The following is a 576,716-nucleotide window of genomic DNA, read 5'->3' on the forward strand; positions in this document are numbered from 1 at the left end:
TCATGATCTCACTGGTCATGAGATCGAGTCCCACATCGGACTTTGTGGACAGCACAGAACCTGCTGGGGATTCTCTCTCTCTCTCTCCCTCTCTCTCTGCCCCTCCCCTGCTCGCTCTCTTTCTCTCTCTCTCTCCCTCAAAATAAATAAATAAACTGTATTTAAAAACCACAGCAAAGTAGGGGATAGCGGTGACAGTGGCACAACCTTGTGAATGTACTTAATGCCACTGCTTTGTACACTTAAAAATGGTTAAAATGGGGTGTCCGGGTGGCTCGGTCGGTTAAGCGCCTGACTCCGGCTGGGGTCATGATCTCACGGTTGATCAGTTCAAGTCCTGCATCGGGTTCTGTGCTGACAGCTCAGAGCCTGGAACCTGCTTTGGATTCTGTGTCTCCCTCTCTCTCTGCCCCTCCCCCGCTTGCGCTCTGTCTCTCCCTCCCTCTCTCAAAAATAAACATTTGGGGCGCCTGGGTGGCTCAGTCGGTTAAGCGTCCAACTTCGGCTCAGGTCATGATCTCACGGTCCGTGAGTTCGAGCCCCGCGTCGGGCTCTGTGCTGACAGCTCAGAGCCTGGAGCCTGTTTCACATTCTGTGTCTCCCTCTCTCTCTGCCCCTTCCCTGCTCCTGCTGTGTCTCTCTCTGTCTCAAAAAGAAATAAACATTAAAAAAAATTTTTTTAATAAAAAATAAAAAAATAAACATTTAAAAAAAGTTCTTAAATGGGTAAAATGGCAAAAAAAAAAAAAAGTAAAAAAATGTTAAGCCCACTCTTGTCCATACCCCTATACCACATGCTCCCTCCATTGGAACATCCGACGAGCCCTGGGCATGGTGGTCACACATATTCTAGTCGTGGCAGAATGGTCGGTTATGCCATCATGAGTGAACGGAAAACAAATCAAGAAGATAGAAGCGATTGCACTTTGAAACCAACGTTTCCTGCTATTCCTCTCCCAAATTTCTGGATTCATTTTAATTGGAAAGTATCCCAAGACTGCAAGATGAGGTGTTTCCTAAATGTTTACAACCCGCTATTATTTAGCTGTGTCACTCAGGATTTTTCTCAGTGCTGGGCACCCAAAGCAAATCAACAGTGTAAGGAGATTGCCGAGGTCGACAAGCAATGACAAGGGTCACCCGCGCCTTCCAAGTTCGCATTTGTGTGGCTCAAAATCGCTTCGTTTTATTATTTGCTCTTTTTAGTTAAAGTCGTCATAAGTCTGAAACTGACATGCATTTGTGCTCATAAAATGCTGTTTTTGCTCAGTTTTTAAAAGCCGAAGGAGGACAGATTAACAGTGAGTTGTCTTGGCTATCCATGAAATGATGATCTATATAGCTAAAGAAGAACTAGATGAGCTGAAATCTGCTTCTTTCACCCCTTGGGATAACTGTGCACCCCCAAACTTGAGGTATGACTGCTCCCCAAAAGTGCAGGACAAGCCACCAGAAGGAAATAAGCAGACTCACTGGGGTGGTTGATGCAGAAAGAGCCAGAAGTCCTGGGATGCCCCAACCGTGCCCGCCGGTCAAGTTGGCAAGTCTCCAAAACTCCATGAACTGGTTTTTAAAAGGGGGATGATAGTATTGTGAATTTAACAACAAATAAGGAAGGAGGTTTAGAATTCAATTTCCATATGGAAAAAAAGATTCTTTCTCTCCTCCCTCCTTCCTTTCCTTTCTTTCTTTCCTTTTTTCCTTCTTTCCTCCTTCCTTCCTTCCTTCTTTCCTTCCTTCCTTTCCTTCTTTCCTCTTTTCTTCCTTCCTTCCTTCCTTTCTTCCTTCCTCCCTTCCTTCTTTCCTTCCTCCTTTCCTTTCCTTTCCTTTCCTTTCCTTTCCTTTCCTTTCCTTTCCTTTCCTTCTTCCTGGCTGGCACCCTCACCTCAAACTTCCCAACCCCCAGAACTGTGAGAAATAAATTTTCATCATTTGGTATCCTATTACAGCAACTCCAACCAAGAGGATAGTTTAGAGAAGCACAAAAGTCTCTTTTAGCATCAGCTGCTAGAGTCCCAGACTCAGCAAAAGACACACTTCACACGTGGGTGGACTGTCCAGACATGGAGCGTGAGAAAAGACAGCCAACGCTGCTTGAGATTAAGGATGCCTACCATCTATAATTTCTTGCCTTTCTCTCTCTTTCTCCCTTTTATTTTATTTTTTTTTTTAATTTTTTTAACGTTTATTTATTTTTGACACAGAGAGAGAGACAGAGCATGAACGAGGGAGGGGCAGAGAGAGAGGGAGACACAGAATCGGAAGCAGGCTCCAGGCTCTGAGCCATCAGCCCAGAGCCCGACGCGGGGCTCGAACTCACGGACCGCGAGATCGTGACCCGGGCTGAAGTCGGACGCTTAACTGACCGAGCCACCCAGGCGCCCCTCTTTCTCCCTTTTAAATGTCATGTGGACATTAAACCTTGCTTCCTTTTCTTCCCCTTACTGTCGTTGGACTTCTCTAGACCTTGCCTTTCTTCAATTGGGAATAATAATATTTACCTCCCAGAGGTCGCTGTAAGGGATTAATTGTGACAATGTTCATAAAGCTCTCAGCACACACGGTGGCACTTGGTAAGGTCTCCGAAAGGCAAGCTATTAAAATTAACTTCCTGCCAATTAATTCCACGAAAATTAGGCACCATGAGATTCCTCCCACCTGTCCAGCTCCTCCCATGCTTCCTCCTACTGCCCTTTTCCCTTTTAGCTTTGACTCACTTTTCTGACCTGGCTTTACATTTAACCTGCTTGGGAAAGCTCTTCTGGAAACGATCTAGATTAGGTTGCTCATGAGACTGATCTACAGCCATGTCCTACCGTGTCTCTTCTGTAGAACTATAAACAAAATTACTTGTTTCCTGCCGTCTACTCCCCCTTTCCTTACCCCCACTATAAACTCTTGAGGGCAGAGATGAACTCTTCTGAATTATCTTTCCGGTTGTGATCAGGGTGCCTGGAGTTTATAGGAGCTTAATCATTATTGGCTGTAAGAGTGAGTGAATGAATGGATGAATTCTCAGTGAGAACTTGACAGTTATGGGAGTCTTCGTCTGTGTATTCCTCCCCCACGTTCTCCTTCCAGTGGTTTTCAAGGAATGGCATTATTTATTTTCCCGTTCAGAGCTGGGATATCTCATGCTGAGCACACAGCAGAACGCTCACCACGTTCAACATGCGTATTTGTTTCTCCTCAGTCAGCCCAGTGTGTTTTATACTCTTTGTTCTTACAAAAGGTTTTGTAAACTGTTAAAAACAGACACAGGTGAGCAAAGGAAACCTTCCTGCCCTCAGCACAGACTGTGTATCTGGGAGTTCTAGGGGATCGGATGCGCCCTAGCGTGTGTCTACAGGATGTTATGACCCCCAAGCTTCCTCCGGGGATGGGGAATTTCCTCCACTGTCTCTGAGTTTGTTTCATCCGCGTACGACCAAATGATCATCTTAACTTGCGATGGGGGATTTGTCTCTGGGTCCAGGTCCTAGGGCTGTAACCAGGTAAGCAGAATGTAAATGACTCAAAGCTATAACCAAAAGCTGACTAAAGCTACATTTTTACCATCAGCCTATGGCCCGGACAAAACAGTGAGCAGATCTCTGCCCCTTTCTGTGTATATGCCTGTGTCTTTTCCCTCTTAGGATTATACTTACTTTTCTACATAGAAATATAGAAATAACACGCTCCATGAATAATCCAGATAATTACCTTTCCAGAAGTCATCTGCATCCATGAGCTATCCACAAACCCCTGAAGAAGTAGCCCTCCTCTCACTGACACAAAGAAGTTACTTTGAAATCTCGCTAATAGCAGTCGACTGATTTAATCGATCGGTACAGTGGATAATGTAGACATAGTGAAATCCACCTTGAACTAGAAATCATTCAGGTTCACTATCAATATTAATAAAAGCAGATAGAAATAGTCTAGCATCTTAGGGAATTAGATGTGCCAATATAATTGAAGTTTAAAATCCAGTAAGTCTGTTTATCTCCCCATAAAATTAGAATGCAAATTTAATCAACATAAAGCAACTTGACCATCAATAATTGACACAGGTTGGCTATTATTATAATTGCCATCATTCTAATCGTCACTAAATACCTACAGCTCAAAGGACACAGCCCAAATGAGGAATTTGGCTATTACCCCTTCTAAGTCTAGAATGAGTTTACAGCTGCCTTAAGTTTTCAACTAAATAAGTCACTGCCCGTTATTAAATTCCAAATGCTCAAGCTGGTCACAGTGCAGAGTGAGGGAATATTCTAATTTAGCTAGTTGTGCAATATTTAGCAAAAAGGCACGGATATTTGTGGGGAGGGGAGGGGTGTGCATAGGTTTCCAAGAACAGCTCAACAAATCAACACTTATGATATGAAAATAGCCCCCCAAATGGTCAGTGCTTTGTTTCAGTGTAATTTTAATTCTACACATTTAATCCTACAAATATTACCAGTTGATATAAATGGACACTAAGCCCCTGAAAGATCACATTTTTAGAAAATGTTCTTGAATTCTCAGTGGAAGTCATGGCCACTTGAGGCATCTTCATTGACCTACATGGTTTGGGTTAATGGCAACTCAGCCGTGTTTATAGACTGTCAGTCCCAACGGGGAAGAGTCCATCTAGGTTGGAGAGAGGTGTCCCACATTCTAACTTGTATCAGGAGAAGAGAGCAAAGATTTCACCTACGATTCCTGTGATAGTTAGTTTTATATGTCAACTTGACTGGGCCACGGGGTGCCCAGATATTTGGTCAGACATTTGGACTGAACCTACAGCATCGGCTCTCCTGTTCTCAGGCCTTCAGACTTGAACTGGAGCTATAGCATTGGCTGTCCTGGGTCTCTAGCTTACCTGCTGAAGATCTCGGGGCTTCTCAGCCTCCAAAACTGCATGAGTTAATTCCTTAGAAGATCTCTCTCTCTGTCTCTCTCTCTCTCTCTCTCTCTCATACGTGTGTGTGTGTGCAGGCATGTGTGGACACACACAGTCTACTGCTTCGGTTTCTCTGGAGAACCCTGACTCATACAACCGCATACCATGCTTACCCTATAAGCAAACAATTGCTGAGGCATGACATGTCCATTCACTGAGTAGTCCATGTTACTGCTCTCCCTCTGCCTGGGTGCCCTACCCCATCGTCCTGGTCTGACAAACACATACTTGCCCTCCAAGACCCAGCCCAAGTGTAAATTTCTAGAGTCCTTCCACAAGTCCCCCGGCCAGAAATGACTTGATCTATCCTTACTTCTGTCAAGCACTGTGTAAGGTCCTCTGTAATCAAACCTCACGGTTCCATGTATGCCTTCCCTAAAACTCTGGACCGGGAGTGTGCTAGTCAATATTTACAGAGTTCATCACTCAGCACCCCTTTGCATCCCCAGAAGCTAGCACAGAGCTGGAAAATGGTAGAGCCTCAAAATATCTAGACTGTTCTCCTTTATTAGCTAAAGTGGTCCTAGTCAGGGCCAGCGTCGGGCAGGTTCATGAAGAAGACAATTCTTTGGGCAACTCTCTATTTTTAGCACTCTTTCTCTCCCTTGAAGCTTTTACTCTTCCCAAGCTCTTCCTGGCAGTAAAACGGATCCAACAATAAGAGTGATAATTCAAAGAATGCATTAATAATAAAGCTGGGTAATGATGGTCAAAATGAGTTTAAAATTAAACTAATTAAATTAACTTAATTAGTTTCAAGGAGAATACCTGTATAAGGCAATGCTTATGGTAAAGTCACAAGAAGTCTGTGGTGGAATTTTACGTACTTCCTATCACTGCAGTTAAGATGTGGACCCTAAAAGGGGCGCCTGGGTGGCGCAGTCGGTTAAGCGTCCGACTTCAGCCAGGTCACGATCTCGCGGTCCGTGAGTTCGAGCCCCGCGTCGGGCTCTGGGCTGATGGCTCAGAGCCTGGAGCCTGTTTCCGATTCTGTGTCTCCCTCTCTCTCTGCCCCTCCCCCGTTCATGCTCTGTCTCTCTCTGTCCCAAAAATAAATAAAAACGTTGAAAAAAAAAAAAAAAAAAAAAAGATGTGGACCCTAAGGTATTTTCACCAGACTACCTCAGGTCATATAAAGCAGACACCGTATTTATGCTATGACGGTAGACCAAGGCCTCCACTTTTCAAATCTGGAAGCACAATCAGTTCTGCAAACCATAGAGCAGAGGAAAAGTACCTCTGCTTAACCAACTCCTTGGGTTAATCAACACTCTCAAATCCATCGGTAAAGCAAATCCACTGAGACCCACAACACGCTGAACCGTTAAAGCCGGTAAGCTTCTCTCTGGTAGAGCCACAAATTTCCGATGCAACCAGCTAGCTGTGTGCCTGTCAAAGTTAGCTGTACTTGTTTCCAAGTTTTTTTGGTTTTTTAAATCTAAATTAGACTTGTTATTTTAATTAAGGATTTAATTAGCTCATTAACTATTATGAAAAGTAACGAAACAGGCATATAAGAGGAAAGAGTATTCTTTTCAATGGAAACACAGAATACTGTGCAAAGATGGAATGAAATTGAGACAATAACCATTGCTGTCAAAGAAAATACGGGAGAAAGCCATAAATGACTGGAAGTGAGGGAAGGTCCCAAAAATCCAGAAAGATTGAGGTGCCTGGGTGGCTCAGTCGGTTAAGCGTCTGACTCTTGATTTCAGCTCAGGTTATGATTTCACAGTTCTTGAGTTTGAGCCCCACATCATGTTCTGTGCTGACAGTGCAGAGCTTACTTGAGATTCTCTCTCTCTCCCTCTCTCCCTGCCCCTCCCCACCTCAAATTAAATAAATAAACTTAAAAAACACCTAGAAGGATTGTGTACTTTGGTTGTCTCACGGTGTCCTCAAATTCTCTCTCCATTATAAGGAGACTCTTAGGTAGTATATTAGGGAATATTATTTACCAAGCAAAATGGCACTAAACTCAAAACCAAAAAGGTCTTCAACATATCATATATATGTGTGTGTGTGTGTGTGTGTGTGTGTGTGTATACACATATACATATATTTAAAGTCGAAGAAATTGTATCAGTTTTTAAAGTGATTCCCTGCCTTAACGCACTTCTTCAATTAAATGAACAACCTCTGTTCTCACGGGACAGTCTCAATCGCTATCACGTTGCAAGAGAAGACCTAGAAACTCTATAAACTTATCATGAACTCACTACTTATGAGAACTGCTCCCCTAGCATCCGGCTCTCATCTCTGTCCATTTTTTTCTCACCTTTCTTTCTCATTTTTTCAACCTCCAAAAGGCAGAGAGGACTTGCAGGGACTTTCTGATCACCTTACCCCTCAGACATGATGCCATGTTATTCCAGACCAACAAGGATGCTTTTGGAATTGAGGACCAAGGAAGAGGAAGTAACAGAACCAAATGTCTGAGAAAGACAAGTTGGTTTTTGCAGGAACTGAGGAAAAGGATGAACTAAAGAAGCTGAAAAAACAAAACAAAACAAAACAAAACAAAACAAAACAAAACCAGGACCCAGGCGTCCTGGCTGTAGTTGGAAACTGAGAAAGAGAATAGCTTTATATTTTTAAGTCTCACTTTCATTTACTCAACTTGGATCAGATATAAATGGATCTCAAATTGACACCACAGGCTTCCTGCAAGCTCTTCAAACTCTTCCTTTTCCTCTAAGTCTGATCAATAAATGGCCATACTTCTGATGTGCCCCAATGTTCAAAAATAACACAGCCCTGTTAATGAAATGAGGCATAAAAGTCCTTCAGGAGGGCCTTTAAAATGTGGAACCAAACGTGGAATGTTCTTGTCTGAGAAAGGGTGAATTTAGCAGACTGTAGCTTGCCCTCTGGGCCGCGGTGGAAATAAGTAATCCAAGATCAGCTCTCCAGAGCCGTTCATCGTCCGAGTCTTGTCTTCTTACGGTCTTGGCAACGCTCCCAGGAGTCAGGTAGCGTGCACTATTAGCCCCATTCGTCCAAAGTAAAGTTTGACAATCTTCCCAGTGTCAAATAACCAGGTCCCCAAATTGGAGCCCAGTTAGTTGATAGGAACCAGGACATCAAGCAAGGACAGCCAGAGACCTGCCTCAGATCAACAACTGTCAGACTCCCAAGTTCAGAGCCAGTCTGGAAGTCTTTCTCTCCCTGCTGTGTCTTTTCTTGATGACACGCTTAGCAAAAAGAAAAAAAGTTTCCCCTGAAAGTAATTATCCTTTGTATTTCTTCCTCTTTGAGTATAGTCTTAGATGATATTTAGTACTGCGATGAATTTTTTTTAATTGCTGTGCAGTATCCATTGTATGAATATATCATAGTTTATCTACTCTCCTATGGATGAAAAACGCTTGGGTTGTCTCCAGTTTACAATGTCTATACAACAAATAAACACTCTGTGAACGTGCTTAATATAAGTTTTTTTTTTAATAGACCTGTATTGTCATTTTCTTGGGTAAATATCTAGGCTTGGGATTTTTTTTTTTTTAATGTTTGTTTATTTTTGAAAGAGAGAGACAGAGACAGAGACAGAGACATGCAGGGGAGGGACAGAGAGAGAGGGAGACACAGAATCCGAAGCAGGCTTCAGACTCCGAGCTGTCAGCACAGAGCCCGACGCGGGGCTTGAACTCATTCCTTTCAACAATGTATTAGAGTTCCAGTTGCTCCATATTCTTACCCCAGCACTTGGTATTGTAGGTTTTTTTTTTAATTTTAGTCATTGTGTTGAAGGTGTAATGGTGCAACTTTTAAAAGTACCCATTTTATACCTTATCTGTGGACCTTCTTAACTACCCCAATCTGCCTTAGTTCCAGGCTTTTGTCAATTTATCACCCAAAGCACCGAGTATGGGGGCGAATGGTCCCATTAAAAGATAAACTCCATGAAAACAGGTATTTATGGACCCGGCACATAATAGTAACTTAATAATACTTGTTGAATGATGTGAATGAATAAGTGAATGGTTATGCAAGGCTAGACTTACTGAAATAAGGACGCAGGAAGACTGTATCTGTGAGCACATCTGTGTGATCCCCTTCCAGGCTCTTCCCTGCCACGCTGCCAGCTGCCTTTCATCTCCTTTCTGGTCCACTGAACGCTTTGCTGCTCTGGTGTGTTTCTATTACATCAAAGGGTGTCTCATGTCTAGTGTAAAGACATTCTTTGTTTTGCTACCCACACTCTCTCTGAAGTATCTAGGAGGCCCTGAATAAATACCTCCATCTACCAAGGTCGCATCATCCTCATGTATCAAATGAAGGGGCAAATTTCCCTTGCACTAAGGTATAGTGATCTTGATTCCTTCCTCATCCTATCTAAAGTCACGATTCCCAAGACAGCCTTGCTTGCTTTGTCAGTCTTTCCTTTAACGTTCTTTGCATTAGGGACTGGGGCTAGGATTTGCTAAGAAGTTTGGGCACATTGGGAAATTTATGACAGAAAATAAATAACACTGGGATAGGTGTGGACAAAGGTACATTGCGAACATTTCTGGCTATCAAATAACTTAAACTACTTATGTTTTCCTTTTGAGCTAAGCCCTTCTCTTCTTTGTCAAATTTTGTAATTGAATGAGAGATGCCATCTACTCAATATAAATGAAAATGACTTCTTGTCTTCTACTGAAATGAATGGATATTGTTATTCTTGTGAAAATTAGTTAAATAGTAATAAACCTGACTTTTACACGTTCACAATGTTCCACTTATGACCCACAATTTGTTGCCTAATTCTAACTAGGGCCAAATCCAATGGCCTTAAAAACAACTTTAAATTTGTAAGTCATCAGAAACCATCACGAGGGTTAAGTAAAAAAAAAAAAAAAAAAATGCTCTGGGCTTACATGTTCTAAAGGTAACATGCAACAATAGAAGGGGCATGTGACATTTAAAAACTGTAAGGAAAATGTAATTATATTAATAATGGACATATCCAAATTATCTTAGAGCAGAGGCACCAGATATAAAGAGTCTAGATCTCAGAATCACCTTTGGAGGAGAGCCACCCACCAATAAAGAACATCCATTTCGAACTTTACATGAATAAGAAATGAACTTCTATCATGATTGAGCCATTGTACATTTTGTACAATGTTTTTGTGTTTGTTTGTTATAGCAGCTAGTATTATCCTTTCTAAAACATCATTCCTATTTTAGCCAAAATGCATCACTCTCTGTGGCGGTATTTAATTTCTGATCCTAAAAGCAAGCATTTCAAAACAACCACCACAAAGCATTCATCAAAAGTAATTGCAAAAAGTGTGTGTATGTGTGTGTGTGCAAAAAAATGTGCGTGTGTGTGTGTGTGTGTGTGTATGTAATACAGGAGTATTTATTTTTAACACAATAACTACTTTGTCCTTCCTGTCTAGCCATCTATAAACTTCCAGAATATTCTGTTGGACCCTCAGATTATTTTAGCAGGACTTAATCTCACTCCTTATTTAATTCTCTGCCATCATCTTTTACCGTATTAATGTTCATGCTAATGATACTTCTAATATGCCGGTCTCACAATTCTTCAATTTCTTCCTTAATAACTTCCATCTCTATTCCATTTAAGATATCCAGTAAGACAAGTAATCACTCGAAGCCATCAACCACCAAAATATTATATTCTGTATTCTTTGCCTTCTTCCTTTTCCCCATTATCTCGTCCTGAAGATAGTGTGTTCCATCGTTACAAATCCCAGCCTCTCACCCCAACATCATTATCCACATCTATTTTCCAACCATACATGCCGAGCTTACATCACACCCCAATGACTGTTTCACTAAATGCTAAGGACATAGATATAAGAATGAGATACTCAATATCTGGAGCCACAGGGAATGTCCTCTGAAGGGGAACAGAGCCGTGTTACACATCCAGGATGAAACAGTATTGGAGAAACGCCTCTCTTCCTTTCCTCCACCTCTCTTTCCTATCCCACTGGGAAGGGGATAGCTTTATCCAGATGAACCCAAGACTGGCGTCCTCTCCCCACTCCTGTCCCCATGTAGGGAGGACACCTGGCTCAGAGTCAGAGGCCTACCATCTTTCTGAACACAAGCCTGGAGGTTCATGTCTACGGCTCACTCTCTCCTGTGGTGTGGGGACAGCCACTGCCCTCCGTGGAATCAGCTTTACTCCAAGTGGGTATGAGATCTAGATTCATGGCTCGGTGTTGATGCAGGTCTAGGGCAGGGCTAGTAGAGTTTATAGAATAACTTTCTGAGTAGTCAGCTTGGATCTAAGCTGTATGCCCTGGCAAAGCGTACTAGAAGTCCTATAAGTAGAGGCAGCAGGTATATGCTAATCTCTGATTCTCAGCTGAGTCCTTGTCTGATCAGAACTCCAGAACAAAGGACAAAGTACAAAATATAGGCCCTGACTATATGTTCTCAGGGGAGACACAGATATAAAAATCAGTGGTTATTTTTTTTTAATTTTTTTTTTTTAACGTTTATTTATTTTTGAGACAGAGAGAGACAGAGCATGAACGGGGGAGGGTCACAGAGAGATGGAGACACAGAATCTGAAACAGGCTCCAGGCTCTGAGCTGTCAGCACAGAGCCCGACGCGGGGCTCGAACCCACGGACCGTGAGATCATGACCTGAGCCGAAGTCGGACGCTTAACCGACCAAGCCACCCAGGCGCCCCAAAATCAGTGGTTATTTTAACACATGCGTGTGTGTTAGATATGATAATGACATATGTATTAGCTGTTATGGAAACAAAGAAAAAGAGAACAGGTGACATAAAACTCCCTCTGTCCAGGGATGAGTGGAGAACAGGAAAGAAGAAAAGATCAAGAAAGTTTCCCGAGGTAAATAATGGCCGTGTTGAATCTACGGGACATGAAAAAGTTAACGGGCAGAAAAGGGAAGAAGACTTATCAGGCAATGGAACAGCATGTGCAAAATCTGGAGTGAAGAGAGATCACAGTACTTCCAGGAATTTTAAGTCCTTTGGACATGACAAGCGTGTTTGGTAGGGAGTTGTTAAAAAAAGAAAAAAAAATCAAGGTGGAGCCACAGGTAAGAGACCAATTCACAGAAGTTTTCGGGCGAACTTTTTTCAAGTTTTGATCTTGGATCATTCCTGGGTTGTGGAATCAATTTAGTGGGTCATGACCTTTTTTAAATGGAAAACATCAGGGTCTTTTGCATTTAGGAAACTTAAATCCTGTTTCATAAACGGGCAGGGAAGCGGGTGCTTGTGTGTGCACTGGTTCCTTAGGTGACATGTTGTCTTGCTATAAAGTGACCGCTCTTCTCTAGGGGGTCCCCGGTAAAAATGCTTTCTCTCGGCCTTGAAGCGGCCCATCCACCAACAAGTCCTACTTCAAGATACACAGCTGACGATCAGCTTGTTTAATGCCCCATTCGATAGCTTGCTGGCTATCCAGCTAGCTATTTATCATATAAATGTAGCAATCACTATAATCTCCTTGGTATTTTATATTTTGAAAATACGTTTTGGTCCCTGATTCTGACTGAACTCAGAGAGTACCTTTTGGTCACAGATAGCTGAACATGGCAACAATAATAGTATTTTTTGGTTTCTTTTCATAATTAACAACTCATCAATCAGTACAGAAAGTTGACACAGGAAATTATTTATAGAGGCATTTGTTTCACTTCTAAATTAGTGTGCCTTACAACTGAACACATTTCAATAGCCAAAGATCATCAGGTATTTGAAGAAAGGGGCCCCCAGACAAAAGACAAAGGCTAAATACCAACAAATAAAAAAATCTAAAGAAACAGAGACAATCCTGAAGACAGAATGAAATGTTTAAACTGTAATTAATACACTTAGGAAGAGAAGAGAAGACATCAATCCAATTTTTTTTTTTTAAGAGAGAGAAAAAGACATCTTGCCAATAATTTTAAAAGATACAATTGGAGAAATATAACTCAGGAAATGAATTGGAAGACAAAGTTTGAAAATATCCCCAAATCGGATTAATGATTCTGAAAAAAACACACGTGCGTAACTGGAACTGAGCAATTAAACAAATGAATGGCAGATGGTGGGAGCCAGGATTCTGTCTGGTGGAGAGGGAGGTTATCCAGGCAAGCAAGGGAAGAAGACTAGAATAATCCATGTGGTACTGATTCGGGTTGTAGACATCATTATGAACTAATGTTTAGCTTACCATAGAAATAAACGGATGCAGGGCGCCTGGACGGCTCAGTCAGTAAAGAGTCCGACTCTCGATTTTGGTGTAGGTCCTAGTCTCCTGGTTCATGGGATCAAGCCTTGCGTTGGGCTCTGCATTGACAGCACGGAGCCTGGTTGGCATTCTTTCTCTCTCCCTCTCTCTTCTCTCTCTCTCTCTCTCTCTCTGCCCCTCCCCCACATGTACACGAGTATATGCACACTCTCTCTAAATAAATATTTTTAAAAAGTAGATACATATAGAAGTGTATACAGATATTTATAGATGTATATACAAGGGTTTGCACAAGCACATATATTTCCTTGCTCTGTCGGCTGAGAGGGCCACCTGGAAGCAATGACAACCCCATGGCAGTAAGCTCACATCACATCTAAATCTGGTTTTCTGCTAGCATTCTCTAATGAAAGAAGTCAGGGCCCTTAGAGGACAGGCCGGTGCAGGGAATGCACAAGATGAAACTGAAACACCTACTTGGGCCCGCCCTGCGCTCCCGGGAAAGCTTCTGGCTGCCTATGTGGCACCAGCAGCCTTGAACTCCAAACCCAATTGTCGGTGGCCTTCTAGCATGACCCCACGGGATGACCACAACAGAGGGAGACTTTTCTCCCTTCTGTTTTTATGAGACCAACAAGAAGAACTCAGGTGCTAGGTGATTCCCTCTCGTAATCACGGTGCCGTCTCAAAACGCATCCTGACGCGACTGTGCCCCGTGGTAAAATACGACAGGAAAGCCATGTCCTTTAGGAAAATAGCCGCACCTGCTTTTAACACCCTTCTGGAGCTCTAGCACAGGTTCGTTTAGTCAGGACCAGCATAAGATGGCAAGTTCTATCTGTTAATAAGCAAACCACTGGGGGCGCCTGGGTGGCTCAGTCGGTTGAGCGGCCGACTTCGGCTCAGGTCATGATCTCGCGGTGGGTGAGTTCGAGCCCCATGTCCGGCTCTGTGCTGACAGCTTGGAGCCTGTTTTGGATTCTGGGTCTCCCTCTCTCTGCCCCTCCCCCGTTCATGCTCTGTCTCTGTCTCAAAAATAAATAAACGTTAAAAAAAATTTAAAATAAGCAAACACTAGAAGTGCCTTGGAGGCATATGAGCGGTCTTTTAATAACGTAGGTTAGATTCAACACAGCCCATCCGTCCTGAACGAAAACATGTCCAAGGGTCTGATCACTTGAAAGAAACTTTGACAATAAAAGGATTCGATTGGGCTTGAACCCTCGGGATTTTTAAAATAGGAAAGCGCACAGCTGCATTGAAATCATCAGAGAGTGCACATTATCTAGCGGCTCTTTTTATAACTGTTTGCACTACAGGTGCAATAAGAGAATGTTAATTTTATCTACCAGGGCATTTCCATTTTGTATATGTGTGTGTCACGTGACTCTTAAAAGCTTAACTCGAAAGCCTCAGCGGAGAATTTTTCTGTTTAGGTTAAACTGGAGCAAAATACTTTCGTTCTAGTTCGTTGTGGGGGAGGGGGGCTCTGCTACGTAAAGCAGGAAATTTTCTCATTAATATTTCCAAGCTCTTTAGTGCTTCCATTTTCAACTGGATTAAAAATAAGAGACACCATCAGAGCCCCAACAACGTATTCTTATCAGGGTCAGAGTAATAAGCGACCGGCGTAGTTCCACTGGGATTATTGTATTACGTTCGTAGAAAAACTACCAACCAACACGAACCAGGTGACGTCCAAGTTTGCCGTTAAAAGTAGTATATAGCCGTATTGTGCTGAGGTCAGACCAATCTGGATAAGAAAGAAAAATGCTCCAAGAAAATAAAAGAAAGCATGAAAAGGAAGACAATATTCCCCTTGTTGGCTGGTTCCTTAAACTGGGGCCCATCCAATACGCACACCCCGCTGCTTCCTGCTGGCATATTCCGGGGGTGGGAATCAATCCGCTCTTTGTAGAAATTAAGAAATCGTGCAGGCATTAAAAAGGCAAACACTGAATAGATCTAATGTAGTTGGAGACAAAGGAATGAAGTGATTTGGAGGGAGAGGGCAAGAGGAAGGCTGGTCAGGATCTGGGGTGACCCGTCTCCCATTGGAGGAAGTCAGAGACTTGAGGTCACTTGAACTGGGGACTTGAAGTCACACAGGAATCCACCCAGGAGCTCAGAAGTGACTTATGTTTCCACGGCCCTTAATGTTTTATGGCACCAAGCGAATGCAGAGAGCTGATTTCACTTGGGACTGGATTAAAGGGGACTGTATACATCAATGCCAAGGTCATATCTCTCTTAGGCCAGAGGTACAACATTGTTTTAATGACTTAACCTTGAGCCACTTTTGACCGGTAAAGGTTTCACTCCATACCAGAGAATAAAGCTGAGAGGATTTTTTATTTTTTATTTTTAAGCGAAGGGCCAAAGCATCATTTCGCTAAAGCAATAAACCTCAACTGTAAATCATGCCATGCAGTAAGTAGGTCACTGAAAACTGAAATATCAGATGTAGTCTAGGATTTCAGTTTAGCGAGATTATCTTTTTGTAATTGCTGTTAAAAAAAAAAAAACACCTATTTTTACTAAACGTTTGGGGGAATGTTTAAGTGTTTCTAAAGCTATGTTACAAGCGGAAAAGTCTTCTTCCCGTATCAAATATTTATAAAAACCCATCAGTTCACCTTCCTGCTTTAGTAAAACTGTATGCTAAATCGAATTTTATTGACTTTCAAGTTTGTGGGCCACTGCTAATATGGGTTTTCATCAGGCACTCATCTTGTCTTTCCTAGCCCAACTATACCACTGAGTAAGCAAACAACACGTGAAGAGAAACCTCTCTTTATAGAATTCCAGCTAAAGAAGAAGTGATAGGATTAGCATAGATCCATTTTATCCCCCTGTGAACGCCCCGACCTACCCATTGAGTGTAAACAGCTGCAGATATCCCCAAAAAAGGGACAAGCAGATAGATATATCTAGTGAAATATCTATATTTCACTAGATATTTCTAGGGAATATAAGGAATAGAGGGAAATGTTATATGGCACAATGGAGCTGCAATCAGCAAAATCCATCTACGGAAAACTCGATGGGATCAACAACCCAGTTTCTTCCTCAAATAAATTATAAGGAATAAAAAGAGAGAATGATGGAGAGGGACGGTAGCACAGATTAAGGGACAGTTAAGAGACTGTACCCATTACAAGGTATGTGCTCATTTGCACCCCGGTTCCAAAACATCAACGGAAAATAACATGACATATATGAAACTATTGATAATTGACCAGGTATTTCATTACAATTAAGCGACCATTGGCATCTCCTTTAGAGGTAATAATAGTATTTTGGTTACAGGAGAGGGAGAGAGTCCTTATCTTTTTGAGATACAGACGAAAACATTTACGCATTTTTTACAAGTCAACTTTTATTTGACAAAGCCAGTTATTTTCCAGGATTGCTTTCTTCAGGAATTTTCTCTATTCCTATCCACCCTCTGTCCCACCTCTGAGGATCGTCTTCATTCATTTCATAGCTTGCACATGTCTCTATCTTTACACCTACATATTGCATAATAATCTCTTCGTGTGTCTCTACTTACGAGAGTAGAGCATCATAATAGACTAGACTAAGCACCATAATAAATCACACCATAATTGACTTGGTATCCCCGGTGCCTGGCACGTGGTGACTCACTCAATGAATGTAGAAATGATTTATTAAATCCAGTATTTTATTTTCAGTGATCCATGTATACAGGAGCCATGGAGTCTTTCTTTTCCTTTCCTTTCCTTTCCTTTCCTTTCCTTTCCTTTCCTTTCCTTTCCTTTCCAGTTTTATAACTTGTAATTGATAAGTTTAATTGTAATACACTTAAAGCGTACAAAGTGATGATTTGATATAGCTGTCAAGTTTTGAACTCTTCAATGCAAATACGAAATGGTTTCTGGTTCACAGGCCACAGGACTACCACACCAGCCTATACCATCACTGCGTAGCCACATCTTCCTCCAAAGAGACAACAAATAATGGTAATGATGGCTAACTCTCACAGCCCAATTCCTCCACACCAGGCTCTGTTTTAAACATTTTTACATGTTTTCAACCATATTTTCTTTTTTTTTTTCAATATATGAAATTTATTGTCAAATTGGTTTCCATACAACACCCAGTGCTCATCCCAAAAGGTGCCCTCCTCAATACCCATCACCCACCCTCCCCTCCCTCCCACCCCCCATCAACCCTCAGTTTGTTCTCAGTTTTTAGGAGTCTCTTATGCTTTGGCTCTCTCCCACTCTAACCTCTTTTTTTTTTTTTTCCTTCCCCTCCCCCATGGTCAACCATATTTTCATAACAACCAGTGACGTAAGACCTACTGCGATCATCCTCACTTTTCTTTTTTTATTTCTTTTGAGAAATACAGGAAGCACAAGTGGGAGTGGGGCAGAGAGAGAGGGGGACGGAGGATCCAAAGCAGGCCCTGCACTGACAGAGTCCTACGCAGGGCTTGAAGTCACAAACCGCGAGATGGTGACCTGAAGTCAGACGCTTAACCAACTGAGCCACTCAGGCGCCCCTCATCTTCGTTTTATAGGCAACAACCCTGAAGCACAGAGATGTGGGCAAGTTCCCAAGGTCTCATCTTGAAAGGGGCAGACTGGGGTTCATTCCCAGGACATCTGACTCCAAAACATCCTTGCTTGACCATGGTCAGCAGCATCCCTGAGATGACCAGATCCCTGCTAACCTAGTACCAGGGACTTCACAGAAAATAGTAACTGTGAGCGCGGCAGTTCCAAGAACCTAACTGATAAATCATCACTCTAACACAACCAAATAACACGCAGAAACAAATGCAAATTTAGGAACATAAATAATCGATATACCATATCAGAATAATTTAGGACTTTCTTCAGGTGTTTAGTTGAGTCAGTCAAGTTGCTTCACACTTGAGTCTGGATATTTGCCCAGCTGGTTAAAGAGTGGCTTTTCTTTTTTTTTTTTTTTTTCAACGTTTTATTTTATTTTTGGGACAGAGAGAGACAGAGCATGAACGGGGGAGGGGCAGAGAGAGAGGGAGACACAGAATCGGAAACAGGCTCCAGGCTCTGAGCCATCAGCCCAGAGCCCGACGCGGGGCTCGAACTCCCGGACCACGAGATCGTGACCTGGCTGAAGTCGGACGCTTAACCGACTGCGCCACCCAGGCGCCCCTAAAGAGTGGCTTTTCTAAGGATGAGATCAGGAGTGGCAGTGACCCCCATTCACAAGGCATCCATCATCTACTAACAAAAACAGTTTCCTGATTTAGCTCTTCCCTTTCCACCTCTTGCCCCCAGATGGGTATGCCTTCTGGTTTGGAATAATATCACAGTGAATCAAGGTTACAAAAACACTGAACATTCCTCCCTCATTTGAGGAATTTGAGGTTGGTCAAAATCATTGTTGAACAAAATATCCGAGATAGAGTTGGATAGAATTTACTTGACCCTTCCATTTTTTTTTTTTTTTTTTTTTTTTTTTTTCCCAAGGAAGAAACAGTCTAACTGACTCCAAGATTCTAGGCTCTGCCATTACTCAAGCCACAAATACTCCAGTTATCCAATGAGTCAGCGGCCTTCAACCACACTTTAAATAAAGGCCTTCTATCATGATATTTTTCACATGTGTTTTACTCCCAGTGGTGTATCCTATAAATACTAAGCTGTTGAGATTTCTTTTTTTTGCAGAGATATGCCCCAACCATAATTTTAAGAGTACTGTTGCCTGTTTTTCACTAAGGCTCAAGCAATAAATGTTCTAGTTCATTCCACTAACTGATAACTTGAATACAGACATGCTAACAACATTCTTTTCCTTTCTATTTTCTTCCTTTTTTTTTTTTTTTTTTATTTTTTTTTTCAACATTTATTTATTTTTGGGACAGAGAGAGACAGAGCACGAACGGGGGAGGGGCAGAGAGAGAGGGAGACACAGAATCGGAAACAGGCTCCAGGCTCTGAGCCATCAGCCCAGAGCCTGACGCGGGGCTCGAACTCACGGACCGCGAGATCGTGACCTGGCTGAAGTCGGACGCTTAACCGACTGCGCCACCCAGGCGCCCCAAGACTGCCTTAGGTACGTTTTTGTGGTTCTTGATAAAAATCAAACATTGGACAGAAAAAGCAAAGAGGCTCTACTTAAGAATACAAGAGTGCTAGGGGCGCCTGGGTGGCGCAGTCGGTTAAGCGTCCGACTTCAGCCAGGTCACGATCTCGCGGTCCGTGAGATCGAGCCCCGCGTCAGGCTCTGGGCTGATGGCTCAGAGCCTGGAGCCTGTTTCCGATTCTGTGTCTCCCTCTCTCTCTGCCCCTCCCCCGTTCGTGCTCTGTCTCTCTCTGTCCCAAAAATAAATAAACGTTGAAAAAAAAAAAAAAAAAGAATACAAGAGTGCTAGACAAAGAAGTTGTACCATGGGTTTACTGGCGGTTTTTAAGTATATGTATTTTCATAGCATCTCTCTTCATAAATAGTTAAGCATGGATGATCAAGAATGTTCTAAGTTTGAGGCAGTTGATTGATTTCCCATAAAAAGCTTTTACCCCCTTATTTATCAAGTTCTTAAATAAATAACTTCTGCCCTTTCTCAGATGTCTCTGAGCTGACACATCAGAAAACAGGCAAAATGGTGACCCTCTGAAGGAAATAGGGAGAATTAAATAAGTCAAGAATGGACAACCAGTAAAGCCACTTTTCAGCACCCGAGGGCAAATGGTGAGGCAGAAAAAGACTACTGATTGTTCTGCTGCAAAAGCCAAGTGGGCATAATGGGACGTACAGCAGGATGAGGTCAGTGTCTGATTCTCGAAAGGCAGAGGTGCAGGTCCAGAAGCTGCAGGAGGTAGGTGCAGAGCTAGTGGAGTCTGAAACACGTGTCTTAGAGCCTGACAATTGAATTCCATCAGCAAGAGTCATTTTTTGTTCTCATACCAATAGGGAAAAGTAGAGTTTGGATAGTACAGTCGATCCCTATCCCCTACCCCTCAAATCTCTAATAAAGACATTTAAAACGGGAGGAGGGTGGTGGTTAGTGTGAAATGGGGATGTGGATGTTCAGTGAGTTTTCAAAATAAATAAATACCTTTGTTATCATCAGAGTCTGGTTTTTGAAAACTTCTCTCATCCCTAAATCTCACTGGGTGATACACACTAAGATCTTTTTTATTTTAATTTTTTTTTAATGTTTATTTTTGAGAGACACAGAGACAGAGCTTGAGCGGGGGAGGGGCAGAGAGAGAGGGAGACCCCGAATCTGAAGCAGGCTCCGGGCTCTGAGCTGTCAGCACAGAGCCCGACGAGGGGCTCGAACCCACGAACCGTGAGATCATCATAACCTGAGCCGAAGTCGGACGCCCAACCGAGTCACCCAGGCACCCCCACACTAAGATCTCTAAACATCCTTTCTATGCATTTTATTTTATTAAATATATGTGTGTGTGAGTGTGTGTGTGTGTATATATATATATATATATATATATATATATATATATATAATACATGAATGTAATTTATACATGGTGTGTGGGGGTGTGAGTATAGAGAAGGTTTTAGAAGTGGATTAACAAACGAACCACTGCTTTGGGGATATTATACTCTTGATAGGCAAAAATGAGAAAGAGAAGTCTCCTTAAGATAAAAGGCCAAAACATTGATCATTCAGTGGTCTCACAACCCTTTAATAAGGGGAAAAGATGTCCTAAGAATATTGCCGGGGCGGAGGGGGGGGTAATTACAAGGAACTTTCTATAACAAGTGTCTGCTCACCATTATCTACCCACTAATTATCCTCCTGGGCAGTGGGGTTTTGCCCAGAGGCCCCTCCATCTAGACCCCCATTCGCTCTCCTGGGAGGAAAGCATTCATCGTTTCCTTCCAGCCCAGGCCTAAACTATCTTGAATTGTGTTGCGAGGGGCTCCCGGCAAGTCCAGAAACCATCACGTGTGTCGTGTGACTTTATCCCTCGAACACAGAGGGCAGCACAGTGTAGGAGCACAGAAAGCCTTTACAGAGCCTTCAAACTCCTTTCCAGTGACAACCCTCAAAAAAAAAAGCCATTCATCTTGAAAGGTGATCAAAACCCCAAACGGTTTTATAGGAAATCTATCCTCCAGGAGCACCAAACGCTTGCTGAACTAAAACAGAATCTTGGGGGAAAACCCAGCCACCCACCTAAAAGCGTAAAAGGACGTGATGAGAGGTGAGCAAAGCCCGGAGCCCTTAATCTTTTTAGACACAACAACCGTGAGGCTCCCTTCGAACGTGGCCGTTTTTTCTTCCAGGGACCGGACAGAGCCAAACCTGTCTGTCTTCTGGAAGCGTTGCCCCCTTCCTTAGCCTAACATCTAAACCTGAACTCGGAGAGAACACAACGTCTCCAATCCCCAATTTGTTTCTCAGTCAGATCCAGGTCTCCCTCCAGCTGAGAAGGTCATCATATCCCGATTTAGAACCTATTCTTTCTCAAGCTGCCGTAAACATCACAACAGACGCAAACACGCGGCGCAGGTAGTGAGAACATCGCTGCCAAAAATATCACAAGCACCCCGCGGGCAAACTTCCTTTCCCTGACTTCCTTCGGCGCGTCAAGGTCATGTGCGCGGCTGCCTCCCACCCCACCCAGCACACTGCCGCCTTTTATGGAGTACCGTCCCTCTCGCTCTCCTGCCCAGACTGCTCTGTGTGCCGCTGAGGCTGTGAGCCAGTGACCTGGGCCGACACCAAGCCCTTGTGGTTCAGAGACGACTGTCCATTAGGAGGAGAGAAGCGGTCGCCTGTAATGGAATTCTGCTCGCTGAAGTGTCTCGCTCAGCAAGATGCAGCCAGTATCCGATTCACCACGCAGAGATCAATTGTTACAATAGCTTATTGGAGAACAGAACGTTAACAGCTTTGGGAGGAGGAGAAAATGCGTCCTTTCCCCTCCCCCTGCCCCCCCCCCCCCACTTATCTGACACAGAATGTTCTGGCTTCTGGATGGAGAGGATGGGGTACAGCCCGGAAACTGCCTTCCCCCCACCACGCCCTGGATGTCCACGAAGCCCCCCCCCCACCCCCTTCCCGCCCGGGCTGCAAGCCAGAAGGGGATTTATAAGCAACAAAAAACAGATTGTTGCTTTACCTTAGATTTCAGATTTTAAGATTTTCCCACCGACTTGAAGCTCTTCAACAGAGAAGTGAAATGTTACCGACTTTCAAAACACCTCTCTTCCTATAGATCTCAGGAAATGAGTAAAGCCAAAGACAGATGGGTCTTTGCATATTTTTAAATATTATTTCTGTCTTGATTGTAAATTATTGGTGGGTAGAGACTAAAACTAATCAATCTGCATGGTCCCCAGGGACCTGGTAGACTCCTCTGCACGCATTAGGTTCTGAGTTAATCTTTCTTTCGTTCTTGTTTTTTAAAAGCACATCCTTTTCTTTCCCGTTTTGTTCTCACTTCCTCTTCCTTCAACTGCATATCTCTCTCCTGCCTCTGCTTTCTTCCTTTCTTCCTCTTTGTTCACATCAACCCGTCTCTTCCCGATTCCTGCCAATTTTTATTTCACAAGGTGCCTGCCTTCTAGAATTAACTCGGGCTTTCAGAATGTAGATCTTGCCAGTCATGACAGGGCCAGCAGGTGTATACTGAAGAAACTTACAAAGAAATGAAAGTAAGATTCATTCAGGTAAGCTGGGTCTGGTCCTGGAAATCAACCCTGGAGAGTGAGAAGGGAAAAATGAAAGAGAAATGGAGGAGAGACACCTGATCACTTCCCCTCAATCCTTTTCTTCTTGACTAATGGAAAGAAGAAGGGACTGGCTTGTTGAAATAACTGACAAATCATACCCAGCTGCAGGAAATGAGCGAGGACGTAATAAAAAAGTCCCTAAAAGAACAACAACAGAAAAAAAAAAAAAATAGTCCTATGCCAAACAAAAGTGACCAGCTCTCCAGGAAAAACTCATTCATAAATCGGAAAGAGAACGGTGTTCATCTACTTAACAGAAAAGAAAGAACCTTCTGGGGGTAACCGGCACTACAAAGGCTGCAGTACTGCCGTTGGCCCAAAGACCAGGGAGGGGACCTCTGTGAGATGCCACGGTGGAGAATAAGCCCACTTCACCCTGCCAAAAGTCTGCCCCTATCTGGGTGCCTTCTGCACACGCCCGGCTGTCAGAAGAGATATCATAATATTCGATAATAAGAAACACAAGGGGGGGGGGGGAGGGGGGGGGCGGTGCCTGGGTGGCCCAAGTCGGTTAACCGGCTGATTCCTGGTTTCGGCTGAGGTCATGATCTCACGGTTTGTGAGTTTGAGCCCCGTGTCCAGCTCTTTGCTGACAGCGTGGAGCCTGCTTGGGATTTTCCTTCTCCAACGCCCCCTCCCCGCCCCTCCCCTGCTCTCTCTCTCTCAATAAATAAATAAACCTAAAAAAATAAAAGCACAAGTGGTTCACCAAGGCAACTGCTCTGTATGCTGTTCAAGGAAGAGCATCTATTTCCCTTTCCTTCAGTTATCTCACTCTGTCCCATTTAATTTCCTCATCACGTCTTCACACCCTGGGCGATCGCGTGTGTGGGCGACATCAAGGTGTCACAGGTGTTAAGGGTTCCTTCTGCCCATCTGCCCATGGGTGTCAGCACCACACCTGCATTCATCATAAACCACGACAGAACGCCAGTCCCCGCAGACGCTGACACGCAAAATTCCTTCCAGGAGATTCGGTTTTGCCTCCCACGGTGACTCCCTCCCAAGAGCCACTGTGGTTCAACTGTAGTAAGATCATTACCTCCGACCACATTTAAAACCAGGCCCGGGGGCGCCTGGGTGGCGCAGTCGGTTAAGCGTCCGACTTCAGCCAGGTCACGATCTCGCGGTCCGTGGGTTCGAGCTCGCGTGGGGCTCTGGGCTGATGGCTCAGAGCCTGGAGCCTGTTTCCGATTCTGTGTCTCCCTCTCTCTCTGCCCCTCCCCCATTCATGCTCTGTCTCTCTCTGTCCCAAAAATAAATAAACGTTGAAAAAAAAAAAAAATTTAAAACCAGGCCCGGGAGGAGGTAACGAGGTTGAGGTTACAGGGAGAGATGAGAAAAGGAAGAAGGAAGGCAAAGAAAGATCATCTATCTCCCTGTCTTCTTGTTTCATATATATACATATATAAAACTAATGAGAAAAAAATATATGTATATATATAACAAATGAGAAAATAAATAACATGAGGTCCTATTTTGAAATTCATGAATACAAAATTTGGGAGAGTTCAATAAAAACAAAAATTTGGTAACCATATGGCGCTATCCCTCACCGTTTTGTTTTTTCACTTGTTTTATAATTTATTCCGCTGTCGTGTCCAAAATGCCTTGGACCACGGGCCCCATGCCTGGCCTCAAATCTTGTTCTTCCAGGCAAAACATGGAATCAATGGCTGTTCTCTCTCTCTTTTTTAAGTCTCTCAACCTAACTCCAATCACGTCAGCTTCACAGATTTTCATACGATGATAACAACTTCCAAAGAACAATTTTTCATGGCAGGAATACGCTTGTATCTATGGTATTTGTGGCGTGGGCTGGACTCTTTCTGGCTCTAGTTTCCAGAAGAGTTTTAAAGTAAATCTTAAGAGGAAAGTTAAATCTTTTCCAGAGTGAACCCTACGCTGCAGCTGGTGGTTAACTCATACTTTCAAAAAACCAGGTCTTCAAAGAGGAACAAAAGATTTTAGTCCCAAACTACTGTGGCTTTATTTTAGGTAATTGCATTTCAGGCTGGATGAAGCCCACTCATGGATCATTTTTTCCTTCTCAAAATATCAAAGCGCTTTATAGAAATGTACCAATTAAGCTTCATAAATCTTCGTTCTGAAGGTAAAAAAAAAAAAAAAATCTTGTTTACAGAAGGACACAACGTCAGCTTTCGGTCCCATGGTTCTCTTTTTTCGTTCTCGTGGTAAAAGCAGAGGGGACAGGTAGCCCCAGAACTGTGCAATGTGTTGGAAAGGTGCCGGATATGACCACTCTTTTCTCTTCATTAGGAAAGAAGCCAGGCCTGCGTGCTTTGTGCCTGGAGAAGAATGATCCAGAAGGTTCCCAAGAGAACCACGGTGGCGGGCAGAGTCCCAGAGACGCTGGACTCCCAGACTGAAGCACAGTCCATTGGGTTCCCTCAAAGCTTTCTTCATTCTTCAGTTCTCCCAATTTCAGTCTGCGCTTTATTATCCATGGCCTTTCTTGCCACTGTGATTCTGGCAGATTCGACATTTTCTTTTAACTCTGAAGTTCAAAAGCTTCTCACGCCCCCCAGTTAGGTGCCATGTATTCACGATAGGGAGTATCTTTTAGAAAACAGATCAATTCTCTTCTCACATTTTCTCTCTCTTCCCTCTACCCCCCCCCCCCGTCCTAAAATAATCTCACTGATCTTCACAATATATCAGTGTCAAAAAAAATAAATATGCTCTAACGTGGGGGGAGGGAACCGGAGGGTTGCTGTTCAACAGGTAGAAAGTTTCGGTTTTACAGCATGAAGAGGCTCTATGGGTCCACTGCAACATTGTGCAGTGAGCAACAGTGCACTTACACTTAAAATTTACGAGCAGGGTAGATCTCATGTTATCTGTTTTTACCTGGACAGAAAAAAAGAAAAAGAGAAATTAACATGAAAGGACCAAAAAAAAAAAAGTTTCCAACAAACGAAAACTTCTCTAAAGAAAACGAATATGTTTAAATGCTTGGGAACCTTGGATAAAGAATCTAAAAGAAACAAAAAAAAAAAAAAAAAAAAAAGGAGGAAACACGAGCACACCCATAAATTGTTTCAACAGCCACCCTGAGAGATTAGGAGCAGGCAGAAAACAAAAGGTCCCTATGAAGGATTTAAAAGATAAATTCCAGCCCTGATCTACAGCTGTGGCGTTGTTACAAAGGGTTCTTTAAATATTTCTGATGGGAATGAAAATGAATTATGACTGACTGGAGGGGGGAAGGAGGATGAGAAAGGGCAGGATGTTGGGTAAATGAAAATGGTAAATTTCTTTGTCAGCCAAGCGTACCTGCCCCGCGTCTTCACAGAGGTTGGTTTTTTTTTTTCCTTTTAATTTCAGATTTAGAGATTAGTGATCCTTTGCATAATCTGCTTCTCACCTCAGTAGAATCTTGCTCAGAATTGCTTATGTGTTGATCGTCTCCACATTACGTGCATTGTATTTTTAAAGGTATGAAAATGGGATTCTCATTTAATTCATTAAAAGGCAATTCCATCTTCAGACGTGTATAAAAGGCTCTCACCGGTCATCTATTGATCATTGACAAGCAATCATTGGACAAGCTTTTATTCAGATCCAAATATGTGCCAGGCCCCGGACTATGGTCTTGGTTTCCTCAACACGGCTGAATTACCTTGTAATTGGAGTCCTTTTTATGCAGATGTAAACGGAGTCAAATCCAGGCTGGGAATAAAATGCTTGAGACACCAGCCCTGGTGACTTCTTTCAGACACCAGCATTGTTAGTCACTTACGCTTCTCGAGAACTGTCCAGATCTGCCCTGTATCATTTACTGTTCACAGCAACTCCGGGAAGCAATGAGCATCTGTTTTTCTATTCTACAAAAGGGGAAACTGAGGCACCAGCAGCTAAACAACTTAGGCAAGTTCACAGAGGGGGCTCTCCTATCCTGTGCTGCCACTCACATTCTTGAAGAAAACAAGAGGGAAAAGGCTGGATCCACTTTCAAGTAATCCATTTCAAATACTTACATAATTTAAAATTGTTTTAATGTTTGTTTTTGAAAGAGAGAGAGAGAACACGAGTAGGGGAGGAGGAGAGAGAGAGGGAGACACAGAATCCGAAGCAGGCTCCAGGCTCTGAGCGGTCAGCACAGAGCCCGGTGTGGGGCTCGAACCCACGAATGGCGAGATCATGACCCGGGCTGAAGTTAGACGCTTAACCGACTGAGCCAGCCTCGTGCCCCCCGATTTAAAAAAATTGTACCGACCATGCCACTATCTGGCATTCAGCTTTTCTGGGCTTTGTTGCTTTGTTTTGTTTTGTTTTATTTATTTCTTGAATCTGGCAAAGGAAAAGCAATTTAAAACGCATAAAGTTCTTTAAAAACAAAACGAGACGAAACACCACTAGCAGGATGTATGTGTACAAAACCCACCAGACCAGAACATGCGCAGGGCCAGCTCCGTGGTCACGCTCCCGCGCGTTAATCCAGGGGTCAGCAAGTGTTTTCCATCAAGAGTTAGTCAGGACCATTTTGGGTTTTCTAGGCCCTAAGATCGCAGCTGCAACTGTTCAACTGTCTTTGTAGCTCAAAGCGGCCACAGACAATACCTAAATGAATGGGTGTGGTTGTGTTCCATTAACTTTATTTAAGAAACAGCCCCCCAGGCCTGATCTAAGCCACCCTCTTCCGCCAGAGTTACTCTCCCTACAGGGTCTCCTTTAAAGTCAAAGTTCTTTTTTTTTTTTTTTTTCTTTTAATGTTTGTTTATTTTAGGAGAGAGAGAGAGAGAGAGAGAGAATGAGTGGGAGGAGGGGCAGAGCGGGAGGGAGACACAGAATCCGAAGCAGGCTCCAGGCTCGAAGCTGTCAGCACAGAGCCAACGTGGGGCTTGAACTCACGAACCCCAAGATCATGACCTGAGCCAAAGTCGGATGCTTAACTAACTGAGCCACCCAGGCACCCCTAAAATCAAACTTCTAAACCTGGGGTCCTTAGGCTTCAGGCTTTTAAACTCACCATAATTCTTTCAAGATGTTCAAAGAATTCTTTCAACATGTTCTTTTGTACGGGGATTTTTCTGGGGTGGGATCTATACCTCTCATCAGACCCTCGAAGGTCCTAGGACTCAAGAAAGGTTAAGCCCAAGATCCCAAGCTCCAATATCAGCTGCTGTCTACAGAGCCAGCCCATGGCCTTCAGTGGAGCTCACTCCCCTGCTATGTCTTTCGTTACTTTTCCCTGTAATTTACAAGCACTGCTCTCCCTAAACTCTTCCTTGGGTCTCCAAAACATCTTGCACGATTTTGAGTCTCTGAGCTCTGCAAATGCTTTTCCATCCGTTTGGTGTGGACCTTCCATTTAATTCGATTCAATTCATGAATGTCTCCTGATGAAGCCCTTCCTTGCAAGCCAGCCACACAGGTCATCGGGTTGTGAGCCAGCCAGACAAGCAAACACGTAACTGCCAACTCAGTGTGGCAGGGAGAGCGGCAAGTGCTGTCAGAATGCTCAGGGTGGGTGCCTAACCCAGACGTGGGGAGATCAGGAGATGCTTCAAGAAAAGAAATGCTGGTTAAGCTGGGGCCTAAAGAATGCATAGGAACCTAAAACTGGAACCAGAAGTTGGTTGAATGAGGAGATAGAGGGTGGGTAGAAGGGAAGCTACATGTGAATGTCTGTAGACAAACAGGGGTGAATTTGTCAGAACGGGGTACAGGATGGGAAGGACAGAGAAGAGACTAGAGACGCGGGAGAGGCTGGACCAAAAGGATCTTGGGTACAGATTGTTTGTGCTGTATTATAAAGACAATGAGAAATCCTGTGTGGTCAGCTGGCCAGCAGCTTTGGCAGAACTGGGACCCGGTTAGAAATGGGATCATGGTGGGGCGCCTGGGTAGCTCAGTTAGTTGAGCATCCGACTTCGGCTCAGGTCATGATCTCGCAGTTCATGAGTTCGAGCCCCGCATCAGGCTCTGTGCTGACAACTCAGAGCCTGGAGCCTATTTTGGATTCTGTGCTTCCCTCTTCTCTTCTCATGCTCGCTCGTGCTCTCTCTCTTTCTCTCTCTCTCAGAAATAAAGAAACATTAAAAAAAATTAAAAAAAAAAAAAAAGAAAGAAATGGGATCATGGGCCAACCCAGAACTACTACGTCGAATCAGCATTGTAACAGCCCCGGGATTCCGAGGAGCTCTTCCTTATCCTGGCTGAAACCTGTTCCCCCGCTTCACCTGACAAGCTCCTATCCACCCAGGCTACCAAAAAAGCCCTTGGGTAACAATCTCCCAGATCTAGCTCCACGTAGGAGGGGGTTACATCTTGATAAACCTGTAGTAAGCAGAAAATATCCTAAGTCTAAACTGCATTTATTTTTTTAAGTTTATTATTTGTTTCTTTTGAGAGAAAGAGAGAGAGCAAGCAAGGGAGGAACAGAGAGAGACAGAGACAGAGAATCCCAAGCAGGCTCCGTGCTGCCAGCACAGAGCCCAGTGAGGGGCTCAATCCCACAGACCAGGACATCATGACCTGAGCCGAAGTCCAGAGTCAGATGCTCAGCCGACTGAACCACCCAGGTGCCCCCCCAAAATGTATTTAATGCCCCTAACCTACTGAACATCATAAATGTGCTCGTAGAGAACACTTCCATGAGCCTCCAGTTGGGCAGAATCATCTGACACAAAAACCTACTTTATAATAAAATGCTGACCATCTCATGTAATGTATCGGTTACCGCACTGAAAGTAACGAACAGAAAGGCACAGAAAGGTACAAAAGTTTGTCAGTGTATCAGTTGTTGACCCTGGTGATCGCCTGGCTGACTGGGAGCTCTCCCACTGGCCAGCCTCAGGAGAGAGGATTGTCCCACATGTTTCCAGCCTGGGAGAAGATCCAAATTCAAAACGTGAAGGACAGTTTCTACCAATTACGTATTGATTTCACGCCACCGTAAAGTCGAAAAACTGCAAAGTTGCGCATTGGGGAACATCTGTGTACAGATTCCCGGCCTCTCCCCAGACCTTCTCATTCTGTAGATCTGTGTTGGAATCAAAGCATCTATTTTTTCAGCAAGTTTTTCTTTTTTTTTTGTTTTAATGTTTATTTATTTTTGAGACAGAGAGAGAGAGAGAGAGAGAGAAAACACAAGCGGGGGAGGGGCAGAGAGAGAGGGAGACAGAGAATCCAAAGCAGGCTCTGCTCGGTCATCGCAGAGCCTGGAGCAGGGCTCGATCTCACGAACCTTGAGACCATGACCTGAGCCGAAATCAAGAGTCTGGCATTTAACCAACTGAGCCACCCAGGCACCCCAACTTTTTTTTTTTAAGTAGGCTCCACGCCCAAAGTGGGACCTGAACTCGAGACCCTGAGATCAAGCGTCCCATGCTCTCCCGACTGAGCCAATCAGGCATCCCTTCCCAGCAAGTTTTTCAGGATGATTCTTACTTTAAGAACGTTTAGGAAAACACGTGGTCCCCAACGCAGCAAAATGTGTAACAGCTGGGTTTTCATGGCTCTTCAATCTCACCTGCATCACAGGGTTGATAGGTTGTTCTGCAATTATTTCTTTACATTATCTGTTTTCCTGGGTAGACTCTGAGCTCTTCCCGTCTTATTTTCTTTGGTGTTGCCACACCAAAGCGACTTAAACTCAGTAAACGCCCAAGTGCCAAGTGCATTCATGAATAACAGCTACCTCCAGATGGCTGCTTCCTGGGAGCCCACTGGGCAGAGCAAAGGTCAAATGAAGCAGCAAAACGCAAGTAGCTTCACTTTTCGTGAGCAATTTATCAGTGAGGTCTTGTTCTGAATATTCAAATCAAGGTCGGGCCCTAGTTCCTGTTACCAGTTCAAGCTGGCGCTCTAAAGCGGGACCTCTCACTTCCTCTTTTAACAGTGGAGAAGCCGGGCGGCCCTTCCCTTCCCCCCCCCCCCCCCCCCCCGCCCTTCCCTCCCTCCAGCCATCACCCCCCAAAACGCCTCATTTCCCTGGCCTCTCAAGTCAGCCAGCGACTGCATTTGACCTTCGGTGACAGCAAATTCCTCTCGCTGACCACAAGCTGCCTGATGGAGCTATTTCCTTTTATTTGTTCTCTGTGGCCTTCTTCGCCGGTTGTCCTCATTTAAGGACTAACTTTCTACAGGAGAAATTAATTGAATTACTGTTCTGTTGTGGGTGAAGGCGGAGGGGAGAAGGTCAGGGGATACAAATATTTTAAACGTCCCCTTCAGAATGTCTTATGCCTTTGCAAATTATCTATTTTTCCAGATATATAAATACTATGTGTCTATTTTGCTAATGGGGGCGGGGGGGGGGAGGAGGCGGGAGAAAAGTGTAAGGACTATAAATCCTCCCAGGGAGAATGTCATGGTTATATTATTGGTTAATAGGATTTTGTTTTAAATAGTCACATTAGCATTTTCTCATATGTAAATGGTTTTTTCATGTAAGTCCGTGGCAGCTAGAGTCACACAGGCCTGTTCAGTGCTTTTGACTCCTGAAATATGACTGCCTCCCGGGGCAGAAAAGTGATGCGAGGGGTATGTGGGGCCAAGACTACCTGGGGCTCCAAGGGAAGGGAGACGCGGAGGCTAAGCTCCCATAAGGAATTCTGGCTTGGCAGTGGAACTCTGTACGAATCTGTCCCTCCGGCTCTATCTGGCTTGAGGAAGAAATGGAAACCCCACCAGGACAGTATGGAAAATCCAGCTCCCTTCCCAAATGCGTTTGTCCTTGAAACCTGCTAGTACTTCGTTGGAGGTTTGCCAACCGGCTCCCCTCATTAACTAGCCCTAACTCCCCATTAGGCCTCTGGATGCATTAGGTTAGACAAGTGATGGCTCACTCTGTTTACTTCGACAGGAAGAAAGCTCACAAGGTGATTTGTCCCTTTAATTAGTCCAAGGGAGAGCTGAGTTTGCCTTGGCAAACTGGGATTCCTTCCCTAAGGGTTTCTAGGAAAAGCCAAAAAAGGGATTTCTTGGGTTTGGGGTTTTCCATGGGCTTCTTTCTTTCTCTTAAATGATTATGAGTTCATTGCTTTCCTCTTTTAAAGGCCTACCCTCATTACAAAACATTTATCGATGAGGAAGAATACAAAGACGAAAATAGGAAATCATAACTCACCCAACACTTGGCTCCGCTCTCCTGTCTGAGATGTTCTCACTCAGGATTCTGTGCCGAGGTTCACTCCACCCAGTGGTGGGTGTGGCCTATGTTCATGGAGGTTGCTGCAAGACTTAGGTCAGCCCCACAGTTCAGTGGTATCCCCTGGAAAATGAGAAAGCCTGATACATCCTTTGCACTCTGCTCAATTCTGGGGTGGTAATAAGATGAGGCCCTGGCTCCTGCTACTTTTCCCTCCTCTTTTCCCTGGACCTACCCAGTCAGTTCCCACCTTTCCGAATTGGGGAAGCTTGCCGAGCACTTTAGAGACTGAGGAAAACCACAGCAGAATCTTCTGTTCCTCTTCTTGGCATCCTAAGCCATTTTGAAGGTAATGGCATGAGGCGGTACCTCTTTGGCTCTTGCCAATAACTTTTTCCCCTGGTTTTGATTATGTTTTATTCATGCCTTGAGGTAGGAGAGAGATTCTGTGCTTTGAATTCACTGCTCCATATTTGCCCAGACCGGGTTTTTAAGTCCCTACCGGACTGGTGGTGATTCTCTGCTTTGCCTTTGATTCCGATCATCAACAGTCATGACCTCCCAATGGGCAGAGAGACAGGTGTGAAGGAATGGACTGCAAGTTCCAGGAAGGGTCTTCCAGAATAGGGAGAAAGCCTTGGCAGTTACATCCCCCATAGAAAACTGGTAGTCTTAATTCATACAGGATGTAGTTATATTTGATTGTTGAATGAACTGAATAAGCACTTTCATCCCGCATCGCAGTCATTCATAGCTTGTTATTAAACTCTAAGAATAAGACTTAATAATTCAGAGCTTGTTATTAAACTCTAAGAACAAGACTTAAAAAGATTCTCTCATGTGAATTGGAGCAAGAATCAGATATAGACAGTTCTATGAAAGGTTAAGTCTTTAAATACAATTAAAAAAAAAATCACCTAATAATTTTCATCTATCCCAAGTACGGAAGGAGAAATAGAATACAGTTACAATTCTAAGATCTCAGTGAGAATATCCAAAGGCAGCATGACTCGCCCTGGGTGCTAGGTGGTGTCTGGGATGCCCTCCAAAATAGAACCATTCTAGGGATCTCCCTGAAATCATTTCCGATATTGATTTGATTGAATCTACAAATAAACGTTTATTTAGCAGCTACTATGTAACAGGTTCTATGTCTCTGCACTGGAAATGCACAGATGAAAAAGACACAGCCTCTTTCCTTAGAAGATCATAGCCTGCTGGGGGAGAGAGCAGATACATAGCTAATTTCTATTCGTGGCAATACTGTAATTTAACAGAGGCATGAACAGATGCTGAGAGTGTTAGAAGGCTATGGAGGTATGCCCTCACTGAAAAACTTATTCAAGAGAGATGTGGTGGTCTTAAAGTGCCAGGCAGAGGGGAAGGTGGGAAATTAAGGCAGAGGACCTAGCATGTTTAAAGGCATGTAGGTGTCAAAATCTGGCTTAATCCAGAACCATGAGATGTTCAGTATAACTGGGTCCCTAAGGTGCATGGGTGATTGGGGGAATGGGAAGGAAAACAAAACTAGAATAAGCCTGAAAACCCACTGAAGCATTGTGCTCGTCATCCTAAAGGACCTGAAAGTCATCCTACCAAAAAGGAGAGGGAGCTAATGGGACTGAATTTTCTTTTAGGACATTAATTCTAGTGTTGTGATAAACCATGGCGGCCGTGGGAAGAGATCAGTAATTAAAAGATTACTGGTGAGGGTCTTGCAGTTTTCCTGGCAACAAAAACACAAATGTGAGCTAGGGTAACTACAGTGGGGAATGAAGAGGGACAGAATCAGGAGATGTTGCAATAATAACACTTGGGGTTGATGAATATCCCGGTGGGAATGGGGTTGAGTAAAATAAGATTTCATTTTTTTCCCCCTTGAAACACAGGGTAGCTGGTGGCCATAGTAACTAAGGAGAAACTGAAGAGAGAATGTGTTTTCAAGGGAGAAAGGGGTTATAGAGAAAAGACAATGAACTCAGTTCTGCAAACTGTTGTTCAGGTTGGGGTACCTGTTGAATGATGGAGAGCTGGGAGTTTGGTCTAAGTCTCAGGAGAGATGGGGCCTAAAGATCTGATTTTAGGAATTCCTCATTAGCACATAGGCAGTAGTTGAAGGACTTTGGGTGACATTACTCATTTGTGTCACAAATATCTTATCTCTTTCCTACATGCCAGGTGATGGGCTAGCCAGAGCAAAAAGGAAGGGGGAAGAGATTCTAAGGGTAGAATTTCAGAGTGTTAGTATTTAAGGCATTGGATATTAAACTTCAAGGAGTAAAACAAATCAACTAGGGAGCTGGCTAAGAACTGAGATTCTCAGGCCCCACCTTGGTGACCTTGGCATTATTAACTACCACCCAGGTGATGATGATGCAGGGGGTACTCAGAGGAACAAGAACCCAAAGGGTGGCCGGAGGAGAGGGTGTCGCTAAGAGAATGAGAAGAGATAGAGGGAAGAGGAAAGGCAACTTATGGTTCCTTTAAGATCTAACCCTGACCTGGGGTGCCTGGGTAGCTCAGTTGGTTAAGTATCCGACTCTTGATTTGGGGCTCAGGTCATGACCTTGCGGCTTGGCAGTTCGAGCCCCGCATGGGATTCTGCACTGACAGTGTGGAGCCTGCTTGGGATTCTGCCCCCCTCTCCCTGCCTCTCCCCTACTTGCTCTCAATCTGTCTCTCAAAAAATATTTCAAAATAAACTTAAAAAAAAAAATCTAACCTTGAACCTTAGTACACACTTGACATTGAGAGTTTAATACATATGAAAATATTCACAGGGTTCACGCCAGAATTGCCTTTCCCTTTTGACCCATTTGAACCTGAGCTTTACCTACAGGCAAAGCTTTTTCCACACTTACCTTTCTCTAGGTCTTCTGCCTAGTGGCTCCTTTGAGGTTCTGTGACGGGGCACCTTCCTGCTTCCTGACATCTGGACTGGCTTCTTCTAATCTGAATTCTATCTATTCCCTTTAACCTACACCTCTACTGACTGCAGGGACCAATAATGCCCCCTGTTAGCATAGCCCCAGGACCTCCCACACCCGCAAACTCCCTTATGGGTTGCTCATCAAGGTAATTATCATGATCAGATACAGAAGGGGGAAAACTCAGAAGGGACTTGAGAAGTTACTGATCCAAATTTCCTGCCCAATTCAGCACTCTCTCTGACAATATCCTTGACCGGTGGTCATCCAGCATCTTTCAGTCTATATCCCGGAGCACGGAGACCGCCTGTTCTAATGTTGAACAAGCTTCATCCTTGTCGTGAGCCAAACCCTATGACGATACCGCTCGCTGATCAAGTTCTGGCTTCTGTGTCCACAACAAAGCAGGCCTCACCCAAATCCACAAGACAGCCCTTAGATATGAAAGCCTCCATTGTATTTTCTGTTTCAGGTGAAACTTCTCCTGCGGCTTCAGCAACTCTGTATATGATGTGCTTCTGTATATGTTGAGCCTCTTTATTATTCTAATTGTTTTGTCTGGGAACAAAAGAACTCTTCTGTTTTATTATTTTTTTTTTATAAACTTTTTTTTTTTTTAATGTTTATTTATTTTTGGGACAGAGAGAGACAGAGCATGAACGGGGGAGGGGCAGAGAGAGAGGGAGACACAGAATCGGAAACAGGCTCCAGGCTCTGAGCCATCAGCCCAGAGCCCGACGCGGGGCTCGAACTCAGGGACCGCGAGATCGTGACCTGGCTGAAGTCGGACGCTTAACCGACTGCGCCACCCAGGCGCCCCTTATTATTTTTTTTTTAATGTATTTATTTTTGAGAGAGAGAGAGTGGCAGCACAAGCAGGGGAGGGGCAGCGAGTGAGGGAGACAGAGAATCCGAAGCAGGCTCAGCGCTGTCAGCGCAAAGCCCAACGTGGGGCTTGAGCCTGCTCGTGACCTGAGCTGAAGTCGGACACACGACCGACCGAGCCACCTAGGTGCCCCCAAAAGAATTCTTGATTTAAACACTGCAGTAGTTTCCTATCGCTGCTGTAACAAATTACCACAACTTTAGTGGCTTAAAACAAGATAAATTCAGTGTCTTACGTTTCTGGACTTTAGAAGCGTAAAATGTGGGGCGCCTGGGTGGCTCAGTCAGTTGGGCGTCCGACTTTGGCCCGGGTCATGGTCTCACAGTTCATGGGTTCAAGCCCCGCATCGAGCTCTGTGCAGACAGCTCGGAGCCTGGGGCCTGCCTTGAATTCCGTGTCTCCCTCTCTCTCTGCCCCTTCCCTACTCACACTCTGTCTCCCTCTGTCTCTCAAAACTAAATAAACATTGAAAAAAAATTCTAGAAGTGTAAAATGAATCTTGCAGGACTGAAATCAAGATGTCTGCCCTGCTTCTGCCTTTCTCCATCTTCAGCTTGTGCTGTCTCCCTCTTGTAGAACGACACTTGCGATTACAGGTAAGGCCCACCCAGATAATCCAAGATAATCTTCCCATCTCAAAATCGTTAATCACAGACGCAAAGTCTCTTTTGCCATAAAAGGCAGCAATCGAAGTTCTGGCCATCAGGGCTTGGATATCTTCGGGGCCATTATTTAGCCCACCAGTGATACCTCAGCCAACGCACTCTTAAGACTGCATTAACTTTTTCATCAGCCCAATTTTGCCATCGGCCAATACATTCACCCTATTTTTCATATCAGCGACTGTTGTGCTGGGTCTAAACTGTGGGGGTCATAAGGACTGTTTTCTCCTTCCAGGCATATGGGAGGGCTGGACTGCCTTCTCCCGAGAAGTAGTCATGTGACTTTCTTGACCAAGGTGATGTGTGACGCATGAGTCTGCTGCACTGGGGGGCTTTAAGGACTAATTAGAGATTTTTCTCTGTCACCGTGCCTAGCAATGTTCAGATGATAGCTTCTCCAACTGTCTGAATTCCAGAGTGAGGAAAACATAAAGCAAAGCTCCCAGATGACCCACTGTGGATGTGTAAGGTGAACGAGAAATAAAACCTTGTCGTTGAGCCCCTAGAATTTTGGGGTGTGATTTATTACTACCGCATAATCTAGCCTATCCTGACTGGTACAAACTCTTTCTATGGATGAGCCTGTTTTTAAAATCGAAAGGGAATTTCTTATTCATTCGCACTCGATTTCATCTTTTCTGTATAGCTAAGAATCTTGATCCAATCATGCTTTACAATGGACACTTGATCACTTTAAAATCTGATAAACATTTCTTCTGTGTTTTTATCAAAATTACTGATTTGAAAAAAGTTTATGCAGACAAAGTCACCAGTATCAACCTATGGCAATGCTCCCCAGGTCCACATTGATCCCAAAAAACTATGATAATATAGCACATGTAGACGTATCACCATTCAGCCTGTATTTCCTCATCTCAGCCATAAACCACAGGCTTTTCAAAGTCATTAATCCAAAATGTGTTATGTTATTTTCAGAGTAGCTTTCAAAGAAAAAACAAAATTGAATTCGCCAAAGGAGAGCAGGACTATTATTTCTGATTCCGATGTTATTTCTGATATCTGTTGGCTTCCTTGGATTTCCATAAAATATTTATGTTAAAAAAATCTAAAAGGATGAGGCAGTTTATTTTTTTGTTGTGGGATCAGTTAATCAAAATAAAGCCTCCTTAAATATACATAAGACTGAAGTGTATACTGATTTCTGATAAAAAAAAATATATATATATATATTTAGTCTTTCATAACAGTATCAAAGAATATAGAGCCTATCATTGTTCTTATTATACTTCTTTAATTTTATTTGTGGGATATGTTACACTTACTCATCTGGCCTTCCTCTGCCTTTCTTCTTCTCTCTCTCTCTCTCTCTCATAGGATGTCTGTCATTCGTTAGAGCACAGGGACGCTGAGACAGTATATAATGAGAGCCTGAGTCTGTAAGCTCTTTCGTCTGTATACTTATTTTCTGAAGTGCATTCCTTCACGAAACCGTGGTCAGCTCCACCCTTCCTAAAATAATACCGTGGCACTTCAAGACCTACCTCATCCCTCCCCCACTACCCTAATTGCACAGAAAAACTACTGTTGTAGTATCTGAGAATAAGGGGCTGTCAGGGCCGGCTACATAATTTACGGGGCCCAGTGCAAAATGAAAATGCATGACCTTTCATTCAAAAAGCGAGGAAAAAGTGCCACTAAAAGCACTGAAATGAAAACCCTTTTTCCTGTTTCCATGTTCTCTCCCTTGACGTGTCGTGGTGGTTTTTATTTGCTATTTAGAAATTTTAACTTGTTAGCAGGAATCTTACTGTCCATTTTTATGTTATGCAATACCAGTTTTAAATGAAAATATCAGTGTCTGAGTTGTGCAAAATCACTGAATTGACACAATTCATGTTTTGTTGTTTGTACATGTGTCCTGGGTGTTTCATTCTGACGAGGACGGTGGAAATGGTGCAGAAAACCGCATCATTTCCACTCCCTTCTGGCTGCACACACACATCCCCCCGTCTCTACCTTTGGTTTACTTCTGAGTAAGGAAGGACTGGATGGGAAAGAAACCGTGTGCTGCACTGTCTTTCCCCTTCCTTCTAGATCATCACTTTCGGCCTGAAAGTTGGTGAATACAGGGAAGTAATATGAACAGGAAAGAATATGACAGGGTTCCTGGTGATTTCTTAAAACACCATTGCTTTCATTCTGTATTGAAAACAAGTTTAGATTTGAACAGAACTGAGGCCACATGGAGTTTTCAGTAACCCCCGCACCCATTTTACTCAGACATAGACTGACACACTTGCTCTGTACTCACTTTGAGTCTCCCTGAACTCCCGTGCCTTCTGGGTCCTCCAGAATTTTGACCTCATGGGCATTATGGACGCTATATGCAAGTAGGGCAACAAGGAACGGCTGGGAACACCTGTACGGTGAATTTCTCCTCTGTGCACGTGCTCTATTGTCCTGTTGGACTTCACTTCTAGAACACAAGTCCAAAGATAAGGTTACCAAGAATTTCAACATGGTGGCAGCAGAGATTTAACCAAGCACGGGACCATTCTGAGCATGGGATCCTCCTGAATTCGGGCTCTTCTCAGCATGGAGCCCTGTGAAATGGCACAGGTCACGTGGCCAAGAAGCTGACTCTAGGTATTATTACATGTTGGAGCTCAGTGACTATTCATGTATAACAGGTAGGCTGTAAACAGTAAGTAGGAAATTTGGCAGATCCTAAAAGGCTAAGTACAGAATTACCATAGAATCCAGCAATTCCAATTTGAGGTATGTACCCAAAAGAATTAAAAGCAGGGACTCAAACAGATACCTGTATACCAATGTTCACTGCGGCATTACTCACATTAGCCGAAAGGCGGAAACAACCCAAAGGTCCGCTGACATATGAATGGATAAACAAATGTGATATATCCAGACAATGAACTATTGTTCGGCCATAAAAAGGAATAAAGTTCTGATGTATACTATAGCACAGATAAAACCTTGGATACATTATCCTAAATGAAAAAGAGAGAGAGAGAGAAAGAGAGGCAAACCAAGAAACAGGCTCTTAACTGTAGCAAACAAACTGATGGTTACCAGAGGGGAGGATGGGGCTTAAGGAGCACACTTGAGATGAGCACCAGGTGTTGTATGAAGTGTTGAATCGCCATATTCTACACCTGATACGAATATGACACTGCATGTTAACTAACTGAAACTTAAATAAAAACTTAAAAAAAGAAGAAAACATGATCCTAAATGAAATAAGCCAGCAACAAAAGAAATAACATTTCACGTACGTGAAATATCTAGAACAGGCAAATTTATAAAGACAGAAAATGGAATACAGGTTACCAGGGGCTGGGGGATAATGAATGGAGTTACTGCTTAGTGGTTATAGAGTTTCTGTTTGGGGGGATGAAAATATTTTGGAAGCTGACAATGGTGATGGTTGTACAACATTGGGAATGTACTTTATGGCCCTGAATTATACACTTAAAATGGTTTAAATGGCAAGTGTTATGTGATATATATTTTACCAAATAAAACTTTTTTTAAAAAAATGAGTAGGAACAAAAAATAATCTGATTAAAAAATGGGCAGAGGAACTGAATAGACACTTTTCCAAAGAAGACGGACAAATGGTCCATATATATTCAAAGGTGTTAATGTCACTAATCGGCAGGAAAATGCAAATCAAAAACCACAACATATCACCTTACGCTTGTTAGAATGGCTATTATCAAAAAGACAAGAGATAACAAGTATATTTGAAGAAAAGAGGAACCCTCGTGCACTGTTGGTGAGAATGTAAACTGGTGCAGCCACTGTGGAAAACAGTAGGGAGGTTCCTCAAAAAATTAAAAATAGAACTGCCACATGATCCCGCAATCCCACTTCTGAGTATTTATCGACAAGAAATAAAAACACCATGATGAAGAGAGATCTGCACCCCCATGTTCATCATACCATTATTTATGATGGCCGAGACATGGAAACAACCTAATGGCACATCAATAGATGAATGGATGGGGAAGATGTGACACACACGCACACGCACACACACACACACACACACACATAATGGACTATCAGTCATGAGAAAGACGGAAATCCTGCCACTTGCAACAGCACGGATAGACCTTGAGGGCGTTATGCTAAGTGAAATAAGACAGAAACCAATACAACACGCTAGCGCTTATAAGTGGAATCTTTAAGGAAAAACATTGCAAACTCCTAGCAACAGAAAAGTGGTTGTCAGGGCCTAGGGGGTGGTGCAAATACAGAGAAGTTGCTATCGGGGTACAAACTTTCAGCTAGAAGATGAGTGAGGTCTGAGGATCTCACATGAAGCATGATGGCTATAGCTGATAAAACTGTATCGTATGAGTGAAATCTACTTGAATGAGTAGAACGTACATGTCTTACACACACACACACAAAAGATAAATGTGTGAGGATATATTAATCAACCAAATAATGGGAATCCTTTCGCGGTGCAGTGAGTAAAGTAGATTACCTTCTATTATGTAGGTGGGTCGTGTCCAATCACTTGAAGGCCTTAATAGAACAAAGCCTGACCTCTTTGAGCCAGAAGGAATTCTGACAACAGACAGCTGTCAGCTTTTAAATTCAGCCTGCCACCCCTCCCTGGGTCCCAGTCTGCCAGCCCACCCTGCAGATTTTGGACTTGCCTAAATCACCTGAGCCAATTTTCAAAAAACAAATGGGTGTGTTTGCATGTGTGTGTATCTATCCCATTGGTTCTATTTCTATGCTAATGCCCCAGAATGTACAGGAATGTGACGCAGCAGACTTGAAGTAGAAAGATGCAACTGTCTTATGGTGAATCCATCACAAGGAAAACATCCCATAAGAGATTTACAAAACCATGGGACCATAGGAATGCATTGCCGCCATACCTCCCAGGCTTCCGAAGACACCATAGCGGGGAGGGACCCTCAAGTTTTAGTGAGGTGAGCTTTTTCTTCAGTTCTACATGGTCCTAACTCAGAGCTTGGGGGCTCTTTCTTCTCTGAAGCCCTCCTTCCTCGTCAGCCCCCTTCCTGGACAGTCCCGGGACTAACCCTCCTTCCCTCTCACCCACGCAAAGACATCTCTGCAGTGATGTTCCCCTCTCCTCTATCTGCCTTCTTGTCCCTTTCAACTGTGCTGTTCCCATCGGCATCCAAACATGACTTCTCCATCTTAAAATAAGACCTCTCTTTCGTCTTTACTTCTCTACATACCTCTCCATTTCCCTGCTTCCCTTTATAATAAAACTCCCAGCAAGTCAGTACTGGATGTCATCCCACCTTCTTCTTGCCCTGTTTCAGACGCATTCCAATGAGCTTGATAGAAAATACTGGACCTAGAGGGCCCCAAGGGCCTTGGAGCCCAGGCACCAGCCTTGGACAGCTTACTTCCTTATTTTTTTTTTAAAAAAAATTTTAACGTTTATTTATTTTTGAGAGACAGAGAGTGAGTGGGGCAGAGAGAGAGGGAGACACAGAATCCGAAGCAGGCTCCAGGCATCAGCACAGAGCCCGACATGGGGCTCGAACTCACGAACTGTGAGATAATGACCTGAGCTGAAGTCAGACGCTTAGGCAACCAAGCGACCCAGGCACCTTGCTTACTTCCTTATTTTAATGAGGCACAAACTACTGATTATGTAGGTTTTCTGCTTTGTTGTGCGTTCACGTACGGCTTATCTTCATCAGTGGAAATTCTAAGGATGTTGAGATGAGAGTGAATTCTTACCTAGATTTGCCTTTAAAGGGTTCTAACCTGTGCATGTGCTTAAAATTACTGTTTTCCTTGGGTTTTCCTGGGCCACTTGTAAGGGCGGCCATATAACAAAGTTCCACATGTTGGGTGGCTTAAACAACAGAAATTCATTTTCTCATAATTCTGGAGGCCAGACGTCCAAGATCAAGGTATTGGAAAGCCCGGTTTTTCCTGAAGCCTCCTCTCTCCGTGCCTTGCAGACGGCAGCCCTCTTGCTCTGTCCTCAAGTCATGTTTCCTCTGTGTGAGCACATGCTCCCGGTGTCTCTCTGTATGTCCAAATTTATATTTCTTCTAGGAACACCCATCGTATTGAATTAGAGTCCACCCTAACGGTCTCCTTTTAACTTAATAACCCCTTTAGAGCCCTACCTCCAGGTACAGTCACATTCCAAGGTCCTGGAGGTTAGGATTTCAACATATGGATTTTCAGGGGTCCCCCATTCTACCCGCGACAGGTAGTATAAATTGAAATTCTAAATCAGAGTGATAGTTGCTGGTGTTTATGTGCTTTCAGCAGAGTTTCTATTTTTTACCTCACCTCGAGGCTGAAATGGCCACGTTTTCTTGTCAGCATCGTTGACAACAGTTAGGAACGTTCGGTGCTGCGTGCTTCTGAGGGTGTAGCCCTTTGAGGATTGCTGCTTTATGCAAGAGTCCCTGCTGTGACTCATGGAAGTTTAGTCCACTCTTCCCCTTTGGCACCAGGAATCACTTTCTGGTGCCTTTTGGCCTTGTCTTCCTTTGGGCCTTTGCGGATATCCCTTGCTTTCTTGTGGGCAGATGTATGGACTTTTCAAACAATACACTTTGGGGAGGAATAATTTTCAGTTTACAAAAAAGTTGCAAAAGTCGTACAGAGAATTCCTTTTCTTTTGTTGACATCTCACCTTGGTGCATTGGTCAAAATGAAGAAACCCACGTCGGTACATTGCTATTAACCAAACGTCAGACTTTCTTCAGACTTCACTGGTTCTGCCACCAATGTCCCCTTGACTGTTCCAGGATCCCACCGTACATTGAGCCTCCTCGGTGTGTGACAACTTCTCAATCTTTCATTTTCGATGACTCTGGCACTTGGAGGAGTACTAGTCACGTATCTTTGGAGAACGTCCCTCACCTTGAATCTACGTGAACTCCGAAGGATGCTCATCGTACCACGCCCAGTGGGGCCGAAATGTTTGCGGTGATCCGTGCTGCTATTCAACATGGTGCCGGAAGAGGAAGCGTCTACTCTCTGGCTCTACAGGCTGCCCGGTCCACTGCAAATTAAATTTTTTCCACTTAAGTTTGCCCCAGTTTGGTTTCTCGTCTTTAATTCAGAGAGGCCCATAATTCACAACCCATGGTATAAATATATTTCCCCATCACTTTTCCCAACCCACCCCCAACATGCTTGCTCTTGACAACATTAAACTGATCCTGTTCTTAACATATTGAGATTCCTGCAAGACTCTTCACAACCTTCCCCGCTTGCGCCATTCCCTGAGCTTAATCAGGCACCAGTGCCGCAAACACAGATAATTTTACTCCTTGCTGGGTATTGCTTTCTGTCTCCATTTGTCTTTGTTCTGGGGCAGTGACCAGAATGGGGGGGGGGGGGGGGCTGGATGTGAGAAGACAGAAACAGGAGTCCCAACAGAACTCTAGGTCCCGAAGGGAAGGCAGTTGAAGAAGGGGTGGGCCTGTTTCCAACCAAAGGGAGTGGCCAGGGTTAAGCAGGAGGAAATTGTGGGGCAAGTGTGCTTGTCAGCCTCCCAACCCAGGTGAGGGCCAGCCCTGCTGTGAAAACACAGGCACAAATGCCTAGCCGAGCGGGAGAGCTGGCCCCACACAATCCGCCCAGGGTAACTCACTGCCGGGTGCGAGTGATACTGCAGACTGAAGGAAACTTGCCCGTCGTTGCCTATAAAAACAGAAGGGAGCTGGGACACCTGGGTGGCTCCGTTGGTTGAACATCCAACTGAGATCAGTCGGTTTCAGCTGAGGTCATGATGTCACAGTTTGTGAGTTCAAGCCCCGCATCGAGCTCTGTGCTGACGGGAGCCTGCTTGGGATTCTCTCTCTCTCTCTCTCTCTGCCCCTCCCCGACTCATGCTCTCTCTCTCAAAATAAATAAATAAACTTAAAAAAAAAAAAAAAAAACAGAAGGAAGCTAATAACATTTTTGAGTACTCACTATGTATCAGGTGCTACATTACGTGTTTCTTATCTTATTCAATCCTTACATTCCTGAAGATCAGGTGGTAACTTCCCAGCCTCACACCAGCCAAATTGCCAAGGCGAAAGTTGTAGAGCTTGCAAAGTCCGATTGTGAGCCAAGGTCTGTCTTACTCTGAAGTTCACAGTCTTTCTAGGTTGGGACAGAAGAAAGAGCGTAAGCTCAAGAGATGTCACGTTACCGGGTGCCACAGATCAACACCGGGAAAATGGGCAACTGCTTGCCTTCTGAGAGCCTCAGTTTCCCCGGGAGAATGAGTAGTTTTCCCTGGTAGAATGCACTCAAAACTGGTAGAATGAGTCCTCTCTTGCAGAGTTGATGCGAGCATTAACCAAATTGCCAGCAATGCATTTAGAGCATCTCCCGACACGCTAGCTCTTGCTAATATGCCTTAGCCCTTATTCTTGGTAGCAGTCCCAGGGGTATTGTAACGATTATTAAGCTTAGCCCGTTAACACCCAAGTTTTAGCTAACAATTCTATCGCTCCTTCGTTATCACCCTCTCCTTTAGGCAACAGTGACAGACATCCTTCCGAGGGCTTGAGATACAGCGGGGAAACAGACGAATCCCCTGCTGTCAGGGAGCTGGCATTTTCGGAGAGAAAGGCAGGCAGTAAACAAGTTAACCAGGGATCAGCAAATCTTCTCTGAAAGGGACAGAGAGCAAATATTTTAGGCTCTGGGGGCCGCACGGTTTCAGCTGCAACTACTCAGCTCCATGGTCCCAAAGCACCCACAGACAGTCTAAACGAAGGGGAGCGGCCGTTCTGATGAAACTGCATTTCCAAAACAGGTTCTGTGGCAGCTTTGGCCCCGGGGCTGAAGTTTGCTGACCCCCCGCCCCAGGAACCCAAAGAGTCTATCAGATCATTTCAAAGAGTGACAGACGCCCTGAAAAACTAGGTGGGGCAGTATCATACAACATGACAGGTGTGGCACACAGAATGAGACGGGCAGGTTCGAGGCTGCCTCGAGCTGAGCCCTGAGTGGAGGGGGCAGCCTTGCAGAGTGAATAGACTGAGTGGAAGGTGAGGGAACATCGCGGGTAAAGGAGACACACGTGCAAAGGCCAGGGGCAGGATCAAGCTCTGTGTTTGATGTGCTCCGGGTGGCCAGCGTGGTGCTGGGCAGGGGAGAGGCAGGAAGGCTGTCCCGCAGGGCTTTGTCAGCCCGAAAGGAGCCGGTATTTGGTGATAACTGTAAAGGAGTCCCTTGTGGGTAGGGGGATGGGTGAAAGAGGTGAAGGGGATTAAGAGTACACTACCTTCTTTTTTTTTTAAGTTTATTTTATTTTTGAGAGAGAGAGAGAGAGAGAGAGAGAACACGCGAGTGAGGGAGAGGCAGAGAGAAGAGAGAGCGAATTCCAAACAGGCTCTGCACTGCCAGCACGGAGCCGGATGCGGGGCTCGAACTCACCAATCGCAAGATCGCGACTTGAGCCCAAACCGGGAAACCAATGCTTAACCGACTGAGCCACCCAGGGGCCCCGCGAATTATGGAAATGTTGAATCACTATTTTGTCCACCTGAAACTAAGGTAACAAACACTGTGTGTTAACCACACTGGAATTTCAAAAGAAAATTAAAAAGTAGATAAAATATAAATAAAGAGGTGCCTTGCAGAGTTTTGGTGCAACAGTAATTGATTTACACTTTAAGATATCACTCTAGGGGCGCCTGGGTGGCTCAGTCAGTTACGCATCCAACTTCGGCTCAGGTCATGATCTCATGGTTCGTGAGTTCGAGCCCCGCATGGGGCTCTGTACTGACAGCTCGGAGCCTGGAGCCTGCTTCGGATTCTGTGTCTCCCTCCCTTTCTGCCCCTCCCCCACTTGCTCTGCATCTCTCTCTCTCTCTCTCTCTCTTTCAAAAATAAACATTAAAAAAACGTATCATTCTAGATGCTGTGGAGCAGAGCAATCATTGGTGACACGGACAGTGGAGGGGGGGAGGGGAGCTGAGGAGGAAGTGTCGATAAGGCGTGGAGACCCCAGGACACAGAATCCCTTGGGTATGCTTTGCTGGGAAGACCACAGGGCAGCCACTGAAGGACGAGGTGCCTTAAATGACAGATTTAAAGGTGGGGCTCCTGGAGCAGCTGTCTGCCGGCCAGGAGGGTCTGGGAGGGAGGAAGACGGTTCTGGTGGGGCAGGTTGACGAGGGAAGGGAGCCCAGAGAGAACGAGGCGGTGCCCTGGTCTGGTGGCTGCAGGCCGTAAAGCTGCAGGTGGGATGGTGGCTTCGAGAGAGACAGAGAGAGAGAGAGAGAGAGACGACGGAGGAGTCCGTCGTTTGGTGTGTCTGCGATCTCAGGGAGCAGAGGGCCCCCGGGCTGGTTTTCCTGCATCTTCTGTTGATGCCTTCCCTCTGGTACCCAACCGAGACCTGCATCACCACGGACATGCGGCCTTTCTTCACCGCCCCAACCCCCCCCCCCCCCACCACCACACCTGGAGGTTTGTAGTTGCCAGAATCCCTCCATCTCTCGAGGCTGCGATGCTCTGGCTTTCGAGACAACAGTGAGTCACCCGAGTCAACTGAGTAGTTAGCAGAACAAGGATGCGTGGGGCCTGATCTGGTTACTAAGGAGCTGAGCCTGCAGGGGGCATCGAATTTGAACCTGCCCCCCACCCCCACCCCCGGATCTCCTCTCTCCCTGCCATCTTCCATTGTCTTCCTCCCGCGTTCCCAAAATGCCCTTACCCCTCTTCTGGAGGGCTTCAGTCAATCGCAACTCCTATGTGATGACATAACTACGACGACAGCGTGAACATTATTCCTCCTGCTTCCCATAAGCCTCTACCTTCTCAGCACTTTCCTCGGGTTCACCTCCTCAGTCAGATGACACAACTTGCAAGGTTTTCCTTAGTGAGTCCTGATCCCTGCCCTCCCCCCAAGGGCAAGTGCAATAATTTATGAAATAGTCGATGTAAACAGGGGTGCACTCACAGTGACTCGTGACAACAGATTGCCATGTTGTCGAGAATTAAACAAAAATTTTTTTTAATGTTTATTTTTGAGAGAGAGAGGGAGAGAGAGAGAGAGAGAGAGAGAGAGAGAGAGAGAGAGACTGCATGAGTGGAGGAGGGGCAGAGAGAGAGGGAGACACAGAATCTGAAGCAGGCTCCAGGCTCTGAGCTGTCAGCACAGAGCCCAACGTGGGGTTTGAACTCACGGACTGTGAGATCATGAGCTGAGCCAAAGTCAGACATCCAACGGACTGGGCCACCCAGGTGCCCCTTTTTTCTTCTTATAAGGACACCAGACCTACTGGATTAGGGCCCACCTAACAACCTCATTGTAACTTAATCACCTTTTGAAAGGCCCTACCTCTAAATACAGTCGTATTCTAGAGTATTAGGAGCTAGGACTACTAGTTATGAATGGGGGGGCACAATTCAGCCCATAACGCTCCCCAAGCTTTACTTCGTATCTTAACGTTGCCCTTAACATTTTGTGTATGCTTCTTATGATAGAAATTTCCAGAGTCATTTCAAAATTATCTTTCAGTATCTCTCTGCAGCTGGTCTACTGATTTCTTTAGAGATCCTGTCTTGCTCATCTTTATATCTCCTGATACCTGACATCACAGATGCAGGATAACATTGGTTGAATAATAAAAAAAAAAAAGAAAGAAAGAAGAAATGAAATGCTGCTGTTACAAAAAAAAAATGTGTATTTTATTTTTCAAAACAGGAATAGCTTTCTGATCCCATAGGTGTCACCAAAAAATCAGAAAATCTAGAATAGGGTCAAAGAATAATTTCTAATGGTCTTTGTCCTTGTTATCTAGGAATAACATCTGTTAAACATATCTGCTTTTGTCTTTTCTTTTTAACACATTTTAAAATGATTATTTACTTATTTCGAGACAGAGAGAGAGAAAGAGGCAGAGAGAGAGAGAGAGAGAAAAGTCTGAAGCAGGCTCTGGACTGTCAGTCCAGACCCTGATGCGGGGCTTGGCCTCACGAACTGTGAGATTATAACCTGAGTCAAAATCAGGAGTCGGACACTGAACCGGCTAAGCCACCCAGGCGCCCCTGGGTTTGTTTCCTTCAAAGCTCTCTACACAATTCATTTTATCAGCTGGGAAGAGCCAGGTGGCTGTTCCTAGTATCTAGCCCTTTTCTTCCTCCCAGTTTCTAGTTCTTGGCTGGGTAAATAGAAACCCAGAATAAATATTATATTTCTCAGTACTCCTCGCAGCTGACGGCTAAATTCTAGTCAACCGCATACGAATAGGTACCCTGTGCGACCGTCCCGGGGAACCCGGGCATGCTGTGTGTCCGCTCTGTCAGTCCTCATCACTCACTGCTTCCTGCTGCCTCGAAAGCCGGGGCTAACTGCCATGAGCCACGGAGGCGTACTGCAGAGACAGCTGGAAGGAGTCGGTGTCCCTAAAGACTGTGCAACATCCCAGGCCTCCTGGCTTGGTTTATGAGAGCAAAACAAACTTGTCTGCCTTAAGCCATGGCCAGTTTTAAATGTTTATAACGTGCAGATATAACATGTCATCTCTTTGCCTCGTCATATTTCCGCATCAATAAATCTGGATAGTATGATGGGTTAAAATGGCCACAGACGAGTCCACTCTGGTGGCTCCTCCGAAGGTTAAACGTAGAATTACCATACGACCCGGCAATTCCACTCCTCGTTGAATTGGATTCTGCAAAGGAATTGGAAACAGGTACCTGAGTATTCACGGCAGCACCATTCGCCTTAACAAGAAGGCAGAAACGATGAAAAGACCCGTCAACTGACAAATGGATCCACCGAATGTGGTCTATCCGTACAATGGAATATTATTCAATCAGAAAGGTGAATAAAGTACTAGAACACGTGGCAGCATGGATGAACGTCGAAAACACTGTGTTGAGTGACAGAAGCCAGTCACAAAAGCTCTGTGTGGTTCCCCTTTATGTGACATATTCAGGGTAGGCAAATCCATAGAGAGAGAGAGCAAATTCGTTGCTGGGGGCTGGGGGGAGACAGGAATCTGAGTGGCTGGTTAATAGGTATGAGGTTTCCTTTGGGGGTGAAAATATTCTGGACTAGGGAGGTGCAGGTACCGTGAATATATTAAATGCTACTAAACGCGCTGCGCACATGAAACGCTACTGTGCATTTCAAAATGGCGAACAAACCAAAAAACAAACAACGAGGTCACGCATTCTTTGCAGCTTCTTCCATCAGGAGAGGCTGGAATCTGGGCTGGCCTCAGGTCAGGTTTTGACCAATAAAATGCGGCCCACACAATGTCGCGTGACTTCTGCGCAAGTTCTCAAAAGGTCTTGCGAATTCTGCCCTCTCCCTGTCACGGGTGCGAAGACAGGCCACGTGGAGAGAGTGGCCCAGCTGTCCCGGCTGCCTCCCCCCACCAGGTTCCTGCCGTATGTGGACGGCGTGTTTGAGGACCAGCCACAGCTGAGCACCTGTCTGCCTGCAGCTGCCGGAGAGAACCCAGTTGACCTTGCTGGCCATGAAGCCCAGTCAAGCCAAGTCAAGCCACGGTGTGGTGGGAAATAAGAAGTCATTGTTGTCTGAAGCCACTGAGGTTTAGGCAGCTTGTTACACAGAAGCAAATCTCTAACCCCGAGGGTGTCTGCTATGCACATTTGTCACAATTTACTCAGCCGGGCTCCTGCCGAGAGGCACTAAGGTGGTGTCCAGGTTCCTAACTACTATAAACAACTCTATCCTAGACATTCTTATACAAACAACTTTCTGCCCTTATCTGATTTTTTCCCCCTAATACTCTCAGCAGCACTTGCCTCCTGGAAACTTTAGGAAAACAACAACAACAACAACAACAACAACATTCCGAACATATTCTCAACTCACTCATTTAAGAAGCAAAAGCAATAGCCACTTCAGGTGGAGGAAAACAAAGCCTTGCCAAATCGCCAAAAAGAGTTTGCAGAGGATTGGCCCTGCGACGTAGCTCCTGAGTCTTAACCGCCCCCCCCCCCCCCCAAGTTTCTCTCTTGCGTGCCAGCCTTGAGCTGTTTTCTGTGCTGGTGTTCAAGGCTGCCCTGAAGGTATATAAAACCCCTGTATATATACAAATACTTTGATTTAAATATTTATTACAAAATTCATGGGCCCATGGGAGGTAGAGTGACCCCTCCACGGAGATTTAGAATAAGAGCCCCTCGGTATTTGTTTGTTCCGGCCAACGTACGTGAAGAGTCTTCTTAGGGTCCGGGTGCCGGCTCTCCTGTTGGTAGCCGGGACTACTGTCGTCATCCTGCGCCCTCGGTGAGTGAAAGTCACTCAAGCATGGCTCGTTAGCCTCATTCAGGTGGCCCCACCCCTCACAATCCTGTGAAAAACACACTGCACTGGCCAGCAGGAGAAGCCAGGGGGCTGTCCTCCTGGGACGGAGGTCCAGCCACGGGCTCCAGAGGGTCCCCGAGACATGCCAGCCCTGGACTTCTGGATGACACCTTGTGTGGGGGAGAGGGTCGGAGAGAGCCCCGAAGAGGAGAAATGGAGACTGAATCCACATGGGACTGATCTGGGTCCAGGGTGGCTCCCGTGGATGGCCCAGCTGGCCCCAGACAGTTGCAGGCACCAAAGGAGCACTGAGACCACTTTGAGAAAAGCAGCCCACGTCTAAAGGTGTCTAAAGGTGGCACTTGCCTGGCCCTTAAGGTGATGCTCTTCTAAGGTATTGGCAGGCTGCAGACCACAGATTGAATTAAGAGGTACTACAAAGGGTATTACGAGGCTTGCTGTATCCTTGGAAGGGCTGGAGGAGTGGGTTTTTAGGTCTCCAGAAACAATTCTGAGAACCACAGCCCGGAATGGGCCTGGTGAGTCGGGGGCCTCCCCGCCTACCCCCCCCCCCCCCCCCCAAGGAACCTGCTGCCGCTCCTGCTGGCCGGGTAGTCGCTGCCCTCACAGCTGACCACAGATCCACTCAACTCTGTCACAAACAGGGTCACCCCCATTTGCACTCCAAGCCCCCATTTCCCCCGAGGAGGGGAAACCTCGAGTGGGTGCGTGGGACTGCTAGAACTGAAGTCACATGTTTGGAGCAAAAGAAGCTTGAATATTCTCCGTTGGGCTAGAGGGATTCACATCATGAAGGCCCCTCTCCGCACGTGATAGGATCATCGGAAGACCCGGGGCAGCTCTAGGTGACAGAGCCCGGCTCATCAAGGTGGCCGAATGCTATCGTTCCACGAATCAATATAGGCCGGTTGGTAGAAGGTGATGAAGACAGTGAAGATTTAGTTTGGGCACGTGAAGGGGGAGAAGGAACTCGGGGAGGAAACAGTCAACAGGGGTGTGGGAATAAGTGGCTGGGACTTCTCAGAGCTGGAGTTACGGACGTGGGATCAATTTCCGAGGAGACCGGAAGTGACGGACCGCGTGCGGCAGCCACGTAAGCGTGGGGGAAGAGGAAGTGTGTTTAGGATTGAGCGTGTTTCAGAGGCGGAAGGAGAGCAGGGGCCCGTAAAAGTGGCAGCAAAGCGCTCCAAGAGACGGGGAAGCCGGACAAGTGCAGCGCCCTCAAAGCTAGGCAGGACCGGCTACGTAATTTTCAGGGCCCAGTGCAAAACGGAAGAACGGGACCCCTTGTTCAGAAGTCGGTAAGGAGTTTGAGACATCACAACAGAGTATTAACCCAAGCCCAGGGCCCCTTCTGAGCGTCAGGTCCTGTGCGGCTCCCTCTCCAGGCTGCCCGCTCTGGAAGCTGGCCCGGGAGCTGAGAAGTTTGAGAGTTCCAGAGGAGGGGCGACGTCAAGGGAGATGACATTTGAGAAAGGGCTGTTGAATTTGATTATTTCAAGGTCACGGTGATCTTCGCGAGGGTGGAATTGCGGGCAAATTATCTGATTGTAAGCGGTGGGAGAGCTGGTGGTTCAGAGAGGAAGGCGTAGAAAGTGACAAGGCCGGGGCTTGAAGAGATGGCCCAGTAGTTCAGAGAGCAAGTGGGTTAGGAAACAGCCATGTATTTAAATTTTATTTTAGGGGCGCCTGGGTGGCTCAGTCGGTTGAGCGTCCGACTTGGGCTCAGGTCATGATCTCACAGCTCGTGAGTTCGAGCCCCATGTCTGGCTCTGTGCTGACAGCTCAGAGGCTGGAGCCTGCTTCGGATTCTGTGTCTCCTTCTCTCTCTGCCCGTAACCCACTCGCATTCTGTCTCTGTCTCTCTCAAAAATAAATAAACATTAAAAAAAATTTTTTTTAATTTATTTTAATATTTATTTATTTTTGAGGCGGGGAGGGGCAGAGAGAGAGGGGGGCAGAGGATCCGCAGAGGGCTCTGCGCTGATAACGGAGAGCCTGAGGAGGGGCTCGAACTCATGAACTGTGAGATCGTGACAGGAGCCCAACTCGACCGACGGAGCCACCCAGGGGCCCCAGAAACAGCCATTTGCTAGTGGAACAGACACAAACACATTTATTGGCTTGAATAACCAGGAAAAACTGAAAAATCAAGAAAGGAGAATAAGCGAAGACACGAGGTTGGGAAGTAGTAAACATGTTGTGATTAACGGAAAGTCCGCTTCAGAGCCGCTCTGGAACAATGAAAGCAGGAAGATACAAAGAAATCAAGGAGAATGGGGGCCGTCACAGTCTCTAAGCAGGCAGAGTATATCACCCTGGAGGGTTTCAACGAGTTGGATTCCATTTGTTGATCACATTCAACAGAACCAGGACCTCGCACTTTAAAAGGAAACAGATTCATTTGTGAAAACCATCCTCTGTGCTTCTGTGGGCCGTCAGTTTAGAAAGCATTCCCTAGTCTGGAGCCATGGGGATTTAGTTAGAATCTGCTATCCACTGAGTGGCCTGCTTCCGATGAGGTCAATTGCATCTTAGCCCAAGTCCATCGTGTTTAGAAAACAAGGAAGAGTAGCAAATTCATTTTTTTTTTTTTGAGTGTCTTATCCCTGCTTGATTTCTGTTGATTCTTTTGTACTTGTTTAGTTGTATTACAGGGTAAAACACGTCACATCATTTCACCGCCAATTTTATTCTTTCTCGGCAAATCTTTCCCAATCATTCTCAGTTTCACATGAAAAGAAAAATCCCTTCAGGGCTTTTGAATTGCAAGTTATGAGAAATAAACACACACACACACACACACACACACACACACACATACATTTGTCTACAAGTTTCAAGAACATGTACAAATGCCCTTCATTTTTGTTCAGAAAAGCAAATACATTTAATTTTTAAAATATCCAAGATTATAGGTGAACCCAAAGAACACCCGCTGTTTAGTGGAGCATGAAAAACAGGATTTTAGAGTTGTGTCAGTTATTAACTTCTAATTTGTGTGAAAGAACCTTCCCGCACTTTCCCTTTCCATACCTAGTAATTAAACCATTACTCTGACAGGAGCAATTACAGGTGAGTATTTAATAAAAACAAAAGTAATGGAAAAGGTTCTACACACGAAGACACAACCAGGTTAGGAACTGGCAGCAGCCACAGAACAACAACAAAGAACTTGATTTGAAATCACCAAGGAAGTTAAGACAACACACTTCAAATAAAATCAAACAAACACACGGTGGAAAACAAAAACAGAGGGAGATCATATTACTTCATTCATTATATACCCTACATGATTCTCCCTTTGTGTGGGGAAATGGCCCCAATTGTATTAAAATAAATCTTTCAGCAGTGTGGGTTAATTTTTGCAGCTAAATGAGAGAATGTAGCCTGAGCTTCTTTGGTGTTTTGTTTTGAAAATGACACTTAGCATGGAGTCTTTGAGAAATAAGGATAATTGAGAAGGAATTTTGTCTCCGGAAATGTGCCCATTCTGTCATTAACATTCTTGGGGCGCCTGGGTGGCTCAGTTGGTTAAGCGCCGACTTCAGCTCAGGTCATAGTCTCCAGGTCCGCGAATTCGAGTCCTGCATTGGGCTCTGTGCTGAAAGCTCAGAGCCTGGAGTCTGCTTCAGATTTTGTGTCTCTCTGAAAAATAAACATTAAAAAAACCACATACACACACACATTCTTGAGCCTGTCACTTGTTAGAGGGCAAGGTTTAACTGTTTTAGCCTAATCAGCTTTGGCCAATGGGTAAGACAGCTTCTTAAAAGGAAGCACATAACTTTAAAACACTGGTAAGAAGAATAGATATTCTTAGAGATCTCTCGATTTAAATTGCTTCCCCTTCTCTGTCCAATTTTGTCTAGGCCCTTGTAAATTTAACATGGTCCTTTTCAACAATGGATTCCGAATGCTTAAAATAACATGCACTTGGCTGTTTGTTCCACAGTCTTACTGTTGCAGGTCATCTTTATGCCTTTTGGAGAATGTACGTTTATACAGAAAATCTGATGAATTCTGATAACCACAAGGAGCGATTCTCAAACTCAGAATTGCCTACTTGGGTGCTTACTAAAATGCCGATTTTTAAGCACCCAGCCCACCCCTGAGATTCACAGTTATATATACATACATACATACATATATATATGTATATATATATATATATATATATTTTTTTTTTCTTTTGTAACAACTGTTTCAGGAGATTTTGATAAGGTGGTGTAAACTTTAAAAAAAAATTTTTTTTTAACGTTTATTTATTTTTGGGACAGAGAGAGACAGAGCATGAATGGGGGAGGGAGACACAGAATCGGAAGCAGGCTCCAGGCTCCGAGCCATCAGCCCAGAGCCCGACGCAGGGCTCGAACTCACGGACCGCGAGATCGTGACCTGAGCCGAAGTCGGATGCTTAACCGACTGAGCCACCCAGGCGCCCCTGGTGTAAACTTTTTAAGTAAAATTCAACCCTTATGTATTGGATCTGGCTCACAACTCTTTATATGAGTCACAGTGGGGGTAATTATTAACTATATCTTCTTAATCAACAGGGAAGTGACCTTTAAAAAATTAATAGACTTTATGTTTTTGAGCAGTTTTAGGATTACAGAACAATTGAAAGGGAAGTGTCCCCTCACTGCCCCCCTCCCCCCAGTCTCTGTAATTAACGTGCCGTATTGGTGTGGTACATTTGTTACGATTGAGAAGCCAGTTCTGGAAAGTGACTTTGAAAGGACATGGCCAAGGCCGCGCAGGACATTGGTGGCTGGGTTGATGCCGGGGACCCAGCCACACCCACACATTGGCTTGAACAAGCTGCCTGGTAATTTCTCTTGAGTGATGTTCTATACAGATTAACACCAAAATGACTGTTAATTGTTTTACGCCAGTATCTGGGCACAGGTGGCCCCAGGACTCCTTTGAGCACTTTGGCTGGTGCCTGGGATTGTTGGTATTTATCCTGGCCCCATCTTAATTTTGCCGGCAACCTGGGACACAAGTTTCCATGGCTTAGGTGTGGAAACATGTGAATCAGGGCACTAGCATAGCACGCTGTCACCAATTAATTTACAAATTGACTCTTTCCAAAGGGAAGTGGGGTGGGTATGAGGAGATTTATGCTGAAGCGCTGCTCTGAGATTCAGGTTACAGACACACTTGGATTTTCACCTAAGGATTACAGAAGGATGCTACATCCATTCATTGTCTGAGACAGGCTGGGGATACAAATTTTAAAGCACAGTTCCCTCTGTTAACGAGCTTCAATTCTCCCAACTGAAGAAAGACAGGACACCAGAAAAAACAAAACCCCAAACAAACAAACAAAAAAAAAAAAACAAAAAAAAAAAGCAAAAAACAAAAAAACCTTAAGCCATACAGTGTCCTCAACAGTTTTAGGAATAAGGCACACCCCGTGGTGTGTGGCTGGGTAAGTGGCCTGGCATTTCTGGGAAGACGGCCCCTGGAAGATGTGACTTTCTGACTTGAGTTTTGAAGGATGAGTAGCAGTTGGCAGATCCCCTGGAGAGAACTTCGCAAACCACTTGTGGCGAAGAACCAGTCGTTTTTGTTTCCAATTTGCCAGGTACCAATAGGAGAACTCTGCTGTGCCAGGCATGACTCACCACGAATCCGCCGATACCAAAGCTGGTTTACACTCGGTTGAGAGAGTCCTCCGGTCATTTGTTTGGCTGTCGAGGCATTTTTCAATGGCTACTAAAGTTCCTAAACCTTTGCTCTCAATTTTTCTACCTGTTACAGACGGGCTTCCGTTTGCAGACCAGCACAGGGCCTGGTGCCTCCGTTTGAGGGCACCTGGAAGCTTATTAGAAATGCCCCCACTGAATTCCAACCTGTATTTTGATAAGATTCCCAGGTGGTTCCTGTGCACGCTCAGGTTTAAGGACCTGCCTTAGAGGAAACAACTTCGTATCAGGTGGTTTGATCCTTCACCTCACTTCCCTTTGCCTGTTTCCTTCAGGTCTAGGAAAAGGGTTACATTTTTTTCTGGTGCAACTGGCCATGTCCTCTTCCAGGTTACAAAACTACATTCCCCGGCTGCTAGGAAAACGTCTGTGAACCCGACTGCAGGACAGAAACTCTACACGGGAAGGCAGCTTCTAGAAATTCTGAGCAGCCTCCGTTCTCCGCTTTGATCTGGCCCAACAGCCGGGGCAGCTCGGCCGACCGCGCTTCCTTCCCCGGGGTCGCTCATCTGCCGAGCTGCATTAATGAGATCCGTGTTGAGCGGGTTCCAGGGTCCGCTGAAGATCAAAGGCACAAAAGAATCCCCCAACCCCTCCTCCCCGGTGACTATTTGGTCTCTATCACCAGAGGGTAGAGTCGACTCCTCCGCCCACGCCTGGATGGGGAGGCGGAGACACCAGAGGGTGCAGCCCGGCCCACCCGTCCCCTCCCCTGTCCTCTCCTCTAGCCGCCGAGCCGGCGTCCGCCCCAGGCGGGGTGGGCGGGGTCGGACCCAGCCGCAGCGCGGGGCGGGGTTGGCTGAGGGTTGGCTCCTGGAGGGGCGGGCGAGTGGGCGGGGCCCAGCGCTTGGAGGGGCGGGGCGGGGCGGGGCGGGGCTGGTGGGCGGGGCGAGTGCTCCTGTCTGCAAATCTCCGCGCTGCGGTGAGCCGGCTGAGTCCAGGCGCCCGAACCCTCACCGCGGCGGCGCTCGCGCTGGGGTAGCTACTCCGGGCACGCTTTGTGGCCGCTGTCCCCCTGTCGCGGCGAGCGCCTCCGGCTGGGGCGCAGGAGGAGGGGGCGCGCTCCCAAGACCCCCGCCGCCCTCCCCCAGCCCGGGGGAAGAATGTGTCACCAGCTGTTCTCCGCTCGCGAGCGCTGCGCGCAGAAGTAAGGAACTTGGAGGCAGGGAGACAAAGGCTGCGGTTGGGACGGATGAGTTAGAGACTTGGGTTTGGGCAAACAAAAGGTGCGAAAGACGAGAAGGGGGTAAGGCGATGGCAGCCGGGGAGCCCCGCGGGCTCGGGTTCCTGGGAATCGCGCCGTGACACGCATGGTTTCCCCGGACCGTCTGCTGGGCTGACTTCCGCGAGCCGGACGCGGGACTCGGGCAAGTTGGGGAGCGCCCTGGAACAATGGACAACTTCTTCCCCGAGGTGAGTGCGCTCGCGCCGGCGACCCTGCCGGGACCTGGCCCCCGCGCCCCGGGAGGGATCTACCCACCGCGCCGCGCGCACGCTTGGGACCCGGTCCTAACTAAGCCCGGGAGGGCAAAACTTCCCGGGAGTCGCCTGAAGTCACCCCCGGGGAGTCTCCGGATGAGTAAGCTGAAGCAGGTTTTGTTTTGTCCCGCGCTCCGGGACGTAGCGAAGGTGAGCCTCCTTCCGCGTGGGTGGCTGGCTCACCGGGTATCCCTGCGGCGCCCCGCGCGAGGTGAGGCGCCGGGCGCCGGGCCGCGGCTGCCGGGGTGCGGGAAGCCCAATCGAATGTTCTACCGGGACGTGCCTTTCTCCAAGAAAGTTCTGGTCTGGTATTTCCTTTGCAAAACGTGCCGGCTTCCTGTGAGAGGGGCACAAACCCTTCCAGAGGAGACGGCTTAATGAAGTGCGAGAAGCGAGGCGAGGGTTTAATCATTCACTGTGTTCTCTGCCTACGGGACCTTTGGAGTCTAGGTGGTAGCGCTCCCCAAGATGTGCTCATTCAGGGTTTGAGATCACTCCAGAGGCAGAGATCAAAAGATCATGTGCTTGTGCTGACGGTCCTTGGCAGATTCTGAATTCGAATTTAAAGAAAATCGTTTGGGGCAAACAATGATTATTTTTAACGTTTAAGCTGATGCCCCTTTTAGGGCCATTGAGGGCGGGACACCACGGTTACTTGAAACCCTTGACTTGAGAACCTTTTTTTTCCTTTTTTTTTTTTTTCCCCCTCCCTGGGATGGAGAGTTACTGTGGTTTCTTGGCTCCCTCTCCTTTCTTGGTTGTGTTTATTTAATAAATTCTGTTTTAAGTTTGAGGTTTGAAGTGGCTCAAAGTAAACTGAGTTGACTTAAGGGAGTCTGATGTGACTTTCATTGGAAGCCAGGGGACGTTTCGTGAATCCAGGACAGTTTTGGAATCTTCCAGCAAATTAGATTGGTGAGGGCTTGCCTCTGTTTGCTAACTTGCTTTATCCTATTTAATTGGATATAATATTTCAAGTCATTCCCCCTGATGGATGCTTACCTTATTCTTAGACAACTGTATTTAATGGCCAAAGTAATAAATACATTCTTGCCTAACAGCAATATCCACTTTTTTCAAGGTGGCATCTCATACGTGATACCCACATTTGTCGTGAAAAGCAGACTGGAAAGGAATTATCCATTCATATATTTTTTTTTTCTTTTAAGGAAATCTGTGGTTGAGACTATAGCATTTTTTTTTTTTAACCCATAGAGTTTTGTTTTCATGACTGTAAGAAAACACCAGAACTTTTTACTGGAGTTGCAGGTTAACCAAAGATGGACCAGTGGGCCATGTTTAATTGCTTTCATCTGTAAGAAAACCTGGGCTCCGCCTGCAGGACACTAATTCGTATTTTTTTTTTATTATTATTTTTTGTGTGTTCTGGGTCCCTTGGGAAAGCTCGCGACCAGGAGGATTTGTATTCGGTTTTGTTGGGGGTTTCAGTCCCGTTGAAGCCTGTTTTTGGACCAAGGAGGGGAGGGGGCTTGTGACCTCCCCCTGGGCAGAACTCTGCCCCCTAGTGCAAGTGGGGGGGAACTGCAGGATAACATGGTACAGCTATGACCTGCCGGCCCTTTCTCTGAAATACTTTTTCCTTACACCATACCTTGGTTAAGTGTAAGGAGACCTGGTTGTTGGATTTTATTTCAGTGATTAATATGAAGCTGGCCTTTGGCGATCATCTAGTCCATCCCCTTCAGTTTTCTGGATGATGGATCTTAGCCTACAGATGTCAAGTCACAAGCCCAAGGTTGAAGAGCTTATTACAGAATCCAGAGCCTTTTTTCTCTGTTGCTGGTGACTCACGTATTTGGGGGAAATTTTCACTTATTTAAAGTTATGCTTTTGGGGCGCCTGGGTGGCTCAGTAGGTTAAGCGTCCGACTTCAGCTCAGGTCATGATCTCGTGGTCTGTGAGTTCAAGCCCTGTGTCAGACTCTGTGCTGACAGCTCAGAGCCTGGAGCCTGCTTCGGATTCTGTGTGTGTGTGTGTGTGTGTGTGTGTGTGTCTCTCTCTCTCTCTCTCTCTCTCTCTCTCTCTCTCTCCCCCGCTCATGCTCGCGCTTGCTTGCGTGCTCTCTCTCAAAAATAAAAACATTAAAAAAAAACTAAAAAAAGAGTTATGCTTTTAATCTTGTGATGTATTTGTAGTACAATATTCTAATCAGCATTCAAAGTTCCACCTATAATTGTAGTGACCTTGGGAGGCCATCAAGGCCAGTCAGGGAGGCAAAACGGTGCTGTGTTAGAGACAAACTCCTAATATAGATCCTGTTTGTCTCCGGTAGTGTCTTCTAACAGGCCATCCTTTTGTTAAATTTCGTGAAATTCTCCAGTGAAGAAAATCATGGGATGTCCTGTCACAGGAGAAACAGTAACTGTGGAAGTGATATGTTTCCAAGGACAGCAAAACCGTACCGACTCGTCGCTAAGTAGTGCCCTGGTAACTGGTGTCTTTGCTAACTTTTTCCATTGTGATTTAGGCATAATGACTTGTTGCTTGTTGGACAGCAGTTTGAGGCTAACTAACGCTAGCAATTGAGAAAAAAAAAGCGGGGGGAACAAGATGTTGCATGTATTAGCTTTATGTGAGCATGGCCAGACAATAGCAGAATGGGAGCTTCTTGTGACTAGCAGCTGCTGTTTAGAGCGGGACCAGGATTTCTGAAACCGGGTGCCATTGACATTATGGCTCCGTTCATTCTTTGCTGTCGGGAGCCGGCCCTGTGCCTTGTAGGATGTTGAACATCACCGGTCTCTACCCAGTAGGTGCTAGCAGAACCCCCAAGTTGTGACAACCGAAATGTTCCCAGACGTTGCTTCATGAGCCACCGGGAGTGAAATCACTCCTAATTGAGAACCACAGAGCCAGCCCGTGGAGCGTTGCCTCGTGGAATTGATTCCTGTGCATGTTGCAAGCACATCCTTCTGGCCTGCGCTTGCCTGCTTTAAAAAGCCATCAGGGCTTTTACTGCAGGCCAGCGAGATGCCCGTGAGGTTTGTGCCGTCCGCTGATGGCTGCCGACCTCAGAATGTTCCTCGGGATTGGAGAGGCCGAGGGCCCCACACTCCCCATGCAGTTCCTTCGTGACCTTACATTTTCATGGCTTCTCTCAATTAAATTGTGTGTGCACTTCTGGGAAAACTCGTTTTTTCAGCGTTTGGAGTTAAGCTGTTAAAAAGTTTGGTGTTGGCAGAAACTAAGTTGGGGTATGTCTGTAACCAGAAGCCCCTTTTTTTTTTTAAGCAAAGAGAAAAGGCTCAACCAAGTGGCAAGATTATTTTGCAAACACGTTGTTGATATTTTGAAGTGGATGGTGTTTCCATGTCCCTGGGGCCACGTAGGCAGCTAGGGTAGTGGAGGGGCGGGTACGTACCAGCTGAACACGTACAGAAGCTGGACTTTTCTATTTGAGGAAAAGGTATGGCCTCCTGGCCATGTAAACAAAAGATCTTTTGAGGATTATTGATGGAAGGTATAGGACTGCTTTGATTTTCAGAATAAATATGTAAAATGTCCGTAAGTGTCATGAATACAAGCATAGAAGGCAGGTTATTAACGTCTTGAGATACATTGTTGGTGAAAATGTCCCTGCTACACCCATTTCTTACTCTCAGGTGGAATCACCTTCCTTGTTTCCACTTAATTTGGGAAGGTGTCTTGGTTTTGATTGTTAACCTAGAGTTCAAATAGCTTTTTAAGCTGGAAGTCATTCTTGAGCCTATTTCTCTCCCCCCTTCTATAGTATTTTTATTTTGTTTTAGGTCTCAGTGATGTTTATTGCCTCGAGCAAAAAAAAAAAAAAAAAAAATCAAGACTTATTTTTGGGGGCTCCTTGTTCCGGCAGATCCTGAAGCCGACTCCTCTGGCAACGATAAAATAGAGTCGGGCCGCTTGCTGGGGTCCTCCTTTTTCACAATGGAGTATAGCGCCTTGCCTTTTCTGCACACTCGGTCAAGGTTTCTGTTGTCAGATACTCATTTTTTGGCCCCTGCCATGTTGGGGACAGCAGAGCCCTGAGAGCAGCTGTAAGCTGGACAGTTGTTACCAGCAGGGAGCCCTGATCTCCCTGGCCTGGCAGGGAGGGGCTGTTCTCCCCATATCGTGTGGCTTGCTGTTCTCACCTCTCAAATCAGGCACCAACCAGCATGGGCGGGGCCTCCACTATTTAATCAGAGTGGTGGCAAGGGAGGGCCGTGTTTGCTTTTTTAGCTCTGCTGGCTTTAAGTGGGGTCACCTCTAAGGACACTCGCCTTGAATGTGCCCTTCCATTGAAATTGATTAAGAAATAGGAGACTTTATTTTTTTAGTTAAAAAAAATTTTTTTTTAACGTTTCTTTATTTTTGAGAACGAGCGCAAGTCAGGGAGGGGCAGAGAGAGGAGGAGACACCGAATCTGAAGCAGGCTCCAGGCTCTGGGCTGTCAGCACAGAGCCCCACACGGGGCTCGAACTCCGGAACTGTGAGATCATGACCTGAGCCAAAGTTGGACACTCAATTCGAAGAGCCACCCAGGAACCCCTGTTTTTTTTCTAATTTTTAAATTTAGTTTTTACTGAAGTGTAATTAATATGCGGTGTTATATTAGTGTCAGGGGTACAATAGGATTCAACAATCCTATGTGTTACTACTCCACACTCATCACCGTAAGTGCACTCTTATTCCTCTATTTCTCTATTCCTCTCTATTTCTGTGAGGATGCCTGAATGTTCAAGAATGAGCAAACACTGAGTCTACATTAAGCTTAGCAATAGTTCCCCACACCTCAGTGCCCCTCTGGGCCAAATGAAAAGCACTTCATCCTTAAAAGTAGAACAGATGTAGCTTTGGGGAGCCCAGCTGCACCCCTCACCCCTATGGGATCTTGGGTTTTCTGACCTTCCTGGGCTTTATTTCTGTGGGCATAATTGTGTCAACCTTGCATGATGATTAGAATTTGAGACTTGGCACATGGCAGGTGCACAAGAAGAGATTAGTTACAGTAACTTAGAAAGTAAGAGTCAGGGGCTCTTGATGGTGAATGAAATTCCAGAATGCAGCGGGGCAGGGAGATCTTGGCCTTAACGCTATTCCCCAGGATCGTTTCTTGTGCTAGATTGCATTTATTAATTTCCTCCCTTTCAACCTGTACACTTCTGGCAGATTTTGCCTTTCCAGAATTCTGTCTCAAGCGTGTCCATATTGCTTATAAAATCAAGCTCACATTCCTTAGTCTGGTTTTCCAGGCCTTCTGATCTTGCAACTCTGTATTATTTTCCCCATGTGAATTCTACCCTCGAGGATCACTTACAGGTCCTTCTCCACACCTTTGTGTGTGCTGTGCTCTCTGCTGATCAGATGTCCTGCCGGGCTAGCGCCTTTTTGAAACTATCCCTGACCGGTCTAGTTCACGGTGACCTCCTACCTCTCTTTCTTTCCTCTGAACTTGGCTCTGCCTCTTTCTATCCTGGTCTTGTTAGGAATTTACCCTGGTTTGCTAGAGGGTTTACCTATCTTTTTCTCCCTTTCAAATGAGTAAACTGAGCCTCAAGAGTTTAAATATCCCACTCATAAGTTTTATCACCTTGTTTGCACTGAGAGGTCCTTATGGATAGGATTCTCTCCTTGTATTGCCTTTATTTTTCCCGCAAGTACTGATCCTTTTATGGTGAGAGGGGTGATGCTTCTAACATTTTTTCCTTGATTGTGAAGCATTTTACAATTCTTTGAGGACAATAATAAATATGGCTGATGTTTATCAAGGGCTTACTGTGTACCAGGCATGTTCCTGAGTACTGGGCATTCAGCAACTCATGTAATCGATTCGCCAGCTCAAGGAGGAACTGTCCCCATAGATGAAGAAAGTGAGACACAGAGAGGTTAAGTAATTTGGCCGAGTGTCACACAGTTAGAAAGTGATCATTAGGATTTGAACACAGACCTTTGTCTCCAGAACCTCTGTACTCTTCACTGTCACTCTTTTCTGTCCTGTTGGTGTCATTTGCCTTCTGCTTGTACCGTTGTTTCTGGGCTCTTTGAAGGGCAGTAGGCGGTTCATGAATGATTTTTGAGTTAAATTGCATGGGGGTTTGGGTTAACAGGTAATCCACACTCCAGAAACCTTGAAACCCAGTAGGAAAATGTTAAATCATGCCATTAATTTTTCTCTGGTTTTCTTTTTACTTAAAGAAGACATACACTCTTGTTTCCTTGTAAAATGTGGTTTCTAAAGCGGCCGGCCCTGACCCCACGAGGATCGTAGGAAGATTTATGTAAGGAGACACTTTGAAACTAGCTTTGTGAGATGTGTTTATTACAAGAAAGGGTAGGACTCATTTGTTTCCCCAGTTCTAGCTATCCATTATCCCCGTGTTTGCCTTGGAGGTTTTCTGATGGAATCTTCTCTTTCAATTCAGGGTTCTGGCAACTTTCCCAGCGTTTCTGCATATCGGTTGTGTATTACTTCAGCTTATTAACGCCCATGGCGTGATCACTGACCACACGGCCGGACATTTCTAGAGAGCATTCCTTGATTAAAACAGGAATCTCAGCCTTGCCTAGAGCTTTCCGGAACATGTGTCCACCAGGTCTAAAGTATGCAACTTGAGTCCCCAATTTAAATCTGGCGTCTCCCGTCACATGACCTCCTGTCACCTGACTCTGCCAGTTACGGGGAAAGGTGCTGCAGTTCTTGTCTGTTGAAATCCAGCCACAGCGAGGGAGTGACACACGGGGGCTGTAAATTTAATACCTTCACCCACGCTGCAGTATCGTTCTGCAGGATTAAAATCGTCTCTGTATAAAAGGATTTTATGTGTGGATTTTTTTTTTTTTTAAGTGAGTTATTACAAAGAAAAGGTAGGCAAGCTTGAATGTTTGCACTTTGGGATAGGCTTATTTTTACTACTGGTTGGTCGTTTAGAGTCGTGAAGGTAAAAGACTTGGGAGATGTTGGAATAGACTGTAAACTTTTTTACGTGGCTTCCTACCCAACACTGGGCCCAGAAAGAAATCTGTAATTCTTTTAAATGCCTTTTTTTTTTTTTTTTTTTGTCCACTAATAACATTTGAGTAGTACCCACTGACCATGGGATACATGATGGAGATAAGTGGACTTCTCTCCAAAAGCATGTGTTCGTGAAGTCCACTTCTTGTGTGTTAAAGTTCACTTTAAAAGAAGTTTGTTTGTCCATAGACCACATGCTTGTGTGTAGCTACCGTTAATAAATTCTTGGTGTTACTAACTTCATACATATTTAAATTACGTTTAAGGGACCATATTTAGAATTAGGAACGTTCAGGCTTTGAACAACTTTCCTGAACACGGATTTACTACATCATCAGTAATTGACATCACCATGTCAAAAGTAATGTACAATTTGCCACATCATTGTTAATTTTTTCTTTCCTTAATCTAGCAAAGATGCGTACTAAATTTAGAAAATGCTATAAGCAAGAGACAGAAACTCCCTGAGTCCTGCTTTTTTTTAATGTTTGTTTAATTTTTTAATTTTAATGTTTGTTTAATTTTTGAGAGGGGGCGGGGAGGAGCAGGGGGTGGGGGGGGGGGCACAGAGGCTCTGAAGCGGGCTCTGCGCTGAAAGCAGCGAGCCCGATGCAGGGCTTGAACTCACAAACCGTGAGATCATGACCTGAGCCAAAGTCCGATGCTTGACTGAGCCACCCAGGTGCCCCCCCCAGGTCCTACTGTCAATGTTTTGGAATGTTTGTTTTCCATGCCTCTCTATATATGTTTCTATAAAAGCACATCTATAATGTTTTTCGTTTAAGAGTTGAGAAAAGTTTTAATTGTCGCAAAACTTGCACATGTCCTTTTCAGGGCCGGGGGCAAGAGTACAAACGCAGACCTCTGTCACATATCTAAGTATTTAAAAGTTCTAAATCAAGCTTACCAACCGGTAAATAAACTGTCTTTGCCTACCTCGACATGAGGTCATGTGTCACGAGGGCACAATCAAACAATTTGTGTAAAGCTGTTGTTTTTTTATTGCTGAAAGCAGAATATCAAGGGTAAAAGAGAATAATTACAGTTGCAAATGCCTGGCCATTCTGTTGATAGGCCAGTGATACTCGCATGAGTAATACACCATGTTGTCCATAATATATTTTCCATAAATCTATTTTTCTTGTCCGTCTTTCAGCAAAATCACTATATGGTTATTGTCAAGATGTTTACAATTTATGTTTTATTGGCATTAACGCCAAAGTAAAAGACCTTCCTTGAGTCATAGTGGTTGTTAGATTTTTAATTGAGTTTGGAAAAGGCCTGCATTGTAAGGCAGGACAGTAGTAATTGGCATTGTCAACAAAGCTCATACAGCACTATTTGTTTTTCTTATTTTAATTGAAGTATAATTAACATAGTGTTACTAGTTTCAGGTGTGCAGTGTAATAAATCACCAACTCTACCTTGCTCACTACTCATCAAGATCAGTATACTCTTAATCCCTTTTATCTATTTCACTCATACAGCAATATTTAGATTAGAAAAATAATAGGGTTACATGTGATCACTGGTATTGCAAAAAGCACTAAATATTTTCATTATATAAATCCTATCATTAGTACTGTGAATTTTCACTATTCCTTAAACTTTCCAATGCTCTGTATATTATAGAGAAACCATGTGAATTCATTAAAAATCTGTTTTCAATGTTTGTTTGTTTTTGAGAAAGACAGAGTGTGAGCAGGGGAGGGGCAGAGAGGGTGGGAGACACAGAATCCAAAGCAGGCTCCAGGCTCCAAGCTGCCAGCGCAGAGCTCAACACGGGGCTTGAACTCACGGACCACGAGATCCTGACCTGAGCTGAAGTCAGACACTTAACCGACTGAGCTACCCAGGCGCCCCTAAAAATCTGTTTTCAGATGAAACCAAACCTTAATGCACCTTGGCCACAAAATTATCTGCATAAAAATGTGTTTGGGGATTATGTGTGCGTGCATATTTTCCTTCTTGGTCTTGTAAATGTTTTTCTTTTCATAATGTTCTGTTTTACATATTTTCTTGAAATTTTAGTTTTGTTGTATGTATGTGTCACGTATCGTTTCTGTTTGATGAAATTTTTCTCTAAAATTTTAAGAGCACGGTTTTTTAAAGTGAAACGGCCAAATTCTGTTCGGAGTTTTCGGAAGCTTTTGCTGTTCTTAATGGTAAACAGTTGTTCACATCGAATAACTGTCATAACTGTACATACAAAATAATATTTTCCACCAACAACCATGATTCATTCTTTGAGGAACTTCTGTTTATTTGCTACATTTTTTTTTTTTTTTTGTCTTTGTGATGTGCAGGGCACGCTGAGGAGCCTACAGCCCAGGGTAGGAGTCCTACCTACGTTTACAGGTCTAAGAATGACCCTGCCTGTTCCTCCTGGGCATGTATCATCATTTATATCACTATTTTAGGTGCATGCTTTTCTAGAAAACCGCACGTGAACATTCTTATACCTAGATCATGTACCCTTGTCTGTTTCTTGAGGATAATATTTCCTGGGACACGGGCAAACACATCCTGAGGAGATGTGTGATCAAAGAGGTTGCACGTTTTTACTTAGATTCTTTGGCAGCAAAAGTTTCATGAGAGGTGTCAGTGCATCTTCCATACAGCAAGCTCTGCAGAGATACCCTGTCAGGATGTATCCGTGATAGGGATTTTGTGGCTTCTAGTTAGAATCTTCATGACGTGCGTTTTTCATAAAGGAGGTTATCACATACTAGATTACTGGGCCCACTGTCAGGCTCTCCTCTGAGCTGCAGTGGAGGAGAGATGTTCTCAGTGAATTTACAAGCTGGGCTGCCGACTCACATCGGGCCCTCAGAAGATCCCTGTGTGGGTGCTGATGTTCACTGAAGGTCAAAGTGCACACAAGGGACCTGGCTTGCCGTTGGCCGTTGGTTTGGGGAATTGTTTATGGATTTTTCTTTTAATTCTCAATCCTTTTGTATCGTAAGTATCCTCGTGTGTTAACCTTGACCCAAGTTACCAGTTGGCTGTTCTAACTAGAGGAATTTAGGGAGCCTACAATAGTATGTGTGTGTGTTGCATTAAAGCTTCTTCTTATTGCCTCCACGAAATCTTTCCACGGACTTTGAACTAAGTGTTGAGTGCTAGGTGACAGTAACACTATACCTTTTATAGTGCATGCCGTTGTCATTTAATACGGGTTTGCATCAGGGCGCCTGGGGGGCTCAGTCCAGTTCGTGAGTTCCAGCCCCACCTCCGGGCTCTGAGCTGACAGCTCAGAGCCTGGCGTCTGCTTCAGATTCTGTCTCCCTCTCTTTCTGACCCTCCCCTGCTCACCCTCTGTCTCTTTCTCTCTCTCTCAAAAATAAACACTAAAAAAAAACTTAGCATAGGTTTGCATCTGCTTATTTCCACGCGTATTTTGTTCTTCTGATGATGTGAGCTAAGCCGTCTTGGGATGTTAAAAAATGCAGCAAGATATTCCTGCCATCCCTCAGTATCTCAGCACGACTGGATGGAAAGGGATTTCTTTGATGCAAGCTAAGACATCTGGGGCCAATGAAAGTGTCCTTAGCGAGTCCTGAGTTGAGTCTGACGCAAGAGTGGCGGCAGTGAGGGAATCTTCCTGGTGAAGGGTGTGATGAGAAGCTAGGGCGGGCAGCTGGCAGTTTCCACCTGCGGGCTTGTCACTCTGTGAGGAGCCGTGTGCCCAGGTCCTGAGGCCATGCGTGCCCCCGGGAACGTCAGAGCCCAGAGAGATGGAAGAGCATCCCTCAGATTCTTGCCCTCATCTGTTCCTGGGTCCTGCCTGTTTGGGAGGAATGCTCTGTGAAGATGAGCGCAGTACGGAAGCAAGGGGAGTGCTTTCCCCAGTTATTTCTTGGGCAGGGGCTCTTTCTTCCTGCTGCTTCTTGCTTCCGGTCCTGTGCTTTGCAAACAGAGAGAGTTTCTCGGGCACAGGGGGAAGGAAAAAGAGCCATCCTATGGAAAGGAACTCTCTTTAACTTTGTTAACCTGCCCCCCCAGATGAGGGGCCACCTGCTCGCCAGGCACTGGGTTGTCCCCAGCTCCCTGAACTGTCTGCCTGAACTGTCTTCACTTCCTGCCAGTCCCCTGCCAGCCAGCTCCCCCCCCCTACCCCCTTTGCCCTGCCTGCCTCACCCCAATCCCAGATCTTGCTACCTCTTTTGTAATTAAAATAGGAGCTGAGAGTACTTCCTGAGTCCTAGGGAGATGCCCTGTATTCTCCTCACCACCCAGCTGGAGAGCAAAGAATTTCTCCAGACACAGATTTTCTTTACAGCTCCTGTTTTTTTTATGAAAAATATCCACTTGCCCTTGTTTTTTTCCCACCAAGAATGTGCATAGCGTAGGTTTCACCAACAAGCAGGTAGGCTGTACTTACAAGCCTAAGAGATTTTTTTTTTTTTGCTTAGTATATAGGTAGGAAATCTATGTGTGTGTGCACCTGTGTGCATGTGAGGTCCCATGCACGCACGTATATGTAACGCATGTACGTGGACACATGTTCCACGTGTATACATATATGCACACACGTGTGTGTTAGATTTAGCCCCGTGGTTCTAGACCGAGGCAGTCACAGCTGCTGATGTGGGAAATGAAGTCTCTTACCGAGGCCGTGATGCTACGGGGTTTTTGTCCACAGGTAGTTGATGAATTGTTTGCTGTCCAGAGGTAGTCTCCAGTAGGCAGTATTTCTGAACCGCTTACGGTTTTCTGAGAAGATAAAAAGTTATAAGCCACCTCCCCACCTTTTCAGGCGTGACTTCCTAGGATGGGGTCCTCAAAATACCACCTTGTTTATCATGGACCTTGCATTTCCTTAAGGTTTTCATTCTTTAGGGATTCTCTCGAAAGTCAGTGCCAAGTTCAAAGATATGAAGTCTGGGCATACTGTAAATTCTAGCATTCAACGTTTCAGGTCTTGAGAACCACTGACCTTTGGGATGTTTCTCTTGGTGACCTCGCCTTTCGGCTGTAACGGTTTCCTTCCTGCCCTTGGACAGATCTGTTGGGCTACTGTATTTTACGCTCTAAAACCGTGGTCACTTAAGATTCTCTTTGAGAAGGCCAGCGCATCTTTTCTGTAAATATTCATGGAATATAAATAACAAAATATGAATAAAGTTGGAATCTCCTGTTGTTTTTCAAAGCCTACGTCAGAAGAAAAGCATCTGCTACAATGAGCTCTTGGCTGTATAATCAGGACAAGATTCTGCCATACCTTATTCTGGAGACGAAGCAAGCAGGTCAGGGCCTCTTGGCATTTACCGTGGAGGGTAATTTGTGCGTCTGTCTTTTCACCACATAGTTTTTATTGTCTTGTATTTTACCATCGTAAAAAAAATGAAAACACGAGTCAGCAGTTCCGAAAGTGACAATGGGGGGCGAAAACCATTCTAGGGTGGCCCGCCTTTCACGGACTGTGGGCAAAGTTAAGAAAATGTGCTTCTGACGTTGCAAGATCTCTGGAGTTCAGAGGGCTCTTGATGGGAATGTAACTTTATGCTTATTTGCCTGTTATCTTGGTGATATCAAGTAGATTCCTTTTACCATGAGTCACAGAGAACAGTTGTTTTACCCAAGAGCTACACCAAATGATAGGGTCAGAAATCTAACTTAGGTTGTGTCACTTGAGTGTCTTAAAGTCGTCGTGGGCTCTTAAACCTCCGCCGGATGCCTAAATGTGAATCTCTGTGGTTGGCACGTGCATTTGAAACAAAGAAACGGGGTGTCTTCAGAACAAGAGGCCCCGTGAGGGTTTTCTTTGGTGGTTTGATGAAGTTGAGTAGCTATTTCCTCAAGGAAAGCAGAATTTTGGGAACTTATTTATTTTTAAAGTTTGTTTATTTTTGAGAGAGAGAGAGAGAGAGAGAGCTGGGATCAAGTTGGAGAGGGGCAGAGAGAGAGAATCCCAAGCGGGCTCTGTGCTGTTAGCATGGAGCCCCAAGCAGGGCTCAAACTCACAGACCGTGAGATCGTGACCTGAGCTGGAATCAAGAGTCGGGCGTTTAACCTACTAAGCCTTTTAAAAGATGATACAGCCTGACTTTATCACAACCCAGTTTAGGACAAAATGTCTTAAAAAATGTTTTAGCAGTGTTCTCTAATTCAGGTCAATAGTTGCCCAAGACCAAATACGATACATACTTAGGATTTGGTATAATGTGAGATTTGGGTAACAATTTGACTAAATGGAACTCGGCATCATGGCTAAGCCACGAGGCAGTATTTTCAACCTCTGTGCCTTCTGCGTTTTCTTTTATCCAGTTGAACTAGTGAAACTGTCTTGATCACTTGGCTGGCACTGTATTAAATTCTTTACATGGACTAATGCATTTAATCTGCCCAATAATCTTAGGCGGTTGGTACCGTTCTCCTCTCTCTTACGTATAAGGATAGAGTCTCGAAGAAGGTAAGTAATTTGCCCAAGTTCGCAGAGCTGGGCAGTGGTAGAATTGGAATTAGGATCCAAGATCTCTAGCTCTAGGGAACTCAAATTCATTTGGAGGTGATGTCAGTAGTTTGTGTAGGAGGGGAAGATGGGATCTGTGTTGAAATCATTAGGAATGTATATTTGTATCTCCGTAGAGAGCAGACCAAAGTCAGGTGACACAAGCCCAAGAAGAATTACCTGTTTTTTGCCAGTGACTGGAACAAGGAATTGAACTTTTCCTATAATCGAACAATAAAAACGTAACCCTGATTGTTTCTGTGTTGGGCCACCGAACGTTCATCCTGAGTGAGAGCTATTGCAAGGCGTTCTGTTGGGGAGAAGATTCAGAGACTAGTTTCTTTGTTTTTTTTGAAAAAAATTTTTTTAATGTTTATTCTTGAGAGAGACAGAGCATGAATGGGGAAGGGGCAGAGAGAGAGGGAGACACAGAATCCGAAGCAGGCTCCGGGCTCTGAGCCATCAGCACAGAGCCCGACGCGGGGCTCGAACTCAGGAACCGTGAGATCATGACCTGAGCCGAAGTCAGACGCTTAACCGACGGAGCCACCCAGGCGCCCCTCAAAGACTAGTTTCTATAAAATTTGTAGATTTCTGGGGAGAATTTCTACTGAAGAACAAGGTCGCGTTGAATTTCCTAAACCATTTTTCTTGGCTTTTGTGTGTTTGCGATCAAGTCCAGATTCCCATGAAGTGATGTTGTGAGAAGGCATGTTTGCTTTGGAGGCAGCACGCAGTTTGGGAATCTTGCTTGTCATCTGCATTGCTGATGGCTTCTGTCTGCCTCGCTGCTGTGAGTGGCCCTCAGCTCTCTGGCCATACTTCGGCATCTGGACCTTTCACATCTCCCTCAGCAGGGATGGATGAAAGGGCCATTTCATTTAAGTTTAGGGATAAATCTTTTTTTATAAAGACTTTTCTTTTTAGAGCAGTTTTAGGTTCACAGCAAGTGATGAGATTTTAAGAAACCATTTTGGAAACTGACCCTTCTACTGATCTGAGAGTTTTACTTGGTGATTAATGAATGGTTTACATTTAAGTGAACCTTGCAAAGCTGTAATTCGGTGAACGTGGCGCTACGTCGGCTGCTAGTGTTTGCCATTCCTAATGAATACAGATTTTATAGTTTAAAGAGAAAAGTGTTAGCATGAAGAAAAAAAGTGCTGGCGTGGTTATATCAGCAGATATATTCTTTGTCCTAAAGCGTGTAGTCTGAATGTTGCTCGGGGTTTGGTAGATCGTAATGGATGGGATTTGAATTTTATATAGAACGGTGGTTCTCAACTGGACAATTTTGCTTCTCTGGGGACACTTAGCAACGTCTGCAGACGTTTTGGGTCGTTACCGCTGACATTGGGTTGGCATTTAGTGGGTGGAGGTGAGGGTTACCGCTGAACTTCCTGGGATGCACAGTACAGCCCCCCACAACGCAGACTGATTCAGTTCCAATGTCCGTAGTATCAAGGCTGAGACACCCTGATACAGAAGACTGACTTGATTCTGTAAGATTGTACCTTTTGTATTTTAGTTTTCTGTTTTTTAAGGAAAATGATGACCGCTAACATAATTTTCTGTAACGTGGTTTAGGAGTATGTGTGAATGAGTATCCGTGTTGCCTTCATCTGATTTTTTAATTATAATATCCAAATTCTGTTTATTATGGCTTAGTTATGTTATATATCTAGATTTAAAATTCTGTTTATTCTGAAATTAATTTCTGCGGCATCCATGAAAAATATATTGTATGTCTGTGTATTTATACAGTGGGCTGTAAAGTTATTTTTTCCCAGGCCTTTTTAGCTATGGGCTTCCGTTTGTCCTCAAAGGCAAGGGGACAGACAGGACGACCAATTCCATCACCAAGCACCAGGAGACTGATGTGTAGATTTGACACGGAAGAAGGCTGGAAGGGGCCAGAACTAGAGCTCTGCCCTCCGGTCCTCTCTCTGCCACCATGTGATTATTTTCATTCATTTCTGAGCCCTTGGGTCACGGACCCTGATCGTGCTTGAGGCAGCGTCTTGAAAGGGGTGAGCGAACCTTTACCGACAAACTCCACGCCGTCCTTCCTTTTCCGCTTCTCCCTATGCTGATGAGTAAGTGTATGATTTTTCTTTCGGCTTAATTTTCATCTAGCACGTCGTTGCCTCGCAAGCCACAGCAATGAATCACTGAATGCTTGGGGAGGGCGCTAGAAACAGCAGGCCAAACTGCAAAATAAATGGAAGAATACTAAGTTCACACCCTTCTTGTTCTCACCAAACCTTTGGGCAGGAGGAAAAGTAAGTTGGGTTCATCTTTAAAGTTCCTGGATTTAATCTGTGCTTTTTATTTCAGTTCTACTGAGGTATGATGTGGCATATAAAATTGTAAAATATTTATTTATTTTTATTATTTTTTAATTAAGTAATTAATTTTTTTAACTTTATTTTTGAGACAGAGAGAGACAGAGCATGAACGGGAGAGGGTCAGAGAGAGAGGGAGACACAGAATCTGAAACAGGCTCCAGGCTCTGAGCTGTCAGCCCAGAGCCCGACGCGGGGCTCGAACTCACGGACCGTGAGATCACGACCTGAGCCGAAGTCGGACGCTTAACCGACCAAGCCACCCAGGCTCCCCAAAACTGTAAAACATTTAAAGTGGTAGGAGTTCTTCCCATGTTCTTCCTCACCTTTTCTCCCCCGCTAGCGGGAAGACCAAACAGGGAAATAAGCTGATTTGCTGTTGACTTTGTTGCTTTTTAACGTGGAAGGTGCCATAAACGAGACCTCTTTCTACATGAACGTTAGTGTCCTGCAGGTTTCTGTCTGTCGATCGGGAAAGGACTCCAAATGGGAGAGTTAAATTGTCACAGCAAGAGTCAGTACCACTATCTTTTGGCCCAGAGTTCATTTACTAAGTGGATCATTTGTTGGGCGCGAGCTGAGCCTGATTGGGATTAACGACTCTGGACCTGGTTCATGATGGGAATCTGGGCTGGGTAGGTTGGTAATGAGGCTTCAGCGATGACCTCCTTGCCAAGCCTTCGACCTACCACTCAGGGGACTAAGCCATTCAGCTGATAGGGGATCTGTGCCAAGTACTGACTCACCCGCTCGGTTAGTTCAGATTACTGATAAGAAACTTGAGTACGATGAGGGATTGCCTTAGAGATCACTGCTTGTTAAAGATCCATGTTGATGGAATTCAGTATGATTCAGTTGTACTGATGGACCTGGCCTGCTGCGAGGCTGAGATAGCTCAAGTTGGCATCTGGCTGTAAGTGGGATTCCTACCCCTGACTCACTGAGACCATGAGGCCAGCGGGGAGGGGTGTTCACCAGAGGATCCCTGGGAAGTACAGCTGATTAACTGATGCAGGTACCTTGGGTTGGGGCGCCTGGGTGGCGCAGTCGGTTAAGCGTCCGACTTCAGCCAGGTCACGATCTCGTGGTCCGTGAGTTCGAGCCCCGCGTCGGCCTGACGGCTCAGAGCCTGGAGCCTGCTTCGGATTCTGTGTCACCCTCTGTCTCTACCCCTCCCCCGCTCATACTCTGTCTCGCTCTCTCTCAAATTTTTTTAAACATTTGTTTATTTTTATCAGTGGTTAAAACAAATTTATTTTATTTTATTTTTTATTTTTTATTTTTTATTTATTTTTGGGACAGAGAGAGACACAGCATGAACGGGGGAGGGGCAGAGAGAGAGGGAGACACAGAATCGGAAACAGGCTCCAGGCTCTGAGCCATCAGCCCAGAGCCCGACGCGGGGCTCGAACTCACGGACTGCGAGATCGTGACCTGGCTGAAGTCGGACGCTTTACCGACTGCGCCACCCAGGCGCCCCAAAACAAATTTATTTTAAAAAGGTCCCTTGGATTTATCTAGAAGCTGTGAACCTCTAAAACTAACAATAACCATAATAGGACATTTATGAGATGCCTATTTGGTGCCATTTGCTGTGCTCATCCCTTCATACGCATCATCTCCTTGAGTCTTTCCCTTGTTAGGAACTATTGTTAATCCCATCTAGGGTTGGACAACCTGTTGCTTCGAGAGGTTAAGCAATCAGTCAGGGCACGCAGCTGGTGCGTGGGATTCTGCGTCGTCTTGTCCAACTGCAGAGACTGTGTTCATTGCTTCCAAGTTCGCGTCTCAGCAGTTTAGCACTGCTCTCCAGCCCAGGTGGATCACCGGTCCAGAAGACTGGCTGTGGGTTTATCAAATGTTTCTACTTCTCCTGCTGCCGTATGATCCCCCACTAGGCAGCGACTCTATCTCAAGGTTATTTTCATGGTTCGGGGATCTACTTGAGGATGTGTTTTGTCTGGGACTCTCTCAAATACAGGACCTATCTAAGCTACAAAGTCAGTATTCACAAATAAGAAGAAAACAGTGACTTGGCAGAAATAACGGGTCTGCAGGGTTAACACGGGCCACGTAGACTTTTTCAGATATCACCGGTCCCAGTGAGGAGAGAGTCCCGAGATGTTGTGGTGGTTTTGCTGGCCACTCTCTGGTACCATCGATCTACTGACGATGGATCTTCGGTTCCCTCGTGAGCGGGCACTGCGGGCCTCATTGGGAACTCCAGCAGCTCACGAAGCTTCCTTGGGAAGGTTGTCTCAGGTTAGAATCCTTCCGAGAGGCCGTGTGGCCAGTGGGTGGGATCACTGGAGGGGACTGTCTCAGGGTGAGCTTTCTCAGCCTGGCCACGTTCACGCTGGAATGTCAAGGTCTTGGTCACTCTGTCAGGAGCACACAGAAGTTGTTCATGCGCCCTTGTCTTTTCTGACCTTCGTTATTGCCCAAGTCCGTGTTCCCAGGTGCCTGCTTCCTGGGAGGAGCCCAGGCGCGTGGAGTGTGGTATATCGTTTCTCGCCTTAACCGGAATGGTAAAAGAGCCTTCAACGTTGAACTACAGCGAGTAACCCGCATTATGGAGGTTATTCCTTCTGCCGTGTCTCTTGCCTCTTCTCGGTTCTCACGCCTCCTCAGCGGCTGTGTCTCCGCGGCCTCCCCCACCTCCCCCAACGTAGGTCAAGACTTTGCTTTGCCTGTTGAACTTGGAGCTCTGATTTTTTTTTTTTCTTTTTGCCAGCCTCATTTTTGAACTTAAATACAGGTATCATCCTTCTGATTTGTCTCTCTCGTTCTGATTCCAGATCTTGTGGTCCCCGCAGCCACACCCAACCCCCACATCACACACCTGCTTCGGCCACTGACGACTGCCCAGGGCTGCTCTTGCTTCTGTGTGTAACCCCTGCCTTCCCCTCTCCCACCCCTCCTCCCCGGTCTCTGACCTGTTGCTGTCCTGGGGTCTCAGGGATGACCGGTCTCCTTTTCCTCCTTCAGCTGGAGTATTCACCCTGCACGTGCAGTTCCTTAAAAAATAACTTCCTTCACAGACCTGTGGAGAAGACCCTCTGATACCAGGGCTGAAACTTGCAGTTAATCGTTCCGTCTTGAGTTCCAAGTGGCCGTGCAAGGAGGAGCGAAAATCACGGTTTGAAATGTTCCCAAGCGGTTCATGGCACAAAGGCCTGGATTCCTTCCAGAGTTACCAAATGTACACCTCCCTGCCTTATTGCTACAGTCAAAGAAGACTCGATGGTCACTCAGGGTTTGGGCGTTTTAAATTAGCCGGAGTTTTAAGAGCATCTTATATCGATAGCGGCGTGTACCTTTTTTGAGTTTTTAACACCTTTCAATTCTGAGTATGAAAATCGTTTTATAACTGGGGGAAAAGCAACGAGTTCTGGTGGAAGCACGGTGAGAAATGTAGGCTCCTTTTTGCTTGAACTTGATGAAAACCAGAGAGAAGATAGGATCAGGGTTTTTTTGGGGGTTTTTTTTTTTTTTTTTTTTTTGAGAAATAAACAGAATTGTGCGTTCAGGCGTTCTGTGGGCAGCTGGCCAGGAAGCGTGCCTATAGCTCAGGAATCATCCCAAACCAACTAATGGAAAAAGTCTGACTTGCTGGCGGCTGAAATTCAATATTGAGGCAGCGACACGGGTGTGTGTGTGTGTGTGTGTGTGTGCTGATGCTGGGGCAGGATGGCGGTAAAAGACGTTGGAAGCCTTAATCCCTGGCAGCTATAAATAGAGCACTTACTTGGGTGGCTAACATTCGTGCTTTTAAAAAAGGGCTTTATTCTGTCATTTGGTCAGACTTAGATATGATTCAATAGGTTACGTCCAAGACTGGCCTAAAAACAGACACGTTTTCCGTTCTGATTTGAGCCAGCTTTAATTTAGCACTGCTGCACAAACCCATTAAATGGTTGAGACACTTCCCTTCACAAGCTTCCTTTGAATGGAGGCATTCGACACAAAATAATGCATTTTTTAAACAACCCGTATTGAGGCCCAGACTGTGTAGCCGGCTGTCTGAAAGAGTTGCAGATACTGGCCCGTAGGGATCAGCAGGTGAGGAGATGAGTGAAACGAGCCAGGTTGTGCTGGTGGGGAGTGGCGAGGATTGTGGTTAACTGGTGCTCGTGAGCCTGGGAGAATTTAAGACTCGGTGTCGGGGCACCTGGGTGGTCAGTTGGTTGAGCGTCTGACTTTGGCTTAGGTCACGGTCTCGAGGTTCGTGAGTTCGAACCCCACATCGGGCTCTTTGCTGTCAGCACAGAGCCCACGATCCTCTGCTCTCTCTCTCTCTGCCCCTCCCCTGCTTGCGCGCTCTCAAAAATAATCCATAGGGGCGCGTGGGTGGCTCCGTCGGTCAAGCGTCTGACTTCAGCTCAGGTCATGATCTCACAGCTCTTGTGAGTTCCAGCCCCGCGTCGGGCTCTGTACTGATAGCTCAGAGCCCGGAGCCTGCTTTGGATGGTGTCTGCCTCTCTCCCTGCCCCTCCCCCACTTGCACTCTGTCTCTCCCTCTTTCTCAAAAATAAGTAAACATTAAAAAAAATAATAATAAAAAAATAAAAAGACTCGGTGTTGCCAGACCTTTCCAAGCAGGCTCACACTCGGCATGGAGGCTCACGCAGGGCTGGATCCCACGAGCCGGGGATCATGATCTGAGCCAAAACCAAGAATTAGTTGCTCAACTGACTGAGCCACCCAGGCGCCCCCAGGCCTTCTTTCTAGTTTTGAGAGAGACCAGATATATAGATTTCTGTGAATTGTCCCAATTTGTAAAACGTTGACAAGGAATGAATGCGTGTTGGTTTTTACTGCGTGAGCCAAACGAAACTTGACTGGGGCTCATACTACACGGTGAAGAAGTGACGCGGCTTAACTTTGGAGCAGAAGGAAGGAATGGAATGACTCTTTGCCTTTGGGTTAGTGTTAGCTGGCTTCCAAAAATATATTTACTGTGTTGTAAAACCGTTTTTGCAAGGGTGGTATCTAGGTTAAATTTCTGCATTTCTAGAATGGATCCCCATTTTATTCAGTGTTGTTGGCTCCTTCTTTATGTTTTACTTGGCTAATCCAGGGAGGCTGGATAGTCTTGTCTTTTAAAGGGGAAAAAGGGGCGCCTGGGTGGCGCAGTCGGTTAAGCGTCCGACTTCAGCCAGGTCATGATCTCGCGGTCTGTGAGTTCGAGCCCCGCATCGGGCTCTGGGCTGATGGCTCAGAGCCTGGAGCCTGTTTCCGATTCTGTGTCTCCCTCTCTCTCTGCCCCTCCCCCGTTCATGCTCTGTCTCTCTCTGTCCCAAAAATAAATAAACGTTGAAAAAAAAAAAATTTAAAAAAAAATAAAGGGGAAAAAGTTTTATTATACAATTTTAAAACTTTACTCTTTTTTTTTTTTTTTTTTTTTGCAAGGGTGTGAGGTATGGAAGGTTGGATGCCGTTCGAGGGTCCTGTCCTACTTCTCTCGGTCACTTGGTGTTCATTCAGCAAGAATGGGGTGTCCCTTAGAGGGGAAGGCTGTGGAAGCAGGCTTTGAATGCCGTCCTCCTGCTGGCCAGGTGGATGGCCTTGGCGACCTGCGTTCCTCTTCAGTGCCTCATGCCTCCCGTTTGTAAAATGGGTTTGATCATGACTCTGTAGTCTTAGGGGCACCCGGATGGCTCAGTTGGTTGAACATCTGGCTCTTGGTTTCAGCTCAGGTCATGATCTCCTAGTTTGTGAGTTTGAGCTCTGTGTCAGGCTCCATGCTGACAGTGCAGAGCCTGCTTGGAATTCTCTCTCTCTCCCTCTCTCTCCCTCTCTCTCTCTCTCTCAATAAAGCTAAAAAAAACTCCATAGTTTTAGCTTGGGCTGCCATAATAGAACCCCCCAGACTTGGTTGGGGGGTGGGACTTAAAGAGGCATTTATTTCTCACAGTCCTGGAGGCCAGAAGTCCAAGATCAAGGTGCTGGCAGATGTAGTTTCTGGCGAGGACTCCTTCCCTGTCTTGCAGAGGGGGCTATCTTCTGATTGTGTCCTCACATGGAGAGAAGAGAAAACGCTCTGGTGTCTCTACATAGAAGGATCAGAGTTTCATCCGTATGACCTAATTAAACTCCCAAATAACACCCGAACGGTTATTCCCCATTCACCTCCTCCCCCAGCCCCTGGCAACCACCGATGATCCATAGAGGTACCCATTCTGGATATTTCCTGTACATGAAATTGTACAGTATGTGACCTTTTGTGTCTGACTTCCTTCACCTGGCATGTTTTTTAGTTTCATCTGCTTGGTAGCATAGATGAGTGCTTAATTCCATTTTATGGCTGAATAATACTCCAGTGTTGGCTCAGACTTTATATAGAAGTGTATAAAAATGTGGTATAAAACCGTCTCCAATGATACATCTCACGTATATAATGTATATATTTCTATATGTTGATTTCCATCCGTCAAGAGGCTCCGTTTACAGAGACTGGAATGGATGTATTGTGTTCTTAAGTACAGTATCCTGGTGGCTTTAACATGGTTCCTACTTTGGGCCTCTATTTTCAGTTGTTTAATAACCTTATTTTTTTTTTAATTTTTTTTAATGTTCATGTATTTTAATGTCTATTTTATTTTTTATGTGTATTTTGAGACTGAGACAGAGTGTGAGTGGGGGAGGGGCAGAGGGAGAGGGAGACACAGAATCTGAAGCAGGCTCCAGGCTCTGAGCTGTCAGCACAGAGCCCGAGGTGGGGCTCGAACCCATGGACTGCGAGATTGTGTCCTGAGCCACATTGGACGCTTAACCGACTGAGCCACCCAGGTGCCCCTCAACTAATAAATAAGTTTTTATTTTAAATGCTTTATCCATAGCTCACAAGCCAGAGGCCAAAGCATGTTCAGAAAACCTAATTGTAGTTTAATTCACAGGGGCCTGAGGCTCATCTCCCAGTGGTCAATTTGGATTGCTCACGTGTGTGATTTAACACGCACGAATACCCGGTTTTATATTGATTTCATCCTTTGTCTTAAATGTGTGCCAAGAGGTAGGAAGGTTTGGATTTTCCACTTACCGCCACGTGAGAGAACATTCAGAAGTGACTTTTTTGCTTTAGTTTTAAGTGACTCACCAGTTTTTTGCTCTTTTTATAACCAGGGTAAAGATGAGTTTTTATATGACATTTTTTTTTTTAATTTTTTTTAACGTTTATTTATTTTTGAGACAGAGAGAGACAGAGCATGAACAGGGGAGGGGCAGAGAGAGAGGGAGACACAGAATCGGAAACAGGCTCCAGGCTCCGAGCCGTCAGCCCAGAGCCCGACGCGGGGCTCGAACTCACGGACCGCGAGATCGTGACCTGGCTGAAGTCGGGCGCTTAACCGACTACGCCACCCAGGCGCCCCTATATGACATTTTTTAAAGGAATAAAGCTCAGAAAAAGGAAGTCACGTGGACATGCCGTCCGCATTCCCTTCCCTCTCGGCAACTCACACATGGAAATACCAAAGCATTATCTCCCGTAATTTTACCATAGTGGTGTTAAAAACCAAGCCTTAGGGGAGCCTGGGTGGCTCAGTCGGTTGAGCGTCTGACTTCGGCTCAGGTCATGATCTCAGTTTGTGAGTTCAAGCCCCATGTCGGGCTCTCTGCTGACCCCTTGGAGCCTGGAGCCTCTTTCAGATCCTGTGTCTCCCTCTCTCTCTCTCTCTCTCTGCCCCTCCTCTGCTCATGTGCTGTTTCTGTCCCTCAGTAAGAAATAAACATTAAAAAAAAAAAAAAAAACACGCCTTAGGGGAGCCTGGGTGGCTCAGTCGGTTAAGCATCTGACTTCGGCTCAGGTCATGATCTCACAGTTCATGGGTTCAAGCCCCGTGTCGGGCTCCGTGCTGACAGCTCAGAGCCTGGAACCTGCTTCAGATCCTCTGTTTCCCTCTCTCTCCGCCCCTCCCCCCTGTTCTCCTTTTCTCTCAAAAATAATAAAAAAAAAAAAAAGAAGAAGAAAAGAAAAGCCCCAAAACTTAAGTATACTTTGCCTTTACCCACACTGAAGTTTTCTATTCTATGGATAGTGGGTTTTTTTTGTTTTTAAAGAGGGAGAAGCTATCTCCTTCTGTAAATGTTGTTACATGAAAAGCCTTTCGATATTACCTGTGTAATCCTGTGGGATGTGGTGGGAGCCCTTGGGCCTTATTTAGGGATGGCTGAAATTGTCCCGTGGTCTTTCTTTTTTCAATAGAGCACTCTAGATGCAAACGCTCTCACCGGCGATCTGTCAACCGATCGAGGGATCAGTGCTGGTTGGTTTGGTCCTCGCTCTGGCGATTGATACTTTGTCCTTGGTTTTTCCCGTCCTAGTTGTGCTTCCTGCGAGCTCTACTCTTCTGTGTCCTTTGCGGCCTTGTTCTCTGTCTCGCACTTGAGAGGCAGCGGAGTCTAACTACAAGAGCGCGTGCTCTTGCCCTGACCTCTGTTTCCAGTCCGGCTCTGTTTCCAGTTTCCAGGCCGGGCTCCACCACTTCCTAAGTTAAGTTACAAAGAGGCAAGCAAACGGAAACGGAGGAAGTCACTTTTGTCGAGGGGCAATCCGAAATCCCGGGTTCTTGAAGGTCAATGGGATTTCTCTGCTTCTGCCCAGTGGCCAGGGGCATCGACAGGAAGGGGGACGGTCAGGAGATGTCACTGTGAAGAGACCGACAGGATGCACAGCATTCCGGCGCCTCTTGGGTACGGGTGATGAGGTTGCCGAACGTCAGCTTTCCATCCAGTGGTGGCAGAGACCCTTCAGGACGGGGGTCGGGGAGGAGGAAGGGTGGAGAGATGATGATAAGGTTTTGGCCAGGCTGGCTTGGGTCTTCCAGGCCTTGGTGGCTCACGATTTAAAACTTCCTCTAGGTGGGATGTCAGTGGGCCACTAACACTCCTTAGACCAGTGGCTCTCACTGTAGGTGGCTTCGCTCTGCAGGGGACACTTGGTGATGTTTGCAGATTTTTTTGGCTTATCCCAACTATAACCCCGTGGCTGGGGTTCCGCAGTGAGTAGAGGCCAGGGATGCCGCTGAGCGTCCTGCCATGCGCAGGGACAAGCCTCCACAACAAAGAATGACCTGGCCCCAGATGGCGATGCTGCTGATGTTGGACTGTTCCGGAAGTAAAGGATGCACGTTCCTTTAGTCCCAGGAGTGACCTGCTAGCGTCTCCTTCCAGTTTGTAGCGCTGAGGGGGTTGGGGAAGGACCGCTCCAGACTCTTCCCCCTAGTGCCCCGTGGGGCACTAGAAGCCTGTTAGTGGCCTTAACGACAGGCAGCAGCTGGAGTGTCAGGGAACAGGTGCCTTTGGGGCCTGTAACGGATACGGGATCCAGGCCCGGTGTGTGAGACACATTGTCACTTCTGTGCAAATGCCAAATACGGGGGATTTCTGTTGCTTCTGACAGGGACTGCGATCGAGGGTGTGTCCGTCCTGATCTCTGGGCACTTTCTGTCTTCACTTGGAACAGGAAATCGGACTCCACAACCGTGGGATCGTTCTCCCTCCTCGGGTATCCCTTTGCTCGCAAGCCGTTCTCGACTCTCCCCACAGCTCTCGCCCAGGACCCACGTGTTGTCTGCGTGTGGGTCAAAGCACAGGACGGTTTGTGGCCAATTGGCATCTTGGAAGTCAGGAATTAAATTTCTTAGTTCCACCTGCAGCAGGGAGCGCATTCTTTTTTTATTTTTATTTTTACTTAAAAAAAAATTTTTTTTTTAACGTTTATTTATTTTTGAGACAGAGCATGAACAGGGGAGGGGCAGAGAGAGAGGGAGGCACAGAATCTGAAGCAGGCTCCAGGCTCTGAGCTGTTAGCCCAGAGCCCAACGCGGGGCTCGAACTCACGGACCGTTGAGATCATGACCTGAGCCGAAGTCGGACGCTTAACCGACCAAGCCACCCAGGCGCCCCAGGGAGCTCATTCTTTAAAGCAAACGAGAGATCGTCAGGTGGTGTCCTGGGAGCCGTAAAATAGAGCTGAAAGTGGGCTTCCTTCTGAGGTGACACTGTCTTCTGCTTTGGCAGACCCTAGAAGCAGAACTTTCTCGCTTTGTGACGCTTGTCCGTCAGCGGATCTGGAATGGGCCTGTTTGCCCTGGGATTCGGGTCATTCCCACAGCCCGAGAAGATTGGCTGTCAAGGAGGCAGCTCTGGGCTCTGACTGCCCAGAGCTGCTGGCCTCAGGGCGGGAGAACATTCCTCTGTTGCCCGCCTTTCCTGTCTCCTGTTGAGAGCAGGGAGACTCCGGCTCCAAGGGCAGCCGCGGTTTGGGAGAAGAGGGTTTCAAGGTCAGTGGGAAGATGATTTATCCTCCGAAGACAACGGTAAGCTTCGCAGAATGAGACCAGACAGATGTGGGTTATGTTGCGTATCCTACGTTCGTTCTTGGAAGCGTTTCCTTCAGAGGGTTGGGAAGCCAAGCTGTGTGCGGTTTGCTTCAAGACGGCCCTACCCATCCCTGGAAAGAGGGAATCAGGCCACTCTCCGCCGACGTGATTCTATCGGGGTCAGAAACATAGGACTCCTCTACTGGAGGTTCTGGTCTGTTCTCACGTAGTTCGTGATTCAGTGCGACACTCAACTCTGTTCTCATCCCAGGCTCTGGGTTGCAAATGCTTCAGCTCCAGACTCACAGATCTTCCCTCCCGTTTAAACACACCGTTCCCTTTTGTATTTTCATCAGCACCTCTCGTGTCCTTTGTCCCTCTGCCTTTTGTGACGCCTGTTTTCTGTAGCTACTGGTCTGGTCTCTGATTAGATTAAAGTCTTTGAGAGAAGACTAGCTCTTGTTCATTTTCAGGCTGTTGAACCATTCTGGAAGCCAGGGGCACTGGACTCGGCTATTTTCCTAATATTCGTTCCCTTATTTAATCTCTTAGCTGTCCTGCGGATCTGAATTTATCATTTGTGTTTTGTGACGTAGAGAACTGTAGAGCAGAGAGTAAACGTGCCAGGCGAGGCAGAATTAGGTGGAATTAATGAGGATGCACTTGCCCGAGAGCCAGTGACTTTATGGTATATAAATTATACATTAATAGCCCTCTTTTTTAGAAAGAGGAGAGAAAAACCCCACCTGTTGCGCCACCTGTTAGCTCTGCAGCTTTGGGCAAGTTCTTTGCTCTGTGCCTGCTTCCTCACTTCTGTTAGATGGGGGCAGTGTTAGTTGCTGGGGTGTTAGAAATAAACGAGCGTGTGCGAAATGTTTGGCACCTGCCCACGGTCCGTGTGTCTGCTGTTGCTGTCATTCTCCAGGCTGATGTGGCCACTTGGGGTACTGGAGTCCGGTCTGCTGGATTCTGAGGATGCCTCACCATTGAGTTCTGTGTTCTTCTTGGCCCTCGCACAGTGCCTTGTCAGCCAACGGCGTTGAGTCAGTGTGTGTAGAATTAATCCATGCATTTGGAATTCTGGGTGCTGCTCGTTCTTCAGGTGAAGTGAATTTGCTAAAAGATGAGAATGTGCCTCAGGTTCATGAGAGAAATAGAACAGCGGGTCACAAATGTGGAAAATCCTCTCGCGTTCCTCAACCAGGGCCGAAAAAGCAAACAGCTTCTCAGATCAGTCGTTTTAAAGGTGGGAAATATGGCTTCATGATGGTTTGGCTCTAGAAGCTGCCAAGGAGCCAAAGTGCTGGGGGTTGGGACGATGGTGGGAATTTCTAGTGTCCTTCCCTCTGTCTAGAAAATGAGTCTGGCCAGCCTTGGGGGCGGGGTGGGCAGAGTGGCATGGGAGGGCTGGACAGGGGGCATGACCGGGTATGGGGGTTCCGAGATAAGTAGCCCCTGAATGCTCCTTGTTAGAGATTCTAGAAGACAGGAGGTTTTCGTGTATAATCCAGGATAAGTGTTTTTAGAGTAGAGCTATCACTTGTAATATTGTATTCCACAATGTGAACCCCAAAATCTGAAATAGGAGTCTTCCTATTTACATGCTATAGAGGTAATCTTAGGGAAGGGAGTTGGACACAAAAAGGTCAAGGTCATTGTTGATGGGGCAGGGCTGGGAAAAGGTATACACTCTCTGGCAAAGCATCAATGTGAACAGAGTTGATGCTGAAGTCTACCGTGTCCTTGGATCTTTGTCGGAAGCCCTTCCTTCTGTCCTTGGCCCTTCCTAGCACAGGTGGTTGTGGCCTCCCAGGGAACAGGGAGGCCTGGCATCGTGCAAGTTTCTTACTTACATATGAGCATACCTCGCTTTATTGCACTTTGCAGGTACTTCATTTTTTACCAGTTGGAGGTCTTTGGCAACCCCGTGTCGAGCAAATCTGTTGGCACCATTTTTCTAACAGTATTTGCTCATTCTCTGTCTCTGGGTCACGTTTTGGTAACTCTCCAAGTATTTCAAACTTTTTCAATACTACTGCATTCGGTTATGGTGATTGGTGACCGGTGATTATGACTGGGCTGTAATCTCAGATGATGATTAGTGTTTGTTTTTTGTTTTTGTTTTTGTTTTTTTTAGCAATCAAGTGTTTTTCTTTTCTTTCTTTCTTCCTTCTTTTCTTTCTTTCCTTCCTTCCTTCCTTCCTTCCTTCCTTCCTTCCTTCCTTCCTTCCTTCCTTCTTCTTTCCTTCTTTCCTTCTTTCCTTCTTTCCTTCTTTCTTTTTTCTTTTTTCTTTCTTTCTTTGGTAGGCTCCATGCCCAGTGTGGGGCTTTTCATGACCCTGAGATCAAGAGTCGCACGCTTTACGGACTGAGCCAGCCAGGCGCCCCAGCAATAAAGTATTTTTAAGTCAAGTTACATACATTGCTTTTTTGTTTTAGACATAATGGTGTTCCACACTTAATAGAGTACACACACTATAGTGTAAACTTTTATATGCACTGGGAAACCAAAAAAATTCACTTGACTTGCTTTATTGCGGTGGTCTGGAACCGAACCCACAGCATCTCCCTCTGGGCTGTGCCTGTACTGGACAGAAGCACAGGCAGCAGATGTGGCTGGGCTGGAGAGGTGGGCCAGGCCCTTCCGGAGTGGGCAGTGTCGATGGCAGGCCGCAAGGTGCCTCGGTATTGGTGGTGGAGCAGGGAGCAGGCAGGAGGCACTCGGGACAGGCTGGGCGCGAGTGAGCTCAGCCTGGTTGAGATCTGAGAAGAGTCCAGAGGAGGCCGGAGGGGGAGGCAGGGGCCCGGATGTGCACGGTCCCCATAGGCTCAGGAGGGATTGTGTCCAAATGAAAAAGGCATTTCAGCAGGGAAGGGATGTGTGTTTAAAAGGGTCACTCTGTCTTCCTGGTGGCACGTAGATTGTAAAGTGTCAGGGCTGGGTGTGGGGCCTGGCGTGGGGGCCTGGGGTGGGGGGGGGGGCGGTGAGAACAGATGGCCTGCTGGGCCTTGTCCCCACGTTTGGAAAGGCCAACTTGCCTCTTGGAGCTGCTCACCTCCCTGCTGGGTGTTGGGGCGAATTTACAAGTTTTTCTGCAGTCTGTCTGTCTTCACATCCCTACACGCCAGGCTCCAGGGTCGTTTTTACGGTTGCTAACCTATAGCTCCTGGAAACCCCAATTCGCACATTTGCCTTACCCTGCCCTCATTACACCGGCAAGACTCTGTCATCTTTTTGCTCTCCTGTTTAAAAAATCTGGTCGTGGAAGGAGGCGAGGGCAGTTTTGGGTGAAAGCACGTACTTCCTACTGCTTGATGCGTAAATTAATTGTCTAGCTTTATTTGTTTTAACTCTAAGCCCATAGTAACTCCGATAATGAGCTGACATGTGCATTTAAGAGTTCAAGAATTTAGAAAGCGTTGCTGTTGAAATGGCTGTGAGTTTTGGATTCGGGTAAACAGATATGTTTTTCTTCTTCCCTCTGGTTAAAAAAAAAAAAGAAAAAAGTCACAGGGCAATTTGTGTACCTAGTTCTCTAGAACTTTTAAATCAGCTTATACACTGGGCAGGTGGACCACATTCTTAGAGCGATCGTATTACCTCCTTATTTCAGAAGTAGAGAGAAAAAGACTGTTCCGCCCATGTCTCCAGGTAGTGTTGTGCTAAGGTAGGTTCGGGGGGGGGGGGGGGCGGGCAGGCGATATGACGAATGATTCATACATACCCTTGCTGGTTGTCGCTGGGGAACGTGTGTCCGTATGCTCCCTAAAACGGGAGGAAGCAAACAAACAGAAGACCTTGCATTCATGTCTTTGTACATATGCCGCTATCTTGGCTCACAAAATGACAGGTCTAGAGTCTAGAACTGCATCGTCCAGTTCCTTAGCTTCTAGGTACAGTCGGCCAGGGGGCAGTGGGAGTGTGGCTGTTCCGAACTGAGATGCGCAGTGAGTGTAAAATACCCGCTAGACGGGCGCCTGGGTGGCTCAGGCCATTGAGTGTCTGACTTTGGCTCAGGTCATGATCTCCCGGTTCACGGGTTCAGGCCCCACCTCGCCCGGAGTCCGCTTCGGGTTCTCTTTCTCCCTCTCTTTCTGCCCCTCGCTCTCTCTCTCTCTCTCTCTCTTTCAAAAGCAAATAAACATTAAAAAACAATTTTTAGATAAAATACCCACTAGAGTTTGTGGGGCGCCTTGGTGGTTCAGTCAGTTAAGCATCCAACTTCAGCTCAGGTCATGATCTCACCATTCATGAGTCTGAGCCTCAAGTTAGGCTCTGTGCTGACAGGTCAGAGCCTGAAGCCTGCTTCGGATTCTGTCTGTCTGTCTGTCTGTCTCTCTCTCAAAAAATAAACATTAAAAAAAAAAAAATACCCACTAGAGTTTGAGAATTAGTATGGAAAAAAGAATGTAAACTATCTTGTTAGTACATTGTTTGTACGGATTACAAGTTGAGGTGACACTATTTGTATCTATGGGGTTAAATAACATTGCGAAAGGCAATCTTATGTGTCCGTTTTTAACGAAAAACAACAACAACAACAACAACGGGGTTGCTAGAAAATGTAAACTTCCACACGTGGCTTGCATCTTTTGTGTTGGGGACATCGGTCTGAAGATGCACCTACCAGGACGCAAGACAGGCTCCTAGAGACCCGCCGAGCAGCCGGCCGGCGGGGACCTCCTCAAAGTTTTCTCCCTGGAGCCTTTTCAGCTGCTTGTGATGACTGCTGGTACTGTCCCCCCAGGGAGGGCCCCGCCGCTTCCTTTGTGACTTTGCTCAGCAGCTCCAGGGGTCCCTTGCCTGTTTCTCTCCCAGCCTGTAATTGATGACAGCCACAGGACACGCATACTGGGAGGTCATCTCTTTGGCACAAAGAGAGCTCAAGGAGTTCTTGAGATTAGTAGGGTCTGCAGTTTTAGTGACCCTCTTGAGATATCGGATAGCATTTGGGGGGATGCCTGTGAGACAGATGGTTCTGACTACTGTGTCAGCCACCTAGGCGGTTTTGTCCGGGCTACTTTTCTGTGATCCGCTGGGATTTGTTTGTTTGTTTGTTTGTTTGTTTTTAAATTTTTTCTGTTTGTTAGTTTCGACAAAGACCGTGTGCGCAGGGGAGGGGAAGAGAAAGAGGGGGAGAGAATCCCAGGCGGGCTCCTTGCGGTCAGCGCAGAGCCCGACATGGGGCTCGACGTCACGAACTGTGAGACCCTGACCTGAGCCGAAATCAAGAGTCAGATGTTTAACCGACTGAGCCACCCCGCCGCCCCTCCGGCTGGGATTTCTCAACAAACCTCCTCGGGAGCTTTTTCTGTCGAGGGAAGAGGTTTGAACCCGTTTGTGTTTGCCCTTCCAAATTGCTAGAGCTCGTAGCCCATGGCAGGGTGGCCCCAGCAACAGCTGGCACTCTGTATTGCCTGGAATTTGGGGCCTTGGAGGTAAGTGGTCGCTTCTCTAGATTTCCAGTGTCTGTGGACCAACCTCTGTGGCATCTGTATGGGGAACAAGGGAGTTTGGATGGTACCATCTAGGATGCCTTCCGGTTTGCCTGGTGTCATTAGCAGGGGAGGGCAGCGTGTGGGCATTCTGTGGAAGCCTGTAGGGGGGACCCGTTGCCACTTGAAAAGCTGAGCTGTGGGCTTAAATACTGATTTAATGGGATTTATCCAGGGAAGCTGGTTTCATGCCCCGGGGGAGGTGTTTTGCATTATGTCTTGGGTATGATGATAGAGGAGTATTTGTGGCGGTATCGCGGAGTCCCTAAGTAAATGCTAATAGAGGACATTTTTCTTAGGTGATGTTTAGCCAGCCGGCTGTGTTATAGGTGCAGTTTTGTGGGGACTTCTAAAATAGCTCTTAAATGACATGTTTTGAAAAGAGACTTTCAGCTAATTTCAAAACAAACACTTGGATCGCAGCAGACGTTAACTATTGAGTAAATGAGTACTGCGAGGCCGGGGGGCGGCGGGGTGGGGGTGGGGTGCATGCCAGCATTCTGTAGTAAATTATTCAGGGGCGATGCGTTCCATGTGTGGACAGGGTATGTATGTTAACTCACCTCCTTATTTCCCTCCTCTCTCTCTCTCTCCCGCTCTTCCTTCCTGGTTTTGCTTAGACCTAATGGTTTCCCTGCCAGGAGTAGCTATCTTGGATTGGTGGTTTTGAAGCCAGTGCTCTTAAGCTGGTGTTTTGCTTTGCGTGGGGTTCCAAAGAGAGCCCCAAGCGTTCCCTCGGAGCCAGACCAGGTTTGAGAGCCACCGAAGTGGTGAATTTGGGAGGGGGGAGGGAAGGGAAGGAGCCCTCGTTCCTTTGGGTGACCACCTATCCTGCTGAGGACTAGCCTGGCAAAGGGGCGCTTCCTCACCCCCCCCCCCCGGGCCCAGAAGCCCCAATGGTGGGGCCTCCGAAGACGCCAGCTGTGCACATCTGGAGCTGGTCCCTGGGCGCTGTCCAGATTTACAAGCTCCACGGGTGTTTGATTCTGCCGTAAAGTCAGAGGTGAGAGCCTCCCTTCTGCACGGTTTTCTGTCTCACGAGGGTTTACTGGAAGCTGGCTTGGCCACTGGTGTTTGTGGCACCTGATTCGTGGGCTTTCTCTCTGCCTGTGGTTCCCTTCCTTCGTGAGCCGGTGGAGTGGAGGATGGGCTCCATTCTTCCAAGAAGGGCAGCCAGACCAGGGGGACTGGGGGCCGGGGGATGGTCCGCAGTTCATCTTGGGAGCAGCATCCTGCCTCAGCTGACCTCCTGCCGGCCCTGCTTAAACCTCCTTCCCGTCCTGCTCTGTTTTATAAGAGGAGCCCCTGTGCCTGGGGTTCACCATTGAGGGGTTTTATTGCATGCATGACCTTGCTTCCGGCCATGAGTCAGGCTTTTTACTGGGTGAGGTGGTTGGGGGAGGAGTGCCTGAATTGCGGCTGGAGTGGTTCTAGAATAGAAGGCTGGAGCCGGGGTGGGGGGGCTGGTGTACTCCATTCCTAAGAGGTGCCTTCTAGTCTCTTGCGGGGAAACCTCTCCTTCGCTGGGATGAGCCTCTTCTTCCCGCTGGTCGGTTGTGGCTGCCTGGGTGTGGAAAGGGGGGCATAGGGCCTTCATTCTGGACCAGACAGGGCCTGGCATCCAGGAGTCAGGGATAAAGCTGACGCATAGCCAGGAGAAACAGAGAGGAACGTTCCTTTAGCTTCAGGACCCAGGGCTTTGTGTTACCTGCCCCGATGGGATCGGGCCAGATTTGTCCGGCCAGCCTCAAACTTCAGCCCACCCTGGCCTGGCTTAGTCTCCTCTACCCCAGTGAGGGGTCTTAACCGCAGGGCATGCCCCGCCCCCCACTTCTGTCGGCCTGTTGATTCTGCTCAAGGACGTCTTGAGAATTTCCAAGTTTTGGAGAGTCTTTTGAACGGAGGGGGGGATTAAAAGTCGATACCTCAAAATGACTTGGCTGCTGTATTGTTTTGTTTCTTGTTTTTGTAAGAACATAGTTGGAAGAAAGTCTGTTGCATTTGTGAAACAATGTTACTTGGCCTACATTTTATTGGTAAGTGGGGAGGTAGTTTTAGTCCTTTGCGGTTTCTAGAGCTTTGCTCGGGAGAGTCTGAGATTTTATTTTTTCTTGGGCCGGACAAAGGTGAATGCCTTCTTTGTTCGGTTGTGTGGGGCTGTTAATAGTTTCTGGACGGAGATTAAGTAGAGCGGGTAAGCCACTTTGCATTGTCTTAGCCTACACTGGCGCTTGGCTGATTTGCGGGAAATTGCCCTTTCACCTTGGTTTGCACCTGCCTTAGGGGAGTCCGTCCAGTTCATCGCCCACGGGAGGCCTGCTTCCTTTGTCAACACCCCCCTATCCCAAGTGCAGGTTCCGTGTATACATCCCCGGATGAGTCCTTATTATGGCATCAAGCTTAAGGTTTCTATTTAAACTTTGTCCCCCTTGGACTGCAAGCTTCTGGAAGTAATCTTAGGACTGTGACTCTGGCCCCCCATCATTGTTGCTCACTCAGAGGGTGGCCCCTTCTCTTCATGGGGAATTTCTGGTTACGCGCTCACCTTCATTGTCAGGTTAGCTGGTTTAATCCCCACAGTGACCTGGGAGCTGGGTTCCTCTTCTATCGTGGAGGAAATGGAAAGCCCCAGAGGTTTAATTTGTTGCAAGCCACGTGGCCAAGATGCAGGAAAGCCAGGATTCCCATTGAAGCAGTTGGACCCCCCTGGATTGAACCGTTGTTGGAAACCACCGAACTCCAGCCCAACCATGAGAAAAACCCCCAACCAAGGAATATTCTACAAAATACCTGACATGCACTCCCCAAAACTGTCAAGGCCAGTTCTATCGCGAGATAGAACGCGAGCAGCAGAGGGGCAGAGAGGCAGACTCGGATTCCGAAGTAGGCTCCAGGCTCTGAGCTGTCAGCACAGAGCCCGACGCGGGGCCCGAACCCACGGACCACGGGATCATGACCTGCGCTGAAGTTGGACGCTCAACCAGCTGAGTCACTGAGGCGCCCCAGAAATTGATTTAAAACAACAGTTAAAACCACACATCCCATTCCATTCCACAACTTGTCTGGCGCCTCACTGGTCCTCACGGTCAGGTGCACAGGCCCACATCCTTGGAAAAGCATCTCCTTGAACTTGTCCTGAATTACCAGTGGCATTGCCATTGGGTTGTTAGACATGCTGCCTTGTTGTTGTTGTTGTTGTTGTTGAGAGAGAGAGAGAGAGAGAGAGAGAGAGAGAGAATCTCAAGCATGCTTCCCGCCCAGAGCAGAGCCTGAACCAGGGCTCAATCTCACAACCCTGAGATCATGACCTGAGCTGAAATCAAGAGTCAGATTCTTAACCGACTGAGCCACCTAGGCACCCCATGCTACCTTTCTTAATAAGTGTCATTCTGTTTCCCAGATCTCTGTGGAACCCAAGAAGATATTGACTATGGAGAGAAATGAAAATGCCTTTGGTATAGGAGAGAAATAATTTTATTTAGAGAAAGTCTCAGTATATAGCAAGTAGAACAAATACAGGCACTTACGTGGTTTAAAAATGTTTCTGTTCTCTTCAGCCCCCACCCCCATCACTCTCCTGGTGGGTGTAGTTTGTATTGCTAAGTTATTTTTATTCTCTTCTAATTAAAAAAAATTTTTTTAATGTTTATTTTTAAGAGAGAGAGAACATACGTGAGGGAGGGGCAGAGAGAGAGAGAGAGGGAGACACAGAATCTGAAGCAGGCTCCAGGCTCTGAGCTGTCAGCACAGAGCCCGATGCGCGGCTTGAATTCAGGAACGGTGAGGTCATGACCTAGACCGAAGCTGGACGCTTAACCAGCTGAGTCACCCAGGCACCCCTTGATAAGTTATTTTTAAGTCTTTTGCAATTGAAAAGCATCCAAAGTTGTAATTTTGGAGAAAAGGTTGGTTTACATGGTTAAACTAGGCCTGCACGTTCTTAGATTCTCTAGCAAGGCTTTCCAGAGCCAGTTGTGAAAGCAATATGATGGCTGAAAGCCATCCTAGATGTGACCCGAAGGTGCCTGCAAGGCCCCAGATGTAGGTGCTGCCACGATGGGTCAAAGAGCCCCATGGTTTTGGAGTGTTTCCGTAAGCCGTGTCAACGCCATCTCGTGTCCTCTCACGCCCTGTGTAACAGACAAGCTGGATGGTCCCTCAGCTAATTCACGTCTGAGTCCACACCTTGTAGGGAGCGTGCAGTGGGGTTTCTCAGACTTTGTACTGAAACCCTCTGCGGTCCATCATCTCCGTGAACAGCACTGTTCTAGCAGATGGTGTGTGCATTTGCTGAGCTTTGAGCAGAGCACTCGGGTAGGGTTTTTGATTGAGAGTGAATTAATTAATTCTTCATCCTCCCTGAGGATGTCCACCCTGTTGCAGGTGCTGGAGATTCAACAGCAAGTAAAACCAACCCATTCCTGCCGCCTGTTCATACTCATGACCTAAATCCTGTCCTACATCAAACAATCAAAGCACTGAAGTAACTATGGTTTTGATGTTCTGGGGAAAGCATATAAAAACCGGTTGTGGTCGTCTGCGTAAGTTTCTTGTTGAGTGAATTGCCTTCTGGATGTCTCCCGAAAGTCATGACATTCGTGCATTTACAAAGATGGCAACTGATACCTCTCTGTGAAAGCTACTCAATGAAAAGCAGTTGTAAACCGGAAAGGCTTTCTTGACGTATGTATGGGGTAAGGGAGGCCAGGGGTGTAGATGGCCGTGGGGTAGTTGGATCCAGGGAGGGAATGAAGTCAGAAGTGATTCCGCCGGGATTTCTGGTTGGCCTGTCTTCCTCTCCTCTTTGATTTGCAACGTAATTCCCATTTCCTAAAATCCACCTTCTGAAGTAACACAACTCAGTGGTTTTTAGCGTATTCACTAATGACTCGTACAAGTATGTTAGTATATATTAATACTAGCATATACGAATACTTGCACAACCGTCACTGCTGATTCCAGAAGGTTTTCACCACCCACAAAAATAAAACAAACCCCCAAACCCCCACATGTATTAGCTATCCCTCCCCAATCCCAGTCGCTACCTTCACCCAGCCTTAGGCAGCCAGCCGCCTGCTTTCGACGTCCGTGGATTTATCTTCGAGACATTTCACGGAAATGGAATCAGGCAACGTGTGGTCCCTTGTGGCTTCTTCCCCTTGGCACGATGTTTTCAGGCCTCATCCACGTTGTAATGTGATCCTTTGCATCACTGAACGATATTCCATTGAATGGATGGGGCACACATCGAAAAATCTATTCATCAGTTGATGGGCTATGAGGGTTATTTCCACTTTGGGGCTATCGTGAATAAGGCTGCTGTGGAGACTCGTATACAGGTTTTGATGTGTGCACGTATATTTTCATTTCGCTTGGTTATATGCCTCAGAGTGGGATTCTTGGGTCATACGGAAGCGTTATGTTTACCCTTTGGAGGAACTGCCAGTCTGTTTTCCAGAGCAATTGTGCCATTATGCCTTTTGACCAACAGTGTATGTGGGTTCTAGTTTCTCTGAATTCTTGCCAATATATAATCTGCCTTTTTGATTGATTGATATTATTTAAAAAAATTTTTGGGGGGGTGCCTGGGGGCTCAGTCGGTTAAGCATCCGACTTCGGCTCAGGTCAGGATTTCACAGTCCGTGAGTTCGAGCCCCGTGTCGGGCTCTGTGCTGACAGTTCAGAGCCTGGAGCCTGCTTCCAATTCTGTGTCTCCCTTGCCCTGACTCTCTCCCATTCATGCTCTGTCTCTGTCTGTCTCAAAAATAAATAAACATTAAAAAAAAAATTTTTTTTTTTTAATGTTTATTTTTGAGAGAGAGAGAGTGAGAGCGTGCACGCTTGTAAACCAGCGCGAGCATAAGTGGGGGAGGGGCAGAAAGAGAGGGAGACACAGAATCCGAAGCAGGCTCCAGGCTCTGAACTGTCAGCACAGAGCCCGATGCGGGGCTCGAACCCATGAACCGCGAGATCATGACCTGAGCTGAAGTCGGACGCTTAACCGACCAAGCCACCCAGGCGCCCCGATTGGATTCTTTTTTTAAGCACCTCTTAATTCAGGAAGTATGATTGTATGAAAAATAACTTTTTTGAAATTTAATAAAATTCTGCGAAGGAATCACTGTGTATGCCACAGAAGTGAGAGATAGCTGTTTTAAGTTTATTTATTTCCTACTGTGTTCTTGGTTTATTTGTTTTTAGGAAATGCTGACAAAGTCCTGTTCCAAGTAAGTTGGAGGGGTTTTCTTCCCCCTAAAAATAGATAGCAGCCAGGACAGGATTTCATTAAGATGATCCTATCAGTTTTTATCTGTAGGTTTTTTGTTTTTGTTTTTGTTTTTTTTTTTTTTTAATTATTCTGGTCAAGATTAGGAAACGGCCATAAACTCTAGGGAATAAGTGGTAAAGGATGTCTGGTATTCTATCCCATGAAGAGTACAAGCGTCTTGTGATGGTCTCTTATTACCTCTTCTGTTCTGTATCTCCTCCTGTTTCCACTGGAAGGAAGAATGGAATTCAGTTTTAAGTCCCTTAGGGAGGATTTCTCAGTAGTGTTTGAGAGTTCTTAGCACCAGAACAGTTTTCTGCATTTTATAAAATCTACACGTCCTTTCTTCCATTGGCTCCTTTGTCTCTCTTGTCTTGGTCTCCTTGTAATTATTATTTCCTTTGGAAGAGAGTCGATGGGGAAGGTATTAGAAAAGGAAAACTTTCTCTTGGATATGTTGTAAGCTCTCGGGGGCAGCAGCGATTTTGTTTCTGCTGAACCTTTCATAGTGCCTGGTACATAAATAGGGGCCTCAAAAGATGTTTATAGGATGAATGGACTTGTGGGTGGGTGGATGGATGGATGGATGGCCTTCTGGATTAAGTGACTTATAGATGGATGAATAAATTTCAGGTGTATTAACTGCTTAGTGCTGGTTTGTTTTCTTTTAAACGTGTGTTGGCTGTGTGATAAATGATTAACTAACGGATGGACTAGTTTGATTTTTGTTCCTTGGATTCTCAGTGTTTGAGATTAGCTCAGCAACTTGGAGATGTCTCATTACCCTCAGATTTAAATGGTTTCTGAGATAATTTCGAGTCACTGTAGTTTAAAAGAGCAACCGAAAAGCCATTTTAAGGGGGTGCCTGGCTGGCTCAGTCACTAGAGCGTGCAATTCTTAATCCTCAGGGTCATGAATTCTGTCCACGTGTTGCGTATGAGAGATTGCTTAAAAAATAAAATCTTGGGGCACCTGGGTGGCTCAGTTCATGATCTCACTGTTCGTGAGTTCGAGCCCCGTGTCAGGCTCTGTGCTGACAACTTGGATCCTGGAGCCTGCTTGGGATTCTGTGTCTCCCTCTCTCTATCTCTGCCCCTCCTCCACTCACACTCTGTCTCTCTCTCTCTCTCTCTCTCTCTCAAAAATATTAATTTTTTTTTTAAATCAAATTAAATCTGGGCGCCTGGGTGGCTCAGTCAGTTGGGTGTCTGACTTCAGCTCAAGCCATGATCTCACAGTCCGTGAATTCGAGCCCCGCGTCGGGCTCTGTTCTGACAGCTCGGAGCCTGGAGCCTGCTTTGGATTCTCTGTCTCCCTCTGTCTCTGCCCCTCCCCTGCTCATGCTCTGTCTCAAAAATAAATAAAAACATTAAAAAAAAATTAAATTTTTAAAAAAAGCCATCTTAAGGAATTGTAAAGAAGGTAGAAAAAAATAGAATATAAAATCAGGGCTGAATCGGTTGGCAAGGTCGGAACCCTGTAACCGTGGAATAAACTCTTGATGGCGTCACATGTTCATAATTGAGGCATCTTGGTCTTTAGCACCATTCGTTCGGTTTTGACTTTGAATCGAGAGTGGGGGATACCATTGAGCCTTTGTACCTGTATCTGGGGAAGAGTGAGCAAAGGTTAGTTTTTTTCTGGACGGTTTTCTTCTTTTCCTTGCTTTTTACCTCCTGTCATTTGTGTACTTTTCATGTGATCCTCTGCAAGGAAGCTGCCTTCCAGGTAGCCGATGGTGGTAACAGAGTTTGACCCTCTGGGCAGGACAACAGGAAAAAATGTGAGTGCCTCATGATTCTTGGCAGGTGGGGGCATGGGATCCTATCTAAAGACATGGGACGGATTGTCTGTGAACTTTGCATCATGAATGCACACGTTCCTCTCTTTGCAGCCGTACTGTTAAAGATGTGTTTGAGTTGTTTGAGACACTGCATGTCTACCTATGGAGGTAGTACTGTAAATGGGCCTTAGGCCCATAGGTGAGGCCAGGAAGTGATGTTAATAAGGACGTGGATGATGTAGCTGAAAGTTACAAATGTAATGTACATACACATAGCTGGCATACATTTCTTACAAAAATATACAGTACTTTAGCAATATCCTCAAGGAGTTGGGTCAGCCTGTCTGTGGAGTTACTTAACCCTTGTGGCAAAGTCTTAGGGTTCGGGGGGACGGGGGTGGATTGTGTCTCTGAGTCTGAAGCAGAACATCAGGAACACATTTTCCTCTGGAATCCAGTGGCCCATCAGCTCTGGTGGGCATACGATGGTTGTCGGGGTTGCCCGTATGGAAAACGAAAGGTGTCGCCATTCCATAGCCAGCGGTAAAGCGGGACAGACTTGGGGTCCTCAAGCCACACGTTTCCATCATCACGAGCTGTATGCTCACCGTTTCTCTCTTGAGCCCCCCCCCTCCCCCCCTTGATTCCCTGGCCCTCCTCAGCGGCCGGTGCAGGGTGGAGCACTGGCCTCGGCCCCTGGTTGAATTCTGCGTCCCTTTGGGACATGAGCCTAATGCCACCCGGGTTCCGCTTAGAGCCTGGTTGCGGCGAGCCTCTTCGGAATCTGGTACGGTTGTTCAGAAATGATTGCCAGCCTCAGGTCCGAGCCCCTGCAGTCACGAGGGGGAGTCAATGAGCCCGAGATCACTCAGCCCTGTGGGCCCCACACTGTGCGTGCTGTGTGGCCAGGGCGTGGGGAGACCGCCCGCCGCTGCGGGGATGCTAGGACACCGTGGTCTCCCCGGCCTCTTCACCGCATTTCCAGGCCCCCTCCTGGGCCACCTCTGGAGGGGAGGCGGTGTAGACGTCACCTTCCCCGTGTGTTTCTAATCTGCGGGCTCTGCCCCCTCTGCTGTGTCCGTGCCGCGTTTCCCACACTCGTTTTGTACACGGGCTTTTGCTCCTCTCTTCATTCCTGTCTGCACCGTCTCCAAGCTTTCTGGCAAGTTTTGTGTTGGGGTTTGTGAGCACAGAGGACAGGTTTTTGTCTGTACGGTTCAAGCATCTGTGTACAAGCGTCAAAAGTCAGCTGTAATTCACATGAAAAACAAAACAGACTGGACGGAGGGAGGAAAAGGAAAAGGAGAGCGTCCCTCTAACCCCATCATCACCGTCTGCCTCCTGGACCTCTTTCCTGATGTCTGTCCGGCACTTGGCAGGCTCTCACCGCCCCCTCCCTTCTGTACGCACCTGCTCGAATGTCACCAGAGATTAGATCTGTCCCAGGTCTGCTGTATGTGGGGCTGATCCTACTCTGGGAGGTGGTGGAAATTCTTAGAATGTAGACAATGGAGTCTGCTTTCAATTAGGTCACGGACGATGAGTGGTTTTTAAAAACTCTAATTTGGCTGTGGCTCCAGAACTTTGTATGACTCTGGCTTGGTGGTTTCCAGCTAAGACAGTCCCCTCACCCCCTAGAAGTAATGACCTCGACCAAAATGTCGCGAGTGCCGAGTTGAGGCGCTCGCATTGGCATTTGGTCTGTTATAAAGGCCATGTGTCTTTTAAGGTGGATTGGAATAGAAGGATTAAAAAAAAAAACATGTTGAAGAGTTGTTTCTACTTCCAGTGGAAAAACCATTGAGTGTAAAACAGGAGGGGTTTCATTCACGTGTGGACTCTAACCCCTACCCCACCCCCCAAAAAAACAACATAGATACAGAGGGCAGTTCAATGGTTTGTGGGGGGCCGTGGGGGGAGATGGGAGAAGTAGGTAAAGGAGGTCAAAAGGTACAAACTTCTGGTTAAAGTCCTAGGAATGTAATGTACAGCATGGCGGCCATAGTTAGTACTACTGTATTGTATATTTGAAAGTTCCTAAGAAAGGAGATTTTCCAAGTTCTCATCACACAAAAAAATTGCAACCATGTGTGCCGATGGACATTAACTAGACTTACTGTGTGTATCATTTCATAATATATGCAAATATTGAATCCCATACACCTGACGCTAATGTCACGTGTCAAATATCTCTCCATTTAAAAAAAATGGAGAAAAAGTGCCATTTAAGTCCTTGATACTATGATATGTTATCTACATCCTGTTTCTGGAATTCAGTATCGTCAGGAGCAGGGTCCCCTGGCCCCTGCCCTGCCCCCGACTTCGACATTAGACACCTTAGAAGATGCCAGGTTAGAGGGGCACCCAGGTGGCTCAGTCAGTCAAGCATCCGACTCTTGGTTTTTGGCTCAGGTCATGATCCCGGGGTCGTGGGATCAAGCCCCTTGTCAGGGACTGTGCTGGGTGTGGAGCCTGCTTAAGATTCTCTCCCCCCCCCCCCGCCCCTCCCCTACTCGTGTTCCTCTCATTCAAAAAAAAAAAATCATTGCAGGCAAAAGAGCAGAACTTTCCTTTGGCTGCTGCATTTACTACAGATTTAAATAGCCATATTAATGTAGCCGTTACAAAATTATTTGTCCCCTTTGTCTTTAAAAAAATACCAAATTTCCAAACGCATTGTGATTTTATGGTGTAGGTTCTTAGAGAATCCTGAAGTGTGGCACTTGACACAGTCCAAGTAAGCACTTACAAGAGAAAAGTGGGTGTGGTGCTCTGTTCTGGGTCTAAGGCTGACTTGTGTGTTTGGGTAAAGAATGTTCTCTTTTCTGTGAATCTGTAATTAGAACATGCCACACAGCATGGTATTTAAAGCCCATCATCATTATCTCTTTTTAGGGTTGTTTCCCTACCTTATTTTTGAACTTAAGTGTTTTCAGAGTTCAGAAGAGAAAATCATTTTTAAAACCAGAAGAGAAATGCGGTAGTTTTTAAAAGGGTAACAGTAGGTTGAAATCTGTGCTGGCGATTTTATCTTCTTTAGCTTAAAGTAGGGATCAGCAAACTGTGTGTGCGTCAAGGGCCAGGAGGTAACAATTTCAGGCGACTTTGCGTGGCCATGGTCAGGGGGAAAAGCCGGATAAAATTCCTTGCCCAGGGAGGAGGCACTCCAGGTCGGCAATAGGCGGGAGATTAAGAATTATCTTCCAGGGTGAGGGGCTAATACCTGAGCACCATGAGACAACGATACACTCTACCCCAGTCTTCTCTTTCGTTTGGGCAAGTCTCCAGCGTGGCCACTTAGTCCCCTTGTTGACATTAGTAGAGAGCAGGGACTTGAATTCAACACACATCTTTGGAGTTTTCACTCAGCCCTTACCCTGAATCTTTATGGGTGTGTGTGTGTGTGTGTGTGTGTGTGTGTGTGTGTGTGTGTGTGTGTTTCTTGGTCTCTCATTGCCCAATTATAGAGACGCGATTGGGTTTTTCCCATTATTGAATGCTTAAGAATGTGCGTGTACAATTGGGAAGTATATAGGTTTGGAAATTAACTTTTCCTAATGATTTGAAATCACCAAGATTTAATTGCAGACAATAAAATTCACCAATGACATGTCCACATTTGAAGGAGCTGTGGTGTATCTATACAGCTGCAAGGTTATCCACACGATCCAGCTTTCTAATTGTTCCATCACCCCCGGGCTCCCTTTTTCCACATTCATGGTCAGTGTCCCTCCCACACCTAGCTCCGGGCAGCTTTTCCTTTGCTTTCTGTGTCCACGGATTTGCCTTTTCCAGAAATGCCATATAAATGAAACCCTGCACTATGAACTGTTTTGTGTGTGGCTTTTTTCACTTAGCATAATGTTTCTGAGATCTGTCCTTATTGATTATTCTGTCAGTGGCTTGCTGTTTTTTGTTTTTTTTTTATTACTGAAGAGTTCCCTTGCATGGATTTATTACATTTTATTTGTCTCTATACCAGTTGATAGTCATTTGCATGATTTCTAGTATTTGGCCGTTAAAAATGCTGCTACAAATATTTGCATGCACGACTTTTGAAACATTTCTTTCAAGGAGGTAGATCTCCAGGGTGAGTTGTTGAAACCTGGGGTAAGATTGTGGTTATTTTTTTTTTTTTTTAAAGTTTTATTTATTTTTGAGAGAGAGAGGCGCAGATGAGAATCTGAAGCAGGCTCCACACCGTCAGCACCAGAGCCTGATGCGGGTCTCGCGCTCAGAAACTGCGAGATCGTGACCTGACCCAGTGTCAGACGCTTAACTGACTGAGCCACCCAGGTGTGCCCCAAGATCGTGTTTAGCTTTTTAAGAAACTTCCAAACCCCGTTTTCTAAATGGGGGTACCATTTTACATCCTCCCTAGTTTCTCCACATCCTCACTAACACCGATAGTATTTTTTTTAATCCTATCCAGGAAATCGTTTGTTGGTGATGGAAAATGGAACCCCTAGGAACCTCACTTTTGAAGTAGGGATGGTATTACTTGCCTCCTTATCTTACAGGATTGCTCTAGATCAAAGGAGATGGGAACTTTTGAGCAAGTGCTTTGTATGGTAAAAAAAATGTTACCGGTGACTGATTATGCGCAGGAAAACTTTTAGCTATTAAACTTGACACATATCCGTCTCAGAGATCAGGATGGAAACTTGTCCAAGTTTTAATAAAATGTGTATGTTATGATCACACTTTTAAAGACAGTTTTAAACTCCGATTGTGAGCTTTCTCCATATGCTAGGTTGCCATATTGTACATTATCAGCCTTATTTAACAATGACAGAATATAATGACTTGCATATGGTGGGCAAACTTTTCTTCCCCACTCCAACTTGGATGGTCTGGTAAATGTCTGCTTGTGACTTCATTTTTAAATGCCTGTGGGTGGCCTCTTTACTGGACCTGGGCATATGTGTTCTATTCGAATAGAATGGAAGCAGAACATTCGGGGGCTCAGAGAAACCACCAAGAACAATCTATGGAAAAATACCTACTTTGGTTTTGCTTTGCAGGTCTGATTTCATGAACATTGCCGGTGTAAGCTTTTCCAAGGAACAAAGGGAGTGTTTTACATGCATTTCCCTTCCTACCTGTGGCAGACAGCTGCTGTCTGTAGGTCTAATAGAACTGGCCGTGAGCTTCCGATTGGCAGTCTGGGCGGATTTCCTAGAACTTGCTTATGAGCAGCTCTTCACACCTGTTGGAAAAGACCTTTGGACTAAGGAAGGTTTGATCATGTAGGACTGTGTCAACAGAGGGCTTTATGGTACCTTCACCTGAGAAGGTAGGAGGGACCACTGCAGCCAGTGAAAGAGTCTGCGTGCCGTATAGCCTCTGGAAGTCGGGAGGTACAAACACACACACATACACACACATTCATCCTTGTGACAATTTATATGAGTTCAGCAATGTCTCATGACGAAATATCTGATTCGTACCAGACAGACAATTTTTAAAAATAATTGTTTTTAATCTTTATTTTTAAGAGGGACAGAGGGTGAGAAGGGGAGGAACAGAGAGAGAGAGAGAGAGAGAGAGAGAGAGACACACACACACACACACACACACACTCACAATCGGAAGCAGGCTCCAGGCTCTGAGCTGTCAGCACAGAGCCTGACACGGGGCTCGAACTCAGTAACTGTGAGATCATGACCTGAGCTGAAGTCAGATGCTTGAACAACTGAGCCAGGCACCCCTGACAGACAATTTTAATAATCGGGCAGCACATGAAATCCATTTTGATGTAAGAAAAAAAAAATAGTCCAGGTGACGGTTCTAGCAAGCAATGCTTTTGGACTTAGGACTTGGAGGGTGGAGGAACAACTGTGTTTTATGATTTCATGATTGTACCTAATGAGTAAAAGTTCTCACTTTATTTATAGAACTTTGAAAGTTTCCATTTGAATGCGTGTGTGTGTGTGTGTGTGTGTGTGTAGGTATCTCAGAGCTTTAAAATGTTGCAGTCTCTGATGTGTAAATTAAATGGGATAAAGATGGGGCGCCTGGGTGCTCAGTCAGTTAACCGTCTGACTCATGATCTCAGCTCAGGTCTTGATCTCAGGGTTGTGAGTTCAAGCCCCATGCTGGGCGTGAAGCCTACTTTAAAAAAAAGCGGGGGGGGGGACTTGGGTGGCCCAGTTGGTTGCATGTCTGGCTCTCGGTTTTGGCTCAGGTAGTGATCTCAGGGTCCTGGGATCAGGCCCTTTGGCGGTGTGACGCTTACTTGATTCTCTCTCTGTCTCCCTCTGCTCCTCTCCCCAACTTGCACACGCATGCTCTCTCTTTCTAATATATATATATATATATATATATATATATATATATATATATACACACATACACACACATACATACATATATATATGCGTGTATATATATATACATATATATACACACACACACATATATATATATATATATATATATATAAAAATGGGGCATCTGGTCAGCTCAGACAGTAGAGAGTGCAACTCTTGATCTCAGGGTCGTGAGTTCAAGCCCCATGTTAGGTGTAGCGATTACTTAGATAAATAAATCTTAACAAAAATAAAAAGATGAAAACAATAGTTCAGGCACTTGGAAGTTTTTTTCTAGGTCATTACAGATGATGTGGTTTTGGTATGGAGTGATATTTGACAGGACAGTCTTAGAGGATGCCGGGAGTAAATATTCCTTTTTGAAGCAGCTGCCTGCTAATAAATCGGGAGGGACAGGCAGTTGTAAGTGTCATTCTTGGCGTTCCCTGTGTCTCAGCCCGAACCGCCAATCAGAGGTATGTGACTGACGCATGCGGAGATGGGAACTTCTCCCACTTGATGTTCTGTGTGTTCTTTTTTTTTAAGTTTATTTATTTACTTTAACATTTATTCATTTTTGAGAGAGAGAGAGCATGAGCGGGGGAGGGGCAGAGAAAGAGGGAGACACAGAATCCGAAGCAGGCTCCAGGCCCTGAGCGGTCAGCACAGAGCCCGACATGGGACTCGAACTCACAAACCGTGAGATCATAACCTGAGCCAGAGTTGGCCGCTTAACCGACTGAGCCACCCAGGCGCCCCATGATGAATTTAATTCTATATTATTTATCCCCTACCAGCTCTATCAAGAAGCCAGTTGTAGTCCCTTAAACTGCAAGCTGAATAAATTATAAGTAACATATTTGAAATATTTCACTTAACATTTGAAATCAAAACAAATTAAGTAGACCAATAAAATGAGGTTAAAAGTTCTAGAAAAAGCTGTTCGATGTAAGTACCATTTTTTTTATTACATGAAGTTTTTTTTAACGGTTATGCATTTTTGAGAGAGAGAGAGAGAGAGAGAGTGAGGGAGCATGAGCTTGCATGCACCAGTTGGGTAGGCGCCGAAGGGGGGCAGGGGCAAAGGATCCGAAGTGGGCTCCAAGCTGACAGGAAAGAGCCCGAGGTGGGGCTCAGACTCCTGAAGTGTGAGATCATGACCTGAACCAAAGTCAGATGCTTAATCGACTGAGCCACCCGGGCGCCCTTGTATGTGCCGTTTCGAGTGATAACTTAGGTATAGCATTTCCACGTTAACACATTGTGTCCTAAGGGTGTGCTCGTTTACTGTCAATTTTGTTGGGATTGAGGACACTGAACTCAGTTGAAATAACTTCATGCGGTGTGAAAGGTCAGTGTTTCATTCCATCACGTGGGCGTACAGCATAGCGATAATTCTTTACAAATTGACCGGTAACCCCCCCCAGTGATTCCTTCAGACTTTTATCACTGGTTCTTAGAAACAAGTGGTTCTCATGTTGTGAAATCAAAGGAAGAGGAAATTCATCATTGGAAAGGTAAATACTATGCTTGTTTCATTTGTCCAGTGGGGAAACAAAAGATGGAAATAAAATCAACACCAAAAAAAAAAAGCACCCCGTGGTTAACACTGGGATCTGGAAGTTGCTGTCTTGAACGCTGGAGTTCCTAGCAAACTTGTCACCTGGGGATTGGGTTCTGATCTTTACTAAAACTTTAGTCCCTCCCTTCGAGAGTTCATCTGACACTTAGATCTGGTAGCAGCCGGAAGTCAGTGGGGTGTTCTGATGCCCTCCACGTGGGCACGTGTGTGGGGCGTGGCCCTGGGAAGATGGGAGCCAGCAGGTCCCAAAGAGTCTTCATCACGAGGTGCAGCATTGTCACGACCTGGTTAAACTTGTTTCTGGAACCCGACTGCCCGGGTCAAGTGCTCTCTATCTTGTGATGCTGGGCTAGTTGCTACTATGCCTTCAGGCCTTCACTTCTCCGACTTGACTTTGCCAATAGTGGCTGCCTCGGGGGGCGTTCGTGAGGGAAACCGAGATCGTCCATGTAAAGCGCTTGTATCTCGGCAGCACGGGGGGTACCGTTTTCTCCTTCCCTTCTCCGCATTCTCTGGTGGGACACCGGGTCACGCTTGGGGTCTAGTGAAGGCTGGGGACGATGCTTCCCGGGGAGCCATTCTTGTCTGAGAAAAACATTTCCTTCTTAAAACCTTTTTTTTTTTTTTTTTTCCCCCTGCAAAGGAATGTCATAGTCAGTAATTTCGAGAGTGGTGATTTGCCACGAAACACAGTCCAAACTCCTAGTTCAATCCTGTGTGTTTTGTTTACAGGGGACACGGGTCTGGCTGAGAGAAAATGGCCAGCATTTTCCGAGTACTGTCAATTCCTGCGCAGAGGGCGTCGTCGTCTTCCGGACAGACTATGGTCAGGTGAGCTTGACCTGCAGCCTTCAGGGTGCCCGTGCTCTGCCTCCCGGGGTTGTCTTTCACTAGAGCATGCGTGTTCGCTGCCCCCACCCTCCATACCTTAAAGAGTTGTTTCGAAGTGGCAACACCAAATCCCGGAAAGAATGTGTAACATATACCATCGCGTGTGAGATGCAATCCAATTCTCCAAATGGAACACACACGGTGTTCTAGCCAGTGCAGGGCAGAAAAGCGCTAGACTTGGCTGATTCTCTCCCCCGGGAATCCCGCCAAAGGATCCAGAAGGGACAGGGGTGCAAGCATTTGAGAAAAGTTGCCCAATTATTGATACGTGCATCTTGGTTTCATTTCCACTTTCCCTTAAAATTCGGAGATTCCTGAGAGGGTTGGAAACAACCCGTCTGCCAGTGAGAATGTGGGCTGCTTCTGGTTCCCGGTTCTTTAGTGTAACATGAAGGCTGTAGTATCACTGAAAACAGACAGGTGAATTCAGAAACCGAATATTACATTTGGGCAGTTGCGAAAGGAGGCTGGTGTCTCTATTTTATAAAGGAAACTAATTTGAATGCTACAGAGGGATCCCTTTAAGACCTCTGCTGGAGGGGTGTTGGCTGGGGGGATGGGCTAGATGGGTGATGGTCATTAAGGGGGGGGGGCGCTTGTTTGGGATGAGCATTGGGTGTGATGTGTAAGCGACGAATCACTAAATTTTACTCCTGAAACCATTATTACACTATATATTCATTACCTTGGACTTAAAAAAAAAAAAAAAAAAAGGAATAGAGGTTGATGTAGTCTTAAGAAGGCTACACTGAATATCCTGAAAATCAGGGCAGAGGGCAACTATTCAGCAAACGATTGTAAAATAGCAAGCAGTTATTTGGTAAGTGAGAGTAAAAATCGCTGTTAGTTTAATTGTAAAGTAGGAGAGGTGTCATAGTGTTTGTATCCCAAGTCGATGACTTGGATAAAACTAGGTTTTACCCAGTGGTAAACTTCAAAAGAAAAACTTGGAAAAGCATATGGTTACTTAAGTCAAAATGGACATGCACCCCTGTTTTATCTGCCTCTGTCAGGTCTTGAATACGGTCTTTGTCCAAAAACAACCTACTTGTTTTACTACTATATTCTAAGTATATCAGTACGACCAAAGGACTCAAAAAAAAAAAAAAAAAGATTTAAGACCTGAAGAGAGAAGGGGGTCATAATGCCCACAGGTTCTGAATCTGGTCTGCAAGTCTGTTGAGAACAAAAGCTTCAGTGTCAGTGTTGAGTTGATTAAGGCCAGGGGGCTGCTCGCGTATCGAAACTTCTCAGAGATCGTCCACTTGGTACGTTTCTCATTTCTTGGCTCGATAAACAGCGATGTTCCTGGGCTGTTTTGCGGTTCCTCAGTTTCTTTCTCATCGGAGACTCTTGAATAGATGCTCAGCATTCGGTGGTAAAGACCTAGCTGTGTTTCGTAGGTGTGGATTGCGGGGAACGGACGGAGACGGCCAATGGATCCCGTGTCTGACGGTCACGGCCAGCGTGGATGCCGTGCTGCTCCCCGGGCTGGTTGCTTTCTCATCACATTCTCGGGTTGTACAGTATGATCTGTAAACTAAGGACAGGCTAAGTGACTTTTGCCCAGCTTTGGGTCAGGCACTGCTTTAGTGTTTCCAATCCCATGCAGAGCTGGTCTGCCTCTGTCTGTCTTGCCATTATCCTGTCCCTCTTCCCTTCCTACTTCCTCCAGATGAGAATTCCCTTCCTTGTAGCTTCTGTGCCTACTTCTTAAGATGAAGTGGAAAAGGAGAACAGTGTTTAAACAGTGCACCTGACTTGATGTAACTCGGTTCGTGAAAGTGTCGTGAAATAGATTTTTAGTAGAATTTTCTTTTTTTATGGACTTATTTTTTGATCCCAAAGAGAATTCTTTTTTTTTTTACGTTTATTTTATTTTTGAGAGAGACCGATCGACAGAGCGCGAGCGGGGGAGGGGAAGACACAGACTCCAAAGCAGGCTCCGGGCTTCCGGCTGATGGCACAGAGCCAGATGTGGGGCTCCAGCTCTCGAACTGTGAGATCATGACCTGCGCCAAAGGTGGACCCTTAACCGACTGAGCCACCCAGGCGCCCTGATTCGTGTTTTCTTTTTAACTCTTCCCCCACCTCTTTTTAACAAAATTGCAGCAAAAACGCGTAACGCTAAATGTAACTATTTTTAAGCGTAGACTTCAGCAGTGTTGCATAGCACTCCGTGAGCAGAGGTGGCATGGGCTGGTCAGGCCAGTAGTTCTGGTCACTCTTGACAGTATTTAGGGATTGTGGGCTTAGAAAGAACTAAACCAGAATAACGTGCACTTAAACATGAAAGCAGCTCTCAACTTTGACTTCTAATCTTCCTTCCATCGGGCATCAAATACTTGGTCTTGGATTGTCCACTCTGTCATTCCCAAGTATAATTAGCTTGGAGATTTGTGTAGGAATTACAGGGTTTAAGATACAAGAAGAGTGACACGAGATGGAAAGAATTGGGTTCAGACCAGGATCAAGAATTGAGAGTGGCGGAGGACTCTAGTATCTTTCTTTCCTGACCGACTTCTTCCTCTCCCCACATCCCAAGCTTGCTGTGGGACATATGGGTGTATTCACCAGGGATTAGGGCAAGTTCATGAACTGGTTCTGGTCCCCAGGACAGGAACAGCTACTCCTTAACAGGGCAGGGACAGATTCTGGAAGGAATCAGGGTCAAAGACACAGAGCGTGGCCTTGTCCTGGTCAAGCCTGACTATGGTAACTTTGGAAGGTATTGGCTGAGAGAGAGAGAGAGAGAGAGAGAGAGAGAAGAGAGACAGGATCCAAAGCAGGCTCTACACGGACAGCAGAGAGCCAAATGCGGGGCTCAGACTCACCAACCGAATGGTGAGATCATGACCTGAGCTGAAGTCGGAGGCTTAACCGACTGAGCCGCCCAGGTGCCCCAGTTTTTTCTGCATTTTTAAAAACAATTCTAGTGACATTTTTGTTACTAAAACGTGAACTCTTCCAACAGCCTAGGAAACTACTAGTTCGCCCTCTCATACTTCACGGGAATCACCTTGGCAGTCTTCTTCAGATGCACATCCAGATTGACAGGTCTGGGGTGGGGTCTGACAGAGGGCTTTCGGTAAAGGTGGAGAGGGGCGCCTGTGTGGCTCAGTCAGTTAAGCATCTGACGTGGGTCATGATCTCCCCGGTTCAAGCCCCATGTTGGGCTCTGTGCTGACAGCTCAGAGCCAGGAGCCTGCTTCAGATTCTGTGTCTCCCTCTCTCTCTGCCCCTCCTCCGCTCACACTCTGTGTCTCTCTCAAAAATAAATGAACGTTAAAAAAAAAAAAAACAAAAAACAAAAAGCTGGAGAACTTTCCTTTGGCTTCCAAAGCTCTTCCCTTCCCTTTGCTCTGTGCCCTCCCTTCCTAGGATCTTTTCACCCCGAGCATGGCCGGGTTGGGCCAACTGCCACAAAATGATGCTCGAGTGGACCGCAAAGCAGTTTCTGAGTCCTGTTTGGTGTGAGAAGCCCAGCAGAGCCATGTGTGACTAAAATCCTCAAGTGGGACCTCAGGGACCCTGGCTAGGAGATAATAGTGTGTCGTTTTTGGTGAGAGCACCGAAGGGCACTTTCTCTGATTTCATTGAGTCGCTGAGAATTGTGTGCGTGTGCTCAGCCTTTTTTTTTTTTTTTTTGCCAGGTAGATAGTTTTACCGTTAACTTAAAATTCCATTCCACACTAAAATTTAAACTACTGTAGGTTGGTCCAGGGAATAGAGAGGACCAGAATGTTCCCATTTGATTTATAACTTCTGCTCTCCTCGGAGTATTTGCAGATGGAAAAAGAAATGTGCAAGAGACATGCTAACAGGCTTTGTTGAAACATACGCATAGTTGTGGCCTGTGGAGGACTCAGCGCGCATGGGCAGGTTAGCACTTGCCCTGAAAGTTACTTCCGAGCATACGCTGTTTTATTGCACTTTGTTTTGCTGAGCTTTGCAGTGCTGTGGGTTGTTTTTTGGGGTTTGTTTTTCTTTTTTAGTGTCTTCTTTTGTTTTTCGTTGTTTGTTTTCAGATTGGAGGTTTGTGACAACCCAGCGTCAGCAAGGCTGTTGGTGACATTTTTCCAACAGCATTTGTTCGCTTTGTGTCTGTCACATTTTGGTAATTCTTGCGAGTTTTCAGACTTCTTCATTTTCCTGTTTGTTATGGTGATCCGTGATTCTGACTCCTTGAAAGCTCAGATGATGGTTAGCATTCTTTTAGCAAGTATTTTTACATTCAGGTATGTATGTTATCTTTTAGGCCTGTCGCCTTCTAGATTGTGGTGGTGCAGTCACTTCTTGGCCTGGTGGCTACCACAGTGTAGTGTAAACTTAACTTTTGTGTGCATCGGGAAACCAAAAAATTCATCTGAGTCACTTTTTTGGCGATGGTCGATGTGCTGTGGTGGTCTGGAACCGAACCTGCGATCTCTCCGAGGTACACCTGTACTTCCTGGATGCTAAGCTGCGGACAGAGTCTCAGAAGAACACCCTGGCTTGGCAGGGTACAAGTATGGCTAAAAGATCAACTCTTAGGAAAGCATAGGATGGAAGGCAGCCTTGAACAGCCTTGAACACTTCTGGAACATCCACGAGGCAATCGGTATAGCACCCTTTAGGAGCGTTGTAAATTGAGTGATAAGTTCTAAATTAGATTTTTCACTTTGAGAGTAAGCTCTATTCTCTTTTCTGAAAAGCACCTAATTTGATTGCTCGGGGGAAAAAGCTTACAGTGATATAATTTACCTAATTGTGTTTTAAGGGGTAGTTATTTAACTTACCCCAGTAAACTTAATCAAGACGATTACTCTTTGCAGTGATTCTGTTGGGTTTTTTGTTTGCATTGTCTCTCTATGGGGTCTTCAGAAATATTTTCCTGGCTGGGGATTTAATGGCCCCAGTCTACAAATGAATGCCCTCCTCCTCGCCCTTCTCTTTTTATTTGCTTGCAGTAAGTATGATTAGATTTGGGTCTAAAAGTTATTCTTCTCATTTTATTAATTCACAAAAAGGCCATTAGATTGCCTGGTGCTCTCAAGTCGGTCCTCGGCCCCTCAGGAAATTCAGACCTCCTCCGGCCCTGCAGGAGACAACACTACTAAATATTTATAATCACACCTCCCGTTTAAAGCCGTCTCTAACCTTTTTGGTTTGATCTTCTGGTTTTGACTGGTTGGAATTCATACTTTGGGCCCAGTGTTGTGAAACTTGCTAATGGATTAGTGTAGTGATTTTGTTTTTTTTTTTTTTTTTTGATACATTTTTGGTCCTTTTCACACACTCTCTACCCTGTCCAGCTGCTTTTCTTTGCTGTTTTCCCTTCACTTTGCCCCCTGGGTGTCTTTGTGTGCTCCTCGAATGTCATGTGCTGCACACCCTCTCCCTGCGTGCACTCCGTGTGTCCTCTCCGCGGTCCTGGGGAGATCTCCCCCAAGCCTGCTGAGTGCTGGAGAATGGACGGTGGGGCGACCCAGCACGTCTCCTGTGGCACAGCACTAAACAGGACCCTGGTCCCACACACTGTCAGGTAGATGGCTAAAACTCTGTGATTTCATTTCCAGGGGCAGCAGGTTGGATCTGACTGCTAACGGGAAGTAGTCGATTCTAGATATTTTAACTGAGTTAGAAATCTTGTCTGCAAGGAAGCCCGCGGCCCAGCTGGCCCCCAAGAGCTCGGGAATGCCCTGGATTTCAGCATTCCACAAGGCTTCACGTGCAAAGCCAGCTGTGGGTCGAGGCAGCTGCCTGCGGAAAGAGGCCTCCCCGCCAGCTCCTTTGGTGTGCATGGCAGTTGGTGCGGCCCCCCAGGTGGGGTGGCCCGGCACCCCCACCCCTTTCCCCGCCCCAGGACCACTCAGATGAGTGGTAGGGGAAGGGGGAGACCAGCTGGGAGACAGTTAGGAAGATGGAGGGAAAGGAATTTGGGGACAGCATTCGTGATGCACAAGCAGTGTCACTAGGGCGCCTTGAGTCTCAGGGCCAAGCTCTGAGATGACAGTACAGATGTTTTCCAGTCCGCCGACTGGACAGAATTCCCTTGCTTTCATGTTGTTGTTGTTGTCACGTAAGTATATTCTATCACCTTCTCAACCTTCTTATTTCCTTTTTTGTGGAGAGGAAGATTCGCATTCATGCACAGAGTTTGAGGGAAAGGTTACTTCTTTTGCTTTCAAAAGGAAAAAAACCTAGATTACTTACATTTTTGCCCCTTGCGGCCTCTCAAGGCTCACGTGTCCCTTGTATCGTAATGGCTGCTTCCAACCGAATTAACCTGTGGGTCCAGTTGAACCATGTGAAATCGCCATTTCTCTTGGCCGAGAGGATTGAATGTCGGCGGTTCCATGTGGTTCAGCCCAAGAACGTGTTCGTGACCCGCTATTTCAGTTTTGTGCCGTAGCTTATTGAGATGCTTATGACTTGAAGGTGGAATAAAAGATTGAGTTTTCCTGGTGGCTTCCAGCAAAGTTGAACACAATAGTGTTTCTGCAGTCCAGTCAAGAGGCACGGCGTATCCCTAACACAGTATAGAGCCCTGGCTTTTGGAGTATGACTGCCATCTTAAATTCTGTTGCTCTTGGGTATGTGTGTTTGTTAACGGCTGTGACGGGCTGCGAGATTTGTATTCCCTTTTGGGGTTTCCATTTTCTCCAGGTGCGTAAATGATTTGCTATGATCCGTTTCTGCCGTGAACATCCAGATTTGAGTGGAAAGAAAAATGATTGGGGGTACGCTTTTTTTGGAAACGGAGTTTGTTTGGGTTTTCCTCTCCTGTTGAGGATGTGTTTATCGCGGTAAATATACATAACGTAAAATTGACCATCGTAACTATATTTAAGTGTAGAATTTGGTGGCATTAATTACATTAGATGTGAAAGCCTCGCCACTGTTTCCAAGACTTTTCCTTCACCCCAAATAGAAAGTCTGTACCCATCAAGCACCAACTCCCTGTGTAATTTATTTTTAAACTACTGTCTGGGTGCCCTTGCTTATGCTGCTGTCGGAAAATAAGAGCACATTAGAAATTCTGGTTTGTATCTTTCTTAATAGACCATGTCAAGAAAAACTTGCTGTAGCCTCCAGGTTCCTAGGGGAGATGCTGACCGCTGCTGAATATCCGCACTAGCCACGTGATGTGCCCGTGTAGATGGATGGTGCTGCCCCAACTCTTCCCTTCTCAAAAGGGAAGTGTCCGCATAGCCATCTAAAAGTAAGGGGAGGGGCACCTGGGTGGCTCCGTCGGTTAAGCAAATGTCCACTTTTGATTTCAACTCAGGTCATAATCTCACAGTTCGTGAGTTCGAGCCCAGCGGCGCTGTGCTGACAGTGTAGAGCCTACTTGGGATTCTCTCTCTCCCTCTTTCTTTGCCCTTCCCTCACTCTCTCTTTCAAAATAAATAAATAATTTTTTTTAAAAAAGGGGGAGAAAGGGGCACACTGGTGACAAGTAACAGATAATTTTTAAAAATCAGATGTGTTGGCTTCTTTTGTTGAAACTTTAGAATGGGTCCATCTGTTATTCTTGGAAGTCATTTTAATCAAAACAGTGCAGCTGCATTAAAAATACAGCATTGAGCTGGGAAACTCTTAAATTCTCTGTGTGTTTCCCACATTTTGCTACTTCGTCCTGGAAATACCCGTCTCTGAGCTGGATATTAAACGCCAGTCTGGGGAGTTTCTTAGAAATCTGCACTCCAGAGACTGAACACCGCTGGGACTTTCAGTCCTGCTTTGAAGCCCAAGCAAAATGCACTTTGTCCAAAGTGCTTGGTTTTCAGTGAGAAAATGTTTTTACGCTCTGAAGGCCACGTGAGTCTTCCTCTCTAGAACTCTTCCAAGAATTTGGTTTGGCGTCTTGTGGCTCAAAGAGGGAAAGTCAAATGTTTCCATTCATTTTCACATTTTCACTCTGGGACTACAGCAAAAAAAAAAAAAAAAAAAAAAAAAAAAAAAAAGGATCCGCTTGTTTATTAGGGAACCTAGCTCCAGAAAGAAAACATGTGCATGTTTGCTGATCTGCATGGCTCTGTGTGTTGCAAATTGAACTCACTATTGTAAATTTCAGCATTTTGAAACCTGAGGTTGTTATCCCATGTACGTCCACGTCTGCCCTGAGCAACATCTACATTGGAAGGGAAACCACCTGCAGTAATAAACACGACAGGATGTGCCGGTATTCTGAGGCACACGGGCTGTGTCAAGCATTGCCAACCTTAGCTTGCTAAGAGGGCACACCATTTCTGGGTTGTTACCCGCCATATTCCCAGTACTAGTGAAAAATGCCTTAGTAAGACCTAAGAAGAATCCAGTCTCGGGGGCCTGCCTCCTTGCACCTTTATGTGAATCCAGCTTAAGTGGATTTAGAATCCAGGGTATTTCTGACTCTTTGAGACCGTGGTGTTTTCCCTGTCCCCTTTGGACTGGACAGCTGGGCCCCACCCTGCATGGCCCCACCACTGGCTAGGTAGACAGGTGGCTGGGGACTTGGATGCTGTTAGCAGTATTTATTGGCCCCAGTGAGGTTCTAGCTGAATATGTGCGTGTGTGTGTGCGCGCTCTCTCTCTCTCTCTCTCTCTCTCTCCCTCCCTCCCTCCCTCCCTCTCTGTCTCTCTCCCTCTGTCCCAGATAATGTGTATAGCCTTTGCCATGGGTCATGACCTTCGTTGGCTTCCTGTCCTCCTTCGGTGGGTCAAATTGGTGCCTTTTTCCTTTTCTCCTTTGTGGATCTCTCTTGACTTGGGCCGCTCGGTTCCTCTGGAATGAGCCTCTTCTTCCCATCCTTTAGGCTTGGTCTATTTGTAGCCGAGCCTGCCTCTGACCTGCCTGTGCCTCTCATCTTCAGTTGACTTTGGGATTCCAGGCTCTGCTTCTGGGTGGCACACTCTCCTTGTGCCTCTGTGAGCCTGCGGTACGTCCAGACTTTTCCAGCAGCGCTAATGTGCGGGCACGCAGAGAAGGGTTGACATCTTGTGCCATCAGTCCCATTGTTACTTTCAATTTTGTGGTTAGCTTGGCAAATTAAATCGCTCCTACTTGAAGGTTAGCAGGATGCTCTCTTGCATTCCTGGTGCCCATGAACTGAACATAACTAACTAATCCCATGTGCTCAGCTCAGACCAGGTTGCATTTTATGACTGGAAGAGGTGAATAGAAAATAGTATACCATGGGGCGCCTGGGTGGCGCAGTCGGTTAGGCGTCCGACTTCAGCCAGGTCACGATCTCGCGGTCCGTGAGTTCGAGCCCCGCATCAGGCTCTGGGCTGATGGCTCAGAGCCTGGAGCCTGTTTCCGATTCTGTGTCTCCCTCTCTCTCTGCCCCTCCCCCGTTCATGCTCTGTCTCTCTCTGTCCCAAAAATAAATAAACGTTGAAAAAAAAAAAATTAAAAAAAAAAAAAAGAAAAAAGAAAATAGTACACCAACACTTGATTTTTGGTTGGGGAGGGGGGGGTGGCGCCTGGGTGGCTCCGTCGGTTAAGCAGCCAACCTTGGCTCAGGTCACGATCTCACAGTCTCTGAGTTCAAGCCCTGCGTCGGGCTCTGTGCTGACAGCTCAGAGCTTGGAGCCTCCTTCGGATTCTGTGTGTGTGTCTCTCCCTGTCTGCCCCTACCCTGCTTGCTCTCTCCCCATCTCTCAAAAAACATGAATAAATGTTAAAAAAAATTTTTTTTAACTTTTTTTATTTTGGAGACTTACATACCATTTGCTTACGATGAGGATCATTTTGTGAAAAATACATGTGAAGATCCTGTTTGGAAACAAGACAGTTTACAGATTATCTGCAGGAATCAGACATGGCACCCGATAGTACTGGCTGTAATTTCAGCAGAAAAAGCAGAGGCCGTTTGTTAAAACAAATCCAGGTGGTTGTCTGTGTGACTGACGAAGTTGCATTCCATTCCAAAAATTCATTTATAGGCCTGTAATTTGGAACCAGTTTTCCCAGAGACTCTGTGCTGTACATGGGGAGTTGATTGTCCAGTCCGTGTACAAAGCCCGGGTACCCACAGTGCACTGGGGCGGTGCAGAAGCCCCCCGTTGCCTGATTCCAATTTTAAACGTGGTTTCAGAGGTCCACCCCAGGATGCCGCTGCGGTGGGATTAGGGGATCACATTCTTCCCGTGATCACCTCCCTGGCAAGTGGTGGGAAAAAGGAGGCACGACGTTTCTTTTTTTAAAAAAAATTTTTTAATGTTTTTATTTATCTTTGAGAGAGAGAGAGAGAGAGCACAAGTGGGGGCAGAGAGAGAGGGAGAGGCAGAATCCGAAGCAGGCTCCAGGCTCTGAGCTGTCAGCACAGAGCCCAACGTGGGGCTCAAACCCACGAACTGGGAGATCATGACCTGAGCCGACGTGGATGCTTAACTGACTGAGCCACCCAGGTGCTTCTTTTCTTTCCTTTTTTTTTTTTAAATGTTTATTTTGAGAGAGCGCAGGAGGGTATGCAAGTGAAGGAGGGGCAGAGAGAAAGAGAGAGGGAGAGAGAGAGACATGGGGCTCCATCTCATGAAATCCAAGATCACGACTTGAGCCGAAATCACGAGTCAGATGCTTAACCGGATGAGCCACCCAGGCGCCTCTGGAGGTACCTCCTTTCTAAGCCACTTTCTCCGCAGCAGGGTTGGCATGGAGGATAGGTAAGGGGGGGTGCCTGGTGACCTCTCCCTACCAGGAACGACGCTGGTGCATTCCAGCCACTTGTGCTTCTTGGTCCTCCCAGCTCCCCTGTGGGGAAGGCATCCTCAGCCGAGTGGTAGTGCTTTGGAGGCTGAACGTAGGTGGAGTGACCTGTCCAGACGTCCACACCTGGCCGGTGACGAGAGGTGCAACTGGGGCTTGGGTCCAGAGTCGACCACCTTCCCCGTATGTTACTTCTTGAGGAGCAGACTGAAGTGAGGGGGCTGTGTTCCCACCTGCCGCTTCCCATCCTGGCCGCTGTGCTGGGGGCGCGTCTCTCTGTGGGCCCCAGGGATGGGGTGCACCCGCGGTCTTCCTCCTCGTCATGACTTCTGAAGCTTTCTGCCGAAGTCACTCTTCAAGACTGGCGGGTTCTCCTGCCCCCTCCCCCACCCCTCCTTTGCGGTGGCTTTTGTTTTGTTTTATTGCTCTAGGGAAATAGAAAGGTCTGGAAAAAACCCACGCGTTTTGTTTTGATGTTTCATCGTCATGTGTGCACCATCTTGCTTCCGTGCTGCTGCTTCTGACAAGAGTCCTTCTCAGCCCTGGCCCCAGACGATGAATTCAGCCTCTCAGCTGGGACTCAGGCCGTAGTACACTTTTTAAAAGCTTCCTGGGTGCCTCGTTTAATATGCAGCCAGGTGCAGAACTATTTCACAGACTGAATGAGCATCATCTCAAAATATTATGGCAAAAGTTGTTGAAGAAGCCTTTTGCAAACTGGGCTTAGAAAATGCTCTTGTAACCCATCATTGCTAGGCCTGGCTTTTCCCCCCGCACGGCTGCTTTCCTGGACATCGTTGGTGGTTCTGCGAAAGGTCTCTTCTGCCCACACTGTCTTTGACTACAGCCCCTTCTGTCTGTCCGTCTGTCCGTCTTCCTCTCCCTTCAGGGAGTACCTGCTCTTGAGCTTTTCATCTCTTTTCTCCTCCCACCATCTCGCTTTGGACACTCCTTTTGAGTGGGACTTTGGGGTTTAAGTGTCGCAAACTCGGGGAGCACCGGGGTGGCTCAGTTGGTTGAGTGTCCGTTGAATTTGGCTCAGGTCGTGATCCAGGTTGTGGGATTGAGCCCTGTGTCAGGCTCCATGGTGAGTGTGGAGCCTGCTTGGGATTCTCTCTCTCTCTCTGTCTCAAAACAAACAAAAAAATAATTAAATGCCCCAAACTCGAGTGCAGTGTTTCTCCACGCGTGCGCCTCCCTGACTAGCTGCTTCCTAATCACTTAGTGGCCCTTGTCGCCGATGCAGGTTCCTTGGCCCCTCCCTGGATCCACTTCTGTGAAGATGGCCCTGGGGTCTGTGTTTTAACAAGGTTCCCGCCTGTTTCTGTTGGCCCTGAAGTTAGGGAACCGCTGACTCCGTGGGTGTATTGATCCGAGATTGGAGAGCCGTTCTCCTTACCTTTCTCTCCCTGTCTGATTTGCTGTTTGCTTCCAAGGGGGCTGGTCCCTGTCCTGTGGGGTAGGGGACTAGGGGGAGGAGCTGTGCTCCTGATGGCGTGACCCTCAGGTTGGGTTCTCTCATTCTCCCCATCTCCCTCACCCACAATCCCACCCCCTTTTCCTTCTGTGTCTGGAACAGAACCCAGTGTTTGGGGACTTTTCCTTCCAGCTGAAGATACAGTGAAGGTTTTTCTAATTTGTCAGTGGAGACGTTCCACTGGTAAAGCAGCTTCCTGAAATCCCCCCTCCTGTTTTGTTTTTTTTTTTAAGGTTTATTTATGAGAGAGAGTGTGTGAGAAGGGGAGGGACAGAGAGAGGGGGAGACACAGAATCCGAAGCAGGCTCCAGGCTCTGAGCCCAACGCGGGGCTTGAACTCATGAACCGTGAGATGATGCCCTGAGCCGAAGTCAGACGCTTAACCGACTGAGCCGCCCAGGCGCCCCCTGAAATCCCTTCCTCAAGTTTGAGCACGGAGGCCCTCAGTGATGGGCTTGAATTTAAACAACTCAATTGAATTACATTTGTTTCTGAGGAAAACTGGACCTGTTTCTCTTTCAAGAGAGGGAGGGTCTTGGGGTGTGAAGGAAGGGCAAGGGCCCCGGGTTCAGAGCAGCCCTGGGTGGGGATGGGTGAAGGCGGTCTCCCCTGGAGGGGGCTTGTTTCCTCATTCCTCGAGCGGTGCACCTGCCATCCTGCCCGGAAAGAGCCCACGGGGCTGGATGAGAGGCATCATAAAGAAGGGATGGGTAAATCCCAAGCAGCTGCCCCACATTCAGGAGGAAAGGGCGCTTCTGCCCGGCGGATAACTATTCTAGTAACTTCCATCTAAGGAGTGTCAGTTTCTAAAAGCAGCAGTGAAAGCGCGAGCTTCCAGTTTTTATTTCAAACCAATTGCTTCGCCCTGTTAAAGGTAGGGAATCCAACTAAGGGGTTAGTTAGGAATTTTGGCTGGGAAGGGACACCCGTGAACTTTGTAAGGTAATGGAAATGCTCAGTGTGTTCTGTGTGGTTCGTCAAGCTGTGTATTTTGCTGTGTGCAAAGTAAACTTCAGTTTTTAAAAACACCATCTAGCTTTCCTGAAGGCAGCTGTTTGCATTGAAGTGTGTGCACCAACACGCGGCTGACCTCCAAGCTTGCGTAATTACTCCAGTGTTCAGTGAAGCGGCCGCAGCAAACCCTGGCCGATGCCTGCTGCCTGTTTTTGTGTAGCCCACGAGCCTACAAGTTAATGGTTTTAACATTTTTTACTGTTTGGAAACATCAAAAGAATAGTATTTCATGACACGTGAAAGTGACCTGAAATTCACATTTAATGAGGAGGTGTTGGAACACAGCCATCCCCATTCATTGACTGGTCGTGTGAGATTGCCTTCAGACTCCAGGGGTGGAAACGCTTTTTTGCCCTCCGGTCCTTTGCGGAAGAAGTTTGCTGACCCTGATCTAAAGGATCGTTTTCCCCAATTACTTCTGATGTGATATTTGGTGCCAGGGCCTTCTAGTGGCTTCTAGTCCTGGCTATAAATCGGAATCCCTTGAGGGGCTGCTCATGGAGATTCCTGGGCCCCTACTGAGGCCCAGTGGTATAGCCTGTCTGGAGGGGGAGCCCAGGAATCCGGATTGGCAACCAGCCGGCAGGAGTCTGTGCTGTGAACCCCGACTAGCAGATCGATTCGTGGTTAAGCCCCATCATTTTGTTTTCCTTGTGAGGTGGAAATGTCTTGCCCATGAGGATAAAGGTCATCAGTGACAAAACCCAGGTTTCCTGCTACCCTGTAGGGCAGCGGCTGTTGGAAGTGAACAGGCCTCTGAACATCAGACTCCCCCTGACCCCCTCCCCAAGGAGGGTTTATTAAACCACGGGATCCTGCGTCTCCACTCATAGTTTGATTTTCAGGTCTCGGGTGGAGCCTGAAAATGTGCATTTCTGACAGGCTCCCGGATGCTGCTGATGCTGCTGGTTTGGGAACCACACTTTGAGAACTGGTTTGTAGGGCTTGTTAGGTTGTATGTATGGGTTGCTGCGTTTTTTTAATCCGTGTTCTAAATGCACCTCATACACAGTCTTCTCCCCAGAACATGTTCTTTAAAAACACGGATGGTCACTCACACAGTCCAAGTACTGTTCTTGACTGCTATAGCCATAAAGGAAGCATTCTTGAAAGGTGTCTTGTCAAAAACGAGACGTCGTCTGGCCATCTTAGTTTTAAATCCTAACACCTGTTAATGGTTTAGTCTGTAAGCGGCTATTTGAGGGGGGGGGTGGTGGTCAATGGAGAGCCACTCCCAGGCAGAGCAAAAATAAGAAAGCCAATGTGCTGTGTGTTAATTATATCCCAGCACATTTCCAAAAAGTTTTGCAAAAATGACTTGATGGTGCCTTCACACAGCCTTCAGAAGTTACTGTGCAGATTTGGACACCTAATGCCTATTTTTTTTTTTATATATATAAGTTTATTTTTTTTTTTAATTTTTTTTTCAACGTTTATTTATTTTGGGGGGGACAGAGAGAGAGAGACAGAGCATGAACGGGGGAGGGGCAGAGAGAGAGGGAGACACAGAATCGGAAACAGGCTCCAGGCTCTGAGCCATCAGCCCAGAGCCCGACGCAGGGCTCGAACTCACGGACCGCGAGATCGTGACCTGGCTGAAGTCGGACGCTTAACCGACTGCACCACCCAGGCACCCCGATAAATTTATTTTTGAGAGAGAACGAGAGCTAGTGGGGGAGGGGGAGGGAGGGAGGGAATCCCAAGTAGGCTCCCATGCTCAGTGCAAACCCAGCGTGGGTCTCAGCCCCACGACTGTGAGATCACGACCTGAGCCGATAACAAGAGTCGGAGACTTAAACCGACTGAGCCGTCCGGGTGCCTCCCCGATGCCTTTTCTAATATCGAAGAGCAATTAAATGGTTAACCAGTTGTCATTCCGGGCAAATACATAGCCCTCATTTTCTAAGGGAAATGCCAGAAGCAGAGAGGAAAGAGAGCGATTCTGTATTTAGAAGCTGTGGGTAGAACCCCCCAAGCTTTTGACGGTTCGTTTTGGTTTGATATGCTACCTTTTGCCATTATCCGTGCCACCCGGGTACAGAGAACATTGGGCTGGTGACCAGGAAGGGGACCGGGACTAAGGTAAGGTAAGCCTGGTGCTCAGTGCAAAATAGAAAGAAGCACTCAGTCAGGGTCAGGACTAATTTGCATGCTCCTCCCCTCCCCCTCCCCCCCAATTGATTGCTCCTTAAATTGTACACCCTGGCCACCTGCCTCCCCCTAGTCCTGGCCCTGATCAGAATCTGGGAGCTTAAGCAAGGCTCTCTAGGACAAGAGGCCAGCTGTAGACTCGAACCTCCCCCTTCCCTTTGCTTTGCTGCAGTGATTCATTGACATGCCTCATTTCCAACGGTCCTTTGATAGTTTTCAAATATCTGTGTCAGTACATTTTAGGGAACTTGTTTAGGATTAAATGACCGCAGTGCGCACCGCAGGGTGTCATGATGGTTTGGAATATTCATAGGAAGTTTTGAGGGGACAGATATCCCCCAAGGGTTTCCTAGATGAAGACTTTAGAGCAGGCTTGTGCAATCCCTTATAAAACGGCAGCATTGCATTTACAAATTCAGCACGTGGACCGTATTAGAAGTTCCAAGTGCTTTCGTTTCAGAGGTTCAAGTTGGTCTTCGATCTAGCTGCTGGGGGGGTGTTCCAAATCATTTTTGTAATAATTTTTAAATAATGTAATGGTATTTTTAAGTCTTCCACTAAGGGTAACTGAGTAGCCAGCCCTTGAGAATTCAAGTATTTTTGTCTTCTGGAATGATCTTCTGTTCTGAAATGGATCCACCTTCCTGCCGTGTCGGAGTTCACAGTGGCTTGCTCCAAGCATCTGCTTTTATTCTTGCAGAGGGAGCTAATGACAGATGTTTACGGGGTGATTCTGAGAAACATTCGCTCCCGTGACCGTGGCCTGGAACATATGCTGTCCTCAGTTTCAGGAAGCTTTTGTAACGAAGGACTCAAAAGAGATCAGGCCACTGGGGCATATTGCCAGCAAGCATGCCTTTGTGAAGGGCAAATCCTGTCCGATTAACCTAATTTCCTTCCCCGAGCAGTGATCAACCAGGGACATTAAAATAGCAGATTTTTCCATGTTAGCATTTTTTTTTTTCTGACTTAAACAACGTTCGTAATTAAAGTTTGAAGATCATTCACTTAAAAAAATATAGTCTTTGTTTTTCCTCCTTACATCGAAGAGGACTTGCCTCAGCAAACAGTACATGGGCCTCGTAAACATTCACTGGAGGTTAGCACTAGTGAGCAGAGACGTCAGCATCCAGATCCGCATACTTATTTTGGATGTTTCCGTTTGGGTCGTTCTCCGCGATGGTAGGATGATGTAAATACCATAGAGAAAATAATTCTCGCCTTTTGAGGAAAGTCAGACTCAGAAGTATCCATTATTGGCTCGTTGCTATCTTTGATGGAGACTTTAAAATAGTTTGCAGATGTTACTTTTAGCTAAAAGAGGAAAAGAGACTGTAGCCACATTTGAGCACCTAGGATATGATAGGATTAGTTAATAACTCTCGCAAGTTTGAGCCGTGGTCTGAAATGAAAAGGAATGGTTTTTCTTTTAACAGCTGTACTGCGGTGTGATTCGCATCCCCAACAGTTCACTCGTTAAGAGTGTCCATTTGAGTGGCTTTTAATATATTCACAGATTCGTGTAACTGCCACCACCAGAGTCTGTTTGGGAAACTTGGTTACCCCAAAAAGAAACCTTGTACCCCTTAGCTGTCACCCCTAAACACTCCCATCCCAACCCCCAACCCCAGGCAGTGATTTTCTGTTCCGATGGATCTGCCTGTTCTGGATGTAAGTGAAATCCTGCAAATAATCTTCCGCGACTGACTTCTTCCACGTAGCATGACGTCTTCAAGGTTCATCCGTGTTGCAACGTGTGTACTTCATTCCTTTTGATTGCTGGGTAATTTTCCGTCGTACGGTTATGCCACATTTGATTTCAAAGGAATAGTCTTCTAAGGCTTGGTAGAACAGGGGCGCCTGGGTGGCTCAGTTGGTTGAGCGTCAGACTTCGGCTCAGGTCGTGATCTCGTGGCTTGTGAGTTCGAGCCCTGCATTGGGCTCTGTGCTGATAGCTCAGAGCCTGGAGCCTGCTTCAGATTCTGTGTCTCCCTCTCTCTCTGCCCCTCCCCTGCTCACACACTCTCTCTTCTTCAAGAATAAATAAACGTTAAAAAAAATTTTAAACTTGGCAGAACAGAAAAGTATAAGAGAAAATGAATGGCCAGCTGTATAAGCCCACTTTTTATATGGTTTATAATGGGTCACACACAGGTAATATTTCCAAAAGTAAGGATGATATTTTACTGTAAAAAACACTTTAGATTTTCTCTTAGATACAATTTTTATTTCTTTTTGAGAGAGAGAGGAAGTGTGAGAACGTGTGTGGGCGGGGCAGAGAGAGAGGCGGGGAGAGAGAGAATCCCACGCCCCATGCTGTCAGCACAGAGCCCGACGCGGGGCTCGATCACACAAACCATGCGGTCATGACCTGAGCTGAAACCAAGAGCTGATGCTTAAGAGTCGCCCAGGTGTCCTTCTTAGATACTATTTCTAATTATGCTCTCACATCTGAAAGCGGGTACTTTTTTTTCAAAGTTCTGGGAAGATCGCAAGATCATTAAGGTTTAGAGAAATGGGTTCTACAGAAGCAGCCCAGGACGTGGGTTATACAGCATGAAGGAGGCCAGTAGGTTAGTGGAAGCGGGTGGGATACTTACATCAATAGTGCAGACCAGCTCCTCTCTCCCACTGGGGAAAATGGATGTCAGCCCAGCTAGGAAAGCTGGTGGGGAGGGACATCCTGACCCGGGGGATGTCAAGGACAGCACGGAAGGACAGCAGAAGGGATGGCTGGCTTCCTTCGCCTTTGAGAATAAATAGTTGGCCTCTCATCTGTCTGGAAAAGGAAGAATGCTATGGATCTTAGAACCGAGGATTTCCAGGGATCGTTTCTTCCAGCCTCTTCTAAGCAGGTGACAGATGGTCACGGATATTTCCTTGCACAAGGCGAGACTGTATCGTCGTCCTGACTCAGGAGCACAGCTGAGAATCACTGTAGGTCGCCTTGACATTTGACGGTGTCGTAGAAATGGAACAATTTTTAAAAAGAGAAGATGTAACTTTAAAAAGTGACCTGTGATACTGAATTCTGTTTGTAATGGAATTTTGAGATTCTCTCAGTGGTGTCTCAAACCATCCCCACTTTGTTTGTAGTCCTGCCCCCTGCCGGTCCCCCCAGGGACAGTTTACTGTTGTCCCTCAGCTACTCTCTAGGACTGCCTGGCAGAGGCTTTGGAGGAATTCCTGGAAGGGATGCCAGGGTTCACACAGGTCATTTTACGCCAAGCATTTATTGAGTAATTTGGGGGAAGAAAGGGCGGAACGGATCACGTCGTTCTGCTGGGTCATTTCGCGTGAGTGGACGTGGCCCCAGATGCTTTGTCCAGGTCATCTGAGCACGAAAACAAGCATGGTGGGCACAGAGGGCTTCCCTTGTATGGCTCAGGCCTCATTTCCTTCTGTGTGCTGTCTTCTGCTTGAGGGTAATGAGGGCCGGCCAGTCCTGGCCTGGAGAGTAACCCGGATGAACCAGAAGAGGCAAGGGGCTAACCAGCCACCATCTGTCGAGGGATTCGTGGCTGGGTTTCACAAAACCCGTTAAGAAATTGAATTAATGTCTGGAAGCCAGAGGCAAGCAAATAAATAAATAAGTAAGTAAGTAAGTAAGTAAATTTTTGGTACCTGCTGCCCAGTAAACCATTGTGAGTGAATGCACTTAGGATAAAACTGAAAATAAGACCCAATGAGTGAGTTGATTTTCCCCATGCGAAGGAGAAGAGAGCTGTTTCTTTACATCCAGTGTTAAGCCAGTGTAGGTAATTGCTCAGTGACAGCACAGGTGTGACCTAGAATCCGGACTTCTCGTTACTTTGTGACTTTTTTTTAAACCGATGCCCTCGAGTGTATGGCTTTTTTAATGTGGTTGAAATTATTTAAGACTCTGTTCTTACAGGGTTTGTTTACTGTGTCTGTATCTCCGTCTCCGTCCATCCATCCCAACCAATGATGAGCACATCTTTTCTGATTTCCTCAACCAAATTGAGGAATGTCATAGAAGTAATATCATGTTTGTATGCAATATCCTATGTTTGTATATTGATACTTAAAAGTTTGTTTTCTAAGTTGACATTATTTGGTTGGATTTTCCCGGTGCACCCAGTTCAGGAAAGAAAAATCACCATCACTGTTCTGCAAATCTAAATAGTCTCAAAAAGGTCACTACCTCCCATGGTCCCTGTGAGCCCCCAAATGTGGTGTGGAGGTGCTGGACAAGCCTGACATTTATATCACTCTGTGTGGTTTGTAAAGTATTTTCATTGGATTGATCTTCTTTTGATCCTTATAACAAACGTGTCACCCAAATCTCTGATTTTTAAAATGTCATGTCAGAGGATCTTTATTACCACTTCTCTGTTGCGTAGACAGAGGCGATTTGGGGTCCATCAGTGTCTGGGACCTGACTTCCTGGTATAAAAGCTAGGTGGCTGGGGGTGAGATTCATTCCTAAGGGACCATCTCCTCTGGGTTTAAGGATGACTTTTCCGGGGCGCCTGGGTGGCGAAGTCGGTTAAGCGTCCGACTTCAGCCAGGTCCCGATCTCGCGGTCCGTGAGTTCGAGCCCCGCGTCAGGCTCTGGGCTGATGGCTCAGAGCCTGGAGCCTGTTTCCGATTCTGTGTCTCCCTCTCTCTCTGCCCCTCCCCCATTCATGCTCTGTCTCTCTCTGTCCCAAAAATAAATAGAAGTTGAAAAAAAAAATTAAAAAAAAAAAAAAAAAAAAAAAAAAAAAAAAGGATGACTTTTCCTTAAAAAGTGTGAAACCATGCAGGGGTAAGAAAAAGGTCCCAGAACCTAACAGCTACTTTTTCGTTCTGTCCCTGCAAGACTTCAGGTTCAGTCCCAAGGTAGAGATGAAGTTTTTATGCTGTCTGCTGTTTTAATTAAAAGTCATTTTACATGGCAGGAAAAATCCAGGGTGAGTTGTTTTGTTTGTTTGTTTGTTTTACTTTCTCCCCTAACCCCAGCTTTTTTTCGAGCTTGTTTTAAGGTTATCAGTGTTACTATTAGGTTGTGCTTACCTATAAATGCACAACCTTTTCCTCCTATTTGTCCTTGCCAATGTATTTACTTTTTATGGTTCTAAGTAATGCCTATACCCAGCGTGGGGCTCGAACTCACAACCCCGAGATCAAGAGTCGCACGCTCTGACTGAGCCAGCCAGGCACCCCTCTAAAATTCTTAAAAAAAAAAAAAAAAAAGTGAGCAGCTGGGAGTTGGAGTGTTGGGTTTAATGTCAGGTCAATATAAATAAGAAATAGCTGGGTGAATTGGTGGTGTTCTTTGATGAAAGTCCCTTTCCTGTGATTGTCGGGCTAGGCAGAAGGGCTGATGCTCCAAGGGCTCTCTGTGTAGACCAATTAATTTTTTACTCGCCTAAAAGCATCCCTCTTTGTCTTACAGAAATTCCAGGCCTCAAATTGCCGTTGGGATCAGACTTGCTGAATAAATAGTTTATATGTTCGTCTTCTCAGTTACTTTGTGTGAATGAAGTGTGAGCCATCTGGGCCCCTCTGTGCTTTTATCTCACTGGCTCTGAAAGAGACAACTCGGCTGTTGTTTTGAGGTCAAGGCAGATGTACAAGTCTACCGTGTTGATTTCTTTGGTGTGGCTGGCACGGATCTTAGCTGCTTTGAGATGTTGAGAAGATTTCAAACCAAGCTGGGGAAGAACAACATAAATTGGTGGGTTGTTTTTTTTTTTCTTTCCATCGAAGTCTACTAATGCAAATATTTCATGAACAAGTGTCCTCTGGAATAAGTACATTTATTTAACGCCATTTGGATGTTTCTCTAAATTTGTTGTTAATCTTAGGGTTTGGGGGTTTTTTTGTTTTTTTGTTTTTATTTTTTTATTTAAAAAAAAATTTTTTTTTAACGTTTATTCATTTTTGAGACCGAGAGAGACAGGGCATGAATGGGGGAAGGTCAGAGAGAGGGAGACACAGAATCCGAAGCAGGCTCTAGGCTCTGAGCCATCAGCCCAGAGCCCGACGCGGGGCTCGAACTCACGGACCGTGAGATCATGACCTGAGCTGAAGTCGGACGCCCAACCGACTGAGCCACCCAGGCGCCCCTGGGGGTTTTTTTGTTTTGTTTTGTTTTTGCCAGATGTTTAACTTCTGTCTGGATCCCGCAGCGATGATTTGGTTTCAGCGTATATCAGAGAATGTCAGAACGTGAAATATTTTGGTGTTAATGTATTATGGGAAAGTCCCTCTTCCCAACCACAAAAGTCTGCATCGGTCTCTAAATGTATTGTCTTGCCATATTGGGGCGCCTGGGTGGTGCAGTCGGTTAAGCGTCCGACTTCAGCCAGGTCACGATCTCGCGGTCCGTGGGTTCGAGCCCCGCGTCGGGCTCTGGGCTGATGGCTCAGAGCCTGGAGCCTGCTTCCGATTCTGTGTCTCCCTCTCTCTCTGCCCCTCCCCCGTTCATGCTCTGTCTCTCTCTCTCCCAAAAATAAATAAACGTTGAAAAAAAAAAATTTAAATGTATCGTCCTGATTTGACCTTTTTCTTTGCCACCTTGTGCTCTTATATAGTTGTACTTTATTCTAGGGGCATGAAGACTGTGTCGTTAATACAAATTTGGTCATAACTGGCTTCTGTGTGAATTTATTGCTCTTAAGATTATGCCAGAAGCGGTCTTGTGAGTGTATTTTTAGTTACCTTTGGCAAAGCCATTTTGTTTAAAAGATGGGTGGGGCCGGGGATAAAATCACTGTTGACCAGCAGTTTGCAGCTTGGGCCGTGGCAATCTGTAAATGCACGTAACGTGCGGATTATGGAGTGATGCTATTTTCAGTTATCAAAATGGGAGGAGAAAAATGCCTTAAAAATAATTCATTCAAATACAGACTGAAAGTGCTGCTTCTCTAGTTGCTATTGTTTTAATCTTCCTAAGTGATACTCCTGTTTCCAAATGTATTTGAAAAAAATTACATGCCCACGAGGGATGCCGATGCCCTAGGCACAGCTCAAGAGGAGCCTTGATCTGTACCGTCCAGGACTTGTATTTAAACAACGTAACCAGCCATGGCAACTGGTTCCAGTAATGGTGGTGATGATCCTGAGATAGACACCAGCCTCTTGAGTTGTCTGGTGGTGAGACTGGTCCTTCTCTTCGTAGCTGATAGATATCAGCTACTAGTGTTTCTCAAAGACTTGACTAGTCCTAAATGGTGTCAGGAGAAGTAGGTGGTGGGGGTTGGCTAACCCAAGTTTGGGAAAGGCTACGTTATTTTTCAGAAGTTTAAAAAGCACATTTAATCTTACTTTCTACAGTAATGTTTGTTTCCTTCCTTCCTTCCCTCCCTCCCTTCCTCCTTTCTCTTTTCCTTCTTGTCTTCTCCTGTCTTCTCCTGTCTTCTCCTGTCTTCTCTCCTCTCCTCTCCTCTCCTCTCCTCTCCTCTCCTCTCCTCTCCTCTCCTCTCCTCTCCTCTCTTTAGTCCCAAACACCAGGAGAAGCTATTGGTAGAATTAATGCCCATCAACAGGACTTCACTTTGAGAAATGCTGACCCAGATGTTGGTTCCTTTTTTGTGATCGCTACTTTCATTTGGGTTCTCATCAGCATTAATCAGCTAATAACATTGTCTTTAGGAGATGAGTCCTGTGGAAGTACCGTTTGGATGCCTTCCTATTTTAAAAAACCTTTAAGGAGTGTGTTTGATTATTGTGTGTCCCTCTTCTTGGGCTCTGAGCTCCATGAGGGCAGAGGCCGGGTTTATGTTGTTCTACATCACCTTGGCACCTCCCAGGACACTGCCACTTAACAAGTGTTCAATAAATAGTGAGTGGATGAAGGAATGAAGACGAGCTGTGTTCTAGACTGTATACATTTCAAGTTCTGTCACCCTGTCACCTGTGTTGAGGGCAGTGGTTTATCTTAAGTAGTCTGAAGAGATGTATCTCCGCAATGAAATATGCTTTTGGTGATAAAGACAGCAGGGTCCCAGCTTGACTGCCACCGACTGAGAAACTCAGGACAGTTACATAACATTAATCATCTATTTTCTCACCTGTGACATGGTGACAGTTCTACCTTTCAGGGTTGGTTTGAGGAAAGGGGGGGTATATGAGGGTGCTTAGGGATGAGCCGGCATTGTGTATGCTTAGCACCTGTCACGTATTAGAAAGTGTCGTCCAGGGGCACCTGGGTGGCTCAGTCGGTTAAGCAGCCGACTTCAGCTCAGGTCATGATCTCACGGTCCGTGAGTTCGAGCCCCGCGTCGGGCTCTGTGCTGACAGCTCAGAGCCTGGAGCCCGTTTCAGATTCTGTGTCTCCCTCTCTCTGACCCTCCCCCATTCATGCTCTGTCTCTCTCTGTCTCAAAAATAAATAAACGTTAAAAATTTTTTTTTTTTTAAAAGAAAGTGTCGTCCCAAAGGCACGCCCTGTCCTTTAATGATTCCCCGCCTTTCAGTGCCAGCTGGCTCGTTACAAACCTGTTGTGCCCACCCAGCTTCTCTCCATCCCGTTTTAGTTGCTTTGACAAAAAGAACTGAGAGAATGTCAGCATTGGGAGCTGGTGAGTGACACTTGGGCTGTTCCGTGATGACCAACATCTAAAAGAATTTTTTTATGGTCGTGGACTGTCGGGAGCCAGGTGTTAGCCTTTATGCTTGGGTGTGGGAGAGAAGGAACAAAAGGGATCTGGCAGATTCGTTCTAGAACATACTGTCTCACACCCAGAAATGACTGCCACCCTTCAGTGGTTTCAAGGTGGTTTTCAGTGTTGCGAAAAAGCTTGGTGCGAGCCAGCCTTCATCCAAATCCTCTTTAGTCTTATGACACTTAAATGTAGTAATGTTATAATTAATTCTCCAGGAGCTTGTGTTTTTGTTTGGCCTTGTTTCACTTTGACAATAAAAGCAACGATACAACCCAAGCACACAGTTGGCCACAATCGGTGCATCTGATGTCCCTCGTCACCTGGGTGCTGCAGCTCGGTGGTCCCCAGGCCTTCTGATTCCTGCATCCAGAGATTCTAGAACGACATAGTTATCCTGTCTCTTACATTGTCACGTAAGGGCATTGAATAACTCTTGCCATCATTTTAATTTTATTTTATTTATTTTATTTTATTAAAAAAAAATTTTTTTTTTAATGTTTATTTATTTTTGAGACAGAGAGAGACAGAGCATGAGCAGGGGAGGGTCAGAGAGAGAGGGAGACACAGAACCTGAAACGGGCTCCAGGCTCTGAGCTGTCAGCACAGAGCCCGACGCGGGGCTCGAACTCACAGAGCGTGAGATCATGACCTGAGCCGAAGTCGGCCGCTTAACCGACTGAGCCACCCGGGCGCCCCATCATCATTTTAATTTTAAAAGACAGTGTCAACATACTGAAAGTGGGGAAGACGTGATCTCGGAATAAAGGATAACTTTTTAAAGGGAGGAAATTCAGCTTTATGAAAAACTAGTTCCATTGTCTTTTTTTTTAATTATTTTTTTTAATGTTTATTTTTGAGAGAGAGAGTGTGAGTGGGGAAGGGGCAGAAAGAGAGAGAGAGAGAGAGAGAGAGAGAGAGAGAGAGAGTCGAAGCAGGCTCCAGGCTCTGAACTGTTAGCACAGAGCCCGATGCAGGGCTTGAACCCGTGAGCTGTGAGATCATAACCTGAGCCGAAGTCGGACACTTAACCGACTGAGCCACCCAGGCACCCCGGTTTCATTGTCTTCTATTTCTTATTTGGCTACTGAAAATTAGCAGCCCCAGTTAAGAATTGGGAAGTCCCTACTACTCGATGGGAGAAAATGCAGCCCCTACTTCAGGCTTGTAATTCCTGGACCTTGTCTTAGGGAGAGGGTTAGTTCTGTACTTGGTGCTTTACTTTTTTATTTTTTTACTGTTTGTTTTTGAGAGCGTGCGAGTCGGGGAGGGGAAGAAAGAGAAGGGGACGGAGGATCCAAAGTGGGCTTTGCGCTGACAGCGGTGAGCCCAGTCAGGGCTGGAACTCGTGAATGATCATGACCTGAGCCGAAGTCCGATGCTCAACCGACTGAGCCACCCAGGGGCCCCTCATTCCTTTCGTTTAAGGACAAGGTTTGATTATTTTTATATAGCTCGTTAAGGCTTCGGTTACGTGTTTTGGTAAGATAGTTAAGACGGTTATATTCAAAAAAAGAAATATGTATCTGGAATCCCTCTGCTTCAGATAAAATCTTACTGGAAAGCTTACACGTTGTCCAGACTACATAAGCCCCTTCGTGTCTTAACTGGGGTTTTTGTGACATTTTGAGTTTTGCAGACCTTGACTTAAAAACCGCCGAGAATGATCTAATCAGTATCACGCCGATTCTTAATGTTGCTATGACTTTCACCTTATTTCGTAGTTGGGTTGGCCTACTTTTAAGGACAAAAATTAGAATACAGGGTGAAACTGAGAATTAGTGGTGGAATACAGGTTCTCTTGCTTTTCAAAAAACAAACAGAAGAAACCAACCAGCCATTTGGTTCTGGTAGGTTAATTTATTAGCGAAAAGATCAACTGAGTAAGTTTTCTTGTTTGTTTTTTCACGTCCCCCTTGCCATGCTTTCATAACTATGTATTTGCCCTTTTTGATCGTGAATATGGGGAAAGCAAAGAGCCAGTTAGTCAAGTTGCTGGAGAAAGTGTAGTGGGTCGTTGGATATACTCTTGATTTTCAGAAATCTTTGTTCTCTGTTCCACCTACCTCATCAAGGGGTGCTTTGAGAAGGAAAACAAAACAAATTATGTGGAAGTGAAAGGTCTGCGTGAATGTGTGCTGTGGGCCTGATCGCAGGGCAACGTGTTTCTTCTGTGATTTTCGTAAAGAACTCGGAGCCCGATGGATCAGCCTTGAGCTGGAAAAGGAATCGATCCTTCGGAGAAAAAGAAGTAGATAAAATTGTTTGGAAGAAAATCGTTTTCTGATAGTATGATTTGAAGGAATCGTTGTAAGGATGCCCAGGGGAAAGAAGATGGAAACAGAAACAGCTCCCCAGGTTTAAAGAGGGGAGTAGGCAACGGAGAATAAGAGAGTGGACTGTGTATTGTGACTGGTTCAGAGGCCGATTCGACTGGAGACTCAGGCAAACCCACTTTTCCTGTCGTGCCCACTTTTTCCCTCTCTCGTGTCAGTCTTTTTGGTCTGTTGCGATAAAGTATAATAAAGCTCTGTGGGTTCCGTATTTGAAGTTCTTATGCAACCTTGTAATTATTATTTATTGGTGTCCTCACTTAGCCTTCCCAGCCTAACCTGTGCAAACCAGTTTTGAAGCTATTAGTGAGTTCAGAAGACCTGCAAGCTCTCTGGCTGAGTGTTAACGTCCAGTTGTCATCGTCTGGGATGTTTTACTTTCTTTACAAAAGAAAATCTGTAATTTTACCCGTCACTGTACATTTGATGTATCATACTGGAGTCCGGCTCCGTAGCATGGATGTGGTTTTAAAATGCTGTTCCATTCTAATTTTGACTTTTAGCAATGGGTGGACAAGAGTGACTTTTAAAAATATTTAGGGGCGCCTGGGTGGCTCAGTCCATTAAACGTCTGACTCTTGATTTCGGCTCACATCATGATCTCGTGATTTGTGAGATCGAGCCCTGCGTCAATCTCCATGCTGACAGCCTAGAGCCTGCTTGGGATATATATATATTCTCTCCCTCTCTCTCTCTCTCTCTCTCTCTCTCTCTCCCCCCCCTCTCTCTCTCCCTCTCCCTGTCTCTCTCTCTCTCTCCCTCCCTCCCTCCCTCCTCCTCCCTCCCTTCCCTTCTCACTCCTGCTTACACACACACACGTGCTTTCTCAAAAAATAAACATTAAAAAAATATTTAAAAAACTAAAAAATTTATTTAAAACATTAGATAAGGGAGCTTTAGGACCTGTGGAAACAAATGAAACAAGTATTTTGAACCCGGAAAGTATCGCACACACTGATTTGTCCGCAAGCCTGCCCTTCGGCAGCAGCCTGGCATGCTCTGATGGGGCATTTTGGACTCCCAGCCCTGCCTGCTACGTGCTAACCACAGGACCTTCAATAAGGACATTCTGGGTCCTAGTTTTCTTGTTCATAAATTGGGGATTGGAGTAGCACTTGCCCGGAGGGCTGATTGCCAGATGGAACATGGGCATCTGCCAGGTTATACAGATGAGAATTGCAATAATTATATATACATACGTATATGCGTATGTGTATAGAGATATTTGTGTATATGTGTACGTAGATGTGCACGTACAGGTTATAAGAATATTGTGAGTGGGTCATTGCCATAGCACTTTATTATTTTTTTTTTACATTTGTTTATTTTTGAGAGACAGAGCACGAGTGGGGGAGGGGCAGAGAGGAGGGGAGACACAGAATCCGAGGCAGGCTCCAGGCTCCAAGGTGTCAGCACAGAGCCCGACGCGGGGCTCAAACCACGGACCGTGACGTCACGAACTGATCCGAAATCAAGAGTCGGACGCTTAACCGTCCGAGCCCCCGAGGCGCCCCTGGCAGAACACTTTCCAAGGTGAGGGTAAATGTGGGGCACGTTTCTAACTGGAGCACGTGAAAGGTTTTGGGACACGGGGAGGCGGGTGCTGAACCAGGCCAGCTGGGTGTGGTGTCAGCTGGCTGCCAAGGCGGCAGGGAGGGGCCTTGTGGCTGTGTGGCCATGGGCTCGGGGCTGAGAGCACAGAGGTCATGGGAGGAAGCAGGGCGAGCAGAATCAGAACCCACAGCAGGCTTGTTCAAGGAAACAAGCCTTTGACAGTTTCACGATTGAGCCAGTGGGCTAAATCACATCAAGCCGTGCTTGGTTCTCTTGGCCTGTGCTTCTCGGTCCCCTGCACCTGTGCATCGTAACCACCCTCTCTGATGCTCCAACAGCCCTGTGACTGGGAGTGGGAGGTGTTTATGCAGCCTTGGGATAGATTAGGAAGGTTCCAAAAAGTGGACCTGTCCGCGTCAGGTCGCATCACTAAAGTGTCAGGACCATCGTGAGGAGGTGATTTCCCTGGTGAACTTGGTCTGCCCCTGCACCTTTAGTGCGGCACCTTTTAAAGGTACTTTCAGGATCCATTTCTCAGTCTGCCTCTTCCCTTCCCTGGATCTCCACTCCCCTCTCTTGACTGTATCTTCTCAGCCTCTTGCACAGTGCCCGGGCCTGGCGTCAGTACGTTTTGAACAAAAGAGCTTTTGGCAAGAGGCAGGCAGGCCGACTTAAACCCCCCCAGCTCGGTCAGCGCACACATCAGAAAGTACGTGCGTTTAAACTCCGACAGGTATGGGGACACGTTTTCTAAAGTGTGCACGTACGTGTGAGGGGTTTCCTATGAGGGTCTCTGGCCGAGGGCTGACCGTATACTGTGAAACCAAGAATATACTTGCCGCCTGACTTTCTGTTTGTTATGTAATCCTACCCCCACTGCTAACGATACTCCCGAAAGATTTGTCTCCCAGCTTCTGTGATTGAGGCCTGTTTGTGTAGTTATCAGATACTGTGCTAATCTCAGCAGGAAGTCTCATGGCTGTGCCTAGTTGTGGCCTCATGTGTGCCTCATGTTTAGGGAAAAACAAAAAACAACAAAACTCCCAAGGCCCCGAGCCTGGAATAAGGAGGCCAGGACAAAGAGAGCATCGACTTTATTCTTAGACACACTTTCAAAAAAGCTTATTAATGAGAAACAGTTTGCAGGAAGAGTTGGCATAGAAGTCAGCTTCCATTGTTAAGAGTTCAAATAGAACGTGGCTTTGTTGAAGGGCAGCCTGAATTTGTTATTAGTGTCTCAGACCACAAAGCCTCCTCCAGTTTGATGGTCCGTGGAGCTCATGAGACACAGCTATCCTTTCTACCTGGGAGAAAGTTGAAAAATTAGCGTTGTTGAAATGAAAGTTAACTTCCGGCCCCGCTGTCTCCTGCTTGCCTGTGCGTGATTTAAAAGGTATTTGCAGGGCGCCTGGGGGGCTCAGTCGGTTGAGCTTCCTACTTCGGCTCAGGTCATGATCTCGCGGTCTGTGAGTTCGAGCCCCGCGTCGGGCTCTGTGCTGACAGCTCGGAGCCTGGAGCCTGCTTCAGATTCTGCGTCTCCCTCTCTCTCTGACCCTCCCCTGTTCATGCTCTATCTCAAAAATAAATAAACATTTAAAAAAATAAAAATAAAAGGTATTTGCAGAGGCCAGTCTGGTGTCAGTGCAAGGTAAAGAAAGATGTTTTAAGCTGTTTTTCTAAAATCTGGAAAATCTGCTGGACTATCCGCCTGGGCAACAGAATCGTTTGCGTTGTTAATCATTTGCTCTGACCTTTGGTTCGGTGCAGAAATACTGTCTCCGTTTGAATAGGCTTTGCCCAACCCACAAAATGATTACGTGTAATATCTCAATTCTTCTAACACACCGTGAAAAGACTTAAAACTGAATTCATCTGAAACCACGCATTGTTTCTGAGTAATACTTTTTTCTGGGTCGGTCTTCAGGGTTATGTAAGCAGCTTCTAAACATTTGAAATCACTTCCTTTTTATTTCTTAAGTAACGATACCTTCCCTACGTTGAATCTTTCTTTTCCCTCCATATGTTGGTTTTGTTGGTAGCAGCTACTTTAAGTGTTTACACCGTTGGGGGGTTTTTTTGTACCGTGTTGGCAATTATCACCTTTCCTCCGAAGACATAGAAACATTTTTCTTAAATGTCTGTTTATTTTGAGAGAGAGAGAATGAGCAGGGGAGGGGCGGAGAGAAAGGATCCTAAGTAGGTTCCGGGCTGTCAGCACAGCACCCGACATGGGGCTCGAACTCACACACCATAAGATCATGACCCGAGCCAAGGGATCAAGGGACGGATGCTTAGTGGACTGAGCCACCCAGGGGCCCCGACATTTTTAATACTCGGCTCAGTTTCCAGTGTGCGAGTAGCAGCTCTGTTCCTCCTAGGAGCAAGGGTTAGAGCATGAAGCGTTTTTCACAAGGGTTTATAGGAACACAGAAAAATCAGATGTTGCTGCTGAGAAATACAAAGCAAAGAGCCTCATGGGGCAGGTGTGCTTAAACGCTTACGTGTTATTTCTGTCTTTTTAATTGCTCTGTTATGGGTCATCAGTAGGAAACCTGGCCAGAGACTGTCGGAGCTTGGTGACATTCTGTTCACCCCGTTCTCCTCTCCTCCTTGCATCCGCAGATCTCCCCAACTTTTACCTGGCCGCCCGCACTCCTGCTCTGTTCCTCCCCTTCCCGCTAAACTTGGAATTACAGTGCACAGATAGCCTCTTCGAACTGTAACAAAGTGGCTTGCCAAAATACAGGGCACGGGAGAACCGAGGCTTGAACCCCGGTCGTATAGACAATGTTCGATGTTAATCACTGCTTTGGTATCCAGATCTGAATTCTTGCTTCTGAATTCTTGTTCCCCCGAAATGTGCTACTAAGTCACCCAAGCACATAGATCCTGAAACTCTTTCTTCCTTGATATTCAGATGGTTGATATTCTACAGCTTCTCAGGGCGCCTGGGTGGCTCAGTCGGTGGAGCGTCCGACTTCGGCTCAAGTCATGATCTCGCGGTCCGTGAGTTCGAGCCCCGCGTCGGGCTCTGTGCTGACAGCTCGGAGCCTGGGGCCCGCTTCGGATTCTGTGTCTCCCTCTCTCTCAGACCCTCCCCCGTTCATGCTCTGTCTCTCTCTGTCAAAAATAAATAAACATTGAAAAAAAAATTTTTTTTAATATTCTATAGATTCTTCCTTGTGCGCTGATAGTCCTTGAATTCAGGTCCACATCTGTTCATGCTGACTGTTTCATGGGACCCGTCGCCTGCATTCGCTTTCCCCACCCCGTCACACAGGGGTAGGTACATAAGTATAGTGTTGGGAGTAATAATGGCATCTGTTAAGCATGGCTGGGTACCACACCACGCTCTTTCTAACCATGGTCTCATTGTCCTATGAGGCTTCTGCTCAAATTACCTCGTGTTGTCTCAGGCAGGGACTGTAGCCAGGGCTCTCAGATTGTCCTCCGGAGGGGAGACTATGATCTCAGATGCTGTCTAGTGGTTCCTGGTTGTCACCAACCCCACTGTCATCTGAGCTGATTTGCCAAAACCCAGTTCACTGGCCCCACCGCGGACCTCTACCCATCAGAACCACTGGAGGTGGGACCCAGGTGACCGCGTCTTCTGGTAATTCTTCACATCCTCCACACAGCTGGAGGATGAGGGTGACCCCCCCAGGTCTAGCTTCAGCCTGGCCTTTGTTCTGGGTCTTACGCACCGACCCAGGCTCCTCCTTCTGGGGCCGTGCACAGTGCTCTGCATTTCTAACTAGGTGTTCAGGGAAATGGCAGAACCCAGTTCAGAAAGCAAGGCGATGGGGTGCCAGGCTGGCTCATTTGACGGAACGTGTGCCCCCCGATCTTGGGGCTGTGAGTTCAAGCCCCACCTTGGGTGTAGAGAGTACTTACAAATAAAAATGTTTATGAAAGAATGAAAAAACAGAAAAGCAGAATAACAGTGCTGATTCTAAGTCACAATGACCGTCACACTAAAACGCCTTACGGGAGAATTAAATGTCACTTCTCAGCTTTCCTGGGACACACTGCCACCCACCGAGGTAGTCACGGTGCCGATGTAGGAAATTTAATGTGTGACTTTCAGTCTGGGTTGCTTACCAGTCTGTACGTTCTGGGGGAAGGATGTTTCTTGTAAAAACCCATTGATCACATGGCTGTTGCTAGATGCTCTCACACTTACTGGTTTTGAAGTAGCGAATTTTTAAAACAAGGATGAATCCCAAACAGGGGTTCTTAGTTTGAGAGTTAATCCGAAATTGTAGAATTCTCTGCAGACTATCAAAGTTCCTGGGAGTTGGTTTTGCCTCATTTCTGCCCGCGTCAGTACTGTATTTGAGAGAAAAATGGAGCCAAATGCACCAGTTGATTCCTTAACATTCACAGCCCTGGTGGAGAGACGGAAAACACCTTGTCGTAGAAAGTTGTACGGAGAGATCTGTTAACGTAGCTCTTAAATTCTCAGTAAACTCGATTTAATGACTTTTGAGGGCTTTAGTAAGTGTTAATAGCGTACCTAGCAATTGCAGACAGATCCTTTTCCATCTTACAGAAAATACTCCCACAGACTTAAAAAAAAAATGTATCTTATTCTCAGGTCCCTTGCAAGCGAAGAAATTGGATCTCTTGCCTGGCGCCTTTTTGCCGGACTTCACGAAAACGTGCCGGCAAAGTTGTGGAAAGTGACAAGACCGCTGGGGAGATCAGAAAGGAAGCCTATAGCAATGGGCATCCGCCTGGCATTATGAATACCCACCGTTCTCTGCACCCGTCTCTTGATGTCACGGGACCTTGCACTTAGAACAGGAAATGGTAGCTGACTGCCATGACTTCGTGCCCAGGCAACGCCAGGACGGCAGCCACGTGCACAGATTTGCCCTTGTAGGAGATGCCAGCCTGACTTATTATGCAGCCCGGTGCCCAGGACCCCTTTACTCTGCCAAAAGGATTCTATTTTTCGCTTATTGTTAATGAAACAGAATGTGGTGTCTCGAGATAGCCCAGTCGTCTGAAATAATGCCTAATAGAGTGATTTCAAGCACAGGCCTCTAAGACAGACTAAGCGAATGATTGCTGGTGACCTCTCAAGGCTTCTGAGTTCTCCACCTGAACCCCAGGTGTAGCTTTGCGTGCCTGTGTTGGCCTGATTTCGTTACGCTGGAGATGCCCATGCTCTGTGCATCCCAGTGTCTTCCGGCCGGGGGCATTATAGCATTTGGAGATGTGCGGGGTCCTGTCCCCTGGTCACCGAAACTGAGGCCAGACATTTCAGGGTCAGGGTCTGGGCACTAAATACCTGCCCATGAATGATAACTCTCCCGGCTGAACGCCACAAGTGCACTTTACCTTGAACCGGGCGCTCGTGTGAGACCCCCTGGGTTAGTGTTGCGGGTTTTTTTGTTTATTTTTGCAAGAGAGTGAGAGAGACCGAGCACAAGTTGGGGAGGGGCAGAGAGAGAAGGAGACACAGAATCCAAAGCAGGCTCCAGACTCCGAGCTGTCAGCACAGAACCTGACGCGGGGCTCGAACTCATGGACAGCGAGATCATGACCTGAGCCAAAGTCGGACGCTTAACCGCCTGAGCCACCCAGGCGCCCCAGTGTTGAAGTTTTTTACCCAAGTAGCGTAAAACCAGGAAGGGTTGGATTGGTGGCAAGATGGCAAACACATCCATGGAGCAGGGCAGTAGGGGAACAGGGGGGTGAGGGGAAGGCACACCCAGAGTGTAGGGAGCACAGGGTCAGTGAGCAGGCTGGTCTGAGCCGTAGGAGACTTGGGCATCCTCAGCCTAATCCTTTGAGCGCTCACTCAGCCGTCTCCCCTGCTCCTGGCCTTCTCTTCTCCAGGATGCCTTGTGGTCAGCCCAGGGCTCCTGGTTTTTGCAGGGTGGGTCCACTTTTGTGCAGGCTGACCATCCTCGTTCCAGAACTGCTCGTTTTACCCCATTTCTGCCTGCGGTTCCATCATACCCCTTTGGTGCCTGCCTCTTAATCAGCAGGGTGGTGGTCGGCAGGATGTCTGAGGGGGTTCCAGCGGGTGGCATTCAGGATGGGAGGTGGGCCCGGCACACAGCGAGGGGGCGGCTCCTGTGTCTTTCTCTGCCGTCTTCTGGGCCAAGTGCCCGATTCAAGTATTTGTTCAAGACGAAACAAAACAACTTTTTGTTGTTGTTGTTTTTGGGAGACGGAGAAAGAGAGAGTGCTTGCAGGGGAGGGGCAGGAGGAGAAGAAGAGAGAATCTTAGCCTTCATGTTCAACGTGGAGCCCCATACAGGGCTCCATCTCAAGACCGTGAGATCATGACCTGAGCCCGTATCAGGAGTTGGACGCTTAACCGACTGAGCCACCCAGGCACCCCCCACCCTCCGCAAAACAGCTTTATTAAGATACAATTCACGCCCCATAGGATTCACCCATTTAAAGTGCACAGTTCAGGGATTTTTAGTATATTCAGAGTTGTGCAGTCATCACCATGGTCCATTTTAGAACATTTTATCACCTCGAACCCATGAGCAGTCACCCCCCAACTCCCCCCGCCCACCCCCCAAGCCCTGACAACCACTCATCTACTTTCTGTCTCCAAATTTGCTTATTCTGGACATTGATATAAATGGAATCCTATAACATGTGGTATTCTCTGTCTGACCTTGTTCTGACCTTGGCGTAATGCTTTCAGGGTCCACCCGCGTTGTGGTGTACTATATTCCTTTTTCGGAATTATCTTCCATTGTACAGGCATGCCTCGTGACCTTCATTTGTTCATCTGTCAACGGGCATTTGGGTTGTTTCCACTTTCGGACAAATAGAAATAATGCCGTCAGCATTCATGTACCGCCTTTTGCCTGGACTTGATTTAACCTCTCTTGGGTCTACATCTAGGAGCGGAATTGCCGGCACGTATGGTAACGTTAGGTTTACCCTTGGAGGGAGCTGCCAGACCGCTTCCCAAAGCAGCTGCGTCATTTTCCATTCCGTCGGGCATTGCATTGACTCCCATCCTCTTGATGGTAGCCTCTATTACTAGCTATCGAGGGAGTAAGATAGCATTAAAAAATTACTTAAAAATACAGAGAGTGATAAGAATGTGGATGAATTCATTTCTAACGCAAATCTTCGGAGAGAGGGAGCGGACTACTCTGAGTTTGATGCAGCCTTCTAGGTTTTCGGACACCCACAAGGTGGGCGGCCGTCCCCTGGTACATTTCCATCATCACGTTCTTTATCAGTCTGCTCGTGTCGTGTGCGTGGGGTCGCTCAGTTGCTGGTTTCCGTCTTCTCCAGGATCTTTGATCTTTGTCCCTGGAAAGCAGACGGAGGCGGAACAACATTGGTAGCTGACGCCTGAGAGCAGGTGTGGGTGTGAGAGTTTGGGCGTAAAAGTGGGGAGTGAAGCTTATAGTGTTGGGTCTACATCCCGGGAGGAGGAGCTGCTCTCTGGTGGGAATAGGGACCATTTGGTGGTGGCAAAGACGCTGTAGGGGCCCCTTTGTCTTTATACTGCGTTTTGACTCTGTCACATTCTAAAGTCGAAATTTGAAGGGAGGCAGGCTTATCATAAGGATATCGATCACCGGAAAAGAAGGCTCTCCTAACTCCCTTTTTGGGAAAGCTAACAGGAGGAGGATGATATTGACAAAAACATGGCCCTGTTTCTCCTCGTGACCTCGGCTCTCAAGATTAAGATTTCAACCAGATTCCCATAAGTTTCTAAAGCTTGGTGACTCTGGCTTTTAGATATCTGGGCCAGATTTCCAGCAGAAGGCATGCCGGGCTTTTATGTCCTTTGTGTTCATAGACATTTGCGGAGAAACAATTTCTTGCTGGCACCTTTTTAGGGAAAGACCAGCAGTATTCTTTTTAGCCCCCTTATTTTGCTCATGGTCCATATCCTAGCAAGAATATCTTAAAAAAAAGAAAAGAATATCTTAGTACTTTGTGTTTTATTTTTCATTAAATATAATTTTGTAAAGAGATCTTTTCTGTCTTTACTTAGTAGCCTATTATTTTTTTCAGTCTGTTGTCTTTCAGGCCTTCTGCCTCTTTTTCGTCCGTCCAGTAGTTCCAATAGAGTTCTCTGCCATTTCTAGAGATTTTCTTGGCAGGGGGGTGGGAGTAAGGGGTTGGCCCACAGGGGAAGTGTGGGAGCTGTTCCATGTTCTGATCTGTTGTGCTGTGTTTCTGGCCTTTCCTATTAGCTGGGTGGTGTTTCCTCCCACTTCTTGGACCATAGGTTCGAGTCCAGCAGACTTCTTGGTACATATGTAGCCAAACTGACTTCTGGCTTCAATCGGGAGTCATTCTGAATCTGGGTTTGTTCACTGCATTAATAAATAACTTGAGTCTCTTCTTATTTGACACTTGGAAATGAGTGGCATGCAAAACACATAATGCTTAAAGTTAAGATTTATAAAAATTATTTAGACTCTTTTTGAACTCTGAGATGGACACATACTTGGCTCAAAGACCAAGTCTTTTCTCATTTCACTTAAGAACAGCCAAGGAATTACTGTCGTTCAGTTTAAGGCTGTTTCAAAGCAGCCAGTAAATGGAAAACGTTGATTTACAGCTCAGCCTTTGGAGTTCGGTTTTAGATGACCAGTGCAGGGTGCTAAGTATATGATCTCAGCACCATGGAAGGAAGCTGGTGCTCATCACTTTGGCAGACAGTTGGTAAGCAGCTACTGGTGTCAGATGTTTGACGAGGCAAGGAGGACTCAGACGTCTTCGCGAGATACAGCCCAGGTCCTCACGGACTGGTCCAGTATGAGGATGATAGTGCATCCATGACTACTGTGGCATCCCCATTTGGTCTCGCCCTCCTCCCCACCAGCCCACCTACAGCCGCAGATCTTCATCATGGGGCCCCAGGAAATCACCGCTTCCACACAGGAGCCTGAAAGTTCTGCCAGTCCTGGTCCCTCGGCAGAGATAAGACAGAGGGTAAGATAGCGTAGTGTGGTTAAGTGACAGGAGAGGTTCTGTCCAAGGTGCTGTGGGAAAGAAGGGCACTCCAGCCAGGCTGGGCATGGTGGTGGAGGCTTGGAAGACGGGTCATCTGGAGGAATGCAGGACGGATCCCAGGACAGTTCACGGAGTATGGAACATGGTGAGGGGTTGGAAAGAGGGGGCGGGAAACTCTGAGTCAGTCTATAATCCTGGAGTCAGTTTGGTAGGAGCAGTAGCAGGGGCCCCTCAGGAAAGCATTGTAGGGAATCCACCCACATAAGGAGATTTTTCTTCATCTTGGAAGTGACTGGGAACAAATTGTGAGAATTCCAATCAATGCATGTCACTGGTAACAGTAACACGGCTAACAGTGAAATATTTGAGTTGCTTGCTCAGTACCAAGAGCTGTGCTAAATTCCTTATGTGCGTTATCTTACTCTGATCTCACTACCACTCTGACGTGTAGGTATTATCATCCTTATTTTATAGATGATGAAACTGAGGGCGAGCATGTGGCGTAACCGGAGAAGGTTAAGATTGCTTAGCTGATGGGAAGCAGACTGGGTTCAAAGCCCTCTAGGTCCGTGCTGTTCAGGCTTGTATGGAATCCGCTAAAAGATCCTAGCTGGTCCCAGTTTGGGAAACACCAGTGTAAGAAACCAAAATTTTATCTCGGAAAATTTCTTTGAATTCAAAGTTATCACGGCCAAGAAAACTTATCTTTAAAACTAGTAGAAAACGTTTTTAGTCATTAAAATTAAAATTCAACGTTAAAAAAAATGTTTCTCGGACTCTAATTTGCGGACCATTGGATTCACGCCATGAGACACGGGAGGCAGAGGAACTTATTAGGAAGTAGTTGTAGGGGTTGGATGAAAAATGTGAGGCAGGCAGAGGAAGAGGAGAGCAGATGGGTTCTGGACAGTGTTGATCATCTGACCTAGGACTTGCAGAGAAGACATGGTCAGCAGTAGGGAGGGGTTGTGAGGTTGACTCCAATTTCTAGCTTGGGCAGCAGGTGCCAGAGGTGTCATTCTTGAGGAAGAGATGAGGGTAGGTTGTGGAGGTGTGTGTGTGTGTGTGTGTGTAGAGGTGCTTTTGAAACGTCAAAATGGTTTGGAATTCTAGGAATGGAGCTTCGATACCAGAATTCAAGTTCATGCGTATCAGAGTCTGGGCTTCTGACTTGCAAGAGAGGGACCAAAAGGAACACACAAAATTAGAACAAGGATCAGGACGTTAGGACCAGGAGTAAGGAGCCTCAGAAGCAAAAGCTGGTGGACCAGTTGTCTCAGGAGCATGGGACCAAGAACCTGGGGTCTGTAGGCAGGCTTTTGTGCCATACCTGCCTCTTGCTTTGTGGTTTCTCTGGGCTGAAACTTATCATGCTTATTACAAGTGGATTAGAGGAGAAGCCCCTATACTCCTTCTAATTGCTGGTGACTCTTGGGAGGGTATTATTTCATTTCGTTTTTGTTATTTGGGGAAAATAGCTCTATAATAGTCACTGTTTAAATTAATTGAATCGGTTATATGTATCCAGATATGTTCACTGATAGTGATTTTTGATTGGGCTGATTTTTTGAAAAACTTTTTTAAATTGTTTATTTTTGAAAGAGAGAGAGAGAAGCAGAGCACAAGCAGGGGAGGGGCCGAGAGAGAGGGAGACACAGAATCGGAAGCAGGCTCCAGGCTCCGAGCTGTCAGCCCAGAGCCCGACGCGGGGCTCGAACTCACGAACCGTGAGATCATGGCCTGGGCTGAAGTTGTATGCTTAACCAACTGAACCACCTGGGTGCCCCTGGACTGCTTTGTTTTTTTTAAGGCTAGAAATGTTTTAAACTTTTAGCAAATAGGAAAAGAGTGATAGAAAAGTATAAAAAACAAAGTGAAAAACCCCTACAAGCTTGTGATCCATTATTGGAGTTCTGATATATTTTCTTCTAGCCTTTTTGCATATATTTTTATACTTTTTGGTAATGAAACTTTTTGTTTTGAGATTACTGTAGCTCCACATGCATTTGTGAGCAATAATATAGAATGATTCCATATACCCTTTACCTACTCTTTCTCGATGATAACATCTTGCAAAACTCCAGCACAATAGCGCAATCAGGGTCTTGACGTAGAGTCGAGATGCAGAACCTTTCCATCAACACTGGGACCCAGCATGTGGCCCCTTTATAGCTACACCCATTACCCTCTTGCCCCTACTCCCTTCATAACTTGTGGCAACCACCAATTTGTCCTTCGTTCTCTATAATTTTGTCATTTCAAGAATATTCTGTAAGTGGGATCGTAGCCGATGTAACCTTCTGGGACTGGCTTTTTCAGCTTTTGCCTTTTACACAAAAAGCTGCTATGAATGCTTGTGTGCATGTTTTTGTGCAAATGTAAGTTTTCACTTATATAGAAGGAATGCCCAAGAATACAGTTGCTTGTGTGTGTGTGTATCTGTGGGCAGAGTTGCTGGTGTGTGTGTGTGTGTGTGTATCTATGTGCATGCATTTAAAAAAATAAACATAGGATTATATTATGTGTGTGCCTAGTATAATTTTGTCATAAGTTAGTATGATTGTAATGAAAAAATATTTGGGGCACCTGGGTGGCCTAGTTGGGTCAGTGGCTGACTTCAGCTCAGGTCATGATCTCATAGTTCATGGGTTCGAGCCCTGCATTGGGCTCTCTACTGTCAGCATAGAGCCTGCTCTGGATCCTCTGTCTGCCCCGCCCCCCCCCCCCCCCCCCCCCCGCACCCTTCCCCTGCTTTAGCATGCACCCGCTCTCTCTATCTCTCTGTCTCAAAAATAACATCAAACATCAAAAAAATTTGTATAAAGCCATCTTTTTCTTTCTAAATTCTTCAAACATGGAAAGACTGGCTTAAAGGGCATGACCATCTTGTGATATATACAAGAGAGCTTTCAAGACACTTTCTAGCACAGCTTAGGACCAAGTGTAATTTTTTTTCGGGCAGATTTTCCTAAAATTTCTTTTATGAATAAAAAAGCAGTACAGTTTCACATTTAAAAGAAATCTGTCCATAATTCTGTAAAATCACCATTCCTAAATGTTGCCTATAAGTTCCGATTTCTTCTTTCCATTTAATTTCCTTAACTAGCAAGTACTAGTATGTTCTTTAACGTGTGTGAGCGTGATAGTCATTCCTCCCGACTCTGCCAACTCACTATAACAGTTAACTTTTTTCTCTCAAGTTCGCCAGCAGAGATCAGGGCCAGGGCATCACCTAGACCTTCCAGGCTGGGGGCAGCTGCCCATGCGAACGACATAGTTGATTTTGCACTGCTCATCGTGTGGTAGGGCTCTGCTTCTCCACTGGCCGATGTCCTGTCCACAGGTTAGCTTCCTAATGTTTTACACTTCTCAGACGCTTAAATTTATTTTATTTTTGAGAGAGAGAGAGTGTGTGTGCAAGCAAGCGGGGGAGGGACAGAGAGAGGAGGAGGACAGAGGCTCTGCACTGACAGTAGAGAGCCTGAAGTGGGGCTCGAGCTCGTGAACCGTGAGATCATGACCTGAGCTGAAGTCCGACGCTCACCTGACTGAGCCACCTAGATGCCATGAGACTACTCAGATTCATAATCTTCTTGGTCTGCCTGTGAAGTCTCGAGTATCCTCAGAAAGACTCGTGCTCAGTGACCCGCCGAAGCTTCCTGTCCTTGTTGCGTTGTGTGTATCATTGCTGATGCTTTTGGTCATGTGTTATTTGCGCACAGGAAGGCAGGAAGAAACCCTCCAATTTTTATTTAAGTTTGTTTGTTTATTTTGAGGGGAGGGGGAGAGAATCCCAAGCAGGCTCCATACTGTCAGCCCAGAGCCCCACGCAGGGCTCGATCTCACAAACAGTGAGATCCTGAGCTGAGCCTAGATGGTGAGTCAAACGCTTGGGACACCTGGGTGGCTCAGTCAGTTAAGCGTCCGACTTCAGCTCAGGTCATGATCCCTCAGTCTGTGAGTTCGAGCCCCGCGTCCGGCTGTGTGCTGACAGCTCGGAGCCTGGAGCCTGCTTCGGATTCTGGGTCTCCCTTTCTCTCTGCCCCTACCCCGCTCATGCTCTGTCTTTCTCTCTCAAGAATAAACGTTTAAAAAAAAAAAAGACACTTAACTGACTGAGCCACCTAGGCGCCTGGAAACTCTCCAGTTAAAAAAGTGTTTTTTTAATTTTGTTTTACCGAGGGAGAGCATGTGCATGAGGAGGGGAGGAGGGACAGAGAGGGAGGGAAAGACACTCCTAAGCAGGCTCCACTGGCAGCAGAGGCTTGATCTCACAACCCTGAGGTCATGACCTGAGCCAAAATCAAGAGTCTGGTGCTTAACCAACTGAGCCCCCCAGGCGCCCCAGGAAGAAACCCTCCACTTTGGGGACAACACTGATTGTAGTGATTACGCCTGAAGTGATTTAGGCATCGCTTTCCTGCGGGGTTTCTGGAAAGTCGGACTCATTGAATTACATTTTGTAGTGAGCTCCCTTCTCTGTTTCCCTAGAAGAGCGATCGCGGGGTCATGTTTGACATCAGCTGTCTGTGATGATGAATAATAAGTGGAGACGTGTCAACCCCCACCTCAGGTCAGAGGCCAAGCATCACTGCAGGGCACAGGAGGCCCCCCACACCCTGCCCCCGTCACGCCCCACTCCGCGGGTGCCCTGCACTGTCTTGCCTTTGTCTCTGCTCTTCCCCGGCCGCGGTCTGTCCCACGTGGCTGGTCCCCACCATACCCCGGGAATTTCCTCTGCGCTGGCCCCCACCACACGGTGGAAATGGCTCTTTTTTTTTCTCATTTCTTGGTGATCGGGAGACTCTTTGAACGACAGGCCGTTTATTGTATTCCCAGGGTCACCCTTGTTTTCCCAGGGGCCAGCTCACAGCCTGCCACAAATGGCAACCGAGGGAACTAGAAATGGTAAAGAAGTGAAACATAGCGGAATAAATGCCCAGGGTTCACAGCCAGTTAGTGGCAGAGCTGGAATGCAAAATGCTATCTCTGAACTGGTGACCCCCCCAGGTCTGGCTGCACCGTGTGTGCTTTTCCACAGTCCCAAGGAATCAAATGCTAGCTGTGCTGTGTGCCCTTGGGCAAGTTCCCTAGCTTCTCTGATCTTTTGTGAACTCATCCTCCAAAAGACTGAACGACAGTGTGGCTTCCTCTGCCTCGGATCACATGAGGGAATATCCTCAGTGTGCCTGGTGCACACAGCCGGCCGTCACTGAGTGCCCTGTGCCTGTGCCCAACCTTTTCCCTTACGCTGGTTTTGACCCAGATGCCATGCACCCTGTGGCGTCAGGCACTGAAAACTTGATGACAATTTAAATGGCTTAGTCAGTGGCGCCTGGGTGGCTCAGTCAATTTAGTGTCTGACTCCCGATTTTGGCTCAGGTCATGATCTCATGGTTTATGGGTTCGAGCCCTGCATCACCCAGCATCTAACCAGCGCAGAGCCTGCTGGGGATTCTCTGTCTCCCTCTCCCTCTGCCCCTCCCTCGCTCACTCTTTCTCTCTCAAAATAAATCACCTGAACATCTAAAACATGGCTTCATCTCACAAACTATTTGAATCTCTGAAAAAGAAAATCTCAATCTTTCTTTTATCTGTATTTAGTCGTCGGGTATCCAGAAGCTCACCCAGGGCCGATTCTAGTCACCAAACCCTTACGTAAAGATGATTTTCACCCCCTGTGCCGTGTCACTAAAATGCTAAATCTCTGATGAATGGGAGCTGAACGCAAGGGACCGTGGCCATTTCCTCCCTGCACTCTGGGAGAGTACTTTTACTTTTGATGAGATTTCCATGGAACTTTCTAGTGGACTTTACATTTTTGTGCCCCGTCTACTTTCTGCAGGCTCCCACGGCAGCAGCAAAAACAGGAGGCCACTTCCTCTTAGACTCCACAGTGCGCCTAAGGGCATGCGTCGCCACCGAGAGCCTTGAGTCAGAGGGGCTGGCCATGAGAAAGCTCGTTTTTGGTTGCCACGATTGCTCAATTTGGCCACAGGTCAGGAGGCAGAAGTCTTAACCTCTATCATTGATCATCCTTTTAGTCATGAGTTAATGAGTCAATACATGAAAGAAAGTAGGAAACTGAATTAAGAGAGGCGCCGCCAGAAGCGAGGTCGAATCCAGAGAAAACCCAAACAAGGCCAGCCGGATTTGGGCGAAGGGAGTCGAAATAGAAGAAGGTATATGTTGGTTTTTCATCAGATAACGTACAAGTTGAGATTGTCCTGAAGTTTGTAGAACTGAGTGTGTACCCCTCCCTTTTGCTCATTGCCTCGTTCACACAGCTAGTCTCCAGGCTCAAGTCTAAGGAGTCTGGGCTTCTCTGTGCAAGGACAATTGATTCATTTCCTTTTAGAACATTCTCTGTTCTTCCTTGCATTATGCCCCCCTCGTGGGAAAAGGTGCCGTTTGTGGAGCCCTTGTTTGTGCCAGTCACTGTGACTTTTACCTACATTCCTTAGCTTTCGTGATAATTCCGAGTTGGGTATTGCTATTACCATTCTTACTTTGCAGGTGGAAAAAAATCATGGGCCAGAGCAGGTCCAAGAACCTTGCTCACTTTCCTGAAACGATCGGAAGCCCAGATCCAGCAGAAATGAATCCAGCTGGATCTGCCTCCAGGCGTCTAAGGCCATGTTTTGGTCATTACCCCACCTTGCCTCTCCTTTCATGTTATAATCATTTGGAATTTTTTTTTAATGTTTATTTTTGACAGAGAGAGAGAGAGAGAGAGCGAGCATGAGTGGGGGAGGGGCAGAGAGAGACGGAGACACAGAATCCAAAGCAGGCTCCAGGCTCCGAGCTGTCAGCACAGAGCCCGACGTGGGGTTCGAACTCACAGACTGCGAGATCATGACCTGAGCCGAAGTCGGACGCTCCACCCACTGAGCTTCGCAGGCGCCCCATGTTATAATCGTTTTGAAAGCGAGGACCACTTATTCTGTGTTTATGCCGTGTTTATTGAGTCCGTGTAGTGGGCCATGGCCGGCACTGGGGAACGAGGTAGGCATGCTCCTTGCCTTCATGGAGCTTTCAAACCATAGTTCGCAACCCACAACAGACGTGAAATCAGTTTACGGGGTCACAGCCGGCGTTTGAAAGAAACAGAGTAGAAAGGATTGAGGTGCGTCAAACATGGCGACAAGTGTTTTATGAAACTGTGTGTATAGTAGTTCATGGAATAAAACCTTTTTAACTGTAGGTTGCGGTCAAATGAGTTAAAAGAGACTGACCTGAGGTCCTAGAGTGGGGGACCCACAGGGGGATTTTGAACACGTGAGATAATAGATAAGCGGTTACAGGTTGTCCCGGGAGCTAGGAAGAGAGTACCCACAGCAGAATAAAGAGGAATCCGACGTGGTGCCCTTGACCTCATCGGCGTCTTCTGGGAGGATCACCTTGGGGCTGAGGCCTCAAGGAAGGTAGTGGGATGTACATGGCCCCGACACGGGAGGGCCGCCCTGGACGGGGTAGGAACAAGAAAGAACTGGCCCATGAGCATCTGACCATGATACATTACAGGTAGATCATATCTGTATGAATACATACAGAACAAGGGAGCACAAATCTAAGCAAACCCCGATGCCTAGAAACTGTCATTATTTTCACCCCTACCCTTCTTAACTTAGGACAAATAAGAAAGAGCCAAAAACGAAATTGCAGAATAGTGTCATGCTGACCTTTGATGAACCCTATTCAGTTGCATCCAAAACGTTTTTATATTTGATGAAAGGTTTTGTTCCTAGGCCTTGGCTCGTTCGCATCATTTTTTTCCTAGGATCTGTGTAGACCCCTGGTGGGTTGGCCATTCTAGACCAGGGTGTCTCCACCTGGCCCTCTTGACATTTGGCCCGAATAATCCTGTGGTGTTTCTGGCCATCAAAATTGTTTGCAGATAGGGCCGCGTGTTCCGTGGGTGGAGGACGGGTGCTGAATTCAGAACCACTCTAGCTGAGGGAGCGCCTGGGTGGCTCAGTCAGTTAAAACGTCTGACTTTGGCTCAGGTCCCGATCTGGCGGTTCGTGAGTTCGAGCCCCACGCTGTGCTCTGTGCTGTCGGCGTGGAGCTCGCTTCGGATCCTCTCTCTCTCTCTCTCTCTCTCTCTCTCTCTCTCTCTCAAAAATAAACATTAAAAAAAATACTCTAGCAGAAATTCTATGATGTAGTGAGATGAGGTTCCCCAGATTGAGAACACCCTCTACCCCATCTGTCCATCAGGGGAGGACATGACAGGATTACTTTCTTTTTCCTTTCTCTTTGATTAGAAAAGCTAAATGTAATGACTGGGGCTTCTAATGACTTGCAATAAGAGAGGTGTGTGTGTGTGTGTGTGTGTGTATACATATACCCACATATACATAACTTGGTGTTACGGAGACTCTTGCATTCACGCGGTGCGAGTTTCCTTGCAATGTAAATGCTATGCTAAGGTTAAAAGTAGATCGGGATGCCTGGCTGGCTCAGTCGGAAGAGCGTGCGACTCCTGGTCTCTGGGTGGTGAGTTTGAGCCCCGCGTTGGGTGCAGAGATGACTTCAGTAAATAAAGCTTTAAAAACTTTTCAAGGTAAAAGTGGATAGTAGCTCAGCTGTGTTTTACTTAATTGACTTCAGACCTTGTGATTCTTCGTGTAGAAGCGGACCCAGCGTTAGGCAAGCCTTCTGAGTTGTTTTTCCAATCACGTTGATTGGTTTCCTTTGTTCTCCCGTGCTTAATCCAGCCTGTCTTGTGACCCGCGGCTTGTATTTCTATAACAGGAGCTGTTTGTTCTGAGGCTGCATTTTCTCTAAATTGGTTTCCTGTCTATTAATCTTTCCATATTTTGTTCCATTTCTTAACCTTACCACCTTTCTCCTAGTATATGCTCCGTTGGAGGAAGTCCGTTTATTCTGAATTGGATTTTTAGGAATACATTTTGGTATTCTGGCTGTTTGTTCCCAAAAAATTCCTGTAAAAATAATCCCATTCTGTAAACCTAGAGTTCTCCTGCTATTTGGGAATAATCTTGTGCAACTAATACCCTCTTAATTGTTGCACGTAGCCGTGACTTTTGATGCTTCGAGGGACTCTCCTTAAAAATTACTGAATAAGACTGTGGGTGTCATGAATCCTTTGAAATCTTTCTAGATTAAATCAGGTGTTAATTCATCCAGTGCACATTAACACACTGAGTGCAGGGGGGGATCCCATCCCTTACCTCCTTAGGGTAACATCAACGTAGAGACCCTGTCAGTGAGGCTGTCCTCACATATTTAGCATTACGTAAGCCTTGGTGGTACTTGGTCCCTATACCCTGATTTATGTCTTCATAAAGATTTGGGGCACCTGGGTGGCTCAGTTGGTTAAGCGTCCAACTTCAGCTCAGGTCATGATCTCGCGGTCCATGAGTTCAAGCCGCGCGTCGGGCTCTGTGCTGACAGCTCGGAGCCTGGAGCCTGTCTCAGATTCTGTGTCTCCCTCTCTCTCTGACCCTCCCTGCTTCATGCTCTGTCTCTCTCTGTCTCAAAAATAAATAAATGTTAAAAAAAAAAAAAAAAAGATTCATGACCATGTGTGATAGTTACGTGTATATTTGGTTTTATTTTCTTCCCGTTGTTGGAATGTAAGCCATATTCCCAGGGCTTAGACCACACCAGTAAATATTTGCTCGAATGAATGCATTTCCTTAATTTCTCAGCCACTTATTTAGCATCTACAGTGCCCCACGCACTATTCTAGAATCTTTACAGATATTAGCCCATCTCTGAAGGGATGGTTATCCTTGCCTTTCCTTCACAAATACATTTTCTACATATCCTACTTTTCGGGGAGTAATCAGTGTTTTGAGCAGCTGCAGTTGGCATAATGTTTTGGTCTTTTTTTTTCTGCTTGTCGTCTCTTATTTATGTAACTGTTTTTTTTTAATGTTGATTTATTTTTGAGAGAGAGAGAGAGAGAGAGAGAGAGAATGTAAGTGGGGGAGGGGCAGAGAGAGAGGGAGACACAGAATCTGAAGCAGGCTCCAGGCTCTGAGCTGTCGACACAGAGCCCAATGTGGGGCTTGAACCCACAAACCACGGGATCACAACCTGAGCCGAAATTGGATGCTTAACTGACTGAGCCACCCAGGCGCCCCTCTTATTTATGTAACTATTATCTGCCATCTTGATTCTATCTTCTTGAAGCCATGGGAAGGATTGGTCTAGTTCTCTGGATTTTCCCACTGCACGTGTCCCCGTTTTACACACAGCATGCTCCTGAACACCTGAAGACAAATAAACGTATGAAGGTGGGAACTCTACAGCGTGTAGCCATTTCTGTCAGTGCCCGTGTGCCCCTGTCTGTATTTTGGCTCACGCATTGTCTTGTTGTTCCCAGGGCATTAAAAAAGACAATGAAATGTTTACAGATGACATGAGTATTTAGTTTTATGTATATAGACACATATATAAACACTTAGTGTCTAAGTATTGTGGGCTGTATATGATTATTTCCAAAAGGCAGACTCCATATAAATTCAGATGACATGTCCGTATTCTAAAACATTTCTGTCCTCAAATTCTGGAATTCTCAGCATAGTCAAGCAGCAGGTAGAGCTGTTTCCACCTTGGGAGGGACTTGCCGATGGTGAGTCTTGGGGGAGTTTGAGCGGGAACCTGTCGCGCCCACTCTGGTGCCTTGTCGTCTTTCCTGTGGGCACATTTTCCTGGGAACCTGGGCAGCCACCCCGCCTGCTGTGTGGCAGGAGCTTTGAGCAAGCAGAGTGAGAAGAGCCACCTCCCGTGTGCTCTGGGAGCAGAGAGGGGACACGGGGACTCTTTTCTGCCCTCCTCAGCTGGCTGGGAGCTCATGGGGCCAGACAAGTTCTGCTTCCTCCCCTCACCGTCACCGTCACTGCAGGTGAAGACCCCAGTGCCAGCCCAATGGTTAGTGTTTCCAGAAAACCCGCCTGGATTAGCATCGTTGGCATGAGGCAAAGCTGGGGAAGGGCAGAGGGTTTTTTTTTTAGCCGTTCACTTCTGGGATTTTCCAGATTGCCCCAAGACGACTTCTACATTTGACCTAAATCTCTGTTCCTTCAATGTTCCTCCATGAGTTAGGATGGAAAGTCAGTGTCTTAGAAGCATGCCTACACTCTTGAGTGTCTCTGTGCGTTTTCTTTAATACCTGTTATCTTGGCCGTGGCATACCCCACCCTGCACTCCCCACTCGGGCCCCAGGCCTGGCCTGCCCTGTGGGTGCCTCCGTGGCAGGGGGTGAGGTGGGGGGTTGGCTTCCTTGCCAGGAGGTGGGGCCGCTGGGGCTGGAGCATCTCCTGGTGGATGTGCGGCCAGGAAGCAGCTGGGGAGAGTGGCTCGTCCTGAGAAAGGATGGTTCTGGTGTCTGCCCCGGCCTCCAGCACTTTCTCAGGACTGGTTTTGACCAACTTTTGTGGTTCATGTGGCAGAAATGCCACGGCTGAAGTTTTATTTTTTTCTCTAGAAAAATAAAACATGCCCTGTTTCATGGCTACTGGAAACCATCGGATTGGTACTTTTGCTTTCCTTCGTGTTCATTCTCTTTTGCAATAACATAGTATTTGTTGCCATGTAGGCATCTGGTTGATATTTAAAAATAGAATTCCCCAGTCAGGAAGTTCTGCAGATACTCTTCCAGAAAGTCGTTTTGTGCATGTGCACATGTGAAGTACGTGTGCCTATGAAGACTGTGCATTTTTCATGTTATTTAGGTCCTTTTTATATATTCATGTCTTTAAAGGATGAGTATTATAAAAGTATAAAATGAATAATTATGGAGTAGACGCCATAATCAAATGATTTTGTTATGTACATGAGTTTATATGTAAAGCTGGCCAAACTTTGATCATCAGACGGGAGCTGACTTAATATGGTTAGTCCTTTTTTTTTTTTTTTTTTTTTTTTTGGTAAGATTCTGTTTTTAAGTAATCTCTACTCCCAACATGGAGCTTGAACTTAAAATCCCAAGATCAAGACTCTCGTCCTCTACCAACTGAGCCAGCCAGCCAGGTGCCCCAACATGGTTAAGTCCTTAATCAAATCAGTGGCACAAAAGCATTTCAGAAATGCATGGAAATTCAGTAATCAGTCTTAAAATATCAGAATTCTGTCATGCACATGCTACCTACCGCGTGTATGCGGCACGCATCAGTGGTGTTTGGAATTTTGAGCAAGGTAGACTATCGAGCAAACACCCCAGTTTTATTTTAAATCTGAGAAGGCGTTTGTTTGCTACATATCCTGGTGGAGAGGAGATAGAGTCCAAGGACATCTTTTTGAACATTCCTGGGAAGGTGCGTTCCACTCTTTGAACAAACGTGGAGACTGCCAGGGTGAATTTATGTAACACTTAAATTGAAGAGCTTTTATGATGAAGTTTAGAGATATGCTGTATGATCCCATGGGAAACATTATGCAGAGAAGCCAAATTATTTTCTAAAAGTTTGGTTAGCCAGGGTCCTAACCCTTGGATCCTACCCTACCCAGGGTCCTAACCCTTACTGATGTATAGCAACAGGAGAAATCTGCAGAGAAGTGAACTGTGAATGTAAGATTTCTGTGTCCTCCAAGGGATGGCTAGTACTTGAGCTAATAATGTCTTTTAGGAATATCTAATAGCAATTGTCAAATGATTGCTTCCTCTAAAAATAGATAGGTGCACAGAGAAAATGAAAAAGTTCTCTGCAGTGTACTTTTTCTTGGCCAATTCAGGCTCTTGTTGCTAAAACTGGTACTGGGATCGTATTTTAAGGTGGGAGATGTCTGCGGACAGCATTCACCGCCGATAACTAAACAACTGAATTCATTCTGCTCCCAGGTGTTCACTTACAAGCAGAGCACAATTACCCACCAGAAGGTCACCGCCATGCACCCCGTGAGCGAAGAGGGCGTCGATGACATGGCCACCTTGACGGAGCTCCACGGGGGCTCCATCATGCACAACTTGTACCGGCGATATAAGAGAAATCAAATATACGTAAGTTCCAACTTTAAGTCTCTGTAAAAATCCCTCAGGTTTGAGTGAATGTTAATTTTTGTTTTCCGAGGGTGTTTTCTGGCCTTTTGGGAACCTCCAGTTCATCGAAGTCAGACTGTGTCTCCGGGTGTTTCGCCAAACTGGAAACGTGGCTCGAGAAATCGTGTTCTCGAGTTTCTTGCCTTGATCGTTACTTTCTATTGGAAAGAGGTGATCTGACCTGTTTTTACGAGCGCATTCTGTTCGCTGTCCAGATCGGTGTTAATGAAAGCAGTATTTAGAAATCATTTCAAAAAGTCATTTCCGTGATACGTACTTTTTGGAATTCGAGTACGGAGATTAGTTTAACTGTCCAGGTGAGCCTGCAAATTTTATCTTTTTTTTTCATCAGCCTGTTTCCAAGTCTTGATAATAAAGGGGGCCACTCTTGACACGTGGGTTTTCTTTTCTTCTTGTCAAGTTCAAATTTATGCAGGTTTGTCCCTAAAAACCTCAAGTTTTAGAATTGTAAAAACTCTCGATCTTTTCGTAATTTTTGTTCTTTAGCAGTGACGGTTAATTCTGCCAATATGTTTGTGATTTTGATGAGTAGCGTCAGCCTTCACAGCAAGCGAGCAGGTGCCAGCGGAAACTCAAGACGGGCCTGCGTGGTAGCCATGTTCCTCCGATTTATTTATTTACCCTTTGGAAGGGGGAGGAGGGCTGGGAAAGGAGGAGGAACCCGTTGTGTCCAGGTTTACTGCTTCATTATCCTCTGCTTTTTACGTAGCGAGTGTCACGCTTGCCCAGTTGACCTGACGTTCGCCGTGTGGTTTTAAACAGCCTGATCTAGAGAAATGCCGTGCTGTTCTCGTCCTCTGACTGGCTGAGCTTGCTTACACTCAGTCTTTAGGTTATAGTAGTTTCCGTATGTTCTTCAGGAAAGGTAACATTCCTACGTGTTTACGTGAATGGCTGCCTGCTCTGTGCTGTGCCCGTGCTGGCAAAGCTCTGTTCTGTCCCCATGTCGAGAATCTCCAGGGGCGCCTGAGGGGCTCAGTCGGTTAAGCGTCCGACTTCGGCTCAGGTCACGATCTCGCGGTCCGTGAGTTCAAGCCCCGCGTCGGGCTCTGTGCTGACCGCTCAGAGCCTGGAGCCTGTTTCGGATTCTGTGTCTCTCTCTCTCTCTCTCTCTCTCTCTCTCTCTCTCTCTCTGACCCTCCCCTGTTCATGCTCTGTCTCTCTCTGTCTCAAAAATAAATAAACGTTAAAAAAAAAAAAAAAAAAAAAAAAGAATCTCCAGCTGACCAGCGAACTCCCTTCTTCCCAGGGAGTAGCCACTACATGTGTCCAGGTCACCACCCCTGTGCCTTTAGAAGTAAGTATTTGACACTGTCCCGTCATAGCAGTTTCCTTGCTCGGTTTGTCAAGGACTTATTTTGTCTTTCTTGAGCCAAGGACATTGCAGGAACCTGGTAGCTGTGTAATCAATGTTTGCAAAATAAACGCCAGACGTATTAGAAATAACATTCTAGTTGATGAGAAAGTGTGAGGCTAGATTTAAAAGTTCTTTATCGGTGTGTGCGTCTTGTAGGTATTTCGGGACTCAAACCCTTCTGTCTTTAGATACGAGGTCTTACTCTACGTTCAATAGTCAGGAAAAATCCAATTGGAAGGGGGAAAAAAACTACCAAAGGGGTTTAAAAGGCAGAGTCTTTAAAAAAGTTTTCCTAGGGGCGCCTGGGTGGCTCAGTCGGTTAAGCGTCCGACTTCGGCTCGGGTCACGATCTCACAGCTCGTGGGTTCGAGCCCCACATCAGGCTCCGTGCTGACGGCTCAGAGCCTGGAACCTGCTTCCGATTCTGTGTCTCCCTCTCTCTCTGCCCCTCCCCAGCTTGCACTCTGGCTCTCTCTCTCTCTCTCAAAATTAAACATTAAAAAAAATTTTTTTTAAGTTTTCCTCCCCCTCTTTTCATGATGATGAGGATATTAAACCTGATAGCTGAATTGCCCACTAAAGCCTATGAATAGGATATTGGCTTTATTCCCTACAATGAACAACTTTTCCTCCCCCCCCCCGCCTTTTTTTTTTTAAGCTTATTTATTTATCTTGAGAGAGCGAGAGAGCGTAAGGGAGGGGTAGAGGGAGAGAGGGAGAGAGAGAATCCAAAGCGGGTTCCACACTGTCAGCCCGGAGCCCGACGTGGGGCTCAAACTCACAAACCACGAAGTCGTGACGTGAGCCAAAACCAAGACTGAGACGCCTGACCAGCTGAGCCACCCAGGCGCCCCTTTGTCCTTTGCTCCGAGGGAAAAACACAGGATTTTTGTACGTCAACTTGCAGGTCATTTCAGTTAATACTGCCCTCCTGCGCCTGCCTTGTGAGACTTGGATCATTGTATTATCATGAAGCAGCCGCCTTGATTTTCTTATCGCTGAAGCTGTTTGGGGTGGAGACCACCCAAGCCAGGCTCTGCCCCATCAAAACAAAACCACCACCTGCCAGAAAAACCACCGCTTTCCTGCCTTTTCTCCCAGCTCTGAGTGATGCCTGGCTGTGTCTTTAAGAGGAAAAAAAAATGACTTGTGCCACGGGTGCTGTACCTGTTCTCTATTGCTGGCATAAAAAATTGCCATCATTAAAACAGCAGGTGCTGTCCTATGGTTCTGTAGGTCAGTCGTCCGGCTGGGGTCTTGCCAGCCTAAAACCCAGGTGTGGGAAGGTCAGTGATCCTTTCTGGAGGCTCTAGGGGGCGATCTGTCCAGAGATCATGAGACCGGGTGAGGGCAGATACCCGCACTTGTAAGTTCCGAAAGACAGAGGAGAGAGGAGCATGTGTTTATGGGACAAAGAAGAGGTAGGGAGAGGTAACCTGCAGGTGGGTGAGAAAGCCTGAACTGGTCGTGAGACGCCCTATAGGGCGAGAGGAGGTGACAGGAATGACACTTCAGAGGCAGGGATAAGAGTGGGTCAGAAGGAAAGGCTCGAGGGCGCCACACGTGCAGATGGAGAGACGAGAGTGAATTCAGTGCGGTGGCCTCAGTCGGGACAAGTACCTTTGCTCATGGAAGCCGGTGTGCTGGGGACCGTCGAGCAGTCAGGTGGGAGGGGCAGGCCGGGGTCAGAATACCCTTAAAGCAGTGAGCCTCAGCTGGGAGACCTGCCCCCAGGGGACATTCGGCACAATCTGGAGGGCATCTCTGGCTGCATAGCGAAGGCAGAGGATGTAACGGTATCTAGCAGGTAGAGGTCAGGGGTGCTGCTGACATCCCACCACGAAGTGTCCTCTGGCCTGAGATGTCGGTCCTCCCGAGGTTGAGAGGCCTTGATCGGCTGACAGTCCGTCAGAGCATCTGGGCTTGGTGACACCCAGACCACCCCGTCTTTGCCAAAGGGTTTTGAAGAGGGGGTTTCCCCAAGGAAGAACTCAGACACGTTGATCGCGAAGTGCTGTGATATGGGCCAGGGAGGGCAGGTTGGCAGAGAGAGTGTCGCGAATACGCGGGGACAAAGAGACGGAGGGGGTCTCGCCCGGGGCGGGGCGGGGCGGGTCGGGAGCCAGAGAAGAAGGAGCTAGAAGTGTGGGGGAGGAGGGGTGCGTCTTAATGACTCCCAGCCTCGTGAAGCCCCCGTGGCCGTGAGAACTTGGCGCTGAGGGTCCCGGCAGCCCCTCCAGGGGAGGAGCGTGCGGAGAGGACCGGTTGGTTTCGGACACCTGTCTTAGCGTGTCCTCTGGAGCCTGGCTCGTTTCGGATTGTCACGTACCCAGCGTCTAAACACGGTGTCGACAAGGGCAGATGAGGTTTTTCTGTCGTGTTGCACGTCAGCCCGGGGTCTGCCAGGCGGGCTCCGTGGTGCGGCAGGTTGGTCTGCAGCCACACGGAAGAGAAGCAAAGGACGCGCCAGGGTTTGTCGCGCTCTGGGTCAATTGCACGGGGGAGGCTCCTCGGCCAGCCTCTAAGGAATGGCTCAAAACCACATCAGGGAGGGAGCCGCAGGGAAGGGCAGGGCTCCTCTGCAATTATGGCCTCGGGGATGGCTCCAGAGGAAGGGGGGGGGGGGGGACACCCAGCCCGCCTGTCCCCTCGTTGGGCTTGCCGAACCCACAGCACAGACATCAGGATCAGACGAGCCCGTTTGGAGAAGCTGGGGCCGGGCCCAAAGATGAACGCTTCTGTAGGCACAAAAGATTGTTTGTAGGCACAAAAGCTAACGTGTTTTGGGGGGTTTCAGAAATACCTCCCCTCTGCTGGGTGCCGTTCCAGACCGAGTCGGTAAGTGTGGCCTGACCATGTTCCCGAGTGAGCTCGGAAGCCGGCTTCTTCGCGCCCAGCGCAGCGTGTTCACGGTCAGTAGCCGGCTGGGGACTTGGTGACTGCAGCCGGCAGGTGGAGGGCGTTCACCTGTGGGGAAGCCCCGGGCCGTCTGTACTGGTGGGACTGGGCGTGGGATGGGGTTGGAAATCCAAGTCCGCGCTTCGTTTCCTTGCATTGAGTTTCCCCAAAGTAGTCTTTTTGGGGTGGGGTGGGGCTGGGGGGGGGGATTCATTTCTGACCCTTTCCAAAGCCAGTGTCACGTACCCACGTACCTCTCAGGGACGCAGGGATGGCCTTAAAACCGGATGGTCAGTCCTCCCTCATACCAGGAACGGCTGAACCCAGTGTGGTTTGTCGGAGGCGTTTTTTCACATGAAATCAAAACCGATATTGCCAGAAAATGATGATCACCCATCTGCCTTGACTGTATGTATTTTTAAACTTTGCCGAACATTTGGGGCGCCTGGGTGGCGCAGTCGGTTAAGCGTCCGACTTCAGCCAGGTCACGATCTCGCGGTCTGGGAGTTCGAGCCCCGCGTCAGGCTCTGGGCTGATGGCTCGGAGCCTGGAGCCTGTTTCCGATTCTGTGTCTCCCTCTCTCTCTGCCCCTCCCCCGTTGATGCTCTGTCTCTCTCTATCCCAAAAATAAATAAACGTTGAAAAAAAAAAAAAATTTTTTTAAACTTTGCCGAACATTGGTACGCTTGAGTGGCCACTTCCGTATCAGCACATGAGGGTGGGGGTTAGGAACGTTGTTTTTATGATGTTTTCTCTTCCTTTCCTGCCTCTCTTTCGAAGGTCAGATTCCTTTGACCAAGGAGGGAATGTTGGCCCGAAGGTCACTCCCATTAAATGGAAGTGTCGCTTCTGAATTTCAGAGCTTGACTTCAGCATCGACTGAAGTTTCCGACTAACTTGCCATCTGGTTTTCAACTAACTGGAATGCTTCACAGTTTGTTTTTAATTGTGTAAAAACGTTTTCAATGGTTTAATTGGATAACGACAGCAAGCAGTTGTGTTTGTTTTTTGTTTTTTGTATTTTTACGTAGAAGGTAGTGGAGTTAGAGCGCTGCAACATGGTTAAAACACGAATTGATTTGTGGTCAAATCACGTGCCCCCAGTATAGCTACGTTGATGTCGCCCTACCCGTGGGCCGGGCTGAGCGCTAACCTCCAAGGACGCAAGAGTACTCTTGTTCACAGGAGTTGCTTCTTGAAAGATTGGATAAATGAGAGATCCCGCCCCTCGAAGACCTCACGGTTCCTTGGTGAAGACAGACACAGGCACACCATTGACCACTGCTCAGGGTGCGGTGCGTGTGATAAAAGTACTTTGGAACATCAAGACCGGGCACCCAAAGGAGAAAAGAAGGAAAGGGTCAGAGGAAAGTGATGCCCGGGAGAGGCACTAGTTTGGCCGAGAGAGAGAGTGGCTCATTTCTAGCAGAAGATTGCCACGTGCCAAACACGTGAGCCAGCAGGGTGCGTTTGTCCAACTGTGGGAAACCAAGATGCTGAAATCACTGTGGCGGGCAGCTGTCCGGCAAGATGGTCGGGAACAGGTGAGGAAGGGCTCCGTGTATACGTGAACGAGTTTGAATAGATCTGTGAAGGCCTCGTGGGACAACTTTAAACAGGAGTTCTGGGGGAGCTCACTCCACCTGCGAGGTGATGGATGAGTGCGGGACGTATCCAGTCTAGGAGGAGAAAGTTGACCAGCTAACTCGACGGGAAACGATGGCGTTCCACACCAGTCCTGAGAGAGTTTGAGTATGAAGCATACCGAGAGGAAGAATGCAATTGTTTGAGAGGGTGGGGGCGGGGGGCCGATAGAGTGAATTTCTGTAGGATGGCTCCTCGATTTGTGGATTAACCATTGGGTTGACTGTGGTGCATTTGTCAAGATGGCACTGAGAAGAAATGGGTGTCTGGGGGGAGCTTAGCCTCATCCATGTGAGTTGGAGCTAAGGGTCATCCAAGTGAAGATGTCCAGTGGGCCACTGAGTGTGTGGATCTGTGATGTAAAACTGAAGCTGCATTGAAGGTGAAGATTGAGGAAGTCAATTATTGGCATATTGAGCTGTGATGACCAAAAGGGAAGGAAAGAGGAGAAGGGTGTATGGGAAATAAATCTCCTGACGATCCCCACCTCGTAATCGGTTTTCCCTTTAGCAGAGTATGGCAGGGCCCTGACTAGCCGATTTCTCTAACGCATCTCAGATGATCTGTTCCGTATCCAGCTACGTTCAGGATCACATGGGGAAAAGCAAGTTGTGGTTTTTATCCTCATTAACAAAAACGATAAATACCTCTGATTTATGTAGTACTCTCACATAGCAGTCAGGTGGGGGTCATCAGAGGATATGTGGTTAGACTGACCAGAAGCGTAGGCCCGGAGGGGTTAAGCAGTGTTCTGGGGCAAAGTGCTCCGGGCTAAGGACTTCTGGGTTCTGATGACCAAACTTTGTCGCATAGACCATTTGTTTCCCGTGTTTGAACAGTGCCTTCTTAATGGTAGCATGGATCCCTCCGTATCTCAAAGCATCTGAGGCCCCTGGGTCACTTTTCGTTTTCTTCGTCACCCCCGGTCCTTTTGGGGGGAGACGGGATGCCAGGCAGGACACCCTGATGGCCTTTCGAAAATCTTGAGTTGGGGGACTTTGGATTGAAGAGATGCAGTGAGTTTCTTCCAACGTTTTTAGGCAGTATGTGCGACAGCCGTTCCAGATTATTAAAACGGGCAAGGAAATGTATTCTTTGGGGAGTTATGTGGCACTTTTGTGACTAGAAAAATGCGTCCCGTGCTTCAAAGTAGAATGGTCTGTTTCTGAAAAGCTGTGAAAATGACCAAGCTATTTATTCTTGTGGAATTTGGAATCCAGTATGAGGAGACCAGTCGTAGTCCTGGTCCTGCCTCATGTTTGAGAGTTTCATGTGTCCACAGTCTGAAACCGCATGGGGGTGGTCGTGGCCATTTGTAGAGCAGTGCCGATACCTTTTTATAGAGTGATAAACGCTACGACACGTAACCAGTGTGTGTCACAGCTTTTAGAATTTCTTACCACGTGTGACCTTTGCTTCACTTGGCACTTAATTTACAGCCAGGCTCTTCTTTGACCCCCTTCGCTTGCAGGTCACCGTTTTTACTAATACTGATGAATCTCTTATCCACGCAGCCTTTGTTCTAGGGATAAAATTACCCAGGCAGAGGGGTATGTTTAAGGAAGTGGGGGAAAGATAAGAGGTCTTGGGCGGTAATTATTTTTGCTGATAGACCTCTAAGATTCCACCTGACTCGTCCTTCTTTCAATAAGCTGTTAGGAACTATTGCTGTCGTCCCCATGTTGTTTCGTACTTCTGTTTTATGGAGGTTCAAACGTGGGTGCGAACGGTGAAAACTCACTAAGTAGCTGGAGCCCTCCCCCCGCCCCCCGGGCCCCCAGCTTCCACAACTGTCATGAGAATGATTCGTTAGGACTCAAGCTGTTCTCTCACCTTTTGGGAGCGGCTCAGACTGTCTTCTTAAATATCCCAGCGGGTGACCCCCAGAGATGGTGGGATTTGGTGAAGAAGGGTTTTCTAAGCAGGAGACTTGTCCTGTTCAGCAATTCACCTGGCAAGCTTGGAGCTTGGATTGGACATGCCAGACCACGGTGGGAAATCAGTGAGGAATGGGACATTTGTGACACCTAAGCAAATGAGGCCAGGGCGGGGGATGGAAGGGAAGGAAGGAGATAGGGTCTAGGGTTCATGGAAAGTGGGGCATATAAACGTGGAGGCATTGGTCACGGGTGATGAGCTGGACAGAGTCTGGGATAATTCCCGTCCGGACGTGGGTGAGTGGTGATGCGGGCCACCGCAGGCCCACAGTGTGGGATGCCAGGAACCCGGGGTCCTGTCCTCGATTTCATCCGCTGGCTCTGTGACTACAGGGGCAGCACGTACCTTTCCCTCATCTGTCAGAGGAAGCAGAACAGTGGCCTCTGGCCTGCCCACATCTCGAGGTTACGTTGGAGTAGATGAGGGCTGCGAAGATGTGTCTCTGTGGGTAGGATTGTCTTTGCCCCACAATTACGAAATGTCAGATAAAGTTGTGTTGGAAACATGTGGGCTTAATTGTCATTTAAAATCTGTTGACAAGCCTTTTAAGACGTGACTTAGGCCATTAGTGAGAAGGTGAAATATAAAACTTGTGCATTCATGTTGGAAGAGCCTGATTCACCCCTGATGCCAAATGGAGGCACTTATATTAGGGAGGCATTTTGAACTCTAAATGAAGTAAGATTTCCTGTCGTCTTAAAAAAAAATAAAAAAATTGAGTTCTCAGTCTATACCAACCAGACACATTTTACATATTCTTTCCTTGTTTGTTTGTTTTTTGTAAAGAGATTTCAAAACAGTACATGGGGAGAGATGGGCAATAGAGATTTCAGATGGAATTTTTTGTTGGTTTGTTTTAAGTCGTCTCCACACCCGGCGTGGAGCCCAAGGTAGGTCTTGAACTCAAGACTCTGAGAATAAGACCTGAGCTGAGATCAAGAGTCCGATGCTTAACCAACTGAGCAGCCAGGTGCCCTGTTAGATTATTGCGTTTAGGCTCAAATTCAGTCTGGCTGTTTGCTATCAATGTTGGTATGTGGGATTCCCATCTGTTGAATGTACTTTCAGCCACAACCTGTGTAGTTATTAATATCTGAACTCGAATCAGATTATGTCGCCCCTGGAAACCTGCGTGCCTTTCATTCTCTCCCTTACTAAACGGTCTGTAATTTGTCACCAGAATATTTTTCTCAACTTGGGTTGAAATTGGAAGGCGCATATGCCTCTTGTTACTACCCTTAATTCTGTGCTTGTTTTCAGATCGCTCCCTGATACTATAAAAAAGAGATGAACGTATTCTATCAGCACCAAAATTCTCGTATCTTTTTAATTTTTAAGATGTTTAGTTGCGATCAAATACACATAAGCTTTGTCATCCTGACCATTTGAAAGTGTATACTTCAGTAGCGTTAAGTATGTGCACATTGTTTTGAATCTTTTAGAATGCTTGCAACTTCTAAAACTGGAACTCTGTTCCCATTAACTTCCACATTCCCCACTCGTCAGCCCACGGCAACTGCCTCTCTCCTTTCTGTTTCTATGAAGTCGACTACCCTAGGTACCTCGTTTCAGTGGAATCCCACGATAGTCGTCCTTTGGTGACGGATTTATTTCACTTAGCGGAACGTCCATGTTGTGTGTGTCAGAAATTTCCTTCCTTTTTAAGGCTGTTTAATACTCCAGTGTATGTGTGTATCACAGTTTGCTTATCCATTCATCCATTGGTGGATGCTTGGGTTGCTGACACTTTTTAGCTACTGGGTAGTATTTTTTTTTTTAATTTTTTTTTTCAACGTTTATTTATTTTTGGGACAGAGAGAGACAGAGCATGAACGGGGGAGGGGCAGAGAGAGAGGGAGACACAGAATCGGAAACAGGCTCCAGGCTCTGAGCCATCAGCCCAGAGCCTGACGCGGGGCTCGAACTCACGGACCGCGAGATCGTGACCTGGCTGAAGTCGGACGCTTAACCGACTGCGCCACCCAGGCGCCCCTGGGTAGTATTTTTTATATGCTCTGTAGAATGCAAAGTTTGAAAACCCATTCTTCCTTCAGGAGTACAGCAAAGAGAACAAGAAAGTGCTTGGAGAACATGCGTTTAAGGAAAATCTGGAACAGATTCAAGACCTGTTATAAATGTGTGTAGCTTAGCTCTCTTTGCTTAGAGTATTTAACATGGTCTAAACTGTAGGGATTTTCTTTCTTTCTTTCTTTCTTTCTTTCTTTCTTTCTTTCTTTCTTTCTTTCTTTCTTTTTCTTTCTTTCTCTTTCTTTCTTTCTTTCTTTCTTTCTTTCTTTCTTTCTTTCTTTCTTTCTTTCTTTCTTTCTCCCCTCCCTCCCCTCCCCTCCTCTCCCCTTCCTCGTAGATTATGTGTTTTATATGCTGGAAGCCTCAACCACAAAGTGGAAGGGGCCCAACAGGAGTGCCTGCATTCTTAGAGTCCTGTTGGAATATAGCCATATGCCAACAGATGCTTGATCTTTTGAAATCGGATGCAGCAATTTTAGCCTTAAGTGCTCTCTCTGCGCCCATCAAGAAGCGTCCTGAACATTGTGGGGACAGAGGAATTCAGCTCTTCATCTGGTTTAATGATACAGATGTGTGCCTGGGGTGTGAAGCATTGTCACATAGTTAAGGACACGTAGCTGCCAAGGGGCTCCTCACTTACTTGGATGGTGAAAGGTTTCAGCGGTCGAAATGCACCTCGTTTTGAATGTGTGTCTCATTTCCCGCAGTACGTGGTGTGTGCCGTGCAGAGTAAAATAAAAGCCTGGCTTGGTGGCTTCTGTCGCCTGTACAGCAAAACGATCTGTCTGCAAAGAGCGCAGACCCTCCTAGCGCCTTCAGCCGCTCCTCTCGTGGAGGAACCGGAGGAACAGCAGTTTCGGAAGGAGACGCCCTTGAGATTTGGGGCCACCCTCAACTGGTGCTCCGTGGGGCGCGTGGCAAGGTCGAGAGGCCGCAGTGGGAGAAGTAGTCGGGAGCTCCGATCCGGGGCGGGGTTAGTTAGACACGTAAGATTGTGTCTGCCTCATTCGGTGCGGGCATCGTTTTCATAGGCTGAGAGACGGAAAAAGGCCAAAAATCCTTAAAAGAGTAAATTAGGTTTACTAACCTGGATTTGGGAACACAAAGGCACGTGCTATATAGGCTTCCAGAAGTATTCCATCAACATGGAAAAAATCAGGCATTCTTGTGTAAAGGGATGAAAGTCTATTTTTTGTAACATTTATGTGGAACTTCTAATTACTCAAGAAGGTGTAATAAAGAACCACATTTTCTTTTTCTTTCTTTTTTTTTAGATAAAGTTTACTTATTTATTTTGAGGAAGTGAGCAAGCAGTGGGCGAGGTGGGAGGAGAGAGAGAGAGAGAGAGAGAGAGAGAAAGAAAGAGAGAGAGAGAGAATGAGAATGAGAATCCCAAGCAGGCTCCACGCTGCCAGCATGGAACCCGATGCGAGGCTCGAACCCACGAACCGTGAGATCACGACCCGAGCTGAAACCAAGAATTGGACACTTAACCAGCCGAGCCACCCAGGTGCCCCAGGACCAGTTTTCTCGATGGTAGTTCGCTAGATTGAAAGACGAGGGACGTATTTCCGCATCTTGCTGTGAAAATCAGACACGGAGATCAATATTGTTTCGGGAAAAGTGTGCCAAGCTGTGTGGCAGTGATTGTGCTCGGTGGGGAGGATGTCATGATGCGTTAGTGGGTCCGCCGTGCGTGACCACCGATGGAGTATTTGCCAGTTCTGCAGACCGCTTTTCTGTTGCACAAATGCTTGTTCAGAGTGCCTGGTTTCCCTTCCCCTCTAGAATCGCTGCGGGTTGGGGGATGGGGATGTCCTAGCTACCAACCACACTGTTCTGAAACACTTTATAGACTGCAATGCGAGTTACTTCAAAGCAGGCCTAGAGGCGCCTGGGTGGCTTGGTCGGTTAAGCGTCGGACTTCGGCTCAGGTCATGATCTCACGGTCCGTGAGTTCAGGCCCCGCGTCGGGCTCTGTGCTGACAGCTCAGAGCCTGGAGCCTGTTTCCGATTCTGTGTCTCCCTCTCTCTCTGCCCCTCCCCTGTTCATGCTCTGTCTCTCTCTGTCTCAAAAATAAATAAACGTTAAAAAAATTAAAAAAAAAAAAAAAAGCAGGCCTAACACCGTTTGGAATGTTCCAACTTGATCTGCGCTAACAAGCTTCTAATGCCCTTGGATTCCCTGCCCCTGTACAAAAACCGTGTCATCCACACTTCCGGGATGAGTGATCTCTTAAGTGATACTGCATGACCATTGGGGTGGCCCAACCAGGAGGGGACAGCGGGCCTACGAGATTGTGACCAAGAGGATCACTTTCAAAGTAAAGCGTTTGTAAAAAGGTTATGATACCCTGAATGAGTAAATCGATACTTTCTTAAAGAAAGGCTCGTGGAGGGACGCCTGGGCGGCTCAGTCAGTTGAGCCTCCGACTGTTGATTTCGGCTCAGGTCACGATCTCACACACAGTTCGTGAGTTCGAGCCCCGTGTCAAGCTCTGTGCTGACCGAGGGATTCTCTCTCTCCCCTTTCTCTCTTCTCCCCCACCCTGCTCTCTCAAAGTAAATAAACGTAAAAAGAAAAGATTCACCTTAAAATTTTCTAACAAGCGTTCAGACACGAGCAGGGTGTGCAAAATTTTCAAGACGTGGGCTGGGCATATCATTTTTCAATTTGTTTTTGTGTTATTTTTGTTTTTAAGTAGGCTCTACACCCACCATGGGGCTTGAACTCAGAATCCTGAGCTCAAGAATAACAGTCAGGGGCCCCAGGGCGTATCATTCTTTTTTTTTTTTTTTTTTTTTTAACGTTTATTGATTTTGAGACAGAGAGAGACAGGGCATGAACGGGGAAGGGGCAGAGAGAGGGAGACACAGAATCTGAAACAGGCTCCAGGCTCCGAGCTGTCAGCACAGAGCCCGACGCGGGGCTCGAACTCACGGACCGTGAGATCACGACCTGAGCCGAAGTCGGCCGTTTAACCGACTGAGCCACCCAGGCGCCCCCGGATCATTCTTTAAAAAGTGTGTTGTTAACGGGTTAATATCCTAATATTAATTTAATGCACAGTTTGATACTGTGTGGCTTTTATATTTTACTTGTAACTGAGAAAGAGTATTGCAGTGTGTGCCTGCTGAGCTGTTTTAAGAGGGAAGCCGTTAGTGTCTTGATTTCTGCCAACAGAGGAAAAAAGTAAGAACGTATCTCACAGAAAAATGAACAGTTTCCAGATTTCCAGAAGCAGAGTAGTCAGGGCACCTGGCTGGCTCAGTCGGAAGAGCATGTGACTCTTGATCTGGGGGTCATGAGTTTGAGCCCCACATTGGGTGTAGAAAGTAATTAAACGAACTTTAAAAAACATGCTTAAAAATAATCATTCTGCTACCAAAAGGTAGAAACAGCTCTGACATTTTAGACAACGTAGTCAAAGGGGCTAAGACACCCAGAGCCTCGACACCGTCTGCCTGCCCGCTTTATCTCTGCAAACAGTTGACATGAAGGGAGGCACCAGTGCCTGTGGTCAAAGCATTGACGGAAGACATACGGCCTCCTCCAGAGAACCAAGTCGTTCTCTGTTGTCCTTTAGAAGTAGGAGGCTTGGGCACCCGGGTGGCTCACTCAGTTGACCGTCTCTTGGTTTTGGCTCAGGTCATGATCTCATGGTTTGTGAGTTCGAGCCCCAAGTCGGGCTCTGCACTGATAGTCCAGAGCCTGCTTGGGATTCTCTCTCTCTCTCTCTCTCTCTCTCTCTCTCTGTCTCTTTCTGTCTCTTCCCTCTCTCCCCCCACCCCGTGCTTGCATGCTCACACGCTCTCTCTCAAAATAAACATAAAAAATATGTTTATGAGACTTTCCTTCCCCAGAGGAGAAAGCAGTCCCGTCTGTATGGCCAAATCTTGCCCACAGTGCTCTGGCAGGGGAAGATGGGCTTTCTAGAGAGTTGAGGTTTCCAAAGACCTGAACATTTACCCATTAATGTGCTGTGTCTTCTTCTGTTAATTGAGGTGAAATGGTCATAACTGAAAAGGAACCACTTTGGAGTATACGATTCAGTGGTGTTTCGTACAGCCAGCCTCCCTGTCTAGTTCTAAAATATCTTCATCACCCTGAACGAAACCCTAGACCCACTAAGCAGTCACCCCCTACTTCTGGCCTCCTCCCCCTGCCCATGGTAACTACCACCAATTGTCTGTCTTTATGGATTTACCTCTTCTGGATACGTGAACTTTCAGGTCTGACTTCTCCAGCTTGGTGTAATGTTTTCCGTGTTCATTGTTCTTCTGGATACGTGAACTTTCAGGTCTGACTTCTTTAACTTAGTGTGGTACTTGCGATGTTCTCCATTGTAACACGTGTCAGTACTTTATTCCTTTGTGTGGCTGAGTAATAGTCCGTTGTATGGACGTACCATCTCTTGTGTACCGGCCCTTCTGATCGTTGGCACTCGGGTGGTGTCCACTGTTAGGTAAGTGCGAAAAATGCTATTATTTGTCAGAGAGCCTGTTTTTAACTCTTTGGGGTCTATATCTAGGAGTTGGTTATACGGTAACAATTCTTTTATGTTTTTTAACCTTTTTTGGTTCAAAACGTTCCCAAAACATATTGGAAACCTCCTTACGTTTGGAAACAGTTCCGCGGAGCATATGATACCGAGCTGAGTGCTCGTGGCAGGCGCTCTGAAAGTGGATGATCGCTAAATGCTGCAGCGTCGCGTGTGGTACAGACGCTCTCGGGAGGGTCGCACCTTCTGCCTAGCGTCGCTTGCTTTTCCTTTCCTTGCTGCACTGCCGTGCCCTGCCAAGGGATATAAGACGTTTCTGCAAATTGGTTTGCTTTCTACCGCGTACTGACTGCATAGGCGAACGTGCCATTGTTTCCCCATGCCTCAGTTTCCGCATCTGAAAAATGGGAGTAGTAATGCTGCGGAGCTCTTTAGGCTCTGCTGAGCGTTACAGGGGCCCCGTGTGGTGGTCAGCTCCGGAGGTCCTAACAAAGTATCACTGAGGGGGCAGCTTAAACGGACACTGATCTTCTCACCGTTCTGGGGGCTGGAGGTCCTAGGTCAAGGTGTTGGCAGGGTTGGCTTCTTCCGAGGGCTCCTTCCTCGGCTTGCAGACAGCTGCCTTCTGTGTCCTCACATGGTCTTTGTCTGTGCACACACATCTGGTGTTTCTTTGAGCATGTACCCTTCCTCCTGAAAGGATGCCAGTCCCGTTGGATAGGACCTGCCCTAACAGCTTCGTTTCAGTTTCATCATCTCTTTAGAGGCCTTCGCTTCAAGCACGGTCCCCTTCCGAGGTGTTAGGGGTCAAGGCTTCACCGCAGGAATTTTGGAGGCTCCCGTGCAGCCCCGAAGGCTCCACGAAGCACTTGGCACAGGGCCCGTGCTCCGTAAAAGGTAGTGGTGGTGACTGGGGTCTGCTTCTACCCCTCTGTCTGCTGCTTCAGCCGTGTCTGTGCCGGGAAGCCCGATAACCGCACTCCATTAGCGTTCCTGGCAGGAATACAAGCGGATGGTTTTGTGCATGTGAAGGAGGCAGCAGGCCTCACATTTTAATGGTCGTGGCCTCGGCTTTGCTGCTCTGAAGAGCTTGATTCATTTCTAGCTTGGGTTTTGTTCCAGAAGGGTTAAGATTGTCCGGCATCTGAGTCCCAGATCACTTATTCAGCACCAGTATTTTCAAAACGGTCTTGGTTTTTAAAAGTTACGGTTAAGGGGTCCCTGGGTAGCTCGGTCAGTTAAGTGACCCACCCTTGATTTTGGCCCAGGACGTGGTCTCGCGGTTCATGTGATCGAGCTCCGCGTCGGGCTCTGTGCTGACAGCACGGAGCCTGCTTGGGATTCTCTCTCTCCCTCTCTCTCTGCACCCCCAACTCATGCATGTGTATGCTCTCTCTCTCTCTCTAAATAAACATTTTAAAAAGGTATGGTTAAATATGCATGACATACAATTTGCCATTTTGACTTAAAAAAAAAGTCTTTTGGGGCGCCTGGGTGGCGCAGTCGGTTAAGCGTCCGACTTCAGCCAGGTCACGATCTCGCGGTCTGTGAGTTCGAGCCCCGCATCAGGCTCTGGGCTGATGGCTCAGAGCCTGGAGGCTGTTTCCGATTCTGTGTCTCCCTCTCTCTCTGCCCCTCCCCCGTTCATGCTCTGTCTCTCTCTGTCCCAAAAATAAATAAACGTTGAAAAAAAAAAAATTAAAAAAAAAAAAAGTCTTTTTAAAAAAAAAATTTTTTTTTAATGTTTATTTTTGAGAGAGAGACAGAGAGACAGAGCGCAAACAGGGGAGGGGCAGAGAGAGAGGGAGACACAGAATCCGAAGCAGGCTCCAGGCTCCGAGCTGTCAGCACAGAGCCCGACGCGGGGCTCGAACCCATGAACCGTGAGATCGTGACCTGAGCTGAAATCGGACACTTAACCGACTGAGCCACCCAGGCACCCCCATGTCGACTGTTTTTAAGGGAACAATTCGGTGCTTTAAATGCATTTGCAATGCTGTGTGACTATAACCTCTGTCTGTCTCTAGAATCTTCTTACTATCTCAAACAGAAACTCTGCACCCATTAAACAGTTAACTCTCCATTCCCCTCTCCCCCAGCCCCTCGGTGTCTCTCTAGTTCTTTAACCCCGCTGTTTCCTGATAGACACCCAACGGGAAAGAAGATGGGAGTGGACAGTCCTCTGTGCCTGGGACAGGGGAGCAGGGATTTGGGCCTCCGGTTTGCCTTTCACTGTGAGTCCTCTTTCAAATGGCTCCCTTTGTCTGTACAGGATGCCAAGGTTTTATCCCAGAGGCGTCTAGGAAACGTGTGCAGAGGGGAACCCCGTCTTTCCCCTTCACGGACCCTCAGGTGGCTTCCGGGAAAGCCCAGGACGGGTGGCTTTGGGGAGTTGTGGCCGCCCTCCCCTTCCGAGTGTGGACCAGCACGGAGCCGCATCCAGACTCTTCTGTCTCTGCCCCAGCGCGCACCCCCTGGCCCCCCAGCGCCCCGTATAACCTGGCGTTCCTCTGTCTCCCCCTCCCGTGTGCTTGCAGACCTACATCGGCTCCATCATTGCCTCTGTGAACCCCTACAAGACCATCGCTGGCCTGTATGAGCGTGCCACCATGGAGCGCTACAGCAAATGCCACCTGGGGGAGCTGCCCCCCCACGTCTTCGCCGTCGCCAACGAGTGCTACCGCTGCCTGTGGAAGCGTCACGACAACCAGTGTGTCCTCATCAGGTAACCCGTCCCCCGTGAGGCCGGCGGAGGGACGGGAAGGGGACCCCCCGGAGAGCTGGTGCCTCCGCCGGCCCCCAGAGCACAAAACCTGCTCAGAACGTTCATGAGAAACAGGCCTACGAGGTGCCTCAGTTTCTCCGGTGGAGTTTTCTCTTTTGAGTGGCTTGATCCCTACGGCCTTCAAAAGACCCAGGCTCGCTTAGAAAAAAAAAAGCAAGACATACCAAAGTTGTTCACTCTGGGCCTCAGAAGAATTACTCCCTTCTTTTTCTTTTTCTTTCTTTTTTTTTTTTTTTTCACTACTTGCCTTAATTATTCTCTGGTTTATTCCATTGTGGCATGATCCTTTTATACATTTAAGAAAACGCGTAATTCTTTCAAATTTAAAAAGTTACAGGTATGCTAGAGTGAGAATGTATATTTGAGCAAGAGGTCTTTCTTTGTCTGATTTGATAAGGTTGCACAGAATTGCCCAAATTGAAGAACTTTAATGATTCTGCACTGGGTGTTCCTGAAGTGTACCTTTGAATTCGCGACAGAAAAGGCACTTGCCGTGTGTGTGCTGAGGGAATGATGGAAGGACGTGTTTATTTCCCTTTTTCTGGCAACGGAATAGGGTCTTGACATCTCTGTTTCAGCCAAGTTGTACTCATTTCTTAAACTACCAAAAGACCCACTGTCACAACCGATCACTAGGAACTGTCTCAAAAAGCAATAGAGTACATTTCCTTAAACATATTTCTTGAGGCGCCTGGGTGGCTCAGTCGGTTAAGCGTCCGACTTCAGCTCAGGTCATGGTCTCACGGTTCGTGAGTTCGAGCCCCGTGTCGGGCTCTGTGCCGACAGCTCGGAGCCTAGAGCCTGCTTCGGATTCTGTGTCTCCGTCTCTCTCTCTGCCCCTCCCCTGCGTGTGTGTGTGTGCGTGCGCGCTCTCTCTCTCTCTCTCTCTCTCTCAAAAATACACATTAAGACAGGTATTTCTTAATTTTTACTAACTAATTCAGATTGGCCTCATCACTTAAACTCTAGGGACATCCAATTGGATCTTTCTATTCCTTATAACACCCCGGGACGATATTCGCAGCAGATGTGCTGAGCCTCCCTGCCAGTGAGGTTTCCGTGCAGTTACCGAAGCCTGGATTCTTTCCTGCTTCCGGGCCTGCATTCACGGAGCACGGCCGTCACTGAGAACCTGTGGTGTACCAAAACGGCTGGTGTGAAAGATAGTGGCTTCTGTTTTTGGTGACTTTTAGTCCCAACTTGTGGCTAAAGAAGTCTATTATTTCAAGCGGGAAGGACAAGGCCGTTTGGATTTGGAGGAGATGTTCAATGAGACCCTCCTTTCCCCCTGCGGATTTCTGATTCCATGGAAGTGAGACCGATGGGGAGCCATATGCTAACTTTAGACTTGCAGCCAGTGGGGCTGGCTAACACCGCAGCCCCAGATGAGATGGAACCCCCTGATCCAGATACAGGGCAGGTCAGCGGTGGCCACGGTCACGATCACTGCAGGAAGCCAGTTCCCTGACCACCCCACCCCCCCTCTTCCCCCGCCCCCGGCTCACCTGTCAGGGAAGCCGTCCTTGCTCCTGTAGGGAGGAAAGGGGGAGCGTAGGGGCACGGGGAAGGGAACCGGGGGGCCCCCAGCCGAGGACATTTGGGAGACACAGCGTCCCACGCGGTATGTGTTTGGGGATGAATGTGCCCGCGGGGTTTGAAGGCTGGCTGTGAGGTGGACGCCGGGCAGGAACTTTTCAGACATCAACTCACTGAAACCTTCCGACGGCCCTTTGGTGCGTGTGGCTGTTCTGTGGTATTTGCAGGCGCCACACGCAGAAAACTGCTTGAGGGATTGTATTCTTCTGACCGTTTTCACCCGTTGGCCTTGTGCCACGGGTCCTTGCTTTTTGTAACAGGTCAGAATTTATACCACTAGAACAGCAGAACGTTGCCTTCCTCTTCCTCGTTCGACTTCACTCTCTGCCTCTTGTGGGGGAGGGAAGCATCCGGGCAGATACACTCTCTTGGCTTTATCACTTTTATGGTGCTCACGTCCTGGGCGGTGCAAGTAACTTGGATAGAGGGCCTACCCATTTCGTTAGGGGAGCAAATATGAATCGTTATGACTTGAGGCTAATCGAAATGACGCTATTCGGGGTGCCTGGGTGGCTCAGTCGGTTAAGCGGCTGACTTCAGCTCCGGTCACGATCTCGCGGTCCGTGGGTTCGAGCCCCGCATCGGGCTCTGTGCTGACAGCTCAGAGCCTGGAGCCTGTTTCAGATTCTGTGTCTCCCTCTCTCTCATCCTCCCCTGTTCATGCTCTGTCTTTCCCTGTTTAAAAAATAAATAAAATGTTAAAAAAAAATTTTTTTTTAAAAAAGGAATGACACTATTCAGTGTATTTTTTTTAAAAAGGGAGGGGGCTTTCAAGGGTCCCATTGCCAGTAAAGGAACTTGCCCTGTGACTGCAAGCACATTGTTTGAAGCCTCTTCCAGATGACTTCAGCAAGGCTCAGAACTTAGACTTTAAGATCACCATTTCAGCCTGCAGAAAATAATTTAATAAGATGAACAGAAAGGAAGAAAACATCTATTTTAAGAAGATTGAATGGTTTTCCATATTCAGGTACCTAACTATTTGCCACTGATAATGGCCTGTGTTACCCACTTTCATTGGAAAAACATGAGAGGATCCCTTGTCTGTCGCTTACTTGCTCGACAGAGCAGCTTAGGAAGAAAGTGAAAAATCAAATGAGATCATTGTGTGTGTGTGTGTGTGTAATAAAACGGAAAGCGGTTGGCATTTTCACGCCCAAGACTGTGGTATTTAAAATAAGGGGGGAGGTAGAGGGTGAGTGGATCCCGGCTAGAAAGCTCTCATTGTGAAATACTGATGTGAACGGAGTAACTGTATTTATCTAAATTAACTCGGGAAGTGGAGTCTTTAAGAATAGAGTTCTCATTAAAATGTGTCTTGTTTAATCTCTCCAGTTTTTTTTTTTTTTTTTTTTTTTTTTAATGGGGATGGGCGCTGTGGGAATTTACAGAAAAGTGAGTATAAAAATACAAATTGCAGGTGACTGTATGTAGCCCTGTGTAGATTTCCTCAGGCGTGATCTGCCCCCTGGTGGATACAATGTGTTTTACTACTTTGAAAACCTTTTCTCATGCGATCCCTTAAAATCAGAAAGTAGGCCTGTTTGGAATTAGGACTTCAGACATCGATTATTCCCTCATTTCACGAGCCTGGGTCCCTTGGCCAAGGTCCCTATCTCTTTGGTGGCAAGCTGAGTCTCTGGGCTTCTAGCCCAAGCCTCTCGTGTTGGTTTTACTTAGAAGGTTGTTACCTCTCCTAAGCTCTAATGTTTGCCTTTTTGTGCACATTTAAGCAAATGCTTACGCTATTATAGTTTTTAAAATATCAATCTATGTTTGAAACTTGAGAATTTTTCTGTTTTTTTTCATCTAGCTGGCAAGATCAGCATTTGATTTTGTTTGATCTGGTACATTCTACGTTGACCTCAGTTTCTCACACCTTGATTGGACAGGCAGGGTTTAGTTTATCAGGGCCTATCAGGATACATGACCTTTTCAGGTGTGTCGTGTAAGTCAGGCCTGTGCCTGATTCATCCATGAACCTCACTGTCCGTGTGTCTGGTAGAGGGCCAGCATTCAACCGGGGTGTCCAGAGTGGCTGGGTTTAGGACCTTTGCTTCCTTTGCATGTTTGGTGTTCCAAAACTGGAGCGATTTCTTTTCCATTCTGGAATGATAATTAAGTGTTCCATCTTTTTCTGTTTCTAGTGATGTACTTAGAAATGATGGGGTTGGAACAGTGAACAAAACTTGTGTCCTGGATTAGAAGGGCACCAACCTGGGGCGCCTGGGTGGCTCAGTCGGTTAAGTGTCTGACTTCCGCTCAGGTCATGATCTCATGGTCCCTGAGTTCAAGCCCTGCGTCGGGCTCTGTGCTGATGGCTCAGAGCCTGGAGTCATCTTCGGATTCTGTGTCTCCCTCTCTCTCTTTGGCCCCTTCCCCTGCGCATGCTTGTGCTCTCTCTCTCTCTCTCTCTCTCTCTCTCAAAAAATAACATTAAAATATTTTTTTAAAAGGCACCAACCTGAATTAGGCGTGAGGCATGCATGCCTCGTGCTCATGTAATATGGCAGGTTGCTGTGCTAGAATTTGGGGATTAAGAAAAAATGAAATAAAATCCAATCGTTGCCTTCAGGAACTTCTCCTCTGATGGGAAGAAACTGATAGAGCTAAGTAATTTCAATATAGGCTACCAAAAGCTCTACTAGAAATGTGTCCATGGTCGCTCAGAGAGGAGGTGGTAGGTCCTCAGGAAGGAACTCGGTCAGTGCTTCATGGAGAAAAGGGTGTATGGTTATGAGTCAGAGAATGTGTGGGAATATGGCCAGCATGAAGGAAAGGAAGGGCACAGAAGCGCTTGTAAAAGCATCGATGTTTGGACCAACAAGGGTAGTTAGGAAGTGGAAAGTAGCCCATGAGGCTGTGGGGTTTGCTGAGGGACACGAAGGGCTGGGGTTGGAAAGGCAAGGAAAGGGAATTGAAAGACACGTGCGTGCGTCATCCCCAGGCAAGCCCAAGAGGACTTTCCGTGGGGACACTGAGGCTCTGTGCTGTTAAGTGACTTTCCAGAGGCCTCAGCTGTGAGCAGTAGACCCAGGATTGAGCTCCAGTCTCCCCGTGTCATTTTAGAACGGACTCCTCCTTGCTGGTGCAGGACACGTGTTCAGGGCTTTGTCCTGCTTGCGGAGACCCGTGCGCTGAATCCCATGTAGGTGGACACTTGCCTGAGTCCTCTGGCAAGCAAGGGAGTGACTGACGTAGATCTCGAGAGCATCGTGTGAATTAAGAATTTGATTCACACAGGACTGAGAATGTTTGCCAGGTGTCCACAAAGTGTTCTACAAGGAGCCACGAGTATATACTTCAAGCGTCATGAGTCGGTCTTGTTACAACTACTCGACTCTGCCCTTTGAGGACGAGAACACTCACAAGCTGGTCTGTGTTCCAATAAAACTTTATTTATAAAAACAGGCAGCAGAGCGGATCTGGGGCCATAGTTTGTGGGCACCAGGGCAGGTCTCTGGGAGACTAGTCTGTGTGGGTGGGTAAAGGGCCTTGTTCACACCAAGGGGCCCTTTCCTTCATGTGGGTTCAGAATCCCTCCTCTCTGCTTTCTTGCGGGCTTTGCTCTCTGTCTTTGGGCCTCCCTGCCCCTGATTCTCTGACTTCTCCTTTTCTACTGGATCCTTGGCATTTCTAGTACGTTCCGTCCTTTAAAAAAATATATTCACCTTTGGTTCCGTATCGCCCTTAGGCCACACACCTCCCCCACTCCTTCCATGGTGCGCCATCATTGTGGGTCGCTTCCTTGTTCCCTGGGGCTCCCCAGTCATCCCCCACCAGCTCCTCTTCCGTCAACCTTTCCGTCTCCGGGTGTGCAGGACTCCCTGGCCTCAGACCCCTCCCCCCTCCCCCCTCCCCCGCAAGTTTCTCCTCTGAGTTCCAGATGTATGTCCAAATGCCTCTGAGGTCCCATCACAGAGATGGCTCATGGGCATCTCAGAGCACGTCCTACATTCATCCGAAGCTTCTCCCAGACACGTGTCCCTCCTCTCCTGTTCTCATGCTCAGCAGGTGGACTCCATGCCACCGGGTCACAAGCCTGAGGTCAAGAAGTCCTTCTTGGAACTAGAAGTTCTCCTCCACATGCCCCCTCCCGCCCCCCCATTAAGGTAAAATCGGACACAGTAAAGCACCCCGATCTCGCGGAGACTGCTTCCTGGGTTTTGCCAGCTGTGCAGGCCTGTGTCGCAACACTAGGATCATCCCCCTGGCAAGCTCCCCGGGCTCTCAGGAGTCCTTCCCTGCATGTCGCTGTCCCTTACCACCCTCCTGACCGGGGCTGTCCGTGTCGTTCCACCCCCACCCCCCACCATCTTTCCCGGGGCCGCTCACTTCTCGTCTCCGCCGCCCCCTCTCTTAACTCCCCTTCTGTCCCCACGTCTGTCTCCCTGCGTCCTCTCCGGCCTCCCTCCATGCATTCACCACACTCCATACTCTGCACAGAGCGATTCTTTAAAACCATGAACTTGGTCATGACCGCCTCCTGCTCAAAAAACTGTCTTGTGACTTTGATTCTGCCTATGAAAACTTCTCAAAGCTTTTATTATGGCCTGTGAGGCCCCCATATCAGTGATTGGGGTTATTTTTCTTTTCTTTCTTTCTTTCTTTCTTTCTTTCTTTCTTTCTTTTTTTTTTTTTTTGTTGTTGTTTTCATAGTTTTTTGTTTCGCTTTCAGCAGGCTGAGCTCATGTTGGTTCTGGGAGAACACGTGTTCTCTGAAGCCCATGTTTGTGTCAGCAGTCATGTTGGCACCAAGGGTTAGGACCGTAATTGCCATGGGCTGGTGAGAAAAATGTAGGACTGGATGTGTAAGCGATGTGTTTGCTTTTCGTGGAGGTAGAATAACATCGTAATCGCTGTACGAGTCGCTGTTGTACGGCAGCTAGAAGAAAGGAACAAGGTGGAAGAAACGAGTCACCACGCCGCCCGTGGTGGAAGAAAGACACCAGGCTCCGCACCCAGGGAGTGAGACCGTCACGCTACAAAGCAGTGACGCTAACCAGTAGGTTAGAATTAGTCCTGTTCCGGGCGCCTGGGTGGCGCAGTCGGTTAAGCGTCTGACTTCAGCCAGGTCACGATCTCGCGGTCCGGGAGTTCGAGCCCCGCGTCGGGCTCTGGGCTGATGGCTCAGAGCCTGGAGCCTGTTTCCGATTCTGTGTCTCCCTCTCTCTCTGCCCCTCCCCCGTTCATGCTCTGTCTCTCTCTGTCCCAAAAATAAATAAACGTTGAAAAAAAAAATTAAAAAAAAAAAAAAGAATTAGTCCTGTTCATTTGGATTTTTTTTTTTTTTTGGCGTTCTACTTTTGCTTGTATTCTTTTTTTTTTTTTTGATTTAACTTTATTTTTTATTTCTTAAGATGTACATCCAAATTAGTTAGTATATAGTGAAGCAATGATTTCAGTAGATTCCTTATGCCCCTTACCCGTTTAGCCCATCCCCCCTCCCACCACCCCTCCAGCAACCCTCAGTTCGCTCTCCATATTTATGAGTCTCTTCTGTTTTGTCCCCCTCCCTGGTTTTATATTATTTTTGTTTCCCTTCCCTTATGTCCGTCTGTTTTGTCTCTTAAAGTCCTCATAGGAGGGAAGTCATGTGATTTTTGTCTTTCTCTGACTAATTTCACTTAGCATAATACCCTCCAGTTCCACCCACGTAGTTGCAAATGGCAAGATTTCATTCTTTTTGATTGCCAAGTAATACTCCATTGTATATATATACCACATCTTCTTTATCCATTCATCCACCGATAGACATTTGGGCTCTTTATATACTTTGGCTATTCTCGATAGTGCGGCTATAAACATTGGGGTGCGTATGCCCCTTCGAAACAGCACACCTGTATCCCTTGGATAAATGCCTAGTAGTGCCATTGCTGGGTCGTAGGGTAGTTCTATTTTTAGTTTTTTGAGGAACCTCCATCCTGTTTTCCAGAGTGGCTGCACCAGCTTGCATTCCCACCAACAACGCAAAAGAGATCTCTTTCTCCGCATCCTTGCCAACATCTGTTGTTGCCTGAGCTGTTCATGTGAGCCATTCTGACAGGTGTGAGGTGATATCTCACTGTGGTTTTGATTTGCATTTCCCTGATGATGAGTGATGTGGAGCATTTTTTCATGTGTCGGTTGGCCGTCTGGATGTCTTCTTTGGAGAAGTATTACTTTCGCTTGTATTCTTAAGTTTGACTTTCTAGTTCTGTGATTACGGTTTGCAAGGACGGAAGGGGATATCTAGTTCTGGGTATCGCTGTGCTGTAATATACGTGTTCTGTCGTACTCTCCACATTACCTAGCAGTAACTCAGTTCTGAGACGGTCTACCTGGAGATGATGTCTCATCCCACAGGTTAAGGGCTCAGTCCCCCAAGACTGCCGTCTCCGTGTTCCCCACCCCCCACTTCAGGTACCAGTCACAATTCCGAGTTGTCACCTGTGCTGCTGATTCGCGGGGCTATAGATTGGAGGTTCCAACGGATCCACTCCTTTGTTTGATTAATTTGCTAGAGTGGCTCACAGAACTCAGGAAACCAGTTTCCTTACTGGATTACCGGTTTATTATAAAAGGATATGACTCAGAAAGAGCTGGAAGACATGGGTAGGATGAGATCTGGGGAAAAGGCCATCGGCTTCCCTCCAAGGGTTCACCAATCCGGAAGCTGCCGGAACAGCATCTCCCACCCCCATTTTCGTGGATTTCTATGCCAGCTTCATCACCTAGGCATGAATGATTAAATCACTGACTATGGGTATTGAATTCAATCTCTTGCCCCTCTCCCCTCCCCGAAGGCCAGTGGTGAGGGGAGGAATTGAAAGTCCCAACCTTCTAATTCTGTTATTGGCTCTCCTGGCAACCAGCCCCACCCAGTCTTTGGTTACCTGGGTGCTTTCCAAAAGTCACCTCATTAACATAACAAATGACATCTTCATTGCTGTCATCATTTAGGAAATTCCAAGTGTGTTAGGAGCTCTGTCAGAAAGGAGGATGAGGACCCAATATATATTATAATAAATAATCACACTATCACATGTATTTAGCATGTATATTATATGCTGCATAGATAATAATGATGGTTAACTTGAAAATGTCTGGATTGGGGATGATTGGTGATCTTCCTCACCACCCTACTCCCTTATTTAATGTTTGTTTGTTTCTTTAGAGAAAGAGTGAATAAGGAGGGGGGCGGGGGAGAGAATCCCAAGCAGGCTCCCTGCCGTCAGCCCAGAGCTTGACAGAAGGCTCGAACTCACAAACCTGTGAGATCACGACTGGAGCTGAAATCAAGAGTCAGACACTTACCCAGCGGAGCCACCCAGGCGCCCCTCTATTAAAAGAACTACTTGACGGGACAGCAGTGACCTCTCAGTGGGGCCCTACTGTCCTCCCTTCAGTCCCCTGGACTTTGGCCCTGCTGGCTGCTTTTCCTTCCTCCAGGGCACTGAGCAGGGTCCTCCCGTGGGTCTCCCCGCTCTCCCTTCAATTTTCACCCACTTGTCTCCCGTGCATGTTTTCATTTTTTGGTCTCCCTATCAGTGTGCTGCCCGACCCTCCTGCTCCCCCCAAAAAGGTCTTTACTGAGCCCTTACCGTCCACCTAAACCTGAACTTTCCTGTCCTCTGGGACACTTGTGACTCCTTGCTTGGTGTCTTTGTGCTGCTAGATCACAGACAGACTGTGCCATTTCGCGCATCCGTGCTTTGTGAGCCCTGAGTGCAGCCTGACACGTAGCAGGTGCGCAGATGTTTAAGGAGGGAAGGAATTACCTGCAGAGATGCTCTTCCTCCATTGCTTCGAAGATTACCTTGGTTTGACCCTCAGTAAACTTTTCACGTCACAGGCAGGGGCGGGAGGAGGAGGAGGAGGGAGAAGTGCAGGAGGGGGGGAGTGTTCCTTAAAGGTGTATGACCCACGGAGAGTCCTGTCACCTTGTGATCAGGTTACCTTTACTCCCTGCCTTGTTCAGGTAACACTTCCGTGCTCCATATATGGTAGCCCCCCGCCCCCCCCCCCCCCCCCCCCCCCCCCCCCCCCGTCCCCTCCTGCTCCGGTCCTCTCTGAATTTTGTGAAACTGCTTTCAAGAGTAGCAGTTCCCAAACCTGGCCTCATGGTAGAATCCTCTGGAAATTTTTATTTTTTTTTTTAATTTTAATTTTTTTTTAACTTTATTTATTTTGAGAGAGACAGAGTGCAAGTGGGGAAGGGGGAGGGAGAGAGGGAGACAGAGAATCCCAAGTCGGCTCCACGCTGCCAGCGCAGAGCCCGACGCGGGGCTCAAACCCACGAGACCGGGAGATCATGACCTGAGCTGAAACCAAGAGTCGGACGCGTCACCGACTGAGCCACCCAGGCGCCCCTGGAAATTTTTAAAAGATACCGACAGTTGAGTTCTACGCCTTACGGTTCAGGTTAGAGGTGTATTAGGTGTTTCTGATGTGCAACCAAGTTTGAGAACTGTGGTCACAGAGCACCGTTCAAGTCAGAGTTTTATTTTGTTTCAAGATTTAATTCTGTGCCAAAAAAGATGTACTTAAAGAAGGTGCTTGAAAAAAGTATGCTAGAGTGAGAAAAAAAATGTGACCGCAGATTGCTATAGATCGATATCCATGACTGGTTCGTGGCAATGAGAGTCTTGGGTTTTCTTCTCTTTGACCAGGTCTTGCTCTTGAATTTGAACCGTATCTGCTCTGTGATCGAATCTTTAACATGTTATATTTGTCAGGGTAAGCTAATGGCTGTAACAAACAGCCCCCCCCCCAAATCTCAGGAACATTACACAGGTTTACTCCTTGCTTATTTTGCAGCCCCACAAGGGAAGGTAAGAGACTTGACTTTATTCTGCGTGTCATTTTGTTTAGAGATGTGTCAACCCTGAGGGCACCCAGGTGGTGGGCAAAGAATGGAGGACAAAGAAATGCATTTGGGGAACACGTGACATCATTTCTGTCTCATACGTTTTAACTAGAGAACTTGGTTTTTTAAGTTCTGTGTGTGTGTGTGTGTGTGTGTGTGTGTGTAATAGAGTCAACAACTAGATAGATGTATATACATATATTTTCAAATGCCAAGCATTACTTAAATCTCTTCTGCAGTTTTTCTCTCTTAGTTTATGTCATTCATTCAGTGCTTGACTGCCGAATGCCCTGTGTGTGCCAGACCCTGGTCTAGACAGGTGCCGGTGACGTGAAGATGTGTGTACTAGCAAGATTCTCGTTGTTGGTAACAGAAAACCCAGCCGAAGTTGCCCCAACTCAGATAACACCGGGCAGGGCAGTTTCGGGTCTGGGGATTCAGCCACGCCTGCCGGGCCTTCTCTGATTTTCTTGGCTTTTGCTTTATTGTCCCAAGATAGGTGTGGATTCCCAGGTACTGTCTGCAGCTGGGGGGGGGGGGGGGTCTCTGCCTGGTGTCTCTTGTGTGTACACAAAGCCCCCCATGAGCCCTTAGCATGCTCGATGTGAAGTCTCTCCGGCCGGAGTCCTCGCACCTGCCCGTGATCTACCCTGTCACTTGCAGAGGGAACGGTGTTACTGAGAGTTGCCTAGACCAGTGTAGATTCCCCGTGGGTCTGTGGGACCCAGCCGGACGTGGCTGTTGTCATCTCTGAGTCACTCCCTTTCCTTTATTACGTGTGGTTAATCATTTCCCATTTCAGCAAAATTCCTCTTGCGTTACTTCCCAGATCGTGGCACTCAACGAGGGCAGCTTTCTCAGGACCACGCGGAGCTCATCCGTGTATCTCGCCCACTTAGCAGTTATGAAGGCGCTGCCTTGATATATTGTTGGTGTTGCTCTTCTGTTGCTTAGACCTTTAGTTGACTTTTCTTATAAGTTCCCTGCCTTTGGCTACTTCTGTTCTCCCCAAAGTACCGGACATGGTGCCTTACACAAAATTGAGTTTCTCCTTTTAAATCCCTGATCTCCATGCCTGCTTGTCCATATCCGGCGGGGCTGAGCTTGTCCGGGACGTGACCACCAGCAACAGCTGATCTCCCGAGAGCCCTTGCGCTCCTTCTGGGGCATTACCTCCAGAGCTGTGTTCCTTCCAGGCCACTCGATGAGCTTAGTCTTCGCCGTCTGTCTCCTGTCTCCGGCGGTTGGCTCTGAGCCATCAAACTGGATCCTGTGGGCTCTCTCTCTCTCTCTCTCTGCCACCTCTGATCTCAGTGCAGCTGACCCAACCAGAATCCTGCCCCCCGTGGGTCTTCCCGAGCTCATCTGGCCCTGGTGCCCAACTCTTTCCCTTTCCTCTCCGTGGGACTCATGTTTGCCGGTCTGTTAAGGTGCAACTTGAACCTTGTTTACTGCTCTCACCGGCCTCCCCTCTCCGTGTGCTGCTGCGTTCCCTGGCCCTTAATTGTCACGAAAGCGTGATCTCTGCAGGATGTCGAACCCAGACCTGGCGTCACATCCTGGCTCGGACGCTTAGCCGCTGCCTCCCTCGTAGGACTGTTGCGAAAGCGATGATAAAATGATTCACTGTGGGTCGAGTACCTGTGGGGTACCCTTGTCCCCTTCAATCATATTTATGAATAATTGCATTTTTACGCCTATTTATCTGCCTGCTTTCAGTTCCCCAGAATGACGTTGTTAGTGTGCCTGTTCATGTAACGAGCACTTAATACCAGAGGTGCTGTGGAGATGGCTGGGGACGCTCGAGTGACCAAAGCAGAGATCCTTGCTCATTTCAGGGCCTCTCTGGAAGGATAGGTGCCTTCCAGCCTCTTACCTTAACTTAGTGGGGGTGGTTCCGTTTACCCCCGACGCCACAGAGGCCTTTGCAAGTGCCAGAAACGGTGTGGCCAGAGCTTTCACTGCCCTTCAGCTTGCCTCGTGGGACCGACATTTCGACCTCCGTTTTCCCGCCTCCCAACAGGTGTTCTGTGGACAAACTGGAGGGATGTGGGTCACACTGAGTTTCGTTTCTCTTTTTGGTTTTTTGTTTGTTTCTCCTTGTAATTAGAAGCCCAAGCTTGTGCGTTTTGTTTTGCAGCGGCGAAAGTGGGGCAGGGAAAACCGAAAGCACCAAATTGATCCTCAAGTTTTTATCGGTCATCAGTCAACAGTCTCTGGAACTATCCTTAAAAGAGAAGACATCCTGTGTCGAACAAGCTATCCTCGAAAGCAGGTATGTCAGGATCACGTTCCTTCTTTCAGATAAATAGGATTTACTGTCCTCCCTGTTGGCGAATTTAAGGACGAGTTAGAATCAGTGGGTCTGTTTTCTCTTTTTCTTCTCTTTTACAATTCCTCGAGAAGTCCCAGTATGCACATAGCAGTTTCCAATAACCTGACCTGTCTCCCCCCCTGCCCCCGTCCCCACCCCTGGGCCAGGTTGGAGGTGGTGACTGAGTGATTGGGAGGAACGTTCCGTAGCCTCCTCTTATAGTGAGCCCTCGACTCGCTTTTGTGGAGGCCTTGTGATTGGGCAGAAATTTCAGCCTCTGGCCACTGTGTAACAGAGGACTTAGCACAGCGATGAGGGAGCCTCTGCTCAACATCCAGCCCTGTGGAGGCACCATGTTGGCAAGATGGCATTTTTAAAAAATTTGTTTAACGTTTATTTATTGTTGAGAGACAGAGCATGAGCATGGGAGGGGAAACGAGAGGGAGAGACACAGAATCCGAAGCAGGCTCCAGGCTCCGAGCTGTCAGCACAGGGTCCAACGCGGGGCTCGAACTCGCAAACCGCGAGATCGTGACCTGAGCCGAAGTCTGACGCTCAACCGACTGAGCCACCCAGGCGCCCCAAGATGGCATTTTTGTAGCCTCCCACGTGGCAGAAGGTCACTGAGACCTTTGATGGCAGCGAGCCTTTGAAAGAGGGCTGTGTGGGGAGGTATCCTCTGAATTATTATTTTATTTGTTTATGTTTATTATTGAGAGAGGGAGAGAGAGAAAGAGTGTGAGTGGGGGAGGGACAGAGTGAGAGGGACACACAGAATCCAAAGCAGGCTCCAGGCTCTGAGCTGTTAGCACAGAGCCCCAGGCGGGGCTCAAACCCACAGACTACAAGATCATGACCTGAGCTGAAGTTGGACACTTAACCTACTGAACCACCAGGCGCCCCTGCATTTTTATTTTAAATATGCACTTGCCAAACATCTGATTTGTGCCTTATAAGATTTTAGAACCAATAAGGACTTTACAGATTCTATTACTTAGAATTTAGTCCCAGGGTCAGCACACTACAGCCCGATGCCCATAACCTGTGGCCTGTTTTTGTTTTAGCATTCATACGCTTTTTTCCGTTGTCGTAAAATATACATAACGTTTATAACTTTAAACATTTTTCTTCAGCGTGCAGCTTAGTGGTGTTAAAGTGCATTCATGTTGTGCAGCCATCACCGCCATCCATCTTCAGAACATTTTCATCTTCCTGCAGCCTGTTTTGTAAATAAAGTTTTATTGGAACACAGACACGCTCATTTGTTTCTCTATTGCTGATAACTGCTTTCAAGCTGCAGTGGCAGAACTGAGTGCGTGCAACAGAGACCACAGGCCCCTAAAAGATCTATTACCTGGTTCTTGACAGAAAGTTTGCCTCCTCCAGACTGGTCTGACCCCATTTTACAGGGGGAGAAGACGCAAAGAAGTTACTGATAAATGAGTTGCTCCAGGACACACAACAGATGGGTGAAATGCCCAGGACTGGGACTTCTTCAGTTGCCAAAATTTAAGTGGGGGTCTTCTCCTGCACGATCCCTGGCTTATGTACATAAGCCCAAGTTAATTTGTGCGAGATCGGACCGTAGCGACTCCCTGAGCTCCAGTATGCTGCGCCTGCACGAGCTGTAAGATCTCTCGTTCAAAATGATGAGGATCATAAACCCATTTCGGCAGGGGCTTTGGAAAGCTGGCTCTTCTGTAAATAAACCTAGTCACTGTGGGTCCCGTTGCTTTCAGATCTGTCTCGCAGTTGAATATTTAGACAATTCGTGAGGAATGCTCTTGCGGTTTTTAGATCTACCCTAATTAACACTTGCTGTGGTCCTCGCGTCTTCTTTTAAAATTTTTCTTTTATGGAGTATAATGACGTACCATGTCCCGTTAGTTGCGTATATCATAGTGATTAGGTTTTCTGCGCGTGATGAGATGATCCCCGCGGTAAGTGTCCTTACCGGCTGTCACCATGCGCGGGTATTGTGATATTACCGACATAGAGCCGGTGTGCCGAAATTGACATCTCGTGACTTGTTTATTTGATAACAAAGCTGTCCTCACTTCTATCACAGCCCCATCATGGAAGCTTTCGGCAACGCGAAGACCGTGTACAACAACAACTCCAGTCGCTTTGGGAAGTTTGTTCAGCTGAACATCTGCCAGAAGGGGAATATTCAGGGCGGGAGAATTGTAGATTGTATCCTGTTTCTTGTGGTTCTTGTTTTGAGTATTTGACTCTGTGAAAGGACGAACTGTTCTTGGTTACCACAAGGGCAGTTAAAGAATGTGACACATTCCAGGTTTTGCTGTAATATTACCCTGTTGGACCTAGTAATTATTCTAGGAGAACCATCTTTCTTTCGGAAACTTCGATACTGTCTGTAATCAGGAAAATTGGAATCCTCATCAAGCGTCAGGTTTTTTTGTTTGGAATGAATTCTGTCAAATAGTGTGGCACCTCCGAGGAGGTCACGTGTCCTGTTTGAATTGGATTTAGGTGAAATAGCCTATGCTTTGTAGGCTTGGCTCTTGGCACTGGAGGTCTCTGTGTCAAAGAGCAGGGATTTGTTTTTATTTTATTTTATTTTTTTAATGTTTATTTTTGAGAGAGAGGGAGAGGGAGAGACAGAGTGCAAGTGGGGGAGGTACAGAGAGAGAGGGAGACCCAGAATCTGAAGCAGGCTCCAGGCTCTGAGCTGTCAGCACAGACAGAGCCCAACTTGGGGCTCGAACTGACAAACCTCGAGACCATAACCGGAGCCGAAGTCGGCCGCTTGACCTGCTGAGCCACCTAGGTGCCCAAAGAGCAGGGATTTGTCATTATTTGGGTCACAAAGGCTAGAAAATTGAAGGGTAATTGAGCATGTGATCTCCTTGTTTTGTTCCTTGACTTGCCATTGCTTTTCGCATGAAGATTTATTAGAAAAAGTAAGTAAACATTTAATTCACATTTTCTTCTGTAGTAATGATCTTTGGAAATTACTGGTTTGTGCTCATTAAACAGAGGAAACCTCTCTGAGTCGAAATCTGATTTCTCTCCACAGAACCGAGTAGTAAGGCAAAACCCCGGGGAAAGGAATTATCACATATTCTATGCACTGCTGGCAGGGCTAGAACATGAACAGAGAGGTGAGTGGTGGGAGACCGGCGGGAAACACCGACTAGCAACTTATCTTCCCTTGAAAAGCCGTCAGTAAATGCAAAAACTCTCTTTGGGCTTTGTTGGTATTCCATCGATTGAAACAAAACGTGGGAGAGACAGGCCAAAAGATGCTGAGTTCATTTTAGAGCCAAATAATGTAGGGGGGAAATCATCAAAAGGGAAGTCTTAAATGTCTTGTTTGTTTTTGGAATCTTGAGACTTTTCCGACTTGTACAATATTGATGAGAAACTATATAACGCCTCGTAACTGGTTTACTCTTAAACCACACCCAAATAAAGCTGATTTCTAAACATTTGGTTTTTAAGAGAGAACAGCCAAGACAGGGTCCTCATCAGTTATTTTTTAAATAACATTTTCTATCACGCCATCTAATTTAATGAAATTCTTTTTGCTTTCTCTAGGTGATGATTCAGAACTCTGTATTTTAATAGGGGGCTGTTAGCATAGAATTATTTATGTATTTTATCTTTTGAAGTTACAAAGTGAAAACTCTCTTGGACTCTGTCTTATCCTGGCCAGTCAAGTACTGATACTCCATTTTTCGTTGTCTTTTTGCAGAAGAATTTTATTTATCTGTGCCAGAAAACTACCACTACTTGAGTCAGTCTGGATGTGTAGAAGACAAGACAATCAGTGACCAGGAATCCTTTAGGGAAGTGATTGTAAGTTACGTTGTTCTTTTGCCTTCTTAAGAGCGACAACCCCCTAGAAAAATAAGTGACACGTTCCATTTTCTGTTTCAAACAATATTTTGTTCATGAAGTAATTACATTTGCACCGCTGTGCGAGAACAGGTGCTTGCTTCTTGTTCCCACTCATGCTAAAGACTGTTCCAGACTGGAAGAGAATCCTCTTTCTTGAGAAGTTGGGTGAATGAATGTGACATTCAGGACAGATGGGAGGTTGACTTGGAACAGTCTACTAAAAATAAAAAAATCATAGGCTTGACGTTGGATCATGCCAAGCTTTCTTTTTTGACCTTACAAATATATATATAATATATCATATTAAATATGTGTATATTATATGTGTGTGTGTAGTTTTGTAATAACCATTTCCATGGCTAAAAACAAATCTCAACCATTAGACCAAGTAACTGTTAGGATCTTGTTTGTTTCTCTGCAAGAATAGTCACCTTACAACTCTGAGGTGTGGATAAGTGAGCGTCTTGTAGTTTTCTGATATCACAAGGACTTGTTATACGGTGACAACATTCAGGAAGCCTGGTTGTGGAGCTTTATTAACAGCCCCACCTGATTGAGAGTGGCCGGTCGGTTTTGCTGATGTGGTTCTTCCAGAAATGCCAGAGTCACTGCTGTAGTAGCTGGAGACAGTGGATCGAGGGTGGATTCACCATTGTCAGTGCAGCTGACATCGAGCACTTACCGTAGGGACTTCCCCAGGCCATCTCTCTCACTGCTCTGAACCCTGAGGGTTGGAATCCCGGCTGTCTGCACCCGGGGAGGTTGGTGACCAGCCTAACCACATCTCTCTCATTGCTCTGAACCCTGAGGGTAGGAATCCCGGGTCTGCGACCCGGGGAGGTTGGTGACCAGCCTAACCACACACGGGGAGGTTGGTGACCAGCCTAACCACACACGGTACCTAATAGAGCTGGTGTGGAAAGTTTAAGTCCAAAGACTCTAAACCACAAGGCAGGTCGGTGGTACCTGCTTTTGTCTGTCAGGTTCTTATCTTTACAGCTGTCAACGCTTCTCTCTTCACTATCCCCATTTACTCTTCTAGATTCGTCATAAAAATGCCTTGTGGAATGAAACCAGGGTATTTTTTTTTAAGTGAATGTGTATCATAACATCATTTTTTCACGTCTTAAGTTGAAAATGAAATTAAAAACAGGATTGGCTCTACTATCAGGATCATCTTCCCTCTGTGGGTCTTTTATCTGTCATTTATAATGCAGGGGGCAGGGGGGCTTGGACTTCTTTTGCCCAGTCTCCTCTCTTGAACCTGTTTACAAAAAAAGCCCCCTGCTGAGGGTGCCTTTTTGCTGTGTAGGCTGGACAGCAGGGGATTTGGCTCTGTGAATTGGATTTTCCAAAATGTGCTTTAAGTATTTTAAATTTTCTTTCCCGGTTTCATTTGGCCCCTGGATTTGTCACTACTCAGACTTCATCCCGTTTCAGTTCGTTTATTATTGTCTTTACTGTGTGTTCGAATAAATATAAAAACTCATTCTTATTTTTGGTGAAGAAAGACTTCTCTTGGGATTTTTTTTTTTTTTTTTTCCTGTTTTCTTCTTCTTTCTTGAAGCTGGAGAACCATGCTTTGTGATAAAAGGACGTTGTGGCAGAAGACAGATAATTACCCAAGAATGGCAGGTCTTGTACTGATTAGCTCGCTGGCCACTAGGGTGCACTGGGCATCAGTCCTCCCCTTGTTCTGGAAGTGCCCCTGAGAAGTTACTCCCATGGCTTTCCTCTGCTTTCCTCTGGGGGCTTCGTTTTCTGATTGAGAATCGTTTGTTCTTTTTGTTAACTACTGGTAAACTTCTGAGGCTTGCCCTGCCTTCCGTGATTGCTGGCTCCTACTCTTTATTTGAAAGAGTAGGTTTTGGCCTTTAAAATCTGATCTTACGATGGAAAGATCATCTAGAAAGGAAGAAAAATTTGTACGTGAAATTGACAGAGAGGTACACAACAAGCTTACAAGTGTTCCATTTATGTATTTACAAGTATTCAATTTTATATATTTACGTTGTGATTACTTTTTAGTGTCAACCTACCAGAAATGTAAATGAAAACTTAGCTGCTAGTAAGTAAAATCAGGAACATATAATTTTTACTATTATTTAACCTTCTGGAAGTTCTAAGCAATGCAGTCAGAGAAGAAAAACGATGTGCACCTTTTCAGAAAGGAGGAAAAATTCTCTTTTCTATAGCTAAACCTGCAAGAATCACAAATTGGGGAATGGCTTAAATAATTTGTTATATTGGTAAAATAAGATCCATTACAGCAAGCAAAACATGTTCAAGTATATTCAATTACATGGAAAATTTATTTTAAACCTGAGAAAGATAAGCTGCAACACTAGATAATCCTTTCATTTAAAAAACATTTTATGTATAATTTGATATATGATAATTCATATAGTAATTACGTGTGCAGAAAGAAGGCTGAGACAGAAATATACAAAAAATGTTCTCTCGTGAGGCAGAATTCTACAGTTTTATTTTATCATTCTGTGTTATATATTTACAGTAAATAGGCTGCCTTTTATGATTACCTAGTTATGATTATATTCCTAGAATCGTCATTTCTGTAATATGGGAATATAATCGTAAGTATCCTATCAATGCCGGCCAGCCCACTATTCTGCCTTAGGCAGCACTCTGTAACCAGGAGTGACACAGGAATGGTTAAAAACTCCCCCAGGCATGCATGCTCTCTCTCTCTCTCTCTCTCTCTCTCTCTGAAACAAATTTTTTTTAAATAAAAAATAAATTGGTATCTTCATATTTCAATTTCATGAAGCTTTTTTCCCAGAGGTTTTTGGACCAAAGGAAGGAAAGGAACCACATTCCATTAAGCCTGAAGGACATTTGTTTGCACAATATGTTGAAATGTTCATGGAGGGAAATTGTTTCTGTGAATTCTGTATGAAAATACCATTTCTGGTGTTCATTCTTAGCTACTAAAAAAAAAATGATCCATCAACTTTAATGTCCGTATACTCTGGCAATAGGACCTTTTAAGAATTTTCTTTATTTTACTGAGAATTTGCTTTATGTATTTTTAGAGTTTATCATTGCCACCACTTGGCATGAATATAAATGAGTGCCTGTAAAGTATCATGGGAGCTATAGGGGACCTGTTTGTTTTTTTTCCCCCCTGGGGCAGACTCTGTGTTTCATAACCATTTGTTTATGCAGCCTTTCAAGTTGCCCTAGAAATTGCTTAGATGCAAGCTATTTCAAGTCAATGAGAGCAACTAATTTATTGTATTGCCTGCATTTGGCCCACCAGAATGGGGGCGGATGAAATGTGTGAGAAATAACAGGAGTCTTTGGGTGATAATCTTTTCAGATTCTCTTATGCCACAAATGTTGAATATTTTTAGAGTGCTTGGCTGCGGACCAGGACTGGACCCAGCCTTACTGGATATATCCATGGGTTTTTGGTTGTTTTGAGCCCATGTATGTGTATACATAAATTCATTCCACATGAGTCCAATTTTATGAAGGCGGACTTTATACCTCAATTTTGCCAAACATGAAAACTTCAGTCTCTTTCAGTGGTAGAGAACTTGGGAGCATAAGCAAATTTATATTATAAAATAACATAATATTGCCTCATAGAGCGTTACATGATAAATTATGATTTTTTTAAGATTTCATTTTTAAGTAATCTCTGCATCCAACGTGGGGCTTGAACTTACAACCCCAAGATCAAGAGTCACATGCTCTACTGACTGAGCCAGTCAGACTCCCCATGGTAAATTATTATCAGATTGCTTATTTGGAACTTACTGTGGCCAGAATAGTCTCCACTTCCACCATTCCAGTGGCACCATTTGTCCAAGATTCATCTGTGGCCCCTTTGCCTTCCGGAATGGCGTCTCCGCACCTCACAGCCAACTGCCTGAGACCCGGAGTGGATATACCTTTTGGCATCTGAAATTTGCCCCTCTTTTCTATTCATTTCCAGGGTGATGAGCCTGGCTTCCTTTGTTTCTTCATGGTTGGGACCAGATCACATATTTGTCATCCCCCCACCCCCAACCCCCAGTTTCCCAAACACCTGTTTTTCTATGTGCCTAATAAGGACGTTACTGAAAATATTCTGTGTAATTTTTTGCCAGTTTCGTAACTAAATTGCTGTTCAGTGCTTCTGAACTATCCTGAGAATTTCCCAGCATGGTTTTTTGAGTCTTGAGCCCTACTGCTGAGAAAATAAGATCACCTCTTGCCAAAGGGGTGGAGATTGTGACTAAAAAGATTTTAAACAAGACAATAGGACACAAGTAAAGGGTCTTGCCAGTAATTTTAGCATGCATGTCCACATTACTGGTAATGGGTTGCACCCATTAAATGACCCCATAGTATGATTAATATATTTATTCCTTATCACCACGCTCCTGACTCACTTAGGGTTAGATTGCAAGTAGTCAAATTTATTAATACCGTAAGCACATTTGATTCATTTGCTTTCATGTCTCCATGTATAACTTCTGTATGTATTTTAGGAACTTCAAGAATTTTTTCATGGGGCATCTCTCGATATTTTTCATTTGATAGCTTGACATTTTGTGCTACTGCAAACTTAGTATTTTTAAAGTCTTACTTCCTCTTAGTGTTATATAGACTCCAAGTAGTTGATTTAAACAATGAAGACTTACGTTTCCATATCGTTCTATGATCTAAGAATTTTTATAAGTTAGTGTTGAATAGGTCTTATTAATATAGGAGGATAACTTTAACCATGAAGATGGAAAATACTAACTTTAGCACAGTGGAGGTGCTTTATAATTATTTTGCTGTTTAGTTTGGTTCTTACCACCTTTTCAAGAGGCTTGAGAATAAGAAATTATTTGTATTCCTTAACTGTCATTCCTTTAACTTTTAGGATAAGTGAATTTGAATAATTTTCCATATGTTTCTTTTTAATGGATAAGCACTTGACTAATCGTTTTTATTCTTTGTGTCAATTTCTGTTTGCACCCATGAAATGAGTCTTCTCACCCCTGAGTAAATAGTTTCTCTTAACGTGTTAAGATTACACCGTGGGGGATATCTTACAGAACTTCTTTTCTGTTGAGATTTTCTTTGTAGTAAATTTCTAGCATTGAAGTTATGGAAGATAATGCAGGAGACTGCGTTTTCTTTTTATGTCTTTAGAAAGTAATAGCATCTGGCTGGATAATAAGTTCGTGAACTCTGTGTTCATGGGGCCTGATTTTGAATCTTGGCTGGGTAGCCCTGTGAGAGTTACTTAACCTCTCTGAACACTCGACAGTTACGCACATTTGTGGCCAACACAGTGCTACCATAGAGTCTCGTTTTCCCAAAAGATTATATTAACTTGTGTACTGGTGATCGGTGCATAAATGTGCCAGTTTCACCAGTTTTAGGTTTCACATCCACAAGTTTTTGGCTAATTTAATAGAAGTTATTATCCTGCATTTGCTCCAATAAGAAATGCCTGTTGCGTTGTTTTGCTCATGTGTCTTTTATTACAGCTTAAGTGATGGCTCCTTCCCTTATAATTTTTAAATTTTCCTGCCTATTGTTGTTGCCCTTTGTTTTCCCTTTATTGTCTTCTCCTTAAGAAGAAGTTAAACTTCTCACATTTTTAAATCTCTGGCTGTTTCCTTGTCTAATTTCTGTTGCTTCAAAATGGCGCGTGGTTTCCTTCCTGGTCTCCCAAAGTGATTGTCGTTGTCGTGGTTATTATGTTGTGGGTCCGATGTAACCCTTGGTGGGTTATTTTCGTCAGTGTGGCCAACAGTTCTGTCCTCAGTTGGGGGCGAGGGGTGGTTTCTTCTTGAAAAGCACGTGGCTTCTATTTTTTTTTTTTCAACGTTTATTTATTTTTTTGGGGGGACAGAGAGAGACAGAGCATGAACGGGGGAGGGGCAGAGAGAGAGGGAGACACAGAATCGGAAACAGGCTCCAGGCTCTGAGCCATCAGCCCAGAGCCCGACGCGGGGCTCGAACTCCCGGACCGCGAGATCGTGACCTGGCTGAAGTCGGACGCTTAACCGACTGCGCCACCCAGGCGCCCCAAGCATGTGGCTTCTAAATCACACTAGAAAATGAGCACGTCTTGGGTGGGATTCAGAAGATGCCTGGCTTCCGCTGTCAGGATACTTGTATTTGGGGACAGACCTCGTCTCCTGTAGTCGCTGGTGTGTTTTTCTCCATTCATCTGTTCCATGAGGATCCATTATAAAAGGAGCAGAGACTCTCCTGTCTACAGAGTTCCTAAGAAAGAATTTTATTCCCCCGATTTGGGTCCCTGCTGCATTTAACCGTCAAGGGAAGGCTCCAGAGTTTACGCTGGAGCAGCCCCATGAAGTCTCACCCTCACCCCACCAGTTCATGTGGAAGAAAATAAATGTTCCGTTATGCGTCAGTATCTACAGATAAAGCATTTCCTTGTCACCGTCATTACTGTGACTCTCTGAGGTGATTCTGCTGTGACATAACTGGGAAGCCTCTACGGATAGTATCTCATTTTTCCCCATTGGTGGGGTGAGCACTCCACATTCTACGGTTCTTTTTTCTTAATGTTTTTTTAATTTCAATGTTTGTTTAACGTTTAAATATTTAGTTAGAAAGCGTGAGCAGGGGAGGGGCAGAGAGAGAGAGAAGAGAGGGAGAGTCCCAGGCAGGCTCTGCGTGGCCGTTGTAGAGCCCGACGCGGGGCCACGTCGCTCGTACTGTGAGATCGTGTCCTGAGCCGAAATCAAGAGCCGGGCGCTCAACCCACTGAGCCACCCCAGGAGCCCCTGCGGTTCTTTCCTAACATCACGTTATTTTCTGTGTGGCTCTGCGAGGTCTTTATCCCTTGAAATTGAGGGCCCGTGAGTCTGTTTCCTGTTTTCTTGCCTGTAGAACAGTACCTGACACTTTTATTGAGCGGTGAGGTTTTCATTTTCTTTAGTGTGGGGAAAACACCCGCAAAAAAATTGAACACGGTTACTGTCTTTCAGACGGCGATGGAAGTCATGCAGTTCAGCAAGGAAGAAGTTCGGGAAGTTTTGAGGTTGCTTGCTGGTGTATTACATCTTGGGAACATAGAATTTATCACGGCTGGTGGGGCCCAGGTGTCCTTCAAAACGGGTAAGATGACCCCTGCCTTCCTCCCTTCCTCCCTTCCTTGGCTTTTTCCTCCTAGGGAACTTGGACCTGAAGCATTTACTATCCGCCCTTTTGCAGAAAGGGCTTTCTGAGCCCGAGAGAGAACTTTGTATTTGATGCGAATGATCAGCCGAGAAAGGGTCCAAGCATCTAAGAAGGGATTGCTGGGTGGCGTGGTGGCTGTGTTCTCATTCTTACCAAGAAAAGAGGAAAATGGACCCGGTAAAGAAATGGGAGCAACCAGGATGGCTGTAGGATGAATGTTACGGGGTCAGGGGCGTAGTGTCGCTGTAGTTTTTCGTAGTTCTCGAGTGGTGACGCAGTGTAATGGTGAACACTGTTTTCAAGCGTGACCGCTTGGCTCAGGGTCCAGCTCTGCCGTAGGCCGGTTCCTTGGGTTATAACGTGTCCCCTCAACACCACTGACGTCTGGTCTATAAAGTGCGGCCGTGTTGTCAAGATTAAACGAGCGAATATGCACATCGCAACGTCAGTAGTCACTTTCCAGAAGTAGTCGATGTGTTTACTCTTGAGACTTTCCTGATGGAAGCCACGTGTGAGGGCACAAGGGCTGGGGGGGGCAGATGAGTTAAAGTATGAAGTGGCCTTAGATGAGGCCAGAGCTGTAGGTCAGCAGTTCTCATGCGTTTGGTCCCAGAGCTTCTCAATCATCTTCAAACCATAGAGGACTCCCCAGGGCGTTTTCCTTTATGTGGGTCATGTCTGTTCATGTTATCGCATTAGAAATAAAAACTGAGATGTTTTTGAAAATTAATTGTGCAATCACCATCAGAAGCCCCTTGCATATTGAAATAAATAGTGTGTTTTTATTCAAAAGACTCTCTTCCCAAACAGAAGAAAATCCGCGAGAAGAGCGACATTGGCTTACATTTTTGCACATTTTGAAAATATCAGTGGTCGGGGAGGACAGCTGGGTTTTCTTACCTGCTGCAGTCACTTTGGCGAGCTCCCTCATGTCATGTAGCCACTGGAAACTCCTCTGTATTGCGGTGATAGAATGAGAGTTAAAAAAAAACCAGCAAACGATGTCTTTGGATCACTGAAAAGAGTTAGGACCTTGCAAACCTTTATGGCGGGGTCTTGGACCCGGGGTCTCAGGACCACACTTGGTCCGGGCGTCAGGCCACTAGCCTAAGACTCATCAAGGGAGCGATTAACCGAGCGACGAAATGTGCGTTCTCTAGATTCTACCCGCGGGATTTAGGAATGTTCTGTGGCCTCACGTGTCGCAGTGTGGAGTTGGCTCTGAACCCATGTCTCTGCGTGGGGCTCCCTTTGGGGTCCCGTGGCCTCTTCCTTCTTGGGTCAGTCACTTTTGCCTTGTTTGCCTTCATTTCCAGCCTTGGGCAGGTCTGCAGAGTTACTGGGGCTGGACTCAGCACAGCTCACGGATGCTCTGACGCAGAGGTCCATGTTCCTCAGGGGGGAGGAGATCCTTACGCCCCTCACCGTTCAACAGGTACACGTGCTTCGCCACCAAAACTCGTCTTAACAGATACCCCGGGGTTTTCAGATCCATGGCTTTGATTCAAATGAGCCACTACGGCAAACCATTCAAAGGGGTTTGGTTCGTGATCGAAAGAAAGAAGATACCCACGCCGAAGGGAATAGACGAGAGTTGTTTGTTTTCTTAGAGGTAGCACAGCAGGGTGTCCCAGAGGACCGACCGGGCATGATGGAGGGTTCCTGAGTCCGAGCCCTGACATATTATTTTCTGTCCTTGGAGAATGCATTCGTTGTGTCTGTTTGCTCCTCTGTAAGGCAAGGGTAATTGTCATACCTAAGCCGTAGGATTCTTGTAAGGATAGTAATAAACGTGCTAGATACGTAAGCACGAAATAAACACTAACCATGATAATTTGTTATTATTATGTAGTATTATGTATTTCTGCTTCTGTTACTGTCTGAAGCCAGTTATATGTGCCAGCCCGTCTAATATCAATTTATTTTTTAAGTTTATTTATTTTAAGAGAGAGGGAGAGCGAGTTGGGGAGGGGCAGAGAGAGGGGGAGAGAGAACCCCGAGCAGGCTCCTCGCTGTCAGCACAGAGCCCCACGCAGAGTTCGAGCCCACGAACTGCGAGATCTTGACCTGAGCTGAAATCAAGTCGGACGCTCAAACGACTGAGCCACCCAGGTGCCCCATGTTTTAAACATGATAAAACTTGTAGCTACCCATATTGGTTCAGATTCTTTCCTACAATTAACATAAAAACTTGAGTTTGAAAGCCTGATATTTCAAAGAAGTCTTAGTGATGGGCATCGAGGAGGGCATTTGTTGGGATGAGCACTGGGTATTGTATGGGAGCCAGTTCGACGATAAATTAGATTTAAAAAAATAATACGAATGAAAGAAGTCTCGGTGACTCCTGCGTGTAGAGCGAGGGAGTGAACTCCATTTTACTCTTTCTTGAGACATCCGCGTCTTTCTGGGTGTCGGGTGCACGGGTGTTCTTCCTGTGTGTGTGCGTGTCTCCCGAGGGGTCTGGGATGGACTCACCTGCCTGGGCTTCCGTGGTCAGTGGGAGGCGGTGACCGTGTCCCCCTCTCCTGCAGGCAGAAGACAGCAGAGACTCCTTGGCCATGGCACTTTATGCACGCTGCTTCGAGTGGGTGATTAAGAAGATTAACAGTAGGATCAAAGGCAAAGATGACTTTAAATCTATTGGCATCCTTGACATCTTTGGATTTGAAAATTTCGAGGTAATGCTTCTCATGGGTGGGATGCATGAATTTTTTTCTATCCACTTATTGACTTAAATCTCTTCACGTGAATACTTTTCTCTGCAGATTTTTTTTTTCTTTTTTGCCCTTTCTTCACCTTTGTACCTAAAGGAAGAGCACTAAAGATACATGTTGAATGGTTCCCCCCCCCACCCCCTTAGGTCAATCACTTTGAGCAGTTCAATATAAACTATGCAAATGAGAAACTTCAGGAATATTTCAACAAGCATATTTTTTCTCTGGAACAGCTAGAATATAGCAGGTAAGAGCTCGTAGAATTCCATTTAAAAGTAAAAAAATAAATAAAAAGCCATAAATTAGTTTTAAAACTCTATTTTAGTATAACTCAGCCCTTTTAAATCTTTCCACAGGGAAGGATTGGTGTGGGAAGATATTGACTGGATAGACAATGGAGAATGCCTGGACCTGATTGAGAAGGTAACATTGTTGCAGGCTTGTTACCAGTCCCAAGGGTGTCCAGCTGGGCTGATTCATATTTATGGGAACAGAATAGCTTGTGCGAACATGCACATCAAAGATGTGAATGTTTAGAACACAATGGACCATTTGGAAACATACATGTAAATGTGCAAGGTTGAATTTTAATAGTTGGCTGCTTCAAACTTATTGTCTCATTGAACAACGTATTTTAGAATCAACAGTGTGTGAATTGGCTTCCCTTGGATTTTAAGTCAGCATCAAAAGCTTCGCCAGCACCAGGAGTAGACTGGACAGTGTAAAAGTTTTGTTCACAAAATTATGGTGGGTTCCATTTTTCCGTGTGTGGGTGGAAATTAAATTCATTGGATGTCTTTATAGTATCATTCTGATTTTTTTTTTTTTTTTACCTTTATTTTGAGAGAGAGAGAGACAGCGAAAGAGCGCGTGTGTGCGCACACACACAAGTGGGGGAGAGGCAGAAAGATGGAGAGAGAGAATCCCAAGTAGGCTCCCCACTGTCGGGGCTGAGCCCTATTCGAGATCATGGCCTGAACTGAAGTCTGACTCTTAACCGCCTGAGCCACCCAGGCGCCCCCTGAATTTTTTTAATCCAAGAAATTTCTATGACTTTTCCTTTAACCACTTACTTGAGAGAGTAGAGAGGAAATATTTTGAGGTAGACATTCAGCTTTGAATTCAATTTACCTTTCTTCTGTCTTCCAGAAACTCGGTCTCCTGGCTCTTATCAATGAAGAAAGCCATTTTCCTCAAGCCACAGACAGCACCTTATTGGAGAAGTTACACAATCAACACGCTGTATGTCAAAACCTGCCAATTCTTAATTATGTCTGAGTAGGAGATCTGTGGGTTAAGATTACACACAAGCTAGTTCAGTGCTGTTGGCTCTCCTCTGCTCCCCACACGTAATTTTCTTCTCAAACCAAAGCTCTTCTCCAATTGCTGGAACTAAATTGAAATCCGTTAAAGGGACAGATTTGGGGCTCCTTGTCAGAATATGCCCACATTCAGTTTATGAGTTTAGAATTTAACATCACTGCTGTGAGGCCAGGTAAGAGCTCCATGGTTTCGGTAAAATTGCGTCACATGCTCTGTCCTCAACCTCTGCTCTGTGGTGGGCTTTGCGATTGTTTTCACTATCTCTGGTAGTCAATTCTCTCTGGAGGTCTGTGCAAATCAGTAAGTGAAATTAGGCGCTTGTATTTTTTTTTTTTTTTTTTTTTTATTAGAATAACCACTTTTACGTGAAGCCTAGAGTTGCAGTGAACAATTTTGGAGTGAAGCACTACGCTGGAGAGGTAACTTCTTACTTGAGATCCTTGTGGGTATTTGCCCGTCTGGTACCTAGAGAAATAGCTGATTTCAGAAGCCAACATAAATATGTTGAAATGACTTCTTTCATGGGTCCGGCGTTTAAAGGGGATGCCTAGGACCTGAAATCCTTCTTTTGACCAACTGTACGGTTTTTCCTTTTCTTTTTCTTCTTTTTCTTTTTTTTAACCCAGGTGCAGTATGACGTCCGGGGCATCTTGGAGAAGAACAGAGATACCTTCAGAGATGATCTTCTCAACTTGCTCCGAGAAAGCCGGTATGTCGGTCTCCAACCCCATATGTCGTTAGCAAGCAAAGTATTCCTTGTGCAGATTTACAAACATAGAAAAAAATCGATACGGAAGCAGCTTGGTTTACTGTGTTCTTTCATGGGCAATATTTCATGAATAAAATGACCTCGATACAGAAAATAATATGAGTCGCGTTGACCACCATTTAATGAGGTACCGTAAGAAATGTGTATCTATGACGTAGATACTGTCAGTCCTGTTAAGCAGATGAGGGAAGTAGTTTTGGGGGCGGTTCAGGGCCTTGCCCACGAATCGACAGCTAGTTTTGATTTGCTCTGCTTGGCTCAAGAACAGAAGGCCTTGCCCAGGATGACCTTTCTTCTCAACAGGCCGAGAGCTCCGTGTTCAATTGCTTTCATCCTCTGGTCCGTAGGACCCGTATGTCTCTAGCTGAAGGGATGTCAGGAAAAAAACATCCATCCAGCTAAAATTACAAACTTCCACACGCATTGATTCGTGCACGAACCGTAAATTCACGCCCTTAAATCAGTAGTTGGTTAGCTTAGCTGCTTGTAGGAGGCTGTGTGAGAGAGAAAGGGGGAGAATCACCCAGGGGGAAAGCTTTCGATACTTGTTTCAGATCCAGAGTGAATCTGTGACAGAAACATTTTTATTATCTAGGTTAGGAAAGTAGCACAATTACTTAAAAGTCTGTAATACTTTTAGGAATGTCAACCCCTCGTGGCTACACTGTCACATAGACTGTGAATTGAGGTGAAGGAAGCCCACCCACAGGGTCAGATAGGAGTTTAGAAATGGAAGGTATTTCGATTTGTTTGAACTCTCCTGTGTGAAGATTCCCTGTTTACAACATTGGCAGCTATTTTTGCTTTTATTTTTTTTGTAATTTTTTGTAATTTAATGTTTATTTATTTTGAGAGAGACAGAGACAGAGCACAAGCAGGGGAGGGGCAGAGAGAGAGGGAGACACAGAATCTGAAGCAGGCTGCAGGGTCTGAGCTGTCGGCACAGAGCCCGACGCGGGGCTCGAACTCACGAGCTGTGAGATCATGACCTGAGCCGAAGTCAGACGCTCAACCGACTGAGCCACCCAGGCTCCCCAGCTGTTTTTATTTTTAGATGAGTTTTCAGCTCTTTAAAAATGGAGATGTTCAGGGACGTCTGGCTGGCTCACTGAGTAGAGCATGTGACTCTTAATCTTGGGGCTGTGAGTTTAAGCCCCACATCGGGGATAGAGTTTACCTTAAAAAAAAAAAAAATATATATATATATATATATACACACACACACACACACACACACACACAATAATAAAAATGGTGGTATTTTCAAAATACCATAGCAATGATACTTTTCTGTCCGCTGTCAAAGCAATTTCTTAGTTATTAGATTTTAATTGACACATTTAAAAATGACCTTCATGTTAAATAAAAGCATTTTGCTGTGAAAAGATCACAGGTGTGGAGGTCAGCAAGGTGACATTTGGCTGGTCGCCTCGGTCAAAACGTAAAGTGGGTTTGTGACTGGAGTAAAAGAGTTTCTTTCTTAGTCCAGGTTTGTCTCTGCAAAATTAGGGGCTTGGGCCGTTGCTTGGTCTATGCTCTTTGACCTTTGACATCTGTGACACTTTCATGGAAACAGAGCTTTCCTCCGAAGCGCTCAAAGCACACTTAGAGAACTTCAAAGAGCACGTAATAGCACCCCGGAACAAAAACGAAACAGGGATGGGGCAAAGTGAGAGGTGACAGGGCCGCCTTTGATGGTGCCACCTCAGGAGGTGTGGATCCTCAGACATCGTCCCTGCCTTTCCTGGTCTCAGTGAAGCCACTCATCCCCACTCCTCTGCCCAGAGCTGTAGCATCTTCCATGCAAGAAAGATAAAAAGTTATCGGAGGGGCACCCGGGTGGCTCAGTTGGTCAAGCATCCGGCTGCAGCTCCGATCATGATCTCGCGGTCCGTGAGTTCGAGCCCCACGTCGGGCTCTGTGCTGACAGCTCTGAGCCTGGAGCCTGTTTCAGATTCTGTGTCTCCCTCTCTCTGCCCCTCCCCTCTTCACACTCTGTCTCTCTGTCTCTCAAAAGTAAGTAAACAAAAAAAAAATTATTGGAAGCCTTTTACTTTTTATTAGTAGGGGCAATTTTATAGAGCTTTTCAGCGTTAACAGCAACAAACTAACGTGATCGTTGATGCTGTGCCAGGCACTGTGCTCAGCCTTTTGTATACATTTTCTCATTTCATTCCCCACCCCACCGCCAGCACAGTGGGACAAATTCTTAACTTAGCCTCATTTTTCTGCAAAAGGAGGGTACGTCACGCATCTGCCCTGGTCCTGTAGCTTGGAAGGGGTGGGGGCAGGATGGAAACCCTACTGTGTTTCACTGCAGATCTCACTTTTCCCTCTGTAAACTGGTTGGATCTTCGAAATACAGTGAGATGTGCAAAAACATCTCCCTCCTACGGGCAAAGACATCAGGGCTGCAGAAGCATAGGTGGCACTCTGGAAACACAGGGCTCCTTGCTGGCATGCCACCCCGGGTCACTTTCATCCCAGTCCGTTTGTCTTCTGCAAGACTGGGGCTCAGAAGGCAGCCACTGTTTTTTTTCCCCCAGTGCCTAAAGCTCTCGGGCAATGGTTGTTTTGAAATCTTTGGAAGTTGTCTTAGCTCTTCCTGGACTCGATGTGTTACTTTCATTGGGAAAGTGCGTTGTAATTATAGTAATCCAGCCCCTGATAACCGGGTGCGTGCCCCTCATGGCCCTGCTCCTCTCTGCTCACACAGATTCGACTTCATCTATGACCTGTTTGAACACGTTTCAAGCCGCAATAACCAGGATACCTTGAAATGTGGAAGCAAACATCGACGGCCCACAGTGAGCTCACAGTTCAAGGTTAGTCTGTCCTGCTGGCTTTCATGAATTTATGGGTGCTGTGATTTTAGGAATTGGAAACAGGGATGGCGTATGTGAGGGCCAGGAAAGCGTTTATTTTATTTTTTCTTTTATGTCACCAGATAGTGCTTTCAAAATAAAATCTGCTTTTTCTGAGGTGAAAACATGTAGGTTTTTGGTTTTTTGGTTTTGGGTTTTTTTTTTTTTTTTTTTTTTTGTCTTGTTAAATAGCTACCTATTCTAAGTTGAAGGACTGTTTGGCCATTTGGGGTCACCTTGATTTGTATTTAGAGGCTCGTATGAATATAGAGTGTATTTCTTCCCATGTTTGGTTTTTGTATTTTTCCCAGGTACGTTTACAGTATCCTAATTGGGAATAATGACTGAGCAAGCACGCATTTAAATAAGATCCAGGTCAGTTACCTTGTCCAGATACCCAGAATTCAGGGAAATAGGGACCATTCCTACTTGCATTTTAAATATGTAGCCATTTTAGAAAGTTTAGAGGTAGAGCATGTGAAGACCATTTTTGAAAAAAAAAAAAATTTAATGTCTATTTTTGAGAGAGAGAGAAACTGGAGCACAAGTAGGGGAGGGGCAGAGAGAGAGGGAGACACAGAATCCGAAACAGGCTCCAGGCTCTGAGCCGTCAGCACAGAATCTGACGCGCGGGACTCGAACCCACGAACCACGAGGTCGTGACCTGAGCCAAAGTTGGACGCTGAACCGACTGAGCCGCCCAGGCTCCCCTGACCATTTTCTGACCTTAATTGTTCTGTTTTACCCCCAAGTAACAAATCCTAATAGGAAGAGAAATAGAGGCATATGAGTCAATAGACATTTATTTTATTTTATTTTATTTTTTAATTTTTTTTTTTCAACGTTTATTTGTTTTTGGGACAGAGAGAGACAGAGCATGAACAGGGGAGGGGCAGAGAGAGAGGGAGACACAGAATCGGAAACAGGCTCCAGGCTCTGAGCCATCAGCCCAGAGCCCGACGCGGGGCTCGAACTCACGGACCGCGAGATCGTGACCTGGCTGAAGTCGGACGCTTAACCGACTGTGCCACCCAGGCGCCCCAATAGACATTTATTAAATCTGCCTTCAAAGAGTCTTTCACTTAGTTATTCAGAGTTGGATGCATCCGGTGGGGTTCTGTGTGAGGCCTGTTGTACAACGTAGTTGGCAATGAGCCAGATACTCACCTACCTTGCTAACAAAGCTGGATCATGAGATATGATGGGCAGGCTTGACCTAGGTAGGATATAATAAAAACAGTTGCCATTTGGGGGCCCCTGGGAGGCTCAGTCAGTTAAACATCTAACTCTTGGTTTCGGCTCAGGTCATGATTTCACGGTTTGTGAGTTTGAGCCCCATGTTGGGCTCTGTGCTGACAACGGGGCCTGCTTGGGATTCCCTCCCCCGCCCCTTCCTCTGCCCCTCCCCCACTCACACGGTATCTGTCTCAAATAAATTAAAAAAAAAAAATAGTTACCATTTATTGTGTATGTATTATGTGCCAGTCACTAATCACTTCACGTATATGATCTTGTTCATTTCTCCCATCTTATAAGTACATACTGTTGTCCCCATTTTATAGATGAGGAAACTGAGGTTTGGAGAAATGGAGACCATTCAGGCCCTCTGAGGACTAAAGCTAGGATTTGAACTGTACCTGTCTGACTCTAAAACCTAGGTTTCTTTTTTTTTTTTTTTTTTTAATTTTTTTTTTTCAACGTTTATTTATTTTTGGGACAGAGAGAGACAGAGCATGAACGGGGGAGGGGCAGAGAGAGAGGGAGACACAGAATCGGAAACAGGCTCCAGGCTCCGAGCCATCAGCCCAGAGCCCGACGCGGGGCTCGAACTCCCGGACCGCGAGATCGTGACCTGGCTGAAGTCGGACGCTTAACCGACTGCGCCACCCAGGCGCCCCTAAAACCTAGGTTTCTAATCCCCCATTGGAGTTGTTATATTACCTTTTTCTAGAGCAGTGTTGTCTGGAGTTGCCTTGGAAGGCTTTGTGGATATTTGGGGATTAAATTGCACTAGGAATCAAGGAAATGGCAGAGAGCGGTCAGGCCTTCCAGGTAGAGAGACTGAGCAGGAGGAGTCCTGAGGCATGAACGTTGGGTCGTGTTCCTGGAAGACTGATTCGGTGAGGCCAGCAGACAGAATGTCTCATAGGGAGTTAAATTGGCACCAGAATATATATGAATATATATATATATATATATATATATATATGAAGGGCCACACATGCCAGGCCATTTGGTCACCTGTGAGAAATCCTAAAGCTTTCAAACCCGAGAAGTAACTAACCAATGTAGTGCCGTAGACGACCCAGTTTTTTCCACAAAATTGTCAGAAGAAAAAAGAAATGGAGGGAAACCCAGTGGATTAAAAGACTGAAAGACACTAAGTACAGCACAGGAACCTCATTTGCGTTCTGATTTCAAGGAACAGACCAGTTAAAAATTATGAAATTTGAGACACTTGAGGATTTTGTATGAAATCTGAGACACCTGCTTCTTTTAAGACTGGAATTAAGGAATTCTTGTTCAAGCTTTTTCGGATGATGCTATGGTGGTTACGTACAGGTTTGGAAATGTTTAGCCTTTAATAACACATACTGAAATCTTGAGGGATGAACTAAAAACGCCGTTTCCTACAAGGGCTGGGCGTAGGGTGTCCTCGGATGGGGATTGGATGAAATGAGATTAGCCATGAGCCGAAGCTGGTGATGAGTGTTCATTACATGCTCTGTCTGCATTGGGAAATGTTAAAAATTCATCACAATAGCAACAAAAATTTTAAAAAATAATAATAAAGCGGTATTATGGAAGCTTGATCTGCCTGGTGACTTCAGGGTAAGAGTGAGAAAGTGTAAATTATTGGTACAGACTGTCATCTTAATGGAAATAATGAATTAGGAGGAAAAAAACCTCCAGTGGGACAGTACATTCAGCCCAGATTTTCTGTACCAAACATCGAAATAGCCCAGAGTTGCTTTCTGGTGGTTAACAGAATATTGGTCCCCCCCCCCCCCCCCCCCCCGCCGCATTGATACTCTTCCAGTGAAGTGACAAATAACTTTGGTATATTGTGAAGTAATTTCAGTGACTATAGATTGTAGCACCTTGGCTTTATCTTATATGAGAATGACAGTGTTAAAACTTAATATTCCATTAATCATAAAAAAATTATTCCTGTGATTTCTATTGTTTCTTCCTGTTTCTGAGGAGTGCCTGAGATGCTGAGAAATCTAAAGAATGACATAATAAGAGACTAAATCAACATATACTTTTTTCTTTCTAATAGGACTCCCTGCATTCCTTAATGGCAACGCTAAGCTGCTCTAATCCTTTCTTTGTTCGCTGTATCAAGCCAAACACGCAGAAGGTAAGATTTACAGCAGCGCTAGACTGAGGCTGTGTCTTTAAGGACACCACCTCCCGGGCACTGTCTGTAAAGCCCTTTCATCATAGAGGGTTGGGAGCATATATGACATTAGTATAACCTAACATTAAATAGAAAAATTCCCTTTGTCTCCTGGGCCTACTTCTCTGCTTCTGAATGATGCCATTAAGCTTTAGAGAAATCTAGTTTAAAAGGAAACCTTGTGAAACCTTCACAATTTTTTTTTTTTTTTTTTTTTTTTTTTTTTTTTTTAAGGATTTGGTTTGAAATTCTTGGGCAGCTGTCTCTTATGGAAGAGATGGTTGGTGTATGTTTTGTGGTTGGTTTAGTTTTTCATTTTGCTTTCTTGTTAAGCATGATGAAGGGTCTGTATTCTAAGCAGCAGTGCTGACTTTTTTAAGGACTCTGACCAGGTAGTCATGCCTAATTTGATAATTCCTGATAGAGTGTCATCGTGTGTTTTCATGGGTAGGCTCTGTGAATTTAGTGTTTTAATGCCATAGCCTGATCAGAAACAATATGAGTGTTACAGGAAGCTGTCTGAACAAAGAAAATTTAGTATTCAATGTATGTCATTGCTGAATCCAAGACTAAATGGGAAACTAGCCGTCAAATGTTGAAAAATAGAAATTGTCTTGCTTTGGGAAACATCAGCTCTTCGTAATCTCCCCGAAGAGAGGAAAACCCTCCACAAGACAGTAATGTCAGCAGCCCCTCTTGTTAAAAAACTAAATGCTGTTCTCATAAGGCATAAGAGAAGGAATCTGACCTGAAACTGTTTCTCTTGAGACTTAGGTTATATTCTAGTAACTTTGCTGATACTAGATCTTATTTTTTACCTTGTTTCCCAGTTGCCCTTGACTTACTATTAGTGGTTCCTCATTTATAGTTTAAAGATGTTCATGGGGCGCCTGGGTGGCTCAGTCGGTTGAGCGTCCAACTTCGGCTCAGGTCATGATCTCGCGGTCTGTGAGTTTGAGCCCCGCGTCGGGCTCTGTGCTGACAGCTCAGAGCCTGGAGCCTGCTTCCGATTCTGTGTCTCCCTCTCTCTCCGACCCTCCGCCATTCATGCTGTGTCTCTCTCTGTCTCAAAAATAAATAAACATTAAAAAATTAAAAAAAAAAAAAAAAGATGTTCATAAGAACCACGATACTGAACTCTCTGTCTTCTAGGAAGGTAAAAATGGATGCTGCCTGTAAGGACGAGTAACCTGTTAAGTTTGCTATCTCACTATGAGCCCATGATGGTGAGAATTTGGTATTTGTGTGGCATAAAGCAGCCGACGGAGACTGGTCTTACATGGAAGACCTGTGCCTCTGTTCTGGTGGTTTAAAAAAACAGCTCACCTTTCCATGTCTCGAATTTATATTAAAATGTTTTAGATTATCACAGAAAATGGCAGCATAAACAATATGTAGTTTTTGGCCATAATGTAGGAAATGACTAGTTAAAACCTAGCAAGATACCACGCCAGCTGTTTTCTATTTCTCTTTAATTTTTTTTAACGTTTATTTATTATTGAGAGACAGAGCATGAGCATGGGAGGGGCAGAGAGAGGGGGAGACACAGAATCGGAAGCAGGTTCCAGGCTCTGAGCGGTCAGCACAGAGCCTGACGCGGGGCTCAAACTCACAGACCGAGAGATCGTGACCTGAGCAGAAGTCAGACGCTTCACTGCCTGAGTCACCCAGGTGCCCCTATATTTCACTTTATAACCTCAATAGGCAGTTTTTACGATATATATAGACTTCATGATTTGGGTCTATACTCCCAGGAGCTGTGTAACCTCTCTTACTTTTCCTCTTTACACAACAGGGATAATAATACCATATTTCATCGTTCAAAGAGGCTGTTTGTTCCCAATTTAAGGACTTGGGTACTAGGGGTGCATTTTACAACTTCTGGCGAGCAATAGTTTAATTGGGAGCGCTGTTCCTTTCTCAGGGGTATGTGTAACATAATCATGCAGGTTTGTAGGCGTCGGTGTCTTAGATTCAGTAAAATGGGGACCTGCCATATGTCAGCACTGTTATAAGGAGAGAAATTTGAATTTGAAAAACATAGTCCCTCATGTATTTGTTTTCTTTCTTGGGTGACATGGAGTTTTTCCTTGAAATTGTAATAGCTTTTGAAATTAGGCCTGCTTGAACAGTCTTCAGCAGGCAGAATATTGAAGAGATTACCTTTTACTGATGTTTATTTTTTTCTTGCTGGGATGCGACTGTCCCTAATTGCATTGGTTTTTGCATTTAAAGAAATGAGCCAACCCAACCTCATGTTTCATAAGTACTTCTCACAGTCTTCCCATCACCTGTTCTGTGGCAGAAACTAATTAATAGTCACCAAGAGTTGGACCGTAGGAGACTTTAGAAAAACATCTCGGTACCATTTCAGATGCACCCAGAAAGCGAAGGCACAGACACGTGAACCTTCTGGTCTGAGGCCCAAGACGTAGGTGTGATTTTAAGTGCGAAGATGCTAATTAGAATCTGGAAATCGTTAATTATGGCTTGCTTAGCATTCATTTGGTTCCACTGAAAATATCTGAGTGCTACTGTTGATGATGTTATATGAAATGTATGTAAACAACCCTCATTTGGAGTTTATTGTGAGCTTTCTTTTGTCCTAAGATCGGTGCTTCTAGAAATCTCACGGGGAAAACCTTGCCAGCCTTTGCCCCATAGAAGAGGAGTGTATATTTCTGGTGAAGGGATGAGACCATATCTCTTACTTCATACCCTTTTCTGGTCATTTGCTCCTTAGGGAACCTTGAGAGGATGTATTCGAACTTACGTATATGGAAGTATTTTGTGCCTCATTCAGGAACATGGTCATAGGTTTGGGCAGATTCTAGAGGGTTCATTTTTGACAACTCTATGACCAGAGGGATAAAAGCAGTGGCCTTCAAGTCTGTGACCTAAAGAAATGTGGCCTTAGAAAAAGTGAAGGAGTTGCCTTGTGCTTTTGGGAGCATATCCAAGATTACCATGGTGGCCTTGTGAATGTGAGTACATGCCCAGTGGGCCCCAAGCTTGCAGGGCAGGCTGCCTCCCCTCCTTGGCAAATGCATGAAGCTCAGAGTGGGTCCTTGGGCCTAAAGCATTTGGAAATCCTTTGCTGGAAATATTACAGGGTTTTTGTTACTTGGCACTTTTGTGTTTTGCTTTGAAGGCCACGTGCAAATGGGGAGAATTGGACTGAAATGCTAGGACATTATGTCAGTTCAGCTGTAATAATTGTGGACTTTTTGTCACGCGCAACATGAAGCTGATCTTAGGCGTTGTATAAAAGACATTTCACTCGTGTTGAGGAATCCTGGAGCTGAGTCACAAGGTGAAGTTGAAAAAGCCTACCTCTTAGACGATGGAGTATTACTCAGCCGTAAACAAAGAATGAAATCCTGCCATTGGCTAACGACATGGATGGAGCTGGAGGCTGAGGCTAAGCAAAATACTCCTGAGAAAGACAAACACCATGTGATTTCACTCCTATGTGGGATTTAAGAAACCAAGGAGCAAAGAGAAGAAGACAGGCGAGCCAAGAAGCTCTTGCCTGTAGAGAACCAACTGTTGGTTACCAGAGGGGAGGTGGGTGGGGGATGGGTGAAATAGGTGATGGGGATTAAGGAGCGCGCTCATGGTTATGAGCACTGGGTGTAGTATGGAAGTGTTCAATTGGACACCTGAAACGGACAGAACGCTGTGTGTTAACTACACTGGAAGTAAAATTTAAAATAAAATTACAAAATAAGCCCCCCTCCCCATAGAGGGTAGTGAGCAGTCAGTTCTCTGGCTTACACATAGCACTGAAGGATGTAATCTTCTCCTTGACTTAGAATTGTGGCATTTCCAAGGGGCAGAGTTCTCCATGAGACAGTTTTTAGTTGGCAATGTAGCCTGCTCGCTTTTGTCTATTGTGGCTTGTGAGGCAGTAGTAGTTTCTGGCTCAAAGGGTCCAAACCAACAGCAGATTTCCGTAACAAAGGAAACCTGCCTTGCTTCATCAGAATTTCTCCCCAAGGGTGTCCCAAGGCCTGTGATCTCTCCCCTCTCTCCCCGCCTGGTATTTTAGCAAATAAGTTCTAGTCAGAAAAGTCTGTCATTAACATTCCTCAGAAAAACCCTGAGGAGGTGCAGGACAGAATTAAAGAAGGGAACGGACTGATAAATATCAGGAAAACCTTTGGGGGTGTGAGCACTGGCTGTCTGCAGTTCCCAGGCTCCCATGGGAGGAAAGCGAGGCCACTTCCTGCAGACGCTGTGGGCTGTCACTCGTCAGGAACATGGCTGGCCGGCCGTCGTCACCGTTCCTTCTGCAGTTGTGAGCCGAGGAGCCCTCGCCTTCCAAGGTGGGGAAGCCTTCGGTTCCTTGCAGCATCCTCTTCAAGCTTTTAACCCAACGTAGCGGCGTCCTTTAAGATTCTCTCAGAGTCTCCTCCAAAATGGCAGGACTTGGGTCACCTGAATCTCCCCAAGGCCGGTGGCTGGTGGAGGAAGGCTTCTAGCCAAGCTGGCAGCTTGGAGGGAGGTTTTCCTAAGGGAAGAGGAGAAGAGTGAGGAGAGGGACGTCCATACCAAGGGAAGGCTGGAGACCAGGCCCCAGGGAAGGGAGACCATGGGGTCTGTGAGGAGGACTGCAGTCGTATTTGCTGGACATTGGAGTATCCGGTGGGAGTACAGAGCGGGAGACACAGGGTCAGCCTGACCGTGGTGGCTTGTCTGGAAGCACTGTCTGTGTACCCTGAGACACATGGACCTATCAGCCTTCTCACACAATCGTCTTTCCAAGACTGGAGAGGATGCCGTGCTTTGCACTTCAATGAATCCCGATGACCTGTGTCCCTCTCTTTCATGGTGCCACCATTGATACCAGACTAGATTCCCCAGTTGGACGACACCGGAGACAGGCCGGGACCGCACAGGAAGTGAGAACAGTGTGCAGGCGTTACGAGAACCTAACCCTCTGCTTCCAGAGGCATAACGATTCGATGAATGAATTCATGAATTCAGCACCTGTAGTCCTGGGGGGTTATATTTGTGTCATCCAGATGCTGCCTGCCATTTGCTTTCTTGTGGATTTTTTTGTTTTTGTTCTTTTTTTTTTTTTTTTTTTTTTCCGGTTTTTGGGTTTTTTAAGTAAGCTCTACACCCAATGTGGGCTTAAATTCCTGGCCCTGAGATCAAGAGTTACCCGCTCTACCCACTGAGCCAGCCCTCCCCCTGCTTTTATTTTTTAAACAAAGACCAAATATTTCTTTAAAAATGCTGATGATAGGGGCGCCTGGGTGGCGCAGTCGGTTAAGCGGTTAAGCGTCCGACTTCAGCCAGGTCACGATCTCGTGGTCCGTGAGTTCGAGCCCCGCGTCAGGCTCTGGGCTGATGGCTCAGAGCCTGGAGCCTGTTTCCGATTCTGTGTCTCCCTCTCTCTCTGCCCCTCCCCTGTTCATGCTCTGTCTCTCTCTGTCCCAAAAATAAATAAACGTTGAAAAAAAAAATTAAAAAAAAAAAATAAAAATGCTGATGATAATGTGGCATATTTCCTACCTTGAATTTTTGTCCTGTTCTTCCTGTATCTCCTGTATCTCATTTTGTTCATCTTCTGTCTCATCAGCCTTCCTGAAGTTTACGGAAGCAACTTTTTTTTTTTCGTCTTTGATCTCTCTACCCTAATCTTATTTTTCTGAATAAAGTGTTCCATGCGTACAGAGGATCTTTACCAAGTACAGCTTCATAGGACCTGCCTTGCCCGTCTTTGCGTCCTGCTGCAGAGCTCAGTGTTGCGGCCACAGGAGGTGCTCAGTAAGTGAGCACAGAATCGAATTGCTAATCCAAGTACATTGTACACCCACTCGTGGTACACGAGGGCTTAACTTTGCCAAAGATCTAGACCTAACTTGCCACTTAAGAAAAAAAATTAGGGGCGCCTGGGTGGCTCGGTTAATTGGGCATCTGACTTTGGCTCAGGTCATGATCTCACGGTTCGTGAGTTTGAGTCCCGCGTTGGGCTCGCTGCTGTCGTGCAGAGCCTGCTTGGAATCTTCTGTCTCCCTCTCTTCTGTCCCACGCTCTTGTCACTGAGCGGTCCCCTGGCCTTGGGTTTGCGAAGCAGCCGTAGGTATTAAATGAGCCAAGGGGGACACGAAACAGCTGCATTGGACCGTGAGAAAGATTGCACACCGCGCTATAGGTTGGGGCTAGAGACCGTGCTCAGCATTTTACAGCTCACTCCATCCTCGTGAATGCAAACCCCAATTTATGCTGGACCACGGGGAAAGCTTCCTAAGGCTGTTGCCAGACCTTTTACTTTTAAGTCCTTGATGTTGTTATGGGATGAACGTTTCTTTCAGTTGTTTTAAAAACTTTTTTAAATGTTTTTATTTTGGAGAGAGAGAGAGAGAAAGCACGAGTGGGGAGGGGCAGAGAGAGAGGGAGACACAGAATCCGAAGCAGGCTCCAGGCTGTGAGCCGTCAGCACAGAGCCCGACATGGGGCTCGAACTCACGAACCGTGAGACCATGACCTGGGCTGAAGTCAGACGCTTAACCGACTCAGCCACCCAGGTGCCCCTTATTTCGGGTGTTTTAAAATTGACTTTATTTTTTTTTTAAGTAATCTCTATACCCAATATGGGGCTTGAACTCATGACCTTGAGATCAACAGTGAGATGTTCTACTAACTGAGCCAGCCAGGTGCCCCTAAAGGTGACTTTAATTTACAGAAAACTTGAGCATGGGGTTTCCATTTCATTCTCCATGCCCCTCAACACACACACACACACACACACACACACACACACACACAATTTCCCCTCTTATTAACATGGTACACGAGTGCGGCACGTTTATAAGTCATGAACCAGTATTCTAAAGCTGAAAGCTCTAAAGCCCAGCTTCTAAAGCCCAGCTTAAGGTTAGCTGTGTTGTAAGGCTCTCTGAGCTTTGACATACGCACACTGTCATCCAGTGTCAAAATGCCAAATGTTCCCAATCTACTCATAGTACAACGAACATCTTTCTCAAGTAATATTTTATAAGAATGGGATTGTTTCCAGTGGGACAAAACTTGAGGCCCTCAGAATGTGGTTTCTCTTGCACAGGATAAAATGTGAGTGACACGGTTTTCTGCAGAAGAAACAAACAAACAAAAAAACTACAGGAGAAAGTAGGGAGCGCAAAAGCATCTGGAGCCCCAGGGAGCTAAGGACATTTTAGAACTACCTGGATTGTCAGCCCCTTTGACTCCTCTCTCCGTTCAGTTAGGCTTGCAGCCTGTAGGGGTGGTTCCGTTTCTTCCACGTACTTACTGGAAAATGCCCACTTAGCACTGAGTGGCCTTCCATAATTCTTCCTGTCTTTCTGACTGCCACTCATGTTGTCCGCTCTCCCGTAACTGGAGTGCCCACTGCCAGCGTCTTTAACTTTTGAGAACATCACATACGGACGACTTCTAAAAAGACAGCTTTACCTTTTCAGGAAATTTTGGTGAAGGAAGCATTCAAGCCACCATTCTTCTCCCCCAAACAAAACAATCCCATTAAACCCCTCCGTGGTCACTCGAATCCTGTTTACCATGTTGTCATGGCAACTATTCAGTCCCGCTCTGCAAAGGCGAGGATAAATAGCCATAAATGAAGCCCCGCTCAAGTGAAGAGAGTTGTTCTCTGGGCGGACCTTGCAAGGTCACAACCAAATTGCGTGATTTTGTCCCGTGGCTTTTGATTTTTATTTTTCCTTTTTTAGTCCTGGGCCATCTTTTAAGATCTCGGGGGCCTTCACATGTCTTTACACATTTCTTGGTGCAATGGGGGGCGGGTTAGTTAGCTCCTGCAGTTAAAAGTATCGTCAGCAATTGCAAATCCCCGCCAGCCTGGACTTCCTTTCAGTAGAATCGGGAATGAATTAAGCAGGCAGAGCCCAAGACACCACATAAAAGCCTGGGAACACCAGCGAGCCGAAGAAAGCCCGTTTTTGTGTCCGTTGCCTCAGATGCCTGTAGTCCGGACTGCTAAAGATGCAGCCATTTACAGGGGACAAAAGCTGAACGGGCACAAGGAACCCAAGGTAGGAGCTCTTCTCTTATTTGAGCTGCTTCAAAGTTTCACGTGCCTTGGAACGATGATGGTAGCGGGAAATTCTGTGGAGAAATTCTTTAAACCGGGGAGGGACGGGTTTTCCGTCTCCCTGAGCACCAGACCTGTTTAATTTCTCAACAGGTGGGTAAGTACTGATTTTGATGGCATTTCCAAGTTTGAACTGCTGACGCTTTGTAAGAATGAAGGACATGATCACGTAAGGCGTTGATAATGGGATATGCTTTTGAGAGGCAATTCACCTTTTACAGGAAAAACCATTTTTTAATGTGAGGTTGGGAGGGGAGATTGCTCGCGGTGGTTTCTTTTGTTTGAATTTGTTATCTCGAGGCGTGTCCGTTTAAAAGTTTACACGTTACGGGCTTGCAGCTTCTCCTTGTACTTGGTGTGAACCTTTTAAGGAAATCTGCCCAAGCGGAATTTTTGGTTTTTAAATTGCGTTATAAATTAGTTTGTACACAAATGTGGAAATGGAGAAGTTATGGGAGTCCTTTGGTCATCCATCGACTATCATGTGCTGATTTCACACAAGCAGACCCATGCCAGAAGTTTGCAATCTGCCCAGAGAAACCAGATCAGGCACTTTTGGCCGAGATTCTCTTAGTCCCCAAGTAGGTGTCCCCAAAGAAAGAACATAATAAAGAGCGTCTGAAATGCTAATCTCTGCCTCCACGGACACTTGAATGTGTTCTGTGGATTTCCATTCATTTGCTAAAAGTGCCCTTTAAGGGAGCAAGTTTTAAATGTGAAGGTGGTCTTTCATATTAAATCGAGCTACATTTAAAAGAAAGGAATAATAATGTGGCTGACTACTGCTTAGCTAAACCTACTCTCATGGAAATAAATTTCCAGCGCTAGGTGAAAACCTAATGTTAGAATGTGTTTTACCATCTGGTTTAACAGTCTTACAAGTAATTAATCTGACATAAAATGAAATGCCATCGGAAGAGTGTTAGTCACCAGTGGGAAATTACCACTTATCTCTGCCTCGCTCGTACTGACTTTCCTTACCCATATTTCCGTGCTGGTTAAGTATGTAGATCCCCAGCTTCAGAATCCCATTGCTTGGCCCCAGGACTAGAGTGACACCATACACGTCACTCTGCTGAGCACTGTTTGGCTCACTCGCTGTCCCTGATGAGTGCCCCAGCTTGTTAAAGAATACTTTTTGGGAAGACTGATTACAGACACCAGCCCATCTGCCCTGCGAGCTTCCTACCTGGGAAGTGACAGCTGCCACGAAGGGGTAAACATTTTTTCCCCGCCCCCCGCCCCCCTCCTGCCCACCGTATCAGATGGTTATAGCCCTCAGCCCTCCCACTGTGCATCTTTACTTTGGCTCTTCTTCCTGAACTTCTGGAAATAGCGACCAATCAGAATAGCGCCCCACTCCAGCATTTGAGCAAATCCCAGACCCTCCTGTCCCTTTTATGCAGACTGTGGAGCAGTGGGTTTGTTTGTTTGTTTGTGGGGTTTTTTGGTCGTCTAACTTAAATGGCCTTGCATTGGCATTTTCACCAGCCCCCTTCGTGTGTGTGTGTGTGTGTGTGTGTGTGTGTGTGTGTGAGAGAGTGTGAGTGATTGCTGTTAGAGACTTTGTTCTAAAACTCCCCACTGCCGCCCAGCAACTTTAGGAAGAGTCGGTTCCCCTCGATGACCTTGGAGCAAAGGGCCCAGGTTTGAGCCCAGACCAGAGGGTAGAACTGGGGACGAATTGCGGCCTGGTGCTTGGGCTCAGAGTCTAAGCCTCCCTGCATCTTCTCACAGCCTTAGAGGAGGCCCTCTGCACCTCCATACTTTGTTCAGCATTTTGCTGTGTTGCCCTTTGACCCTGGGGTGTTCTTGTCCTTCCTCAGGCTGGCTCCTTCCCTGATACACAGAAATACTACAATAAATAGTAACAATAATACAAACACCACCACAGGGGTTTGCCTTCAACCCTCCTCAGTATGAAGGCACTACTGCTTGATTCTAGACTATTTGGAAAACGTGCGAAATACAAATTTAAATAGTTTAAACTTTATGTAAATTATAGTCTACTCTTCATTTTGTAATTGACTTTTTATTAGCTTACTGTATCTTAAAACATTCCCGTGCCTTTTTTTCCCCCATGACTACAGAATTCTGTCAGGGGCTGTGCTTTCAAATAGATTCTATTACTGGATTATTTCCTCGTCGTCAGCAGTGTTTCTGCATTATTCATGTGTATGAATACCGGTGCACGCTCAAGATTGTTTTTTAAAGGTAAAATTTGTCAGCGTATTTGCTAAATCATGGCCTGCACTGTCGGACTTTGACGTATACATACACAGGGCCAAATTGTTCTTCATTTAAGGCCAGCCAACAACGAACAGGAAAAATATTTTGCAACGTGTTTCACAGGGGATTTATAGCCTTAAAAAAGAGCCCTTAGAAATCGGTAAGGAAATCCAATGTTCTGATAGAAAAGTGAGTGAAACACATGAATGCGAAATTCGCAAAAGGTGATACGCCAATGGAAAATGGCCTGTGACTTCAATAGTGTGATCAAAGAAATAAAATAGGGAGATAATTTTGCCAGTGTGTAGACTGAATGAGTTTCTTGGTTTTGTGTTGCTTTTTCACAACACGTCCGGAGGTGGTAGGGGCAGGGACTACCATTAACGCACCCAGGGAGTTCCCACTGTGGCAGCCGTCCCCAAGACCAGTCTCATCCTGTGTTCTGGATAGCGTTTCCTTGCCTCTTCCGGGACAGCCTTCCATCCGTTTTTCCCTCTTGTGCTGTCAAACGTTCCTTTGCTCAGGGTTCCTTCTCCTTGGTCACACTCTCTTTATATCCAATGTCTCTAAATAGTCTGAAACATTTAATATAGAAATATATACTGAAGGGGGCGGGGAGGTGGGAGTGTATGGGGAATGCTCCCCTGGGCAGCGCTCACCGCTGTTTGCAAAGAGAGGCCATGCCCGTTTACTTATTTCTAACGCTTTGCTCTCTAAACTGCCCCGGCCTCCCTGGTGCCGGAAGCTTCCAGGTTGGGTTCTTGCTGCCCCGCCCTCCCAATCCCCTCCCCGCGCGCCCCCCAGCCCCCCAGGCCCCCAGGCCTGTGACCTCGCCAGCCACCCCGCCTTCCTGGCACCTGTCTGACTGGGCCTCTCCCCTCCCCCTTTCTCTTGACTGGTTCCCGAGCTGTAGGCCTGGCCCCACACTCTGCCCTCCTCCTCACCTGCCCGCTCCTGCAGAAATGCTCCCTTCTCTCCTCCGGCCCGCAGCTAGGTGAGTCCCTCAGCACCGTGTTTTCCCAGCCCGGGGCCCTCCTCCTCAGGCTTTGGCCCCGTAGCCTCATTTTGTAACTGACTTCTTTTCTAGTTTCCTAAAGTTGGCTAGTTCTGGGCTGCCCTATCGCCTGCAGCACACTTCAGGTTAGAATGCGTTCATGATTAAATTTCCCCTTCTTTACCTTCCCCCTCCTTGTTTAATCGGGTGTTTCTGATTTCTCAGGTTATAGTAGGAGATCTCCACCGCGGTGCCGTTGACACGTCGGATGGGGCGATCCTTTGCCGCGGGGCCCTGTCCTGGGCAGTGTAGAATAAATGGCAGCAACCCTGCTTTCTTCTACCCAGTAGATGCCAGTGACAGCCCTGTTGTCCCCAGGCATTTCCAAATCTCCCCCCAGGAGGCAAAATCACCCTGGTTGGTGGCCACTGGGTTATGGTGTCCATGCAGATGATTTCTTGGTTTTGATCCTGTTTTTCCTTTGCTCTCGGTTAAAAAAATGGCATCTGTGTACAATTGAACTTGCATTGCACCAGTTGTCAGGGCTTTGAACCTCGTGTTTTGCTGTTGGCTGTGTGGTGAAAATAGAAAATTTCATATCGCTTAACATTTTTCCAGAGGTATTGATGGAGTCATTTGCTAACATGTATTGTTTCCTAGTACGTAATCTACTAGGACGCGTGAAGTGGGGGTGGGGCGGGGTGCCCTTAATATCGGTGCGCCTGGCAGGATTACGTAATTGCTCTGTGCTACCCACTTTCTCAGATGAATGGGTGGCCTAGTTTCAGCCGCTCTGAAAGGCTAAAACGGCTCATTAAAGTGTGCCAGATGCCCCATTTGTCAATGTTGCACTGAAAAAGGAATACTGTTTAGCTTTGGAGTTACGCTGGGATATACTCCGCTTGCCTTTATGAAATGCAAGACCAGTGTCCTTGTGAAAAATATTGCAGCGTTCCCGCCTCAATCCCCTCCATGTTTACAATGGTGAAAATTTCGCTACCAAACGAATGGTTCAGAAACTGTCAAGTAAAGCTTTTTTAAAAGTCCCTTCAGAGACACGAGAAAATGAAGTAGGAATATGCATCATAAGGTTGGATGAGATTTCTGCCTTTGAGCCCGCAGGGAAAGCACAAGGTTCGGGGATGAACTCTTGGGTACCTGGGTATTGTTTCCACTGGGACAGTTTCATTAGGGATATTACAGTACATAAGTAGAACACTAAAGCAAATTTTGTGGAGTTAAATGCCACAAGATTATGAGGGCCAAATGTAAGGCGTCTTTAATATGTTAATTGTGGCTTGAGAAATTGCAGGAAGAAAATCAGCCTGGCTTCTTTCCATTTCCTTCTCTATCTTCTCTCTATTTTGGGGGGGTTTGTTTGTTTTAGTATTGACTCTGACACATTGGCCCTATATATTTGATTCACTGATGTCACTGCATCAATCAATTCCATTGAAACTCTGACAGTTCGATTTATATCAGACCTCACTTGGAGGTCCTGGGGGCTGTTACTCCCAGGTCCCATGCAAATTAGGGAAAGGAGGTCCTTCGCCGAGGTGCAAGGGCAGTTTGGACCTGATAATGGCGTCATTTGGATTTGGATTTGGATTTCCAGGACTCGAACACACCTGCTGGCACTCAGGGCCAGGCGTCAAAGGTGAAAAAGATACAAAACACCGCAAAGCTCCCTGTAAGTGACCGTCTCTTAGACCGGTCATTGTCTGGAGCCCTGCTGCATCGGCAGATTTTGGGAGCTCCTGCTCTCTGGAGCTGTGCTGGAGGCATTTCCTGGTTTACACACACTTGGGGCTCGGCCAGTGTCCACAGAGTTAAAGCCTTTCCCTTCTCATGCTCGATTAGAAAAAATTAGCTACAATACAATAGCTGCTTGTTCTCCATTACTCACCTTGCCTGCTCCCAGCACATCCACGCTCCTTGTTACAACATGTTGACGTTTTTAAATGATTGAGAAGGTGGTTTGGAACTATGGGAAGCAGCTTTAGCAACTGACCTGGATGCCCAGGCTTTTCTGTTCTCCGCTCTGGTCATTTTGGTTACCGTGCCTAACACGCCTCTGGCAGGTGCGGTGGGAGCTGTAAAAACCGCCAAGGGGGGCCCTGGTGTATGGGCATAAAGGAATGGACGCTCTTCAGTTGAATATTAACTATGTTGAGGACCGGGTGCCAAAATGGAGGAAGGAGCAAAGACATGAACGGATCATGTCTGAATCCTTTCTGTTTCTGCTCATAATCACAGACTGGCCTCAGATGCCGAAACACCGACGCGGGGAAATGCAGAGACTGACCCCGAAGCATTTGTTGAGTGCTCCCCAGGGTATGCTAGATCATCATCGTGGTTGTAATCCCAGCAGTTTTCTTGCCTAAATCACAGAACTGAAACTCTAATTCAACACCTGTCCTGCCCAGTCCAGTGACTGTAGGAGTCTACTAACCTGGAACTGTTTCTCTACATATTCTGGGGCTAATGCCATAAGACTTTCATCACTCTCAGAGAACACGTTGATTTTGTTGCTGCTTGCTAGTGAATAAGGCAGTGTGTCCTTTAGATAATAAATCGGTGACGGGATGATAAAATGGGTTACTGAAACATTTTTGGATTAAAATAATGTATGAAGATGTGGGGCACTTGGGTGGCTTAGTTGGTCAAGCTTCTGACTTTGGCTTGGGTCATGGTCTCAGTTTGTGAGTTTGAGCCCCACATTGGGTTCTCTTCTGTCAGTACGAAGTGGCTGCAGGTCCTCTGTCTCCCCCTCTCTCTGCCCCTCCCTTGCACATATTCATTCTCTCTCCCTCTCTCCCTCTCTCAAAATAAATAAACAAAAATTATGAAGATGTATCAGGAGGCCACATATCGTGGTAGACTGAGCGAGGTTTTCTAGGAAACGCTGTCCTACCACATGTCCCTAGTCTATCTTTTAGGTTGTCTGTGTTCTTCTTGATGGAGTAAAGGACAGAAGTCTACCCCTTTTAGGGTGGTGGTTACAAGGATTGACTGATCATATCTGTAAAACTCCCAGCTCACAATGGCACACAATGGCCACGGATGGTCTCTCCTGGCTAGTACATAATAATTATTCTGTTTGTCATGGAAAGAGGTAACGAACGTCTCTTGGGAGAGACCATCGATGGTAATTGTGTGGCTGTCCCAGCAAACAGAGATGTTCATTTCCTGTCATGACCTGTCCTTTGTATTTACTTTTATTGTTTATTTATTTATTTTGAGAGAGAGAGAGAGAGAGATCAGGGGAGGGGCAGAGAGAGGAGGGGGAGAGAGAACCCCAAGCAGGCTCCACACTGTCAGCACAGAGCCTGACGTGGGGCTCAATCTCACGAACTGTGAGATCATGACCCGAGCTGAAATCAAGAGTTGGACACTTAACCGCCTGAGCCACCCAGGCTCCCTGATCTGTCTGTCCGTCGTGTCTCTTCACCCCTTGCTGAAGTTGGCACCACACCCTCAAATAGAATTTATAAAGGTCGTACATTCGTTTTACAGCAAATGTAGAAAAAGATACATTTGTGGGAAAAGAACACTGAAAACTATTCTTTAAATCCAGAACTGGGGAATGCTGTTCAAGTAAATGGGGTCGCTAAAGGAAGTGGATGGATGTGTTCTTCTGAGAGAGGTGAAGAGAAAAGAGCATTTTATTGCCATACATGTTTTCCTGTGGCCTCGGATTTAGGAACGTGTTTGTTCTCTGTATATATCCCTTTTATTTTTTTACCATTTTGCTTAGTGGACTAGTGTTCGACTTAAAACCCTCTTTCATATGGATTCTCAGGCATCAGTGCCTTGAAGCAAAGTGCCAGGCTACGGACGAGCTAGTGCAGCCCATCACACATTAGGCCCTTTCCCCGTTTGGGGGACCGTGGGGGAGGAGCATCAAATTTAAGCATCTTGAGCCAAACAGTTCAGAAGCCTGGCCCTCCGTCTGGCTGCTGCAGTGTTTGGGACTCTGTCGAGGCCCCGGGGATGGGAATAACCTGGCCTTTGAGCATTGCCTGACCTCTTGTTTCCTAGCAACTCTCAACTGCTCAGTGGAATATTTTGTGGTGCTCCTAATTTATACTTAACAGATATTGGCTGTGTTTAGGGCTGGCTAATTTCCCATTATGACTTGCAAACAGCCACTTTAATACATGAATAAGCAAGAGAAAGGACTCCTAGGAAGCTGTGCTCACCAGCACCCCCTTGCCACCAAGCCTTCATTTTCCTTCTAGAACATAAGTAGAATTTACGAAGGGCTTGCAAATCCGTGACCGTTTCTCTCAGGACAGGCTGCACTGAACCGTTTTCAAGTAAAATTCTGTGACATTTTTTTCTGATACCCCAGCCAGGGTTCATGGTTGTTTATAAGTCCGCTACATCCATTACCGAAGAGTAACTCCTTCCTTAGCTGTATTGTTATAAGCAAACGTAGAGCGGTTGCTTCGTCTCTGCTTCTTCCTGGGTAAACGAGGTGATGGGATGGGGTGATTCTCACACCGCTTCCAGCTCTCAGCTAACATGAATCTGATGAAATCCTGCTCTTTCTAATAATTGACATCTCCAGTTTGGTGCTCATATTTTTCTGAGTTGCCATTTTTATTTCCATACTTTTTTAAAAAAAAAAAATTTTAACATTCATTTTTGAGAGACAGAGAGTGAGTGGGGGAGGGGCAGAGAGCGAGAGAGAGACAGACAGACAGACACAGAACTTGAAGCAGGCTCCAGGCTCTGAGCTGTCAGCAGAGAGCCCGATGCGGGGCTCGAACTCATGGACCGCGAGATCATGACCTGAGCCGAAGTCGGATGCCCAACTGACTGAGCCATGAGCCACCCAGGCGCCCCATTTCCGTACTTCTTATAACTGTTCAAACTCTTCATTCCTAATTTGGTTTTGTAGCAGTGGTCTCTCAGAACCAGTTTTCTCCTCTTGTGTCCGAACTTAAAAAATAAAATGTTCTTTTAAACTTAAGTATGGCGAATGATCTTCATCTTCCAGTGGCTCTGAAGTTGTGGGTTTTCTTTTCTTTTTTTTTTGTCTCTGAAGTTCAATTACCTTAAAGCAAGAAACCACACAGTATATTGTCCTGATAATTATCTGTGCACTAATCCGTGCTCCCATTGTGGTGTATCTTAGTACCTATTGAAATAGCATTATAAAAATAATAGCTCTGGCCAAGCCTTACAGATGCCAGTTTGACAGATTTTCCAGGCTATGGACACAGAAGGATGTAGGGCCACTGGCACCTGTCCCCCTTGTTTTCTTCCCCATCCCCTGCTTTTTGTTTTCGAACTCAGCATCCTTCTAGCAGTGGCAGAACCTTGGTGATTGTGTGAGTGACTCAGTACGTTCCACGGCTATTCTAGTATTTTAGTGACTGATTGGCTCCTCCTTGCCAACATCTACAAAGAGAGACAGCTGCCCTCCTAATTTGTATTTCTCGCCATGGTTTTTCAGAGTGAGCGTGAATAAAGGGGCCTATGACCTATTCAATATGGTGGACGGAGAAGTTGAAATAGAACAGTGATGAATTGTGTGAGATTGAGTTTTAGTTTAGCAAGATAAAGGGTTTAATTACATTCATTAGATTAAATGGCAACAGATTATACCCAAGAGGGAGGCTGCTTTATGAGGATTTCCAGATGGGAGTTATGCTGAGGGTTGGACCTTCTGGTGTCTTTACTGGGGTCTGTGGTCGGTTTAGAACAAACCTGTAGTCTCCCTCTCCACCCCCAGCCCCCCCATTTCTCTGTTGTCTGTCTGCATCTCCTTCAACACACATTATTAGTTGATTCTCAGGATCGATTTATACATACAGGTATATCTTGAACTCCCAAACCTCTAATTTTAAATATGTATGACCAATTCAGAATTTAAATTTGCCCCTCCAGCCCACCCTCTCATCCTTCTATTGCTTTTACTCTGTTTGAGGGAATGTATTTTCTTTGCGTGGCCCGGACCTCAGCCCCTTAGTTTCTCTTTGTCTCCCCCATGGATTCATTCTGGAGTCCTTTTTTGCCTCAGTTGGATTCACTGGTGGGCCTTACATTTTTTTTGATTGGAACACAGCATACATATTTTAAAAGTGCTCAGATCATAAGTAGCCTGCTTTGAATGATCACCACATGAGCCCAGAGATCGAAACAGTGGCCCACATAGGGAGGAGAGCGGTTTGGTTATGAACTTGTGGCTTTGCTTTGGTCCCTTGGCTCACTAACCCACATTCTCCTCTCTGATTCTGCCATGTTGCTGGATGATACCAAGAAATGTGCTCTGGTTGGTTCTAGGACATGTTTGTGTCCGCCCTGGAGGAGGAGACCTCCCTGCCCTCCAAGCCCTCCCACACTCGTGACCCTGATGTCAACCTTCCCACTCCAGCGCATGACCTCACCTTTTAATCCAGCAGAGGACTGAGAACATCTGTCATTAGCCAACTCGCCGCCCTCCTCCACAGTGCCCCATTTCTCCCTCCCTCCGTGAGGTTCTCACGACGTTCTGAGTGCTGTGTTCCTAGAACTGCCCTGTCCCAGGCCTCTTGTCTATTTGGCTGCTTCCCACGAGGCCACCAACTCGTGGTTCTCACTCTGGCCACAGGCGCTCAGTCCATGCGTTCTGTCTTTGATTCTGACTTCTCTGACCTCGTTTGAACTCCACCACAGCTCTGTGATGGCCATCTGGCTTTGGTATCGCGTACCAGTTCGTGTTGTCGGTGCTGACCTCTGCCGTGCTGCTGATGCGCCTTCTGGATGTTTTTGAAGTTCACCGTGTTCACCACAATAGCGTTTTAAGCTCTACGGCAACCTTGCATTTCTACCAGGGATCTTGATCTTTCTGGAGCCTAAGCCCATTCCCCACTGGTGCCCCTTCCTTCCCAGGGGTAATCCTTCCTTCCTTCCTTCACAGGATCTCTTCCATCTAACCAGTGATCATACAGGCTTGTCACACACACTCACCACCCCTCAGTCTCCCTTTGGGAAAACCTTGACTCTTAAGCAACAAGACACAGTAACTCAGCCGACTCGATATATACGTACAAGTATCACACTTAATAAGCATTTGTTTAGAGGCTCCACAGTGTTGGGGCTTCGCGTCAATGTGTCTTCCATTCTCTTGGTCCTGCTTCAAGGTTGCAAAATGGCTGCCATAGGGGCAACCATCCCATCTTCACAGAATATCTTCATTCAGTTCTTTTAACAGCTAAGTTTTGAGTCCCTGTGTGCCCCCTTGGGATGCATCCATCTCTGAATAAAGAAAACAAAGACTTTGTCCTCTTAGAGTAAATATTAGCCTGTGAAAGGAATCGGCTTAGGAAGGAAAGATCTTCCCAGGAGCCCCTCCGTAGGTTTGCCTCCCATCTCCTCGGTGCTGGTTTCTCTACTTGGTTTGAGGACCAGACAGGGCCTGTGGCTGAGCCACACCCCACAAGAAGCTTGGGAGAGTGCGTATCTGGCAGAGTGGATGGGTTTGCCTGGTGGGCATGGAATGACCTCCCATTCCCAGGACGGCTGCCCTGAATACAGAGGGAGTTCCGTTAGCAGGGGAGGGCCCATGGACCCCATCAGAGAATAAAACCGCAAGTGAGGAGTGGAGAGGATGAAGATGGAAAGAGGGAAATACAAAAATACTTGGGATGTATCTTGTGTACAGTTCAGAGAGCTTTTAGCAGGGATGGGAGATCAGATTTTCTGAACATTTTACACTTGTAACGGTTTTGAGGAAGGAGTTCGATAAATACACTCACCTTATTTATTGAGCCTGATTTGATACTGAACAATAGAAAGGGAAATGAATCTAGTACTTAATGCAAAATTGATGTTGTACTAACAGATTTGTGTATGCTTGGTTATCAGGAAATTTCTCGTAAGCATTACCCAGCATTGCCCCTGGAATATTCTAGAACACACTACCCAACATTGTCACTGTCATATTTTAGAACACGCTACCCAACATTGTCACTGGTATATTCTAGAACACATTACCCAACATTGTCACTGGAATGTTCTAGAACAGCACTTTTCCCACTGTGGCAAAAGAGCAGTTCTTTTTTTATGGTTGCCAATTTGTCGTGGACTGGTAATTTGATGGTGTGTCCGTGTCCTGTTGCTGTAAGTTCCTGAGGGCTGACTCTCAGGGGGTCCCGCTCATCATGAACTGTGCTACCTGTCACCAGCCACGCTCGGAGTGATGCCCTTCTGGTTTTTCCGTAAGGAAAAAAGAGCAGAGAATCTCATTCCAGGTCCTGATGCTTACCAGCCACACCCCCTTGGACAAAACACTCAAATTGTATCGATTCACTTCCTTCATGTACATAAGGAAATCCTATTCCTGGCACCCCCCCTTGCCTTAATAGGGTTGTGTGAGGGGCGCCTGGGTGGCTCAGTCAGTTGAGCGGCCGACTTCGGCTCACGTTACGATCTCACAGTTCGTGGGTTTGAGCCCGGCGTCGAGCTCTGTGCTGACAGCTCAGAGCCTGGAGCCTGTTTGAGATTCTGTGTCTCCCTCTCTCTCTGCCCCTCCCCTGTTCACGCTCTTGTCTCTGTCTCAAGAATAAATAAACATTTTTTAAAAATTAAAAAAAAAAAGGGGTTGTGTGAGATTTGATTGAGGTAATGAAAAATCTGTGCAGAGCAGCCCACGTTTAAATATTAAATACCATTGTTTGCTGTTTCACTTTTAAATCAAGGAGAAGGCCATAGCTTTTCTCTTCCATAATAATTAAATACCAGCTCTCCTTTTAACAATCCAGGGGTTCCCTTTTTGCAGAAACACGCTGCTTTCTCTCTTCCCCACATGACTGGCAGAGGGTGGCCACAGGGAAGCTCCAGGTGCCTTGTCCCCCAAGAGGGGTGTGGTGTGCAGGCCTGAAGGCTGAGAACTTCCTGCAGGTTTTCCTGGGAAGTCGTGGCCCAGAGGGAGGCAGAGTTGGGGGCGTCTGCATCCGGCGCATGGAGGAAAGGAGGGAAGGAAACCCCACAGTGTGCTGTATTCTCCACCACGGCCCTGGAGAGGAACAGAAGTCAGAGCAGCAGGTGCACGCTGTTGTTAAAAGCAGGAAACCGGAAAGGAATAAGAATGGAAGAAAGAAGCCGTGGACAGGGGCAGGTTTGCATTCTTGTAACGCAAGGAAGCATTGGACCAGACGTTAAATACCGGTGGCTTTCAGGCTATTTGTGGGGTTGGGAAGCAGGCATGTGATGTGGGCACAATGGTAGCTACGATTCAAATGAGCAAACGTCCTACAGACACAATGAGAGGCAAAGTGCTTGTTCTGGACCCAGGGGGACTGGCCGTGAGCTGTAGCCTTTCTAAGCATTTACTGGCCAGGTTTGAGGGAGAAAGATCGGAGTGCCCTCCTTCTGGCCTGTTCCCATCCAGCTTTATTACACATTCCCCCAGTGGTGCCCTTTTTTATTGTTACCATAGGTGCTGGAGATGCTGGGTTCAATGGCTTGTCAAAAAAAAAACCAACTGAAGGGCCTAGGAATCTTCTGGCGTGACTTTAGACACTAAATATATTAGGAAAAAAAGAACTCTGTGCATTTTTTGTTGTTGTCTGAGAATTCTGTTGGCAGCTCGCACTTTATTTGAAATTAATGGATATTCCTCACGTCTGATTTCTTTAGAATCATGAGCCTTGTGTAAAATACTCATGGGGTGTCTTTCACAGTATTTGCGTGTTTTTCACCTTTGAGTCACGAATACTGTGTGCAAAGTAATATATTTTATTTCGGTCTGTATATAAGCCTTGCATTAAAATAGTCTGACAGTTCATTTATATAAAAATATGCTCCAAGTATCAAGTGCAAATAGAACTACAATGTTAAGCCTTGCTCTTTTGCTCCAAGCCCTCATAGAGTCAGAGGCTCAGCCTGATTTATTAGAGCCACACTGTCCAGTAGAAATAAAATGCGAGTCATGTTAAAAGAAGTTGGTTTTTGTGAAATGAGTTTCAATAATCTGTTTTAGCCCAGCATAGCCAAAATGTTATTCCAACATGGGATGCATTTCAAAATTATTAATGAAGGCTTCTCCGATGTGTTTCATGCCGATTTTGGGGAAATTGGATATATAATTGTGTGCAGACCGCATTTCGGTTTGCACCGTGGGAGTGCTTTATTTGCCGGGCTTTTTCATTCTCTCAGTGGTCGACGGCGTGCTCTTTCTGCAACTGGCAAGACAGTGAATATTTTAGGCTCTGCTATTGTCACGTGAAAGTAGTCACGGACAATGCATGGCTGTGTTCCAAGAAAACCGTATTTACAAAAACAGGTGGCAAGCCGGATGTGGCCCGCAGGACGCGGTTTGCCAACCCCTGCCCTAACTAAGTGTATTGTCTTCTTGGACTTTTAATCCTCAAGTTCATTTCTGTTTTGGTATGAAGTCTGCTACCAAGATATAGCTATTGTGATGAATTTCATTCAAGAATATTCAGGAAAAACGTGCCAGGAAACAAAGGCCGTTGTTCAATAATAAAAACTTTAGAAGAACCACAGGAACTCCCCACCCCGCCTCCTGAACTTGGCCCTCGCAGGGCGGACGGTGCAGCCTAGCTCTTTGTAGTGCTGGCTTGGGCCCCCCCGAGACTGGTTCTGTCTCACAAGAGCTTTGTGACTCTTTGTAAGTTGCCCTCTCTGTGCCTTAGGTGTGTCCCTTAATAGAGTTGCTAAAATCAAAAGCGGGTGCCTGGCAGGCTCAGTCGGTAGAGCATGCAGCTCTTGATCTTCGGGTTGTGAGTTCGAGTCCCACGTTGAGTGTAGAGAGATTACTTATAAAATTTTTAAATAGAATCTTAAAGGGCGCCTGGGTGGCTCGGTCAGTTAAGCATCTGACTTCAGTTCACGTCGTGATCTCGCGGTTTGTGAGTTCAAGCCCCGCTTCCCTCTCTCTCCCTCTCTCTCGGTCACTCACTCACTTGTGCCTTCTCTCTCAAAAAAATAAATAAGTAAAATTAAATCTTAAAAGAAAAAGCAAAAGCAAGCTAACGTTATAAAGTTAGTGTAATGTCTGGCACATGGTAAGTTCCTGGTACATGAGCCTTCATTGTTGCTACACGTAGGATTCTCACTGTCGTTACCACCACCACCGTTAAGGATTTATCAATACAGACCAGAACAGGAACACCTCAACTTGATCGGCCACCCGCAGGGGATCATAGCAGCTGCTGGCACAGCGTCCCTTTGGACGTGGACTTGTTGACGAGGGGAGGAGCCCTGCCCTCTGGGGACTCGATCGCAGAACCTGCAGAGATTCCGATATTAGAAGTGGTGGCTGTCCCGGTAACTGCTGTTGATGTGGCTCCGTCACCCATTCTTTGGACCTGTTCAATGAAAATACTAGCAGCTGCACTGCCTGCCTCACCGGGTGGCGGAGAACAGCACGTGCTACCGTGTATGTGAAGGACTTTGGAAGTTGCAAAGTGCCGTGCAAATGTTAGCTAGTCCCATTTCCTGAAGAGTTGTCTCTCTTTGCCTTGTGTCGCACATTTAATTTGATATCATGGGCTGGTGTAATTCATAGGGCGGTTGGAAGGACTGAGAGAGTTGCCTGTAGGACGCTTTAATTCGTGGGTGGAACCAGGGCCCCGTTCAGTGAGTAGTAGGTGCTATTTTTATTACTAAATTGGTTTAAGACACAGCCTTTTATCACAACCTATCCCTGAAGACTTCTCTCCATCCTTTGGACTAGAAATACTATGAAAATGACCCTGGTACATAGTGTGATAGATAAACTCCCAAATTTCCATGGTCTGACACACTAGAACGTAGTAGAAAATGGACAGAATTAAGTCACCAGAGTCTTCTGGTCAGTAATTACCTTCTGACTGATGAGAGTGTCAAACCAACAGTGACACTTTATGTAGATGGGAGCTGAGGGCGTCCCGCAGTGTGATGTTGTCTCTGTAACCATGTTTCCTTAGAGGTGGAGGGTGGGGGGGGGGGGGGTCTAAAGCTCCACGTGGGAGCGGTCACCTTCCAGGTCTCCGAGCGCCTAGCCATCGGCCATCAGAAGTACAGGAGTGCGTTCGCCATGAGACAGAGGGACTCTGGAGGGCCAGGATGGACGTCCACACTTCCAGGAGACTCGCTCGTGTGAGGACTCTGCTGTTCCCCTTTCTTATGTCCTTTCATTCAGTGAAAGCTGAATAGAACGCAGCAAAGATTAGAAACCACCTAAATGTCCTCACTTAGGGAGCTGATGAAATGCTTTCTGGTGGTGATGTTGCTGTATAACTGTGGAAAGGATGTTGGACACCTGTGTGTCCTAACAGGGATTTCTTCCTGAAGGGGAGAAAACCAAAGTGCCTTTCTTCTTCTTCTTCTTTTTTTTTAAACAAAGTGGGTGTTTACCCGCAAGTGCTCATAGGTGTGGATATAATGCACACACAGTTGTATGTTTATGCGTGCATAGAACATACGCAGACACAGACACAGGATTTTCATTGTATGCTTCTCCATATTTCTGATTTTTTTTTTAATTTTTTTTTCAACGTTTATTTATTTTTGGGACGGAGAGAGACAGAGCATGAATGGGGGAGGGGCAGAGAGAGAGGGAGACACAGAATCGGAAACAGGCCCCAGGCTCTGAGCCATCAGCCCAGAGCCCGACGCGGGGCTCGAACTCACGGACCGCGAGATCGTGACCTGGCTGAAGTCGGACGCTTAACCGACTGCGCCACCCAGGCACCCCTCCATATTTCTGATTTAAAAAAACAAAACCTTTGGGGGCGCCTGGGTGGCTCAGTTGGTTAAGCGCCAGGCTCTTGATTTTGGCTCAGGTTATAATCTCATAGTTCGTGGATTTGAGCTCCATGTCAGGCTCTATGCTGACAGCGTGGAGCCTGCCTGGGATTCTCTCTCTCTGCCTTTCCCCAGCTTGAACTTATGTGCACGCATGCTTTCTCTGTCTCTCTGTCTCTCTCTTTAGAAAATAAACTAGAGGGGGCGCCTGGGTGGCGCAGTTGGTTAAGCGTCCGACTTCAGCCAGGTCACGATCTCGCGGTCCGTGAGTTCGAGCCCCGCGTCGGGCTCTGGGCTGATGGTTCAGAGCCTGGAGCCTGTTTCCGATTCTGTGTCTCCCTCTCTCTCTGCCCCTCCCCCGTTCATGCTCTGTCTCTCTCTGTCCCAAAAATAAATAAACGTTGAAAATAAACTAGAAAAAAAAAAAAACTTGATGCCTTATTCTGGTATTTAACAACAACTTAATGGAGAAAATGAACCTGCCTTTATCTCCCAATTTATTTTACGTCTGTCCTCAAACTATATTGGAAAGTTACTTCATATTTTGGAGCTGAACCATTTCCTATAGAAACACGTTCTGGTTATGTCACATAAGTAGTTAAAAAACATAACTGGATGTTGAACTGTGTTTTGGGCATGTGCTATAGAAGCACGTTTTGAGGACGGCTGGGACCTCGTGGCCGGCAGCTTTTAGAGTGCCAAGTAAGCCAACATCAGATGGGATTTTTCTGGGTGCCTGGGTGGCTCAGATGGTTAAGCGTCTGACTCTTGGTTTCAGCTCAAGTCATGATCTCACGGTTCGTGAGTTTCAGCCCCGCATTGGGCCCCATGCTGTCCATGAGGAGCCTGCTTGGGATTCTCTCTCTCCCTCCCTCCCTCGGGCTCTCCCCTGCTTGTACTCTCCCTCTCTCAAAATAAATAAACTTAAAAACTTAAAAAAAAGAATGGAGGTTTTCTGCTGTTTTCATAAATCTAGTTGGATGGAATTAGTTTTATTAAGGTTTGCCTGCAAACATTCTCTCTTGCAAACAGTGAAAAACCTGACTCCAACCATCTGCCATCCATTTAATTGTAGAGTATGAGAATTGTGACCTGTATTCCGAGGGTAGAAACTGCATCAGCTATACTACTTATGGTGCTTGTGTGTAGCTTCTTTTTTGTTTGTTTGTGTGTTGTTTGAGAGACAGAGTACGATCAGGGGAGGGGCAGAGAGAGGGAGACACAGAATCCGAAGCAGGCTCCAGACTCAGAGCTGGCAGCACAGAGCCCGACATGGGGCTCGAACTCACAAACAGCGAGATCACGACCTGAGCCGAAGTTGAAGCTCAACCTGCTGAGCCACCTACGCTCACCTGTGTAGCTCCCTTTGCCCCTAGTCTTACAGAGCCCGTTTCCACATTTACTTAAGCCTGCCCCGCCCCCAGTCCTTCAGTGAGCTTGGGTCATGGATTTGTAATACATCTAGATTCTTTTGTGACAGGACGCATTATTTCCTGGGGTCCTCCAAGCTTCACTCCTGTGCTTACAATTCTCTGGATGTGGGCAAGTGTATCACATCGTGTATCTACCATTACAGTATCATACAGAATAGTTTCACCCACCCAAAATTTCACCTGTGCTTTATTCATCCCTCCCTGCTGAGCCCCTGGTGACCCCTGGAGTTTATACTGTCTCTGTATAGCTTTGCCTTATTCAGAATGCCATATAATTGGAATCAAATCGTACATACGTATGCTCATTTCAGATTGCTTTCATCTAGCACGGACTATTTAAGGTTCCTCTGTGTCGTGGGGGGAACTTGATAGCTCCTTTTTATAAATCTCTGAATAATGTCCATTGTGTATGGATAAATGGACAGTTTATTTGTCCCTTCACCGACTGAAGGACATCTCGATCGCTTCTAGGTTTTTTTTTGACAGTTATGAATAAAGCTGTTACAAACAGTCACTTGCAGCTTTTCGTGTGTTCAGTTCGTTGGCTGAATCCTTGAGAGAATGATTGCCGGATCATTTAAGACTGTGTTTAACTTTGTGAGAAACTGTCTTCTGAATTGGCTGTATGATTTTGCATCCAACCGGCTACGAGTTAGCATTCTTGTTGTTCCACATCTTCGCCATCGTTGGGTCGGCTTTCTGGATTTAATCGTTCTAACAGGTGTGGGGTGCTATCTCGTTATTTTAATGTGCAATTTCCTGAAACAACTGCTGTTGAGTATCTTTCCATGTGCTTATTAGCCAGGTCTATGTCTCCTTCGATGATGTGTCCTGGTCTTTCCCTAATTTTTAACTTGGACTGTTTTTTTTTTTTTTTTTTTTTTCATATTGTTCGCTGCTAAGTGTTCTTCTATATGCTGGATACATTATTCTTTCAAATAAGTATTTTAAAAATAGTTTCCCACTGTGTTGCTTGTCTCCCCATTATCTTAACAAGTGTCTTTCAGAGAGAAGTTAATTTTAAGGAAATTTTAAGGACATTTAAGGAAAAATGTCCGTTTTTCCTTTTATGTACTGTCTTTTGATAATATTTCTATGTCCTTGCTGAATAAGTACATTGGAAACTGCTATAAACAGAACCACAGTTTTACGTATGTACGTGTGTGTGTTTATGTTAGAGAGAGAGACAGAGTGCGAGTGCGGGCAGAGAGACTGGGAGACGGAGGATCCGAAACAGGGTCCAGTCTCTGCACTGACAGCAGAGAGTCCGATATGAGGCTTGAACTCAGGAACCACAAGATCATGACCTGAGCCGAAGTCAGACACTTAACTGATTGAGCCACCCGGGCACCCCCATAGTTTAATTTATGCGGTACAGTAGTATAAGTGTATACATATCTTATGTCCCGTCCAATTTAGTTATGAATTCATAAAATTCAGCTCCTCCCTTGAAAGAATGCATCACCTAATGGGGACTTCACACAGATATGTCTAATGGACGTGCAGAAATGCATGACGTGGAAAAGTGCATGGTCAAGGTCACATCCTAAGGCAAGTTGCACGTGCGCCACCAAGGAAAGGGAGGTGACAGATGTTGGCAGATGCACTAGAACAGATTTCTTTATTGAGGGGGCTATGTTTGAGAGACCCCTCAAAGGTCCATGAAACTCAACAGTGGGAGACAACAGAACATTCTGGTGATGGGGCTGGCGCCAGCTGACTGGATGGAAGACTGGAGCCGTATTGTGGGCCCTTGAATGTGAAATGGAAGGTTTGTCTCAGTTTGGTATGTGCTGGCTAAAGCTATGGCTTAGGAGGATTGTGTGTATGTGTGTGTGTGTGTGTGTGTGTGTGTGTGTGTGTTACTTGTTCTAGCTCCTCTCCTGTTGAGTAGTTGGCGTTTGCATGGATCTGGGGTGAACACAGCAGCTTCCCGCTGTCGTAGTTTGGCTTTTCCTGCTCAGGATGGTGACTGCGCTTCAGTAATGTGAAGGCTGGGCTTGGTGAGGGAGAACTTTCCACACTTTATACTCTGACCGCCAGGACTGACTCGCAGCCTTAGCCAGTCACGTGACCGAGTTGCTTCCTGTTCCTCACCTGGGAGGGGGGCTGCCTCTTTTCCTGGGAGAATTTGGTTTCTGCCTCTTGGCTCAAAATGTGAAAATTAGCAAGTGGCAACAACTGTGTAAAATGTGTCACAGCCCAGGGCGAAATGACAGAGGTAATTACGTACAAAGAAGTTTTGTCGCTGGTTTAATTGGCTTTTGTTTATTGCCTGTTCAAGGTCAGGAAGATTATATGGGCTGCTTTAGTAACCATGCTTTTGAAAACTCTTCAAAGCACGATAAACTTCTGTTCAATATTTATTAACTGCTTTTGGGAGTCTGATGTAGCAAATATAGTGAATAAAGATTGAGAGGCGTGGCATCTTTTTAAATTATTTTTATTTATTTATTTTTTGGTTAATGAGTAAGGCGGACAGGAGCCCTATTGTAAGACTTTCTCAGTCATTATAGGGGTGGGAATGATGTGTTACTAGTGTAACATAATCGACCTAGCAAGCTTTTCTGCAATCTCTGATTTTCTAAAGTTGAAGAAGGGTTATTGGAGGTAGGATTTGTTTGTTTGTTTTAATTAAAAAAATCTTTTTTAATGTTTTTATTTATTTTTGAGAGAGAGAGAGAAACCGAGCTTGAGTAGGGGAGGGGCAGAGAGAGAGGGAGACACAGAATCTGAAGCAGGCTCCAGGCTCTGAGTTGACTGCAGAGAGCCGGATGCAGGGCTCAAACTTGTGAACAAAGACAAGGTCAGGATCCATTAAAAAAATATGAGAAAAAGTAGAACTCTTTAATTTTAGAATATTATACTACTCACTTGGAGAAACAGTCTACCAGAAGGGGTGGGAGATTAACTCCTATAAGATAGAAAGCTAAAAAAATTTTTTTCTATTAAGCTGCTAACAGCAGTAAGGCACTTGTGGGTATGACGCTCAGATCTTGTCTGATTTTTCTGTGCTCCGAGGACCTAGATCGGTGGGCCTAGGGCTCTTCGCCGTGTTGCATTCTAAGCAGATTGGAGCCAAAGCGAGGCCTACGTTGGTTGAGTCCAGGGAGGGACAGGTGCATTGCATGATGTTACCGGTATGGTTGCCCTCAGTCTGTGGAAAGTTGTTTGTTTTTTTAATGTTTGTTTATTTTTGAGAGAGAGTGGGGAGAGGAGCAGAGAGAGAGTGAGAATGTGAAACAGGCTCCAGGCTCCAGGCTGTCATCACAGGGCTTGAACTCCCTAACTGTGAGATCATGACCTGAGCCAAAGTCCGATGCTTCACCGACTTAGCCACCCAGACGCCCCTAGAAGGTCCTTAATAAATACATTTGATGGATTAAGAAATAATGTCCGCTTTTACCTAATCTTCAAGACATTATGACCCTGTCAAGTGGTTAGTTATTAATACCTTGAGTATTTAAGTGTTTCCAAAATAGGGAGGGAAGGGCTCATTCTAGAAATAAATTGTAGCCAGTGTTCAGAGGCATCCACACGAGTTACCTGGTTGTATTTGGTATTTGTTATTAAAGCAAAAGTCGTCATTATGAAGTACGTTATCCCAGGTGGGCCTGTTCCATGGGGTGTAGCTCAGTGCATTCCAAGTGTGTCTGTGCACTGTTGTGTACCGACTCTTCTGGAACATCCGGCCATGGCAGGTACCCAGGGAAGAAGAAATGCAAGTGTAGGTGTAACCGTGAGTGGGTCAGAGAACACTGCACGGTCTGTTCGTCATCTGAGGCTCATAAGGATGTCATCAGCCTCTCACCACCTGTGTTAATGGGACCGCAGTGACCAAAGATGGATTTGCTCACAGTTTGCTATTTCATTTTCCGAAATTTTCTCTGTTCACTAGCCATGTGGATATATGTGGCTGAACTCACAGCGTGGTGAACCAGTTTCTGATCTACGTTCCCCTTGAAGTTGTGATTATTGCCTCATCTGTGTTTAGACCAAGTCAGCACCTGCAGGTTGGTCCCTGAGGCCTCTCCTAATGCTGACATCCTCAGATGTCTCTGTATTCCCAGGATTGGGATGCTCCTGGGATGTAGGGCCCATTTTCTGCTTAGACCCCATCCCCATCTTTTCCCTGAAGAAGTTTGCAGCTTATTCCTTTGGGAATTGTACCCTATGAAAATATGCCCCCGATTTTATAACACTTCGGTAGGAAAATGATGTGTACAAGTTTTTTGTTGTTGTTTTTAAGATCGTCTTTTTAAGCAATCTCTGTATCCATTGTGGGGCTTGAACTCCCAGCCCCGAGATCAAGAGTCGCAAGCTCGGGGCGCCTGGGTGGCTCAGTCGGTTAAGCGTCTGGCTTCAGCTCAGGTCATGATCTCGCAGTTTGTGGGTTCAGGCCCTGCTTCGGGCTCCATGCTGACAGCTCAGAGCCTGGAGCCTGCTTCCGATTCTGTCTCCCTCTCTCTCTGCCCTTCCCATGCTCATCTTCTGTCTCTCTATCTCTCTCTCAATAATAAATAAACTTTTTTTTTTTAAAAAAAAAAGGCATCGTAAGCTCTATGGACCAAACCAGGCAGGTTTCCCTGTTGTGTACAATTTTGATTCATATACTAGTTTTTGGGAATGCTAAGCTCTTTGACACTTAATTTTCTAACTCTTTGATTTAAGGAAATATTGAAACGAGCTTGACCTGGTCATGGAGACTTGCTCACTGTAGTTTCCTCATCTACAAAACAGAATCCTCTACCCTTCTAACCACCCCGACCCCCCAGTAGAGAAGTATCTCCTCCCTGAAGTACCAGCCGGCCCCCGCCAAACCCCCTGGGCCCGTGGGTTGCAGGCCGGGTTCCCACTCTGCCTGACTTCTCAGGGCTCCTCTGCTGGTTTCTGAGAGATCTCTCGAATGCAGAGAAACGCTAGGCCTTTGAGGATGCACCGATCATGAACTCGCTGTGTTTTCTGCAGGAAGCATAGACTGAGTGTCCTTGAACTACAGACAGGCAGCTATTTCCAGGTCTGCTTTCATACTTCTTAGGATCTTTATGCAGTATTTACAGAATGATGAAGGGCGAGGTAATGTTCAGGGTAATCAGATGCATTAACTTATAAATGCATTTATTTCTGGCTCCAGTTGTGAAGCGTCTCCCCTGCCCTGGGTCCCTGTTTCTCAGCACCTCGCTGGCCCTTTATTTCGATCTGAAGCTGCAGAAGGTCAGGCTTCCTTGTAATTGGATTTAGGGGAGGTCTTACTTAGCACGCTCTGCTATCAGTCATTTGTTTTGTCTAGGAATTCTGAAATCTTATTTTTTAAGATTGTAGGGCCCAAAAATTTTTCTGATTTTTTTTTTTTTTTTTAAATAATTGAACCACCTGAGGGGCGCCTGGGTGGCGCAGTCGGTTAAGCGTCCGACTTCAGCCAGGTCACAATCTCGCGGTCCGTGAGTTCGAGCCCCGCGTCAGGCTCTGGGCTGATGGCTCAGAGCCTGGAGCCTGTTTCCGATTCTGTGTCTCCCGCTCTCTCTGCCCTTCCCCCGTTCATGCTCTGTCTCTCTCTGTCCCAAAAATAAATAAACGTTGAAAAAAAAATTAAAAAAAAAAATAATAATTGAACCACCTGAAACTAAATACATTCGATCCTGTCTCGGGTTTTTTTGTATATTCGTGGATAAGTGCAACCATCACTGCCGTGTTAGAACTTTTCCATCACCTCACAAGGAAACCTCCTACCATTGGCTATCCCCTCCCTCTGCTCCCCCTGCCCCCCCTGCTCCCCCTGCTCCCCCCTGCCCCCACCGTTTCCACCAGCCCTAAACACCCTCTATTCTGTCTCTGCAGAGTTACCTTTCTGGACATGTCACATGAATGGAATCCAATAATGTGCACATGCTCTCTTGTGACTGGCTTCTTCCACTTAGTATAAAGTTCTAACGGTTCATATAGCCCGTATTGGGGCTTCATTCCTTTTTATGGCCAAATAATATGCCGTTGTGTGAATAGATGTACTATATTGTGTTTATCCATTCACTTGGGGTTTGTTTTAATATTTTTTAAAGTAATCTACACCCTACGTGGGGCTCAAATTCACAACCCCAAGATCAAGAGTCACATGCTGTACCAACTGAGCCAGCCAAGCACCCTTATCCATTCATTTGTTGATGGACATTTAGGTTGTTTCTGCTTTAAAGTATCCTTCCAGTAGCTTCACACTTGGGTCTCCCTGTTTCTCTTTCCCTTCTTCGCTCTATTCCATGCAGGACTTCTAGATTCTACTCGATATCTGGGTTTTTACCTTGTAAAAAAAATATATACTATTCATTGAATATCTTCAAAAACCTATAGCCATGTAGAAAAATAGTCATATTGTATATATGTGGCTATTTCCTTCTTCCAGTGCAGCCCAACTTTTTCATTCTCTCTTTTCTTAGCAGTCTTTCTTCCCGGCACCCATAAGCCCCCTACTAGGTAACGAGCTAGCATGTGTCTTCCTGTGCTCTTCTGCACGTGTGGTATCTAGACTTAGGCAGGAATACCTCAGAGATACTGCAGTTTTGGTTCCAGACCACTGCAGTCAAGTGAACGTCACGAAAACCGAACCAAATGAATTTTTTGGTGTCCCAGTGCATAGAAAAGTTAGGTTTAGGGGCGCCTGGGTGGCGCAGTCGGTTAAGCGTCCGACTTCAGCCAGGTCACGATCTCGCGGTCCGGGAGTTCGAGCCCCGCGTCAGGCTCTGGGCTGATGGCTCAGAGCCTGGAGCCTGTTTCCGATTCTGTGTCTCCCTCTTTCTCTGCCCCTCCCCCGTTCATGCTCTGTCTCTCTCTGTCCCAAAAATAAATAAACGTTGAAAAAAAAAAAATTAAAAAAAAAAAAAGAAAAGTTAGGTTTATACTATACTGTAGTCTATTGAGTGTGCAATAAAGAAAAGGAAAATAGACAAATGGGGGGGGGAGTGTATTTATCTTAATTTAAAAATGCCTTATTGCTAAAAAAGAAAAAAATGCAAAGCATCATCTGAGCTCGGAGCAAGTCATAATCATCGCAACGAAAAAGTTTGAAATATCGCAAGAATTCCCAAAACGGGCCACAGAGACAAAGTGAGCAAATACTATTGGAAAAAGGGTGCCGACAGATTTGATACAGCTTTGCCACAAGCTTTCAATTTGTTTTAAAAAAAAAAAAAAACAACACAACACAGTACCTGCGAAGCAGGATAAAGTGAGGTGTGCCTGCGTAATCATGGGCACCTAATAAATAGGGGTTTTGGTTTTTTTGGTTTTGGGTTGTTTTTTGTTGTGGTGGTGAGGTCATCGTATACATACTTCTGTGCATCGCTTCTCAACCTTGCAAAAAGGACAAAGAGTCAACTGGTACATCTGTCACTGGGTCTTGTATCTAATGGCTGCATGATATTTTGTGATGTGCACGAAACATAACTTGGCGACCCGTCTGGTCTTGTTTCCGGTTTTGCCGCTGCCCGCGAAGGGATCCTTCTACACCTGGGTCTGACCGCATTCATCTCGTGCTCTAAGCCTCCACTGGCCCCTTATCTTAAAAACCATTGCCATCGACGTTGGACGCAGGAAGCACAGCAGCCCGGCTCCACTGCGCCCCCCCTCTGTCCCAGCCTGCCTACTGGCCATGCGGCTTCTCTTTCTGCCTCTTAGCTATGGTTCTGCCTCCTGTGAGGACCGCCCCTTCCCCTGCAGGGGTGAATGACTAGAAGCTGTCTGAGCCCAAACTCTGGGTCAGACCTGGGTTCCAATTATGTGCTACCTGTAGCCCCTCATGCTTTTCTTTCTTCTGTGTTCCCAAGGAACTTAATTTCAATTTTTGATATGGTTTCATATTAAGCTTTCTATTTTATGAGGAGTTGAGGATTGGCATACATAGCACCCTTCCAAGTTTAAGGGTCCTGGGAAGCAGAATCCAGGCCCTGTGAGGCTATGTGTGTGTGGACAGGGGCCTAAGGGAAGTCTCTGTAACTTCCTCTCAATTGCTGTGAACCTAAAACTACTTTTTTTTTTTTTTAATAATCATTTATTTTTGAAAGAGAGAGAGCGTTGGTGAGGGGCAGAGAGAGAGGGGGACAGAGGATCTGAAGCAGGCTCTGCTGACAGCAGTGAGCCCCGTGTGGGGCTTGAACTCACGAACTGTGAGATCATGACCTGAGCCAAACTCAGACACTCAACCAACGGAGCAAGCCAGGCACCCTCTAGAACTGCTTTTTTAAAAATCAAATGATAGTTTTCGAACAGAGAGGGGGGGCCAACCATAAGAGACTCTTAACTACAGAGAACAAACTGACGGTCGATGGGGGGGATGCGGGAGAGAGAGGAGAAGGGGGGATGGGCATTGTGGAGGGCATTTGTTGGGATGAGCACTGGGTGTTGTATGGAAGCGATGAATCATGGGAATCTACCCCCGAAACCAAGAGCACACTGTATACGTTGTATGTTAGCCGAGTTGACGTAAGTTATATTTAAAAAACAATAAGAAAAAAATAATAAAGTTAAATGTTTAACAACAGTTACGGAGACAGTGAGAAGATTAGTGTATGCCCGGGGTTTGGGAGGGGTAGAGATGAGTAGGTGAAGCACAGAGGACTTACAGGGCAGAGAAGCTATTCTGCATCATCCTCTAATGGCGGGTGTATGTCCTTACACATCAAAACCCTTTGAATGCACAAGACTAAGCCCTGTGATGTAAACTGGGGACCCTAGCTGGTGATGAGGTGTCAGTGCGGATTCATCAGCCGTAACAAATGCACCACTGTGGTGGGGGATGTTGATTAAAGGGAAAAATAAATCATCTAGCCCCACTTTTTTAATCTTCCTCGAGCGTGATTCATGGAACCATGCACATAACAGGTGTTTAAAGACCAGCTGGTTTCCTGCTTTATAGCTGTTCCTTCCAAAGCCCATGTTATGGGTTGCCACCCAAACTTCCCCGTTTCGTACTTTGCAGGCAGTCTCTGTCAGCAAGGACTCTGGTTCTGGGAAATTAGTTACCAGCAAAGACCAATGTGCACTGGTGAAGTTTTGAAAGGAACATGCCTTTAAGTTGTGATTTGTCCAGCCCCCAGCTGTGTCATCTTTGAGCATTAAATTCCCCTGGGAAGGACGCTGAAACTAAAAAGAGAAGCAGTGGAAATGCAGGCTTACCCCCTCCTCGCGATTGCTGTGTGGGTTGCCCGTGGCGACAATCTGCCTGTGGGTCCCCCCTTCCCTGGTTAAATTACGAGGAAAGGGGCAGAAACACAATCGCGCTGGGAGCCTGGAAAGAGTGGCCGCTCCTGGTGGCTCCCTCCCTCCCTGGGCTGTATGAAATCCTACAACCACACCACACTAATTAGCCCCAGAATGGAAGGGGTTGTCATGGCGACCGAGCACTTTTTAAAGCACAGGAATGGTGTTCATTATTGTTCAGTGTCTTTAGCTGTGGCGGAAAGGTCAGTGTGGCAGTCGGTTTCCATATGAATTTTGGCCCGAGAGCCAAGCTGAAGGTGGAATGTTCCTCGGAGAGGCTGAAGATGGTGAGTGTGGCCGAACTTTCTGGATGGGGCGTCACTTTTGTGATATTTTTTTAGGACGTTCTAGGAACTGGTGCCGAGCTAAGGAATCGTGTGGACTTTGTTAAATGGGGATGGGAAGACAAGAAGCGAGGAGAAACAGTATGGGTCAGGAGTGGGGAGAGCTTGAGAGAGGGATCGAGAAAAGTCTTTGAGCGTCGCGTGATTAAATATTAAATTAGTAGGTGTCTTTGACTACGAATTTAACAAAGTTGACTAAGTCTGATGCATTATTCCGTGCTTTTTAATTTTAGCTCTATGCTAATCTTCGTGCATTGCAACTGCTCAAATTATATTCCCAAATATATATAACAGAAGCATTTTAACCAAATACTTCCAGAACTGTTGCCTCTCTCCATTCTTGTTTTTTTTTTTTTTTTAAACGTAACGATGGGTGTAAGAGTAACCAAGGGTAATTTAATTTTGTTTTTGTATTTTTATGTTTTTCTTTTCTAAGAATGTTTAAGTAACGAAGACGAAAAACTAGTGAGCCACAATTTTTTGGACGTTTGCCCTAACTTATTGGCTGTACTCGGCCAGAATACTGCTGAGTAAAGACAAGTTGACCACATTGTTTGTAGAAGAAACTAAATTAAATATAAGAGAAGTCAGCCTGCTGGAGATGATGGCAGGCTGTTCCATCAAAAGCCGTAGGGGAGATTTGCAGAACATTCTTCACATTTATTCTTAGCTAGTTTGGGAAGTGTACAGGATAACATGGCTTTAAGCCTAAATTTGTGTTAATGACTGCCTTTATGGGGATCGCAAATTTCAGTCACTTTCCTTTCTCTTTTTTTTTCTCCTTTCTGCACTTTGTAACAATATACTTACATTCTCTGGCCCTGGTTTTCAGTCACTTTGTTCACAGTTGTGTAGGATAACAAAATACAAATTAATTAAAGGGGACGGCTGTTTAGATTGAAAAACAAATCACTGCCCAAAAGGCCGTAAGTGGGAAATGGCCTACTTTCGGGCTTTACTCTGAAAGACTATTGTCCTGTCTTCACTGCCAGTTTGTTTGGTAACTTGAGTGGATAGGAGAATACATTTCAGAACATTAAGTCTTGGTCTGATTTTTGTGTTTGGTTTGCATTTTCTGGGATTAATTTACCGAGTGAGCATCGTGAAGAACCCTGAATAAATGGAGTATTTGACTAGGTACCGAGAAAATTACAATTCTTTTTCATTTTTGTCTCTTTGGTCCACTGGCGCACTCTCTTTCTCCCCACTCCCCACCCCCAACCTCACCCACCCCTCCCTCAGCCCCTCACTGGGTCACTATATTCTCTGGCGAAAAAAATCCCTTTCAGTGCCTTGAAAATGAAGTTCAAAACGTAAATAAAGTCACATCTGGATGACACTTTAGGTTCTTTGAAAAGCAGTATGAAACATGGTGGTATGTTTTATGATAGTTAAAACGGAGATTTGCACGTGGATATTAATACCAGGAAGTTATCGGTCTCTGTTAAGATACAATGGTGTCGTGGTTATGTTAAGAAATGGTATCGGGGCGCCTGGGTGGCGCAGTCGGTTAAGCGTCCGACTTCAGCCAGGTCACGATCTCGCGGTCCGTGAGTTCGAGCCCCGCGTCGGGCTCTGGGCTGATGGCTCAGAGCCTGGAGCCTGTTTCCGATTCTGTGTCTCCCTCTCTCTCTGCCCCTCCCCCGTTCATGCTCTGTCTCTCTCTGTCCCAAAAATAAATAAACGTTGAAAAAAAAAAAAAAAAAAAAAGTTTAAAGAAATGGTATTGACCGTATTTATCGATGACAGGATGTGAAGTCTAGGACTTCAGAGAAGTCAAGGGCGGGGAGTAAGGGCTCGTGGAGGGAACGGGCAGGATTGACAAGGTGGTGCTCTTGAAGCCAGGTGATGGGTACCTGGGGGTGGGGTTCACTTTCTAGTCTGTATTTTTGTGCAGGTTCCGTGTGTGTGTGTGTGTGTGTGTGTCTGGATCTGTGTGTGCAAAACGGTGACGGGGTGGCCTCGTTAACGCGTCCCCGTCTCGCATGTTTCAGATGCCAGACCAGTTTGACCAGGCGGTTGTGCTAAACCAGCTGCGATACTCGGGGATGCTGGAGACGGTGAGGATCCGGAAAGCCGGGTATGCGGTCCGAAGGCCCTTCCAGGATTTTTACAAAAGGCAAGGCAGGGCCGAATAGATGCTCTTTCTTTTCCGAGGGGCCGGGAAGAGAGCCGTCGTAGGAAGGTGACGCCGGGCGTGTTTCTGTTGCAGGTATAAAGTGCTGATGAGGAACGTGGCCGTGCCCGAGGACATCCGGGGGAAGTGCACGGCCCTGCTGCAGCTCTACGATTCGTCCAACAGCGAGTGGCAGCTGGGGAAGACCAAGGTGAGGTCGCAGAGAAAGCACGATCATGCCCCCAAACTCCTGAGCACCTGTTCTGTGCCCCTGCTGACCAACTACGTTTTTTTTTTTTTTTTTTAATTTTTTTTTTTTTCAACGTTTATTTATTTTTGGGACAGAGAGAGACAGAGCATGAACGGGGGAGGGGCAGAGAGAGAGGGAGACACAGAACTGGAAACAGGCTCCAGGCTCTGAGCCATCAGCCCAGAGCCCGACGCGGGGCTCGAACCCACGGACCGCGAGATCGTGACCTGGCTGAAGTCGGACGCTTAACCGACTGCACCACCCAGGCGCCCCTGACCAACTACGTTTTGACCTGGGGGAGATACGCTGCCATACTTCCATCCTCTTGTCCCCCGGATGGTTAATATTTTATCTGAAGTCCTTGGCTTTCTAGGAACTCCGTTTTCTGGAACATCGGCTCCTGAGTGCATAGGCGTGTGTTTTCATTCAGGCAGTCAGTTGGCCAGTTTTGGCCGATGAGCAGTTCAGTGCCATGAGATGCTGGGCTCTGACTTCCAGGAACGGAGCCCCCAGACCCTGGTAACTGTTGATAATTCCGCTGCTGAATGCTGTCCTGACACCCCAGGAGCCGTCGTGCGGGAGACCAGCCGGCAGTCTGAAATCCCATCGGGCTGACACAAATCCGGTCCAGAAAACCAAGAGAAGTCCATTTTCTGAACGTGCTGGTGTGGCTGACGTGGGGCCTTGACCCCTTATTCCAGACAGGAGCTGAACGGCAGGCAGTTCGGCCCCGATGGCAAAAATTAGCCGTAAAATCGGCGGTGTGACCTGTTCTCCCTGTATTCGGGAACTGCCAGAAACCTCATTTACCTTTCTGTTCCTGTTTCCTCACTCTGCTCATGGGCCCCATCACACGGGGAGGACAGAGATGTGACTCGGGGCCCAGAAAGGCAGGCTGCTGGGGGGTTCGACCTTTGACTATATGCATGTCGTCAAAGGTAAGATGTGGTCCTCCTGTCTGATCGACCTGACCCGAGAGGCTGTGTAGCACCAGGAAAGTATGTTAAAGTTTCTACTCCTATACGTTGTTTGTTTTGGGTTTTTTTTTTTTATGTTCATTAATTTTTTTTTAATGTTTATTTTTGGGAGAGGGAGAGACAGGGCATGAGCAGGGGTGGGACACAGAGACAGGGAGACGCAGAACCCAAAGCAGGCTCCAGGCTCCAGCTGTCAGCACAGAGCCTGATGCAGGGCTCGAACCCACAAACGGCGAGATCCTGACCTGAACTGGAGTCGGACGCTTAACCCCCTGAGCCACCCAGGCGCCTCTTAATGTTCATTTATTTTTGAGATCGCAAGCGAGGGAGGGGCAGAGAGAGGGAGGGTGAGAATCTCAGTCAGGCTCCCTGTGGGACAGCGCAGAGCCCTGTGCAGGGCTCAAGCCACAAGATCATTAACCAAGCCAAAATCAAGAGTCAGACACCAAACTGACTGAGCCACCCAGGTGCCCCCTGTGACATTCTTTTTAGCCAAAAAATCTTTGTTTAAGAAAAGGGAGGGCACCTGAGTGGCTCAGGTGATGAAACTTCCAGCTTGGGCTCCAGTCGTGATCTCGCAGTTTGTGAGTTTGAGCCCCGCGTCGGGCTCTCTGCTCTCAGCACAGAGCCTGTTTCAGAGTCTCTGTTCCCTTCTCTCTCTCTCGGCCCCTCCCCCACTTGCGCTGTCTCTCTCTCTCAAAAATAAGTAAACATTAAAAAAAAAAAAAAGGGTGGGAGTGGGGGAAGGAGAATGATTGATTGTCCTGGTCCATTCGGGCTGTTGTAACAAAATACCACTGACTTAAAAAACAGACATGTATTTACCACAGCTTTGGAGGCTGGACGTCTGAGAGCAGGGTGCCAGTGAGTTCGGGTTCTGGTGAGGGCCCTCTTCCTGTGTCCTCACATGGAGAGAGCTCTGGCTTCTCGCCCTCTTCTACTGGGGCACCAATCCCATCATGGGGCCCCACCCTCCTGACCTCATCCAAACCTACTTACTTCCTAGACGTCCTCCCTCCAAATCCCATCGTGTTGGGGGATGGAGAGGGCACAGACATTCAGTCCATAACCTCAGCGACAAGTACGGAGGCTTCATCTGGGGACCCTCAGCAAGGGAAAGTGTAGGATGGACCTAACTCTTCTACTCTCGAGGAACGTCCTCCTTGCCAGGGATTTAAGATCCAGACACCTAACCGGTCAGAGATGGCAGGCAGAGGTATTCTGCTAATTATCTGTTGCCGTGTAACAAACTACCACTAACCCCGTCACTTGAACCACACACGTCCATTATCTCACAGTGTCATGGGTCCCACGCCCAGGTGTGGCTCAGCTAGGTCCCCGGTCGGGGTCTCCCGGGCTGCATTCCCTTCTGGAGCTCGGGTCCTCTTCCCAGCTCACGTGGGGCCACAGTCTAGTTACTTGCGGTTGTAGGACTAAGGTCCCTGTTCTTGCTGGCTGCCCCCTAGGGCTGCTCTTGCCTCCTAGAAGCCCCCAACAGTTACCATGTGATCCCTCCAGCGCCCTCTGGCAACATGGCAGCTGACTTCTTCAAGGCCAGCAGGGGAATCTCGCTGTAGTCTCGTCCGAGGGAGTCTTACATAGTTAACACATTCACAGAAGTGACATCCCATCACCTTTTCTGTATCCTGTTTGCTAGAAGGAAGTCTCAGGAGGTGCCACCCACATTTGCAGGATTAAACAGGGGTATAACTCACTGGGGTCACCTTAGGATGTGTCCTCACAGGTTTCTAGGTCTCTCTACCTGGAATTCTATTCCTTCCCCGCTCCATCCCACCCATTTAGCTAACCCAGCCTTCCAGTCTCAGCTTAGATATGGACTTTGATGTTCTCCATTGAACCCCGCATGAAAAACACCCCCCCCCCAGACCAAGTCAAGCTCCCTCCTCTCTACCTCAGTCCCACCGTGACCCTTGACGTGCTCTCGTGCCATCTTGGCATCGCCTGTTGCCTTCTCTACAATCCCCAGTAGAGAATGTAGTCTTAATTGTGTGTTTTCTTCACAGTGCCCTTACTAGGAGCTCAGTCAGTGATCTGTCAAGTGCTAAAAATCTGTGAGGGATGGAACGAGGAAATTCCCCATTTAGCCACCCGGGGGGAAACTTTCTAGATAAGACGGTTCAAGTGGAGTTCTTGGCAACACTATGTGAATCTGCTCTGACATTTTTCAATCACAAACATCCTGCATTCTCGATCAACTGATGTATTCCCCCTGTGCTGCTGCCTTATACAGTGGAGTAACAGCAGAGATCGTGATGTCTCACATAATACCTCTTGGAGCTCTCAAGGACCAGTCCAGCTTCACCTACAATTACATTATGAAAATCAGGCCCAAGCAAGGCTTGGGGCCAGGCATAGCCCAGGGGATGCACAGACACAATGACAGGGGCATTGCCCTCCAGGTTACTGCGTTGCTGGGAGAGAAGACATGCATGTCCAAACGATAAGCCATATGGTATCATCGCCTCTAGGAATAAAGACACAGCTTCTTCAGGAGAGGGCTCCCCGTGGACTGAAGTGCTCAGGGAAGCATTGCAGAGGAGGAGATCTTTAAAGGGAAGTTACATTTTAATTGGCGACACATTGGAAGTAGAAGTAGGACGGAAGCGTGACCATTCACAGAAACACTGGGAAGTAAATGTAAACATTAGAGCGTTGCGATTGTGTCCACTAAATAGCTTTGACCTCGACCAGTGCTTGACTTAATTATACACCAGTATGTGTTTTGGTTGTTGTTGCTGCCAGGCCTTTGTATTGAAAGCCTTGAAACTATGACCATCTGGGTCTTCTGGTAAAGAAATTTCCATCGTACGTGACAGAGGGAAAAGGGGGGGGGGGGACAGTACTGTAGTCAGCAAAGTTAACGTGGCACCAGGTCTGAATTAGTTGGCTTACATAAAACACATTTAGTTCTTGGAAGGCAAGGATTCATATCGGCTGGGGAAGTGTTCGTCCTAAAGGGGAGAGTCCCGCCTGAACCCCCCCGGTGAACAGCCCGTGCGGGGGATTCCCAGGTGTGTCCCCACCGAGAGGCTGAGGGGAGGGTGACCTGGTTTGGATTTCGCTGCCTTGTGATTCTGACACGTTTCAGTTCTCTGACCACTTGGACTACGTTGCCAGACCTTTTCCCCTTTATTCTTTGGTAATAGAGCCCGCAAGAGGTTATTTTTATAGACATCTTACTAGAATCATCCTTAGGCTCTCGAGCTATGAGGATAAGGATGAAAAAAAAAGCCACAGGAGCTTGTTGGTATATGAGTCGAGTTCAGCTGAGCAGTCCCTGGAGTGGGCACTGCCCTTTCCTAAGCCGCTTGACAGGGCCTGGCGAGGGCAGCACGTCTGTTCATAGCAGCTGGGTCGTGCCGACTCCATCTTGGCCGTATTCCAGGAAGGCGGGGACGTGACAGCAGGTCACCACTGCGCCGGGAAAAGTGATGTGACTTTCTGTGTGTCGTTGCAGAAATTCAGACTGGATGTTCTTTTTAATCTTTTTTTATGTATTTTGAGAGAGAGAAAGTGAGCATGAGCGGGAGAGCGGCAGAGAGAGAATCTCAAGCAGGCGCTACGCTGTCGGCCCAGAGCCTGACGTAGGGCTTGACCCCATGAACTGTGAGATCTCGACCTGAGTAGGACACTTAACCAGTTGAGCCACCCAGGCGCCCAGGGGTGGACGTTCTTAATGAAGCTGAGTTGGGTCTCTAGAAGGAATTTGCTCTGTTTGTCCTTGAGGTTAGTGAAAGAAAGTTTAGAAAAAGATGTGGAAGTAAATTTAGTAGGCAGAGCAGAGAGCTCTTTGTGATGGGCGCGAACCTTAACACTAAAGCAGGTATTTCTCTGGTTGTAATTCAAGCCGAGGCATTCCGTAGACTTCTGATAAGGTGTGGGACACTCTTTCCTTCATAAAACTTTCTATTTGCTCATGGAACAAATATATTGCTCATTAGAACTGACACTTGTTTCATCATAGCTTCCCCACTACCATGCTTCCCCAAGATTTGACTTTCTTACTTTAAAAAAAAAATTTTTTTTAATGTTTATTTATTTTTGAGAGAGACAGAGCACGAGCAGGGGAGGGTCAGAGAGAGGAGACACAGAATCCGAAACAGGCTCCAGGCTCTGAGCTGTCAGCACAGCCTGACACGGGGCTCGAACTCACAGACCGTGAGATCATGACCTGAGCCGAAGCCGGACGCTCAACCGACTGAACCAGCCAGGCAGCCCGACTTTCTTACTTTTAAATGCTCATCAAAGCAGCAGCATTAGAGGAAGATCTTTCATATTGAAAAAATAGTCTCAAAGAAGTCAAAATATTTCAAGTCTAGTCTTGATGAAAACTACTTCTAATCCATGGTTTTGATAAACAGATTCCTATTTCTGAAAACTTTTTATTAAAAAAAATAAGCTGGGGTGCCTGGGTGGCTCAGTCAGTTAAGTATTTGCCTTCGACACAGATCATGATCTCACAGTTCATGAGTTCGAGCCCTGAGTTGGGCTTGGTGCTGACAGCTCAGAGCCTGAAGCCTGCTTCAGATTCTCTCTCTCTCTCTCTCTCTCTCTCTCTCTCTCTGCCCCTCCCCAACTCATGCTCTGTTTCTCAAAAATAAAAATGTTAAAAATAAATAAGCCTTATACTTGTAGCTTCTGTCCTTTTCTTTTTTTTCTTTTGCCAAAGATGTAGTCTCTTCATGCATCAACCGAGCGTATCATTGCAATTATAGGAAGAGGGTTCCGTGAAACACTTTTCTAGGAGAATTGTTTGTGGTAGAGTTTTGCCAAGTGCTCGGGAATCCAGAGTGGGAGTAAGTAAAGCTTCTGTGAGTCACGTGGTGGTAGGAATCTTTATTTGCTTTTTGGCCCACATGTCAGGAGAGACAGAACAGAGAGTCTGGGGAAATGTGCTATTAAGAAAACATAATGCATCATTATAGGCTAGAATGACTCACCGGAGCATAAATCAAAACATCATGAGAGAGGGGCGCCTGGGTGGCGCAGTCGGTTAAGCGTCCGACTTCAGCCAGGTCACGATCTTGCGGTCCGTGAGTTCGAGCCCCGCGTCGGGCTCTGGGTTGATGGCTCAGAGCCTGGAGCCTGTTTCCGATTCTGTGTCTCCCTCTCTCTCTGCCCCTCCCCCGTTCATACTCTGTCTCTCTCTGTCCCAAAAATAAATAAACGTTGAAAAAAAAAAAAAATTAAAAAAAAAAAACATCATGAGAGAGAGTGTCATTTAGCCCCCTGCCCACTGCCGCCAAAATGTTTCCACGCTGTTAATAGAGGAGCATGAAAACGTGGCACCTAGTTTTTCTAGGGAATGATTCAGAATGTCTTATGCATGCAGTAATTCTGAAATTACACAATTAAAAGCTACCTTGAGGGGCGCCTGGGTGGCGCAGTCAGTTAAGCGTCCGACTTCAGCCAGGTCACGATCTTGCGGTCCGTGAGTTCGAGCCCCGCGTCGGGCTCTGGGTTGATGGCTCAGAGCCTGGAGCCTGTTTCCGATTCTGTGTCTCCCTCTCTCTCTGCCCCTCCCGCGTTCATGCTCTGTCTCTCTCTGTCCCAAAAATGAATAAACGTTGAAAAAAAAAAAATTAAAAGCTACCTTGATTGAGGGAGGGTCTTAATATGTTCACATCTTTTCAAATCGTGGGAATTCTGATACAATGCCAGTAATTAGATACACTTCCCTTATGTCATGAGTGTGGGATTCAGGTGTCTGTTCCCAGATACAGGCCAGCCAATAGCTACGATCTTTGTAGTCTCAATTCTGGTATTCTTGTGATGGCCAAACTGAGACGGGGTGGAAATGGTGCCATTCTAATTTCAAACTCAGTCTTCAATTTTTTTAAATAAAGCTATTTATTTATTTGTTAAGTTTCTTTCTTTTGAGACAGCTAGTGCGAGCGGAGGGGGGGCAGAGAGATGGGGAGAGAGAATCCCAAGCAGGCTCCGTGCTGCCAGCACAGAGCCCAATGCAGGGCTCGAGTCCACGAACCATGAGATCAGGACCTGAGCCAAAGTTGGATGCTTAGCCAACTGAACCACCCAGGCGCCCCTCTTTCCTTTTTTTAACACAGGGTGTCTCTCTAGATTTCTTGTGACTTACACTTCGTGTAGGACTGGTGCTGGTTCATGAACTATTTGCCCCATGATGAGATAAGTGATTATAAACTTTAATGGCAACTCCATTATGACTATTGAATCTAATAATAACCCCCCAAAATGGGACTTTTCCATATTTTTGCTTTTTCTTTCTAATAACATATTTTTACTATATTTTACAAATGTCTTAGTACATGACAGAGGGAAAGTTGACAAAACAAAGCAGCCCTTCCCCAAGGGGAGTTTGAGAAGCACTGGAGTTTGAGTTCTAGAATGCACGGCTGTGTGTTTGGAGCAAACTTATGGAGAGAGAAGAAAGCCTTACCTGCCCAAGAGATCTCTGACCCAGAAAGAATCTCCTTTTACCAGCCATGTTCTTTGCTTCTGATGTGTCACTTTCCCTCGGGCAGGTCTTCCTCCGAGAATCCCTGGAGCAGAAACTGGAGAAGCAGCGGGAGGAGGAAGTTACAAGGGCAGCCATGGTGATCCGGGCCCACATCTTGGGCTACTTAGCACGGTAAGGGGAGGGGAGAGGCCATCAAGCGCCAAGAGGAGGGCTTCCATACTATGTGTCCCCGGGCGGGGCAGCCCCTGTCATTTGCTTTCATTTACAGTAGACCTGGATGGAGGTTAGGACCAGGCTATGGAGAGTCTCGGGTCAGTGCTCGTAACTAGCGATGCCAGATGCCCAGTTGGCTTGACCTGGACGGAAAGTAGGAAAGGGGCCTTCTGGTGTCTCCATTAGAGCCATGGCAGGAGAGGACAGTGCTGAGATATTTAAATCGTTTACCCAGTTCCTCTGTATCGTGTATGGAAGCTGCGGGCGGTCTGGTTGTTTGGACTTTGCTATTATCTCATCGTGTCCACAGAGGCCCGCTCTCCAGTGTTTGCCCAGTGAGGCAGCTTCTGGTCTGGTGCACTTGAGTTCTGTCCATCTCTGCCGACCTGAGCGCCACATGAAACCCCATGCCGTGACATTTTCTGAAGGACAAAACCATCCTGCTGTGGCATTTTACCACCCCTTCCCCCTGCCCCCATCATGGGAACAGGAGACCATATCAAATCTCTTTTGGTCCTGTTTACAACCCAACTTCTGCCAAGACCATTCAGAGTCAGCATTAGGGGTTATGGGTTTATTTAGCCAAGACAATGATAGGGTTCTTACTTTAGCTTTGTTTGTTATTATTCTTTTGTTTTTCTTCTGTTTTGTCCAAAGGGGCCTCCTGTTCACTCCCGTCTCTATAATGAGACTTTCCAAATAGGCCCCGTTCTTTTGTCTTGTAGCATTAACGTAAACTCCTCTGGAGAGCTCGGAGCCTCGTTACCTCAACAATTCTGTTGTGCTGCTCTGTGTTCATTTTCAGGAAGCAATACAGAAAGGTCCTTTATTGCGTGGTGACCATACAGAAGAATTACAGAGCGTTCCTTCTGAGGAAGAGATTTTTGCACCTGAAAAAAGCAGCCATAGTTTTGCAGAAGCAACTCCGAGGTCAGATCGCTCGGAGAGTTTACAGACAGCTGCTGGCGGAAAAACGGGAGGAGGAAGAAAAGAGGAAACGGGAGGAAGAGGAACAGAGGAAACGGGAGGAAGAGGAGAGGTATGGTGGCTTTCTTGCTCGGATGAGGAGGGCGCCTTTTGAGTTTTAAAGTCAATATCTATTCTTGCAGCAAGAATTCCCAATGGATGCTGCAGAACCATCTATTTGAAACATTACCTCTTGGCGGCTTGGGGATAAAATTCCTCGGTAGCATTGACAGCTGACTTCTGTGCGTTCTTACTCATGCACAGAGTGAGTAATTTACCAAAGGATAAGGGTCCCCTCCTTCCTTCTTTTTAAGTTGTCTTGAGCAAAGCATTTTTTTAAAAAGTTGGCTCTCTCTGAAAAGTGCTTCTAGGTTGTTTTCTCTGCTTCGGTTTATTTTCACTTTTTTTTTTTTTTTTTTTTTTACTGTTTTTAGAGAAAGAGAGAGGGCTCGAAGAGAAGCTGAGCTCCGCGCCCAACAGGTAAAGAGTGCCACGACCACGCGGCCTCTCGTCTACCCGTTTCCTTCCCGCGTCAAACACTCTGAATCAAGGATTTGAAGCTAAAATAAAGTATAAAGCCACAAGAAGAATTTTCAAGGAGATCTTTATGATGCAACCCATTACAACCGAGTATAAAGACTGTATTAGTTTGCTTAGTCCTGCCATAACAAAATACCACAGCCTACGTGGATTCGACAACAGAAATGGTTATCTCACGATCGTGAAGGCTAGACACCCAAGAGGAAGTTATCAGCAGATTGGGTTTCTTCTGAGGCCTTTCTCCTTGGCTTGCACACGGCCACCTTCTCCCTGTGTCCTCCTGAGGTCTTACGTTCGTGTGCGTGCATCCCTGGTGTCTCGGTGTGTCCCAGTCTCCTCTTCCTATAAGGACACCGGTCGTTGGGTGACAGTCACCACCTCATGGCCTTGTTCTAACTCCGTCACTTCTCTAAAAGCCGTTTCTCGGGGGGCGGCTGGGGGGCTCAGTGAGTTAAGCGACGGACTCTTGATTTCTGCTCAGGTCGTGATCTTGCCGTTGGTGAGATCGAGTCCTGCGTGGGGCTCCTGGCCGAGAGCACCGAGCCTGCCTGGGATTCCCTCTCCCTCTCTCTTTGTCCCTCCCCTGTGCGTGCCCTCGCGCGCTCTCTCGCTCTCAAAATAAACTTTAGAAATAAAAGCCCTGTCTCCAAATACACATTCTGAGGTACTGAAGATGAGGTTTCAGGGCATCAGCTTGGAGGGGGCGGCACACACGCAGTCTTCCCCTAACACCCACCTCTCCTCACGCTTCTTGACTGCAAAGGAGGGACGATGCTTGCCCTCCTCGCAGTGACCCTGGCTGACCTCTTCCCTCTTCTTCGGCCCAGGAGGAAGCCGCGAGGAAGCAGCAAGAACTGGAAGCCTTGCAGAAGAGTCAGAGGGAGGCCGAGCTGCGCCGTGACCTGGAGAAGCAGAAGGAAAATAAGCAGGTGGAGGAGATCCTCCGGCTGGAGAAGGAGATCGAGGACCTGCAGCGCATGAAGGAGCGGCAGGAGCTGTCCTTGACCGAGGCCTCCCTGCAGAAGCTGCAGCAGCTGCGGGACCAGGAGCTCAAGAGGCTGGAGGACGAGGCGTGCCGGGCGGCGCAGGAGTTCCTGGAGTCGCTCAACTTCGACGAGATCGACGAGTGCGTCCGCAACATCGAGCGCTCCCTGTCGGTGGGCAGCGAGTTCTCGGGCGAGCCGGCGGCGCCCGCGGAGAGCGCGTGCGCAGAGAAGCCCAGCTTCAACTTCAGCCAGCCCTACCCGGAGGAGGAGGTGGACGAGGGCTTCGAGGCGGACGACGACGCCTTCAAGGATTCGCCCAACCCCAGCGAGCGCGGCCACTCGGACCAGCGGACCAGCGGCATCCGCACCAGCGACGAGTCCTCGGAGGAGGACCCCTACATGAACGACACGGTGGTGCCCACGAGCCCCAGCGCGGACAGCACGGTGCTCCTCGCCCCGTCGGAGCGCGGCTCGTCCGGAGGGGAGCCCACCTACTGCTTGCCCCAGAACGGCGGGGGCCTCCCCTCCCCGGACGGCGACTACGACTACGACCAGGACGACTACGAGGACGGCGCCATCACCTCGGGCAGCAGCGTGACCTTCTCCAACTCGTACGGCAGCCAGTGGTCCCCGGACTACCGGTGCTCCGTGGGCACCTACAACAGCTCCGGGGCCTACCGCTTTAGCTCGGAAGGGGCGCAGTCCTCGGTGAGTGTGGACCACGGTGGGGGGAAGGGGGAGGTCTGCAGTCCACACCCAGGGTGCCCCCTCTCCTGGAAGGACGAGCCAAGATTTCCAAGGCAGGCTCTTGAAGATGCTCCCCAAACCCCTTTCTCTTGCCGAAAGCAGTGGCATCAGCAAATGGAACTTCGAGGTGCCTGTTGTAGGTTGAATTGAACAGAGCCTGGAATTGCAATTTTGCGTTTTGCCCGGAGCCTAAGGAAACTGGCATTGTCCGTGGAAACTTGAGCCGGGTCTGTCCTAGCTTCCCAGCAGGTTGGGAAATACGACCCGCTCGGAATTAGAACTAGAATTGCCAAGGGCATCCTGGAGAAGCGGCCTTTACGGTAGCTTCACGGTCCACCCCACGGGATGTTCTACCCTGTGCGGGTTGTAAGGGAGGACCGTTTAGTCCTTATATATGCTCTTTCCAACTTGTGGGTTTATTTATAGTTTACTCTAATTTTCCCCATTGACTGCACATTAAATACCCCCTTGATTTTCTAAGACTTGAAGATATTTTTATCATAGTAATTTAAAGGGAATTAACTCTTGGACGGTTTGATTAAAATTATACCCTTGAACAGCAGTGTTTTTAGAACAGCCTTTGGATTCAAGTCTGTCTCGCATTTTATGTATCCATTGGGTGGGCCATTCGACCTTAAAAGTCAGTATTTGGAGATTCTTTTGATGACCACCGGTGTTGTAATGGTATGAATCCACGTGTTGCCTCTTTGTCAGTTTCTGTTTTGTTCAATGTCAACCGATGGCTGGGCATTTTTGTTGCTTTTTCTGTTTTGCTCACCACTGGCTCTCTCTCTCTTCTCCTTGTCCAGTTTGAAGATAGCGAAGAGGACTTTGATTCTCGGTTTGATACAGACGATGAGCTTTCTTACCGGCGGGACTCTGTGTATAGCTGTGTCACCCTGCCTTATTTCCACAGCTTTCTGTACATGAAAGGTATGACCTGTGTCACCAGGGTGTCAGGGTTGGGGGTGGAGCCTTACCGCTTGGGCTGATCGAGGGGCACCAGGAACATCAGTCTCCGTTCCCCCTTCCCCTTACCTGGTGTTAGGTCCTCTTAGGTGAGTGAAGAGTGCCCTGGTGCCATGACATGGGTGACGTGATCATGCCATGGAGAGCTGCTTTGACGCTCCACAGTTGGTGCACCGTGTTAGGACAGAGGGTGCAGCCCCTGCCACCATATTCCATCCCTCGCTCCTCTCTCTTGCCTCCCCATCTCATTTCTGTGCTCTTTTCCTTTCTTCCTACATCTCCCCTCCCCTGCCCCCAGTTTCTCTCTCTTACACACGCGTGTCCACACACACACACGTGCTTCTGCAGGAGTTGGTATAGCCCATTGTAATGATACACTACGCTTTTCCCTCCCATACCAGTGTCCAAGAACCCAGAAGGGTTTCCTGCATATCCATGGGAGAATAGTAAAGATTTGAGAGAATGGTTCACCTTGCCTTGACTGCTTATGACACCTGCTGTCTGCCCCATCCTTCATGATGAGGATTTTGGTTGTATGTGTTGAGTATTAAATTTTGGACGCGCTGAGCTGACCCTTCATACTTAAGGACTTCGGGGGCGCCTGGGTGGCGCAGTGGGTTAAGTGTGGGACTCTTGATTTAGGCTCAGATCATGATCTCTTGGTCCTAGAGTTCAAGCCCTGCGTCAGGCTGTGTGCTGACAGAGCAGAGCCTGCTTGGAATCCTCTCTCTCTCTCTCTCTCTCTCTCTCTCTCTCAAAATTAATACAGAAACTTAAAAAAAGAAAATACTTAAGGACTTGGAAGCATTCTACTTTTGGAAAAGAACTTAATTAGAACCTTACAGTCCTACCTTATTCCTGTTGTCAACTCTGACTTCTGAATCGGTGACAGGGAGTGTGAGAAGTCACCGTCATCACCATGTTTTGGTAGGAGTTTCACTTGGATCACTGAAGGAAGGGACTGCCTGGTTTCCCACATGCCCCTCGACTGGACGCGGGAAGGGGTCTGGATCTTGGGGAGGAGGCAGGGATAAGAACCACTGTCTGCCGGATGGCACCCTTCACTGCGCCCTGCCTTTTCTTTCCCTTCCCCGTTTCGTGGTCAGCGAGTGCGTCTTCTCTGACTCTTCACTTTCTTTCTGCAGCTGTCTTTCTTCATTTGCTTTGCCTTTCCTTCTTTTCTCCTCCATGGAAAAGTTTTTCTTCTGTTTTCCCTTTCCCTGTTCCTTCTGTTCTTTGCTTCTCTCCTCTTCAACTGACATATTTCTTTTTTCATATCATTTGTCTTCCTCCGTATTTTTTCTTTTCTTCACTTACGTTTTTCTTTTAATTTGATTTCTTTTTTTTTTTTTTTTTTTTTTGCTACCTCTGTCTCTGTCTTCAACATCAGTCTAGTTACTAACATCAGTCACTCGCTTTCCAAATTTCTGCTGTGCTCAGCCCCAGATCCCCAAGGTGCTCATGGAAACCCCACCAGGTTTAGTTTAGGGACCATCTTCCTATTGCCTGGAATCACTGGTTAGTGGAAATTTTTATGGTTGTGCTGAATGAAAAAGATTGAAAAATCCTAACCAAGCAATCAAGTGTTCATTGGAATAATCGATGAAAGAAAAAAATTAATCGCAAATCAGAACCTAATCAGTATCGAATCAGCATTCTGAGATTTTCTCGTATAAGGAAAAAAAAAGATTTTGTCATGCATTTCTCAGAATAAATATAAGCTTTTTATTATTAATATATTTCCCCTGCCCCTAATTAATCTAGTTCCCTAAATGAGCTTTAAAAATTCCCTATAAATCACTCTTATTTAGAATATATGACATTGGCTTATTGCATAATTGTCTGATTAAAGCAAATGAGATTAGGGAAAAGTAAAGCTATATTCAAAGCATCAAAATTGTAAGATAAAACAATGAGGGGTGCCTGGGTGGCTCAGTCGGTTGAGCATCCAACTTCAGCTCAGGTCATGATCTCAACGGTTCATGGGTTTGAGCCCCACATCAGGCTCTGTGCTGACAGTTCAGAGCCTAGAACTTGCTTCAGATTCTGTTGTCTCTCTCTCTGCCCCTCACTTGTGTTTGTTTTCTCTCTCTCTCTCTCTCTCTTTTTTCTCGAAAATAAACATTTTTTTATTTTATTTATTTATTTATTTTTTTCAACGTTTATTTATTTTTGGGACAGAGAGAGACAGAGCATGAACGGGGGAGGGGCAGAGAGAGAGAGACACAGAATCGGAAACAGGCTCCAGGCTCTGAGCCATCAGCCCAGAGCCCGACGCGGGGCTCGAACTCACGGACCGCGAGATCGTGACCTGGCTGAAGTCGGACGCTTAACCGACTGCGCCACCCAGGCGCCCCGAAAATAAACATTTTTTTAAAAAGATGAAAGCATTAAAAGCTCAAGAAGGTACGCAAGTAAATTTTTGGCAAACTCCTCTTAATAAAACAAATTATATAAATGAATCACCTTTAAAAAAAATTTTTTTTTAATGTTTATTTATTTTTGAGACAGAGAGAGACAGAGCTTGAATGGGGGAGGGTCAGAGAGAGAGAGGGAGACACAGAATCTGAAACAGGCTCCGGGCTCCGAGCTGTCAGCACAGAGCCCGACGTGGGGCTTGAACCCACAGACTGCAAGATCATGCTCTGAGCCGAAGTCGGACGCTTAACCAACTGAGCCACCCAGGCGCCCCAAAATGAATCACCTTTAAAAAAATTTTTTTTAATGTTTTTATTTATTTTTGAGAGACAGAGACAGAGACAGAAAACTAGTGAGGGAGGGGCAAAGAGAGAGGGAGACACAGAATCCGAAGCAGGCTCCAGGCTCTGAGCTGTCAGCAGAGCCCAATGCGAGGCTCGAACCCACGAACTGTGAGACCATGACCTGCGCCGAAGTCGGACGCTCAACCGACTGAGCCACCCAGGCACCCCTAAATGCATCACCTTTTAATCTTTGATACATCATCATTTAATCTTTAATAAGGCGCTTACAAATTTGCGACCAAAAGTTTCAGAGAAACCAATTATAAAGAAAAGCTGACCGTCAGATTATATTTCATGAGCATCAGTGAGTTTTCACCAGCCCGATAGTCTGCTAAAGGCGTTTGCAGTTAGGAGATGAATAGCATTGATCCTATTCTCTCCATGATGAAGTATTTATCATTTAAGAACATTTTTTTAACTTTAGTGTGATTAACATACAATGTAATCTTGGTTTCTGGCGTACGACAAAATGATTCACCAGCAGTTCTGTACGGTTACTCCGTGCTTATCAAAGTAAGTCGTAGCCTGTCTGTCATCATACAGTGTTTTTCGCCTTTATCGCTCACAGACAATAAGATAATAGAAGAACTTTGTCCTACAGTTTCCTCCGGGCTTGTTTTGAGTAACCCAGATTAAAGCCACAAATCAGAAAGCAAAAGTCTAATTCCGGTAGCCCTTTGCGAGTTCGTAGTTTGTGAAGGAAACCGCTCTGGAGCAGGGTGTGGTCACAGACTTCACAGCTAGGTGAGCAGGAAATGCTTTAGGTTTAAGAAGGCATCGGTGTGTGCGACAAAAACAGGTCCCTTTGCACACCAAACGCGGACCAGTGTCGTCCTGGCTTCATTTGTTCCAGGGTGAGGTTTAGGTCTGTAGTCATTGAAGCAAATCGTTGAAGAAATTAATCTGAGAAGGTCTGTTTTCAAGTTATATGCGATTTGTAAAAGAAAGCATTTTCTTTATTTCTTCTTTCAGTATCCATGTTCAGGGGTGCCTTATTTTTATTACTGGTTGGTCAAAAAAATAAAAATAAAAAACCTGTCACTTTATAATACATTAAATGAAGTAGATTAGTTGGTGGATTTGTTAAGAGATTTTTGATTAATGGTGGTTAAGATGTCATCTTTGAGTGTCCTTGGGAAATCTAGAATACTGAGGTCTATTTTGATAGCATGAGAAGGGAGGGGCGGAGAGAGGGAATCCCAAGCAGGCTCCACACAAAGCCTGACTCCAGCCCACAAACCAGAAGATCGCGACCTGAGCCTAAACCAAGAGTCAGCCGCCCCACCAACTGAGCTGCTCAGGCAACCCAGGAAATCTGGAATACTAAGATAAAATTATTCTGCTAGAAAAAAGATTCGAACTTTTTTTTAAGATTTTATTTTTAAGTGGTCGCTACAGCCAGTGTGGGGGCTCAAACTCAGATCAGGAATCGCATGCCTCACCGACTGAGCCAGCCCGGACGCCCTTTAGAAATACTTTTTATCTTGTGAAAGATAAATTTATTCTGTCTGCCTTCTCTTAACCAAAAATATTTCTAGTAAATAAGTTACAGCAAAGGTCTCATGTTTTTGCTTTTTTCCTTTTAAAAAAAAAATTTAAGGTTTATTTTTCAGTAAGTGAGAGAGATGGAGTGTGAGTGGGGGAGGGGCAAAGACAGAGACAGAGACGCAGAATCCAAAGCAGGCTTCAGGCTCCGAGCTGTCAGTACAGGGCCTGACACAGGGCTGATCTCATGAACCGTGAGATCATGACCTGAGCCAAAGTCAGCTTTGCCTGATTCTTAACTGACTGAGCCACCCAGGCGCCCCTGAATTCTCATTTTTAAGGCCCAGTCACAACTGTTTCATGTTCTAAATCTTCTACGTTTTACATATAAACCGTTTTCAGATGATGCTTTTCTTTGAAAAGAATATGTTTACCCGAAAAAGTCCTATTTTTTTTCCTGTGTAAGTTTTCAGTCTTGATCCCCACATTGACCAAATAAGGAACGTGTAAACTTTTGACACCATTTAAAAATGACACCATTTTAAAAATTAAAAATTTTTTTAATGTTTATTTCTTTTGAGAGAGAGACAGAGCACGAGTCGGGGGAAGGGCAGAGAGGGAAACAGAATTTGAAGCAGGCTGAGCTATCTGAGCAATTGAATTTGAGCAATCTGAGCCGTCGGCACAGAGCCCGACGTGGGGCTCCAACTCCTGACGGCGAGATCATGACCTGAGCCGAAGTGGGACGCTCAACCGACTGAGCCACCCAGGCGCCCCTCTTTGACATCATTTTAAATTAATTTCTCCTCTCTGGGGCATTTGAGATCCGCATGATCCATACATACAGAAGTGGTTCTCGCACCATGGCCCTTGACTCGTGCTGGGGGTTAGAGTGTCAGCTCGTCATTTGCGTTTCTGATAGCCCCTCACCAGGATTTCCCAGCTGAGTAGGAAGTGCTCCGGACATAAGGAAGGGACAGCGTTCCCGTGTGGTCCAACCAAGCTAGTGTAACATCTCCCCCTCTGCCTCCTGAACACAAGCCAGCGGCACCGAGGCTTCGTTGAGGGGCGTCCGGGGGTGGGTCGGTTGGGTGAGGTGAAGGGGAGGCAGAACCTCGAAACCTGCTGAACTTGTCATCCAATGTGATCGACTTTTCTTGCACCCCTCCCCACCCAATGTGGGGGCCGCAGGTGGCTTAATGAACTCCTGGAAACGTCGCTGGTGCGTGCTCAAGGACGAAACCTTCCTGTGGTTCCGCTCTAAGCAGGAGGCCCTCAAGCAAGGCTGGCTCCACAAAAAAGGCGGCGGCTCCTCGACACTGTCCAGGAGAAACTGGAAGAAGCGCTGGTTTGTCCTCCGCCAGTCCAAGCTGATGTATTTTGAAAACGACAGTGAGGAGAAGCTCAAGGGCACCTTGGAAGTCCGCACCGCAAAGTATGTCGATGGACTGTGCAGGTGGCCCCGGTGGGTGGCGCTCTGGGGCTGCTGGACCGTGGGTGTCGCTTCCTCCAAAGCCACCGGTCCGCGGGCTGGAGTAGGGGTTGAGTGCCCCCCAGTCATTCACTTCAGTGGACCGGATTGTTAGGAAACCGGGGAAGTGACTTCGTGAACAGTTCGCTTTCTGTGGGCACGTTCAGACATCTGGCTGTCGTTTATGAGATGCCAGCCAGGCCTGCAACTGGCTGTCGGAAATGTGATTGGTCGTACGCAGGAAGCCTGGGAATCTTGAACAACTGGTTAAGAATCTTTTTATTGGTCCACGGACCACTTCTAGTCCTTTTATATAAGCAGATTGCTAAGTTGGAGACAGACTGCCAATCTGGAGTGTTTGGGTTTTGTGCTTTATTTTTAGAGGTATCATTGACCTACGTTAGTTTCAGACGAACACCATAGCGACTCCACGTTTGTGTCTATTGCAAAACAATTACCACGGTGAGACTAAACCATCCATCACCGTCACCGTCCATAGTTATAAATTTTGTTTTCTGCTGTTGGGTACTTTTAAGATCTACTCAACAACTTTCATATATGCGACACAGTATTATCAACTAGTCACCAAGCCGTATGTGACATCCCCAGGACTTATTTTATACCCGGGAGATTGTACCTTTTCCCTCCCTCCCTCCCTCCCTTCCTTCCTTCCTTCCTTCCTTCCTTCCTTCCTTCCTCCCCTCCCCTCCCCTCCCCTCCCCTCCCCTCCCCTCTTTGATTACCTTTCACTCATAGAGGTGTTTTTTGGAATGAATTTTTTTGTCTTTTACTAACGTGGGATATACCAGCCATCTTCATTCCCAGCAATGACCGGAACAGAGCTAGGCTTTGAATCCAACAAACCCCCTTTTTCTGCCCTCCCCCCCCTTGTATAGAACCAAATCACTGGACTAGTGGACTATTATTTAGTTAAAAATTCAGGAAGTTGGACTTAGCGGCAACTGGGTAGCTTGATACATATTTAGAAAATAAGTAAAATAAGCTTCGAGACATGAGATTAACTCCTGAAATCACGAGACCTGAAATTAGCATTTTGTTTCCAACGAGCACTGGCAACTCTTGAACTTTTTGTATTGAAAAGTGGGAGGTTAAACAGGGAAAGCGTTTTGTGCATTTAATTTTAAGGGCAAACAATGAAGGGCAGACAGCAGAGTATTAGACTTTCCAGGCTGCCCCTCGGGGTTTGTTAGGAGCCCAGGCTCCAGAACAAGAGTGAGTGTGTAGGATCAGGAGTCTAAACCCTACGAGAAATTTTCATAGCACGACACAGCTCTGTGTATTTGTTCTTCCTCCTGATTCACCCCATAGAAGGCTCACCCACAAACGCCAGGAAGCTCAGAGGAGGAGGGCAGAGAGAGAATTTCAGTGGTGGAAATTGATGTATATTCCTCATGCACCTGACTCTGTGCTGCTTGATAAAGCCCCGTTTCCAGGTGCTTTCTGAGAATTCCAGAGTTAAGGAGATGTTAGCTATCATGCAGTCATTTCTGTCCTATTCTGTAGAGGAAGGACATTAAATTCTTAGGGTTTCGCCACATTAAGATTTTTTGTTGAGATTAAAATGTTTCATTTTATTAAAGATTTCAATCCTATGCAGGAGTAGGTGGGAGAATATAATGAAGTGCCTGTGGTCATTCCCCAGCTTTCAGCAGAGACCCACCCCCGCCCCAAGGCCAAAGTGTTTCACCCATAACCCCACCCTGCACTCCTTCCCTTACTAACTGTTCTGTAAAGCATCCATCATCTAATTTTATCTCTAAATAGTTGAGTAGACACTTAAAGGTTAAGAGTCTCAATACAGAATCACATTATAACAGTTAAAAAATAACTCTTTAATCATCCAAACTCCAGTCATTGTTCAAATTTATCCAGTTGTCTTGTAAATGGAGGCGATAGTACTCTCGTTGGTTCGGGCTGGTTTATTTCTTCAAATCAGAATTCAAATAAGGTCTGTAATTTTTAACTAATTGACCGATCTCTCAAGTCTTTGGCAGTTTATACAACATTCCCCTCCATCGTTTTCTTCACTCACTCGCTGTCACTGACGAGGCCACCACACTTATCCTACGGAGTTTCCAGATGATGTGTATTGTGACCCTGACAATATCATCACTCACTCATCTCCAGGGAAGCTTTTTACGAGTGTGGGTCCCTGCCCTCCCCCTGCCCCCGCCAGAGAGCACCCACCTGGGTTTTCTGAAAGTTTCCCAGGATTCGTAAGGCCACTGTGGTTCAGACGCACAGCCTTACGACTAGATCCGTGTCCCCTCTCATTTTCCATACCACATTGCTGAGTTCCCAAGAGGCAAAGCGGCTGGTCCAGTGTGACATGGTCTGGACACTTCCCTGGAGCCCTCCTCGAGAGGCCCCTCTAACCAGACGCTTGGCTGGTGGCTGCCCACGTATCACCTCTCGCCTCCTGCTCAGCAAGGGCAGGAATTCAGGCTATCTTGACTTTTAAAAATATTTTATCGTGTGTGATTCCAGCTGTAAGGTATTTATTTTTTCTAACTAGCGAGCCTGTTGGGTTTTGTAGATGTGGAATCCGTGTTTTACTGTGAAGAGTGGTACTACTTGGGTTGGCAAAGCAAGCTGGCTTTATCCCCAAGACCCTTCTTCATCAAGTATTTTACCATCTCTGGCCCCATCTCAACACCTGCTTGTATTTCATCCTGATCTTGTTAACCTGCTCCATCGATTTTAAACCTCTAATGTTGTGCAGGGCATGTTGGGATGAGATCGGGATGGCACGGAGATCCAGAAACACCCAAATCTTCTGAGCCCCCAATGGAAATAATGTGCCCTTACCAGGTCACACGTGTTGGCCAAGGCCTTAAACCGCAGCAGGGAGCCATGAGGAATTAGGAAGGAGCTCAAGACTAATCCCCTCGTCGGGGGTCCTTCCCTTGTAGAGCAGTGAGAGGGGCCAAGGGAAGGTGCGGGCCAAGAAGGGGACTCCTGCCCCAAGCCTTCTAGGGTCTCGGCAGGGACACGTCTTGGGCAGGCCAGAGTGAGGAGAGAGACTCCTCCCTGGAAGTGTCCAGGAGGCACCTAGCCCTGGCCCCGGCCTCAGCCTTCCTCTCTCAGGAGCAGAGAGGAGCCCCGGCCCCCCCGGAGGCCACAAGGTCGGGCTGAAATAGGCGTTTGATTTTTCGGTCACAGTTTCCAACTTAGCCGTCTGTTTGGTGAAATTGCTTTGCTCGCTTCTTAAGGATCCCGTAGCCCTGATTTGCATCTGATGCTTGTGTTACTTTGCAGAGAGATCATAGATAACACCAGCAAAGAGAACGGGATTGACATCATCATGGCCGATAGGACCTTCCACCTGATTGCGGAATCCCCCGAAGACGCCAGGTGAGACACTGCTGTTGACCGCATGTGAACTACATCTTTACCCCCCTACAGGCCTGGGCGCCACACAGTTCAGTGTTGACCCTGCCGGCTCTGAAAAGATTTTTAGTGGATTTTCGAGTTGGGCTTGTCTGTTAGGACGGTTGAAGAACCGCGTCATGAGATTGACGTTCTTGTCCCCTGGGGTATCTTTCACTGGGCTAAGGTGTCCCAAGTTACCACACACAGTCGAGGATTTCCAGCTTCGAATGCCACTAGAGCCCTTGGTATCTTGGCTCAGGCTTTTTATTGCAGTGTGTGTCAACCATGCACCTACACGGAGGCGAAAGCCCACCCTTTGGAAGCTTCTGAGCTTCGAAAGGGAACAGCTTGTGTTTGCCTAAGGAGTGAGAAGGCAGGCGCACTCACCACTGGGTGTTTAAATAATTGATAGCACTGTGGCACTGAGAGAGTGTTGAAGGTCTTCACGTTGAAAAATTCAATAGGGTAGAAGAGATAGTCAACACTTAGAATTACTATATTTCAGGCAATGTGGTGACACGCTTCACGTGTATTATTACACATCGTTACCCTTAAACACATTTTGCCGAGTAGGAGACTCAGGTAAGAGAAAGGGCAGTATAATCTGTGAAGTAACAGAAGTTCATTCTACTGAACAGAGGCATTATGTTTCTTAAGGAGCTTGAATGTTTGAGTTCCAAGGACAGTGTGGCGTCCGTTGGCTGGGTCAAGCGGTCTAACTTTTCTGGACCTCAGGTGTCCATCCTAGTGCTGGAGAGACGTGGAAAAAGTCAAGGAGAAGGGCGGTGTGCTCCCAGTGCGATGCATCACAGGGTCATACGGTGGATGAGATACGGTCAGACGTCTGTTTGTCCACTTGTGTTTTGTGAGCCACAAGGTTACGTTGGAGGGATCTGTTAGCTCCTCTGAGCAATGCCAGAGAGGACCCTCCGCCGATGTTCTTTACTTTTCACCTCAGAAATCATTAGGATCTTCTAATGAATTCTCCTTGCCTTTCACTACCCCTTGCCCTTTGAATGTTTGAGTTGATACAACGCCATGGTAGCCACAGCAAGGGCAAAGAAAATAATTCTTCCCATGGGAACACACTAAAAACCCTGCTTGGATCCATAAATTATGACACAAACTGGAAAAACCAAGCAAACCTGGAATTACAGCCCCTCGTTCCATCTGGGACTCCTAAAGACCACTTGTGGTTGTTTGCAGTCCCAGGAAGGCCCACAGTTCTCGGCTGAATTACAGGCCCCGCGTTTGGCAGCCGTCCTCTCTGCTTTGTGCCGTAACGAGCCTGCGAAATTTAACACTGGGGATCTGTTAACTGAGGACTTGTTCCCCTGACCAGCAGAATGTGTTTTTTAAAAATTCCTTTTCGGATTGAGTTAAATAAACTTGATTCATGAGGAGAAATTTGTAAATTTAAGAGTATCACCTGAACAGATCGAAAGCATAGCAAATTTTATTTTCTGTGTGTGTGTGTGTGTGTGTGTGTGTGTGTGATCCCATGTGGCCTACATCTGGAATGTATGTGTTTTTTAGCGTCTGATTGGGAAATTGTTGAGCTTCATAAAGCAATAAGTGAAGTCTTAAGTCTTGCCTTTGAGTTCACCAGAACTGATGAAGCAAATTTATATTAAATATTTCCCTTGGTTGTTTCCTAAGAGTCTGTATATGCTGTTTCGAAACTCTTGGTCACTGGGGCACCTGAGTGGCTCCATCGGTTAAGCGTTCGACTTTGGCTCGGGTCGTGATCTCGCAATCCATGGGTTTGGGCCCTGCGTCGGCTTCTGTGCTGACAGCTCAGAGCCTGGAGCCTGCGTCTGGTTCTGTGTCTCCCTCTCTCTCTGCCCCTTCCCTGCTTGTGCACTCTCTCTCAAAAATAAATAAACATTAAAAAAAAATTTAAAAAGAAAAGAAACTCTTGGCCACATTTTTCTCCTTCAAAATTAACAGGGGATAGGTTTTAGTGCTTTGCTATAAGTACCTTATGTGACTTAACTTTCTATATAGGTGTAATTTTTTTTTTTTTTTTTTTGCTTAAATATCCCATTGTATACCAAGCACTTGGTCCTCTGCCTTACTTAGTAGGAGTGTGTATATATGTCTTAATGAGGCCCTGCAGGAGAAGGATGTCCTAGCATCTCACATTTGGTACCTCTCACATTTTATAGTTGCTTCATAAATGTTGAATGGATGGATGGATGGGCGGACAGATAGATGAATGAATATTCACGGTCATTTTCCTCAAGCACGTATTGTGTTTGTAGTTACATCATGACTTCTGTTCAGCTTGACTTCTCTGAGGTTGACATGTTTTCCTTTATTGCCTGATTCTAATGAGTCTGAAAGTGAGAAAACTCATTTGAAGAGAAGATGGAAGAATTCTCCAGTCAAAATCACTTTCTACTTCAAACAGTTGTGTTCTGTTTCCTGCTCTCCTATGGTTTTGTTCATACTTTGGTAGAAAATCCCATCAGGTGGTTGGAAAACCCCATCCTGGGAGTGAGGAGGGAAAATAGACACCAGTGGCCTTCTTACCTTGGAATTTACTTTCAACAAATGAAAAGGTCCTTGAATATTCCCTAGGTTAGAAATAATATCTTCAGTAAAGATCCTTGATTATAAATGTTTTGGGTAGAACTGAGGATTTCATTGTCATCGTCATTAAATGTCTAAAGGTCTGGGGGAGCTGGAGGAGGAGAGGTTCTCTCATTGATCTGACGTTGCCACAGGTGATACCCAAAGGCAGTTTGGCTGTTTCTTCCCCCCTTGCCCGTTGGTAGCATGAAACCTACATTTAACCCCTGAGGAGTAGGCAGACGAGAATCAAAGGTGCTCAGAGGACATGTCATTTTCGCAGAGATGGTGGGGAAGGGCATCATTCACTGTGTTGCAGATGCGACAGCTGGCCCCTCCTTGACGGTCACTCTCTCCTTCCCACAGCCAGTGGTTCAGCGTGCTGAGTCAGGTCCACGCGTCCACAGACCAGGAGATCCGGGAGATGCACGATGAGCAGGCGAACCCACAAAACGCCGTGGTGCGTGAGCATTTTGGAGTGGCGGGAAACGTCCGAGGGAGGCAGGGGGCTTGGGAGTTTCTAGGCAGTATGAAGTGTAATAATTAAAGAGAAAACCAGTAATATTTTGTTTAGAAGTCATGCAGAAAAATAGAATAAGTTAAAGAAGATTATCAGTAGTAATAGATTCCAGTTCTCCCACTTTAAGCCATTAAAAGAACGACAACAAATCCCAAGTCTTCTGACATGGAAGCATATTTATTACACTTTCCTTCAAAGGACTTCGTGAATTTTAAATTATGTGTTTTCAGTCTTCGTTCTATCCTAGATACATACACAGAACTATAAAATCGTATTTTAGAAATCAAGTTTTATTTTCTCATAAGAACTACTTAACATCAGAGTTTCTCAGCGGAGTAAGGGGCATCTGGGTGGCTTCCTCAGTTGAGGGACCCACTCTTGAATTTGGCCCAGGTCATGATCTTATGGTTCACGAGAGGGAGCCCCGCATCAGGCTCTGTGCTGACAGCATGGAGCTTGCTTGGGATTCTCTCTCTCCCTCTCTCTCTGCCCCTCCCCTGTTCACACATGCACGAACTCTCTCTTTCTCCCCCCTCCCCCCGCCCAAATAAACATTTTTTTTTCAATATATGAAATTTATTGTCAAATTGGTTTCCATACAACACCCAGTGCTCAAAATAAACATTTTTTTAAAGGGGGAAAGAAAGTTCTATTTAAAAAAAGTTTCTGGGGCACCTGGCTGGCTCAGTCGGTTGAGCATCCAACTTCGGCTCAGGTCATGATCTCTTAGTCTGTGAGTTCAAGTCCTGTCAGGCTCTGTGCTGACAGCTCGGAGCCTGGAGCCTGCTTCGGATTCTGTCTCCCTCTCTCTCTGCCCCTCCCCCACTTATGCTCTGTCTCTGTCTCTGCCTCTCTGCCTCTCTCTCTCTCTCTCTCTGTCAAAAATAAACATTTAACAAAATAAAAAAAGTTTGTTAGAGTACGTGTAAAATTTAGCAATAGATCATAGTGTAAATCAGAAAAATTTGTACTATTGAAAGAAGTTTGTAAACACTTTTCCCTGAACGTATTTTAAAAACAAGACGGGGAGATTAACTTATATATATTTTTTTTCATGAGTGAACTGTCTCCCCTGTCTAGAGGCTGTACTCACCAACTGAAGGTGGGACCTTTCTTAGATAACGATTATTTTGCATTTAACACAAAAGGAAGGAGCTTTTTTTGTTTGTTTGCCTATTTAGAGCTTTGTGATCTAAGGATATTATGATGATGTGTGCTGTATTTCAATGGTTCTCTTCCCTCTGTTTTTGCTCCTTTCTAGGGCACTTTGGATGTGGGGATGATAGACTCTGTGTGTGCCTCTGACAGCCCCGAGAGGTAAGTTCAGATGTGACCCATGGCGAAAGTGATTAGTAACCTGCATGCTCCCACAGCTCTCTCTGCTTCTAGGTCCCTTCTTTTCTGAGCTGTGAAATGATTTTAGGCTGCATGTTGTCACCTGGTCAATTCCAGTCTTCTTTCTTTGTGCCCAGTTTTATATCACCCAGAAGTCGTCCTCTCTGGGTATCTTTGGGCTGCTGGGAGAGACCGTGGAAACCTAATTTAGACAGTCAGTTAAAAACATACACACAAGAGGAATATTCTTCATTTGGGTACAGGGGTAAACCCAGGATTCAAAGAGGAAGAAAACACCTATTTAGGAAAATAGTATTCTACCATAGGGAAGGGTGCTGTTCCCCTTCCTAAACTTAATAAGGAATTTAAAAAGGACCTTGTTGTAACATATATGTGGAGTGTTAATAAATTAAACCACATTCTTCCCTTGACATCTCAACCTTATTTGTGCCCTTAAAATAGCATGTGTTGGTTTTGTTTTTTTTGAAGGCAAACCATCTTCATGGATGCCCTCAGGAGTCTGTACTGTTGACCTTTGTCTTCTCTGTGTTTCTTTGCTGCTCTTTGAATTCTGCATTAAGAATCAAAATTGGCTCCTGCCTTCAGTGAGGTAGCTTTAGAAAGTGGATAGAAATGTATTCCAACTGACAACAAAAATAGTGCCTACTAGGTAGAATTATCTAGAGTCTTCAGAAACTTTAACATGTGTGTTTTGTCCATATTCAGCCCAGATTTGATTCTGACGGCCAAGTTCCTACCCTATCTACATCTGTCTCCTAAACCCTTTGGCTCCAGCAGGCTGGGCATGTGAGGGTCTGTGCTTAGAACTTTCCATTCCTACTCACATCCTTCTCTCTTCCTCAAGTGCCCACCTCCTTCCCAACAAGAGAAGTGTCTTTTATTTTTAAAGAGCACCTGTCTTTCCCTGTCTACTACAGTCCCATTAATCTTGCTTTTTCTTGAACTTTTGCAGCACTTAATTGCCGCGAGCATTTGAAAGCCTGCAAGAAATTCACAGCCACCAGCTTAAGTGGTTCAGTATAGGCATGAGTATGAGCTAGGGCCTAGGAGAGACTCCGGGCATTGCCAGACAAAAAGAGGTGAAGGAGAAAGTGAATTTCCATTATTATGTTATCCCTGACTGGGAAATAAGCCTTTGTTAGATTGCTTTGAAAACATGGACCCAGGTGGCTTTTTGTAGCAAGCATAATCAAGCGTATAAGATGTTCCATTTGCACCTATTTACTGATCTGCTTTTATTACTAGTGTCTGACGTTTCATTACCGACCCACAGAAATATTATCCAAGGCAGTACCCAGAGGCAGAGAGAAATTTACTTTGGAGAGGCATCAGAAAAAAAAAAAATTTCCCCCACCGTCACCTTATTTTAGCCTTCCCGGAACCAAGTTTCATTTGGAAAGTTTTGCATGAAGGAATCTTTCCCCTTCCAGGGCCTCCTGAATGTGTTGCTCCAAGTTTAAAGGTTAATGATGCATAAAATAAATCCTGCAGAAATGAGCAAGATTTGCCTTAGCACAAACCACAAATAGCACCGCGCTTTTCGTCCCGCTGACCATAAGCCAGGAAAGAGGCGGCTGGTCTTGGTTCGAGCAGGTGATGCGGACAGTAGAGAGCTAAGTCTTGGCTTCCTTCTTGCCCTGTCGCCCAGACCCAATTCGTTTGTGATCATCACGGCCAACCGGGTGCTGCATTGCAACGCTGATACACCGGAGGAGATGCATCATTGGATAACGCTGCTGCAGAGGTCCAAGGGGGACACAAGAGTGGAGGGCCAGGAATTCATCGTGAGAGGTGACTGCCACCACAGCCCTGCCCCTTTGAGCAGCTTTCCTGAGTAATTTTGACTCTTGAACTTGCTTAACAAACCAACAAACAGACAACAAAAACACAAGAAAGGGTCGTGGCCCTTTCTAGCAAATATATAGAAATACGACCCATTAGGAAGCATCCTGCAAATTATTACCTGATGTTTGGTGTTTGTCTTCCTAGTTTTTAATTTACACTCCAATCTTCCTTTCCAGGGTGGCTGCACAAAGAAGTAAAGAACAGTCCAAAGATGTCTTCGTTAAAACTAAAAAAACGGTGGTTTGTGCTTACCCACAATTCCTTGGATTACTACAAGAGCTCAGAGAAGAATGCTCTGAAATTGGGCACGTTGGTCCTCAATAGCCTGTGCTCGGTGGTGCCTCCGGACGAGAAGATCTTCAAAGACACAGGTAACGGTGCTGTGTGCCTGTGACGAGCCGGGCCCGACAGCTCGCACCTGGAGCCCGAGGAGGCCTGGGTTTGCTCAGACCAGAGGGAGGAGTTTGGTTAGCTGTATGCACACTTAGTATTGAAACCGTGGTGAAGAGGTCCCGCTTAACTGAGTTGCAGAAATGTTCTTCTGAAGACAGTCACATATAAACAGGGATTCTCCTGTATGGAGCTTCATTTCTGTATGCCACGTTTTCGTCTTTGTGCTGTGAGAGCCCTAACGCAGCCTAAGAAAGATCAATCCTGACTGTCCGTGAGCTTCACCTAGTAGGATAGAGAGCACTGATGGTAGCTTAGTTTTGTTTTTTTCCCTTGTCACTATTACGAAGATATTTCTACATTGTTTGGGTTTTGTTGCTAGTTGTGATTTTGCGCTTTTGCAAACATAGCTCCTCTGTCCCCCGCGACAGCTTGTTTCTGGACACACAGACTGTTTCCTTAGCAGAAGTGTTTTCTTCTCAAGGGAGAGCCTAAGGAAAGGAAAAGAAACAGGAGGGGAGAAGGAACAGCAGGCAGGGAGGGAAGCGTTTTCACTCTTGTCTAGAGCCGGGAAAGGAACTTGCGGTTTATGCCTGTTTTTCTTTCAGAGCAAACGTGACCCTTTTATGTATTTACTCCTGGGTTTCTTACCTTATGTGTCTTCCTCTCGGCAGCTGTACGCTCCTCGTTTGGACATGTGGGTGCCCAGCACAGGACAAGGCGCGTGTAGGAATTGGGAGAGGATTTGTTGAATTAGCTAATTAAAGGGGCTCAGGCGGAGAGGACACCGGCTCTGACAACAGGGCTGAGTTTCTGGCTTTCTGGGACTCCGGTGCCAGACCATCCCTGCGGAGGCTGACGCCTGTGGTGTGTGTGCTCTGTCACAGGCTACTGGAATGTCACCGTGTACGGCCGCAAGCACTGCTACCGGCTCTACACCAAGCTGCTCAACGAGGCCACCAGGTGGTCCAGCGCCATTCAAAATGTGACAGACGCCAAGGCCCCGATCGACACGCCCACCCAGCAGCTGATTCAAGACATCAAGGTAAGGATTCAAGACGGTGGCTCACGGGAGGTAGCTCACCGGTTCTCACCCTCGGAACGTCAAGACGTTGGTCAAGCTCCATTTTTATTCTGTAATCAAAAACTGACTTTTGGTTGGTTTTCTGTTGGAACGTCACGGCTTTTAGAAATCTGAATTCGAGAGCTGAGCCGAAAGCTTACGCTAAAAATACTTTGTCTCCAGAGAGGTGTTGTGTTGCCACTGAGGCAAATGTGGGCTTGTGTTGTGTAGACAGAGGAATGATGGTCTGTGGTCTGGGGTGCAGAACTCCCCGTGACGGGGACGTGCTGTGATCTGCATGGAGGTGACGTGTGCCACAAGTTGCCCTTCAGCCCTGGGTTGGGGACCTTCTAGGAGTAACACGATAATCCTATCCTTAGGATACAGTTAGTGGACCACACAGGTGGGTACACAAATAGCCAGGATTGGTCTAGAAAACTTGGAACCTTTAGTAGGCACCCCCAAACTCAACAGGAAGCGTCCCAATCTCTGGACCTACACTGACCTTCTTTTTGTTTGTTTGTTTGTTTGTTTGTTTGCGAAAGAGAGTGCGTGAGCAAGGTAGGGGCAGAGGGGGAGACAGAGAATCTCAGGCAGTCTCCGTGCCCAGTTTGGAGTCAGCCTGGCTCGGGTCTCCCATCTCACGACCATGAGATCGTGACCTGAGCCGAAACCAAGAGTCCGATGCTTAACCGACTGAGCCACCCAGGTGCCCCTAACCTGGTTAAATTTTCATTTCCTTTTTAAAAAGATTAATTGCTCAGTTGAGTATACATTGAGTGAATAATGAAATGGCAGCATTATTCATAAGGGGTACTCCACTCATTTTTCAGGAATGGAAACAGACACAGAATAGTCTGATTGCATTGTTCATGTAGCTGGTCAGTCCCCAGCGCAGAACTGGGTCAAGGGGATTATTTTTACTGCTGTTCCTCCAAGTTAACCCATTCGGATAGATTCCCAATACAAAGGGAAGAGTTGGAGCAGTGACAGAAAAGATTCGAGAATGATAGCAAGATAGGTATTTACTGATCTACATCAAGGAAAATTAAGCAGATCCAGGAGGCAAGCTCTGCCTTTGCAGAGGCAGAAGAGGGTCTAATAATGCAGTAGCGTATAATTTCCCACCGAACACAAATCTGCCTCTTGATTCCAAAGTGGTGCATTTTCTGGGTATTTGGAGCTCAATTCCACCAAGCTAATTATTCTCCAGGTCTCTGTAAAGCTTTCCATGGAACCCAGGGTGCTAAATACTAGTAACTTCCTTTTTCGCATTTAAAAAACTGTTTTTAAAGCTTCCTTTTGAGAAAGGAGTGAAAAAAACACATCAGCTGAACTTTCTCTTCAAAGCTGTGTCAGCTGTGTTCTTATCTTCTCTAATTTGACATCTGTCATTAAAAGAGTAATTGAATTTTCCAAATATGAAGCAATGTTTTTTTAAAAAAATTAGGTTGCCCTAATTAAGTCCATACAAAATTTTTGAAATAGTTTGTTTTTTTTTCTTTTTTTCTGGCTCTTACCTAACTGGGTGTTAACTAAAAAAGTTTCATAGTGGAAATTACCACAGTAGAATGATTCACTGCCTCTCCAACTTTTCTGTTTATTTAATGTTCTAAAAGGAACTTTGCCTTTTTTGAATCCCCAGTTAACATTTTAGGAGCATAAGTGCACGATGAATGGCTATGAGGAGATCTCTTAAATTTCAAGAAAGAGACGGCAGGCGTGTTGAACGGTCTCACTAATAACATACTAACGTGTAACTTTTATGTATAGAGGAATACAGATCATTTAAAGAACGAAAACAATGTATTTTTTTTAATTTTTTTAAATTTTTTAATGTTTTATTTATTTTTGAGAGAGCTAGAGACAGAGTGTAAGTAGGGGAGGGGCAGAGAAGGAGGGAGACACAGAATCTGAAGCAGGCTCCAGGCTCCGAGCTGTCAGCACAGAGCCCGACGTGGGGCTCGAACTCACGAACAGTGAGATCATGACCTGAGCTGAAGTCAGACGCTTACTCAGCTGAGCCACCCAGTTCTTTTTAAAAGAATTATGGATAAAAATACATGGTTTGGCTACATGATTGGTGGCTAAATAGCAAGAGAACTTCAGTGTTTTTGAAGCATATGTAATCTCCAGTGGAAATTTTTGGGTTTTTTTTTATAACGTGGGAAAATATATACACATGGACTGAGCTGTGAGAAAAACGTGTATTTGTGATTTGCCTTCAGACGCAGATTGCCGGTATCTTCGCGCTTGAATTATTAATGCTAGACCCTCACCACCGTCCCGAGGCCCACGGACGCTTTAGACTCTGGGAGAGGTTCACGTGTGGGAGAATACAGATGATTTTGTTCATTTCTGTACATGTGTTCTGGATGAGCCGGCTGGCTGGCTTTACCGGGTCCTCTGCTTTCCAGGAGAACTGCCTGAACTCGGATGTGGTGGAGCAGATCTACAAACGGAACCCCATCCTCCGTCACACACACCACCCCCTGCACTCGCCGCTCCTGCCCCTGCCCTACGGAGACATCAACCTGAACCGTGAGTCCCCAGCCCCGCCCGCGCCCCGCTGTTCTCGGTACCGTAACTGTTCTCCCCGGTCACCGACTCTGCCTCTCTGTCCAGCCAGCATCTGTCGTTTGTGGTGAGAAGAGGACTGTGGAACTAAGAGGACGATTTTCAAGGGAGTCGGGAAATGGCAGCCCTGCCTCTGAACTCAGGGTTGCCTTAATTTGCCAGAGAATTAAAAGTCTAGTCCCAGATCCTAAAAATAGAGAACCTGTCTGGCAACAGACCAACTTTTAAGCCAGCGTCTTGTAGAGTGAAATAGGTGAATTGAGTAACAAAAGAGCATAACGCTCTCAAGATGTTCAGGGAACGTGGCGAGCCCTGGGTCGTGAAGCCGACGTCTGTCCCCGTTCCTTCCCCCTGTGCGATGCTCAGATTGCACCTTGGCCAAACCCTCCGTGTGACTTGTGTGTGTGTCCTCCTCCTAGTGCTCAAAGACAAAGGCTACACCACCCTTCAGGATGAAGCCATCAAGATCTTCAATTCCCTCCAGCAACTGGAGTCCATGTCCGACCCCATTCCCATCATCCAGGGCATCCTGCAGACCGGGCATGACCTCCGACCTCTGCGAGACGAGCTGTACTGCCAGCTCATCAAACAGACCAACAAGGTGCCCCATCCGGGCAGCGTGGGCAACCTGTGCAGCTGGCAGATCCTGACGTGCTTAAGCTGCACCTTCTTGCCAAGCCGGGGCATCCTCAAGTACCTGCGGTTCCATCTGAGAAGGTGGGGGGTGCATGGCGGTGGGGGGGGGGGGGGGGCGGGGTTGCACACCGCAGGGGCAGGGCGGAGCTCAGATGAGGAGAGCCCGAAACAGAAGGCACCTGGCGTGGTCAGGGACCTCTAGGCCAGACGCGTGCGTCCCCTTGAGCAGGCTGACACTGTGCAGGCCTCCTCTCCAGCTCAAGCCACACAAGGCTGTCTCAGGGACGCGGTCACTTTCAGTGTAGTGTCCCCATGTGGAAGAGGCTGAATACGTTTAATTTTTTTTTTAATACTTATTTTTGAGAGAGCATGAACAGGGGAGGGGCCGAGACAGAGGGGAGACAGAGGATCTGAGGCAGGCTCCACACTGACAGCAGAGAGCCTGATGTGGGGCTCGAACTCATGAACCGTGGGATCACGCCCCAAGCCAAAGTCGGATGCTCAGCCCCCTGAGCCCCCCAGGCACCCCAGATGTCAAATACATTTAATTACCGCTGCCTGTATACATGGAGGGGGGAAACCTTAGCTATTTTTGGTCCAGATCAAACAGAAACATTCCCGTGCAGACTCTGATGCAAACTACGTAAGAACAGTTTTCATACGATGGTCTGAGACGTGACCGTCACCAGCATCACGGAGGTGAGCTGGCAGCAAAAGCTTTGGGATTTGTTTTTGGTTGTTTTTGGTTTTTTGTTTTTGTTTTTGTTTTGTTTTTTGCTTTTAAACAAAACCTACACAGGACAGTAGAGGCCCCAGCTGGGAAGTGACCGGCATCTGCCGCACGCGTCACTGGGGGGCCACCGGCTGCGCTGACATGCCGCCTGCTGAAGCAGCCCAGCGCCCAGACGGCGGCCAGCCGCGGTCTAGCACATTAACAGCGAAGTGTTTGTCTCCTAGGATACGGGAGCAGTTTCCAGGAACCGAGATGGAAAAATACTCCCTCTTCATTTATGAATCTCTCAAGAAAACCAAATGCAGAGAGTTTGTGCCTTCCCGAGATGAGATAGAAGCACTGATCCACAGGCAGGAGATGACGTCCACGGTGCACTGCCACGGTGGAGGCTCCTGCAAGATCACCATCAACTCCCACACCACGGCCGGGGAGGTGAGGGAGAAGCCTGCCGCGGCGGACTCCGATCCCTGACCGCCCCCGTGCAGACGTCAGGGAAGTTGTGCAGTTAGGTGGGCCAGCGTGCGGTCGTGACCGGCATAGTACAGCGGCTCAGTAAGCGGGGTGTATGTAACCGAGGACAAAGCTCACGTACGACGAGACAAAAATACGCATCAAAGATGAGTAGGAATGCAAAAATTAAGCTGGTGCCAGAATACCTGAGCCGCAGTCCTGCTGACGTGCCAAGCAGTTGAGGGTCGAGGAGAGATTTCCTCCCTGACTCGGGTGTGCCCGCCCTGACGTGGGATTTATTGGAGCATCTCTGCCATCAGGTGTCTGTTTGCCAAACAGAAATCTACCGTGATGGGTCAGATGAGAGCGTATTTTCTTTTCTTTCTTTCTTTCTTTCTTTCTTTCTTTTTTAAAATTTAGTATTGTAAAACCAGTTGGCTAAAAGAAGTAGGGCAATAAAACCCAGAGAAGCTTCTGGCGTGGAAAGAAGAAACACGGTGGAAACCCTTGTTTCTTGGCAGTCGATGGATGTATCAGATGAAAGGGCTTCGGTTTTCATGCACTTTCCTACCAGGATGGGTCTGCAAGAAATCCGCCCGCCATCCATCTTTACCAGTGGGTGAAATACATACCCCGTGTTCTTTTTTTTTTTACAAGGATAAGACAAATCTGGTCTCTAGAGAGTAATGGAAAAACGGCACCTTTGAAATTCTGGGTGACCACACAGGACAGTTGTAGGGGGGCTGCTTGGACCCTCGCTTGCCGGCAGCTCCCTTGGGGTTCAGGGGAAGGCACATTCTAGAACCGCGTGCTGGCAGCCGAAGCCCTCGGGGTATATCTTGCAGGTGGTGGAGAAGCTGATCAGAGGCCTCGCCATGGAGGACAGCAGGAACATGTTCGCCTTGTTTGAGTACAACGGAAATGTGGATAAAGCCATTGAAAGCCGAACCATCGTAGCTGACGTGTTAGCAAAGTTTGAAAAGTAAGTGCCTTCTCCCTCAAGTGCTAGCAGATTTAAATCAAAGAAATTAAGGGTTGAGGATTTGAATTTCTATTCCATTTTCACCTTCAGTGTGCATTTGAGTGCCTTTTCTTTTACTTGTGCTAAAGCTTGTTTCATTTTCCGTATCTTTCTGCTGCCTGTTTTTCTTTTTGTAAATGTTTATTTTGAGAGCGAGAATTCCAAGCAGGCTCCGCACTGTCAGCACGGAGCTCGACACGGAGCTCAGTCCCACAAACTGAGAGATCACGACCTGAGCCAAAATCAAGAGTCAGATGTTTAACTGAGCCACCCTGGTGTTCCTGTTTTTCTTGATTCCTAGATAAAGCATCTGTGTCAAATAAGATGGTTCCTTTACCCCATTCTTTCTCTCAGGTCCCTGCTATACTCATTATCTTGGAATTTCTTGAGTCTATGCTTTTCACTTGTCATTAGCTTTGAAACTGAGCTAACAGATACAAGCAAACTCATAAATTGTTCAAAATGCATTTTACACCTCTTGGATGTACAATATTTCATCTATGACTTCCCTATCTCCTAAGTAACACAAAAGATATTCCTATTCAGTATTTTTTAATGTGTGTTTTTTTTAGGGGAGACAGAGTCTGAGCGGGGGAGGGGCAGAGAGAGAGAGAGAGAGAGAGAATCTGAATCAGGCTCTGCGCTGTCAGCACAGAGCCCGACATGGGGCTCGATCCCGTGAACCGTGAGATCATGCCCTCAGCCAAAATCAAGAGTGGGACGCTTAACCGACTGAACCACCCAGGCGCCCCAGAATTCCTGTACAGTTTAAACACGTGCTATTCATGTTGATTTTTATAAATACTGTAGTTTACTCGAGGATTAGTAAAGGGAATGAAGATATATATATATATATATAGCCTTTGTTTGTTTTCTTTCTATGGACTCCGCATAAGGCTTAGCCAGTACTGATTTGACTGGGTGACTCAGAAAATACTTGTTAGCACAGTTTAACTGAAGTTTATGGTCTTGAAGTGAGACGAGAAAGAAAGCGTCATTTTTCACCTCTGGCTAAATAACGTAAGGGACTCTGGTAATCAGCCTCGCCCTTGTTCTGTTTTCTCTGCCTCTGTCCCCATCCACACCGTGTTACCTGAGCACGGACAGAATGTCTGTGTCCTTGGAACGAGCCATCTCAAGTCAGCTCCTTGTGCTTTCTGAACGTCTCTTCTGTCTGTAGGCTGGCTGCCACATCGGAGGTGGGGGACCGGCCCTGGAAATTCTACTTCAAACTCTACTGCTTCTTGGACACAGACAACGTGCCAGAAGACAGTGTGGAATTTGCGTTTATGTTTGAACAGGTACGAGGAACCTGCAGAAATGGATTCCTCTGCTGGGGAACAGGGCTAAAACCTGTTCATTCCGCTGCTAGGTTAGCGGTTGGTCCTTAGAGGTTGGGCATAGCGGTATGTTTCCCAGCATGCACAGGGACAGCTGCTCTGTGACGCCTTTCTAGAATGAAACTACTGCGTGTTGTATTTGAACTCCTATCCCTATTGAGGGATAAAATATGGGTTCGATGCTGTCTGGGCTAGGGAAATGTAAAGCAGCCAAAGGGGGTGAGGGTATAGTTTGCAGGGGAGGTGACATGGGAGGGGAAAGCTGGCGGATTTAGGCTCACGCGCCCCTAATGCTGCCGCTGCCCGCCGCCTCCTTTCAGGCACACGAAGCTGTTATCCGTGGCCACTACCCGGCCCCCGAAGAGAACCTCCAGGTTCTCGCTGCCCTGCGGCTCCAGTACCTGCAGGGGGACTACTCCCTGCATGCCTCCGTGCCGCCCCTCGAGGACGTCTACTCCGTGCAGAGGCTGAAGGCCCGCATCAGCCAGTCGACCAAAAGCTTCACCCCGTGTGAGCGGCTGGAGAAGAGGCGGACGAGCTTCCTGGAGGGGACGCTGAGGCGGAGCTTCCGGACGGGGTCTGTCGTCCGACAGAAGGTCGAGGAAGAGCAGTTGCTGGACATGTGGATCAAGGAGGAAGTCTCCTCGGCTCGGGCCAGCATCATTGACAAATGGAAGAAATTGCAGGGAATGGGCCAGGAGCAGGCCATGGCCAAGTACATGGCCTTGATCAAGGAGTGGCCAGGCTATGGGTCGACGCTCTTTGATGTGGAGGTGAGGGCTGTTGCTTCTGGGATCAACTGGCCTAAGAGCGCCTTTCGGTGTGGCCTTGGCCGACTACTTTGGCTGGGGGTGAGGCAAGATGGAGCCTTTGTTCTCTGGCCCCCTTGTGTTAGAGGCCCCCCACCACACTTTACCATTAACACACCCTCTCATCCACCAAACGGTCTGGTAGCAAATGCTTTCACAACATTAGGAGCGAATGGAAAATTAAGATGTCACCTCTTCTTAAGTAACTTCTATTTATTTTATTTGTTTTGAGAGAGAGCGCTGGTGCGTGGGGGGGAGGTGCAGAGAGGGAGAGAGAATCCCAAGCGGGCTCCGTGCTGCCAGCGCAGAGTCCAGTGCTGGGCTCGCTCTCCCAAACCATGAGATCGTGACCTGAGCCGAAATCAAGAGTCAGACGCTTAACCAACTGAGCCACCCAGGAACCCCTCTCTTCTTTATGAGGGAAGCTCTAGATAGATCCAATCAAAAAGTGCTGGTAAAAATCTGTATTTAATATTTTTTTAAATTTTTTTTAGAATTGTGTACATAGAATTATAAATTTTGGATACAATCGGCCCTTGAACGACATTGGGGTTGGGGCGCCGACCCCCAGGCGGTTGAAAATCCGCGTATAATTTTTGACTCCCTAAAAGCATACCTGCTAATGATCCTGCTGTTGACCGAAAACTTTACCAAGAACATGAACAGTTAACACGTATTTTGCATGTTATATGTATTACATACTGTATTCTTACAACGCAGCTAGAGAAAAATGTTACTGAGCAAATCATAAGAGAAAATACATACCGTTAAAAAAAAAAAATCCGCATATTGGCGGACCCGCACAGTTCAACCCCATGTTTAACAACATGGGTCAACTAGGATTTTACGTTTGTTTTTTTTCCCCCCATGACTATCTGTTGGCAGGGAAGAATTTGTGTCACAATTGGAATTTTGCTATTAGCATTAACCCATACTGACTCATACCTCTTTTTTTTTTTTTTTTTTTTTAAAGACCATTTATTGAAAGGAAATCTTACTAGTGGTCTAGATCAAGACTTGGCAGTCCACGGGCCAAATCCTTTCTGCCACCTTTTATAATGTTTTATTGGAACACAGTAATATTCCTTCCTTTCTCTGTCTTCTCTGGCTTTTTTCACACCAAAATGGTGGTATTGAATAGCTATGACAGAGACCACGTGGCCCACAAAACCCAAAATATTTACTCCCTGTCCCTTAACAGGTAGCTTTACCAGCCCCTGGTCTAAATGAGCTTTCATTTTTCTTTCTGCATGTTTGGTATCTGATGACTTTTAAATGAGGCTTTATAAAGATGTAAATATTGATTATCTTTTCCAAGATCCCTTCATGGCTTTTCACTGGATTCTATCTTTGGTTTGGTGGTTCAGTTAGGTTTGTTTTTAGGTGTAAATCAGATGCTTTGTACAACACCTCTTCTTGGTGTCACTAATGTATATCCCTCCCATTTGTTTTTCGTTTAATTTTTTATTTTTATTTTTGAGAGAGAGAGAGAGAGAGGGAGAGAGATAGCATGAGCAGGGGAGGGCTAGAGAGAGGGAGACACAGAATCCGAAGCAGGCTCCAGGCTCCGAGCTGTCAGCACAGAGCCTGATACAGGGCTCGAACTCATGAACCATGAGAGCATGACCTGAGCCGAAGTCATATGCTTAACTGTCTGAGCCACCCAGCACTCCCCCCGCCAATCCCTCCCATTTGTATTGGTTCCCATCAGCCCTGTGTTCTCATCCCTACATCAGGGCTCTTGTTTTCCAACACCAATCCATGCAGGGAAGCCTGTTACGAAGCCAGTGATATTCCTGTTACCGCTGTGCTCATAGGAGGTCACTGCTGCCTCTTGTCAAGAACCCTATTTTTCAAAAGGAGCCAGGACTGCTAGGCACAGAGTGTTTTGGAGAATTTTTCCCCTGATCTTCGATTTTGTATTTGAAGAATAATTATCCAAAAAAGGGTCGGAGGAAGACCTAGATACAGGAGATGGGCTCAAGCTGGTGGGTTTGCTGGCGAGCTCGGGCCACCTCCGAGAGCTAATCCGGTGAGGCGGAGAGCGATGGTCTCCATTGGTGGAGTCGAAGCACGATGTTGGCATTCACCGATTAAGTTTTCCCGATGCACAGGATGGGTCAACCGGTCAGAAATCAACCAAGACAGCCAAGGAGATGCCGTATATCCTCATTCGGTTCTCCCAGGCGTGAACACGCCTTGGGTGAATCTGGTGTTCTGCGTACGGGGCTTGGCTCCCTCTCTCCTGCTCCTAATTGCTTTGTGATCTGACTCTTGCCCGCAGTGCAAGGAAGGCGGCTTCCCCCAGGACCTCTGGTTGGGCGTCAGCGCGGACGCTGTTTCTGTCTACAAGCGTGGGGAGGGAAGACCGTTAGAGGCCTTCCAGTACGAGCACATCCTCTCGTTTGGGGCGCCTCTGGCAAACACGTACAAGATCGTGGTTGACGAGAGGGAACTGCTCTTTGAAACCAGTGAGGTAAGAGGCGAACCAAGGAAATCATTTGTGGCCTTGACAACACAGAAAAATGACACCCCGTTTCCTGGGGCCTTTGGGTAATTTTGTTTTGCTGTAAAATATATGAAATTACAGCGTGGCGGTCCCTCCCCAGCTTCAGGTTCCTCGGGGGCCAAAATCGAATCTCCAGTTTCTTCTATGTTTGCAGCAGAGAAATTTGGTTTCGTTTTATCAGTGGGGTCTTACCCCTAGAGGAAAGGGGAAGGGAATGATGTAGATGTCCAGAATATATATAGTTTGGCAATAGAGCCTCGTGCCAATCAGCTGATGATAACGGCAGTGAATGCCAGCTGAAGGGAGTGAGGGGCACGACCACCCTGGCCGGAGCTAATTCTGGCTCACAGGATTGCAAGAAAGAGCCTTTAAATGTGCGTGCCATCTGCTCTGAAGCTTAAAATGCAGTCATCAGCATCATGATAAATCCAGAAGCCTTTATGAAGGGCTCTGCTTAGGGGGCTCCTAGCGAGCAAAGGTGGAAAACAGACATGAGTGAGTGGCTTCCGATTTGGCCACTGGTGCGGAGTGATGGACTGGAGGCCAGGAGGGCGCCCAGGGCGCTGGGAGGTAGCAGTGACACCAGGGCTGCGGTGCAGGAGGCAGACTAGGCCGACGGGAGGCCTGCAGTGAGACGGAAGAGGCGGGGCCCCCGGCTGGAGGGTCCAAGGCGCCTGGCTGCCAGGTTTGGTGGACACCAGGAAAGGAGAGGGAGCCACTGTGGGCGTCTGATTGTGCCTGATGCAATGACCGTGGTTTTACCAACTGCCGTGGGTGGGATTGGGCGGGATTAAAAGGGAGGGGGAAGGAGGGAAATGGAAGGAGGTCAGGATGCCTGAAGAGGGATGCAGGCCAGCCTGGGAAGGGTCGGGCCCCAGGGGGTGGCGGTGACCGCATCATGGGAAGGAGCTACTGCGAGGTCGCAGCCGGCACCTGTGATTTGTCCGCAGGCCCGTCGAGCCTCTTTCTGTTCTGCAGCCGCAGCATGATGAGTTGACTACGATAATAGTGTTCACAAGCTGGGATTGTGGGATCTGGCCTTTACCAGCATTTTTTTTTTTTTTTTTTTTAACATTTTGAGAAAGAGCAAGGATGAGCAGGGGAGGGGCGGAGAGAGAGGAGGAGAGAGAGACAGAGAGACAGACTCCCAAGCACGCTCTACACTGTCAGTGCAGAGCCTGACGTGAGGCTCGAACTCATGAACCACGAGATCATGGCCTGAGTTGAAACCAAGAGTCGGATGCTTAACCACCCGAGCCACCCAGGGGCCCCTCATTTACCATCATTTTAAGTCGGGATAGTGATCCCAGCCCGAACGATACCCACAGACTTTAGTGTCCTCGGGCGGGTTTGTTTTTTTTCCCCTAACGTGTGAAATCTGACAATCGTACACCACGCAGAATTGTCATTTTTGTGTGGAAGAACCACCAGGTGGTGCCCACCGTGTTCGGAGAAGCCACGACTTCCCTTCTCACTGCCCAGGAACAGGTTAAAGCAGCTGAGCTCTCGGCCTCCTCCAAACCTGGGGGACGGGGGGGGGGGGGGGGCATCATCCCGGCCGAGACTCTGACCGTGTGCCCCTTCTGCTCCCCCTGGGCAGGTGGTCGATGTGGCCAAGCTCATGAAAGCCTACATCAGCATGATCGTGAAGAAACGCTACAGCGCGTCGCGCTCCGTGAGCAGCCAGGGCAGCTCCAGGTGAAGGCGGGAGGGAGTCGGCATGTCTTCAGCGTCCGGATGGGCCACCCTCTGGCCTCGGCCAGCCAGGGCAGAGCTGCCCCCGCTTCTGGAAGCCCCTCGTCGGAGGGAGGCGTCTCCCAGGGTCCTTTCGCCCCGTCGACGTCCGCGATCCTGTATTAAGCTGTCAACCTTAACAGTCCGCCCAGTTTCGAAAGCTTTACTACTCTTAGATGACACATGCCTTAAGACAGAGAGGAAAAAAGCCCCCACGCTGCCACCAAAGCAGCCAGAAGTGCCTTAACGTGTGGAACCAACACTAATTGACCTTAACCGTGCTACTGAAGGGAAATGCCTCCCCAGCCCCTGTTTGGGGGGAGACTTACAAAGCTTGGTGGGGGGTGTTCATCTATCAATTCTGCACTAACCTCCCAGCCTGATTTCCCTACTTGGAGGGAAGGTGAGGGGGTCGGGAGGGGGGACAGAGGGAGCACAAGGGGACAGGATATTTTAGTTGGAGTGCTGCTGGCAGCCTTCCTCATGGACATATATTAACTTTTTTGTTTCATCTTTTAAGTCTGTGTGCCTGCCTGTGCGCCCATGTGTTCATAAACTCATCACTTTAATCACTGTCTCATGAGCATTAAAAGCAAAGGGAAAAAGGATGTGCAATGGTGTAAACAGTCTGTATATTTTAATAGTTCAGAGTTCTAGTCTTCAGTCGTTACTTTATGAGGTGGTTTTATTAACACACCAGAATCCTGGGTTTTCCTGTCTTTGCTGTATTTCGAAAACCACATTTTTGACTCCGTTCTGTTTTACATGTAGCAAAAGTCTGCACTCTGCATCTGCTGTATTATAAACAGATATGCAGCCTATACAAATAATTGTATTTATAAACCACTCTTCAACAGCTGGCTCCAGTGCTGTTTTTAGAACGATATGAAGTCATTTTTTGAGTCTTTAGTTCCTAAAAAAATTTAAGTTAAGAAAGTTTTCTTTGAAGGTTAGTCTGGATCGCTCCGGGTAGATTACCAAATACCACGATGGATATGGCGGCAAGATGCCACGTTCCCGAAGGGTGTAATGCATGAGCAAGTCTTGTAAAGGACCCTGACAGTATAAATGCTAAGGCTTTAATATAATACGTCTTCTCCCAAGTTTATAATGATAGTCTGACCAGGTGCCTGTAAATAAATCAGTGTTTATGGCCAGAAAAAAAAATAATCTGGTCTCGGACTTTTATTTTTATATAGAAAAGTTGTAAAGACTTAGGCCAACTAAGTCTACCCACAAAGAAAGAAAAAAAAATTGCCTTATCCCTCCAGGACAGCTATGCGAAATCATGGTCTGTTGGCTCAAAGAAAGTCTGACAATAAAAGACATTAGCTATCACGCAGTGTGTTTTCTTTATCAGGGTGACTCGAAAGACATTATGGGGTTTGGGTTTGCTTTTTTTTTTCTTAATTTAAACCCAAGCTAGTTAACATATAGTATAATAATGGTTTTAGGAATAGAATTTAGTGATTTATCACCTACATAAATCACCCAGTGCTCATCCCAACAAGCGACCTCCTTAATGCCCATCACCCATTTAGCCCATCCCCAACCTACCTCCCCTCCAGCAATCCTCAGTTCTCTCATTTTAAGAATCTCTTGGAGCACCTGGGTGGCGCAGTCGGTTAAGCATCCAACTTTGGCTCAGGTCACAATCTCATGGTCCGTGAGTTCGAGCCCCGCGTCGGGCTCTGGGCTGATGGCTCGGAGCCTGGAGTCTGCTTCCGATTCTGTGTCTCCCTCTCTCTCTGACCCTCCCCCGTTCATGCTCTGCCTCTGTCTCAAAAATAAATAAATTTTTTTTAAAAAGAATCTCTTATGGTTTGCCTCCCTGTTTTTAATCTTATTTTTCCTTCCCTTCCCCATGTTCATCTGTTTCTTAAATTTCATGAATGAATCCTATTTTTCTGACTTATTTTGCTTAGCATAATACATTCTAGTTCTATCCGTGTTGTTGCAAATAGCAAGATTTCCTTTTCATTAATATTCCATTGTGTGTGTGTGTATATATATATATATATATATATATATGTGTGTTATATATATACACACACACACAGACACACACACACACATACCACTTCCTTACCCGTTCGTCAATCGATGGACATTTAGGCTCTTTCCGTAATTTGTTGTTGATAGTGCTGCTATAAACATTGTGGTGCATGTGCCCCTTTGGATCAGCGTTTTTGTATCCTTTGGATAAATACCTACAAATGCAATTGCTGGGTCATAGGGCAGCTCTATTTCTAATTTTTTGAGAAACCTCAGAGTGGCTGTACCAGTTTGAGTTTCCACCAACAGTGCAAAAGGGTTCCCTCTCTCTCTGCATCCTTGCCAATATCTGCTGTTTCCTGAGTTTTTTATTTTAGCTATTCTGACAGGTGTGAGGTGGTTTCTCATTGTGGTTTTGATTTGTATTTCCTTGATGATGAGTGATGTTGAGCATCTCTTCGTGTGTCTGTTAGCCATCTGGATGTCTTTCGAAAAGTGTTCACATCTTTTGCCCATTTCTCACTGGATTACTTGTTTTATGGGTGTTGAGTTTGAGAAGTTCTTTGTAGATCTCAGATACTAACCTTGTATCCGATATATAATTGGCAAATATCTTCTCCCATTCTGTTGGTTGCCTTTTAGTTCTGTTGATTGTTGGTTTGGTTTTCATGCTTTTGGCATCACTAAGCTGCACGTCTCATAACTTAATTATCTTTAAGTGGACGTGTAGACCTCTTAACTGCTCTTTTAGACATGCGGCAGGACTCCAAGAAGGCAGAGAAAGTAAAGATTCAGTGAAATCCAGAAGTCTAAGGCCCTGAAATGTGTGTTTATGTCAAATGGTCTCGTAGCCCCATAATGTGCCGGATGGTGAAATCTGACCCTTCGGCCTGCTTGCAGCCTTGCTCACTGTGGAGCAGAAACAGAGGCAGCCTGTCTGGCCACTGATCTACCCAAGGAACCAGCGCTCACCCCGGGATCTCACCTGGTTGCCCTGGCCAGACGTGGGGCATGAGTGGTACCAGTCCCCCGATGTCCCTTTCTCTTACCTCTGAATCTCACCTCTGCTCGTGTCCAGAGCGGCTTCCCACTCCACAGGGACTGGGAAGTCCCCTGAAGGCAGGTGATGCTGAGTGCCTGTGGCCTCGAGATGAGAAGGAAGATGAGCTAGACTCCATGGGTGGTGGTGTTTTCATTTCCAGCCCACAGGGAAATTGGCAGAAGGGCCTTCGGCCCTGCTCACCACTCGGGACTCACTCTGTGACCTCCCGCATCGCAGAAGGCTGCCTCTTCCCCAGCTGTAAATGCAGCAAGTGGGCAAAGGAAGGCAGAGTGCCTCAACTTAGGCACTGTAGCAGCACCAAAGCCAGAACACAGGTCTCTACACATAGACCTTTACAGGTCAGCGGCTTCCTTTGTTTTAATGTGTTATTAGAAGCGGTACAGATGCAGACGAAGCTGCATTAACACATACAGGCAGACCCAGATACCCTTCGCCTGGTTTCCCCAATAGTAACATTTTGCAGAACCACAGGACGGGATCACAATGGTCCGTTATAATTAGGATTTTGCTTCCACGTTTTATACAAGGACTAGAGGCCCCAGTTTTGAGGTTGTTGCTTCAAGCATTTCTTGTCCGCTATTTTGAACGAGCCCTCTGCTTCCCTTCTCTCCCTGCACGTCCTCATCAGCATAGACTGGCTCAGCATCATCTCTCATTTCTACTCGAGCCATCAGCATATGGACAAAAGCCTCTCCAGGAGAGCGGCACTGTCCTCCCTTCACATGGCCCAAGAAATCCAGCGTCATGCCTGTCCAGAGCATGTGGAGAGATGTGACCGGGATGGCCAGGGAAGACTGCAGGTGAGGGAGTGCTGGGTCTTAAGCTGGCCTTGCAGGATGGCGGAAGGCCCTGGAAGCAGCCCAAGTGCAGGTGTGGGGGAGGAGATGGTGTGGGGCGGCTGTTAGGGCAAAGGTCAGGAGCCATGCTCCAACTCCCTTATCCTAGCTCCAGACAGCATCTTCATTGGTCCCTGTGTTCTACCACCTCAGGTGCAGAATGGGGATTTCTAAGTAACCCTCCCCCCTATATATGCTGTTGACAGACCAGACATCTGGAGGGATCCTTATAAAGTACCCAAAGGCATCCCTCTCCTAAAAGCTCTCCTATAACTTTGTCTCACCAACATACGAATGTCTACTCCAGGGCTGTGTTCTCTGTCCCGCCTGCCTCTCGCCTTGTCTCACGCCACCCTCTTCCCTACTCAGCACAGATCTTGGTCATGATTTCATTTTGTCCCCATTCTAAGGGCTCCCCCACTAAAGAGTATTCTGCCTGGCAGGGAGAAAGGTGCTTGATGTTTTCCTGGTGAAGCTTTGTGTCTGTGCTCAAGAAGAGGAAAGCTGTAATTCCCAGGTACCTGGAGCTTAGGCAGGGATGTGCTGGCAAATGTTTAGCCACTGGCTCTCCCTGAGGAAAACAGTCCCGCTTTGTAGTGTTGGCCGGTTTTCATGGCGTCCGTCCTTCCCACCATGGCTCGATTCAGGCTCCAAGGTGACATCACAATGTGGAGCTGGATGGGATGTGTGGTTGGCTCCGAAAGCTTGGTCCTGCACACCACAGAAAGGACACATCAGTCAACAATCTTTCAATAAGAAAGTTGCATCTTCTTCAAGAAAACCTCTAAAGCAAGTAAAAAGATACTTAGAAAGCTTTAAGCACTTTGTGTGGGGCAAAGTTTCTGTGGGAAAATTAAAGAGGTTTTCAAAGTGTATCATTTGTTCCTATCTTTAGTTTTCCCAGAGACTTCTTTTCCCTTTCAAGTAAGAACAGGATTACAGTTGATTAGTGGCTTGAGACATAAACAGGGCCGACTCCCCCTAGGCATCCAGACATTGCTGGTGGGAACTAGTTGCCGAATTAGAATTCTCATCAATCCCTCAAGACATGCCAGAAGGGAAAATGAGGGATTCTGGTAACTCTGATCTCTTGGGGGAACTGTTCTCTGTAAGTTTACTTAGTGACTTGACATTGAGCAAATGTAACAGGCCTCCTGATTAGAAATAAGGTAACCCCAATGATCAACACCAACCACAACATAATTTAGTTGACTTTAATTTACTAAATATTTACTAAATTCTTATTTGGGTTAAAACACACACACACACACACACACACACACACAATCTCAGTGGGGTTTGCAAAAGAAATAGAAAAATTGTCTTAATTGCTTGGAGACAAGTTGGGGGGTAGAAGGTATAAATAGATGAAACAAGTTGACTCTAATCGGACCACCTGCTAATGTGTCGAAGGGGCCTGGCAAGCGAGAGTGTGAGGGTGGGAGTTTTCAAAGACAGCGGAGCTGAAAAATGCAGATTTGTGATACGTGAGCACAAGCCAGTAGAACACATGACTGAGGAAAATCCAGGAGACAGAAATGAGCAGAATGGGGGTTTCTAAGTAATGCCCCCTTTTACTCTCATCGTGTCTTTCCCTGGACCATCTTTCTCTGATGTGATCCATGACATTAGCGTACCATTTGCTCAGAACATTCTGTTTCAGGCTTCGCGTACCATCCTCCCTCCCATCGTGGCCTCCCAGTAGCCATGGTGGAGGTGCTAGCAAACCCGTGTTTACCCTGAGGATCCTGAGATCCAGAAAGCAGGTTCTGTAACTTGCTCTAACAGCTTTGCTATGCAACAAATCGTTCCAGCGTTCAGTGGCTGAAACAACAATTTATTCAGGTCGTGATTCTATAGGTCATCAGTTGGAGCTGGGCTTATTCATGACTTAGTTCGGTTGCATCCGGGTCAACTCTGTGGATGCTGCCTCCGCTTTCTCATGTGTCTGGGGCCTCAGTGAGAGGGCCGGGCTCTGTTCCATGTGATCTCTCTCTTGGTCGCAGTCAGCTGGCCTTGGCTGATTCTCGGCATTTGGCAAGGTCTCGTGAAAGCGAGTAGGTATAGGCAGAGCCTCTTGGGGCTTACGCTCAAAACTGGCACACGGTCACGTCTGCGACATTCTACTGGCCAAAGCCAGACCCAATGCCAGACCAGAGCCAAGAGGTGGGGAACCAGACTCCATATCTTTTTTTTTTCTTTTAATGTTTTACTTATTTTTGAGATAGAGACAGAGCATGAGCAGGGGAGGGGCAGAGAGAGAGGGAGACACAGAATCCGAAGCAGGTTCCAGGCTCCGAGCTGTCAGCACAGGGCCCGATGCGCGGCTCGAACTCGCGAACTGCGAGATCATGATCTGAGCCGAAGTTGGACTCCCAACCGACTGAGCCACCCAGGCGCCCCTCCGTATCATGATGGAAGTTGCTGCAAAGTCACTCAAGAGGTTGAAGAATTACGGCCACCTTTATAATCTAAGCACACTTGGCGGAAAAATGACAAAACTGCAGGGGACAGAGCATTCATATCCAAGCTTGCTTCTCTCACAAAGCTACCCGAAAATCCAAATCCTTTCTTTTTTTCTTTACGTGGACACGCCCCTCGTTTACCATTGTGCCATCACCAGCTTCCCCTGATGTAGACAGACACACGTGACCCCCTCATCCGTCCACACAGATTCTTCTCTTGCCTGAAATGACCTTCCGCCCTGCTCATATCTCTTCGGCTGTGACAACCTGGCTTTGATTTTAATCTCTTGCAAAGCTGCCTGGGGCAGAGACTGCTAACCATCCCCTGGGGATCTGCCCTTTGACCATTTGTCCTTTTTCTTCTTTGACCTTTTACAATAGAATTCCCCTAAGTTGTAGCTTGCGGTCAACGCTAAGCTACAGAATCCATTCCCCAGCCTCCTTTGCAATTTAGCGTGTGGGGTAGTTTTAAAAACTGTTGCAACTTCTTGGGGCGCCTGGGTGGCTCATTTAGATGAATGGCCAACTCTCGGTTTCAGTTCAGGTCATGATCTCCCGGTTTGTGGGATGAAGCCCCACGCTGGGCTCTGCACTGACAGTGTGGAGCCTGTTTGGGATTCTCTCCCTCTCTCTCTCTCCACCCACCCTCCTCTCAAAATAAATAACCTTAAAACAACAACAACAACAAAATAATACACCTTGCAACTTTTTGGGGCACCTGCATGATTCAGTCGGTGGAGCATCCAACTCTTGGTTTCGGCTCAGGTCATGGATTCATGAGATGTAGCCCCACGTCAGGCTGACCGTGCGGAGCCTGCTTGGGGTTCCCTCTCTCCGTCTCTCGGCCCCTCCCTCACTCACACTCTGTCTCAAAATAAACATTAGAAAAATTAAAAAAACATTGCAACTTCCTGATAACCCCTCCCATACAAAAGGTGAACTCTAATCCCCGTGAATATCGGCCAGCCATAGTCACTCCACTTCTGATAGAATGTGGTAGAACTGACACCGTATAGCTTGTGAGGCCAGGGCGACCTACACCTGAGGAGGACAAAGCGGACATGAAAGAAATCTCACCAACCTGAAGATTCTGTGCTAAACACGCCTCTGTAAGGAGGCCACATAGAGACAGACAAGCCCCACAGGGGCTGTTCCCCAACTGGTCGGTCTTCTCAACCTCAACACGCGGGTGCGTCTGCAGATTATTCCAGCCACTAGCTCTATGCAAAATACACTCCCTCCCTCTCCAGACCCATCAAAGCCTTGCTTATTAAGGCATCCAGGGTTCGGGCCTCAAGCCCAAGATTTTGTCACGTCAATCAAGTTCCAGGGTGAACGAGGCTCGTTGGGTGTGGTTTCTCAAGTGCAGCTGGTTAACACGGACTAGAAGAGCTGTGTGCTACAGAGGCAAGTTTTCTGTCCCCCATGGACAGTCGTGGGGCAGCCATAACTGCCATGGAGACCGTCCTTCCCACAGGGGAAACCGGGAGGCATAGAAGTCTGTGGCACTGATGGAAAAAAAAGAAGGATGACTCAGGGTATATCCAAGAACCCATGGAGAATGATTCCCAGTCAGTGGAGCTGAGCCCCAGTCATGGGATTGGCATCACGTGCCCAGAAACGTGTGAGGGAGAAATGTAAATGATTTGGGCCGGAGAACCCACCGTGCTGTCTTTAGACATATCCACAAATTCTTTGACGATCCTCCCATGAAAAGGTGGGGTCTAATTCTCCTCTCCCGACAGAGTGTGACAGGAGGGCTCCCACATGACACCCAAAGCTAAGGTCAAACAGGGCGGGGGCGGGGGGGGGCACTACAGCATCTGCTAGGCTCTTGGGACACGGGACACGTGCTTTTGGAGCCAAAGGGGCACATCTTCCCAACAGCAACCGCCAGACATGCAAATGCTGGGCCTGCAGATGACTCCAGCCCCTGGCCTGCAAGGCCACTCAGCTGACTCAGGGGGGACAGATAAGTGCTGCTCCCCTCCCCCACCCCCGCTGAGAAAGTTCTAGCCATGCCAGTAAGCCAAAAAGAGGAATAAACGTATGAGGAATGGGTGAGATTTAAAAGTGTCACTATTTACAGCTAACGTGATGAAGCACCTAGTTTATCAACTGATCGTGTTGGATTTTCTATTAGAGTTGATGAATGTAGCAAGGTCACTAGATAAAACATCGAAATTCCTTTAAAACCCAACTGCATTTCTATACGGCAGCAGCAACCATTTATAACTTTTCTTTTTTTCATAATACATTTTACAGTGTTATTAAACACATTTACTATCAAAGAGAAAATCTGAAGAGATGTTGTGTCCTCTGGTTACAAAGCCCACATCTCCTTTAGGCCATGCTCGGAGTTACGATGTAAATTGATCTTGCAAAAACATTTGAAATGAGGCAAAGCAGAAGGCACTGTGACACAAATACCAGCTAATCATAAAAACAAAACCACGCTGGAGACAGAAGGAAATGGGCTTATAACCCAATTTCTGTCTGATACACGTGAGGGAGCTAGAGACTCAGAACTTCTGGTTTCAGGGTCCTTCCTCTGAAATGAGGTTGAGCTGAAAACACAGCAGGAGGAAATCTTACTTACTTCTAAAATAAAACACATCCCTTCACGACAAAGAGAAAGTCCCATTTACCGGCGAGCAGAAAGCTCCTGCTTCAAGTGTTTATTTTGCATTTTAAACCATCTGGCCTTCCGTTGCTCGGTAGAATCATGAATTTTTTAAAAGTAAAGTTGTGCTGCTGTTCAACCAGACCGTGCCACCTAGAACCATCCGTGTGAGAAGCACATCGGTTGCAAATTGGTTGAAGGCAAGACTGGGTCCCCATGTGATGTCACATGGCCATTCAGCCCACTTCTCCTTCCCCTGATTCTGCACCTGTGACTCTTTGTCGTTCAGGCCTCAGCTTACATGTCACCTCTCCAGAAAGGCTTTTCCTCACCACCAAATATAGAAGAGCCTTTACTGTATCACCGTGCCGTAAGGAGCACTTGCCACAAAATAGCATTTTCTTACTTAATTGCTTATGGTAAGTCTTCCGCAATTAGAAGGTCATCTCTAGAAGAGCAGAAATCTTCTTGGATTTGTTATTGTTACTCTTAACCAGGACCAGGTCTGAACACACTAGATGCTCAGGAATTGGTTCTTAAACGAAAGAGTTAATGGTAACTTTCAATGTGGGGGCCTCCCTGGCTGAGACTCCCCCCTCCCCCTCCCCGGAGAACAGAGGTCAAGTGCTAGTGCTTTGGGAAGTGCAGCCGGGGCAGCGAGGGTAAGGGAGCGAGGCAGAGAAGGATGGGAAGCCATGCAAAGCACTGCCCTGCCGTGCTCGCACCTGCTTCCCCGTGGGCCACCGGGAGACCCGACAGTTGCTCAGCAAGACCGGGGCCACGTGGGATGTCTCTGCACAGGTTGTATAGGAAACTCCTGCCTCGGAGCAGCCGTCCTGGAGAAGGAAGAAAAGACATTTCCTGAGTTGGTCCTGTCTCCTGTTTCCCATTGGCTGAATTGCACTAGGTGGGGAGCCAGTCCCCTCCCATTTCCTTGTCAGCTGATGCCTTTCAAAGCCACATGGAAGCCACATCCCACACTGTGGCAGGCTGGAAGGTGTCCACATCCTAATCCCCGGGACCTGTGAGGGTTACCTTCTACGGCAGAAGACACTTTGCAAATGTGATCACACTGAGGGTTTTGAGATTATCCTCGTGGGGCCAGTGCAATCAATGTGTCCTTGTAAGAGGAAGGCAGGAGATCAGGCTCAGTAGTGGGAGACGTGGTGACAGCAGCCACAGGCTGTAGCGATGCAGAGAAGGGGTCACAGTGGAGCCACGCAGGCAACTTACAGGCATGCAAAGGATTCTTGCTTGGAACCCTTGGGAGGAGCCAGCCCTGGTGACACCGTGGTCTTGGCCCTGTGGGTCTCATTTCAGATTTCTGACCTCCAGAACTGTGAGCAAATAAACTACTGCTTTAAACTACTGAGTCGGTGGTAACTTATTACAGCAGCAATAGGAAACCAATACCCACGGCCTCCAGGGGAGTGTTTCCTCTAAATCGGTGGCAAGAGCATCCAGAGAGCCCCGGATAAGCACAGCCAGAGAACTGGAGGTACGTAAGATGTACAGCCTACAAGGACCCACGTGACTGCTTATATCAAGGAGCTTAGGACAGAGAAAATGTGTACTTGTTGATTGTATTAACATTGTCCTTTATTATAATTCATTTTTTTCTTTTAATTTTAGAGAGGGGAGGAGAGAGTGCAAGTGGGAGAGAGGGGCAGAGGGAGAGAGAGAGAAAATCTTAAGACAGGCTCTGTGCTCAGAGCAGAGCCTGGTGCGGGGCTCGATCCTATGACCCTGGGATCATGATCTGAGCTGAAATCAAGAGTCAGACGCTCAACGGACTGAGCCACCCAGGCACCCCAGTTATACTTCATTTTCACTTGTGAATAACTGCCCAGCTCTGAAAAACGTCCCTGGGCCTCTCCGGTGATGTTTAGATATGTCACATAACCTATACTCTAGCCAGACCATCAGAGCCACGCCTTCAAATCTGGTAAAAATCCATCCTTACAGAAACGATTTTCTTCTAGGTAGATTTGATAAAGAATGTATAGAGAGCACAGTATGTAACCCCAGCTGCTTTGGCGAACACCTACATTTCAAGTGCCCACTGCTATTAAGGACCATTTCTTGCTTGCATAACGGACCAAGATGGATGTAATGATAGGAGGGTATTGACTCTGCTCCTATAGCTATTCAGGGGCCCAGCTGACAGGGGTTCTGCCTTCTTCAACATTTATCTTCCGAGGTTACCCTAGCCACAACCAAAGTTGGCAAAAAGAGAGCAACTGACTGGATAAGAACATATGCCTTTTAACCTCCTCAGTCTAGAAGTGACATCACCTGGCATTACTTCTATGCAAGGGATGCTGGGAAATGTAGTTCCAGGCTGGGCAGCTACCGTTTCAGTTACACTCTGCATCACGTAAGGGGAGAATGTGTACGTGCTGATTGTATTAACAAGCTTTGGTGGACAACCGGCTGTCACTTGCCACGGTCTGTCCCTCTGGCCAAGAGATATTCGTGGGGACTCTTTCCCTCAAATATGAAAAACTCTTCTCCCAGCCGGAAAGGAACATCCAAGGGAATTAACTCAAAACCCTATTAGTTACTGCATCCCTAAGGGCAAAACAGATGGGTAGCCAACAAGAGACTGCTCAATCTGTACGATTAAAAGAAGTCAAAGATGGGGCACCTGGGTGGCTCAGCTGGTTAAGCGTCAGACTCTTGATTTCTGCTCGTGTCATGATCATGTGGTTGTGTGATTGAGCCCAGCACTGGGCTCCATGCAGGGTTCTCTCTCTCCCTCTCTTGTTGCCCACCCCTGCTCAAACATGCACTCACACTCTCTCAAAATGAATAAATAAACATTAAAAAAAAAAAAAAGTCAAGGATGGATGACCAGGAAGCTGAGGGGACACCACCCCAATAAAAAGTCTCAAGTTCTTGCCTGGTTTCCCGGCCTGAGCCAGTTTTTGGACCCAAGCCCATTGGTTGAAGGCAAGACTGTCTCCCCAGCCCCCTGCAATACCACCCAAGTCTGATCTCCCGGTCTTTCACCAAAGGGATCTACTTGGGTAACAATGCTGAGGAATACCCAAGCGTTTTGACGACCCTTTGACAGGGCATTGGTAGACATTAAAACCCAGAGTCACTAATCATCCTCACAGGCCTCTGTTAGAGTCAGGAATATTGGGGCTAGGTAATAAGTGGATCCCCGGCCCAGATCCAAGTTACAATGGCTACAGCGGGTCTGTGGCCCCATCTGGAGGTCATTTTCCCAGACCCCAAACATATAACGGAACTAGACACGCTTGGTCGTTGCACAACCTCACCTCACATTGGTTCCTTGCCTTAGGGTAAGACTACCACCACAGTGCAGACATCAAGGAGAATGCTCTGAAAGGCCTCCCCTCCATGGAAAAGACGGTGAATCAACAGTGCTATGGTATCCCAGGGGGAATGGCAGGAATTGGTGTCATCACCAAAGAACTGGAAGATTCAGGGTGAGTCCCCCATCCTGTTGCCTTTTAATGCACAAATGTGGAACCTACAAAAACCAAACAAATCCAGTGGACTATGGCCAAGTCGCCCAAGTAGTAGGCCCAATGGCAGCTACTGTGCCAAGTGTGGTGTTGTTCCCAGGTCAGAACAGCTTCATCTCATTGCATGTTATATATGATTTCACATTCATTCTTCCTTAGATTCCTGGTTTTTTTCCATTAATTTCAAATAAACAAGTCAGAATGTAAAACTTTGAAGATACTCAAGATATATAGGATGAGAGGGAGGAGGAAGATGGTGGCGTAGGAGGACGCTGGGCTCACCGCGCGTCCTGCTGATCACTTAGATTCCACCTACACCTGCCTAAATAACCCAGAAAACCGCCAGAGGATTAGCAGAACGGAGTCTCCGGAGCCAAGCGCCGGCGAGAGGCCCACGGAAGAGGGTAGGAAGGGCGGCGAGGCGGTGCGCGCTCCACGGACTGGCGGGAGGGAGCCGGGGCGGAGGGGCGGCTCGCCGGCTAAGCAGAGCCCCCGACTCTGGCTGGCAAAAGCGGAGGGGCCTGACGGACTGTGTTCTGACAGCAAGCGCGACTTAGCGTCTGGGAGGTCCTAAGTTAACAGCTCTGCTCAGAAAGCGGGAAGGCTGGAGGACAAAGGGAGGGAGAGCTGCTGAGCCCCCGGACGACAGAGCTCAGCTTGGCGGGGAACAAAGGCGCTCGCCAGCGCCATCTCCCCCGCCCATCCCCCAGCCAAAATCCCAAAGGGAACCAGTTCCTGCCAGGGAACTTGCTCGCTCCTCGCAAACACCCAACTCTGTGCTTCTGAGGAGCCAAACCTCCGGCAGCGGATCTGACTCCCTCCCGTTGCCACAGGGCCCCTCCTGAAGTGGATCACCTAAGGAGAAGCGAGCTAAGCCTGCCCCTCCTGCCCCCGTGCACCTTGCCTACCCACCCCAGCTGATACGCCAGATCCCCAGCATCACAAGCCTGGCAGTGTGCAAGTAGTCCAGATGGGCCACGCCACCCCACAGTGAATCCCGCCCCTAGGAGAGGGGAAGAGAAGGCACACACAGTCTGGCTGTGGCCCCAGCAGTGGGCCGGGGGCAGACATCAGGACTGACTGCGGCCCCGCCCACCAACTCCAGTTATACACCACAGCACAGGGGAAGTGCCCTGCAGGTCCGCACCACTCCAGGGACTATCCAAAATGACCAAGCGGAAGAATTCCCCTCAGAAGAATCTCCAGGAAATAACAACAGCTAATGAACTGATCAAAAAGCATTTAAATAATATAACAGAAAGTGAATTTAGAATAATAGTCATAAAATTAATCGCTGGGCTTGAAAACAGTATAGAGGACAGCAGAGAATCTCTTGCTACAGAGATCAAGGGACTAAGGAACAGTCACGAGGAGCTGAAAAGTGCTTTAAACGAAATGCAAAGCAAAATGGAAACCACCACGGCTCGGATTGAAGAGGCAGAGGAGAGAATAGGTGAACTAGAAGATAAAGGTATGGAAAAAGAGGAAGCTGAGAAAAAGAGAGATAAAAAAATCCAGGAGTATGAGGGGAAAATTAGAGAACTAAGTGATACATTAAAAAGAAATAATATACGCATAATTGGTATCCCAGAGGAGGAAGAGAGAGGGAAAGGTGCTGAAGGGGTACTTGAAGAAATAATAGCTGAGAACTTCCCTGAACTGGGGAAGGAAAAAGGCATTGAAATCCAAGAGGCACAGAGAACTCCCTTCAGACGTAACTTGAATAGATCCTCTGCACGACATATCATAGTGAAACTGGCAAAATACAAGGATAAAGAGAAAATTCTGAAAGCAGCAAGGGGTAAACGTGCCCTCACATACAAAGGGAGACCTATAAGACTCGTGACTGATCTCTCTTTTGAAACTTGGCAGGCCAGAAAGGATTGGCACAAGATTTTCAGTATGCTACACAGCAAAAATATGCAGCCGAGAATCCTTTATCCAGCAAGTCTGTCATTTAGAATAGAAGGAGAAATAAAGGTCTTCCCAAACAAACAAAAACTGAAGGAATTTGTCACCACTAAACCAGCCCTACAAGAGATCCTAAGGGGGATCCTGTGAGACAAAGTACCAGAGACATCAATACAAGCATAAAACATACAGACATCACAATGACTCTAAACCTGTATCTTTCTATAATAACACTGAATGTAAATGGATTAAATGCGCCAACCAAAAGACATAGGGTATCAGAATGGATAAAAAAACAAGACCCATCTATTTGCTGTCTACAAGAGACTCATTTTAGACCTGAGGACACCTGTAGATTGAGAGTGAGGGGATGGAGAACTATTTATCATGCTACTGGAAGCCAAAAGAAAGCTGGAGTAGCCATACTTATATCAGACAAACTAGACTTTAAATTAAAGGCTGTAACAAGAGATGAAGAAGGGCATTATATAATCATTACAGGGTCTATCCATCAGGAAGAGCTAACAATTACAAATGTCTATGCACCGAATACCGGAGCCCCCAAATATATAAAACAATTACTCACAAACATAAGCAACCTTATTGATAAGAATGTGGTAATTGCAGGGGACTTTAACACCCCACTTACAGAAATGGATAGATCATCTAGACACACGGTCAATAAAGAAACAAGGGCCCTGAATGAGACATTGGATCAGATGGACTTGACAGATATATTTAGAACTCTGCATCCCAAAGCAACAGAATATACTTTCTTCTCGAGTGCACATGGAACATTCTCCAAGATAGATCATATACTGGGTCACAAAACAGCCCTTCATAAGTTTACAAGAATTGAAATTATACCATGCATACTTTCAGACCACAATGCTATGAAGCTTGAAATCAACCACAGGGGCGCCTGGGTGGCACAGTCGGTTAAGCGTCCGACTTCAGCCAGGTCACGATCTCGCGGTCCGTGAGTTCGAGCCCCGCGTCGGGCTCTGGGCTGATGGCTCGGAGCCTGGAGCCTGTTTCCGATTCTGTGTCTCCCTCTCTCTCTGCACCTCCCCCATTCATGCTCTGTCTCTCTCTGTCCCAAAAATAAATAAACGTTGAAAAAAAAAATAAAAAAATAAAAAAAAAATTAAAAAAAAAGAAATCAACCACAGAAAAAAGTCTGGAAAACCTCCAAAAGCATGGAGGTTAAAGAACACCCTACTAACGAATGAGTGGGTCAACCAGGCAATTAGAGAAGAAATTAAAAAATATATGGAAACAAACGAAAATGAAAATACAACAATCCAAACGCTCTGGGATGCAGCGAAGGCAGTCCTGAGAGGAAAATACATTGCAATCCAGGCCTATCTCAAGAAACAAGAAAAATCCCAAATACAAAATCTAACAGCACACCTAAGGGAAATAGAAGCAGAACAGCAAAGGCAGCCTAAACCCAGCAGAAGAAGAGAAATAATAAAGATCAGAGCAGAAATAAACAATATAGAATCTAAAAAAACTGTAGAGCAGATCAACGAAACCAAGAGTTGGTTTTTTGAAAAAATAAACAAAATTGACAAACCTCTAGCCAGGCTTCTCAAAAAGAAAAGGGAGATGACCCAAATAGATAAAATCATGAATGAAAATGGAATTATTACAACCAATCCCTCAGAGATACAAACAATTATCAGGGAATACTATGAAAAATTATATGCCAACAAATTGGACAACCTGGAAGAAATGGACAAATTCCTAAACACCCACACTCTTCCAAAACTCAATCAGGAGGAAATAGAAAGCTTGAACAGACCCATAACCAGAGAAGAAATTGAATCGGTTATCAAAAATCTCCCAACAAATAAGAGTCCAGGACCAGATGGCTTCCCAGGGGAGTTCTACCAGACGTTTAAAGCAGAGATAATACCTATCCTTCTCAAGCTATTCCAAGAAATAGAAAGGGAAGGAAAACTTCCAGACTCATTCTATGAAGCCAGTATTACTTTGATTCCTAAACCAGACACAGACCCAGTAAACAGAGAATTACAGGCCAATATCCCTGATGAATATGGATGCAAAAATTCTCAATAAGATACTAGCAAATCGAATTCAACGGCATATAAAAAGAATTATTCACCATGATCAAGTGGGATTCATTCCTGGGATGCAGGGCTGGTTCAACATTCGCAAATCAATCAATGTGATACATCACATTAACACAAAAAAAGAGAAGAACCATATGATCCTGTCAATCGATGCAGAAAAGGCCTTTGACAAAATCCAGCACCCTTTCTTAAATATTTTTTTTTCAACGTTTATTTTTTTTATTTTTGGGACAGAGAGAGACAGAGCATGAACGGGGGAGGGGCAGAGAGAGAGGGAGACACAGAATCGGAAACAGGCTCCAGGCTCTGAGCCATCAGCCCAGAGCCTGACGCGGGGCTCGAACCCACGGACTGCGAGATCGTGACCTGGCTGAAGTCGGACGCTTAACCGACTGCGCCACCCAGGCGCCCCTCCAGCACCCTTTCTTAATAAAAACCCTTGAGAAAGTCGGGATAGAAGGAACATACTTAAAGATCATAAAATCCATTTATGAAAAGCCCACAGCTAACATCATCCTCAATGGGGAAAAACAGAGCTTTTTCCCTGAGATCAGGAATACAACAGGGATGCCCACTCTCACCGCTGTTGTTTAACATAGTGTTGGAAGTTCTAGCATCAGCAATCAGACAACAAAAGGAAATCAAAGGCATCAAAATGGGCAAAGATGAAGTCAAGCTTTCGCTTTTTGCAGATGACATGATATTATACATGGAAAATCTGATAGACTCCACCAAAAGTCTGCTAGAACTGATACATGAATTCAGCAAAGTCGCAGGATACAAAATCAATGTACAGAAATCAGTTGCATTCTTATACACTAACAATGAAGCAACAGAAAGACAAATAAAGAAACTGATCCCATTCACAATTGCACCAAGAAGCATAAAATACCTAGGAATAAATCTAACCAAAGATGTAAAAGATCTGTATGCTGAAAACTATAGAAAGCTTATGAAGGAAATTGAAGAAGATTTAAAGAAATGGAAAGACATTCCCTGCTCATGGATTGGAAGAATAAATATTGTCAAAATGTCAATACTACCCAAAGCTATCTACACATTCAATGCAATCCCAATCAAAACTGCACCAGCATTCTTCTCGAAACTAGAACAAGCAATCCTAAAAATCATATGGAACCACAAAAGGCCCCGAATAGCCAAAGTAATTTTGAAGAAGACCAAAGCAGGAGGCATCACAATCCCAGACTTTAGCCTCTACTACAAAGCTGTCATCATCAAGACAGCATGGTATTGGCACAAAAACAGACACATAGACCAATGGAATAGAATAGAAACCCCAGAACTAGACCCACAAACGTATGGCCAACTCATCTTTGACAAAGCAGGAAAGAACATCCAATGGAAAAAAGACAGTCTCTTTAACAAATGGTGCTGGGAGAACTGGACAGCAACATGCAGAAGGTTGAAACTAGACCACTTTCTCACACCATTCACAAAAATAAACTCAAAATGGATAAAGGACCTGAATGTGAGACAGGAAACCATCAAAACCTTAGAGGAGAAAGCAGGAAAAGACCTCTCTGACCTCAGCCATAGCAATCTCTTACTCGACACATCCCCAAAGGCAAGGGAATTAAAAGGAAAAGTGAATTACTGGGACCTTATGAAGATAAAAAGCTTCTGCACAGCAAAGGAAACAACCAACAAAACTAAAAGGCAACCAACGGAATGGGAAAAGATATTTGCAAATGACATATCGGACAAAGGGCTAGTATCCAGAATCTATAAAGAGCTCACCAAACTCCACACCCGAAAAACAAATAACCCAGTGAAGAAATGGGCAGAAAACATGAACAGACACTTCTCTAAAGAAGACATCTGGATGGCCAACAGGCACATGAAAAGATGTTCAACGTCGCTCCTTATCAGGGAAATACAAATCAAAACCACACTCAGATATCACCTCACGCCAGTCAGAGTGGCCAAAATGAACAAATCAGGAGACTATAGATGCTGGAGAGGATGTGGAGAAACAGGAACCCTCTTGCACTGTTGGTGGGAATGCAAATTGGTGCAGCCGCTCTGGAAAGCAGTGTGGAGGTTCCCTCAGAAAATTAAAAATAGACCTACCCTATGACCCAGCAATAGCACTGCTAGGAATTTACCCAAGGGATACAGGAGTACTGATGCATAGGGGCACTTGTACCCCAATGTTTATAGCAGCACTCTCAACAATAGCCCAATTATGGAAAGAGTGTAAATGTCCATCAACTGATGAATGGATAAAGAAATTGTGGTTTATATACACAATGGAATACTATGTGGCAATGAGAAACAATGAAATATGGCCTTTTGTAGCAACGTGGATGGAACTGGAGAGTGTGATACTAAGTGAAATAAGCCATACAGAGAAAGACAGATACCATATGGTTTCACTCTTATGTGGATCCTGAGAAACTTAACAGAAACCCACGGGGGAGGGGAAGGAAAGAAAAAAAAAAAAAAAGAGGTTAGAGTGGGAGAGAGCCAAAGCATAAGAGACTGTTAAAAACTGAGAACAAGGGGTGCCTGGGTGGCGCAGTCGGTTAAGCGTCCGACTTCAGCCAGGTCACGATCTCGCGGTCCGTGAGTTCGAGCCCCGCGTCGGGCTCTGGGCTGATGGCTCAGAGCCTGGAGCCTGTTTCCGATTCTGTGTCTCCCTCTCTCTCTGCCCCTCCCCCGTTCATACTCTGTCTCTCTCTGTCCCAAAAATAAATAAACGTTGAAAAAAAAAAATTAAAAAAAAAAACAAACTGAGAACAAACTGAGGGTTGATGGGGGGTGGGAGTGAGGGGAGGGTGAGTGATGGGTATTGAGGAGGGCACCTTTTGGGATGAGCACTGGGTGTTGTATGGAAACCAATTTGACAATAAATTTCATATATTATAAAAAAAAAGATATATAGGATGAGATTGATTTCTTCAAAGAGAGCTACGTAATTAAAGCTTAGTAAACATTACCTATGATAATAAATTATTCATATAGTGCTTATCTGGCAATTTCAGTAGTTCAGGACATGGCCAAAGAAGCAAAACTTGGCTTCATGTGAGTAACAATTGCTAAGTCCACATGCGCTTTGCTGACTCTGATTTTGCTTCTGTCTGAAGTGAGCCTGAACAGCTTATCCTCCCTTTCACCACACACGACAGGTGCCTCCCTCTCTCCCGATGCCGCACCCTGTGTTCTCAGCAGCTCATGATCTGTCATCTGCAAACTGCCCATAATCACCTCCTCTCTTTTATGTTCCGCCTTTTACTTTTTTAAATATTTTTAATGTTTATTTATTTTAGAGAGAGAGAGAGACAGAATGTGAGTGGGGGGAGGGACTGAGAGACAGACTCTGAAGCAGGCTCCAGGCTCTGAGCTGTCGGCACAGAGCCCGACGCGGGGCTCGAACTCATGAACGGCGAGATCAGGACCTGAGCCGAAGTCGGCTGCTCAACCGACTGAGCCACCCAGGTGCTCCAATGTTCCACCTTTTAGCTCTAACTCAGACTTGGCATGTTCCCTGCAGCCCTCTTGGATGAGGACTCTGGTTCCCAGCCCTGTACCGCCGGGCCTACTACGCCGTAACTGTCCCCTTGGTACTTCCAGACCATTTCTCTCATTTCCACGATGTAATCCTCAGGATCTTTCGAGCAATGCCATCTACCATACCATCTACACTCCCTCCTCATCCAAGTATCTGGCTCACTGACTTTCTCTGCAGCATGATTCTGCAGACTTCGTTCACATGAACAATCCACCCGGTGCCCTGACTTCTTGATCCTTCGGCCTCATGACCTCCTCCCCCTCTAAATTCTAGCTTCCACTGACTCCTTTCCACTGCTTTTTAGCATACTCCCTGCTAGGTACACTTCTCTAACCATGTTACCTCATCAGGACCTCCCAGCCATGAAGCCACCATTTTCTTCAATGCTTTCACTTCCCTCCTGCCCCAGATTAGAATCTCTGGTCCATCACTATACTCATTCAATTGTGTTCACCCTCAACTCCTTTCTTATCCCTTCCTCTTCTCCACTTAGCCTAAAAAAAAAAAAAAACCCATCCACGGTAAACCCGATTCTCTAAGTCTGTATGTGAGTGGCTGAATGTTGCTGGAGAAACACCCAAGCACACTCTCGCCTTGAGCTTATGACCATGATTCTCAGAGGCCGCCCATCACATCCACCCTCCCACCCTTCCCTAGTGAAGGGACTCCCATGGTTTCCTAGGTCCCAAGGCCACTATCTCAAAATCCCTCTCTTTTTAAACTTCATGTCACTATTCCTCCCATCCCCCAACTTCTTACTTAATTATGAAAACCGAAGAAGCAGAAAACAGTGTACCTTCTGCTACATCTTCCAATTTATCCCATGGATTCCTGGGGCTTTTGTGCCATTTAGATGTTGACTTTCTCTTCCCTGAGCTCACGGTTTTTATATCCAGTTTCCTGTTTGTCTGCACTTGGACCCATATTAGGCATATGAAGTGTAGTATGTCCAAGAAAGAATTCCTCTCCCAAGAGAGAATTTCCTCTCCCCCATCTTCCCTATGTCTACAGGTGTTAGATGTCATTTGTAATTCCTCTCTGTCCCTAACATCTTACTTTGGATGCATCAGCAATTCCTGTTGGCTGTGTGTCCCAGATGAGTTCCAAATCCAATCATTTCTCACCACATCCACTGCTACCAATCTCTCTGACTAGTCCGGTAATCGCTAACTGATCTTGCTTCCTGCTTGTGTCCTCATCAATGACCAGGACAATCTTTTCAAGCTGAAAATTGAGGGGCTCTTGGGTGGCTCAGTCGGTCAAGGGCCCCACTCTTGATTTTAGCTCAGGTCATGATCTCACACAGTTCCTGAGATCGGGCCCCACCTTGGGCTTAGTGCTGAGTGTGGAGCCTCCTTGGGATTCTCTCTCTCTCTCTCTCTCTCTCACTCGCTCTCTGTCCCTCACCTGCTCGCATGTGGTCATATACTCTTTCTCAAAATAAATAAACTTTATTTTTTTTAAATATTTAATATTTTTACTTATTTTTGAGATACAGAGAGAGAGCACAGAGAGAGGGAGAGGGAGACACAGAATCCGAAGCAGGCTCCAGGCTCTGAGCTGTCAGCACAGGGCCCGACGTGGGGCTCGAACCCATGAACCGTGAGATCATGACCTGAGGCGAAGTCAGACACCTAATTGACTGAGCCACCCAGGGTGCCCCTCAAAATAAATAAACTTTAAAAAGAAAGATGAGGGGTGGCTGGGTGGCTTAGTCGGTTAAGCATCTGACTTCGGCTCAGGTCATGATCTCGCAGTTTGTGGGTTCAAGGCCCACGTCGGGCCCTGTGCTGACAGCTCGGAGCCTGGAGCCTGCTTCGGATTCTGTATCTCCCTCTCTCTCTGCCCCCTCCCCTGCTCACGCTCTCTCTCTCTCTCTCTCTCAAAAATAAACATAAAACATTGTTAAAAAGAGATGAAAATTGAACGAAGGCATGTTTTGCACAACACCCTTCGTTAATTTTCTACCGTCTTTTAGAACAAAATCTAAACCGTGCATGGTCTGCTGTGCCCTTCGTGAGGCCCCACTGCCTTCCTCTCCTCACTTACTGATCTTCCCTCCCTCTGCCACCCCTCGTGCCCGGTCACACTGCTCTTCTCATTTTAGCTTCTTGTTCCTGGAGCACAAACTCGTTCTCACTTCACGATCCTCACTCGCTCTTGCCTCTAGAACTCCATGTGACTGGCTGTCTTCCCTCATGTAAGTCTGCTCAAAAGTCACTTCTGGGGCGCCTGGGTGGCGCAGTCGGTTAAGCGTCCGACTTCAGCCAGGTCACGATCTCGCGGTCCGTGAGTTCGAGCCCCGCGTCGGGCTCTGGGCTGATGGCTCGGAGCCTGGAGCCTGTTTCCGATTCTGTGTCTCCCTCTCTCTCTGCCCCTCCCCCGTTCATGCTCTGTCTCTCTCTGTCCCAAAAATAAATAAACGTTGAAAAAAAAAAAAAAAAGTCACTTCTCTCACCCTCCCCCCCACCCCGTCTCTTCCAAAGCACTTCCCCTTTTCAGTCCGTCCTGTTTTTCTGCACAGCACTTAACCTGTGTTACGTCATGTTCACGGTCCCCGTGCTCTTGTGCTGTCGCCTCTCACACGGACTCGGGGCTTAGCCATGTGACTTGCCTTGGCCCCTGGGACGTTAGAAAATGTGACCCAACCAGAAGCTTGCGACGTGCTGGCACCTTGGGGGATGCCTTCACGGACCGCCAGCTGCCAGGTGAGGAAGCCTCAAGCCAGCCTGCTGGAGAGGCCACACGGGGGATGACTCAGACACATCTGCTGACAGCCCCAGCCTCCTGCCATCCAGCACCTGCTAACTGGGCTGGATGCACACGTGAACCCCGCGTCACCATGTGGATCTGAGCCACGCCCTTCCAGCTGATCTCTCCCCAACGCCAGTGCACAGAATCATGAGCAAATAAAAGTTGTTTCAGGCCGCCGGGTTTGGGGACGGTTTGTTATACAGCAGTATACGATACCAGCATATATGATACGTCACAGCCTAGGATTTATGTCCATATGCATATTTGCTCACGGTCTGCCAAGTCTTCTAAAATTTACGCTCTAGGAAGAGAGGAACATTACGTTGAGTACACCGTGGTCTGCCGTCTGGCTCACAGAGGCACAGAGGAGGCATTTGTTGCTGAATGAATGAACAGGCTCTTGTGGAACAGCCTCACCTTTTCCCATGGCTTCCACTAAGATCTCTAAATTTGGCCCATTAGAGAGCTCTGTCTAACGGGGCACCTGGCTGGCTCAGTCCGTACAGCACGTGACTCTTAATCTCAGGATTGTAAATTCAAGCCCCACGTTGGGTATAGGGATTACCTAAAAATAAAATCTATTTTAAAAAAAAAGGAAGGGAAGATCTGTCTCCTATACTCTAATTGACCACTAGACATGACCAATTGAAATTTAACACCTTCTAAATTGATGGGTTTTTTTTCTAAGTTTGTTCTCAACTTTTCTCCTCTACGTCATATTTTAGCAGTGGCACAATGAGGTGTGACAACACTTAATTTTATGTGTCAACTTGGCTAGGTGATGGTGCCCTTTTTTTTTTCCTTTTGGTCAAACACCAGATGTCACTGTGAAGTTATTTTTTATTTTTTATTTTATTTTTTATTTTTTTTTTTCAACGTTTTTATTATTTATTTTTGGGACAGAGAGAGACAGAGCATGAACGGGGGAGGGGCAGAGAGAGAGGGAGACACAGAATCGGAAACAGGCTCCAGGCTCCGAGCCATCAGCCCAGAGCCCGACGCGGGGCTCGAACTCACGGACCGCGAGATCGTGACCTGGCTGAAGTCGGAGGCTTAACCGACTGCGCCACCCAGGCGCCCCGTGAAGTTATTTTTTAGATGTGATTAACATTTATTTTGTTTTTTAACGTTTATTTATTTATTTTAAGAGAGAGCGAGCAGGGGAGGGGCAGAGAGAGAGGGAGAGAATCCCAAGCAGGCTCCGTGCTGCCAGCGCAGAGCCTGACGTGGGGCTCGAACTCACCAACTGGAGATCGGGACCTGAGATGAAATCCAGAGTTGGATGCTTAACCAACTGAGTCACCCAGGTGCCCCTAGATGTGATTAACATTTAACTCGGTAGACTGAGAAAAGCACAATACCCTCCATAGTATGGGTGGGCCTCATCCAATCAGTTGAAGGCTTTAACAGAAAAGACTGAAATCCTTTGAGTAGGAAGGAATTCTGTCTCCAGATTGCCTTCAGACTCAAGACTACAACATTAACTCCTGCCCGAATCTCCAGTCTCCAAGCCTACCCAGCAGGTTTCAGACTTGCCTGTGCACACAACCGCAGGTGCCAATCCCTTAAATCCCTCCTCCCCAGCTCTACAACGCACACACGCGCGCGCGCGCGCACACACACACACACACACACACACACACACCCCATTGGTTCTGTTTCTCTGGAGAACCCCAACACAGGGTTATCTTTGACAATCCCCTCTCCCTCTTTTTCCAACATCCATTCAGTCACCAAAGCCCTACTGGTGCCGTATACAACATGCCTCCTGCCGCTACCCTTCCTCTGCCTCCCTGTCGCCTGTCTTGCTTTCGACTCTCAGCATCTCTCACCTGGACTATTTTAAAGTCTCCTAACCAGTCTCTCTGCTTTATCTCCTGCCAATCCACAAGCTACTCCACCATCAGGGTCACCTAAGAATCTGATCGTGACACTTACACCACCAAAGTCTCCCACGGTCTAACGAATACAGCTCAAACCCCTCAATGTAACATGAAAGCTCTTTATCAACAAGTTCAAGATCTATTCCCAGCTCCGTATCTCTGACTCCTCTCTAAAAACCCCAAATTCTAGCTATATTTAGCACCTGTGGATCCCCAAACATGTCATTTCATACCTTCACGCTTTTACATATTTTATTCAATTTACTTGGAATGCCTACCAACTTGTTTTGAAAACATTCCAATCTACTCCTCAAGCCTTAACTCAGATGTACTCTTCGTTCGTAAGCTGTCCCTGGATGCTTGGTCATAGCGTTTAGACAATGATAAAGATCTTTTCGCTAGTCTTATTGTCTTGAAATTGATGGATGTGTCTGTGTTTCTCAAAGACAAGAGGCTCCTTGATGGCAGGGACTGTGTATAATAGATACTAATAGATTTTAATAGTAACAACAGTAATTCGATCCCTAAAGGAAAAATAAGGTAAAAACAGAAAGGGGGGCAAACCATAAGAGAATACAGAGGACAACTGAGGGTTTCCGGGGGCTTGGGGTGGGGGAATGGGCCAAATGGGTGATGGGTATTAAGGAGGGCACTTGTTGGGATGAGTGCTGGGTGTTATAGGTAGGTGATGAACCACTAAATTCTTCTCCTGAAATCAATACTACACTGTATGTTAGCTACCTTGGACTAAATTAAAAATAGATAGATAGATAGATAGATAGATAGATAGATAGATAAAATTAGATCCCTAGTCCTGGTCTTCTGTTTAGCTCATAACAGCCATTCAAAAACTGTCCACTGAGCCAATTTTTGTGTGTTAGATTTTAAGCCCTTTGAAGGCAGAAACCATATTGATGTTCATCTTTGTATCACTCATGGTACCTCTCATAGGATCTCGTACAAAGTATAAGGATCAGGTACATAGAACAATGTACACAGTACACAGATTAAGTACCTAGTACATAGGCTCTTATTCAATAGAAGAGTGAATTAAAGAAAAGCGTCAGTTCTCTGGAGAAGACAGAAACATCTCATTTCCGGTAGCTACAATGTGTCTGCCATCATTGGATTCCCTTGCTCAGGGTTGTCACAATGATATTAAGTCAAGCAAGAGTTTGCGCAAAGAAGAAACCACTGAAGGTCACAGTCTTGAGGAAGAGGAAAGAGAAGGGGGACTGTCTGTTAAAAAAAAAAAATGAAAACTATAAGAACTTTATTTCCTATTTTCTCACAGTCTTCTAGAAAACATTCTTTTTTCTTTTGACAGTTTTCAAACCCACAGGAAAGTTGAAACGGTACAATGAACAGCCGGATACCCCTCACATAGATTCACCAACATCTCACCACACCCATTTCCCCCATCTCTCTGTTTCTCTATCTATACTTCCCTAGTGCTGAAACGCCGTCACGGCATTTCACCCCCAAATACTGCGTGTTGTACCACTCAGAAGGAGGACTTTCTCTTACGTCACCAGAACACCATTATCACACCTAAGAAAAGCAACATTAATTCAATAAAATCATCTAGCATAGAATCTGGACTCAAATCTTCCTTATTTTTCCTCCAAATGTCTTCGATGGCATTTTTTTTGGACCCAGAATCCAATCAAGTCTCACACATTGATTTGGCTGTTAACATCTCTTCTCCTCAAACTGTTCCTCTGTCGATACCAAACACCTGAAGATCCAGGTCAATTGACCCGTAGAACGTAGGACGTTGTTCTGTTAGGATTTGGTTCAGGTCAAATGCTTCCAGCAAGGTTTGTTGTGTCCCTCCTGTAACATCAGGTCAGGGGACTCTCAAGGTCACATTGTCCCACTTCTGGAGATGCTCAGCGTGATGAGGTGCAGATAAGGTGGAGGTATGTCTAATGCAAAGACACACTGTGTGATTAGTAAGTAACCTTCGAGATCATGTAAACATGTCTTCCTTGGGGCGCCTGGGTGGCTCAGTGGGTTGGGTGTCCGACTCTTGCTCAGGTCATGATCTCACTGCTCGTGAGTTCGGGCCCCATGTCAGGCTCTGTGCTGACAGCTCAGAGCTCGGAGCCTGCTTCAGATTCTGTCTTCATCTCTGTGCCCCTCCCCTGCTTGAGCTCTGTCTCTCTCTCAAACATAAAAAACAAAACACTTAAAAAAATTTAAACACATTTTCCTTAGTCTTTTTCCCAGTGGGTCATTGATGATCATTGCCTGAATCACTGATTACATTGAGAGTTAACAAAATGGTGCTTTTCTAAATCTACAGTCTATACTTATTAACTTAGAATCTTTTCTAAAGCACAGCCTCCCTCCTACCCCTTTTGAATATCATTATGGAGCCACAAGATTTTTTTTAACTCAATACCATCGTTTACCAAGATGATTATTTTGATCCTCAAAGTTTCCCAGATTTGGTAAGCGGGTTCCCTTTCAAAGCTGGCTTCTGTGTCCCTGTGACATAGATTTCTAAATAATCTTTGAACATATCTTGCTTCCTGGCACACAAGATGTTCCTAACGTAGACCCAGTATCAGCCAATTCTCTAAGGAGCCGCTGTTCTTTTCTGGCAGGAAATAGAAAGCAACACCTGGTCTCTAAGTGAGCTCACTGCCATGGGGTGCCATTGATTCTAGGCTCTTTCTATGGACATGGCTAGAATATCACATCATGATCTTATACTCATGGATAGCTCCAGTTCAATTCTTCCCCCAATTCCACATTCTTTGGCTTTCACTGAAAACCCTCATTAGTTCCAAGAATGAGGAACACAGCCTGAGAAGATCTGGATTTGGAAGAGGAGGGGGGCACACTGGCAGCAGGTGATGCAGCTTGAGCAGGCATGGAGGCCCTGACACTGGAGAACGAGGGATACGGGCACGAGAGCCTTTAAGAAGAAGGGCTCAAAGCATAAGAGACTCTTGAAAACTGAGAACAAACTGAGGGCTGATGGGGGGTGGGAGGGAGGGGGGGGTGGGTGATGGGTATTGAGGAGGGCACCTGTTGGGATGAGCACTGGGTGTTGTATGGAAACCCATGTGACAATAAATTTCATATACTTAAAAAAAAAAAAAAAAAAAAAGAAGAAGGGCTCTCAGCGATTGTCGAAAGCCTGGAGGTAGATGGGGAGTCCATATAATTTATCGATCAAATCAAGACACTTCTGAGAAAGAAAGCAAAGTAGTATTAATGACCATGCCAAAGGGGCTCCTGGGTGGCTCAGTTGGTTGAACATCCGATTCTTGATTTGGGCTCAGGTCATGAGCTCAAGCCCCACATCAGGCTCTGCACTGACAGCACAGAGCCTGCTTGAGATTCTCTCCCTCTCTCCCTCTCTCAAATAAATAAAACTTGAAAAAAAAAATTAAAAATAACCATGCCAGACAGCACGCATAAACTAACACTGTTTTGGGCTGGCTTAACACATGGTTACTCCAGGTGGAGAGAATAAAGGAGAGACCAGAATAAAACTTACTCCAGCGTTTCCTGTCTTTGGGACTGTGGGTTACTGTACTTGAAGAGGCAGTTGTAAATGCTGCTTCTCGGGCTGGGGGTGGTGGGCATGTCTGTGTGATGGCCCCTTGTCCTGTGGAACAGGCTTCATTTACGAGGTGTGTGGCCAGGGCCCTCCCTGGAACCCACTGGGGTGGACATTCTTGCAGAAGGAGCCTCTCCGCTCCGACTCTGTCCACCTCCCTTCCTGATAGGGCAAGAGCAACTTCATCCACAGGAGAATAAACTGTCTACAGGTATGCTGGATGCTAGCTGTCGGCAGAGTTTCTGTAAGAAATCCTGCTGCCCGACACCAGGGGAAGTGGGGGGCTGCAGAAAGCCAGCCCTAGAAGCAGAGGCCATCCCTGGGTTCACATGTATCTTCTCCCTAGAGAAAGGAGAATGGCCTTCAGTCCCAGCCAGACTCTTGTCCAGGTAGCCCGGACTCTGCCTCCGGTTTTGGGGTAGTTCTGGCTTAGGGCAGGGGGAAAGTGCAGGAGAATGCAAATGGGGTACAGAGAAACCATCCGGTTTCAATGAATTGGCTGCAAACATACTCAACTCTGAACTGTGTTAAATCCTAAAACTCCTTTGATGGTTCAGAAGACGCTTGAGTCTTGTAAAGCTTTGGGGTCCCCGTGAACACGCCTGGCTGTAAACACCCAGCTGTGCCCAGTCGTACACGGCCTGAGGGATACAGGCGACACGCCTTGCGTGCGTGTTCTCAACATGCCCTGGGCCACTATCACAGCCTAAAGGGTCACCAGGTTTTGTGCCTAATTTCTAGTGAGCTAAAATTAGTAACAGGTAACAAGCTGTTACATTTTGAAGGGATGTCCATGGGCTATGACTCTCACAGCTATTTTCATTACTTTCCACGGATCTAATTCTGGCTTAGAGACTACCCCTGGAGGCTGGAGGCCTGATTTACAGACCTGGGTTTGAAGACGAACACACCACAGTTTTGCTTTGATAATGGAGGTCAAGCTAGAGTGTCTGGGACCCCAGGGGACTGGTGTTTTGAGTCTACGACGTTCTTGGTAAAAACAAACAACAACAGAAAGAGATCCTTCCGCAAACTTCGGGAACTCTCCATTGCTCGCGGGACTAGGGACTTAGCTTGTAGAATGGTACTCAAAACTCTTGTCCATCTGATCTGCGTACCCAAAAGCCTCAATATATTTTCTATCCCATACGCAGTCCATCCGCTGTGGCCGGTGCCTCTGAACGCATTGAGATGAGTTTCCACCCCCTCTGCCTGGGTCCACCCCTTGGCAAGGAGCCTGCTGCCCTCGGAGCTACAGACCTCAGTATCCAGCACCCTCCTGACACGGCCGAACGTGTTCCCACCTTAGTGACAAGGAAGAAGTTTCCAGCGGTTTTGCCAAGCTCTGTTTCATCCACTGTCCAGAGACACCTTTCTAAAACACAAACCAAGCCCTTCAACTGTCCTGCTGAAAGCCCCCCGATGACCCCAAAGCTCAAACTCCTTATCACTACATGGGAGGAGGCCCTTTTGAGCAACCACCGGCCCATCCCCCTTGGTCCTCTAGCTCAGGACTGCTCAGGGTTTCCTCCCGGGGCCAGGCTGGCCTCCCTTCTGCCTCCTGGATTTGTGTATCACCTGGCTACCTTCTGCAGGTTCCCTTGCCCATGACCTGAACACCCCACCTCTGTACACACCCACGGAGGGCAGGGAGAGACTGGAGGAGGAGGCAGACCACTGCAGAGGGCAGGGTGGCGGGCTAAGCAGGCAGGGGCCTTACAGACCGGGCTTGTCTTGGGCAAGATCTCCACATCCACTGGCCAGAATCTTAAGTCTGTAGACAGGCCTTAACTGGGTTCAGTCACATATACTGTCCACATAAGCAACAACACCTGACTCCCTCAAGACTGTATCCTTGAAATGGCTTGCGCTGTGGGGACGATGTATCAAACATACATCCCAAGGACAGGGGAGGGGGTGGGGAGCCTGCAGTTGCCCAGGTCCAGTCTGTGGGTCAACCGACAGTCACGGCCCCTCGATGGTGTCTCCGGCATAGGGCCAGGGCAGTGGCTCGTCTGCTGATTTGGGTGTGACTGCTAGCCCAGTGGGAAGGGCTTGGAAGCTAATGTCTTGGAGTGATTCTTGTTGCCCGTGCACGTGCACCTGCCATAGACAGATTGTACCTTTTCGGGATACACTCTTACGGTAGTGTGACCTCAGTTCTCTTTAACCATTCTGAAGTCTTGAAAACCTCTTTTGTGTAGCACCAGGGAGCGATACCTAAACTGGGTGCCCCAGCTGGTATACAGACGGCCACCATCTTGATGTAAGGTTGTTCATCTCCGGTAAGCACGTCCCTGATAGACACTTGTCAAGTGTAGACTATTCTAGTTTGGATATTCCAATTCTTATAAGCACAACAGTCAACCCCAAAGCAGAAATAACCAATTCCTTCTATCAGCTGTGCCTTGGAAACCGGGTACAGTTTTCCTTTCCATTTCGTACGTGTTTGCATTTTGGAATATGGTTCCTGTTTATCTGGGCTTACTTCTCCTGGCTCAGTGACAAGGAAATTAGGGAAAATTAGGAATAAGGACTAGATATGGTAAGAATAGGAAGGCAAAATTGCTTCAATAATATCATCAACACAAAAGCATCTCTTTGCTGGACGAATAAACAATGCAACATGTATGCACGGCTCCTTGTATGTGACTGGTCACGGGCTCACTGTAGGATTCTACCAGAAAACATTTTAAGGAAAAAAAAAAAAAGCAATACTGGGGCACTGCTAGCTCATTCTTTTTTTTTAAAATTTTTTTTTTTTTTCAACGTTTATTCATTTTTGGGACAGAGAGAGACAGAGCATGAACGGGGGAGGGGCAGAGAGAGAGGGAGACACAGAATCGGAAACAGGCTCCAGGCTCTGAGCCATCAGCCCAGAGCCTGATGCGGGGCTCGAACTCACGGACCGCGAGATCGTGACCTGGCTGAAGTCGGACGCCTAACCGACTGCGCCACCCAGGCGCCCCTGCTAGCTCATTCTTAGGCTTAGCTTGATGCTATGTCGATCCTGAAGTGAGAATTAATTATTCCTTATTTTTCTCTCCTATTACAAGCTTTCCAGCTGCTTTTGGAAGACAAAAGTGAGCAGACTCTTTTAAGAGTTCCTATGTGTATTTTGGCTTTCTTTGCTGGGGTTGTGTTATTTTCTTTTTTTTTTTTTAATTTTTTTTTTTTCAACGTTTATTTATTTTTTTTTGGGACAGAGAGAGACAGAGCATGAACGGGGGAGGGGCAGAGAGAAAGGGAGACACAGATTCAGAAACAGGCTCCAGGCTCTGAGCCATCAGCCCAGAGCCTGACGCGGGGCTCGAACTCACGGACCGCGAGATCGTGACCTGGCTGAAGTCGGACGCTTAACCGACTGCGCCACCCAGGCGCCCCTGGGGTTGTGTTATTTTCTAAAAGTGATTTTCTAATCTCTTAGATTCGGTGGCCTCAACTATTTTCTCTCTTTCTACGCCCCGCCCCACCATCCCTCCATACATTCCCAATTTACTCATTTTCCTCGGATACATATTTTCAAATTGTCTTGCTCATTGGTGTTCATCATTCTGTTCCCAATACACAGAGATGCAAAATTCATAAGAGAATCCTGAACAGTGAGGTTACCCAAATGAGTTTTAAACATGACAGGTTCTTGAAACTAGGGGACAAGCTTTGGTGTAATCATAAGTATTATTTTTATGCAATCTTAGTAATGAATAAATTGCTGAAACATCACAAAGACAATTAGATAAAGAAAAACACCGAGTAGCACCTATTTATGTGTCTATGTGTCTCCTCCTGTGACATTGTCAGCAATTATTAGAGGTCAGAGGTGAAAAAGGCAGATTAGGGCAATCAGGCCAGGTTTTTTCGCAAACAGTTTTGTGCAGCATTTTTGTGTAGTAATCTTAAGCGAGAGAAAAAAAAGATTTCATATAGCCTGCGGTAGGCATAATAAGATATGAGATACTCTCTCTTATTTTTTTAATTTTGAGAGGGACAGAGAGAACGTGAGCAGGGGAGGGGCAGAGAGAGAGAGAGAGGGACAGAGGGAGAATCTGAAGCAGGCTTAGCACTGTCCGCAAGAAGCCCGACACGGAGCTGGAACTCATGAACCCACGGATCGTGACCTGAGCCGAGATCAGACACTTAATCACTGACTGAGACACGCAAGCATCCCGATATGTCTTAAATATAGTAAGTGTTGCAAACCACATAGAGAAACCGAAGTTTAGCTTTCACGTGCCGTGTCCACATTTTTTACTACTTCCACAGATCCTCGCAGCAATAGTTAGAATTCAGGGGGGAGAAGAAGGAATGTGAAGAATCACATTCATGTTTCTGGGAGCACCTCCCCACTGGTCTGGACAACGGGGATGACCTGGCTCCTCTTCTGCTCTGCCCTGCACGTTCTCCTCCAGCTGCAGAGTCTAGTGAAAACTAGAATATCGTACCCCGTCCTAAACAAAGGCCAGGTTACACAATAAAGCGTCATTTCTCTTTCAGAAGCTTCTGCAGCAGAGGGCCAAGTGAGCGAACCAACACGTGGGAAAAGGTAGTCTTTCTTCCGCGGAAAAAAACACCCGAATTGTTTCCACGGTGCTTTTTCATTGCCTCCCTGGCCACTTTCTATCCGGTTGTCAGCTTCTCTTCAAATGCAAGTCGGACGCGCCAGAGATCCTGCACTGCCTTCTGGAAAACCCCAACCTTTCTACCCCCGGCGGATCATCAAGGCCTCAGTGCACCCTGCAGGCGCACACAAGGAAGTGTGCACCCCCATCTGTAACGGCACACCTTCTCATGTTGATCTCCCAACAGAAATTACGCCCACCACCTTGTTTCCCTCCTCCTCACAACTCAGGGCACATGCCATTATTACAAAGAGCTCCTAAAACCTGACTCTGCCGCTCTTTCCCTAATTTGAGGTAGCTTGATTTAAATGAAGACTCTCAGCACCCAGCAATTATTTCCACCGCAGCCTTTATCACATTGTCATTAGCCCCTCCTTGGCCCGTGAGCTTCCCGTGGCCACCGAGCTTAGCAAAAGCGTTTGGGCGCATAGTAGGGGTTCAAGAAACCCTTGCGTGAACTCTAGGAATATACCCTCTTGAGGTATGTCATCTAAACGGCCAAGCACACACACCCGTAATGTACAGATCAATGAATTTTCACATACGTATCCATGGAGATAGAAACATAATGACGGCCCAGGTGAGCATTATCGAGCATTCCCCAGAGGCTCCCTTGAAACAACAGGCTTTAATTGCTCTGGGAATGAGCCCCATGCACCTTGTGAAAGCGGGCTGGTGGCCAGTATGAACCCCAAGAAGATAGAAGCAGCCCTAATTCCCTGCCGGTAGAATGCCCCGGGAGAGGGAAGGGGAATTTTTACTCTAGAGAAAAGTGAGAACAGGAGGATTGAAGAATAGAACATTAAAAAAAAAAGTGCAACCGGCGAAAAGCGAGCATAACAATGACATGGCTTGCCCCCCCCCCCCCCCCAACTCAACCCTGCAATACCAGGGCCAGGCCCGGTGTGGGTGTGGGCGGTCTCAGGGTTGCCTGTCACCCCCTCACAGCCGCCTTACCCAGGTTCTGATGGCTGTTGAGACACGGACACCGGCGTGACTCAGAAGTAACCGTAGTCAAGGCTTGCCAAACCTTAGGTGACACGCGCAAGGGGTCCCTTCTCCGCCTGGGTTCTGGCTTCTCACCTGCACCTCCCACAGACCAACGTGCATTTTTGAGGCAGCGGACTTTGCTTAAGTCGCTCCCCTCCCCCGTCGCTGCGGCCTGACGCTCCTTCATTGACCCAAATGGGTTTTTTTTTTTTTTTTTTTTTGCTTTTGTGTTTTGCTTTTTTTTTCCTTTCTCAGTCCAGCATGTCTAGCATCACATTATTCCCAGAGGACTAAAAGAAAGACCTCCGCGCAGGCTGTCCAGGCGGTGCCCGCAAAGGCGCTGGGCTGCCATCCGCTGCCCGCGGAAGGGGCGCCCCGTAACGCCCTCCAAGGCCGGCGGCGGGGCGAGCGGCAGCCCCGGCCCGCGGAAGTGAAGATGCCCCTTTGATTCCGCCGGGTCCCGGGCGAGGCCTTCGAGGGGGGCGCGCGCGCTCCCCGGGACGCCGCCCAGCGCCCCGCCCCCGCGCGAGCTTGGCCGCACCCACTTCCCCCGGGAGTCGCCCCTGCCGCCGCCGCCGCCGCCGCCGCCGGGGCTGACGTCACGAGGCACCCAGCCGCCGGCGCCCCGCGGTGCGCGCCCCGCGCGGGGACCCGCCGCCCTCGCCGCGCCGACACCCGGACGCGCCGCGCGCGCGCCCGTCCCCGCCCGCAAGCGCGGCCGAAGATGGCGAGCCCGGCGCCTCCGGAGCACGCCGCGGAGGGATGCCCGGCCCCGGCTGCCGCGGAGCCGCCCCGGGCTCCCCCCGTGGAGCAGGGAGAGGAGGCGCGGGAGGAAGGGGCGGTGGCGGTCGTCGCGGGGCGACAGGTGGAGGAGGCCGCCGGCGGGGTGGCCGCCGCCGTGACCTGGCTGCTGGGGGAGCCGGTGCTGTGGCTGGGCTGCCGCGCGGACGAGCTCCTGAGCTGGAAGAGGCCGCTGCGCAGCCTGCTCGGCTTCGTCGCGGCCAATCTGCTGTTCTGGTGAGAGCTCGGGCTGGGTGGGGACGCCCAGGAGGGCAGGTGACCTTGGGGCGCCCGGGAGCGGGCAGAGGGGGCGCCCCGGGCGCGGTGTGTGTGTGTGTGGGGGGGGGGGGGTTGTGCACGCTGAACCCTGCGACGGAAGTGTCCGCCCTGCCCCACTTTCGGGGCCACCTTTGTGGAACAGGTAGACACACACTTCAACTTTCCTGCAGAAGCGCTTCGCTACAAACACAGTTGTCACCCTCCGTGTGTGTATCCACCCTGGCATGGGAGGCGGTCGGCTGGCCCGCAGGCACCTGTACCTACAGGTGTGCCGAGCGTGCCCGGAAACTTGGGCCTTTGCTTTCGAAAACTCACGGGTTTTCACCTGCTTGCCAAAACCATGCCAGTGCAAACGTGCTTGAACTTGTATTCGCTCTCGCACCCCGAGCAGGCGTCTGGACCAGCTTAGGCACACGCTCAAGACTGCGCCGCCTTCATCAGCCACCTGAGATAGGCACTGAATGATTTGTTTTTCCATTCCCTGGAGGGTTGGGTTTACTCTCAACTCCCTGATGAGAAAACAGGAGGCAAACAGGTGGATTAGGTACATCACCCCCTCCCCCCCGCCACCCAGGTGTGCACAGTGTGGAAAACAGTCATATTTTCAGGTGAAGTACAGATAGAATACACAGGAATGTTCTCTGAAAAGCCCCTGATCAACAGGTTTGTCTCTCCAAAAAGAGCCCTTCACCAGTAAGGACAGGGAAAGTGCCTCACTCCTTCACCGAAGGACGTGCCGTTCCTCTGTTACCAGTCTGATGGGGGGGTGGAGAAAAGCGTTCTTTGTTTGCAACTGTGTCCTCATAACAAGCATGATCCACACCAGTGCAGGATAAGCAGGGGTTTGGCAGGAGATACCTTATTACAGGACATAGATTTCTTAACCTTAAAGTTAGGATATAAAGTAACCAAAACATACACAGTCTGCCATTTTCTTTGTTAACCAGAGCAACTTGAAGATTTCTCTACTGATCTGTGCCAGTCCTGGTTTCCTCTTAAAATGAGCGATATCTTACCAGGGTCCTTGAATGTGAATTTACTTTGGGTATCCTAGCTGTGTGTGTTTCTACTGTTTATTCCAAATTTCTTTATCCTGTTATAAAGTTTTGTAAGGCCTCAAATAAGGAGGATATATTGTATTATGCTACATGGAGCCACAGTCAAATAATCTCAGGGCTGTGTTTCCCTCATTTTTCAAATTGTACTTATTTATTATTAAAAAATAAGTTAATAGCCTCGTAGTTCAGACGTTTAAAGGTACAAAATGATACACATTTTGAGGTTGTCTTTGCTCTGCCTGTCTCTGGCTACCCAGTTTTCTCTCAGAGGCAACCAATGTTACAGTTTCCTCTGTAGCTTTCCAGATTGTGCATGTTTTAGCAGATAGGCAATATTCTACACAAATTGTGAGATACTCTTTGGGCTATTCCTCTTCTGTGTCTTGGCAATCACTTATTCTTTTTCAACTGCATAGGATTCTATTATTAGGATGCTACAAATTATTTAACCTGTCTCCTAACGGACCAAGATAATTTCCAAACTTCTGCTATTTTAGTGTTATAGCTAATGGCCTTTGACACACATTCTTCTGCATATGTGAAAGCATTTCTGTAGGAAAGAGTCCCAGAAGTTTAATTTTTGGGTCCAAGAGAATGTGCATGTGTAATTTTGATGGGTATCATTGTAGAATGTCCTTGGAATTCTATTAATTTAAACTCCAGCCAGCAATATGGGTGACTGCCTGTTCCTCTCTAATTTTGCAAAGTGTTATACCAAACTTTTTGATCTTAAAAAGTAGGTAGGTGAAACAGCGTGTCCCAATTTGGCATTAAGTTGCATTTCTCTGGGATGGAGCAGTTTTTCTCATGTTCAAGATCCATTATAATTATCTTTTCTTTGCATTATCTATCTATAAGTAACTTTTGTCCATATTTTTAGTTGTGCTTTTGGGCTTTTCCCTATTTTTTGTAGGAACTCTTTATATTAACAACTTTAGCCTAATGAGTGTAAGTTGTAAACATTTTTTTCTGATATATTTTTAATAACAGCCATTAAAGAGAACGTTTTTTGCATAAAGTAATTGAAAGGCATATTTGGTGTTATTTTGGAGTGATGTCTTCCATCCATTAAAAGCAATATTTAAGTAAGCTCTGTGCCCAGCGTGGGGCTTGAACTCATGACCCTGAGATGAAGAGTTGCATGCTTTACCTACCAAGCCAGTCAGGCACCCCCATCTATTTTTATGAGTCTCATGGACAGGTAAACAGTGGCCAGGCATTCAGTCCAATTACAGCTTTCTGCTTCTCTGTTTTATTTCTTCTCCTGTTTGCATTATCTACATTCTGTGCATGTTTTCTTTGACAGAAAGATAATTGTCCTGCTTTTTAAATTCTTAAATACTTACTAATTGCAATTTCTGACCCATTTATTAATTTCATTAAACTGTTGGTGTTTTATCTCCCTCTGTTGCTTTTGGGGTTAAAACAATTTTCACAGTCACCGTATTCTTTAGTGTGCTTATCAAGTGATCTTAAATTATGTGATGCTCTAACATTCTGTGTCCCGGGGACTCTCAAATTTGGTATTTTTCATGAGAAAAACAGATCAGCGTTCAAAGTAAGGAACCCTAATCTTAAGCGATGGTGATGATATTTTCTCTTTAATTGGTGTTATTTCATTTTTGTGGAAGTTCACTTTTTTTTTTTAAATTTTTTTTTTTTTTCAACGTTTATTTATCTTTGGGACAGAGAGAGACAGAGCATGAACGGGGGAGGGGCAGAGAGAGAGGGAGACACAGAATCCGAAACAGGCTCCAGGCTCTGAGCCATCAGCCCAGAGCCCGACGCGGGGCTCGAACTCACGGACCGCGAGATCGTGACCTGGCTGAAGTCGGACGCTTAACCGACTGCGCCACCCAGGCGCCCCTGTGGAAGTTCACTTTTTAAAAATACTTTTTTTTGAATGGTTTATTACTTGATGTGAGCTGTAGCTTTCATGATTTTGAGTTTGGGCTCAAAAGCTCTAACATTTTTTACCTGCATGTGTAAAATCTGCAGGATTTTCGTGCTGTGAACCAGAAGCACAAAGTCTGAGAGGTGCCTGTAACCAATGGGTATAACAGAAAGTTGCATGAAGCAAGCGTAAGAGAAGAATCAGAAAGAGGACAGTTCATTTGATGCAGTTTGGGGGGAGTGACAGCAAAGTGGATGGAAAAGCTTGTGGCTCTTCATAAGGCAATCATGCTTGAACGGGACCCCGACGGACAGGAATGATTGGGGTAGATCTAACATATGGTCAAAAGCGTTCCAACCTTAAGAACTTGTACTTCGTGTTCTCATGCAGCCACACGGTGGTTGGTAGAGAAAATAAGGAGATGAGACTGGCTAGTTGTTTGGGACACATGTTTGGGGGCGGTGGTCACCTCGAATGTCAGACCATGTGTTTGAACTTGTTTTTTCTATAGACAATGGGGACCCCCCCAAAAAAGTCAAAGTGTCCATGAATATGTTAACGGGTAAGTAAATTTTGGTACATGTCTTCCTATCATAAAAGACTATATCACAATGAACATAAACTACAGCTATAGGCAACAATATAGATGCATTTGACAAACATCACTTTGGTCAGAAGAATCACACAATACATGTAGGACGATCCAGTTTCTTGAAAGTTTTAGAATGTGCAAAACTACACAGTATTGATTAGGGCCATGCACACAGGAGATTAGAAAGACACTCTTATCCCTAAAATCAACAAAATGTTTATGCCTGGGAAGAGTGAGAAGGTATGACCACAGAGGGACACATAGAAAGTTCTGGGGCACAGGCAGTGTTTTAGTTTTTGACTCAGGTGGTAGTTACATGGCATTAAAATTCTAATTATTTTAAACCTGTGCATGTGTTCTTATCTATGATGTATTTTATGAAAAATGCTAGAATGCTAAATAATGCTTAAGAAATGGTATGCTCTCACGGCTCAGAGGAGCTTGATAAAATGTAGACCCCGTATAGTGCCTGTCTCGAGAAGCAGGATTTCCACAACCTGAAACAGATTGGGCACCAGCCCAGTAGTCTCAGGGCTGGATCTTCCTCATTTTACCAACAGAGGACATGTTTTTAAAATGGTCTCTCTTGGGGCGCCTGGGTGGCGCAGTCGGTTAAGCGTCCGACTTCAGCCAGGTCACGATCTCGCGGTCCGTGAGTTCGAGCCCCGCATCGGGCTCTGGGCTGATGGCTCAGAGCCTGGAGCCTGTTTCCGATTCTGTGTCTCCCTCTCTCTCTGCCCCTCCCCCGTTCATGATCTGTCTCTCTCTGTCCCAGAAATAAAATAAACGTTGAAAAAAAAATTAAAAAAAAAAATTGTCTCTCTTAATTTTAAATTTTATTTATTTTAAGAAAACGCTAATACCGCTGCACAGTTCAAAAGTTTAAAAGTACAAAAGGCTAAACAGCCTGGAGATCTCTTTCCCACGCCTGTCCCTGGCTACCCAGTTTCCTCGCAGAGGCAATCAAGGACACCACTTTTCTTTTAAATATAATTTATTGTCAAATTGGCTAATATGCGGTATGCAGTGTGCTCTTGGGTTTTGGGGTAGATTCCCATGCTTTCTCGCTTCCATACAACACCCAGTGCTCGTTTCAACAAGTGTCCTTCTCAATGCCCACCACCCATTTTCCGCTCTCCCTCCCCCCCCCATCAACCCTCAGTTCTCTGTATTTAACAGTCTCTTATGGTTTCCCTCCCTTTCTCTCTGTAACCTTTTTTCCCCCTTCTCTTCCCCAATGGTTTTCTGTTAAGTTTCTCAAGATCCACATATGAGTGAAAACATATGACATCTGACCTTCTCTGCCTTATTTCACTCAGCATAAATTACCTTCCAGTTCCATCCACGTTGCTGCAAATGGCAGGATTTCATTTTTCTCGTTGCCAAGTAGTATTCCATTGTATATAGAAACCACATTTTCTTTATCCATTCATCAGTTGATGGACATTTAGGTTCTTTCCATAATTTGGCTATTGTTGAAAGCGCTGCTATAAACATCGGGGGTACATGTATCCCTATGCATCAGCACTCCTGTATCCTTTGGGTAAATTCCCAGCAGTGCTATTGCTGGATCATAGGGTAGATCTATTTTTAACTTTTTGAGGAACCTCCACACTGTTTTCCAGAGCGGCTGCACCAGTTTGCATTCCCACCAACAGCGCAAGAGGGTTCCCGCTTCTCCACATCCTCGCCAGCATCTATAGTCCCCTGATTTGTTCATTTTAGCCACTCTGACCAGCGTGAGGTGGTATCTCAGTGTGGTTTTGATTTGTATTTCCCTGATGATGAGTGACATTGAACATCTTTTCATATGTCTGTTGGCCATCTGAACGTCTTCTTTGGAAAAGTGTCTATTCATGTCTTCCCATTTCTTCACTGGATTATTTGTTTCTTGGGTGTCGAGGTTGGTAAATTCTTTATAGATTTTGGATACTTTATCTGATATGCCATTTGCAATTATCTTTTCCCAGTCTGTCAGTTGCCTTTTAGTTTTGTTGATTATTTCCTTTGCAGCGCAGAAACTTTTTATCTTGATGAGGTCCCAATAGTTCATTTTTGCTTTTAATTCCCTTGCCTTTGGAGATGTGTCCAGCAAGAAATTGCTGTAGCTGGGGTCAAAGAGGTTGTGGCCTGCTTTCTCCCCTAGGGTTTTGATGGTTTCTTGTCTCACATTTAGGTCTTTCATCCATTTTGAGTTTATTTTTGTGTATGGTGTAAGAAAGTGGTCTAGTTTCATTCTTCTGCATGCTGCTGAAGGACACCACTTTTAAGCACAACATAAAATAGAATGAGTACAATAAAGCAGAAAATACCCATTTTTTTGTTTTTAAAAATTAACTTTTTTGCAGTATACTGTCATCAATAAAATGCACACACTTCCAGTGTACAGCCAGATGTATATGCTTGTGTATGCACATACAGCAATCAAGATCTAGAACATTCCGCGGCACCTGGGTGGCTCTGTCAGTTGAGCGTCCAACTTCGGCTCAGGTCATGATCTCGCGGTTTGTGAGTTCGAGCCCCACATCAGGTTCTTTGCTGTCAGCGCAGGGCCCACTTTGGATCCTCTGCCCCCCTTTCTTTGCCCCTCCCCTGCTTCCATTCGCCCCCAAATAAATATTTTTTTAAAAAAATATCTAGAACACTCCATCAATCCAAAAGATTTCTCTGATTCCCTTTCCTGTCAGTACCTACCTCTGGGGATTGATCTGCTTTATGTCACCGTAGATTAGAGTTATCTTCCGTAAAGTTTCACGTAAGTGATACAATATAATATGATGTCTTTGTTTGGCTTTGTTTACTTGGTGTAAAGTTTTGAGATCCATCCCTGTTGTGTTTTTGTTTTTTCCTTTTTATTGTTGCCCGGTATGCCACTTAAGGTATTTGCCACAATTTGTCTGATCATTAGCTAGTTGATGTTCATTTGGGTTCTTTTCAGGGTTGGCTGTTCTGAATAAAACTGGAGGGGTGCCTGGGTGGCTCAGTCGGTAAAGCGTCTGACTTCGGCTCAGGTCATGATCTCCTGGTTTGTGAGTTCAAGCCCCACATCAGGCTCTGTGCTGACAGCTCAGCCTGTAGCCTGCTTCGGATTCCCCCTCTCTCTTCCCCTTCCATGCTCATGCTCTGTCTCTCAATAATAAACATAAAATTTTTTTTTAAAAACTGGTAAAAAAATTCGGGTCCAGATCTTTGTGTGAAATGTCTGTTTTCAGTGAGAACAGGGGCAAGGTCTGACCTATGTCTTGCATGGCTATGTAGCAGTTGCCTTGCGTAGTTAAGCGATGAGACCAAATGCCCATCTTCTTCACTTCCTTGCTGGAAGTGCTGAAATTGAATGCCTTACAATGCGGCCATCCTCTTGAGGCACATTCTACCTCTGCAGCCTAGAAAGCCACCCTGATGTGATTTCATTTTGAACCCACGGTTGGAGCCCATGACATACAGAACAGTCCCTGCACAGGCCGTTTTCCTCAGGGCCTCTGGCGTTGCGTGGTGACATTCCCTTCTATTTCTGTAAATAGTAAAACTGCGAGAAAGAGATTTACCTGAGGGGACTACGCTAGGGTATACCTGGCAAGAGGCACATGGGACTCTGCCTTTTGGGTTTTCTCAGGCCAGGCGTCTGTGCTGTCTAGAATGCCCGGGACCCACTGAGAGCCCTGGCAGCACTGTCCTCAAGAGTTGGTTTGGAAGGTTGCAAAGTCCAACTCCCACTTGCTTTCAAGAGCCCCCCTGTCCCGTCGCTGATGGGTTTTTCCAGCTTGCATCGGGGTCGTGCCCTCTCAGAGAGTTGTCTCTGACTGGCATCATCAAGGGCGTTACCTGGGCACTTGTTAGAGACAAAGATTATGGGCTCGACTCCACACCTACTGAACCAGAATCCCTGGAGGTGGGACCAAAGCATCTGAATTTTCTCCAGCTCCTCAAATGACTCTGTACACACTCACGTTTGAGAATCACTGCATTTGAGCACTTTCCCGGATCACAAGCTGTCTTGTCCATGAGGCAGCATTTCCATTGGCGGCAACTCTAAGTGAATATTTTCCTTATAGTGAGTTGAGTCAACCTACCTTTTGATTACTTCTGCAGATGCCCAAGATCCACACCCCCCTTTCTAGAGTAATCCTTTGTTGCAAGCCACATTCTCTTCTTACTCCTACCGAGTCTTTTTTCTCCCAACTGAGAAATTCTGGGCTCCTTCCCTCACTGTTCTCCAGACTCTTCTGTACATGCTTCAGTTTATCTGTATTCCTCCTGAATGCAGCATTCCTGACATGGTCTGAGCAGTGTGTACCCCCCCCCCCCCCCCCGACAGCCTCCTTCTATTCACATAGCCTGAGACAAGAATTTCTTTATTCTAATTGATAGTAACCCCCTTTGACAGTAACTATTATTGACAATTGTTAGATTCTCATAGATATGTGTATATATATACACACACACACACACGTATACATATATATATGACTATACAGTTATAGTTTGTCAAACTATAACTACCAAAATTAAGGACATTCACATTTAGCACTTTATTTAAATCTTAGAGCAACTCGACGAGGGAGGTACTGTTCTCTTTTTACACAGGAGGAAACAGGCTCATAGGAGTTTAACTGAATTATCAAGGATGACTTTGACCTGTGCGATTCAATAGAATGTTTGCAGTGATGGAAATATTCTGCATTTGTGCTGCCTGGTGTGGTAGCCTCTTGTGACGGTTGAGCATATGAAATGTGGCTAGTTTGACTCAAGAACTGTAATTTTATTTCACTGAAATTTAAATAGCCACATATGGTTAGTGGCTACCATATTGAATAGCATAATCCTAGACCATAGTCATGAAGCCATGCCCTCTCTCCGCCAGTTTAGTATTGTTTTGGTTTGTGTTTTGTTTTACTGTGTTACTCTAGAGAGTAATAGAAGATTGTGGGAGCCAACAATTAGGGCTTCCATTTTATACTATTACAGACTTAATGATTTCACCATAGGGCAAAAATAACTGTGTTGGAAGAATGTTGCTTTTAGGAGGGATTTTGTTTAGTCTTAGCTGGTCTAGTTCATGTTCCCCACCTTATCTCTGTTCCACCTGGACAGTCAGCAGCTACAGATGAGTGTCTGCTCCAGGCCTACGTGGTGTGGGCCCAGTGGGTATACGAGAAGCCCCAGGTCTCTGTTTGTCTCTGAGAGTTTACACTCTGGTTTAGGAGGCATGGCTGCTTCAGTGAACTGATTGAAACGCTACACCGCAGTTCTGAACTGTGTGCCACGGTCTCCAGAGCCTTACAGTTTAGGAATAGCGGAGATCAGGAGGGTTGGGATAGTTAATGAAAGCTCTGCGCGAATTATCGTATAGACCTAAAAAGAGAGCTATAATTGTACGAGCAAGAATAACAATCAGGGTTTTCCATGTAGGACAAACCCAGGAATAAATGGGGCCTAAGTACCTGATGCTCTCAGCCTGGGGAGACTCACCTGCCTCACGCTGAGGGTCCATCCTGGGGAACACGAATAAAAATTATTATTCTTGATGCCTGGAACCAGCGTGGGATCGGAAACGTTGTTAGATGTTCAAAAGGTGTGGTGAACTGAGCTGAACTAGCTTAGATAGGGTGGGGCTAGTTTAAGAGAGGTCTTGCAAAATAGAAGAGGCTTCAGTTCCCTGAGAATAGTCATGGGCTTTTTTGTATTCAGCATTTAGCAAACATTTCTTGAGTGGTGGTCTCACGTGCTTATTATTAGACCCAGCGGCCCCTCGTGAGATCCCGTGTGAGGCTGTTTTCTCAGACTTTAGTACACTAGCACCGGGAACTTGGGGTTGAGGACTTAAGAAATGGGGCTGGTTTAACCAGATTGATACTCCTCCTAGAAACCCCATCAGGGTTTCCTCTTTAATAACTACACACCTCGTCTTTAGTCATTTTGCACAATTTTATGCTTATGCTATTTGAGCAATAACTTTACCTCAGGTTCTTTCTGCTACTCTCCTTTTTCCCTTTTATCCTGTTGTGCACGACTGTTTTTAAATTGCTGGATTGATCCAAATGAGTACAAATAAATGAGGTGTATCATTATTACTAGCTGCTGGGAATGCAGTGATGATTAAGACACATTTTGACCCCTGGTGCGAGAAACAGATTAGTAAGGAAACAATTCTTTTTTTTTTTTTTTTTAATTTTTTTTAACGTTTTATTTATTTATTTATTTTTTTAATTTTTTTTTTCAACGTTTATTTATTTTTGGGACAGAGAGAGAGCATGAACGGGGGAGGTGCAGAGAGAGAGGGAGACACAGAATCGGAAAACGTTTTATTTATTTTTGAGACAGGGAGAGACAGAGCATGAACAGGGGAGGGTCAGAGAGAGGGAGACACAGAATCGGAAACAGGCTCCAGGCTCTGAGCAGTCAGCACAGAGCCCAACGCGGGGCTCGAACTCACGGACCGCGAGATCATGACCTGAGCCAAAGTCGGCCCCAGTAAGGAAACAATTCTAATGCAAGGTTACGCTGTGCACACTGAGGTAGCACACATGGGCCAGGAAGAAGCAATAGAAAGAACTTCCTTGGATCATGAATGAGGGGGTCTGGGGCCGGGGCAGGAGGCAGGATGGTCAGTACCTAAAAAGTCAAAGAGAACTAATACCTATCAAAGAGCTCTTAGGTACTAGGTGCTAGGTTAATTCACGGGAGCTTGAACGGGGCACACATCACTGCTCACTGTTATAGTTGAAGAGACAGAAGGAAAAGGAAGAGGGGACAGGATGAGACCAGAGGGGAGGGAAGAGTTGTTTTATGTGCTCTGGGGAATATCCAGAGGGGAGGTAGGAAAGAGAAACGTTGGGGCCAGTTTGTGAAGGGGTTACTCTTGGACTGTGCGGAGGAATTTGGACCATATCTAACAAGCAGTTTCCGTCTATTACTCTAATGTAAATACCATCACGTTGGACCCTTTCTTCCAAAACCTGCATGCAAAAATTCAACACATCTTTGTCTACCGCCACTGTTTTAGGTGCTGGAGATGAGTGGACACAAAATATGTCCATATAGGGCCCCCTTTTTCACGGAGCTTGTACTCCGGCGGTGGGAATAGCAGAAGAAAGGCAACAAATATTCAAAATGCTAGAAGAAGCTGGACGCTATGGAGAAAACTGAAGCAGGGACAAGGAGTGACAAGGAGGTGCTACTTGGCTGAAGCGGTCAGTGCGGGCATCTCAGAGGAATGACCTCGAACAGACACCAGAAGAACGAGTCCGGGAATGACCCAGGCAGCTCCCTTTCTGGTGGAATGTTCCAGACAGAGGAAATGGTGTGGGCCAAGGCCCCGAGGGAGGTGGACTTGAGGTGTTAGCAGCAAAGCAAGGAGCCCTGTGCGGTGGGAGCTGGGTGAGCAGGGGGGAGACACCAGTGGTTTGGCGTGAACTCGGTGCTGCAGCCGTGCCAGATTCTGCATTTTGGCTTTTCCTGAGCCCTCCTGGACGAAGGAGGGGAGCAAGAGCCTGGGGCCCGAGGCTAGGGAGGAGTTTCACCGAAGCACGTGGTGGTGAGGAGAGGCGGTGGGGGTGGGGGGGAGGAGATGGCTTCGGGGGGACTCTGGAGGTATAATCGGGGCATTGAGTGGTCTGGGGGTGGGAGGGAGGTGGTAGAGGACCGGCGGGCCTGCGAGGGTAGGTGAGGAGGGGCTGGCACGAACCAGCGTGAGGGACCCTGACGTTCAGCGGGTTGGGGCCATGGGGGAAGAGGGTGACCTCAGTTTTGGGATGTTAAATTGGATGTGCCTTTGGGCCACCAAATGAAGTCCAAGTAAGTCCCTGCGGGGTTCGCTCCATGGGCTGATGCTCGGGGGACAGAAGGTCGCAGTACAGATTTGGGTGTGTGGGGGTGCAGGCTTGGGTAGCTGGGAATTCCCAGGGGGACACTTGCTGGGTAACGAGAGGAGGGCCTGGAGGACAGTGTTGAGGAAACTGTCATTAGCAAGGTGGGTGCCCAAAAGGAGCCCCGTTCGCAGGAGCATTGGGACACGGCAGGGCCCAGAGGGAGGTGCCGGGAAGATAACCATCCGGGTCATTCCGTGTGCAAGTGCTCCCTCTTGGCCCCGGTGGGACCCGTGTCTGCAGGAGCCTGGCCTTCAAGTCACAGCAGAAGGGACTGATTCTCTCTTCCGTCCTCCTGGCCTTGCCTTCCTGGCCACTTTGCAACTTGGCCGGCTCCCGACTTGGCCAAGAGTTTGAGCAGTTCCAGAAATTCCTACTCTCGAATGTCGGGCTTTCGTGCCTGTGGAGATAACCTGTGTGAATGTCAGAAGCTGCATGTTAGCTGTTTCTATTTGCACTCTTGTAGAGTCCTACCCCTGTCCCCTCCATGAGATGCCTGGGCGGGTTCTCCCAAGGACACTGGGATTTGTGGGGCTGGAGTCAGTAAGAAGGAAGGTTGATGACATGGGGCAGGAAAAGTGACACAGGGGGCTCTGGGGAAGCCCCAGGGGGCTGGGCTTGGAAGGACACCGCTTCCTGTGATGCCTGAGGACAATGGGCAAGGTGGACAGGCCTGGACTGGAGGTGGCCAGGGGCAGTGTGCAGTGGGGGCCAATTTCCCTTTGAAGGAGGAGGAGGAACTATTGAAGACATTGATGGAGTGTGAGGCTGGCTAGAGCTTTCGTGGGGAAGGATATCAGGAAATCACAAATGATTGTGTTTGGGGGAGATAGATGCTCAATTGCATTGTTTTCCTGGCTTTATTTATGTTTGGCATTTCTTTGGTGAATTTGTTTTTAGCAGATTCCTGTGTTTTCATCTTTGCCCCCTTTTTCAAGGTGCAGTATTAATTTAATTTTTTAATGTTGATTTATTTTTGAAGGAGAGGGAGAGACAGAGTGCGAGCAGGGGAGGGGCAGAGAGAGAGGGAGACACAGAATCCCAAGCAGCCTCCAGGCTCTGAGCTGTCAGCACAGAGCCTGATGCGGGACTCGAACTCACAGACCCTGAGATCATGACCTGTACTGGAGTTGGATGCTTAACCGACTGAGCCACCCAGGCGCCCCCTAGCGTGCATTTTTTAAAATGAAATAGTACCAAATTTAGCAATATGGTCACCCCACATTACTAATGTGTAATTAGTAATGTGTATTAGTTTAACAGTAAGTATTTTGAGGGATATTTTCCATTTGCTTAAAGAAGTGAGATCATGGTATCCTTATATCATTGAAGACATGCTTTTGTTTTTAATTTTTTTAATTTTATTTTTAGAGGGAGCATACTTGAACAGGGGAGAGGGGTGGGGGGCGGGGGAGAGGGAGAAGGAGAAGGAGAGGGAGAGAGAGAATCCCATGCAGGCTTCAAGCTCAGCATGGAGCCTGACGCAGGGATCGATTCCACGACCCTGGGATCATGACAACTGAAATCAAGAGGCGATGCTCAACCAACTGAACCACCCAGGTGCCCCCAGGCGTGCCTTTAGAAGCATGAAATGCTTAACTATTTTCAAAGATTTTTCTGAAATATTCTCTCTAGTGCTTTTTTTTCTCTACAGATTTCTGTTTATTGGGGAAGGAAATCTTTTTGTCTCGGGAACAAAGGTGGCAATACCCAGGTGAAACACATTGGGCCAGGTATGGCCACTTGCACGGTCCAGATGGAGCCTTGGAACTGGGGAAGGAGCAGGAGCCACCGGCCTATGGGCAGCCAGCTGGCCGAACCTTTCATGGGAAAGATCACCTCAGGTGGAGCAGAGAGTTCACTCCTGCTGTGGCCACCCAGGCTCACTGGGTTTCTAGATAAACCTATCCGGCTACTGTGGAACAAGGCAGGTTTCATTTGACAAATTCTGCTGCACGGTATTGTAGCCTTGCGTGATTTCACTTTGTGATGCCTGCAGTGGTCATTGATTTTAACAGTGACCATTCACTGGACTCTGCTGGGCACTTGATGCGGTTTGTATCTTACTGAATTCTCACACCACCCAGCAAAGGATCATTGCCCCATTTTACAGGAGGGATATTGAGGCTCAGGGCTTTTAAGTCGCTTGCCCCCAATGTGACCATATGTGGCAGGGCTGGTACCAGCTCTGGTATTTTAACTGGGCTTCTTGTATGTTCTTCCCTCAATAAACTAGACTCTACCACAAGGGGAGATTAAAATATAAGATGAGACGTGATTTTATATGACTTATCCCCCCGTCTCCAGGACAGAGTTAATTTACTTCTCAAATTAAAACATCAGCTGCCTCCCACACAGCCGGAAATGCCTGCTTTAGGGAAAGAAGTTCATTTCTTTTTCCCGGTAACGTTTCAGTACCAACCATGGCCTCATCCACAGCTCCGCTCGGCCACCTTTGTATTCCATTTGAGGCATGAATTACCAAAACAGGTTGTGCATTTCTCTGAGATGTCAGATGGTCCAGTTTTATCATATTTCATTTCCCTCCTGTGTGTGCCCTCTTGACTCAGGGAGGCTCTTTCTCTAGGTAAAATGTCAAGTGGACTCCTGCAAATTCTCAGATGGCCACACCACTGATACTGGACCTAAAACATGTACTTTAGAATGTACATCTTGCTTAGTGTTTGGGAAATGATACCTTGTCTTTATTTTTTGTTTATTTTTTTTAATGTTTATTTATTTTTGAGAGACAGAGAGACAGAGAGACAGAGAGAGACAGAGTGTGAGCCGGAGAGGAGCAGAGAGAGAGGGAGACACAGAATCTGAAGCAGGATCCAGGCTCTGAGCTGTCAGCACAGAGCCCAACGTGGAGCGGGAACTCACGGACCTCGAAATCATGACCTGAGCCGAAGTCAGATGCTCAACCAAATGAGCCACCCAGGCGTCTTTAAGTAGCATTCTGCCACGCCCTGGGTGGGGTTGGGCTGACATTGATGGTGATGTCTTTTTTTGTTGTTGTCTGTGTTTATTTATTTATTTTGAGAGGGAGAGAGAGAGACAGAATCCCAAGTAGGCTCTGCACTGTTGAACTGTGAGATCATGACCTCAGCCAAAATCAGGAGTCCACACTTAACTGACTGAGCCACCCGGGCGTTCCAGATGGTGGTGTCTTTATTTATTTATTTTTTAAAATGTTTTTATTTATTTTTGAGACAGAGAGCATGAGCAGGGGAGGGGCAGAGAAAGAGGGAGACACAGAATCCGAAGCAGGCTCCAGGCTCTAAGCTGTCAGCACAGGGCCTGATGTGGGGCTCGAACTCCCAGACCCTGAGATCATGACCTGAGCGGAAGTCGGACGCTCAACCCACTGAGCCACCCAGGCGCCCCGATGGTGGTGTCTTCAATGGAGGAGCACGAGATGAGGTCAGGGGAGCCCAGTGTGTCCTGCTTCTCTGGCTCACGTGCAAAGCCTGATGGTCTGCAGCTCTTCTGGGCCCCAGGGCGACCCCTTCTCAGGCTTGTATTTAACTCCTCTGTGAGTCGTCCCACTGGGTCTTCTGTTAATTTCAGTTGCGGATCTGCCTGTATTTTCCATGGCACCTGCACAACCTGTAGGTATTTTATTTTTCTGTGTGTTTGTTCTAATTCTTAGAAACTTATTAAAACTTTGTTGAATACCCTCCAGGTCAAAGAAAAAACCCTATAATTAAAAAATATGTAGTAATGATGAGAATCATACACATGAAAATCAGGGAGCGGCCTTTTTTTTTTTTTTTTTTTTTTGTATACACACCAACATGCTTTCTTTCTCTGATTAACACCAACAGACTTTTAATAAAAAACAGCAGTCTCTTGCCCTGCCTCTCCCCAGTTCCCAGTCCTGTTTCTCAAGGCAGCTATTGTTAGTTTTCTGCTTTTTTAGTTCTGTTTAGGCTTTTCTAAATAAGATCCTTTAAATGCCATTCCTTTTTTTTCCCTTTACAATTATAAACAATACCTTAAAATTTCTGAAGTGTAATTGACATAGAACATATTAGGTTTAGGTAATCAACATAACGATTTGATATTTGTATATATTACAAAATGATTACCACTGTGAGCCTGGTTAACATCAGTCACCAAAGTTACATTTTTTTTTAATTTTAATTTGAGAGAGACAGGGAGAGATCTTAAGCATCTCCATGGTCAGCACAGAGCCTGACGTGGAGCTCAATCCCACGACGCACGCATCAGGACCTGATCTGAAACCAAGAGTCGGATGCTCAACCGACTGAGCCTCCCAGGTGCCCCACAGATTTTTTTTTTTTAAATACCGTTTCTTGACTTAGCTATCCAAGACATTTTTTGCTCCCACCCCAACCCACATATACACCTTTCCTTCCTCCATCCACTATCAGGATGCCACAATTTGGGGTTCAGTCACTATGACTGTGCAAGCATTGTTCACCCACGAGTGAAGGGGAATGCCACATTTATAGCTCCTTTCTGGAATAACTTTATTATGCTGTTCCTCTCTGTTCGGTCTTTTTAACTCTCCAACATTTCTAGAAAACTCCTTCTGATAAAGGGCAGACGTATCAGGCTGACATTTCAGTTCTCTCTCCAGCAGGAGCCATCCCTGCTGGAGCCCCCACCCTCCCGTTCCAGTCTAGTGTCACTGTGCCCTGGGCCTGCTGTCCCCGTAGGACTTCTGCACGTCACCTGCTCCTTCTCTCCTGGGGTAAAGCCTCTTGTTACTGGATCCATGCTACAAATGGGATCAGGGGAAAGTTAGCAGCCTGAACGGGGAGGTCCCATTTCTTCTTGAGGACATTCAAGGTAGTTTAAGATTTTCTCATGTTAATTGTGAGTTCTTCATTTGCTTTTGTTTTTGTTTTTGGTTTTTTTTTTTTTTTTTCTCTTACTAGATGCTTTCTTGGTGAACTCTTCTGGTGCGAGAGAACACATTCCCCAGCTTAGATCACGAAGGAAGCACATGTTTTGCGAACGTGTGTGCAGAAAGCATCTTCGCCCCACCCTTTCAGCTGGTTGCGAGTTTGGCTTGGATTAGAGTTCTGGGTTGGGAACAATTTCCCCTTCCGGTTTTGAAGCCTCAGCTTCCCTGTCTTCTTCCTCCATCCCAGTGCTGCTTTTGAGCAGACGAATGCCTTTCCAATGCCTGGTCTCTCATAGGCGATCTGTGGCTGGCCTGGCTGCTGATTTATGGTTTGTGGTGTTTAGGCGAGCGGGCGGCCGGCCGGCCTGCTGTGTAGTAATTGCCCGTGCTTCAGGTCTTGGGGAAAGCCTAAAGCATTTCTTTTCGGCTTTCATACTTTCAGAACTCAGCGTTTGCTTGCCCCGTAAAAGCTGCGGATGACTTTTGTAGTCCTTTCTCTAGGTGGATGGAGTTACACACAGGGCTTCGGTGTGTGTCCAGTGGGTATTCACTCAGAAAACAGCACGAGTGGGCCCCTGCTCTCCCCAGAGTGGTGCCGGGAGGCTTCCCTGGCTGGATGCTGTAGGCTTTGCTGAGTCAGTCGTCCCCCAGCGGGGATGGGGGGGGGGGAGGGCTGGGTGTCAGGCCTGGCAAGCGGCCTGGCTTTGTGTGAACACATGAGATCCTAGAAGAGGCTGAGCCTAAGAGAACCAAAAGGTGGAGAGAATTCATGCCTTGATCTCGTTAGCACAGCGCTCAAAACAAATATCCCAACCCGGCACAGACCGGAGGCACTGAGTTGAGAGAGTGTCGGTGCCGTTTACATTTTAGATTTGGGCTGGAGCTTAACGCTCCATAGGTGCCAATTCCCGCTTGTCAGCTTCCAAACGGCCACCGTGGCGCTTTTGCCTGTGTTTTGCTCGGCCGTGGAGCTCTGCAAGAAGTGTGCATCCAGAGTAGCAGATTTCAGCCAAAGGTGGATGGAATGAATCTATTGGAATCATCTGGGACCCTGAGCCCCCTAGTTCTCTGAAGGTACCAACCTGTTTTTGGTGTTACAAAGAAGGTGCTCATGTCTATGGTCAAGTGGGAGTAGCTTTGACCCAGTAAGCCACGCTATTTATTTTGTTAGCAGCTAGAGCCTTTCAAAAGCAGGCACCTGTGTAATAAAATCAAAGGGAGAGGATCTTTGCTCCAGTTTAACCACCTCATTGCACAGATGAAGGAACTGAGTCCCAGGGCTCCACCGTGAGCCGGTGACAGCGTGACCCATGTCACAGCCTCCTGACCCCTTTTTCTCAAAGCTGTAGGCCACTACATTGCACAGATGAAGGAACTGAGTCCCAGGGCTCCACCGTGAGCCGGTGACAGCGTGACCCATGTCACAGCCTCCTGACCCCTTTTTCTCAAAGCTGTAGGCCACTACGTGTTGAAACCGGGAGCGTGAGGAAACCTGGGAAGGCAAAGTAGTAACGCTCCCAAGTGCCAGGATCACCAATGGCGGTTTGCAGGTCAGTGTGGAGATTTTGCTCTATTGATCCAACCGCGTCTTTGGGGGCTTGGGAATCTGGAGTGAGTGTGTTGACCGGCCTCCCCGCAATTTGCCAGGACCCTCAGAAGCTCCCGGCAGTGAGCTTCAGACATTTGCTTTAGACTTCATGCTTCTGTCTTTACCCACCACCAAATGAGCTAGAGTTTGTCAAAAGTTGCTTTTGACAAAAGAGAACTTCCTCTCTCAGTAGTAATGGCTTGCATTCGACTAGGTCTCCCTGAAACAAGGTGTTTAGTATCCAGCTAATGGGAAAAGAGCCTTCTTTCAAACGATGAGGGTAAGTTCATCCTAGAAAACCTTCTGTAGGAAGAATTCTTGTCAGTTGAAAATGCATCTACTGTTCAAAGGAAACATTTAAAAAAATTTTTTTTAAGGTTTATTTATTTTGAGAGAGAGAGAGAGAGAGAGCATGCATCGGGGAGGATCAAAGAGAGAGGGAGAGAGAGAATCCCGACGTGGGGCTTGATCCCACGAACCATGAGATCATGACCTGAGCCAAAATCAAGAGTCACATGCTTAACCAACTGAGCTACCCAGGCGTCCCCAGAGGGAACATGTTTTTATATGTTCCTGAATTACAGATTGATATTTGCGTTTGCTACAACACTAACAAGACCTGTGAACGTAGAGTCACTTTAATACGTACATTAGTTATGAAACATAACTTAAGGGCTTTTGTTGTTGTTATGACTAAAAGGTCTTCAAAAGAGCTGCTGACCTTTTCTCACAAGGCTCTCCTGCTTGTTCACAAACAAAAAACATGCATGCGCTCCGTTCGTGAAAAAACTGAAGGTTTCATGGGAAATAAAAACAAAATAGAAAAATAAAGACCAAAGTTGTCCTTCCGAGCAGCATGATTTAGGGAGTCTGAGAGGATTCCACCGTGAGTCAGAAGGTGGTCAGTCGCTCATCTGGGGCTCAGTTGCTCACAAGCGCATAAAACCCAAATCCACCTTTCTATGAGAAGGAAATGGCTCAGAAGCTGGAGGAAGGACATTATATGAAATTCTCTCTGCAGTTGAGTTCCTGTACCCTGAATGGGCGTGTCACGGGGTATTGACCGTGGAGCTCTACATCTTTCTAGGAATATGTATTTTCTTGGGGCACCTTTTGACTTTAACTTCCAAATACCGTCTCAGTAAAATCGGGACAACAGTGACATTGATATCATGTATAACATCAAAAACTTCTGGTGAGAGACTTTACTTATTATTGTAGTTTATGAGAAAATGGTATACTAAACTTTCAACTTTTTGTTAAAAATGATCTCTAGGGGCGCCTGGGTGGCGCAGTCGGTTAAGCGTCCGACTTCAGCCAGGTCACGATCTCGCGGTCCGTGAGTTCGAGCCCCGCGTCGGGCTCTGGGCTGATGGCTCGGAGCCTGGAGCCTGTTTCCGATTCTGTGTCTCCCTCTCTCTCTGCCCCTCCCCCGTTCATGATCTGTCTCTCTCTGTCCCAAAAATAAATAAACGTTGAAAAAAAAAATTAAAAAAAAAAAAGATCTCTAAATACTTAAAGATATTCAACAATGAAATTTCATTTTCAGCTCAGATTCTATTTGTTAGGATCAATTAAAAAAATTTTTTAATGTTTATTTAGTTTTGAGAGAGAGAGACAGAGACAGAGGGTGAGCACAGGAGGGGCAGAGAGAGAGGGAGACACAGAATCTGAAGCAGGCTCCAGGCTCTGAGATGTCAGCACAGAGCCCAATGCAGGGCTTGAACCAACAAACCATGAGATCATGACCTGAGCTGAAGTCCGGCGCTTCGCCGACTGAGCCACCCAGGTGCCCCCCTGGATAGATTTTAAAATAAAATCCAATGGAAATGGAAAATATGATATAAAAATTGCTTTTTAAAAATTCACTAGTACTAGTGAACACTAGCTTTCCTTTATCAAAATGAACAACGATCATTTCCATGAAAATTTTTTGCTTTAAATAACATCACTAAATATAGCTGAAAAGGTGATTTGTGTATTAATGCCACGTATGACTACAACATTGGATTCTGTCTATTTGCCAGCTCTCAGCTGCCCCGGAATCTCTGCTGTGTTGGGGGATTACCTGGTACAGTCAGGTGGGTGTCTTAAGGCTTACGAGCCCATGATTGCCACGTGCGTAGGGCATTCGAGATCATGGCTGTTAGCAAAAGAACCATTCTTGGGTTAAAGTCCCTAGGATGTCAGTGCTGATCTTTGGCTTCTAGTTAGAACTCCCAAGTGCCCAGAAAGAAGCCTGGACCTATGGTGGGCATTGGTGTGGCTTTCATCGTGAGCATGTCTGCTTAGGCTTGAGGGAGGTACATCTGCGACCACTCCTCTGGAGTGAGGATGCATCAATTGGCCAGGGCATCGTCCTCTTTGACCTCAGCAACCACATCATTGCAGCAGGGCATTGGCACAGTGGCGTATTAGGACTGCCAGACTGACTTCCAATAGGTTATGAGAAGCCAGATCTTCCCTTAAAGAAATAAAAATTGATCTAAGTAGAAGTCCAAGGGCCATCCATGCTATCCATCGTTCCCCAAAAGGTCTTCCAAATTGTACAGAAATTTTGATGCTTCCCATATATTTTTTTTTCCATTTTGGCAAGCTGTTAGTGTTATGATAGTGTGCTTTAGGGAATTCATGGTAAATGATTACGTTAATACATCCGTGATTACTTAATTATTGTAGCTGACTCGTTCATGAAACAAATATTGAGTGAACGACAATGCAACGACGTATTAGTTGAGCAGCTGCTGTCAGCTGGCTCATGACCTAGTGCTGGAGTGGCACCGACCAGCAGGAGAGCGTGGCCCCTTCCCTCCTATAACTTGTAGTTTGGGAAATAAATGAACAGGCAAATCGATACACAAGTAGAAATCAGGATGAGTGCTATGAGAGGAAAAGACTACTCTCGGAGGCCACGGGGTGGACTAATGTGGTCGCAGGCTGTCAAGGAGACTGCTTTTCAGCGCCGTGTTGACCAAGGGTGAGCCCCCTCACAGGGTGGTATCTTGATTTGTTCTCGGGCCTTTGCCAGGCTTCTGAAAACAAACACCTTTTGCTAAAGAACTTACATTTTCCTGGATCAGAATAGCCAATTCCTTTTGGGTATTGCAACTTCGAAGTTCTGATGTCGCTGACTGCATGGCTGGGTGGTTTTTAAAAGATGGGTTATTGACTATCAGAGGGCATCTCTATCGTTTGTAGGCTCAGCTTACCTCCCACTCAAGGGTCATCTGATTGAAATGCAAGCTCATGATTGAAATGTAGATCATATTCTACTCCGGGCTCACAGTGCTTACCCACTATGTTTGTGGATGAAGAGAGGTGTTTTATTGGTCATGTTTAACATCAAATGTTATAAACACAGACACATTTGGAGAGCTTAATGAGAAACTGTCATCTTCCTTATTAGATTTTTTATTCTTCTTCCCTGCATTGTTCTTCATGGGTATTGTCTGTCTTGTTTGGAGAGTTCATATGGCTTTGGGCATCTCAGGTGAAATTATCAGGAGACACCTGTGTTTTCCATTGGAGTTTGGTGAGGGCTGTGCTAAGGGACAACTTTTTGTTGTCTCCCTTGTTTAATTAGAGAAAGTTGTTAGGGTTGTATCTACCACTGTGTACTGCCCTTGTGGGCACAGAGAGGGGACAGGGAATGGACAAAGCTGTAAAGACAGCACTTTCTGGGTCACCCATGTGAGGTTTTTGGGTTGGTTTTTTTTTTTTTTTTTTTGAGAGAGAGGGGGACAGAGATCTGAAGCAGGCTCCGTGCTGACAGCAGAGAGCCCCATTTGGGCTTGAACTCACGAACCTGGAGATCATGACCTGAGCTGAAGTCACACGCTTAACTGACTGAGCCACCCAGGCGCCCCATCCCCATGTGAGGTGTTAAACTGTGTTGGAGGGGGTGGCTTCTGTAAAGTGTTACAGACTCATCCACTGGGTCTCTGATTCTTCCCATGTTAGGGCTCCCTTTGGCAAAAGGTGAAAAGCATTAAAAACAAGCACGTCCAGAAATTCACTTTTAACAAGTTGGGCCATTTCAGTTCATTATTGTGGCACTTGAGCTCTTGAAGTGAGCTTGGGGCGGTCGTCTCTGACGTTTGTGTGTTCACTTATCCACCTGCTGTGTTTTATTAATTCCACATTAAGAACATATGGAAAGGTTCACTGTTTTAGTCCACTTCTCCTACTGGGGTGAAAAGGGTGAATGATGAAGTATTAAGGTCTACGCTAGGCTATTAGGCTATGATGAAGATTCGTTCACCAGAGAAGGGATTGGCTGGAACTAGGGAGGCAGAGCCCAGGCAGGGCTTCCTGAGAGGAAGGAGAGGAGAAGGAGCAGGGTAGCGATGGGCTGGAGAACCAGGCTGACGGACAGAACGGAACCAAGGCAGGGTGGGTGCCACATGGAGGCGTGGGGCTGAGGTCCAGCTATTTGCACCCTTGAGTTTTTGGAGTAAAGGAGATGGAGAAAGAAAAGGGTCATTTGCAGCTGTGACGGTGCCCTCAGTCTTGGAACTGCAGAGTGGCTGGATTCTTTTTGGGGCCCTAGAAAGGTTCAGGTACGTTGGGGGTGGGCTCTTGAATGTGGACATGAGCTGATGTGTGGTTGACCACAACTGAATGGGCATTTGTTATTTCTTAAAGTTTATTTATTTTTAAGTAATCTCTATACCCAATGTGGGGCTCAAACTCATGACCCCAAGATGAAGAGTCACATGTTCTTTCGACTGAGCCAGCCAGGCACTCCTGAATGGTCATTTGAAAGGCAGGAGCTCATATGACAATTGTTCTTTCAACTCTGCTCTCTAGAACATTCTGGTGCTTTAGATCAGTTGATTAAAGTGAGGTGCCAAAGGGCTCTATAAATGGCATGCAAATAGAATGTGTAAATGGACTCAATAAGTCAATAAGACTTACAGACTGCGTGGTTTGGGGCACACTGCTCCAGCCTACTCTATTTATGAGTATATCGCCATACATCTTATTTTGTCGGGTTGTTTAAGAGCATTAAATGAGATAGCAATGTGAAGATATTTAGTATATGGTAGGTTCTCATTACACATCAGTTCATTTCTTTCTTGGGTGTGCCCATAAAGGTTCACTGAATTCATTAGTGTGTGTCTGGCCTCACTTAAGAGCTATTCTTCTTAGAAACCTTTAGAGCACCTGCCCTATGCCTTGCACCCAATATATGCGTTTATTTATGAAGGAAGAAGCCCCAAATTTCAGCTTGATATTTGGATCAATTATGTTTAGAGTTCATGGATTCAGAGAAGGTTTGAATGAGAAACACCTTGAGAGATCTTCCCTTCTTCCCTCTTAATACTCCTGTGCTCCGTGGCAATGCATGACTTTGATCGGGTCTCTTCTTCTTTTGGTTCCTTTCTGTGGCTGAACCTGGTAGTATTTAGCTTGCTGGTGACCCAGCTGGGGTGCGCTGCACAGACTGAGTCACCCACCCTGCTTGAGAGTCCGCTGCTTCTGAGCTGCAGTAACTAGGCAGTATGAGTTGGCAGATACCATCCACTAGGTGGAGGTAAAGAACCCACTGACCACCCCCCCCCCCCTCCCTCCCCCACCCCCCCACCGCGCGCCCCCCGGGGTTCTCCTTGTTTGACTTGCTCATGGCTTTTCTCCTAGTTCCATAGCAGGAGTGGAGCAGACCTGATTTCACATTGCCTTGACCTCACATGGATTTGGTGCCACTCCAGCTATGCCCTTGGCTTCTCCCATTCTCCGGGCTCAAGAACGCAAGCTCCATGCTGCTGCCCACCACTGTCCTTGTATTTCATCACCAGTGCCTTGCTGACCTGGCACATTCCTTGAATTCACTGGATTATCACCACCGTTTTCTGCTAGAGACCGCCTAGTTTCCTCCTCCCCTGCAGCATACCCTTTCTGACGGCCACGACCCAATGTTTCTCTGCCTGTGGGTTTCTTCCAAAATGTCCCATCTCCCTGCAGAAAGCAGCTCGTCCCTTTATTTTTTTTTTCCTTCATTTTTCTCTTCTCTCTTGCTTCTAATTCACTTTTTTTTTTTTTTTGCTCATAGCTAAAGTACTTTTCTAGAAACAAAGTATTCTGAGTTTTATTGAGTCTTCAATTTATAATTTATAGTCATTACTTTATCTCACTTCACTTCATGATTACCCTCTTTCTTTCCAAATTATTTGAAACTGTATATTTTGTTGACTTTTAAGAAACGTATTTCCCTCTCCCCAGCATACATGCATGTTTAAACAGATCTGAAATTGGGATGTATTTTCATCTTATAATTCAGTGAGTCATGGTTATTTGGCAGTTCTCCCCCCTTAATTGGGCATAATTTAATTTCACAAAGCATTTTCAGACACCGTTTTTGTACGATCAGTATAAAAGGCCAGGAAAAATGAAAGCCAACTTTAGTTGAGATTCAGAATTTTGTGATATTAAAGAAGATGGCTACCCATACGCCTAAGTCTCGAGAAGATGACAGAACTATGTGCCAGCAAAATGTGATGATCTGGACTTGGAATAATGTTGGATAAATCATTATGTCTTAGGCCCTTTTATGATTTGAGCCACCATAGTATCACATAAAGCCAACATCATAGAGGACTCTGTCTAGGCAAAGTCTGGAGTTATATATATTTCAGCAAAGGGAAACAGATCTCTATCTCTATCTTATAAAGCAAATACTACCGATTAATTCCCACCTTATAACTATGGAGGTTTCCAGTGTTTTTGTACATAGACTCCCTTTCCTTGAAGACAAACACTTTGTATTTTTGCTATTGACATCATTCACTTCATGAGACAAAGTGGGTTATTCTGTGCCCAGAAGTGAGGGTTAGAGTTTTACACATGGAACACACTAAATAGTATCCTTTTCATTCATAACCACAGAAGCTTTTTGTTTGCTTTGTGAGTTCTTTTTTTATTTGCTTTATGACAAATTTAGCCTGTTGAGCCATTTTATTTGGCCATGAAGAAATGGCGTAGTTAGGCTTTCCTTGTCAAATGGATACACAGCTAGGAAAGAAATTTTTAAAAGACATTTGTAATTAGCTGCTGAGTAGAGCCCACAGAAGGTAGCTCTGGTACCTTCACGTCCTTCTCCATCACGTCGGCCACAGAGCCCGGTGCCTGTCCCGGCACTCCGGCCGCCCTGGCCACTGTGCTGTGACTCCCTCCCATTGCCCAGGCTGAGTAGGCACCTCCAGGGCCCCACATGCATGTGGAATGCTTGACAATCCGTAAAGGACAAGGAACAGTGGTGGCCCCGAATGAGCCACGCACAGCAAGCTAAAATGATGGGTTACCTGAGATAATTTAGCTCCCAGCCTGATGTTTCCCTTTTTGGGCATCTTCATAGAGCGTCTGACTGTCACCTGGCAATGAGCAGTGAGTGCAGACTAACTTGACAGTAGTCAAAGCCCATAATTTGATAGGAAACTTTTTACTTAAAGTCATGGACATAATTTAGGGGGTCCTGCAGCCTCTTCTACTTTCTGTGTTTCTTTTTTCTTTCTTTCTTTCTCTTCTTCCTTTTTCCTCTTTCTTTCTTTCTCCTTTTTTCTTTCTTTTTCTTCTTTCTTTCTTCCTCCTCTTCCATTTTTCTCTTTCTTTCCTTCTTTCTTTCACCATTAGATCCTTAGAATCTTCTAGGCTTTCTCTGGGTCTCTACCTGTTTTCCTTACACTCTCCTTCACCCCTGGAAGGAGTCTTATTTCTTAGTTGACCCAAAGAGCAGAGTAGAGACTCAGTCCTACGAGTATGACTAGTAAACCATCCCAACTAAGCCAAGTGGACTATGGCAGTAGGTTGGTTGAAAACCAGATTAAAATTGAATGCTGCTGAATCAGAGAATGAAAGAGCAGAAAGTATAGGAGAAATAAGAAAACAGCAAGAAAAAAGCAAACAGATTCAGCCAATCTAAAAGTGAATCCGACATGATGCTATATGAGCATGGCTAGCAGCCGTCCATGGGCTCTAATCATCACAAGCTAAACATGAGTCACCTGGGCAATGTGGTATTTTTAAAAATAGTCATCTCATTGAGATGTAGAAATTGGACACAGCTTGCTAAAGGAAAGTGCACGTAGTGATTTGGAACTTTACCTTTCCAAAGCAGCTCATCCATATAGTATGTCTTTATAAAATAAATGGGGTGTTTTTATGTATATGCAATCATATATATATGTATATATATACACGTATATATGTGTACATATATATGTATATATACATATGTATGTATGTACACATATATACGTGTATATATATACATATGTATACACATATATATGTATATAAAACATTGAATTATCATTTGCACTGTTTGTCATGGTGTGTCTGTGGATATTCTAGTTGTCACATGTAATGTTTCCTTGCCTTGGTTTCCAAAATTGGAATATTCTTTATCAGACAGAAATTATATCCAGCATCAGCTAAAAGAAATACATGTATCAGACAGTGATATTTTAATTTTAAAAAGAGGTAGTAGGTTTTTCCCCTATTAATTGGGTATTTAAAAAAGCACATCCATGCCTGGGGAGCTCAGCCGATTAAGTGTCTGACTTCGGCTCAGGTCATGATCTCACATTTCGTAGTTTCAAGCCCTACATCGGGCTCTGTGCTGATGGCTCAGAGCCTGGAGCCTGCTTCAGATTCTGTGTCTCCCTCTCTTTCTGTCCCTCCCCTGCTTGCACTCTGTCTCTCTCTCTCTCAAAAATAAATAAACGTTAAAAATTTTTTTAAAAAACCTATCCATCTGTAGAAAGATGTTTGTGATAGCTGGAGACTTAGGGATTAGTGGTGCTTTGTCCATTCTAGGATCCACTAATGTGATCACAGGTCCCTAGGGTAATTTGGTTAAGGGTTGTTGGCCTTTTTTAAGTTAAGAACTATTTTGAGGAGGAAAAAAGCCTTTGTTGGTCAGTGTTGGGGACCTGCCCTCCAAGCTGTCATGAGGGGAGAGCTGGCTAAGTGGGTGAGTGGCCTGTCCAGTCGCACAGAGTCTGGTGTTCAGAGGGCCCCACCCTTGGGGAGTAATGCTCTGCAGTTGCTGTCTGGCAATTCTTTATTCTTTGATGTTTGAATTTGTTTTTTTTTTTTTTTTTTTTTTTTTGTAAGTGCAGCGTGACGGGCCAGTGGAATGGGCACGGGGAGGAGGGTGGAGCTTCCACTCCTGGTAGCTTCCCTTCCCCTCTGCCACCTGCCAGCGGTCCTGCCCCGGCTCCCCTCCCCACCCTGCTGCTCTGCATGACTGCCCAGGGTCGTCTGCCCAGGACCGCGGGCAGGTTGGATCCCCCAGGATGGGGGAGGCTTGTGCTCTACCGTGGCCATCTGCCCCTCATGGGGGGCCTGAGCACAAGTGAGAAGCGTCTGCATCAGGCATGTGCTTTGCAGCCTCAAGATAAGGTGCTTGCTGTCCTTGTCCCAGCTGGCAATGCCACGGTGCATTCAGGAGTGACTGGTCAGGGCCATTACACCCACCCCGAATCCGGATCCCAAACATGCCCTGGAGGGGAGGTTGAAATATCTTGGGGACCCATTTGTTATGTGTTGGGGCTACAGACTGGTGGAAATGGGGTATTGACTTCTCCACCCCCCGTGAGGTCTCTGCTTTGTCACCTTGCACTGGACCTGGAAAACTATGAGTGAGGGTGATGTGTATCCACAGACCTCCCTCTTCAAAGTCTGTACTTTATCACTCTGCTTCTCATGATTTCTTGGGCCTTCTGCATTTTGACCACAATTCCTCTCTTAATAATCACTCCACAGCCTTCAGGAATCCTCTGATCACCTGTGTGTGGCCATCTTTGCCTTAGAATTCTGCCGTGGGTGACGTGGTGGCCACGTGTGAATTCTGTGAATGGGCACGTCAGCAAGGTCACCCCAGGGTTCAGAACAGGCTGTGCCCCATGACACCCTTTGGCAGGTTCTAATGGTGTTTAGTTCTGCAACTGAGAACTGTTTCATACCTCAAAGTATTTCTCAGCATCAGTCAAGCAGATCGACACTTAGAAACACATAGACCTTAGGAATGTATTAGGCTCCAGCAAGGTGTTTAAGAAAATCTGTTGTTGGGGCGCCTGGGTGGCGCAGTCGGTTAAGCGTCCGACTTCAGCCAGGTCACGATCTCGCGGTCCGTGAGTTCGAGCCCCGCGTCGGGCTCTGGGCTGATGGCTCGGAGCCTGGAGCCTGTTTCCGATTCTGTGTCTCCCTCTCTCTCTGCCCCTCCCCCGTTCATGCTCTGTCTCTCTCTGTCCCAAAAAGAAACGTTAAAAAATAAATAAATAAATAAATAATAAAAAAAAAGAAAATCTGTTGTTATGTCTTTGTGGATAAGGTGGAGTGATGGGGACAAGAATGGACTGGCAGATTAGATGGTCTATCATCTTCATAAAGTGCTGATTAATCTAGGTCACTCTGAGAGCAGCTGTTAATGGGAAGTGACAGGGCGTCAGTGCTGATCAACACCTTTGATCAATAGTGTGGAAGAGGACAAACGACCTGCAAATGTGTAGATGTTAAGAAGCTGGACGAGAGAATGAATGGGGTTGGGGACACCATCAAGGTCTGTAGGTTTGGATGACGGGCTGTGTCAGACAAGAACAAAGTTAATAGGACATACTTAGATTCAAAAGTTGCATCCAAAAAGTAGAATCCTTGGAGGTTTTAACTGCCCATAAATCCAAAATAAGCTGGCATGCTGATGAACTTTTTTTTTTTAAAGGCTGTCCCCAAAGAATGAAAAACTTGTAACCACACAAAATCTGACACAGAGTAGCAATTTTATTCTTAATTGGCCCAAATCGGGAGCAACCAAGATGTCCTTCAGTAGGTGAATGAATAAACAGTAGTGTATCATACAATAGAATAGTATTCAGTCATAGAAAGAAATGAGCTATCAAACCATTAAAAGACACAGAGGATAGTAAAAACTGCGTGTCATTCTGGAAAAGGCAAACCAGTGGAGACAGTTAAAAGACCAGTGGTCACTTGGTTTCTGGGGAGCGAGAAAAGACTGAATATGTGGCATACGGGATTTTTAGAGCAGTGAAAATACTCAGTGTGATGCTGTGATGGTGGATACATGACATTATGCATTTGTCAAAACCCATAGAAGGTGCAACACCAAGAGTGAACCTTAATGTGAACCAAGGAGTTAACGATGCATCCATATTGGTGTGTTGGTTATAACAAATGTGCCACACTGAAATAAGATGTCAATACTAGGGGCAACTGTATGTAACAAAATGTAACACATTTCGTTTACCAATCTAGCAAATTTTAATAGCCATTTTTAAGATAGCCTCTGGTGAATGATTGGTTTTGTTTAAGTTTAATGTTTGTTTATTTGAGAGAGAGAGAGAGAGAGAGAGACAGCATGAGCAGGGGAGGAGCAGAGAGAGAGGGAGACACAGAATCCAAAACAGGCTCCAGGCTCTGAGCTGTCAACACAGAGCCCGACGCAGGGCTCGAACTCACAGACCGTGAGATCATGACCTGAGCCGAAGCTGGATGCTCAACCGACTGAGCCACCCAGGTGCCCCATGTTTTGTTTAAAAGTTTAGTTATATACCCCTTTAAACATTTTAACCCACATTTGTAAATTTTGTATTTTCTCTATCGCTTCAAAGTACTTAATTATCAAAGATTATTAAAGTTGTACCAAAGGACTCAGGAACCAGCCCGAATAAGCTCCCACCAGCGAAGATGGGACACTTTTGAGGGTCAGAAGGAATAATACTGCGGTGGACTGAAGCATATCGAGTATGATCATAACAACACTACAGAAAGGAAAGAAGAAAACCAACTTGGTTTTCGTTAGAGGCTACTGAGGAACTGTCTCATTATCTTGACAGCTGCTGAATAAAGAGAAAGACTCAAGAATTAATCCTGCCTCTCCTGTGAGACCCGTGTCTCAGGGCAATCAGACATCCATAGGGGACGTTTCTCTTTATAGATCTGATCCAGCTGGTGGCTGAAGCAAGAGTGAAGAGTTCTCACTCTCCTGTGTCTCCTAAGGAAGATAGGTAGACCTCATCAGTGGCTGCTAATATCACAGGAATCTAGACCCCAGACACCCAGACAGTATCTGCCTCCTGATGGAAACACACACCAACACCTATGATGTAGTTTAAATTTTGAACCTAAATCTGGCCGAGTCTCTAGATTGAACTGCCTGTTTTTATAGTCCGCCCAAGGCATTGAGGAAAATGTTAAACTAAACCACAGGATTCAATGACTGATTCTCAGACTCTGGAAGATTTTACTGAACAAATGAGTCTGTTTCTTCCACAAAGAATTTCAAGCAGAGAGAGAGACAGAGACAGAGAGAGAGAGAGAGAGAGAGAGAGAAGGCAGTACACCTATAAATTACAGGAAACTCAAAACTCACATCATCAATTTCAATGTATGATTTTTTTTCCAATCTTGTTTCAGTCTTTGTGTGTATGTGCACATGTGTGTACAGAAGGTGATTGGGTAAATGTGCATCCCGTTGGGATATCTGATGACATTAAGGGATTAAAACAATTTTTTAAGATGAGACATTGTTTTTATTGTTAGGTTAAAATTTCCTTTTTGGGAAGATAGGTGGCAATATTTGTAAATTCAATTATATGATGTTTAGGATTTGCTCCAAAAATCCTGGGTGGTGGGGATGGGTGGGGGGAGAGCTTGGTGGGAACATAGAAGAAACAAGAATGGCCATGGATGCAAAACTGTTGACTCTTTTTTATTATAAGTTGGTCTCTCTTTTTATGTGTGTTTAAAATTTACCAAAGTAGAAGTTGGAAAAAAAAAAAAAAAACAAACAAACCAGGCTTTCCTGAACATTAGGCAGTTCCTGCAAAATGAAGAAATTAAACTCCTGTGTTCCTGAGATTTTAATTTCAAGTCACAAGTCTATACAGCTATGCATTTTATTTATTTGTTTGTTTGTTTGTTTAATTTTACAGCTACATATTTTAAATTGGAACCATGAGATGAATCATCTAAAACAGTATAAATAATTAAAAAACCAAATATGCATAGGTTTTTCTAAATATGAATGATTAATATTAGGGATTAGTTTCACAAACATTTCTGTACTTAATTCTTGGGGTCAAGGATGCTAGCCTGCCTAGGAGACGATTATGGAATCCCATACAATTTTAGCATTCCTTTCCTGAGCAGTTGTATGGATCGCCTTTGTTCTGACTGAGGATTCGCGGGTGTGTGTGTGTGTGTGTATAAAGTTTATTGCAACATGACCCATTCTTTCATACAATATCTGTGCTGCTTTCATACAGTGACAGAGCTGACAGTTGTGACAGAGACCAGAAGACCCACGAAGCTGAAAATATGTTCCCTCTGTCCTTTAGGGAACATGGGCTGACCTTGTTGCAAAATATTATTCCTTTCTCATTCACCTTAATTTGGCGATAGATATATAATTTTCCTTTCTTTCAGATGGATTGCAAATGATCACAGCATCATTTGTGAAATAGCCTATCCTTTACGATTGAGGATTCTTAATGACCATTGAGACCCTTGGCCAAAATGTCCACTGGACCCCCAACTGGAGTTGCCATGGCAACGCCCTCCGAGTGAAGTCTTCCGGCAGCCAGGGCTGAGGGTTACACTCCTGTCATTACCTAATTTTTGTATTCCTGGAGGATCATAGCTTCCACTAAGACCTTCACTGTGTGGGTTGTTTTTGCATTTCTTTATTTCTTCAAAGATACGGAACTGGTTTCCTGGCTGAGTCTGAAGACCTTTAAACTTGAGGGAGCTTTCCTAGGGCTCTGCTTGACTCTGCACAGCAGGTGATCTAATGAAACATACTAATTTAACATTTATAGATTTTCTCTGATGCAGCGAATGAAACTGTGAGTTACATACAACCCATGCAGGAGCCCTGAATCACCTTAGAATTGCAGTCAGCATTAAAAAATATAATAGAATTGAATGGAAGGTATCAGAAGGCATTACACATTATAAGGATAAATATTACTTTTTGAAACTTTGGTTTCATTTGTACGTATTTAGATGTAAGTGAATTTCTCACTGTGGGTCACCATGAGAACTTTTGAAAACTTGCCACTTTGATGTCAGGTGGGGAGATCAGAGAGAGCCTGGCATGTGGATCACAGCAAGCAGGGATCATAAACCGATAGGAGGAGGTAAGCCAAAAAGAAAACAAAGACCAGAAAACAGCCTCGCTTAACAGAAACATACGAGCTCAAAAAAGAGAGCCAGCAGCAGTCCCAGATTAGCAAATGAAATCGTTGCTACTGAAAACAGAGATGTTGGTGTTACGGGTTATCTTGTAGGTCTGCTCTCTCCCTCTGTGCCTCTGGCTCAGTATTTATTTCCTTCTGGTAGCACAGTGGCTGGCCCAGTGTAGACACTCTCCAAGTAAGTACTCACTGAGTGTCAACGCTGGTAATTAGACCACCTGTTTCAGGGGACCTGGGGGAGGAACGTGGGGTCTGGGAGTCTGTATTTTAACAAGCTTTCCAGGCGGCAGCCTGGTGGCGGTGGCGACCGGTATTTATGAAGCACTTACCTGTTCTACCAGCTTATTTTACCGGCCCAGGTGACACTCACTAGGAGACCCAGAGCTGGCACCTGGGTTGCCCACCTTGCGCCGGAGGGCTTTACCCATGACGTCACCGGCATCTCACATCGGCCGCTTCTCACCAAACACGTTACACAACCTTCCAGCAGATGTCCCGGACTCCATGGTTCTTCACTCTCCTGCTCAGTCTCTCAGGCATCTTCTGAAATCTCCCATCATTCCACTTTCCTACCTGATACCTGTCTATACCTTTGGCTTTCTCTTTATTGCTGGTATTATTAAGACCAAATGCCCTAGCAGATAATTCAGGGCCTGCCACAGTGTGCCGACAGCCCGTCCCCTCAATATCTTCTCTATCTGCCCATCTCCCACATATCTCCTTTATCCCTGTCTTGCTGGGGCACCCCAGGACACTCAGTGTGCCCCAGGCACACCTCCCCGTCCCCGACTATGATCTTCTATACATGTTGTATCCTGGAATATTCTGGAATACTGGAACAACCTCTGTTTTCCTCTCAATTTCATCCGTCCTGCCAGACCAAGTTCAAGGGCCACTTCCATAAAATCTTCCCTTATTATTGAGTTAATCATTCCTTCTTTTGCTTCTCTTTGTTCTTTGCTCATGTTTTACTTGAGTACCTCAGACTCATTGCCTTGGATTTTGTTAGGTTGGCTTGGCCCATGTTTGTCTCAGATGAGGAAGTTAAGTTCCCGGAAGACAGGATTCTTTCTTTACAGTATGTGTCCTTCTCCATACAACCTACAGTGCCTTGCAACTAGTTTTAAACGGCATATATGTTAATTTTTCTAGGATTATGATTACACCAAAATTAATATTAACTGGAAGCTTGAGCATTTAATCTGTAAGCAGGCTTCAACCTCTGTATGAAGGCTTATTCCGTTCCTTTATAAGCCCAATCATAAAAAAACGTACTGCAAGGGTGCCTGGGTGGCCCAGTTAATGTTCGACTTCGGCTCAGGTCACGATCTCATGGTTGGTGAGTTCGAGCCCCACGTCAGGCTCTGTGCTGACAGCTCAGAGTCTGGAGCCTGCTTCGGGTTCTGTGTCTGCCTCTCTGTGACCCACCCCCCCAAAGATAAATAAACATTAAAAAAAAAAAAGTACTGCAATGTTTGTGTGCTGTTCATGATAAAGAATTCTTGGTTTCCCCTTGGAGAGGACCTGGCTGGATAGACCACAGGATGTGATCTTAAAGAGAAGGGGCTAGTGCCTTGGATCCTTAATCACTGCTGTTTCCAAGAGATCGGAGGGAGGGGCTGGTGGATGAATGTAGATAGAAGTAGAACAGGGAGGGCAGTAGACCCTCCACACAGTGGAAAACCTACCCTTCTGCCTTTCTAGTGCCTCATGATTTGGTTTCAGGTCAATTCCACTCTCCATCTGTTAGCAGGGTGATATTTGGGCCACACCCAGCATAGAGAATCCTCTGCCCAAATTAGAGGTTACAGCGGAAAGTCTAGCACCAACGCATACGTGGCCCAAGCACTTTTATTTTGCTGACTTTGATGCCTATTGAGTAACTTTGATGTGGTCTCGTTGGGGTGATTCTGAAAACTGAAATTTGTGTCTTCGTTTCTATGCTAGGAACTAAACCTAACTTAAAAAAAAAAAAAGATGAAAATCGTCAAACTGAAATCATGATTTGTCTGTTTTTGCTGTTATAGGTTCCTTGCACTGACTCCATGGAGAGTGTATCACCTGATTTCTGTCATGATACTCGGGCGTGTTATTATGCAAATAATAAAGGATATGGTTTTGTCCAGAGCTAGAGGTAAGAAAACTGAGAATTCATTTTTATGGTATGTAATTTGCTAGACCCCAAATATCTGATCTTTGTGTAGGCACATTAACCAAGTAGTTTTAAAAGGGAACGGGCGCCCTGGTGGCTCAGTCAGTTAAGCATCTGACTCTAGATTTCAGCTCAGGTCACGATCTCACAGTTTGTGGGTCCAAGAGCAGAGCCTACTTGGGATTCTCTCTCTCCCCCTCTCTTTTTGCCCCTCCCTCCCTCTCTTTCTCTATTAAAATAAATAAACTTAAAAAAATTACAGAAGGGAACAAAATAACGTCATGTAGGCATTGACTTGGCTATTATTAATGTTTGTTGAATATTTATTTATTTGGCAAGTATTTATTACGTACTTAACTGATGTCCCTAGTCAGAGCTACTGGTCCTGAGCGAAAGGTTTGTGTGTGCATGCTGGTTTCTCTTTGGCTCTAAGTGCTACTTAAAGACCATTTTGATATGTAAGCAGGTTGCAGTGAGGATGACAGTGAAATATTTATAACGTCCCCCAAGATGAAGCTTGGGCCACTGGAAAATGGGCTCGTTTATATGAAAACTTTCTCTGCCTCCATGAAGAAAAACAATTCTGGGCTTAAAAACAAATAACAATTGGGGTGCCTGGCTGGCTCAGTCAGTAGAACACGTGACTGTTGATCTTGGGGTTTTGAGCTCAAGCCCCATGTTGGGGGTAGAGATTACTTAAAAAAAAAAAAAAAGTAGTAGTTAAGTAAATTTTAACAAATGAGTTCATGATAATGAAAAGTGAACTGATTGTTTAAAAATGAGACTTTGAGTTAATTTTGAAATTTGCTCAAGGTGTTTTCTGAGTAATTTGTCTGTGTTATAAATCTGAGTCCAACTTTTCTGTACTTGGAGAGGCCCTCTGACCAGAGCCTGAGCTAGATTTTGTGAATGAGCAAAAGTCCCTCCTTGGAGTAATTGGGCCCTGGGAACTTTAAATGTGGTAAGATTGATGGGATCAAAAACCAGGGTGACTCAGTCGGTTAGGGGTCCTACTCTCTTGCTTTCGACTCAGGTCATGATCTCATGGGTTGGCGAGATCGAGCCCCATGTCAGGCTCCACGCTGACGGTGCAGAGCCTGCTTGGGATTCTCTCCTTCTTTCTTTGCCCCTCCCCCGCTTGCACACTCACTCGCTCTCCTCTCTCTCAAATAAGTAAATTAAAAAAAAAAAAAAAATAGCCAAGAGAAGGAGGTTCCAGTGAGACATTTGATTTCCCTCAGTGTAACACCCACGTGGAAGGATAATATTGGCTGGGGTCCATATGGATCGATGCGCATAAGACCTTCCCAGAGTTCCCGCCCTGGCAGGGTACTGAGGCCTGCCTTGTAGGAAGCACCCTTGTTCTCCCTAAAGCCAACTCTGAGACCAGGGATCTCAGCTGTTATGGGCTTACCATCATCATGTTCCACAGTGGGCTTGAGCTCCAGTTTATATTCTAAGTCTTCTTAAAGTAAATTATGTGTGGAAAGATTGTGTTACATGGCTGCATTAGAAGGTTTGAAGGTAATTCCTTCATTCTGGTGAATCTGAGAAGGTGAAAAAAACCCAATGTTGTTAACTGTAGGAATTTACGTGAGGAATAAATCTACTGGAATTGGGAAGTGCCAAACTGGAAATTCGGTTAGGAGACCTCCCACAAATTCACTTATGTCTAGTTCCTTTCTTTCTTTTTTTTAAAATATATTTTAAAATCTATTTTGAGAGAGCGCAAGTGGGGGCGGGGCAGAGAGAGAGGGACGGGGGATCCAAAGCGGGCTCTGCGCTGACAGCCGTGAGCCCAATGTGGAGCTCAGACTCGCAAGCCGTGAGACCATGACCTGAGCCGAAGCTAAGAATCGGGCTCTCAACTGACTGAGTCACCCAGTGGCCCCCAATTACTTCTTTTCATGAATCTGTGGATTAAGATTGCATTTGTGTACGGGTTCTCCCCTTGTTCCCCTCCCTCTTCACCCCACCCTTTTCTGTTTCAGAGAATAGACACCCAACTCCCTGTTAACCCTGTCAGACACCTGCCCCAGTACTCTGTTCACCACAGATATATTAAGGCCACCTGGAAGCCGAGCATCGGTCTCACGTTGTGGGTTTTGCACAGGGTCTGCAGATGCACCCGCGGTGATGCCCTGTTTCTGCCCTGATTCAAACTTTTCATTTCATTGTCTCTTTTTTAGAGAGTGCAGGCTGGGGAGAGGAGCGGGGCGGGGGGGGGGGGGGGGTAGAGAGAGAAAGAAAGAATCCCAGGCTGAGTCCACACTCAGCACAGAGCCTGACACTGGGCTCGATCTCGTGAACCATGAGATCATAACCTGAGCTGAAATCAAGAGTGGGCGCTTAACTGACTGAGCCACCCGGGCACCCCTCTGCCCTGATCCTAATGGACAGAGGAAAGACCCTTTTTCTCCAGTAGACTTTGGAACATTTTCACCCTCTAGGACCTTCCTCAGGGGAATCTTAGAAGAAATAACCACTTACACATTTTTATCAGCAGCCATTTTAGCCGAGCATCTCGATCGTTTCCGTTTCGAGTCAAATCTGGTCCCCATTTGGGCACAAGTTGTAGGAGCAGACAAGCGTGGCAGGCAAGTACAGGGCTTGAAGGCTTCGCGACTGCTCTTTTCTCACTCTCGGCCGCTCGCACAGAGGTTGTTATCAGCCTTGACTCGTTGGCTTGATGTTCCTGTGAATATGGGACCTCCGCGTTCACAGAGTGCAGGCCGCCTCCGCTTGCAAGGATTCGGCCCTCGGCGAACGGAAGCTGTGGCCTTGGAAGAGTAGGAGCCTGAAGGGTCTAGTCCGGGCTTGTTCGCTTCACTTCCCAGTGTGGCGGGGACCCACCGGATACTGGGTTAGTTTCCTGGGGCTGCGGTAACAAGCCGTCATAAACGTGGTGGCTCAAAGCGACAGAAATCTCTCCCCTCGCTGTTCTGGAGGCCACCAGCCCAAAATCAGTGCCACTGGGCCAACATCGAGGTTCCGGCAGGGCTGTGCCCCCTCCGGAGGCTCTAGGGAAGCATCCCCTGCCTCTTCCTTCGGGTGGTTTTGGGTGGTGGCTTGTCGTGCGTGGCTTGTGGCCACATCCCTCCACTCTCTGCCCTTGCGCTCACCCCTTCCTCTTCATCCTCGTCAAACCTCTGTCCTACAAGGCCCCTCGTGGTTGTACTTGGGGCCCACCTGGACAGCCCCGGACAGTCTCCCCATCTCCTGGCCCTTGACTCAGTCACACACAGTGCATCCCGCTTCCGTAGAAAGTGGCATTTTGCAGGTTTCGGGGATGGGAGACCTGGCGTCTCTGGGGGCCGTCATCCCGCCAGCTGCACAGCCTGAGCCTCTTCATCCCGTGACACGGCCGAGACCAACCCAGGCGCTCGGCCGGGTAGGGTGGACTGAGACCGTGGAACAGGAGTGCCCTGGGCCCAGTAGCTTCCGTGCGGCCCGGTCCGCTCTGCCGCGTCATCTGAACGTCATGGGGTGTGTTCACTCGGGCGGCCTGTGCTGAGCGCCTTTCTGTTCAGGGCCTGCTGGCGGCCCTGGGCTGCCAGGGGCATCCAGGCCCACCTCGGCCCCGGCGCCCCAGGCGAGCTCTCACACCCCATCCTGCATGCCAGGCACTTGCCCAGGCCAGGCTTTCTCTGAGGGTATGAGCCCAGCGGCACTGCTCCGAATACAGCATTTCTACTGCACAAAGGCAGAAGGTCGGGATTAACTCTGCTCTCTCCCAGTGCCCCTCGGCCCGCGACGAAGGAGCACAAGTGCCGGCCTCGGCCTCTGTTAGTGGAGGCTTTGGAGACAAAGACCCATTTGAGCCCTGCGGATAGTGGGCAGGGGCCTGACTCTGCAGACTTTTCAGCCCAGGCCCGGCTGAGACGAGTGAGTCTCCGGGAAGCTCCCATCTCGAGCCAGATGCTGTTACGGAGACGCCATGGCTTCTGCCAGAACCTCCAGCTGCTGTCGCTGCTCACGTTGGCTTTAGGACAGCAACTGGGGAAGCAAGAGCGAGCCTTCGGGCTCCAGGGGCCATTCTCTCCCCTCCCGTCTCAGCGTCCCCGCTTCCCACGACGGTTTCGGCTAAAGAGCTGACGCTTCTGCTGTTACGAATTTTGTTTTATTCCTCCCCCCCCCATTGCTATTTTTAATACCATCTCAGATGCTTAATATGAAGGAGGTGGGCAACAGTGTGGAGATCTTTCACGTGAATTCATCTTTGTGGAACCCGCCAGAATCCATGTCTCTGTTACAAGTCGGCAGCAGGAGCAGCCTGCAGCTGTTGGCGGGGGGGGGGGGGGGGGTTCACGCTCACTCCTGTTGTGTACCTTGAGTGCACACTTCCCTGTGTGAGCCCCTTCGTCCAGGCCCTGGGGGACCCTTCTGCAGCGTGGAAAATCCCTCTGCAGCCATAGGCTGTTGCTCGACCGTCCCCCGCCTCCCTCTCCTTGCAGAAGAGCCTGTCCTTCTGCCACCGGCTCCCTTTAACACCCTCTTCCAGCACCGCCCTGTGCGGCGGGAGGGGGGCTCAGCAGGTCCCCACGCGGCCACTCGTTTTCAACCTCTGTCCCTTCGTACCTTTCCTCCTGCGAAATCTGCACTGTCCGTTTACGCCATTTTCTGGTCACAGTTGAGCATGGGCCATCAGGGATGGTGGCGGGTGGACTCGTGTGCCTCCGTTCTCTGTCCCTGCATCCTGTAACCTGGATTTGGTCACCCACTTGCGTGGCCTCATCTTTGACCTGAGCCACCAGAAGCACTGTGTCTGCAACCCCTACAGAGGCTGAGAGTCACCCCTCAGGACACCCTCTGGCCAGCCCCCAGCCCCTCACTCCTGCTGAACCGGCTCTGCCCTCAGGGTAAGCGCCGTCCTGCTCGGCCTCTTACCCGCCCCTCTGCCCTGCACAGCCCCCACCTGCTCGGTGCTCAGTGGTTGCAGGTCTGCTGTCCTTGCCATTCTGAATGTCCTTGTCCCCACAGCCCAGCAACCATGCTCATTTTCCCCACTTCTAGTAAGCAAACAAGCAAGCACCCCATGATGTCACCCACTTCCTCCTCTCTTGGGGCCGGTGCTATCAGAGAAGGGTCGTATGACAAGGTGAGTGTTAGTGCCAGAATTTAGTCTCTCCCACTTTCCAACTTCAGCTGAGGCATCACTAGTGTTCGTAAGCCCTTGGATTCTTTGGAATTGTTTCTTTGCTTTGTTTGCTGTGCCATCTAACCCCAAAGTATTTGAGGCAGCTTGTGAGGAACATAAAAAACAAGGCTATTTTTAAAAGGTGTAAGTAGAGGAATAGATTCTAATATGGTGACCATAATTGAGCAACAGATTGATCCCTGTGCTTACTGGCAGCCAAGGTAAAAAGGGAATCTAGATCCACTGAATGGTTCTAATAGTCTGATGAAAGAATGCAAGCAATTTTGAGAAACTTTTTTTTTTTCCTGGGACTAAATTTTAAGAATTTATTACACAGATCTCCCTTCCTTCCTTCCTTCCTTCCTTCCTTCCTTCCTTCCTTCCTTCCTTCCTTTCTTTCTTTCTTTCTTTCTTTCTCTCTCTCTCTCTCTCTCTCTCTCTTTCTTTCTTTTCTTTCTCTTTCTTTTCTTTCTTTCTCTCTCTTTCTTTCTTTCTTTCTTTTCTTCTTCCTCCTTCCCTCCTTTCCTTCCTTCCTTCCTTCCTTCCAAAGTAGGCTCCATGCCCAGCATGGAGCCCAATGTGGGACTTGAACTCACAGCCCTGAAATCAAGACCTGAGCTGAGATCAAGAGTCACCTGCTCTTAACCAACTCTTAGCCACCCAGGCACCCCTAATAAGATCTTTGATAGGTGATACTGAAGAACAAAAGGGACAACATCTTTGGAAAGATGGAAAAATGCAGAAACCACCTCATGGCCATTTCTAATATCCATTAAAACTGGTAGCTGGGTGTATAATATTAAGATAGAGTGCAATGAAGAAAGTAAGCCCATCAAGAAAGCAAACGAGAGGGGCGCCTGGGTGGCTCAGTCGGTTGAGCATCTGACTTTGGCTCAGGTTATCATCTCACGGTTCACAAGTTTGAGTCCCATGTCAGGCTCTGTGCTGACAGCTCTGAGCCTGGAGCCTGCTTCGGATTCCCTGTCTCCTTCTCTCTCTGTTCCTCCCCCACTCGCACTCTGTGTCTGTCTCTCTCAAAAATAAATAAACATTAAAAAAATTTTTTAAGAAGAAAGCAAATGAGATCCAAGTATGCATTTTTTTTCTGTTGATTTCACTTGAGCCTCAAAATAAGCTCAAAACACCTAAAGCATGAATAGATAAAAAGCTCCTTTCCCAAATCACTGTTGTCTCAGTTCTCCTTTTGTCGGTACCATTTCAAAGCCCACCGTAAATGGCGCCTCTGTTATTGGGACTGTCTCGAGCAGCCATACTCACTCTCTCCCTCCATATACCGCCTCAGTGCATGCTAGGTCTGCCCCACTGAACACTCAAGTCCCCGAGGCAGAACCATGTGTGATACAGGGTTCCATCTCCGAAGGCACCTATCCAAGTGTTTTACAAATAGCAGGCTCTGAAATACTCGTGGACACATTGCCTGAATTAATTCTGGTACCAGAGGTGTATACTGAATGGTTTGATAATTTCTAGAGTTGAAAGATCTAAGCATTCTATTTTATTTTATTTTATTTTTTTAATTTTAAATAAAAATTTAATGTTTGTTTTTGGGAGAGAGAGACAGAGCACAGGCAGGAGAGGGACAGAGAGAGAGGGAAACAGAGAATCTGAAACAGGCTCCAGGCTCTGAGCTGTCAGCACAGAGCCCGACGTGGGGCTGGAGCTCACGAGCTATGAGATCATGACCTGAGCCGAAGTTGGACGCTTAACTGACTGAGCCCCCCAGGCGTCCCAACATCTAAGCATTTTTAATAGCTCAGAAGATTTCTACGTTGAGAAATGCTTCGAGAGAAAAACGCCTCCATTAATGTTTCATTCTTTGCCTCTCCTTGTTGCAGGTGCACAGTTGTGGAGAAGCCTCAGTGAAAGGTAGGGAACTTGGTTTTCAATGTCATGGCTAACGGAGGGCAGGTGACTGCACCTCCAAGATGTCCAGTGGGTTCAAATACATAGTCGGTTCTCTCCTTCTTTAAAATGGACTTTATTTTTTAGAACAGTTGAGATGTACAGACAAATTGAAAAGATAGTACAAGGTTCCCGTATATAGATAGTACACCCCCACCTTTCTTCTGTTAACATTATTACATTACCATGATGTATTTGTGATGATTAATGAAACAACAGTCAATATATTCTTATTAACTAAATGTCCACACTGTGTGCAGATTTCCCTAGTTTTTGCCCAATGTTCTTTTGTTTTGTTCTAGAATCCCGTCCAGGATTCCTCAATGTGTTTCATAGTCGTGTCTCCTTCCGCTCCTCTTGGCTGTGACAGTTTCTCAGACTTTTCTCGTTTTTGTCGACCTTGATAGTTTTGAGGAGTCTTAGTCAAGTGTATTATAGAACCCCCCTTTACTCTGGGGTTATGGGTTTTGGGGAGAAGCCAACAGGGGTGAAGTGCCATTTCCATCACTCCGTGTCAGGGGTGCTTCCCATTGACGTGATGTATCACTCACGATGCTAACCTTGACCACCTGGCCAAAGTGGTGCTTGTCAGGTTTCTCCAAGTTGGTTGTGGGTGTCTGTTTGGGAAATCAAATTAAGACCAGAAGGCTATTGAGGAGAACGGGACCAGAGAGCCATCTGAAAGTGTGGTGACGGTGGTGCCCTTGTGGCTTGCAGGCCAGTCTAGGCGAGACCCCACCCCTGGCCTGGCAGCACAGGTCCCAGCTCCCAGTCCTGTTTGTCGCAGGCACGCTGGAGCTCCTTGGGCATGCTCCTTGGGCATGTGCAGAGAGTGACCCGGCTCCCTAATTTGGGGCAGGGGGAAGATTCCACCCAGTGGGCACTTTGTGCTCTCTGGCGAGTAGCCTTTCAGATTTGCTGGTACTTATGTTGACCCGTGAAGGTATCGTGTGCCTGCTTTTCTAGAGGCCTTGCTGTCCAAGCCCTTCTAGCATAGCCTAGAACACGTTGCCTGTTTAGAAGCTACTGGAGTGTTTGATGATGATCTGGAAAAAAGTATCAGCGAGCACAGCAGGACCCGGGGACCCCCTTTGCCAGCGCACTGGCTTTGGTCAGGGAGTGAGTAGCACCTTATAACATGCCTGTTGTGTAGATTTGTAATATTTCACTACTTTGGGAAAGTGTCTGTGTGCCCCCAGAGAAGGTGTGATCATGGAAATAACCTTTTCAAGGAAGGGTCTCATTCACTTCCGAATTGCCCAGATATATATTCAATTCACCCCCATCCCCGCCCCCCCCCCCCCCCCACCAGCTGATGATCTTGCCAAGTTCTCTCTGGGCCTCAGTTTCTCATCTGCTGACTGAGGAGGTAAGAGAGACAATAGTTTCAAATATCCCTCCCAGCCGTAAAGAATCTGTAATACAATTTGAGGGGTTTGTTGTGTTTGAGATGTTGTGATTTATAATAAGAATATAGATTTGGTCTTTGTCCCCAAGTTTCAAGGACAGAGTCCTAAAACCTTTGCAGTTTCCTAATTGTTGAGAGAAAGGTGTCTTTTGTCCATGTTAATAAAGTGGCTTTTCCACCACACCTAAGGACCGGTGCGGGGAGGAGGGAAGGTGGGAGGAGGGGGAAGGGTTGGTTGGCTGGGGAATTAACCTTGTGGTTTGAGGTTTGGAACTTTCAGTCCCTCCGCCTTTCTCTGGGGAGGGGGGAGGGGGCTGGAGGTTGAATCAACCATCCTTGGCCAATGATTTGATCAATCGTGCCTGTATAATGAAGTTTCCGTAAAACCCCAAGGGACAGTGTTTGGAGAGCTCCCAGGTTGGTGAACACCCAGAGATTTGTGGGGAGCAGCACTGTTTCCCTGCACCTTGCCCCGTGCTTCTCTTCCATCTGGATGTTCCCGAGTCACATCTTTTGTAACAAAACCATAATCTCGTAAATAAAATGCTTCTGAGTTCTGGGAGCCCCTCTAGCAAATTCATGGAACCAAGGCAGGGAGGGGGTCGTTGGAACCTCCGGTCTGTAGCCAGTTGGTCAGAAGTGTGGGTGACTACCTGGGCTTGTGAATGGCACCTAAGTGGGGGAAGAGGGTGGGAATTTTGTTGGACTGAGCCCTTGACCTGTGGGGTCTGACGCTATCCCCAGGTAGATAATGTCAAAATCAAGGTGACTTGTAGAACACTCAGCTGGTGACCTGGAGTCTCTAGGTGGTGCGGTCAACATCCCCCTCCTGCGCTCCACCCCCCCCCCCCCACCCCCCAGGTCAGAATCGGTACTAGAATTATAGTTGATTCTATGGTTGATATAGTTGATCAGAAGTGGGAGCAAAGAATCATTCCTGTTTCTTTCTTATTGTTATTACGTTTTTGTTTGGCCAGGGACTCTTTCAAAGTGATTTAATCCACCACAGAAGGGTTACTTCCTGATATTTTTTCACTGCAGTTTCTATTGTGTCATTGTATTCTGTTCTCTTTTCATCATGGAGATGTGGAATTAAAATATTTATTCCTCTAATTTCTTTGATTTGATATGTTGCTTGCAGTGATTCCTGGTGTCTGGTGCTGGGTAGTGCTTGTGTTTTTAACATCGAAAAATTCAAAACCACTTTCTTTGAAGGACAGAAAGCAGTGCTGTGTAAGAGGATCTTTGGGGGCAGAGAGACGCCGTTTTGCTCATGTGCGTCGCGGGGGGTTAGGCTCTTTGCACTTCCTGGTTACTTTGTCCTGTGTCGCATATTGCTAGTGGTTTGTGCTCAGTCTCACAATGGGCCAGGCCTTCTCTCTGTGGGGCTTTAACTGCTTCGTTGAAAGATCATTAAGTTCACTGTAAAAAGGTAAATCAAGTAATGGACATTCTCTCTTCGTAATGCCATCGTAATGCTTTTAAATGAAAAAGGAGCCCCTTGAAAATGGAACCTTTGTGTATTGTTGGTGGGGACGTAAATTGGTTGCAGCCACTATGGAAGACAGGATGGAGGTTCCTACAAAATTAAAAAGAGAATTACCATATGTGTGAATTACCATATGATCCAGCATCCCGCTTCTGGGTATATGCCCGAAGGAAATGGGCTCACTGTTGCAAAGACGTGCCTGGACCAGCATGTTTATTGCAGCATCATGCACAACAGCCAAGACGTGGAAACAGCCTAAGCCTCCCATTGGTGGACAAATGGATAAACAGGTACATATATACAATGGAATATTATTTAGCCATAAAAGCAGAAGGAGATTCCGCTATTTGTGTGAAATAAGTCTAAATGAAATACTGTATGATCTCACTTATATGTGGCCTCTAAAAAAGCTGCTGATAAAAATGGAGAGGAGATTGGGAGTTGCCAGGGGCTGGGAGGGGAGGGAAACGAGGAGATGCGGCCTAAGGGCATACACTTGCAGGTGTAAGCCCCGGGAGTCCTGGGGATCTAATGTGAAGCATCGCTACTCTGGTTAACAGCGCCATATAGTAGACTCCAAAGTTACCGAGAGTAGACCTTCTATGTTCTCACCACCACCACAACAAAATGACAATTGTGTGAGGCGAGGGGTGCGTTAGCCACCTGTGTGGCAATCCCTTCACAATTTACATGTGTATCAAGCCATCATATCATACACGGTAAACTTCTGCGATGTTACATGTCAACTGTATTCTCAATAAAGCCGAAGAAAAGGGACCTCCTTCCTTCCCTGTAGTCTAAGGGCTTCTTCTTTCACAGACTTGTCACTTCCTCCTGGGGAAAATGTGCTTCTGTCAGTGAAGCCGAAAGTATTTCCCTCAAAATTTCGCAAGAAGATGGTGACGTGTGTGTATACTTACATATGTGTGTAGTTTCTCTGGACATTTGACAAAGGCTGTTCCTAGTGTTCACGTGGGTGTTACTTGTAAACGACGGTAAAGCCAGCATCTAGTCTGACGTGGTCATCAGTAATGAAAGCTGGGTAATTTTAATCAGATGCTACTCACAGCACGGCTTTTGTACCTGGAAAGTTGATTTGGTGAAAATGTGGTTCTATTAAGGTTTCAGTTCTGAGAAGGGCTCGTGCTTGACCTATTTCCTTAATGAACAGTTAACACTGACTCTACAACCTGGACAGGGTGTTTCCAGAGCAGTCTGTCAACTGAACCCAATTCACATCTTAGGGCTCATTCCTAGTACTGAAATGCAACCTGACCCTTAGCGTCATAAGGGCTTTTTATTTCTGCACGTGACTGTGGCAGCTGACTGAATAAAATCATCTGTTAACAAAGGACATGTTGTCCACATTGCCTTTTAAAAACCTAAAATTGTTTTTATTTTGGCCAGGTTTTTCGAAGTGTAAGTTTGACAGAAATGACTTGCCAATATAGAGCGATCATTCAAAATTTCTTTACAGAGTTCTTTAATAGTTTTGTACGTTATAACCAGATTAAGGAGCTATTCGCATCAGAAAACTTCTTTTATTGTTCGGTTCCAATTTACAGAAAATATCTTTTTTTTTTTTTTCTTCCATGGCAACTAAAGAGTTTGAAAATTATGGCTGAGAGCGCTGGGATTTCCTACCAGACATCCTTGGAATCCCGATGTCTGTAGCAATGTGTCCTTCACAGGAATTGGGGAGTGGCTTTCCAGTGACTCATGAGGACATCAGGTCTACTCTGCCTTACCTGGAGTTGACTGCGCAGGGGCATAGCAGAGAATTAACAGTCAGGGTTTCTAGAGCCAGCAGGGATTAGCAAGAGTTGTGAGCTTTTTGCCTGGATCTTGGTCGCATGGTCGAGGTGTTGGCTTGTCTCGGACTCCCCTGCCGTCAGGAGAAATAGTTGTGTGGCCCCCCCTGCGAGGGATGAAATGCCCTCTGCCTTGTCAGCTTCCTGATAACTGCCAGTCAGAACATTCTAGCTGGTTCTATTACTATTATTATTATTATTATTATTATTATTATTATTATTATTTTGCCCCCAGCGAAAAGGAGCCAAGAATCTTTGGTTGCAAAACCCAAGTCCTGAGCTTGCCCCGGCTCATATGCCCAGAACAAATTGGAGTGTTTAAGGAAGGGATGTCTAATTAATTAAATCCTTGAGCACGACATTCTGTGTCTGTTAAAAGTGAAAAGTCATCTACCATTTGCTAAATTGTCTCTTCTGAGGAATAGAATTTAGTGTGAAAACCGCATTTTCGGTTATTTATGAATCATCCTTACTTATCAAAATTGCATAGAGAAGGTGAACTACTAAGTAAAAAGCATTGAACATGGTATCTTATATGGTGTCCTTTCTTTGCCGTTAGACACAGGAATAGTATCGACTCATACATTGAAACTAGTCGATTTTACAGTCTGAGCATTTTTGAGTGTGCCTAAAAGTGACCTTGTAACTTGTGTTTTGTAACCTTGTCCCTGTACCTTTGTAATAAGGCATAATATTGAAATCTGTATTTTTTCAATTTAATTTCAGCCAGAAGTGTAGACAGGGAGCCACATCTCCATGAGCTTTGAAAGACAGCTTTGCCGGGGCGCCTGGGTGGCTCAGTTGGTTAAGCCTACGAATTCAGCTCAGATCATGATCTCACTGTCCGTGAGTTCGAGCCCCGTGTCGGGCTCTGTGCTGACAGCCGGAGCCTGGAGCCTGCTTCAGATTCTGTGTCTACCCCTCTCTCTGCCCCTCCCCTGCTCACACTCTGTCTCTCTCAAAAATAAACAGACATAAAGAAAATAAAGAATTTTGCTGTGAAGGATACATTTGATTGAATTAAATTATTTAGTTTAGAAAAAATATGCACTTAAATTCAGATAAGTGTATCTGAGTGTGGGTAAGTCTTCGGCTGAAGATGTCTGGACTGGCCTGGGAATGAAACACTACTATTCAAGTCTCTATCCTGCCAAAATAAAAATCCAAATAGGCTTTTATTCCCTTTTTTCCCCCCAAAATAATAACTGAGCACTATTCTGTAGTCATGCATTGTACAATGGAGAGTCAAAGCCCTTTTCTTCCTCTCTGTCGGGAAAGAACCGCCCCATTCAGTGACTGATAGATAGCGAGCTCTCAGCCAGAGCTGCTGAGACTTGGTCTGGAAAGTTTCTCGAGTTCTTCATCCGGATTCCGATCTGTTGGATTCATTTTTTAAAATTGTGCTTTGAAAATTAGACCAGTTTGAAGACCAGTATGGAACAAAGGACTCTGAGCAGTTTTTAAAGCTAGTTTGGAGGAAGGACACGATACGGAGAATTCTGCCGCCTCTCTCTTCACTGTCAATGGTGTATATGTATACATACAAAACTATTTACAAATTTTTGAAAATGGCTCCTGCCAGACATTTAGGGGCCGTTCTTGTCTCTCAGGAGTCCGTCAAACTAAAGTAGGGCACATGGGTTGAATGTGAGTTCCAGAGAAAAGCGCTCCCTGAAATTGACATGGACCCTCTCCTGACGGCAGCCGATACATTTCTTGAAGCATTAAAAATAAAACCAAACAGGAAGTGCATTTCACAGCCCACTGGCTTCACTGACAAGGGCAGTTAATTGTTAGACCTGTTTCTGGTCGCGTATTCCTTTCATGAGTAGCATCGTCTCCTTGTATCCAGGCAGATCTGTCAAGTCAAAACCTGGACAGAAAACCAGGGGTCAGGGCTTCCTGAGTCTGGGATAGCAGCCATCAGGGGAGCCCTAAGTGACTTAAAACTCAGGGCTCCTTAAGTGAAAGGCACTCAATATTATGTGTTCTTATAATTTACAATTATTGTGTATGATAGTTTCTTTTCTTTAAATGAATGTCACTCCGTAATCGGTTTATAACGTGAGTTCAGTCACCCCCGTTTTTAGAATTATTTTAGAGCTGCTTCATATTTGCATACTTAAAAGTGTGAGTAGGGGCGCCTGGGTGGCGCAGTCGGTTAGGCGTCCGACTTCAGCCAGGTCACGATCTCGCGGTCCGTGAGTTCGAGCCCCGCGTCGGGCTCTGGGCTGATGGCTCCGAGCCTGGAGCCTGTTTCCGATTCTGTGTCTCCCTCTCTCTCTGCCCCTCTCCCGTTCATGCTCTGTCTCTCTCTGTCCCAAAAATAAATAAACGTTGAAAAAAAACAAAAAATTAAAAAAAAAAAAAAAAAGTGTGAGTATGCTGCCATTTCCCATGTCAGCACCTTGAGTCTCTACAAACACTTGAAAACAGATGAAAATTTCAACTCCGATCATTTTAATCCATGTTTCAGTTTCTCTTAACCCCATGCTTATTGGATTTGATTAGGTGGTAGATCCTGAGTTATTGAGGGTTTGAAAATGTAATTCATTTATAAATATATTTTAAAAATTAAGCTAGACTAATTAATGCTGCCTTCTAGCATTCTTGCTTCATTAGATTTTAATCACCGGAGAAAGAAGAATGATTAGTGGTTAACACTTCTCTTAACTTACCCTGGCCTATGTTGCGGTTATTTGAATATAAATTAAGACTTCACAGACAGTTGGAAGTTTCTATCTGCCTCTCGGTCTCTTTGCTTTTTTTTTTTTCTTTTTTCATGCCTCTCTGTCTCTTTCTCTTGGTCTGTCTCTGCCTCTCTTTTGTTCCTCTCTGTTTCTTGGTATTTTTTTTTCTCTTTGTCTCTCTCTCTCTTTTTTTTTTTTTTTCTTTTTCTTTTTTTCTTTTTAGGTCATTCCTGGGAGAAAGGAAATCTGGGGGTTTTTTTCCTATTTTTTTTTTTCTCTTTGTCTCTTTCTTTACTGTTCCCAAACATGTCTATTTATAATCCTGCTTGCCTAGTAGCATTTAAAATATATTTTCCCCCTGATTTTAAAAGTAGTACCCACTAATATAGAACACTAAAAATATAGGAAACCTGTAAAGAAGAAAACCTAAATCCTGTAGAAATCCATCACCCAGAAATTAAACTCACTTCCAATTTTGTTTGTTTTCTTCCAGTCTTTTCATGAAATTATATGTGTGGGTTTGTTCATTCATCCTTTCAAACAGACTTTTATTGAGTGCCTTAATTGCTGGTACTTCTAGGCATCTGTGGAAGAAAAAAAAACAACAAACTCGTTCCTCCTGGAGTTCATATTCTAGTGACTGAGCCAGAAGATAAATTGCTACACTACATAATGTTACATAGTGAACTACTGTTTAAGGAAACTAAACCCAGATGAAGGGATTAGGGTGTGTGAGGGTGGGCAGGGAGGGACAAATTATAATCAAGTGCTCGAGAAAGACTTCACTGAGGATTTTTGAGCAAAGACTAGAAAGTGAGTTGTGAGTCCTGTCTGAGTAAAGAGCTTCTAGGCTCTGGGAACACTCAGTGCAAAGGCCCTGAGGCAGGAGCTATAGATGAGGGTGATTTTTTTTTATTTTATACCGTAAGTTTTTTTTTTTTTTTTTTTTTTTTTAAGCAGCCGTAGTAACTGGAATAAGTGGGATATTATGCAGTTAATTAAGATCATGTTATAGAAGAGGCTTTACTGATATGAAAATTTCCCCTTTGTTGCTAATTGTGTAAAAAAGAAACCCAAAAAACTCTAGGTTTAAATAAGTACGGGAAGGTATAATGTGCAGTGCATCATAATCGTTTGCTGTCACATACGTCGTGTCTCTGTGTGAGGGGAATACAGGTGACTTTTATTTTCTTGATTTGGCTTACCCTTACTACGTTTCTCTTTCTGTGGTGAAAATGGTGGCTTTTATCACGAAGAGAGACAGTGGGTGGGGGGGGGGGGGTCCCATCACGCAGGATGAGGTCTGTGACTGTGCATGTTGGAGGCGACTCAACAGAAGGCTGCAGGCAGTCAGTTTGCCCAAGCGCCTAATGGCTCCGGCTCCAGAGCTGCCGTCCAGAGACAGGGCTCTGGTTACCAGGAGAGGGACTGGCACGGCCCAGTCATTGGAAACAAAGGTCAGGGCCGAAGTCCAGAGACGCAGCTGGGCTCAAAGGAAGGATGGAGCCTCAGAAATCAGAGGCATTACAGGGGGGCCCTGCTCAGGCCAAGTGCCACTTACCGCCGAGTCTCATGGGACTGGGGTGAAGGAGAAGTGGTCACGTGTTGTGAAGTAATAAACCGAAGCGATTGACTTCCAAGATCAGGCGGTGTCCGAGGGGTGGAGTAAAAGTTCTGGAATTCTTCCTTTCTGAGACTTTGCCACAGGCCCGAGGTCGAGCCTCCAGGCATAGGTGAGGGGTCTAACTGCATAGTCTCACCATTGAGGCGTGCTCCCAGAGACCTTTTACTTCAGCAAGATTTGGAAACTCTTTGTATCATCCAGACTAGGATTTGTATCTCTATCCTGGTGCTCCCGACAATAATCTTTGGGCAATTTAAGCAAGAATGAATCTGAGAAGACGTTATGTTCTCTCGTGAACGACCCATCCCAGCCAAGTTCTGTATATGTAAATATACATACATTGAAATTACATATACATGTGTTCCCAATTTTTTTTTTTTTTTTTTTGCGGTCTATAAAAATGGTACCGTATTTATGTAGCCTTCTAGAACTAATGTCCTAACACTAAACATTTTTCAAAAAGATTAATCCACGTTGCTGTGTATAGCTGTGGTTCGTTCTAGGTTGCTGCCATAGAATATCCCACCGTGTGACCATACCACAGTTTATTTACGTGTTTTCTTTTCATTGGACGTTGGGCATTTTCTTTTACCAGACTGTTCACTGCTTCTTTGAGTTTCTGAGTTTACTCTGGCAGTATGAAAAAAATCACAAAAAGAAGAAAGGTAAATGCCTAACACATAAAGTAAATAGTTTCTTAAGCCAGAATACTGTATATTTGAAAGCGTGTGTGATATCTGTACCAACCTATTGAAGAATTACTCTTTTCTTGTTAACATGGCAGGGTTCACACGGGTGTAGGCCGCCACTAGAGGGCGTGTGAGGGAGGGGACATCAGCCTGTCCTAGAAGCTAGAAATGCCCTGGCTGCTGTTGAAACTGAGCTGCCTGGCAAGTTTTCAGGACTTGCACACTTCAGAGCAAAAATATTTGCGTCGCTGCAGTTACAAGAAGAAAATCCAATGAAAGGTCATGTCTGTATGTGTGCATGTGCATGCATGGGTAGGATGCACATATATTTGAATATAGGAGGAATGAACAAGGACAAAAAGTAGTGACAAGGTCACATCTGTGGGGATAGGACAGACCGGCTGAGGAGGACATTGACATACAAATGGCCCAAACCAGTGACAAATGACTATGCTGCTTAGTTTAGAAACAAGCTGGTGATGTGCGAGGCCGCGGAGAACTCAGTGGTACTTTGAGTTCATCCTTTTCCTGCTTCTTTCTGTCTAATGTCTCGGGAAGTCTTCTGCGTGTTCTTCGTTATGTGCTCTCCAGAGTCTCCTCTTCCCTCACCTGTCCCTGACGTAGAACTTTCTCCTCTCTTGGAAATGAAATGCACAGATTCCTATCCCTCACCCCCAGAGCTCTACGTAACCTTGAATAGGGAACCTTAGAAAATGGCTTCATTTGCTCTTGTGTGAAGAGAAGACTTCTTGGTGAGCTGTTGGCCCCTGGGCACGAATTGATCTGTCAACTATTGAGGTCAAAGGTCCCTGCTTGTCATAAAGGCATGCAAAAGAAACGGCTGTCAAAGGTTTTCCTCAGGACCTGGGAGTATTTGTGGTAGAATGCACACCTCCCTCTTCCAGCACCACCATCAGAATTTCCACCTGCCAACACCCAGCGCCTGTGTGTGACTGTGTTCCTTATACGACAAAAGGGACTTTGCAGATGAGATTGAGTTAAGGGTCTTTAAGATGGGGAGAGGATCCTGGATTATCCAGGTAGGCCAGTGTATTCACAAGGGTCTTTTTTAAAGCTTATTTGTTGTGAGAGAGGAAACATGAGCAGGGGAGGGGCAGAAAGAGGTGGGGGGAGAGAGAATCCCAAGCAGGCTCTGCACCATCAGCCTGGAGCCCAGTGCAGGGCTCGAACCCCCGAACCACCAGATCATGATCTGAGACCAAATCAAGAATCAGACGCTTTACTGACGTGAGCCACCCAGGCGCCCCCACAAGGGTCTTTATAAGAGGGAGGCAGGTGGTCAGAGAGGGGGAGAGATGCTATGCTGTCGGCTGAGTAGATGGAACACGGGGCCACGGGGCCTCGGGGCCAGGAATGCAGGCCGCCTCTGTGAAATGCAGGAGACCAGGAAACAGACTCTCCCCCAGAGCCTCTAGAAAGAATGCGGCCCAGCAGACACACTTTAGATTCTCATCACCAGAACTGAGGGATGATCAGTGTGTGGTTTTCAGCCACCAGATTTGGTAATTCATTACAGCAGCAGTGGGACACAGTGTTCCTTATCCCGTGAAAGAACCAGCCCTGTTAGACAATGTTGAGGGTGCATTTGCCAACTCACGTCTCCATCCACTGAAGAAATGCACTTTGACCCCAGTTTGTGGGAGAAGTGCCTCCTGAAACGAGGAGGCTGGAGCACCAGCCAGAGTGGTCCAGTTGAAGACGCACCAGACAGGGAGCCCAGAATGGGCCTGGAAGAATGCTCCCAATGGACAGGTAGGAATAAGAGAGCTCGGAAAGGGAAACATGTGGTCAAGAAGGGTCTTGGAGACGCCATGCTTGGAGGCCGGCAGCAAAGAGAGTTTCGAGGAGGAGGCTGTAAATGGTGTTCTGAGAGTTCTGGCCCCAGAGGGCCACTGGGTTATATAAAAAAGTTTGTGGAGAACCGTATAAAGAATTTTTCTTAATGTTTGTCTATTTTTGAGAGGTAAGGGGGGGAGGGGCAGAGAGAGGGAGACACAGAATCCGAAGCAGGCTCCAGGCTCTGAGCTGTCAGCACGGAGCCCGATGCCGAGTTTGAACTCACAAACTGTGAGCTCGTGACCTGACTCAATGACAGCCCTTAACCGACTGAGCCACCCAGGCACCCCTATGGAGAACTGTATAAATAGTTCCCCACGCCTTTTGTTTATATGTGTGGAAGAGGCAGAGACTTTTTGGAGAGGAAAACCGAATTAAGGAGCTTACAGATAAGATGAGGGTTGAGAAAATGGAGGTGGGTAGTGTGAACCACACATTTGAAAATATTGGCAGTGGGTGTGTGAAGAGAAAGCAGCAGTTTGTTTTTGGTTAATTTTTTTTTTTTATCGTGGTAAAAGATCCATAATTTACCGTGAGTGACAGTACGTTCACCGTGTCATGCAACCATCGCCACCGTCTGGTTCCAGAATATCTCATCACCCTCAAAGGAAACCCATAACCTTTGAGCCATCACTCCCCATCCCTCTTCCCTCTGGCTCCTGCCAACCACGAATCCTCTTTCTGTCTCTGTGGGTTTGAACATCTCAGTCTAGATGTTTCATGTAAATAAACCATACGATAATGGGGCCTTGTTTTGTCTGGCTTCTTTCGCTTAGCATAATGTTCTTAAGGTTCATCCCTCTCGTGGCGTATGTCAGTACTTAATTCTTTTGTATGGCTGAAAACTACTCCATTATTTGGATATACCACATGTCGCTTGTGTAGTCATCAGTTGGTGGACGTTATGGTTGTTTCTGCCTTTGGGCTGTTGTGAACGGGGAGCAGCTTGGTTCTATCTGGTTTGGTTTTGTTTTCTGAGCAGGGAACTGTGACCCTGTGGGTGAAGGAGGGTGTGTGGCCCGGCAGGACTGCTTCTGTCCGGCAGACAGCACGTCTGTCTGTCGTTCCTGCCGTCCAGCTGCAGGGGGGAGTCTGGACTGTCTCTAGGGGGCAGGATTCTGTCTGGGGGGAAAGGGGACCTGGGCTAGCGGTTGGCTTCCTTTATCATCCACACATCCTATGGGAGGATGGATGGTAGTGTCAGGTAACTGGGCCAGTGCCCGATGCCAGAGTAGAAGCTGAGTTCTAGGCAGTGCCCGTGCCTCCAGCAGTGAGAGGGTTGGTTCTGAAGGAAGAACCCAAGAGTGTGCCTTCACTCGTCATTTTAGTCACGCTTCTTATTTATTTTTTAAAGGGGAGAGAATATGCTAGAAGGAGGGAAAGGTGGGGGGGGGCAATGCTATTATTTAGAGGTATCTGGTAAAAGGAGGAAAAACGTGCATGATATGGTACCCTTATTGGGCAGATTGCATTGCCCCTGTGCTATTTGTTAGTTTTTTTGAAGGCTATTCTTACTTGTGCCTGTTTTTAAAACCTGAACAACTGGGAGAGAGAACTTATAATCCTGTAGTCATTTGGCTTGTATTCTTAGAGAGTATTTTTAAACGCTAACTTTCAGAGCCATCTCATGTCATTTAAAACACAAGAAGTGCTTTCACTATTCATTTCTCCTGATCTGCCAATTTTAGATTTTGAATAGTATTTTTACTTCCACTGAAACACTTTTTTTTTTTTTTTCAGATCTGTTTCTTGGTGTCTGTCTGAATTTTTTTTGGTGAGTTGTCATTATCTTTATTAAAACGAGTGATGATATATTTTCAGTCATGACTCAAGAGTCATCTGCTATGGAAAGAAAACTGAATTCCAAAGCTTATCAAGCTAAACATCCTCAACTCAGAAATGGATGTTTATTTTGAATAAATTGCACATTTAAATATTTTTTTCCCCCCTGAGGCTAAGTTGAAATGAAATCATCTTGCTTTAAAGGGCTTTTCATGGGTGCACCATGCTTGAAATATGTAATGAAGACTCAGTAATTGAGAAAATTTTTAAATGAGGCCTCGGTAATTGAAAGAAAAGAAACATATTTCTAAGGAGAGAAATTGATCTACAACTGATTTGAGGTCAAAACAGGAGTATTCTAATCTAGGTCTTGATTAAACCGGAGTAGAAAAAGACGGTCTTCCAGTCTTGCTTACATATGAGCGTCCGATCGGACCTTGTCTACTTGCCTAATGAAAGGGGAGAAGGAATCCGGGTTTGAGGAATGTGTGCTCTTTGTGTGTGCTCTTTGTGTACAGCATATGGAAAGTTAGGGATCAGTTTGTAAGTTTGCTTTTGTTCCTTGGTCAAGGTGCAAAAGTCTCCCAGCAGTGAAAGAAAACATGGCTGGTAAGGAATTTTCTCATGCTGGTTAGACTCTGGGATTGATCATTTAATTAATAGCAAGAAGGTAGTTGGCTAAAATCCTAGAGAAAACTTTGTCTCTATGGTACCGCTGGCTTATTTCTGGACTAGGAGAAAAGCTATTTATTCTCTGCTAAGCAAGTGATTTCAAGACGTAGAGGGAGGCCAGTGAAAAGTTGATACAGCCGCTTTTATTGGAGTCAAGACTCCGATATTGCATCCGTTAATGTTGGCTGAGCTCACCACCTAGACTTTGTGTGAACTCTTGGTCTGAGATTCTCTCTCTGCCCATTTCCCCCATTTCTCCCTTTTGGATTTAATCACGGGGTGGGGGGAGGGGGGGAAATAGAGGGAACTGATTGCTTGATCTGATGCCTAGGAATGCAGAATTAGAGAGGAGGATGAAGCTGCTGGGAAACCAAGCCTGGAAAAGATCTTAATGAAACAAAATCATAAAGACAACCTGTCCAGCACTCAGGGGCCCAGAGAACGGATTATTTGGTAGTCCCTTTCAGTTAAATAGTTAACTGAGGATCACCTTGTGATCCTCCTTCTTTTTAGATACAGAGAAGAAATGTTCCCTTTCATGTTCAGTCACATACTGCCTTCACTCGTTTATATTCTGACACTTTTGAAAGATAGCTTGACAGCTACTGCTACGGGTCTGACACTGTGGTAAGGTCTGAGAAGAAGTGAGGGTCATATGGCAGGGTCACCTAACATCAAGATAGTATCAAGAGCAGAGTCATTAGCCGATCCTGATCCCCCTCCCCTCTCCCAACCCTTGAGTCTGATAAATCCTGGCTCCTTATCCATGTTGTATAGGAGGAGAGAATCCAGACAAAGTGTGAAAGTGGATCTATATAAAATATTTTTGGTCAAGAAGGCTATAACACAGTGTTCTCGGGATCTTTAAAATTTTTTATATATTAGTTCACGTGAAGCTAAACAAAAACAGGCTCGATAATAAATACGTCATGGTTCCCTGATTTGCCGTACTTTTCTCTTTATCGAGAAAGGACTTGTCAACGAGGAGGCACTGCTGTGTAGCAAGCATACAAATCTCAGTGGCCTACAGTCAGCATTTATTCCTTGCTCATGTAGCTGTAGACCAGTTGCGCTTCATCTGGTTTGGGTTGGACGTGGCTGCTTTGGGTTGGACACGGCTGATCATGGCTCCAAGCGTTGGGTGTACCTAGGCCTGCTCCTCAGGCTTGCAGCCTTGCTGGACCAGAGGCTATCCCAGGTGAATTGCTCTTGCAAAGACTGTAGGAACCCCAAAGGGCAAACCCAGTCATTCATGCACATTTCAAGCCTCTGTCTACTAATATCCAGTTGGCCAAAGGAAGTCACATGACCAACTTCAAAGCCAAAAAGGGGAAAATATATCTGGTCACTATAGGCCGTGGCAAGGGTGTGGACCTGTAATACTACTGTTACAGGGAGTGAAGAATCGGGACTCCTAATTTGATCTGGCGTTAGGGTTTTTTATTGTTAGAATAAAAACCAATGCAGCTATATAAAAACTATCCTAACCTATATTCAGAATATTTTCTGATGTGTTGTATGTATTTTTTTTCATTCATGGGATAAAAAGCTTCTACGTCTAGTCTCCCTATTTACTTCTGAAGATAGTTACTTTAACCACCTTTTCTTAACCCGTAGCATTTATAGATGCTTCGTAGATTTGGGGCCATAATTATTAGTTTTTCCCAGCACTAATTTTAAGAAGTTTACTCAATACCTTATTATTCTTCTGCCTTTCAAAACCAGAACAGTGTTACACACTAATAACGAGTATTTGAAATTATTAGCAAATTTGACATTATGATGGCACATCTGTGTGTATTCTTAGATTCAGAGCTAAAGGGCTTTCTAAAAGCTACTGTTCTAGGACTGAACATATTGTACATCTTTACCTTTACAGAAGGGTCTCACTGTGCATATTGAAAGGGGAACCTAGAAGAACCAGGTGTTTTCTTGGGCAAAACCATCCACCTATCTGTATCCTAAATCAATGTTGCTAAAACAAGAGTTACTGTTTGGGTAAGACCGTAAATTCCCATTGTTGGTAGCGCACTTATGGTTACTCAGCAAAGGTAACAAGAGAACTGTGTGCTAGGCTCTGCGAGAGGACAGAAGTGAAGGTGGAACATGTTAAAATGTTCATTTATTCTGGGGCGCGTGGGTGGCTCAGTCGGTTGAACATCCGACTTTGGCACAGGTCATGATCTCATGGTTCGTGAGTTCGAGCCCCGCATCGGCCTCTTGTGCTGACAGTGCGGAGCCTGCAGCCTGCTTCAGATTCTGTGTCTCCCTCTCTCTCTCTGTCTCTCTCTCTGCCCCTCCCCAGCTCACACTCTGTCTTTCTTTCTCTCTTAAAAATAAATAAACATTAAAAAAAATTTTTTTTTTAAATGTTCATTTATTCTGAAGAAACCAAATCCTCGCGGTACCTGTTCAGGAGCTCATTAGGCAGCTTTGCTTTTCCTGTGATAAAATACCTTTTATCCCTGGCCCGACTCAGAAATGCTTCACTGGAACTTCTTGTGACATTTGTAAAGGAATGAGACACTTGACCAATGTCCGTTTTTTGGTTGTGGATCGAGAAAGGGAGGTGGTGGCTGTTGCCATAGTCACCCTGTAGAGAGGGCCCTAATAGCTCATCGCTCTTTTGGATTCCGGCTTCAACTCTAGGGCCACTTTCCCTGTCAGTGGCTCAACTGTGAGTCAGTGGCTCCATTCTTCCAAGATTTAGTAAGCGCCTGCTGTGTGTAAGGCACTCTGCTGGACATCTATCAGAGGACCGCATATTATGCCAGGATTTGATTGTATCTCCCTTGATGTCAGAACAAGGGAGAAGGTCTCAAATGTCAGAGAGGTGGTAGAAATAACAAGAGACTTGTACATTGGCAGGCATTTGTCAAAGCCATGTCGATTCACTTTTCAAACGATTCTAAAGAGATTCTGTTGCTGTTTGCTCTACATAAAGAGAGAGAGCCCGCGGGCCCCAGAATAAAAAGAGCTGTAAAGTATTAGATCATCAGAAAAAGTTTTCATTGGTACCTCAAGCCATGAGAGGAGGAAGTCCATGATTGTATTTAGATCCATTCTGCTTTGTTCATTGAAACGTTAATATTAAGACAATGTAAGAAACAGGAAAGGGGCAGGATATTTGAAGGCCGACAGATTTATGGTGTACCCATTGAGTAGTTTCAAAATTGGAGTTTCAAAATTGGAGTCTGGTATTTCCATGTATATCAGCATCCTCTTTTGTGCCTGTTTTCCAATCAGCTGTAATAACTGTATCTCGCATTTAAACGATAAAAGCATCTTTGCGGTAACATGTTGCAGCTAACAACGTGCCTCTTTTCAAAGGTTGCATGTTTCTTTATCAAGAATATGAAATTTTAAGATTTGTGCAATGAAAAAGCAGAGGTACCAAAGGAAACTTTTGGTGTTTGTTTTGTTTTTTGACCTTAGGATTTTGGTCATTGAACCGCGTAACTTTATTTTTCATGACCCATGAACACTGGACTTGTTTAGATTCTCTCAGAGGATGCAAGTTTGTGATACATTTTGTCCCAGCCCAGCAGTGCATCACGTCCAGGACCACTTCCCCGGCCCCCTGGAGTGACCGAGTCCAAATGACCCAGAGCAGCATTGTGGACAGGGAGAACCACCAGTCTCTAATTTACCTGTCTTTTCAAGGAAGCTTCTGTGGTCACAACAGAAACCCCTCAACCTAGCATTAATCAGGAAAGAATTATTATTTGGACCCAGAGTAATCACACATGGAAGCTGGACCCGAGAAATGCCGGGAGCCAGAGGCTAGAAAGTTACCAGGATCTGAAGCAGCTTTCAAGGGCTTTCCAGGAATCAGAGGGAGCTGATGGGGAGCTTGGAGTACAGTAAAGAGCAGTTGAGAAAATGGGACGACCCTGGATGGTGCTGATGGTGCTGATGACCTGTCAATAACTGTCATCTGTTGGTGCTTAATATTGCCTGGCACTGTGCTGAATGTTTTCAGCATCACCCAATTTTTCTTCATGACAATTCACAAGGCAGGAAGTCTTAGTCCCATTTAAAAGACAAGGACACCAACACTTGGGTAAATAACTTGACCAAAGGGATGGAGGGAAGATTTCAACCATGTCCATCCCTCCCCAGAGACAGCAGGCTGATCTCCACATCCTACCGCCTCTGCTATCAACCAGCTTCCATTTCCGTCTAGAACATGACCTCTTAAACAGTACATAGGCAAAAAAAAGCTATAGTTAGAATAGCTAAACGATGGGGAGAGCACAAATGTCCATCAACTGATGAATGGATAAAGAAGATGCAGCATATATACAATGGAATATTAGCCATTAAAAGAATGAAATCTTGCCATTTGCAACGTGGTTGGAGCGAGAATGTATTATGCTAAGCAAAATAAGTCAGAGAAAGACAGATACCATATGATTTTATTCATACGTGGAATTTAAGAAGCAAAAGAGCTGAACATATGGGTGGGGGAGAGAAGAAGGGAAACAAAACACAAGAGACTCTTAATGATAGAGAATAAACTATGGGTTGATGGAGGGAGGTGGGTGGGAGTTGGGCGAGATGGCTGATGGGTATTAAAGGAGCGACCTTTTTTTTTTAAGTTTATTTATTTATTTATTTTGAGTTGGTGGGGAGCGAATGAATCCCAAGCAGGCTCTGCAGACAGTGCAGAGCCCAATGCGGGACTTGAACTCACAAACCTTGAGATCATGACCTAAGCCAAAGTCAGACACTTAACCTACTGAGTCACCCAGGTGCCCCCCTGGAGGGCACTTGTGATGAGCACCGGGTGTTGTATGTAAGTTGATCCATCACTGGATTCTGCTCCTGAAACCAATATTACACTGTGTGTTAACTAAAATTTAAATTAAAAACGAATGAATGAATGAATGAATGATGCTTTCCAAAAACGAAAAGTATCATTTGGATTTAAAACAAGAATTTAAAATGTTTCAGGGTGCCTGGGTGGCTCAATCAGTTAAGTGTCTGACTCTTGATTTTGGCTCAGGTCATGATCTCCCAGTTCGTGAGATCGAACCCTGTCATGGCACTCTGTACTGACAGTGTGGAGCCTGCTTGGGATTCTCTCTCTGTCCCTGCCCTGGTCACTCACTTACTCACTCACTCGCTCACTCTGTCTCTCTCAAAAATAAATAAATTAAAAAAAATGTTTCATCACGTGCCAATAATAAGAAAGCAAACTGAACTTTGGTGTCACCAAGGTGCCTGGATACGAGATGGTCAGAGCCCGTGGGGGCCCTAGCTGGGAAGCAGCGAGCCCTGACTCAGTGTGGTGGGGAGGGGTGTCTCTAAATGTTGGAGAGACAAGTTATGCTTTTTGTGACCGAAACGTGTTTCTTTCCTCTTGCTAAAAGTTTACCTCTAATATTGTTAACGCTTGTTTTCATCAAAAGCACAAGGCTGCATTTTTTAGTAAAAATATGTTCACGTCTGTCATATCAAATATTTTTTTCTTGGCATATAGTCTTCCGCATCTGTAGAAATTAAATCTTAGGAAGTGATGTGGCCTGAATGGAAGAAATGCTGGGCTTGGAGCAAACCAGTTCAACTCCTGGGCCTCAGTTTCCTTACTGGCTAAACAAAGTGCGTAGGCTTATTCTAAGGCTGTGGTAATCAAGACAGTATGGTGATAAGTCAGTGGAACAGAGTAGAGTCCAGAAGTAGACTCACATATATGTGACACCTAATTTTCAGCAAAGGTTCAGAGGCAATTCAGCAAAGAGAAGATGGCTTTTTAACAAGTAGCACAGAGGGGCGCCAGGGTGGCGCAGTCGGTTAAGCGTCCGACTTCAGCCAGGTCACGATCTCGCGGTCCGTGAGTTCGAGCCCCGCGTCAGGCTCTGGGCTGATGGCTCAGAGCCTGGAGCCTGTTTCCGATTCTGTGTCTCTCTCTCTCTCTCTCTGCCCCTCCCCCGTTCATGCTCTGTCTCTCTCTGTCCCAAAAATAAACGTTGAAAAAAAAAAAAATTAAAAAAAAAAAAAAACCAAAAAAAAAAAAAAAACAAGTAGCACAGAAATGTTGAATTTCCATGTGCAAAAGTACAAACTTAGATCCATACCTAGCATCATATATAAGAATTAACTCCAAGGGCATTGAAACAGGCCTAAATATAAAGTTAAATCTGTAAAACTTCTAGATGTGAACAGACAGTCTTCATAACCCCAAGTGAAGGAACGATTTCTCGGATGCAATACGATAGGCATCATCTGTCAAAGAAAAATTTAACACATTGGACTTCATCGAGATGAAAAAAAAAATCTTTGCTCTTTAACAGACAGTATTGAGGGAAGAAAAGTCAAGGCACAGATTGGGAGAAAATACTCATAAACCATACATCTGAAAAGGTCTGCATCCGGAGTAGATAAAGAACTTTTATAACTTAATAAGAAGACAACCCAGTTAAAAAAAAATCCAAATGATTCGAGCATCTTTAACAAAGATAAATGCATAAAAAGGATGCCCACGATCATTGGTTATTAGAAGCTCAGATTAGTACAGTCACAATGAGATAGCACTACACTTACTTGAATGGCCAGAATGTAAAAAGACCCTACTGAGTGTTGTGAGGGTGGGAAACAGTTGGAAGGCTCATATTCTGCCTCTGGGGGTGCATGTTACATGGTCACAGCCATTGACTACAACACTGGGGCAGGTTCTTGAAAAGGTAAACATATACCTACCATGGGATTCAGCCATTCCCGTCCTAGGTATTTACCCAAGAGAAGTGAAAGCACATGTCCATACAAAGTCTTGGACAAGAGTGTTCTTCGGAGCTTTATTGGTCATAGCTGAAAACTGTCCATCAGCAGGTGGATAGATAAGTAAATAGTGGTATATCCATATGGTGGGATACTGCTCTACAATAAAAAGGCATGAATTATTGATACACTAGTAGATGAAACAACCAGGATGAATCTCGAAATAACTAGTCTGAATTAAAGAAGCCAGACAAAAAGAGTCAGGCTGGATGATTCCATTTGTCTAAACATTTTTAAATGCACACTCGTCTGTTGTTACAGAAAGCAAATCGTTCCTTACCTTGGAAGGGAGCAGGTGGTACAGGGAAGGGCAGGAAGGAAGGATTCAAAAGGGCACCAGGAACCTTGGGAAGGGTGGTGGCGTTGTGCGTTGTATTGATTTTAGTGATGGTTTCACGGGTGCATAAATGTGTCAAAAGTTATCAAATAATGCACGTTGAATATGCACAGTTTATTGGAAGCCACTTACACATCAATAAAGCTATTTAGAATAAAGTGGGTACAACAGTCACACTGAAACCTGAATGCGAACACAAACAGAAGTAGGATCTGTTCTGTTTAGAAGCCGGCAGGAATTTTTATTGTTTTCTACAGAGTGCCAGAACTTGTTTGACTCCCTTCCATATTGCTGTGTGCCGTGCAGCGTGTGTTTCTTTTAGCTGAAATAATTAAAAGGTCCTTTGACTTTTGGGAATGATGTATTTCTCCTTTTTAAAAAATGCTGTATGGAGGCACAGTACAAAGACAGACAAGTGTGGACCTGACTTACGAGCTGTGTTTGCTCACGGGATGGTTTTTGGCCCTCTTGTCTGCATGTCCTAAAAACAGAAACCAAAGAGGCCTGGGTGCTCGGAGGACAAGTTCCACTGACTCTAAGATGAGCCCCCCGCCCCCAGGCCTGTCTTCCATCTTTCAAAAGCCCTGTCACCTGCTGCTGCCGTATATAGAGGAGCAGGATGAAACACACATGTGTTTTAACACCTGAAAAGCCTTCAGGTAGGAGTCAGGGAGGGGGTTTTGTTTTGTGTTCTTCCTAGTACCTTCTACTCATCTGTAGTGACAGCAGGGGTGGTTGCCTGGATTTTAAAGGAGGTGACCAGGTAGGTGGGTAGGTGGTGTTTTCCAGGTGGGTGTTGGAAACATTCCGTATCTTGCTTCTGATGGTGGTTTCAAGGGAGTAGACATCTGTTAAAACTCACCAGATTTTATGTGTGTGTGTGTGTGTTTTTTAATGTGTAGTTTATTCTCTATAAACTACTCAATAAGGTTGTTATTTTAGAAACTGCGTACCTTTTTCTGCCTTCAGCTCTCAGCTGTAGAAAATCGTGGCCCTGCACACACACATCCTGATCATGTCTTCATAAAGTAATCATATCATTGCCTTCCTGAGTAATTTCTTCTTAGGAAGAAATAAAACTTTGTAGCTGCTATTTCAACCATCGCCTATAGATAAGTTTTTATTGTTAAACTTGGGTACTGTTTCTTTACATCTGTGTTTGTAAGGGCAAAGTCAAGGTGGAATGGAGGCAGTTTGTTTTAGCCAGTGAGCTGTAAAACAAAGTATGATTACTAGTCTGTCAAACGTGGTAGCCCTGGGGCAGGACAGGGGCCAAGGTGGTGTTCATCCTGGAATGTCTCAAGCACAGTGATGCCGTATAATAAATACTTGTTTACTTGTCACTTGACTGAATTGATGCTTTCCCCCCATTTTTAGTTCCAAATCACCCCCATTAGACAACCTCTCTACTCCCTGATCCCCCAAGCAGCACACAGGATATATTAGCCAGCTGGGAAAGATGTCTTCACAATCCATTAGCATCCCTTCTCTCTGTGCTCAGAAAAGTTGTCTCTGGTTCCTTGGAATGTAGGTGAGCTCATAGATGCGGGGTACCCAGCACCCAAGCTTGTCTAGACCAGGCATACTGCGGTCCCTCTTCTTCTTATCCCTTGCATATAATCATCAGCTGGTTCCAGATTATTCACTAGAAGCCCAAATCTTTCCCAGATTTGATCTTCCTGCAGCGAAGGAGTGACTCATTCATTCACCTGTATGAATTCACCTGCGTGAATTTCCTGAAGGGAGCAGAATCAAAGGGTTTCAGCTTCTCAGTTATTAAGATCCTTTTTGGACTAATTGAATTGAGTTCACAGTAGAAGTGAATACATTATTTAGTCCTGGCCTGTATCTACAGAAGCCCTCCGTGTGACAGAAACATTAATCCTGAGCTCAGAGTCAAGCCCCATCAGTTCTGCCCTGTTAGGTACACTTTGTCCTCTCAAGCTTGATCAGTTATTGACTCCACAGATGACTCTGCTCAATAAACAAACTAATTGGCTTGCTCTTAAGAAATTTACAGGTGCTTAAAATGCACCAATAGGATAGCGATCACTGTCCTAGGAAATAAAACTTACTGTGTTGGTAATTTAATTTCGTTGGGGGATCCAGGCCAGACTGAGAAAGCTGATCACTTTGGCTCCCGTGATCCCCATTAAAAAGCACCCCAAAGAACCAATTTTTGTAAACTTACTCCCTGAATCTCTGCCCTAACCTATAAAAGCAGTCACAAATATAAATTATAATACATTTAACATCTTAAAATTTTATTTGAATGTGTACTTCCTTTGGGCAGAATTCTTATCTGTTCATTTAGAAGTCATACACAGGGGCACCTTGGGTGGCTCATTCGGTTAAGCATCAGACTTCGGCTCAGGTCATGATCTCATGGTTTGTGAGTTTGAGTCCCACCTTGGGGTCTGTGCTGACAGTTCAGAGCCTGGAGCCTGCTTCGGATTCTGTGTCTCCCTCCCTCTCTGCCCCTCCCCAGCTCGTGCTCTGTCTCTGTCTCAAGAATAAATAAACATTAAAAAAATTGTTTTAAATAAAAGTGTCATGCACATTTTCTACTCTGAGTGAACGTTACTTTAAAAAGAATAGTTATTTTAAAACATGTCATTCAATTCAGGCATATTTGATAAGTGGAGAGTCTGGTACTCGTAATTAGTTGACATCTAAATATCTGGTGAATAAAATACTCATTAAATTTTGACAGTTACTCAAAACATGTCAAAGTCAAGGAAGTGCTGGGACCTGCCTTCAGTGATAGTGAAGGGACACGACAGGACACAGGTTGGCTGTGTCAGTTGGCTTTCTTGGTGGTGGTTGGGAAGGGGCCTGGGGGCCCAGGGATGGGGTAGCAAGCAGGGGGTGGTTTGTGTGGGGACCCGATGAGCGGGGGTAGGGGGGAGATTGAGGCTGGATGCCGCAGGACAGGGGACTGCCTTTTGACCTTTCCTGTCTGGCTCACTAAGCCCCAGCCCTAGATTACGAAACATGTTCTGGAAATTATTTCCAGAGGGCACACATCCCTTTGGTGACAGCTTATTTCTGGATTCCTGGTGCAAATGCCTGGCCTCTGATGACATTCATGGGTGTGCTTCTCGGCCCATCATCTGATTAGTCACTGAATGCTAAGGACTCACCCTGCTGGCTGAGGGTCACAGCATGTGAGTGCAGGAGCAAAGAGAATTGTTTATTTCCCCCAGGCTCCTTGTGACAGACCCTGAAGGCAGGACCGCCCCCTTCCTTCAGTGTCCCCCTTTATGGGTGACCCTGGCCCTGTGGATGTGAAATGCTTGGGCCTTCCCCAGAAAAATGGTCTTTCAGCAGAATTCTTTGAGGCTCCCATGGTGAAATTTCAAGCTTGATGTCTGAAGAGATGATTGCAGTCATGTCTGAGAAATCTTAGAACACGACACGAGGCCATAACAGATTCTTACAAAATAGTCCTCAGTTTTGCTTTGAACAAGGGTGCATGCGTCCATTCCTTCTGGGTTCTGGGGCGAGGTCTGTGACCCCCCCCCCCACCCCCCCGGCCAGCGTGCAGGATGTCACAGGAGGTCAGAGGTTGCAGCGAGAGGTAGGACAGTCTCGAGCTCACACCCGTCTCTACCTCACTGCGCTCACCTTTAAAATGGGTGTAATCACAGAAACCGCTTCCCGGAGTTTTGGGGGAGGCTCGAAGGATCCCGCACGTATAGCGTCTAACACAGAACGGCAGGCCTTCCGTTCATCTGAGCTGTCATCGTTAGTGTTCCTGTCACGCTGCTCTGCCCTGAGAAGTGGAAGAGCCCTGATTTGCAGCCATTTGCATGTTCAGAGCAAGACTCCCCTGGGGACCAGGAGGCTCACTAATCCCCCAGCTGCTGAGAGCAGTCAGCTCGCAGACTCCCCGGGGCTGGCGGCTCAGTCCTCAGAGTCGGAGCCAGAGGCCATCTGCTCCGGTTTGGGGGAAGGCGGGTGGCGTGGTACTTAACTTTCCGAATCCTCTCCAAGGCCAGAGGCCGCCAGCTCCGGCATCTTGTTCCGATTTGGGGCCCTGCTCCGACTCTGTGTCTGACCTTGCAGCCGTGGGTTAAGAGGAAGGGGGCAGAGCGGATCCTGTGCTCTTCCCCCGAGAACATCCTTGAATGTACTTGAGAGTTGAACTCCTGTATAGTCTGCGAACATCCTTGACAGCTGAGGACTCCTGTGCTTTATGGGCCCGACATTTGCTCCAGAAGCAGTGGCCCCTGCCTGTAGTCCGAGAGAGCAGTCCCCGGCAGGGGCGTCCCGCTCTCCTTGGCCTTAGTGTGAAGGCAAGGAGCTGAAGGCTGCAGCCCCTCTCCTCCTCCCCGCCCCCCACACCCCTGCCTCACACCGTCCTGTCTCTTTAAAGAAATGCAACCTTTGTTTGATCCGTGGTCCCATCCACCCACCAGGTACAACTCGCTTCCAAGCCCTGCGGGGTAGCTGCTGCTAGATGTTGGCCGCTGGCCGGCTTGCCGAGGCCTGGGCACCCCAGCCCGGCAGCTGCCTGCAGACAGAGGAGGCATTGACCGAATCGGCTCCGAGGCTCAGGGCCTGCGGCTTCAACCAGCCCCCTTAACAGGTACCTGGTCCCGGGCGACTTACAAAACCTCAAAACTTGATTCTTTCGCTGGTAATAGGTGGGAAATGCTACTTCGTTTGGGGATCGTGGTGAGGATTAAAGCACATGGAAACCTGCAAGTGCCTGGCCCCTTGGTGAGGCCTCGGAGAGTAAGAATGGGTGTTTAGTTTGTGCGGCTGTGTGAGGCCGGCTGGTCAGTCCCGTTCAGGCTGTACCCGCTCGTCCCAGACAGGCAGAGTGGGATTGGCACGGGGCTGGCCAGAGGAAGCTTAGGGAAGAATCTGGAAGGGCTGTCAGTTGAGATCAGGCCTTTAGCCATTTTGGACCGTGGTGGCTTGAGGTGCAAAGGAGAGCCCTTTTTCCAACCACGAGTATGCTCTCCCTGGTCTGAGGGTGCATGTCGGGTGCCCCCCAGGCAAATCCACGTTTATAAAACATCCTTTAAGGGGCACCTGGGAGGCTTAGTCTGTTGAGTGTCCAACCTTGGCTCAGGTCATGATCTCACGGTTCGTGGGTTCGAGCCCCACATCGGGCTCTGTGCTGACAGCTCAGAGCCTGGAGCCTGCTTTGGATTGTGTGCCCCTCTCTCTCTGCCCCTCCCCCGCTTGTGCTCTGCTTCTCCCTCTCTCAAAAATAAACATTTAAAAAAAATTGAAACGATAAAATACAAAACATCCTTTTAGTCTGCCAAAATGCTCTCCCAAAGCAAGAGGCAGAGATGACTTCAGACGCCCGTAGTTACAAAACATTCCCACTCTGATTTGTATAAAACACCATTTCAGGGGGCGCCCGGGTGGCTCAGTTGGTTGAGCATCCGGCTTCGGCCCAGGTCATGATCTCGCGGTCCGTGAGTTCGAGCCCCGCGTCGGGCTCTGTGCTGACAGCTCAGAGCCTGGAGCCTGCTTCGGATTCTGTGTCTCCCTCTCTCTCTGCCCCATCCCCACTCATGCTCTGTCTCTCTCAGTCTTAAAAATAAATAAAACATTTTAAAAAAATTAAAAAAAAAACCCCACCATTTCAGGCATCCTTTCGTTTGGGGCCTTCAGCGCTGTGCACAGCTCTCTGGTCTCCTGGCAAACAGCGGGAGCGCCCCCACGACCATCCCAGTGTGTTCTATGCAGCGTATCCTGACCTGTGTGTGTCCCGCTGGGATGAGGGAGTTAATGTTGGACACTGAGGACGTGCAGTGGGACGCATGTGTCCTGAGACCTGGGCGTCTCGGTGGCACCTTGGGAGCAGTGAAATGTGTCCAGGTCCCAGGGCAGAACCAGGTTTGTGATTTCGTGTTTTGTGAGGGGATCTCTCTCGTGCTAATAACCCATATCCTTCTTGTCGCCACTGTGAGTAATCAGATTCTTCACCTTTGAAGATGGGAGAAGTGAGTTTGGGTCCTGTCAACACTGTCCAGCTTCAGGGCATTTTGTGAGAGCTTCTCTCAGGGAAAGAGCTGGTGACTCACTGATTTCAAGGCCGCCTCTGGGAAGAGGCGGGTGTCTTCCTTCTTGAAAGCTGGCTTGAAAACGTCCCTCCATCCCAGCGTGTGGATGGTTCATTTCGAGCAAGAGGAGTGAGATGGGTTGGGGGGGGGGCGGGGTGGAGAGGTGGGGCCCAAAGGAGAGAGAAGGATTTGTCAAACCCTTGCGGGCTCCTGGGCAATCTGCAGTTACTCATGGCAGCTAGCACTCCTGTCCACTCCAGCGCGGTGTGCATTCAGCAACCACGCCCCCGTCTTGTGGCGGGCGCATTCTCTGCCCTTGGCATCACTGAGATCAAGAAAAGCACTCGGATCTTCTAAGGACTGATGCTGACTGTAAATACATTTGTGTATATTCGAGGGAGAGGGGAAGGAAAAGCAATGGAGGTGTTCTGGTTTAAATGCTACCTCCTTAGGATCCAGCTTCTCACAGCCCCTAACAAAATGGGTCTTTATATGCCCGTGTCTTCACTTGTTGAATATCCAGCTTCTCTGACACCGAGGAAGCTCCATGAAGCAGAGACCATGCCTCCTTATCCACTCCTGTGTACCCCGGGCCCTTAATAAGCGCTCAGTAAAAATGCTTGATGAATGAATGAGTGATCCGACTCCCATAAAGAGACCATCATTTCCAGAGGAAGAAAAATGGTACCAGAAGACCTTGCCTTTCGGAAGTCTGGTAGGGATATTTCACCGGTGTAGCAATCCCTGGTACAGGGCACGATTCTGAGCGGGGGGTTCTCCTCTCAGCAAGTTAATAAGATGGGGTTTCTGAGTCTCACGTGGAAAGTGACTAGTAAAAACCCAAAAGAGGAAGATGAGAGCTGGCTGGAATTGAAGTCTGAATGTTGCTCTGAGTACAGAAATACCCGGGCTACCCCTTCTGATTCATTCACACATTATCACATGATTGCCTTGGCCTTGATAAGGGTGGCTGGAATGAGCAGGGTAATCTTTCCTCTCCGTCCGCTCTATACATCATCTCTCTCCAGCAGGGCTGGGCCAGCATGGAGTGCTATGCACTTCAGATGATAACCTTGGGGGGGGGGGCGGGGGTATCCCTCCACACGGCTTCAAGCCAGTGGCTCTCTCGGTTCTTAGAGTATGTGTAGACAGTGTAGTCCTCACACATAATTCAAGTCTCAGCCGCTCTGAACATACTGTGATGCTCATTTTTGTTGGTGTTAAAATGTTCCTTATTGTAAATCAGTGGGTGTAGGGAACATAACGTCCTTCTTTCTGGCTGCGTAGACCTTCTGAAGAGCCATGACAGGGAATTTTCTGTCCTGGGAGACGGTGACGTTTCACACAGAAGCCGGAGCTCATTTTCCCAGGCTTCGTTGAAGCTAAGGGGTACCCACGTAACCCAGCTTCACCACATGTCTGGACACCATTTTGTTATTTTATTTGTTTAAAGGAGGCTCCACACCCAGTGTGGAGGCCAAGGCAGGGCTTGAAATCACGACCCTGAGATCAAGACCTGGGAGGAGGTCAACAGTCAGACGTTTAACTGACTGAGCCACCCAGGCACCCTGTGGACGCCATTTTGAATTAGAAGCTGGTAATGAAGAAAACAGGCTTAAAGGAATCCATCCTGGTGAGGACGGCAGTCATTACATGCATTTGCCAAGGTTGCAGTGGTGAAGAGTGCCCAGCATTCTGTGGGCTGCCCGGGTGCTTCCACTGGTATTTCTGATGGAACAGTTCTGTGGTGAGATTTCAGCAGTGTTTGTGACCTGGTTTTCTGGCCCTTCTGGTACTCCCTGAGCTACCCTTTCGCGAATTCCTTTTCTGTTCAAACCAGCCAGAATAAGTCAGTCTTGCCACTAGAAACCTCAGCTGATAATATTGGTCATTCAAGTTCTAGACCCACGTGGGTGTGAAATAGCACCATAACCACCTTGGGCTCTCTGTTGGACTTCTGCCGGTTATCATATCCTGAGCATCAGTCAAGAAATGCTTAGACCTGGAGACATCTAGGTTGGTCTGCCTTTGACTTACTTCCTCCCCACTCGAAATTTGCCCTTTGTCCTGGGAGGTGGGGAAGAATGGGGTAGTGATCAAACTCTTGGGTTAAATGGTTAAGAGAATCTTTGACTTCTAGGTTTGTCTTGACAACTGCTGGAGTATGCATTTCAGTCCTTTGCAAATTCCCTTCAACTCTAAAGTCTAGAATCCAGGATGAACGCATCCTCCTAAAAGTTTTTCACCTTTCATAGATCTTTCCGAAGTGCCACATGCAATGAATTCAGGTAGCATATGGTATGAATTCCTGTTTGAGTTTCTGTTGGGATTTGCTATTTATTTTGTGGGGTGAAATACTTCTAAATTATATCTATATTCAAAGTTGTCATTGTTTTAAATTTCACCACAGTATTTTTTACACGAGCTCTGTTATATGAGCTAGAAGAGGTTACAAAACAAAGATACTGACAAAAACTGAAGGAACCCCTCTTGCTTTCTCAAGGCTGACTTAGACTGTGGTCACTCCAGCCATAACTTCATGCAGAGGATTCATGCGTTATCTTCATGTTCAGGTAATTTGCAAAAGCATCTTGAAAAATATGAAGATCATACAGGTACTCTTTGCAAAATAAATTAAAAAAAATTTTTTTAATGTTTATTCATTTATTGAGAGAGAAAGAGAACATGAGTGAGGGAGGGGCAGAGAGAGAGAAGGAGACAGAGAATCCGAAGCAGGCTCTGGGCTGGGAGCTGTCCACACAGAACCCAGCACGGGGCCTGAACTCCTGAACTGTGAGATCATGACCTGAGCTGAAGTCAGCTGTTCAATGGACTGAGCCACCCAGGTGGCCGTGCAAAAAATTTTTAAATGGCATCTAGGTAATTGCTTTAGCAATTATCTATTGGCTGCATGGAGACCCAGAATAAGAAACAAAAGGAAAAAAAAAAAAAAAAACTTTTGAACTGAGATAAAGCCTCTGATGTTCTAGAAACTGTGTTACCACCTCGACACCCAAAGACTCCAGTAACAGACTTAGTAACATTCATTGTCATTGGGTTTCTGTTGGGTGTCAGGGTACCTTGTCTGATCTCCATGTCTGGCTTCCTGTGTCCATCTTATAAGGGAGATTTCCAAGGCTGAGGAGGTCATAGGTCCATTTCCTCCCTCCCAGCAGTCCCTGTACAGGAAAGGGTCCGACACATCCCCTGATTGTCTCATATGTAACCACTGCCATTTCCTCGGGTGTAAAGGAGCCTGCGAAGTCTTCCTAATCATTCTGCTCGCTGCGTGTGCTGGGAAAGAGAAGCCCAACTCAGAGCAGTCCAGCACCTAATTCGTTAAAAGCAACCTTGTTTAACGCTTGGGGAGTAAACCTTTTCACAACCCCTTTAGTTCCTTTGAGGCTGTTCATGTGCCTGAGTGTCTTGTTTCCGCCTCGAATTCCTCCTCTCGCCCCTGGCCCCAACCCTTGCTTCACTGTCCCTGAGACATCATTTCCCAGGGAAGCCCCTCTGCTCGCCACACCCCCCAGGCCTGTCTCACGCTCGCCTTGTGACTCCATGTCACTCTGTGCCTTCCGGTCACCACAGCACCGATCACATTGCTCTGTAATCTCTTGTTCATTTGCCTGAATTCCACTTGGGGATGATAGGGACCATTTCTCCTCTTTGCCCTCCTACCGTGTGGCCAGCCAGTGGCATCAATAAATGAATCATTTAACCAAACTGTGTAATTACTAAGATCTACGATGAGTCTAGAACTGTGGCGTGAGCCAACGGGTGGTCCAAGAGCAGGAAGACAGCCCTGGCTCAGCCACTGACAAGCTCTGTGTGGGCACAGTCTCTGTATCTGTGTACCATTCTTCAAGACCTTTTTTTTTTTTAAGTTTATTCATTGATTTTGAAAGAGAGAGAGAGAGCATGAACGAACAGGGAGGAACAGAGAGATAGAGGGAGAGAGAGAGAATCCCAAGCAGGCTTCACCCTGTGAGTGCAGAGCCTGACTGAGTGCAGGGCTCAATCTCACAAACCATGAGATCATGACCCGAGCCAAAATCAGGAGTGGGATACTCAGCTGACTCAGCCACCCAGACACCCCCTTCCTCAAGACATTTTAAGGATTATATGAAACAATTAACATAAAGTCCTTGGTATATAATAAACACTCCTTGGCTGCTGTTATTATCATCTGTCATGGGGAGAGGGGGTGAGCTGGCCAGCGGTAACGAGGGACCAAAAATGAAGAAACAGGAGATCTAAACCTTCCTTCCTTCCTTGTGTTGATATGCTGATGAAAGTCAGAGAAAGGAAAGATCATTGTGCTTGGAGAGAGCAAGGTGGAGTAGGTGAGATGGAAACTGTTCATCTCTTGGGTGTTTTTTAATTTAATTTTTAATTTTTTTCCCCTTGGGTGTTTTTTTTTTAAAGGAAACACGTGAGACAGAATGCCTGCAGTCTTCCCAGTGTTTTGCATGTGATTATATTCTCATCCACCTGCTATCCTGAATCCAGGCTACTTAACAATTACATACGCGTTAAGTCTTCACAACTGTGTGAAATGCTACTATTACCCCACTTTCCCGATGAGGAAACAAGCACAGAGAGGTTAGGTAACTTGCCTGAGATCACACAGCCAGTAGGTCGTAGAGCCAGCATCCGAACCCAGGCAGGCTGGCCCCAGGGTTCCTGTGCCAGAATTGCCCCTCGGAGCACATGCACTTTGCCCGGCACGGTGAGGGGGTCAGATGCCAGAGACTCTGCTCTTTAGTGGTTTACTACTCGGGCAAAGAGTTACAATGCCCTTGTGAAGTCAAACTTGAGAAACAGAGGAGAGGACTGTAGTCAGGGCGGGTTTCCCGGAAGTAGAAGGGAGGACGAGGACAAGGAGGAGTGGGCAGAGGGCAGGTAGACCTTTCCAGGCAGTCTGGCCTTCTGGGGCAGGAAGAGCTGTCTCAAACGATGGCAGGTTTGGGGCGTGGGAGTGGGAGCGGGAGTATAGTGCGCAGCCTTCTGGACGCAGGGCGAGCTACGTTAGGCTTTGCTTAGACTTGATCAATGGTGATGGAAACAGAGGTTGAAGATGCACCTGACCACCATGCGGGATAAACACGAATCGCGGGGCGGGTGCGGGTGGCGGTGCTGAGGATACTGTCTGCGCATCCGAAAGACACTTAAGGTTCAGTTTCCCCCTCTACCTTGTGACACCTCTGGGTGGACTGACGGAATGTGCAATGATGCAGTTAAAGGCCTGAAGAAGAATTCAGGAAAGTAGCTGCAATCGCTGGGAACTCAAGACGTTTGTGTTCTCAGGTTCAGCTGACTGTTGAGCAGGGCTGCAAAAACAGCCCTCAGGTGTCCTCAGCGGGCTGGTGATGCTATTCAATCAGATGTTGATACATGAAAAGAGTGTTTCTGGTTTGTTAAATTACCACACTGCCAGCGAGGGCTGCCGGTTTGATTTGCACCTGATATGATAAGAGGCTAATTATACGGCAGGATGACCCACGTGGCAGGACACTGTTCGGTCATAGCAACACAATATTTATCTGGACAGCAGACAGTCAAGCTGCTAATTCAAGATGCAATCTTTTCCAGGGACTCGGCCAATGCAGTAAAAACAACTTTCCCCCTTCCTTACACAGACACCCTCTGGTTCTCGGAAATACAACCACAGGTTATTTTCTGATTAGCTACCGTTGTAAAAACTTATTTGCTGATGACCTTTTTAAGAAGCATTTTTATATTGAATAATCACCATTATAAAAAGTCTGATCAGTGACAGGGCACCGAAACACAGAATCCCAGAAGGGATTAAATCCTTTGTGGATTTTAAGAGTAGAATTTCAGGCTTACTTTCTTTTGATGTGTAGATTTTATATGTTCGCAAAAGGAATACATGTGTGGGAAAAGTTTTGAAAATACTTAACGCGCACAAAATAAGAATCCTAGAGATAATCACTAATAATATTGGGGTGATAGTTCCTGTGACATGGTTTTCTTTAATCGGTTACAAATAGACTCATTCTTTGTATTTAGTGTTTTATTTTTGAGAGAGAGAGAGAGAGAGAGAGAGGGAGGGAGGGAGGGAGGGAGAGAGGGCACAAGCGGGGAAGGCTCAGAGAGTGAGGGGGACAGAAGATCCGGAGTGGGTGCTGCACTGGCAGCAGAGAGCCCGACGCGGGGCGTGAACTCACAAACTGTGAGATCATGACCCGAGCCGAAACCAGACGCTGTAAGCCGGTGAGCCCCCCAGGGACCCTGACGCATTTTTAAAAATAATTTGTAGGGCTGTGCATGTGTGTGAAATACAGGGGTTGGCAAACTGGCTTGCACTTTATTCTTACATATGGTCTATTTACAGTAGCGGAGTTGAGTAGTTGTGAAGAGACCATATGACCAGCAAACCTTTGAATATTTACTATGTGGCTGTGGACAGAAAGGTTTTCCAACCTGTTTTAATATGTTACGGATCCCACTGCCATTAGATGTTCTTCAAAATTACACATTCATGGGGTCCCCAGTGGCTCAGTCGGTTGAGCATCCAACTCTTGATTTCATCATCCCAGGGTCATGGGATCAAGCCCCATGTTGGGCTCTGTGCTGAGCACGGAGCCTGCTTGGGATTGTCTCTCTCTCCCTCTGCCCCTCTTCCCCACTCACGCATTCTCTCTCTCTCCAAATTAAAAAAAAAAAAAATTGTGTGTACAAGTGAGTAGATTGAAGTTCTGCTTGTTTTCACTGTGTCCCTTATTCTCTGCATTCAATCAGTAAACCTGTTTGGCTCCAGGATATGTGCTAGACAGCCCCCCCCCCCCCACACCCCATCATCCCCTTGAACCTGTGCGGGCTCTCATCCCTACTGGCCTCCTCTCCTTCCTCGATCATGATGAGCTGGTCCTGGTCTCCACACCTAGCCAGAGCTAACTATTTCGATGATTTTCCATTCCACTTGGAACACGGCATGCGCCAACACTGAGGGACCTCGGATGCAATGCCCTCCTAGCTGCCAGGATCCAAGAAAAGCTTTTGGCCACCTGGAATGTATGGGCTTCCAGGCATATCAATTTAAAGGGCCCAGTTTTCTACTCATACTGGTTACAGTCACTCTAAAATCACTGTTGGCTAATTTAGTTACGTTGATAACATAAGCTCACGTCTTGTTTACGTCATGTGTCAGCTTGAAAACGCTCCTTTTCCGGGTCTCCCTCCACGTCCATTCTGTTGAAACCAGGGCCACTTTTTGAGAGTAACGCATTTTCCAGGTTGCCGTCACTCCTAGTTGTGATGGAGCTCTTTAAAAAAAAAAAAAATCAGTCACTGGAAATTGTACCAAGCGGTAAACAACTGTTTTGATCGGACTCTGTTTTATCTTTTTCCCCCCGTTTTATCGAGATATAACTGACACGACGCTGTGTAAGTTTAAAAGGTATAACATAATGGGTAGATGTATGGAATTTTGCAAAATGATGACCACAATAAGTTTAATGAACACTCTTCACCTCATACAGTTACAAATTTTTCTTCCGTGGGACGAGAACTCTCTTATCTACTAAGACCTGCTCTCTTAGCAAACGTATGATGTTATTAACTATAGTCATTAGGCTGTGTGTTGTGTCCCCAGAACTTATTTACCCTATAACTGGACGTTTGGGCCCCTTGTCCACTTTCACCCAATCTCGCCAACCCCTGCCTCTGGCAGCCACCAATCTGCCCATCGATCTTTATCATGCGACCGCTTGCTATATTACTTTTTCAGTAAATTATTTTATTGTATTGTATTTTATTTTATTGTATTTTATTTTATTGTATTTTATTGTATTTTATTTCATTTTATTTTATTTTACCAATTCTATTGAGTAACCCCTATGACATCTAGAAGCTTCCCATTGATGGATGTCATTTCCACCATTCTTCTTCCCCGAGCTCTTTTCTACTCACAGTAAAGAAATTCAAGTTGCAGCCCTCGTACGTGACAGATTGAGTTAGAGCACAAGCATGTGGCCACATCCTCTTTTTGAGGGTTAGTTTCAAGTGAAACAAAGCAAAGCATGTTTTAAAGGGATGACGGTTACCCCGTGGTGGACTCTGAGGTCTCCCCTTGGGAATGAACCCTGGTTAATACCCCTCCCGGGAGGAGCCTCACTTTTGCCCTCAGGGTTTGTAAATGGCGAAGAGCCTGGGAACAACTGTTTCTCATTTTGGTGAGACTCCCAGTCCATCTCACTTGAGGACAGTTGCGCTTTCATGGGGAGAGAAGGGGACTCATCATCCTGAGACTAGGTACACATAGTGTCATCCACAGCTGGTGTTTCCTGGCCTCTGTTACAGCCTCTGACATGGTGTGTCCCTTGCTCTGTGCTTCTATTTCGGACTCGAGGTGGTTTTAGATTTTAACTGCTTGTGATGGCCACAGAAGCCAGATCAGGAGGAGTCTTACGTGAGTCATGCCCTCCACAGTTTTCGATACGACTTGTGATTTCATTGTCTCATTAAGTCAAGTTTGATATAAACAATTCACGTTGGTTATAAATAAGCGGATTGAAAGCAGCATCTGGCAGTGCGAATCCACTATGGAAATTTATGATGAACTGTGTGTGTGGCGTTGCCATGGTTCGATGCTAAAAGTAGGTGCAGGTAAGAAGCCAAGTCTCGTTTCCATTTTTAAACCATGAACTTCCTCTAATACTCAAAATAGGAAAGAAACATGAAAGGTAAGGTCAAATGGCACACGTGGAAAGGAAACCTGAACTTGGTTTCAATCCTGGAAGTTTTTTCAGAGTAAGGGAAAAAACGGCAGGTTGTTACGGCTTTCCTGAGAACACCTTGGGAGTAGCTCACAGATACTCACAGCTCACCTCCAAGGACACTGCTTCCCCCAAGGAGCGTGCCCAGTACCCTGTCTTGCATACGTCCAGGGAGATGGGTGCACAGGCGTCTGTTGCCCTGGGTCAGCCCACCTCTGACTGCTGGGTCCAGGCCTGGCATTGCCTCTTGGCTGGTGCTGACACCGGGTGGGAGGGAAGCAAGATAATCTTGGGGGCTCTTGGGGAACACGGAGTGCAGTGTGGTTAGCACCGGGCTCAGCCAGAGAGTGCGGGCCAAGGTTGGGTAGGTCGATGGGAGCAGTGCTAAGAGGGCAGCGAGGTGGCCTCTCCAGGTCTCTGAAGAGGCGAGGAGTCCTCGGAAAGGGCAGGTGGGCAGAAACCAGTTTGTGGCTGGCACGATTGGAGCATCGCCATCAGTAACATGGCACTGGATTATAACCCGAACGATAAGTTCTGAGTCCAGCTGAGTCTTCACTGATACAAATGATTGAATAAATAAGTGAATGAGGGAGGGAGACAAATCTACGTTGCAGAGGAATTTCAAATAGTATGTATAGTCACCACTGCCCCATTCAGGAGGCAGAGCTGTGTCTTTGTGCAGCCCTCCCTGCCCCTTGAATGTGAGTTGCACTCAGTCTTGCTTCCCGAAGACTGTAGCATGGAAAGGGAAAAGCAATAACCTTCCAGTGGAGGAGCCTGGCAAACACGGCTTTATCCAAGTGAGCAAGTTAACATCAGCAGGGAGAAGTCATGGGGGCATCATGGACCCCTGACATGATGTCGGAGGAAGGGCCCTTCATCTCCGTGATCTTTTTCCCCAAAAGCCACAATCTCCATCTAATCATGAGAAAAACATCAGACAAATCTAAATTGAGGGGCATTCTCCAGAATACCTGATGTCTACAAGATACTCCTCAAAGCCATGAAGGTCCTAAAACCAAGGCAAGACTGAGCAAGTCTCAGACCATAGGAGACTGAGACGCTATGGTGACCAAACACAATATGGCGCCTCAGACGGGCTCCTGGAAGAGAAAAAGAGTGAGTGTGGGTGGGAACTGGTGAAATACAAATGAGTCTCGGGTTCAGGTCATAGTGATACACCAGTGTTGGGTTTAGTTTTTGACAAGTGTACCATATTAATAAAAGATGTTAACCCAGGGAGACTAGGTGGGGGGTGTATTGGAGCTCTGTGTACTCTCTTTGCCACTCTTCTATGCGTCTAAAATTATTCCGAAATTTAACATGTATTAAAACAAATTTGTGTATGCTTATGGGAGAGAAGCTGTGGATGCTGGAGGAAACCTCCCATAGGAATTCCTGGAGACAGGAAGTCAGGGATTAACACCATGAGAGGCTCACTGGACCCGGTTTCCCTTCCAAGGCTCTTTAAGGTTCACATTTGGGTTTATTTCTCTCTTTTTTTAAAGGTCATTGTTTTGCTAGTCACTGAAGGGGTTTTACTCACACCCTGATAGACATGATGTCATTAATGGGACACCGTAAAGTTGCTATTAGCATATCATTTGGAAGCCTGAGCGGCCTAAAGGAGGCAAACCACATTTCCGAGAGATCAGGTTTATTATCAGACAGTGGTTGAGGCAATAGGGAGACGCCATCCCATTAGGTTACCGGAGGGACTTGCCCTTTCCTTCAAGAAGAAATTGTGAGGTCTCTTAAGGCCCTCCTCTTTCCCACTTATCAAGACCATGAGATGTTCAGCTCTTCTTGTTGCAAATGCTTCTAAAGGGGTTGGTTCCTCTTCAAAAATACCCCCTGGCCTGGAGGAGAGGTTCTCTCAGTGTCTGAGGAGATCTCTCATCCTCAGGCTGCCTCAGCAGGGGGAGCTCCCCCAGCCAAGGCCACAACAGGGCCAGATGGCACACCGTGAAAAGGGACTAGGAAACTTTCTGGTCACCCAACCTGTAACCTCAAAAGTAATATGGAAATAATGATTAACTATCGTAGGAATGTTGAACTGAAAAGTCTTCATTTTTGTTCAGCTACTCCACAAAATACTGGGGGAATGTATAGCCAGGAAGTATCTCATCAGGTGCTATTTAAGGAACGAAAAATAATTTTTGACACTGACATAAGCAAAATATGATAAGGACGATCAACATATAACAAACGTCTTGCGCAATCCATAGTTAAACAGAAAGTTACGATGGCCGTCTTTGGTTATGTTTTTTAAAAAGTTCAAGAGGTGAAGTTTGTTTTGAGCTGTGTGTCATTCTTGTAGAGTCACCCCGATCCTTACCGTCCACACAGACCTCTGTGTCTGCAATTTGTGGCCAGAAATTTTCCATTTCCTGATGTTTGCTAAGAGCAGTGGGGCCTGCCAGAGTTCTTTCTCTCCTGTGGCTATTTGTTCTAAGTTTCTTGGAACCAGAGATTCTCTGTCGAGGACCTTCACCCCCCGAAATACACGTGCAGACTTAGAAGAGAGCTTTAAAGAAGGAAGTGAGCAAGACATCGCAGGACAGGTGTCTTCTGTGGAGGGACGTTTGAACCAATGATAACATTTGACTTTGATTTTTGTCAGTGGGTATATACCTCCTGGAGTTTTATAAGTTTTTCTTTCTCTCTTTTTTTTTTTTGGAGGGGGAGGGTAGTTTGGTGATGGATGGGAGGAAGAGAGAAAGAAATTAGCTTGATCCAGAGGCATGTCAACTGTTTTAAGGAGAGAAGGGGTGAGGAAGTAAGTAGGAAAGAAACCAGTCACAGGTGACCAACAGGCCCTCTGAGAGGAGATCACAAACCAGAGTTTGTAGCGGCCACATTTAGTGCCACAAAGTGGGTCTCAAGAAACGCAGGACGCAACAAAAAACAAGCCAGTGCCATAGGGTGATGTGACGCGTGAGGTCCCAGCACCCTCCCTGTTTCACACAGTCTTTTTCCCTGGTCTTCCTGAAGCCATTGCCAGATTGCTGCTTCTTCCTTCTGTCAGTGTTTTTCCTGAGGCTACGCTCCTACTCTCTGTTCATTTCAAGTTCCTGCTCTTCTCCCCCATCATCCCTTACCCCCGACCCTTCCTGTTGTGATCCCACTGACTACTCAAAAGGGTTACTTGCCATGTTCACGCTTCGCTTCGTGGATTCCAGTGGTTGACAACTCCTGTATATCCCAACTTACCAAGAAACAGTCGGCTCTAGAACAATGAGAGTGTTAGGGGTGCCAGCTCCCTACACAGTTGAAAAAATCCACATATAACTTTTAACTCCTCAAAAACTTTACTGATAGCATACTGTTGGCCAGAAGCCTTACTGAGCCCATAAAGGGGTGATTAACACACATTTTGGATATGGGTTATATGCTGTATTCTTACAATAAAGTGCTAGAGAAAAGAAAATGTTATTAAGGAAATCATAAGAGAGAATACATTTACAGTCCTGTACTGTATGGGTTGGAAAAAAATTCATATATAAGTGGACCCATGTTGTTCAAGGGTCGACTGCATAATGAACTTTTATTGAGAAGAAACATATTTGGTCAGAAATTTAGGACATTAGTGTTCCCTCACAGAGATCAACGTGACAGAGACACAGCTGGCACAGGACACGATTCTTGGAGGCTCTTGAGTCTGTTCCCTAGTAGCCTTTCTACCTCCGTCTTCTTTCCATTCCTTGACCCTCTTTCCCTCCGGCCATTTGCTGACTCTTCTCCCCTGTTGCCATCCTTCATCACATGCCATCCTTCATGAAGCTTTATTTCATCACACCACTTTGGGGGTGGGGCACAGTTCAACCCATGACAGGGTCAGATGGCAGGTGTAGCATGAACCAGACAGGAAGGGTGTGAGAGTCACCCGCTGGCCAGCCTGAGGGTTTGTGGCGACGTTGGGTCCAGTTGGGGTCCCTACTGAGACCATAACAAATTATGTGACATTCTAGCACGACCTAATACAATGGAAGTTCCAAGAAATAGGGGTAAGAAAATGGTGCTATATTGGGTCCTGCAAGTTGGTGGCCTAAACTGATGAGCATGAAGGGGTCCGTTATTGATCATACCAGGACATGAGGTGCAGCTGGGGACTGTCCTAGGCTGGGAAATAGGGTGACTACAGTGATACCTCCAGAAAAAGAAGGAAGGTCAACCAGAAAACTGGAGGGCAGGGACTTCAGGGGTGCCATGTCTTCAGGGGTGCTATGGTTTTAGAGTACCAGCTATTTTTGGATGAAAAGAAATTTGAAGAAAACACTCCATGTGCTAAGCTTAAAAAAAAGTAAAAAGATAAAATGGGTAACTGGGTTGATTCTGTTCTCATTATTTTGAAAAGAGACCAAGGAAAAAAGTTTCCACTTTCTCTTCCAGGCTATCCAGACGATCTAGGTCGTAGGTTTTCCACTGGAGTACCTGGAGGAACTCTGCATTTCCAAGGACTGGATTCAGGGGCTGTGTTTGGGGGGCGGGGGGCTGGGGGCGGGATTGAGGCCATGTTTCAGTGCCCTGGCTCCCATTTAAACCTGGGTAACTCTTTTTGGTTGTTGTATCTTTTTTTTTTTTTTTTTTTTTTTTTTCAACGTTTATTTATTTTTGGGACAGAGAGAGAGACAGAGCATGAACGGGGGAGGGGCAGAGAGAGAGGGAGACACAGAATTGGAAACAGGCTCCAGGCTCTGAGCCATCAGCCCAGAGCCCGACGCGGGGCTCGAACTCCCGGACCGCGAGATCGTGACCTGGCTGAAGTCGGACGCTTAACCGACTGCGCCACCCAGGCGCCCCTGTTGTATCTTTTCTGTACTAAAGTTTGTCATAACATAGCATTTGGGGAAACAAAGTTTCCGTTGCTCTGAAAGGCACCAAGGACAGGTCTCTGTGTGACTCCGCCAGCCGGAGAGCAAGAGAGACGGTACCGACCCTCTCGTTAGGGTGAGTGTTGTGATTAATCATCGGATTACTGAGTGCCGTGACTAACACCACATACATATAGGGTCATCTGATCCCTTGGTTTTTTGTTTTTGTTTTTGTTTCATCTAAAGGAAATGTTCCTCTTTTACTTTATTCCAAAAATATGCTGGCTTTGATCCTAGTCCCATACCTCTATTCCACTTCTGCAAAGCACATAATACATACTCTGAATTGTCCTGGGAAACATTCTCTCTTGGCAACACGGGGAGCCTTCGGTGGGAGATGAGGAAGACGGACAAAGGGACTTCTGGCCCTTTTTTTTTTTTTTTTTTTTTGATTTAGGTAAATGTTTGTTTATTTTTGAGAGAGGGAGAGAGAGCCAAGTGGGGGAAGGGCCCAGAAGGAGGGAGACAGAGGGTCCGAAGCAGGCTCTACAGGGACAGCACAGAGCCCGATGCGCGGCTCGAACCCACAAACCCCCAGATCATGACCCGAGCCAAAGCCAGACGTTCAACTGACTAGCCCCACCCTGGTGCCCTGGCAATTCTTAACGCTTCTGAGTCACTGGGTGCAGGGCAGTCTCGCTCACTTGGGTTCTCTTTCCCTCATTCTTTCAACCAATATATGTCTGCTACCAAACAGCTCCTCAAAGAGGGGGACTGTTACTGGCCTGGCTTCAGTGAGAATCCTGAAGCCTGAGATTTCTGCTGGGGATGTGCTTCTGAAGGCCCTGTTTCCCAAGTGAAAGAGCAGGGATTTTTTTTTTTTTTTCTTAAAAAACATTTTTTAAAGAATATTTTTCATTAATGATAGCAAGCTACAGAAGAATTCCCCTTCCATTTAAAAGTCATCTTTCTTTTTTGTATTTTAAAAACAATTTCTTGGGGCGCCTGGGTGGCTCAGTCGGTTAAGCGGCCGACTTCGGCTCAGGTCATGATCTCGCGGTCCATGGGTTCGAGCCCCGTGTCGGGCTCTGAGCTGACAGCTCGGAGCCTGGAGCCTGTTTCCGATTCTGTGTCTCCCTCTCTCTGACCCTCCCCCGTTCATGCTCTGTCTCTCTCTGTCTCAAAAATAAATAAACGTTAAAAAAAATTAAAAAAATTAATAAAAAATAAAAACAGTTTCTTTTCTTACAAGAGCAATTTGTATATATTTGTTACAGAAAAATGGAGAACCCAGACAGGCAAAAAGAATAAAATGGAAAATATTCCTTATTTACTTCAGCCAGGGGAGAAAACCACAATTAACACCTCAGTATAGACCCTTCAAAATGCTTTTCCTTTCTTCTTCCTCTCCCTCCCTTCCTTGTCTTCTTAACTAAGAAGATCTACCTTTCCGTATCTTCATACATATCTTTCCAGATATTTTCACCAGGATATAAATGTATATTTTTATATGAATGGTACTATGCACCTTTCCTTTCCTCTCTCTCTCTTTTTTTTTTTTAGCTAACTGTACCATGGAGAGATTTTTATAACAATCTCATCCTTTTTAGCAGCAGCACAGGATTTCACTGCACCAAAATTTAGTTAATCCTTATTGACAGTCCTCTAGGTTGTTTGGGGTGTTGTTTGTTTTTGTTTTGTTTTGTTTTGCAGTTTTAGGTGCCTATATTTATTTTATCTCTACATTCAAAAGGTTTTCGTATGATTTCTGAAGTACGTAAGATATTACAAATAACATGACATTGAACGTATATATGTGCTTATAGCTTAGCATTGCACAGTATATTTACAGGGCATGTACTGCTCAGGGTATTTGATCACAAGCATTTGGCCGCCCTTAGGCTAGGCAGCAGAGGAAACCAGACCGAACTAGGACAAAAATTACAGTGAGCACAGAGTTTCAGGGTAGGCTACAAACATAGCTCAGTGCATTAGAGCTGATGGTGAGAATCTTCTCTGTGGGTGAAGGAGAGCAAAGAGAGCATACAGCTTCCATTTTTCTGACCCTGTTAGCCATTTGGAACATTTCTTTACTCACATAATTAATATTCATTAATAACATCACCTAAAAATATCAGTTTGTTCATGGAGCACCTGGGTGGCTCAGTTGGTTAATCGTCTGACTCTTGGCTCAGGCCATGATCTTGGCTCAGGTCTGACGTTTGGCTCAGGCCATGATCTTGCGGTTTGTGGGTTTGAGCCCCACATTGGGCTCTGTGTCGACAGTGCGGATTCTCTCTCTCTCCCTCTTTCTCTCTCTCTGCCTCTTCCCCACTCATGCTCACTCTCTCTCTTTCTCAAAATAAATTAATAAAAAAAATACTAGTTCTGTTTCAGGATCTAGCTCAACCATTGCTGAGATACAGTAATGGACAGGAAGGGTCATTGCCTGCTCTGAGAGGGAGAGATTCGGACAGCTGATGTGTAAACAGATAGTAAGATGACATATTGCTAAATTTTATGGAGAAAATGCATCAGAATCATGGGACTGAGAATGATATGAGGGATTACTTTTTTAAAAAATTTTTTAATGTTTATTTTTGAGAGAGACAGAGCACAAGTGGGGGAGGGGGAGACACACACACACACACACACACACACACACACACCCACCCACCCACCCACCCCCGAAGCAGGCTGCAGCTTGCTTCAGCTGTGCTGACAGCTCAGAGCCCAATGCAGGGCTCGAACGCACAGGGAGATAGTGACCTGAGCTGAAGTCAGACGCTTAAACAACTGAGCCACCCGGGCGCCCCAAGGGATTCCTTTCTAAAAAAGGCAAGAAACAGAAAAGCTTAAGGGAAGGGCAGGGGGCAGAGATGGTGCGTCCTCTTTGGATGTGGTATTTGGAGATACTGGTGGGACTTCGGGAGTTAAAAAGATAAATCGAGGCACACTATAAATTTGAAGAGTTTATCTGCACGAAAGTCAGTTTGAATCAGGTGGCACCAAGCTGGAAGTGGCCGGAGCACTCCCCTGACGGGACCCAGGGAAAGACTTTGCTAGAGATTCTGTAGGAGCCAAGCAAGGCAATGATCTGATTGGTTATATGGAGCTCAAGTGACTCCCTTCTTTTGGAAAGCCTACTGGCTGCTTGTGATCGGTCCTCCTTAGATTACCCTTGAGGCATTTGTAGGCTCACATTTGGGTTTGTTAAAGTGTGCTGCTAAAGCATGAGAACCATTTTGATCTAATGGCCTCCTTGTTTAATTAATGTAGCACAGGTGAAGATGGTGAGTAATCAGTGGCGTGTGGGTAAATTTTGAGCAACTGACTCACAACGGGTAGGGATCAGGCAGCCGATTTGTAGCATTTGCCGATTTCCATGGTGCAAAGGCTCCCACCACCACTGGCCCCAACTACCTATTTTATACCACTGGACGCGAGAGGGAAGCTGGTGGGTGGTAGGACATATGGGCTTGGAATTCTGGGGCATGTTTGACGGGGAATATAGATTTGGGCCTACAAGTGGCGGGGGTTAAAGGCTGGGAAGAGAGAGATTTCCTAAGGAGATCATATAGCATGAGAGGGGACTTGGCCGGTGTTAGAACACTGGGACTGCGCTCTCCAAGTGTGGGTCCCCCATCAGCAGCATCAGCAGCATCTGGGAGGCACATCCCTGGCCTGTGGAGTTAGAGTGGCCGAGGGTAGGGAAGCCCTGTCCTCGTGATCACCAGCGCTGAAGAGCCAGTTAGAAGAAGGGCACCTAGAGAGACCAAGAAGGAATGTTGAGAGAAGCTGGAGCTGAGCACAGGAAGTGGAGTCTTTGAGCCAAGCATGGGGCCAGTGCCAGGACAGAGGGAAGGGGGCTGCAGTGAAGGGCCCCCAGGAGGTCAAGTCAGATGGGATGAACAGTATCAGCTGCATTTGAAGAGCAGTACCGGAGTCATGGTGGGGGCAGGAGGTAGGTTGTAATTGGTGAGGAGTGACTTGATCACGGGCCATTGGTTAGGACCTTTGGCTTGAAGAACAGAAGACAAAGGTTAGTAACTGGGAGATGTGTGCTCAGTGATAAGGTTTCTGGAAGAGGCCTGGATAGATTTGTGGCTGAGAGAAAGAGCCAGTAGAATTTGGAAAGGTCCTGAAGGCAAGAAGGAGATGGGATAATTTTGGCACAAATTGGAGAAGAGTAGAAGGGAGGGAATCAAGACCTTGGGATGCACCCTGGCCTTGAAGAAGTTACCTGTGGGATCTTATCCTTGTCTTCAGAGGCTGGAGGGAAGGAGGGATGGAGAAGATTCTGGCAGATGGAGTAAATGCTCCATGGACTCTTCTTAGTACTGTCCTATTGATAGATCTTCTGTAAATCTCTACCCTTATCCCTTTTGATGAAAAGTGATTCTGGAAATGTTCCTGAAGCAGTTGGTAAGATTGTGTTAGCCAGTCTGCTCTCACGGGAACTTTTGTTTTATTTCTAACTTAAACCAATTTTGGCAAGAGAAGTAGAGAATTAAAGTTCTAAAGCTGTGCAGATCACTAGAAATGCAATACAAGCAACGTATAACATTTAAAATTTCTAGTAGCCGCAGCAAAAAATAAAAAACAAGTAAAAGTAATTTTAATAATATATTTTACTTGATTGATACACCCCAAATCTCATCACGACATGTAGTCAATATGAAAATTAGTAATGAGATATTTTACATTCCTTTTTTTCTGTGTCTTGAAAGCCTGCACTAGCCACAATTCCTGTGCTGGGTGGCTGCCGTATTGGACGGTGCATCTCTAGGGTCCATATGGTTTTGTAGCACTGAACGCTGGTAGAAGAAATAGAAATGTGCCTGTTCTTAGGAGGTGACAAAGACTCTTTGGTCAGCCTCCTCTGAGCTCTTTTGCATCTAGGCTATATCCTTGGGTATGTTCTCAAGAACCCAGTTTGCTTGCTTGTTTTTAAGTTTTTATTTATTTAAATAATCTCTCCACCCAACAAGGGGCTGAAACTCACGACCCCAAGATCAAGCGTTGCTTCCTCCTCCAACTGAGCTAGCCAGGCACCCCCTCAAGAACCCAGTTTTAGCAGGAGTCCTGTCAGGTCCGTTTAGCGGGAACCCCTCACCCTTGACATCTGATCATCCTCAATCTCTGACCAAATTCCTCATCTCCCAACTCTCCGGGTAATATCTGACCACCTTGGCCTCCCTTCAGCAAGAATGCCATCAGGTCAGCTTGGCAAAGAATCACCCTCCCTATCTTAGTAATTTTCTGTGCACCAGTGACTCCCCCCTCCTGCACCGGTACCCAGCACTTGGCCATTCATGATAATATTGCCCTGTAACCTCCAAGAGAGGGAGGATCCCTCCTATTGTCTCTGATAGAAAGTTCCAGAGCCTTAGTGAATGCTGCTATAGAAGAGTGGGAAGAAAAAAGTCAGACCAATGATGATGTGAAGAGAAAAAGCAACATCAAGAAAAGTGGACAATTAGCTTTGATATGGCAGTGATTTCCTTAGGTCATCCTATACGACTGAACTGCAAAGGAAATAAAAATGCTTGTTTAACATATACTACTGAAACCGAATGTATACAGATTTTGGGAGCGTATGGATACAAGACAACTTGAACTGTGGAAGTGTGTGGCACACGAGCTTTCTCCAGAATGCGTGGCTTCTGCTGTCTGTTCAGCTGGAGAAGTGAAAAGAATACTCTGCACTCGGGTCTCTCCTGATTGGTCAACGGTGGGTCACCTGACTTTGCCGGGCCCCTTTTCTTCAGCACCCAAAATGTTGGATGGCTTCTGGGGCCCTCAGGGTTTCTCCCACGTCTGTATGCTGTGAGTCCTTTCGTCCAGGATGCCCAGTGAATTGCAGGTCAGCAGTGCCGAGGAAACCCTTGCAACCCCAGCCCCCCACAGGGCTGAAGGTGTCACTGACGTTAGGAAGCCACCCGCTGTGTCAGCGATGTAGCTACACTCTGGTTTCTGTTACCGTGTTGTCCCTGTTCCCCCCCCCCCCCCCCATCCTTGTGAATTTCAGAAGCTCACACATTTATACCTAAAGGAGGATCCATTGCTGGAGCAAGTAATTTAAAAATGCATGGGGCGCCTGGGTGGCGCAGTCGGTTAAGCGTCCGACTTCAGCCAGGTCACGATCTCGCGGTCCGTGAGTTCGAGCCCCGCGTCGGGCTCTGGGCTGATGGCTCAGAGCCTGGAGCCTGTTTCCGATTCTGTGTCTCCCTCTCTCTCTGCCCCTCCCCCGTTCATGCTCTGTCTCTCTCTGTCCCCCAAAAAATAAACGTTGAAAAAAAAAATTTAAAAATGCATGAAGGAGTACTTAAAGGAAGTATTTTAATAAATATTTCATATTAGTAGTAAGTCATCTGTTGGGACACTAATCAGTTGTCCTTTGAACTGAGAAGCACATTTCAGGAATATATTTAGTTCTGTAGTAACTAACCAACTAAGTTTGACGACAGCTATACTCAAAAGTTCAAACGTTTATTTATTTTATTTTTGAGAAAGAGAGAGCGAGAGCCCACATGAGCAAATGGGAGGAGCAGAGAAAGAGGGAGACAGAGGATCTGAAGCAGGCTCTGTGTTGGCTGCAGCGAGCCCGATGCAGGGCTTGAGATGCGGGGCTCGAACTTACAAACTGTGAGATCACGACGTGAGCTGAAGTCATATGCTCAACTGACTGAGCAACCCAGGTGCCCATGCACTCAGATATTCAAAAAATAGTAAACTGGGAGTTTAGGGGAACAAGAGTTAAAACTAATGGGATAGAATTGTTAAAATTGAGAGTTAGATCGTAGAATTAGCTTTTTGGCGTTGATAAGTGTCAAGTGCTGAGTGGGAACCTGGGTGGCTCAGTTGGTTCAGCCTCTGACACTGGTTTTGGCTCAGGTCATGATCTTGAAGATGGCGAGGTTGGGGCCCATGTTGGGCTCCATGCTGACAGTACGGAGCCTGCTTGGGATTCTCTCTCTCCCTGTTTCTCTGCCCCTTACCCCCTCCCCGCTCATGTACATACACCCACGCTGCGTGTGCTCTCTCTCAAAATAAATAAACAAACTTTCAAAAAAGTGCTGGAATATTCTCACTGATAATGTTTGCAGTGTTGCAACTTTTCTAACAATACAGCACCCTGCTTTGGGTCTGAGAGGCATTTGCAAAACCTGATTTTCAGAAATCTGCTATGACTGTTTTCTTTTAAGGTCAAAAGTGTTTGAGTTATGTGTTTGAGTATCTGCACTGACTTAACCTCAGACTTTGAAGTCTGGAGCTTTCTATCTTGTGTGAGGTATTAAAGAAATTGTCAGAATTGTGACATGCGTGTGTCACAAAACAGCTGACACTATCCCAAAGAAAGCAGATTAATATGTTATCTGCTTCAACTCTTCAGTTCTTTAATGCTCTAGAAATCACTTCGACACACGTAAATGTCAAATATACATTAAATGTAGATAAATTGCTATGTAGTGACAATGGGATATACACATCTAAAATTTTTTTTAATGTTTATTTATTTTTTGAGAGAGAGAGACAGCATGAGTGGGGGAAGAGCAGAAAGAGAGGCAGACACAGAATCTGAAGCAGGCTCCAGGCTGTCAGCATAGAGCCCGACACGGGGCTTGAACTCACGAACCTGAGATCATGACCTGAGCCGAAGGTGGACACTTAACCACTGAGCCGCTCAGGTGCCCCGTGGAACACACACGTTTTTAAAAGTAAAGCATTTTCTTTCTTTCTTTTATTTTTTAACATTTATTTTTTGAAAGAGAGAGAGAGAGAACAAGCAGGGGAGGGGCAGAGAGAGAGGGAGACACAGAATCCGAAGCAGGCTCCAGGCTCTGAGCTGTCAGCACAGAGCCCGACGTGCAGCTCGAACCCACGAACTGTGAGACCATGACCTGAGCTGAATTCAGACGCTTAACTGAGCCACCCAGGCATCCCTGTTTCTATTTATTTTGAGAGAGAGAGAGAGAGTGCACGTTGTGGAGGGGGCAGAGAGGGAGGGAGAGAGAGAGCACACAAGAGAGAGAAAGAGAGAGAGAGAGAGAGAGAGAGAGAGAGAGAGAGAGAAGAGAGAATCTTAAGCAGCCTCCATGTTCAGTGCAGAGCCTGACATGGGGCTCCATCTCAAAAATCATGAGATCATGACTTAAGCTGAAATCAAGTGTCAGACGCTTAACCAACCGAGCCACCCAGGCACCCAAAAAGTATATTGTCTCTTAATAATTAGATCCTGCTAGGGGCGCCTGGGTGGCGCAGTCGGTTAAGCGTCCGACTTCAGCCAGGTCACGATCTCGCGGTCCGTGAGTTCGAGCCCCGCGTCAGGCTCTGGGCTGATGGCTCAGAGCCTGGAGCCTGTTTCCGATTCTGTGTCTCCCTCTCTCTCTGCCCCTCCCCCGTTCATGCTCTGTCTCTCTCTGTCCCAAAAATAAATAAATGTTGAAAAAAAAAATTTAAAATAAAAAAAAAATAATTAGATCCTGCTTACTACTTTACCTAATGTTCCTAATCAGGAAAAAAAAATGATCTCAACTTTTTATGCAAAGCTTTTAGGGTATATTCCTAAAAGAATCTCGGTAATATTTTTCTTAGCCTTTTTTTTTTAAATGAAGAAGGAGCTATGCTTTCTTTTTTTTTTTTTTTTTTTTTTTTTCAACGTTTTATTTATTTTTGGGACAGAGAGAGACAGAGCATGAACAGGGGAGGGGCAGAGAGAGAGGGAGACACAGAATCGGAAACAGGCTCCAGGCTCTGAGCCATCAGCCCAGAGCCCGACGCGGGGCTCGAACTCACGGACCGCGAGATCGTGACCTGGCTGAAGTCGGACGCTTAACCGACTGCGCCACCCAGGCGCCCCATATGCTTTCTTTTTTAAATTGAGATATAATTGACATATAACATGTGCATTCCAGGTGCACAACACAGTGATTTGATATTCATATGTACTGAGAAGTGATCAACATGCTGTCGAGTTAACATCCACACACACAGTTAACAATTTTTTTTTTCTTGTGATGAGCACTTTTAAGATCCATTTTCTCAGCACCTTTCAAATACACGATACAGTGTTATACTCTGTCATCACCATGCTGTACATTACACCCCCCAGGACTTATTTATTTTATAACTGGAAGTTTGTACCTTTTGACCACCTAGGTGCAACCTTCTAGCCTCTTTAGAAGCAGGAAAAATTGAAGTGATTTTTGTCCTGCTCATAGAAGCTGCAGCAAATGAGGGTACTTGGTGATTGATTACACGTATGTAATGATGAGCCAAGCTATAAAAATATCTTGGGCACGCGGCCCAGCCGTGTGCCAATGTCAGGCTGCTTGCTCTCTGATGACAGAGGGGAGTCTGTGGGAGGAGCCCTGTTGCCCAGAAGAACACACGGGCTCATTTGTGTCCATACCCATTCTGGGTTGAGAAATCGAGATGACCCAAAGGAAGATTTTCTTGCAAAACAGTGTCCCTCAAAACACAATTGTTCTTGGTGTGCGTTTCTCTCTCTCTCTCTTTTTTTCCCCGTTGGAGTAAACGACCTCTTGCTGAGTGGCTGAGCATTCTCAGAACAAACACGGCTCTCAGCTCTGGCACGTCCGGCCCATCTCACTCTCCGCCCTCAGCCTCCTCCTCTGAGTCGGAGATATGATGGCCCAGGCTGAAGTTTTAGGCTCCCCATGGCCATGCCACCCTTCAGTGGGGTGCCTCATCATGCCAGGAAAAGAAAACAAGAAATAGGGAAAGAAAAAGGGTGGGCAGGTCTAGGTGAAGTCATCCCAATAAAGGTTAATAGCTGGGCGGTGACACCTTCTCACACCACTGGAGAGAAAATGCTTGCTCCCAGCTGCCTGTCACGGTACTGGGAGTAAGAGGTGACCTATTTATTTTTAGAAGGGGACAGTCATGATAACCCGGCTCCTAGCTTCATTCAAGGCAGGCAGGTGCTTTGGACGTTTGTAAACACCTACTTTCTGAAGAAGGGAGGAGCGCTTTTTTTTTTTTTTTTTCAAAAGGGAAAGAACTTGAAGGCTGGGGATCTTCCCCCGGGACACTTGCTGTTGAGTGGAGAAGAAGCCATTGTAGCACACGAGTGCTACAGCCGTGTCCACTCGGCCATTATTTTTATACAGGGCAGAAATGCCTGAAGGTGACGACTTTGGACCAGGCCAAAGGTAATTGCGATATATATTTACTTTTTCTTGAGTCTTTTTTATTTGCTAGTTATCTTTTTTAAAAGGCATTATCACTCATTTCAAAGTAGTTTAAAACAAACAAAAAAAAAGATGAGGAGTGCCACCCCTCAATTCCAGGAAACTGAAGAGAGAGACCTAAAATTAACTGAACATACACTAGAAACATCGGTGAATAAGTCTTTTTCTTAAATGAGGAAGGCATGGCCTGAAAGTTTACAAAATGTTTCCCCCTACACCATGTAGAATCCACTTGAATTTTTTGATGATCTTTAACTTTAGATAATGGTTGTTGGAAATCTAAGCTAGCGAATATTTTGTAAAATGTTTGAACACTTCTAAAGGTTAAAAATTAGACCAATATACCAATTATGACATGGTGATACTTCCTTTTTTTGCTATAGTTCTTATCTTTGGAAATGTGATCAGTCCCCCCGCCCACCTCCCCCCATGCAGTACATTAATTGTATCGGTGTTTTTATTAACATTGAGCTCTAAGAAGGGGGAGAGCCAGGAAGAGAAGCAGGCAGTTATTCCTGCTAATATGGGCCTGACGTGTGCCCACAGTGAAAGTCTCCATTTCTAGCCCCGTGGCTGTGTTCATAAACTTTGTATGGATCGTTTCACTGGAATGCTAAGTAGGGTCATTGAGATTCAGATAGGAAGGAGAAAGAAAGCTGTTAAAAACAGAAAGGAGTTAAATGACAGTCTTATTATTGTCAGAAAAAGTGGAAACTGCTAACTCTTTAGGAACAGGAATGCCAAAATATGGTTTTGTCCTCCTACTAAAGATAAGCATCGCTTAAAGGCACAGCATAGGGAATAGTCAGTGGTATTGTAACAGTGTTGTGTGGAGACAGGTGGTGGCTACACTTGTGGGGGGTGCAGCATAATGTGCACACTTGTCCCATCACTGTGTTGTACACCTGAAACTAATGTGACATTGTGTGTCATCTATACTCCCCCCCCCCCCCCAAAAGAAAACAAAATACCCATCCCTTTTCAGCCATGGCTATAAGGGGTGTGTGTGTGTGTGTGTGTGTGTGTGTGTGTGTGTGTGTGTGTGTAGGTGTAGTCCTGTCCTTAAAAGCTTCTGTTTAGTTTTCTAGTCTTTATTTTCTTCCACATTCTTTTCCAGTACATTAAAGGGGACATTCAGTTGACATTTAATTTAATAATGAAACAACTTTCCACATAAAATGAGACGTTAAATCGAGTACCTAAAGATGACATTTATGAAAGTGCCTAGATTCAGCCCATGGACTAACTATTAAGAAAACATTTTCAGAGAAGTGTGAATGCCAATTTAGGTTTGAGATGATGGGTTGATCTATTGATACTGTGTCCCCCGCCATGTCATTTCAACACTTGTGAAATCAGAACTTTGTCTTTTTCTCTTTGCATCATGGCATTCCTCCCAGCTCCCTGCATAGAATTTTGCACAGGAGAGGCGTTTTTAATAAATATTTGTTGGATGAAATGTATTTATAAAGCATTTTAACACCTGCAGCAAATATTTAGGCAGCCTGATCATCTCAGAAACTAAAGGGAGAGATTTGGCAGAAATGTAGGAAAGGTGCCTTTAATGAAATGTAACATTATCACAATTAAATTAAGTAGTAAATAATTATTGGTAATTATCCATATTTGGAATGAACTGTTTTAGGCATAAACAAACATAAGATCTTTTGCTTTTTACAAAGGATAAACAGGCGAGAAGACGACTCTTAAGTATATACAACATACAAGTATCTATTAATGGTTCTTAGGACTATTACCAAGGACTAATAATATATTTTCTGAAAATGGGAAACTCCTTCTCACTCCTTTGAAGTGCTGGACCCCCACCCGATTTTTTTATTTTGATAAGGTAAATGTCAGCTCTTAACAGTTAATGGTTTTCTATACAAAATACTTCGTTTTGCCTCATACATTCTTTCTTTCCCTCTATCTGTGAAGAAAGTGAGAAAGGGCACCCAGGCCAGGGGAAATTTTAGAGCTAGGCCAGAAATAAAATATTACACTTGAGGGGGAATCTTACTCTCGCTGTATTTGAGATTGGATGCCGTTGGCTAACTCCCTCTGGTGCCACGTCTGAAAGAGAAATAACTATCACAGCTTGTGGCTGCTGACAAAATGTGTTCTCAGCGTTCACGTTCAGCCGGTTCTGGTTGAATTTCACAGTCAGGCTCTTTTCGTGTTACTTTCGTCCCATTTTGCAATTTGGCGACCCGAATTGTAACAGGCAGTGTTTGTAACAGGCAGTGAGCTAAATCTGCATTTAGTCTTGGAAATCGGCGGAAACCAAACGCTGCGGAGCTCCAGGCACACCGGGCCCGAGCGCCGTCTGCACGGAGGGTCCACGGGCTCCAGGGTACCATCTTGTTTCACCAAATGGACGAACGTGAGCACATGTGCCTGGGAGGGGAAGGGGCAGAGGAGAGACCCTCCTCCTCCTTGCTGTTTATCTCGTTCCCAGAAATAGACGCTCTTGGTGAGAGCTTCCACAGACCCTCCATGCCAGTGTCAAGGTCAGGAGATGAGGGGAGAGGGTGTGAAAGGTGCCATTCCGAAGCAGGGTAAGGAAGGCAGACACCCAGGCAGGAAGCACTTGGTGCCAGAGGAGAAGGAAAAAACGTGGGGGCGGTAACCAGGGAAACAGACAGGATCAAGAAATGTGAGGAAAATTACAGTCTGGCCAGAGGCCCGGCCCTCCACGGTTTCCTGCCCCACCTCATTTTGGTCTCCATCGTGGAGGCAGCAGTGTAGCCCCTCAGGTGTCTTTAGCAATGGGGAGGGGGGAGGCTTAGGTAGGTGACACATGTCCTATTCCAGCTGCCAGGAAGGGGGATGGACCCTAGGCTACCAAGACTGAGCACTAAACGTGCCTTAGAGATCTGTGGGTCACTCTGTATGTGTCTAAGTGCTGCATCGAGGCCACTTCCTGTGCCAGGTGACAGGGTGATGAGTTAGGCCCCCGCTTTCACAGGACATACTGTCTGAATGGGGGAGACAGACACTAAACAAGTTAAAACAAATAAGGAAAGAATATATACATATATATATTTTAATTTATTTATTTTGAGAGAGACAGAGCATGAGCAGGGGAGGAGGGGCAGAGAAAGAGGGAGACAGAGAATCCCAAGCAGGCTCTGTGAGGCGGAGCCCGACGCAGGGCTCGAACCCACGAAACCATGAGATCGTGACCTGAGCCGAAATCGAGAGTCGGACACTTAACCGACTGAGCCCCCCAGGCACCCCAGGAAAGAGTATCTTAGATACTAAGGGCTAAAAATTGTCTTAGCAGTAATGTGGGGGAATGCTTGGTGTGTGTGATAGGAAGAGCACTTACGAAAGCCTCTCCAAGGGGGTGTCCTTGAGCTGCGATTTGAAGGAGCCAGTCATGTGGGGTATGGGGAGAGCGCAGTCCGGGAGGCAGACCCAACACAAGCACTGACCCCGAGAGGGGAGCACAGTGATGCCTGCTAGGAACAGGGGGGCGCAGGGATGGGGGCCAGTGCATAGGAAAGAGGCTGAGGCTGGGTCAGGCAGGAGGCTGGATGTTATTTAGAGAGGTGAGGATTCATTAAGGGGTTTGGAGCAGGGGATTGGGATACGGGGCCATCTGTGTTCTTCAGCGATGTTATCAGGTAATATGCTTTTGTGAATTGGCCTGAGAGCCTCAGAGCCATGTATAACTTCTCATGAAGCATGGATTCTGACATGTAAAAAAAATGCTAACGTTTGGAACATCACAGCTTCATAAGCTGGGAATTAGCCAGATCGGTATTTCAGAAGTCAGTATAAATCAGACATCAAGAAAATCCAAGGATACAGGTTGATCTATTGGAGGTTAAAGACAGCACTATTTATGAAGGTAGTTTGTGGTCACCCTCGGGTCCCCTGCGTGATGCTAGAGCCCTGTCCCAGGTGCTGGGACTTAGGGGCTCTACCTTCTACAGAAAGAGGGCAACTTTATTTATGTATGTATGTATGTTTATTTTTGAGAAAGAGAGTGTGCACACACGAGCGGGGCAGGGGCAGAGGGGGGTGAGGGGGACAACGATCCGAAGCGGGCTCACACGGACAGGAGAGAGAGCCTGATGGCGGGGTTCAGACTCCGAACCGTGAAATCATGACCTAAGCCAAACTTGGACGCGTAACCCACTGAGTCACCCAGGCGCCCCAGAAGAGAGCAACTTCAGACAGAGTCTGACCCAGTGGGGTGGGCGCTGAGTGTGTGACAGGCTCCAGCGTCATTTTATTTGCACAAGTAGCTCGTAAATCCCTGGTAAAGAAGGGTGACAAGTATCTTGCTAACCATGGGACAAGGAAAGCTCACTGATAGGACGGCCCCTTGAAGATCCCAGGTAGATTGTCCAGAAGCATCTGCTTATGTTTTACTCAGACCTAATCCTTATCCAGTAAGTGGAATGTCATCAAAAGGACAATGTGCATTTTTAGTGATTAGGAAACAAAATATTGGCTGCTCACAGGGGACTCTCTGAAGCATTGTTATTTGACTCGTCATATGACATAATAAAGCCTTAAAAATTTGATTGAAGAAGGCCACTGAGCCTCTAAAACTGTAACTGTGTAATAGCAATTTCGATTGCTCCCAGATCATGCTGCCTTGTGCTGGACTGGTTCGCACAGCAGTTAAGCGAAGGCGTTGCTGTTTGAAGGCAAGCAGCGGACTGAGCCTGTGAAGTTAGACACAGATATTTAGATGGTGGTGAGGCACTGGGTGGGCTTGATGTTCAGAAAGGGCAGTATGGTTGGCACACAAGGACGAAGGAGAGAGTAGTGGGAAGTGAGTGAGAGAAGTATGAAAGAGCCCCTCATTGAGCCTTGCTGGTTGATGTTTACCATCCGGCTCTTGGGGGGGGGGGGGAGGGATGGGGGAGGGGAAGCTCTGATCTTTAAGCATTTGTTGATCCCTTGTGAGGCCACCCACCTGAGGTCACCAAAAGTGGAATTGGGAAAAGATGCCCAAAATTGGTTCTCGCAAGCTGGAGCGGGTCGACACCAGCACACAAAGTGATTGGGGGCTGATGTAAGAGTTAGTGTTGAGTTCTAACTGTGCTGTTTCCCCCTCGTTTATATTCCCCGGGGAATATGAGGCGTTCAGTAAAGGTTTGTTGAAGGAATTAGTGATTCAGTTCTCTTCCATCCTCCAATACAGTCATGGAAAATCTCTCTCAGGCATAGAAAATGTTTACCACTTGTGAAATCCTGCTTTGACCCAGCTGGGCTAATATTTGAAATTGATTAAGAACATGGGGAACAACGCAGTCTGTCCTTGTTGCAACGTGGGTTGGTTGTGTGTGAGGTCTCTTGATCGCCCGTTAACGGGCAGCACCCTTCTCCAAACTTTGAAGCACCCCCCCCCCTCCCGCGACCACCAAAGCTTCTGCTAATCAAGCTCCTGTGAAAGCTGATTTCTATTTTACAAACACGGGGGGACATTCTTTGCCATCCCCCAAATGTGATCAAGGTCCCTGGCTTCAGATGCTGGCCCAGCTGCTGCGCGGTGGGGTGTGGAGAGATGTGTCCCAGGGCTCTCCTGACAGAGGAGGAGCCCACTGTGTCAGCTTTGCTTACTCCCAGCCTTCTGTCCCCTCATGAGCAGATCTGTGGCAAGAGCCATTCAGTTGTCTTCCTGCGTCTCTTCACTGTGTACGTCTGGGTCCCAAGGAAGTGTGTTGGGTGCAAATGTTATAACTTTTCGTGTGGGGAAATAAAAATAGCATGGGGAAAAATGAATAAAAAGATGAAAGGATCGTCTGTAGTCTTATGACTCTAAAAAATCCTACTAGGTTTTATTTTGTAGCACTTTGGACGGATTTTCTTGGCATAGTTACGGTAATCGTATAAGATAATGTGCAATTTTGTATACTGTTTTTTTTTCCCCCATGGGCATTTCCCCAGTGGCATATATTGGGAAGCATTTTTTAATGCCTGCAAAATATTCTCATCTTTGGATTTTTCCATACCTATTATAACTATACCATTGAACGTTATTTTGTCATGAAAACGTGAGTGATGTATACCATGTAATTTTTTTCTAATTTGGGGATTGTTTGATCAAAGTGTGTGAAATACGAGCTGCCAGTTTCCTGAGGACTGGACCCAGAAACATTTCCACCATGCCCCGTTGGTCAAGCAACCAAGGGATCTAGAGTTCAAGAGAGAGGAAGTGGACCTCACTTCTTGGGAAGAACGTCAAAGAATTTGGGGGCTTTATTTTAAAACTTGTAAAAAGAAAAAAAAATGTTTACTTAATATTTATGAAATATGTATCATTTCTCATTTGAGAAGATATCTATGGTGAAGCTGTTTATCTGGCCCCTTAACAGAATCACAAACCAGTGACATTTCTTCCTAACAGAGGAGTCCAGTGGTCTTGTTTCTTGATGAATATACTTACTTGTATAGAATAGCTTTCCAATCAGCTGAAGCTCATATCTTTAGGCATAAGCACTCAACTATTTTAACCAGTCTGTAGAGTGACTATAGGCATGGTCTTGGAATTATGCAAAACTTTTTTCAATCCTGGCTACTGGTCCCAGGCTCACCATTTACTAGCTTGGTGACCTTGGGCAAGTTTCTTAACCTCTTACTTTATCAGTAAAATGGGGATAATAATGCTTACTTTATAGGTTTGTTTTATAGATCAAATATGGTAACCCACACTAAATATTTAGTTTAGCGAATGGCTCCTTTGTAAGTCCTCAGAAAGTAGTTAACAGCAGTAATACATAAGTTAAACACTGCCTTGAGCAGTATAAAATAAGTCACTCTCTACTGAAAACACTTTAGCTGTCTGTGGTCCCATCCTTGTGAATATCCCGATCGCCCGTCATGACCTGTATGGAGGATTCACAACATGTGCAGGCCATCCCCTCTGTCTAGGTGGTGGCTTGGCCGGGGATGGTTGCAGAATTGCCCACTGCAATCCTAGCTGGTCAGGTCTAGATGGTCTGTGTGTTCTTTCTGTTTGGAATAGGGCCGTGAGGGTTGTGTGTTTGATTCGCAGTGTTTTGACCCTTCCCAGGATTGCTTTAACCCAAGTGAGCATGTGCCGAGTGAGAGTATTTACCTCTTTTGGGGGAAGCGAGGAGGTCTGCCCAACACATCTTTCACTGAGCTGAGTATCCACAAGAGGAAGTTCAGGTTCAGGACATGCACGTGTCTTTTGTCCAGGTGGTTTGTTTTTAAGCTCGTGAGCACCTGTGATCTTGCAAACGATCGTATTTCCATCTCTGATTTAGCCATTTGGAGGTAAAATTACAGCTCATCTCTAACAAGTTATCAGAACCCTCTGGAACACATGTCCCCTCCCCCTGGGATTTCTGATTTTCTTTCCCATCAGGTCTCGTAGCCCACCCCCTCCTGCCCCATGGCCACATAGGCTGTGCACTAAGGCATCCAGCCGAGCGAGCCCGGAGGCCATCTTTGTCTCTGACTCCAGGCTGTGTGGGGTCGCATCTCCCGGATGAAGGTGCATCATATTGTCCAAGGGCATCTCTTGTTTTCTGTGTACTTCTATCAATAACCTCAAATCTTTCGTGAGCGGGGGTGAGGCACAGTAGTTACCAAGAGGGTGGCCTCTGCCAGACACAAATTAATGATACACACATATTTGAAGAAACCGGAAATTAAGAGTTCCATCTGCCTCGTTCTTAACTTGGACCAGGAGACAAAAAGCTATTCAGTTCTAGAAGAGGCTCGTCAAGGGATGGAGACAGGGAGACAGGAACACGATGCCTCAGCTTTGTGTTTGAGAAAATAGGGCATCAGCTGGCAGTGCTGAAAGAAAGGTCGCTTTGAAAATCCGTCATTTTCTTCAGCAGACTTCTCTTTCAACTAAAATTCAGGGATTTCAGCTTGTGTCTGGGGCTGTTGGGCCGCTTGGCAACCCAGTAAGAATGACTAATAGGAGGCGTCCTAAGCTCCAGAGGAGAGACCTCCAGGCAGAAGTGAGTTAAAACTGTTTCTCTTCTTTTTCCCAGCGGTTCTTGTGAAACCACCTGTAAACCCTGAATGGGAAAATAAAAATGGCCTCCTGGGGACTTCTTGGCTTCTGGCTCGTTGGCCAGAGTAATGTTCCTTCATTCAGTGTCTTCTGTGAGTGAGAGGAAGTCTGGCACTACGGCTCTACCCCTGATCTGCCCTTGCCTGTGCTTTTCCTCATTTTCTCTCCTCCCCTCACTCCTCCACTGTCTCTCAAATCCCCATGCTCCCCTTGGACCATCACACAGGGAACTGCCTTCTCTCGCCCGCACGGCCTGCCATCTCCTGAGTCCCACGTTGGCAAAACCTGTACATAGCAACACATGGCACGACGTCTAGGTCACAAAGTGTTCTGGTGCAGAAGTTGGGAAACAGTGGGGGTAGAGAGTGTCCCGGACGTCCCTGGAAGAAAGCGCAAGTGAGGTGGTGGTCAAGAGGACAGGTGTGTGACCGTGCTTCATAGGGACGAGCTAATCCCCTCATTAGGGATACAGATGAAGTAACGGTCTTGGAAGGAGGCTCCCATGAGCCTTCCGAGCCAGGCCAAGCTCTCTTCCCTACTTCAGCCAAATTTGCGTGGGGTTGGCCTGCCCTGGGTATGATTGTCACCCACTGGGTAAAGTCCACCAAGTTCTATTAAGGATGTTGCTCTGTGGCTTTAGCAGTATTGGGGGAGGAATGGCCACACTCTGAATTCTTTGCCTTAGAAGAGAGGACTGCCATTTTGAGTGTCTGATGTGGAAGAGGTTAGGGAAAGACTCGAACCCCCAAATGTCCCCTCTCCCTGGTAACTGACTTATGTAGGGTTGCTGCTTCTCAAGGGTGGAGACTGGTGCTCTGGAGTTGGGTACCCACACATGTGTGGCAGTGCCCAGGGAGCGTCACATAATCATCCCAGGGTGAATGTGGCCTCCTTGCCAGCTGTAAACAGAACAGGAAGCTGTGCACAACTAGTGCTCTGTGACTCAGGCAGGGACCTCTCATGGTGGTGTTTTAGTTGAAATGTAGGTAAATGCCTTTCTCTCTGGAAAAGAAAACAAACCCATCTATCAGTGGAGCATCTTCATATTCTATAAAAATTATACCTATAAACTCCATTTTCAGATAAGGGGAGGAGATTGTAAGCGAGTTTCTATTTTTCTGGAAATTACTAGTGTCTACTGCTTAGAGCATATCTATTCCTGTAGGCAGGAATCACAAATTATGTGACATATGTATGTTTCAACGTGGCTCCCTTTTCGTCAGACGTTAACAGAACGTTTCTGGAGTAGCTTGTAGCATAAGTGGCAGATAAATTTCCTTCCAAAGTCATTGGACCAAACGTGAATTGTAAATACTCATAGTTTCTCCATTCAGAGATATTTTGGACACTTCCTCTTAGAAGCATATTTGTTTGTGCTAAGGAAGATTTCGAGATGTAGGTTTTGTTATAAAAGGAACACACATGTAGATAAGTTATAAACCTAGAATGAATCTACTGGCTTGCTCAAACAAGAAGAGATGTGCTCAGTAAAGTAAGACACAGCCAACATTGGCACTGACGAGAAGAGAAGTAACTGATAATCCCTTTTTGGGAACAGCAGAGGGGAAAGTGGGGAGCTGTTGAGGCAAGTGTTGAAGATTTGATGGCACAAGTCTTTATGGTCTCATGCCAGCTCCTGTGAACTGGAAAGGGTGCCTGGAGTTTTGATAAGGATTGGGAGTCCTGGTCAAGAAAGTTCTGGAAAGAGTGTTATGCCAGATCAGTGTGGTCCGTCATGCTTCGGGGAGGGCAGAGCAGTTGTGTGAGTGAAGCACGGGGGGTCAGGGTGTGGATGGGGAGTATGGCTATAACAATGGTCTGTGTTAATTTAGATAAATTTTGAAAGACTCTAAAAGCTTTCAAGACTGTTGATGGCACTTTGACTTTTTCCTTCCCGTTAGTTAAGAACGTTCTAAAGTTTGAGACCTTAGCAGCTTTACCTGGGAAGAACCTGAGGGTGAGATGTCTCTTTGCTAAAACCTGGATAAACTTCTAGAACAAGGTCTATTTTAAGATCAGAAGGAAACTTTTCTCACCATAATACTTCCAGTCCAGTCTGGCATATGTAACAGCTTCACCAGTGATACAAGAAATCGTGTGCTTGTATTTCATTTATTATTAACAGGAGGGCTATCTTGCATCTCACTGCTGTCCGGTGGCTTGCAAGGCGGGCGGGTTGGAGCCAGCCAGACCTGGGTTTTGATCCTGGTGCCGCCAGTTCTTGGCTGTGTCAGCTTTCTGGAAAATGGGGGTATCCTGCCCCCCTTATCAGATTGAAGTGAGGATTAGAGAGAATGTAATGAAACTCCTTATTGCACTTCCTAGCACTTGGTGCATGCACGATACATGGGAGGTGTTCTTGTAGCCCAAGTTCTCTGCACAGTTCCCAGTTAGCTGGCTGAGTTCATCAACGGCTTCGATCACTGCCGCGTAGCTGCACGGCTCAGGCCCCTGACGCCCTGAACCTGGCAGACTGGCGCAGCTCACGGGTCACGTCCACACTGCAGCCTGTTTTTGTAGGTCACGTGTTGGCAGAACACAACCACGCTCTGTCATTTGCATGCTGTCTTTGGCTTTCCCCGTGCTGTAATGATGGAGTTGCTATCTGGCCCTTTACAGAAAATGTTTGTCTACTGTGCACTTGCTTCCACCGTTTGAGTTGTGTTCTTAGCAACGCAGTGTGTTTATTCTCCAGTCTCTTAATGCTATTGTAATTGCATAATTTCTCAATTACAAGTTAGGTAAGTTGATGAAATAAAAATCAAAGGAGTATTGTAGGAGATTCTGCCGGGTGTTCCCAAATACCCAGTTTCCCTTTCTCTGGAAATAGCATCCCAGGTTTTAGTCGAATGATACCACCAGTCATTGAATTATGTTTCCTGGGCTCTCTTGCAGCTACGTATGGCCATGTAGCTGTGTTCCAGCCAGCAGGAGGTGAGCGGAAGCTTCGCATGCCTCTTGTAGGCATGACCTTTAGGAAAGGAGTGCTCTCCGCTTCCCTTTCCCCTTCCTGGTGGCTACAACGTGGATGGCTTGGCAGGAGCTGCAGTTAATGGCCTTGGACCATGCGATGTTGAGAGTATCTGAGCAAAAAGATGCAAATAGTTTGGGTCGCGAACATCATGGAGATCTCACATCAGCCCCGGACCACTATGCCCTGCAGTATATGAGGGAGAAATGACATTGCTCCCGTTGAAACCTCTGTCATTTTGACATTTGATAGGATAGGTGAACTTACATCCTCATCCATATGACTGTTTACCTCTATGAAAACTAAGGCGAATGCATTTGAGAGAGGAAGAGAAGTTGCTAATCCCCAGCCTTTTTAAAAAAGCAGACAAACAACTAAAAAGGTTGGTGGGGGATGGGCATAGAAATGTGGAATGATCCTTTATGTGAGTTGTTCGCTTTGTCATTAAATGTTTGGGCCTCTTTAAATAAATGAAATGAGAAATCATGGTTCATTCATGGGGCTGTGTTTTATGCAAGAACACCAATCTTTGTTTCAAGCCCTAGCTCATTTGGTAATTTTGGAACCCCCCCAGCACATATAGGCGAGCTAATATTTATTGGACTGAGTTGAATCCCCAAGAGTATACTGCTTGGGTGTCAGTCCCCAGCGAGCATCCAAGCTGTACCCTGAGTCTAAGAATAGTCATACCAACTTCTTGTTAATATGGTTTAGAATTAATATATAACCTATACCATCCTAGAGAAGGGAAGGAAGAAGTTACCTAATCCTGAAAGACCAGCTTGAAAGTGACCACTGTTTGCAACACATAAGGATGGGATATGATAGCCTTTGTAAATCCCATGATGCAAAGCTGAGAAAGGAATATTTAAGCACTCCCAGGTAATTAGGGCCTGAGGTTTACAGCACCCACTGGTTTTGGTCAATTTGCCTTTACATTCTTCCTCCTCCTTCTCCTCCTCTTCTTCTTTTTAACATTTATTCATTTTTGAGAAAGAGAGACAGAGTGTGAGTAGGGAAGAGACAGAAAGAGAGAGCGAGACACAGAATCTGAAGCAGATTCCATACTCTGAGCTGTAGCACACAGCCCGACGCGGGGCTCCAACTCAGGAACCACGAGACCATGACCTGAGTCAACTGACTGAGCCACCCAGGTGCCCCTGCCTTTACATTCTAACCCCATCTCTGGAATCTCCAGCAACATGTTTCCAAGGAAATCATAGTTTCCTGCTTGGACCAAACACAGAATTTCTAGTTGTATGTTTTACTGACTCTGCAAAAGAAATTGAAGTCTGCAGCGTGTAAGCCACCCTCACAGATCAAGCTGACTGAGTCTGCAGAAGGCAGGCCAGCAGGGCATCTGAGCGCCTGGAAATCAGCGAGCCATTGTAAAGGAAGGACAAAAGTCCTTATATGGCTTTAAGTTTCACCATTGCAAGACCATAAACATTTAACATATCCTCACAGCCTCAGAAAATGGAACTAGACTAGGCCTTTCTCAGCTTATTAGGAGGTATGTTTGCTGGGAAGCCTTTTTGGCCTGATCTGGCACTTTGACATTAGTACTTGGAGTGTCACTGATAGCCACTGTCTGTCTAGAAGATTCCTTTTCTCATCGGTATCACTAGGGACGTTTTAAGGGATAGTGCCAGCCTCAAATAGTCCTCTCTCAAGTTAATACAAATTTCTGAGTATACTCCTCATGTGAGAACGTAAATGTTTGTTTAATAGCAGTAGAGGACTTATTCAGAGTTTTTGTGAATGAGCAGATAGATACCTTCTGGAGTTTCAAATCCTTGAACAGAAGGCGTTGATTATCCCATCCACCAGTACTCCAACTAGTGTCCGTGGACCGTCTGATTTCCAGAAGTGTTTCAGAGCTGGGCATGATCCCAAAAGAAATCCCAAGAAACCCGAGTTCTTCCGTAGAGGAGTCAGGCCTCCCAGGGGCCTCTGTGGTTGCCCTGTCACTGATCTGCGTGTTGTTACATCCCTGCATTCTTTAGCACAGTTTGTTAAAGGAATGCCAATTTCCTTTGCTCTTGTGATTCTGAAGAGTTGATACATGACAGAATTGGCAGAGTTGATTCATTCTTGGCCTTTCCGGCTGTATATTCAGGGCGAACTTAATTTTTACCTTAACCTAATCATATTCTTGGCATCTGAGGTGTTTGCTGGCTATGATATGTAGAGAGGTCACCCAGACCGTGTTGGATCTGGGTAGTTTTGTTATAAAGATGACGTAAATTAGAAGGGACAGGGCCCTTTTTTGTTTATAACACGAGGAGCAATGGCACATATTTTTCTTTAAAAATAATTCGTTTTCATAGAACCCAACATTTTGATGAGCCGTTTTTTTCCCATTTCTTGAAAATGCATTATGGTCACATGAACTAGAAAATAACGAGAAGAATGTGCATGATAGATTCAGTTCTGATGGAAATATAGAATGTCTTTCACAGAATATCTTTTAAGGCAATGATTAAAGCACGTATCTATGTCTGTGTCTTTCATTGCATGTTGTTTGTTTAAAATAGTCTTTGTGGTGTTCAGAGTCGCAGGTGATTTTCTTTGGCCATCTGGCGCCTTTGGTGCCATCTTGGCTGTGGTGAGTTCCCTGAGGACTCATTACCTTTATGGCTGTGGCTTAAGGTTATGAGCTCCCGAGTAGGCCAGCATGAAATGTTTAGCACCACTTCATTAATCTACTTAGCTGGGTGGAGACGCCCTTGGAACGTCCAGGCCCAGTTACATGCTGCTTCCCAGCTGTTTTGTCCTTGTGGTTCTAGACAGTTGTCCCATAGGAAAAGTAAATGATGGAGGTTGATCAAAGAGCTGTTTCATCTTGCTCAAGGATCTTATCAAGTCCACTTCACATACTTAAATTATAAAGGACAAGCAGAAAATGGAATAAGAAGAAGAAGAAGAAGAAGAAGAAGAAGAAGAAGAAGAAGAAGAAGAAAATGGAATAACAGTCAACTATGCCATACCTTTTGCTGACCAGCAAATCCAGGGAACAATGACCTGGAGTGAGAGGAGTAAGGGGCATGGATATAACCTGGTGCCAGAGGGATCTGTGCTAGGTGTGAACACACACTTGTCACTTTGCTATGACATCTGATGTTGTGAAGGTGACGTCCTAGAAATGGCAAGAATACTGGGCAAGCAGATGGTCTCCAGCCTTCTGGCTGGGCAGTCAACCCACACATAAGACACACATAGCCACCATCAGCTTCTCCTGAACACCGGACAGAAACTTGAACTCTGGAGGCGGAGATAAATGTCTGTAGTAGGTAAAAATGAAGAGCAGACGGGTGGACAGCTCGCTGGCATAATGAGGTTCAGCCCACGTCATTTGAATCTCATCAATTTGCACTTAATTACATCTCACGAGAGAAGGGTAATTTTTAAAGCTAAGGTTTCCTGAGCAAATTAATAATGTGAGTGAAAATGAAGTATTGGAGGAACTCTTTCAGTAGCTGTTTGGGGGACCTCTTTAAGTTTTTATACATAAAAGACACAAAGACGATCATCTGATGGCCGTTCATTTAGAGATACATCACAGGGCAACTCCTTTTCAGTTCATCATTTGCTGAATTCCTATTGCGAGTTCATGTGTAGGAAAAAGTAGGGGAAATGCATTCCCGCAGAAACGCTCTCTAAATCATACAGGTTGGATTCATTCATTGTTACCATTTTGTTTTCCCAGGGAGCCTGTCAGTTGGAGCAATAACTTCTTTGAGGTCTGTCCCCACTCCATACCGTCAGCCACTGCACAGCCTCCCGGGGGCAAAGACGCCTCCAGAATAACACATTTCATGTGCCATTATCCACTTCTGCCTTTTCTCTAACACATCCCTCTGCGTCACAGACGTTCTTTCCAGATCCAACAGCATGTCAGGAAGGTAACCTCCACCATCCTCTTTCTGGTCTGTGCCTTCCACAGCCCCAAACACGTACCCATCTTCCTTGCGTGCTATCGTTGAGTACTGCGTTCTACCGTTTTACCATGAACGCGCACAGTAGTCACACAATAGCTTGTTCTCAAAATCTGCTCTTGAGGGAAGAAGATTGAAGGTTTAGCAAGCATTAAGACGGCCTAATGAGGGGCGCTGGGTGGCTCAGTCGGTTGGGCATCCAACTCAATTTCGACGCAGGTCATGATCTCATGGTTCATGAGTCTGAGCCCAGGGTCTGGCTCTGCACTGACAGCATGGAGCCTGCTTGGGATTCTCTCTCTCTCTCCCTCTCTCTCTGCCCCTACCCCCCTCCCTCTCAAAATAAACAAACATTTAAAAGAAAGATCATAATGAGATTCTTGGGGTGCCTGGCTGGCTCAGTTGGTAGAGCATGTGACTCTTGATCTCGGGGTCATGAATTCAAGCCCCACATGAGGTGTAGAGATTACTTAAATAAGTAAGTTTAAAAAAAAAATCATAATGAGATTCTTATTTTTTCTATGACTGATAAGAATGATCCTCTTGGTAAAGGTTGTGTTCCTTTAAAAGCCACTGATGTCATCCAAAAGATGGATGTATTCTTTTAAAGGACTGAGGTGGGGGCGGGGAGGTCATGCCTGGGTGCCTCCGTCGGTTAAACATCCAATTTCCGCTCAGGTTGTGATCTCGTGGTTCGTGGGTTCGAGCTCCGCATCAGGCTGTCTGCCGTCAGCACAGAGCCTGCTTCAGATCCTCTGTCCCCCTTTCTCTCTGCTCCTCCCCTACTCTCTCTCTCTCAAAAATAAATAAACATTAAAAATAAATAAATGAAAGGACTGAGGTGGGAATGTGGCCCATAATTTAACAGCCCAACACTTTGAACAAGTATCTCAGTGACTGATGGTCACTCCAGGTTCGCCACACTCCAGGGTAGGCCCCTCTTTCACAAGGACTGACAACGAATTATGCAAGCAAAATTAATTTTAATTGGCCTTCATCACAAAAGCACTTGGGCGGAACTTGATCATTCAGTCTATTTGGCTCGTACCTGCGTGTTCAGGCCCAGTGCAGCGGGTAAGGTCTCTGGGAAAACAAAACTCGGAGCTCTGTTGTTAATGACAGTCTTTGCACTGTAAGAAATGTGTTCTTTTGTATTGTCACAGAAATTTTGGTTTCCTATAACTCTGCCAAAAGCGAAAGAAACAGGAGGGATGTTAACTTTTGACTCCAGCGGCAGTAGATTCTGGATTATACTTCGCTGGAAATTGTGAGTCATGAGTAGAATGCAAAGAAAGGCGTTTATCTGAATTAGCAAACTCACCTCTCCGTCACAGTTTCTGTTTTCCTTGAGCAATGTTTCTTGAACCCCAGCTATTATTCGCCCTTTGGGGTTAAAGTAGAACCTTTCCTTCCCCCAGGGCCCGTGATTGAAGCAAATCCTGGCATTCACGAACGAAAGGGTGTTTAATCTCGTGCCGGTGTCAAGTGGGCGCTTGTTTGGAGCTAGTAATGGAATTTAAATTGTTCTCGCCCGGCCTGCTGAAAGTCTACTTGTTGAAAAGTTAACAAAATTGAAAACCCTGACAAATAATGCCGGACTGGCATCTGTTCATAGAAACCAGAATAACACAAGAAGTTGAGTGATGGCGGTTGAGTGCCAGCCTTCCAGATTATCACTGATGGGGGTGGGCGGATGCCTGGGTGACGCAGGTCATGATCTCACGATTCGTGAGTTCGAGCACCGCGTCAGGCTCTGTGCTGACAGTGTGGAGCCTGCTTGGGATTCTCTCTCTCTGCCTCTCTCTCTCTCTCTCAAAAATAAACAAACAAACAAACAAACAAACAAAAAAGGATTGATCTGGAAGGGGAAAGGGACATTTTCACAAAGTGACTGATCTCTGACTCGTTCGAAACGGTATAAAAAGAGAGCCCCAAACAGAACACTATGTTGCCCCAAGGAAGGTGAGGCTCAGCGTCTCGGGCCACAAGAAGCCGGCACTCCGGTGGCGCCTCCTGGTCCCTGGCCTCGCGAGGAGTTGCTCACGTGGCTAATTGGTCTGAGAAAGTGCAGGTTTCAAGTTGAGTGCTATGTAATTTCTTAATCTCGTGTTTGCTTACTTAATCCTCCGGTTGACACATCTTATTTGCTTTGTCACGGCTCTAATTCTGTGAGTGTTTGTGCAGAGAAACAGATCTCTGTTTCTATTTTGTTTCTCTGCCTACACACACTCACGCGAACACGCATGCACGCGGAGGAACATATTATGTATCCACGGGATTCAGAAAAATTCTAACACGTTGCACTAAGAAACGTTAAAATCTGTAACTGGATATTGACTGACCTTTCTAAGAAAAATTTGACAGGAATTAACATCAACAGATGTTCTCTACCGCAGAGAGCATGAGACCGTTAGTCACTAGCCGAGAATGAAAAGCTACATCGGGCTCACGGCCAAGGCGTATTTATAGGTGTGATGGTAGAAGCAGCCGTATGTCATGGTTGGTAGGGGACAATTTAGGCTCTAACTGATCCTTTTTAAAAAAAGTTTGCCGATAAGGGATGCTGACGTAGTCAACTTCCCGAAAAATATTGTTTGGCTTCCATTTGTAACTCCTATGAATAAAAATAAAATCAAAGAGTGTGAAATAAGGTATATTCTCCAGAGGTAGTGCGACAGAATCCTTCTATCCATCTTTGGAGGTGAGTATTGCAGTATGAGTTCCTGGAGATGTGGAAAATCTAAAAAGTGATGAGAAATGTGTGTGTGTGTGTGTGTGTGTGTGTGTGTGTGTGTGAGAGAGAGAGAGAGAGAGAGAGAGAGAGAGAGAGAGAGAGAGAGGAAATAACAATATCCGAAAATGTTCTCCAGTGACTTGAGGTTGCCCAACAAAAACAAAAAAGGGACTCCTTTTCCTCTGTCCCATGTGAAGGTTGGATATTTGTTGATCTTGGCATTCTGGCCCACTCAAGTTGACAGGATCCCAGTCCTGTACTCCGTGGGTGTCACAAATGCTCTCGAGTCCTGTGAGGGTCGTGTCTGCAGGAGGTGCCCGTGGATTCAGGGATCCCCATGGAGAAGTCAAACATTAGGACCCGCGTTTTGCCAGGAGCAATTCTACACAAACCACTGATTTCCAGTTTAGAATGCTTCTTGGAATAAAGGAGACATACTTCCCCTAATTGCCTAATTTTGAAGACAGTTTGCAAGAACTGTCCATCGCAGGAACAATGAACTTCTCCATTTGCAAGAAAAAGAATCGAAAACTATTCCATATAAATAAAAGTTGGTTTCCAAATTGTTAGGGCTTTTTGTCGATTATTTTGTATATTTTTATGTGTCTAAGGGAATACATGCTAATTGTTGCTGCTCTGTCAGGTATAGAAGCATTAAGATAAGTCCATAAAAAGCATGCACGGTGTCGCTAAATAACCACCGCTGACTACATTTGATACTCTTTTTTCATCTTAATTTGCATTTATTGCGTACACCCATTCATTCAATGTTTTATTGCCTCATAGATGTCAAGCTCTGTTAGCTGCCGAAGACAGAGCCGTGCCTGTGAATTCCTTTATGGAATTGAAAGTCTAATGGGGAAGCCAACCTGACAAACATAAATTACAATTGAAAATTGCTGCCAAAGACCCTTCTCATGTGAGCAGATGCCATCGCTGTCCACAGCAGGGGCTCTGGCAGGTTGCTAACCCTTTTCCCCCTGCTGTCTCTTGGGTAAACTAGACGTTGGAGGCCCTCCAGTCCCTACCTTGCAGGTGTGGTACTGATGGCGGCCGGGCTGGGGCTCAGGTGGAGAGGACCCAGTGGGAAATGCACAGAGTGCTTAACACCTGAGAGTCTGGCCCAGGAATGCTCAGAGCGTGGTAACTGGACATGGTCACCATTGCCACACGCTGTGGAATCACTCTGTGGGACCTGAACTAGAAACAGCTGACGTGGTGGAGACGGAAGACAGGCATCTGAACCCCTGGGTCCTCGGTTTCACCTGGGAACCAGAGCTGCGTTTCAGAAGTTTTATTTCGGCGGCTGGCGTTTAGGGGTTCCAGATCCTTCGCTTGTTACTCCTCTACTGTTGTTTCCTCCTCATCTTTGCAATGACCCCCATCTTCCAGTCCAGAGTGTTCTTCCTGCATCTCACTGCACATTAGGAGCATTCTCAGTTTCATGCAGTGGGGGCCTCTTCCATTGGGGATTAGTTCTGTGACCTTGAGCAAGGGAGTTAATGTGTCTAGGCCTCAATGTCCTCTGCTGTAAGTAAGACAGAACTCCGTAATCTCATTCCATAACTCTTTTGAGATTGTTGCTTCTGCCTTATAATTTAAAATATAGTCTACTTCTCCACTGCTCCTACTGAAATATATGGCACTTTATGTTGTGTTGAAAATGCCAGAAACCAAACTGAAGTCAGCCTAAGGCAGAAGGGCCTTGGCTTCCACAGAGGGATGTCCATGGATGGCTTTGCCTTGGGTCTTTCTCTTGGGCCTGACAGAATCAAGAACCAAAACCAGACCATTGGGAAGCATTCACACAAGCAAGCATGCCCCGACCCTGGCTCCCTGTCCCTTCTCCGTCTCTCCACCCACCCTGGGTTGCCTTGCCTGTGTCTCGTTGCTAGCGACCTCCTCAACTCTAAATATGTGAAGGAACTCCAGAAATATATGAAGGAATTTCAAGTTTGAGATACTAAGAAATCTATTTTTTTTTTTTTTTTTGCTTTAGAAAAATAACTTCCAGTTATAAAAAATATTTTGACTTAAGCTCCCTGGAATATGCTAGAAAGATCCATTGTCCTGTAAAGTATACACTAATGGAAAGGCAGTCTTAGATTCTCCTTGTTCATCCAATCCCCAACTGTGTTTTAAGTTCTGTTTTTCTCCCCAATGGCCCTAGATGCAAGTAAATATTTTATAAAGGTGAGTTTTCTGTGTCGTGTGTGTGTGTGTGTGTGTGTGTCTGATTATTTTGGGGTCCCATGTAAACTTTCACTTACTGGTTGGGGCTGTGCCTTAGGCATCACTAAAACCCCGGAGCTGGGAACAGCGTCTAACAGCATGCCCTGTACTCCGTGCGTGTTTAGGGAAATGAACGGAAAGGAAATGGTGCACAGAGAGGTTATGTGCACTCTGCCAAAGATCCATTTGTTCAGCGTTATATATTCTAGTGCGCAGAGACTCTTTGGGCAGAAGAGATGAAACGAGCTGCTAGCACATGTTCTTACTGAATTGCGATCTATTTTTAAAGAGCATAGGAGTGTCACATTTCTGTCTTCTAGAACCCCCTAATGGAGGAGCCTGTGTGCTGCATTCTAAAATTCAGGTGCCTTCAGATTTCATGTCTGTGGCCATTAACCTCCACAGAGACAAATTTGACTTTTAATACAAAATGTCGACATTATTTTTTATTGAGATATATATTGACCACGTGAGTTGTTTGGCTCTTAACAAAAATTCGCCACTTTGTATTTCTACACATGACACAGTGAGATTACTTTAAATCAGTTTGATCCTTTTGGAGCTGGCTTTTAAGGCTTTTATGGTCAGAGCAGCCTTTAGAGAAGACTAATTATTCTGCTACTGATGCAAGACCCTTCTGAGTATTCTACCCGACGTCTGTGACTTCTGAGGTTTTCCACTCTGGTCAGTGAGACCAGGCGTGATTCCCGGTCCAGGACCCAGGAGCCTGCTCCCCCCCATCCCTTCTGATGGCGTGTTCCTCCTCATGCACGTGTACCATAGCCCTCAGCTGAAGACCAGGACCCCCGTACATGGCCAACATTCTTTCTGCAGGCTGGACTCCCCCACACTCTGTCCTGCCATCTCCAGCCTCTTTGGTCTTGGATCCCCAATATTTCATCTTGCCTAAAGCAAATTCTCCTCTTGTCTCTGTTTTTGAACCAGGATTTCTATGTAACTTTTTCATGGGGGTATTTCTTGCAGTGGTGCTTTGGGTTAGAAATAGCTGCCTCTGAACCACTTGGGACACTTACTAAAAATGTAGATTTCTGAGCTTTTTACCCCAGCCCTGCTATTTATACAGTGCCCTACGGGTTCACACACACTCAGTGTGGGGACTGTCTAAAGGGATTAATTTGGCCAGATCCCCTAATGTACATACTTAATCGATTTCTAATAAGGATATGGAGGCAGAAAGAATGGCAGAAAGAAGGCTATTGGCTTTAAATTCTACTAGGAAGCTTCAGCTCCCTTCTGTGACAAAGTGAGGCTGCTTGTCTAAGGAGCCATCTTCCTCATTTTTATTCTCCTTAGACTTTCGCAGGCAGGTAAAACCATAAATTCTTCAGCTGCTGAAAAAGCACTTCACCTGGTTTAGGGTTCTTTGGCAAATAATTGCTTACCTTGCCCATGCAGAATGTCCTTTGTTAAAAATCCGCCCTTTAGTTTTTGTTATTTGGAAGGAGATGGTAACTAAATGGAATCTGCCAGGGCCTTAGCTTGGGTACCTTTTCTTGAAAGCACTGCACGTCTGCAGATCCTTGGGCAAAGCCCATTTGAAAGCCACAAGGGGACAGGGAAGCCACTTGAACTGGATCCACCAAGAGGATGGGAAGCTGGGGAGAACGGTCATGAGGGAGGGACTCTTAACTGGTCCTTATCTTGTGGCTGGAACATGCAGCAGGTTCACTCCTTACGGGGGGCATGAGTGACAGAGAAAGCTGGAAGACAGCTGGGGGTCAGGTGGGGGGTGGGGAGGAAGGACCAAGGAACCTTACTGGAAAATGCACGTTCTCTCTCAAACTAAAGGGGAAAGAGATAAACCCTGGAATCTTATACTGAAGCCATTAGTAATTAATTTTCTCCCTCGGATGAGTTTCAATCTTAGAAGACTTACACTCTTGGGTTAAGAATTCAGTAAAGCCTCAAATTGTTTTTAAACCTCTGTTTTTGTTAGTTGGGCCTTACATTGCGTGCTGATCAGCGCCAAGGATGGTGGGAAGACAGCCACACACCATGTAAAAGATCTGTTTCCCCAGCATCATCCAATATTCACAGGAGATCCTTTCTCTGGCCATGTGTTTTCCAGATGAGGCTCTCCAGGAAAACCTAGAGTTTCATTATGTAGCAACTCTGTGTGTACGTGTACATCATCTGTGTTCAAACATCAGCCAACCGCTAAGCATGAATCTTAGTCTCTGCTAAGTATTTGGATTCTGCACAGGAAGTGTTCTTTTTTCCTGGAAAGGGTGGGTCCTCACGATGCCGTGTTGATATTGGTCAGTCACACCTCATTCCTCTCTACTCTGGAAAAGAGTGAGGGGGAACATAGAATGTTCCTCCTTGTTCTAAATTACATGTCGTCTCTTCAAGGGAGGTCACTGGATTTACCCAGTCTTTGAAGAGGGCACACGTTTTAAAGGAACGAGAATTACTGGAAATCAGGAGTCTTGGCCACAGGTCATGACTCTGCCCCGAACTAGCTGAGAAGACTTGGGTTTCACTTTCCTCATCTGCAAAATGAGACTTTGAAAAGCTGACATTGAGTGTCCCGTTTCATTCTAAATTTTATTACTATATTAGATATTCAGTTATACATTATGTAGCTGTGTTACTAAATTGAAATTCGGTGACATGACATCCATTAATGGTAGACTATATATAATGGAAGACAGTAGAAACGTATGTTCCAGTGGTACTCAGGAGTACTCGCTGGACATTTTCAAACTATTATGAAATTCCAAGAGAGTAACTCTTCTGGGTGCATGTTTCATTTAAAGAAGAGTGGAGTGGTATCTCTTCTTAGCTTTTGGTTTGGATATTTTTTTTTTAATTTTTTTTTCCGTTTATTATTTATTTTTGGGACAGAGAGAGACAGAGCATGAACGGGGGAGGGGCAGAGAGAGAGGGAGACACAGAATTGGAAACAGGCTCCAGGCTCTGAGCCATCAGCCCAGAACCCGACGCGGGGCTCGAACTCACGGACCGCGAGATCGTGACCTGGCTGAAGTCGGATGCTTAACCGACTGCGCCACCCAGGCGCCCCTGGATATTTTTAAAATCATACATATTTCCACCAAATTTTAGTCAGCCTAACCTATACATTTTTTCCTCATGTATTATTCTTTTCACAACCTATTTGGTTAGATAATATTTTCATGTTTTACACAATAGATTTCTCATTTCTGTTTGTGATTGTAACAATAATTCACAAATATCAATTGGAATTATTTAAGGTTATTGTGTGAATACAAATATAAATAACCATGGAATTTATTGCCTTAAAATATTGTCACATAAGCCTTTTTTCCAAAGGGGAGGCAGTTTAATAAAAGTGTCCTTGTATAGCTATGGAAAATATTTGCAAGTTGAATATTCTTTTTTTTTTTCTTCTTCTTCTTCTCACCAAGTAGACACAGAGAGGGACAGGGCTACGGGTACTCAGTTTGTGTTGGTTTAGAATAGCAAACACACTGAGTATAATGTAAGACCAAGGGGGAACTTGATAACTTTTAACTGAAGAAATGAATAAGGTAGTGGATGAACGGATACTGAGTTTTATTCATATCCACCTGAATCCCACTAGGAAAATAGGTAAGATCCTTAAATGTAAGACAAAATTTTCAGTTAAGTCATTGTGATATGTATTAAGCACCTTAAACTGTATGAAGACTTCACCATAACATTATTTCTATAGAGATAATTTAGGTAATTTTAGTTAATTTAGTATTAGACTAGGCTCCTTTCCAATTGTAGGATATTTACTTACTAGAATAGCAAAAACTGTACAGAAATGTCATGTCACTTCTGAGATATGAATCCTAAAGGCAGTATTAGAACAGGGTTTCAGCATCTATAAAGTACAACTTACTCAAAAACTATTTTTTATGGCTTTCGCTAGCAGAAATATTGCTTCACAAATAAACTCAGGCAAAAACTTAAGTAACATTTTTATTTTGACTATGGAATGTGAAGTGAGATATACTCATTAGAATGTTATTCATTAAATAAAAAGCATGATTATACATTTAAGTATCAACAAATTTTCAAGTAAAGGCCGTGTATGTATACATCTGTGTGTGTGTGTGTGTGTGTGTGTGTGTGTGTGTGTGTATAGCTTAAAGGACAGTAGTAAGTCAAGTTTGCATGTAACCTTCATCTAAGTTAAGAAATAGAACATGACCAATACCCAAGAAGCTCCCATGTGTCCTGGTGGTCACATTCCCTACCTACCCCACACATCCCATGCCTTAGGTAACCACTTTCCTGAATCTTTTTTTTTTTTAAATCATTTCCTTGCCTAAATAATGTTTTAGCTAGAACGATTTTGAGCTTTATATAAATGAAATAATATCGTATGTTATTCTGCGATTGTCTTCTCAACATTATGATGCTGAGGTTCATATACAAACAGAGTTCATTCATTTCCAGTGCTATTTCACCTTTCATTGCTTGAGCACAACTCACTTTATCTGTTCATTATCCTATATAAATACAAAAATATATTTTAAGTTTGATTCAAAATATGAAATGTTCATTCATTCCATTTGAATCATTAAGAGAATGATAAACCGTTTCGTTACAAGTTTTTCATTCATTTTTGTTAGAATTATATTTGCCAAACTGCTCAACCAAATCTTTAAATACTAAATATGTGCGGGGAACAGAAATGAAAGTCTTTATTTCTGTCAACTGTATGGTCCCAGCAAAACAGAGCGTGGCCTAGCCTAGCCTAGCCGATTTGCAATAGATTGTTCTCAGAAAGGAGGCCACAGTTTAATAATCTTTTTTTTTTTAAATTTTTTTTAAATGTTTATTTATTTTTGAGACAGAGACAGAGCATGAATGGGGGAAGGGCAGAGAGAGAGGGAGACACAGAATCGGAAGCAGGCTCCAGGCTCTGAGCCATCAGCCCAGAGCCTGAGGCGGGGCTCGAACTCACGAACCGTGAGATCGTGACCCGAGCTGAAGTCGGACGCTCAACCGACTGAGCCACCCAGGCGCCCCTTAATAATCTTATTTCCTTTGCCACTTGCAGGTTTTTGCACTCCTGTATAAAATCTTTTCCCATTAAACAGGTGTATTGGCAAAATTCTGTTACAGATAGTGGCTTCCGTGCACTTAGTGTTTCCTTTAATAGGTCTGGAATCATTCATGAGGTAGGCAAGCCTAGTGCTAGATTTGGTCACCAATGAAAACAGACTTGCTCAATGGTGGTTCAAGAGAAGGGTAGAGTTCACGAATACATAAACCACTCTCTCCCTAACAGCTAAACGTCCCCGGAAGTTCGTTTCTAATGATAGGCAGGAAATCATTTGGCAAGTGTCTGCCTTGTGGAATAGTGTCTGCCTGGAGAACTGATGATAGCTCAGTGACTCTCTGGAAGAGCATGGGTTGACTCTGATGGAATAAAGAGGAAGGAAAAGGACATTTTTTCTTTCTTTTTTAATGCACTTCTTTAACTATAACTTAAAATTTGTATTGAAAAAGGAAATTTAATTATCTAATCTACAAATTGTCTTAGTGTTCAAGGTATATTAAAAAGAAATAGAACGTACATGTACACAGTCTCTGGGGAGTTGAACATCTAAGGGCCAGGGTAGTTTTGATTTGTCTTAGGACTACTGGATTTGAATCCAGAGATCCTCTCACCCTGACTCCCTTGCAGTCATAGCTCGGATGATAGTTCACTAACAAGAAACATTCATTTATTGCTATATCCTTAGCTCTATGGCAGCAGATTCCACAGAGTAGGTACTAATGATTCTCCATTAAATGAATGAATTTGGGGGCCCTCGATAGATTGAACTGGTATATTTTCATGATGAGTTAGTATTGCAAGAGTGGGATTTGAACTCGATGTCATTGTATTTGAGGGAATGCCCTGTGTCTGCATGCCTTCCTCCTGGGGAGATTGTTACTGGTGTTAGCTTATTGAGGTCCCTGCCAGAAAACGAGGGCAGGGACACACAGCACATGCCTGACACAGGCGTCACAGCCAACACATTCTTCCAAGACGATTGGGAGAAGTTACAGTAGAAAAAGACAAGGTACTTTGAGACTGTTGAATTGACCGACTAGAATATATATGGAAAAGGCATTGTTGATGACGATGATGATGGTCAGAAGATGGATGCCAAAGTTTCTCTAAAAGCACTGTGGCTTCCCTATCCTTAAGGTTCAAAACGTTCCTAACAAGTCCCTCAAGGCCCAGTACGATGAGGTCCTATCTCACCTTCCCAGCTTCGGGCAGCGTTATTCTTCCGGCCGACTCTGCGGAGCCACACGCGGGGCCCTGTGGGATAGTGTCACTATCTCCTTCTGGCTCTAGGTCTCTTCGTATGTTGTACACTGTGCTGTTTGGAACTCTTCCGAGCCCTCGACATAAACTACTACTAATCCAGATGTTAGCACAGAAGTGACTTCAGAGATGTCCCAAAGCCCCCACCCTATACCTCTCCCTCAGTGATCCCTTCATTGTAATGGGATAATCGTGTAGCTAGCTTTTCAGCCTGTATCTCTTCTCTCAGGGCATCAGCTTCATCCGACAGGTATCTGGCTGGTTCACCTCTGAATTCGCAGGTCGTTTCCAGAGAGTGTGGCCAATAGTAGGTGCTCCAGAAATATTTGCTGAAACAAGCAATGCTGAATGGATCATCAGAAGTTCAGCTAAAACTCATTGTTTTCTTTTTCTCTCTTTAGCTGGGAAGTTATCAATTCCAAACCGGATGAAAGACCGAGGCTCAGCCACTGTATTGCAGAATCATGGATGAATTTCAGCTTATTTCTTCAAGAAATGTCTCTTTTTAAACAGCAGAGCCCCGGCAAGGCAAGTCTTTCAGTACAGGAGAATGACTGTGTGTGCTTTAAAATGTGCAATAAATTGGAAACGAATGAATTAACCTAATGTACCAGCTTGTAAGGGTTCTCCAATCCTGGATATAATATGCTAGGAACACATGCCATGAAGCTGACATTAGCAAGGTTCAGAAATGTTAGTGTGTTAGCCCTAGAAAATCCTCAACTTTATATATTGAAATTGTGTTAGTTTTCTATTTTATGCATATTTATCTAACTCATTAACAAAAATGAATGATGATTGGTCTTATGGGCCAGACTGAGGAGAAAAAAAATATCTTATGAGGAATTTCAGTTTAAAAGCAGACACATTAAAAAAAAAAGACATACAATTACAGAGAACAAATTGGTGGTTGCCAGAGAGAAGAGGGCAGGGCGATGGGCAAAATACGTGAACGGGATTAAGAAGTACCAGCTTCCAGTGATGAAACTCACCACTGTGTTGTACACCTGAAACACATATAATATTGCATGTCAGTTACAATTCAATAAAAAATGTCAGTTTATATTATGTAGGCCAGTGTTGAAGTCAGAAGGAGATGAAGTGAACAGATAGTCCTTTGAGGATGCTTTTGGAGATAACTGAGTCTCCCTTTTAGTCTAAAAAGTAGAGATTCTTGGTTTATTTAAGACTTATTTAAGAAAGAAAACCTCTGGCAAAGACACTCATAGGGATGATGTAAATGGAATGAGTGTTTTTCCAGTTACGATGCAAACCCCTGGGGAGAAGGTTGGAAAGTGGTTTGGAAGGGATTATGTGGTGCACACCTTTGGAGTACTTGGATGTGTCGAGGCGGCTTCAGCTGTGATGGTGAGAGCATGGGTTTAAGGGCAGAACCATCAACAGAACCTTTCGCTTCTATGTCTGTGTTCGAGTTCCTTGAACCTCCGCCTGTAGTGGGAAGGAAGAGCCTAGGAATGTTGGTACAGCCTAAAAATCCCTCTGGTTGTACCATGTATGGGCAATCTCTTAACTTCAGTAGTATTGAGTAATAGAATTATGTTTAGACATATTTTGAGCATGTTAAAATGGCAATGTTGTATATGCATGGATTTTTTTTTTTAATCACTGAAGGTAATTCTTAGAATAGATACTCATGTGGTGGCGAGGGAGAGTTGCATTTTTGATGATTATTGATCATCAAATCATCAAAATCACTGACATGATTAAACACATTTTTAGAAGATTCTGAACATAAAATTTGTGTGTTGGATTGTCCTAATGTGCTCTTAAGTCAGTTGGCTTAACATGATGATGTTACAAATCTAGTGGATAGTATGAAATCTCTTTCTGAAACTGAATTCTGGATACGGTCATGCTTTCATAGACTTATTCTTTCAACTTTTATGGTCTTTCCTCTTCCATTTTGCTATGAGAATTCCGTATTCTTCGATGGCCTTGCTGCTTCAGAAACAGCTCCTAATTTTGTTGCGTAAGCTCCTCTGTTCTTTTGACTAGTGAATTTATTAACCCAATGCCAAAGAATGGAAAATCAAAGTTAATCTGAATTTTAGACCCCCTCAGTGTCAATCAGTTACTGATCGGAGTTATGTATCCTTTCCTTATACGGCTTTTTGAAATTCTCTTAATTTTGCTTCCCAGTTTAATGCCGTAACTTAAAGATGAATCAAAAGAAGAAAGATAGTTTATTTTTAAGAGTAGGATGAGGAAAACCTGTGAAGGGCTTTATAGGAGCATTTTCCTAACTGACAGAGAGAAGGAAATGAAGCACATTTCACTGAGGGAATTTCATTTCATTCCCAGCTGGTTTCTAAGTAACCTAGAAATGGGGTCAATCTGAGGGATGGATATGGTTAGGAAGGAGGATAGTAATGGCCAGTGGATTCATCCCAGCTGCTTATCAGCTGTGCAAATTATACTTATGTAAGTGCCTCTAATTTCTGTAATATTTTGCTGTGTTTATGAATTTTGATGAGCTTATAGAAGTAGTTTGAACTTGCAAGTTTATTTGCCAGTCTGCAGTATTTTCAGTGACTGATCCCGAGTAAAAAAAAGTTTCTGGGGACATACTACTCTTCAGTTCTCTTGCATCTGGCAGGAATAGAGCCACAGGGATGATTAATGGGAGATGTTCTCGGTGCCAGAAACGAGCTTCTAGAACCTCAGAATGATAGTTACTAAGTGTTAAAGTGGATTGAGGCTGGTTGAACACAGCAGTCATTTGTCAGACCCGAGTACAAAAGAACACGATTTGAACAACGTTTGCCGTAACGGGACAGATCGCATATAGATAACTAATTGGGTGTGTATCCTGTCCTCTAAAAGCTCTGGGAGTTCTGTATAACTGTCACATGTTGTTTCTATCATTTCTAGTTTTGTCTCCTGGTCTGCAGTGTGTGCACATTTTTTACGGTCTTGGGAAGTTACATTCCTGGGGTTATACTCAGCTATCTCCTGTGTAAGTATAGTAGAACATTCGGCTGATTTATGCGATGCATATGGTATCATTTAATGGTCAGCAGGACCTTCCATAGTTTGGAAGAGGAGGGATGAGTTTTTAATTATAAAACACATGGATTCTTCTTTAAGTTCCTGCTGTAAAAGGTTTTTCCTTTTCCTAGAGACCTGTACTGGTAGGGGGTAGGTACAATGGCACAGCCAGTTTGGGTAACAGTCTGGCAATTTCTTAAACACTGTACGTGATCTAGCTATTCCACAGCCAGGTATTTACCCAGGAGAAATGAAAGTATACATTTACGCAAAGACTCGTATGCACATGTTCACAGCACCCGTATTTGTAGTAGCCAAAACCAGAACACAGTCCTTACATCCACCCATAGAGGCATGGGTAAACAACCTGTGGCATAGCCATTCAGTGACCACTCAGCACTAATACGTTGATGTATGCCACAGTCTGGCTAAATCTCAAAATAATTAGACCGAGTGGGAAAAAGTCAGGTAAAAAAGAACATTTACTGTATGATTCCATTTGTGCATAATTCAAACTAATCTTCAGTGGCAAAGCACACAGAGGGTTGCCCAGGGAGGAGGAGGGAGGGAAAGGCAGGGGAAGGATTAATGAATAGGAAGATGAGGAAACTTCAGGGGGTGATGGATATGTTCACTATCTTCATTGTGGTGATGGTTTCTTAGTTGTATGTGTATGGCAAAATGTGTCCGACTGTATACTTTAAACATGTACAATTTATTGTCTGTCAAATACAACTCCAAAATGCTGTAAAAAAGTATAGATTTCCAGCTTGGCTTGGAAAATATGATCTGGTGCTGCCACCTTGAGATGGGACAGGCACTCTCCATTTAACTAACCCTCATATTTCCCTATTTTTCTTACACCGGCTTTTAAAATGTACATATACTTCCTTGGCTTCTAGTGATATTGGAGTTTGCAACTCCTATTTAAAAGGTAAATGGGCATATTTTCTAACAACAACAAAGAAATAAACACCAGGGAATACAATACACTCACGGTGTCCATCTTCGTTTCTTTTTGTATTCCTGGTGCATAACACCCATGGCAGCTGATCCAAGCTTACATCCATTCTCCCACGTGGAACTCATGTACATATCAGCCCTCGATCTGCCTTGTTTAGGAAGTAAAGGAACAAAGAGCCGGGGAAGGAGAGTCTGATATGGGCAAGGCATTATTCAGATGGTTCGCATTGGCCTCATTTATTCTTCACAAAGCTCTAACAGATGTTATTATGCCAATATTACTGATGAGAGGCTAATAGATAATAACTTTCCTATAGTGAAATGGCTTATTTAACACATAAGTAGAATGGAGATTTTAATCCAGGACTGTTGTCAAGAAAGCATGTAAGCTTTGTGTAATTGTTGAGGCTGAAAGAATTGAAAGGAGGAAGTTGATACGACAGCAAGTCTTTGAAAATAATGACCTTAAGCATAGTGTGGGTATGCACACACGTGCACACGCGCACAGGAGAAAATGTTTTCATCGTGGGAGGAAGAATACAAATTATGAGCTTACTTCACAGAAGCATTTCTCGAAGTAAAACACTTGCATTTGTCAGTAAGGAAACTGAGATATTTTTGTGAAATACTAAGATGTAGCCTTTTGAAAGGAAGGCCATCTTACCTACGTTCTCTTCCCTCTTATGTTTCAGTATTGTGTGCATTTTTGTGTCCACTGTTTAAGTGTAATGATATTGGACAAAAAATATACAGCAAAATCAAGTCAGTTCTGCTGAAACTAGATTTTGGAATTGGAGAATATATTAATCAGAAGAAACGTAAGAGATCTGGTAGGTAAAATTTGAATTTTAGATACCGTGCATGGAATCAGACATCAGCTGGCTATTTATTATGAAATCAATTTTAATGCATTTCAAGGCGCTTTTAGCCTTTTATTGCATATTATTACAGAAGCTAATCCCCCACAGTAATAACAGCTTTTGCCTATTTAGGCTTTTGTTTTTTTCTCGAACATACAAGAAATTGACTTTTTGATCCAAATTGCCAGGGGAAGGAGAAAAGGATTCAATAATTCTGTATTTGCTATTTATGATTTCTTTCGTGTAAGTTATTTTATTTTGGTGTGGACTATTGCAAGTAAAAAAAAAACAACACTAGGGCTGAGAGCGTGGGAGCAGTGTAAGGGGATTGAGAGAACAAGGGGAGGAAAAGAAAACAGAGGAAAAATGAATGTAATCATTATTCACTACTGAACTTGGCCTATGACTTTATAGATTCTCAAACTCTAGCAAGCATCAGAATCACCTGGAGGGATTATTAAAGCTTGGATTTCTGGGCCCCACCCCAGAGTTTCAGATTCAGTTGGTGTAGGGTGGGGCCTGAGAATATGCATTTCTAAAAAGTTCCATCAGATCAGCGATGCTGATGCTGCTGGTTCAGGGACCACACTACGAGAACCACTCTATGGACCATTTCCCTTGGAAATCAAACTTTTGCAAATACGTCGTGTGCAAACATTTGATTATATGGGAGCATTGGAGACCATGAGGAATGCGGGTTCAGGATACCACTGTATAATGAATGAAATGTACTGTCTAGGAAACTGAAAGCCTCTAAATTTTCTCTCAACAGAAGCAGATAAAGAAAAAAGTCACAAAGATGACAGTGAATTAGACCTTTCAGCTCTTTGTCCTAAGGTATTTTTTTGTTTAGTTTTCAGTTTGTTCCTGGGTGGTTTGACTGTTAAGTTTACTTACATGCCCTCAAGCTGAATGATTTTCCTAATAGACTCCTCTCATTCCTCTAAGATGACTGAACAGTTTCAAAAGGAAAATTACTCATCTGGTTTTTATTATTCTGACATTTTTTGGTGTTCATATGGAGTTTTGAAAAAGATTTCTGTCCGAAGTTTAAAATGTGCCACTGCTATTTATCTTAACACAGATTAGCCTCACGGTTGCTGCTAAAGAGTTGTCTGTGTCTGACACGGACGTATCTGAGGTCTCCTGGACTGACAATGGGACCTTCAACCTTTCAGAAGGATACACTCCACAGACAGACACTTCTGATGGTATGCTCACATTTCTGCATGCCCTTATTATTATTAGCACATGCAAAAATATTTACCTCTGTCAACTGCTGAGTGGATAAACAAAATCTGGCATATCTACACGATGGAGTGTCACTTGGCTATAAAAACAAAGTAGTGACACATGCCACAAGATGGATGGGCTTTGAAAACATTATGCTAAGTGAAAGAAGCCAGACGCACAAGTCCATGTATTGTGTAAGTCCATCTATAGGAAATGCCCAGGATGGACAAATCCATGTGGACAGAAAGTAGATTAGTGGCTGCGAGGGCTGGGGGAAGGAGGAAAGGTGACTGGTAATTAGTGTGGGTTTTTCGTCACGATGTAAATGTTCTGGCATTAGATAGTGGGGATGGTTGCACCACTTTGTGAATATATTAAAAACCACTGAATTGTACGCTTGAAATGTGTACACTTTATGATCTGTGAATCGTACCTCAAAAGCTATTCCTTTTTTAAAAGTGTAGAGAAAAAAATCCAAGCCAGTCAGTATCCAAATCTGCCTTTATTTTCAAAACAAATAAACAACCGACAGTGAAAACAATGAACTTGTGAAGTGTCTGGTGGCATTGTGTATGGCGACAGTGGAAGGAGGGGAAGAGACACTTTCATCCTGTGTATTCAGGGCTGGTCCCCATCAAAGAGGATTAAAGTATGGAGGACAAGTTCCCCAAATCCGAAGCTGACTCCATGGTTTCTCATGGTTTTCTTCAAAGTTAGTTCTTTTTTTTTTTTTTTTTTTTTTTTTAATTAGGATAAATAAGTTTAAAACAGAGAGACAGTCTTGTACAGTAAGTTAATTTTTGCTAGTGTCCTTGATTATTTCGGGTCATTTTAACCATTTATTGAATATATGAGATTACACTGGAAGATTATGAATTGTTCTATATGTGTTTTTACAGGCAAGAACGTACTTTCTTTTTCTAGAGGAGGAGGGAGGCCATACAGTGTTTGAGAAAAGACAGGCTTGGAGATTGGGACACCCAAGCGTAGTCTTGCCTTGGTCATTAACTGTGTGACCTTGAACAGGTGACATGATTTCTGTGGACCTCAATTTCCTCAACTTTCAAGTGTATCAGAACACTCACGGGGTGCCTGGCTGGCTTAGTTGGTAGAGCATGCGAGTCGTGGTCATGAGTTTAAGGCCCACTTTGGGTTTAGGGTCTACTGGAAAAAAAAAAAAAAAAAAAGGAAAAGGAACACTCACGCTGTACAAGCCCTACATATCAAGATGAGGATAACAAACCCGTTGTTCTTAAGCATTCTGTCTCAGACTTACACAACAAAAGGGGCAGCAGTCATGCCCCCCACAAAGAAGGCTTTAATTAAATTGAAGACTTCAAGTTACTATTGTAGAGTTAACTGTTACAGTGAAAGATTTTCTATGGAAAGTGAAAAACAATAAAATCGCTGTCTGCCTACTAACCTGACATTGCTTTCAAATGTCCCAAATCTTAAGTGATCTGATGTATATTCAGGACACGAGTTTGGTAGACAGGATATGGTCACTTTCAGCTATATTTATGGAAAGCGAAATGTTTCCGTAAGCTCTTAGGTTGAACATGGAATAGAAGGAGCGATACTTTCTTTTGATTCATTGCTTTAAACAAACATCGGTTACAGATGCTGAGATAGATCTTCATGGATGAAAATGCTGGGCCAGGATAATACCATCTGCTGTACCAGAATCCATGAAAACCTCCAGTTGAAATATATTGTTTTTACTTTGTGATCATACAGCATACATATCCACATTAGCTTAAAGCTAATACCCTCCCTGGGGCAGGATGAAATTTTTGTCTATGATGAACATTTAAAACTTCAGTACATGTATACAATGGAATATTACCCAGCCATTAGAAAGAATGAAATCTTGCCATTTGCAATAACGTGCATGGAGCTGGAGAGTATTATGCTAAGCAAAATAAGTCAGAGAAAGACAAATACCATATGATTTCACACATATGTGGGATTTAAGAAACAAATGAGCAAAGGGGGGAAAGAAGAGGGAGCCAAAAAACAGACTCTGAAAATACAGAACAGGGGTGCCTGGGTGGTTCAGTTGGTTGAGCATCCAACTCTTGATTTTGGCTAGGGTCATGATCCTAGCTAGGGTCATGGGATCAAGCCCTGCATCCAACTCCAGGTTGAGCAAGGAGCCTGCTTGGGTTATCCTCTCTCTCTCTCTCTCTCTCTCTCTCTCTCTCCCTCCCTCCCTCCCTCCCCCTCCCTCCCTCCCTCTCTCTCTTCTCTCCCTCTCTCTCTCCCTCCCTCTCCCTCTCTCTTTCTTTCTCTCAAATGAAAAAATAGAGAACAAACTTATGGTTACCAGAGGAAGGTGGGTAGGGGCATGGGTTAAATAGGTGATGGGGATTAAGGAGGGCACTTGTGATGATCATTGGGTGTTATATGTAAGTGTTGAATCGCTATATTGTACACCTGAAACTAATACACTGTATGTTAATTCATTGGAATTTAAATAAAAACTAACATCAAGTCATTACATACACTGTTTTGTACTTAAGAGGAAAACTAAGGACGTAGGGGGGACATGTGGAATTTGTGCACTTGTAGAGAGATGGTCAGGTTTGCCTAGAGTGTGGGATGGACAGCAGATTATCTTTTAGACAGTTCTTTCATTTCAGATTCATCACGGTGCTTAAGCATGAACTTCTGTTACACATTCCACAGATCTCGACCGGCCTAGCGAAGAAGTTTTCTCTCGAGACCTTTCCGATTTTCCATCTGTAGAAAATGGCATGGGAACAAACGATGAAGATGAATTCAGCCTTGGCTTGCCCACTGAGCTCAGGAGAAAAAAGGAGCAGCTGGACAGCGGTCCCAGAGCAAGCAAAGAGAGGCAGTCCGCCGCTGGCCTCACCCTTCCGCTGAGCAGTGACCAAACCTTTCACTTGATGCGCAACCTGGCCGGGGACGCCATCACAGCTGCAGTGACAGCTGCCATCAAAGAGCAGTTAGAGGGCGCCGCGAAGCAAGCACTCTCTCAGGCTGCCCCCAGCCTGGGAGACGACACAGACACTGAAGAAGGTGATGACTTTGAACTACTTGACCAGTCAGAGCTTGATCAAATTGAGAGTGAATTGGGACTTGCACAAGACCAAGAAGCAGAAGCACAGCAAAGTAAGAAGGCTTCAGGCTTCCTTTCAAATCTACTCGGAGGAGGCCATTAGTCTGGGAATCAACTTGTTCAACACAGCACAGATAAAACTACCAAAAAATTATAAACAATGCAAAAAAAAAAAAAAAAAAAAAGAAAAAGAAAAAAGGAAAAAAAATTTTTTTGAACTGTGGGCTTTACTGATTACTTCAGATTGTTTTTCTTATTTTCCCTTCTGCAGTGAATTAATTGGATCTATATCAGCTGATACTGATAGACTGATATTTCCTATAGTTATTTTTATGTAATAAGCATGGAAATGAACTTTGTACACATATATATACATGCTGTGTTATCAGAGATGAATATTAGAAGTTGTTTTTAAAGCAAAACACCAACTTATTGAGATCCTCCTACAAGTATTCCTTATTTTTCCTTTACAATTAATTTTTCAGGCATGCAAAAACTTTATTGTAACTCACTGAAATATTAATTCGTTGGTGAATACATGCGGTATCAGCTCCTTTGTTACCAATACTTGGAAACAGTTAAAAAAAATTTTGGTAGATTCTGATGTGAAAAACCAAAAATGATCAAGGTATCTTCAGGTGGAGGACTTGGGAAATATTAGCAAAATTAATTTCTTAGGAAAAAATTTTAAAAATATATTTAACTACTTTGGATAGGCTGATACATTTCCATGTTATTTCTGCAGTTATAGACTTAGGCTTACCTATAAATGGCATGCTCCATGGACTACCAGCTCTGGTCTTGCAAATGGGTGGTATTAACCCATCGAAAGCAAGTAATTATATATCACATAGACAGTGGTTTTGATGTAAACAGAGGTTGGGCTGTGTTTTGTTGTTCAACTGTCATATTTGTAATAGAGATGTTATGAAGTGCAGATGTGTTCTGCCTGCTCAGACCTAAGTTAAACCCTCATCTTTCATATTATGTCATAGAAAAAGTCTCTTAAAATTGTGAAATTAGTTCCTGATACGTTCTATGAGTGGCGTTGTCATCAGCGGTAGAGAAACAAGAACTGTTTTCGTAGTCTGTCTTAGAGTCTCCTAAAGGAGAGAAATTTGCTTGGCTTTAAGGTGTATTTATTTGCTATTGAAGTCTAAATATGTAACCTGTTTCTCATTGGGAAGCTAGAATATATTCTTCCTTTATTTTAAACTTTTTTAGATCACCTTTGAATAACCAAATTTGACTTAGGTTTTTAACAAAACACTTAGCAGAAATCAAGCTAATTTTGTTTTTGTGATACAAACTTTTAATAGTGTTGAGGGACCATGTCAGCCAACTACCAACAATCCCTTCAGTCTTCAGGTACAGCTGGCATTTCTACAGACGCATGCAGACACTGAGACCCTTAGAAAGGAAGGATGATCCAAGAATATAGGAAATCTGTGGTCTCTTCCCTTCGTTTTACCCTTTCCTTATATTTCTAAAGACTGTAGGTAATCTTCTGTTTTAGTGTAGCATCTCTTATTTATTTTTTCTTTCTGAGGTATTAAAATATCTAGACTGAATTTTGCCAAATGTTAAAGGGAGAAAAGTTACTGAGGACTTTGAACACTTGCTTTTTGTGATTGACTATGCTTATATGTCATCAGTGCCTCATGACTGTGTTTGATGTCCTTTATTGATACAAAGTGAGCCTGTGCCTTCATTATCTTGCCCATTTTGGTACAAATGAAAACCTGGTGTTAGATCAATGAACTGTGTGGGTTAGGGAGGAATATACCTGAATTCTATTCAATACAAGTTTCTGGACACAAAGAAAAATACAGTCACATATTTATAAAATAGTTGTCACCAGGATTCTTCTTTTTTAAATTTTTAATGTGCATGTTTCTGCATTTAAAAAGCATCTGTGGCCATTAAGTCAAAAAGTGTACAGGTCATTTCAATTTTTTCACTGAGGGGAACACAAGAAGATTGATCCAAGTAATCAAAACGTTGTTAAAAGTCACTGGACAAGCTTGCAAGAAGATAAACTCAAGAGTTGGTGGTATAAGCCATAAAGATAGGATCATATATTATAAACTATAAATTAAAAGGGATTTGGGGATGGCAAGGTTGGTAGGGTAGAAAAATGTGTAACACTTTCGAGAAGACATACTAGCTCTCTATGGAGAGTAGCATTATAACCATACGTGTACTTCAATATTATTTAAGAACATAAGTGATTACAGATTCACACAATTGATACTCTTTGATAATGGTACTCTTAATTCAGACAAACAGGGATGCTGAAGGGGTGTGTGTGTGTGTGTGTGTGTGTGTGTGTGTGTGTGTGTGTTGGGGGATATATTTCTGATTTCAAGATATAGTAACAATAAACCCTGGTGACTGATCCAGTACCCTGGGAACTATTTATCCCTTATCATGAGGATTTCTGCATTCATTAAAAGGTGAAACGTGGATTTTTTTAATTATTATTGTAAAGGAATTGTAGAAAAATGCTTTGCTCTCTTCCTATAGAAAATGATGAGCAAAACCGGACAATGGGAATAACACACACCGATCATGCATTTTGACCTAAAACGATAAAGCAGGGCTCAGAAGTTCAAGCTTGCTTTGGAAGGTCAATCCAGGCCTAAAACAGTGTTTATATTCTCATTCTGGATCATCGTTGCTTTTTCTTACCCTAAAAATCTTCAAATGTGATTTTTAAAAACTGTCCCCCTTCTAGTGTGGCAGAATATTAGGAAAAGAAACATTTATAAGGCTTTGCAATTAGCAAACATCCTCAACATATTTAGGCATGTCACTCATATATTTGAAGTAAGTGCAACTTTTTTCCTTTTAAAAAAATGGCAAATGCCAGTGTACTAGCGATTTTAGGCAAGAAGCAAATCTACAGTCAAGAACAAAAAGTGACTTAAACGTTTTCCTTTTCTGTTTATAATTTTGGTTGATGTAGTTCTTTACATCACTCCAGCTATAGTCGTTACAAGATAGGAAATTATTCTGAAAACACTTACTGTTTTCATAGGTCATTTGTGTCATGATGAAGCTAGAAGGTCTCAGAACTATATTTTTGTGCATTATTCCTCCATTTCCATTGCAGCATTTAAGGTGGGATGAGAGGTCATTAATAAAATCAGGAAGCGAACTATTCTGTCATACAGGGATGTTTTTAGAATAAATGGAAAAACGTCTGAAGCATTTTCAGGGGAGAAAAAGGCTATATAAAACCAAGACAGTGAAGTTTTTTCCTGCCTGTGTTTCAACTACGCCATCTTTTCAAACATTAAAACAAAGTCAATCAATAAGTATCTGCTTATAAGAAAACTCTAAAAGTTATTTCAGTGGGACTGGCACTATATTGGCCTCGTAATCCAATAAATGCTATGGAATAAAAAGATGAAAAGTGTTGCAAAAATGTCTATTTTTTCAGTTGATTCTGGACCATGTGTGAGGTTCTACACTAGTCATTTTTAATGGATCTTACCCTGGGAGACTCCAACTAAGTCACATAACATTTGCACCTGTTTCTTTCATCTATGAAATTAGCACCTGGGCCTCATAGTGTATAATTGTCTAAGACGGGGTTTGGCAAACTATGGTCTATGGGCCAAATCTGACCTGCCACTGTTTTTCTATGGAATAGCAACTAAGAACGCTTTTTTTAAAAAAAAATTGAAATCCGAAGAATAATTCATGATGTGTAAAATATGCAAAATTCAAAATTTAGTGTCCATAAATACAGTTTTGTTAGAACACAGCAATGTTCACTTATGTACTGTCTATGGCTATTTTTATGCTAAAGAGAAAAGTTGTACAGTTGTGGCAGATAATAGTTTTAGGCCTACAAAGCCTAAAATATTTACTATCTTGCCCTTTATAGGAATGGTTTGCCAAACTTTGGCCTAATACATAGAAAACACTCAGTTATAGTTAGAATCATGTGTAATCCTCATGACTCTACACTTAAGTAGTAGGAAGAGCATTTTTCAGAAGGACAAGGTTAGGTAAATTATCCAGTCACATAGCTAGTAAGGGGGAAAGCCAGTTTGACCGCAAAGCCTATTCTCTTTCCAATATGTCACATTATCTAATTTTTTTTTTGTTTTTTAATACATTAAGAAAGATCATAATTTTAAATAGCTTAGCAGAACTTTACTAAATACTAAAGACTGCTTTTATTTTATTGAGATTATTTTTTTCTCTTTCCAAAGAATCCAGAAACCAGCTGATCTATACTATTTTAAATGCTCTGATAACCCAAGTTTTCTCAATTCTTTAGAATATCTCAATTCTTTGTTAATCTAAGAACAGCATATCTAGATACCCAAAAACAAGAGGTAGTAAAATGTTTTAAAATTGTTTACTGAAAATCATAATTTTTTACTTAACATTTTAAATTTTTTTTTTTTTTTCAACGTTTATTTATTTTTGGGACAGAGAGAGACAGAGTATGAACGGGGGAGGGGCAGAGAGAGAGGGAGACACAGAATCGGAAACAGGCTCCAGGCTCTGAGCCATCAGCCCAGAGCCCGACGCGGGGCTCGAACTCACGGACCGCGAGATCGTGACCTGGCTGAAGTCGGACGCTTAACCGACTGCGCCACCCAGGCGCCCCTTTACTTAACATTTTTATAAATGCAAAATTCATACAAATTGTAAACCATTTAATAAATGTTAGTTTTTATATTCTTTGTTACCACCCAAAAACTAATCGCAAACAGCCCAATCCCCTTTAGTTTTCCTTTTGAAAACCAAGTTGTGACTGCAATATGGGTATATGAAAAGTAGTAAGCCTGTCACAAGATAATACTGCCTATCAATACCAGTATCTCAATTGACTTGAAGATGAACCTATTACCTCTTACTTTAAATTTTGTAATTATCAAAAATCAACATCCCAACATTTTCCAGCATTGAAAAAGAAGCACATCTTCATGGACACTGTCCCTTTACACTGTATAACATAACTTCAGTAGTTTGGCAGTTTAGTGAAGCTCGTATCTTAAGAGCTATGTCACAGTATCCAGAAAGAATTCTAATTGTTAATATTTTTCAAATCTAAATCTTTCACGTGGGCAGTCTCAGTTTAAATTCTTCAGCAAAATGATTAATTTGGTAAGAAACATTTTTTATAGCATTGTCAGCAGAGATCAGACACATTAACATAATTCTCTGAATGTACTGAAGTTTAATGCAAGGTCTCTTGGTCAGTCATCTTGCATTTACCAAGGAGCTATTGGCTATAGACCTGCTCCTTTCTAGTATTTTTTTCCAACAATTCCAGATACTGCTGCTGGATCTCAAGGCCCACTTCTATTCCCAATGCCCATATAAACTGAAACACTACTGTTTACCGAATGAAGATAGAATTCGCCGCTTTACCTAATACCTTAATCCTCTCTAGTCTTACTTTCTCTTAATTACCTGTATCCTATGCTTCACCCAAACTAGACATATTCTTCCTAAATATGTCTCTTATTTTCCTCTCTCCACAGTATTTCTTCTACCTTCCGCCTCCCTTCTCCATTCGCAGATGAAGTCCTCAAACTTTCCTCTCCTTCAAGACCCATCTGAAATGTCAGCTCCTTAACAAAAACTTTTCTAATTGGATGAGAGTTCTCTAAATACCCATTGCCTCTTTATATTTTGTTGTATGTGATCCAGTCTTTAATGTGTTCATTGTGTATTTCTTACCATCCCTATCAAATTATAAGAAACTCCTGGAGAGTAGGGATGTCTTAATTTAGAACTAGTAGAATATTTTAAAGGATAGAGTGTGATTTTTAATAAATATACATTTGGTCTTTGTCCATTCGGGGCATAGAGCTCACAAAAACCCAAGTGTTAACAGGATAACAGTGTTTTTGGTTATGTTAATGAGGTGATTTTTGGAAAGCCCTCAGGTAACCTAAGGATGAGAGCGGGTTGCCTGGGGAGCCAACCACGTGATGAGAGGGTGGAAATATTCAGGCCCACCCCCTCACACCTCTGGAGTGGAGAAAGGAGCGGGATATTGAGTTCAATCACTTAAGATTTAATCAATCATGCCTATGTAATGAAAGCTTTATAAAACCCCAAAAGGATGGGGCTCAAGAGAGCTCTTAGGTTGTTGAACCAGAACAAATCCATGGGCCAGATGGGTGGTGCATCCCAAACTCTATGGAGACAGAAGCTCCTGGGGCGCCTGGGTGGCTTGGTCGGTTAAGCGTCTGACTTCGGCTCAGGTCATGATCTCACGGTCCGTGAGTTCGAGCCCTGCGTTGGGCTCTGTGCTGACAGCTCAGAGCCTGGAGCCTGTTTCCGATTCTGTGTCTCCCTCTCTCTCTGCCCCTCCCCTGTTCATGCTCTGTCTCTCTCTGTCTCAAAAATAAATAAACGTTAAAAAAAAAAAAATTAAAAAGAAAAAAAGAAGCTCCTATGTCTGGGACCCTTCTGGACCTCACCCTATGTAGCTCTTCATCTGGCTTTTCATCTGCATCCTTGACTATCCTGTTCAAAGATGCTGAAATGGGTTCTGGTCATGAAAATGAATTGAAGGAGGCAGGGAAGAAATAACACATGAAGAATGAACAGATGCCAGAGAACCACAGAAGAATAAGAAACAGTAAAACCACAAGTTCTTTATGTAGCCATCTTTTGCTTTATTTTTTAGAGAAGCTTGGAAATATAGTGTTTTTGCTTATCCCCATTGATGATTAGTCCTAGGTACATTTCTTCAAGTGGGTATCTTGTCCAGAGGCTATTTTAAAAGATTTTGATAAGCTGAAAAGCAAGTTTTCTGGAATAAAAATCACCACCAGACAACACTGCAGTAAAAAATTCATTTAACAAATACCGAGCCATCTACGTGCCAGCACTGTCCCAACACTGGGTACAGAGCAATGACAGGAGTCTGGTTTGCCCAGGATGATTGGGTTTCCTGGGACACAGGACTTCAAGTGTTAAAACTGGGAAATCAGTGACAAACAACAAACGCTAGTGGTAGCCAGTCTCCCATAATGGTCCTCAGACACCCTCTTCAAGCCCCTATGTAGTCTCCTCCCACATTAAATAGGGCTGGCCTTCACAAGTAATAACACACCGTGGAAATGACAGTGTGTGACTTCCAAGGCTAGGTCATAAAAGACACAGTGGCTTCCACTTTGCTCCTTCTGGAGAAGCCAACTGCCATGTTATGAGGACGATCAACTGGAAAAGGCCACTTGGTGAGGAACCAAAGCCTCTTGCTATCAGCATATCAATGAGCCATCTTCGACAATGAGCCCGAAGCCTTCAACATTCACGTTTCCTAGACCCGCGCTGTTGCATACGAGGCCACAGTTAATTGAGCACATCAGAGAAGGCTGGCCCCTGCGATGTGCTGTTGTGTAATAATACACACCAAAGTCCCAAGATCTAGTACCAACAGACGAAATGTAAAATTTCTCATTAAATCCTTTGGGTTGAGTACAAGTCCAAATGACAAAATTGTGTATATGTTGCGTTAGATCTTACAACCCTTGCTTTTTGCATTTTAAAAACGTGGTTGCTATTGGACTGACGATAACCTTTGTGGGTGGCTCCGATTACATTTCCAAGGCCTGCGGCTTGGCTGCGCTCCCAGCTGGCAAACTTTGCATTCAAGCGTTTCGCCTGCGCCCTCGGCTGGAAGGGGCCGCCTCGCAAAAGCCGAGGCTCTGGCCCGGCCTCTGGTTTTCCTGCGAATTCCCGCAGCCTCCGGCTCCAGTCTCCGGTTTCCCGGGACTCCGGCTGGTCCGGCGAGCGCTCGGGAGGTCCGCCCCTCCCAGCTTCCGGGACACCCACTTTCTGAGCTGCCAGAGCGCAGCGCGCGGTTTTCAGAGAGGCCCCGCCCTTCGCGTGGCTACCGGACCCTCCCCGTCTCGCGTGCCTCCCCCTGCCGCGCAGCCGTCGCCTTCATCGCGTCACCTCACACCGCACAACCACCAGGGAAAGTCACCTGGGGTGCGCAGCGCCTTTTGATCAACACTCACCTCCGTGGCCCCAACACTCACCTCTGGCTGGCCCAATCGGCACCCACCTCAGGTCGGCCCAGTCAACACCCTCCTCTGAGTGGTCCAATCAACACCCACTTCAGGCTGGCCTACTCACCACCCTTCTCAGGCTGGCCCAATCAACATCCACCTCAGGCTGGCCCAGTCAACACCCCCCTCTGGCTGGCCCAATCAACATCCAGCTCCTGCCGCTCTGATCAACACCCACTTCAGAATAACGCAATCAGTACACGCTTCAGGCCGACTGGGCGGGGCCTGGTTTGTCACAGGCCTTCCCTCGTCTTCCGGGACCCGCGGCGGGGGCGTAGCTACATATCGAAAGGCGGGACTTCCTGCCCAGCGGAGCATAACTTCCCTAGTGTGCCGGAACTCATCACAGATCGAGGCTGGAAGCCAGCGGGCGCTCTGGTTTCTTGTGAGCTCTGAGGCGAGTAGAGGTTTGAGCGTCTGGTGGCGTTCAAGCTGTTGTCGCTAGACTTCTGCCTTCGTCGCCTCTAATCTCGGCCCTGGAGATGGCGACGTACACCTGCATTACTTGCCGGGTGGCGTTCGACGACGCGGAGGTGCAACGGGCCCACTACAAGACGGACTGGCACCGCTACAACCTGAAGCGCAAAGTGGCCGACATGGCCCCGGTCACCGCCGAGGGTTTCCAGGAGCGGGTGCGGGCGCAGCGGGCCGTGGCGGAGCAGGACAGCAAGGGCACGGCCACCTACTGCACCGTCTGCAGTAAGAAGTTTGCGTCTTTCAACGCCTACGAGAACCACCTCAAGTCCCGGCGGCACGTGGAGCTGGAGAAGAAGGCCGTGCGGGCCGTGAACCGGAAAGTGGAGATGATGAACGAAAAGAACCTGGAGAAAGGCCTGGGCGTGGACAGCGTGGACAAGGATGCCATGAACGCGGCCATCCAGCAGGCCATCAAGGCTCAGCCGTCCATGTCTCCCAAGAAGGCCCCCGCAGCGCCGGAGGAGGAGCCCAGGAGTCCCGTGGCGGTGGCTGATGGAGGACGGGCGCCTCACGACCGGGACCCGGCCGAGAAACCTCCCCGGCTCCAGTGGTTTGAACAGCAGGCCAAGAAGTTGGCAAAGCAGCAGGAGGAGGAGAGTGAGGAGGAGGAGGACCTCGACGAAGAAGGTAGTGGCTCTGTTGCGGGGGCGGGGGGAGGTGAAACTGACGAGTGAGGGTGGTTTAGATCCTTTCCCAAGTGACTTGTCGGAGCATCAGGCCCGCAGGGAATTTTGTCTTGTTTCGTTAACTGTGGTAGATTCAGGGCCTGGAAGCTTATCGGGGGCGTTATTTAATAAATAGTTATTTAATAAATAGTAGAATGAATTGATGACTTCCGTTTTGAAGGAGAAGGCATCGAACACACGCATGGGGTGGGGGGGGGCGTGTTACCGCGCACACCAACGGCGGCAGGGTGTGTGATTCTGCTCGGTTTCTAGTTATGATGGCTTCGCACTTAATTCAGTTAAGACAGCAAAGTGAGGGGTTCAGAATGCGGGGGTTAACCTGAAATGTGGAGCTGGAGCCTCCTCCGTTTTACGAGCTGTTTATTCCTTCCTGCCCTCGTGGCACATCCTGTTACTACTGATTGTGTAGGTAGAGGCCTAGGAAGGAAGTACAAGGAGATTCCTGCATGCTGGAAAAGAAAGCTTAAGGAACGTTTTAGCGCCACAGATTTGTCCGTGTAACTTTAGCTAACGTCGAGATCGTGAAAGAGGGTTTGTCCTGCAAGTGGCATTCTCCAGGCCCAAACGGAAGGCTGCTCTGCCTCATGCTTGGGAGTCTTTGTGGTTTCTTCCCGGCAGTTACCAAGCACCTTGTTAAACTAACTTTGTTTTTCAACTCTCTGGCGTGAAGATTGGGAAGATATCGATTCTGATGAGGAGTCGGGATGTGAGGATGCTGAACCAATGGACGACGCGGAGGAGGGGGAGGCTGGGGGAGGCCCCCTCAGCGGTGCTATCCCCATAACGGACTGCTTATTTTGCCCCCATCATTCAAGCTCCCTCATGAAGAATGTGGCTCATATGACCAAAGTCCACAGCTTCTTTATTCCCGACATAGAATATCTTTCTGATCTTAAGGGACTGATTAAATACTTGGGTAAGTACAGTAGTTTTCCTTTTAATGAGCAAATGCCACGTTATTGGGGGTCAAGTTTTAGGAGAACATTTCGTTTTTTGTTTCTCATCGATGTTTGATTTAGTTATCTGCTTATTTTGTAAAGATCAAAAATTTGATGCATGGTTTTTGAATCGCGGAGATACATTGTGAGCTTTGAGCTGGCCGCAGAAAGCTGCCCTTGTGTTTTGTCCTCCACTTATTGTTCCAGGAGAGAAAGTTGGCGTTGGGAAGATTTGCTTGTGGTGCAATGAGAAAGGGAAATCCTTCTACTCCACGGAAGCTGTACAGGCACACATGAATGACAAAAGCCACTGTAAGCTCTTCACAGACGGTGATGCTGCTTTGGAATTTGCAGACTTCTATGATTTTAGGTAAGTCTGTCGTGTGCAGTGTGAAGCCAGGTGGGGTCATCACGCTTGACCCTAATCGATAGCAGGTGTGCCTGTGCCTGATGCATGTGCCGTATATGCATTACGGCTCTTTTAACACTTCCGTGGGGGGGGGGGGGGGACTGTTCCGTGTCATTTTGTCGATAAGAAACTAAGAGTTGAGCCCACGCATCTAATAAAAGAGATCTGATAAAGAGAAGATCTCAGGTCCAAACTGAAGTTTGTCTGACTTGAGAATTTCTTTTTCTTTATCGGTGGTTTAAATGATTAGCGGGTCACTTTTGCCGGCCCCCTTGTGGACAGAGGGACTGAAGTGAGATTTCATGTTTTGGTTTCCCTGAAGAGTCCTTGAATCACAGGCTGTCTCCTAAGGGAATTGAGTTGGTTGCTGAACTAGGCCAGTCCCAGGCATTCGATGGTGAGATTATCCCATAGGTGGCTCACCCTTAACTAGAAAGTCGGATAATTCACGCGTGATGCCAGGAATCTGTGGCAGGCACTTTTGAACAGCTGTGGTGTCATGATACTTAGGACCTAGCACAGGTGTGCTAAACAAGCAGATGTGTGTAATTACCGCGCCAAATATCCACCGTCTCCAGATACATGTGTTCAGAAAAGTCTTAGCCTTTTAAATTACCCTTTTGCATTTTCCTCCTGATTTCTCACCCTTGTCATCGAGAAGTTTTTCATTCAACCGTGTCGGTGGCTATGTAGTGGTATCCCACTGTGGTTTTAATTTTCGTTTCCCTGATGTTACCTAATGTAGTTGAAAACCTTTTTGTATTAATTGGTCACTTGGATATCTCTTGTGAAGTGCCTGATCAAGTCTTTTGTCTGCTTCTTTATTGGGATTGGGTGATCTGTCTTATTACTAACATTTTAACGTGTAATTCTCTAATTTATTTTCTATGTGTATTTGAGAACATGTCTATGAACATAAAGAATCTTCTGGAATTGCACTGTCCAATAATGGTAATTACTAGGTGCATTCATAGGACTATTTAAGTTAATTAAAAATCAAGTTAAAAATGTAAAAATGCGGTTGTTTAGTTGTACTACCTACATTTCAAAACTCAGTGCCGAAAAGCACATGTGACCAGTAGCTACTTTATTGGACACACAGGCACAGAAAGTTTCTGTGGTCACAGAATCTTTTCAGATGGCACTCTCCTAGAAGTTGTCTTAGAATGGCTGAATTCAGGAGAGCAGCATCTCTAGTGCTACCTTCGCCTCCCTCCTACGGAGAAACAAATAGGTGAAAGAATTCAGTTGGAGGCCATTTGCTCAGCCATTTGTGTGTTTTTTTTTTTATAAAGAAAATTTTATATTTACAGCGAATTTGAGCAGGAGGTACAGAGATTTCCCATAAAACCCTTGTCCCCCGACACATACACAGCCTCCCTCATTGTGGACATCCCACACTAGTGGTACATTCCTGAGTGATGACCTTACATTCGTATCTCATCATCGCCAAGTCCGTAGTTCACGCTAGGGTTCACTCTTGGTGTCGTACATCTTCTGTTTGGACAAACGTATAATGACCCGTGTCTACCGTTATTGTATCATACAGAGTAGTTTCACTGCCCTGAAAATCCTGTGGATTCCGCCTGTTCTTCCCTCCTTGTCTCTTCACACTGGCTTCTTTCACTTAGTAACGTGCATTTAAGTTTTCTCCATTTCTTTTCATGGCTTGATAGTTCATTTCTTTTTAGTACTGAATACGGTTCTGTTTTCTGGATGTACCACAAGTGTATTTATCCACCCAGCTACTGAAGGGCGCTTTTGTTGCTCCCACATTGGGGCAATTATGAATAAAGCTTCTATAACCATCAGTGTGCAGGTTTTGTGTTGTTGACATGTTTTCAGCTCCTTTGGATAAATACGAAATAGCACGATTGTGGATCCTGCGGGAAGAGTATTTTTTGGCTTTGCAAGAAACCCCCAAGCTGTCTGGGAAAACGGCTGCACCATTTTGTGTTCCCGCGAGCGATGAGTGAGGATGCCCATTGCTTCACATTCTTGCTGGCATTTGATGTTGTCAGTGTTCTGGATTTTGGCTGTTTTAATAAGCGTGTGTAGTGTTATCTCTTTTTATTTTGCATTTCCCTCATGACATGATGTGGAGCACCTTTTTACATGCTTATTTGCAGCCTGTATATCTTAGTGAGGTGCCTGGTGAGGTCCCTGCCCCATTTTCAAGTCTGGTTTATATTCTTATCACTCAGTTTTAAGAGTTCTTTACATGTTTTGAATAACGGTCCTTTATCAGATGTGTCTTTTGCCAACATTTTCTCCCTGTCTGTGGCTTGTATTGTAATTCTCTCGACACTGTCTTTCCCAGAGAAGTTTTTCATTTTAGTGAAGTCCATCTTACCAATTATTCCTTTCGTGGATCGTGCCTTTCGTGATGCACATAAAAAGTCCTCACCGAACCCTAAGTCATCTAGATTGTCTCCCATGTTATATTGTAGTCATTCTTATAGTTTTGTGTTTTACGTTTAGGTCTGTGATCCATCTTGAGCTTATGGGTCACTTGCACACTCTGTCTCACAGAGGATGCGACCAAGTTGGCTTTCCTCCTAAATGTTTCAGCTTGCCGTGCCTGCAGCGGTTGGTTCCCTGCGCTTAGGTAGCCAGTGGGTTTGCCAGTTTGCAAACACGATTTGTCTTTTAGTCAAATTTGAGGTATTAGTCTTTTTATTAATGCCATTATTAATGCCGCTGTTACAGGAGTAGCTACCCAGATTACACGGAAGGGGGGCAGCCTGATGGGACTGAGGACTTACCCTCCGAAAAGACTTTAGAATATGATGATGAAACCATGGAGCTGATTCTGCCTTCTGGTAAGTATGTTTGGCAAAGATGGCAAAACGCGGGTGAGAGGATTGGAGAGGCATGTTCCCATCAGTTCTCTTCTGTACTGGGGGAAGTCGTTACAGTTTTATGTTCTCAGGTACATAGTAATGAAGGTCTCCACTTAGCTCTGTGTTGGCTGTTTTGTTTAAATTAGATCAGTGTTTTTGCTCACTTCTGTTATGATTTTGAATGCTTTCATCAGTCATCTCCTTTCAGATACATAGACATTTTCTGTTTGGTTCTTTCTTGTTATTATTGCCTCATTTAGGTTTCTCTTGTTAATGTTGGCCGTACTCTTATTCTTTGAACTGGTTCCTGTTTCCTCACGTTGCTCAGACTTCCAGGTAGTCTGGCACGGGTGTATCGGGCTGACAGCGCCTGGCCCAGTTGCCTGTTTATTTTCTGGCAGGGAGGCTTGTTTATTTGTGGCAGGGAGGCTCGGAGTTTGAGTTCTGCCTTCTACTTTAGGGAACAGGATTTGACTGATAGGTGGGGATTTATCCCAGGTATGAAAAGGTGGGGGGAGAAAAAGCCATGAATATGAGAAGCATCTGCTGTTGTTTACAATGTTATGATTAGCTGATAAGAACGGGAGAAGCTACAGAAGACCTGTGGGAAGGAAAGGGAATGGAACCGAAGAGCTGACAAGATCCTAATAATACGTGGTATTTACTGAGCACTCAGCTCAGCATGGTAGGTGGATCCATTATTTTATCTTTAGGAGCCAGTGAGTTGGATTCTGTTATCCTTATTCGACCTGTGAGCCAGCCGAAGCTTAGATAGGTTGAGTAACTGACCCAAGATCATAGACCAGTCAGCGAAGCCTTCTCCACTCCCCCCACCCTGCCGTGGGAGATTTGCAGTGATGCTGCGTAAGAGCAGCTATCCTGCTCATGGACACGACTGGGGGGAAGAAGCCATCTTATGTTACTGCTTTTCACAAGGAGTATCACTGCTTAGGTGCAGACAGCCCTCTTTAATTCAGAATAATAACCTTTTAAGGCTAAGGACGGCTTTAGAGTATGGCAGTAGAAGAAAAGGGCATGCGGAGCCTGTCTTGAAGATACAGGTCTCCTTACAGTGATAAGAAAGGTGTGGAATGCACAATGTCGTGGCCTGTGCAATAAACAGTAGCAAAACCAGCCTAGACATATCACAGAGAACCTCTTCTAGTCTTCCTCTGGTGAAAATGCCAGTACATTACATCAGAAATGAGCTTCCTAACTTCATTTCTAAGACTATGACCATCTTTTTTCGCTCCTTATTTCATTAGCATCCACTTCCTTGACTGTAGAGTGTGATTACAACACTCTTTGAGTGAGTTGAATAAGGTGATCCCTTGTCAAGCGATGTCTGGCACGTCACTATGAATGGTGGCTTCGGTTTGCATCAACTGTAGCCTGGTACCTACCAAAATATGCACAACAGTGAGCATAGCCTATTTAAGAAATAGAGTCTCTTTGAGAGAAATTTTCATCTAAACCTAGAATTTTGAAACTTAACTAGGGATTCCTTTTTTATTTTTTAATCTAGAAAACACATTTTCCTAGGATGATTGCGTTTTCCAAGATTAACCAAAGCCAAAAATAGGCATCATCTTAGGATACTCTCTTTGGTCGTCTCCCACACTGGAGCTATTACGAAGTACAATTCCTAAACAACCCTTTCATATTTTTCTTCTTTGTTTCCTATTTAACATTTGTCTGTGTCACCATTACCGCTTCCTAAATGGCCATCTGCAATCTGATTTCTGTTCAACCACTTAGCACATTCTTCTTAAGACAACCCGTCTGTTTCCTTTTTCCCTCTGGAATTCTTCCAGGGGGAGCCATTGTTCTTCAGGTAAGTTAGGTTCTCTAGCTGCTGCCCTCTCTCCCCCGCTCCGGGTATCTATTCCTTTACCTACCCACTTGCAGTTTCCCTCCTCTGCGTCTTTGGAAGGGTGATGCCTCTGACTTACTGCTACTTGTCCTTTAAGACTCGGGTCCACCCCTCCATAAGCCCTTTTGAACTCAGCTCCTGCCCTGAGTATGGAGAGTCTCCTCTGCTCCTGGGGCACTGGCCAATCTGTTGTAATATTTCTCTCACTGCTTTGTAAGTGCTGGCTTGCTTGCCTGCCTTCCCCCATTACTTTTGAAAAATAGATTGCTTCTTCCCTCTCACCACAGGGTCTCAGGCACACATGAGCCAGATGATGTTTGTTGACTCAGTGACTGAGAGGTTGGAGGCGACTTTAAAAGGAAAGCAAGGTTGATTCCCTTGGGCCTGCCATAGTGTAGGAGAAGCAGGGCAGAGGGAGCCGTTGTGGGCTAAGAGGGGGCCCCGGTAGCTTGGAATCATTGGTCTGCAGGACTGTGCAGCGGGTTGCTTTGTCTCTACATCATCGTGCAGTCCAAGGAGAAAGTGAGAGCATAGGCACGGGAGGGACAGAGAGAGGGACAGAGGATCCTAAGCAGGCTCTGCTGACAGCAGAGAGCCCAACGCGGGGCTTGAACTCATGAACCACAAGATCATGACCTGAGCTGAAGTCAAGTCGGATGTTGAACTGACTGAGCCGCCCAGGTGTCTCAAGGAAGAGTGGCGTGAGATTAATTTGAAGGTCCAACTTCCCTGGTTTTTAGAGCCAGGGTTTCCTTGCTCAGTGCTACTGGTCTACCTACTGAGTCACATTATTTTAAAGTACTGGATAATAAACCCCAGGACGACTTTTTTATATCAGACTTGGAAGTAGTAAATTACAGTAACTGGTTTGGTGTTAGTGTGAAATACTGTACTTTTAGCCATACTCAGGAAAGACCTAACCCAACAGCCAGATAACCTTACCCCACAGGTTCTTAACCAGGCCGTACACGTTTTTTTTCTGTGAGTGTGTACTCTCCTGGGTAAAGGCTGTGCAGAGTCTTAGAGTCACCTGTGTGGCCATGAATGCCTTTTTAAATTGAACAGGTAAGTACAGTTTTGCAGGGTAAAGGCTGTAGTTTTTTATTCCTTTATTTCCTTCCTTCCTTCCTTCCTTCCTTCCTTCCTTCCTTCCTTCCTTCCTTCCATTCTTCCATTCAAAAGCATGCGGGAGCAGACAGGAGAGGAAGAGGGAGAGAAAATCCCAAGCACGCTCCACACGCAGTGCGTTGTCTGACGTGGGGCACAATGCAGGGCTCAATCTCAAAGCTGTGAAATCAAAGTCAGACACTTAACCTATTGAGCCACCCAGGTGCCCGAAGGCTATAGTTTTTAAAAGCACTTGTGACCCGGAGAAGATTAAGAGCCACTAATAAAAATATCTAAATATATGTTACTCTGTACCTTCATGGATCTTCCTAAGTGGCTGACTGCTAAGACCTTATTATGGAATTTACTTAAATAATAGCAAAACATAGCTTTCTTAGTGAATCAGAAACTGCTAGTATTCTTCTGAAATTTCTTCCAGCTATACTGATATTTTGCTTTTCGTGTCATCCATACTTCCATCATCTTATATTAAAAATTAGTCCTCCTTCAGTTGATCTTCATTACAGTGAGACACGATGGGTTATATTCCATTGGTTTGCCCTCCTGTCTTAGTACTGATTTGGGAGGTTTTGTAATGAGCCAAGGGAATGGGAGATCTCTGAATAAGCACTGTAAACATGTAGCAGTATTACAGCAGTATATTCAATCACCTGTTTATGTCTTTGAGCAAATTTAGCATTCAGAAACCTTTTCAGTTATGCTCGGTTACTTGACTGTTAGCATAAGATGTTAGCATGAAGCTGAGTCGGGAAGGATTCTAGTGTGGAGAGCTTGGTGATACTTCATCAACCACACTCGGTGGAGTCTGCTTTGAACTGGTTTCAAAAAGCAGTAGTGGTGATGTCTTCAATCTAGTTATTTCAGATCAAGGAGATGATCCCAGAGCCAGTGACAAAGAGCATCCGGTAGAGGGCACTGTGAGCATTTACTGCAAAAGCGGTGGCCTGGCTCTGTTCCTTGAGTTTGCTTTAGTGTTCTTCAGCTCCCGTGGAGTAAGTTGGTGTCAAAGACACATCCAGTTAGCTGCTGAGTAGCCAGATGAAACTGTTGGTGGATCCACGGGAATACATCATGAATCTTAGGAAAATCACCATTGGAGATATTTTCTTTTCCACTGTCTCATGTCTTCAGTTGTAGGATTGGACAGTTTTATAAGTGGTTATTGCTACGATGAAAGGTAGATGGACAGATTGTGGCTTTACCATAACTAAGACGGAACCCATCTGTTATTTACTGGGCAGTCACACTGTGTTCTAAAAACAGTTTTCCTTGATAGGGCCTTCAAGTTGAGCTGCTCTTGGCACATTCTTGGGGCTTAATGTCAGGTACTCACTGTCATTGACACAGGGCAGGGGTAGCTCTAATCTGTGTGTTTTCAGTTCCCCCGCTGGCTGTCCGAAACCTTGGTATTGAGTTATGAAACCTTTTCAAGGATGTTCTTCAATAATACATATTTGTCCAAATGCTGCTTATCACTATAAATACGTCAGTTGATTTTGTACTAATGACCGGCACTGTCATGTGATGATTTTGAGCATTGCAGACCTGGAGCATCCTGACCTGTTCTTATAAGTAGAAAATTATAATAATAGGTTTTCCTGCCATAGCAGCCTTCGTTTAAGCTTGAGTCTTTATTCATTGGCTGCGTCTTATTTCTTGTGGTTTAGGAGCTTTGTTAACTCTGAGGCCGCCAGAAGAGCCAGGTTCAAGGAAACATGTGTTCATCCATACTGGTAACCAAAAACCAAACCATCTTTGAATTGAAAGGTTTCTTTGCATTTCTTTCTCTTACCACAAAAACAGTCATGACAGTAACTACTTTTCCGTATCTGTGTAGCAAGCAAACTGTTTTCCAGGTAGCTTGCCCTACGGGTAGGGACTTAGAATAACCGGACCGAATTTTTCATGTAAATGAACGGTCTGGATCAATGTAAAACTTTCCTAGCAGCTGTACACGTGGTTCTCCCGAGCCATATTTCCTCTATTCATTTTCAGTGGAAATAGCTGTTTCATGCCTTGTGTATATGCTCTTGTCTAATTTCTACATGTATACGTCTGTCTGGGAAGGTGCCTGATTAATATTCTTGTGAGGGAATTGTATTTAGTGTTGTATTTAGCAAGCTCTCAGGTAAGGCTGACACCACTGTCCCAGGATCACCTTTTGAGAGCCACTGCGCTGACGGAGCCTGGAGTTAGCCCTCACTGAAGCCCGTCCCCTTCTGTTTCACTTGCTGTGAGCCTAAGGGTCAGCACACTTTTCCTATAAAAGGCTCCATAGTCCATAGTCATTCACCTCTGAAAGCGTGATTGACTTGCATAGTTTTACCAGATCCTTCTGGATAAGCCCAACCTGGAGAGGGAATTCAGCTGACTCATCCTTTAAAATTGTAGCTCACCAGGTGAGTTCCATCATTTAGAAAATAACAGGGCAGGGTTTCTCAATGTAGTCACCTTTTAGGCCAAGTAAATCTTTGCTGTGGAGGACTGCCCTGTGCATTGTAGGATGTCCGCTAATATCCTTGACCTCTATCCAGTAGATGCTAGTAGTCCCCCTCCAGCTATAACAACCAAAAATGTCTCTAGTCACTGCCAAATGTCCCTGGAGGTAAAATCATCTTTGTTTGGGAACCACCACCATGGAGAATTTAAGCAAAAGAAAGGTGGATTGATTCTTGTTCTAGACCTAGACCGTGGCTTTTAAACTTAAACATCATTATTGTGTGCTTTATCTTTATATTAAAAAACAAAAAAGTTAAAGTCCCTTATCTCTTTCTTAGGGCCCTACTAGCCATATCAGTGAGAGTTGGCATGTGAATTTCTGGAGAGGCATATTGTATATAAGTATATAAGTACAGGATGCTGAGATTTCACGTGACAGTGACTTGCCATTCTCTTTTTTAAAAAAATCCCTCTACTTTTTTATTTTCTGTCTTTACTTCATTTTTTAATATGCTACTTCATCTTTCTTTAGCAGATAGAGCACTTTTTCTTCTGGCTTCTCCATTTTCCAGCTAGATACCCTTAGAAGTCTGCTTTGGAAAGTCCTTGCTCTGTAGCTCTACCTTGAAAAACTATCTAACTCAGCATTTCAATATTGTTTTTTTTGAAAAACAGGTGCCAGAGTGGGTCATCGCTCCTTGATGAGATACTACAAACAGCGATTTGGCTTGTCAAGAACCGTGGCTGTTGCTAAGAATCAGAAGGCCGTGGGCCGGATACTCCGGCAGTACAGAGCCCTGGGGTGGACCGGCAGCACAGGTGTGTTGATACGATCGTGGACCAGCCCGGGAACTCGGATCACAAGAACGGGCTTGGGTGAAGTCCTTCCCATTTATGTTGTCCTTGTGGATCCTCTCTAGAGGAAACTTAACTTCTTGGCTCAGGGGGCTTCCATTATTACTTGATATGTTTATGGCAAGAAGCCCAAAGCTCCATTCGTTAAAAACTTCATATTCCTGGCACAGTAACTTTCCAAAACAGAATACAGATAATAGTTATAAACATGAGTACTTAGTAATGAGCAAAGATTGAAATTATCCTGGAGGTTATACAAAGGAATTAACTAGTATCCTTGAGGGCAAATTGCTTAAGCCATGGATTCAAACATGACTTACCTGATATACTTAGAGGTTCTTAAATGATGAGCAGGAGTAATTTAAGTAACTGAAGCCTCTATTGCCTCATTTATCAAACTGAGATGATCATAAGGGGACCCACCTGGTAGCGTTGTGTGGGTTGACTGTCATAACGCGTGTATGATGTAGTACGTGGACGTCATAAAGGCCGGCAGTCACTCCTTTTTGTAGTTTTCCCATAGAAAAGGTAACAAGAGCGGAATAAAGCAGGCCACCGGAATTGTTAAGCTTTGAAACCTCATCAGTATGAAATTCTGTAAATCTGTTCTGATGTGTCTGCTAACATGGAGTCCTGTCCTTAGGTCTGCAGGGAGAACACGGGTCCACTAAAGGACTGTGGAGAGGACAAAGGAGAGCTCCCTTGGGAGGGTGTGGGAAGCCCTGGGCAGATAAAGTCCGTGTTAAATGCCACGGTGTTCATATACGTGTGGTTTCCTTCACGGTGGCTGCCTGTGAGCCGCGAGGCCGCTGAAATCCAGCAGACACTGACCGCATCTTATTTTTGTCAGGAACTATTGTCTGCCTCACTTTAGAGTCTCCATCTTTCTCTAGCACCTTTGGTCAGCGGGATTTACCTGGGGCTTATAGATCCTTCCAGGTGACGGAAACTAGAGAGGCTTATTCCAGAGAAATGGGTACATGTACAGGTTCTGTGCAGTTCTGGGTGCGCATAACCCCTCACGCCCGTTGCATGGCGACCTCAGGTTAGCAGCTCTTCTTTAAATATAAGAACCCAGTTTCACCCAAACTAGCCTTGAGCTTCTCTGTAAAGGTTTTTTTTTTTTTTTTAATGTATATTTATTTTTGAGAGAGAGAGAGAGGGAGGAAGAGTGAGCCCAGCAGAGGAGGGGCAGAGAGAGAGGGAGACACAGAATCCGAAGCACGCTCCAGGCTCAGAGCTGTCAGCACAGAGCCCGACGCGGGGCTCGAACTCAGGAACCATGAGATCTTGACCTGAGCCGCGGTCGGATACTTAACCGACTGAGCCACCCAGGCGCCCCAAGATTGTCTTTTTTTTCTGATCACACATAACCAGCCTTTGCCATGTGTCCCCTTTCCAGCCACAGGAGCTGCTCTGATGCGTGAGCGAGACATGCAGTATGTCCAAAGGATGAAGTCAAAGTGGATGCTGAAGACGGGAATGAAGAACAATGCCACCAAGCAGATGCACTTCAGGCCCCAAGTGAGGTTCTGAGTGTCTGCCCAAGGACTGGGTGGTCTGTCCCTTGCACAGGTGTCCTTGCCCGAGGGCCAGGGGAACCGGATTGTGTGACAGCCCCTGTTTGCTGCTACTTCTCCCTGTACTTGATCCGTTCTGACCTGGTAATAAAAGTCAGAATCTCATTGGCGTTTAAATGTCATTTTTGGACAGGGTTCACAGGTTATGTTTTCACAAAGTGAGTGGTGTCTCTGCTGGGCTCTGGGACCCAAACTACTGGCTAGTAATTGTCTCACTGCCTCCGCTTTTACCTGACTCTGCCTGTCGGATTCACATGGGAAACTCGTGGGTGACTCGCTCCACACTTGGTTTAATTGGCTGTGGGGTAACTTACCACGTCCTGGCACTGGGACTTCCGCAAGGGCTTGGAAGATTCTGGAGCAGCTAAGTCGAATGTCACTCGTTTGAAAGTGTCGTGGCTCGTGGTGTGGAGGAAGTCGCTTTCATTGTGTCCAGATGAAGTTAGACAGCATGTCATTGGCTGGCTGTAAAGGTTCTTTCTTTCTAAGTGAGAAGACACAGAGAATGACGGTGCTGTGCACTCAGACTCCGTATCCAGGGCTGCCTTTATTCGAGTAGTTAGGTGAGGAAGAAAGGAAATGTAAAATGTTTAGATCTTGTTTTAGAGACAAAAACTGACCTCGGGGTTTAATACGAAGAGAGTCTCCATTCAGGCGGCTCAGGGGAAGGCAGTCGTATATCGGAAATGAAGTGAAACACGAAATTCAAACCCATCGAGCTACCTCGTAACTTGGGAAGAGCGACTTGGGTAAATCTGTAAAATGAGCTGTTTGTACGTCACAGGTTGTGGTGGGGGGGTGAATAAACCTGCCGAGCCCGTGTTCAAGTTCTCCCTTAGCAGGCCTGCTGCACTGAGGCAGGCCGGAGATCTGCTGGAGCCCTAGTCTTCCTGTGGTGAGTTCAGGATGCCAGGAGAATGAGCTTGCCCACCATGTACTCACTGGGCCTCGTTTGCCAGAGGCAGGCCTTTTTCTGTAAACTCTGGACGCAGAGTTGAATTCGTTCTACTTCCTCAGTACACAGGTTCACTGACAGTGGAGGACTCCCTGGTCTTTAATTTTGCTCCCTCATCCTGTTTTCTAACATTCTCGCCCCGGTACCCACTCTCTTGTGTTTGACACATCTTGAAATCGATATCCTAGGCAAGAGAAGTCGTGCTTCACGGGTGGTATGTTTTTAATTTCTACTTGAGCGAATGCACATGCTCCTGGGCTGTAGCTTGTGTCGGTTTTGTTCCTCAGTCCACACTTTGTCACTTGGCATAAGCTGAGATCATTGCTGCCGACGCCCGCTGTCTACAGCCCCGTTGCCACACCAGCCCGGCACGGTCCGTGTACCTTCTTTGCATCCCTGCCCTTGAACATCGGGGTGTTTTCCCTGTGGGGAGCAAACAGGACAGTATGTTTGCTGACCCATACAATACTGCCCCCATTTACTTATCTGCTTCCAGACTTCAAGAGATCCCTTCTTAGCTCTGATTTGGGGTTTGTGGAGCAGCTCTCTCCCACTTCTATCTACATCAGAATTTTATAAAACTCCCACTTCTGTCCACATCATAATTTTATAAAAGACAGTTTATTTGCCTTTGGGAAGGAGGACAAAGAAAAAATTTAAACATCACCCATACATAGTCATAAAACCTTGTTTCTTGCGATGAGAACTTTTGAGATTACTTTCTTAGCAACTTTAAAATATGCAGTATAGTAGTATTAGCTATATTCACCATGCCGCATATCACATCCCATGAGTTATAACTGGAAGTTTATACCTTTGACCCCCTTCACCCATGCATTTCCTTTGACTAACTTCAGAATTCATCTAAATTAACCAAAAAGTAAATCTTTATTAAATTGTTTTTTAATGTTTATTTACTTTTGAGAGAGAGAGAGAGACGGCGTGTGAGTGGGGGAGGAGCAGAGAGAGAAGGAGACAGAATCCGAAGCAGGCTCCAGGTTCTGAGCTGTCAGCACATTGCCCAACGCAGGGCTCGATTCCACAAACTGTGAGATCATGACCTAAGCTGAAATCGGCTGCATAACCGACTGAGCCGCCCAAGTGCCCCAAATCTTTATGAAATCCAAATTTGGATAGATACTTCTCCTCAGTGCCCCTTATCCTTAAGTCTGTTGTCTAAAGGTAAAGTGGATACCAGGAAAATCACATTAAAGGCTCCTCATCAGTACCAAGGTAGCGCTGGCTGTGGTGGTTGGCTGACCATGACTTATGTGGGCTCTCCTCCTGGGAGTTACCCCATGGCCAGATGGCCTTGGCAAGTTGATTCGTCTGTCTTTAGCTTCAGACATCAAGGCTGGGATCAAAAGGGAGAGAGCATAACCTTGTTCTTTCCTCATTTGTGTAACCAAAGCCCCTGGCGGCTTTGCTCATCGCACTGTCTATCTGCAGACTAGCCACAGGCTCAGTGTATTCTTTCTGCTTTGCAGAGTGTGAGTTTGTGTTTTACGTGCAGGAAGCTGGATGCCCAGGGTGTTATATTGGGACTCAGCTGTGGTGCGCATCGTAACGGACAGAGCAAGGGAAACCCTCCGCCTCGTGCGTGCTGGTCCCTACGCTCGGCAAAGTCAAACTTTTACAGCTCCTTAAAAAAATCTAGAAGATAAAAGAACTTCTAATATAAATTATTTGCAGAGTAAACATGATGCATTTTTTTAATGTTTATTTATTTTTGAGAGAGACACAGAGTGTGAGCTGGGGAGGGGCAGAGAGAGAGAGGGAGACACAGAATCGGAAGCAAACTCCAGGCTCCGAGCTGTCAGCACAGAGCCCGACACGGGGCTTGAACTCACAAACTGTAAGATCATGACCTGAGCCGAAGCCGGACGCATAACCGACTGAACCACCCAGGCGCCCCAACATGATTCATTTTTTAGAGGAAGAGAATGCGTGTTTAGTGTATGCCTAAAACTATATTAAAAGCATTAAGGGGCGCCTGGGTGGCTCAGTCTGTTGAGCGTCCGACTTCAGCTCAGGTCATGATCTCACGGTCCGTGAGTTCGAGCCCTGCGTCCGGCTCTGTGCTGACAGCTCAGAGCCTGGAGCCTGCTTCGGATTCTGTGTCTCCCTCTCTCTCTGGCCCTCCCCCCGTTCATGCTCTGTCTTTCTCTGTCTCAAAAATAAATAAATGTTAAAAAAAATAAAATAAAAATAAAAGCATTAAAACTACCCAAAACATCAAATCCGTTTCTTAAAGAAATCTACCATTTTTGTTTCACTGAATAAGACCTCTAAATCCTAGATTCAAGGCATTTTATATTTCCTCCTCATGTTTTATTATTAATCACCACATTTGGTATTCTATCTCCAACTACCATTGTCACCTGGGGTAATGCATCTCAGACATGCTGCCCTGCCTGAGATTACTCATTTTCTAAACCTAGCATCTGCAAATGCAGAAAATAGACTCTAAATAGAGTAAGGGATTTGAGTTTTTCTGAAGAGATTTTTATAATGCTTAGTGCCCGAGGAATGAGAATATTAAATTGACGGTAAATAGAAACTATTGAAACGCTTATGCTCGAAACATGACTCTCCTTGCAGAATATTTTTCCAATTTCTAATTCAAGTGCATGAAGCTTACCTGGATAATTTGGTAATGTAGTCTTTTCATTCGCCTTAAAACTTGGGGGAATTTTTCCTGGAAATAAACACAAAAATACGTAAAAATTAAGTGGGAATAAAAGCTAAAACAAAGAGCTTACTAAATGCCAAATATTGTTGTATGCACTTTACAATGTGTCAGCTCAGTCCTCACAATCGAGTCTCTGAGATAGGAAATATCCCCATTTTCTAGGTGGGAAACTGAGGTACAAAGAAGGCTCCCTAGCGACTACGTGGCAGAGCTGGGGTATTTCATCTAGCTGGTAAGGTTCTAGAGTCTGTGCTTGTAACCACTACACTAGCCATTCTTAAATCTTTTGGTCTCCGAACCCATTTACCCTTTTAAAAGTATCAAGGACCCTGTGGAGCTTTGGTTTTCGGTAGTTACATCTATGGATACATACTGTGCTGGAAATTAAGATCAAGAAACTTTGAAATGTTAATTAATTTCAAAATAATAAAACTATTCCGTGGTAACATTACTGTACTTTTATGAACCATAACTGTACTTCCTTAAAAGAACCATAGTGAAAAGAGTGGATTTATTTTCCACTTTGGCAAATATCTTCTACATCCAGCTTAACAGTAGACAACTGGATTGTTACATCTGCTTCTGCATTTTGTCTGTTGTAGAACACACACCATGTGGACATTGGAAACTCTCCTGAAACCCAATGAAAGCACAAGAGTAGAAAAGACAGGTACTATCTTAATATTATTGTAAAAATAGCTTTGGCTTTGCAAACCCCCTGAAAAATTCTCAGGGCTACCCAGGGGTCTATGGATCGTACTTTGAGAACCACTGCGCTCCATTTCACTGCCTCTCAGGACACAGGGGCAGTGTGTGGACGAGTACTAAGTACCCCTTAAGAGATAGTGTTTCCTTCATTAAATCCCAGGCTGGGGTGCAGCAGAGCAGCGGCTGTGGGGAGACTAAAGTGCAATTCTCGTTCTGCCTTTGGTAGTTCTTGACCTTGGCTAAGGGACTTCCTTACTCTCCGTCTCAGATTCCTCAACTACAATAGGGCTAGTTACAAATCCCTTGCAGGGACATCGTAGGCATTCCAAACAATATGCGACAAGGTGCATAGCAGGTGCTGAAACACAGAGGATGCCTGATCAAGGGTAGCCTGTATTCCAAGTTGGCCCGTGATGTCCAGGGAAGGAAGAAGAGGGGTCACAGCAAAAGGGGAAAGAAAAGAGAGCCAACGAGGGCAGATGCACAAATTCTTATCTGAGACCCAGATACATATTGAAAGCTGGGTGTGTTTAGGGATTCACAAATTTGGGGTTCTAGAACGCTAATACAGTGCATGTATTGTATATAATGTCAGACCTCCAGGGAACCTAGAAGGACCATGTGATGACTGAACACATCACTGTTTCAAGAGAGAAACATCATCTACTCACACCAAGGTCTGGAAATAGCCTCAGTCTGTGCAGGCCAAGTCTTAATGCCAAACGATTTACAAAAACACTTTGCAGTGTTCCTAGCTCTGGGATGTTTGGATTGCAGGGAAGGGACTGTGGGCCTTACCAAATGCATCGGTGACCGTGCCCATGCGATGTCATTTCATTCTCCCAACCCCATGAGCAAGAAGCAGACATCCTAGGATCCAGAAACATCTTTGCTACTTGTTGCCATTCAACCAGCTTTAGAGGATCCCAGGATCAGAGCAGTGGCCTCTCACTGTCTATGGCTGTTGCCTGCAACTTTAAAATGCAAACTTTATGTTTGGGTGGTGAGAGGGGGTTATAATTATAATTCACAATTATATATGAGTGAATTATATGTGTGTGTGACTGTATGTGTGTTTGAAAATGAACAGAACAGCACCAACAAATGTTATTTTGCCCTCCCCTCCCCTCCCCCCCCTCCCCTTCCCTTCATGTTATTTTACCTGTCAAAAGTGGGTTTTAATGTTTCTGTAGACAGTAAATCACTGCTCCTTTTTCGCTTTCATTATCTAGAACTCCTTTAGGAAAAACAATCACAATCGCAACAATTAACTGAACCCAGGACTCTCCCAAGATCCCTAGTAACTAGGGTGTGATGGTAAAAGCCGAGCTCATGGGTGCCTACTAGGGACACAGGAACTCGACACGCACTGGTGGCGGGTGTGGAGCCGTGCAGCCAGGATTCTTGCTTCAGGACTGAGGCACTCGTTACCCTGGCTGCTCGGACTGCTGACCTTTGGTGTCTCGCCAGGAGTCCCTCTCTGAGAATGGCCCATGGGGAAGGAAGCCCCCTTGCCCACAGCCAAACCACCTCTGCATCCAGGGGCTCACCCTGTGGCCTTGATGAGGACGATGCTGATGTTCCCCAGCTCCAGAACTCTCCATGGGATTGCCTGAGGCCTTTATCCCAACTGCATCATAGGTCAGCTGCTCCCTCCACGGACTCCTTTTTCTCTTCCTTCCTTATAGGTAGAGATCACGAGAACAGCCCCAGTAAAAGTCCCATGTAAGGCTCTATCTCAGAGTTTGTCTTTCGGAGAAGCATAATTAAAACTATTGATTGGTGCCAGGAATGGTCCAAGGAAGAAGATTCTTAAATGGGTCACCAGCTGGCCTGCTATCAGTGAGAATACCATCTCTAGACGCGGGGGGAAAGGGAGGGAGTGCTGATGGCTCCAGACATGCGGTAGCCCTGAAATTACAACTTTCACTGTGACAATTAAAATTTTTCCCAGACTGCCAAGAGGCCGTGCATCGGCGGGTACAGGATCTGGGCATTTGAGATGTTTAAGGGAGGTGGCAATCGTAAGTCCAATGGAATGGGGTGGTTGCTGCTCACACTTTGAAGTGAATTAGAGAAAGGCAAAGAGAGGCTGGCATGATGAAGCACCAATATAAGGCTACGTGTGAAAGCCAAAGGGCATTTTGTATTTTGTAAAGACTCTCTCATCTCCTGTGGCCAGAGGCAGAAAAAAAAGCCAGGATCAAGCCTAGGACTTAACTACAAGGCCAGCGCAGCTCCGGAGAAGGTGGCATTCTCAAACCCCAGCACATCTGCGTTGTCAAGGTCAAGGCCTTCATTGGGCGGGAGTGAGATGCAGAGACTTGGGATGCATGCAGACATTTGTGCCCATGCACTCAAAATCCCGAATCGCCAAATGCCCCTGAACTCTCTGAGCCCACACCCCCGCTATGAAGTCCAGTGCTACCCCCTTGCTTGAAGATGATGCAGAAGCCTATGCCTTGCAGGACAGCATGCTCCCAACTCGGGATGTACCAACCCTGGACATTAGACCAGTAACGAGCATAAGGAACAGCAACTACAACCTACAGGCCAAATCTAGCCCACAGTCTGCTTTTTAAATAAAGTTTTATTGAAACACAACACGCCCATTCAATTACACATCATCTATGACTGCTTTCATGCTTCAGTGGGAGAGTTGGATAGTCGCAACAGAGTCTATATGGCTCACAAAACCTAAAATATTTATCATTGACTCTTTACACGAAAAGGCTGCTGAGCTCTGAACTGGAGTCAAATCATAATAAAATCTAGCATGGAAAGTGCTGGTCCTGATAAGGGAAGAAAAGGAATATGCACCAAAGAAGATGTGAGACCTAGCCAACAAGTACTAGCAAGAATGGAAGAGTATTTATGTGATTGAATTCTGAAGGATTTAAGGATTAAGGGGGATGGAATGTATAGTTAGATAATGGGCAGTTTACCCATGTGAGAGCACTCTCCTCTGAGATCCAGGACTTAACACTCTCTTGGTTGGCTCTTCAAAACTTAGGGAGGCAGTGGCACACTAAAGTGGAGGAGATAAGCAAGCAATGCTTTGGCAGCCGGTGGAGAAAAAGATCAAAAGGCTCGAAGGAATGGGCATGTCAGAGCGGATCTACTCTGTAAAACTGGAAACTACACCAGTTCACTATGTTTCATAGAGTCATCCAGAGGGCACACCACTTACCAAAGCTGTAGGGAATGAGCTGATGAGAGGGGTAAGCAACACAGAGAAACTCAATGGAGACTGTCCTCCGTGGGGCAGGGCTGACATTATAGAAGATGACATTGTACAACTAGCCTCCCTGAAAGCAATGGGTTGATAAGATCTCAGATTGACAGAGCCCAGATGGCAGAACTTGAACATCAGAAGCAAGGAGGAAGCATTGTAATGAGTAGCAAGGGGCTCCTGCCCATGGAGAGCTTTGAAGATGATCGATAGAATGTGGTGCTCTTAGGGGCAAGACAGAGGGGTAGCTAACAAGGGTAATGTTAACAAACACCTCACTGAAAAGTAAAGGCCAATCTTCAGACCTGAGCTTGTCCTTTGACCCACAGCCTGTTGCCTGAAGGAAAGCCTTGTCTGAGGAAGGACTCTGCTATACCATGGCAATTGCATATGGCAATACTTTCCCTAACTCGTACTCAGAGGGATCTGTGGCCATTTCCTTGGGTGACTAATAGGGGGACAAAAGGCAAGCCCAGATAGTTCAAGGATTCTTGGTCATGGCAATCTCCATGGATATTCAAGGATTTTTTGTTTCATCATGACCCTTTGCTAAAGTGGGGACTTCTGGGAGGTCGGTAATAAGAAATCTAAGCCCAGTCTAGTTCACAGTGGCTTCTTTGGCTTCAGATCCTCTCGGTGATCATTTGTTCAATATCCGAATGTACAGTTGAAATGGCTGTTCTTATTAGTTGGCATAATCTCCTTATTAGCTCCTTGGTTTACATAGCAAGATGCTCTAAAGAAGAAGCCACATGGAAGCCTTGGAAACTTTCCCACTATGCACAACAGAGTAGATGAAAAACAATGTCACATCCAGGGAGAATGGCAGAGATATCTGCCATCTTCAAGACTGCAAGAGTAGTGGTCCCATCGCGCCCTCATGCAACTCACCATTCTTCCCTGTTAAAAACCAAGGATCTTGGTTATTGTGAGTGGACCACCATAAAATCCACTGATTACCTAATCACCTATTGCCACTACTGAACATCCAACGTTGTAGCAGTAGAAACCAACATGGAGGCTCCAATACAACACCTTCTTCTGAGGACACCAACTAGTTCCTTGTTAGCAGCTTGATTCATGGGATCCTTTTCAATCTGGAAGTGACAATGATATACCCTGACTGGAATTGGCACACATTCAAGAAATGGCTTTTCCTTTCTTGCTCACAGGGGCTCCACCAGGATCACCATCTATATGAACTTATATATTACTTGATAAACTGACATGAGATCCTGCATAATGTGACCCTGGACCAAGGATCCCATTTTATAGCAAAAGAAGAGCTACAATGCACCCACGATCATGGATCCACTGGTGTTATCCCGTACAAACCACCCAGTTGTAATTCTGGGGTTTAAAACAAACTAGTGATTAATCAGTTTATTTGTTTGTTGTTGTTGTTGAGTTGTAGAAGTTCTTTATATATTAAATATCCCTTGCTGGATATATCATTTGCAAATATCTGCTCCCATTCAGTAGGCTTCCTTGTCCTTCTGTTGATGGTTTACTGTGCAAAAGCTTTTTATTGTAGTGTAGTACCGATAGTTTATTTTTGCTTTTTTTTGCTTGCCTGAGAAGATGTAGCTAGAAAAATGTTTATACGGCTGATGTCAAAGAAATGTTTATATGGCTGATGTCAAAGAAATTACTGCCTGTTTTCTTCCTGGAGTTTTATGGCCTCAAGTCTTACATTTAGGTCTGTAATCAATTTTGAGTTCATTTTTGCCTATGGTATAAGAACGTGCTCAGGTTTCATTCTTTTCCATGTAGCTGTTCAGCACCATTTGTGAAGGAGATGGTGTTTTTCCTATTGTATATTCTTGCCCCCTTTGTCATAGATTAAATGACCATATAAGCATGGGTTTATTTCTGGGCAATCTATCCTGTTCTGCTGATATATGTGTCTATTTCGTGCCAGTACCATACTGTTTTGGTTAATTAAAAAATGGGCAGATGACCTGAATAGATATTTTCCAAAGAAGACCTACAGATGGCCAACAGAGACATGAAGAGATGCTCAACATCACTCATCATAAGGGAAATGCAAACCAAAAACACCATAAAATATCTCTGTACCCCTGTCACAATGGCTAGAATCAAAAAGGCAAGAAATAAAAAGTATTGGTGAAAAAGGAACCCTCGTGCACTGTTAGTGGAAATGCAAGTTGGTGCAGCCAACTCCACCAGTATGGAGGTTTCTCAAAAAATTAAAAATAGAAAATACCTTATAATCCATTAATTCCACTACTGAGTATTTACCCAAAGAAAACAAAGACACTAATTCAAAAAGATATATGCACCCCTATGTTTATTGCAGCATTAATTACAATAGCCGAGCTATGGAAGCAATCCAAGTGTTCATCAGCAGATGAATGGGCAAAGAAGATATATACAATGGAATATTACTCAGCCATGAAAAGAATGAGATCTTGTCATTTGCAACAACATGGATGGACTCAGTGGGTATAAAGTTGGTGAAATAAGTCAGACAGAAAAAGACAAATACCGTATGATTTCACTCATATACGGAATCTAAAAAAACAAAAGGGATAAAGAAACAAAGGAAGAAAGAGACAGACAACAACAAAAAACCAGACTTAAATACAGAGAATAAACTGGTGGTAGCCAGAGGCTGGGCAAGGGGAAAAGGTGAAACAGACAAAGGGGATTAAGAGTTACAAGTAAACTCTTGTAAAACTGTAAAATTCCAGTTACAAGATAAATTAGTCACAGAGATGAAAAGGGTACCATAGGGATAGAGTCAACAAGATTGAAATAACATTGTTTGGTGACAGATGGTGACTACCCATATTGTGGTGAGCATAGAGTAATGGAGTTGTTGAATTAGTATGTTGTACACCTGAAACTAATGTAACACTGTATGTTAATTATCTTCAATTTTAAAAAACTGCTAACCATGGGTCCCCGGGGTGGCTCAGCCTGGGTGATCTCGCAGTCCGTGGATTTGAGCCCCGCGATGGGCTCTGTGCTGGCAGCTCAGAGCCTGGAGCCTGCTTTGGATTCTGTGTCTCTCCATCTCTCGGCCCCTCCCCTGCTCATGCTCTGTGTCACTCTGTCTCTCAATAATGAATAAAAGTTAAAAAAAAATTTAAAAACCAAAAAACTGCTAGCCAGTTTTCCTTCTAATCAAGGTACACTGAAGTGGAATGGTCACACATAACAATTTGCCAAAATACGCCATTAATAAAATATATTTTAAAAAATCAAACCAAACTAGTGATTAAGAGTAAATAACTTTTCCCTTACAAATTGAAAATTAAAATATTTCGCCGTTTCATTCAGTGGCAAACACTGAACGCAAAGGGCTTTGTTTCTGGGAGAAGGCGTCTCTACCTAGCACCTTTTTTTTCAATGAGCGTTTGGGGTTTCAATTATTTATTTTTTAATCAAGTTCTAATCCATTGTTTGGATAGATGTTTCTGAAGTATTTTTTAAATGTACTATGTTTTAAAATTAGATCTCCATCTGTCATTATACGGAATGTGTGTAGGCAGATGGTAAATGGACTTATTTTTAACCCCTGAATGCTACTGGCTTGCTTAACAGTATCCCAGGGAAAGAAGGGCCATTATGAGTGTTTTCCTCCTCCTCCCCTTCCTCACAATTCATTTGCTCCACTTTGTGATCCACTGCTTCAGATTTTGTAACAAACAAATCATCACTTTATCCTCTTTAAAGAGGATCACAGACAAGCAATCTGCAGAACGTAAGTTCTCTTCCCATCTCCAAATTACTCCTTAGCATCAAGAAAGACACGTTCGCTGAGTATATCAGAGAGTTCTTAATTCACTGAATTTTTGTCTTTTTTTTTAAATGTTTACATATTTATTTTGAGAGAGGGGGCATGAGCACAGTAGGGGCAGAGAGAGGGAGAGAGAGGATCCCAAGCAGGTTCCTTGCCGTCATCACAGAGCCTGACATGGGGCTTGAACCCAGAACTGTGAGATCATTACCTGAGCCGAAATCAAGAGTGGGTTGCCCAACTGACCAAGCCACCCAGGCACCCCTCACTCAATTTCTTTCTCAAGCTGATAGTTTTGATGTTCTTTTTATTTATTTTAGTGGTAGTGTTAGATGCCAGAACAACATAGAATGTGATTAATCTTTTCATTTCTACGTGTTTCAGTGTCCTCTGAAACATCACTTTTTTTTTTTTAAGTTTATTTATTTTGAGAGAGAGAGAGAGAGAGAGTGAATGTGAGCACAGGAGGGGCAGAGAGAGAGAGAGAGAGAGAGAGAGACCCCCAAGCAGGCTCTGCACTGTCAGTGCAGAGCCCAACTCGGGGCTCAATCCTACAAACTGTGAGATCATGACCTGAGCCGCCAAAATCAAGAGTCAGACACTTAACATACTGAGTCACCCAGGCACCCCCTAAACATTACTTTTTAGTGTTAAAAGTTTTTCATATAAACATTTCCAAACACACAAAGGAACAGAGAATAGTTTAATGACCGTCATTTATCCAATGCTCAGGTTCAAATTATCAACATGTCACAAATCTTGTTTCATTTACCTATCTCTACCTTCTACCCCTTCCAACAACACAGAAGCGCGCATGCACACACACACACACACACACACACACACACACACACACAATGTCTTCCTGGAATATTTGAAGACATACCAGACATCGTGTCATTTTCCTTATAAAGTACTTTATGTGCATTTAACAGTAAGACTTGAAAAAAAAAATAACCTCCTGGGTATTATCAGACTCCAATATAACAATATCCTGAATATTCTAATACACAATCCATATTCAAACTTCCCCAACTGTCTCAAACAGCTGACCTATTCAAATACTAAGACACAATAAAGTCCATAAACTGCCCAGTCACTATCTTAAAGAGTTAGTCTACATAATCCCTCTCCCCTCTTGTGCCCTTGCGTTTGTTAGAGAAATCAAGTTATTTACCCTCTATGTTCCATATTCTACAGTTGGAGGATGATTTCTCTGTGATGTTAACTCGTTCCTCTGTCTCTGTACTTTCTATAAACCAGTAGTTGGACCTGAGACTTGATTTAAGTTTAATTTTTTTTAGGCTGCACTATTCCTTATGCTGTAAACATCCTGTGGAATCATAGCGCGAACTCATGGATGCCCAGTTGCCTCACATTCAGTGATGCCAGTGATCAGTCCCAGTGACGTCAGCTTGCCCTGTCCTCCGTGAGCTTGGAAAACATTTCACTGATGGCTTAGCATTTACTGGACACCATTGCCAGTGTTTCTTTAAGGCCTGAAAGGGCACTTTTCTTCCCATCATTCCTTCTGCATTAGTGAGCCACAATTCTTCTATACAGAAGAATTTATCCTCATCAATTATTTTGCCACCTTGAAATACAGTGCGTATGGGAAAGGCCAGACAAATTCTTGATTCTCTCTGTTTATCAATTTTCAGAGTAATGACTTATGTCCTTATAACCTCCAATGGCAACTAGTAGGTTTTTTCAGAAAGTGTCATTTTGAACTCAAGAATTTCTATGTATTTAATATTTTAATTGAATGAATTTCTATATATTTAATATATTAATCAATAGTCATACTGTGCCATTTTGGCTAATGGGATGCCTTTCAAGTTAGTTTTCTTTTGAAACGATCTACTTGGTCTTTGATAGTTTCTTGCTTCTCTGCATTTCAAGATGTTCCAGGCTTATCTTGTACATTTCAGATTCCATATGGATTCCAAAAGGTGATTTACTGGGTCGAAAGGAGTTAACTATTTTTAAGGTGTTTTGGCATATTGGAAAGAGTATGGGTTTCGGAGGTGGGTAAATCAGGGTTAGACTCCTAGCTCCATTGCTTACTAGTTCTGGACTCTTAAAAAGGATTTACCTCTCTGAATGAGGATAAGAAGAGCCTCTACAAGGAAGAGGAAGTTACAATAACAGAAAATTCTTTTATCATAATGTTAAGTGGAAAAAGCAGGATTCACCCTTTTATATAGAATGCACAGAGGGGCGCCTCCATGGTTCGGTCAGTGGAACATCCCACCCTTGATTCCAGCTCAGGTCGTGACTCCAGGGTCATGGGATCGAGCCCCTCAATGGGTTCTGCACTGAGTGGGGAGCCTCCTTAAGATTCTCTGTCTGTCTCTCTCTGCCCCTCTTCCCCATTCATGCATTCTCTCTCTCTCTCTCTCTCTCTCTCTCTCTCTCTCTCTCTCTGCCTCTATCTCCCCCTTACCTCCCTCCCTCCCTCCTTCTCAAAAAAAAAAATGCATAGGGCAACTACTGTGTTCAAATATGCTTAATATGTTACTAGTGGTATGTTTTGATGGTGGGACTACAGGTCAGGGGTCTCTTCTTCATGTCTCAAACTAAACTCTTCCATATAACCTAGAATGGAAGGAAATAAGATAATTTTATTAAAAGAACAATAAGCCTCTACCACAAATCCTATAGTGTTGGTTAAAATTCATCTGGGATGTGATTCATTGCATCCTCTTTCTGTATCCCTCATGGTCGATTTCATCTACTTTTCCTTTAACAGAATTTAATGCAAATCGTATAATAAAGAAAAATATTGATATAACTATACTCTTCCATCTGCTTCCTTTCCCTGTGCCATGTCGTACTGATTTCAGCAGACCAGGTCAAAGCTGAGTGTTTCCTGCTTTCAAGGATGACCTCTGAAGGCCTCATACCATGTTGCTTCCTTGCTCCCAGCGGGGAGCCTCTAATTTCTGGATTGACAGCTGAAGGCAGGGCAGTAAAAATAGGAAGTAAAATAAGGTCTCCATTTGACATGCTTATAAATCAATCTTATTGATTTATAAGGAACGGAATTGTTGCTGTCGGTGCTCATTGAAAAGAATCTTACTGACCAGAAACCTAAACCAATTGGTTTTTTACTCACCTAAGGATTCAGATTGATTCAGGCTGACTTGTAAAACATGAATCCATCTGTAATCCTTCGAAACCATGGCAAATAATAAAAACTTCTATTTTTTATTAGATGTGGAAGACATCTGCAGAAGTTTCTAATATAGGATTCCATCTGATTTTCAGGAACGATATTTTGATGTTGGAGGCAGGGGTCATAATTTCCTCTTTTAAACGGTGCAGTGAAATTCTATAGACATGTGGGGTCAAAGGGAAGGTGGTAATCACAGATGACATTTTTCTTCATATTCTGCCCCCCATTTAAACATCTCTTATTTCAAAAGAGAGTTCTTTATTTTAATTTTGAAACAGGGCAGGCTAAGGCCTGCATTGTGAAAGCTTGACAACCGCGGCCTGCCTAATCGATGGGAAACAACGAGTTGCCTCTGATAAATCTTCAGGTGGCTGTGTAAAAAGAAATACATGGAAGAAAGCGTCCTGGTAGTTGCAAACAACTGGGAGGAGTTGGCTTTTTTCTCTTTTCTTCTTTCTCCTCATCGATGAGCTGATGTGGATGCTGATGTACAGATGAGCCAAACCCAAGCATTTAGCATCAGAACTATTGTCTGCAAAAGTGCCGCTTCATTCCCAGCACATCTTTAGTGAGCACTTGCTCCTGGAGCAGATTCGCTGTTGAATGTTAGACATACATTGGTGATGAAGACAGTATGCTCACAAGGGCCTTCAAAGCCTAGCTAGCCGGGCTGTATATACATACGCCAGCAAATAAGACATGAGCAGAGGACATGCCAATGCGTGCCATCCCTACCGATTAGGATTAGGATTCTCATAGGATTCTCTGTTTCCAGGGAAACAGAACTAATAGCATCTCTCTCTCATTATTTTAAGGAATTGGCTTACGCAGTTGTGGGAAGCTGAGAAGTCTGAAATCTGTAGAATGGGCTGGAGACCTATGGAAGGATTGATGTTGCAATCTCTAAAGTCTGAAGGTAGTTCTGAGGCAGAATTCCCTCTTCCTTGGGGGATCTCAATCTTTTTCTCGTAAGGCCTCCAACTGATGGAATAAGGGCCACTTGATTCGTTCCCATGGCAAAAAACTCAAGATTCTAAAGGGTAGACAGTGAAAGTAAGTATCCCTCTCATTCTGGACCTCAAGCCACCTTGAGTTCTTCCCCAGAAGCAGGAACTATCACCAGATTGTAGATTTCCTTGTAGAGATGGTTCATGCATCTATGAGCAAATGAGTGTAGACACTTTTTAAAGTATACCAGGAATAACACATTGCTTCTTTTCGGTTAACAAAATATCTTGGAGATTTGAATGAAGTTGAATGAAGTTAAAGCTGCCTTATTTTTGTATGGTCACAGAATATTCTGGTGTGCAAAGAGATCATAACTTACTTAGTCCCTGATCTAGATTGTTTCCAGTCTTATGTAGTAAAGACAATCTGGTCACAGATATCCTTGTACACACATTTACCCTGCCTTTCTTTAAGATAAGTTCCTAGAGATAGAATTGCTGGGTCAAAGGGTATGTGTACTTGAAACTTTGACATGTTGGCAAATTATCCTCCATAAAGGATGTGCCAGTTAACACTTACAAATGTACAAACACGATATTGCAGGAGGTATTTTCATATCTCACACACGATCCTGAGGTATTCCATTGGCTGGCCCATTCTCTCCTTTTCCCTCAGATCCCCGTGGCCCATCATCACCAGCATTTGGAAGTCAGTTGCCTGGGTGTAGTCTGAAGAACCGGGGGCAAAGTGGAGAGAACCCACCCATGGATACAGCCACCCCAGAGCTTCGCCTATTGGCACTGGGCTCTGATCAAGTACGACAGGGTCGGTCTCCTCTTGGTGACTTGCCCAAGGTCACACGGTTTGTAGGTATCAGAAGTACCACTTAAAAGTCTCACTCAAGTTCGTGTTCAACTCTTGACTTCTTGTGACCCTTAGGGCCAGAGATTTGCGACCGTGTCTAAATGAGCTAATTCGGCTACATCATTGATGAGCTGGCTCTTGTGCATTGTTTAGGGCAGCGCCTGGTACCTAGTAAGCACTCAACAAACAAGTACTTGTTATGGGCATTCCTGTTCTCTCTCGGGGGCGTGGCACGGGTGGGTGGGGGGAACCGGAGGGACTATGAGGACACGGAAGTCACTGGGACTGGAGGTGAAGTACCAGAGACAGCTGGCTGGCATGCATGACCTCCCCGGTCCCTCCAGCCAAGTAATTCAAGCAGGTTCCAGCTTGGTAGCCACATTGGAGTCATGGGGGCAGATGAGCATTTTTCTTAATTGAGAAAGAGCTAATGAGAGCTGTATTTCTTTGAATCTGCCCATTGAATGAGAACAAACACTAATTACCGCTGGGCTGGAAAGGCCAGATACAATTTGCCAAATGAGAGGGCATCTTCCCCCATCAGTTACAAAACAGTGTGCAGAGGACCGCACGCTTTCCAACAGTGAACGTCCATCTCTGGCTCAGTGTTAAATACAGAGCGAAGGCCCCATAAACTGGCATCCGCGGGTGAAGCAATTAAGTGTGGCACTGCCCCTGCAGCGATGTCCCAGCAGCTGCCCCCATTGGAGGTTTCAAGGCTCAGCAACTTGTAGGATGACTGGGGAATGATAATGTGCTGGTTTTCTTTGCGGGCACAAAAGAGGCAGCAGCGGGGGAGCTCTGGGGTGGGGATCGGAGCGCCTTGTCACCTGTTGATTGATGGCTGCGTTTAGGCACATTTGCCATACTCGGTGGGACATCCAGACTCCAGGGGAAGCAACAGGGATCTGGCTTCTCTTTAAAGTAAACGCAACCTCCTATTTCACATTTTACATCTCCCATTCCACCAAAGGCCTGGTTTCCCTACTCCAGTTTGGGAGCCCAGAGAGTATTTCTAAGTCATTGGGGCTCAGTGAAGCTGGCGGTTATTCTGAATACAGTAAAACCTTGGACTGCGCGTAACTTGTCCTGCGAGTGTTCTGCAAGACAAGCAGACATTGCTAATAAATTTTAACTTGATAAACGAGCGATGTTTTGCCATACGAGGGGTACGTGATGCCGAACATGACATGATCGCAACAGGGCCAGTGGTTCTGGAAATTTGCTTTGATATACAAGTGCTTTGGATTACAAGCATGTTTCCAGAACAAATTGTGCTTCCAAGCCAAGGTTTTAGTGCATGTGTTTCTGAGACGCTGTAGTTATAACAGCGTTGGCTTATAACAACAGCATAAGCCCCTTCATTTTGTGTCCGAGATTTGAGGCATTGAAGACGCTGGCATTAGTCCATGAAGGGCAAGACTAGGTAAGGTCTAGGCATTGATGAAGTGAATTTGTATGTAGGGGCCCACAAAGCGGAGGCTGCCCCAGTGGCCCAGCCCATATCACAAGTTCAAACCTGAGTGAGCCTGCGCTTACGGGACAAGGAACCTAACACACACCAGCCAGTCCTCCAGCCCCACTTGAGCTGACTCACCTTCCCCTGGGAAACAGGACCTGCCGGCCTTGTAAGAAAATCCCTGACCTCCTAGCCAATCACACTCAGTTTCCGAGAGCCTCTTCTAAAGCTCTATACACTCGCTCTTGCCCCAAATCCCCAGGAACAGTGCTCCCCTGCTCATAAGGCACCTACTCTCCATCTGCAATGTGTTTTCCCTTGACTAAAGGGAAATGACTCAGACTCATTACTAAGTTGTTTTAGTTTTGTCCTTTGGTGGCATGGAGAAAGAGTAAAGGAGGGGCGCCTGGGTGACTCAGTCGGTTAAGCGTCCGACTTTGGCTCAGGTCATGATCTCATGGCTCGTGAGTTCGAGCCTCGCGTCGGGCTCTGTGTGCTGACAGTTCAGAGCCCGGAGCCTGCTTCGGATTCTGGGTCTCCTCTCTCTCTCTCCCCTCCTCCACTCATGCTCTGTCTCTCTCTGTCTCAAAAATAAATAAACATGTAAAAAAAATTTTTAAAAAAGTGTAAGGGGGCTTCTCTGTCCTCTTTTTGACCACTTCCTGCAAGAGCTGGGAGCCTGAGTGAGTAGCACTGACCCAACACCTGTGTCTCCAGAGCAAACCCAGGCACCTGCTTGACTCTGGGTGTGTGAAGCAGGTGTGCCTGGGCATGGGACACCTTCTTGACTCACCCTGTCTGCTCTGTAATTCTGGCCAAGGGGCCATTGCCGTCCCCGTTCTAAGGCGTCTGAGGGATCCTGTTCTGCTTCAGTTCTCTGGGTTTCTGGCAGGACAGGGCCTTTGTCTTATGTCACCTCTAGGCCTCAAAAGCATCCTTGCCCGTGTAGCTGGAGCGGCGCTTCTCTGTGGTTGAGAGTTTGATTGTTTCTATTAGAATTTTTTTTTTAATGTTTATTTTTGAGAGTGAGAGAGAGAGACAGCGAGTGCGAGTGGGGGAGGGGCAGAGAGGAAGCCCCAGAATCCGAAGCAGGCTCCAGGCTGTCAGCATAGAGCTCAAGGTGGGGCTCAAACTCACAGACCGTGAGATCATGACCTGAGCTGAAGTCGGACGCTTAACCGACTGAGCCACCCGGGTGCCCCTCTGTTAGCATCTTGGTTCCACCTGTTACTGTGTGTCTTTGGGCAAACTACTTACCCTCTCTGTGACCTGGCTTCCATATCTGTAATATACGGATAGGAGTAGTATTGTTGTGAAAGTTAGATGAGATCGTGTAAGTTCATCCGAATGGCGTCTTCTGTAAAAGGAGCACTCCAGTCCCTGAGCAGAGCTACTCTTTGCTTTGACCTCTCTCTTGGGGCTCAAACCTAGTCTGGCTGGGATGGCAGCGGGGTAGGCGGGATGTGGGAGGGCACTGCCATGCTGCCCTTTATCTCTTGCCTTTGCACAGCCAGGCAAGTACTAAGAAATGTGAACGCTCCCAAGTGTGTCAACATCGGACCTGGGGGCCACAGGGGTCACTGTCTGCAAATTGCATGTGTGAATCCAGTCTGGCCTTTGCGAGGCCCCTGTGGACTATTTGGGGTGGCCTCCGTAGGCCTGTTGCACGCACTCTGGGGGCCCTTCAGGGCTTGCTCGCCTATCTTCTCAGCTAAAGCCACTTAGTGCCTGTCATTTGCCATGAGATACCATGGCTCGACCTTTGGGTAAAGACAGGCCTTTACGGACATTCCTATCCCCAAAGCAGTTTTATGCCAGACATTGTCCGGTGAGCCTGACGTTTATTGGCTATGCCTCCCCAAGGCTGTCCCTTCCAGAAGGACTGCGCACCAGAGGCGAGGCGTTCTCCTCCGGGTTGAGTGGTGGAGCCACCCTTTCAAGGACAGGACGTCCTTCCCAATCTCCCTCCCGTCGGAGAGCACTGTGAGAAAGTGTGTTCTCTCTGAGCTCCTGGCTGGGCCTCACCACTTGGCCTTTGCCCCCTCCCCGGGCATGTCCCAGTCCTGCTGGAGTCGGTGGGGACGATGGGCGTGATTTGTTTGCCATTATAATTATTTTTGCGTGATGTCAATTATAATGATTTACCTTTTTATTCAGCAATTGTGATTCTTATTCCCTTCCATTTCGTCTCCAAATGACTCTCTTGACCCCTCTTTCATCTTTCCCTTCTGATTTATAATTACTTCCCTTAGCCTGTAAAAATTTTTCTTTTTAACTTTATTTATGTATTTTGAGAGACACAGAGACAGCCCGAGTGGGGGAGAGGCAGAGAGAAGGGAGAGAAAAAGGATCCCAAGCAGGCTCCCTGCTGTCAGTGCAAACTCCAACACGGGGTTTCAACTCACAAAACTGTGAGATCATGACCTGAGCTGAGACCAAGAGTTGGATGCTTAACTGACTGAGCCCCCAAGGTCCCCCAGTTTCACTTTTTTTAAGTAGGCTCCACACTCCATGTGGGGCTAGAACTCATGACCCTGAGATCAAGAGTCCCACGCTCTACAAACTGAGCTGGCCAGGTGCCCCTCTTGAGGTACAACTGATAAAGAACCACACAGATTTAATGAAGATAATTTGATGAGTTTGGACACATACAAACACCCTCGGTACCATCAGCACGATCAGGATGGTAGACGCAGCCAACACCTCCCAGAATTTTCTGTGTGCCCCCTCCCCCAACACACACCTTTTGTATACTGTAGGAAACCTTAATTTTTTTATTATGAGGTTCCCTCTCCTTTTACATGAAAGTATTTATTGAGCATTCATTTGCTAATATTCGTCCTTGTAGTACTGTTAGAAAAAATAAAGTAAGCTGTATTAAAAAATGGTGAGATTTTTTGAGCAAAAATCTATTTGAATCAGGCAGCCCCCCAAATGGAAGTCAGAAGCGCTTCACCCACAGGAGCTGGGGAGAGACTTTTATGGAGAAAAGGGGGAAGTGGAGTCAGGACATTACTGATTGGCTATAGATTAAGCGTCGCTGGCTGTGATTGGTTGTTCTTGGGTTTGGATTTCTTAACCCCGAGGCCCTTCCGGGCTGACCTCTTTGGTTTGCTTCCAGCCACCAGTGCACCGTTAGAGCCACATCAGTGGAACAGCCTCCTTGTTTAATTAAACAGTATCAACTGAATGAGGCTGTTTACCAAATACAAATGGCCAATAATTTAACCATCTACATTTCTGTAAAAAGCGAAAAGACTCCTTTTTAAAGAAGTTCATTGATGGGCGATACTTACTATTAACTGAGCACACTCTGCAGTTAAAGGGGGTGAGTCCCAGAGTTTGGGAACAATGATTTGGGGATGAAACCCCTCACCCCCTCCCTACTTGTGTGTCAGTCTCTATCTCTCTTTGTCTCTCTCTCCCTCTCTCCCTCTCTCTCTCTCTCTCTCTCTCTCTTTCCCCCCCCCCTCTCTCTCTCTCTCTCTCTCTCACACACACACATATTGATGAATTGATGTTAATCTGGGACTGTTTTTATTCCTCCTGAACTGGGGTTATAGAGTAGAGATAAAAGCATTTGGAAGGGTCCCTGCAGAGTCCACTTGGTCACCCTGAATGCTAGTTTCCTCATCTTTAAAATGAAAAAATTCGACTTCTTCTCTAAGGTCACTTCCTTCTATCCCACAACCCTACCCACTCCCCCCCCCTCAGATTCCCAAGAGCTCCAATTTATAGTGATGATTAATCCAATAGAGGCAAGTACTCATCTGCATACAAATAGAATGCAAATCATGAGGTGCAGACAACGCACATCAGAATCAAGATGGGCTATCAGGGCCCCATCCTTCTGGAGGTGTCCAGACAGGCAAACCCAGGCTGGACAAATGAAATTTAGCAGGCGCGGTAGAGGGCTCTGTGTTATCGGCAGCCCCAGGCACACTGGATGGCGTCTGGCTCCTGAGCTCTCAGCATGGGGAGGCTTTATCGCTCCAGTCCTGGAATTTGGAATCATTATCTACCAGTGCAGAGGGATTAAAAATAATGTTTGGGCATGATGGGCAGTGGCTAGCAGCCAGCCAGCCACACAGTGACGTTTATTGCTCGCAGAAAAGGGTCTTGGCAGAGTCAAAGTCAGGAGACCGAGGCAGGTGACTAGCAGATTATCAAGGTCACCTAGTGAACATTATTATTTGATGCCTTCTTATCTCATTGTGTTGTTACAAGAATAAAATACAACAGAGTGGCAACAGCCCATTGGAACATTATAAGTATATTCCACATAAACCGTCAGTTGTCAGGCATCCAGTATTTGGTATTTATTGTATGTTTGATACTGTGAATGGTGGGAGCCAACATTTATTAAGCACTCAGTATGTGGCAGCATTATTAAAGGTGGTTTAAATAAATCAATCTATGGTTGTAGGAGTTTTGAATCCATCAACTTAGTTACTTCTTACAACCTATAAGATAGGAACCATCATCATTGCCATCTAAGAGATTAGAAAATGAAGGTAATTTGCCCAAGGTCACAGCTAGTATGTGGCCAAGCTGAGGCTCCAACTCCATCTAGAAACTGTCCTTTTTTTTTTTAATTTTATTTTTTGAATTTATATCCAGATTAGCATCTAGTGCAACAATGATTTCAGGAGTAGATTCCTTAGTGCCCCTCACCCATTTAGCCCCCCCCCCTCCCACAACCCCTCCAGTAACCCACTGTTTGTTTTCCATATTTAAGAGTCTCTTATGTTTTGTCCCCCTCCCTGTTTTTATATTATTTTTGCTTCCCTTCCCTTATGTTCATCTGTGTCTTAAAGTCCTCATATGAGTGAAGTCATATGATATTTGTCTTTCTCTGACTGACTGATTTCGCTTAGCATAACACCCTCCAGTTCCATACACGTAGTCACAAATGGCAAGGTTTCATTCTTTTTGATTGCTGAGTAATACTCCATTGTGTATATGTACCACATCTTCTTTACCCATTCATCAGTTGATGGATATTTGGGCTCTTTCCATACTTTGGCTATTGTTGTAGAGTTGCTATAAACATTGGGGTGCATGTGTCCCTTTGAAACAGCACACCTGTATCCCTTGGATGAATGCCTAGTAGTGCAATTGCTGGGTCACAAGGTAGTTCTTTTTTTAACTATTTGAGAAACCTCCATACTGTTTTCCAGAGTGGCTGCACCAGCTTTCATTCCCACCAGGAATGCAAAAGAGATCCTCTTTTTCTGCATCCTCTCCAACATCTGTTGTTGCCTGAGTTGTTAATGTTAGCCACTCTGACAGGTGTAAGGTGGTATCTCATTGTGGTTTTGATTTGTGTTTTCCTGATGATGAGTGATGTGGAGCATTTTTTCATGTGTCGGTTGGCCATCTGGATGTCTTCTTTGGAGAAGTGTCTGTTCATGTCTTCTGCCCATTTCTTCACTGGATTATTTGTTTTTTAGATATTGAGTTTGAGAAGTTCTTTATAGATTTTGGATACTAACCCTTTATCTGATATGTAGTTTGCAAATATCTTCTCCCATTCTGTAGGTTGCCTTTTAGTTTTGCTGATTGTTTCCTTTGCTGTGCAGAGCTTTTATTTTCATAAGGTCCCAGTAGTTCATTTTTGCTTTTGTATCCCTTGCCTCCAGAGACGTGTTGAGTAAGAAGTTGCTGTGGGCAAGATCAAAGAGGTTTTTGCCTGCTTTCTCCTCGAGGATTTTGATGGCTTCCTGTCCTACATTGAGGTCTTTCATCCATTTTGAGTTTATTTTTGTGTATGGTGTAAGAAAGTGGTCCACATTCATTCTTGTGCATGTGTCTGTCCGGTTTTCCCAGCATCACTTGCTGAAGAGACTGTCTTTATTCCATTGGATATTCTTCCCTGCTTTGTCAAAGATTAGTTGGCCATACGTTTGTGGGTCCATTTCTGGGTACTCTATTCTGTTCCATTGATCTGAGTGTCTGTTTTTGTGCCAGTACCATACTGTCTTGATGATTACAGCGTTGTAGCATAGCTTGAAGTCCGGGATTGTGATGCTACCTGCTTTGGTTTTCTTTTTCAAGATCGCTTTGGCTATTCGGGGTCTTTTCTGGTTCCATACAAATTTTAGGATCTTTTGTTCTAGTTCAGTGAAGAATGCTGGTGTTATTTTGATAGGGATTGCATTGAATATGTAGAATGCTTTAGGTAGTATTAACATTTTAACAATATTTGTTCTTTCTATCCAGGAGCATGGAATATTTTTCCATTTTTTTGTGTCTTCTTCAATTTCTTTCATAAGATTTCTATAGTTTCCAGTGTATAGATTTTTCACCTCTTTGGTTAGAGTTCTTCCTAGGTATTTTATGGTTTTTGGTGCAATTGTAAATGGGATCGATTCCTTGATTTCTCTTTCTGTTGCTTCATTTTTGGTGTATAGGAATGCAATCAATTTCTGTGCATTGATTTTATATCCTGCAACTTTGCTGAATTCATGAATCAGTTCTAGCAGTTTTTTGGTGGAATCTTTTGGGTTTTCCATGTAGAGTATCATGGTCATCTGTGAAGAGTGAAAGTTTGACCTCCTCCTGGCTGATTTAGATGCCCTTTATTTCTTTGTGTTGTTTGATTGCAGAGGCTAAGACTTCCAATACTATGTTGAATAATAGTGGTGAGAGTGGATATCCCTGTCTTGTTCCTGACCTTAGGGGGAAAGCTCTCATTTTTTTTCCCATTGAGGATGATATTAGCGTTGGGTCTTTCATATATGGTTTTTATGATCTTGAGGTATGATCCCTCTATCCCTACTTTCTTGAGGGCTTTTATCAAGAAAGAATGTTGTATTTTGTCAAATGCTTTCTTTGCATCTATTGAGAGGATCATATGGTTCTTGTCCTTTCTTTTATTGATGTGATGAATCACATTGATTGTTTTGCGGATATTGAACTAGCCCTGCATCCCAGGTGTAAATCCCACTTGGTCGTGGTGAATAATTTTTTTAATGTATTGTTGGATCTGGTTGGCTAATATCTTGTTGAGAATTTTTGCATCCATGTTCATCAGGGAAATTGGTCTACAGTTCTCCTTTTTAGTGGGGTCTCTGTCTGGTTTTGGAATCAAGGTAATGCTGGCTTCATAGAAAGAATTTGGAAGTTTTCCTTCCATTTCTATTTTTTTGGAAAAGCTTCAAGAGAATAGGTGTTAACTCTTCCTTAAATGTTTGGTAGAATTCCCCTGGAAAGCCATCTGGCCCTGGACTCTTGTTTTTTTGGGAGATTTTTGATTACTGATTCGATTTCTTTACTGGTTATGGGTCTGTTCAAATTTTCTATTTCTTCCTGTTTCAGTTTTTGTAGTGTATATGTTTCTAGGAATTTGTCCGTTTCTTCCAGGTTGCCCATTTTATTAGCATATAATTGGTCATAATATTCTCTTATTATTGTTTTTATTTCTGCTGAGATGGTTGTGATCTCTCCTCTCTCATTCTTGATTTTATTTATTTGGGTCCTTTCCTTCTTCTTTTTGATCAAACTGGCTAGTGGTTTATCAATTTTGTTAATACTTTCAAAGAACCATCTTCTGGTTTCATCGATCTGTTCTACTGTTTTTTTTTTGTTTGTTTATTTGTTTGGTTTGGTTTTGATAGCACTAATTTCTGCTCTAATCTTTATTATTTCCTGTTTTGTGCTGTTTTGGGGTTTTATTTGCTGTTCTTTATCCAGAGCTTTAAGGCATAAGGTTAGGTTGTGTATCTGAGATCTTTCTTCCTTCTTTAGGAAGGCCTAGATTGCTATGTACTTTCCTCTTATGATCATCTTTGCTGTGTCCCAGAGGTTTTGGGTTGTGGTGTTATCATTTTCATTGACTTCCATATACTTTTTAATCTCCTCTTTAACTTCTTGGTTGGCCCATTCATTCTTTAGTAGGATGTTCTTTAGTCTCCAAGTATTTGTTAACTTTCCAAATTTTTTCTTGTGGCTGATTTCAAGTTTCATAGGGTTGTAGTCTGAAAAGATGCACGGTATGACTCGATCTTTTTGTGCTTGGTGAAGGATGATTTGTGTCCCAGTATGTGGTCTATTCTAGAGAACGTTCCATGTGCACTGGAGAAGAATGTATATTCTGCTGCTTTAGGATGAAATGTTCTGACTATATCTGTTAAGTCCATCTGGTCCAGTATGTCATTCAAAGCCATTGTTTCCTTGTTGATTTTTTGATTAGATGATCTGTCCATTGTTGTGAGTGGTGTGTTGAAGTCTCCTACTGTTGTGGTATTACTATCAATGAGTTTCTTTATGTTTGTGAAGAATTGATTTATATATTTGGGTGCTTTCACATTTGGCACATAAATATTTACAATTGTTAGGTCTTTTTGGTGGATAGACCCCTTAATTATGATATAATGCCCTGCTTCATCTCTTGATACAGTCTTTATTTTAAAGTCTAGATTGTCTGATGTAAGTATGGCTACTCTGGCTTTCTTTTGTTGACCATTAGCATGATAGATGGTTCTCCATCCCCTTATTTTCAATCTGAAGTTGTCTTTAGGTCTAAAGTGGGTCTCTTGTAAACAGCATATAGGTGGATCTTGTTTTCTTATCCTTTCTGTTACCCTGTGTCTTTTGATTGGAGCAATGAGTCCATTGACATTTAGAGTGAGTACTGAAGGATATGAATTTATTGCCATAATGTTGCTTGTAGAGTTGGAGTTTCTGGTAGTGTTCTCTGGTCCTTCTAGTCTTTGTTGTTTTTAGTCTTTCTTTTCTTTCTTTCTTTTCTTTCTTTTTTCTTTCTTTTCTTTCTTTTCTTTCTTTTCTTTCTTTTCTTTTCTTTCTTTCTTTCTTTCTTTCTTTCTTTCTTTCTTTCTTTCTTTCTTTCTTTCTTTCTTTCTTTCTTTCTTTCTTTCTTTCTTTCTATCTTTTCTCCCCTCAGAGAGTCCTGCTTAAAATTTCTTGCAGGGCTAGTTTAGTGGTCACAAACTCCTTTAATTTTTGTTTGTCTGGAAAACTTTTTTTCTCTCCTTCTATTTTGAATGATAGCCTTGCTGGATAAAGAATTTTTGGCTGCATATTTTTCTGATTCAGTACATTGAATATATCCTGCTACTCCTTTCTGGTCTGCCAATTTTTTGTGGATAGGTCTGTTGCAAACCTGATCTGTCTTCCCTTGTAGGTTAAGGACTTTTTTTCCCTTGCTGCTTTCATGATTCTCTCCTTGCCTGAGTATTTTGTGAATTTGACTGATATGCCTTGTTGATGGTTGGTTTTTGTTGAATCTAATGGGAGTTCTCTGTGCTTCCTGAATTTTGATGTCTGTGTCTTTCCCTAGGTTAGGAAAGTTTTCCGCTATGACTTGCTCACATAACACTTCTACCCCTATTTCTCTCTACTCCTCTTCTGGGACTCCTATGATTCTAATGTTGTTCCTTTTTAATGAGTCACTGATTTCTCTAATTCTTAAATTGTGCTCTTTTGCCTTAATCTCCCTCTTTTTTCCTGCTTCATTATTCTCCATAAGTTTGTCCTCTATATCACTGATTTTCTGTTCTGCCTCATCCATCCTTGCTGCCATGGCCGCCATTCAAGACTGCAGCTCAGTTATAGCATTTTTTATTTCATCCTGACTAGCTTTTCTTTCTTTTATCTCTGCAGAAAGGGATTCTAATCTATTTTTGACTTCAGCTAGTATTCGTATTATCGTGATTCTAAACTCTGGTTCAGACATCTTGTTTTTTTTTTTTTTTTTTAATTTTTTTTCAACGTTTTATTTATTTATTTATTTATTTATTTATTTATTTATTTATTTATTTATTTTTGGGACAGAGAGAGACAGAGCATGAACGGGGGAGAGGCAGAGAGAGAGGGAGACACAGAATCGGAAACAGGCTCCAGGCTCCGAGCCATCAGCCCAGAGCCTGACGCGGGGCTCGAACTCACGGACCGCGAGATTGTGACCTGGCTGAAGTCAGATGCTTAACCGACTGAGCCACCCAGCCGCCCCTTAGACATCTTGTTTGTATCTGGGTTGGTTAAGTCCCTGGCTGTCGTTTCTTCCTGCTCTTTCTTTGGGGGTGAATTCCTTCATTTCATCATTTTGAAGGGAGAAAAAGAATTAATGAGGTAAAAAAAATTAAAATTTAAAAAATTAAAATTTTAAAATATTAAAATTAAAAACAAACACACACAAACAAAATCGAGTAAATGATGCTAGATCCTAGATGTGTTTTGGTCTGGGTGTTGAAAGAGGCTTGATAGATTAGAGAAAAAAGGGGAAAGAAAAAAGAAAAAGGAAATCGTTTGAAAATTTGAAAAAATGAATACACTGAAGTAGACTAAAATGAAATGATGGAAGTAAAATAGACTTTGAAAAAAAAATACACAAAAGTAAAAAATATAGTAGAAAAATTTAAAGAAAATATTTTAATAAAAATTAAAAACAAAAATGAATTTTTTCTTTCTGTATTCAAGAGAAAGAAACGAAAAAAAAAAGAAAAAAGGCAAAAAGAAGAAAGAAAGAAAATTGAAGAGCTGGACTGGCGAACAGACTGAAATACCACTGAAATTACTTTGTTTCCCCTAGAAGTCCAACTATGTAGCACTTAATAGTCCATAAACTAAGCAGGCGGAGAGACTTGTGTTCCTAAAGAGCGAGGTTGGCCCTGTTGGGCGGGGCTTAGTGTAATGGCTCCGTTCTCCACTAGATGGCGCTGCTTAGCTTACTGGGGTGGATTTTGAGGTGCTTGTTTGTGCGTATGCGCATGCGCGGGGTCGGTGAAAATGGCGTCAGCCACCCACCCAGCCTCTAGTACTGGAATTCTGTTCTCCCTGGTCAGTAATCGCGCACCTGTCCTATGTCCTTGGCTTCCATCCACTCGCCGCTTTTACACAGTCTGTGAACCAGCCCCAGGCAGCACCTCCCCCCTGAGTTTTGTCTCAGATGCGGCTGTATTTCCCGACCCCTTACTTTTGGGAGACTGCGGTTTTGTCCCGCCCAGACCTTCTGCAGGAGGGTCTCACGGAGGGGTGCTGGCCGCACCCAGGAACGTTTGCGGGTCCGTGCTGCTGCCGAGGCCCAGAGACTGCGACCGGGTGCCAGCCCGCCCCAGGACGAAGTTCGCGAGACAGGGTAGCAGCGGCGCCTCCGGGATTCTGGAAAATCACAACGCACACCTGGCGCCAGGCTTCCCCCTTAACGACCTTGATCCAGCGCCAGCGAATGTGGTTGTTCTCCCGGGTCCACCGGGGCCTTGCCTTTGGGGACCCACACAGCCTCTACCCGGTGTCTTCCCGGCAGGGGCACCGCCTCTCCCCATGTGGCCTGAAGACCCCCGGACTCCACTCTGCTCCTGGGGATTCGTCCTTCCCACCAGAGCACCGCCAGGTATGGAGCTGCGCGGTTTCAGACTCTGCGCTCCCCCTGTTTATGGTCTTAATGGAATGTAAACCCTCTCCTTTCTCCCTTCTCCCTTTTTAGTTCGGTCCCTGCGGCTGTTTCCACTTTCCCACTTTCTCTCCAGCTGCTTTTGGGGGGGGGGTGCCTTTCCCGTATTCTCTCCCCTCCCCGTCTCTGTCCTCTCTCCATACCGCACGCAAAAGCAGCTTCCTGCCCTCCGCGGCTTCTCTCTCCCCCAGTTCACCTCTCGGCGCCGCGCACCTGCTGAGTCCTGTGGTTCAGGTTGTGCAGATTGTTGTGTTAATCCTCAGATCAGTTTTCTAGGTGTGCAGGATAGTCAGGTGTTGGTCTGGCTGTATTTCATGGACGCGAGACACGCAACAAACTGCCATGCTGTTCTGCCATCTTGCCTTCTCCCCCAGAAACTGCCCTCTTAACCACGATGTTGTATGCCCTTTAATCGTAACCATGAGCCTTATCTAGTAATGAATCCAATCTTTTATGGGATATATATTTCACTTACTTGAGATAATATTATAATTTTGATATGTATTTTACTTAATATTATGTAAGCATATTCCCACATCTTTAAAAGCTATTCCGGGGAGCCTGGGTGGCTCAGTCAGTTAAGCGTCCGACTTCAGCTCAGGTCACGATCTCACGGTTCGTGAGTTCGAGCCCTGCTTTGGGCTCTGTGCTGACGGCTCAGAGCCTGGGACCTGCTTGGGATTCTGTGTCTCCCTCTCTCTCTGTCCCTCCCCTGCTCGCACTCTATCTCTCTCTCAAAAAAATAAACATTAGAAAGAATTTTAAAACTATTCCTAGAGATAATTGAAGGCTGAGTATCATTGTATTGAGAGGTATTATTATAATTGGCTTGAACTATAAGGAGACATAACACAAATCCTGGAGGCGAGAGCACCAGTGAGGATACGAAGGTGGACTTGGGAGATTAGAGAAGGCAAGAATCATGGCCTTCATGAATAGCTTGGACTGCCCCATTATGCGTCGATTAGATGAGGTATAAGCTTGCTTTATGCAGCGTTTCCACTTATGAAGTAGAAGAAATGTCTCTTCTTGGCCAATGCGTGGGGATGTTGTAAATATAGGTGGGTTCTGGAAAGTGATTTAACACACTGGAAGAAAAGGCCTGCATAAATTCAGGGGGATCATATGGAGAAATAGTTTTGGTGATGTCACCATGCCTGTCATCTTCCGCCGTGATGTCTATTGTGGGAAGCTGGGAGTAGAATGACGTGAGAATCTTTTCTGTAGGCCCCAGGTCAGAAGACAGGGCAAGAAGTCAGCCCTAATGAGGCAGGTGACTCCGAGGGAATAAAGGACCATAATGAACTTGTTCTGTATTTACCAGGAGGATTTGGATGGAGATTGATGATCTGGCCAAACGTTCCATCTGAATTTAGTCTGGTCTCATTACGACAAGTCATACATCTTTTCAGGTCAGGTTGTGGCGCAACTTATGCTATTTTCATCACGTTCTGACCTGTTTGTCATTTGCAGTGAGAAGCAAATGACCCAGAAACACCAGGAAAGGGATCTGTAAATAGATTTTCTCACTCGACCAATTAGGAAATAACCCCCAACAAAGTGTGTTGTAAAAATATCGTTAATGACTGTGTTGTCACCTTTAAGCTCCATAAATAACAACTGTCACTGAGCGTTTACTAAGTATCAAGGACTAGTACTCAGAGCTGGACTAGGTGAGATGAGTAAAGCACTCACCTGGTTCACAAAACTTGAGGGGCATCAACCAGCTCGGTAATCAAGGTCAATAACGTTCGTATGTAATATTAAAAAAAATCAATCAGCAGACTCTATCCTTCCTATTGTTGCCAATGAAGCTTTAGCATCTGACTGATGCCTGTAAGTGCTCTGAATAATCAATGCCTTCATTCTAGTCTGTTACCATTCTTTAACTCATCATCTTAGTCAGCCTGGGCTGCCATAACAAAGTACCATAGACTAGGTACCTTGAACGGCGGACATTTATTTCTCACAGGTCTGGAGGCTAGAAGTCCAAGATCAAGGTGCCCGTATGGTTGGGAGGGCTCTCTTCTTGGCTTGCAGGTGGCTGCCATCTTGGTGTGTTTTCACAAGGCAGAGAGAGAGAGAGAAGGGCTGGAGGAGAAAGAGGGGAGAGAGATCAGGAACTCTGGTCTTTCTTCCTCTTCTTACAAGGACACTAACTCCATCGTTGGGGTCTCACCCTCATGACCTCATCTAAACCTGATCACCACCTAAATAAAGACCCCCACCTTCTGAAAACCATCACACTGGGGGGTTGGGGCTTCAACACATGAATTTATGTTAGGAGATATAAGGTATTTACTGTAACCCTTTTCCCCCTTTCTCTGTCTCTTTTTCTATTTCTTGTGTGAAAATGTGGGCACAGAGATGTTAAATAACCTGTCCCAGTTCACACAGTTATTTATGCAATCAGGATTTGAACCCAGTGCCCTAACCCCAGAGCCTACACTTTCATCCACTCTTGTTACATTGCCTGTGAAGAGAAAGGATATTTTCTCAAGAGAAATCTTGCCTGGGCTACGGACAGAATAGAGTAATAATTTCAGAGACAGTATACCAACAGCTGTAAAGTGAAAGCACCCGCTGAGAGGCAGGAATAAAGGATGGGGGGGGGGGACACTTCTTGACCTTGAATCAATTAGTCGCACCTTAGCTTGACAGTAGTTAGGTGAGCTTTCAGGCCCAGAAATCCTGGTATGTAGGGGTACGTTTTGATGAAGTTCAAAGGTTAGAGAAGAATCAGGGTAACAGTGTACAGTCCCAAGAAGGGGAAGAACGTACGGGGTGCAGGGGGCAAGCATGGGCATACCCCAACCCCATGAAGCAGGTGCAGGAGAGCTGAGCAAGGATGGGGCAGGACTAAGTGGAGCATGTGAGGAGCGTGCGACGGGTGCACAGGGCCCCTTCCTTCTCTCCAAGGAAGTAGCATCAAAATGGAAGTTGGTAGAGTCCCCAAACGCTGCAGCATCTTGCTTCATGTTCAGTGGTGTCCGTGAGTGTTATGGTTTCTAATTTCTGTGGCGTCTGAATTTGCAGTGCCCTGTTTGTGAATAATCCCCGTTTCCTCTCATGGCTGACACAGAACATGCCCCATGTTGTTAAACGACATTTGGGCCCTGCCCACGCAGTCCAGAGGGCCTTGTCCAAGGTCGCGCCATGATCCACAGCCAGGATTTGGACTCAAGCCCAGATTCTGACTTCTAAGCCTCTGCTTCAGCCATTACTAGCTGACATTCCTTGTTAATTCTCCTTATCCACAAATTTGCAGGCTTCACAAGCTCCACAGTGAAATTCATTTCTGTAGTAGTGGTGCCTTCTCTCTCTCTCTCTCTCTCTTTTTTTTTTTTTTTTTTGGTTCAACTGCCCACTGTGGAAAGCCAGGTGATCCTCAGAGATCACTTGGTGTGCTCAGTGGTCTCCATGCAATGAATCAGAAGCTGAGCTGTGAGTCTCGGCACGTGCCCATTTCTCCTGTTTTCACACTGGTCTTGCTATGGACTGAATGTTTGTGTCCCTCCCAAATTCGTCTGTTGGAATCCGAAGCCCTAATGTGATGGTACTAGATAGGGCCTTTGGGAGGTGATTAGGTCATGAGGGGGTAGTCTTCCTGAATAGGATAGTGCTTTTTTTTTTAAGTTTATTTATTTATTTTGAGAGACAGAGAGACAGAGACAGAGACAGAGACAGAGAGAGAATCCTAAGCAGGCTTCACACTGTCAGCCTGATCTGGGGCTTGAACTCATGAACCTGTGAGATCATGACCTGAGCAAAAATCAAGAGTCGGACACTCAACTGGCTGAGCCACCAGGGTGCCCCAGGACTAATGCTCTTATAGGAAGAGACACAAGAGAGCTTGCTTCCTCTCTCTCTCTCTCTCTCTCTCCTCTGCCACGTGAAGACACAGCAAGAAGATGGCTATCTGTAAAGGTGGAAGAGACTTCTCACCAGAACCGGACCAGAGGGGCACCCTGATCTCAGGCTTCCCAGCCTCCGAAAGTGTGAGAAATAAATTTATGTTGCTTAAGCCAGCAGTCTATGGTATTTTTGGAACAGCAGCCCTAGCTGAATGAGGCATAACTTTGTGGAATTTGTGGTTCTGTGTGGTAGATGCACTTAAGAATATAATGCCTTTTCGGGTTTCTCCTGTTACCTTGAAAGATGCAAAATGCCTTTGATGTCCTTAAATAGTGACCCAACATGGTGGTACTTGAGTATCTGGACCTTTGCCTCAGAGGTATGTCTAAATAGGTGAAGACGGTCATTTCCAAAGTAGCACCAAGAGGGATCCTCCAAAGTTCAGGCAGGAAGAATCCTTCCATCCTCCTCCTCATCCAGTCCCGAGCCCCTGGAACGGAGAACATGGACTGTTTATACAAAAGCATTCTACCCCTACCTCTGCACCGTGGCTTTTCATTTCCTGGGAGATCCAGCTTCCCACTGTGGTATACACATGCCAGATATGGGACTAGATTCTCCTGAAGATTCTCTCGAAGCTAGTCCTGGCTAAAGAGACCTAAGAGAAAAGGGTACTATATGAAAGAAAGGGTTGATATCCCGTGATAAGAGATTCACCGAAAGAAGCACCCATGTTTTTACTGGATGCTGTTATGATAGTATATGATGCCTGGATCTTTGGCAGCCATCTTGAGACCCTGAGGGTAAACATTGCAACGTTGTGAGGTGCTGAGTGAAAGACTGGGAGAGCCTTGGATGCCATCTTTGAAGTGTCGCGCCAAACTGGGAATCGTCCTTTCTCTGGTCTCCTTGCTTTACAGGATTAAGTGTTCTTATTGTTTGAGCTACTTTTAATTGAATACTTAGGACCTGCAGCTGAAAACATCCCACCACACTCTTGCCCCCTACTTCTCTTACACACTCATTCTCCCCGGAGCTGTGACTAAGGCAGCTCCTTCTTCACAAACATGACATCATTTCCAGGCTCATTTCTTTTGGCACCAGGTTTAAAAGCTGCATGTGTACACACACACACACACACTTATGAAGCCTTGATTCACACCCTGTCAGTCCAGTGTGTGTGTGTGTGTGTGTGTGTGTGTGTGATGTATTTTAAGTGCCCAGGGACTACTGCTGAAAGGAAGGAAGTGTACAGATGTATAGTGACAGTGACGACTGGCTCTGAGTCATAGCTGGTCTGGGCAATGAATGAGATGGTCCTCAGCTATGTGGGCGGTGGCGGGTCATCTCTATTCAGGGATCGCTCCTGCCTTTCCTGATGCTCCCGTCAAGGAGACGTTTGTATTCCATTGACTCAGCACTAGCAGGACAATCCAGCAGGCTGGATTTGCTCTTCAGGGCTACTGATGCCCTGATAATGGGCTCCGAGTAAGAGATGGGAGGCATTTATTTTTTATTTTTATTTTTATTTTTATTTAAAAAAAATTTTTTTTTTCAACGTTTATTTATTTTTGGGACAGAGAGAGACAGAGCATGAACGGGGGAGGGGCAGAGAGAGAGGGAGACACAGAATCGGAAACAGGCTCCAGGCTCTGAGCCATCAGCCCAGAGCCTGATGCGGGGCTCGAACTCACAGAGCGCGAGATCGTGACCTGGCTGAAGTCGGACGCTTAACCGACTGCGCCACCCAGGCGCCCCGAGGGATGGGAGGCATTTAGAGGGGGGCCAGGAAAGGGGAAGCGCTGCCCTGGATTTACGTGGCCAATTAGATAGATTGTTTCATGCAGGGTGAAGCTGCGAAGGATGGTGCCTTGGGAGACAGGAGCCATGCGATCCGAGTGAGAGCCAAGCCTGGGACCGCTAGACATTGTCAGCTATGAACCCCGGCATTAGGAAGGCAGATCTGCAAGGTCCGGGGGAAAGAACACGTAAGAGGCTAAGGTTGTCTTGGCTTCTGGAAAAGTGGAGCTTGGAAGAGTTAGTGTAGAGGATGGGATGGTCTGAGAAGGGCAGGGCCGGGGTAGGCGTGAAGCCAGGCAGTGGGGAGGAGAAGGACTCAGTCCATTGCAGGGGGAGGAGAGCCACACAGGAGGGTTTCTAGAACATTACTCATTACGGAAAAGCATAGTCACAGAGAGGAGTCTTTGGTCTGGGTTCCTCACAGGGAAGGAGCACTTGAATGGGACCCAAGGCTGGAGACAAATGGGAATTACCAGAGAGATAGCTTTTATCAAAAGAAAAATCAGGGGCGCCTGCGTGGCTCAGTTGGGTAAGCGTCTGACTTCAGCTCAGGTCATGATCTCGTGGTTTGTGAGTTCGAGCCCTGTGTCCAGCTCTCTGCTGACAGCTCAGAGCCTGGAACCTGCTTCGGATTCTGGGTCTCCCTCTCTCTCTGCCCCTCCCCTGCTCACACTCTCTCTCAAATATAAGTAAACATTTAAAAAATTTTAAAAATGCATCCTGAATCCCACACATTTCCACCCAGCATTTGGATTCAGGTATTTCAGAGATTCCGATTAATGGGTCCCTAGAATTTATATTTTGAGAGATTTTCAGGTGATTCTAATGATCAGACAGGTCTCAGAACTTCAGAAATTAGCAGTCACACCGTTGACCCTGGGGGTTTGGAGCAGGGGGTGGAGGTACGGAGGGTGAGCGGGCAGTCTGGCCTCAGGGGTCGGGTCAAGGATATAAACTCTCTCCTCGGGAGATTGCAGAATGACACAACAGGGGGCGGGCCAGCAGCCAGCCTGGAGAGAGCACCCGGACCGGTAGTATGAGGTGTGTGTGCTGGTGTCTTTACACCTGAGAAGACGTAAGGTACAGGGGGATCTGCCCGAGGTCCCAACTCCAGGAGGGGGTGGGACTGGGAAGAGGGCCCAGGTTTCTCTTGGCTGCCACTAACCGTGGCAGGGTGGCTTCAAGGAAGGAGGAACAGACCACTTGCTGTGGATAGTTCAGAGGGCCCTTGAGAAGCCTCGGTTGTTTGGTTAGAAGAGGAGGAAACATAAACGCTGTGGCTGGTGTTCTTTCCAGAGTTTACCAGTCAACGGCAAGAACTATATTCCCTTGGTTTCTGCAGTAGATATTTGGGGCAGCAGTGTGTTGAGGCCTTAAGTTAAAATAGCAATTAAAATATTATGCAAAGCATTCCTTTACTTATAACATACTAATTTATTGTAAAGTAGTTTACGTTCTTCTATGTTGAGTTTGACGAGCGTCTTTCAGAAGAACTGTTAAGAGGCGAGCTCACAGAGAGGAGGCTATGTTGCTTTTTTAATAAGCAATGTAGCTGTCACCAGATGTTATGAAGATTGATTACTAATGCATTTTTAATGCAGATAATTTATTAGATAATAGGGTTTTTCCCCTCTAAGTTTCCAGTAGGAGGAAATCACTGAGTTTTTCCATTTTAAATTAAAGGCTTTCTACAGTTGGTTTTTCAATAAGCCTTAAAATGGATGATCAAATTCAATTATGTAACAAACACACTTAGGATGCAGCCCACTGCTGATGCTTCTCCCTCATGCTTTTATGTCTGAATTCCAACAAACGTCTTGAGAGCAAGAACCGAAAATGACCCATACCCTAGCCAAGGTGCCGAGTAGAGCAGAAGTAGTATATAGGAAGTGCTCCATAAATGTTTGCGGGATGAATGAATGTCATATGCTGTCGTTTTATTGGAAACACTAAAGTCAAAGATTTGCCCCGCTAAGTACACTTGTCGTGAGCTTGTTGATCAGTGATGGATTACCCTGCAGGATTCCTACTTCATGTGTCTCTCTTCCAGTGGCCAGGAAGAGGGCAAAGTGCCGAGGTGAACTTGGACTCAGGTCTCTGTGCTCGGCACACATGGCCGACTCCCTTGCCTACTTGGGTTAAGAATGAATGAGCCCAGGGGCACTTGGGGGGCTCAGTTGGTCGAGTGTCCGACTTTGGTTTGGGTCGTGGTCTCATGGTTCATGGGTTCTAGCCCCACATCGGGCTCTCTGCTGTCAGCATGGAACCCCCTTCGGATCCTCTGTCCCCATCTCTGTCTCTGCCCCGCCCCCGATCCCCTTCACCCCGCTCGCATGTTCTCTCTCTCTCTCTCTCTCTCAAAAATAAATAAACATTAAAAAAAAAAAAAAAGAATGACTGAGCCCAAATGTATCCCTGTTGTCCTTGCTGAAGGGAGTTTGACACTGTTCCTAGCAATACCAAATTGTCGACCTATGTTTCAGCTTCATCGAGACGGCTCGTAGAAAATGTCAGAGTGGCGAAGAGCTCTAAAATGACCAAGTTTATGCTGCCACAACAATTCTTAAACTTTTACATCTCATGGCAAAGAAACGTTAAGTTCAGGAAGAATTGTCTCTGGGACACATAGCCTAGTGGGACTTATGGAAAGAAAAAAACATTTCCTTGAATTCTCTTGTTTTATTTTAAAAATGCATGCAAGTTTGCATTGTAAACCATAATGGACCCATTTGCTATAATAAAATAAAACAGAGTAAGCAAAGCAGAAACTTCCTGAGCATATTTGGTTAATATTGAATTGAGTATAATTTCTGGAAAAGTAGCCTGAGTTGAAAAGAGCTGACGTTGAATATCAGATTCAGAACCCACTTAATGTTCTGCTCTGACTTGGTTCACAGTTAGTTTGAAAACATAGACTCACATAAAAATGACGACTGCATCTTCTGCTTGCCAAGCTACAGCTGGGTAATGACCAACGACAGATGCCCAGAATGCAGCCCCACAGCTGGCATGATGCCACATTGTCAGCCATAGTTTATCCAACCTTGGTGAGTGTCCCTTACAGAGAGGTTAAGTCATTTGTGTCATATTATGGTTATTTTTTTAATGTTAACTTACCTAGACTGTGGTACCCAGATTTTTTTAATTTTTATTTTAGGGAGAGAGAGAATATGTTTGAGTAGGGGAGAGTGAGAGAAGGGGAGAGAGAGAGAATCTTAAGCAGGTTCCACATTCAGCATGGGGTCTGTTGTGGGGCTCAATCCCACAAACCTGGGATCGTGACCTGAGCCCAAATTAGGAGTCAGATGCTCACCAACTGAGCCACCCAGGCGCCCCTCCCAGATGTTTCTTCAAACATTATTCTGGATGTTTCTGGGAAGTCTTTTTTTTTTTTTTTTTTTTTTTAAAGAGATTAACGTTTAAATGCATAGACTCCATGATGCAACTCCATGATGGTGGACGAGAGAATTCTACTACCTTCAGATGCAAACTGCATCTCTCCCCTGAGTCTCCAGCCTGCCTGCCTACCCCACAGAGTTGGGACATGCCAACCTCCACAACTGAGCCAGCGAATTCCTTAAAAATGAATCTCTCTCTCCCTCCCTCCCTCCCTCCTTCTGCCTACCAATACACACACATACCCACATTCTATGGGTTTTATTTCTCTGGAGAACCCTGACTCATACAGGTCATGTGGTGGGCTGAAAGGGTAACTGATTGATTGGCCATCAAGAGAAGAGTCATCAAAGAATTTTTTCAGAGAGGAAAAATGACCGACAATGCCATTCCTCACCAATGCTGGAATGTTCAATTTATGTATGTGAACTAAGTCACAAAAGTCTTATCACCTCCATCATGATGAACTTGTCAAACTTTCACACCACATCTTCATCACAGCTTTGCCTTGGATTACATGTTTGAGAGAAGTTGTTCTAGATGATCTACTAAGAAAGCCAGTGAACAAACACTGAGGTTAATTTAATGAATCCAGTGTCAACCTTTTGTAAAAATGCCCTTTGTTTTCACTTCAAGAGGAAAAACTACCAGTTCACCCCCGAGTTCCTAAAATCTGATTTACACCTCCTATTGTGACAACCGTCTGGGTTTCCCTGAGACTGGGGTTTTCTGGAATATGGCACTTGGAGTGCTGGCAACTGGAGAGTCTCATGCAAACTGAGACTTCATAAGTTTACAACTCTCTGTAGTACACCATGCTTTCAAAACCCCCTCCTTTTCATTACAAATCAGTCTGAAATAATGAGTCTCCAAGTCAACAATATTTCTTCTTTCGTGGTCGCCCCACTGAATGTGGAAAGAAACTGACGAGGCAGGCAGTCCCTTAAAGAGGTCTTCGTGAAAGATACAGTAGCTGCTGGCCTTTGGGACGCATGATGGCGCGCCAACATTTTTACTGCTCAAATTAGTCCTGGGCTCTCATTTTCCCTTACTTTTTTTTTCTTTTCTAGTTGACAAAGCATTAATGAGACTTGCTTTTTTCCGTGGCTATATAATAAGAAGTAGAAAGGACTATGTTTTTCTCAAGTGACATAACTGTGAGTTCTCGCACACTCTGAGAAATCAGACAAGCCAGATCCTGCTTCCAGGTGGCCAGCTCCAGTGCTGTGTTCCAGGCACATTTGCATAATTCATTTCCTCCCCAGGATGTTTCCCAAAACATTAATAATCTCACCCAGTTGCCTGGTAATGCAACAGAACCAAATTACCAACCCCCTTTCAGCATCCCACAGTGTTTTATTCCAGCCTCACGGAAAACACGATATATTTTCCGGTACGGAAAACTGAGGTGCTTCCCGTTTTGTTTGTGTATGCTGTCACAACACCTTTTGAGGGCAACATGTCAAAGTTTTCCTTAAATTGTTGGTAAAATCAGTGTCCCTGAAAATGTGTGATAGACTTAAGGAGGTTGGGGAAGCATTTAGGGTAGTCGTCAAGGACAATGGCAGTTGCTCTCACTCTGTTATCCTTAAGGTAAGGGATGGGATGAAACAAAATAATTTTTGAACTAGGATGCAAAAATGACTATATTTGTGGCTAAGATTTATGAAGTGAGTATGTGTAGTACTTTAGTGGGTACGGCTAATTAAAGGGCTAAAGGCTAGAGAGACAAGAGAGGATTCACAGTACTGGCTGTTGGTCTCCATAAATGTAAGGAAGATTTCAAATAGGCATGATTGCAACCAATGGAATGAATTGATTGTGTAGACCCTAGACTACAGGGTTCTTGTTTACAGATCTTTATATGCCCCTCAGCTCCTCACCCAGTGCCCTGTACAAGAAGACGATCAATAATAACGGTTGACGTACCACCAGCAGCTTTAATTTGTACAAATTAACGAAAAGAAATGTGAGGTCTATTGTCACGGTTTCATTGTGTGTGTCAACACCCCGGAAATGCATTTCAAAGAACATAAAAGTTACCTTGCTGTTCAGGCTGTTCTTTTACAAAATAAAACCACAGTAAGGAGTCATTTAATTAGCAAAATGTAAAGAAGAAAAATTTAGCTGGTGAAGAGGGAGAATAACGATAATCTGGAAGAGATCATCGGGAAGGGAAATCAAGCCAGGAAAATATCTGTCGGAGGAAGGTGATACATTTCCACCACCAAGGCAAGGTTGGGTTGCCAATAGGACTTGGGAACAAATGAAGTAGGAGTCTGTTATAAAACCAACATTTTAAGCAATGATATCAGTTATTATGGTGTGGGAGTGAGAGATTGGGAGACAATTTAGGAAATGCAGGTACAAGTCTTCAAATACTTAGAAATATTCTATTTGGCTGCATTTTGACTGTTTATGATAGTATTATTGGTTAAATAATAAATATAATAAATACAAATGATAGTATTTATTATATGTACATTTGTGATATATTTTGTATTTCTAAAATATTTTAAGATCTTACACTGAAATACCCACTCACACATTAATTAATTTTTTTATGCACAATATATTGTGAGCACCTGTTGTGTAAGAGGCACTGGTCTGCTTGTTTGGAAAATAGTCATTGTCTTTGAGGAGCTCAACACCTAGTGACAGAATTCTTGTCACTAAGTGTCTGGGCTCTGTTTGGTAAAGTGGGGTTTTCTTAGGATGTAATAGCATCCGAATGTATGCGTGGTGTGGTTTCTAGAATTAAATTTTAGCACAGACCAAAGCGTTTCTTTATTCACTGTGATCACTGGGAGTGCCTAGCATTGCCTGGCACACAGCAGGTGCTTAATGGTACTTATTGAAGGGAGGGACGAAGGGGCAAGAGGATGGGCGACGCACCTGTTGGAAATTACGGAAGTGCCTAGGCATTGGTAAGATGTCCCCATAGGCCCATGTTCCCTGGGGACATGGCATCCCCTCCGTCCTGTGCACCCTCTCCTTGCTTTCTTGTGTCCCTACTGTTGACACCAGCAAGAGCCACTTCCTTCCCTCACAGCTCTCTGGGGCCAGTCATGCCTGCAGAAAGGACAGCGACCTTCTTCTGAAAGACCCAGAAGCATGGAGCCTTTTTCTCTTCTCCTCTCTGTATTCACACAATGTTTTCTTCTCGAAATCCTCTGCTGTTCTCCATACTCCTGTGCCCGTAAGTTTCTCAGTGCGCACAGACCCCTCCTTCCTTTCTTAGGCCTTTGTAGCTAATAGACAAACTTAGAAATCAGCCAGAGTGCAAATGTTTGACAAATACCAGGTATGGGTTTCATTTTAACAGTTCCCTGATCCCAAATATGAACTTGGACTTCTAGGTTCATTGTTTTTATTCATTTAAGTCAAATACTCAAAATGTTTTTGAGTTCTGTTGCTGAATTAGGAAAGGGACATCTGTTTCCTTTGTAAAGGGGCCCAGCGACTAAATTGGTATTACATTACACACATTAGATTGCAGGATAGGTCACATGTCCTTGAATCAGTCTGGCGGTGATGTAATTCTGATGTGAAACAGCGTTAGAAATATTGAAGCTTTTCCAGCTATTTGGAAAATATGTTTATGATCCAGGAGGCTTTTGGACTTCAAGTTCCCGTTAACTTGTTTTTACTTATATCTGTAGTCAAGTAAGGAATAACTTAAGAAGTGTAGAGAGCATGATTTTATTCCTAAAGATCTACACTGTGCCTCAGAAAGGGATAGTTGTAAATAGCTTCATTTTAGGATCCTGGACCCAATTTCCAATGTGAGGTGAGGGTCTCCCTATGCACAACACCAAGCAATTCTTGGCCAAGAATTCATCTCAATTCTGATAATACCTACCTACAGATAGCATTGGATTCTGCAGGTTAAGGGCTCAGTCCTTCAAAGATTCCCCCCATTTGGGGTGCCCGAGTGGCTCAGTCGGTTGAGCATCCGACTTCAGCTCAGGTCATGATCTGATGGTTTATGGGTTCGAGCCCCACAGCGGACTCTGTGCTGACAGCCGGAGCCTGGAGCCTGCTTCAGATTCTGTGATTCCCTCTCTCTCTGCCCCTCCTCTGTTAGCACTTTGTCTCTCTCTTGCTCTCAAAAATAAATAAATAAACATTAAAAAAATATTCCCCCCATTTACCCCCCCTTCAGATGCCGTCACAAACCCAGCTGTTACTTGTGCTTCTGACCAATCCATTACAGATTGGAGGTTCCAATGACCTCCTCCCTATGTTTAATTAATTTGTTAGAGTGACTCACAGGACTCAAGGAAACACTTATCTACATTGACCAGTTTATTAAAGGATATAGTAAAGGATGTGAATCAAAGCCAGATGAAGGGATGCATAGGGAGAGAGATGGGGAAAGGACAGGAACTTCCTTGCTCTCTGCAGGGCACCACTGTCCCCAGATCTCCATGTGTTCACCAACCTGAAAGCTCTCCAAACCCATCCTTTTGGGTTTTTATGGAGGCTTCATTGTAGAGTCATGACTGACTAAGTCATTGACCATTGGTGATTGATTCCACCCCCAGACCCTCTCCCCTCCCTGGAAAGTTCCAATCCTCTAATCACATGGTTGGTCCCCCTGTTAACCAGCCTCCATGCTTAGGTGGGGCCTAAAAGTCCTCTTGGTAACATAAGACACTTTTATTACTCTGAACACTTAGGAAATTCCAAAGGTTTTGGGAGCCATGAGTCAAGAACTGTAGAGAAGACCAAATATATATCTCTTATCAATTGCAATATCCAAGGCTAAGTTTATTTGACCTGTTCTAAGCACTTGGCTTACTTGAGAACACATTTCAACACTTACAAATCCTTTCCTTTCCTCCTTTCTTGAATGAACGGCCATTTTCCTCTCTTTTCAAATAGCGAAATTGGCAGGACACATTGATTTTTGGTGAAACCCAGGTGCTCTTCTGATGGGCCATATCACCTGCTGCCTTCAGGAAAAGAAGTTTCTATGGCATGTGCGCTGAAACATCACTGTTGTTCTTTTTTAGTAATTTTATTACCATAGCATGTGTTTTCTTAAACGATTAAAATATTTATTGAGTTCTTACTATGTGCCAGATGCTATAGTAGGGGTTTTATGTATTTTAATTTCAATTTTGAGATATATATATATATATATATATTATATATATTATAAAAGATATATATAGTGCCAGATATATATGTGTGCCAGATGCTATAGTAGGGGTTTTATATATTTTAATTTCAGTTTTGAGATATATATACATATATATATAATATATTGTAAAATATATATATATTTTTAAAATTCTTATTTATTTTTGAGAGAGAAAGAAAGAGACAGAGAGAGCACAAGGAGGGGAGGGGTAGAGTGGGCCGGTACAGAAGATCTGGAGTGGCCCCGCACTGACAGCAGAGAGCCCAATATGGGGCTTGATTGAACCCACGAACCGTGAGATCATAACCTGAGCCGAAGTCAGAAGCTCAACCGCCACCCCAGATGTCCCTTGATATATGTGTGTTGTGTGTGTGTGTGTGTGTGTGTGTGTGTATGTGTGTGTGTGTATATATATATATATATATATATACACACACACATATATATATACACACATATACACACATGTATATATATATATATGCACACATACACACACACACGCATATATATAACCTTCAAAAATATATGTGATTCAAAAATATATCAGATGTCCCTTGATATATGTGTGGTGTGTGTGTGTGTGTGTGTATATGTGTGTATATATATATACACACATATACACACACACACACATATATATAACCTTCAAAAATATCCTGCAATGTATTATTTACCTTGTTTGACAGAGAATGAAACAGAGGCTCAGAGAGCAGAGAGTTGCAATAACTTGCCCAAAGTCATGTTGCTATTAAGCGCCCAAACTGGTATTCAAGTTTAGTCTCTGAATCCATAGACTCTGTTCATTTCTTCATCATGCTGGTGCTAAATCAACTGTTTCCTCATTCATCTGGCCTAGTTCCGGGTCTGATCTCCAAGCAAGTCAGTCCTCAGTCATGCAATTCGGCCAAGTTAGGGAGACATAGACTATGATCATTTAAGAAGAGCTAGCAATATTTGAGCCTTTCTATGTACCGGGCACTATGCTATGCATTTCTGTATATTTTCATAATTCAGTGGCACACATGCAGGAGGAATGGGGGGGAAGAAAAATAATAAAAAAGTTTCCGGAAACATTAAGACAAACTTGTAACTGTTGGTATATTGGGAACAAAAACTTTTAAAATTGTGAAGCCATTTCCTCTGCATTTCTGAACGTAGGACATTGCAGGGAGGGGCGCCATCCCAAGAATGAAGTTCAGTCCTGTCTAGCCAGTATCAAAGCACAGCCCTAAAACACAATGTGACTCTGGGGATATACATCACAGATCCGGTAGTGATCTTCAAACAAGAACCCGAGGCTGTTCTAGAATATTCATTTTCTTCCTGACCACTTTCAGTGAAGTTAAAAGCATCAAACTCTTGCAAAAGCTTTTATGAAAATGAATGTATCAAACAAATGGATCTTTAAAATAATCTGAGAGTTGATGCACACTAATAATATTAGCTTCAATTATATTTAGCCTTTTTCAAATAAAGCTCTTGCAAATAGATAAGGGAGGACAGCTTCCATTTCCGCTTCTCTCCCCACCAAAACCTCCCTTTACGCAGAATGACTCATGGTTTAGTCTTCGGCCCAAACAGCGAGTCAAGAGATCAACAAAAGAACAGAAGGAAGATGGTAACCTCCCCTTTTCCTCCTTAAGTGCTAACACAAAGGTCTCCCAGGAGAGGCTGAAATTGGTCAGGATGTTGAATTCTCTCTATCTGGCAAATTTCATTCTTTTATACTTATTGTCTTCCTCTCTCCCAGATGTCATTCAATTAAATAAAAAATAAATGTTAGCACCATTAAGAGGCTGAGATAACTCCATGGCGCATACTGATTCACCCGGGCTTGTCTGCAGTGTGTTTTCAAATGCCAAGCCCAGCTCATTTCGTTTCTGGATCGCGGGAAACACTATTTATAACATAAGTTGTCACCCCATTGGAGACACTTTCTATAAGTGATAATGAACCTTGCAGTGTTTATACAGGGGGATATGTCTTAGTAAATCACAGCCTTCCCCCCTGCATACCATTAGCGTTATCAAGCCAGCCTAGAATACCTGCAGATTGGGTGGGAGAAGGAAAAAACAGTTTGCAGATGCCTGATAAGTAACCACAAGGCTTCATAGTGTTGTTTTGTTTCCCTCCAGGATGAATCACTTGTCAGAGGAAATTATGTTGATAACTTTCATGCCGTTCCATTGATAACACATTAACATTCCCAGTGACTGCATGCATTAATTTGTAGTGATGTAAGTCCCCTTTCCTACTGCTTTTCATATTCATCTGAGTAATACCAGTTTGCATCATTGGGCGGAAACAATAGGGGAGCGTCTCTCACCCATCTGGAAACTGACACTTTTATTTCCCTGATTTCCATTTCGGTTCTGATCCTGAGATGGTTGGTGGCAGTGTCTCAGAGCAGTTTGTGACATTACTACTGATTACAGCATAATGATTCCCCGTGGATTAAATGTGGTTTACCTGGCGTCGTCAGAGGTGGATCAGGAGACAAATAGAAATTGTAATTGTAACAAATGGTACGTCTATAGCTACCCATCTTGGAAGGCATAGATAGGGTACAGAGTAGCAATTTAAGTCCTACAGACAGGGTTAAAGTATTCATTTTCTTTCTTTCTTTTTTTAAGTTTATTTAGTCATTTGGTGGGGTGGGGAGGGACAGAGAGCGAGAGACAGGGAATGAGAATGAATGCCAACATGGGGCTCGAACTCACGAACCATGAGATCATGACCTTAGCGGAAACCAAGAGTCGGACGCTCAACTGGCTGAGCCATCCAGGCGCCCCTACCCTATTCATTTTCTAAAATGAATTAGCAGTCAATTCAGTAAAACAACTGGTTTGATGAATTTTAAAATTGGCATCAGCGGATCTAATCAACTGAGTCTGCAAATCACCAAGCTTATTCTTTATGTAACCATGAACTCAAGAATTTTTTTTCAATGATGTCTTTATCATTTTGGTGTTGTGTACAAATCAAAACGACACTTACTTTGACAATTGTAAACTCAATTAACAGCTTGGCAAATGAAATCCTGTCTTCTCAGTTGTTCTATTCATAAATCTGCAGTCAGCACTCAGGCAGTAATTGTATATATATAAAACTAAACTGTACTATCCAGAATATTCCTAGTTAAAGGTTAAACTGCAGCCCTCAGCCTCACCTCCCTCCTGCCATGACTCCATGATACAGGGTGAAGGCAAGGCTATTGAAAAAATATTTTTAGACTCTTAACATACTTGAAAAACCTCATAGCAGGAAATGTTATTTGGGGCAATTTAATATCACATTAGCTAACTTGTGGGGGGGCGGGGAGAGAAGGTTTTTGTCTTTATTTTTGTCTCTGAATTTTGTGGAGTTTGGGCCTTTGTGGGAAAAAGTCAACAAAGTCTGGCACATACCTAATGAATTAACATATTGAGTCAAACTAAGTTATACTTTAAGAACATACAGAAAATAATTCACAGACCAAGGAGTTGGTTCAGTTCCTGGAAGATGATGTATTGTAAATTTCTGGGGGCAGTCCTCTTGGGGATGATGGTGGGTATGAGCAAGGACAGACAATGAGACCAAAAATGTCCAAGAATTCAATTACCTGATAAAAATCAATATAGAATTTGTGATCATTTGGTTAAGAAGCAGGGCTGAGGTTTATCTTCATATATTAACCACAAAGTGTTTGACTAAAACAGGAAACAACACAACACTGTTTAAGTTGTTAAACATTTTATTTTATTTTTGAGAGAGAGAGAGAGCATGTGTGCCTGTGAGCAGGGGAGGGGCAGAGGGAAAGAGAGAGAAAAAAATTTTTTTAATTTGTTAATGTTTATTTTTGAGAGAGAGAGAGAGAGAGAGAGAGAATGGGGGAGGGGGAGAGAGAGACACACACAGAATCCGAAGCAGGATCCAGGCTCTGAGCTGTCAGCACAGAGCCTGACGTGGGGCTTGAACCCACAAACCATGAGATTGTGACCTGAGCTGAAGTCAGACGCTTAACCGACTGAGCCACCCAGGTGCCCCAAGAGAGAGAAGCTTAAGCAGGCTCCATACTCCACTCAGAGCTCCACATGGGGCTACATCTCACAACTGTGAGATCATGACCTGAAGTGAAATCAAGAGTTGGACGCTTAACCGACTGAGCCACCCAGGCGCCCCATTTTAAATCATTCATTATAAATAAATACTTCATATGTCCTAATTATATGTGATTCTTAAATAGTCATTAAAGCAAAGTCACCTGGACTTCCACTGTCCCTGAAACACAGAAATAGGATGTCTGAAGTCTTCGAAATCCAAACTTGCCTTTCTCCCCATCCATGTGTATTATTGATTCTAATTTAGTCCAGGATTGGAGTGGAACGGAGCTCAGAACAGGTGTTTTAGGTTGACTTCCATGCAGTTTGGGCTCCAGGGCACTTCGTCTGGCTTCAGGACCAGAGGAGGGATTATTTCAAGATCAATTGCCCAGTGACCCCTTCACTGTCATTGTACGAAGTTTCTTGGTTTTCCAGGATTACCTTAGACCATCTGCTTCTCAGTCATTCCCACATATTAATGCTGAAGGCACTCCATGCTTATTTATCGTTGTTTCATAACCTGCATTAAATTTCTCATGTCATCGCCAGGCACTCAGGGCATCTATCTTGTCTTTACTGCCTGCTCCATCTAGGCAAATTTATTAGCCACTCTCCTTGCCTCTCTCCTGCCTCTTTTTGAACTCCTATTCTAACTCCTACTCTAGCTCTCTACCTCCTATTGAAATAGTCTTTTCTGACAGCCCTTAAAAATTTATATCCAACCCTACCACTCCAAGTAAAGAGGTTAGGGCATCTAAAGAGAGGAAGTCTGGGTCAGAACTGATCATCCCAATTAATTCAGTGAATTATTGCCCGACACATAAAATGGTATGAATTCCTCCGCTCTTACCTGGTCTGGTGGACTGGATGAGGCAAAATGCATTCTTTTAATTCTTCAAACTACACTTTATCCATGTGTTGACCAGAAACCACATCGCTGTCATTCAAACAGAGGATGGCACTTTTCACCCAGTTTGGAGGCAAAGCGAACTATCCATAGTTAATATCTAGAATCAAATCCGAAATTATGGTCAGAATAACATTGTGTTCTCACTGAATAAAACTTAATTTTTTTTATACAGACGCATGTTTGTTTTTAAGTTTATTTATTTATTTTGAGAGAGACTGAGAGCGAGAGAGCAGAGGAGGGAAGAAAGACGCGAAAAGAGAAAGAATCCCTTGCAGGCTCCGGACTGTCAGCGCAGAGCCCCATGTGGGGCTCGAACTCACAACCGTGAGATCGTGACCTGAGCCAAAGTCTGACGCTCACCAGACTGAGCCCAGGTGCTCCAAAGCTTAATTTTTCAATAATAGAAATACACAATATATTCATTGACTCAGTAGCAACCATACTTTGATCTTAGTGCCAGAGAATGTAGTAAGTGGTCAGGAAATGTCAGTCAGTATAATTATTTTGCATTTATTGATTAATTTTTTTAAAAATTTTTTTTTTAATGTTTATTTTATTTATTTTTGAGACAGAGAGAGACAGAGCATGAATGGAGGAGGGTCAGAGAGAGGGAGACACAGAATCCGAAACAGGCTCCGGGCTCTGAGCTGTCAGCACAGAGCCCAACGCGGGGCTCAAACTCACAGACTGTGAGATCATGACCCGAGCCGAAGTCGGACGCTCAACCGACTGAGCCACCCAGGTGCCCCAGTTTTTCAATAATAGAAATACACAATATATTCATTGACTCAGTAGCAACCATACTTTGATCTTAGTGCCAGAGAATGTAGTAAGTGGTCAGGAAATGTCAGTCAGTATAATTATTTTGCATTTATTGATTAATTTTATCTTCAAACTATGCTATAAGGATTCAATATCATCCCGTTTATCAGATATTTTAGTTTTGTAGAAGTTTAAAAATTATTTTACATTTAAAGTAATTTAAATTATTTTAATTTTTTGCTAATATTAATTTTAATGTTATAAAATTTTTTTAATTATTTTTAAATTGAAATATAATTGACATACAATATTATATTAATTATATTAATACCACGACATAGTGATTTGCCATTTATATACGTTACAAAATGCTCACCATAATGAGCGTGGTCACCGTCTGTCACCGTACAAAGTTATTACAATATTATTGACTGTATTCCCTATGTTGAACTTTTTATGCCTGTGGCTTATTTTTTTTTTTTAACTGGAAGTTTGTGCCTCTTAATCCCCTTCCCCTATTTGCATCTCCCCCTCTGGCACCCTCACTCCCCACTCCTTTTGCAACCACTAATTTGTTCTTTGTGTTTGTAAGTCAGATCCATTAGTTTTTGAGTTTACTAAGTATTAAGCATAATGTTTTTTGCTTCACACTTTATTTCAAAATCTTCTGGGATGCACATCTTCTTTCTTCCTGTGCTACACAGACTTTGTGCCAATGACTGAAAGCTTATTTTGTGATGGAGGGCTTTGTTTTATGATTTGTGAACAGGGTGGGTTTTCTGAATATTACTTTGAATCGCGCAGCACTGTTGATGCAGAAGATGTGAGAGACGGAGGCAACCCAGGACATAACACTTCCTTGTCATTGCCTCTTTCTCATAAAATGAATGTGTACATATATACACATATGTGGTTACTTGGAACTGTTGGTAGGTTAACTGCAATTTGAGGACTTTTGTACTATCTAAAAATACAGAGATTTGTTGACATTTGGTTTTACATCATGTTGCCGATTTCTCTCGATGACATTTTCTTTTGCCAACAAAAAATTCGCATATTCTCCGGGAATGCCCAGCCTGTAGCAATAGTGACAAGGGGCCACCAAAATTTAAGCTGCTCCATGAATGAGAGAGAGCATTCTAAATCTATTTAATCAACCAACAACTGACCCAGTGGATGTGCTTCTGAAAGCCAGCTCATCAGCCACAGCCCTTCACTTTGGATCTATTGGGGTTGTTCCAGTGACCAGGCCTCTGAAAGTGAACCCATCCCCAAGTCTCCCCTCTGCAACTATGTCTCTCACCCAGCTCTTGCCTCTGACAGCCCCTTAATCCCTAAAGTCCGTGCTTCTCGAACATTCTACATCAGATCACTTACCTACGTTTCTCAGACACCGTGCCTACTCTCCCTTATTTAAGGAAGTAATTCAGTTCTGTGGTTTGGTGGTGTTGTTTGTTTACTTAAATTCTGACACTTTGGGGCGCCTGGGTGGCGCAGTCGGTTAAGCGTCCGACTTCAGCCAGGTCACGATCTCGCGGCCCGTGAGTTCGAGCCCCGCGTCAGGCTCTGGGCTGATGGCTCAGAGCCTGGAGCCTGTTTCCGATTCTGTGTCTCCCTCTCTCTCTACCCCTTCCCTGTTCATGCTCTGTCTCTCTCTGTCCCAGAAATAAATAAACGTTGAAAAAAAAAATTAAAAAAAAAAAATAAATAAAATCTGACACTTTATTGCTTCCGTTATAGTAACACTAAATTCTTGACTTGTCTCAAGGCCATCAGGTTCTCCTTTATGTCCCGTTGTAGTAGACCATGTGGAACAAATGACAACTTGAACTTCTTAACTCCTTTATTCCAATGGTCTTCTTTCTTAACATTTTTTTTTTTTATGTTTTTATTTTATTTTTGAGAAAGAGAGAGACAGAGCATGAGCGGGGAAGGGGCAGAGAGAGAGAGGGAGACACAGAATCTGAAGCAGGCTCTAGGCTCTGAGCTGTTGGCACAGAGCCTGACATGGGGCTTGAACTCACGAATGGTGAGTCGTGACCTGAGCCAAAGTCAGACGCTTAACCGATTAAGCCACCCAGGCGCCCCAATGGTCTTCTTTCTCGATTGATCATCTCAAGCATAAGGCACAAGTCAGTGATTTATCTTCCTTGGGGCATTACACAGGACCAGAGCACTAACTTCCAATGTCCACACAGTGGCAGTTTAGAGGTTCAGAGAGGCCTCTCCCAGCCCAGCACACTTAAAAATGCTGTATCAGAACTCAACCTCTCACATCTTTTATAATATGGTTAAGCCAGGAGAAGTAAAAGAATTTCTCAGGGTCTTTCTAGAAACCTCGTGAAAGTACAAATCCAAAAGAGAAAGGTAGGGTTGGAGCCAGTGTTTGCCCTGGGGGTATGTGATAAAACTTTGTGCCTATTTCCTGGGTTTTAATGGGACCCATGTACAGGGACAGGAGACAAAGCCTGAGCCCTAAACAGGGAAAGGAGGTCAAGTCAGAGTTCTTGCATAAATCTAAAGTAGAAGAAATTTTCCCAGCTGATGAAGATGCTACAGACACATACTGGAGATACATCTTGTCTCAAGCTTGGCTGTCAATGAATTGGAGAAAATTTCCACTTATAATTTCTTTTTTTTAATGTTTACTTTTGAGACAGAAACAGAGCATGAGCTGGGGAGGGGCAGAGAGCGAGGGAGACACAGAATCAGAAGCAGGCTCCAGGCTCCGAGCTGTCAGCACAGAGCCCGACACGGGACTCCAACTCATGAGCCGTGAGATCATGACCTGAGCTGAAGTCAGACGCTCAACCGATTGAGCCACCCAGGTGCCCCTCCACATATAATTTCTAACCACAAGCCTGCTATCACAAGGGAGCAAATTCCTGCTGCCTGGTTGGTGTTAAGAGAATATAGAGTCTTGGTTGATGGTGCCCCCAGGAAGCTGGCAGATACAAATGCAAATACTCTCTAGAGAAACCATTTCAGCTACAGCCTCAAAAAATTCCCAGAGATAGACTTCCAAGAACATGAATTCATAATTAAAAAAAAAAACAACTAAGCAAGACCCATCCATTATAATCAAAAGTCAGCAGTAAAAAACAAAGCACAGAATTAGATTTGCAAAGCCAGTAGACATGAAAATGATCAGAGACAGAACGTGAAGCCAGTATATTTGATGTTTTAATACAAGAAAGTACTGAGAATATAATGAAGAAACAAAAGATCAAAATTTACCAGAGGGATTTGAAAAAAAACAAAACAAATAGAACTTCCTGATAAGAAAAATACAATAACTGGAAGGCAGGGACACTACCCTCAGAGGAGGTGTTGAGGGCTCCTCTCTACCTGAGACAATGGTGAAAAAGGACAATCAGGGAATTTGATACCAAAGGAAAGGTTCAGTCTCTTGTGGTTGTTGAGGCGATGCGTTATTTCACTCCTGCCTCCCAGTTTGGCTTTGGAACTACCTGAGAGAAAAGACAAAGTAAGATGACACATGGGAGCCATTCTGTCACCACTTTACTGATGAGATGGTTTTGGAGAATGTGGCTTTAGTCTGTGAGCAAGTTGACCTCTTAATTCAGAACTTCAAAACAAGGCAGATTTTAACACCACTCAATGGGGCTAGGAGAGAAGAGGACCCATACTCTTGGAGCACTCCCGAGAGGAGTAGAGGAAGCAGCAGAAAAAAATGCCTTCCTCCAAAGCCACCAAGATATGTCGCACCACCTGCCCTGAGGCACAGTGAATGCCAGGGTGATGAAAGGCAGACCACGTGCTAAACGTATTCCATCTACATGAAAGGAAACTTTAAGAGTGAAGGAGAAGGATTCGGCCCTAGAGTCCATTCAAGGTGTCGTCATTCCCCATTTGGAAGGAGATTAGAGAGACCTACTCCCACTCTCCTGCTGCTACTCTCCCAATACCAACCACTGCCTTTTGGGCGCCCTCTGGGATTTCCTCTGCAGTGCAGATTTTGCTCCCAGAACCCTCTGGAAGGAGTTAGAAAGATGCATTAATAAACTCAAAGGCAAGGCTACTCTGAACCCCAGGCTGAAAATGCAATCCTTGCATTTCCATCCCAAAGTATCATCAGCCATGTTGTCCCATTCAGCTCATTCTGGTGTCTCCCAACTCAGACATTCTGAAGTGACGTTCAAGGGCAATATTACTAACACAGTACAATAATACAGTACAACTACACAGAAACCCCGATTCTGACTCCAAACCTTCTCCTGTTATAAACTTCCTTGCAGGAAATTTGAGCCCAAAGATTAAATTCCCCTGCAGGCTGAAGTTCAGACACACAGGAATTAACATCTGAAAGTCACTTCTGTTTTCTGTGTGAGTTAAAAATGGAAGATATTACAGTCCCCTCATCTCTCAATTTCTTATTCTGGCTGTTTAAGCCAGAGGGTTCTTACTGCCTCCGTCAGTGGTTTTCAAACTTTTCATCTCCATGTCCCTTTAACAATTGTTGAGAACACCAAAGTGCTCATCAAAGTTTATTATATCAGAAAGCAAAACTGAGCCATTTTAAAATACCTATGAATTTATTTAAATGTAACAAATAAAGCCCATTCCAATTTGACATAGCTAACATATATTTATTAAAAAGAACTCTATTTTCCAAAACAAAACGTATAGTAAAAAAGAGTGGCATTTTTTTTTTTACATGTTTGCCGATTTTTTTAATGTTTGGTTTAATAGGAGACATCTGGATTCTTACATCCACTTCTGCATTCAATCTGTTGCAATATGTTCTTTTGGTTGAAAAATCTGGGGAAGCTCCAGCCTGACACAGATACACAGTTGGAAAAGAGAGGTGTATTTTTCACACCTGTTTCAGATAATTGTGGACTTCCTTCTTTGGTATTACCCTAATACTTGGTAAGTGCTAATTTCTTAAAGGTTAGTTTCAGTGTGGAATCTGAAACTCTATCATTGCACTTTTCAGACTTTGTTACATTAAAATCCACTGGAGTATCTTGAATTTTGAAAGGATCTTTTTACCCGTGTGTCATTTTGTTAAAATCATATTTTGGTCATTTGGAAAATATTGGTTCATTGAATTAGCCAGATCTCCTGAATGTTGACATGTTTCATTATTCAGTATCGAAAAATTATATTTGTGGGGTGCCTCGCTGGCTCAGTCAAAGGAGCATGAGACTCTTGATCGCCAGGTCGAGAGTTGAAGCCCCATGTTGGGTGCAGAGGTGACTTAAAATAAATAAATAAATAGACTTTTAAAAATCCACATTTGTTAATATTACCACCATCTCATCAGAGAGATCACTAAGTTTTAGGAAGCTGTCAAGCTCATTTGTGGGTAGCTTAATTTTTGTGGGTAGCTTAATTTTTATCATTGGTGACAATTATTATCAGCTGTTTCCATTGAATTGACTCTTTGCTCATTTTTGCTCATTTTTGCACCAATAGTTGCCAAATACCCAAGTCTGAATAACCAGAGTAGTTCCCTTCAACAAAAAAGATGTTCGTCAAAAAAAAAAAAAAAAAAAAAAAAAAGGCTTGTTCAGTTTTGAATCCAAACAATCACACACATTCTTGTCCTCAAGACAACCCTCGTATTTTGGTACACAGCAAAAGATTTCTATGTGGCTTTTCCATTTGTCACATAGAATATTAAAAGGATGTGTACTCGAGGAATGGGATTTAATAAATTTTTACAGTTTTGCCAATGACTTTTTTTTTAAGTTTATTTATTTATTTTGAGACACATAGCACACAAGCAGGGGAGGGGCAGAGAGAGAGAGGAGAGAGAGAATCCCAAGCAGGCTCTGCACTGTCAGTGCAGAGCCTGATGCAGGGTTCAAACTCACGAACCATGAGATTGTGACCTGAGCTGAAACCAAGTGTTGGATGCTTAACTGACTAAACCACACAGGCGTCCCTTAACAAGAACATTAAAAAAAAATCTTTAATGTTCACTTATTTTTGAGAGACATAGAGAGAGAGGGAGTGAGCTGGCAAGGGGCAGAGAGAGAGACACAGAATCTGAAGCAGGCTCCAGGCTCTGAGCTGTCAGCAAGAGCCCTATGTGGGGCTCGAACTTGTGAACCGTGAGATGATGATCTGAGCCAAAGTCAGACACTTAACTGACTGAGCCACCCAGGCGCCCCTTGCCCTCGGCATTGTTAAGGGAAAGTGGATGTAAAGCTTTAGTGAGTGTGGGGTAGTGAAGAGTTGCAGACTACTAGCAAAGCTGGGTGCCATGCCTGCAAAGGGGCCAGAGTCTACGCACCCTTACTTTTGCACCAATAAGAAAATAGTTTCGAGAAAAAAATAGAAATGAGGATCATTTGACCTGGCAGATGCCCTAGATGGGCTGTGGACCATCCCTTGTGCTCTGGGGAGATGCCTGGGCTCCACCTGTCTGAAATGGGCATCGTTGTTTTTAAGCTTCAGACATGGCATTAGTTCTGTGAAAATCTCCCAGTGCCTTTCTTCTGAAAATGTTTAAAGGGTTCATGGGACATGCACAGGTATCACAGCCCTGACCCCACACCCACCAAACTGAGAAAAGAGGCCGATCCTTGACTCCGAGGGCAGCGCTTCCTGGCAAAACCAGGTTTCTAGAACCCAGAAAAATAGTTTGCCACAGGAAATAGCAGAGAGCCAGACGAATTTGGGAGAAGGTTATCTGGCTTCCGTCTCCCTTGGACCATGCTAGTTGTCTAAAATCCACGAGAGTTGAACTTAAATTTGATGGCGGAAAAATCCTGCCAGCAAGGGCGTTTACCACGTCTAGAAACAAAATCCACACAGGCGCATCCGCACTCTCGTAAGAGTGGTATCTGAGCCACTGCTGCTTCCTTGCAAAGTTTAGAGATTTGCAATGACTACACCCCAGCAGCAGGAGCTGACTCTCCTGCTCTCACCGTCCCCTCGATCCCTAACCTCCCGATCTGCATTTCCCATTTGCCTTGCCTGCGGGTGCCTGGCACTAACAATTTAAATTTAGAACTTCACTCAGTGCTCTGCCGCGCTGATGGAATTCTCTAGCACCGTGATTTAAAAACAGCAAATAGGTTCTGCATTCTAATGTAGAACGCTCTTTTCACTATGGTGGGATCATTGCCTTGGCCATGCCTGCTTAGGTGAGCCTGTACCTGTATGGGTCAAGGACAAGCTGTGTGTGCTTGGAGGCCCCCTCACCTGCTAATGGCCCACACCTTTGCCGAGGCCTGCAGGGCCACCATTGGCTTGCAGAGTTCCCATGCAGGCATCTGTGTGAATCAGGTTTGGCTGAGGGACCCTTGCCATCACCATTGGAGGTCTCGTGCTTTCTTGGTGGCTGTGGTCCCCTGTGATTTCCCTTGCCGAGGCCTGTGGGCCTTATCAACTTCCGGCCCTGTGCAAGCACCCCCTCCCCCCCCCCCCCCCCCCCCCCCCCGTCAACAGCCTATGGACAAAGCTGGCATAAATTGTGGTCACGTACCAAGGTCAAATATTATGTAGCCAGAGGCATAAAGATTGCTCAGCCTGCAATACTTAAAAACCCAACTGCACAATTGTGTTAATCATTGTGTAGAAGCCTCTACAAACTTCTGAGGTCAAAACACCTGCTTGTGGGCTACAATCTGAGGTTCAAAGACATTTCTTGGGCTCCATCATTTTACATTTTACTCCTCCCAAATCCCACTTTTTATCTTTTTCCTAAGACAATTGACTTATTGTGTCAGATATTGTTACATTTGAGGTTATAGCTCCCCAACTACAAGCCCTCATGCCTTTGGCCACAGGAGCAGGGGTTGCTTCCAAAAGATTTATGGGGTGTAGGAGCAGAGGAGATCAGCGTGTTCAGCACAGGAAGAATGGAAGGGAAAGGATGGGGAGAGAAGAGAAGATCATGTCCTGATTCTCCTTCCACACTAAACCATCATGTTGAGATGCTCCATTTCCCCTGAGGGGGGAAGTCAGGGACAGAGAAGCCTGGAGTGTTTCACTAATGGGGTTCCCTTCTTGTGATAGAAAACACCAGGAAAGGGTTGAAAGTATTACCTTGCAAACATCTTGCCTCTACTTCTTACTGACTGTTGTTATTACTTTAATTTCTATTAGCTACAGTTTTCTTTTTTTAGGTTGATTTATTTATTTTGAGAGGGAGAGAGAGTGCACACACGTGTACACAAGAGAGGAGCAGAAAGAGAGAGCGGGAGAGAGAGAATCCCAAGCAGACTCCACGCTGTCAGTGCAGAGACCAACGTGGGGCTCGAACCCACGAACCTCAAGATCATGACCTGAGCCGACATCAAGATTTAGATGCTTCACTGACTGAGCCAACCCAAGTACCCCAGTTTTCTGGTTTTAAAAATGAAGACAGTAATACCTCTATGGGATGATCGTTACATGAATTAGAGATAATATGTGTAAAGCCAGTACAGGCATTTGGTGCAGAGGGCAGAGAAATATGCACAACTAGATATATTACAAGCCGAGTGTGTGATAAGTGCTACAACAAAGGAGAAATCAAGTGCTCTGAGGACCCAAATGAAATGCAATTGAATTCTAACAGGAGCTTGGTGAGTGGAGACTTTCAGGATGGCTCTGGAGTTGAGTTTTAAGATTTCATGAGAGTCTCCGTCATTCAGTTCATTTGATGAGCAAGCACATGGCCTTGATCACCCTCTTAAAGGCCCTGGGAGAGCATAGATATCAATGCGAACAACGGGATTGCTGAATCTGTGCACCCGGACGGAGAAATATCACATACACGTGCATGCGCACACAGTACAGACACAAGACAAATCCAAAGTATGCGCCTGCCATACATGGTGCGCAGCATACGGACTTGGTTTGGGCAGAGGACGCAGGAGGGACAAATCTGGGAGCACTCATCTGAGATGCTTTCCTAGAAGCTTGAAGGGTGATTGATAAAAATGAGAGCCAGGAGAATGGGAGCAATGTTTGGAAACAAGGTTATTTAAGATCTCAGCACAAGAAAGTAAAGCAGTTAGTGTGATCAGAATAAAGAAGGCTTATTGGAGCAGACACTTTCCGAGAGGTTTGCCCCTAGGGAAATACACGAGTTGCGTTGAAGAATCCACAGGGGCATCAGAGGGTAAAAGGAAGCGTGGGGTTTAGGAACAAGCCATTCCCTAGAGCTGGGAAGCCATGTCCTTCCTGTCAGGATATTCCTTTTTATATCCAAGATATAAGATCATAGTTTAACTGCAAATGTTAAGTCCGTTTAGAAAGTCTGCCAAGGATGCAGAACCCATTTCTCTTCTGGTTAGAAAGAGACCGTGACATGATGTTCCAACGATACATCATTTATGTTTGAGTACGAACATGTTTTCAAGTAGGTATGCTGAAGTTGGAAAATAAGTTTTATTTTGTCATCTACAATTATGTCTACTTTGTGAGTGTTTCCGTTCATGTAGAGAAGTTCAGTGGAAGGAAGGAGTAATTTCCTGGCCTACTTAATGGGTGGAAATATAGTTAATGGCCTCCAACATCTTGGCTTTAGTCAGGTTTCTTGTCTGAAGGAAAGTAAATGGCACGCGAGCGGAGGAGCCAGGGGCTGGAGAGGCGTCCTTGGCATGAAGAGAGAACCCCAGCACAGCGGGAGGAGCCTCTCTCTCCCCAGCGTGGCAGGCTCCTGAGCAGAGAGCCTGCACCATTTAACAGCCATGTCAGTTTATGGACCATCATAAACTTAAGTCTCACCGAAGCATGAATAAATAAATTAGCATCTTGAAAGTACATAACACGAGAAGGAAATAGAGAATAGTTATAGGGTCAAAAGAGTGTGCTCTAAAGTGCAGTGGTTCGGATAATGCAAATATCGAATCAGAGCTTCCCCTGCCCAGGTGAGCCCCTAAAAATAATATGAGCTCCACACACAGACATGAATTCCGCAGACCCGCTGGCATTTGAGAAGCAGAGAATTGGGAGCTATTTCGGCCACTCTTTTCTAGAATTCCCTTTTGCCATGAAAAGGGAAATTACAGAGAATTGTTTGGGGTGTAGATTTCCTCCTTCAGCCTCAGAACAGAGCAAGGCCAAGGGCTCGCTTGATGACTCATCTTGTGCTATTGGCCTCACTGACCTTCTCAAGAGTCTGCTCCCAATAGATTCTTGGGTGGGCTCATAAATCAGCTAAACCAGATTCATTGCATTTTGTTCCCCCAAAGTAGCCTAGGCCTGGGAGTGATTCCATCACTCAGCTGCATTCCCGGCACCTCCAAATTGGCCCTGTGTGTTTCTGTGAGGATGGCCCTGAAGCCGCTTAAGACCCTTTCTCTCATACTGTGGAGGACAGTAAGTTTCTGTTTGCTGTTCTAAACGCGACCTAATTAGCTTCATAGGGTTGTAGCAACCTCCATGGGTGTCCTATTGAAGTTCAAAGATTACTAGAAAATGCACAATTTTCTTTTTTATTAAAGGGCGCATTAAAAACACGTTCATCGTAACCCTGATTTGATTACACATTGGTCTGTTTACTTAATTAATCTCTCTTTATCCCTATTTCCCCATCTACCTCTGTCACATGACAAACATTCTGCCCTAGGACAGAAAACAAGTTGATAGGAATTTGGCTAATTGGGTGTCTGGGACAGCATCATTTCTATATACTGATTTTCATTCACTTGAGAAATTAGACTGTGAGGCCAATTGACAATTAAGTAACCACACAATCCTGTAGATGACATCGTGTTCTAGTTATTTCTGTTATGCAGACATGCAACCAGAGTTCCTAAGGAGACAGCCAAGTCCGTTTGATCCAATTCTTCCCCTATTGGCGAGTTCTTCCCAGGTGATTTGGGGTAAGGTAATGGAAGGGTCAGACACCCCATGCCCCCCTAAACGGAGCCTAGCTTGAGGAGACCTTCCTTTCACAAGGCATCGGGCAGAGGGAGAACTGTAGGGGCTGCTGTCAGGACTGACTGCTGGGCCTGCTCTGCTCGGTGGTGGGAGCTCCTTGTGCTACGGGATGCACAGATCCTTCCACTAGCACAGTTGTCAACAGGTGCAATCAAGAAGGGCTTCCAGTGGGAAGCGTGGAACGTGAACGTGCAGTGCCGCTGATCCTGCAAATCCTCATCTTCCCGGGTGCCTTCGCCAGACGCAGCACCACTGGCTCATTTTCCCCTGTGGGCAGAGGGCCAGCCTGACAGATGGTGAGGCGGGCCAGCAGCTGCCCAGAGATGGAGACTTGTTTCTGGAGAGTTGCACTGGGAAAGGGCAGGCTGCCCGGCTTTAGTGAACTAAACCGTAATTCGATCTGAGCCCCTCTGCGGAGGTTGGAGGAGACTCAGCTAAAGTACCTTGTCACTAACTAAACATGTGAATAAAGAGGTTGGAGGCATTCCGATTCAGCGCTTCGACCTTGCTTGATTCCAAGAGGTGGCAGGCTGCAATGAAATGATTCTGCTCTTCATCATGATTCTCTTCGTCCTCGGGGATGGGGGGGGGGCTGGCCTGGGACGGGTGGTGGGTCGGGGGGGGGTGGTGGTGCTGGGCATGAATGAATAGGGTGAATGTGAATTAAAGCATATTTCAGCACAGGTCGCGTGTCCTGGTGGATAACAGAGATCGAACAGCCGCATCACCCTGTGCAGGTGCTGACGGGGAGAGAATTGGGGAGCGCAGGCGGACGGGAGGTGCAAGTCTTCGGGGCTGAGTGCTGCGGGGACGGGGGTGGGGGGGCTTTTTTGTGTATCGCAGTCCGGGTGCAGAGGAGATGAAAACTGACGTGCCTCTCTCAGATCCAGCCGTTGCTGTCAGGTTTGGTTTCTGTCGCCGAGGAGAGTTGTACCAGACTCAGAGTAGAACCCAGCCTCTCTCCGTGACCTTCCCTTGCTTAGCTGGCTTTGGAAAAAGAGTCTCAAACCTCCTTCGCTTGCCCTGAATCACTGTTTTGGAATGTGGGGGCCCTCGTTGTGTTCTTGGTCTCCGGGGCCTCCGCCAAAAGTCAGATAGAGTTTCGTTCTAACATTGGGTTATGTGTTTCCTCCCTGCCCAGGGCAATGGGGGAATATGGTCAGGGAAATGTGCCTTAGGGATTCACTTCACATTAAAAAATATTTACTGGGCGCTTAACACACATGCAAGAGTAGATTGGTGGCTGAAATAGATATTAGAGACATATATTAATTCACAGAATAATTAATTAGACAAGTATCTATTAAACACCTACTGTGGGCCAGGCACTGTGCTGAGTACTGAGCATACAGCAATTTAAAAAAAGGTCAAAATTCTTGCTCTCATGGAGCTTATACCATAGTGGGAGGAGTCTTGAAATAAACAAAAGAAATAGGTCAAGTAACAGGAGCATGGGGGGGTGGTGAGACCGGGCTCTCCAGCCAACTTCAGGGAGCTCACACCCCAGCTCCAGCACTTAATTGTGTGATGCTGGGCAAGCCACTTAATTTCTCGACATCTCTGTTCTCTCATTGGTGAATTGGAATCACTAGGGGACCCACCTTGCATTGTTGCTGGGAGGGTTAAATAAGATGGTGTTTGTAAAACTCTTAGAACAAGGTTACATATAATGAGCCCTCTAAAAGGGTTTGCTATTACAGTGTCTATGTTGGATGACGGTGAGTATTCAAGACAGAATGTATCTGGAAGGGACAGGGAGGGGAGGGTGGGTTAAATTTCACACTGGGCCCTCAGGGAAGGTCTCAGTGACAGGGGATATTAGAGCAAAGACCTAAGGAGGTGAGGGAAGGAAGTGGGAGGCCACCCTGGGAGGAGTTTGCCAGGTGGAGGAAGCTGCCAGGGCAAAAGGTCCTTATTCCTCAGGAATCAGGATTATTAAAAAGAAAACCAGTCAGAGGCCAATGTGGCTGTGGTGAGCCAACGAGCATGTGACGGCACAGGGGGTGGCGGAGATGGGTCCCCTAGGGCCCTGGAAGTCACTGTAAAGACAACTATGGGGAAAGACCTCCTGACCTCAATAAGCTGATCACTTGCTTGGCAAAGATGACTGCCTCAAGGTGATTTTCGACAACAGTTGTGGGGTTTTGTGTTTAGAACCTTGGGAATGTAATTAAAAATGGCTCCTCTCTACATTTAATATTTGGTTTATTATTCTGTGATAAGTTCCTGAGTTTCCCACTGTGCCTATTCTTAGTGTGTGTGTGTGTGTGTGTGTGTGTGTGCGCGCGCACGCATGTGTGTGTGCACAATAATTTAACATCAATAAGGGAAAAAAGAAAAGGAAAATGACCCATGATTCTGTCACCTGAGCAAAATAGCAGTCTTGATTTTACCACATTTTGTACTGGAAACTTTTAAATAAAATGGGGTCATAATATCTCCCGGCAAGGTTGCTGGTAATGGGACAAATATCGTTTGACTATGAAGGCGCGGGGGGGTGGGGGTGGTCCTGGCACCAATGCCCTTCTCAGAATCTACATCGACAGAGGCTGGTGACCCTCGTGTGGAAAGACGAGCAAGATCCACAGTCGGATTCAGGAATAAATAGGTGTGTTTGGCAGATGAGGAAGGTCCCACTCCAGCAGCCAGGTTGCTGGGAGGGAGAACAAGCCACCAAAGGGGAAAAAAGTCACCATAAAATGAAAGAAAATCGGGAATCTCCATTTTATGGAGGAGGAAACCGGGGTTGTGAGTATAACCCGACCACTAGCTCCTTACTCGCTCGTGTGAGGTCACGTCCACCAGATAACACTGAGAGAGGGATTGCTGGACACCAGCGGGAGCTGCTCAGAACAGAGACCCGAGAAGCAGAGTCAGACTCTGAGGCGTGGTGTCCATATGACTTGGAGCTCCACATGTGACTTGGAGGCCATCTCTGCAGACCTGAGGGAGGCCTGCCTTGAATGGATCCACTCCCCTGGAAACTCGCTGGAATCCTGGGGTGTGGGGAGCTAACTTTGCAAGGCAATGGTATGCCTGTGAAGCTTATTTGCTTGAGACCTGGGGAGTCCGATTCAGGGGGAGAGGTGACCCCCACAATATGTGCCTGGTCCACAAAATACGCCCAGTAAAATGGAAGCCAGTATTCGTCTATCCATGTTCTGCCTCTTATGTTTTAAATTAAACAGAAGCCAATGCCACTGCAAGGTACTCATTGACCATGAGGGACAATTCACAGCAACAAATATTTATTGCGGACTAGCTGAGCTCCCTTATGGGGCAGGGATGGGCATTTAATTAGATTGATACCTAACTTGTCAGGACGATTAAGTGTTCCCTCAAGAGTAGGTGAGTTAAGCGACAAAAGGCAAGTGCAGACAGAGGGCCCTGGGGGAACCAAAAGTATGCGATCGTGTGATCCGATGATCACATGATGAGGATAAGCCTCACATGATGATGTGATCACATGGTCAAGGTAGGCTTCAGGGAGCAGGATGGGTTCTAAAGATAAGAATAGGATTTCTACAGATGGAAGAAGGAGATGGAAACCCGTTCCTGGTGAAGGGACTGGCAGTCCCAAAGGGAAGGTGTGGAACCTCTCAGGAGACTGCGGGGGTCCTGGAGACTGGGCAGTGGATGAGATGAAGGGAGGAAATCCTGGGGGTCCTGCTGGAGAGAAAGGTGGGGTTTGAACCTATTTAGTGGCCGCATGGTTGTTTTTTGAGAGGAGCGACTTAGCCTAATGCAGATGACTCCAGAAAAAAAACCATGGAGCAGAAATGCATGTCTGGCATGGACTAGTGTAGGGAGACACAAGAACCAGGAATAGCTGTTTAGAATCCACTCATGAGTGTGAAAACTAACACTTTGTGGGGCATCTACTCTGTGCCAGATTCCTTTGCCAGGGGCATGTGACCTTATCCTTGAGGATAGGTTAAGTAATTCACTGGAGGTCACAGAGCTGACAAAGGGCATTGCTGGGATTATAGGTGGTGGCAGCCTTACTTCTAGAAGCTTAGAGAACACCTGCTCTGTGTTGCTATTGGTAGAAGAAACGATGGCCCGAATTCAGGGGCAACAAGAGATGGCAGGCAGGGAAAGGATTGGAGAAAATGCGTGAGGTTGAAGCTTCATGATTTGGCAAACACCTGCCCAAAAAAGGATGGGAGAGGGGCGCCTGGGTGGCGCAGTCGGTTGGGCATCTGACTTCAGCCAGGTCACGATCTCGCGGTCCGTGAGTTCGAGCCCCGCGTCGGGCTCTGGGCTGATGGCTCAGAGCCTGGAGCCTGTTTCCGATTCTGTGTCTCCCTCTCTCTCTGCCCCTCCCCCGTTCATGCTCTGTCTCTCTCTGTCCCAAAAATAAATAAACGTTGAAAAAAAAAAAAAAAAGGATGGGAGAAATCCAGGAGAATGCCAAGGTTTGGGTTGTGGACAGTTGGGAAATAGTGAATCTATAATAGAAATAAGGAAATCATGCACAAAAAAAAAAAAAAGGATTTTGGGGGAAAGATATTGGACATGTAGAGTTTAAGGGACTAGGCAGTGTTTCTTACCTCTGGGGGCACATTGCAATCCCCTGAGTTGTTAAAAAAAATTGAGCGCGTGGGTTCCAGCCAGACCACTAAATGAGACTCTCCAGGGTGGAGACAGCTTACCAGTATTTTGTAAAAATTTGCAGGTGATTCCAATGTGCTGTCAGGGCTGGAAACCTCTTCTTGGAAAAAGTCCTAGGCACTGATGCTCCCAAGAAATTTAAAGTCTAGAGAGAAGTATCTGGGAGCCAGTTGCACAGGGGTGAGAATTGAAGTCATGAGATTGGACGAGAACATTTAGGGAGAGTAAATAAGAACTAAAAAAAAAAAAAAAAAAAAGCCTATCATTGTCTCAAAGGAAATTAGGACAAACAGTATGAATGGGTCTCCACAAATCCTTCACCAGGTGTGGGGAAGCTGCTCAAAACCTCTGCTACGTTCATAAAGGGAATAAAGGAAGAAATGCAGGATTGAGATTTGGGAAATCTGGATCTCACAGTTGATACTCTCTGGTGGTGGGATCTTAACCATTCATTCATTTGGAGAACAATTACTGAGCACCTGTTATGTGCCAGGCATTAACGTAGGGAGAAGGAATATAGAGCAGTGAACAAAACTGGAAATCCTTGCCCTCCTTGAGCTTATATTTTAATTAAAGAGATTGGCCTAGATTAACTCCCAGATTTCTTCTTGTATGTCAGGAGTAGGGGAAGTGCAAACCTCCAGCATGCCCAGAAGTAGTGATAATCTATGGAGACACCTATTATCTATGGGGATAAAAGTAACTACGTGGATGTTTTCTTCTGGATTCAGTTTACCCTCCTCCACCTTGCTCTGGGCCCTGATAAGTGATCTGAGTGGACTGCATCAATGAGTCCCTCGTACTTTGGCTTCTAGGTGACTTTGACCAACGGGAGTGGGGGCATTGTTAGGGGACTGGAGGGTGGGAAGTCCAGGCATTCACCCCTTCAGATCTCTCCCTGCGAAATCACTACAGGTTTGCTGTGTCCCTCTACTGAAGGCTATCAGCCTAGTAGGTGGTCCTTGTCACTTCCTGTCAGGAATCTTGTAACTGCTTCTTCCCTGGCCCAATTAAGTCTTAGAATGAAACAACCCTGTCCCTTGTTGATTTCCATAAACTCCACCCACATCTTTGCAAATCCTCTTGCTAAATGCTTCCATCACATCAGTTTAAGTATGTCATTTGTTTCCTGTGTTTCCATGTGAGTTTTTTAAAAAAATAAAAAAAAGGTTTTATTTATTTTGAGAGAGCTGGAGCATGAGCGGGGGAGGGGCAGAAGGAGCGGAGTGGAGAATCTTAAGCAGGCTCCATGCTTAATGGAGCTTGATCGCATGACCTTGAGATCATGACCTGAGCTGAAATCAAGAGTCGGATGCTGACTGAGCCACCCAGGTGCCCTTCCCCGTGAGATTTAATAAAATATTCTCTGTTCATTGTTAAAACTCATTGATGGTCAACCCAACTTTGAAACTACTATTATGTAGAATTCTTTTCACCAGATGATACTGCTTTCACTTTTTTTACTGGGTCCTAAAGTATGTCAATTAGAAAGTTCTCCTAATAATTGCTCTTTGCATCTAGGAATCCTTTTCAATTCCAAACCTGAATGTATTTACAATCAATTATTTCTTCTCTTCCTTTTGCTCACTTGTCAAATTAGACTTTCAGCAGTTTCTGACTTGACTTTCCTGTGGGAAAAATCAAAGGAAAAAACAATATCCTGGATGGTGGTGGTGCCAGGAGCAAAAATACTTAAGTAGGAAGTGAGGGACATCCATCCCTAACTGTGAAAGAGAGGAACTGTTGGTCTCATCTGTGTGCATCTCAAACATGGCTGCACATCCGAAGCACCTGGTACATGAGCCCCACCACCAGAGATTCTGGTGTAACTGGTCTGGGGACTTCACTGAGCAACCCCTCAGCAACATTCCCTGAGCAACGTCCAATGAGAAGCCAAGATCAAAAACCTCTGCTCTAGCAACATTAAAGACTTGTAGATTCTCAAATTTACCGTCTTGTTCCATGTCTTTGCTTATGTTACTTCCGACTTCATTTCAATGCATCTTCCCCTTGGAAGCCTTCCCTGATTTCCTTGGCCAGGTCTCTCCTTTGCTATTATAGCATTGTCTAGTTTGTACGGAATGGGTCTATATCTGTGTCTACATTCAGATAGTGCATAATTATTCCTTAAAAATACACCTTTTTTTTTTTTTTTGCCTGGAAGCATCTATATGCCCTCTCCAATTAGGGAGAATCCCCCATTGTGTAAGTCTGATGAAGCCCCAGGAGCAGATACTTACTAGGTTGGACTTGAAAATTTTAATCTTGGGAGACTATCAATAAGTCAGCGAGATTTCAGTTTTTTCACCATCCAGTTGTGGTGGCAATGGTAGTGACCCCCTCAGCAGTGTCCCAGGGCAAGCTGTCACAACTAGTGACTCAACCAGAGTGTTTTTCAACATGCTTTTGGCAATGGTAGCCTCTCTTGGTTCCACTGTGAGTGTCCAGCTATCCCGGTGATTCTTTCAGCCACTCAGTAACTTTACAAATATATTTTTTATTAAAAATAGCCAGAGTGGTTTCTGTCACTGGCAACCAAGAGGACTAATCAATATTTTACCCTACTAGGATTATCTACTTCTCAAGGGTATGGACTGTGTCTTCATCCTTTGTTGTGCCAGGGTCCGGTGCATGATACATTCACAATAAATGCTGAACATTTGAACAATGAACAAGGTTCATTATAAACTTTATAACCCTCTCAGAAACCATCTGTGAGAACTTGCTTAAATATATTAGACGCACTGTTTTCCAATGGTCTATAATACATCTTTCATTTCACAATATGCCATTAGACTGTCAACATAATTTTTGTGGATGCAGTCTTTTATCTTTCTGAAGGTGTTGAAGAAAAAAAAATCTTTGGAATCTGATGTCATCTACCCTCTGACCAAGCCAAGTGTTCTTGGGTGAGTTGTACGGAGCCAGATGCAAATAATTAGGAGCCAAAGGCACACCTTCCTTCCTTCTTCCTCTCAACTTTCCTCCCTTATATTCTCCACCAGATATATTCTTCTGCCCCTCCTCCCTTACTTGCTTTGATAGATTGCTGACTTCACAGCTGCCACCATGGAGTCCCAGACTCCTGGCTCCCTGAGGGCACCACATCCTGCTAGACTGCACACTCATTACAGGATGTGCTGAGTCTAGACATCCACCGTCAACATCAAGTTTTATCTTATGCCCACGAGACCCATGGTGCACATCATCTCAATGAAAAGTTCTTAGACCGGGAATAAGGGGAAGCAGAGAAAGTAAATGCATGACGATCACTCCCTGCTCTTAATTGCATTTCTCTGTTTCTACCAGACAGCGCTCACCTCTGTTTTATCTCTCTCTCTCTCTCTCTCTCTCTCTCTCTCAGTCCCTCTCCCTCCCTCCCTCCCTCTTTCTCCACTGTCTTCCAGCTCCATTTCAGATCAGGGGGAAAATAGCAATTCGTGTGTAGCACTAGAGAAAAAGGAGAGATGTGTGGGATGGGGGTGTGGGGAGAGAGTGGGGTGCAGAGGAAAAGTGGAAAGAAAGAAATAAAGGCAAAGCCTATCCACTAGGTTAAAACTTTCTGACACCACGGGAAAGGCCTGAAGTCTGCCAGGATCTGCAGCAAAAGAACAAGGGAGCACCTGGAAGAATGTTTTTCGGGGGGAATTCTGTGATGAGCAGTTAAACCATTGCTTTTATATTCCGCTTGAATTTCTTCTCATCTTCCTCCAATCTTGAACAAGTGGACCAATGACTTGAGTACATTATTATGCTAGTAACCAGTGCAATCTTATCCTTCTACTGTAAGCATTGATTTTCACCTAACACTAGAAGGAGATTTCTCAGACCATCATTTAAAGAAGCAGCTGGATTGCATCGGGGGAAAAAGAATCACTCCTACTCCTAAATCTTGATATAAAAACGACAAACTATTAGAGCTGACAGGCCATAAAATCATTTAATTCAATCCTTCCCTTTCCAGAGAAAGAAATGAGACACAGACATTTTCAGTACACAGCTGTTTGACAGAAGAGCTCGGAATAGAGACTGTTCTACTGAGTCATGATAAGAGCGGTGAAGAGTATAAAGTCAAAGAGGAAGAGAAGATGATTGGGTTGGGGAAGCTCGTGTTAATAATTTATTCTGTATTTGTGTTGTTCGAATTTGAGAATGCTTTTTGATCAATTATTCATGGCTGAAGAAGATAGAGAAAACATCGGATGCCATAGTACATCTGATCTGACCCTTTGGGGAAGAACCATTCCCTTGGTCCAGCCGTAGTGCAATGAAATTAGCCCATCAAGGGTCTTTGGATATGTTCAGTGAGCCTCTTCCACAGACATCCTGAACCACCCTGGAAAATAAAGACAACATGTGCCTCGAGGGACAGTTATACATCCTTTTGCATAGGAAGCCTGAAGAAATGTCTGCTTCTTGAAATTAGTTGACGGTCTCTCTGGGGGGTCTGCCAGGTGAACATGACACACTGGGTTTCTGCATGTCGCAAAAGCAAGAGCCTGTGTGCCTCCCAGGGTGATAGGGACATTAGTGAAAACAAGACAGAAAATCATGACTGGTGACCTGTACTGATTCAGCACCTCATACACTCCCCTCTCATTAGTAGATACTTAACAAAAAGGATTGATGAACAAAGAGTGAGCGAAGGAGCGAATGTTAATGAGTAGAAGCTGGTGACCACTTCCAGGGAACAGAAGATAAATTTCCCAGCATATAAAGTAAAATCACCTGAAGTGCCAGCCATATGTTTCATCTTTTCGTTCTAAGGTCCTTAGGCATGAAAGGTTGTGGACTATATCCGAGACTAAGACCTGTTATCTCGAGTTCTGTCTGATTAAACTTGTGTATGTGACTCCTTTACTACGTGGCTGAGGTTGGGAGTTGACCACAGGGCTATGTGTTAGAAACGTGGCTTATGATCTTGAAAACAAGGTCTAAGTCTTTTAAGCAACAGAAATTTTTATAAAAGAATGGAAATCAATTAAACACGGGTAGCTGGTCAGGCAGGCATGATATCTAAAATCATGATGTGTCTTTTTTTTTTTTTTTTTTTTTTTTTTTTGGTTCTGGCTTTTATGAGATTTACTTTTCAGTTTGGCCAAACTAATGAAAAGAATTACAGGATGGTGTTTGTAGATTTCTGCTTAAGTAGATGCCCAAGGTTCTGGAATAAAAGAATGGAACAAAATCTTGGGGTTGAGTGAATTACATATACCTAATATATATTTAGAAATGAATAGACAGACAAATGTCTATATATAATAATATCATTAAGCCAGCAGAGTTTCTTTTGTTAAAATGGAAACTAAGCAGAAGGGCGGTAGTGCAGTTTCTGAAACTGGACTGTAATTATATCTTATTTGTAGGTAGGCACGACAAATGAAAGTAATAAGGCAGTGAGTTTGCTTTGGCCTCTGTGTCTACCCATCCCCCCATCGTACCCCAGCCTCCTCCCTCATTCCTCCAACCAAATCAATGAATTTGCGAATACTGAGTTGGAATTCAGCCAGGAATATCTGAAAATGCCATCTCACATTGCCTGAATCTATAAGGAGGAAATTATTCAGACGATTGATGCTCTTTAGGGCAGAACATTAAATTGATCCTTTGGCAAGGAGTAGCTCATGTAACTTAACACAGCAATTCCCATAAATACCAATGTGATTATCAACCGAAGTATGACTTACCTATTTCTCAAAACTAGATAAGAAACCGTTCCGTGTATGTTTTTGTGTAGTTGCTACATTTAATATGTGTGTATCTTGACTTGCTCAAACCAGCCACGGCATAAATTACACTAATGAAAGTGTTTTGTCAAGTATGCAATGGGCTTGATGAAACACTTCCATTGTAAGACTTTTTTTTCAAGTACATACCTTTCAAGTAAAATTATCCTCTAGATTGAGATTTCTTCTTTGCTTTTTCTTGGTTAAGTGGAATTCTTTCTACAACAGAAAGTTTTATTATATTCCCTTCTGCAACATGACTATATTTTAATGGTTTAAACTTGCAGAAAGCATATTTCCAACCATCGTTTTCTTATTTTGAACCTAAAATATTTGTAAAACTTTTCTCTCCCCGTATGGCATTTCTTGCATTAATTGGTTTATTCATAAGTTCATCTATTCATTCCTTCAATAAATATTTGAGTGTCTGCCTTGTGCCAGACCCTGTGTCCCAGACACTAGGTGTTCACTAGTAAGCCAAACAACCATGGTCCTAGGTAATGATAAAGAAAAATAAAAAAGAGTAATTCAACAGGTAAGCAAGGCATTGGGTAAGTGCCATTTTAGAGCTGTCAGGGCACGCTTCCCTGGGGGTGTAACATTTGAACAGAGACCAGAATGAAGTACGAAATGAGCCTAGCAGATGTCTGAGGGGAGAAGGCTCGAGGCAGACAACAGGTGCAGAGATCTCAAAGAGAGAGCATAATGGGCATTTTTACATAAAATGTGCATGATTTCCTCTTTACTTCTTGAGAGCATCTTCTTTTAAGAATAACTCTATGGTGGGGGGGCGGCACCTGGGAGGCTCAATCAGTTGAGTGTCCGACTCTTGATTTCAGCTCAGGTCATGATCCCAGGGTCGTGAGATCGAGTCCCACTTCGGGCTCTGTGTTGCTTGAGATTCTCTCTTTCTCTCCTTCTGCCCCTCCCCTGCTCATGCATGTATACTCTTGCTCTCAAATTAAAAAAAAGAAAAGAAAAGAAAAAGAGCTCTATGAATTCTTGGCCTTGTGGAATTTAGTTGCTCCTTGATTTTGAATAGAATGCCTATTCCGCTGGCCATTAATTTCAGGAAACAAGGCTGTTGTATGATGTGAGAAACAGATATTCTGGATTTAGGGAAAGACCATTGGCACGGACTTGCCCTGGCAGGGCTGGTGACTGAAACAAAGAGATGAATCATTAAAGGATCTGTGACAATGATTGCAGAAGATTTCTGAAAATGTTTCCTATGACAATAATTAAATAACACTTTCTTCCAATCACTCTTGAGCATTTAAAGATCTGACTTCATTGGGTTTGGGGAAAGACGGTTCTCTCCCTGCCCTCCCCTCTGCTGGCCTCTCCAATAATAAGCGAGCTACTTGTTCATTGTACACCATGGATTTCTGTGTGTTTGTGAACTGAACAGAAGGCAGTCAGAATTTTACAGAATTTTAGTGGCTCTCTATGGACATATGCCACAGGGAAAAACGCTTGATAGATTCAGATTGTTTCTATCCTTGAGACCAAGTCCATACCATAGGGCAGCAGCTGGAAGTGATGTGATCAAATCAAGCAGTTGGGTTTGTCAGATCCTACCTACTCTGGTTACAGGTACCACCCTTGAACCAATCCAACCATAGTTCTTTTGGGTCAGTTACCTCTGTCCCTTTCCCCATCACGACTGTCACTTCTTGCCCTTCCCTAAATAACTTAGCTCCTGACTCACTCTCTCCATGGGACAACTCCTGTCTCTGTCCTTGGGGATTTCAGAGCCTGTGGAATCTCCCATTTGTTGACTTTCACATGCTAATGATGTCATCCTGCTCTATCTTATCCCCCCCCACATCCTTGTCTTTCAGTTTTAAATGCTGCGTCTTTCCCACATCCTACCTTTGTAACTCTCTCCCTCTAGTACCCTGAACCCCACGACCCAACAACTCTGCTAACCTCAAGCTCCTATCATCTTGTCCCAGTCCCTTACTTTCCTCATGTCCTAACTTTACTCCTTCACTTCCAAGATCAATTGTTGAAATCATCCCTTGCCTAAATCTTCAGCTCCCTTGTCTCCCTCTCTAGATTAATAGCACTTCCTTGTCTCCCTGAACATGGGTGGAGTGCTGGGGGTTGGTGGCACTCTAAAGTCTCATTTGCTGACATGTAGCAGTCCGTGTATGCTCGCTGGCAATCGGACTGTTTCCCCAGATCGTCCACGCTCCCGCTCTCGAGGTGACAATCTCCACATTTCTCCTCTCTTCTCGGACCTCCACATCTCAGCCGATGGCCTTCCTAGATTTCCCTGAAAAGACTGAAGTAATCGAAGGGGAGCCACCATACCTCTCATCACCACACCCTCCCATCCCCCTGTGTGTGTGCCCACGTGACCTCATTTCTCTTCTCCTCTTATGGAGGACCCATCTCTCTGTGACTATCTCATCCATCGGTGGCTACTTGTGGACATTGCTCCAGAAATGTAAAACCCTCTCGAATACATCAGCAACTTCCCCCAGTCTACTGGGTCATCACCATCAACACACAGGCCTGCTCCCAATTTCTCCATTGCCATAAAAATGAAAAAAAAAATCTCTTGAACCTATTTCATCTTCCAGCTAGTGTTCTATTTCTCTCCTTTCCTTTATAGAACATCTTCTTGGATGTGTGGTCCATATGCTCCATCTCGTTTTTCTCCTCCAGTCGAATGGACTTCAGCCAGGTTTGCATCCTTATGCAGGCATCAGAATTACTCCTACCAAGCTTATCCCCGACCTCAACATTGCCAGATCTTTCCTTGGTGGTTATCCACCTTGACTGTCAGCATTTGATACAGTTACTTTATCTCTCCTCCTGAAACACTCTATTCACTTGGCTTTCGGGACACTCCATTTGCCCGGTTTCCTACTTTTTAGGCTCCTTTTTAAGTTCTTTTTCATGTCCCATCTTCAAATATTGAACTTCCTTCAGGCTCATCTCAATTTGTGTAAGAGTTCGATAGCTAATGGGGTTAGTGGCTCCTGCGTGGGGCAGCACAAGTCGAGAGGGAACATTCTCTGATTAGTGTCATGATTAAGTAAGCTCTGGGTCAGATTGCTTGGATCTGGACTTCTGTCACTCCCCCGTCCACATACACACATGCATACCTATTGGCTGTTTTCTCATTCCAAGTCGGCTGGAAGTAATGTTAGTACCTGCTTCATGGGGATGCTTTTAGGATTAAAAGCAGTAATGTAGGCAAAGAGGTTAACACGTAATAAAAACTCAAACATGATGTATTATAAATACGGCTGAGATGGCAGGTTTTTCAATCTCTTCAACCTTTGGAGTTTCAAGTAAGACCTAGTAAACCATATACCTTGCCTACTCTTGTGTTCTATAATAATAAAACAATTGCAACACAATTCCCTTATTGGAATTAATGCAGTGAGGACTGCTTCCAATAAGAAGCTAGTGGAGATGATTAAATATTAAAAGTGAATTGCCAACATTACTGAAAGGCCCAAATGCAAATGTGGATAAACATGAATGCTGTAAAAGATTGTTCTACTGACTTTGAAGATCCTCACAGTCCTTACTACTTACTGTTCCCTGGATTACAACCAGAGGAACTCAAACTTTTCACGTGACCCCTTGCTCTGGGCTCCATCCAGTATAAGTTTGTTCACAACTCAGCTAGCCAGAAAAGCATTTTCCAACAAATATTTTGCCAAAGAGCATTTTTTGTGGTATGTTACCAGGACTTCCATAATCAAATATAAATTTCAAAAGTTCTGGATTAAGATCACTTTAAATGGCAGGACTTCTCAAAGTCTCTTCTATTCTCATTATGCAGATGATGACCTTCATAAAGTCTTTTCATCAGTGTTTCCCAAACCTATATAATACAGAAGACTTTAACTTTCTCAAACAAACTATCTTTGCATTATGCTGCTCAGAACACTTTTTGGGATAGAGCATACCACAATTTACATTCTGTCTGTTTCGCTTTACCATTTTATGTTTGAGGCTTACCTTGGTATGTGACACATGATAGGTGTGTAATAAATATTTGTCAAAGGAACAAAATATAAGCACATGTTTTCCAATCTTTAAAGACATGTATCAAGAAACACATGATTCACAACTATTTATGATCTAATGACTCATCTTGGACAGTACTCACTGATATAGGCAACTCCTTTTGTTCCCTATCTAAGCTAATCATTATAAGCTGATCCCTGAAAGAGGACTCAGTATTTAAAAGTGGGGGGAAAAAGACCTTAGTAATCAATTTGTGTTTTAAAACAAAGTTTCTGGAACTTGTATGTGAGTATTATCACTTTAAATAAATGGCTTTCAAAAAGTGTATATTTCATTTCTCAGAGAAGGTTTGGAATACATGGCCATGAAGTATATCATTCATTCATTCAGCAACTTTGCACCTATTCTGTGCCAGGCATTATTTCAAATATTGGTAATCCAGGAGTGAAAAGAGCCGAGAAGTCTTTGTTCTCCGGTGGCTCACAATCTAGTGGGGGAAAGAGGAGGCAACATATAATTTCAAAAGTAAACAAACTTAGGGCTCCCAAGTGGCTCAGTTGGTTGAGCGTCCAACTTTGACTTAGGTCATGATCTCTCAGTTCGTGAGTTCAAGACTCGAGTCGGTGAACTTGAGCCCTGCTTTGGCTCTGCACTCCGTCTCCCTCTCTTTCTCTCCCAATCTCTTTGCACCTTGTGGGATTTTCTGTCTCCCTCTCTCTCTCTGCCCCTTGCTGTCTTTCGCTCTCTCTCTCTCAAAAATAAATTAATTAGGGGCGCCTGGGTGGCGCAGTCGGTTAAGCGTCCGACTTCAGCCAGGTCACGATCTCGCGGTCCGTGAGTTCGAGCCCCGCGTCGGTCTCTGGGCTGATGGCTCAGAGCCTGGAGCCTGTTTCCGATTCTGTGTCTCCCTCTCTCTCTGCCCCTCCCCCGTTCATGCTCTGTCTCTCTCTGTCCCAAAAATAAATAAACGTTGAAAAAAAAATTTAAAAATAAATTAATTAATAAATTAAAAAAATAAAAAGTGAGCAGATTAAAGGTGAATTAGTTGCAGACTGAGATGCACACTGTTAAGGCAACAACAAAGAAATGAAGTGGAAGGAAGCCAGGGATCAGGAAGCCATCCAGGTACCAAAGAAAAGACAGGGACAGGGGCAGAGCTAAGGGAGAACATGCCAGCAGAGATGATGTCAAAGTCTGAGCATCACACCCCTGTCTGGAGGCCCCTGGGGAGCCAAGGAATGACAGGACTTGAGGGCGACGGGCAGTCACAGCTGCATGGAGGTGGCCGGAAGCTGGGAGTCAGCCGAGATGCGGTGTGGTCACACAGGAACAGCGGCCCCAGCAGAGAGAGAGGACGTGCAAGCGAGAGAGGGCATCTTACAGATCACTCCTTACGTGGCCCAGATCGCTCACTTCTTCACAGCAGGCTGACACCTGTTAGCTCAATGGCTCGTCAGCCCCAGACTCAAGTCCTCCCATGTCCCATTGTTTTAAACATTCTCCAAATAAGCAGAATCTTTTGCCATTTAGGACCTGGCTTGTTTGCACACCTCGTGAAAATAACCGACCTCTCCCAGCCATGTATCCAATGAAACTTGGGCTTACAAAGACCCCAAGTTACCGCTGGGGCACGTGGGGCGCTCCCTGACACTTGCTGGCCTGCCCAGTGGTGTGTGTCCCTTAGACACGTGAGGCTCTTCTCATCCCCCTCTCCCCGGGCAGTTCCCCTGCCCTTCTTCTCCTCTTCTGGATGGTGGCCACAACCTTAGAGCCTCTGGACAATCTCCTGCTGTGAGGGACGTCCCTGACCCGGAAACTGCTCAAAGCGGCCCCCGAATGAAGCTCATGTGTGCTACTGCCACCTTGTGATCATATCGTCCTCCTTCGTCAGACCTGAAGTCCCTCCCATTCTCTGCAGATGGGGTCACCAGTCAAGGGCAGCTCTGGTCCAGCTATGGGAGGAGGCGTTTTCTTTACGGAGGCCACAGATCCCAGGCCAAAGGAGGGACCTTGAACCAGAGAAATAAAGGGGCTTATTCATACCTCTCACACACACTACATTTGTGGAAAGGCTGGAGAATCAATTTCTGAAAATCATTTACCACTTCCAATTTTTTTGGACACACTTTGTAGCTGTAGAAAAATCTACAACCCATGTGTATTTAGAAATAGGTCTTAAACTCTCAGGTCTCATGTAATAAACTTTTCCCATCTCATTAAATGCTCACACTTTTTGCCATAATTGGAAAAGATAGTCACTCTTCCAGCCGCCAGTCTCAAACAAACAAATGTGAAGCATTTGAACACAGCTGCATTAAACTTTTTGTTTATTGCAAACTTTGGTCCATTCTCTTATCTTGTAAGATACCACAATTCCAGTTTCTAGTCTAATGGCACAGGGATAGTTTAATTCTTCTGGAGCAAGAGGAAAGCTATGTATAGCATTCAAAAATAAAACGACTTCAACAAAATTGATTTTGTGGGCACAGTGTCTTTGAGGAAGAGAGTTGATCATTAAGCCTAAATGTAAGAGACACACAGCATGTGGTTGTTATAACGGGATTCCCCGCTTAGAGCCCCATGAATACACGTTAGCCATTTTGAGAGTTTCGCGTGTGTGGGACAGAACAAAGACGGAGTCAGAAGATGGGCAGGGGCAGGGTGAAATATTCTGCAGAATGAAGGAGAAGTATGAAAGTCAAGCAATGAACTGTTCCGCCAGGTTTCTGGTGTCCTGGATTAAATGTAACATATGAGGCTCTCAATATCGCTCTACATCCTTTTTTTTTGTCTCTAGCTAATTCCCTCCCCCAACTCTCACCATCTTCAAACCCCTACTCCACCACTATGGACCCCTCCGCCGATGATGTGACCTCCTATCGAAAAGAAGATCGGGTACTTGACAAATAGCTTTCACCTCCTTTCCCTTCTGCTTAGCACTAGAAGTGACTCCTGTCGGGGTGTTTGGGGACTCTGGGTTAGGCATCTGATTGTTGGTTTCGGCTCAGGTCACGATCTTGTGGTTCGGTTGGTGAGTTCAAGGCCCACGCTGGGCTCTGTGCTGACAGTGTAGAGCCTGATTTGGATCCTCTGTCCCTCTCTCTGCCCCTCCCCTGCTCGTGCTATCTCTGTCTCCCTCAAAATAAATACACTTGTTTTTTTTCTTAAAGAAGTGATTCCTGTGTCAGAGGAACAGAGATCCAGGGTTGTGTGAAATGCCAACCTCTCTCCCGGGGTGCTTGATTCACACCGTGACACTTTTGCCAGACCATGTCCCCTCCATCTGCAATACTCTCTTCTCTGCTGCTTATAAAATGCAAAACTGCTGTCCTTTGAAAAAATGTGTTTTTTGATTTCAAGCTACTATCCTGCCTCTTTGCTTTCTTTTGAGGCCAGCCTTCATGAAAAAATGTTCCACTTTCTACATTCCCATCCATTCCACAGAAGGTTCCGGGGCACGCTCTAACCTTCTCCTCCCGAAACCCTTTGCCAAGGTTATTGCTTGTGTCCCCATGTCCCCTTAATATCTTATAGCCAGGAAGTTTTACTTACAAATTCTCTTAAAGACTGGGAGACTCTGATAAAACTGGGCAAAAATTTCCATACTGCAACCACTGGCGGGAGCTGAATAGCAGCTTACCCATCCAGATATTGTTACCTACCTGAACTCGTGGACGTGAGCTTATGAGCTGCTCTGTTTTCCGTACTCGTGCACCTGCTGTGATGATGATCTGTCCTGTTCCGGTTGGTATCTGCTCACCATCTGCCAAACATCAAGAATCCCTCAGAAGCACATTGTGACATCTTCTGGGATCCAGGACTCACTGGAACATACTTAAGAAGTAAACTTAATAATGATAATTTACCAAAAGCCTGTCTTTTTGTGATTAGCTGTAAACAAGGGATGGCGTAGGGTTCTGCAGCCGCCCAGCTCGGCCACTTTGGAATGTTGTTGAGATTCTCAAATCAGTCAGCCTTGATACTCAGGAGCTTGCAAAGACTCACGAACTCAGGCGATGCTCTCTTCTTCCCTCTGTGTGCCAGCACCTCTCCGAGACTGTGGCTTTCTCTCCGTCTTCACATCCATCACCTTTTAGCCACCTCCAAACTAGCAAAACTGCCAGGATATATATGTGTATGTTTGTATATTTGTATGTGTGTACGTGTGTGTGTATATACACATAGACATGAAACACTGCATTACATACATGTGTGTTATATTTATATATCACAAAATTTATCATCTGTTTAGGGGCGCCTGGGGGGCTTAGTCAGTTGAGCGGCCGACTTTAGCTCAGATCACAATCTCACGGTTCGTGAGTTAGAGCCCTGCATCAGGCTCTCCGCTGTCAGCACAGAGCTCGTTTGGGATCCTCTGTCACCCACTCTCTCTGCTCCCCACCCTGCTCATACTCTCTTTCTCTCTCAAAAATAAATAAACATTAAAAAGTTTATCATATGGGGGCACCTGGGTGGCTCATTCGGTTGGGGTCTAACTTTGGCTCAGGTCATGATCTCATGGTTCATAAGTTCAAGGCCCCGCATCGGGCTCTGTGCTGACAGCTCAGAGCCTGGAGCCTGCTTTGGATTCTGTGTCTCCCTCTCTCTCTGCACCTCCCCACTTGTGTGTGATCTCTCTCTCTCTCGGAAATAAATAATCATTAAAAGATTTTTTAAAAGTTTATAATATGTATATATTTATATGTTTCTAATATGCAAATTATATCTATATGTAACATACAGCATATTTATATGATTCATAATATTTATGTACATAATACATAACTTCTCTTTTTATGAGTGTGTGTATGTGTGTGTGTGTGTGTATATATATATATATGACAGACACTGTAGGTATTGGTATGTCTGTGATCTGGCTACATCAGCAGGTTGTTTCCAAATTACAGTAACTGGTGAAGTTATTAATGTTACTTTTTAAAAATACAGATTCATGGTTTTTTTAAAAAAAATTTTTAACATTTATTTATTATTGAGAGACAGAGCATGAGCATGGGAGGGGCAAAGAGAGGAGGAGACACAGAATCCAAAGCAGGCTCCAGGCTCCAAGCTGTCAGCACAGAGCCTGATGTGGGGCTTGAAGTCACAATCCGTGAGATCATGACTTGAGCCGAAGTCAGACGCTCAAGTGACTGAGCCACCCAGGCGCCTCTGGATTTATGTGTTTTTTTTTGCAGAAAACTTTGAAAACAAAAAAGAAAAAAGAAAAAAATTTATAAAATCATTGTTGACATTTGGATGTATACATTTTATATAATTTAAAAAGTCATTGATTATGAGATTAAGAAAGATTAAAAAAAAACAAGATGAGGAACTTAATAAGATAATAGGGACCCCACCCCTCAGCTCCCAAATAAATCTGGGACACAAAAGTCACGGAACACTGTACAGAAAGGAACAGAAAAACACTTTAATTCTTAACTTAGTGCTGGGGGAGGAAAGAAAAAAATTCTTCCTTGATCATTTGAATTACGAGTTGTTACATATATGCAGGCTTGTGGTTTGAAGTCAAAACTCCCATGTGGTTTAAAACTCCTAAAGAAGAGAATTTAATTTAATTTAAAAACTGGCAGAAGCAATTCCAAATTCTCTCTGGAAGAATTCTGTCAGCAATTGTAGGACACAATTGATTTTAAGGTGCAACCAGGCTTAAAAGAAGAGTGCATCACAGAATAGATAAAATGGTTTATTTCCAATATATATTTGTGATTTTTTCTTTAAAATGAGATCATATTCTATATGTTTTTTTTTTTTTTTTATACAGTGGTTCAGGGCATGATTTTTTTAAAGTTTATTTATTTATTTTGAGAGAGAGAGAGCGTGAGTAGGGAAGGGCAGAGAGAGAGAATCCCAAGCAGGCTCTGGAGCCCAGTGCGGAACTCAATCCCATGAACTGTGAAATCATGACCTGAGCTGAAATCAAGAGTCTGACATTCAACCGACAGAGCCACCCAGGCAACCCTAGGGCATGAATTTTAGAGTCAGACAACCCTGTGCTCAAACCACAGCTTTTCTATTTACTGGCTCTGTAAGTTCTTAACCCAAGTCCTAAACTTAACAAGTAGGGGCACCTTGGTGGCTCAGTTGGTTAAACGTCTGACTTTGGCTCAGGTCATGATCTCACCGTTTGTGGGTTCGAGCTCCCCCCTAGGGCTCTGCACTGACAGCTTGGAGCCTGGACCCAGCTTTGGATACTGTGTCTCCTTCTCTCTTTGCCCCTCCCCTGCTCGTGCTCTGTCTCTGTCTCTCTCCCTCTCTCTCAAAATAAATAAACATTAAAAAAAAAAAATTAAACTTTAGCAAGTAATTTAACCCAAGCATTTAAGTAAGAAAGTACTTAAACAAACTACATAACCACTTTTAAGCTCAGTTTCCTCACGAAATTAAGTAGCAATAACACGTACCATCCCAGAGGCTGAGTTTTAATGTAAGCGCATCAGCTAACAGATAGTAGTCACTCATGAGTCCTAAAAAATATTATCATTATTCTGATTTGTCACTGGGCAATGGGTCACAGCATCTTTCCACTACAGTAATTGCAGATGTGCGCTTTTTGTAGAACTGTCTAATAAGCTGAGAGGGACAATAAGAATGCTCCTCTTGTTAGACTGTTTCCAGTTTTTCTATGTATAATCAAAGCTGGAACAGAAATCTGTACATACGTATTTTGACGTATTGTTGCTTTTAAAAAAAAATTAAGGTTTATTTATTTTTGAGAGAGAGAGAGAGAGAGAGAGCATGAGCATGAGCATGAGCAGGAAAGGGCAGAGAGAGACACACAGAATCTGAAGCAGGCTCCGGGCTTCACCTGTCAGCACAGAGCTCAACGTGGGGCTTAAACCTACAGACATTGAGATCATGACCTGAACTGAAGTTGGAGGCTTAACTGACTGAGCCACCTAGATGCCTCCATATTGTTACTTTTTAAGAGAAATTTCTAATAGAATACTCACTTAAAAAAAAAAGACTTTCTTTCTTTCTTTCTCCTTCCTTCCTTCCTTCCTTCCTTCCTTCCTTCCTTCCTTCCTTCCTTCCTCTCTTTTTCTTTCTCTTTCTTTCTTTCTCCTTCCTTCCTTCCTTCCTTCCTTCCTTCCTTCCTTCCTTCCTTCCTTCCTTCCTTCCTTCCTTCCTTCCTTCCTTCCTGGAGTCTCTGAAGAAGAATCTACTTCCAAGCTTATTCAGGTTGTTTGTGGAATCAAGTTCCTTACAATTGTAGGACTGAGGTCCATTTTCTTGCTGGCTTTCTGTCCCCTCTACGTGGCCTCTTTCATCTTGAGTCAGCAATGTCATGAAGAGCCCTTCTCATGCTTCGAATCTCCCTGACTTCTCCTGTCTTCTTCTCCAACCTCACTCTCATGCCGGCAGCAGGAGAAAGTTCTCTGGTGTCCCAGTGCTGACTAGGATCTGCTGAGATACAAGATGCAGAACCCCAGGTGGGGGGGGGGGGCAGGGGGCATTCTTATCGTCAGGTATCCTGTTTGGAACAACGCCTGCTGCTGTCGCTGGCGAACCTGATGGCACGCTACAGGGGCATTACTCCATCCAGGCTTGGCAGAATCCTGGAGGTGACGCTTTCCAGAAAGGCCAGAACAAATTAAACGTCCAGCAGAGAAGATTGTGGGTTGACAAAATGGCCCGAGCCCGTTTTCCAAAGTGAAACTTGAAAGTGTGCTTTTGGAGGATACAGACACACATCACTGAAAGCGGGTTTAGTTTAAAGGCAAAAAAAAGTAATAAAAGGGCACTCTTCGTTTCTTGTTTCAGCTCCTCTATTTCTAGAAAGACTAATACAAGAATATGATCTGAGAAAATGCTTCGTTCCTACCGACCCCCAACTACATAAGTTATGCAGCAGTGAGGCTCGTATCCTTTGTCAAAAAGAAGACACCAAAGAATTCCATTTCCTTATTCAAATTACCTTCTCGGGGCGCCTGGGTGGCGCAGTCGGTTAAGCCTCCGACTTCAGCCAGGTCACGATCTCGCGGTCTGGGAGTTCGAGCCCCGCGTCGGGCTCTGGGCTGATGGCTCGGAGCCTGGAGCCTGTTTCCGATTCTGTGTCTCCTTCTCTCTCTGCCCCTCCCCCGTTCATGCTCTGTCTCTCTCTGTCCCAAAAATAAATAAACGTTGAAAAAAAAAAATTCAAATTACCTTCTCATAAAACAGCTAGAAGAAGAATTTTAGAAGTTTTTGTTTTTAATGGACAACTTAAATAATTGTTCATGATCATTCAGCCTTCCTTTCCAATTTATCAAGCACTGATTATTCATCTAGAATGTCATGGCAAACATGATGATGTCATGGCAAACAAAATGATTTCCAAATCATTCTCAGACCTTCTGGCAAATTCTCACTTTACAATAAAAAAAAAAGTTTCACAAATGAGCCTGTGTATGCTATAGAGGAGGAAGAAAAAACCGTGGAGCTGAAATTTATGCATGACTCAAGAATTGTACTTAGGATTTAGTTTCAAGTTCCAGGTGTGTGGCATAAGTACCTTGGTTGAGGAGGGAAAGACCAAACAGTTGTGATAAACAGAGTAATGCTGTAGTTTGTTTTTCTACTCCCTGGCTCAAGAACTGTGGCTAAATACTAGAAAATGAAGGGAAGGAGTAGAGGTTTGAGGACTCACTACCTTTGCCCTTATCTTACCTACAGAAGGGCATTTTACCTACCATTCCCAGTTTGGGGGAAAGGCCATATAAAATTATTTAAAACTTGTTACTTATGGAATACATTCATTTTCAATTTTTTTGGAAGACTGGTGGGATTATATGGAAGACAGGGGGCTATATGCAACCAATCTGAAGATTGTTTTTAAAAAATGCAGCCAGGGGCGCCTGGGTGGCTCAGTCGGTTGAGCGGCCGACTTCGGCTCGGGTCATGATCTCGCGGTCCATGAGTTCGAGCCCCGCGTCGGGCTCTGTGCTGACAGCTCGGAGCCTGGAGCCTGTTTCGGATTCTGTGTCTCCCTCTCTCTGACCCTCCCCCGTTCATGCTCTGTCTTTCTCTGTCTCAAAAATAAATAAACGTTAAAAAAAAAATTAAAAAAAAAATGCAGCCAGAATAAAGAAAGAATACTGCCTACATCGTGGGCATGACATACACCTCAAATTTATTTCATCAGGATTTCTTTACCTGGTGTCCATGAACTCCAGGATTGAGGAAGGCTGCAAACATGGATGGGAAAGATTATATTCTTGTTTTTGTTTTTTTTTTAACTTTAACTGAAACTGAACATTTCCTTCAATTATGAATATAGGCTTTATTAGACTGTCGAAGGAATTCATGCTGAGCACATACAAAAAAAAGGGCAAACCTTTTTTTTTTAAGTTTTATCTTTTACTGTGAGAGAGAAAGAGAGAGAGAGAGAGAGAGAGAGAGAGCGCAAGAATGGAGGAGGGGCAGAGAGAGAGGGAGAGAAAGAATCCCAAGCAGGCCCCATGCCGTCAGTGCAGAGCCAGATGCGGGGCTCAAACTCACGAACTGCGAGATCATGACCTGAGCCAAAATTAAGAGTTGGATGCTTAAGCTACTGATCCACCCAGGTGCCCCAAAAAGGATAAAACTTCTTTCCCCCAAAAGGATAAAACTTCTTGAATAGCAGACTTTTCACCAGTAAGTGGGAAAATAAAAATTTTTCATGTTTGAACCAAAGTATCAGTGCTTTCAACTAGTAAATATATGAATCCAGTAAGAAAGGTTTCAGATGAAAGGATATTGGTAATATTACCCACCACAGTCTATAGATATATATCATTTCAGTCTCTACAGTTGTTATTTTCAATTCAATTCTATTTGTTTTCTGAGTACTATGAGACAGATATTTTCCAAGCTCTGGGGGTTACAATAATTGCAAAAGCGTCCAGTGTTTTGAAGCTGCTAGGTACATGGTAACTATAATAAAAGGAACGTGTGATTTTTCTGTGTGTGTGTGTGTGTGTGTGTGTGTGTGTGTGTGTGTGTGTCGAGAGATAAAACAAAATTATTCAGTACCTTACTGGGACTCTATGTGTATTGGTGGGGAGCTTAGGTCTTCACAGTATTTGTTGTCTTCTTCCATTCTTTATAGACCCAGTTTTTTGAGCATCCACCTTGTACAAGGCACGAAACTAAAGTAGGGGGTAGTGTTTTGTTGGGCCGTTGGACACATCCACACTCACGCATTCACACAAAACTAATATACTCTTCCTGGTGATCTCATGCAACTCTAGCCAGATAAGGTCATTTCTACTCCCTGCCTTTTGCATCCAGTTTTCCAGATCACTTGGACCAAAGGACAGAAGTCTACAGAGAGATTGTCACAAACTCATTCATAAAAGATTCATCTCGGGGGTTACCTCATCAAGAAGTACTCCCCGACTCTCCTCCCCAGTGGTCATCAGATCTTCCTCTGTGAACCTATGTGACTTCATCTCTCTTTGGTACAGCCCTTATCTTATGTATCATAACCATCTGTGCCCCTCAAAAACTGCTTGCTAGACTGAGGTGACTTCAAATACTATGGTGAAGGAATAACCTTCATGATATCTCTTTTGGGATATTAGACTAAGTAAATAATGTACTAAACGAATAGGTAAAAATTTTCTCTCTCTTTCCTCTCCCCAAAGAAAGTAGCCATCAGTTAAAAATGAAAATCTCTAGCTGAGAAATATTAACATAAGTACATTTTTAAGATTTGCCCGTCATTAATGAGCTTTGGTTATTATTTATGTCAATAAATGAATTGATAAATGGATGGATGTAGTAGGCAGATAAATGGTCTAGATAGCAAGAGACCAGAGTTCTAGTCAACTGCATGAATCACCTCTGTGATCTTACAGAATGCATTCTTCTAATTGGTTAATTGATTGTAATTACTTTCTTAATTTCTCCATACTAATTCCTCTTTCTTAATTTCATCATCTATAAATATGGAGCTAGTGACCTTTGCCCTGTCTGTATGACAGAGTTGTTTAGAGGTTCAAATGAGACAGTATATGTCAGACCTCTATATAAAAAGTCTAACTGTCCAGACTAGACCAGTGATGTTATTAGTACAGACACGATTGTTATTCGCAAATAATTTATAACTTCATAATTTACAATTGGCTAATTATTTCCACCATCAAAATAGAATCATACAAAGACTTGCCACTAATCTCTATGTTTATATTAATAGTTATTAATATTATTATCATTTATAATATTTCTTCATAATAATAAATATTAATATCTGTTTATATTAATATTTCCTAGGTCATTTAAGTCCATACTCTTGTATGTCAGAGATATTTTGGGATACAGATTTATTTTCAGGCCCAAATCCGTGTTATATTTATTTAACTATAAATAAATACCTTGAACACTTGATTACGCTTTTCAACTTAGGTTAAAAGGAAATTTAAGAATCAATTGACAGTTTTAAATGGATATTTTTATCTCATTTTGCCCTCAACTTTCAGTTGAAGTTCCCTGGTCAGTGTGGTAGATTTGGCTGGCTGCCTAGCCAACAGCCTTTTTCCTTCTTTCTTTCCTCCTTGTTTATGGAATGCCAGTTTTGTTCAGGAAACTGACAACGATGATTTACTAGCCTCTTCCCAGGAGATGAATCGTGGATGGTTCTAGGCCAATCACAGCAACCTCATTCCTCTTTGCCAAAGGTTGGTTTAGGGGTTGGCATATGACCCGAATCTGGCTCATGGAATCTAACAAGTCTGTTGCGGAGGAATAAAGGACGTTCTAGGAAAGATTTTCTTCCCAGATAAAAAGAAATAGACACACAAAAAGAAGCCTTCTTCTTCCTTCCCGCTTTTAGATATTGTTACGAGAGGATGTGTTGGTCAGCACTGTGGCAGCTGTCTTCAGACCCTGGAGGAAAAGTCAGGAGACCTACAGAAAAGGTGACACCGAGAAACTTCTGAATTAACCAACCCTAGAACTGCTTACTCACCATTAGAAGAGTAAAAAGACAGGCCAAAGAATGAAAGATGATCCTTCCAACAAAGAATGTATGTAGATAGCGCTTAAAAATCGATAAGAAAAAAGAGACAAAAAATAGGTAGACTTGAATAGGCATTATGCACACAACATATGCAGATCACCAAAAAATATATGCAATAGTGGTCAATATCATCGGTCTTCAGAAAAAGGCAAATTAAAATCACAAGATAGCACTGTATGCCCGCCAGAATGGCTACCATGAACAAGACTGACCAACTAAGTGGTGGTAACGATGTGGGGAAACCAGAATTCTCAGGTTGTCGTTGGAAGGGTAAGTTGGGGAAATCTTTGACAAGATCTAGTAAAGTGACTTCTGCATTCCTGTTGAACCAGCAATTCTGCTCCTAGGTATCAGTCAACAGAAATGTGTACATGTGTTTACCAAGAATATTCACAGCAGTACACTTTCGAATCCCTTCAAAGTAGAAACAGCCCCAAAATTCATCAGTGCACAATGGATACATACATTATGGTATATTCATATATCAGATACTGAAGAACAATATAAATATAGGAACTACTGTTACACACAGCAACATACATTTAATAAACATAATTTTGAGCAAAGGACGCATCCCAGATGACGCCATTTGTATAAAGTTCAAAAAACAAGCAAAACTAAATTCTGTTCTTAGAAGTCAAGGCAGGGATGGGGAGGGAGGTCACAAAAGGATATTTTTTCTGCTGCTGGCCATGCTCTGCTTCTTGATAATGGGTTTTGATTACATGTTCTGTTTACTTTATGAATGAAAACTAATTGAGTTATGTGTTAATATCTGTATACAGTTGACCCTCGAATAACACAGGTTCGAGCCAGACGGTTCCACTTATACACTTCTTTCGGTTTTTGGGTTTTTGCTGCACACGCTTTCTTGTTTACATTTGGTGCCCAGCTTGGGTCAGGGCTCCAGAGTGGTTAAAAAGCTAGGCAGCAGCTGCAGGGAGAGGCTCAGGCAGAAGCACTGAGGCCAGGGGGCCTGGGGGGTAGGGGTGGTGGGTGCCAGAGTGGCCCCTCAGGGCTGTTGGCCTTTGCAAGCTCTTAGTCCTGCTCACATTGAGCTTTGTAAGAGACGCTCACCCATCCAGGCTGCACCGGGGAGTCAGGGGGTCGCCATTTCTTGGTGCATTTCACCTGCTCCTGGGAAGTGGCTCCCCGGAAGTCCCAGAGGCTGGGGATGGGGGTGCGGCAGAACCCGGGGCACAAAGATCCAAAAGGGCCTGCTTCGGGTTCTCCTCTACGATCATGGTGGCTGCCATGCCAGGGTTTTACCCCGCGCATCTTGGGGCGGTTTCTGGGTGTCCCGGAAGGCTACCCTGCTGCTTTTACATCTTCGGGAGATGCTGGGCTCCCTGGGCTTCTCCTCGGCCAGTCCTGGGAAGAAGTGGCCCGCGCCACCCAGAGCCTCATCCTCCCGGGAAATAGGAAGCCTAGAGAGATGTGGGTGCAGGAGGCTCGCAGGTGCCTGGTGACCTGGCCAATGGCGGATTAGTTCTGATGGGACTGGGGGCTCCTGGCTGATGGACAATAGGGAGCTAAGCTCAAAATAAGGTGTTGGCTGCTCCCGGGGGCAGAGGATGGCTGAGAAGACAGTTCTGAAAGTTGTGACTGGAAAAGACGTTGGAGGATGGTGGGAGGCTGAAAGCGGGAGGTGGGGGGGGGGGGGCGTTGCATCCCTGGATTTGTTCCTTCCAAATATTGTGGAAGCGAGGGACAGGTCTGCCGATTTTTTATAGTGCAGGAATGTAAATGCATTTTCTCTCCCTTACCATCGTTTTAATAACCTTTTCTTTTCTCTGGTGACTTTATTGTAAGAATACCCTATCACTGCATATTACATACAAAATTGCGTTAATCCACCAGTTATGTATTCAGTAAGGCTTTGGAGCAACCGTAGGCTATTAGTAGCTAAGTTTTGGGGGAGTCAAAAGTTATACTGGGATTTTCTACTTTTGGAGGGTCAGCACCCCTAACCCCCACGTTGTTCAAGGGTCAGCTGTACCTCTTCTGAATGTATGTTTGCTTCAATGAAAATACGGTTTAAAAAATAATTGAAAGAGAAAAAAATAAGGTAAGAAGAAGTGTTAGCTTTGGAAAAGGAACAGAAAACAGAAGAAGTGTGTAAAGGGAAAACAGCATTTGCCAAGGGGACCTGCCATCCCAAACAAGGGTGTGTGTGGGTTCAGAGGTATTGCCTTGTGCTTCTAAAAGCCTTTCATGGGTTAAATGCTTCCAGAGTCTTTAATACCAACTCTGGCTGTCTCTTGCTGTTCTTGAAGGTAAAGAATAACTTGATTTTCTCTAAAAAATTAGAATTCACTGTCTGGAGCTGTTCATCTGCCAGAAGTAGATCCTTGTGATTCTGATTCCTGAATGATTTCATAGTTAGGAGTCCATTTCTGTCTCTTGTAGCACATGATCTTAGATGCATACGTTTCATTTGTAGTGCTTAGACTAATTCACTAACACAGTCAATGCATTTTCCTGTTATGTGAGAATACTTCTTTAGATACAGTGTGTATAATCAGTTTTGAATTTAGGTGAAAACGTAATAACTAACAATTTTTTTAATGATTTTTATTTATTTTTGAGAGAGAGATTGCAAGCAGGCAGGGGGGCAGAGAGAGAGGGGGACAGAGGATCTGAAGGAGTCCCTGCTGTGACAGTAGTAAGCCCTCAGATGCTCAGTCGACTGAGCCACCCAGGTGCCCCAATAACTAACAATTAAAAAAAAATGTTGCCGGACGTTGATGATTTGCTTCTCTGTAGAGATCCTCCAACATTATTGGCCCCTAATCCATATTGTTGACCAATGAGTTCTAGTCTGCCTTGGGTTTTTGGCAGTTTTTGTTTTGTTTTTTTTTTTTCCCCCTCTATGTATGCTAGCTTTGGCCCTCTACATAGATCATAAGCCATGTCTTATAATCTTTAAAAAATTTTTCTCTAATCTTTGGGCTTTATTCATAATAAGTGCCCAGTTTTTACTGAATAGTTGCTGGTCACTGTCATACTTAGGTTAGATAAGGAAAGACCATGCTCATGGGCAATTGGCAGAGTATTTTTCTTGGCGGGATTGAAGGATAGAATAAGGATTCTTCTGTGTATAGTTACAGGAACTCGAGGAAATGGACTAAGAACATCATGGCAGTCCCTATCAGTCCTATGGCCTATGCATGTGACAAAAATGACAGGCGAATTATTGTTTGGCCTACCCAATACCAAACAACTCAGTTGACTTTTTTTTTTTTTTCTTTTTAAACAGAATTGACTAGATTACCCAATTGTTTTGTCTTTGTGTAGACAGAGCCTGGGATTCTATTGATGAAACCATGTTTCATGCTCATTCTCTGAAACAGCTGTAGTTCACCAACTTGAAATAACTTAATGAGGTATTGATTTTACTGCTCAGCGTGTTCTGAAATAAGTACCAAAATTGTAGAAGGCAACATCATAAGGGAGGGAGAGAAAGAAAGGTGACTTTCTAATGAATACACCAGATGAGTTCCTGTCAACTTGATTATTTGAATTGGATGCTTTAGAATTAGAGAAATGAATTATTTAATTGGAGTTGAAAAATATGAGTTTATTTTGCTCCTTTGGAATTTGGAATTGGAGCTGAATCACATGCACTTCAGGAAACATAAAAGTTCAGGAAAAAAAAAACAAACCTAGCTCAGAGATAAATTATAGTGGTAAGTTATTTTTCATGCCAATTTTTAGTTGTTCAAACTAGAAGAAATGGAGAAAGCCTTGGAGTGGAAATAAGACTCTAGGGAAAGGAAATAAAGGAACTGTTCCTTTTGCCTGTTTCCTAAATACTCCCTGGTGGCTCTTAATGAGCTGCATTATTGCGTTTTGGCTCTGGAGTTGGATGGAGCTCTGCCATAAATTAGCAAGATGGAGAGAATTTGAATGAGGGTACTGCACAGACAGGCATACAAGGAAACCTCTTCCTCATATTCCATTTGGCTAGATCCTGATGCTGTGGATAAATGGTTGCCATCCTGAGGGCCATCTCAAAGTTACCCAACTTTGCAAAGAAGTTTCTAGAATCTCTGGGTCGACAACGATGCTCATCAGGTAATTTTATGTTGACCGGACACATTTTCCTGAGCCACTTCCAGACTCTCTTGCCAGTTGTCTCATCTCCTTTCATTAAGAAAACCCATTGATTATTTGTCTGAATGACATAAATTTAGTATTCCTCAAGAACACGGAGCGCCTCTATTACAAAACAGGTTAGAACCTAAAGAGGTGGCACCGTGTACCGCAAGAGGAAATGGTCCTGAAGCAAAGCAGAGGAGGTTACGGATGGTCATGAGGAAGAATTCCCAGCGAATTGCATATGGAGAGGCTGCCGGAGTCAAGGACATAATTGGGAAGAAAATCAGCAGCCTCCTGCTATGAAGGAAGGGCCCTTTTAGGGCCCTTACATTCTCAGATTCTTTCTCAAATTTAAATTTGATTTGGTTTCTTAATTTCAAGAAGATTCCTTTAAAGCAATGGTTCTCAACTTGGGACAAGGCTGGTTTTGCCCTCCAGGGGACATATGGTGATGTTTGGAGACATTTTGGCTGTCACAACTGGGGAGGAGGGAGTCACTACTGGCATCTAGTGAGCAGAGGCCAAGATGCCGATAAATACGTTAGAATGCAGACGACAGCCGCCTTCCCTCCCTTTGCTCCCCACAACAAAGATTGATCTGGCCCCAAATGTCAACAGTGACAAGGTTGAGAAATCCTTAAAGGAAGGACTCTTCTTTATGGTCATGGAAGAAGGAGGAACTAATAAAAAATTAAGAAGGATTTAAGATCTGCTGAGTAAAGGAGAGAAATACCAGCCAGGAGCGGCGAAGATATGACAAGATGATTTAATGCTCCCTGTCAGGTGTATGGAGTTCCATGACTGTGATGTCTGGACTGTGTGGCTTAGATTCACTTTGGCTACTTGCCCAGAGCCTCAGGGTCGTAACCGATTTGCATATAATGATGTGTTTACATAAAATGTAGTTGTAATAAATACAAACAACAGTGGGTGGTTTTTCTTTAATGTATCTTCTCCATTGCCAGATAATGATCATTTATTGGGCATCTGCTGGGGCCTGGTGTTGTGTTCGGTATATATTTTTAAAGGCATTCACATTAGTTTCCTTTGTTTTAAAACAGCAACCTACCTCAGCTATCCCCATGAGGATAGTTTAATTGTTCCAGAAATAGAAGCATCTTCTTTTGAGTCCCTTGCTTTTCCACATGTAGAATAAGTTAGTACAGAAGAAATACAGCTTTGGGATGGAAAGACTTTCTTTCAGGGTTCCTGCACAAGGAAAAATAGGTCTTATGCCCTTGAAATATTAACAATCCTAAGGAGCTTAAAGGGATTTGCATGTCACACCCTTAAACAATGTTATTCTAGGTCTGTTTCCTGGGTCTCAAATGAGAAGTCAGCTCTGATGAGCTCTAAAGTCTTTTTCCACTAAGAGTCTAGGATTCTGTTCTTCTCTGCCAGCCAGTTAGAAGTGAGGCAGTTGGGGCCTGTGCTCATCTGGAAAGGCTGCAGGATTTGCAACCATTGATTTCAAGGGCCTCAGGAAGCTGGCAAAATAGGGTGCCAAACTTTTTGAATAAATGCATTTTCCTGGGGTGAGTTTCTATATTTAAATGATAATCTAAATAGTCTGGGATTCTAAAAATTTAAAATCTACTGCAGTAGCATGTGATGCTAATAAGGTCAGGATTATAAGCTTCCACTCTCACAGATATTAATAGAGGAAACTCTATCCTGTAACCCTAGACCTCACAATCTGACCCTGGGGATTGACAGGCAAATGTGTGCTATCAGTAACGGAGGTACAAAAGAAAACATATATTGGTCAGGGGCTCCCATCGCCTCTACTCAACACACCGATCCCCGATAACAAAGAGCTGCTATGAAATCTCATCAGTCAGAGATACATATGGGATTTTGGAGAGCCAACAAATGACACTCATCTTTTTCATCAGATTGTGGAGCCAGTAGTGAGGCCAGAGAAGACAGACAGATGGGGAGTAAAAAGAAAGTTGGCTTTATTATTTTTTAAGCTGATGGAGAAATGTGACTTTAAATTTGGGCCAAATAGGCTTAGTAACACTCCTCCTGAATTTGGAAGACTTCCTGCAGGTGTTCCTGGCCCAGCCAGTCAGCCACAGGTGAGCTCCTTTCTTTCAGCTGAACCGAATACCTGATCTGCAGAAAGCCATTGTCTCTCTGAAGTTGCTGGGTCTGGCATTGCTCTGCTCTGTCTACTGACCTCACCCATCTGGTATGGCTCCCCTCCCCAGAAGAACAATGAACAAAGGGTGGAGAGCAGCTTTCCCTAATAACTTTTCCTTCTTGGATATTGGAGGCATATTATCTGCTCTCCTTCGAACATCAGAAGTTAGGAAGAAATTTTCCCCCCCAATTTAAGTGCATCTCTGAATCAATTGCAGATTGAAATACAGTATTGGTGGGGAGATATCATAAGTGATTTATTTTTAAAAATGGAAATAAGAGCTCTCCAAGGCCATATAAAGCAGGAAAAGAATTGATCAGAGAGTTTCTGAGAGACTGCCCAATATCTCTCAAGGCCAGCTGATGAATTAGACATTGTCAAGTGGAGCTGAGATATCCTGGGAGGAAATGCTTCAGAGCAACGTGTATGGGGGAGTGGGCGTCAGAGGAGCAATCCCCTGGATGAACCGTGAACTGAGAATTGTGTCACATTCTGGGAGACACTTTTCTGTTTTCCTTACGGAAAACAACACATTTGGCTTGGCTTGGCTTGGCTTGGCTTGGCTCTACAACATGTTTTCTGACTTTCTATTTAACATTCTATAAAACTTAAATGCTTTCAAGTTGTCACTCTTCTGGAATATTAACAGAGGTTATCTTTTGGGTAAAGCCAAGTCTCGGCCTTTGTGGGGAGGCGGGGGTTCTCCTGGGACTTTAGAATTCTTAATCTGTATAGTGACCCAATGTCCCAATTTGTCTGGTGGGTCTCAGTTTACATCTGATGTCCCGATATAATTATTAAATGTGCTTCCATTCACCCTCAAGAGTGTCCTCGTTTGGATAATAAATGATGTGTTCACTCTACTTTTCTGTAATGTTTAGTTTTTGCCTTTTTAAAAAAGGAGGGCATTTAGTGCTACGTGTGTAATTAAAATTAGTTTTATAAAAGGCAATGTCGTGATTTCTGCCTTCAAGGAGAGCCAACTGATTATAATAACAAAGCAGGCGTTGGTATGGTGTTTTCGCATTACAGAACACTTTGACAAGTGTCTTTAAAGGGCTGAATGGTAGGGGTTCGATGTATTTTGAGTAGATGAATGAATAGGTAAAGCTAGAGTGATAGGTCCAGGAGGCCTTAATATATTAGTTACATGTAAATTATCAACATCGTCTCATACTTGTGTAGTCTTGTTCATATCTAACTTGGTGACTCTACTGTGTGAAACTTCTTTCTTTCTTGCATTTTTGTAGGTGGCTAGTGATACTTAAAATTGTGTTGATCTTTCAAAAAGTCGGCATTTCTCCCCTACTCTTAACTCATACTTTCTTTCGCCTCTAATCAGAGATCTTTTCCAGCCTTCATCAAGATGCCAGTTATTGTAAACATTATTGTGTAAAGTGAGATAAAACTGGTTACGTGGGTGAACATCTCTGGTCTCAAGACAAACTCCAGTAGGGCATTGTTTTTCAGTTTCTTCTGTTTGAGAACCAGTCATTGGAACCCTTTTTGTATATGACTCTCCAGACAGTTTTTCTCCACCATGTTGTGAAACCCAGCCTGTCGTATCTCCGTTTATTAATGGTTCTGTCACATAGAAGAGAACGGAGGGTCTATATAAATCAAGCTGGATTGCCTCTCTCTTTTCCTTCCTTTCAAGTTCACTGTCAGGGAGGAAGGTTAGTGTGGTGGAGTTGTAAGTAACTGGATTCATTAGTGATTGTGCCTAGGACTGATAGCCAACCCGTAGGACCCCACTATTGTAGCATTGCTTGTTAAAATAGAAAAATATTTCTGAAGCAGTTGACAAATAGCCAGTGTTCCAAAGGCTCCCTTTAAGTTGTCCTGCCCCTATTTCCTTGACTCTGTCCTCAGGTGCTGCTGGATGTCCCCAGATTCAGCAAATAAATGTCAACACCTGGCACAGCAAGGGGCTACTGGAATGCATGCATGCGGGGACGTGTGTGTGTGTGTGTGTGTGTGTGTGTGTGTGTGTGTGCGCACATGCACATAGCAATGGACCTGACTCATTTTCTGTCTTTCAGAGTGTCTCCAACTAACATTGCTGCTCAATAGTTGGGCCAACTATTTTGTTTTCATAGAAGACATCCTTCAGAGATATTCTCTTCAAACAAAACATGGAAATTTCTTTTAGCACCTGTCTGACACATGGTCATCCAGTGTCTGTATAGCTTTGGTAATGGAGAGTTCACTCCCCCAGATGTCATTTTCCCCTCTGAAATAAATTACATAGGATGATCTACACTCATTTCTCAGGAATGTTCTTTATTGCAAAGAGCCATACCTGATAGCAACAGGATTTATCTCTTTGTGTAAAAATGTGTCTCTGGATAATATTCCCTTAGCCGTCCTCTCTGTATGTATATTCATGAACACTTATAATGTTTGAGAAATATCACAGACCTAAAGAAGCCACATCATCCAGATTCCTGTCTTTTGGCTCAGAAATATGCTTTGTACATAGTTAGGTAATCAGTCCTTAGGTAATCAATTGTTTCTATCAAAGAAATGCATACATGAAAAAATGAAGGAGCCCAGGCAGAAAATATTTTTTTAGCCTTTATAGAAAATTCCCCCGGGATAGAAACTTCATGACTCTGATTGGCCTATTTCAATATTTAATCATAGCAAAGATCAAGAGTTTCCCTTATGCCCAGATGAAATCTCTCTACCTTTAATTAAAGCTAATTTCTTCTTCTTTAGTACTCTGGGTGGGTATCCTTTGTCTGGCTGCATTTCCAGATCATCCTTCTTGTTGACAGGGCAGAAGGAGGAGGAAGGAAGACCAAGCATGTATTCTAGGAGTCTGGCATTCTAGAGAACTCTATTACCAAATTTACCTCACCATATAGTGATGGGGAACATTTTCCTTCATCGTTCTAGGGATCTGATTATACTAAAAAGTAAAACAAAAAAATGCTAAGCACTTTGCTATAGCAAGTGAGGCCAACTCTTTTTTTTTTTTTTTAAACCAGGTCATGTGTTAGCTTTGGATGTTCAGAGGGAAGGAAAGGCTGTCATTGTAAACATGTAGGCGAAAGCATTTACATTTTTTTAAAGTAAAACTTTATTACAATCTGTGTGCAACTGTAAAAGTAAGAATTTTGTATTTTGTCTCCTGAGCTTGACCTTCTAACTTCTAATTAGGCCAATTAACATAGCATCATGGAATTTCCCAGAGTGTAATGGACAAAGCACAGAAGGCGGTTGTATCATGAGACTCTCGGTTCTAGGACTTTAGTTGTGGTTATGTACAGAAATGTATCAATGATTCTTTAATGGCAAAATTCATGGCTTTATATTTGACTTTTAGTTTCTATTGTTTTGAAAGGATGCTAAATCTGAAAGGGACTTTAGAGAGCCTACAGCTTAAACGTCTTTGCAGATGAGGAAACTGTTGCTTGTGCATTGACCATATACACATACTTCTCCTCAAAGGACTGAGCATTGAGGAGCGGTACTGAACAACACTGAACATTACTTCTTTGGAAAAAATCTGGATCATTTCTTGCCACCCTACTGCCATGGTGTCCATCAGTTAGAAATATGTAGAGGGGCGCCTGGGTGGCTCAGTCGGTTAAGCGGCCGACTTTGGCTCAGGTCATGATCTCGCGGTCCGTGGGTTCGAGCCCCGCGTCGAGCTCTGTGCTGACAGCTCAGAGCCTGGAGCCTGTTTCGGATTCTGTGTCTCCCTCTCTCTGACCCTCCCCCATTCATGCTCTGTCTCTCTCTGTCTCAAAAATAAATAAACGTTAAAAAAAAATTTAGAAATATGTAGAAAGGAGGAGTACAGTGCCTCCAGTGTCCCTGGCTTAGTGGATGTGTCCCTTAGGACTTTTAATCTTTTAAAAATTAATTCTGTGATTATGGAATAACCTCTTGATATGTGAGCATGCTTGCCTACTATGAGGGAGAGTCCTGAGCAAATAACAGATGTAGATTATTCTCCTGATGTAAAATAATAAGAAAACCATCACCACTCTGGTTTTTAAATGTTTCCTATACTTTTGATTGTTTTGAGGTCCCTTTTTAAAATAAAGCTCTGTGTGGGCTTGAATTTATTTACGGGATTCTTTTAAACAAACATTTGTTGAGTGTCTACCATGCAGTTAGTTATTCAACAAGAATGTATTTAGTGTTTGTTATTATCAGAATTTCTCTAGGTGCTGGGGATACGGTAGAAATAAAAGAAATACCTACACTCACAGAGCTTTTGGTCTCATTACAAATACAGGTGAATAAGATGAATCCTGTTGTTGCTTCCTTGAGCATGGAGCTTAGCAGGAAAGACAAAATTTAAATTGATTGCTACAATTAGTGTGATTAATATTCATTACAGGGGTAACAGAAGGTATAGAGTACCTAATGACTGATTACCTAAGTATGTACAGAAAACAAGGCAGTGATAGCAAGTTCCAGGGTTAAGGAAGACTCCTCAAAAAGGGTCAAAAGAGACATTTAAGTTGGTATCTAAAGGGTGAGTAGCAGTTCCGTGATCTGGGAGATTGGGAGAGGGAATGATTCCATCAGAGGGAATGCCATGCATGCATTTTGGAATTGAGAGAAAGGACGGCACATTGGTAAAACTGGAACAGAGCAGAGAATATTTGGGAATATAGGGTATAGCTAGAACAGAGTATCTGGGAATATGGTGGGGGAATTCTGAAATGAGGTACCATTGTTGAGGGCTCTGGAAACCATCTTAAGGAAACTGTACTGTATTTGAAAGGCAGTGGGGGGGACACTGTGGGTTTTAAGCCATATTGCTTTCATTTAAGGATCACTCTTAGAGCAATATGGATAAAAGAATGGAAGGACAACCACTAGAGGGAAGGAGTGACTAGACAGTTGACATAATCTGGGTAGGAGATGGTGGCAGAGAGGATGGAGTGAAATGCAGGGGTTTGAGTAACATTTTGGAAGTAGAATGCTCAGACGTGAATGAGAACCATGGAAGTGAATGATCACGTATTCATAAGAAGGACAGTTCAGGGTGACTTTCAGAATTTTGGTTCTGGATTCAACCAGCTACAGATCTGATTGCCAGACTGTAGACCTGTATAATTGCCCATCTTTCTGTTTCTCTTCCTTTATTTGAGGATGCACTTGTATATCGAGGTAGCCAGCTATGTCTTGCGGAGAGCCCCCATGTTCCACGTGGGTCTGTGTTCCAGTGAGAATTGTTATATATAAAGCCATTCAGCCTTCTATCTAGGTTTTAAGGTGGACAGGCCATCTTCTGAATTCCACTCCACGGGACATCTAAACTATCTAAAGTGATTATGTCAGAACTAGCTAAGGCTCAGTCTGCGTCGTGCTACCAATTGGTCATTAACTTCCTCAACTGTGCCACTCATAAAGCAGGCTTGAGACCCTGTTTTCTTTTCCAAGCTGACTGTTGTTCAGGGCTGAATTGCACATCACCCGTTGCTTTTGTACTGTAAAAACTCAATATATCTACTCCCCCTCTGAGGTAGAAGGGGAATCATTTGGATTAATATTTTATTATTTTAAAATGCCTCCAAGATGCTATCTGATTCATTCTCATAACAATTTGGGAAGGCAGGAAGGAAGCAGGTAAATGCACACTTCACATAGTTTTTACTTAATGGCAAATTTAGTGCTGTTTGGTCAAAGATGAAACATGAAGAAATTATTCATGTGGAATCTAATTTAAGATCATCATTCTCGGTGACATTTATGACTTGCTTCTGGCAGGAATTTTGTTTGTTGTTGTAATATGAGGAATGTTCTACTCTTTGTATTTGAAGGTGACACCAGTATCCCTCCATTAGTTGTACATGGGCTTTGAGATGTTTTTCTAATGGAAAGGACAGATTTTCATTAAGCCATTTGCTCTTTCTCTTGACATTGTGACAATTGACATACATTTGTGATGCCTGACTTGGGGTAGGTATGCCAGCCATAACCACCAGCAGAGAAAAACAAATTGCCTGCCTGGGGATTTGAACTTTTGCCACTGGCCTCATTAGCACAGCGTACTAACCAAGTAGGGTAGCCACGGGCATGCAATTATAAAACAGCATGAATCAAACCTGGTCTAGAGCCCTGAAACTTACCCTTTGAATATATCCATTAGCCTCAACACATCTCCATGAAACAATGTGGCCTTTCTCTAGAGGCATATAGTGCGAGAATGGTTTGCTGTTACCTTCCATAGAAATTTATTTCTCAAATTTAATAAAGATGGAAACATTAGTGAATCTTGAAATAAAATTTAGTGTTTCTATAATACTAGGTATTTAGTTTGGAATGGTATTCATAAACATGTCATCTCTCTGTGACAACTGTTTTCAATAACTTGTTTTCCATAGTAAGGGCCATGCTTGAACCACATCAGAATTTATGTCTATCCACGTGTGGGGAGGGTAACATTTTAGAAGTAGATCACAAATGTCAGAACACTGTTCAAAGTGATAGCTTCACAGAAATGCTCGAGAGTAGATAGAGATCCCTGAAGGCATTATGTAAAGACAGGAAAAATTCATTGCAGTCAACATATTCTTGCAAACGATTTTGAAAGGGAAGCACTTAATTACATTGTAATTATTAATGATTTCAAACCAGTGGTGGTTATATGGATATCAAACCATTCAAGGAAGGGAGGGTGCTATGGAAATGGATGTTAGATTTATAGACCGTGTTAGTTTGCTTGGGCTGATAGAACAAAATGCCACAGAATGGGTGGCTTAAACAACTGATGTATTTCTCAGTTGTGGAGGCTGGGGAGTCCAAGATCAAGGTTGGACCCACAGATTGGGTTCCTGGTAAGATTCTCCTCCTGGCTTGCAGACTGCTGTCTTCTTGCTGTGTTTTTGCATGGTGGCCAGAGAGAATGCCCCGGTCTCTTTCTCTTATAGGGACACTCATCCTATTGTGGGTACTCCGTCCTCATGACTTCATCTAAACCTAGGTGCCACCCTAAGGCCCTACCTCCAAATACCATCACATTGGGGGTTAGGACTTCCACATATGGATTTAAGGGGACATGAACAGTCGTAAGAAAAGCTGAAATGAGCTTGACTATTTTTATTGGCAAACAAGTTCCCCTGTCTCCCTCACTTCCCTTACTCAGCCAGCCATCAAGTCCTGTCGATCGTACCATCACGTATTACTCTAATCAAACCTCATGATACACCTGAGCTGATCCAGACCTTCTCATTTCTCAAGTGGACAGTGCCAGTAACTCCCACCTGCCTGCTGTCTCCAATCCTGCCTCCTTTTAATCCATTTGTCATAATTTATAACATGCAAATGAGATTCTGTCACTTACTTGCAATCTGAGGATTGCCATTACTCTTACGATGAAATCTCCAATTCTTTCCATTCCTTACAAGAAAGACTTCATCACTGGGTGTTGCATGGGCACTGGGGAGTGTGTGAGTGTGTGTGTGTGTGTGTACGTGCACATGTATGCGTGTACATCTGTGAGTGTGTGTCTGTGCGTGGGAGAGTTGATCTCACACTGATAGAAGTCCACAAATTTACACTTTTTTTGCTTTATGTGCACATGAGATTATTTACGGTCATTAAAGTTTATATATTTGTGTTGAGGCATTAATTTAAGTGCAAACATTTAAGAATACCTGATTTTTACAATCCCCTTCTGACCTTTCTTTATTTTGTTTGTGTACTGGGAGCCCAAGGTAAAACAAGTGGAATTGGCCTTGATGTCTGTCAGTTCAGAGGCCCTGCCTTCCAGACTCCTCTCTCTCTGTTCTCCACACACCACCGTGCACCCTAAGCTCTCGCTTCACGAATGTTTTCACTTTCTTAAGTGTTTGGCGCTCTCTCATCTGCGGAACTTCTCACTAGTGTTGCCCCTTCCTTGACTCATTCTACTCCTCTTTTGCGTTTCGTCCTTTGACTGATTCACTGCTATATTCCCCAGCACCAATAACAATGCCTGTACATAGTGAGTGCTTAATAAATGTATGTGTGTGCGTGTAATAGTCATACACAGTTAGTTCTCTCTTCTTCTATACACATATAAGTATATGTATAAATAGGAAGTACGGTGTTTAAAAGACTATTTTGGGGTGCCTGGCTGGCTAAGTCAGTTAAGCCTTTGACTCTTGGTATCGACTCAGATCATGATCTCATGGTTTCATGGGTTCGAGCCCCATGTTGGGCTTTGCCCCTCTCCCACTCATGCTGTCTTAGTCTCTCCCAAAATTAATAAATAAACTTAAAAAACCCCAAAAAACTATTGATTTTAGAGCAGTTTTAGGTTCACAGAAACATTAAGAGGAAAGAGCAAAGATTTTTCATATATCATTTGCCCCCACACATGCATAGCCTTCCCCACCGTCCCCACCACCAGAGTGGCACAATTTTCAGAACTGATAAACCTACATGGATACATCATAATCACCTGAAGTCCATAGTTTATGTGAGGGCTCACTCTTGGTATTATACACTTTATGGATTTGGACAAAGTATAATGATATGTATCCATTATTATAGTATCATATGGAATATTTTCATTGCTCTAAAAATCCTTTGTACTTTGCCTGTTCATCTCTCCTCTGACCACCCCCCAACCCTTGGGAACCACTGATCTTTTTATTGTCTCCATAGTTTTGTTTTTTCCAGAATGTTATGTAACTGGAATCATACAGCATATAGCTGTTCACACTGGCTTCTTTTACTTGGTAATATGCATCTAAGATTTCTTCATGTGTTTTCATGGCTTGATAGCTCATTTCTCCTTGGTGTTGACTAAGACTCCATTTCCTGAATATACCACAATTTACTTGTCCATTCACCTACTGAAGGACATTTTGCTTGCTTCCAAGTTTCAGCAGTTATAAATAAAGTTGCTATGAACATCCACATGTAGGTTATGTATGGACATCCATAAATTTCTGACTCCTCTGGGTAAATACCAAGCAGCACAAATACTGGATCATTTGGTAAGAGTATGTTTAGTTTTGCAAGAAACTGCCACGCTGTCTCTCAAAGTGGCTGTACCATTTTGCATTCCCACCAACAAGGAAGGAGAATTCCTGTGGCCCTACATCTTCACCAGCATTTGGTTTTCTTACTGTTCCAGATTTTGGACATTCTAATAAGTATATAGTGGTCAAGAGACACTTTATGACTGAACCTCCTCTACATCATGGGACTAGTATGACAACTCTGAAGAGGTGATATCTTTGTTAAGTGCTATAAATATACTTTATTTGTGCCAGGAATCAGAGTACAGATGTCACCCCTTGAAAAACATGGACCCGTCAAGGAACTAGCCTGCCATCTCTCTGCCTTACCTCTATGATTCATCAGTAGTAAAACAGGAAGCCAGGCATGGCTTGGCCACTCATTTTTTTTAATGGTCTTCTTTCCTTTTAATGATTTCATAGCAACTTGCTTCAGTGGGAAGAAAATAATTGATGGCAATTGTTTAAATTTGTCTAATGTTTATTTACTTTTGAGAGACAGAAAGAGGCAGAGCATGAGCAGGGGAGGGGCAGAGAGAAAGACACAGAATCTGAAGCAGGCTCCAGGCTCTAAGCTGTCAGCACAGAGCCCGGCATGTGGCTCGAACCCATGAACCATGAATTCATGACCGTGAGTTCACGACCTGAGCTGAAGTTGGCTGCTTAACTGACTGAGCAACCCAGGCGCCCCAAGGGCAATTATTTAAAAGATTATCTTTAACTTTGTTTAATAACAACTTAGCTGCATTTTTTGCCTATATACCAAAAGTCCAAATTATTGCAGAGACTGCTGACTCTAATGAGCTAAGAAGACCAGTATGGTTTCATGTTGAAATGTTTACAGCATAGCTACGAGGTCATAAATATGAAAAGAGGAAAGGCTAGCCACATGGTTTTTAATGCATCAAAAATTCAAATAAGAGTTAAATGTTTAAAATGTTTTGTAAGGTTCAGTCTTCCTGATCTGTATTTGTGAGCTATAAAATTAGGAAATGAAACGGTGGTTTCTAAATGAAAACTTTGATGAAGGTTGACCAAAGTTTTCGAAGCTTAGACCCTTTTATTATTGAGTATGTACTTAATAGGAATGAAAATTTATAATAACTACTAACTAACTGAACCTCTGTTTTTAATTTATTGTTACCTTTAGGTACATAAATATAATTTAAACTTTATGCTATTTCTGTAAGCCAAGTGTAAGTATCTCAGTCTTGCAGAAAAGGGGACTAAGGATCAGAATGGTTAAGTGGCTTGCCTGAGAGCACACAGAATGAGACAGTCGCAGAGTGCAACGTTTCCTGCCTGGGTGAGCCCATTCCTCTGAATGTGTTTTGGACTCCAGTTAATGACTCTCCAATGAACTGTCTGAATTATTGTTGTTTAAATGGTATTTTTGCTGCATCTGCGATTCTTGGAAATCAGTTTGCTGTCAGGGAAGGTTTCTTAAAGAGCAGTCTACCTTCAATTATTTCCATTTTTTCCTATTTCCACTGTGCAGCTTCCACATCAATATTCTTATTATTGACTAACCTCCAGATTGGCAAATTTGGTGGGATCTCTTTCTAGTATTTGAAATTGCCAACTCATCTTCCTCTGAAAAACTTTTCCTTCTTTTTTGCATTTAATAACTTGTTTTATTTTTATTTTTTTAAATTTACATCCAAATTAGTTAGCATATAGTGCAACAATGATTTCAGGAGGAGATTCCTTAGTGCCCCTTACCCTTTTAGCCCATCGCCCCTCCCACAACCCCTCCAGCAACCCTCAGTTTGTTCTCCATATTTAAGAGTCTCTTCTGTTTTGTCCCCCTCCCTGTTTTTATATTATTTTTGTTTCCCTTCCCTTATGTTCGTCTGTTTTGCCTCTTAAAGTCCTCATATGAGTGAAGTCATATGATTTTTGTCTTTCTCTGACTAATTTCACTTAGCATGATACCCTCCAGTTCCATCCACATAGTTGCAAATGGCAAGATTTCATTCTTTTTGATTGCCAAGTAATACCCCATTGTATGTATATATATATACATATACCACATCTTCTTTATCCATTCATCCATCCATGGACATTTGGGCTCTTTCCATACTTTGGCTATTGTTGATAGTGCTGCTATAAACATGGGGGGTGCGTGTGTCCCTTCGAAACAGCACACCTGTATCCCGTGGATAAATGCCTAGTAGTGCAATTGCTGGGTCGTAGGGTGGTTCTATTTTTAGTTTTTTGAGGAACCTCCATCCTGTTTTCCAGAGCGGCTGCACCAGCTTGCATTCCCACCAACAATGCAAAAGAGATCCTCTTTCTCCGCATCCTTGCCAACATCTGTTGTTGCCTGAGCTGTTAATGTGAGCCATTCTGACAGGTGTAAGGTGGTATCTCATTGTGGTTTTGATTTGTATTTCCCTGATGATGAGTGATGTGGAGCATTTTTTCATGTGCTGGTTAGCCATCTGGATGTTTTCTTTGGAGAAGTGTCTGTTCATGTCTTTTGCCCATTTCTTCACTGGATTATTTGAAAAACTTTCCCTTTTCCTTCTTATTGGCACAATCCAACTACATCTCTGGGATCTGTTCCAGATCCATATGTCAAATTGTCTCCCCAACAGCTTGTTTGGTGTTTCCATTGACATTTCCAATTTAACATGTATGAAACTGAACTTGTTTTCCATATCAAACCTGTTCTTTCCTGTGTTCTTGAACTTAATTCTTATGGTAGTTAATTTTATATGTCAGTTGGTTACACTCTTGTGGCTGGGTGTTTGGTTAAACACTAGTCAAGATGTTGCTGTGAGGTATTTTGTAGATGCGATTAACATTTACATCCGTTTGACTTTAAGTAAAGCAGATTACTCTCCATAATGTGATGAGTCTCATCTCATCAGCTGAAGGACTTAAAAGGAAAAACTGACATTTCCTGAAGAAGGAATTCTGCCTCCAGACAGTAATGTAGAAATCCTGCACGCGTTTCCAGCCTGCTGGCCTACCCAACGGATTTTCAATTCAATACTGCAATGTCAACTCTTTTTTTTTTTTTTTTTCAACGTTTATTTATTTTTGGGACAGAGAGAGACAGAGCATGAACGGGGGAGGGGCAGAGAGAGAGGGAGAAACAGAATCGGAAACAGGCTCCAGGCTCTGAGCCATCAGCCCAGAGCCCCACGCGGGGCTCGAACTCACGGACCGCGAGATCGTGACCCGGCTGAAGTCGGACGCTTAACCGACTGCGCCACCCAGGCGCCCCGTGCAATGTCGACTCTTAACATAAATTTCCAGCCTGCCAGCCTACCTTTTGAATTTCAGACTTTTCAGACCCCCCAATCACATGAGCTAACTCCTTAAAATCAGTCAATCAGTCAGACTCTCTTCCCGTGCTTGGTTCCGTCTCTGGAGAACTGACTGATACATTACTAAGTCAGAAACCACACGTTGTTCTTAGCCTTCTCTACCTCCTCCTCCTCCTGCTGTCCAACAAGTGCCAAATCCTCTAGATTCCCTCTTTTAGAGGCTCCTAAATCTATCTCCTCTTCCCTTCTTGCTTGGAGCTCTGTGGTAGTTACCTAAGCCCCGCCTCCAGTTTGGTCCCCTCAATCCACTCTGCTGGAGATGTCACTGTGTCATTTCACAATCCTTTGGTGGTCAGTTCCCTTCACCTGAAACTCAGGCATGGGCGCATGGCTCTCCTTGATTTTGTTCTTTATTTCGGGATCCTCACTTCCTCTACTGGCCCAGGTTCGCTTTTGGATCCACGAAGAAAGACTTGCTATTTCATGCCTCCATATTTTTCCACATGTCATCACTTCTGAATGTCTCCTCTCCTTTTCAGCTAGCCATCACCTACTTCCTTTTCAACACTCAGCTCAGGGCCATCTGTTCTAGGACTCTCGTTTGTTCCCTCATAACCTCTTGCTTACACTGCAATCAAGAACTAATCCCTCTGACCTGGATTTGTTATTTGCTCTCCCCTTTACTAAAAAGCAGAGAGCAGAGACCGTGTGCTTTTATTTCTATGCATCAAAAGCATGTATTTTGCAGACACGTAATAAAGGCATATAGGATGAATGAATCAATAACCAGATGAATAGGCTATGACCGGGAGGTCTTTGCTGTATAACGATTCCCCCAAATGGTAACGGTACTGATACAGGTTCACCTGTGACGCAGTAATAAGGATTGGAAACTCTTTCTTTGCATACCACCCTAGGGCTAGACAGGGCCAGGAGTGCTGCTGGATATCTAAGCAGAGGTGGGACTAAAGGAGAAATGTGAAGAAGAAAGGGAACTAAATGTTCAAATAAAAGAAGTAGTTGGGAAAGGGGAGAGAAAGAAGAGGAGGAAACATGGAAGAATCCTGGGGAGTAGGTGGGGGTCCAGGGAGCCGTGATTAGGACCTCAGGTGTTCTCAGCAACAGGAAGCGCAGGATTCTCCTGTGGTCCACCCTTGTTGTTCCTTGTGTCAACACTAGGGATCACGGCACCCTGACGCCCCGGTCTCCTGCACGTATCCTGTGTGTGTGCCTCTCTCTGTGCACCTCTCCCCTACGGTGAAGAATCAGCAGTACCAAAGGGACATGCCCACCTTGAATCCCCACCTAGGCCCCCCGGGATCTTGCAATGCCCTGCCCAGCTGGCCCTCAGTTGGCCTCCAGAGCCTTCACGGCACTTCCCGTCCATCTTCAGAGGGCAGATAGCTGAGCAGAGGAGTTGTCCCTTAGGCACAAGGTATACTCTGAGTGGGGTTACAACTAAAGCTCTACACCTGGATCTGGCAGACCATTCTCAAGGCCCTGGGAAGGCAGAATGGGTCTAGAGTAGCCCGGAGGTGTCAATGTATTGACAGAAGAAAAGAGTTGTAAGATGTCCCAGCTTCATTCTGACTCCCAAATCTCTGCCGAATCTCACCTAGGCTGAGATGTAACTGGCCCTCCTGTAAGTCCTCCAAAGTTTTCCTTTTCTTAAAAAGTTGGAAAACAGAAAGCATTACACATAAAATATTAAAAAACCCAATCACACATACTCCTAACACCTGGAATTAACCCTGTCAACGTTTTGGCATATTTGCTTCTAGTCTTTTTTTTTTTTTTTTTTCTATGTAGACACCAAACACAGTTCTGCTGGTGATATATGCCTATGTCACCATTTCTTGGTAAATTTTTTTGATATAATTTCAAACTTAAAAGTCGGAAGAATGGTATGAAAACTCCTCTTATGTCTTATACCCAGATACACCACATGCTAACATGTTGC

General features: G+C 45.3%; 3 protein-coding genes and 1 long non-coding RNA gene across 11 annotated transcripts; 3 read left to right on the top strand and 1 right to left on the bottom strand.

The window, feature by feature from the left end:
* Positions 1-57,243: 57,243 nt before the first annotated feature.
* Positions 57,244-287,462, top strand: MYO10 (myosin X). Of its 5 annotated transcripts, none has more exons than XM_045441547.1 (41): positions 57,244-57,814; positions 106,169-106,267; positions 155,918-156,076; positions 173,041-173,228; positions 185,873-186,007; positions 188,115-188,239; positions 188,957-188,970; positions 189,087-189,171; positions 189,765-189,868; positions 196,879-197,008; positions 198,388-198,506; positions 199,603-199,749; positions 199,932-200,032; positions 200,142-200,208; positions 200,935-201,027; positions 201,459-201,527; positions 201,735-201,817; positions 204,594-204,702; positions 208,025-208,105; positions 245,227-245,351; positions 245,445-245,559; positions 253,100-253,206; positions 254,054-254,287; positions 254,649-254,694; positions 255,582-256,448; positions 257,297-257,420; positions 262,895-263,138; positions 266,454-266,549; positions 269,508-269,601; positions 270,923-270,978; positions 272,666-272,808; positions 273,039-273,233; positions 274,140-274,297; positions 276,733-276,856; positions 277,312-277,609; positions 278,486-278,693; positions 279,557-279,693; positions 280,913-281,033; positions 281,393-281,845; positions 284,166-284,357; positions 285,991-287,462. In XM_045441547.1, the coding sequence occupies exons 1-41, from the start codon at positions 57,794-57,796 to the stop codon at positions 286,090-286,092; spliced, it is 6,168 nt and encodes a 2,055-aa protein (XP_045297503.1). In that variant the 5' UTR covers positions 57,244-57,793; the 3' UTR covers positions 286,093-287,462. The 5 variants fall into 5 exon arrangements, with proteins under 5 accessions (XP_045297503.1, XP_045297512.1, XP_045297530.1 ...); XM_045441556.1 differs by having other exon boundaries at positions 57,305-57,814; positions 254,054-254,260; positions 254,646-254,694; XM_045441584.1 differs by lacking the exon at positions 57,244-57,814 and adding an exon at positions 130,474-130,671 and having other exon boundaries at positions 106,206-106,267.
* LOC123578620 lies at positions 273,567-320,483 on the bottom strand. 3 transcript variants are annotated; one of them, XR_006702441.1, is made up of 5 exons: positions 319,936-320,483; positions 295,832-295,942; positions 290,540-290,729; positions 289,169-289,417; positions 273,567-273,743 (listed from the first exon to the last, which is right to left on the bottom strand). It is a non-coding gene; the product is annotated as an uncharacterized LOC123578620 (long non-coding RNA). The 3 variants fall into 3 exon arrangements; XR_006702442.1 differs by lacking the exon at positions 273,567-273,743 and adding an exon at positions 279,109-279,716; XR_006702439.1 differs by lacking the exon at positions 273,567-273,743 and adding an exon at positions 279,109-279,964.
* A 103-nt stretch (positions 320,484-320,586) lies between these two features.
* Positions 320,587-449,148, top strand: RETREG1 (reticulophagy regulator 1). 2 transcript variants are annotated; one of them, XM_045441598.1, is made up of 9 exons: positions 320,587-320,985; positions 355,141-355,247; positions 362,259-362,289; positions 439,863-439,989; positions 442,354-442,438; positions 444,126-444,263; positions 445,066-445,130; positions 445,378-445,504; positions 448,215-449,148. In XM_045441598.1, exons 1-9 carry the CDS (start codon positions 320,693-320,695, stop codon positions 448,712-448,714), a joined length of 1,473 nt encoding a protein of 490 aa, XP_045297554.1. In that variant the 5' UTR covers positions 320,587-320,692; the 3' UTR covers positions 448,715-449,148. The 2 variants fall into 2 exon arrangements, with proteins under 2 accessions (XP_045297554.1, XP_045297563.1); XM_045441607.1 differs by lacking the exons at positions 320,587-320,985; positions 355,141-355,247; positions 362,259-362,289 and adding an exon at positions 412,540-413,229.
* Positions 449,149-456,959: 7,811 nt separating this feature from the next.
* ZNF622 (zinc finger protein 622) lies at positions 456,960-470,001 on the top strand. The gene is made up of 6 exons (XM_045441630.1): positions 456,960-457,772; positions 458,502-458,747; positions 458,977-459,139; positions 461,888-462,000; positions 468,137-468,280; positions 469,719-470,001. Exons 1-6 carry the CDS (start codon positions 457,151-457,153, stop codon positions 469,850-469,852), a joined length of 1,422 nt encoding a protein of 473 aa, XP_045297586.1. The 5' UTR covers positions 456,960-457,150; the 3' UTR covers positions 469,853-470,001.
* The last annotated feature ends 106,715 nt before the right edge of the window (positions 470,002-576,716 follow it).

This window comes from Leopardus geoffroyi, chromosome A1 (assembly GCF_018350155.1).
Source record: "Leopardus geoffroyi isolate Oge1 chromosome A1, O.geoffroyi_Oge1_pat1.0, whole genome shotgun sequence".
Lineage (NCBI taxonomy): Eukaryota > Metazoa > Chordata > Mammalia > Carnivora > Felidae > Leopardus > Leopardus geoffroyi.

Coding starts and splice junctions, on each gene's coding strand:
- MYO10 (XM_045441547.1), top strand. CDS start 57,794: ATGGACAACTTCTTCCCCGAG. Junction 199,750..199,931: donor TTGGATTTGAAAATTTCGAG/GTAATGCTTCTC, acceptor CCACCCCCTTAG/GTCAATCACTTTGAGCAGTT. Junction 257,421..262,894: donor CAGCTTTCTGTACATGAAAG/GTATGACCTGTG, acceptor TGGGGGCCGCAG/GTGGCTTAATGAACTCCTGG.
- RETREG1 (XM_045441598.1), top strand. CDS start 320,693: ATGGCGAGCCCGGCGCCTCCGGAGCACGCCGCGGAGGGATGCCCGGCC. Junction 320,986..355,140: donor GCGGCCAATCTGCTGTTCTG/GTGAGAGCTCGG, acceptor TTGCTGTTATAG/GTTCCTTGCACTGACTCCAT. Junction 355,248..362,258: donor GGTTTTGTCCAGAGCTAGAG/GTAAGAAAACTG, acceptor TCCTTGTTGCAG/GTGCACAGTTGTGGAGAAGC.
- ZNF622 (XM_045441630.1), top strand. CDS start 457,151: ATGGCGACGTACACCTGCATTACTTGCCGGGTGGCGTTCGACGACGCG. Junction 458,748..458,976: donor GGGACTGATTAAATACTTGG/GTAAGTACAGTA, acceptor TTATTGTTCCAG/GAGAGAAAGTTGGCGTTGGG. Junction 459,140..461,887: donor GCAGACTTCTATGATTTTAG/GTAAGTCTGTCG, acceptor CCGCTGTTACAG/GAGTAGCTACCCAGATTACA.